This window comes from Microcaecilia unicolor, chromosome 4 (assembly GCF_901765095.1).
Source record: "Microcaecilia unicolor chromosome 4, aMicUni1.1, whole genome shotgun sequence".
Classification (NCBI taxonomy): domain Eukaryota; kingdom Metazoa; phylum Chordata; class Amphibia; order Gymnophiona; family Siphonopidae; genus Microcaecilia; species Microcaecilia unicolor.
Window position 1 is genome coordinate 351,591,720 of NC_044034.1, and position 576,716 is coordinate 352,168,435.

A 576,716-nucleotide genomic window follows, 5' to 3' on the forward strand; every position below is an offset into this window, starting at 1 on the left:
GTGTTAGGCGGGGAGAGTCTGATAGGTACGGGCAGAGAAAGGGATCTAGGGGTGATAGTATCTGAGGATTTGAAGGCGACGAAACAGTGTGACAAGGCGGTGGCCGTAGCTAGAAGGTTGTTAGGCTGTATAGAGAGAGGTGTGACCAGCAGAAGAAAGGGGGTGTTGATGCCCCTGTATAAGTCGTTGGTGAGGCCCCACCTGGAGTATTGTGTTCAGTTTTGGAGGCCGTATCTTGTTAAGGATGTAAAAAGAATTGAAGCGGTGCAAAGAAAAGCTACGAGAATGGTATGGGATTTGCGTTACAAGACGTATGAGGAGAGACTTGCTGAACTAAACATGTATACTCTGGAGGAAAGGAGAAACAGGGGTGATATGATACAGACGTTCAAATATTTGAAAGGTATTAATCCGCAAACGAACCTTTTCCGGAGATGGGAAGGTGGTAGAACGAGAGGACATGAAATGAGATTGAAGGGGGGCAGACAAGAAAAATGTCAGGAAGTATTTTTTCACGGAGAGAGTAGTGGATGCTTGGAATGCCCTCCCGCGGGAGGTGGTGGAAATGAAAACGGTAACGGAATTCAAACATGCGTGGGATAAGCATAAAGGAATCCTGTGCCGAAGGAATGGATCCTCAGGAGCTTAATCAGGATCGGGAGGCGGGGCTGGTGGTTGGGAGGCGGGGATAGTGCTGGACAGACTTGTACGGTCTGTGCCAGGGCCGGTGGTGGGCAGCGGGACTGGTGGTTGGGAGGCGGGGATAGTGCTGGACAGACTTGTACGGTCTGTGCCGGGGTTGGGAGGCGGGGATGGTGCTGGGCAGACTTGTGCGGTCTGTGCCGGAGCCGGTGGTTGGGAGGAGGGGCGGGTGGTTGGGAGGCGGGGATAATGCTGGGCAGACTTATACGGTCTGTGCCCTGAAGAGCACAGGTACAAATCAAAGTAGGGTATACACAAAAAGCAGCAAATATGAGTTATCTTGTTGGGCAGACTGGATGGACCGTGCAGGTCTTTTTCTGCCGTCATCTACTATGTTACTATGTATGGGATGTATCAAAGCAATCCCTGTATAGGGTGGGAACAAGTCACACCATGCGCTAGCAGTTGTGCTCCAAAACGCGCATCCCTCCTAGCAGCCACATCCAGCCTGTAATGTCGGGCAAATGAGAGCTTCGAAGCCCATGTTGCTGCACTGCAAATCTCATGAAGAGAGTGCGCTCCAGTTTCAGCCCAAGAGGAAGAAATCGCTCTTGTAGAATGTGTCTTAAAGGCTACAGGCGGAGGCCGGCCGGCAAGCAAGCAGATAAACTGAAAAGATAGCTTCTTTGAGCCAGCGGGCAATAGTGGCTTTAGACGCTGGAGACCCTCTGCGAGAACCTGATAGTAAAACAAACAAATGATCAGAGGTCCTGAAAGAATTAGTAACTTGCAGATACTGCAACAGAGTCTTGCGCACATCCAATAGGTGCAATTTTTATTTAATTTATTTTTTTTATTTATTTGTTACTTATATCCCACATTTTCCCACTAATGCAGGCGCAATGTGGCTTACAGAGAATTAAATTGCCCAAAGGATTTTGGAAACTCCTCCTTAACAAAAGAGAGTAGAAAAATAGGCTGGTTTAGGTGAAACGCTGAAACCACCTTAGGCATGAAGGAAGGCACGGTACGAACCGTGACCCCGGACTCTGAAAATTGCAGAAATGGGTCTCGACAGGACAGCGCCTGGAGTTCTGACACCCGTCTCGCCGAAGTAATGGCCACCAGAAAAATGGCCTGTAGTGTCAAATCTTTCTCTGAAGCTCGCCGTAGCGGCTCAAAAGGAGAACCCTGCAGAGCCTTCAAAACTAGCCACAGGTTCCAAGCTGGAAAAGGTGCCCACACGGGAGGAAGGAGCCGAAGCACCCCTCTAAGAAACCGTGCCACATCTGGATGAGCAGCTAAAGACACGCCTGCAACCTTACCATGAAGGGAGGCCAATGCTGCCACTTGCACCCACAGGGAATTATAGGCCAAGCCTTTTTGTACACCATCCTGCAAAAAGTCCAGAATCGGCGAGACAGGAGCCCACATGGGTGTGATCGCTTTAGAAACACTCCAAGCCTCAAACTGGCGCCAGATCCTGGTATAAGCCACGGAAGTGGACCGCTTGAGGGCCTGCAGGAGAGTGGCAATAACATTATTGGAATAGCCTTTGCCTCTCAATTGCGCCCTCTCAATTAGAGAGTTGCACGGAGACAGAAATCTTACCCATCCCCGCCCGTCCCTGCTGGAATCTTAACCGTCCCCACCCGTCCCCACTGGAATCTTACCCATCCCCATCCATCCCCGCAAAAATATAACCCATCCCAACCCGTCCCCACCCGTCCCTGCAAGAATTTAACCCATCCCCACCCATCACTGTAAGAATTTAATGGTACATAAAAGAAAATTACAGTCAGCTCCCTCAGTCTCTCTCTGGATTTGAGCCACAGCCCTGTAGGCAAGGAAGGAATGGAAGCTGAAACTTGGAACACTCTGGTGTGCACATGTAAGATTTGTCTCTGAGAGGTCACCACATGCACGCGCCACTAGGTCAGGTGACATCTGATGCTCATGCCTGTGTCAGAGCTGAGGTCTGCTCATCAGCCCGGGAGCAAAGAGGATTAATTGTAGCATAGTAAGTAACAGCAAATAAAGACCTGAATGGTCCATCCTGTCTGCCCAATAGTCACACTCATTATCAATTCATGATTAAATTAACGAGTGTGATATTATATACTTGATTATGGTCTCTCTTTTGTGTTTCTGGAACATAGACCATAGAAGTCTATCTGGCCCTATCCTTATGTTCCAACTGCTGTAGTTGTCGTTGAAGCCCACTCCAGTCTATGCGTCTTCTCATTTGTGGGACACAGATCGTAAAAATCTGTCCAGGACTGTCCTTATGTTCCAGCCACTGAAGTTGCTGTCTAAGCCCTTTCCAGCCCATCCTAAACCAAACTTCCATATATTAGACACAGACCATACAAGTCTGCCCGGTATTGGCCCTAGTTAATCACAGCCAGAGTTGCCATCTAAGTATTACTTCACACATGCACACACATGCAGCCATTTAAGGTTAGGTTTTTTATAACTTCCATTTTCTAATTAGAGATCCTCTGTGTTCATTCCACGTCTTTTTGAATTCCATCATCCTTTGTGTCTCTACCACCTCCTTAATTGAAGACTTCCCACATTTGTGCTGTTAAAGCAAGGAGGAAGAGGAGGAGGAGGCGGAGACAGCACTCAAAGAACTTGGTACTCGGTAGATGAGAGGCTGGTGCAGGTGTAGCTTACACTTCCACGGGAACCCCACAGGGACTGCTTCCGTCCCCGCGGGAACCCCACAGGGACTGCTTCCGTCCCCGTGGGAACCCCGCAGAACTGCTTCCGTCCCTGGGTTCCGCGGGATTCCCGCAAACCCCGTTCCCGTGCAGCTCTCTACTCTCAATAGCCATGCTGTAAGACCAAAACGGCAGGTGTCCTCCATGGCCACCGGTCCCTGCGACAACAGGTTCGGTACCAGAGGTAAAAGAAGGGGAGCCTCCAATAGCATCTGTCGGAGGTCCGCATACCAAGGCCCCCTGGGCCAATCCTGGGCGATGAGAACCACTTCTCCTGGGTGAAGCCGAATCCGCAGGAGCACACGCCCTATCAAGGGCCACGGAAGCAACACATACCAGAGGCCAGGGTTGAGCAAAGGCATCCAACCCGGCTGAGCAAGGATCTCTCCGTCTGCTGAAAAGCACGGGACTTTGGCAGTTGAGCTTGTCGCCATAAGATCCATTACGGGCTTGACCCATTTGGCACATATCTGCAGGAATACTTCGTCTGCCAGTTCCCATTCCGCTGGATCGATTTGATGCCTGCTTAGATAATCGGCTTGCACGTTGCTCTGACCTGCAATGTGAGCTGCCGACAGAAACTGTAGATGCAGCTCGGCCCAGTGGCAAATCTGTTCGGCCTGCGCGGCCAGCGCTCTGCACTGAGTGCCGCCTTATCGGTTTATGTAGGCCACTGTTGTCGTGTTGTCCGACACCATTCTGACAGCCAATCCTTCCAGGGTCACTTGAAAGGCCAGAAGCGCCTGAAACACCGCTTTCAATTCTAGGCGATTGATGGACCACTCCGACTCGTCGGGTGTCCAAAGACCCTGGGCATGCTTCCCCTTACAATGTGCGCCCCAACCCTTCAGGCTGGCATCTGTCACCACTAGGCACTAATCGGGGAGCGCCAGCAGCATTCCTCGCCGCAGCATGCTGTCTGAGAGCCACCACTCCATGTTGAGTCGGGCCGCAGGGAGCCAAAAGAGTCTGCATTGATAATCCTGAGATACTGGAGACCATCATTGAAGCAGGGAATACTGCAGAGGTCTCAGGTGCGCTCTCGCCCAGGGCACCAAATCCAAGGTGGCTGTCATCGATCCCAACAGCTGGACAATGTCGCAAGCTCGTGGGCGGGGCATCCTCAGGAGCAGACGGACCTGATTCTGAAGCTTGCACCGCCTTTGCTCAGGTAGGAATACATATCCCCGAGTCTGTGTCGAACCGTGCCCCCAAATATTCTAGAGATTGCGAGGGGGTCAGGTGACTTTTGGCTACATTGACGACCCAGCCCAGAGATTGCAGTACTGAGACCACTCTGGCTGTAGCTTGATGGCTCTCTGTTGCGGAGTCCGCTCTGATGAGCCAGTCGTCTAGGTACGGGTGAACCCGGATACCATCTCGCCAGAGAAAAGCAGCTACTACCACCATTACCTTGGAAAAGGTTCGGGGAGCTGTGGCGAGGCCAAAAGGCAAGCCCGAAACTGGAAATGTTTTTCCCATCACCACAAACCTCAGAAACTTCTGGTGCAGGGGCCAAATTGGAATGTGCAAGTAAGCTTCTTTCAGGTCCAGAGACGTGAGAAACTCTCCTGGCTGTACCGCCGCACTGATGGCGTGCAGGGTTTCCATGTGAAAATGCCGCACTCTCAGGGACTTGTTTAATTCTTTTGTCCAGAATAGGGCGAAAAGACCCACCTTTTCGCGGCACCACAAAGTAAATGAAGTAGCGGCAGCAGCCGAAATCGGCGGAAGGCACCGGGGGAAACTGCCCCAATATGAATCAAGCCTTGTAAGGTCTCCTCTACAGCCACCCGTTTGGCGGCAGAACCGCATCGGGACTACACAAACACGTCTCTTATCGGGGCATCGAATTCTATTCGGTATCCTTCTCTGATCAGGTCCAAGACCCACTGATCTGAGGTAATCTTGGCCCACTCCTCGAGAAAGAGGGAAAGACGTCCTCCTATAACAGGACTCGTGGAGGGGGCCAGCGCACCCTCATTGAGAGGGTCGCCCTTGAGCCTGCTGCTGCGGAACGTTTGTCCGAGCGAAAGAAGTTCCTCTGCTGAAAACCGGCCACGAGAAGTGGACCCAGCAGAATGCCCCGGGCGGTACCTTCTAGCTTCACGGAAGCGAGGTCTATAAGAGGAGGGAACCGCCTGACCCTTGGAGGGAGGCCACGGCCTATCCTCGGGTAAGCGCGGCGGTTTAGCATCTCCCAGGCCTTTCACAATTTTCTCCAACTCCTCACCCAACAGGAGAAAGCCTTGAAAGGGCAACTTCACCAACCTTTGCTTAGAGGCCATGTCCGCCGCCCAATGCCGTAGCCACAGAAGACGGCGAGCCGCCACTGCTACAGCCATCTGTTTAGCCGAAGCTCTGACAATATCAGAAAGGGCGTCAGCCAAAAAGGACAAGGCCGATTCCATTCGCGGAGCCACTTCAGGGCTCCGCTCCATCACCGGGCTGTTCCACTGCCTGTTGCAACCATGCCAGGCAGGCTCCAGCAGCATAACAACTGCATGCAGACGCCCGAATAGTAAGACCAGCAATTTCAAAGGACCGTTTAAGTGCTGATTCCAGTCTACGGTCTTGCATGTCCGTCAGGGCAACACCTCCTTCAACCGGGAGGGTAGTTCTCTTTGTCACAGCTGTGACTAGGGCATCCACCTTAGGCATTGCAAAGCGAGCCAAATGCTCCTCACTCAGAGGGAATAATTGCCCCATAGCCCTGGAAACTTTCAAAGGTCCTTCGGGGTCAGCCTATTGAGCTGAAATAAGCTCTTGGATGGAGTCATGCAAAGGAAAGGCTCGAGCAGGCTTTTTGGTACTTGCCATCCTCTGATTTCCAGAGGAGGCCACGCCACTCCCAGGATCTTCAATAGAGAGGACCTGTAAGACAATCTGAAATAAGCGCTGGCAGCTCCTCGCGGTGGAAAATCCAGTGGCCCTTCTGCACCTTCCTCTGTTTCCTCTGGCCACGAGGGCCTGCCGGACCCCTCAGAGTCACCACATCCCGACCACGGGGGGGAGGGGGGGGGGGAGGGGGGGCGGCAAAGGGGGGTGCGCCACTCTCTGAAGGGGAATTTACCATTCTGAGCTTCTCTTGCGGCCAGCTATCAGGGAAAACCGCCTCAGAGGGCAATCTCAGGCCTGCATCCACCGGAGGGGCAGTAAGGGGGGGCCGTAGAAAACCCCTGTGGCTGAGCTCTTTTAAGCATATATGCATTATGAAGCAATAATACAAAGTCAGGGGAGAAAAACTCGCCCTGGGCACCCGGTTCCAGTCCGGGGCTAGTAGCTCTTTGGCCAGCCTCAATTCGAGGGCCCCCTTCAGGTTCCAGACCCTCCGCCTCAGCGGGGGTCGTGCCATGTGGTGCTTTCAAAATGGCGCCCACTGCCAGCTCCACCGAGCGGGAAGAATCATCGCTCGCCATGCTCAGGCAAGCTCTTATGCCTGAACAGCACGTTTTACAGAGCCCCGCTGCTGATCTGCGCTTGCCACACTTGGAACAGCGCTTAACACTCTCTGCAGCCATCGCCGAAATACGGCGGAAAATTCAAAATGGCGGCTTCACACCAAAAACGTCCCGATCGCGGGCCCTCCCCGGAGGAGTCAGAGAACACTCTTACCTCACTGGACCGAGTATACAAGCTCCGGTCACGCTGTAGAAACTGAAAAAAACCTCTCGCTTTTTTTTTTTTTTTTTTTTTTTTTTTTTTTAACGCTGTGAGGAAAGTAGAGAAAACAGCAAAAGAGGCAATCAAATCAACTCCAGAGGTACAGAACAGTGGGAAAGGCAGGGAAAGGCGAACCAAAGTGCCTGCATCCACCAAGTATAGAGTGGGAAAGAGCAGGGAAAAAAACTAATGTGCTCACATCCACTGGGGGGATGGGTAAGGCAGGGAAAGGGCTAACCTATGTGCCTTTAAGGTGAAGCTGCTATAGCCTCTAACACCCCAGCTAACAACTGGCAAGCCAGGAGCCACCCCCAGGCAGATGTTTTTTAAGGAGCTTGATCAAGCTGCAACCACCCTGCTTGGGGAGATAGAGAATACTGAAGAGGCAGTGGAGCCAGCTGACCATATGGCACTGTGAAATTTGAGTGCTCTCTATCTCCCCCTGCTGGCTGATGGACACAACCCATACGTAATGGCTTCATCTGCTTGATGACAAGTAAGAGGACGTTATAATGCCTTTATATTGCTCCATGGTGCGACCGCACCTCAAATATTGTGTTCAATTCTGGTTGCCGCATCTCAAAAAAGATATAGTGGAATTAGAAAAGGTGAACAGAAGGGTGACGAAAATGATAAAGGGGGATGGGACGACGACCCTATGAAGAAAAGCTATAGCGGCTACGGCTCTTCAGCTTGGAGAAAAGGCGACTGAGGGGAGATATGATAGAGGTCTACAGAATAATGATGGAGTTGAACAGGTCTGTTTACGATTTCCAAAGATACTACGACTAGGGGGCATGCAATGAAGCTACAAAGTAGTAAATTTGAAACGAATTGGAGAAAATGTTTCTTCACTCAACGTGTAATTAAATTCTGGAATTCATTGCCAGAGAATGTGGTAAAGGTGTTAGCTTAGCAGAGTTTAAAAAAGGTTTGGACAGCTTCCTAAAGGAAAAGTCCACAGACCATTATTAAATTGGACTTGGGGAAAATCCACTATTTCTGGGATAAGCAGTATAAAATGTTTTGTACTTTTTTGGGATCTTGCCAGGTATTTGCGACTTGGATTGGCCACTGTTGGAAACAGGATGCTGGGCTTGATGGACTTGGTTCTGTCTCAGTATGGCAATACTTATGTACTTAAGTCAAGACAAATCCATTTCAAACTTTCTGCATCATCTAACTCTCATTCAAGGACCAATATCTATATCCTTTGTCTTGCATCCCCATCTCCAGAACCATCACCACAGAGGCATGATCAGACCAAGTACTAGTGTTTATGTCCCCCTCCCATCAAGGCTGAGGCACCAGACTTAGTGAAAAGCCACATATTAATTCTACAAAATGGACAATAAGCATTAGAAAAATATGTAGTTTCTAACCAGAGGATGAAAATACCTCTATACATCTAATTCCTCAAAATGTGCCAAAAATCTTTTCAATGCTTCTGATGAGGGCCCCAAATTATGATCCCCTCCCCTAGTATTGACAACAGCAGGACCTATAGTTAAGTTAAAGCGCCCCCCTCCCCCAAGTATACTTTCACAGAAAGTTTCAATTACTAACACTTCAAAAACGGTTCCTTGTGTGGCATCTGGGGCCTATATATTAAAGTATAAAGTGTTATTGATAGTGATTTTTACCATATCACCTCTCACACATTAACATTATGGATGTCACAATTTATAAACAGCTATCAATATCCCCACGCCATTAGTTTTTTTTTTTTTTCTAAAAAAACATTTAAACTCAAATATATTTTTGCTTTCCCCTTAAGAGAAAATAATTTTTCTCCTGCAAAAATAAAGTTTGTCACCTGTATAAACCCTGTACGTTGCCTGTTTAACCACAATTCTTTGCAGCAGAGCTGTCCCCTGATATTCAAGGAGACGAAATAAAGATAATCACTCATGGGACAACCAAAAATATTGTATCATATCTTTCAGCAAACCATTCTTGAACACAAATATGTTTTTATAGAACTTCCCACGCACCCCCCACCACCTCCACCCAAAATTTGTACAGACTGAAAATTCTGGGCGTACCAAAAACTAGCAAGATAATTTAACAGTAGTGCAAGTATTCTTCTACACATCATCAACAATGACCGACCCCACTAGCAGTTATTTTTGATAGCTTTACATTAGTTTTAGCCCTGAAGGAAATTGGGCAGAAAACGTTTTCTTATTCAGTAATTCAGCCTCTTGAAGCGCAAGTCAATTACAGAGTCCAACTAATGTTTATGTTGAGAACTTGCTATAATGGAACTATGAACAAAGGAAAAATGAAGTACTTACCTGTAATTAATGTTTCTGTGCAAACGGCATGATAAACTAGATACAAGACTGACTGATATGGGAAAATTAGGTTATTACCTTGGTAATTTTCTTTCCTTTAGTCACAGCAGATGAATCCATTAATTGATGGGTTGTATCCGCCTACCAGCAGGTGGAGATAGAGAACACTGAAAAACCACAGTGACCCTTGGACGGCTAGCACCAACTGCCTTCAGTATTTGAGATTTCCAAAGCAGAGTGAACCATAAAAGGTAGAATAACAAACTTTCCTCACAGCGAACGAACACCCCAGAACAGGAGCAATAACCATACAAAGGAGGGACGATCTCAACCTCCTGTAGTAGAACATAATGTAGGAATTCTGAGAACTGATTTCCAACGTCTCCCAATGAGATTTATGACCTGATTCTGAAGCTTGCACCGCCGTTGCTCGGGTAGATAAAGCGTGAGGCTGTGTTGAACCAGACCCCCAAATATTCTAGAGATTGAGAGGGGGTCAGGTGACATTTGGCTATATTGACGACCCAGCCCAGAGATTGAAGTACTGAGACCACTCTGGCTGTTACATGATGACCCTCCTCTGTCGAGTCCGCTCTGATGAGCTAGTCGTCTAGGTACAGGTGAACCCGAATACCCTCTCGCCTGAGAAAGGCAGCTACTACCACCATTACCTTGGAAAAGGTTCGGGGAGCTGTGGCAAGGCCAAAAGGCAAGGCCCAAAACTGGAAATGTTTTCCCATCACCGCAAACTGCAGAAACCTTTGGTGCGGGAGCCAAATAGGAATGTGCAAGTAAGCTTCTTTCAACTCCCGAGACCTGAGAAACTCTCCTGGCTGTACCGCCGCAATGACGGAGTGCAGGGTTTCCATGTGAAAATGCCGCACTATTAGAAACTTGTTGACTTCTTATAAGTCAAAGATGGGCCGAAAAGACCCGCCATTTCGCAGCACCACAAAGTAAATGGAGTAACGGCCTGAGCCATGTTCAGCGGGAGGCACTGCCCCTAGGTGAATCAAGCCTTGCAAGGTCATCTCTACCGCCGCCCGTTTGATGTCCGAACCGCATCGGGACTCCATAAACACGTCTCTCACCAAGGCATTGAATTCTATTCTGTAGCCATCTCTGAACAGGTCCAAAACCCACTGATCTGAGGAAATCTTGACCCACTCCTCGAGAAAGAGGGAAAGTCGTCCTCCTATTGCAGGAATCGAGGAGAGGGCTGGCGCACCATCGAGAGGGTCGCCCTTGAACTCCAAGCCTTGAGCCGGTCGCTGTGGAACGCTTGTCCGAACGAAAGGAGTTCCTCTGCTGAAAGCGGGCACGAGAAGTGAACCCAGCAGAACAACCCAAGGCGGTACCTTCTAGTTTCACAGAAACGAGGTCTGGAAGAGGAGGGAACCGCCTGACCCTTGGAAGAAGGCCGCGGCCTATCCTCGGGTAAGCGCTGGGATTTAGCATCCCCCAGGCCTTTAACAATTTTCTCCAACTCCTCACCAAATAGGAGAAGGCCTTGGAAGGGCAACTTCATCAACCTTTGCTTTGAGACCATGTCAGCCGCCCAATACCGTAGCCATAGAAGACGGCGAGCCGCCACCGCCACAGCCATCTGTTTAGCTGAAGCTCTGACCAGATCATAAAGGGCGTCAGCCAAGAAAGACAAGGCCGACTATCTGCGGTGCCACCTCTGCAAGGGGTTCCGCTCCATCTCCGGGCTGTTCCACTGCCTGTTGTAACCAAGTGAGGCAGGCTCGGGCAGCATAACAGCTGCATGCAAACGCCCTTAAGGATAGGCCTGAAATTTCAAAGGACCGTTTCATAGCTGATTCCAGGCATCGGTCCTGCATGTCCTTCAGGGCGACTTCTCCTTCAACTGGGAGGGTAGTTCTCTTTCTCACAGCCGTGACTAGGGCATCCACTTTAGGCACTGCTAGGCGCGCCAAATGCTCCTCACTTAGAGGGTATAATTGCCCCACTGCCCTGGTGACTTTCAAAGACCCCTCGGGGTCAGCCCATTGAGCCGAAATAAGCTATTGGATGGAGTCATGCAAAGGAAAGGCTCGAGCAGGCTTCTTAGTACTTGCTGTCCTCGGATTACCAGAGGAGGCTTTGCCACTCCCAGGATCTTCAATAGAGAGGGCCTGCAGGGTATCAGAAATAAGCGCTGGCAGCTCATTGTGGTGGAAAATCCTCACCGCGGAAGGATCATCTGGATCCGGTGGCAATCCTGCACCTTCCCTCTGGCTCTTCAGACCACGAGAGCCTGCCAGACCCCTCATAATCCTCACATCCAGACTACCAGGGGGGGGGGGGGGAGGGGGGCGCCACTTTCTGAAGGGGAATTAACCTTTCTGCGCTTGTCTTGCGGCCCACTGTCAGGGGAGAACGCGCCTGACGGCAATCCGAGACCGGGCTCCACTGGAGGAGGAACAGTTAGCAGGGCCAAATGAGACCCCTGCGGGAGAGCTCTTTTTAGCATAAATGCTTTATGCAGCAGTAACACAAACTCAGGGGAGAAGGGCTCATCCTGGCCTCCCAGTTCCAGTCCGGGGCTAGAAGCTCCCCTGTTAGCCTCCACACGAGGCTCCCCTCCAGATTCAAACCCCTCCGCTTCAATGGGGGTCACGCCATGCTGTGTGTTCAAAATGGCGCCCGCTGCCAGCTCCACTGACATCGCTCGCCATGCTCGGGCCGGCACTGACGTCTGAAGAGCACGATTTACAGAGCCCTGCTACTGATCTGCACTTGCCACAACTGGAACAGCGCTTTACAACCTCCGCAGCCATCGCTGAAAAACAGCAGAAAATTCAAAATGGTGGATTTGTGCCAAAAACGTCCCTATTGCGGGCCCTCCCCGGAGGAGCTACAAAAAGCTCTTACCTCACCAGACCGAGTCCCAGAGCTCTGGTCACGCTGCACAATCAGAAGAAAACCTCTTTTCTGGAATCGCAGCACCAAAGCGCAACACAACTTTTTTTTTTTTTTAACGCTGTGAGGAAAGTTAGAGGCAACAGCAATAGAGACAAATTTCCAACTCTGCAGGATCAGTAGAGTGGGAAAGGCAGGGAAAGGACGAACCAATGTGCCTGCATCCACAAATGAGAGAGTGGGAAAAGACAGGGACTGGGCAAACCTATGTGTCTACATCCACATCGGGGGCTGGGTAAGGCAGGGAAAAGGTGAACCTATGTGCCCTTAAAGTGGGCACCACCAGCCACAACACCCCTCTTACAAATGGCCAAAGCACAGGAGCCACCCCAGGCAGGTTTCTGAAGGAGCTGAATAAGCTACAACCACCCTGCTGGGGAGATAGAGAATACGGAAGAGGCAGATGGAGCTAGCTGGCCATGAGGCACTATGTTTTTTCAGTGCTCTCTATCTCCCCCTGCTGTTTGATGGACACAACCCACTCGTAATGGATTCATCTGCTTGATGACAAGGAATCATCTGCTGCTGACAAGAAGGAACATCTGATAGCACCAAAAGTTAGTTCTCATAGCTCAGGGAGAAAAAACAAAAACATGTCTAGGCATACATAAGGGCTGCCTGCATAGCCGCTACAAATTCTCCTATCCCAATATAGAGTTTAGACATCAAAAGCAGATGGGCATGTCTGTAATTTACCCTGTCTGTGGTAAACAATTTCACTTTCCCCATCTAAACACTGGAAAGAATTAGTCACAAGAAAGGAATCCCTAACTGATCCCGTTTCTGTATTCTTTCAACTGAGGGCAACCTGGACATGTATGCAAGGGGGTGGGGGGGTATTATTTGTATAGAACTGCTTGTCCAAATGTAATCTCCCTAATGCACACAGTCTGAACAGTAATGAAATGTGAAAATAAGAATGGATGATCATACTGCACTTCTACATATTACTTGAATAAAAACTGAATGGAGATGAGTAACCAACACTGCCTTATATCTCTGCGCCTTCATTGGATAAAGGGTAAAATGAGTCAAGAGTCATGGATTTAATATACTGTCTTTTCTGTTGATCAACCAAAGCAGTTTACATATGGAGAAATTAAGTCTTACCTGACAGTTTTCTTTCCATTAGTCCTTTCCAATATTCCAAAACCCATGAGGATAGTTGTGCCCATCAAGCAGCAGGTGGAGATAAACTGAAAACTGAGCTGAGACATCTTTCTTGGAACCCAGTTCAGCTCCTCAGTATTTACATAGACAAGTAGTAAAGATAAACGCAGAAAACACACAACAACCTTAAACAACTCGCTAACCTAACACTAACAAGCCAAGCAAACATGTTTTGGACCTCTCATCTCTAGATAACTTGTAGAGAGATATACAGAAAGCACCACGCAAGCTGACAGTTATTTGACCCATTACTTCGCAATGACTAAACATCTTGAAAAACTCTGGCAGGCCTCTAGAGTAGTGGAAAGGACGAATGGAAAGAAAATTAAAACATAATTCCTTCTTCCATTATATAGTTTCTCACTATTCCAGAACCTATGGGATATTTAAAAGCAATCCCTATAGTGGGTAGTATCCTGGCACTGCCACCCTGAGAAACGAAGCCCGAAAACTAGCTTCCAAGCACACCACAACGTACAACCTGCAGTGCTCAGCAAAGTTATGCAGCATCAACCACAACACCGCCTTGCAAATATCTGCCGATACAGTATGGTAGTCACCGCTCAGGATGTCGCTGTATGCCTTGTAGGATAAGCCAGAAAGGACTGAGGAGCCTGTTTCCATGAAGGAAATAAGTTGATGTGAAAGTCTCCTTCAGCAGTCTAGCAGTAATAGGCTTTGAAGCGAAGACGCCAAGCCTCTGTTTACCAAAAAGCACAGTCTACCTGATTTGAGAAACTCATTCATGATTTCCAGATATCTACTAAAGATGCTATGCTTCAAGGAAGAATATTGAGCCTCCTCGTCCTCTCTGCAAAAGGACTAAGTTCCACAGATTGGCTAAGATGAAATGCTGATACCACTTTCAGAAGGGAGGAACCGTGCACAGGGAGATTCCTGCATTTGAAAAGCAAAGAAAAGAATCCCGACAAGACAGTGACGCTCCAAAAACCAGATTTCGTATGCCAAAGTGGAGAGAAGCTCCAAAACCTAGATGCTATATGCCAAAGTAGAGAGATGAGTCTTTAGAGAAGACTTAAAAGCACAGTATGAGGTTCTAGTTGCATAGGAGGCGGCAAATTCTTCCATAAGAAGGGATCTAAGAAAGCAGCACATTTTCTATTGGATTTCAAGTGTGCCATAGATGGAGGTTGAAAAACCAATTGATGACCATGAAAAGAATGAAGAAAGTGAGGTGTTAGAAAAGGAAATAAAAAGCAAAGATACATACCTGTAGCAGGTATTCTCAGAGGACAGCAGGCAAACAATTCTCACATATGTGGGTGAAGTCATCCACGTCACCCAGTACAGCATACTATTAAGAGCACGGACAGCGCTCCCACCACACGTGTGCAAGTGCCTTCCCAAATGCTATGAGACCACAGGACCATCAGTACAGTAAAACAGCAATACACATGACAACTTGGTGGGAGGATATGTGAGAACTGATGGCCTGCTATCCTCAAAGAATACCTGCTACAGGTATCTTCGCTTTCTCAGAGGACAAGCAAGCCAGACAATTCTCATATGTGGGAATCCCTAGCTACCAGTCTCACCAAAAATAGTCAAGCAATTGGAACTCGCAATGGTGAGTTCAAAATCAACCTGAAACTACATACAAACTGTGTAAGAGTGCAGCCTAGAACAGAAAGAAATGGGCCTAGGAGATTGGCGTTGGATTCTACACCCCCAAACAAATTCTGTAGAACTGCCTGTTCAAACCAACTATCAAATTGGGTATCCTGCTCAAGGCAATAGTGAGATGTGAATGTGTGGACTGAAGACTACACTGCAGCCTTGCAAATCTCTTCTATAGAGGCTTATCTCAAGTCATGGCTCTGATGCTATGAGCCTCAACATGATCCTCATGAGTCAGCACAGATTGAACATAAATGCAATCTGCAAGTCAATTAGAGATTGTGTGTGTTTGATGGCAACCCCCATCCTGTTGGGATCAAAAGAAACAAAAAGCATGGTGAACATCTGTAGGGACCTAGCTCACTACAGGTAAAGAGACCAATGCTCATTTGCAGTGCAAGGGGTGCAGTGCGCTTTCATCAGGATAGGCATGTGGTTTTGGAAAGAACGTTAGAGGAACGACATGCTGACTGAGATGGAACTCCAACACAACCTGAGAGGCAGGAACTTAGGGTGCATGCAGCGAACTACTCTATTATGATGGAATTTCGTGTAAGGTGGATCCACTACCAAGGCCTGACGCTCACTGAACCTGCGAGCTAAAAACCTTCCAGGTCACAAACTTCAGTGAACAAGAATCAAGTGGCTCAAAAGGAGCTTTCATCCACTGGGTAAAGACGATGTTAAGGTCCCATGACAAAGGCAGTATTTTAACAGGGGGTTTTGTCAAAAGCAAACTTCTCATGAAGCGAGCAACTAGAGGCTGTACAGAGATGGGCTTACCCTCTACACAGTGATAGTAAGCACTAATTCATTGAGGTGAACCCTTACAGACTCAGAAAGGTGCAGAAGGTATTCAAGCAGGGCCTGTGTAGGGCAAGAAAGAGGATCTCAGGCGTTGCCTTCACACAAACGGTAAACCTCCTGCGTTTGAAAGGATAGCACCACTCAGAGGAATCTCTCCTGGAAGCCAGCAAGACCCTGGAGACACCAAGAGGAAGGTGCGAGGAAGTAAATTCTAAGCTCTCAAAACATCCAGGTTGAGGGCCATTGATGTTAGGATGTAGAAGGGATTCCTCGTTCTGCATTATGAAAGTCAGAAAACACTCCCATCTCCAAGGTTCTTCGGAGGATAACTCCAGAAAAAAAAGGGAACTAGAGCTGCCTGAGCAAATATGGGGCGATCAGGATCATGGTTCCTCAGTCTAGTCTGAGTTTTAGCAAAGTCTTCCCCACAAGGAATGGGAGTATACACAGAAGGCCGTTCCCCCAATGGAGGAAGAAGGCATCTAATGCTAGTATGTCATGTGCCCTAAGCCTAGAACAGTATTGAGGGACTGATTGTACAGAATGACAGAGATCCACTGAGGGGGTGCCCCAGACTTGGAAAATTGTGAGAAATGCCCATGCTGAGTGACCACTTGTGCAATTGCATGACCCTGCTCAGCGTCAGACAATATGTTGGATTTGCCCCTCAGGTGGCTCTAAGAACTATCTTGTTCTGGGCGGCCTTCTGCCAAAGAGACGCTTTATCACCAGAGAAGAAAACCGAGAAAAAAAAACAGAACTTCCCCAAACTCTAAAAACTGTAGGGAAGAAAATAAAGCAATAACCGCAGCTGTAAACTGCTGTGATAAAAACAAATGGAAGTCCAGTTCTGGAAACCGTCCAAGAAGGGCAGTACAGCCACATTGAGCCTGCAAATAGGTGGGAAAATGTGGGATACAAATGCAGCAAATAAATAAATACATAAGCATCGCCATGCTGGGACAGACCAAGGGTCCATCGAGCCCAGCACCCTGTCACCGACCAAAAGAACAAGCAATTTGTCCCGCTCATCCTAGAAATACTGTATTCCCTTGTCTATTCAATAACATTCTATGGCTTTTTCCTCCAGGAAGCCGTCCAACCCTTTTTTGAAGTCCGCTAAGTTAACCGCCTTAACCACCTTTTCTGGCAGCGAATTCCAGAGTTTAACTACGCGTTGAGTGAAGAAAAATTTCCTCCGATTCGTTTTAAATTTACCACACTGCTGCTTCATCGCATGCCCCCTTGTCCTAGTATTTTTAGAAAGCATAAACAGATGATCCACATCGACCCGTTCCATTCCACTCATTATCTAATAAACCTCTATCGTATCTCCCCCTCAGCTGCCTTTTCTTGAAGCTGAACAGCCCCAGCCTCTTCAGCCTTTCCTCATAGGGAAGCCATCCCATCCCCTGTATCATCTTTGTCGCCCTTCTCTGCACCTTTTCCAACCTCACTATATCTTTTTTGAGGTGTGGTGAACAGAATTGAACACAATACTCGAGGTGCGGTCGCACCATAGAGCAATACAACGGCAGAATAATATCCTTATTTTTGTTTTCCAGCCCTTTCCTAATGATACCCAACATTCTATTTGCTTTCCTAGCCGCAGCAGCACATTGAGCAGAAGTTTTCAACGTATCAATGACGACACCTAGATCCCTTTCTCGGTCCGTGACTCCCAACACTGAACCTTGCATGACGTAGGTATAGTTTGGGTTCCTCTTTCCCACATGCATCACTTTGCACTTGTTCACATTAAACGTCATCTGCCATTTAGACGCCCAGTCTCCCAGTCTCGTAAGGTCCTCTTGTAGTTTTTCACAATCTTCCCGCAATTTGACTACTTTGAATAACTGTGTCATTGGTAAATTTGATTACCTCACTAGTTACCCCCATCTCTAGGTCATTTATGAATATGTTAAAAAGCAGAGGTCCTAGCACCAATCCCTGAGGGACCCTGCTAACTACCCTTCTCCATTGTGAATATTGACCTTTTATAGCCCAACTCTCTGTTTCCTATCTTTCAACCAGTTTTTAATCCACAGTAAGACACTTACCTCCGATCCCATGTCCCTCTAATTTCCTCTGTAGTCTTTCATGAGGGACCTTATTAAACGCCTTCTGAAAATCTAGATACACAATATCAACCAGCTCACCTTTGTCCACATGTTTGTTTACCCCTTCAAAGAAATGCAGCAGATTGGTGAGACAAGACATCCCTTCCCTAAATCCATGTTTTTGAACTTGCTCTGTAATTTTGTTCTTGATTATAGTCTCTACCATTTTGCCCAGCACCGACGTCAGACTCACTGGTCTATAATTTCCCGGGTCTCCTCTGGAACCGTTTTTGTTTTTAAATATCGGCGTTACATTGGCCACCCTCCAATCTTCCAGTACCACGCTCAATTTTAAGGATAAATTACAAATCAATAGCAGTAGCTCCGCCAGCTCATTTTTTAGTTCTATCAGTACCCTAGGGTGAATACCATCTGGTCCAGGAGATTTGCTACTCTCAGTTTGCAGAACTGCTCCATAACGTCTTCCAGATTTACAGATATTTCAATATGTTTTTCCGACTTTTTCTGCTATTTCTTTGTCTTCCTTGATCGCCCCTTTTACACCCCAGTCCTCCAGCGGCCCAACCAATTCTTTTGCTGGTTTCCTGCTTTTAATGTATCTAAAAAAAAATTTTACTATCAGTTTTCGCCTCCAACGCTATCTTTCTTTCAAAATCCCTCTTTGCCTTTCTTATCAGAGCTTTGCATCTGACTTGACATTCCTAATGCCACTTCTTATTTTCCTCATTCGGTTCCTTCTTCCATTTTTGCATCTGAAAACCTAAGCAGCCACTGGCATCTAACTTACTCCGGGTCCATGCCACCTGCCTTCTGTGCCCAATAGAATAGAGCACGAAAGGGACTGGGTGAACTTGTCAAAGCCACTTGACAAAGATATACACAATTTTTGTATTTTTTAAAATTTTTTAATAGCCAACACAGCTTTCCAAGGCAAAAGGAAAAAAACCAACATGCCAAACCAAAAAGAAAACAACAACAGACTGAAAGGTGAGTTCTGGGCCGGTCTGGAGGAACTAAAAGAAAGCAAATTAGCAGGTAAGGTCTAATTTCTCCTTCCTTAGCGTCCCTACGGACCAGCCCAGATAGTGACTGATGGGAAGTAAAGCAGTATAAATCAGGGGCAGGACCCTAACAACCCCACTATCCCCAAAGATTGCATCCAGACAACTCTGCACATCCAACCTGTAATGCTCCAAAAAGGAGTGCAAAGAGGACCAAGTTGCCACCAGATGTCCAGAGGCGGAACCAGACAACGCTCAGCCCACGAAGCCACTTGACCTCTAGTAAAATGAGCCTTTACGCCCTCAGGTACCAACTTACCTGCCAACAGGTAAGCGGAAGCTATCATCTCCTTCAACCACCTAGTGGGCTTAGAAGCTGCTAACCCTTTCCGAGCTCCTCCGAGCAAGATAAACAACCGATCCAACCTCAGAAAGTCCTCCATAACCTTCAACTAGTGCTTGAGCGCCCGCTTGACATCTAAGCATTTCAAACGACGCTGCTCCTCCGACCCTGAGGCCGAGCCCAGGACAGGTAAAAAAAAAAAAAAAACCACCGACTGCGAAACATGAAAACGTGACAAGATTTTTGGGAGAAAGGAAGGAACGGGGTGCAACACTACCCAATCCTTAGCAAATTCGAGACATGGAGACCGGCAAGAAAAAGCCTGCAACTCAGAAACCCTTCTAGACAAGGCAATGGCAACCAGAAAAAAACACATTCAGAGTCAAATCCTATAAGGTACAGGCAGCAAAGGGCTCAAAAGGAGGCTGCAAAAGAGAAGAAAGAACCAGATTAAGATCCCAAAAGGGAAAAATGGACTGCGCGGGAGGCCTCAAGAGACCCGCACCTCGCAAAAAACGGATAACATCTGGATGGGTGGCCAGGGACCTCCCCTGAATACGTCCCCTGCCATCTGAACCTTCAGTGAAGAGAGAGAATCCTTTTTCCAGCCTGCACTGTAAGACATCTAAGATCTGCATTATGGAGGTTCAAAAGGAAGAAACAACGCACTCAACACACCATGCCTCAAACACTCTCCAAGTTCTGATATAGCTGTGAGAAGTAGAACGATGCTGAGAGCAAAGTATGGTGGAAACCACATTTGCGAATAACCCCAATTACTTAACCACACGAGTTCAAGAGCCAGGCTGTAAGACAAAATCAATCCGGGTCTGGATGAACCACCAGCCCCTGCATCAACAAGCGGGGATCCTTCGGAAGCTTGAGTGGAGGACCAACAAGCAGCTGCATAAGGTCGACCAATCCGGTGCCACCACAATCACTCGCCCCCGGTGCACCTCTATCCTCTGCAGAAGACGATCTATCAGGGGCCACGGAGGAAAGGCAAACAAACAAAAGGTCCATCGGCCAAGACTGCAGAATCGCATCCACTTCCTGCGCCGATGGATCCTTTCGGCGACTGAAGTACCTCGGCACATTCGCGCTGGACACAGAGGCGAGCAGATCCATCACTGGCAGCCCCCAGCGATCCATGATGGTTCAAAACACTGTCACTAAGGGCCCACTCTCTGGGATCTAGAGTGGTGCGACTGAGAAAATCCGCCTGGACGTTCATCACTCCCGCTGCGTGAGCTGCCATGAAGTCCACCAGATAAGTTCCACCCAGCTCATGAGTAGGGCTGTTTCTCATCCTAGCTAGACATTTCCTGTTCCCACTTGCCAACTGACATATGCCACCGCCATGATGCGAACAGATGTGCTTTCCATGAGAGAACAAAATGCCTGAACAGCCAGGCAATAGCCCTGGTTTCTAGGAGGTTGATCAGACAAGTGCTCCCCCTCCAGAGAGCAACCCCTGGGCAAACTGACCCTGACAGTGGGCTCCAGAGCCCCTTAGACTGGGTCTCCCTTTGAACAGATTGGATGACCGAAGCCACCAAGAAAGACTGCCCCGCTCCAGTGACGAAAGAGGCAACTTCCACAGAAGGGAGTCCCTCTGCGGTGACCACCTGGAAAGAAGGGACTTCTGTAGAGGCCTCACGTGCGCTCTGGCCCATGGCACTGCCTCTTTTGTCACAGCCATGGACCCCAGCACTTTAAGGTAATCCCTCACACGCAGGGATAATGCCCATAGAAATTAATGAATTGCGGCTTGAAAATCCGGGCTTGAGTCAGAAACACACGACCCCTCAGGGCGTCGAAAGAGACTCCCAGATAATCCAAGGGGCTGCAAAAGCTGGACCACCTGCTCTGTGGCCCACAGGCTCTACTGGTAGGTTTTTGCTCTGGATCAGCCAATCGTCCAAATAAGGATGAACCAGCACTCCCTTCTTCCTGAAGGCCACTGCTACGACTATCATAACCTTGGTAAAGGTGCAAGGGGTCGTTGCTAGTATGCCTGCCAAGAATCGTGAAACGTAGATACCGCTGATGCAGAGAGCAAATTGGAATGTGTAGATAGGCCTTGGTATGGTCTAGAGCAGTCAAAAATTCTACAGACTGCACCGCTACAATGACCAAGCAACACATTTCCATACGAAATGAAGAGACCCTTAGAGCCCGGTTGATGGCCTTGAGGTTCAGAATTGGCCTTAAAGAACCCTCTTTCTTCGGGACAAAGTAGATGGAGTACTGACCCTGCCTGAGCTCCACTGAGGCAACTGAACAGATAGCCTGGAGATTGAGAAGCCTCGCTAGACTGTCCCTGACAATGGGAGCCTTGAAGCAAGACTGGCAAGGAGACTCCAGAAAGGCGTCTGACAGAGGACGTACGAATTCAAAGGAGTACCCTTCTCGAATAACCCACTGATCTGAGGTAATCTGGGCCCACCTCTGGTAAAACTGCATCAAACACGCCCCTACGGAGGCCAGAGGCTGGGCCTGGACACTTTCATTGGGAAGGACGAGCGGAGGATTGGAAAGACTCCCACGTCTCTGCCTCCTCTGCGAACTCCTCTGGAAAAACCTGAACGTTGAGCCAGCACCACCTTACTTGACCTAAAACGCCTAGAATCGCAACCCCGGGAACAGCCAGTGAAAAAACCACAACCAGACGACTTAGGACAGTCCTCGGGAATCCATGGGACCTTAGTCTCCCCCAAACTGTGGACTAGCTTGTCCAGCTCCTCGCTGAACAACGAAGAACCCCTAAAGGGAAACTTATTGAGCTTAAACTTAGAAGCTAAATCCACCGACCAACCTCTAAGCCAGAGAGCCCTCTTAGCTGCTACACTCAAGGCCATAGACTTTGCTGTCGCTCGCAGCAAATCATACAAGGCATCTGCCAGAAAGGCTAAACCCATTTCAAGCTTGGCCACCTCCGCATCTATGGACGACAAATCATCAGAGGCTCTATCAAGGACTCAGACCACTGAAAACAGGCCCTGGTGACCAAGGACCCACAGATGGCCTTGCACAACCAAGGTTGACACATGAAAGCTACTCTTCAACAGAGACGCCATTTGATGGTCCTGCACATCCTTAATATGGTGCCACCATCCACCAGCACTGTGTTATGCTTAGTGACAGCTGAGACTACCGTGTCAACCACGGGAGGTTTCAAGAAGGATCTGTCCACCTCCAGAACCGGATAGAGACGGACCATGGACTTGGCGGGCCTAAATGCCGAATCCGCGATGTCCCACTGGGCCTGAATGACATCTCTGATGTCCTGATGCATTGGAAAGGTCTTACCTGGCTTACAGACCCCCTTTATCAACAGGTTCACTTTATGGGGCTCCCCCGCCTGAGAATCCTCTTCCTCAAAGCGTAAGGTGGAGAAAACCAAAGAGATTAAATCCTGCAAATCTTCCTTGTGAAAAATAAAAAGGACTGAAGGATCCTCCCCCAGAAGAAAGGGGTCTGACCCTGAACCTTCCTGACCAGAATCCTCTTCCATACAGTCATCCTGAGCAACTTCAAGTTCCTCCAAGGAAGGCATGTCCTGGTCTGGATCAGAACCAGGCTCCTCATCAAGAAGCCAGGACTGCCTGGCCCGTTTAGTAATGTGCAAAGAAGGCTCTCATTCACCACAATAATCTTGAGTTGAGATTAGTGGCTTTTTCAAAACAGGCAGGAGCTTTGAACTTTCTGGCACAATGGTACATCCTTGAGTAAGAGGTGAAAGCATATAGTCTTGTTCACACAGAGGAAGAGATGACTGCAAGTTGTACACTTGAATGTGTGCTGAACTATGAGATGAGAACGGCCTGTACAGGATATGCTGGCATTCTATTACTGCAAGAATTTTGAAGAACCTTCTTAAGTGCAGATGATAGCATTGGAGAATTTCTAACTTATTGTGCTTATAGTTCTGGTGCTATGATTATACTCTTTTGCACTAAAAAGACAGCACTTTGAAACTGCTTTTGACCAATATGGTTTAGAAGGTTCCTTGTATACAGACTGGTGCAACACTGCAGAAGATGTCTGCACTTTCATTTCAGAAATTTTGGCCAAAGATATGCATCATTCCCCTTTATTCTCAACAAGCTTTTGAAGCGACTGTGTGAGGTGACTGGGACAACATTGAGGGAAGAGAATCAGTTAGACTATGCAGATTCCCACCATTTCTATGCTGAAGGGTATTTTTCTTCACTTTTAGGAAACTCTTCTATGCCTTACTGTTTATAAAGCTGGTAGAGATGATTCTTCCAAGCACTCAGTGACATCCATTTGCACTCAACAGTGCTAGTGATGCCTTGACCCCAAGTGAATGTATCATTGTTGGCTACCTTATTTTCACAGTTGGGCAGAACTCAAACCTGGCACTGCCCACACCATGGTCCTATAGCATAACCAAAAAAAAATGTTTAAATAAGAAAAATCTTGAACAAAAATAAAAAAAATAAAAATAAAAAAACAACGAAGAGAAGAGATACTTAATGAAAATGTTGGGATAACTTTGTGTCAATGTCTAGCTGATCTGTTAAAAAAAACAAACACACACACACACTGAGAAGACTAGTGTGTACAGCAAAGGCCATACATTTTCAAAACTTTATACAAGTTCTGAGTGCCAGGGACAGCTGTTCCACCCCAATACCATCAGAGGCTATCACCCACTTGTGTGCCTCATTCACTTCTGCTTCATTGGCAGAGAAAAGTAGATTCCACAACCAGTATGATGCAGCAACTGCATCACTTAAAATCTTGCTTTCTTTTTGTATCTGAGGTTCAGCTTCTGTCACACGCTTTAAAGTTCTCAAGAGTATCCTGTGAATGGGTAATCACTACATTGCAAGAAATTACAAGTGTCCATTTTTGCTAGTGGAATATAAAGGGAAGTTAATTAACAAGCCTTAATCCAAATAAAGTGGAGTGGAGTACGCTGATTAGAAACTCAGTTCAAATCACACTGCAGCTCCTTGTGATCTTGGGCAAGTCACTTAATTCTCCACTAACTCAGGTACAAGCTTAGAGAGTGTGTGTAAGCCCTCTGGGATCTGGAAATATCTACAGAAGGTGAACTCTCCACAGGAAAACCAATGAAAGGCAAAACACACAGTGTTTGAATAACTACAACACATGGAAGATTTAAAAACTGCCTGACGCAGTCAAGTTTCACGCTCAAGGGCTGCATCAGAGGCAATTAAAATTTCAGAAGAAATTTTAAAATAAAATCATTAAACAACATAAAAAGATGCACCATCTAAGCAAATATCAAAAGATGCACCATCCAAGCAAACATCAAATGATCTCAAATCATATCTGTCACAGATGATGAATCTTTACAAACGAATTAAATTAGATCAATTCATAAAAATGCCATGTCTGTTAAGACATGTATGAACTATACTTCCAGTTTGAGCTTGAAGCAAATGGCTGGCTGAACAGTGAGCTCCCACTGCAAATTCTCAATACTCAAATATTGCCTCAAGGAACTTATAATCGATCGTTTGCTTCCGTCTTCCATATATTACCAGCAAAATGAAGAAAACTAAATCTGACGGAAACGTTAACGTTTCAACTAATTTGAAACGTCTCAAGTCTAACCCGCCCTCTCCGGATAAATCTGGTGGGCTTAGTAATTAATTGTGGAAATTAAATCTCTAATGCATAATGTAAAGATATGAGACAAGAGCTAGAATCTATATACGCACAGACTGCAGCGACAGAGCAAACCATAGAAGATCTTTCTACCTGCACCACATTGCTCGAAACTTCCATACCACAGATCCAAAAGAATTTGTCCACCATATTCAAACAACAAGGGGAATTAGAAGATCTCAGTAACAGAAGCCGTGGAACTAATATTTGAATCTTTAACGTACTGAGGGCTCCGATATTTCTTCCTTCCTGGAAACTTGGCTCCTGAAATTTCTCGCCATCAGCTTTGAAGCAAAAATGGAAATTGAAAGGGTTCATCATACCCCCACCCCCTCGAATTCAGCATGGCGCCAAATATCCTAGGCCAATTGTGGTCAAATTGCAAAGATATCCTCATACTTACAAATTCTTTTGGTGGCTAAAAACAGAGTGTCTCTCACCAAGGACAGAAGATCTTAATTGTGACTTGGCTGCCATTACCACAGCTAAAAGGAAAGCTTCTAGCACTGTGTCAGGATTTAAAAGATATTGGAGCGCAATTCAGCTTACTTACCCAGCCAAAATGAGTCACATACCATAATAAAACAGACTCCTATGTGGATCTTAAAATATTACACAAATTGTTGCATCAAATTAAAATGGGCTGAGTATATAATTAGTCAATCTGCTTGTAATGCTTGTTATTTAGGTTTGTATTACCAATTTATCATTGCCTTTTCTCAGATATTAAGATTCATAAAATGCATATAGAACATTGGTTTCTCCCTTTTCTTACTCTACATATATATGTTTGTTAAGTATTCACATTTGTTGAAATATGCAATGCCTTGATAATACCAAGTATTTTCTTATCATATATCACTTAACCTAACTGTTCTAGATATTTCCTACAAATTTCACCATTTATATTTGTTTGGCAAGTTTATTCTCTGTACTGTATTCTATACTTGCAGTGAGTCTACCTTGTCCTAGTTTGCTATGCTTGGGTCTCCAGTTAAGTCACAGTGGTTTCACATTTGTCCGCAGGGACTTTCTCATATTTCCTCATCCAGGTTATTACTACTAGTCTCTCCTTCAATTTTATCATTTAACCTCTCATTTGGAACTTTTCAAATTTATTCTTTTTCCATTTTATCAGTTCTCCTTTTATAATTATTTTTTTTACCAACAGTCTTATTCTTTGGCGGTACTGTTTTATACATTATCATGTCCCCACTGAATTTTGCTTCTTGGAATGTTAATGGCCTTAACAATACTCTTAAGCAACGGTTTCAGATCATGTTCAGAAGAAAAATGTTGATATCCTACTTCTTCAGGAAACTCACCTTAATGCTTCAGATTGTCCTAAAGTAAATTTTAGTTGGTCTCAGTGTCATTTATATTCTCCAGCACAATCAAGAAAACATGGTGTTTCTATCTTTATTTTTAAAAATCTGAATTTTAACATCCTGCAACAAAATATAGATTCAGGAGAAATGAATTATTGCTCTTATACAAATTGGTATTTTCTCCGTTATTATAATGAATATATATGCCCCAAACACTATGTAAATTTCTTTTCTGAATTCTGTAAGGGAAATTCTCCTGGACTACAGCTCTACTCCCAGGAAAACCTTGCTAGCACCCGTTTCATTTGTGTCAGAAACGAGCCTTTTTTTACTAGTGTAATTATATTATAATCATTGTATTTTTTGTAAATTTCCAGATTATTTGGTCATTTTGGTATTGAACTATTTTTTGGTAGTGCAGAATAGAAGAACCGTGTAGCATAGCATAGTAGATCATGAGTTGCCAAAGTATTCAGAACTAGACAGGAAGGGTCACTATAGAAAGCTGCGACAGATCTTAGTGGGGGTTTGCCACAGAAATTACCATTTATGAAAGCCTGGGAGAAAGATTTACAAACTGAATTGTCTGAAAAAAATGGCCAATGATGTGTACTGAAGTGAAAAAAGCGTCAGTTTGTGTGTTAATAAAAGAAAATGCATACAAGGTGCTAAGTAGATGGTATTATACGCCTGATAAAGTGAAGAGAATGTTTCCTAATGCCACGGATGAATGTTGGAGATGTGGGGTAGAACAAGGCAATTATTTCCATGTCTGCTGGACTTGTGAACCTCTCAAAACATTTTGGGAGGACATTTCGAACTCTTTGACATCAGTTTTGGACATGCAATTTCCCATGGATCCAAAATGGTGCCTCTAGAGATGGGGCAATAAGAAAGGACAAAAGTGGGAACGCAGAATTAAACAAATGTGTTTGGCTGCAGCTAAAACAGTTATAGCTGCACATTGGAAGCAAAGGTTAGGGCCATCAATACAAAGCTGGAGATTGAAGCTTCAGACAGTGGCAGAAGTTGAAAAATGAACTGACCGAAAGGGGGGGAAGATATAATCAAAAGGCGAAGGAATGGAGTTCTCTAGAATTTATTTTGGGTATAGGGACTGTTGGGGAAGGACAGGGTCCAGAAGTCATAAGTGTGCAGAATGAAGAGGGGGGTATAAAATGATGATATACATACAGTGTTTATATATTTGAAACTTTGTTATCAGTATTGTTGCAAAGCTGATTGTAAGTTAAAGTGATTTTTGTATGGATCTTGGCCAACTGAATAAAAAAAGTTCAAATTAAAAAAAAAAAAAAAAAAAGAAAGCTGCGACAGCAGAGTAGGACAAAACTAATATGTGATAACTTCTGGTTTGAAACTGATGGCGCTATGTTCCCTGAGCAAGAGACACAAACGTCCTCCATTTCTCCTCAGAAATAGTTTAATTTAAAAAATAGCATAATGCCACAAACTTATCAATCTGTCCAAACTATTAAAAGTAGGTTTTACCAACCTTCCAGTAGTCAGACTGTAAACTGTAGTACCTCTGGTATGCAGATAATGCTGAAAAAGAGGGAAAATCATTTTAACAGAATTTAGAACAAAGGGTATCCATGTATAAGGGATATATATCAGTGCTAATGAAATTGATAAAACTTTGCCCCTTAAACATTTGACTGTACTACAAAGCATAAATTGTTTTTCTGTAAAAATCACTCAAAACAACATATATAACAGGGGGAAACCAACTAATAGCTTCCCACAGCTTTACCTGTATTAGAAAAAGACAGACACAAAAGACATTATATGAGCCACAGATGTGCAGTGTGTGGTATTACCATGCACACCAACGTCTTTGCCCATCGGTCAAGGTATTTTCAAACTGTGAAACATCTAATATAAGTGAAGGATAATTCTATAAAGGGTGTCTTAATTTTAGGCACCAAATTGTGTGCACTGATATAGAATAGGCACATTTACACACATTATGTGCTAGGCACTATTCTATAATTGTCACTATTAAATGTGGTTGATACACACAAATTGAAAGTATACTCATCAATCCAAAAAAAAAAAAAAAAAAACCTCAATCTATTCATTTTTGTGGACCTTCAAAAAGGTGGGTATTATAGGATAATTTTCCTTTATCACCAAGACTAGCCATTGAGCCCGTAAAAACAGGCTGGTATTGGGGTTTTCCTTCCCCCTCCCTCCCCCCTCCCCACGAGGTCGCCACCGCTACCGTCCCCCCCACCACCCCCGGAGTTGCCGCCATCCCTCCACCTGGCCTGGGCCTTCTCTCCGCTACTAAACTTACACATTCATTCGCCGGAACGCAGCACGCACATCAGCTGAGCTGCCGTCGGCCCTTCCTTCTCTGCCTGTGTCCCGCCCTCCTGTGACGTAACGTCAGCGAGGACGGGACACAGGCAGGGAAGGAAGGCCGACGGCAGCTCAGCTGATGTGCATGCTGCGTTCCGGCGAATGGATGTGTTAGTAGCGGAGAGGGGGCCCGGGCTGGGTGGGGGGGGAGGAACGGTAGCGGCGATCTCAGGCGGGCGGGCGGGCGGGCGGGGGGAGCAGTATCAACCTCGGCGGCGCAGTTTTCCTCTCTGTCCCGCCCTCGTCATCACGTATTGACGCGGGGGCAGGACAGAGAGGGAAGTCTCTACTGCGCATTTGCGAGTGAGTCGGTCACTCGCCGTTTATATGTTTGATTCCTCATAAGTCTGTTTTTACAAAGTATAACGTCTCTATACTCTTTCAGTTCTTCATAAATCTTTATAAAGCATCCTCATAAAATCTTCCATATATTCTTATATCAGTTTCAAACAGCATTGTTTTTATCACTTAACTCCACAGTACCTTTCCCTTTTATACTGCCACAGAGCAACCTTCTGACATAGCGCTATGTTTCATGCAGGGCTGCATCAGGGAAGTCTGAATTTTAACTTCTTTAAGCACATACTACAACGTTGTGCCTAAAGGAGTTAAAATTCAAACTTCCTTGGCATGGCCCTTACTGAAACATAGCGCTATGTTGATGTCACGACTATGGCCGTGACTACCCTCATACTTACCCTGTTTCAGGGAGTCAGTGGCTGTGCTGGCTTCTGCTTGTCTCTGTCTCTGTCTTAGTTTCTCTCTGGCTCTGTGTGCTGATTGCCCTACTGAACCTCACCTGTGTGGGCTATGCCTCTTCCAAGATGGCTGCCGCCTCTTCGTCTCTGCCAGTATCCAAGATGGCTCCCGCTGTTACTTTCTATGGGATGCCTGCTCTGAGTGTCAAGCCTCTGTTTGGTTGCAAGGTGATTGCTGCACCTGTGGCTCTGGTGTTGATGGGCTTTATTAGTCACCTGAAGACTACAGTCCTGGCCTTTGCATTGCCATTCCCTCCGCAGTGCCTTAGGTCCCGAGGTTAGTGTGCTGTTAGCACCGTTTTGCTGTCCTTGTTATTTGTTCTATGGGTCTCCTACCCTTCTGTGGGTTTTCAGCCCTTCTGTATGTATTTGTTCTATGGGTCTCCTACCCTTCTGTGGGTTTTCAGCCCTTCTGTATTTATTTGTTCTGTGGGTCTCCTACCCTTCTGTGGGTTTTCAGCCCTTCTGTGTTTATCGCTTGTGGGTTTCCAGCCCTTCTGTGTGTATAGCTCTGTAGGGTTTCAGCCCTTCTGTGTTTTTTGCTCTATGGGTTTCCTACCCTTCTGTGTCTAGCTCTGATAGCTCTCTGTGTTTGTTCCTAGTGTTAGATTAGCCAGCTTAGCTCCGTCTGGTTTGTAGCCTGTGCCTAGCTCTGCTAGTTCTCTGTGTTTGTTTCCAGTGTATGACTTGTTAGCTTGGGCACAGCTTTGTGGTTAGCTGGTGTATAGCTTTACTAAGTCTCCTGAGTTTGTTCTGTGTATGTTTCCAATGCATGACTTGTTAGCTTGGGCACAGCTTGTTGTTAGCTGGTTTATAGCTGTTCTAGTCTCCTGAGTTTTGCTCTGTGTATGTACCTGTGTATGACTGGTTGCCTGGGTATAGCGTTCCTATTAGCCTGGGTACAGTCTACTAGTCATTGTGTTGATTCCTGCTGACTGCCAGAACCCGGACAGTTCCTGCTTGTCTGCCTTGCCTTCGCCTAGGTGCCAGGGGGCACCCCTGGACCTTCCTTCCTGTTGTTCCTGTAAGTCCTACCGGCTGCCAGAACCTGAGGGCTCAACCCGAGGGGGAGGCAGTCAAGTGTAGGTGAAGCTTAGGTCCAGGGTGTTCCAGTTCCGTTCCAGTGTGTTCCAGTCCAGCGGGTTTCACTCCGGTATGTTCCTGTCCAGTGGGGCCACTCCGGTGTGTCCAGTCCAGCGGGCCCCACTCCAGTGCGCACCTGTCCGGTGCGTTCCAGTTCCGAGTGTTCCAGTGTAGAAATCCAGTCCGGAGTTCCGGTCCAGTTTTGTCTCCTCTCTACCTGGAGGGTGATTTTGCCTTAAAGGACTCACAAACCCCGCGCTCCCGGGGAAGAAGCCTGAAGGTATGCAAAGGACCTCGAGAGCGCGTCCCGCATGGGCGGGCACGCGACAGTTGAAGCTTGCTCTGTGGCGTTATTAGAGAAAAAGATACTGTGGAGTTAAGATAAGTGATAAAATCAGTGCTGTCTGAAACTGGTCTAAGACTATATGGAAGATTTTATGAGAATTTATGAAGAACAGAGAGCACAGAGACTAAATACTTAGATGAACCTTTGAGGAACCTAGGTGATGGTAAAGAAAAATTATATCCTGTGATACCCACCCATCTGAAGGTCCAGGAAAATGGATAAATTATGACTTATCTGATCATTTTCTTTCCTTTAATCACAGCAGAAGAATCCACAGACGTGACCATTTACCAACAGATGGAGATAGAGAGAACTGAACTTTGCCTTACAGCACAATATGCTCCATGGTTAGTCACTATTTCTCATATTGCTTTGAACCTGTGGACTAGAGAGTTGCACGGGAACGGAGTTCGCGGGAATCCCGCGGGATTCCCGCGGGGACGGAGGCAGTTCCTGTGGGGTTCCCGCGGGGATGGAAGCAGCTCTGCGGGGTTCCCGTGGAGACGGAGGCAGTTCCTGCGGGGTTCCCGCGGGGATGGAAGCAGTTCTGCGGTCTTCTCGTAGAAGTGTAAGCTGCACCTGCACCAGCCTCTCATCTACCGAATACCAATTTCTTTGAGTGCCGTCTTCTCCTCCTCTTCTTCTTCTTTGCTTTAACAGCACAAATGTGGAAAGTCTTCCATTAAGGAGGTGGTAGAGTCACAAATGATGACTGAATTCAAAAAGGCGTGGGATGAACACAGAGGATCTCTAATTAGAAAATGGACGTTATATAAAACCTAATCTTAAATGGCTGCATGTGTGTGGATGTGACGCTTAGATGGCGACTCTGGCTGTGTTGAACTAGGGCCGATACCTGGCAGACTTGTATGGTCTGTGTCTCATACATGGCAATCTGGTTTAGGATGGGCTGGAAAGGGCTTAGACATCAACTTCAGTGGCTGGAACATGAGGACAGTGCTGGACAGACTTTTACGGTCTGTGTCCCACAAATGAGAAGATGGATAGACTGGAGTGGGCTTCAACGGCAACCCCAGTAGTTGGAACATAAGGATAGGGCCAGATAGACTTCTGTGGTCTTTGTTCTAGAAACATGAAAGAAAGACCATAATCAAGTATATAATATCACACTCATTGATTTAATGATGAATTGATCATGAGTGTGACTATTGGGCAGAGTGGATGGACCGTTCAGGTCTATTTGCTGTCACTTACTATGTTACTATTAATCCTCTTTGCTACCAGGCTGGTGCACAGACCTCAGCTCTGACACAGGCACGAGAATCAGATGTCACCTGACCTACTGGCGCGTGCATGTGGCGACCTCTCAGCACACAGTGCAAGTGAATTGGAGACAAGTCTTACATGTGCGCACCAGAGTTTTCCAACTTCCAACTTCCATTCCTTCCTTGCCTACAGTGCTGTGGCTCAAATCCAGAGAGAGACTGAGGGAGCTAACTGGAATTTTCTTTTATGTACCATTAAAATTCTTACGGGGACGGGTGGGGATGGGTTAAATTCTTGCGGGGACGGGTGGGGACGGGTTGGGATGGGTTAAATTTTTGCGGGGATGGGTGGGGATGGGTAAGATTCCAGCGGGGACGGGTGGGGACGGGTAAGATTCCAGCAGGGACTGGCGGGGATGGATAAGATTTCTGTCCCCGTGCAACTCTCTACTGTGGACTCCATTTTAAAACTTGTTAATTCCGATACTGGATTGGAACTAAAGCACTGTATTTCAAAACTGTTAAGTCTCTGATACCTGAGGGTTTAGCACTAGACTTGGTAGAACTCAGATACTTATCTGTAGTTTTCCTGCTTAATTTATCCCTTAAAATATTTTACACCCGATCTTGCTGACAGGCTTGTAGAGTAGCAGAGGTGCAGTGAGGCACTGTATGGAAAAATTAGTTATTACCTGATAATTTTCTTTCCATTAGTCCCGCCAGATCAATCCAGAGACTGGTGGGTTATGTCCCTCTGCCAGCAGGTGGAGATAGAGAGAACTTCTGAGGCTCTATATGTGGTCATGTGTAGCCAGCCCAACCTCAGTATTATCCATATCAAAGCCATATAAACGTCCAACTCCCAATAGAGAGCTATTCTCCTGTTTTTTGAGAATTCAAGGACACCCTGCAACCGCGGAAGGAACTCATGCAGCTCACAGCAAGTAAAGAAGTTGCTCCAATGAACGTTAAACAAACATCCAAAAACTGGAACTCTAACCTGAAACTAGAAATCAACAAAGCAGATATGCAGAAACTTCCAGGGAGGGCCTCTGGATTGATCTGTCGGGACTAATGGAAAGAAAATTATCAGGTAATAACTAATTTTTCCTTCCATAGCGTCCCACAGATCCATCCAGAGACTGATGGGATGCACCCAAGCAGTTCTTAAATAGGGTGGGACTCCAAGACCCCAGTTTGTAGCACCGAAGCCCCGAACGCAGCCTCAGCCCTTGCTGCTACATCCAATCTATAGTGCTTCGAAAATGTATGCACCGAGGACCAGGTAGCCAAACTACAAATCTCCTCCAAAGAAACCGATCTAGACTCTGCCACAGAAGTCAGCTGCGCCCTAGTGGAATGAGCTCGGAGCTGGGCCGGCGGATCCCTACCAAACGCAATATATGCTGAGGCAATAGCTTCCTTCAACCAACGAACCACCATCGCCTTAGAAGCTTGCTGCCCCTTCCTTTGACCCACAAATAGGACAGATGATCCGAACACCGAAAGTCATTCATCACTTCCAAATACCTGATAATAGACCGCTTAACATCCAAACACCGGAGAGCTCGAAACTCCGTCGGATGATCCTCTCTACGAAAAGAGGGAAGACAGAGCTGTTGATTCATATGGAAGCGCGAAACAATCTTGGGCAAAAAGGACGGAACTGTCCGCAGTCACCCCTGCCTCCGTAAAATGAAGAAACGGATCTCTACAAGATAAAGCCTGTATCTCGGAAACTCTCCTTGCTGAAGAAATAGCAACCAAAAATACTGTCTTCAATGTCAAATCCTTAACCGACAACCGAGACAGTGGCTCAAATGGAGGCCGCTGCAATGCCTTCAACATCAAATTCAAACTCCAGGAAGGAAATACCAAGGTCCACGGCGGGCGCAAATGATTGACCCCCCGCAAAAAACGAATATCTGGGTGAGAGGCTAAGACCCTCGTAACCAGCCCCTAAAACATGCCAAGGCTGCCACTTGAACCTTCAAGGAGTTCAACAACAGACATTTGTGTCAAGACCATCCCGCCTAGTAGAGTCTACTAGCGCCAATTGATGTAACAGAATAGGCTCTGTTGTTGAGCCTCGCTTCCGCCCATGTGGCCATTAGCGAATATCCTCTATTAACACTTGGGGCATTGAAGTTATACTACGTGTATATTATCGAGCTTCTCTTTGACCCCTGAGGCAGGCGTTGTTTAACGCCGAAACAAGGCCCGTGTCGGGTCATCAATAAAGAATTTCAAGTGTCCCAGTCTTAAAGGCCCAGTGTTGCTTTTTTCTGTATGGCATTCGTAGTCACCACTACCCAGTCCGGCACCACCAGGGGCATTCCCAGGCTCAACTTGTCTGTTCGGAGCCACCAACACATTCCCATCCTGACCATAGGCTCCCATGATAATTGAACTGAGTAATCCTCCGACACTGGAGACCAGCGGCTCAACAGAGATCGCTGAAGATGCCTCATGTGACTCCTGATCCACAGAACCACCTCCAATGTGGCTGCCATGGAACCCAACACCTGAACATAGTCCCAGGCTTTGGGTGCTGGACTGCGCAGAAGACTCTACACCTGTGCCTGCAACTTCAACCTCCGGCTTTCTGGCAAGAAGACTCTGCTCACACGGGTGTCAAACAGAACCCCAAGGTATTCCAAGGATTGAGATGGAATCAAATGACGCTTCTCCAAGTTGACAATCCACCTCAACGACCGCAGCAGAGTGACGACTTGTCTGTTGCCTGAACGCTGTCCGGAAAAGAGGGAGCCTGTATCAACCAGTCGTCGAGATAAGGATGCACTTGCACCCCTTCCTGTCGCAGAAATGCTGCGACCACTACCATAATCTTGGAAAACGTCCGAGAGGCCGTAGCTAGACAGAAGGGAAGCGCCTGGAACTGAAAGTGTTGACCCAGAACCGCAAACCAAAGAAACAGGTAGTGAGGCGGCCAAATGGGAATGTGCAAGTAAGCCTCTGAGATCGAGGGAAGAAACTCTCCAGGCTGAACTGCAGTTCTCACGGCACGCAGCGTTTCCATGCGAAAGTGACGCATTCGCAGAGCTTTGTTTACTCCTTTAAGATTGAGAACCGGACGAATAATAGCATAGACTGCACTGTGTCACTGGAACGGGAACCACAGCCCCCAAGTGAATTAAATTTTCTAATGTATCCCTGACCGCCGCTCTTTTTTTGGAGATTTGCAAGGAGATTCCACGAACAAATGACAGATTTCGAACAAACTCTAGCTTGTAACCGTCCCGTATTACCTCTAACACCCACTCGTCTGAAGTTACCCTGGCCTACTCTCCCAGAAAAAGGGACAGCCGCCCCCTACTGACCCTGGAAGATGGACCAAGGCCCCATCACTGGGTACGAGACCCCAAGGCGGGTCTGGAGGCCACGCTGCCAGGGTGGCGCTCCCCCCCCCCCCCCACCCCCGAAACTGCTGCTGCTTCTGAGGAAACTGGGGCTTAGAGAAGGCCATCGACCTGCCTGGGTGATAGTGCCTTGCATCACTAAACCAGGCCCAAGGGACCCACATGAGAAGTAGATCTAGGTCTATCCTCCAGTAAATGACGGCCCTTAGAATCTCCCAGATCCTTAACAATCTTGTCCAAATTGTCGCCAAACAGAAGCTTGCCCCTAAAAGGCAAACGAGCAACACGAGACATGAAAGCCGTATCCACCGACCAGTGACGAAGCCACAACCATCAGCGAGCCACCACTGAGAGGGCTACTTCCTTGGCCGATGCCCAAAGAATATCATACAAGTCCGCCAAATACGCAAGACCAGCCTCGAGCGAAGGAAAGTTCTCCACCAGCTCCTCCGAGGCCGCCTTCTGCACCCAAGACAGACATGCCCTGGCTGCATACGACCCACAGACCGACACCTGCATGCATAACCCTGCCACTTCGAAGGATGCCTTTAAAGAAGATTCTAACTTCCTATCCTACGGATCCTTAAGTGCCGTCCCGCCTTCCACCGGCAACGTCGTTCTCTTAGTAACTGCTGTGATCAACGAATCCACCATAGGTAAACGCAAATATTCTTGTTCTTCTGGAAGCGGATATAAACGCGTCATGGCTCATGCCACCCGCAACCCTGCCTACGATGTGTCCCATTGCGCAGCAATGAGTACCTTAATAGCATCATGAATGTGGAAGGTACGAGAACGTCCGCTTAGTCCCCGACATAATAGAGAGAGCTGCCGAGGAGGGGAGACCGCTGTCCGGAGCAGAGAGATTCAAAATCTCCATGGCTCTGACAATCAGGTTCGCCAATTCTTCCTGGCAAAACTACCGTGCCGCCGTGGGATCACCCCCCCCCCCTCCCTTCAGACAGACTCCCTCTCCTACAGCAATTCAGGCCGGGTCAGATGGGAAACTTCTGACAACCGACCGTCATCTACCTCTGTGCCCACTGACACAGAATCCAACTCCCGTGAATCCACGCATTGACTCTTAGCCAAGTAGGAATGGGAAGCCGAGAAATCTTCCTGAGAGGCCCCTAAGGCACTGTCACCGCCAAGGACCACCGCCCCCCCCCCCCCCCCCCCCCAGGATCTCTTGAGCAAAAAAGCCCTGTGTAACAAAAGAACAAAGTCGGTGGGGAAAAAAGGCACTCCCGATTGCTCAACCCTACTGTCTCCAAGCTGAGACTCTCGAAGGCAGGGGCACCTGCCTCTGAACCGCGACAAAGGGAGGCCCTGAAATTGGCTCTCCCCCCGAAACCAAGATGGCGCCCGACACCTCCGTGCGGAAAAACAAGCGAGCCAGCACAGCCGTCTCCTCCGCTCCCCCGGAGCTTGTATTTTGCGCCAAGGCTCCAGCTGATCTCCGACCTCGCTCAACGGCCGCAGAGTCTGCCGCCGCCCGCCCCTTCAAAGGTGCGATGGCGCCAAAATGATCTGCCGCTGGGCGGGAGGCCGGACGCCCGGAGGAGCCTGTCAATTGGGCTGTCGGACCCGCGACCCATTCCCGCTGCTCCCGCCCCAACGCCAATGCTCCCTGTCCTGAGGGCAGACATCATCACACATTCCAGACGTTGCTCTCCGGTTTCCACACCAGGAGCAGCGTTTAACTGACTCTGATGGGGCTGCCATGTGCCCAGAAGAAAAATATCAGCAAAGAAATCCCCCAACCCACCTTTAACACCTGTTCCCTCCCGGACTGCCTGGTAGCAGACTTCTGCTTACTGTGGGTGCCGAATACAGCCAGAGTGTGTTTAAAGATATATATTTGGGGTTTTTTTTTTTTAACAGAAGATTACCACTCACCTGCCCCGGGCAAGGAACCAGTGGAAGGGGACAGAAAGGGAGGCCCTGGCACCACCAGGTGTCCCTGCTCAGCAGAAGCAAGCCCTCAACCCCGTGGGTACCTCAACTCATATGAAGTGGAGGAGTGGCCTAGTGGTTAGGGTGGTGGACTTTGGTCCTGGGGAACTGAGGAACTGAGTTCGATTCCCAGCACAGGCAGCTCTTTGTGACTCTGGGCAAGTCACTTAACCCTCCATTGCCCGCCGCATTGAGCCTGCCATGAGTGGGAAAGCGCGGGTTACAAATGTAACAAAATAAAAAAAATATTAAATTAATGCGAATCTGAAAAAGAGAAGTTATAAAGATTCTTATGTTATGACAGAAACATACAACTACACCTGCACAGTACAGAATCCTATAGCCGAAACATGCTAATGCGCGGCTTCAATAAGGTACTTACAGAATATTTAACCAATGTCATTAGTGTAGTAGCATCGCTAGTAGACTAACAGATTCATTTAGTATACAAAAAATGAATTATACACTTTAAACTTCAGGAGAATAGGTATAAGTATGAACCACATATTTGCATACAATCAGCTAGCGCACTATGTTTGGTCCTTGGACCACAGTAAATTAGGGAGTGGTCACGGCAGGAAGCTTAGGGCCTTCTTTTGAAAGATTACAGGAGACAGGCTGACAGTTTCAAGTTTGCAAAGAGCTTTGGGGGAGCTGGAAGGAGAGAGAGACACGTCTGCTGTCTGTCAAAGATGGGCAGGAGATCTGGGGCAACCGCATTTAAAACTAGATTTTCGCAAACTGATAGCTCGTGTCCCTCAGATCTCAGTAAATGCGGGCTTACGGGAATGCCAATACAGAATCATGTACAGGGCATATATGACCAAAAACCAATTATTTAGGTTTGGGGGGGTCCCAGACCCGCTATGTCAGAAATGCGGGCAGGGGGAAGGCACGATGGGGCACGCTCTCTGGACGTGCCACAAGACTCAAGCTTTCTGGAAGCAGATATTCCAATATCTTGAATCTCTGGTGCGCATGCGGATCCCATTCTCGCCCCAGGGAATATTACTGGACAAATATGAGGTATTCAGGCTTCATGGTAAGGGGACCCAGCAGCTCGTTCGCAAGGCAAGCCTGGTGGGGAAAAAGATCATAATGGGCGTCTGGACGAATGAGTCTCCACCAGACTTTTGGCATTGGAGGAACAAGCTCCACGATCTCCTCCTGATGGAACGTAGGGGAGTAGGGTCTTCCCCCAAGAGGCGAAAGGCATTTCTAGCTGTTTGGGAGCCTTATATACAATCACTGGCACCAAAAGCTCGCAGCTTAATATTCAACAAGCTCTGAGGGGAACTCAAAAGGCACATATGGGAGAGAGGAGGCACAAGGGGTCACATGAGGAGGGATGCAAGCCAAAATAAGTAAAACAGCAATTTTGGGCTCTCAGAAGGGGTGGGGGGTGGGGGGGGGGGGAGCAAGTTGAGGAGGAAGGTATACAATGGTTAGTGACTACAATAACGGGAGAAGTTATAGATGATATATTTCTGTTGTAAGCTGAAGGTGTAGTTCTGGTTTCTGTGATATGTAACGGTAACGGATATACATAAGAAGTTATGTGTAGTAAGAGGGAGGATGGGAGGGTGGGGGGAGAAACTAGAAAGTTTGATGGTAGATAAGTTACACTGTATAAGGAATTATACACATACACCTTGTATTATAGATTTGTTTGTTGTCTGCAATAAGCATATAATTACGATCAATAAAATGTTGATATATAAACCAAAAGGAAGGGAGGGCGGGGGGAGGGGGGTCGGGGATAAAAGAAGAAAATGATTTGATGTATGTGGACGGATTGCAAGTTGACTGTTGTAGTTGAAGGTTATTTGTTGGTCATTATGTATACATGTTTTATATACTACATCAATAAACAGATTTAAATAAACTTCAGGAGAAATGGAAAGAAAACGACACAATATAGAAAAATGCATGTTGAAGTATATGACGTTGCGATAGCAATGTCCTCAACTTTCTCCCTATTTCTAGGGCCTTATATGCCAGCGATGAAAAACCAACCCTACTTTAAGGGGTTTGAAACATGCTCTTTCCAATGAAAATGATTAAAAAGAGTTTCCAGAAGGTTTTTTTTTTTTTGTAAAAGTGGGCTAAAAATACCCTACTTTTGGCGTTTTTGCAAAAATCATCAATTTTACACTCAATTTGTGATCTAATAGAAAAATATTAGGAGAATGAAATTTTATATTCGAAAACCTTGTGTTGATAAGTTGTTGTTTGCAAAGTTTCACATTTATCACACCTTTAATTCCAGAGATATAAAAAGCCAAACTTTACAATTTTTTCGTGCCGCAAATTTTTCGGACCAAGTTTGCTCCAAGTTTTCTTCATGGAAATCGCTCATGAAGATTTTTTTATTATTTTGTTTAATAGAGCGCAAAAGTTGTACAAGATGGCCACGTTTTGTTTCTCTCATCAAAATATTGCTGGAGATACAGTGTCTCAAAGTTGCTTAAATCTCGGAGTCATACCATAGAAGGCTGCAGTATGGAGTCAAACAGATTACTATATCTCAGCAAGTATTGCATCGGAGAACGTAAAACTTTACCAATGTTCATTGGGGACATGTATGGATGTTCACAGAAAATTTCATCGAAATCCATGATGGTCGAGCAGGGCACTTCTCTGAAATCAGACCACTTGACATGGAATGACCCAAAAGGACCATCAGATTCCTTCTGGAAAAACTTGCAGTCTAGAACCCATCCACCCGAGATGGGCGCAAGAACTCCCCGAGCCCGAAGATATCGAGGGGGAACCAGAGAGGTGTCCCAATGGCTCCAGCTCCCAACATGGCACCCAGCCACCTCTCCTGGAACACTGGATCTACCACAGAAGGTTGCAAAGCCATTACTGTACCCGAAGAAACCCTCAAATGGTTGGGCTACAAACAAATGCTGAGGGGCCAAAAGCCACTTCAACCAGTGGACGTGGAAAAAAGGAGGAAGAAATCTGAGCACAAAACTCACCCCCAAATCAAGAGAGATCGGTACAAAGCCTGAAGGGGTCCCCATAACGGAGGCGAAGCCGCCAACGCAGCCAGCAGCCGGAAAGTGGGAGCCGCATCAGGAGGCACCAAAAGAAAATGAGCATGCACTAGACACCTCAGAACAGGAATCCCATTTGAAAGAAATCCCTGGTGCCTGCCTGTGCCTCTGTGCACCCAGCAACACACATGCCCGCTGCAGCAAACGCTTGCTCAGAACACAAGCCAACTATGGTGGCCTCCACCACCAATATCGCAAGTCCCCCAATGGCAGAAAAAAATGTACTCACCGGAGACGCGCAGCCAGACTTCAGGCCGACAGCGGGACCTCCCAGACAAGTCTGCCACCAAACCGGCTCAGCAGGCTACACACAAACTCAGCGACTCCAGAGACGCTGTCCCCAAGGCTCCACTTAGCAACCTGCTGCCATGTTCCGTCAGAAGAGCCTATGCAGGGAATTATAGGCCAAGCCTTTTTGTATACCATGCTGCAAAAAGTCAAGTATCGGCGAGACAGAAGCCCACATGAGTGTGATCACTTTAGAAACACAACAAGCCTCAAACTAGCGCCAGATCAGAGCATAGGCAACGGAAGTGGAACGCTTGCGGGCCTGCAAAGAGTGGAGATGACCTTGTTAGAATAGCCATTGTCTCTCAATTGAGCCCTCTCAATAGCCATGCTGTAAGACCAAAGCGGCAGGGATCCTCCATGGTTACCGGTCCCTGCGTCAACAGGTTCGGTACCAGAGGCAAAGGAAGGGGAGCTTCCACCAGCATCCGCCAGAGGTCCGCATACCACGGACGCCTGGGCCAATCCGGGGCAATGAGGATCACCACTCCTTGATGCAGCCGAATTCGCAGGAGGAGTCGCCCTATTAAGGGCCACGGAGAGAACACATATAGTAGGCCCGGAGGCCAGAGCTGAGTCAAGGCATCCAACCCTGCCGAGCGAGGATCTCTCCCGTCTGCTGAAGAAGCACGGGACTTTGGCATTTGAACTTGTTGCCACGGGCTTGCCCCATTTGGCACATATCTGTAGGAATACTTCGTCTGCTAGTTCCCATTCTGCTGGATCGATCTGATGCCTGCTTAGATAATCGGCTTGCACGTTGCTCTGACCTGCAATGTGAGCTGTCGACAGAAACTGAAGATGCAGCTAGGCCCAGTGGCAAATCTGTTCGGCCTGCGCGGCCAGGGCTCTGCACTGAGTGTCGCCTTGTCGATTTATGTAGGCCACTGCTGTCGTGTTGATCTACAACAGACAGCCAATCCTTCCAAGGTCACTTGAAAGGCCAGAAGCACCTGAAAACACCGCTTTCAACTCCAGGCGGTTGATGGACCACTCCGACTCCTCGGGTGTCCAAAGACCCTGGGCATGCTTCCCCTTGCATTGTGCGCCCCAGCCCATCAGGCTGGCATCTGTCACTACTAGACACCAATCGGGGAGCGCCAGCAGCATTCCTCGCCGCAGCATGCTGTCTGAGAGCCACCACTCCATGCTGAGTCGTGCCACAGGGAGCCAAGAAAGTCTGCATTGATAATCCTGAGAAACTGGAGACCATCTTTGAAGTAGGGAATACTGTAGAGGTCTCAGGTGCGCTCTCGCCCAGGGCACCACTTCCAATGTGGCTGTCATCGATCCCAGCAGCTGGACAATGTCCCAAGCTCGGGGGCGGGGCATCCTCAGGAGCAGACGGACCTGATTCTGAAGCTTGCACTGCCTTAGCTTGGGTAGGTATACATAGCCCGAGTCTGTGTCGAACCTGGCCCCCCCAAAAAAAAATATTCTAGAGATTGCGAGGGGGTCAGGTGAATTTTGGCCATACTGACGACCCAGCCTAGAGATTGAAGTACTGAGACCATTCTGGCTGTAGCTTGATAGCTCTCTGTAACAGAGTCTGCTCTGATGAGCCAGTCATCTAGGTACGGGTGAACCCGGATACCTTCTCGCCTGAGCAAAGCAGCTACTACCACCATTACCTTGGAAAAGGTTCGGGGAACTGTGGCGAGGCCAAAAGGCAAGGCCCGGAATTGGAAATGTTTTCCCAACACCGCAAACCTCAGAAACTTCTGGTGCAGGGGCCAAATTGGTATGTGCAAGTAAGCTTCCTTCAGGTCTAGAGACGTGAGAAACTCTCCTGGCTGTACCACAGCAATGACAGAGCGCAGGGTTTCCATGTGGAAATGCCGCACTCTCAGGGACTTGTTTAATTCTTTTGTCCAGAATAGGGCGAAAAGACCCACCTTTTCGCGGCACCACAAAGTAGATGGAGTATCGGCCGTAGCCGTGTTCGGCGGGAGGTACCGGGGAAACGGCCCCTAACTGAATCAGACCTTGCAAAGTCTCCTCTACCGCCGCCCGTTTGGCGGCAGAACCGCATCGGGACTCCACAAACACGTCTCTTACAGGGGCGTTGAATTCTATTCTGTAGCCATCTCTGATCAGGTCCAGAACCCAGTGATCTGAGGAAATATTAGCCCACTCATCGGCAAAGAGGGAAAGACGTCCTCCGATGACAGGAAGCGAGGAGGGGGCTGGCGCACCATCATTGAGAGGGTTGCCCCTGAACACCAGGCCTAGAGCCGGTGGCTGCGGAACGCTTGTCCGAGCGAAAGGAGTTCCTCTGCTGAAAAACGGGCACGAAAAGTGAACCCAGCAGAACGCCCCGGGCGGTACCTTCTAGCTTCACGGAAGCGAGGTCTATAAGAGGAGTGGACCGCCTGGCCCTTGGAGGAAGGCCTTGGCTTATCTTCGGGCAAGCGCTGGGGTTTAGGATCTCCCAGGCCTTTCACAATTTTTTTTTCCAACTCCTCACCAAATAGAAGGCCTAGAAAGGGCAACTTCACCAACCTTTGCTTAGAGGCCATGTCCGCCGCCCAATAAGACGGCGAGCCGCCACTGCTACTGCTATTTGTTTAGCCGAAGCTCTGATAATATCATAAAGGGCATCAGACAAAAAGGACAAGGCCGACTCCAGCCGCGGAGCCACATCCGAGAAGGGCTCCGCTCCATCTCCGGGCTTGTTCCACTGCCTGTTGTAACCACGCCAGGCAGGCTCTAGCAGCATAACAACTGCATGCAGACGCCCGAACAGTAAGACCTGCAATTTCAAAGGACCATTTAAGTGCTGCTTCCAGCCTACGGTCTTGTATATCCTTCAGGGCAACTCCTCCTTCCACAGGGAGGGTAGTTCTCTTTGTCACCGCAGTGACTAGGGCATCTACTTTAGGCATTGCAAAGCGAGCCAAATGCTCCTCAGGCAGAGGGTATAATTGCCCCATAGCCCTGGAAACTTTCAAAGGTCCCTTGGGGTCAGCCCACTGAGCGGAAATAAGCTCTTGGATGGAGTCATGCAAAGGAAAGGCTCGAGCAGGCTTTTTGGTACTAGCCATTCTAGGATTCACAGAGGAGGCCGTGCCACTGTCAGGCTCTTCAATAGAAAGGACATGTAGGGCATCTGAAATAAACGCTGGCAGCTAATCACGGTGGAAAATCCTCACCGCGGAGGGATCATCCAGATCCTGTGGTAATTCTGCACCTGACTCTGGCTCCTCAGACCACGAAGGCCTGCCAGAACTCTCCGAATCTTCATAGCCCGACCACAGGGGGGAAAAAGGAGGTGCAGCACTCTCTGAAGGGGAATGAGCCCTTCTACGCTTCATATTCTGCCAATTATCAGGGAAAATAGCCTCAGCGGGCAGTCCCAGGCCAGAATCCACCGGGAAGGACAATAGAAGGGGCCTCAGACGACCCTTGAGGGAGACCTCTTTTCAGCATGTATGCTTTATGCAATAACACCACAAAATCAGGGGAGAAAAAAACTCGCCCTGGGCACCCAGATCCCGTCCGGGGCTAGCCGCTCCCTGAATAGCCTCAATTCGAGGTTCCCCCTCCCCCCGGGCTCAGGGCTCTCCGTCTCTACGGAGGCTGCGTCATGCGGGGAATTCAAAATGGCGTCCACTGCCAGCTCTGAGCGGGAAGAATCATCGCTCACCATGCTCGGGCCGGCTCTTACACCTGTACAGCACAATTTACAGAGCCCCGCTGCTGATTTGCGCTTGCCACTCCGGGAACAGCGCTTTACATTCTCTGCAGCCATCGCCGAAAACGGCGGGAAAATTCAAAATGGCAGTTACGCGTCAAAAAAGCCCCGATCGCGGGCCCACCCCGGAGGAGTTACAAAACACTCTTACCTCACCGGACCGAGTATCACAGCTCCGGTCCCATAGAAGAATCAAAGGAAAACCTCTGTTCCATTTTTTTTTTTAGTTTAATTATTCTTTATTAAGTTTTCAAAATTTACAAGATACTTATAAATGGCAATACAGCAGTAATAATTAGAGAGATTGCAACACTCATCAATAAAGGAAAATTTTTCAACCCTAGCTAATATTTGCTTTCTCTAACAAGGTATAATAAACATTTTTGAAACAAGTTTTGCTTTTTTACACCACAATCTGTTTAGGGAGGAGAAAAATTATAATTAAGGCGAAATAAGGTAAAATTATGTATCATACCTGATAATTTTCTTTCCATTAATCATAGCTGATCAATCCATAGACTGGTGGGTTGTGTCCATCTACCAGCAGGTGGAGATAGAGAGCAATCCTTTTGCCTCCCTATATGTGGTCATGTGCTGCCGGAAACTCCTCAGTATGTCGATATCCAAGCTCCATCCGCAGGACTCAGCACTTAGAGAATTACACCCACAAAGGGACACTCTGCCCAGCTCACCACCGCCGAAACGGGGGAGGGGAATTAACCCAGCTCATCCCCACACAAGTGGGGGAGGGGAATCCGTCCAGCTCATCCCCGCGGAGCGGGGGAGGGACACCACACCCGCCGATGCGGGGGGATCTGGCTTATCCTGCAACCGCAACCGCGGGAGGAGCTGACTGACCCTAACACCGCCGAAGCGGGAGGGGTACAAAGCTGTCCTACAGCCGCACGAAGCGGGAGGGAGCGCCGGCAGAATTTATGTCTCAATCCAGCCCCGTAAAACGGAGGGGAGAGGAATGCAGCAGCTCACTGTAACACAAACTCGTCTCAACTCTTGAAGAATCCAATTGAAAAAACTTGAACACGAAGTCCTCCTGAACAGGAACTGAAGACTAAACTTGAATCTGAAATGCAACCAGAATATAAACAGTACAGATATCTGGGAGGGGCTATGGATTGATCAGCTATGATTAATGGAAAGAAAATTATCAGGTATGATACATAATTTTACCTTCCATATCATCATGCTGATCAATCCATAGACTGGTGGGATGTACCGAAGCAGTACTCACCCAGGGCGGGACATTGAAATCCCTGACCGCAACACTGAAGCTCCAAACCGGGCCTCCGCCCGAGCAGCCACAGTCAAGCGGTAATGCCTGGAGAAGGTATGGGCCGATGCCCAAGTTGCCGCCTTGCAAATCTCTTCCAAGGAGACGGACCCGGCCTCTGCCATCGAGGCCGCCTGAGCTCTAGTGGAGTGAGCCTTCAGCTGGATAGGCAGCACCTTCCCCGCGGCCACATAAGCCGCTGCAATGGCTTCCTTGACCCATCTTGCCACTGTAGGCTTAGCAGCCTGCAGACCCTTACGAGGACCTGCAAACAGGACAAACAGATGATCCGATTTCCGGAAATCATTGGTCACTTCCAAGTATCTGATGATGACTCGTCTCACATCCAGAAATTTGAGAGCAGAGTATTCCTCTGGGTAGTCCTCCCTACGAAAGGAAGGGAGACAGAGCTGCTGATTCACATGGAAGCGAGAAACAATCTTGGGCAGGAAGAAAGGCACTGTGCGAATAGTCACTCCTGCCTCAGTGAACTGCAGAAAAGGCTCTCGACATGAGAGTGCCTGGAGCTCGGAAACTCTTCTGGCTGAAGTGATAGCCACCAAAAAAACTGCTTTCAACGTCAGGTCTTTCAGAGATGCCCTCGACAAGGGTTCAAAAGGCGGCTTCTGCAAGGCTCTTAGCACCAGGTTGAGATTCCACGCAGGCACCACTGAGTGCAGAGGAGGACGCAGGTGATTAACTCCCTTGAGAAAATGTACCACATCTGGCTGCGAAGCCAGGGAAGCACCCTTCAGGCGGCCCCTGAAGCAAGCCAGAGCCGCTACCTGGACTTTAAGGGAACTGAGCGACAGGCCTTTCTCCAGACCTTCTTGCAGGAACGCCAGCACTGAAGAAATTGGAGCAGTGAAGGGAGAAAGTGAGCCTGCTTCACACCACGCTGCAAAGGTACGCCAAACCCTGGCGTAAGCAGTAGAAGTAGAGCGCTTTCTCGCTCTCAGCATAGTGGCAATGACCTTGTCTGAGAAGCCCTTCTTCCTCAGACGCTGCCGCTCAATAGCCAGGCCGTAAGACCAAAGGGGGAGGGATCCTCCATCACCACGGGACCCTGATGCAACAGGCCCTGCTCCACTGGCAGCCGCAGAGGGTCGTCCACTGAGAGCCTGATCAAGTCCGCATACCAGGGACGTCTGGGCCAGTCCGGACCCACCAGGATTATCCGGCCCGGATGCTTTGCCACCCGGTCTAGTACCCTGCCCAACATGGGCCAGGGCGGGAACACAGAGAAGCTCTTGTGTCGGCCACTGTTGGAGAAGAGCATCTACTCCCAGAGATCGAGGGTCCCGTCCTCTGCTGAAAAAGCGCGGCACTTGGCAATTGGCTGATGACGCCATCAGATCTAGGCTCGGCTGGCCCCAGCGCTTCGTGATGTCCAAGAACGCCTGAGCCGATAACTGCCACTCTCCGGGATCCAAGGTATGGCGACTGAGAAAGTCCGCCTTGACATTCATGACTCCGGCAATGTGGGCAGCTGACAGCTGTTCCAGGTTCGCTTCCGCCCACTGGCATAGATTCATGGCTTCCTTGGCTAGAGGGGCGCTCTTGGTACCTCCATGGCGGTTGACATAGGCCACAGCCGTGGCATTGTCCGACAGGACCCGTACTGGCTTCAACGCCAGTACCGGGAGGAACTCCAAAAGCGCCAACCGAATGGCTCTGAGTTCCAAGAGGTTGATAGACCACTTTGCCTCTGCAGGAGACCAGAGCCCCTGCGCTGTCCTTCCCAAGCAGTGGGCTCCCCAGCCCGTCAAAGAGGCGTCCGTCGTGACGACAATCCACTCCGGGGTCACAAGAGGCATCCCTGCAGACAACTTGTCTGTCTTCAGCCACCAGCTCAGCGCCTTGCGCACTGCTGGGTCCAAGGGAAGGCGCACAGCATAATCCTCCGACACCGGAGTCCAGCGCTGCAGCAGAGAGTGTTTTAGTGGTCTCATATGAGCCCTGGCCCAGGGCACTACTTCCATCGTGGCCGTCATAGAGCCCAATAGCTGCACATAGTCCCAAGCCCGAAGAGGAGAGGCTACTAGGAACTGGTCCACCTGAGCCTGAAGTTTGACAATCCGATTGTCTGGCAGGAACACTCTGCCCACTTGGGTGTCGAATCGAACTCCCAGATACTCCAGGGACTGAGTCGGGTGCAGCTGGCTTTTCTCCCAGTTGATGATCCACCCCAGGGAGCTCAAAAGAGCAATCACCCGGTCCACAGCTTTGCCGCACTCTGCATAAGAGGGGGCTCGGATCAACCAGTCATCCAGATAAGGATGGACTTGTACTCCTTTTCGCAGGAAGGCCGCGATGACCACCATTACTTTGGAGAAGGTCCGCGGAGCAGTAGCCAACCCGAACGGGAGGGCTCTGAACTGGAAGTGTCGGCCCAGGACTGCAAAACGCAGAAAGCGTTGATGAGGAGGCCAGATGGGAATATGCAAGTACGCTTCCTTGATGTCCAAGGACGCCAGGAACTCCCCTGCCTTCACTGCCGCTATAACAGAGCGGAGAGTCTCCATGCGAAAGTGCCGAACTTTCAAGGCCCGATTGACCCCTTTGAGGTCGAGGATAGGCCGCACAGAACCTCCTTTCTTTGGTACCACAAAGTAAATGGAGTAACGTCCCTTGCCAAGCTGATTTTCTGGCACCGGAACGACCGCACCCAGGCGGATCAGTTTGTCCAAGGTCTGCTGCACTGCCACAGCTTTGACCGGAGACTTGCAGGGAGAGAGTACAAACCCGTCTCTTAAGGGTCGGCAGAACTCTAGCTTGTAGCCGTCTCTGATGACTTCTAGCACCCAAGCGTCTGAAGTTACCCTGGTCCACTCGCCCAGAAACGAGGACAGGCGTCCTCCAATCTGCACTGGGCCATGGACCAGGACCCCGTCATTGGGTACGAGACCCTGGGGGAGGACCCGAGGGCGCACCTCCGGGACGGCGGTCTCTGCGAAAGGAATGCTGCTTGGGGGAGAAATTCCTCTTGAAGGAAGAGGGGGCAGAGGAGCCCGACTTGCCCGGGCGGTACCGACAGGCTTCCTGATACCGTCCTCTGGAGAAACCAGGGCGAGCACTGGCCTGAGCCCTGACCTCTGGTAACCTCTTGCCCTTAGACGTGCCGAGATCGGTCACAATTTTGTCCAGCTCGACCCCAAAGAGCAGCTTGCCTTTAAAAGGCAACTTAGCCAGGCGGGACTTAGAGGCGTGGTCAGCAGACCAATGTTTCAGCCAAAGCCACCGCCGCGCAGAGACTGTCTGAGCCATACCTTTAGCCGAGGCTCTCAAGACATCATACAGTAAGTCTGCCAAATAAGCCAAGCCCGATTCCAGGGCCGGCCAATCAGCCCTCAAGGAAGGATCCGAGGGGGAAGCCCGCTGCACAATCGTCAGGCACGCCCTGGCCACATAGGAGCCGCAAACTGAGGCCTGCAAACTTAAGGCAGCCACCTCAAAGGACGACCTTAAGGCCGCCTCCAATCTTCTGTCTTGGGCGTCCTTTAGGGCCGTGCCACCTTCCACCGGCAACGCAGTTTTCTTAGTCACCGCAGTGATTAAAGAATCCACAGTAGGCCAAAGAAAGGCCTCCCGTTCACTTTCAGGCAAAGGATAGAGGCGGGACATAGCCCTAGCCACTTTGAGGCTCGCTTCCGGGACATCCCATTGAGCCGAAATTAAGGTGTGCATGGCGTCATGCACGTGGAAGGTTCTAGGCGGGCGCTTTGTCCCCAGCATAATGGCGGAGCCAACAGGGGCTGAGGGAGAGACGTCCTCTGGAGAGGAAATCTTCAAAATGCTCATGGCCTGCACTAACAGGTTGGGCAAATCCTCTGAGCGAAAGATCCGCGCTGCAGAGGGGTCATCCGCTCCATCCGAGCGGGAATCCGTCTCCTCCAAGGAATCCCCAAAGGACCGTTGGGAGAACTCAGATACGCTGCCCTCATCTACATCAGAGGAAGCAGAGTCCTCTAAGGCCTGGGAATCCACCCGAGGGCGTTTACTTCCGGGGGCCTCAACCCCTTTATCGGACAAGGGGCAGCGTTTTGCATAAGGAAGGCCTGATGCAGCAGCAAAATAAACTCGGGGGAGAAACCCCCCAGACTGTGCACTTCAGCAGCCTGGGCCACAGGCCTAGACGCATCCTCAACCGGCGCTCGCAAGAGCGGGGGAGAAACATGCTGCGCATCCAAGATGGCGTCCGGCGCGACACTCCGCGAAGGAGCCGCGCGGGAAGAACGGCGCTTAACTTTAGCCGCTTTTTTGCCGTCGCCCAAATCAAGGGCGGCAATGGCATTAACGTCTCCCAGCTCAAGGGCGGCCCAAGAAGAAGCCGTCCGAGCAGAGTGGCCGGCCAAGATGGCGGAGGCGAGCAGCGGGGGATGGGCGTTTATGGCGGGAAAAACCGCCGCACCGGAGGAAGACCCGGGACACTGACCGGCCTCCGAACTGACACCCAACAAGGGCGAATCAGACTTTAAGACCCCCGCATCCCCGCTAGAAGCGCACACGCGGTCCGGGGAGCGATTCTTCGCGCCCTCGCCCTCCGACGCCATAGGCCACGTGGAGATCAATCGGGGAACCCCCTGCCCGCTATAAAAAGGTAAAAATTACCTGTTTCTCGCTCCGAGCTGTAACGACCTGGTGTCCCAGTGAGTAGCTGCAATAAACGTTTAAATAAACGTCGAAATAAACGCCTTTAAGGACGTCCAAAAATTTTTTTTTTTTTTTTTAAGGGAGCCAGCGGGAGGGGGGAGAAAAGGAGGGGCCTGGCGCCACCAGGTTTGCACTTGCTCAAGAAGAGCCCTCAACCCCAGGTACTCAACAAAACCTAAAAATTAGGCTTGGAGACCTAGCCAGAGCTGCTGCTGTGCGTGACCACCACCTGCTGAGATAGAGAACATACAGGAGTTTCCGGCAGCACATGACCACATATAGGGAGGCAAAAGGATTGCTCTCTATCTCCACCTGCTGGTAGATGGACACAACCCACCAGTCTATGGATTGATCAGCATGATGATATGGAAAATGGTAATATAACATCAAAGTAATCGGCCTGACTTTTTTTTTTTTTTTTTAACGCTGTGAGGAAAGCAGAGGTAATAAGAACTCCGGAGGCTCAGATGAGTGGGAAAGCAGGGAAAGGCGAACCAATGTGCCTGCATCCACTGAGTGGGAAAGGACAGGGAAAAGCAAGCTAATATGTCCACATCCATGGGGGCATGGGGAAGGCAGGGAAAGGACTAACCTATGTGCCTTCAAAGTGAAGCTGCTATAGCCTCTAACACCCCGGCTAACAACTGGCAAGCCAGGAGCCACCCCCAGGCAGATTTCTGATGGCGCTCGAAGAAGCTGCAGCCACCCTGCTTGGGGAGATAGAGAATACTGAAGAGGCAGTGGAGCTGGCTGGCCATGAGGCACTGTGAAAAGTTGAGTGCTCTCTATCTCCCCCCTGCTGGTTGATGGACACAACCCATACGTAATGGCTTCATCTGCTTGATGACAAGGAAATAAAATTATAGAAAGCATTAGGTTGCAGTTATTGCTGCTGATGTGGTTCAGCCATTTAAGACTTTTTCACATGGGTATTGGTTAGCTTTGTTCCTTGAATAAATGAAGTAACAATTTTAAACCTTTGTGTTCACTCAGGTTCCTTTTGTCTAATACTGCATTTTGTTTAAAGACCAGAAATCATTCAGGGTGACATATATGCAAAAGTTGGGTAAATGGGGGGGTGGGGGGGGGAAGAGACTTTTTCACAACACCGTACATTCCAACTGTGTCAAAAATAATTCAGATCTATTTTCCCCTCATTGTTTGAAAGTACATATTGTATACAGCTCAAATTGAAAAATTAACATAACACATACCTTTTGAATAATCTTCTAACAAGAGGTTGAAGTGACCTAGTTGACAAAAGAAATCGGACTCAACTTTTCCTTCAGATTTCAAAACCAAAGCTTCATAGCATCGAACAGCCTGAAAAACAAACAAACCTTCTGAATAATCATTTTATACAGCAAATTACTTCACAAATTGAGTGACCGCTCAGAGTAACAAAACTTCCTCATCGAGGATCAAATCAGCATCAAATAGGAGGGGTACTGCTCCCTCTAAGCTGAGGAGTCCTTCAACTACACTGCTGTCAGTGGGGTGTGGTGCTTCAATATTCTGTTTTCAGTTACTAGAGGTAAACAGGTTACCTGGAGTTCTGCTGAGCTTGCCTGTTTCTCGCTGGTCCTCGTAGGTAGCGAATGATACATACCTGTAGCAGGTGTTCTCCGAGGACAGCAGGCTGATTGTTCTCACGACTGGGTTGACGTCCACGGCAGCCCCCACCAACTGGAACAAAAACTTCGCGGGTGGTCCCACACGCAGGGCATGCCCACCGCGCATGCGCGGCCGTCTTCCCGGCCATACGCGACCGTTCCCGCTCAGTTGAATGACAAGCAAAGGAATGAGGAAAAAACACAAATCCAAAGGGGAGGAGGGAGGGTAAGTGAGAACAATCAGCCTGCTGTCCTCGGAGAACACCTGCTACAGGTATGTATCATTCGCTTTCTCCGAGAACAAGCAGGCTGCTTGTTCTCACGACTGGGGTATCCCTAGCTCTCAGCCTCACTCAAAACAAGAACCCAGGTCAATTGAACCTCGCAACGGCGAGGGCATAACGGAAATTGACCTACAAAGAACAGAGTGCAGCCTGAACAGAACAAAATCGGGTCCTGGAGGGTGGAGTTGGATTCAAACCCCAAACAGATTCTGCAGCACCGACTGCCCGAACCGACTGTCGCGTCGGGTATCCTGCTGGAGGCAGTAATGTGATGTGAATGTGTGGACAGACAACCACATCGCAGCCTTGCAAATCTCTTCAATAGTGGCTGACTTCAAGTGGGCCACTGACGCTGCCATGGCTCTAACACTATGAGCCGTGACATGACCCTCAAGAGTCAGCCCAGCCTGGGCGTAAGTGAAGGAAATGCAATCTGCTAGCCAATTGGAGATGGTGCGTTTCCCGACAGCGACCCCTTTCCTGTTGGGGTCGTAAGAAATAAACAATTGGATGGACTGTCTGTGGGGCTGTGTCCGCTCCAGATAAAAGGCCAACGCTCGCTTGCAGTCCAATGTGTGCAACTGACGTTCAGCAGGGCGGGTATGTGGTCTGGGAAAGAATGTTGGCAAGACAATTGACTGGTTAAGATGGAACTCCGAAACCACCTTTGGCAGGAACTTAGGGTGAGTGCGGAGTACTACTCTGTTATGATGAAATTTGGTATAAGGAGCATGAGCTACCAAGGCTTGAAGCTCACTGACTCTATGAGCTGAAGTAACTGCCACCAAGAAAATGACCTTCCAGGTCAAGTACTTCAGATGGCAGGAATTCAGTGGCTCAAAAGGAGGTTTCATCAGCTGGGTGAGGACGACGTTGAGATCCCATGACACTGCAGGAGGCTTGACAAAAGCAAGCCTCTCATGAATCGAACGACTAAAGGCTCTCCAGAGATGGCTTTACCCTCTACACGATAATGGTAAGCACTAATCGCACTAAGGTGATTCCTTACTGAGTTGGTCTTGAGGCCAGACTCTGATAAGTGCAGAAGGTATTCAAGCAGGTTCTGTGCAGGACAAGAGCGAGGTTCTAGGGCCTTGCTCTCACACCAAACGACAAACCTCCTCCACTTAAAAAAGTAACTCTTTTTAGTGGAATCCTTTCTAGAGGCAAGCAAGACGCGGGAGACACCCTCAGACAGACCCAACGAAGCAAAGTCTACGCCCTCAACATCCAGGCCGTGAGAGCCAGAGACTTAAGGTTGGGGTGCAGAAGCGCTCCGTCGTGCTGTGAAATGAGGGTCAGAAAACACTCCAATCTCCACGGTTCTTCGAATGACAACTCCAGAAGTAGAGGGAACCAGATCTGACGGGGCCAAAAAGGCGCTATCAGAATCATGGTGCCGTGGTCTTGCTTGAGCTTCAGTAAGGTCTTCCCCACCAAAGGTATGGGAGGATAAGCATACAGGAGGCCGGTCCCCCAATGGAGGAGAAAGGCATCCGACGCTAGTCTGCCCGGTGCCTGTAGTCTGGAACAGAACAGAGGAAGCTTATGGTTGGTCTGAGAGGCGAAAAGGTCCACCGGGAGTGCCCCACTCTCGGAAGATCTTGCGTACCACTCTAGAATGGAGCGACCACTCGTGCGGTTGCATGACTCTGCTCAGTCTGTCGGCCAGACTGTTGTTTACACCTGCCAGGTATGTGGCTTGAAGAAGCATGCCGAACTGGCAGGCCCAATGCCACATCCCGACGGCTTCCTGACACAGGGGGCGAGATCCGGTGCCCCCCTGCTTGTTGATGTAATACATTGCAACCTGATTGTCTGTCCGAATTTGGATAATTTGATAGGACAGCCGATCTCTGAAGGCCTTCAGTGCTTTCCAGACCGCTCGGAGCTCCAGGAGGTTGATCTGAAGATCCTGTTCCTGGAGGGACCACAGTCCCTGGGTGTGAAGCCCATCGACATGAGCTCCCCACCCCAGGCGAGATGCATCCGTCATCAGCACCTTCGTGGGCTGTGGAATTTGGAATGGATGTCCCAGGGTCAAATTGGTCCGAAGTGTCCACCAGTGCAGCGAATTGTGGCAACTGAGGGACAGGCGGATGACATCTTCTAGATTCCCGGTGGCTTGGCACCACTGGGAAGCTAGGTTCCATTGAGCAGATCTCATGTGAAGACGAGCCATGGGAGTCACATGAACTGTAGAGGCCATATGACCCAGGAGTCTCAACATCTGCCGAGCTGTGACCTGCTGAAACGCTCTGGTCTGGGAAGCGAGGGACAGGAGGTTGTGGGCCCTCGCCTCGGGAAGAAAGGCCTGAGCCGTCTGTGAATTCAGCAGAGCTCCTATGAATTCCAGAGATTGGACTGGTTGGAGATGGGACTTTGGGTAATTTATCACAAACCCCAGCAGCTCCAGGAGGTGAATAGTGCACTGCATGGACCGGAGAGCCCCTGCCTCCGAGGTGTTCTTGACCAGCCAATCGTCGAGATATGGGAACACGTGCACTCCCAGCTTGCGTAGATACGCCGAGACCACCACGAGGCACTTCGTGAACACCCATGGGGCAGAGGCAAGCCCAAAGGGCAGCACACAATACTGAAAGTGCCGTGTCCCCAGGCGGAATCTGAGATACTGTCTGTGGGCTGGAAGTATCGGGATACGAGTATAAGTGTCCTTTAAATCCAGGGAACATAGCCAATCGTCTTTCTGAATCATTGGTAGAAGGGTGCCTAAGGAAAGCATCCTGAACGTCTCTTTGATCAGGTATTTGTTCAGGCCTCTCAGGTCTAGGATGGGGCGCATCCCCCCTGTTTTCTTTTCCACAAGGAAGTACCTGGAATAGAATCCCTGCCCTTCCTGCCCTGGTGGCACGGGCTCGACCGCATTGGCGCTGAGAAGGGCGGAGAGTTCCTCTGCAAGTACCTGCCTGTGATGGGAGCTGAAGGATTGGGCTCCCGGTGGGCAATTTAGTGGAGTGGAGGCCAAATTCAGGGCGTATCCGCACCGCACTATTTGGAGAACCCACTGGTCGGAGGTTATCAGAGGTCACCTTTGGTGAAAAACTTTCAAGCACCCCCAACCAGCAGGTCATCCGGTACGGACACTTTGATGGCGGCTATGTTCCCATGGATCCAGTCAAAAGCCCGTCCCCGGCTTTTGCTGTGGAGGCGCAGGGGGCTGCTTAGGCGCATGCTGTTGACAGGAACGAGCGCGCTGGGACTGTCCCTGTGCCTGAGGAGGCCTTCGAGCCGGCTGGGTGTACCTACGCTTGTTGTAGGCATAGGGTGCAGCCTGCCTGGCCCGGGAAAAACGTCCACCTGCTGAGGTGGATGCTGAAGGCGCCCGGTGGGAGAGCTTGTCGAGAGCGGTTTCCCGCTGGTGTAGTTGGTCCACCAACTGCTCGACCTTCTCGCCAAAGATATTATCCCCCCGGCAAGGAACATCCGCCAGTCGTTGCTGGGTGCGGTTGTCCAGGTCAGAGGCACGCAGCCAGGAGAGTCTGCGCATCACTATACCTTGGGCCACAGCTCGAGATGCCACATCACAGGTGTCATAGATACCCCGGGACAGGAACTTTCTGCACGCCTTCAGCTGCCTGACCACCTCCTGAAAAGGCCTGGACTGCTCCGGAGGGAGCTTGTCGACCAGGTCCGCCAGTTGCTTCACATTGTTCCGCATGTGAATGCTCGTGTAGAGCTGGTACGACTGGATGCGGGTCACGAGCATGGAAGATTGGTAGGCCTTCCTCCCAAACGAGTCCAGAGTGCAAGACTCCCGGCCCGGGGGCGCCGAGGCGGTATCCTTCGAACTCCGTGCCCTCTTGAGAGCAGAGTCCACGCCCGCCGAGTCATGAGGCAATTGGGGCCACATCAACTCTGGGTCAGAATGGATTCTGTATTGGGACTCCGCTTTCTTGGGGATGGTGGGGTTAGATAAGGGCTTCAGCCAGTTCTGAAGCAGTGTCTCTTTGAGGACATTGTGCAACGGCACCGTGGAAGACTCTCTAGGTGGTGATGGATAGTCGAGGACCTCGAGCATCTCGGCCCTCGGCTCATCCACAGAAACCACGGGGAAGGGAATGGAAATCGACATATCCCTAACGAAGGACGCAAAGGAGAGGCTATCAGGGGGCGAGAGCTTCCTCTCTGGTGAAGGAGTGGGGTCGGAGGGAAGGCCCTCAGACTCCTCTGAGGAGAAATATCTGGGGGTCCTCCTCCTCCCCCCACAAGGCCTCTTCCTCGGTGTCGGACATGAGCTCTTGCAGCTCAGACCTGAACCGGGCCCGTCTCGACTGCGAGGAACCATGTCCTCGATGGTGGCATCCAGCGGTGGACACCTGTGCCGGCGGGGATGAAGCTTCCTCCATCTACGTCGACGGAGATTCCACCTGCGTGGCTTTCGACACCGGCACCGCAAGCGGCGTCGGAGGCCTCTGCATCGGGCTAGAGCACGCCGGCTCCTCCATCAACGGCGCCGGGGGCGCAAGCACCCCCGGTGCCGGCAAAGCCTGGCGCATCAGCCCTTCCAGAATCCCTGGAAGAATGGCTCGGAGGCACTCATCAAAGCCCGCTGTCGGGAAAGGCAGGGGGGCCGGTGTGGGTGCCAGTGCCGGAAGCTGCTCGGGTCCAGGAGACGGTACCGAAGCACCCATGGACTGACGCAGTGACACCTCTTCGACCGAGGGGAACGCTCCTCTCGGCACTGCCGCTTCCTCGGTGTTGAGTCATCTCTGGAGACGCCGGAACTGGTAGTCCCATGCGCCGTGGGCGACCGATGACGATGTTTTTTAGTCTTCTTTCGGTGCCCATCATCGGCGCTCGGTGGCAGAGATGAAGAGGAGGTAGAACCCCCCCGGCCTCGAGGGATCGGGTCTAACAGGGTTCGGTCCCGATGGCCCTGGGTAGAGGGAGTGGCCGCGTGGTCGCTCACCCCCACCGTCGCCGGTGGTCCGGCGGGCCAACGGTACCTGTGCTCCTGGGATCGGTGCCATCGTCGGTGCCGATTTCGTCGACATCGGTACCGGTACCGAAGATCCAGCCGTCGACACCAATGACGTCGAAGGGCCGGCGTAAGTTCCAAAAAGACAGTCCCTAAGAACTTGCCTCGCCACCTGTGTCCGCTTCCGCAAGCCGAGACATAAGGTGCACGTCTTGGTATTATGCTCCGGCCCAAGGCACTGGAGGCACCAAGCGTGGGTATCGGTTTGCGAGATCTGCCGGCCGCACCGACCACACTTTTTGAATCCCCTCGGGACCTTCGAGGACATTGACGGAAAAATCATGTCGGCGAAGTCAAAGTCATCGATGGTGGCTGTGAAAAGCACACCCGAAAAAGAAACGACCGCGCAGCCACAAGGCCGCAACGAGGCGCCCCCACGACTAAAGACGACGAGGGGACAAACTAACCTTTTTTTTTTTTAACACAGAAAAGAAAAGAAGCGCGAACGCGCACGAAAAGAGAAAAAAAGCTCGCGGCTAGGCCGCAATCCGGTTTCCAGGGCTGACAGAGAGAGAGACGATAACACGTCTCTCTCCAGCGCGGAATCAAAAAAAACTGAGCGGGAACGGTCGCGCACGGGCGGGAAGACGGCCGCGCATGCGCGGTGGGCATGCCCCGCGTGCGGGACCGCCCGCAAAGTGTTTGTTCCGGTTGGTGGGGGCTGCCGTGGACGTCAACCCAGTCGTGAGAACAAGCAGCCTGCTTGTCTTCGGAGGAGGAGGACTCCCGCTCAGCTTTGAGGGAACAGTGTAGGAAGGTAATAGATATAAGGAAAAAAATAAAATAGCTTTCTAAAGCAAGCTTATTTCCAAATTAATATGATTAAATATGATTAAATAAGCCATGAAATGGCATGTAAACCCTAACTTTTCTTCTTCCATTATGACCCTACCAAACACAAGTAGAATCTAGCAAGCATGACTGAACAAATGAACAAAGGAAAATGACAAAAATATATAGCATGTCCATTCACTTATTTCAATATTTTATTTGAAAAATTATATCCTGAACCATATCCCATTATCTTTCATATGCATATTCATTGTGGGTATCATGAAAACCTGACTGGCTAAGGTGTGTCCCAAGGACTGGGTTGAGAATCCCTGGCACAGAGTAATATAAACCAAAAATCACAAAGAATCCTATGCAATGAACGAAGTATTGGAGACATGTTCAAACCAAGATGGACCAGCTCACAATCAGGCTGCAGCATTTTGAACATCTGCAATGCCTTCATTAGAGAGCTGCATGGGAGCAGGGATGGTGAGATTCCCGCAGGGATCCCCTCCGGGTCTTGTGGAGTCTCCATGGAAATGCATGGCAAATGGAGCTTTGCCTCCCCTCCCCCGAGCCTCAGGATTCCCTCCCAGCACATACCTCAAGACACCCTTATGGTCTAGCGAATTCTTCGTGATCCCCACTCTTTCCTGCCCACTGCCGCTGATCCTCTCACTGTCACCACTTGACAGAGAACCACTTTTTCAACTACCTTCAGAACAGCAGGAACCACAGAAACTGGCCTATAATTACTCAACCCCAAAGCATTCAAAGAATCATTCTTTAAAAGAGGTTTCACTGCAGAAATGTCACACTTATCGGGAACTTTACCAGTCAGAGTCACTACTGAAGCCAGACTCCTAACAACCACTGTGGAACACATCTACCCAAGATTTTGAAGGGGGTCAATGAAGATACAATGCCAGCAACCTCCTGTTCAGTTAGTAAGTACTTCCTCCATCTATGGGCCTTTAAATGGCCACAAATGCATGCAGCCCACTTAAAAGGTCACACACTCGACCTAATCTCACACAAATCCTCAACTGGCCAGAACTTCATTATAACAGATCACAAATGGTCGGAGACGCCACGGTCCGATCACTTTACTCTGGCGGAAGAAGGGGACACCACAGAGAACAAGAACACACTTCACACAGCACAAGAGGTCAGGTGGACCCAAAAACATTCTGGCAATTGGCATACAATGAATGATCAGCACAAATGGAATCCACAAATCTCCTTGCAGACTGGGAAAAAAGATGCAACTCTATATTAGACGACATAGTTCCTATACGAACAAAAACTTCACGAAATACGACACCTTGGTACAATGACTTACTGAAAAAACGTAAGACACAATATAGACGAATGAGCATGGAGAAAAAACAAAAAACGAACAATCACACAAAAAAAAAATACAAATACAAGATAAGACAAACCAAAAGAAACTACTATAAAAAGACAAATAGGAACAGATTACAAAGATATGAAAAAATTATATAACCTACTGAATAGAGTTCTAGATGCCAATCCTGTCACCACATCAAATACAGACTTTCCATTGGCAGACAAACTGGCAAACTACTTCAAAGAAAAAATAATTAACTTACACAAAACTCTATCACAGGAGGACACCAACCTCGAAACCTTCCTTGACAAGCTGGACCCACACCCAGGAGAATAGCCAGTAGACTGCAACTGGACAAACTTCACCCACCTCAATGTTGAAACAGTAGCACAGATGATCAGAAAGCTCTCCACTACTCACTGTAAATTAGACATCTACCCCAACTATATCATGAAACAGGCCCCCGATCGATTCATGGCAGATCTCACATCCCACCTAAACCACATGCTCCGGCAAGGCCTATTCCCCATAGAAAAAGGCAACATCTTACTCACACCGATACCAAAAGACCCCAAGAAAAAAATCACGAACTATCGGCCAATAGCATCCATCCTGCTGACAACCAAATCAATGGAAGGCATTGTAGCCAAACAACTTACGGAATCCTATATAATAAATTCTCACCTCCAACAGGATGTGCTTGGGACCATGCCTGCCGGAAGTGGTCTGCTAGGCAGGCACGCACTGACCTCAGTGACATCAGTGACAGACAATTTGGCAAAGCAAAACAATCTGAGTGCTGGCCAATAAGACACAGGGTTGATAGGAGAGTTTTAAAAGACTGAAGGAACTGAAAGTGTTAAATGGGGGGAGGGGGGGGAGTTCTGAACGACTGAAAGACATGCAAATTTGGGACAGGAAAACAATCTCAATGCTGGCCATTAGCACACAGGGTACATAGAGTTTTAAAAGACTGAAGGAACCGAAAGTGTTCGGGGGGGGGGGGGGGGGGGGGGGCAAGTTCTGAATGAATGAAAGAAATGAAAATTTACGAGAGGAACACAATCTGAATGCCGGGCATTTGGACACAAGGTAGATAGGACACTTTTAAAAAAAATGAAGGACGTGAATCTGTTACATCTTGGGGGAAGGGTGAGGAGGAAAGCGGTGGGGTATCCGGATACTGGGAGTTAGGGCCACGGGGGTACACAGACTTTTCAAAGACTTAAGGAACCCAAAGTGTGGGAAGGAGGAGGAAAAGGAGGGGAGGGAACAGGGTGAGGGGCATTAGGAACAGGGGAGGGGGCCCTGTCACACACTCATTCTCACACACACTGTCACACACCCGCACATTCACTCTGGCTCTCTCTCTCTCAAACATACACACTCCCAGGAAAACCTTGCTAGCGCCCGTTTCATTCGTTCCAGAAACGGGCCTTTTTTACTACTACATCAATAAATTCTCAATACTGCGCATATCACAATCTGGATTCAGACCTTACCATAGTACAGAAATGGTACTAGTTATGCTCCTGGCCAAATTCAAGCATGATATAGCGATAGGTAAAAAAAAAATCCTCCTACTCCAATTTGACATGTCGAGTGCATTCGATATGGTAGACCACAATATATAAAGAGAATCCACAAACATGGAGAACTCAATAGATCCCACGGGATAGAGAATAAATACAAAGAGTGGGAATGTAAACCAGGCTTATCCAAAGAACAGGAACCAGACAAAAATAGAGTTAAAAAAAAACAATACTTTAAAGACTAATAAATATTTTTTGTAATAATGACAATTTTTGTCTGGTTCCTGTTCTTTGGATAAGCTTGGTTTACATTCCCACTCTTGTTTGTATTTAGACCACAATATATTACTCGGAATACTTGATAAGATAGGGATTGGAAGGAAGACACAACTGGATCAAGGGGTTCCTCATTACAAGATCATACCAAGTAAAATCTAATTCGACAATCTTATCACCTTGGAAAGCAGACTGTGGAGTACCACAAGGATCACCTCTATCACCCATCCTCTTCAACCTCATAATGACCCCATTAGCTAGGTCACTATCTAAACAAGGCCTTAATCCCTTTCTCTACGTAGACAATGTCACCATATACATACCTTTTAAATCAAACCCATCAGAAATCACCAAAGAAAATCAATAACAGCTTGAGAATCATGGAATCCTGGGCAAAGACATTCAAATTGAAACTCAAAGAAAAAAACACATACACTCATCCTCTCCTCCCAACACAGCCCAGACCACCCCACAATCATCAATACCCTAGATCATACTCTCCCAATCTCAGACAATATGAAACTTCTCAGCATTACCATAGACAGCCACCTAACACTAGAGAACCAAGCCACAGCCACAAAGAAAATGTTCCACACAATGTGGAAACTCAAACGTGTGAAACAATTCTTCCCGAGGGAAACTTTCCACAATATGGTTCAATCAATGGTACTATCCCACATCAATTACTGCAATGGAATATACGAGAGATGCAAAGAACAAATATTAAAGAAACTCCAGACCACTCAGAACACGGCAGCTGGGCTCATTTACGGTAAAACAAGATTAGAAAGTGTGAAACCCCTTCGCAAAAAACTACACTGGCTACCAATCAAAGAATGTAAAGCCTTCAAAGTATGCACCTTGGTTCACAAAGTACTCCACGGACTAGCTCCTGGATACATGACCGACCTGATCGACCTAACAATGAGAAACACATTCGAATCAGCAAGAACATACCTAAACCTTCACTTCCTAAGATGTAAAGTACAAGTCAACATATGCATCCAGTTTTTCCTACTTAAGCACACAACTACGGAACACACTACTGAAATATCTGAAAACTACAAGCAACCACCTAAACTTCCGGAAAAACTTAAAACCTCATCTTTTTAGAAAGGCTTACCTGACAAAACCAAAATAAATGCCCAGCCACTGAAACACATCATCACTAAAACACAACATGGATGTAATGCAAATCTTCAGTTGCTCGTTTTTGCTCATTCCCCCAGTGGGCGAAACACAATAGTTTCAATTTTAATCACACAATCACCTTGTAATTGTTAACACCGCAGTTCTTAATCATCTTTTTATAACCATGTAAGTCACATTGAGCCTACAAATAGGTGGGAAAATGTGGGATACAAATGTAACAAATAAATAAAAATTATTCTATTTCCCAACAACTTATCCAACTTTTCTATTTTTTCTACTAAATTAGCAAAAGCAACAGCATCAGGACCTCCAATAGCATCATCAGCATCATCATGTACGTGCTCCTGAACCAATTGCCTCACAGTACTGAATAAGTCCTTAGGCCTATTCAAAGCAGTTTGAATTTTAAGTTTATAATACCTATTCTTTTCTAATTCTGCTTTATCTTTTTTGATATATGGCGACCAGTATCGAATGCAGTACTCAAGCTGAGGTCACACCATGGAGCAATACAGAGACATTATAATATTCTTGGTCTTATTTTGCATTCCTTTCCTAATAATTCCTAGCATCCTGTCTGCTTTTTTGGCCACCACCACACACGGGACAGAAGGTTTCAGCGTATTATCTACGACACCTAGATCTTTTTCTTGGGTGTCAAATCCCAAGGTGGACCCTAGCATCCAGGTAACTAATTTGGAATGTTCTTCCAAATGTGCATCTCTTTACATTTGTCCACATTAAATTTCATCTGCCATTTGAATGCCCAGTCTTCCAGTTTCCTACGGTTTTCCTGCAATTTTTCACAATCTGCATGCATTTTGACTTTTCACCCTCCTTCATTGAGAGAAACAGCCATTTAACCCTACCCTCCATTTTCTGTCAAATAACTAATTCCTAATCCACAGAAGGAAATTGCCACCTATCCCATGAGAAACATGGTCAAAAGCTTTCTGAAAATCTTTATACACAACTGGTTCACCTTCATCCACATGTTTATTCACACCTTCAAAGAAATTGTCTATCATTTATTAAAATTTGCTAAATCCAACTTTATCACTAAAGCAAATCGAGGCGGAGTACAATAAAACAAAACAAAGTAAAATAGTCTGAAAAGAATACCAAAATCAGATAGGACAGCGTAACAGACACACAATAAAAATCATTCAAACAAAATGAACTATGAAAATTACACAAATGTTATTAAAAAAAAGTTTCATACAAATTTCATTTCATCCCCATGCAGAGAACCCCCAGATATGGACACAGCAAAACTGGAGGCAAGATTTCCCTTGGCTGAACCTATGCCGACTGTGTCCTATTAAACCACGTTGGTCTGTGTTCTGTAATTTTATTCTTTATAATAGTTTCCACTATTTTGCCCAGCATTGACGTCAGGCTTACTGGTCTGTTATTTCCTGGATCACCCTGAAACCCTTTTTAAAAACAGGTGTTGCATTGGACACTATGGATGATTTTATTTTTATTTTTGTCACATTTGTACCCCACGCTTTCCCACTCATGGCAGGCTCAATACGGCTTACATGGGGCAATGGAGGGTTAAGTGACTTGCCCAGAGTCACAAGGAGCTGCCTGTGCCTGAAGTGGGAATCAAACTCAGTTCCTCAGCTCCCCAGGACCAAAGTCCACCACCCTAACCACTAGGCCACTCCTCCACTCCACTATGGTATTGTCCTCCCGGAGTGCCCTTTTTGCTCCTTCATGATCTAACTGTCCCACACAGGTTTTTCTGCTTCTGAGGTACCTGAAAAAGGTATCGGTGCAAAAGAGCAGATCACACTAGGAAAATTCCTTTAAAATACTTTATTCATGAGGCCTAAAAGCCAGACATTGGCTGTGTTTCACTCATTAAGAGATGTGTCAGGGGCTTTTATTAATAACAAAGTAGACAATTGTTAGTAATAAGTAAACCATAAAACACATATTAAAATACATGTACAAACTAAAAAATAAATCCATATAGAAAATAAGTGAAAATGAACATTTTACAAATGTGTAAAACGAGGACACCTTATCTATGTATAAAAGCCACTTCACCTTCTTAGGAAAGCTACAAAAAGTCAAAAAAGGAACGATGGTCACTTACACAATATTTTAAATAGGTCTTAAAAAGCATGGAAAGCATGTCTTGGAAAACTTACCAGTACTAACCAAGATTGCAGCCTCACCATCTTGTTCAGCAAAAGTACATATAGCACTTCTGTGCTTTACAAGGAAATGTGCCTTTAAATAACTCCAGGGCATAGGTCACAAGACCTCATTCATAGAAGCAATAGCATTAAAAATCAATCTACAGCATTTTAAGCTTGATATACTTCACCAGAAGGATGCTATGCTGATGCTGCATAGAGAGAGGGGTATAAACAGCAGAAGAAAGGAGGTGTTGATGCCTCTGTACAAGTCACTGGTGAGGCCCCACGAGAATTATGTTCAGTTTTGGAGGCCGTATCTTGCTATAGATGTAAAACGACTGGAAGCGTGCAAAGAAAAGCTACGAGAATGGTATGGGATTTATGTTGCAAACCGTACGAGAGACTTGCTGACCTGAACATGTATACCTTGGAGGAAAGAAGAAACTGGGGTGACAGGATACAGATGTTCAAATATTTGAAAAGTGTTAATCTGCAAACAAATCTTTCTCAAAGATGAGAAGGCGGAAGAACTAGAGGACATGAATTGAGGTTGAAGGAGGGTAGACTCAGGAGAGGGTGGTGGATACGTGGAATGCCCTCCTGCAGGAGGTGGTGGAGATGAACAGTAATGGAATTCAAACATGCATGGGATAAACACACAGGAATCCTGTTAAGAAGGAATGGATCCACAAAATCTTAGCGGAGACTAGGTGGCGATGCCGGTAACTGGGAAGCGAAACAGTTGCTGGGCAGACTTCTACGGTCTACGCCCTGATCGTGACTGGATATGGATGGGATGAAGTGTAAATTTTAAGGGACTTCAACTTTAGTTTCAAAACTTCATGCAAGAAGAGTGCTGGGCACACTTCTATGGTCTGTGCCCTGAGAATGGCAAGAACAAATCAAACCCGGGTATAAAGTATCACTTACCATGTAAAATGAGTTTATCTTGTTGGGCAGACTGGATGGACCGTACAGGTCTTTATCTGCTGTCATTTACCACGTTACTATGTTACCAATTGTTAGCTAAAACCATATATCAAAAGTTCAAAACTTATTTAATAGTTTACTTTAAAAAAATAAAAACAAAAAATCATAAAAATTGCTACTAAGAGAAAAAAATAAAATCAAACAGCAAGAATTCTTATTAATACTCATCTAAAATCTCTGGAGAATGATTCAAAATTATAGATGTGTATTAATAAGCATTCTTGCTCTTTGATTTTATTTTTATTTTCTCTCTGTGGCAATTTTTATAATTTTTTGGCCCCTATTTTTTTTATTAAACTATTCTTAAATAAAGTTGTGAACTTTTGATATATGTTTTTAGCAGACACAATTGGCGAAGTACAGCATGCTTAAAACGGTTTCAATTTTGGAAGTTGGCCCAAAATGTCATTTTTGCTCAGGCGACATTTTGCAACCCTTTACTTGAGGTCCCCTAGAACCTCCAATTTTTAGTCTTTTGAACTAAACTTTTGCACAGCTTAGTTTTTTATCATAAAGAAACTATGTACCAAATTTCATCAAAATCTGAGATGGTGAGGTGGGGACCCCTGGTCCACTTGACACAGAATGACTCCTCATGGAAATCGCTCATGAAGATTTTTTTTATTTTGTTTAATAGAGCGCAAAAAGTTGTACAAGATGGCCACGTTTTGTTTCTCTCAACAAAATATTGCCGTAGATACAGTGTCTCAAAGTTGCCTAAATCTCAGAGTCATACCATAGAAGGCTGCAGTATGGGGTCAAACAGATTACTATATCTCAGCAAGTATTGCATCAGCGAACGTAAAACTTTACCAATGTTCATTGGGGACATGTATGAATGTTCACAGAAAATTTCAATGAAATCCGTGATGGCCGAGCAGGGCACTTCTCTGAAATCAGACCACTTGTCATGGAATGACCCGGATTCATCTGCTGCTGCTGACAAGGAAAAGACGAATCCAGGAGCTGCAGAGACACTGTCTACCACCTGTTGCAGATATAGATATACTGAAGTGAAGGAACAGCTGACCGCCTTGTATCACTGCCTTCAGCTTCGTAATCTCTACCTTCACCTGCTGGTAGATGGACACAGCTCACCTGTTCCTGGATTCGTCTGCTGCATACGCTCAAGAATAGCATTGTGAGGCTCAAAGCTGAGGGGGAGGAATATGTAGAAGCCGATAAGGATAAAGCTGAACTGCATAACAATTATTTCTGTGTGCACGGATGAAATGACAGGGGTAGGACCGCAGAAAATAAATGCTAATGGGGATGGATATATGGTAGACCAGGATTGATTCTCAGAAGTCTGCTCATAAGGAGCTAGCTAAACTAAACGTAGACAAAGTGATGGGGCCTGATGGGAGACATCCAAGGGTATTCACGGAACTCTGAGAAATTCCAGCAGCTCCGCTGAGTTCTTCAACACTTCCTTAGAGTCTGGAGTGGTCCCAGAGGGCTGGAGAAGGGCAGATGTGGTCCCTCTGCACAACAGCGGAAGTAATGAGGAGGTTGGGAATTACAGAGTGCCCTCAGTTTGGGACTAAAATGACTGGGTTAAAAACTGGTTAAATGGAAGAAGACAGAGAGTAGCAGTAAATGGAGATTGCTCTGAGGAAAAGGATGTTATCAGTGGTGTACTGCAGGGATCTGTCCTCGGCCGGCTCTTTTCAACATCTTTGTGAGTGATATTGCAGAAGAACTGTCTAGTAAGGTTTGTCTCTTTGCGGATGATACCAAACTTTGTTAACAGGGTGGATACTCCGTAGGATGTGGATAGCATGAGGAAGGATCTAACGAAGCTTGAAGAATGGTCCAATAACTGGCAACTAAGATTTAATGTTAAGAAATGCAGGGTGATGCACTTGGGTTACAAAAATCCAAGGCAACGGTACAATATAGGGGGTGAAGTGTTTCTGTGTATGAAAGAGCAGGACGAGGGCAATTGTGTCTGATGATCTTATGGTGGCCAAACAGGTACATAAGGTGACCATCAAAGCTAGAAGGATGCTTCACTTAGAGTACTGTGTGCAATTCTGGAGACCGCACCTACAGAAAGACATAAACATGATGGAGTCGGTCCAGAGGGCAGCTACAAAATTGGTAAATCGGTTTCCGATATAAAACATATAGGGACAGGCTTATGAACCTCAACATGTATACACTGGAAGAGAGGATATGATAGAGATGTTTAAATACCTCAGTAGCATCAATGAAGATGAGGACCGTGTCAATTTAAGAAACAGAGGTGGAAGAGAGAGAGTTAGTGAGTGGGCACTGGCCCTTGTCATAACTACTGTTCTTTTGGAAATAGGTATAAAAAAGGAAGCACAAATAGAAACATGACAGCAGATAAGGACCCATCCAGTTACTGAGAAAGACTGGATGAGCCCTTATCTGCCATCATGTTTCTCTGTTTCTATTTGTGCTTCTTTTTTTTTTATACCTATTTCCCAAAGAACAGTAGTCATGACAAGGCCCAAGGGGCCAGTGCGCACTTGCTAACCCTCTCTCTTCCACCTTCTCTGAAGACTTTCTACTGGTTCTAGTTGTAGAACAGCTGGGGGGGGGGGGGGTTTCTTCTGACACCATGCTGTGCTATTCAAGACACTATAGAAATACAATATGAGCTTGGGGGGCTGCACAGATCAAATTCACTAGCATACATGGTGCTAAAAACAGCAGTGCTGACGATGGAGGCAGCAAGTCTCTGGAAAAGGAAGGAAGGAAGGTGGAAGGAACAGGAATGGAGATAGGACAGAGATGGCCGACTTCAGTGAGAGATGATACTGGCAGGGACAGAGTTGGGGTGATGAACTGGGTGGAAGGACAGTGTTAACAGTAGGGAAAAACTTGAAAGTGGGAGAGAAAGTGAAGAGGAGGATTGTTAGTTACATTAGTCACTGAGTAAGGCTGCACAGCAGCCAGGCCATATCATTGGAAGGGGAACTCCTTCTTGGACCTACCACACTGAAGGGACAACCTCACTTTCAGACTTGAAGGCTATATGTACAATAAAAAATAAAGTCACTCACTCTGGTGATACACAACCATCAATTCCCTTAAGTTTCCCACTCTCAATTCATTCATGGCCATGATCAGAAGACAATTTGCAGAGCTACTTTAAAAATCAAACTACATAATAAACTTTCGTATCAGAAGCTGAGGGGGAATAGCTAGCTACTGAGATCAAGAGCACAGCATCTGAACCCACAGCTCACTTTACAATGGACTTACCAAAAAAAAAAAAAGGGGGGGGGAACAGCAGATAGAACTTGAAGCACAAATCTTTGGTCTACTGTGCCCCAGTAAACATTAACATTTTTGAACAGTCTCCTTGATCAGAGGGCTGCACTACTAAACTACCTCAAAGGCCATCAATAGGCTGTGGCAGAGATGACCCTTAAATTGAAGGACTAATGCCAGATGTGGAAAAAGAATCCTTAAACGTGATTCCAATAGCATAGTTCTACAAATCACTTTTGTAACATCTTTGTTTTGTAAACTTGAAGATATTACTTGGATTATTATATTTTTTATCTTTTTAGAATTTGACATAAGAGGGCATATGTATGATTTGTATTATTTAAATGAAATATCTGTAGTGTGAATGATTGAAAAGGATCCACATCAAGGTTTGACTGTGTGCTATGTGCAAAAATCCTGATCGGCTAGTGATACCTTTTTCTACTTCACATCCTTTATACAGGCAGTGCATGAGATGTTACAGTTTCAAGCCAGCCAACAGTATACAGAGCCATTCACCTCTGCTGAGAGAGGTGAACGTAACATAATTGCTTTTAATCATTCTTTTAGACAATCTTTTCTCTGGATATCCTATGATCAGTGCATTTTAGATTATGTATTGGAGGTTACAAGACCATCATCATTATCCTGGTTCAGTGGAGGGGTGGCCTAGTGGTTAGAGCACCGGTCTTGCAATCCAGAGGTGGCCGGTTCAAATCCCACTGCTGCTCCTTGTGATCTTGGGCAAGTCACTTAACCCTCCATTGCCTCAGGTGCAAACTTAGATTGTGAGCCCTCCTGGGACAGAGAAATATCCAGAGTACCTGAATGTAACTCACCTTGAGCTACTACTGAAGAAGGTGTGAGCAAAAACTAAATAAATAAAATATTACAATTAACTTTTTAATAGCTATAAATATATCAACAGTACTTATCCAAGAAGAGTAATTATGACAAATATGGAAGAAAATTGTATACTGTTCTTAAGTAGGGACCTATGTGCTTCAGGGTGCTTCCACCTGAATCCCAGGCACACAGTTTTGCAATCCAATAAATGCTCTCCTAGAACCAACATTACTAGCAAGAACATTTATTGCATTTGTATCCCACGTTTTCCCACCTCTTTGCAGGCTCAATGTGGCTTACAATACATCATGGACAATGCTCTGCCAAGATAAAACTCTTCTTTTAGCACATGAGAAAGGGAGAAGATTATAGAGGCAAAAGACTTAGTAGTGAAGAGACAGGAGGGACTGACTACAGACAGGGAAACTTGACCAGACTTTTGAAGGCCTCCAAAGAAATGGTCTCTAATACTGCTATGTGTTGATAGCCACTGAACTGAAATTCGGAAAGAGATCTGGTCTTAAAAGTTCTGTTCTAAAATGTAGGTGTGCCTTGTTTCACAAATACACATTTTATTTCCTGATGCTGCTCCAGTTACTTAGAGTATCAGAAGAGCATTTTCTTTATCACCCTGAACTACTGCTGCTTTAGGGGCAAGTTTCTTTTTCAAGTTTCTTAAAAAGTAGTAAGTATTAAGGATCTTAGCAATACCTATTTCATCTCACCTCAACAAAGAGACGACAACTAATAAAAGTCCACACAACACCAGACACAGAAGACCCATTCCAAACAATCCAAGTGGGCTATATCAACACCAGATCCGCAGTAAACAAAACAGCAATACTAAGACTAGATCATGGCAGAAGACCTTGACCTACTCTTCATCAATGAAACCTGGATCCACGACCAAAAGGACCCCATAATCCTAGACCTGTGCCCTCCAGGTTACAAAAATCACACACTGGACCAGAAAGGAAAAGAAAGGCGGAGGCATAGCACTAAGCTATTGATCCCACTTTACCACCAAAACCACTGCCAAGTCCATGACACCTCAACTTGAAATTGCCTCAATCAGAATCCACAACAAAACCCTACACGATCATTTGAATTGTGTCTTGTTTTACAGACCTCCAGGTAATTGGAACGAAGGCCAGACTAACTTCATTTCCAACACATGTGTTATCAACTCCAATGTACTAGTATTAAGAAACAACTACCTTCACTTACAAGACCCAAACTCAATCAACGCACGAGAATGTAAGGAATTCCTCCAACTATGGGATCTCAAATGGCCACAAATGCAAGCAACCCACGTCAAAGGGCACACACATGATCTTATCTCACACAAACTTTCAACAGACCAGAACCTACTAATAACAGATATTAAATGGACAGAAACACTCTGGACTGATCATTACAAATTAAACTTATCCCTACCCTGGCGGAAGAAGGGATTACACCAAATACAAGAACACACATCCTACAGCACAAGAGGTCAAGCAGACACGAAAACATTCTGGCAACAGATATACAACAATGAATGGACAGTACAAACAGACTCCATATATTACCTCGTGGAATGGGATAAAAGATGCAAATGCATACTAGATAAAATAGCACCCTTACGAACAAGAACTTCACGTAAGCATAACTCGATACCACGGTTCAATGATGAACTGAAAAAGCTAAAAAACACAATCCAGGAAACTCGAACGAGCATGGAGAAAAACAAAAGACGAACACACACTCAACACATGGAAACAATCACAAAGAAAATACAAATACGCAATAAGACAGACCAAAAGATCATACTATAAAACTAAAATAGGGACAGATTACAAAGACACAAAGAAATTATACAAACTTGCGAACAAACTCCTAGACACCAACTTGGTCACTACATCGAATACAGACATCCCATCTGCAGACAAACTTGCTAAGTATTACAATTAAAGAATTGCAAACCTACGCAACACGCTACCTCAGGACAACACTGACATCAAAATCTTCCTTAATGAGTTGGACCCAGCCACTGGAGAATACCCGGCTGACCAAGCCTGGTTAGAATTCGCCCTCCTTACCATCGACGCAGTTGCACAGGCGATCGGCAGGTTCTCCAACACTCACTGTAAACTAGATACCTGTCCCAACTACATAATGAAATCCGCCCCTTCATAGCAGACCTCACATCCCACCCAAAACTACATGCTTCAGCAAGGTCTCTTCCCTAAGGAAAATGGCAATATCCTATTCACTCTGCTACCAAAAGACACCAAGAAAAAAAAAAAAACAAATGAAATCATTAACTACCATCCAGTAGCATCTATTCCGTTGTCAAACTGATGGAAAGCATGGTAGCCAAACAACTTACAGATTATATAAACAAATTCTCAATATTACACCAATCAGTCAGGTTTTCGCCCTCTCCACAGCACAGAAACAGTACTACTCACTCTCCTAGCCAAATTCAAGCAGGAAATAGCAATAGGCAAAAACATCCTCCTCCTGCAATTTGACACGTCTAGTGCATTCGACATGATAAACCATAATCTCTCTATATAAAACGCACCTCCAACGTTCTAATGAAGCCGGAAGCCTGAAGCTGTAGTTGTGTAGATCGCAGTTTGCCCATGAGTGTCTGCCCCGCCCTCGCGTCACAATGTGATGACGTCGAGGGCGGAGCACTGACATTCGCCGAATCGCATCGCTCACCCGTTGGTACACCACGAAACGTTATGTCAGACGCATCACAGACCTAAGAGAACGACGGCCATTAAAAAAGTAAGGAGTATCAACAGCTGCTGCAACTCAGAAGGAGGCGGTGAGGACCCTGGAACTAGGACGGACAGAGGGAGGGAGGGAGGGAGACGGCCCTACAACTCAGAGGGATGGAGGGAGGGAATGGCCCTGCAACTCGGAGGGAGGGTGAGAACACATTTAGCCTAACAATCCCTTTCAAAACATTAATTGCAGAAAGGCAATACCTTGCTAGCGCCTATTTCATTGGTTTCCGAAACGGGCCTTTTATCCTAGTATATTAATAAGATTACTATAAGTTCAGGATTGGTGGAAACACACTTAGCTGAATCAAGGGTTTCCTAACACAAGAACATATCAAGTAAAATCAAACATATCATCACCATGAAAATCAGACTGCGGAGTACCGCAAGGATCACCGCTATCACCGATCCTCTTCAACCTAATGATGACCCCACTTAGCCAAGTCCTTATACAACCAAGAAAACAGCAGGGTAATTGATCTGCAAACTCCAAGATGGACACCAAACGAAGCAGATATGTATGTGGAAAACAATATTTAATTGATATGGATCAATAAAAATTTAACAAGGCCTTAACCCTTTCATCTATGCAGACTGTTACAATATTCATTCCTTACAAATGTAAGCTGACAGAAATCACCAACGAAATCAAGATCAGCTTATACATCATGGACTCTTGGGCAAATGCATTTCAACTAAAACTAAACAAAGAAAAAACACACTGGGGCTCATTTTCAAAGCACTTAGCCTCCCAAAGTTCCATAGAAACCTTTGGAACTTATCCTCCCAAAGTGCTTTGAAAATATGCCTCACTGTCTCATTCTCTCATCCACACACAGTGCGGATAACCCCACAATTATCAAGACCCCAGATTACACCCTCCCTATCTCAGACAGCCTGAAAATCCTCGGCGTTACAATGGACAGCAACTTAACACTAGAGAGCCAAGTGACATCCACAACAATGAAAATGTTCCACTCAATATGGAAACTCAAATGCATGAAACGACTCTTCCCGAGGGGAATATTTCGCAACCTGATACAATCAATGGTACTAAGCCATGTAAACTACTGCAATGGAATTTATGCGGGATGCAAAGAACAAACCTTAAAGAAACTTCAAATTGCTCAAAACACGACAGCAAGGCTTATCTTCGGAAAAACGTGATTTGAAAGTGCAAAACCCCTTCGCGAAAAACTACACTGGCTCCCAATCAAAGAACGCATTGCTTTCAAAATCTGCATGCTGGTTCACAAAATTATCCATGAAGCTCCGGGATACATGACAGACTTGATCGACCTACCAACTAGAAACACATCCGAATCAACACGAACATACCTAAATCTGCACTACCCAAGCTGCAAAGGACTCAAATACAAATCAACTTACACGTCCAGTTTTTCCTACATAAGCACACAACTGTGGAACACATTACCAAAAGCCTTGAAAACTACGAACCACCACCTAAACTTCCATAAAACACTAAAAACTAACCTGTTTAAAAAGGCATACCCTAACGATCCAACATAAATGCCTACCTCTGCAACACAACAAAACTAAAGAACGTAATGGCCATAACACAACTCTTCTGTTATATGATTCCCTAGTGTGCCTGTGCCACATGAACTTTATCTTACCACAACATCACTTTGTATTTGTTTACACCGGAGTCTCCAAATGCTCTCCGGTACTATGTAAGCCACATTGAGCCTACAAATAGGTGGGAAAATGTGGGATATAAATGTAACAAATAAAATAAATATTAACACAGTCAACTGGAAGCCTTGATCCAGTCAGGAAGCTTCCAGTACCAACTGATAGTATTTTCTTTGTATGAACCAATTAACGTTTTTGATTGGGGGTACAGTATTGTGGGGTGGGGGGAGGGTTATTCTTATATATACACACACACAAAATATGAGAGAGAGAGAGAGAGAGAGAGAGAGAGAGAGAGAGAAGACAAATACCTTATTCTCCCTGAGCTTTAGCTAACAGTTTTCCTTGGTTTTTATAGGAGGAGGAAGTTGGGTCATACACCTACCAGAAACCTTATTTATTAGTTAGTTACATTTGTACCCCGCACTTTCCCACTCATAGCAGGTTCAATACGGCCTACATAGAAGTAGAATTACAAAGTATAATGCAGAGAAAAACAGGCTAAGCTTAGCATAGTAATGAGGATGTTGGATGGGAAAATTAGGTTCTTACCTTGGTAATTTTCTTTCCTTTAGTCACAGCAGATGAATCCATTAACTGATGGGTTGTATCCGCCTACCAGTAGGTGGCGATAGAAACACTGAAAAACCATAATGCCTCTTGGACAGCTAGCCCCCAACTGCCTTCAGTATTTGAGATTTCCAAAGCAGAGTGAACCATAAAGGTATAGTAATACAAACTTTCCTCACAGCCCCAGAACAGGAACAAAGGAGGGACGATCTCAACCTCCTGTAGTAGAACAGCATATAGGATTTCTGAGAACTGTTTTCCAACTTCTCCCAATGTGATTTATATCTGCATGAAAGATCGGAACAAAAAAACAAAGTCAGACAGGGAGGGATCATGGATTCATCTGCAGTGACTAAAGGAAAGAAAATTACCAAGGTAAGAACCTAATTTTCCCTTCCTTGTCATCAGCAGCAGATGAATCCATTAACTGATGGGATGTACAAAAGCAATCCCTACTTAGGGTGGGAACAGGCCACACCACGAGCCAATACCTGAGCTCCAAAAATAGCGTCCTGCTTCGCTGCAACATCCAGCCTGTAATGCCGGGCAAAAGAGAGCTGAGAAGCCCAAGTAGCCTCACTACATATCTCTTGAAGAGGGAGTGCACCCGTTTCAGCCCACGAGGAGGAAATCGCTCTCGTGGAATGCGTCTTAAACGCTTCAGGCGGAGACCAACCTGAAAGAAGATATGCAGAAAAAATGACTTCCTTGAGCCAACGGGCTATAGTGGCCTTAGACGCTGGACCTCCACGCCGAGGACCTGAAAACAAGACAAAAAGGTGATCAGAAGTCCTGAAGTCAATTGACATCTAAAGATACTGCAACAGCGCTCTGCAGACATCCAAAAGATGTAACTGCCCAAAGGAGTCCAGGAACTCTTCCCTAGAAAAGGAAGGAAGAAAAAGGCTGGTTCAGGTGAAACACTGAAACTACTTTAGGCAGGAAGGAAGGCACCGTACGTACCGTCACTCCGGACTCCGAGAATTGCAGAAAGGGATCCCGACAGGACAGCGCCTGCAGTTCAGACACGCGTCCAGCCGATGACCACCAAAAAGACTGTCTCGAGAGTCACATCCTTCTGCGAAGCGCGCTTAAGCGGCTCGAAGGGCGAACACTGGAGAGCCTTCAACACCAGCCCCAGGTTCCAGGCCGGATGGGCAAACGGACAGGAGGACGGAGCCGAAGCACCCCTCTGAGAAAAATCGGGCAATGTCCGGATGAGCAGCCAGGGACAAGTCAGCGACTTTCCCTCGATAGCATGATAATGCTGCCACTTGCACCCGCAGGGAATTGTAAGCCAGGCCTTTTTGTAATCCCTCCTGCAAAAAGTCCAGCACTGTCGAGACTATAGCCCGCGTGGGTGTGATCACCTTTGAAACACCCCACGCCTCAAACTTGTGCCAGATCTGAGCATAAGCTGCGGAGGTGGACCACTTGCGGGCCTGCAAGAGAGTGGAGATGACCTTGTTAGCATAGCCCTTGTCTCTCAATTGCGCCCTCTCAATAGCCAAGCCGTAAGACCAAATCGGCAGGGATCCTCCATAGACACCGGACCCTGCACCAACAGGTTCGGCACTAGGGGCAAATGCACCAGAGCGTCCACCAACACCCGGCGGAGATCCACATACCACGGACGCCTTGGCCAATCTGGAGCGATGAGAAATACCAGACCTCTGTGCTGACAAATCCGCAATAGGACACGCCCTATCAAGGGCCAAGGAGGGAACATATACAGGAGGCCCAAGGGCCAGGGTTGAGCCAGAGCATCCAACCCTGCCGAGTGAGGATCTCTCCTTCTGCTGAAAAAGCGAGGTACTTTGGTGTTTGCACTTGATGCCATTAGATCCATTCCAGGAGTCCCCCATTTGGCACAAATCTGAAGAAAAACTTCTTCTGCCAGTTCCCATTCCACAGGGTCGATTTGGTGACTGTTGAGAAAATTGGCTTGCACGCTGCTCTGATCTACTATGCGGGCAGCCGACAAAAGCTGCAGGTGTAGCTCGGCCCAGTGGCAAATCTGAGCAGCCTCCGCGGCCCTGCACTGAGTGCCTCCCTGATGATTTATGTATGCCACCGCTGTCGTGTTGTCTGACAGAACCCGGACAGCAAGCCAGTGGCATAGCCAGAAGGCAATTTTTGGGTGGGCCAACAGCTTAGATGGATGGGCACCATGCTCTGTCACATGGTGTTTGCTGATCGGTTGGCTGGTCTTTTGTTCTCTCTGTGGATTAACTTGTTTTTATAACCACGTGCATACATAAAGGAATTATTCAAGCCAATCAGCATCTTCTCAGAGAAAGTTGTTTGTGACCCCTGAGGCAGGCGCTTTAGCGCCGAAACACGGACCGTGTCGGGTCCTTGATATTAATATTCTGAATAAACTGTTTTTTTTATATTATCTCCCCATTGGTTTGCACATTTGTCAGCCTCTACATTTGCTGTTTTGCAAATTATAAAGATAGCAGACAAATTTGAAAAACTGACAAATACCAAACACCACTTTACAAATTAACATTAACAAATAAAATAGAAAATAAGAATACCATTTTATTGGACTAATACATTTTTCAATTAGCTTTCAGAGGCCAAAACCTCCTTCCTCAGGTCAGTACAGTATACTGCTGGTACGGTCCTGTCCTAAGGATGGAGATTTTGGTCTCTGAAAGTTAGTCAAAAATGTATTCAAATTAGTCCAACAAAAAAATCACCTTATTTTCATTTTCTATGTAAAACCACAGCCACAATACTACTTTATTCTAAAGCAAATAAATCAATCTTTTTTTTCTACCTTTGTCTCTGGTTTCTGCTTTCCTCGTCTACTTTTCACTCTCTCCCTTCCATCCAGCATCTGCTCTCTTTCTCTCTCCCTTTCATCCAGTGTCTGTCTGCTTTCTCTGCCCCTTCCATCCACTGTCTGCCCTCTCCCCCTTTCCATATGGTGTATGCCAGCTTTCTCTGCCCCTTCCATCCACTGCCTGCTTTTTCTTTCCCTTCTTTCCAGCATGTGCCTCCTTCTCTCCTTTTTATATGCACTCCAGCATCTCCCCTTTTCGCCATCTTTCTCTCTCCACTCTCTATTCCCCATCCATATCCATCTTCTGCCTATCTCCTATTTGACTTTTTTCTCTCCATGTTCACTGTCATTCCCTCTTACTCCCTCTCCTATCCATAACCTCCCCTCTGTGTCTCTGTCCCTATTCCCCCATGTTCAGCATTTGCTCTGTCCCCATCATGTTCTTCACCCTTCTTTCTCTCTCTCTCCTGCACTGCAAACCCAGGGCCAGTATCTCTTTCCCCTGCTTCATAATACTGCATCACATCCTCCTCTCTCCACCCCCCTTTCCCTTTGGTCTGGCTGGCTGACAACGCTAACCCCTCCCCCCCCCCCCCCGGACTAGTGCAGTATTGCTCTCCCCCTCCTCACTCTATGACTGCTCTGCTCCTGCACATCTTTAAACATCGAGGCTTCTGGCAGTAGCATCAGGCTCAGCAACGTAAGCGTGATGCCTTCTGCCTGCCCCGGAAGCACTCTCTGTACAGCTTCCCGCGTAGGCAGGACGCTGTCCAGAGAAGGCTTCCGGGGCTGGCCGAAGCCAGCGCTTACATTGCTGAGCCTAATGCTGCTGCCAGAAACCTCGCTCAAAGTTTAAAGACGTGCAGATTGGGGCAGACGTAGCGCGAGAAGGGGAAAGAGTAATACCACACTAGACGGGGAGGGGGGGGGGAAGGACACCCATGCAGCACAGCACTGCACCGGGGGGGGGGAGGGGGGGGAAGGAAGACGTCCATGGCAGTACCCCCTCACAAGCTGCACCCAGGGCGGTCCACCACTGAGGACATGCGAGAGAAAGTCCCAAGCTCGCGGGCGAGGCATCCACAGGAACAGACGGACCTGATTCTGAAGCTTGCACCACCTTTGGTCGGGGAGAAAGACAAACCCTGAGGCCATGTCAAACCGAACCCCCAAATACTCGAGAGATTGAGAGGTGACTTTTGGGTATATTGACTACTAAGGCCTAGCGCCCGCAGGACTGTCACCACTCTGGCCGTGGCAAGACGACTTTCGGTTGGTGAATCCGCTCTGATGAGCCAGTCATCGAGGTAAGGGTGAACTCTGATACCCTCTCGCCTGAGACAGGCAGCTACAACCACCATTACCTTGGAAAAGGTACAGGGAGCTGTGGCTAGGCCGAAAAGCAAGGCCTGAAACTGGAAATTATTTCCCAACACCGCAAAGCGGAGGAACCGCTGGTGTGGAGGCCAGATAGGAATGTGCAAATAAGCTTCTTTTAGGTCCAGAGACGTGAGAAACTCTCCTGACTGCACCGCTGCAATGACGAAGCACAGGGTTTCCATGCGGAAATGTCGTACTCTGAGAGCCTCGTTGACTCTCCGTAAGTCGAGGATCGGTCTGAAAGACCCGTCTTTTCGAGGCACGACAAAATAAATGGAATAGCGGCCGCAGCCACGTTCGGCAGGAGGCACCGGGATCACCACTCCGAGATGCAGCAAGACTTGTAAGGTCTCCTCTACCGCCGCCCGTTTTACGGCAGTGCCGCATCGGGACTCCACAAACACGTCTCTCACCGGGGCACCGAATTCCAGTCGGTAACCTTCTCTGATCCGGTCCAAGACCGACTGATCTGAGGTAATCTTGGTCCATTCCTTTAGAAAGAGAGAAAGACGTCCTCCTATTGCAGGCAATGAGGAGTGGACCGGCATCCCATCATTGTGGAGGATGCCCCTGAACTCCTGGCCTTGAACCGGCCCCTGCAGAACGTTTTTCCGAGTGAAAGGAGTTCCTCTGCTGAAAATGGGCACATTAAGAAAAAACTCAGTAGAGCGCCCCGGGCGATACCTGCGAGCTTCACGGAAGCGAGGTCTGGAAGAGGATGTAAACACAGAACCCTTGGAAGAAGGCCTTGGCCTATCCTCAGGTAACCGTTGGGGTTTAGATGCCCCCAGGTTTTTCACAACCTTCTCCAAATAACAGGAGGCCCCAAAAGGGTAGCCTCACCAGCCTTTGCTTAGAAGCCATGTCAGCCGCCCAATGTCGTAGCCAAAGAAGCAGCGGGCGGACACCACCACAGACATCTGTTTAGCCGAAGCTCTGACCAGATCATAAAGGGCGTCAACCAAAAATGACAGGGCCGACTCCATCCGCGGGGCAACCTCAGAAAGGGGGCCTGCACTATCGGCGGGCTGTTCCACCGCCTGCTGTAGCCAGAAAAGACATGCCCGGGCTGCATAGGAACTGCAAATAGACGCCCTCAAGGCAAGACCCACAATTTCAAAGGACTGCTTCAGCGCGGACTCCAGCCGCCAGTCCTGCATGTCTTTCAAAGCGACCCCTCCCTCTACTGGGAGGGTGGTCTTTTTTGTCACCGCCATGACTAATGCATCCACTTTAGGCATCCCCAAAGGGGCCAAGTGCTCCTCACACAGAGTGTAAAGCTGACCCATAGCCCTGGCCACTTTCAAAGGCCCATCGGGGTCAGACCATTGAGCTGAAATAAGCTCTTGGATGGAGTCATGCACAGGAAAGGCCCGAGCAGGCTTCTTAGTACTCGCCATCCTAAGATTAACAGAGGAGGCGTCACCTTCAGCAGGATCATCAATCGAGAGGGCCTGCAAGGCATCAGTAATGAGAGCTGGCAGCTCGTCGCGGTGGAAAATCTGAACCGCATTGGGATCATCCAAATCCAGTGGCAAACAGGCACACTCCTCTGGATCATCCGTCCCTGAGGGCCTGCCAGATCCCTCAGATTCTCCACAGCCCGACCACCAGGGGGGGGGGGGGGGGGGGGGGAATTTACCCGTCTATGTTTAGCGTGTTTCCAACGTTCGAGGGAGGAAATAACCTCTGAAGTCATCTCCAGGGCATCAACACCCGGAGGGAAGCCAGGACACCTGCAGCAGAGCTCTTTTCAGCATAAAAGCCTTATGCATTAAAAGCACAAACTCAGGGGAGAAAAATTCACCCTGACCCTCCACCTCTGAATTAGGAGAAACGGATGTAGGAGCTCCTCTGGAAGCCTCTAAACGAGGCGTCCCGCTGCACTCAGACTCATCCGAAACCGCGAGGGTAGAGACATGCGGCGCTTCCAAAATGGCGCCCACTGCCAGCTCCATCGAGCAGGAAGAAACATTGCTCGGCATGCTCATACTATCGTGAGCGTCTAAGGAGCACGTTTTACACAGCCCCGCTGCTGATCTGTGTTTACCACAACAGGAGCAGCGCTTAACTCCTTTAGCAGCCATCATCCGAAAGGACGGGAATACAGTAATAAAATGGCGGCTTCGCACCAAAACTTACCCCTATCGGAACGGCGTCCGCGGGACCACCCCGGAGGAGCTGGGCACCACTCTCACCTCAAAAGACAGAGTCAACGAGCTCCGGTCAAGCTGCACAGAACCAGAATCACTGGAAAAAGCCTCAGAACAGCCACGCAGTAAAAGCGCTTTTTTTTTTTTTTTTTTTTTTTTTTTTTTTAACGCTGTGAGGAAAGTTGGAGGCAGGCAGCAACAGAGGTACTCCGGGAGGCGGGGGGAATGGGTAAGGCGGGGAATGGGTAAGGCAGGGAAAGGGCAAACCTATATGCCTTCAAAGTGGTCACCACCAGCCACAACACCCCTGCTCAACTGGTAAAGCACAGGAGCCACCCCAGGCAGTCTGAAATCCAGGAGCTCATCAAGCTACGTCCACACCTGCTGGGAGATAGAGAAATTCTGATAGGGCAGATTGGAGGAGGCATTGTCTGAGTCATTGCCATTGTCACAGGGACAGGTGATGAATAGGTGGGTTCATAGGGTTAGGTCGTGGCGTTGGGATTGATGATGATTCATAGCTACTAAAGGATATCACTCAGTCTAGAAGAATAGAGCAAATTAAATCAACTAAAGCAGAGATTTTCAACCTTGTCTCACAGCACATTTACATGGCAATAAAATTGTCAAAGCACACCCCCACAAATAGTCTAGCATCTCTTCCTTCTGTCCCCTCTCCAGCCAGCATCCAGGCATCTCCTCTTGTCTCTCTTGTCCCCCAAAGTACCTTTCTAGAGTTCTGTCTCTAGTGGTCGGCGGCAATGAGCAGCAGTTCATACAGCCTGCTCGCACCAACCACAGAGTCTTCCCTAATGTTTTCCATCTATGTGGATGCAGGAAGTTACATCACTACATCAGAGAGAAGGCTCTAGGGTTGGCACAAGCAGGCTGTATAAATTGCTACTTGCTGCCGACCGCTAGAAACAAGAAAACTTTGACCCTCAACTCCCACGGCACATTTATGAAACCTGCCATGGCAAAGTGGTTGAAAAACACTGAACTAAAGAGCTACAAACCACCAGGACTGGGTGGCATTCACCCCGGAGACATGAAAGAGCTTAAACATGAAGCTTCATACCACATGTTGTATTGTAGGTTGCTTAAGTTTATACATTCAGCATAGATGTTTTTTTATTGAAGAAAAAAAAAAAGGATAGAAAAACATGTACATTCATTAACTCAAAAGTCAGGAAAGCAAATTTAAAAAGTAACTGCCCCCTAAAACTAAACCTTTTGCACCACCTTCAGCAGCAAGAATTGCAACCTAAAGCCTTTCTATAACTTAGCAATCAGTCTTTCACATTGCTGTTGAGGAATCTTAGCCCCCTCTTCTTTGCACAACTACTTTAAATTCAGACATTTTAAAGTTTTTACTCATGAACTGCTCTTTCAAGCCCTGCCGCAGCATCTCTACTGCGTTCAAATCAGGACTGACTAGGTCAATCCAAGAACACTAATTTTATTTCTCCTCAGTCGTTCAGATGCAGACTTGCTCACTGTCTTGCTGCATAACCCAATTATGCTTCAGCTCACAGACAGACGAGCAGACATTCTCCTTAAGAACTTTCTGGTATCGTGCAGAACACAATTCCTTCAATTATGACAAGTTTTTCAGATCCAAAGGCAGCAGAGAATCCACACACCACTCTACCACCACCTGACTGTTGGCATGATGTTCTTACTGTAGAATGCTATATTTGCTTTATGCTAGACAAAGTGGAAATCCTTGGACAACACAGGTCCCTTTTGACTTATCTGTATATTAAAAATTATCCCAGAAGGTTTAGGGATCATCCAGGTGTGTTTCTGCAAATGTGAGACCAGCATTGATGTTAACTCTTAGACAGCAGCACTTTTGGTCTTGCTACCCTTCCACGAACATCGACCTTAGCTGAGGCTAGGAGAGGCCTGCAGTTATTTGGATGTTCTTCTGGAATGTTTTGTGATTTCTCAGATTTATTTACTGGGACTTTTAACCACCTTTATCAAGAGATTCACCCAAGGCAGTGTACAGCAGGAAAGTTTACAATAAAACTCACAATTTTGTTAACAGAATAACAATAGTAAAATGACCAAATATAAATACAATAACTGAGCTAAACTTGGAAACAGCAAACTGAAACCTAATAGGACCACCATGAAACAGTATCAAAAATATACACATTTAACAAAATTGCAGAATGACCATGTAACAGATATGATAAATGTCAGTACAATACAAATACAATGACAACATAGAACATTCAAACAGCACATATAATAGGTTGCCAGCGTAATACCAATGAAATGCCTAATAAGCACACACTAGAACATTCAAACGACAGATATGAGGCTAAAGTTTTTCCACAATACAGCCTACACAGGGGCCAAGTGCAGATATATAAATGAGACAAAATGGGCAGTTGGGATAAATAGATGGGTTTAAAATAGTGTGCACTGTTGATGGTACAAGAAAAAAAAATATCAAATTTCAAGTGAAAAATATGAAAATGTAGGAAATGCATATCACTCAGTATAAACAGAGAGAAGTGCCCACATGATGACTGACCAGCCACTAAGGGCATTGCACATAATAGCTCTCCTTCTGCCAGATGATCCTTTCCCTCTCCAGCAAAATGTATGCAAGGCTCACTGAAGTTATTAGGCAATGGCAGTGAAGGTCTGCACGGTAGACTTTCCTTCCAAATGGCCCCGCATCCTACCCTCAGGAAGTGCTGATACGGGCCCAAAGAACACAATCTTATCTCAATGCCCTCTACCATAGAATTCTATAGAGAGCACTTGGAAAGAAAATCTATACCTTAGTAGGCCGACTAATTTGCATCCAGTTTTAACAAAACTGCAAGGATCCAGCTATCTCCAATCCTTACCGAGACAGAAATTGCTTCCGCTTAACCCAGTCACTGTGTATAGAATTCCATACCTCATGACAGCCCAAGCCAATCTATGCATGTCTCCAGATACAGAGAAGCAGTAAAACTAACGGACAAATAGAAGTTTCAGGGTGGTAGATTCGGGAGTAACATCAGGAAAAACCCCTTCACAGAGAGTGTGCGGATGCTTGGAATGCCCTCCCACAGGAGGTGGTGGAGACAAACAGTGATGGAAGTAAAAAAATGAATCATAGAAACAGAGAAATATTAAGGCAAATCAAAACCATATTGCCTATCCAGTCTGTCCATCCATACAATCTACCATCCCTTCCCTTGGAGAAATTTTGACAGGTCAGCCATTCGAGGTAGATTCACCACTGCTCCAAATCTTCTCAATTTGGAGATCATGGCTCTCGATATGATTTGGTCCCAGAGCTTTACAATGGCTCTTTAACCCTTTCTAAACTGACAAAATATTGAAAGCTCATCTCTTCTGGAATTTCCTTTGATCATGACAGTGTTCTTACAGAAACTTTGTGGTGATTAAGGTTCAAAATATACTGAGGTTTAGATTAAACAGGGTGGCTGCTATCAAACCTGGCTGCATTCCATTAGCTGAATTTAATTCAGAATTACATTGGTCAATTAATTAATGGGGGCAGTTACTTTTTCTCATGGATATGGGTGTTAAATGGTTTTATTTCTTAAATAAATTACTTTTAAAACTTGTAATATTAGATAAAGGGAACCTAAGTATTTTGTTTAAAGATCAGAAACCATTCAGTATAATGAGTAATAGGGGAAATCACGAGTGGGGGCAAAAATGTATTCATATCACTGTATGCCCATTCTACTGGGTGAAAGCATGAGAAAATGTGCATTCAACCTAAGGCTAGCAGTTTAGGGGTCCTTTCACTAAGCTGTGATAGAAGTGGCCTTAGGTTTTCCCTGCACACTAAGGCCATTATTACTGCAGCCTAAAAATGGCTTTTTCCTGTTTCTTGTATTAATAGTCATGTGCTAATGCTGAAATTAGCATGCAGTCATTTTGTCAATATTACCATATGTGCACTTACTGCCGTCCATTCTGTAGGAGATAGCTCACGTGCTATCTGTGCACTAATCAGTTAGTATATGATAATGTAGTCGCACTAACTAGTTAATGCATGTGCACTAACCAGTTAGTATATAATGTAGTCGCACTAACTAGTTAATGCAACATCCACTCTCCACCCCGATTCTCTCTTAAAAGTTTTTTTTTTTTTTAAATGCACAGTTAGCATGCACATATTTGGCAGTTACCACAGGATGTGCTACTAGCAGCACACCATGTTAGGTGCACATTAGCGACTAACACAGCGTACCAAAAGTGCCCCTTAGTTAAGAAAAGCTATCAAGCGTAAGATTCAATATGGAATCCCATTTCAAATACTTGCTGTGTAACCTATAACAGAAACTGACTTACCATGATATTGTGTGATGCTAGCCATGGTAAGTCACATATGGCCTTATGACCACACTCTAATAAACAACGTAAAGGGCTTCTTTCATCAAGCCGCTCTAGCGACTCCTGGTGCAGAAATGAATGGACTCCATCGGCATTACCGCGCCCTTGATAAAAGAGGCCCAAAATACAACTAAATGACTTTCTTACTGGATGTAGAACTAAATTAGCCAAAGGACCAATGCAAAAAAAAAAAACCGAGTTATATTAAAGAACTTGTTAAACAAAATGAAGTGTGTACACAAAGTACAACTCCAATCTCTGTCCTCAACCTCCTTCCCCCCTCCAATAAAATATTAATAGTTTAAAAAACACTTAATATATCAGTTTTCTAATCAAAGCGGTTTACAATAAAAACATTTTAAGCATTGGAAGAAAATCAAAAGACCATTCATCCAGACCTTCCAATACACCCACCCCTTAATCGCATTCAAAAAAACATCATCATATAAATTACACTCCTAAGAGTCTGCAGACTTCCTCAGACCTATCATGAACATCCATAAGCCTTCTGAAACAAAAATAAGATTTTAAATGTGCCTTAAATGGCAAAAATTATTTTTCTTCTCTTTACTCCATGGGGAGTTGGTTCCACAGACTGGGTGCGCACCAAATATGCCCTTGTATTACTTGGGAAACCAATAAGGAGGAACCTCATCTCAAAAGCCAGGTAAGTAAGCATACCCTCATGCAACCTCCCCCCAGAACCGAACAGCCACATTTTGTAAACATCCTCAATTTGTTTCAAAATACACCTAGGCAATCCTAAATAAACTACATTCTAATAATCTAATCTTGAAATAACAAAGGGATATATGAAAATGTGCAAAATATCAATATAAAAAAAAAGGACCTGGCCATACCCAACATCCACAAAGTTGTAAATCCATTACATACCACCAGAGATACCTGCTCCTCAAATCGTAAGGCCAAATCCAGGATTGCTCCCAGATTCCTAAATGAATTACATAGAGTAATTCTCCATACAAGGAAATCTGGTATCCTCAAAGGTGCAGTCAAATGCCATAGCCAATATACGTTGGTCTTCTCTATATTTTAAACTAATTTATTGACCTTAAACCAGTCAGCAATTCTATCAGACATTCATTGGTGTAAGGTCCAGACACAAGGGAAAAACAACCAGTAAATGTTATCCTTATAACATAAAACCCTTAAAGAAATATGTGATCCTATCCTCCCCCACCCACAAACTCAAAATCAAATCAATTCTTGAATACTGCTAATATCTCCTTTCCAGGGGTCAATAAAGTCACTAAACAAATCTGCCCCCCCCCCATCTAACCCCAACAGCAAAATTAGTCTATCATTCACCACCTCACTAATCAGAGTATGAAGATCTCCTACTTGAAACAGATGAGATTTCAAGGTTTTCCAAAAGGTTTCTCATACCAGTCCGTCTGCTCAGAACTTATTCAGTCATACATTTATACCACAAAGCCTAAAAAGAACTAATGCACAGGATAAACTGGTTCTGAAAACTAAACACATCTAATTTCTACCTTATCCCCTTTTTTTTCCCCCTAAGAGTTTTCTATATTTAATAAACAATTTCAAGTAAGGAAAAGTAGTCCATAAGCAAGCTTCCAGATTTCCAGAACGTCTTGCTGCCTGATATTACTTGGGGAACTGGTGCACAAGGTTTATGCTGTAGATACAAACATAAAAATGCAGTTTATCAATAACCCTTTTAACCAATTTGTTCTTCCAGGCACAGGCCTGCCCAATAACCAAATACACACTACAGAATAAATTCTCAATTACTCATCTCAACATTTTAAGGTGTCTACATTTCCATTTAGATAACCTGAGAAGTCAAATGAAAAAATGTTTTGCAATAACGACTTTCTTTGAGCAGCATTATTTTGAAATACACAAACTAGTCGTTTGAAAATAACAGACACCAATTAATTATAGAAGAAAAAAAAAAATATATATATATATATATATATCAACTACAACAACGCTTAATAAATAGGCCTCAAATTGGACTTTCAGCATGAAGTTTGAGTCTTTCAGCCAATATTTTCACTTTTTCTTGCATTTTGTTATACAGTATTTACCCTGCTCGGGCATATTCAAGTACATTTTTCAATACAGTTATTTTAAGCACAAAATACAGAACCTAATATGTTTTACAATGAAAATACAAGTAGAAATAAAAAAAAATTAAAATGCTAACTACACAACTGAAAAAACTTCACCACATTCAGGATCACAAAACAATAGCAAGAGGAAGTGTCAAACTCAAGCTAGGTATGTCTCAGTTCTAGATCAAATCTGAACATGGACTTCAAGCTGCAGTGTCTCAGTAAAAAGAAAAACAAAATGTCATATAGTACTACCATAGAGCAGAAGTTACAAGGAGTTTCCTGCCTAGACAGCCTTTGTTCAATAACTTAGATAGTACTAAATTGTGTCTAGCAAGTTGATAAATTACCAGCCCTGCAAAAGGGAGCCCACCAGTTTTTAACATGCATGCGTAAAAGCGGTCATGAATCAAAAAACGAGGCCTCTCAAGTAACCTTTCGATGTCTCGTATGCAAGATTTTATTTATTTACTGCCTCCTTCCTTACCCCTTATCGCACTTTTCCGCCTCGACCGGTCCCGCCATCTTGGACCGACGGGAGCAGACATTACTTAAGTAAATGACAGAACCAAGAACTTTCAAACACAAAATGCATCCGGGGAAAAAAAAGCGCCTCAATGGATCAGACCAAGCAGTGCAGTTCGCCTACAGGGATCCTCGCTAGCGTGCAAAGAACGAAAGTGAACTACAACAACAGAAGGCTGCCCCTCTACACCCACAGGGTATACCAAACGGAACCAGAGCACCACTCCGGACACAGGGCAAACTTCTCCTCCCCCTTTGCCTGTATTCATCTGCAGCGGAGGAGAACCCACGTACAAGAAGCATGCCTGCAAAATAACGATTGCATGAAGGCAAAACAAAATCAAAGCCAATTGAAACCTTCAATATAAATCTTGCAGAAGTGCTCAGCGTACTAAGCTATTAATACTGCCGCACGTAGTCACTTATTTTGTGAGATGAAGGACCATTATTTTAAGGCAAACAAGCTATTAAACGCTAACCTGGTAGATAAATATTTATGGTGCATGTAGGGTCATTTCATGGTGTTTTTTTTTTTAACTAGGTCATGCAGACCAGATCCCCCATAACGAAATGTACTACAAAAACATTATTATACCCCTCACCGTGTAACCCAATTTAAAAAAATGTCCGAGGGTGCCCCCCACTCCTTACTCTGTCCAGTTTGAAGGCAGTGGTAACCCCAAAAGAGGTGCATAACCCGGGCAAAAGGAAGCGGCAGCAGCCAGGCGCCCCACTTCTGCTGACTTTAATCCATTTTTTTTTTAATGCCCCCCTCCCCCGCCCGTTTTCCTCCTCCACCTCTTCTCGTACCTTTAACAGCAAGGCCTTCGTTCTGGCGCCATCTTCATGAAGCCTGAGAAACCCAAAGACTCGGCTGCATATAAAAAAAAAAAGGGGAGAAAAGAACAAGACGCACAGAGCGCATCATTAAAAAGGAAGCAAAACAAAGATTAATAAAAGCACCACAATACCCCCAAAACACGAAGTATAGATCATGCAATAAAATACACGAGAACCCCCCCCCCCCCCCCCACAACTATCCCTCCTATAGCAAGTGGGATTCAAGAACACACGCATAACCCGCCAGGCAAAAAAGAAAACCACATATAAAGCATATTTTTAAAAAGGCACAAGAACAGAAGCACATTTCTGCAGAATTTGCAAGGTTTTTTTTAATTTAAACGGCTCTCGGGATTCCACGTCGGGTAGTTTGGGGTGAAGGTGGGGGACGGGGGGGGGGGGAAGAGCCCAACCTGTCGAGTCCAGCGAGGGCTTCTCGCTCGTCTGCTGTCAGATTGGGAAAGTCCTGCTCGGTCTCGCTGGCTTTTCCCGCCGCCATTTTCTTTTCCTCATCCCCGAGAGCGGCAGAGGCGGCAGCAGCAGCAGCGGCGGCGGTGGTGGCGGCGGTAGTAGCGGCGGCTGCAGAGAGCGACACTCCGCACGATTTCATGGAAAAGGCAGCGGTAAAATCCGCGCCCCGCGATGCCCCGGCCTTGCCCTCCCTCCTCCTCCTCCCCCGCCACCTACCAACTCGTCGCGAAAATTACCAACAATTGTACGGAACGGGGAAGGGGGGGGGGGGTAGAAATAACCCAAGGGGGAGGGGGGAAGGGGGAGGAGAACTTATTTTACACCCAAATAGGAAACAAAACAAAAAAAAAGACGGTTGAAGGAAAGAGCTCGATAACGTCAATTTTTAAGGGATCCCCCACAGACCAGAATTGGTTTTTTTTCCTTTACATCGTTGTCTTGGACCAGGCGTCCCCCCCTTCTCCCGCCCCTTGAGAGGTGTGAAATTGGAAAAAGTGTTAATGGGGAACGGTGTGTATTTGTTGCCTATACAAACTTCCCCACCAGCACAAAGTTGTGGTAATAATTGTCACACACAAGCGAACCCACGCCGCTGCCGTGACCCACCTCCTCCCCGCGGACCCGCGCGCAGCCAACGGCGGCCTACCGCCAGCTTCACGTGACCTTTGTTGACTTACGTCAGCCCCTGGCGCTGGGACCGCGAAACTCAGCTTTGAGCTAGGGGGATCCTCCCCGGACCCTGCCCACCAGGGCCACAGCCGATTGGAGCTACCCAGGCGCACCTGACGGGGAGGACGACTGTGGATTGGCGAGAGGGCACGTCAGTCTTCTTTTCAGGCCTAACCTAGATAAGCGAACAAGTTAGCTTGGGTGGTTGTCTAAATAGTGGGTAATGGGAGGGGTGGTGGGAATGGTGCTGTCGTCGTTGTACTTTTTCTTTTCTTCCCTCCCTTCTTTAGTAGTGTGTGGGCCTTCCGCTGTACTGTTGTTGATCCAAGCTTCCGAATTGTCTGTTTTGAAGTAGCGCTGTTGTGTTTTTTTTCTTCTAAAGTTATTTGAAATGTCGCGAAGACTTTCTTGTAGCGTTTGACTTTTTCAGTTATGCCTTGGCCTTTTCCTTAGGGTTTTTTTTTTTTAATTATTATTTTTTTAGTGCGTGATGTTCCTCAGTTAGTCTTCGCAGTTCTGATTTCCTCTGGTGATTGAGGCGTGGTTTTTGGCAAGGAAGGCTAGAATGGCTTCCGGAGTTCTAGTTTATTCGTGTTAAATGTTCTTTTTCATTCGTGGGTATCTTCTTGTAAAATTGTGGCTCGCCTGTTCAGGTCTTTTTGCCATATCCCCAATTTTCCTTTCCTCCCCATGCTTTTCTTAAAGTGTTAGTTAAGGGGGTATTTTGATGCATTACACGTGATCTAGTGACATGTGAAACACCATGAGCTTGTATGTGTTGGACATGGACAGTAATTTTATGAGCTTCCCTACTTGTTAAGGGTTTTTGTATTTTCTAAAAAATTTCATATATATATATATATATATATATATATATATACACACACACACACACACAGGGGTAGCGGAATGCCTTTTTACGCTGACCCCTCCTATGCTGTGGCCCCAGCATCTGCCCATAGTACTACTATTTATCATTTCTGTAGCACTAGCAGAAATATGCAGCACTGTACACTTGAACATATATGAGACAATCCCTGCTCAACATAGCTTCCAATCTAATTGGGACAGACAAACAGGACAAATAAGGGTATTATTTAAGGTGGGAATGACACAACAGACATGGGTACTGAACAAGTGAATAGGAGTTAAAACCAGCTTCAAAAAGGTGGGCTTTTAGCCTAGATTTGAAGACGGCCAGAGATGGAATTTGATGTACTGACTCAAGAAGTCTATTCCAGGTGTGTGGTGCAAGATAAAAGGAATGGAGTCTGGAGTTGGCAGTGGAGGAGAAGGATATAGATAGGAGAGATTTACCCGATGAATGGAGTTCCCGGGGAGGAGTGTAGGGAGAGAGGTGTGGAGAGGTACTGAGGAACTGCAGCGTGAATGCACTTGTAAGTCAATTAGAGGAGTTTGAACTTTATGTGGAATGTATAGGGAGTCAATTAAGTGATTTGAGGAGAGGGCTAACTAATATGAGCATAGCGACACTGGCGGAATGTAAGTCGTGCAGCAGAATTTTGAACTTTGAAGGAGATGAGATCCCAAGACAGAGCCCTGAGGTACACCAAATGATAGACGAAAGTGGAGTTGAATCCACCAGAGTATACACTAAAAGTGCAATGGGAGAGAGAAGAAAGCCAGGAAAGAACAGAGCCCTGAAATCCAAGTGAGAACAGCGTATCAAGGAGTAGGTGGTGATCAACAGTGCCAAAAGAAGCAAATAGATCAAGGAGGACATGGATAGACCTTTAGATCTGGCCAGGAACAAGTCATTGGAGACTTTAGCAAGGGTTGTTTCAGTTGAATGAAGTCGGCAAAAGCCAGATTAAAGCAGGTCAAGAATTGCTTGATTTGAAAGAAAGTCAAGACAATGGTGGTGAACAGCACATTCAAGTAGCTTGGATAGGAAAGGGAAGAGAGAGATGAGCTATAATTGGAAGGACAGGTAGGGTCCAATGAAGTTTTTTTGAGGAGTGGTGTAACTACAGCATGTTTGAAGGCATCAGGAACAGTTGCAGTGGAAAGTGAAAGACTGAGGATATGACAGATAGAAGGGATGACAGTAGGATAGTGCTGAGTAGATGGGTGGGAGTATAGGATCGGGCGGAGCACCCCGGGTGCATGCTGCAAGGGTGTGCAGGATGCAGCCACGCGGCTGTCGACTCTGCTGGTTCCCTGCTCCCTCTGACATTACTTCCTGTCCCGGGGCAGGGAACCGGCAGAGCCGACAGCCACACAACTGCGCCCTGCACCCCCAGGAGGTAAGAGCGATGTGCTTGGGGGGTGTTGTGATTTGCGAGGGGGTTGATTTGCCGGGGGGGGGGGGGGATGATGCACCGGAGGGGGTTGCAGTTTGGAGGAGCAGTTTCCTCTTCAGTGATTTCAGAAGAGGAGGCAGGGGTTGAAGGAGGGTTGACAGAATGGACTGTGGGAAGGAGAGGTGGAGATGACTTGGTTGAGAACTCAAGGTTAATCTTGTGAACCTTATCATGAAAGTAGTCAGCCAGAGTCTGGGGAGAAAGTGAAGGGGTGGGGGTTGAAGGCAAACGCACTTTGAGGAAAGAATTCAGTATGGCAAAGAGACATCAAGGGTTTGAGCCATGAGAATTTGTCAAGTGGATGTAGTAGTCCTGCTTGGCAAGTGAAAGAGCAGACAGGAGATCAGCAAGATTTGAAATGTATGAAGTCAGCATGGGAATGGGATTTCAGCCAAAGGCGTTTAGCAGAACGGGCACAGGAACGTAGGTACGGATTCTAGAGGTCAGCCTAGGCTGGGGTTTGGTACACCTTATAGAGTGGGGAATGGGAGAAGTGAGAGTATCCAGAGCACAGGAGAGAACAGCATTATAGGAAGAGAGAGTCTTAATCGAAAGACTTGGAAACATAGTTACCCCCTTCCCATGGCATCTAGCATCCTTCCCTACCTTTCACTCCCACCATAGTGCCCAGTATTTCTCTCCTCCCCTTCCCCTTAGTCTCCAGCACTTCCCTTCATCTCCCTGCCCCCATGACATGTTTAGTGACTTAACGCCCTTCCCCAGGGTGGTCATACTCCAACCGGCACAGCACCAAAAGCATAGAGGCCAGCGGGCGCAGGACCTTGAGCATCTGTGCATGCTCAAGGCCTACTTGCTCGCTACCTCTCCAAACTTCCAGTGCTTTTGGTGCTGGGCCAGTTGGAGTATCGCCACCCTGGAGGAGGGAGATAAGGTACTGTAATAGAAGTGAATTTTAAAGATCGGTTTTCAACTCTGCCTTGACCGACAAGTGTACTTGGGGTCTGTATTTTTTATTAGCAGTAATTCTGTTTAAAAATGATTAACTTTGTGTGAAAATAAGTTGGAATGTGGAAGATAAGACACAGCTCTAATTAATTTGGTATGTGAAGGGAGAAGTGGAGTCTGTTTTGAGTTCAGACTGGCCACCTGGACTGAGAAACGTGACCACATTCCCACAGTATGGCTTGTTTACCAAAACAGAGCAATTCTCAAGCATTCTGTAATTTTCCTTAGCTCTGAACATGAGTTCTAAGCCTAATAAAAAAGGGGGGCCTTTTACAGTGAAGCTGGAAGCTCATCTATGGGTGGACGCATCGCATAGAACCAGACTCCTGGTCAAACTCCGGCTTCGCTGAAAAAGGAACTTCTCTCAGCTGATGTAAAAAGCCTGGATGATGTAAGGACCAGTAATGGACGAATATATATTATAGTGTATTATTGCTTCTTTTCCTGGTCTAGAAACTCCTAGCATTGCTTGAATGTAGGGACCAGTGATGTAATGATTGTTTATAGGTATTGTTTTTTTCAGTTATAATCATTGTGTATATAGCTTAATCATTGTGTATTTTAGAACCTCTAATAAAAGTCTCATTTACCTAATACAAATCCAAAAGAATCCACAGTAATTACTGAGTAGTCTGTGTCAGTGAATCAGGCTGTAAAACCAGGTCAGGACTAAACTCATTGCAGAGGGTTGAGGAAGATGGAAAGAAGGACAAGTTGAAGCAATGTCCTCTCTAAGGACTGAAGTTGACATGAGCAAACAATTGCTGTTACATTACATTGTGAGCACTTCTTACAGATAACACACATATGTAAACACTCAGGGAGGCTGGAAAGAATTCCATGAACCATGCTCAGAATGCTTTCCCTCCTTGTTCGCCTGTAGTTTAACTATGTTTTTAGCTACTCTGGATTTTACTCATCCAATGAACAGCACAGCTGAGATGGAACACTGCTCTGTCTGTAAAAGCACCAATTATAGCAAAAAATAAAAATAACTAAAGGGACAGTAGGAGCACTTTTGAACAAAGCAGGGAAGGACCCCTTCACTGTCTACCAGTATTTCTGTTACTGATGGTATTATGCATACATACACTTCAAGGAATTATGCACCAAAAAAAATCAAAGTAATGCATGGCAAACAATGCAAAATATTAAATAGAAAAGTTGTGCAGTAGTCTGAAAATGTACGCAGGTACTTTAATACTTGGCTCTGTCAGCCCTAGCTCACCCAACCAGCAACCATAAAATAATTTATCTATCAATGTTTTTGGGAGATTGCTAAATGGCTACCAGACTTCAGTTCAGCTAGCCTTTAGTAAGCGGTTGAGTTATCAAAAAGTAGGTACAGCTAATATAGATAACTAGTAAAAGAGGCCCGATTTTGAGCAAATGAAACGGGCGCTAGCAAGGTTTTCGTCGGCAACACCCCCCCCCCCCCCCCCCCGCCAACCCCTTCGTTGTTGTGGCATTGCTCTGCCCTCAACGTCATGACGTTTGACGAAAGGGCGGGGCCCGTAGCGATTTCCCCCCCCCCGCCAACTCCTTTGTTGTTCTGTCCTTGCTCCGCCCTCGAGGGCGGGGCCCGTAGCGATTTCCCACCCACCCCTGCCTCCCTCCCTGCCAACCCCTTCGTTTTTCTGCCATTGCTCCGCCCTCGAGGGCGGGGCCCGGAGCGATTTTGGTGGCTTCACCACCACGAACCTTCAAACCTTTTTGAGGGAAGTCAGGGCTTGGCTTCACTGACGTCACTGTCTTCAGAACGTTGAGGGTGAGTTTTATATATATATATATATATATATATGTGCTGTCTGTATTAGCTGTACCTAATAGAGCTGCAGGCTGAGAAACAGAGAAGCCACTGCTGCTCCTTGGACAAATCACTTAACCCTCCATTGAATCAGGTACAAAACTCAAATTGTATGCCCTTCAGGGACAGGAAAATAACTACTGTACCTGAATGTAACTTGCCTTGAGCTATTACGGAGAAAGCTGCAATCTAAACTCAAATCCAAAATCCAATACCAGGCATATTGTGAAGTAATACAAAACACTACAAATGTCACTCAGGACCTAAAGAACAAGTCTACCATACCATAATAGCAGCATAATTTCCACAAGTAACATAAGCACCTGCTTAGGAAAACACAGCACCACAAACCCCTGCAATGGGTACTAGAACATCAATAAACCCTATTGCAAAACTAAAGAAGCCAGATTATCATTAACTGTGCAGGATGAATCTGTACTAAAGAGAAAGCCATGTCTGTTTCATATACACGGAGAGACCGTTATGCAGTATGAAATAATCACAATATGTTGACAAATATTAAACTGAACCCCCTAAAAAACACAGAGCAACTCCAGAAAAAGTGATACATGTGCCCCTGTACTATGCAAATATAAAGATAGCAGATGCAAATTTCAAAAACTGACATATTGCAATCATTATACTATAAGTTAACAAATAGAAATAAAACAAAACATGGAAAATATAATGATACCATTTTCTCCGAGGACAAGCAGGCTGGACATCACGGCATGGGTCGTCGTCCGCGACGGCCCAGGAGCTCCGGAATTTAAAGAAAAAAAAACTTTTAAAAGCTTCTAGAAACAGCGCAACGGGCGCCAGGGACAATGCACCGTGCATGCGCGAGTGACGACGCCCACGCACTTCCCTCAGTTTCCTTTTTCTCCGCTTCGCGAAGGGGTTGTTTTTCTGCTGCTCCTCGCGTTTAGTGGCCCAGGATACGTCTTTTCGTCGCGTTTACGCGCTCTGAGTATTGTATTTTTTTTTTTTTTTTGCTACCTTTCTTATTTTCAATCAAAATTTTTAAAAAAATCCTTATTTTCCTAGTTTTCACGTTTTTCTAAGTTTCCTTTCTCCTCTGGTCGCGGCCGCGTGGCTTTTTCCTGTTTTTGTGCCTTTTCGTTGGCACCATTGAGTCGTTTGATTTTTTGACCGCTATTTTTCCTTCTATGTCATCGAGGACTCCCAGCGGCTTCAAACGCTGTTCCCGCTGCAACCGGACCATCTCGTCGACTGATCTCACACCTGTTGTCTCCAGTGCCTCGGGCCCGACCATTTGCCAGCTTCATGTAAGCTTTGCAAATTGATGAAGGAAAGGGCCCAGGTGGCTCGAGAGGCTCAGCACGAGAAGCTTTTTTCAGATCGGTCCGGTCCTTCTACATCGACATCGGTACAGAGGTCAACGGCACCGACATCGGCGTTGAGGGAAGCAGCATCGAGAGTCCAGGTAATGGCTGCCGAGAGACCTGTTACAGCTGGGAGCAGCGAGGCATCGAGTGGGTCTCCACCCCATCTCGAGGCCTACTGCTATGCAGGCCCCCCGGGACCGCCCTGAGTCGGACCCGGCCCTGAGGAGGCGTGAGGATTCCACGTCCTCATTAGTACCGAGGAGTGTCGATGTCGGGCGAAGGCTAAGAAGCATTGCCATCGATCTCCTTCCCACCACGGTACCAAGAGCTCCGGGGAGCCGAGGGAGTCGGCACCCGAGAAGCGTCAGCGCCGGGAGGATCGCTCACCCTCCAGGAGGTGCCGACGCGTCGGTCGTCTGGCAGCCAGGTACCGGCTGTCGAACCTCATCTGATTCTACCACCGACTCCCGCACCGGCCCCACAGCTTGTTCCGATGGCAGCCCTCAATGAGTGTCTCCGGGCCATGCTTCCTGGCCTTCTGGAAGGGATGATGCGTCCTTCTGCCTCAGTACTGCAGGTGCTTGTGCCTCCAGTACCTACTGCTGTGATGGCGTCTGGCCAATCTCCTGCACAGAGGTCCCCGCCTTTGGTACCGCTTGCCACCCGGGTGGACTCGACGTCGGTGGAGGAAGCTTCGCGGGAGTCCAGGCAAGGGTCCACTTCTCGACTCCCTTCATGAGGACATCGATCCTCGAAGTCGAGGCAGGCTCGGGTTCGGGCTGCTCTTCGAGAGCTATTGTCTGATACTGAACAGGAGCACTCATGGAGTGAGGAGGAAGACCCCCATTTTTTTTCGGAGGAAGATTCTCAGGGGCTTCCATCTGATCCCACTCCGCTATTAAGGTTAGACAATCTCCACCTGAGTGTCTCTCCTTTTCATCTTTTGTGCTGGAAATGTCTAGGGACATTCCTTTTCCCATGGAGGCTGTGGATGAGCCCAGGGCTGAGATGTTTCGAGGTCCTGGATTATCCTTCTCTGCCAAAACAGGTTGCAACAGCCCCTTGCACAATCACTCCGGAAAGTGATGTTGCGAAATTGGTCTTGCCCTCTAATTCAGTGGTCAACAAGAAGTCCGAATCCCAGTACAGAGTCTACGGTGAGCCTGTGATGGTGAAGGCCCATCTTCCACACGATTCCATGGTGATGGATTCTGCTCTCAGAAGATCCAAGAGTACTAGGGACTATGCCTCGGCGCCCCCGGGCAGAGAGTCTAGGACCTTGAATTCTTTTGGGAGGTGTACGATCAGGCCGGAATGCTCGCGGCAAGATTCAAACATACCAGCTGTACACCAGAATCCACTTACGGAACTCGATAAAGCAACTGTCCAGTTTGGTTGAAGCTCTCCCTCCTGAGCTTGCCGAACCTTTTCACCAGGTGGTCAGGCAGCAGAAGGCGTGTCGCAAATTCCTGGCCAGGGGAGCTTTTGATCTTTTGATGCTGCATTCCAGGTGGCTGCTCAAGGTATCATCATGCGTAGACTCTCCTGGCTGTGTGTCTCGGACCTGGATCAGAAGACCCAGCATCGAATGGCGGATGTTCCTTGCCAGGGGGACAATGTTTTTGGAGAGAAGGTTGAGGATATGGTGAGTCCCTCAAGAAGCACCATGATGCTATGGACTCTCTCGCCCCGCCGACACCTGCTACTACCTCCTCTTCTAGGAGGTTTTTTGGAGGGAGGAGGAGTGCTCCCTGTTCCTCCAATAGGCGTAGGTACACTCCTGCTTCCCGATAGCCTGTTCAGGCTCGCCCCCAGCAGGCCCGCTCTCGTCAGCGGTGTGCGCCTCAGGCCCCTCCGGCTCCCCAGCAAAAGCAAGGGATGAGCTTTTTGACTGGCTCCAGAGCAGCATAGCTGGCATCAAAGTGTCTGTACCAGACGATCTTCCTGTAGGAGGGAGGCTTATATTTTTTCACCAAAGGTGGCCTCTGATAACCTCCGACAGGTGGGTTCTTCAAATAGTCCGGTCTGGATACGCTCTCAATCTGGAATCAAAGCTTCCAAATTGTCCTCTGGGAGCTCAATCTTTCAGTTCCCGGCACAAGCAAGTACTTGCAGAGGAACTCTCCGCCCTTCTCAGCGTCAATGCGGTCAAGCCTGTTCCACCCGGGCAGGAAGGGCTGAGATTCTATTCCAAGTACTTCCTTGTAGAAAACAAAACAGGGGGGATGCGTCCCATCCTAGACCTAAGGGCCCTGAACAAATATCTGGTCCGAGAAAAGTTCAGGATGCTTTCCCTGGGCACCCTTCTTCCCATGATTCAGGAAAACGATTGGCTATGCTCTCTGGATTTAAAGGACGCCTACACTCACATTCCGGTGCTCCCAAATCACAGGCAGTACCTTCGATTTCGTCTGGGAACTCAGCATTTTCAGTACTGAGTGCTGCCCTTTGGTCTCGCCTTTGCACCCAGAGTCTTCACAAAGTGCTTGGCAGTGGTCGCAGCATCGCTACGCAGACTAGGAGTACATGTGTTCCCTTATCTCGACGATTGGCTGGTGAAGAGCACCTCAGAGGCAGGGGCTCTACGATCCATGCAGATTACTATTCAATTGCTCGAACTACTGGGATTTTTCATCAACTACCCCAAGTCCCACCTGATTCCCGTGCAGAAATTGGAATTCATAGGAGCTCAATTGAACACACAGACATCTCGAGCTTATCTTCCCCAGGCACGAGCGGACAACCTTCTGGCCCTTGTGTCCTCAGCTCGAGCATCCCAACTGATCACAGCTCGGCAGATGTTGAGACTTCTGGGCCACATGGCCTCCACAGTTCATGTGACGCCCATGGCACGTCTACACATGAGATCGGCTCAGTGGGCCCTAGCTTCCCAGTGGTGTCAGCCTATGGGGAATCTAGAGGATGTCATCCATCTTTCCACCAAATTTTGCAATTTCCTTCAGTGGTGGACCATTCGCTCCAATCTGACCTTGGGAAGCCCATTCCAAATTCCTCAACCGCAAAAAGTGCTGACGACGGATGCATCCCTTCTGGGGTGGGGCACACTCAAGGAGTTTGGTCCTTCCAGGAAACACATCTTCAGATCAACCTCTTGGAATTGCGAGCGATCTGGAATGCTCTAAAGACTTTCAGAGATCGGCTGTCCAACCTAGTTATCCTAATTCAGGCAGACAATCAGGTTGCTATGTATTACATCAACAAGCAGGGGGGCACCGGATCTCGCCCTCTGTGTCAGGAAGCCGTCAGGATGTGGCTTTGGGCGACTCAGCATGGTATGCTTCTCCAAGCCACATATCTGGCAGGCGTAAACAACGGCCTGGCCGACAGGTTCAGCAGGATCATGCAACCTCATGAGTGGTCTCTGAACATGGACGTTGTCCGGAAGATCTTCTGAGCGTGGGGCACCCCCTCGGTGGATCTTTTTGCCACTCAGTACAATCACAAAGTTCCTCAATTCTGTTCCAGGCTCCAGGCCCACGGCAGGCTAGCGTCAGATGCCTTTCTCCTCCATTGGGGGACGGGTCTCCTGTATGCTTATCCTCCCATTCCTTTAGTGGGGAAGACTGCTGAAACTCAGGCAAGACCGCGGCATCATGATTCTGATAGCACCCTTTTGGCCTCGTCAGATTTGGTTCCCTCTTCTTCTGGACTTGTCCTTCGAAGAACCATGGAGATTGGACTGTTTTCCGACCCTCATCACTCAGAACGAGGGGTCACTTCTGCATCCCAACCTCCAGTCTCTGGCTCTCACGGCCTGGATGTTGAGAGCGTAGAAGTGGCCTCTTTAGGCTTTTCAGAGGGTGTCTCCCGAGTCTTGCTTGCTTCCAGGAAAGATGCCACAAAAAGGAGTTATGGGTTTAAATGGAGGAGGTTTGCCGTCTGGTGTGACAGCAAGGCCCTAGACCCTTTCTCTTGTCCTACACGGACCCTGCTTGAGTACCTTCTGCACTTGTCGGAGTCTGGTCTTAAGAGTAACTCAGTGAGCGTTCACCTTAGTGCAATCAGTGCTTATCATCACCGTGTAGAAGGTCAGCCTATCTCTGGACAGCCTTTAGTTGTTCGCTTCATGAGAGGTTTGCTTTTGTCAAAGCCCCCTGTCAAACCTCCATCAGTGTCATGGGATCTCAACGTCGTTCTCACCCAGCTGATGAAACCTCCTTTTGAGCCACTGAATTCATGCCATCTGAAGTACTTGACCTGGAAGGTCATTTTCTTAGTGGCTGTTACTTCAGCTCATAGAGTCAGTGAGCTCCAAGCCCTGGTAGTTCATGCTCCCTACATTAAATTTCATCATAACAGGGTAGTTCTCCGCACTCATCCTAAGTTCCTGCCGAAGGTGGTGTCAGAGTTCCATCTGAACCAGTCAATTGTCTTGCCACATTTTTCCCCATCCGCATACCCGCCCTGGTGAGGACAAGTTGCATACCTTGGACTGTAAGAGAGCATTGGCCTTTTACGTGGAGCAGATGAAGCCCTATAGACAATCCGCCCAGTTATTTGTTTCTTTTGATCCCAACAGGATGGGGGTTGCCATCGGAAAACGCACAATCTCCAATAGGCTAGCAGATTGCATTTTCTTCACTTACGCCCAAGCTGGGTTGACTTTGGAGGGCCATGTCACTGCTCATAATGTCAGAGCCATGGCTGCGTCAGTGGCTTATCTGAAGTCAGCTTCTATTGAGGAGATTTGCCAGACTGCTACGTGGTCATCAGTCCACATTTTCACATCCCACTACTGCCTACAACAGGATACCCAACGTGACAGTCGGTTTGGGCAGTCGGTGTTACAGAATCTCCTAGGCCCATTTCTGTTCTGTTCCAGACTGCACTCTCACTTAGTTGTTGTGTTTGTTTTTAGGTCAATTTCAGTTATGTCCTCGCCATTGCGAGGCCCAATTGACTATTGTTCATTGTTTTGAGTGAGCCTGGGTGCTAGGGATACCCCATGCGTGATGATGTCCAGCCTGCTTGTCCTCGGAGAAAATGAGGATACTTACCTATAGCAGGTATTCTCCGAGGACAGCAGGCTGGACATCATCACAACCCTCCCTCCTCCCCTTTGGAGTTGTTCTCTTCTTCTTGCTTGTTATATAACTGAGGGAAGCTCGCGGGCGGGAAGTCACTCGCTCATGCGCGGTGCTTTGTCCCCGCGCCCATCGCGCTGCTTCTAGAAGCTTTTAAAGTTTTTTCTTTAAATTCTGGAGCTCCTGGGCCGTCGCGGACAACGACCCATGCGTGATGATGTCCAGCCTTCTGTCCTCGGAGAATACCTGCTAAGTATCCTCATTTTATTGGACTAAATACATTTTTTCAATTAGCTTTCAGAGGCCAAAACCTCTTTCCTCAGGTCAGGAAAGTATACTGCTGTTATGGTATTCTGTTCTGACATGAGAAAGGAGGGCTTGGTCTCCAAACATTAATCAAAAATGTATTAAAATTAGTCCAATAAAGATATTGCCGTATTTCCATTTCCTGTATTTATTAACACAGTTACTGCACTACATTATCCTAAACTAAAAATAAAATTCACTTTTTCTACCTTTGTTGTCTAGCTGTTTACTTTTTCTAATTGCATTGGTCCTGGTCTCTTGTTTCTGCTTTCCTCGTTGTCTTCTTACTCTTGACAGCGTTCTGCCCCCTCTCTCTCTTCCACCTTGCCATCCAGCGTCTGCCCCTCTCTCTCTTCCACCTTGCCATCCAGTGTCTGCCCCCTCTTTCTCTCCCCCTTTCCATCCAGCATCTGCCCCTCTCTCCTTTCCATCTAGTGTCTGCCCCCTTTCTATCTCCCCTTTCCATCCAGCATCTGCCTCCTCTTTCCCCCTTTCCATCCAATGTATGCCCCCTCTCTCTCTCCTCCTTTCCATCCAGCATCTGACTCTTCTCTCTGCTCACTTCCATCTAGTCTGGCCCCTCTCTCTCCCCAGTTCCACCCAGAGTCTGGCCCCTCTTTCTCTCCAGTTTCATCCAGCATCTGCCTCCTCTCTCCCCCCTTTCATCTGGCATCTGTCCCCTCTCCCCCTCATCCAGTGTCTGTCCCTCCTTTCCCCACTACATCCAGCGTCTGCCACATCTCTCCCCCCCCCCTTCCATCCAGCACCTTTCTCCACTCTCCCCCTCTCCAGTGTCTGTCCATCGTCTTCCCACTATACCCAGTGTCTGCCACCTGTATCCCCTAATCCAGTTTCTGGCCCTCCACCCTATATCCAGCATCTGCCACATCCATATGGTATCTGTCCCCTCTCATCCGGCATCTGGCCCTCCCTACATCCAGCGTCTGCCACCTCTCTTCCCCTTCCATCCAGCATCTGTCCCCTCTCTCCCACTTATTCAGTATCTAGCCCTCCTCTTCTCCCTACATCCAGCATCTGCATCCACTCTCTTCCCTTACTACTACTACTACTTAACATTTCTAAAGCGCTACTAGGGTTACGCAGCGCTGTACAGTTTAACAACAAAAAGGAGAGTCCCTGCTCAAAGAAGCTTACAATCTAAAGGGCGAAATGTCAAGTTGGTGCAGTCTAGATTCTTGAATAGAGGTCTGGTGGTTAGGTGCCGAAGGCGACATTGAAGAGGTGAGCTTTGAGCAAGGCTTTGAAGATGGGCAGGGAGGGGGCCTGGGATATGGGCTTAGGGAGTTTACTCTCTTCCCTTCCATCCGGCATCTATCCCATCTCTACCCCTCATTCAGCCTCTGGTCCTTCTCCCTACATTCAGCATCTGCCACTTCTTTCCATCCGGCATCTGTCCCCCCTCTCTCCATCCAGCATCTGTCCTCTTTTCAGCCCCCCTAACATCCAGCATCTAACCCCTCTTCCCCCCCCCCCCCCCCCACCGGACACTGCCACTGGCACATCAGGCTCTCCCCACTTCCACCAAATACTCCCCTGCCACGGCCACCACTGCTGCTTCTGCTATTTCAGCAGTGGCAGCAAAAACAAAAATTGCGGGGCTGCACTGTTCCTGTTCGCGGCTTTTGCCGGCTGTGCCCTGGAACAGGAAATTATGTCAGAGGAAGGCAGGACCAGCAGCCATGAGCGGGAACAGTGCGACCCCGTGATCTCTTTCTTTGTTTTTGCTGCCACTGCTGAAACAACAACAGCGGCAGCAGCAGTGATGGCCACGGCAGGGGGGTGTTGAGTGGGAGTGGCAAGAGCCTGTTGCGTTTCCTGCTACCTCAAGATTTTTGGGGGTGCCACAGCACCCATGGCTCCTTCTGTTCTGACACCTTGCCTGCAAGCCTGAAAGCTATTAAAGTGATGTACGTTCAGGTACAGGAGGTATTTTTCTGTCCCTGCAGAATTCACGATCTGAGGGATCAGTGTAGAAAGCTAACACAGGTAAATGCACAGGGTTTGGGAGAAGTTTACTGCCCAATGCAAAAACAGAACCAACACCTCACAGTAGGCCCCAGCAGGCACAAGGCAGATGTAAATTGGATGCTGAAGAGGCTATTAGCAATTCCACTCCAACACAAGGAAGTAGGCAACTGATTTTAAAGTGAGCAGCACTGTGACAATTTTACCACCAGGTGGCATAGAAGGGTTGGCTTGCAGTCTCTGCAATAAAACTAATAGCTTCCCCCAAAAAGTGTCAGCAACCAATCTCCTTACCCACCAAAAAATATCAGTGTCTAAGTCGCTCCCCTTCCCCCCAACGCGACCCTCTTCCTTACCATTTATAAAATTCCCTGATGTCTAGTGCCCTCCTCTTTAACACCCTCCCCAGTAAAAGAAAAAATCCCCTAGTGTCGCAGAGGGGGGTGCACTAGTCAATACAGAATTTTTAGAAGTGGTGGGGGGTGGGATTGAGTTAGGTGAATGGGGGGAGGAAAGGAGTACCTTAGATAAAATGACGGCAAGGAGCAAGTGGACATTGCTTCTGTTACTTTTAAGGAACATGGTGCGGGAGGCTGTGGGGGCCAAGGGATCTCGGGAGAGAGAGTGCCCTAGACACCAGGGAATTAATTTTTTATGGCAGGGCAGGGGGGTCAGGTTGCAGGGATGGAGGGGGGGACACTAAACACTACCAGGACATTTGGGTTTTGTTGGGGTTGGGAGGAGCCATTAGACTACCAGGGCTTTTGGGTTTTAAGTTGATGGAGGGGGCCATGTCAGGAAGCCGAATGTGGGGTTGATGCAGAAAGCTACCTGTCAGGGGGAGATGGATGAGGAGAAATTGGATCTGTAGGTTGGGGGTCCATTAGACCACCAAGATTTTACCAGCATATATATTTTTAAATGTCTCCATTCCTGTCAGTGCATGAGCCAGTCACCACTCATGTACTGACAGGAATAGGGACATTTTGCAGTGAGCTGTGGATTGCTGACTCAGTTTTAATGTGGCAGTAATTTGCTTGATTAGTACATAAGTAATGCCACACTGGGAAAAGACCAAGGGTCCATCGAGCCCAGCATCCTGTCCATCACAGCAGCCAATCCAGGCCAAGGGCACCTGGCAAGCTTCCCAAACGTACAAACATTCTATACATGTTATTCCTGGAATTGTGGATTTTTCCCAAGTCCATTTAGTAGCGGTTTATGGACTTGTCCTTTAAATGTCTCCATTGTTGATTACTGCATGCCAGCAATCATTTTTTGTGGGAACCTCGTGATAAAATCCATGCAGTCAGTGGCTCTTAATGTGCAGTTTTCTGCATTGGCCCCGGAGTTTATACCTGAGTCAGTAGAAGGTTAACTGATTTGCCCAAGATCACAAGGAGCTGCAGTGGGATTTGAACTGGACTCGCTATATATGCTTTAGGATTTTAGTTTTCTTGAGAGCTGGGAGGCTGAAGACTGTGTACCTTCAATACTCCTAGGTATGCAGAAGTCCCTCAATACACGTATTTTTATTTTGTTTGTTTTTTTTCCAAAGGATGTTAGAAAGAGATTATACATAAGGAGCTGTTTAATTTTCTTTGCTATGCGGAACTAAGAATCAACAACCAAGTTGTAGGTTTTTATTTGGCTCAATGTGTCTTTGACAAGCTTTTGAGAGTTATCCTCTTCTTTCTGAAGTCTTTGTTATAAATCAGGGGTTCTCAACAGTCAATATTTTATCACTGGAGTAGTGGAGAAAAATGTGTCACGATATCTATACATAATACCACTAGATTCTGTATTGAACATTCATTCGGTCATATACTTTTCAGGCATGAAAATCAATTATTATTGGAAGAAAAAAAGGTCTCTGAGTCCAGTCTGGGTGTATTAATGAAACAACCTGACTCAATGGGTAAACCTTCCAAATGTTTTATATGTCTGCACAAATCAATACATTTTTTAAACTTATAAAACTTATCTGTGCTTAGAAGATGATGTTCTTAAAGAACAGAACTGAAATGGTCCCACTGACTGTGGACATCATTTCGGTTATCATCAGCATTAGGGAATACAGGACCATTTATCTAGAAATTAAACAACAAAATCTTCTTTATCATCTGTTGAACAAGTTTTAAATGATTTGAGCATCTTACATGTTCAGAACTCACTCAAATTGGCACTATCCACACTCAGTGCTCACTGGAACTTAAAAAATAGTGGCAGGTCCTTTCTTTTATTTCAGTGGGTGACATCATCATTACATGTGGAACGCACTACCAAAAGCCTTGAAAACTACGTACGATCACCTAAACTTCCGGAAAACACTGAAAAGTAACCTGTTTAAAAAGGCATACCCTACCGATCCAATATAAATGCCTGATTTCTGCAACACTACAAAACTAAAGTACGTAATGGACATAACACAACTCTTCCATTATACGATGCCTAATGTGGCTGTGCCATATGAACTTTATCTTACCACAACATCACTTTGTATTTATTCACACCGGAGTCTGCAAACGCCTCTCCAGTACTATGTAAGCCACATTGAGCCTACAAATAGGTGGGAAAATGTGGGATACAAATGTAACAAATAAATGTAACAAATAAATCACTTCCAATTATCCGATACAATAATAATAATAATGAAGAATGTGTAAGTTAAATAAAAATAGTGACATTCAATTTTCAGATACAATCAACCTCCTTGTATATATCGGAATATGGTCTATATGTAGCATTTTAAATCAGCATAAATGTGAGAACTGTCAACACAATGCTTGAGTAGCAGTTCTTCTACCCTGTCTTGCTTCAAGTAACTTCAGTGCTCTCTCCTTCTTAACTTAAATTGGCGTGTGTGGTATGGCAAATGTAAAGCTTAGGACAAGGGCATAAAATCGCACATACGACAGGATCTGAGGTACATTTGGTTTTTATGGTTGAGCCTATAATGTTGCATAGTTATGGGGTCCACAAACCAGGTGTCAAGTTCAAGGGTGATCTCACATGTTTTACAATTATTGCACTTCACATGGCTCCCATTCTTTGCATCTCCTTGAGAATCAAAAGTACTATTTGATGGACTTAAAATTTCTTTTAAATTGCGAGTTCTGGTGTACATAGTCATTTTGGTTCTAACACTTTATAGAGTGTAAGTAAATGCCAGTGTTTTCTTAATATCCCTGCCACTCTTTCAGTCCTCTTCCTGGATGTCACACTGTGGGGATGGTGAGCCCTTGGGCTGCAGACGGGTCTGCACTACCCACTCAACCCAGGGGTTAGGCAGGCCTTGACTGACAGCAGGTGAGTCATGCTTAGGTTAGGGTGGAGTAGAAATGTTTCTAGGAACCACTGAAAGCGGCAACTGAAGGCTGGTAGGAGTACTAAGGCTGGAGACAGGAAGGAGCTGAAACTGGAAACTGGAAGACCAACAGGCACTGGAGGCTGGAGGGGACTGGAGCTGAAAGCCTACTGAATTAGAAGGGTGGACAAAGCTGGCACTGAAGATGTACTGAAGCTGGAAGTTGAAAGAGAGCTGGAAATGAAGACGTATTGAAGCTGGAAGCTGGGGAGAGCTGGAACTGAAGACGAGGGCAGTACTGCAACTAGCTACTAGAAGCTCTAGACGACCCATTGCAAAGGCAAAGAGGAAGTGTCTTTCAGCTCCCTAAGGCCTTGGAACCTAGATGTCATCAAGGGTGCTCCCGGAAGTGCTGCTCCTACCCCTTTAAACGGTCTCCCAGCATGTGTGTGCGTAGGAGCACTGGTGCCATCCGGCAAGGGAAGATGCTGTCCGAGCTGTGGCAGGCCTTGGAGCACAGGAAGTGGCCATGTGAATGGGCCTTAGTGCTATAAAGGCATCAGGATACCTCAGGACCACCCTACCCTGATGCCATGTGAGCTGGAATGCGAGTAAGCATGGCTAAAGCACTGGACATCCACCTTTTTCCCCAGCTATGTTTCTCTGTGTATATATCTTGCCTGCTTATTATGCATTCTTTACCACCTTCAAGGGATAGCTTGTAAATCTCGGGCTTGCATTTGGAAATCACTTAACTTTAAACAGATTCAACAATATCTGAGGAATTCAGAAAAAGGCAGACTCGGGGGGTCACGTGATGCCTGCTTCCTGATCGGCAGTGAGAGCAGAGAGCTCCTCAGACTACCTGCAAAAATCAGCCTTATTAACCGTTTGGACAATTCCCCGGAACATCTTACAGTCTATAACAGGGCTGGTGAACTGTGAGAAAACAGCAAAACTAAAAACGGAGCCCGAGGGCAGAAGGTATGCCCACAAGGAATCAGGGAAGCTTGAAAAACAAAAACGCTCCAGCGATGAAGGCAAGCAAGATGGCGCCGGCCCCAGAATCCCCGAATGCAAGTGAAAAAATGGCGGGAGATTGGGCACGAGAGATATCACTGACTGTAACCGCAGCACTGGAAGATAGACTGAATAAAATCCAATCAGCGGTAGAAGAAATAAACGAAAAATTTGACTCGCAGACGCGCAGAATCGAAGAAGTAGAGCAACGGGTGCTAGCGCAGGAAGATACAACGCACGGTATGGCGGCACAAATCTCAGAGCTCCAAAAAGAAGCAGCAGCTTAAAGGAGAGAGTAGAGGAGCAAGAAAACCGAAACCGGCGAAACAATCTGCGGGTTATAGGATTACCAGAGACCGTGCAGGACAAAGAACTTTATAAATTTTTCGACTCATGGCTACCATCACAGCTGGGCCTTGAGGGAGATGCAAGCACATGGCAGTGTGACCGCGCACACCGTATCGGGACACGAAGAGAGGGGGATAGCAAGCCCCGCACAGCTATAGCGCACTACTTAAACTGGAGAGAAAAAGAACTGTTGCTTAAATCCAGCCGCTCCAGGAAAGAACCCATAGAATACGATGGTCATAAAATACTGCTTTTCAATGACTACTCTGCCGCGGTGGCGCAACTAAGGCGCGCCATGGCCCCTACCTGCACTTTATTGCATAGAAAAGGACTCAGATTTTCGCTACTGTACCCGGCCAAATTGAAAGTGTGGCATGGAGGAAAATCACTGCTGTTCTCGGAAGTAGCGGAGGCCAGGGCTTTCATGGATAACATCAACAGGGAAGATCTGAGGGAGAGCCCTAAAAGAATGCAGTAACCATAGGGCTAGGGCTCGGAGGATTATAAAAAAAGATGCAGTTTGCGAGTACAAGGCTACCAAAGTTCCAACAACAAACCGAGTCCCAGAGAGCAAAGGAATGTCGGATGGAAGCAATGTGATGGGAAAGAGGATGCGCAGGAGAGAGAGGAAAAGCAGCGGAAGAAGTCAAGATTCATGGGCCTACTGAAGAATCAGATGATTTCCCAGACTGTATGTTTAATGGGACTGGAATGTTTAATTTGTTACAGTTTCTTTACTTAAGAGGAAGGGGGAAAAGGGGGCAGGGAGGATGTGGGACGTTAAGCTCTGTTATCTTGCTGTATGATTAGGGGAAGGAGAAGGTGGATGTGTTGGATAGTTAATTTGAGATGGGGTTTTGGGGAAGTGGGGGGAGGGAGGGACAAGAGGGTAAGATGGGAATGGAGGGGTGGGGGGAAGGTTATGTACATGAGAGGGGGAGAGGGGGAAAGAGATAGGGGGAGTACCTGTGGAGGCGGGCAAGGAGGAGAGGGCTTGTATGAAATAGGACAACAAAGTTCCACACAAAGGGCAATTGCACAGGAAGAAATCGAAACTGGCAGGCTTGGCTGGGAGGCTTGCTGGTCAGTAGAGAGGAATCTATGCTTAATATTGATGGACAATTACAGCAATGGTTAACTTAAAGCTTATATCCCTTAATGTGGATGGGATACATTCCCCGGTCAAGCGAACCAAAATACTGGCGTGGCTGAGTAAAGAGGGGGCGGATATCGCCTATTTGCAGGAGACACACCTGTCCGATATTGAACATGCGAAGCTGAAGAGAGGATGGGTGGGAGAAGTGGTTTACTCATCATTTAATAGCAGGAAAAGAGGGGTAGCCATACTCATACATAAAAAACTTCCCTTAAATATTCATAAAACGTTAATTGATAAGGAAGGAAGATTTGTTATAGTCCTGGGAGAACTGTGGGGCAGAAAGATAGGTCTCTGTAATATCTATGGGCCTAATGTATACCATCACAATTTTTTTTCCGATATAGTGGCAAATATGGGCACATACCCTGAATATCAATTGGTTTTGGGAGGAGACCTAAATACATATGCAGACCCAACTATTGGTTGTAAACCAGCCAAAAAGAGAAGTAAAGGGATGGAGGGCAAAGGAATTAACTTTTTGTTAAACCAGCTGGGGACAGTAGATATTTGGAGACTATTACATCCACACGACACAGATTATACATTTTTTTCTAACCCCCATAACATGTACTCTAGAATAGATTACTTTCTTACTTCGCAGTCCTTGGTCACGGCAGTAAAAGCGGCACATATAGTGGATAACACCCTGTCTGACCATTCGGCCATAACTCTAACTATATCATACACAGCGAGCACAACAGAGAAAGTGTGGAGGTTCTCACCTTCGTTGTATTATGATAATGATTTTAGATCTTTTCTAAGAGAGAAATGGGCAGATTATCAGAGGTATAATAAGACGCCGGAAGTGAACCCAATAATATACTGGGAGGCAGCCAAAGCAGTGTTAAGAGGCTACATTTTGGCATATACAGCTAGCAAGAAGAAAAGAACGGAGGCTGAATTGTTACAATTATCCCTAGAGTACCAGAGGGTGAGACAACAACATGTAGGAAGCTTAGATAAAGTGGCCAAAACACACATGATGGAGTTACGTAGACAAATTGATCAATTGCTCAACTCCAGGGCTGAACGGGACATATACTTCCAAAGATTTAAATTGTTCAAATGGGGGAATAAAGCTGGAAGGCTTATGGCTAACTTGGTCAGACCTTATAAAAAAAGACAGGTGGTCACATCAATCAAAGACAGCTCTGGCCGAAGTTACCGGCAGGAGGCCCAAATACAACAACAATTTGTTAAATATTATCAATCATTGTATGAAGAGAGGGAGATGGACTATACACAGAGAGATGCCTTTTTTAAGGACCTGTCTATACCAAAATTCACCATAGACCAAATCCAAGGGCTGAATACACCCATAACTTTACAAGAGGTTAGACTGGGCATCAAGGTATTAAAGCTCACCAAAGCACCGGGACCAGATGGATATGGACCGGAGTTTTATAAAATATTAACAGACGATATAGCTAGCCCATTAGCCGATATGTATAATAGCTTCAAACGGGAGGGGGTTGGTGAACATTCTAATTTGGCACACATCATACTGTTACCAAAACCAGGGAAAGACCCAGGGCAGGTGGGATCATACAGGCCGATCTCGCTACTGAACCAAGATGCTAAAATCCTAGCAGCCATCCTAGCCAGGAGAATGAACATATACCTACCTCAAGTAATACATGAAGATCAGGCGGGCTTTGTCCCAGGGAGGTATGCCTCGATGAACCTAACCAGAGCTCTAGCAGCCATACACATATATAAAGGGAAAGGGGGGAAGGAGGCTATCGCAGGATTAGACATGGAAAAAGCCTTCGACAGTATTTCCTGGGAGTACTTGTTTTGGGTGATGGAAAAGTACGGCATACAAGGAAGATTTAATGATTGGGTCAGGGTTCTTTACACCAAGCCAAAGGCCAAACTGCTGATTAACAATACACTGACAGAAAGTTTTGACCTACAAAGAGGAACGAGACAGGGATGCCCGTTGTCCCCACTCTTGTTCCTCCTAGCAATTGAACCATTAGCCATTAAAATACGACAGAGTGAACAGCTAAAGGGCCTTCAGGTGGGGGGGCAAGAGATTCGCATAAACTTATTTGCGGATGATATACTACTTTATTTGGCGGATGCCTTCACCCACCTGGGGAAGGCACTAGTGTTGGTAAGGGAGTTTGGGGGAATCTCTGGCTTACGAGTCAACTGTGATAAATCTGAACTACTCCCACTAGCAGGTAACAAGGGAAATTCAAGGTTTGAGAAACTGCCTATACCACCAGTGCAGCAGTCGATGCGATATCTAGGCATACACCTGAGCACAAATCCAGTTGTGATGTATAAAAAAAATATTTTAGATCAAATAGATAAAATAAGACAATCATGTCTTAGGTGGAAAGACCTACCACTGTCACTATTCGGTAGAGTGGCAATGGTTAAGATGGTATTGCTGCCAAAGCTCCTTTACCCGATACAGGCCATGCCAATCTGGATAAAACGGCAGGATGAAAGAGTATTCAGGTCTATAATTAGATCGTTTATATGGAGGCAAAGGGCTCCCGAGTAGCATATCAAACGCTAACACTTAATAGGGAGAAGGGCGGCATTAAGTTGCCAGATCTCCGACTATACAATGTGGCTGCACTAATGAGACTAATCTATGAGGGCATAATAGGGCAGTCGAAATTTACACCGACCCATTGGTGGGAGGGCTGGTGCTCCCCGTATACGTTTATAAACCTAATACATACACCCCCGGGGTTGGGCACAAAGTTAAACAGGCAGTACAGTTTTCTTCATCCACTGAGAAACGCTTGGAAGTGGTGGAGGAGCAGACAGGCACGGAGTCCGCATGCATCACCCTTCCTGAGACTGGTAGGGCTGGTAGATTTCCCTGCGGGGGTGGGTCCCTCACACTTCAAGACATGGGCAAAGAAAGGGTGTGTGACTTTAGGAGATTTGGTTCCTACAGGGGGGGATAATTTTATGACATTTTCACAGGTGAAAGACACATGGCAGATACCCAACACTCATATGATACAATACATGCAAGCCAGGCACTATTGGTTACAGATGAAAGCGAAGTATGGGGAGTCTTGGACTTATGGTAGCCTGGATGAGATGATGCTCCGGATGCCAGTAGCGGGCAATAGGTTATCCAATTGGTATAAGTTGGTGAAAATGGTCACTCCAGAGGGTGGAGCGGTGGGGACCGTTACCCGATGGAATGAAGAATTAGGAACAGATTACTCACAGCCACAGTTTAACATGATGTATGTGACACTATTTGAAATGGTAAAATCGGCAGACTGGCAAGAAACCCAATTTAAGCTGCTACACAGGGCGTATATTACTGGTGAGAAGGGGAAAAAAATGAACATGTGGGTCTCAGACAGCTGTATTAAGTGTAAGTCGGGAACTGGTACTTTCCTACATACGTTCTTAGAATGTCCTAAACTGATAATCTGGAATGAAGTGTTTGCATTGCTCAATAAGGTATTACAGTTAACGGTGGAATGGTCTTATAAAGCACTGATGCTGGGGGACCAATCAGATTTAATTGCACAAGGATTGTCTCGACCGCAGAGGAGATTCTTGTACATGTCAGTGCTGGCGGTCAAGAGGACCATTCTGAGGGTTTGGACAAGTGAGGTCCCGGCCTCGTATGCATGTTGGTTGGTAAAAGTACAAGAGATAGCACATTATGAGAATTCATTGTATAGGAAATCTGCAAATGTGGAGGGCAAACAATATGCAATGCTGTGGCAAAGGCTTGAGGAACTTGCAAGGAAATAAGGCCCTTTCAAACACATGTCTTACCTACAGGTACCAAAATGGGGAGGGGGGAAGGGAAGGGGACAAGTAAGGGATGGGTATAAGTTGGTTGTTTGTGTACGATATGAATCCTTTTTCTTTCTGAGTGAATAGTTTCTTAAGGAGCAATAGAGAGGTATTATTATTAATAATAATAAGGGGGGAAAAAAACGGAAAATGTTGATGCAATTGTGCTGTACTAGTGCAATAGTGCTCCATTGAACGAACATTTTGTAATAGACTCTCGATGTAACTGAGGAAAGTAAAATGTCTGGCATATTGAAAGCATGTATTGTATTAATGTTAATAAAGATAATTAAAAAAAAAAAAGAAAAAGGCAGACTCTGTTTCAATGCAAGGGGATGACAGCGGTGATATTCTAAAAATGTATTGTGATCTGGCATGTTTCTGAACACAGTTGTCTCAAACCCATCATATGTTTTCTTGATCTTCACATCTAAAAACAATATTTCTGTATTGTGACAGGTTATGACAAAGTAATATGTTGATGACAGCTATTCATCCACCTATGGAAGTTGTCTAAGGTTTCTCGAGGTCCAGTTAATAAAACAAAAATGTCATCAATAAATCGTAACCATATCTTTAAATATGTTGAACAAGGGTTGGCTTTAAACTACCAGTCCTCAAATCTTGTTTTAAACAGATTGGCCACAGACGGAACCATAGTGGTTCCCATAGCCACTCCCAATATTTGTTGAAAAATCCGTTCACCAAAGCCAAGCAATTCTTTTTAATTGCTAAAGTAACCAGATCTATCATAAAGGTAGTCAGGACCCTTCTGTCGCTGCCAACATCTTCATAAAATGCATGCTACAGAGCCACTTCGTAAGAATGTAATGTGTGCTGACAGAGAGTATTTTACACTGACTTTTCCATCTGTGTTATACTCCGAGGGGGTAAATTGGATTTTTGCTGGTCCGAAGGGGGTTACCAGATCATTCAGTGACTGGAACTTTGTTGCTGCCAATTGGCTGAGGGAAACCTCCCCCTTTTTTTTTTGTTCGTTGTTTCTCCTCTGGAATATTTAAACAGGCAGTTGGGGACTTATTCCTGGGGTGTGCTCATCTATGTTTTGTGGAAGGGGTGTTTCCTTTTCTTTTTTGTGAGGTTCTGTAGGGGGTGATGACAGGGTGGGTGTCAAATGTGATGGTTCCTCTATTAGGAACAGTGTTTGGGGGGAATGGGGGAGGAATTGTGGTCAGACTGCTGGCTATTGGCGCAGAGGATTAAAATTGACTTTCTTGTACAACAGGGTGCTTTTGTGGTATTGTTGGTTATTGTGGGTGATAGGAAATATCAGCTGTAATACTCGAGTAGGGGGTTTGCTGGCTAGGACGGACCCCCCTTATTGGGATGGAGCCTTGTTATGCCTTGTTACAGTGAAAATTGTATCGCTCCAGAAATGGCACGGCTGGGGGTGGGAACTACTGCCAGCTCCTTCGGTAGTTCTGAATTGGTGCACAGCAAGACCGTTGCAGCGCACTAACCCTTTAGTAAAAGGGCCCTTTTGTGTCATCAGCAAATTTAATCACCTCACTCCTTATTCCAGTTCATTTATAAATATGTTAAAAAGCAGCAGCCCCAGCACAAACCCCTGGAGAACTCCACTATTTATCCTTCTCCATTGAGAATACTGACCATTTAACTCTCTGTTTTCTATCTTTTAACCAGTTTTTAATCCACAATAGGACACTACCTCCTATCTTATTCGGCCAAATAGTAAAATATGCTACTCAGTACAGCTCTATTTTATATACAACGTGCAATGCATTTGACACTTCCTTCAAAATTTCAGCTTTTGCAATAACCATTGTAAGTTTGGGTGCCCAAATTTCTGACTAGTGTGCAAGAAAAATGGTGCCAGTTGTATACAATGCCAATTGGCACCTAATTTAACAAGTGACAGCCCTTAAGAGACATTGGTACTAATTGGCACAAATTTGTAGTTATGCACATACCTGCACTTAGGTACTATTCTATAAAAATATCGGCCGATATTCAGTACTATTTAATCGGCCAGGAACAGCTCCTGGCCGGTTAAATAACACTTAACCACCTATGGAGCTAGCCAGCTATCTCCTGCTGAATATTCACGGTTGGTACAGAGTGGCTAACTGACTATATTGCGTGATAAAGCCAGCTAGCTTTGAATACTCAGTGCATCACCGGCTAAGTTTGGCATCCAAATCGGGCCACCAAAATAGGCCTATCTTTGGCTGCTATAAACTTAACCGGCCAGTGCTGAATATTGGCTTAGCCGGTTAAGTTTAAACCGGCCAAAAATAAACCAGATATTCAGTGCCAGTCACCGAAAGTGGCCTGGAATTGAATATCTGGGCTTACTGTTGACTGCAGGAATATCGGCCCCATAGTACCTAAATGTAGTGTGCAACTACAATGGGGGCGTGCCCATGGATGGGTCAGGGGCATGTCTTGCAGTTGCTTGTGTAAGGTAGACCACTACCACTTATGTGCAATTGACAACTTTAGGTGCCAGCATTTACACTAGCCTTTGATATGTCTTAACTGCTTGTGTGTAAAGTAGGGACATGCATGCCACTTAAGCCTTATTCTAGAATGGCAATTTCACGTGTAATTGGAGGTTTTTCTTCAATCTACCTCTAAGTGCTTCTGGTCAACTGCAGAATGTTCACATCAAGCTGGAAGATGTTTCATACAGTGGAGACATATTGTTTGTAAACAAAATGAAGAGGCCATAGATGATATAATGCCCTCTGGAATGCCCTCCTCAGACCCATTAGATCTATCAGCGACTATCTACCCTTTCAAAAATCGCTAAAAACCCATCTGTTCAAACAGGCCTACCCAAATGACCCAAACTAATCCTATGAACCCATCTACCCAACACATATCCAGGAAACAACGACAGTGACCCAGACTACATCTCCCATCAAATTTTCCTATGCTTATCCCGTGTCCCATCCCCCTCCTGCCTCTCTACCCCCTCCAATGATCACCTACCCCTTGCTCATACCTCTCCTACTCCCTTCACCCTTGCCCATCTCTACCTACCTATCTCTTTTATTAGTCCGCTATAATTAACTTATATTTTCTCTATCAATACTCCGTAATCCATATTATTATGTAAGCCGCATTGAACCTGCTTTGAATGGGAAAGCGCAGGGTACAAATGTAATAATAAATAAAAAATAAATAAATAAATCTCATGGTTTTCTTATTTCCTTAGGAGTTCATGAGGTGTTTTATCAAATGCCTTATGAAAATACAGATATATAATATCAACTGGCTCACCTTTATCCAATGTTTATTCACCCCTTCAAAGAAATATACCTTTCTTCCATTAATCCATGCCTATGTATATGCTCAGCAGTGTTCCCTCTAAGAAGCGACCTTCTGCATGCAAAAAATTTTTTGAGTGAGTGCTGAAAATAGCACGCTCTACAGAAAATGTCTGTTTCGCTACAAGCTTCTTAAGGAGCGAATTCCATACCCATGGTGTAGCCCGAAGGAAGGCAGGAGAATACTCGGGCTACACCATGGGTATGGAATTCGCTCCTTAAGAAGCTTGGAGCGAAACAGAAATTTTCTGTAGAGTGTGCCCAGCCGTAATGGTCTTCAAAAGCCCAGATAAGTACTGTTGAAATCTACATAATTCATTGGAATAAGTATACAAAGTAAATACTACCTTTAAAATATCTGGAGGTTTTTTTTAAGACTGATGAGGAGCTCATGCACTGTCCATAAGGGATAACTTCCCTGTAAGTAGTGGATATAAGCATTCAATGGTTCACTGTTCGTAGAAACAGAGAACGTTGAGCATCTGAAGTCTTTTTTCCTGCACCACTGAGAGATAAACTTGCTTATTTAGAATTAGAACTTCAGTTTATTAGCAAGTGCCATACCAATTTGGAATTAGAATTAGACACTGCAATCTGCTGCTAGGGAGGTGCTCAGGAAGTCTCAGGCATATAGCTGACCTGTGATGAATCCACATGCGGTTTAGCACACATTTATATTCCTCTTTATCTCTTATTAAGGATGGATGAGTTTACTGTAGTACAATTATATATATATATATAGAGAGAGAGAGAGAAATATAGATATAAAGAAAAATAGTTTGATAAATGAAAATATTTTAATCATTGCATCTCTCATACTGCCAAACGCCCACAAGCCATTTTTCAAATATTTAATATCATTGATACTCTCCATGTTGTGATCCAGACAAACTTTCTCTGTTTGATCTTGCAGATGGGCGGTGTTCTAAGGTCTCGCTCTTACATTCTTCTGCTATGCATTCCTCAGCCTCTCTACCTCCACCTCAGCCTTCTTCTGCTTCTCCACCCTCCTCTTCCTCTTTGCCATTTTCATTAGATTGTATTTTCTCCTCTTGGACTTCCTTCAACTCCTGTCAGCTAATGTTGTTCTCCAGGTCATCCACTCACAACCTCTCCTCCTCTTCCCTTGATCCTTGGCTGGATCACCTTGTTAAATGTCTGGCTAAACCCTTCCTTCCTCTTCTTCAGTCATGTCTTACTTCAGGAACAGTTCTTTCCACTTGGAAGCTTCCTCTTGTCACTCCCTTGCTAGAAAAAAGCCCAACCTCGACCCCTCTAATTTCCACCCCATTTCTAACCTTCCCTTCTTTAGTAAGCTTCTGGATAAGCTTGTTCTTTATCAGCTGGATACCTGTCTGAAACAATCTAATATCCTTCATCCACTTCAGGCTGGATTCTATACAGCACTAAAACCCTCCTTGTTTCTCTTTATGACACCATCCGGGTTGCACTTGTTTCTCTGTCATCGTTGCTTCCCTTGACTTATCTTCTGCTTTTGACCTGGTGGACCATTCCCTTCTTTTAGATTGCCTCTGAACTATTGAGATTTCTGGATCTGTTCTTTCCTGGCTCAACAGCTATCTTTCCATACTGAGTCTCGTTCAGCTATCCTCCCTGTTCTGTCCAGTGTCCCCCAAGGCTCCATTCTTTCTCCTACTCTAACATCTTTCTAGCAACTTTACTAACCATTACCTAGGAACAAGGTTGTCCGCCCTTCTGCTATGCAGACATTAAAATTCTGTTTCATACCTCAGACCCCTCTTCACCTCCCACTAAGCTCAATATTTGTCTTATTGCTGTCTCTTCATGGCTAAAAGACCATGGACGTTTTCTTAACTGTGCATAATGCGAATCTACCATCGTCACCAATCCCCACTCGTCTTCTTTTCATCCCCCAGTCTTAGATCACTCTCCACTCCCTTTCAGTGATTCTGGCAGAATCCTAGGTGTAATTTTTTATTCTAGACTTACCTTCAAAACTCAGATTGACAATGTTATGAGATCCTCCTTTTTTGCCCTTCAGCGTATCCAATCCATTTGCCCATTTCTTTCTCTTCAGTCTATCTGTACCTTAATTTTGGCATTGGTTATCACTCAACTAGATTATTGTAATTCTCTTTATGTGGGTCTTCCTTTGTATTCTCTAATACACCTTCAACTGATTCAATCAACAGCTGCCAAATTGATTCACAAAGCACACTGCTTTGACCACATCATCCCCCTCCTTTGTCTCGAACACTGGCTCCCGGTTTCATCTCGAATTCACTATAAGCTACTCATGCTTGCCTTTAAAGGTCGTGCACACAATGCCCCTGCTTATCAGCACAAGCTCCTTATTCCTTACTGCCCTTCATGTACCCTTCGGGTCTTCCTCAGATAACCTCTTATGTGTACCATCTTCATCTGCCCTTCACCTTTCGCTTTCCCGTGATACGGCCTTCAGCTATCTTGAGCTCAAACTGTGGAACTCTCTGCCATCTTCCCTTAGAGTTGATATGTCAGTAATTTAACGTTCTTCTCAAAACTTTTCTCTTTTCCTCTGCTTTCCCTCCCTCCTCTACCTAGTCCTACTTCCCCCCTTCCTGACGTTTCTCTCCCACCCTCCTTTTCCCCCACTCTCAGCACAAGATCCCTGTTATTTGATTGTTGTAAAGTGCCTAGTCGCCCATTTGGGCTCAATTCACAGTATATCGTCCTAAGAAATAAATAATTAAATTGTATTTTTCTCCCTATACTCTTAAATAATTAAAAAAATATTTTTTGCTGCATTACTAGAAATTGTACACATCAAAGAAATTCAGTAATTTCTAGTAATTAACAGATTTTTTAAAAATGATACACTTAAGAAAATTAGAGTAGATAATGATGCATTATCTAGACCTGTTTCATTAAAAGAAATTGTATAATTTAAAAAGTCCTCTGGGGAAGATAGCTTTCAATCAGGCTTTTATAACATTATAAAGGACATTCTTTTTCCTTAGGCACATAGGGGGCAATTCTATAAATGGGTATCTTCATTTACACATCCCGATTATTTGTGATAGGGCCTATTCTATGTTGACACCTGGGTGCCCAGATTGTATTAGGTCTAGTTATACCAGCCATAGACCTGGAATAACTGCGTCCATGAAACTGCTGCAGGATGTATATAACTTACAGCATTCTATAATGGAACATGCATAAATGGGAGCCCTGTCCCTATTTTACCCTCCTTGCATTTACATACTATGCCATGTTCACATGTCATTACAGAACAGTGCTTAGGCACTCTGCTGGCACTTTTGGGTATAGTTGTACACAAATACATGTAAGAGCAAGTATTGCAAGGGGTGCATAAATGCAGATGCCCAGTTATAGAATTGCCCTTACTGTATATAGGAGCCTTTTTACTAAGATGCACCAGTACCATCATTTTGTTCTCTGGGAGTCAAAATTGATTCACAATTATCTTTTTCATTGCATGTGTCTTTAGTGCTGAAAACAGGTTTTTATGTTTTGTGGCAGCTTCATTTAGTCCGCAATTACTTTGATGATAGTGCATTGCCTTGAGTATAACTAACCATCAAATTATCCCAACTGACTCTGTACCACACATCTTGTTCCCATCATATCTGCTCTTGGTCCCTCAGCTATATGGTAAGCCATATTGTAGAAAATCTTTAGCATTGTATCTATGTTAGTTGAATGTTCTAATGTATGCTTTATTAGGTGTATCATTAGTATTATGCTAACAATGCATTATATCTCTGGTATTTGAATTCCAGTGCAACACTAAATGTGTATATTTTCGGTACTGTTTCACTGTAGTTCTATTATTAGATTTCAATTTACAGTTTTCAAGTTTATCTCATTTATTGTATTTATGTTTATTCTTGATTATTTTACTATTGTTATGCTGTTAAGTTTATAAATTTTATGTTAAACTGTACCTACTGTACACCACCTTGGGTGAATGTTTTCATAAAGGTGGTTAATAAATCCCAACGAATAAATAAAATCATTGCTAGCCTTGCTTATTTCATGTATTGACTACTGTAATATTGTGTATTTAAATGTGACAAAACATAGGATGTTTACAAACACTTCAAAATATCGCTGTTCGTTTACTTTACTGAGCATGGAAATTTGACCAAGCTAGTCCACTGTTGAAAAAGTTCCACTGGTTGCCAGTTCATTTAGGATATTGTTTAAACTTCTAACTCTTACATTTATGGATCTAAGGATGGGAGCACCTCATTATTTAGCTAACTTAACAATTCCTTATACTCCAAATAGAATCCTTTGGTCTTTGAACAACCATCGCCTAGTACTCCCTGGTCCAAGATAGGCCAGTCTGGAGTCGAGCAATGGGGGTCTTTCATGTAGGCGTGCTAGCGTTTTTAGAGCATGTTAAAAATAGGCACATGTTAAACGCTAAAGATGCCTATAGGAATACATTGGCGTCTTTAGCGTTTAGCGCACGCCTATTTTTAACGCGTGCTAAAAACGCCAGCGCACCTACGTAAAAGACCCCCACAGATTGCCTACTATTTTGTGGCACCTTTTGAGTGGAATAATTTGACCAGCCAAATTTGAGGAGAATGATCTTTACTCAAAACGCTATTTCTAAAACAAGCCTTTGAGGCTTTGGGCTAGACACTGGTGGCTCATTCTGTTGATCTCGCGGCACCTCTATGCCTGGAATAGACTTCCTGGACCTATATGTCTAGCTCCATCTTTACCTGTTTTCAAATCTATGCTGAAAACCCACCTTTTCACTGCTACTTTTTAGCTCCCATTAGTTCCCTCGCCCATAACTGTCTTGTCTGTCTGTATTATTTAGATTGTAAGCTCTTTTGAGCAGGGACTGTCTCTTTGTATCAGGTGTTCAGCGCTGCGTGCGTCTGGTAGCGCTATACAAATGCTAATAATAATAATACAATTTACACAGTCTACTGTTTTGGTATGAAAGTTGGTGAATGTTCTGTGATATTTTCAATAATTATATTGGAGTTCTTGTATTAATTTGATTGTACACTGTTTTGGCCTGTCTTTTGCAGTAAAGGTAGTATAGCAAATATAACTAAACTATATTAAATGGACTTACTGTGTCCTAATGCTTGTCTTTCCTGTGCACTAAACCCATTTCTAGCGTGACCATAAGTTTAGCCATTTTCAATTACATCTTTTCTGGATGTGCACTAATGTTAGCATTAACTCGTGGCCACTGAAAAAAATTAAACTGGGATCATTTACCACCTCCTATTTAGGAGGCATTAAGGACTCCTGCATTGTCAGCGTTGTTTATTTAGCATAATGTTAGCATGCACAAATGGCAAAAGTAACACAAAATGTTCTACTGTGTTCTGCGTTAAGCCATTTTCCTGTGTTAATTGTGTGTTAACACAGTTTAGTAAAAGGCCCATAATTTATTAGCTAAACTATCAGGCCAAACATGTCTTCCCAATATGTACCAACTAGTTATCACATTAATGCACATGCAAGATCAGGACCCTGCCATTTATCAAAATTACAAACCTATATCTCAATATTTAAATAATTTTAAAAATTATCTATTTAGATGATGATTTATTATAGATTCAAAGTCTCAGCCTGTTTGATGTCACTGCCTGAATGTCTCACTGCCACCTTAAATGTAACACAGTCAAGATGGAACATCTTATTTTATCTCCCAAAGTCCCTTTCTCCTCTTTTTTTCTGTCTTTGTGGCTGAAGCTCTCATCTTTCTGATTCCCTCAGTATGAGGTAATGTTTGATTCCTCTCTCCTTCTCTACACACATCTAAAACACTGTTAAAGTGTGTTGTTTCACTATCTTTGACACTGCTAAAATCCATCTCACCTTCCTGAACATGCTACTGCGACACTCACCCACTTTCTTAACACTTCCCACTTAGACTATTGTTCCTTGTTTCTTGCGGGTCTTCCACTTAACCATCATACTCCACTAAAATCGTATTTCAAAATCAGCTGCATGACATATCTTCTTTTAATGATACTACAACCATGTAATCCTTCTCAAGTCATTACATGGTTTCTCCGGTACAGTTCAAGCTTCTTATGAGTGTGGGCAAGCCATTAAACCCTCTGTTGTGTTAGGTTCAAACCTTGAGCCCTCTAGAATCAGGAAAATACCTAAGGGATGATGCAGAAAGACTCATGGTGGAGCCACTGACTGCATGGCTTCTATTGCAAGCTTTCTAATAAAAGCTTGAGCAAAAGCAATGAGCATTCAAATTATAATTGCATTAAAATTGCTGCAGTAATCCGCAGCTCACTGAAAAATGTCATCCTACCTGTCAGTGTGTGAGCTGTGATTGGCTCACACACTGACATGTAGGGTGACACACACACACAAAAGCAAACTGCCAGCAAAGTAATCCAACCCTAGTTAAAATAAAGCTTGCCTAGTGGCACCCCTCGAGAGACCCTGGTGGTCTAGTGGGTCCCCACCAAACTCCCATCATCACTGGCACACCCTTTGACAAGACCCTCCCCACACATGACAAGTCTCCTCCCTCCTCACCTGACCCAATTTTTAAAAAATTAGTCCCTGATGGTCTAGTAGGCCCCCTCTTTTCCCCTTGATGTCTAGTGGCACCCATCCAACTGACTTCTCACCAATACCCCCCAGACTCCAGTACTTCAAAAGAGGCAGGAGCGAGTGGGCATCTGGTGCCGTCTCAAAAATGGCACTGCCATGCCCTACGCAGTGCATTCTGCCATATAAAAGAGTTTTTCCCTTATATGTCAGACCTTTCCCTGCCCAGTGCATCCCAGGATGCATAGGGCAGGGCGCCACCATTTTAGAGATGGCAGCACTAGAGGCAGGATCGCTCTTCCCTCTTTTGAGGTATGGGGTCTGGGGGCCTCGATGAAGGGTCAGAGGAGGGTGGGTGCCACTAGACACCAAGAAGTGTATTTTTGCTGTCAAGGGCGGGGTGGGGCATGGAAGGGAGGGGGCTCGCTAGACCACCAGAGACTAATTTTTTATTAATTTAGGTCAGATCAGGTAGGAAGGGGGGGGGGGGGGGAGGGTGGCAGTCATGTCAGAGAACTGGTCCTGACTGGGAGGGGGGGTGCCAGTTATGTCACCAGTTTGGAGGGTGAGGGAGTGGGGCAAAGGGGAGAGATGAGGCTGATGGGGGATAGGGGGGGAAGCGTAACAAGTATTGCTTTTTTTTTTTCATTAGGTTCCGGGGGGCCATCAGAGACCAGGCCCTGGGGAACCACTGAGCTGTGGCAGTTCCAAGGAAGGGGGATGTTGGGTGGGGGGGTTATAGGGGTACTAACCATTTGTGTGGGTGGACGGGGAGACGGTTTGGGGGATAATGTTAAAATATAAAAATTGATGATGATGGTTTTCAATTGTATGCTGCGGGTGTTGGCTATTTAGGTAGCCAGTTACTGGCTGCATGAATTTTATGTATACTTGTTTGAATGTCATCAATAAAAAATTGTTGAAACATAAAAATAGGCGTGCGCTAAACGCTAAAGACGCCAATGTATTCCTATGGGCATCTTTAGCGTTTAGCACGTGCCTATTTTAACGCGCAATAAAAACGCTAGCACGCCTACATGAAAGACCCCCATTGTTTGGTCGACTCCAGCCTGGCCAATCTAGGTCTCTATGCCAGGCTGACAGTAGGTTTCTGATGTTGACCTCCCGCGGCAGACATCAGTACACAACCCTGCATTGCCGATGGGCTAGTTACGCTCTTTATCATGCATTTTAATATGCTGTGCACTGATGTCTACTGTGGGAGTAAACCTCAGTGCAGAAACCCTTTCAGCATTCAGTGGCTATTAACAAAACAGGTAAACTGCTTGTTAAGGGCACGCTGCATACCGTATTAGCTTTCTGCATTGGCCCCCTAGTGTACCTGAATGTAAATCATCTATTCAAATACCCTTTCCCTTATTCATATTCAAATGCATTCACTCAGACTTGCCAACTCTCCCACATTCTGGTCATCTCCCACTTCAACTCAACATCCTCCCCTTCATCAACAGCAGAGATGCATTAATAAGGCATCATCGCCTGCTGCTGTGGAACCATGACAAAAGCTACAAAATCTCATAGCTCTTATTGCAAGACTGGTCCCGTGGCAATAGTAAATTATGTTTTATTAAGGCATTTTCTGCTGCCTGATGTTTGGGGGGGGGGGGGGAGGTGGCTTGTTGATGCTAGGCCAAATTGAGGTCTGTGCAGGGGTGGAGCCAGGAGGTGGAGTAGGGCTATTGGGTGCGGCTTAAGATCTCCCTCTGAAAGATTGGGCCCCTCTTGGCATCACGATGGAGCTCCTCATGATCTTTCTCTCTCCCTTCACCTTTCATTGTGAACTCCATTGATCAGGCGTCATTCTTATCCGTGCCTTTCTTGGCCACTGACAATTCTCAACTCCACTTTTTCTACCTGGCTTTGTTGTATGCCTGAGTTGCTGTGTCATTTTCTCTCTTTGGCTATATGCAAATTAATCTCAAATCGTACCTTTTTTAAGTAGCTTTTAAATCTTGATATTTCTTTAATAAATACATTATTATAGACTCTTTTGTTTACTAAACACATTTGCTTGGAAAAGACTGTAACATCCACGGGGAAGGGCTGTCTCTTCTGTGTATGGCACATGGCTGGTAATACTTTAAAAGTGTTAAATAGTATATAGCTCCATGACTGGAATGCAACTTATGTGGGTGCATACTTCTTGATTTAGGGAGAAGAATGTTCCTAGACAGATCCTTCTGAAATAATTATTTATGAGGAGCAAATTCAGTTTTCTTAGGCCCATGATAGTTTTAAACATTCTTTTTCTTTTTAGAAGCAAAAAGTAATATGTCTACAATCCCTGACCTCTTTCTTGTGGTGAAACAGACTTAATATGTACTGCTAACAGGGCAGAGACCTCAACATTCACAGATTTTGAGATCTGAACACACTTGCTAGCAACTGATTTTGGTGTGGTATCATGGATCCAGATTTCTGGTGTTAACTCTTTCAGCTCTAGAGCTGCCAGTTTACCCAGTTCCAGGAGTGAAACGTTTGGCAAGGCCTAGTTTTGAATTTGCATCCCAAAGCAACATAGTATTTATAGACCTCATTGAAATCACTGCCACACATCCTATAATGCATTAGGATAGGATTATCAGTAATACAGGACTGACCTAGAACTGGTTTTCAGATTATAAAGGTGCTATAAGGATTTCGCCTGTCCCTGATGACAGAACCTTAGGCTTCTTTCTGACCTTTGGGCTCAACGGCTTCAATTTTGGATGAAAAGGTTGACTTAAATTTTGGATTGGATGACGCTCCAGACCCCTGAAGACATGACCCTAGATGCAGAGAGGTAATTCCCTTGCAAGTGCTTTCTTTTCAAACTCTGTAAAAGAAATTGTGGTCAACATCCCTTTTACTTTGGGGAGCATCAAAGACTCGCAAGGTGAAGTTACTTAGGTCCTACAGTTTACTGCAGCTCGAGACTCAGGACTGATCCTAGCTAGCAAGCATGGCAACCTGGGACTGAATTAAAGACTAAATACTGTGTGGTGTAAGTTAAACAGCATGTCATTTTATTTTAAAAAAATATCTATTTGCTTAATTTATGCCTGATAGGGATACACCAATGGAGGATACATACATTGTGATCTAAACAAGAATTGTAAATCTGAAAATCAGTTTGATTGTTTCTCTAGTAGCAATATTAACAAGTAGAAACTATTAAGTGCCTCAGTTCTGTCTCTTCATACGGTAATATCCCATTCAATCTCCTCCTCAAGCATTTCTTTCTCACATAACTGTCACTAATTACTTTTTAAGCATAAAGGACTAGATTCTATATATCACGCCCAGAAATTCGGTGTTGAAATGAAATTCACCTAAGCGCATTCTATATATTACGCCTTAATTTAGGCGGACTTTATAGAATAAGCCTAAATTTCCATACAGTATATAGAAGACACTTCTGTAATACCGGCACCTAAGCTAGGTGCAGAGCAGGTGTATTCTATAACTCTGCATGTAGTTTTCCAGAATGCACATGACCCACCCATTCCATGACTCCTTTTTGGCAGCACACATTAGAATTTACGTTTACCGCTTTGCAGAATACACTTAGTGGGTAGTGCACATAAATTCTAATTAATTCCAATTAGTGCTGATCATTGCTTATTAACATTCAATTATCAGAGCAGATTAGTTTGTTAAGTAATTATGTTATGCGCATTGTTATGGAATACACTTCAATTTCTGTGCGGAAATCTCAGCGCGATATAAATAATCCAGGGGATAACGTACACAAATCACATCCCTGTCTAATCCCTTCTGCATCCCATAATTGCAGGCCAATGCCTCAATCTGTTTTTGAATTATAAAACGAACACACACGCACACATGCACCCCAGTCACACTAGAGACAGACATGGATACAATCGCATAAGCATCTCTATGGACAGAAATGAGGCTAAAAAAAAAAACGTCATGGTGAAAAAATTCCAGTCTCCTCCAAGGTTAACTCCTGAGACCAGGTGTACAACTTCTCTGCCTCCTGCTCCCACTCTTCATCTGACAGAAAAGCTTTGTCCTTCATATCTTCAGTTTGTGAGGTAAACTTCCCATTATCTTCTGTTACATGGCTTTCACTGGTGCAGTATGCAGTGTTCTGTTCCTGTTGCTGAACAAAAGCAGAGCAAAGAAGAAAAGCATTGGCTTTCCTAATAATATACAATTGTGTATCAGTATCTGATCTTTTCTAAGTATATCAAAAGCTGAACATTTTATAATACAGTAAAGCGCATAATATGGCTAATTTTAATGAGTTTGTCAATGGATAAAGGCTGTTTTACATGTGGAAAAGGGCTTTTACAAAATTATACTAACATATATTATATTAACATATAATAAAATAATTTTTTTTAAGGGTAAAAATAATAAGTTGAAAACTTCACACTTACAATGTGGCACCATAAAAACAAACGTTGCCATACTGGGATGGACTGATGGTCCATCAAGCCTAGTATCCTGTTTCCAACAGTGGCTAATCCAGGTCACAAGTACCTGGCAAGATCCAAAAAGAATAAAACAGATTTTATGCTGCTTCTCTAATAAATAAGCAGTGGATTTTCCCAAGCCCTCCGTGATAATGGCTTATAGACCAGCCAGATGGCCAGTTCTAGGTAGGCCTTAGTCCAAGGTGGGTGGGCATTCAACTCTCTCTCTCTCTCCCTCCACAACCTCAGTCTCTGCCCTCAGCTCCTCAACATATAAATACCTGAGCTAGCAGGGATGCCAAGTCCTGCCAGTCGAAGACCTCTCCTGCAGCAGCACTTATTCAGCAGCAGCACTTGACCTTTAATGCCAGTTCTCCCGTGCATGCTCAGTTCAGGGCCGGCTTAACCTATGGATCAAGTAAGGCTGTGGCCCAGGGCATGGGAGATAAAGGGCACTAAATGCCTTTGATGTCACTGGGCCTATAGGTTAACCTGGCCCAGAGCTTACCTGGTGGCATTGCGAATGCAGGGAAAAAAGAAAAGCTGGGAACCCTCTTCCTCTTTCTGTCCCCCATCTACCTTTAAAGGCAGTTGTCCCCTCCCAAACATAGAGTTTCACATAACACTACCCACATCAGTGCCCCAGCATCTTTTGCCTCACATAACACTACCCACATCAGTGCCCCAGCATCTTTTGCCACCCCCGGCCCCCCTTTTGACGTAACTTCCTGTTTACATAGGAGCATGGCAGAGGGAAGATGCAGGGGCCAATGCAGATAGCGTTGGTGAAACACTGTCGGTATTCAGAAGGGGGAAACTGCCATTAAAGGTAGGCTGGAGGGGGATGCTAATGGGTGGGGTGCGCCACTGGGAGGGCGCAAAACCAAAAGTTGGCTCAGGGTGCCACAGTCCTTTGAGACAAATGTGGCTCAGTTAGAGATTTGGAAGGTGAGTTCAGTATGAATGAATGGAAGGTGGTGTGTTTGGAATTAAAGAAAGCTTTGATATGTGTACTCTTAAAAGAGAATGCTTATAAAGAGTTGACACGGTAGTATTATACTCCTGGTTAAGTTAAAAGCCATGTTTCCCACAGTTTCTGATCTTTGTTAGAGATATGGACTGGGAAGGGGCTCCTTTTTCCATATCTTGTGGGCAGGTGTGAATATTCAAGATCTTTAGGCGGGGTTCATAAAAAGCCTATCTAACTCCCTTGGCAGCGCTTTTCCTTGTGACCCCTGGTGGAACCTGCTGGGATTGGGCAATAGAGAGGGCCCTACGTGGCAATCCAGCTCATAATCGAAAGTGATCGCCGGCCATTTCCCGACACACATCGGGAGATGGCCAGCGATCTCGGAAAAGCGGCAAAATCGGTATAATCGAAAGCTGCTTTTTTTGACAGCATCGCCGCTTTCCCGTCGTCTCGCCGGCAAAAGTTCAAAGGGGCGTGTCAGCGGCAAAGCGAAGGCGGGACATGGGCGGGTATGGGCGTGGCTACCAGATAGCCGGCTTTCGCCGATAATGGAAAAAAAACGGCGTTAAGCAGTATTTCGCCGGGTTTACTTGGTCCTTTTATTTTCACGACCAAGCCTCAAAAAGGTGGCCCAACTCACCAGATGACCACTGGAGGGAATGGGGTATGACCTCCCCATACTCCCCCAGTGGTCACCAACCCCCTCCCATACTAAAAAAATAAAAATAAAAACCTTTTTTGCAAGCCTGTATGCCAGCCTCAAATGCCGTACCCCCCTCCATGACAGCAGAATGTGTTCTATCCTCTGACAGCCTTTCCCTGGTTGTGATTTGGCTCTTGGGTGAGTGTGACACCTTTTCTGTTAGGTGCACTGCAGAGTCACATCAGCAATGCATTGTGGTGAGTGTAGGGCAGTGGGCTCTACTCCCATGGTGCTTTTCCCCCTGCTAACTGGGTCAGAGTGTGCCCTGTTGTGTTTCCAGTAGTCCATGAGGTAGTGGCCATTTTTGTAAGGCAGTTTTACATCCCTTTCATGTGTTACCCACGTTAGAGAACTTAGTTCTTACCTTGAATGTGGCTGAAAGAGGGCATTGTACACCATTCTACCAGCTCTGACCTACTGCTAATCTCAGTACCAGGGAGACTCTTTGCCAGTGGGGCACAACCTCTGATCTGCAGTTAACTGTGAGTAAACGTGCTTATTCAAATAAAGGACTTTTTCAAAGAGATTAGTCTTCAGGTGTGAACTGGTGTGCCAAGGTTATACAGCAGCAACAAGTCCTAGAGGCCTGCGTGTATGCAGGTCCCTGGAGCACTTTTAGTGGATACCGCAGTGCACTTAAGGCAGGCGGACCCAGGCCCATACCCCCTACCTGTAACACGTGCTGGTAATGGGAGCCCTCCAAAACCCACTGTACCCACATGTAGTTGCCCCCTTCACCCCTAAGAGCTACGGTAGTGTTGTACATTTGTGGGTAGTGGGTTTTGGGGGGGGGGGGGGGTTGGGGGGCTCAGCACCCAAAGTAAGGAAGCTATGCATGTGGGAGCTTTTTCTGAAGTCCACCACACTGACCCCTAGGGTGCCCAGTTGGTGTCCTGGCATGTGAGGGGGACCAGTGCACTACAAATGCTGGCTCCTCCCACGACCAAATGCCTTGGATGTTGCTGGGTTGGAGATGGCCAGCATATTTTCCATTATCGCTGAAAAACAAAACCGCCCATCTCCAACCCAGCGACATCCAAGGCATTTAGCCGGGCTAAACCGTATTATCGAACAAAAAGATGGCTGGCCACTTTTTTCGATAATACGGTTCCGGCCAGTTGTAGCGCCTCCGCCAACATAGATCGCCAGCGATCTATTTGGCCGGCGACATTCGATTATGCCCCTCTATGTCGCCTTAAATGTGTGTGTCTAATTGCTGCCAAAAGTGTTATTGCTGCTCATTTGGAAGCAGGTAGAGGTGCCAGCACTGCTTGATTGGCTTTTAAAGTTAACTCTTATTAGGGACTTGGATAAGCTCACGGACTGTAGACTTGGGCGTTACGCCCCTACAGATGATGAATGGGTTCACCTTCATCTATTAATTAATGCTTCTTGATGAAGAGAAATAGTTTTTTTTTGGAGAGGTGGGGATTTTGGGTTTCTTGTTGCTTGGCTGAGCACTCTGAAGAGTCCACTGAGTGCTTAGAGCTCTGGAGTCTCTTACTGCTCATTGGGGGGAGGAGGGATTAGGATAGGGGTGGGGGATTGTTGAATTGTATACTGGATATTTTGCTGTGGTTTCTGTACACTTTTCTAGACTTCACAGTCTTGTTTTGTATTTGTTTTTCACAAAATTCAATAAAAAAGTATTTGTTAAAAAAAAAAAATAATAATAATAATAATGATACTGAGTCAGACCAACGGTCCACCTAGCCCAGTATCCTGCTTCCAGCAGTGGCCAATCCAGATCACAGTACCTGGCAGAAACCCAATTAGTAGCACCATTCCATATTACGAATCCCAGGGCAAGCACTGGCTCCCCCCCCCCCCCCCCCCAAAACCTGATGTTAATGTTAAAACCAGGAGAAGGTACCTCTGGTGGGATTTGAACCTGTACCCTCTGAACGACGCTAACTGTTCTAACCGTATAAGTCTGCCCTCCACTATCCTCACCTCCCAACCACCAACCCCTCTTCCCCCCACCTGCTCCGCCACCCAATTTCGGCTAAGCTTCTGAGGATCCTGTGCAGAAGGAATGGATCTTCAGAAGCTTAGCCAAAATTGGGTGGCGGAGCAGGTGGAGGGGGGGAAGAGGGGTTGGTGGTTGGGAGGCGAGGATAGTGGAGGGCAGACTTATACGGTCTGTGCCAGAGCCGGTGATGGGAGTTGGGACTGGTGGTTGGGAGGCAGGGAATCCTGCTGGGCAGACCTATACTGTCTGTGCCCTGAAAAAGACAGGTACAAATCAAGGTAAGGTATACACATATGAATTTATCTTGTTGGGCAGACTGGATGGACCATGCAGGTCTTTTTCTGCCGTCATCTACTATGTTACTATGAGGGGCATAATTGAACGAAAACGTCTATCTCCATGGGCGTTTATCTCCGAGAACGGGTCCGTGAAGGGGCGGACCGAACCGTATTTTCGAAAAAAATAGACGTCCATGTTTTATTCGACAATTTGTGAGCTGGGCGTTTTTGTTTTTCAGTGATAATGGAAAATGAAAGCGCCCAGCTCAAAAACAAATAAATCCAAGGCATTTGTTCGTGGGAGGGGCCAGGATTCGTAGTGCACTGGTCCCCCTCACATGCCAGGACACCAACCGGGCACCCTAGGGGGCACTTTTACAAAAAAAAAAAAAAAAAAAGGTAAAAGAGCTCCCAGGTGCATAGCACCCTTCCCTTGTGTGTTGAGCCCCCCCAATCCCCCTCAAAACCCACTACCCACAAGTCCACACCATTATTATAGCCCTAAGGGGTGAAGTTGGGCACCTACATGTGGGTACAGTGGGTTTGGGGGGTTGGACGACTAATAAGCATTAAGCAGCACAATTGTAACAGGTAGGGGGGGGATGGGCCTGGGTCCACCTGCCTGAAGTCCAGTGCACCCCCTAACAACTGCTCCAGGGACCTGCATACTGCTGCCAGGGAGGTGGGTATGACATTTGATGGTGAAAATAAAAAGTTGTGAAACATCATTTTTTGTGGTGGGAGGGGGTTAGTGACCACTGGGGAAGTCAGGGGAGGTCATCCCCGATTCCCTCTGGGGGTAATCTGGTCATTTAGGGCACTTTTGGGGGCCTTATTCGTGAAAAAACAGGGTCCAGGAAAAGTGCCCTAAATTCTAGCTACAAACGCATACTTTTTTTCCATTATCGGCGAAAGGCGCCCATCTCTCCTCGGCCGATAATCACACCCCAGTTCCGCCTTCGCCACGCCTCCGACATGCCCCCGTCAACTTTGTACGCTTCCGCGATGGAGTGCAGTTGAAAACGTCCAAAATCGCCTTTCCATTATACCGACTTATTCGTTTTTGTGAGATAAACGTCTATCTCCCGATTTGGGTCAAAATCTAGGCGTTTTTCTCTTTCAATTATAAGGTGGTATGTAACCTCTGCACTACCTCATCATATGAGATACATGTTGCTCCGTATAGAGTGAAGAATCCAAATAAATACTCAAATTGCTTATTTCTGTTGTAGGTTGCAGGACAATATTTTGTAACAAAGGAAAGAATGGAGAGGGAAGACCAAACTACACTCCGGGGAATGCCTTTATGCAGCTTGCATATAAGTACATGCGTGGAAACATGATAGTGTGTACTTGGTGTTAGGCCATTTAATCTCCTGACAGCTAATAGTGCAGCAATCACCGACAGTTAATCATGCATCACTTAATCACCTCTTCAGGTAAACCTGTGTAATTTAATCACAGCTACATATAAATACTAGTCACTTTAAGGATATGTACATTTATAAAATGTATACTACGAAACTATATAAATGCCATAGTCACTACTGAATTTCTTAAGCACATGACAGGTGGGCAATACTTCTGAGATGACTATCCAGCTTATAATCGAAAGTGATCGCCGGCCATCTTCCGACACAAATCGGGAGATGGCCGGCAATTTCTTAAAAGCGGCAAAATCGGTATAATCGAAAGCGGCATTTTTGACAGCATCACCGCTTTCCCGTCGCTTCGCCGGCGAAAGTTCAAGGGGGCGTGTCGGTAGATTAGCGAAGGCGGGACATGGGCGGGCATGGGCGTGGCTACCAGATGGCCGGCTTTCGCCGATAATGAAAAAAAAAAAGCGGCGTTAAGCAGTATTTCGCCGGCTTTACTTGGTCCTTTTATTTTCACGACCAAGCCTCAAAAAGGGTGCCCCAACTGACCAGATGACCACTGGAAGGAATCGGGTATGACCTCCCCATACTCCCCCAGTGGTCACCAAACCCCTTCCAAACTAAAAAAATAAAACTAAAAACCTTTTTTGCCAGCCTGTATGCCAGCCTCAAATGCCGTACCCACCTCCATGACAGCAGAATGTGTTGTATCCTCCGACAGCCTTTCCCTGGTTGCGATTTGGCTCTCGGGTGAGTGTGACACCTTTTCTGTTAGGTGCCCTGCAGAGTCACATTAGCAATGCATTGTGGTGGGTGTAGGGTACTGGGCTCTACTCCCATGGTGCTTTTTCCCCCTGCTAACTGGGTCAGAGTTTGCCCTTTTTTGTTTCCTGTTGTAGTCCATGCGGTAGTGGCCATTTTTGTAAGCCAGTTTTAGTTCCCTTTCCTGTGTTACCCACATTAGAGAACATAGTTCTTACCTTGAATGGTGCTGAAAGAGGGCATTGTACACCATTGTGCCAGCTCTGACCCACTGCTAATCTTAGTACCAGGGGACTCTTTGCCAGTGGGGCACAACCTCTGATCTGCAGTTAACTGTGAGAAAACATCTTTATTTCAAGAAAGGACTTTTTCAGAGAGATTAGTCTTCAGGTGTGAACTGGTGTGCCAAAGTTATACAGCAGCAATAAGTCCTAGAGGCTGTATGCAGGTCCCTGGAGCAGTTTTAGTGGGTGCAGTACATTTGTGGGTAGTGGGTTTGGGGGGCTCAGCTCCTAAAGTAAGGGAGCTATGCACGTGGGAGCTTTTCTGAAGTCAACCGCAGTGACCCCTAGGGTGGCTGGTTGGTGTCCTGGCCAGGGGCGTAGCCACAGGCAGGCCCGAGTGGGCCTGGGCCCACCCAATTTCGGGTCAGGCCCACCCAGCAGCAAAGTTCCTGATGACGATTCCAGTCACAGGCTCCGCTCGCAGTCGCAGCGATTCCCACACGCTGCCTGCCAGTGCCGGCTGCCGCTCAATCTCCTTGCGCTACTAAGCGCTAACCCGGAAGTCTCTCCTCTGCAGGAGAGACTTCCGGGTTAGCGCTTAGTAGCGCGAGGAGATTGTTGAGCGGCAGCCGGCAGGCAGCGTGTGGGAATCACTGCGACTGGAATCGCCGTCAGGAGCTTTGCTGCTGGGCGGGCCTGCAAGGAGGGTGAGATGCTGCAGCTGGACGGGGGGGGGGGGGGGAAGATGTCGCATGGGGGAGGGAAGACGGGAGGACACAGCAGCTGCACAGGGGGAAGGGAAGATGGAAAGAAAGATGCTGCACAGGGGGGAGGGAAGATGGAAAGATGAGGCTTGGTTGGTGGGTGAGGGAGATGCAGCAAAGGGGTGGAGGGGTGAGGAAGGGAGAAGTCTTGGCTGTGTATGAGGTGGAGGGGAGGGGCACATGCTGCATACAGAGGGGATAGGTGGGGAGGGGGAGAAATGGTAGGCATAGGGGTGGAGAGGAGGGAGAAATGGTGGGTATAGTGGTGGAGGGAGGGCGGAGCAGAGAAAATTTTGTGCCCACCCACTTTGGGCTCAGGCCCACCCAAAACTGGCTGTCTGGCTACGCCACTGGTCCTGGCATGTCAGGGGGGCCAGTGCACTAAAAATGCTGGCTCCTCCCATGGCAAATGCCTTGAATTTGGCCGGGGTTTGAGATGGCCGACATAACTTTCCATTATCACTGAAAAACAAACCCGGCCATCTCAAACCCGGCGAACTCCACGGCATTTGGCTGGGCTAAACCGTATTATCGAAAAAAAAGATGGCCGGCCATCTTTTTCGATAATACGGTTCCGTCCAGCTGTAGCTCCACCGCCAACATAAATCGCCGGTGATCTATTTGGCTGGCGACGTTCGATTATGCCCCTCCTATGGTGTTACTAAAGAAATAGCAGTTGACTGCTTTTAGCAAGAATTTGCAGGCCCTTTCTTGAACTTTGCATCCCAATCCCATCAATGACCTTTCCCCTATGGTTTAGGGCTTGAAGGAAGATATTAGCAGTACATTGGGATGTGTCCTCCTCCTCATCTATCTGGTGCCTGAATGTTGCACTTTATACACATGTACAAAGACTAAAAGAATTTTATAATTGTTTTGAAGCATAGAAGAAGTGTTGAGTGGCTCCGGAATGTTCTTTTTTAGAATAATCTTGAGTGTCATTTTCACAGCTGGCACTCTTGTCAACCTATTTTGCAAATATTTCTTTCCAAAGAGCATTTCAGGAGAGACTGAGGAGCAAATGATCTGCTTTCTAAAGAACTGTGTAACATGAATGGTACTACAAACGTAAGATACTTGGTTTCTTCCAAGCTTTTTTGACCTGAAATTTCCTCCTGCTCCCCTGGTCTTCCACCTCAACTGGAAATGGTCTTTTTTGGACTACTACACCACTATCATTAATTTACAACTACCCAGGGTTTTTTCTGCCCTATCATTTATTGTCTCCAACTAATTTAGCCAAGCCATTGTCAGGATCCCTGGTCTACTGTAACTCTATGGCCATAGTAAGAACTGCACATTTCTGCCAAGGCCATGGAACTGGCTAGTCCCTGTAGAAATGCTGATGCTGTGAGCAGGTAGAGCAGGGGCTGGGTTGAAGATGCAGTGGGTGGCAGCAGAAAAGGCAGCCTTTCTCTGGTCCAAATCCACTCACGCCACATTCTCTTGGGGATGAAAAAGGAACAGTGGCAATACAATGCATTGGGATGCATTGTCCTTTCTTGGGCTGCATTGTCCTTTCTTGCCCAGTGTCTAAGTGTTATGCTTTGTACATGACAAAGGACTACTAGCTAGTCTATGTGATCTAAATACTTACCAAAATCCAACAATGCTATGTTGAAAGTGAAGGAAAAAAGTAGACTTGGACACCTTCAATGGAATGGTCTACCACCAGAAACTGTATTAGTATTGCTCGTTTTTAGTACTGAAATGAATGCCCAACCAATTTATCCAAACACATCCAGCCTAATTATGCCGATGACCTAGTAATCATATAATGATAAATTCCCCTATATGAATAACACAAACTAACACAGAAGATGGAATGCAGAATAAGTGCAGACCAATCCCAGAATATTTAAATTGAAGAGGATACTGTCAGTAATCGTGCTAGCAGCTTAATTTCTCACATAGGCTCAAAACAGCAGAAAGTAGTGTTGCATGATAAGTCTCCAATCCAAAACTATAAGCAGTGTCAGTGATATTTAACAATGTCTGCTGTTGAGCATTAAATAATGTTCAAATCACACGTGCCCACATAATATATAACAAGAGCTGTGACCACAAAAAAGTACAATAACTTATCTGCTGTGCACGAATATGGGTTGCTGAACTGCAATAGTCCAACAAAAGGGACATGTTTACTGAAGGGCATTAAGCCCTAATGAATGCTTAGTGCATGTTAAAAAGCTTACCACAAAGCGCATTAAAGCATGTTGCACTAAGTAACCTGTTTGCACACGCTAACCCCTGGATGTGCGAGCAAATTCAGTCGTATTCTGGATTTGCACATGCAGCTTAATTATTTAACAAACCAGTCAGTGCTGATAAATGCCACTTATCAACTATTGACACTAATTGGCATTAATAAGAATTGACATGTAGAACTGTCTAAGCCTATTCTGTAATGTGATGCATGTAAATTCTAAGCTGCGTACTTGAAAAGGGGGAGTGGAATGGGTGGGTCGTGGGCATTTCTAAAATCTATGCCTGTGGTTACAGAATACACCCGGTCTGCGCATGATTTAGGTGTCGTCATTTACATCAAGTTTTACTTGGTGTAACTCCCCTGCAACTAAATTTAGTTACACAGATGGACGCTCGGCGCATTCTATAAACTACTACAAATTTCTATTATAAACTACACGGAAATTTAGGCTTATTCTATAAAGTACGCCTAAATTTAGGCATTCTCAGGCGTATTTCATTTCGGCGCCAATGTTTTAGGCGTGATATATGTAACAAAAAAAGTGGGAGAGCGACCAAGGCGTGATATATAGAATCTAGACCTAAGTTTGTGGTATTTATATTTTGTATTTATTTTCTAGATGGGCATATCAGAGGCAGAGAATGGGCATGGACATGCTATCCAGCTAGTGCATTCTGATTACTGCGTTAACTGGTTAGTGCATCCATAACGCAGGAGCCCTTACCACTTCCTAAATAGAAGGTGGTAAATGCTCCCTATCATTTTTTTTCAGGTTACTTAAGCTAATACAAACATTAGCGCACGACTTGAAAGAACAATTTCCAGTATTTCTTTATTTCCTAGGCGCACTAGAAAAGACTTAATGTGCGTTAACCAGCGCGCTTTAGTAAACATGCCCCAATGTGCCCCATTTCAACATCTGCTTCAGGGACTAGATATATGCTCAAAATCATCACCACGTTGTACAAAGCAGAAGATTTCACCCATACTAAAACTCAACACAGAAAAAACACACTGTCTCATCCTCTCATCCCAATACAATACGAACAAACCCACAAGCATAAACACCCCAGATTATACCCTCCCTATCTCAGACAGCCTGAAAATTCTCGGTGTTACAATCGACCGTAACCTCACACTAGAGAACCAAATGAAATCTACAACAAAGAAAATGTTCCACTCAATGTGGAAACTCAAACGCGTGAAACCATTCTTCCTGGGGGAAACATTTCGCAACTTGATACAATCAATGGTACTAAGCCATGTAGACTACTGGAATTCGTTGCCAGAGAACGTGGTGAAGGCGGTTAGCTTAGCACAGTTTAAAAAGGGGCTAGACTGTTTCCTAAAGGACAAGTCCATTAACCACTACTAAATGGACTTGGGAAAAATCCACAATTCCAAGAATAACATGTATAGAATGTTTGTACGTTTGGGAAGCTCGCCAGGTGCCCTTGGCCTGGATTGGCCGCTGTTGTGGACAGGATGCTGGGCTCGAAGGACCTTTGGTCTTTTCCCAGTGTGGCATTACTTATGTACCACAACATTACTGTATTTGTTCATACCGGAATTGGCGAACACCTTTACGGTACTATGTAAGCCACATTGAGACTGCAAATAGGTGGGAAAATGTGGGATACAAATGTAACACATAAATAAATAAATATTGAAGATATTTTGACAGGTGCACTAACCAAGCTGACTACTGTATAATCAATTCTGAACAAATCTAATTAAGACACATGCAGCCAATTCCATCTGTGCAATCATGCATGCCAACAAAGAACTAAACATCAACTGGGATGGTGTACTTTTTATTCACTGCACAAATCCAAAGTATCTCAGTGTGTCCTTGGACCGTGTAACTTCTTTCAAGGTTCATACAGAAAAAAACAAGAAGCAAAGTTAGTGCCAAAACATCATCGTCCCAAAGCTTACAAACTGAAATTAGGGAACGTATCTAGCCATGGTCTATTTCAAAACTGCCGTACTTGCTCTAGGTTACTCCAGTGCTGAGAACACTTGCCCATTATAAGAATGCTCTGTTCATGCAACAAAAATCAACCTATGCTGAATGACAACGAATTATTCCAGGCTGCCTTAAACCATCTAGTCTCCACACTTTGTATATCATTGCTAGAACAGTGCTGCTACATATCTGGAAAGTAGTGGCAAGTCAGAGATGATGTGACAAACAGAGGATAATAGACAGCCTCTGTATACTCACTATTTCAAAATAAAATGCCCGATATTGCATAGGAACTTCCTCACAACAACAGATGTAATTAATAGCACACCTGTGACTGCCAGCAAGGAGATGTGGCAGGTGGAATTTAGAAATTGTGCTGCTGGAGTATTAGAACAATTGAGCTGCTTCATATAGGTTCAGAGGAGGAAAGGTCCACCACCTGCAAGGCCCTAAATCACCTTGGTATCAAAGTTAATAAATCAAGGGCTGATATGGCAAAATGGGGAAACTTCCCCAACCTGAGATCTGCAATCTTGGTGAGAGGCAGGCTGTGTAAAACTTTGTGATCTTCCAACTGAGGATATCCCATATTAGGGTTAAGCAACTCTGATCCTTGAGTGCCAAGGTAGGTAGGTCAGGTTTTCAGGATATTCATAATGAATTTGCATGAGACAGATTTGCATACAATGGAGGTAGTGCATGCAGATTTTTCTCATGCATATTCATTGTGGATATCCTGAAAACTTGACCTATCTGTAGCACTCAAGGACCAGAGTTGACTATCCCTGTAACATAGTGCAGGATCATGCTGAGGCTAATTCACAAGTGCTGAAGTGCACTTGCCAGGGTGTTTTGGTGAAGCGAAAGGGGCGTCTAACTCCAGTCTTTTAGAGTAGCAAACCACTATGACTTTTATGAATGAGCACGAGAGAGATTTGTATGCACGCTGCCTCAGTTGTAAACAAATTTATTTCCTGCATATTCATCACATATGTCTTAAAATCCCAAGTAGTTTCTGATCCTCAAGAACCATCAAGTTTCATACATAAGCTACTGCAATCAAAGTTTGTGTTGCTAAGATAATACAGGATTAAATGAGTTGATCAAGGTCACAAGAAGTGTCAGTGGAAGAAATGAGATTTGAATCTTGGCTTCCTTAGTTCTTAACCTGTTGCTTTAATCATTCCAGAGGTGAATGTGCATACGACGGATCTTCAATGTATGCAAATATATCTCACGCATTTACATTATGGAGATCTTGAAATCTTAAGAAATTTTTTGGGAAGTTCTGAATTACATTCTAAGTAGGTACCTGAAGCAATGAGAGATAAAGAGGGTCTTTTCCTAGCCAACTCTCTTGGCTCTAATCCTCGACTTCTCTTCACATAAGTACATAAGTACATAAGTACATAAGTAGTGCCATACTGGGAAAGACCAAAGGTCCATCTAGCCCAGCATCCTGTCACCGACAGTGGCCAATCCAGGTCAAGGGCACCTGGCACGCTCCCCAAACGTAAAAACATTCCAGACAAGTTATACCTAAAAATGAGGAATTTTTCCAGTCCATTTAATAGCGGTCTATGGACTTGTCCTTTAGGAATCTATCTAACCCCTTTTTAAACTCCGTCAAGCTAACCGCCCGTACCACGTTCTCCGGCAATGAATTCCAGAGTCTAATTACACGTTGGGTGAAGAAAAATTTTCTCCGATTCGTTTTAAATTTACCACACTGTAGCTTCAACTCATGCCCTCTAGTCCTAGTATTTTTGGATAGCGTGAACAGTCGCTTCACATCCACCCGATCCATTCCACTCATTATTTTATACACTTCTATCATATCTCCCCTCAGCCGTCTCTTCTCCAAGCTGAAAAGCCCTAGCCTTCTCAGCCTCTCTTCATAGGAAAGTCGTCCCATCCCCACTATCATTTTCGTCGCCCTTCGCTGTACCTTTTCCAATTCTACTATATCTTTTTTGAGATACGGAGACCAGTACTGAACACAATACTCCAGGTGCGGTCGCACCATGGAGCGATACAACGGCATTATAACATCCGCACACCTGGACTCCATACCCTTCCTAATAACACCCAACATTCTATTCGCTTTCCTAGCCGCAGCAGCACACTGAGCAGAAGGTTTCAGCGTATCATCGACGACGACACCCAGATCCCTTTCTTGATCCGTAACTCCTAACGCGGAACCTTGCAAGACGTAGCTATAATTCGGGTTCCTCTTACCCACAAGCATCACTTTGCACTTGTCAACATTGAACTTCATCTGCCACTTGCACGCCCATTCTCCCAGTCTCGCAAGGTCCTCCTGTAATCGTTCACATTCCTCCTGCGACTTGACGACCCTGAATAATTTTGTGTCATCGGCGAATTTAATTACCTCACTAGTTATTCCCATCTCTAGGTCATTTATAAATACATTAAAAAGCAACGGACCCAGCACAGACCCCTGCGGGACCCCACTAACTACCCTCCTCCACTGAGAATACTGGCCACGCAATCCTACTCTCTGCTTCCTATCTTTCAACCAGTTCTTAATCCATAATAATACCCTACCTCCGATTCCATGACTCTGCAATTTCTTCAGGAGTCTTTCGTGCGGCACTTTGTCAAACGCCTTCTGAAAATCCAGATATACAATATCAACCGGCTCCCCATTGTCCACATGTTTGCTTACCCCCTCAAAAAAATGCATTAGATTGGTGAGGCAAGACTTCCCTTCACTAAATCCGTGCTGACTTTGTCTCATCAGTCCATGTTTTTGTATATGCTCTGCAATTTTATTCTTAATAATAGCCTCCACCATCTTGCCCGGCACCGACGTCAGACTCACCGGTCTATAATTTCCCGGATCTCCTCTGGAACCTTTCTTAAAAATCGGAGTAACATTGGCTACCCTCCAGTCTTCCGGTATTACACTCGATTTTAGGGACAGATTGCATATTTCTAACAGTAGCTCCGCAAGTTCATTTTTTAGTTCTATTAATACTCTGGGATGAATACCATCAGGTCCCGGTGATTTACTACTCTTCAGCTTGCTGAACTGACCCATTACATCCTCCAAGGTTACAGAGAATTTGTTTAGTTTCTCCGACTCCCCCGCTTCAAATATTCTTTCCGGCACCGGTGTCCCCCCCAAATCCTCCTCGGTGAAGACCGAAGCAAAGAATTCATTTAATTTCTCCGCTACGGCTTTGTCCTCCTTGATCGCCCCTTTAACACCATTTTCGTCCAGCGGCCCAACCGACTCTTTGGCCGGTTTCCTGCTTTTAATGTATCTAAAAAAGTTTTTACTATGTATTTTTGCTTCCAACGCTAATTTCTTCTCAAAGTCCTTTTTTGCCCTCCTTATCTCCGCTTTGCATTTGGCTTGGCATTCCTTATGATCTATCCTGTTACTTTCAGTTGGTTCTCTTCTCCACTTTCTGAAGGATTGTTTTTTGGCTCTAATGATTTCCTTTATCTTACTGTTTAGCCACGCCGGCTGACGTTTAGTCTTTTTTCCCTTTTTTCTAATACGTGGAATATATTTGTCCTGAACCTCCAGGATGGTGTTTTTAAACAGCATCCACGCCTGATGCAAGTTTTTTACTCTGCGAGCTGCTCCTTTCAGTCTTTTTTTCACCATTTTTCTCATTTTGTCGTAATCACCTTTTCTATAGTTAAACGCTAGCGTACTTGATTTCCTAGTTTCACTTCCTTCAATGCCAATATCAAAACCGATCATATTATGATCACTGTTATCAAGCGGCCCTCGTATCGTTACCCCCTGCACTAGATCATGAGCACCACTAAGGACTAAGTCTAGTATTTTTCCTTCTCTTGTCGGCTCCTGAACTAGCTGTTCCATGAAGCTGTCCTTGATTTCATCAAGAAATCTTATGTCCCTTGCGTGTACAGATGTTACATTAACCCAGTCTATATGCGGGTAATTGAAATCCCCCATTATTATTGTGTTGCCCAGTTTGTTTGCGTCCCTGATTTCCTTTAACATTTCCGCATCCGTCTGTTCGTCCTGGCCAGGCGGACGGTAGTACACTCCTATCACTATCCTTTTCCCCTTTGCACATGGAATTTCAATCCACAGTGATTCCAAGGAGTGTTTTGCTTCCTGCAGAATTTTCAATCTATTTGATTCAAGGCTCTCGTTAATATACAATGCTACCCCTCCACCAATCCGATTCACCCTATCACTACGATATAATTTGTACCCCGGTATGACAGTGTCCCACTGGTTATCCTCCTTCCACCAGGTCTCAGAGATGCCTATTATATCTAATTTTTCATTTAGTGCAATATATTCTAACTCCCCCATCTTATTTCTTAGGCTCCTGGCATTCGCATATAGACATTTCAAACTATGTTTGTTGTTCCTAAGTACATCATGCTTAGTACTTGACAGTATTAATTGGCAATCTTTTGTCTGATTTTTATTGTTATTTAAAGATACCCGATCTACTACAATCTCTTTTGCAACCTCACTATCAGGATACTCTATCTTCCCTGTTATGGTGATATCTTTGAAAGATACCTTATCCCGAACCATGCTCTTCACCACATTGAACTCTCTCCTCAAGGTGCCCCCTCCCCCAACTCCCCCTTCATTATCTCCTCAGACCCTTGCTGAATTCTTTCACAACAAGGTTCAAAAGATAAACCTTGCTTTCTCTACCTCACCACCTCTCCCTCCACTAGTCCGTTCCCCTCTCTCTCCTTCCCCTCATTCCCTGAAGTTACTATTGAGGAAACTACACTTCTCCTTTCTTCCTCAAAATGTACCACCTGTTCCTCTGATCCCATTCCCACCCACCTTCTTAATGCCATCTCTCCTGCTCTTATTCCTTTTATCTGTCACATTCTCAACCTCTCACTTTCCACTGCGACTGTCCCTGCTGCCTTTAAACATGCTGTGGTCACACCTCTCCTTAAGAAGCCTTCACTCAACCCTACTTGTCCCTCTAATTACCGACCCATCTCCCTCCTTCCTTTTCTCTCCAAATTACTTGAGCGCCTTGATTTTCTCTCCTCACATGCTATTCTTGACCCACTACAATCTGGTTTTCGCCCTCTCCACTCAACCGAAACTGTGCTTACTAAAGTTTCCAATGACCTATTACTGGCTAAATCCAGAGGTCAATATTCCATCCTCATTCTTCTTGATCTTTCCGCTGCTTTTGACACTGTCGATCACAGCATACTTCTCGATACCCTGTCCTCACTTGGATTCCAGGGCTCTGTCCTTTCCTGGTTCTCTTCCTACCTTTCCCTCCGCACCTTTAGTGTTCACTCTGGTGAATCCTCTTCTACTTCTATCCCTCTGCCTGTCGGCGTACCTCAGGGTTCTGTTCTTGGTCCCCTCCTCTTTTCTATCTACACTTCTTCCCTTGGTTCATTAATCTCATCCCATGGCTTTTCCTACCATCTCTATGCTGATGACTCCCAAATCTACCTTTCTACCCCTGATATCTCACCTTGCATCCAAACCAAAGTTTCAGCATGCTTGTCTGACATTGCTATCTGGATGTCTCAACGCCACCTGAAATTAAATATGACCAAAACCGAGCTTCTCATTTTCCCCCTCAAACCCACCTCCCCGCTCCCCCCATTTTCTATTTCTGTTGATGGCTCTCTCATTCTGTCTCCTCAGCTCGAAACCTTGGGGTCATCTTTGACTCTTCTCTCTCCTTCTCTGCTCATATCCAGCAGATTGCCAAGACCTGTCGTTTCTTTCTTTACAACATCCGTAAAATCCGCCCCTTTCTTTCCGAGCACTCTACCAAAACCCTCATCCACACCCTTGTCACCTCTCGTTTAGACTACTGCAATCTGCTTCTTGCTGGCCTCCCACTTAGTCACCTCTCCCCCCTCCAGTCGGTTCAAAACTCTGCTGCCCGTCTCGTCTTCCGCCAGGGTCGCTTTACTCATACTACCCCTCTCCTCAAGACCCTTCACTGGCTCCCTATCCGTTTTCGCATCCTGTTCAAACTTCTTCTACTAACCTATAAATGTACTCACTCTGCTGCTCCCCAGTATCTCTCCACACTCGTCCTTCCCTACACCCCTTCCCGTGCACTCCGCTCCATGGATAAATCCTTCTTATCTGTTCCCTTCTCCACTACTGCCAACTCCAGACTTCACGCCTTCTGTCTCGCTGCACCCTACGCCTGGAATAAACTTCCTGAGCCCCTACGTCTTGCCCCATCCTTGGCCACCTTTAAATCTAGACTGAAAGCCCACCTCTTTAACATTGCTTTTGACTCATAACCACTCGCCTCCACCTACCATCCTCTCTTCCTTCCCATTCACATTAATTGACTTGATTTGCTTACTTTATTTATTTTTTTGTCTATTAGATTGTAAGTTCTTTGAGCAGGGACTGTCTTTCTTCTATGTTTGTGCAGCGCTGCGTATGCCTTGTAGCGCTATAGAAATGCTAAATAGTAGTAGTAGTAGTAGTAGTAGTAGTAGTAGTGCACATTATCTGCCACAAGACCCACTTCATTCCTATGGGCCTTGCTGCAGCTAATATGTGCTACTTTTTAATAACACACCCTAAAAGTGATTTACTAAAGATCATTTGGAGTATCAGTGGGGAAAGTGGGATTTTAATCTTAGTTTTCCTGGTGCTCTAACTGCTAGGCAACACCTTCTCCTGTTCTCATGGCAGTGATGTAGGCAGAAATTGTTAACAGGGGGTGCACCCCCTCAATGGCCCCTTGGGCCCCCAGTACCTTAGAATCACCTGCTCTGCTCCTGCCTTTGCCCGGGCAGTGGCATTCATACATACATCATAGAAAAGCACTAGGATAGTGTTTGTTTTATTTTCTATTCTTTTCCTAATAATTCCTATAACTGCTACTTCTCCTCTTTCCCCCAGGATTATACAGAGTTTTATCCTACTTATTTTTTTTTTAGGGGAGGGAAGTCTTTGATTTTTTTTCTGTTAGTTTTGGGAAATGCGTACTTCTAATATCTTTGTATTTTGCAAGTGCATTTCTGTTTCTATTTCTCCAGTATTATATTGCATGCAAAGTCTAGCTTTCTGGGGTTTCCAGTTCAGTTTTTATCTGCCTGTTTTTATTTCTAGGCTGTGGTCATTTATTCTATATTTGGTGTCTTTGTTTTGCATGTGTGATCAAGGTCAGGTATTCTGTTAGTGCATAGCATCTCTGCAGGAATCAGTAGCAGTTCAGCTTGTTCTGTTTTTTCATCTGTGCATCCCAATAAATGGTGTACTGGTATTCTAGGGCACTGTGATAGCCTGAGTGAGTGTTGAGGGTCAGCCTTCGGATTATACAGCCAGACAAGGTTACAAAAGGAAAAGGAAAACTCTTTATTAGAACAAAGCAGGAGGCCTGTTACTTCACAGGCACTGAAAATGAGAAATAAAGTCTCTTGAGATTTAGAGGCAATCTTTTACACATGCCCACAGTGCGCCCATTCCACGCCCATGGCCATTTACCCTTTTCAACTATGTGACTTAGAATTTACACGCATCACGATATAGAATACATTTTGACAGTTCTCTGTGTAGTTGCAATAACTGATGCGCTGTACAGAATCTGGGTGATTATGTGTGCACATACGTGCATTAGTGCCAACATCCTAAGTGCTGTTATGCAAACACGCACATATCTTACATAGGGTGTATTTTTGATGGATGGGCAAATACAGAGGCCTAGCAACCTCAACATCTGCCGAGCTGCGACCTGCAGCGAGGTTCGAACCTAAGAATCCAGAGTAACTAGATTGTCTGCTCTCGGTCCTGGGAGAAAGACGTGAACCTGTTGTGTATCAAGCAGGGCTCCCATGAATTCCAGTTGTTGAGCAGGGCAAAGATGTGACTTGGGGTAGTTTATAACGAACCCTTGTAGCTCTAGAATCCGAATAGTCCTCCGCATGGACTCCTGAGAACTGACGTGCTCTTCACCAGCCAACCGTCGAGGTAAGGAAACACATGGACTCCCAGTCTGCAAAGTGACGCTACAACTTCCACTAGACATTTGGTAAATAGCCTGGGAGCTGACGTGAGGCCAAAAGGCAACATGTGGAACTAGTATGAGTATATGCATCCTTCAAGTCCAGAGAGCATAGCCAATCGTTTTTCTGAATCATTGGTAGAAGGGTGCCCAGGAATCAATCCTGAACTTTTCTTTCATCACGAATTTGTTCAAGGCCCTTAGGACTAGGATGGGACGCATCCCCCCGTCTTCTTCTGCATGAGGAAGTACCTGGAATAGAATCCCAGCCCTTCCTGCCCTGGTGGAACGGGCTTGATCGCATGAGCCTTTAGAAGGGTGGACAGTTCCTCTGCATTTACCTGCTCATGCTGAGAGCTGAAGTTGTGAGTTGTGGTTAGCGACCTCCTCAACCTTCACTCCAAAAGGTTTATCCCCCTGGCATGGGATATCCGCCAACCTGTGCTGAACCAACTGTTCCAAGTCAGAAACACGCAGCCATGAGAGTCTGCGCATTGCTATACTTTGAGCAGAGATCCTGGATTCTATGTTAAAGGTGTCATAGGCACTCCTGGCCAAGAACTTACGACACGCCTTCTGCTGCTTAGCCAACTGGCATACCAACCCAGCCTGCTGAAGTGAGAGAGAGTCCGCCAAGTCCAACAGCTTACGCACTGAGTCCCACAAGTACACGCTCGTGAAGAGCTGGTACGATTGGATACGGGACACAAGCACTGAGGCCTGGAACACCTTCCTCCCAAAAGAGTCCAAGGTCCTAGCCTCTCTGCCTGGGGGCACCAAAGCATAGTCTCTAGAACTCCTGGCCCTTTTGAGAACAGATTCCACCACCATGGAATTGTGAGGCAACTGGGGCCTATCAAAACCAGGTGTGCCGTGGGCTATGGATCCGATATATGGTGTCAATCTTCTTAGGCAGGTTAAGCACCAACAGAGGGGACTCCCAGTTCCTATTGAGAACTTCCTTGAATACCTTGTGGAGAGGAACAGTCACAGCCTCCCTAGGAGGGGACTCATAGTTCAGGACCTCAAACATCTTAGCCCTGGGCTCGTCCTCCACTTCCAAACAAAATGGAATAGCCTCAGCCATTTCCTTTACAAAAGAAGGAAACGAAAGGCTCTCCGGAGCAGACTTTCTCCTTTCAAAGTGGAGGGGAGGGTTCAGAGGGGAAGCCATAGGACTCATCCTCCGAAAAATACCTTGGATCCTCCTCTGACTCCCATGAGAATTCCTCATCGGTGTCAGACAGAAGCTCCGCATGGGAAGGCTGAGATTGAGCCTGCCTCGACTTAGAGGAGGCATGTCCCCGAGAGGGGCGTCGAGAAGTCAGCTTCCGCCTCAACTCCAGCGAAGCTTCCTCCACCAACGTCGATGGGGTACCGGCTTGGGTGGCAGTCAATGCCAGTGCTGCACATAGTGCTAGTGTCTGAGGCCACACCACAGGCTGAGGGCAAGCGTGGCCGCAACAGGAGGTAGGGTAGGTGCAAGCACCCCAGATACCGATGTACACTGTTGCAAAAGGTCATCCAGTAGCTCAGGAACTACGGCCTGGACACACTCATCAAGGGCCGACACCGGGAAACACTGAGGTGCCGGCTCCGAGACAGGCTGCAAAACTGATGGGGCCCAGACAGGAGTTGGGTCCTGGCTGCTTGGATACAGATGCATCAGTACCTCCTGAGTAGAAGGGGAGTGATCCTCCTGGTGCTAATGCTTCTCAGGTTCCAAATTCTTCGACGCCCCAAAGCTCCCAATGTCGATGCTTCTTGGCCTTCGCCCGAAGCTCGGTGTTAAGACTCCTCGGTGCCAATGAGGACGATGTCGAATCCTCATGACAACTCGGGATCGAGTCTGACGCTGGTCTGTCCCAGGGGCCTTTTCCAGCAGCCGCCGTCGATAGGTGGAGATCTACCCGACGTACTACTGCTTCTAGTGTCTATGGGTCTCGAAGCAGCCATATGGACCAATGCTCCCGATACTGATGCAGTCTTCGATGTCAATGCTGACGCCACCAACCTCAATGCCTATGCTGACTGAGGACTCGGACCCAGCTCCAAAAATCCTCTCGTGTTGAGTTTCTCTGGCAAAACCCGAGTCCCCTTTTTCATCCGAAGACAAAGGACACAGTTGGCATGGATATAGTCGGGTCCTAAACACTGAAGACACCATAAATGGGTGCTTTGCCAGAGACTGTCCGACTGCACCAGGAACAGCAATTAAAGCCACTGGGAACTTTAGTGGACATGGAAGGAAAAACTTCCGAACCCAAATCAAAGGACACAATGGTGTCTGAGAAAAGGGGCAAGGCACCATGAAATAAAATCACGGGAAAGATCCGACTGGAGACTAGGCCTAAATGCGGCCTAAGTCACAGAAAAAGAAAAGAAACTTTAAAAAATGGGAAAAAATAAACTAAGAAAATACGGGAAGAGAAGGGACAAAAGTTTGACAAGGCTCAGCAAACAAAAAAAGACCTGAAAAGGCACAAAAAGCTCTTCCGAACCAGATGTGAGGAGAAACTACAGATGAAGTCTTCTCCTCACCATGGTAGAAAAACAACTGCGGTAACTGTGCCCTTGTGGCGGGCAGGAAAGCACTCGCGCATGCGCGATGGAGCATGTCTCGTGCTCCACAAAGCTTTCTAAAGCTTGTTATAAGCTCCAGACCGGGAAACGCAGCACTGTGTTACCTATTTGTGAGAATAAATAGGTCTGCTTGTCCTCGGACAACATTTTGATACAGTCTTTTCCACTATTCCAACAACTGCAATTCATAACTCGAGATGTATACAAAAATATACACTCCTCCTGTCCAACACTCATCCCTTTGGGCTCCTGATGTCTTTGCTCAACTTCTGTTACCCCCAGGATCAGACCTCCCCGTCTGTCCTCCTTGCAGGGATATACCTCTCAGGGTCACACCCTGGCCTTGAACAGGCTTCCCTTGCTCCACTCCTGCTCCCAGGCTGGTTCCCCTTACCCACCCGGAGCTCTATCACCATCACAGTCACTGCTTTTAGGGGCAGGAACTTCTCTTTATTCCAGCCTAGGTTTATTTTGACCACCAGGACCTCCTAGGGGGGGTGAAGGCAACCTATGACCACATGCACTAGCAACCTTCAGACTCCATCTTAACTATCAATCATAAACCAAAACCATTTCTCTCTACAACTTATTCCATAACACATTCTCCTTGGGCTGGGTGATTACATATGCATATACCTGATTAGTAATCAATAAAGGATATATGCTAGAATACACGTGTACATACCAAGTTACATTAGTATTCTATGAAGGAAAGCAGGCAGCTAAATATTGGCACATTATTATAGAACTAGTAAAAAAGGCCCGTTTCTGACACAAATGAAACGGGCGCTAGCAAGGTTTTCCTTGGAGTGTGTATGTTTGGGAGAGTATGTGAGAGTGACTGTTTGAGAGTCAGAGTGAAAGTGTGAGTGTGTGAGAGAGAGAGTGAGTCTGGGTGTGAGTGTGTTTGTGAGAGAGTGTGTGTGAGAATGAGAGTGTGTGTATGTGAGACACAGTGTGAGAGAGAGTGTGTGTGTCTGGGCAACAGAGAGAGTGTGTGTGTGAGACACAGATTCTCTGTGAGAGTGAGTGTATGAGTGACTGTGTGGCACATAGAGAGTGAATGTGATACTGTGTGAGACAGTGTGTGAGAGTGAGAGTCAGAAAGACATTGTATATGAGAGAGAGAGTGTGAGCCGTGCCCTCCCAATCCATGGCCATCTGTCCCCTGCCCCCTCCATTCATCCTTTTCCAGCAATTCCCCTCTGTCCCTGAGCCCTGCCCTCCCAATCCATGGCCATCCATGTTTGTCTGTCACCTGCCCCCTCCATTCATCCCTATCCAGCATTTCCCCTCTCTGCCTGAGGCCTGCCCTGCAATCCATATCCATCCATGGCCATCTGTCCCCTCCATTCATCCCTATGCAGCAATTCCCCTCTCCCTGAGTCCTGCCCTTCCAATCCATGCCCATCCATGCTCCTCTGTCACCTGGCCCCTCCATTTTTCCCTATCCAGCATTTCCCCTCTCTGCCTGAGGCCTGCTCTGCAATCCATATCCATCCATGCCCATCTGTCCCCTCCATTCATCCCTATCCAGCAATTCCCCTCTCCCTGAGTCCTGCCCTTCCAATCCATGCCCATCCATGCTCATCTGTCACCTGGCCCCTCCATTTTTCCCTATCCAGCATTTCCCCTCTCTGCCTGAGGCCTGCTCTGCAATCCATATCCATCCATGCCCATCTGTCCCCTCCATTCATCCCTATCCAGCAATTCCCCTCTCCCTGAGTCCTGCCCTTCCAATCCATGCCCATCCATGCTCCTCTGTCACCTGGCCCCTCCATTTTTCCCTATCCAGCATTTGCCCTCTCTGCCTGAGGCCTGCTCTGCAATCCATATCCATCCATGCCCATCTGTCCCCTCCATTCATCCCTATCCAGCAATTCCCCTCTCCCTGAGTCCTGCCCTTCCAATCCATGCCCATCCATGCTCATCTGTCACCTGGCCCCTCCATTTTTCCCTATCCAGCAATTTCCCTCTCTCCCTGAGTCCTGCCCTCCCAATCCATGCCCATCCATACTCCTCTGTCCCCTGCCCCCTCCATTCATCCATTTCCAGTAATTCCCCTCTCTCCCTGTGCCCTGCCCTCCTAATCCATACCCATCCATACTCCTCTGTCCCCTGCCGCCTCCATTCATCCTTTTCCAGCAAGTCCCCTCTCGCCCTTCCATGACCCCCCCCCTCGCATCCATACTACTCTCTCTGCCATGTCCCAGCCTGGGCCGCCCTCTTCCCCCCCCCCCCCTTCGCATCCATGCATCCCTTTTTTTTATTCTTTTTAACTTTACCTCCGTGGCGGTTCGTGCAGCGAAGCGTCAGGGAAGGAGGCGGCGCTCCCGACGTCTAGCTTTCCCTTCGCTGTGACACAGCGAAGGGAAGGGTAGACGTCGGGAGCGCCGCCTCCTTCCCTGACGCTTCGCTTCCGGATTTGTTTGTTTAGACGCGAGGGCGGGGCAGAGACGGCTTGCTGGCTTCACAACACGAACGCCACGAACCCCACGAACCCCACGAACCCTTTCAGAACGTTGTCCTCATTAGAACGTTCACGGTGCGTTTTATTATATTAGATTACTCCCACTAAAAATTCACAGATAGGGCACAGATAGACATAGGGAAGCCACTGCTTGCCCCAGGATTGGTAGCATGAATCTTGCTACTCTTTGGGATTCTGTCAGGTACCTGTGACCTGAACTGGCTATTGCTGGAAGCAGGATACTGGGCTAGATGGACCACTGGTCTGAGCCAATATGGCTATTCTTATGTTCACAATATGTTTAACAGCTGCTGCTAAATGCAGAAGTATTTTTGAATGTTGGCCTGTTTGTGCTTTATTTTTCCAATAACATTCTCAAAACTATGATAAATACTCTTCATGAATGGCTATGGAAGCTGTATATACATTTTTTAGCATCCAAAGTGGCTCAATCAATTAACAGTTGCTATTCAACTTTTTTTAAATACAGTGGGGGAAATAAGTATTTGATCCCTTGCTGATTTTGTAAGTTTGCCCACTGACAAAGACATGAGCAGCCCATAATTGAAGGGTAGGTTATTGGTAACAGTGAGAGATAGCACATCACAAATTAAATCCGGAAAATCACATTGTGGAAAGTATATGAATTTATTTGCATTCTGCAGAGGGAAATAAGTATTTGATCCCCCACCAACCAGTAAGAGATCTGGCCCCTACAGACCAGGTAGATGCTCCAAATCAACTCGTTACCTGCATGACAGACAGCTGTCGGCAATGGTCACCTGTATGAAAGACACCTGTCCACAGACTCAGTGAATCAGTCAGACTCTAACCTCTACAAAATGGCCAAGAGCAAGGAGCTGTCTAAGGATGTCAGGGACAAGATCATACACCTGCACAAGGCTGGAATGGGCTACAAAACCATCAGTAAGACGCTGGGCAAGAAGGAGACAACTGTTGGTGTCATAGTAAGAAAATGGAAGAAGTACAAAATGACTGTCAATCGACAAAGATCTGGGGCTCCACGCAAAATCTCACCTCGTGGGGTATCCTTGATCATGAGGAAGATTAGAAATCAGCCTACAACTACAAGGGGGGAACTTGTCAATGATCTCAAGGCAGCTGGGACCACTGTCACCACGAAAACCATTGGTAACACATTACGACATAACGGATTGCAATCCTGCAGTGCCCGCAAGGTCCCCCTGCTCCGGAAGGCACATGTGACGGCCCGTCTGAAGTTTGCCAGTGAACACCTGGATGATGCCGAGAGTGATTGGGAGAAGGTGCTGTGGTCAGATGAGACAAAAATTGAGCTCTTTGGCATGAACTCAACTCGCCGTGTTTGGAGGAAGAGAAATGCTGCCTATGACCCAAAGAACACCGTCCCCACTGTCAAGCATGGAGGTGGAAATGTTATGTTTTGGGGGTGTTTCTCTGCTAAGGGCACAGGACTACTTCACCGCATCAATGGGAGAATGGATGGGGCCATGTACCGTACAATTCTGAGTGACAACCTCCTTCCCTCTGCCAGGGCCTTAAAAATGGGTCGTGGCTGGGTCTTCCAGCACGACAATGACCCAAAACATACAGCCAAGGCAACAAAGGAGTGGCTCAGGAAGAAGCACATTAGGGTCATGGAGTGGCCTAGCCAGTCACCAGACCTTAATCCCATTGAAAACTTATGGAGGGAGCTGAAGCTGCGAGTTGCCAAGCGACAGCCCAGAACTCTTAATGATTTAGAGATGATCTGCAAAGAGGAGTGGACCAAAATTCCTCCTGACATGTGTGCAAACCTCATCATCAACTACAGAAGACGTCTGACCGCTGTGCTTGCCAACAAGGGTTTTGCCACCAAGTATTAGGTCTTGTTTGCCAGAGGGATTAAATACTTATTTCCCTCTGCAGAATGCAAATAAATTCATATACTTTCCACAATGTGATTTTCCGGATTTAATTTGTGATGTGCTATCTCTCACTGTTACCAATAACCTACCCTTCAATTATGGGCTGCTCATGTCTTTGTCAGTGGGCAAACTTACAAAATCAGCAAGGGATCAAATACTTATTTCCCCCACTGTATATATCAACTTTTTTTTACTTTTTTAAAACTTTTTTAATGTGTGTAAAAATAAGGAGGAAAAAAGCCTCTGTATTCTCGTTTCAGTACATATTTGTGTCTGTTAACCGGGATGGAATCTTCATAGGCTAAAAAACCTCCTTATACTTTTAATCAACAAAAACACATCATTTTTGACGAACACTACTTATCTTTTAGTGCCGTCCTTGCCGTTGCAATTTGGCTTCACTCTAATATGCCGACGGGGTCCCGTTTCGCCGTGCAGGCTTTGTCAAGGGAAACATCTCTTGCTACGATGTAAATCTGCTTGCTCAGCCCTGCCGTGCTCATTATCTATACATTTTTTAGCACAATAAACCTTTTCCATTGAGCACAGGCCCCCTAGGAGTTTTCCATTACTTTCTTCTACAGTTGGAGAGTCATTTAGGTTGAATTCTTTTGAACTTGAGGGGAGGGGGGTGTTGTCTTGTTCTGGAAATGGGTGCCTATACCTGGTCCTATTTGCTGTGGTTGTACTTTGTCACTAATCACCCATTCCAGTGTTCTTTACTAAATTGGAGGGTAGGGGTGGGTGGGAATACTATTGTTAAAATTTTGATGTCAGTCTGTATCCTTTTGTCTTCTGCTGAATATTTTGATCGTTGTTTTCTATGTACTCATCTTATTTCTTGAGGTTCTTTTGCTTTGTCATCAATAAAAATTGTTGAACCATAAACCTTTCCATTGATGCAAATCTCAAGTGTTTGGTTATACAAACAATTTCTAGGTTTCAGCATCTTTTATTGGATCAGTATAAGAGTTATCCAAGACACTATACTAAGTGGGCTTCTGAGAAGATCTTCCTCGGATAGGGATATCTGTTGACAACTGTCCATAATCCATGTCTAAAATGAAAATGTAATACTCCGGTTTAAAAGGAATAATAAGTAATGTAGCAGTGCAGAATAAAGGAGTGTCACTAGTGCAATAAATTCAGGGAGTGGAGGAGTGGCCTAGTGGTTAGAACACCGGTCTTGCAATCCAGAGGTGGCTGGTTCAAATCCCACTGCTGCTCCTTGTGATCTTGGGCAAGTCACTTAACCCTCCATTGCCTCAGGTACAAACTTAGATTGTGAGCCCTCAAAGGACAGGGAAATATCCAGTGTACCTGAATGTAACTCACCTTGAACTATCACTGAAAAAGATGTGAGCAAAATCTAAATAAATAAATAAAGAGCCTCCAAGTGACAATTTCAGAAAAAGAAACCCTGGCAGGAGTGGCTGCAAGTGATCGCCTTCTTCTTTGGGTCTCTCTGCACTGTGGGGGCTACTCAGGCAGAGTTTATGCCAATAATTATCATTCATTGTTGAAATTGTCATTTTGGCAATGATCAGGAAAAGTAATTTGTGGCAGGATGCCTTATGATCCAGGGCCTATTTCTTTCTATCGACTTAAAGGATAGAAGGCATGTTAAAGGCTGTGGCCCACACCAGAAATATAGGAAGCCATAATCAAATGTTTGTACTTGGATAAGTATATACCTGAATTAAAATACAGTTTGATTATTGCCCCTCCTTCCTCTGGTGGATAAAATATACACAACCACTGTTCCCTCTAAGCTGTGAGGGAGTCCTCCACTTACTGTCCTGCCAGTGGGAGGTGCTGTTTTGCTATCACATTTTCAACAGTGAAGGATAGGCAAGCTGTGCAGGACTCCAGGGAACCTGTCTGTCCCTAGTGATGAAGTTGGAGGACTCCCTCACAGCTTAGAGGCAACGGTGTACACAATGTGTGCTTTACACAGATTTAGGATGTGGAGGTTTAATTTTGTATATGCCTCAGTCAAACTATCAAAGGGAAACTTCACAGGGAGTACCTAGAGGACTGCAAGCCCTACAGAGAGTTTCAAAATTGCCCTTCTCAAGGTTAAACAATAATGTATGATTTTGAAAAATATCTAAAATGAGGATTCAAGACAGGTAAAATGTGTTTCTAATGAAATGTTCCTATCCATGTTCCTTTTTTCAAAAGCAGCAAACATTTTCAAATACAATCACTTACAATAAGGTTGCTTTGGTTCAAAAGGGAGTTATAAGGAAGATTTGCCTTTACAAAATATAATGTACGATAGAATGGGTCACTGTTCTACTACTGTTTTCATACAGAGAAGAAAGTGTTGGTCATAGGCTATTTCTATGTGGTCAATGAACCCTGTGAACTTTCTAGGACCCATCCCTCTTTTTCCTCTTAAAAAACAAACAATATCCGTCTTACCACACTTGGTCCTTTTACTAAGCTGTGGCAAAAAGTGACCTCAGTGCGATCTTATGTGGGGTTTTCTCACATGCTAAGGCCATTTTTTACAGCAGCCATAAAAATAGCCTTTTTAAAATTTTTAGTTTTAATGGCCATGCGCTAATGTTGTCATTAGCACACAGTGATTAAAAAATGTTACTCACTTTGTAGGTGGTAAGGGCTTACGCAGTATTCCTGCATTAAACAGTTGGGGTAGATTCAGTAAATGGCCCTAAAAAATCAGTGCAAAAAAACGCTTAAGTGCTATTCTATAAGCTGCGCCTGAAGTTCAGCACGGTTTATAGAATAACGCTTAAGCATTATGGTCACGTATAAATTTAGGGGTGACCATTTGCATCGTGAGTTGCAAATGCCTATGCCTACATTTACGTGTGGAGCACCGTTATTCTATAATTATGTGCATTAACTCAAAGCCATGCCCCCTTCTGCTCTGAAACGCCCATGATGTCCCCTTTCCGCGCCCTTATATTTGGGCCGCACACGAAGATTAGGCGCAGATCCTGTGCCTAACTTTACCCAATTACATCTAATTAGTGCCAATATTTTTTTGTTAAAAAGCCAATTATTGGCACTAATTGGCTCATTATCTTATTAAATTGTGCACACAAATTGGGATCGCGCCTATATTGTACCTTCAATTTTTAGCAACCTTCATAGAATCAGGGGGTTAGTGTGCAGAAATATAGCTGCACTAACTGATTAGCGCAGGAACACCTACTCTCCGCCCCCTCAAAAATACATTTAAAATATTTTTAGCACGCGCTAGTTAGGCAGTTACCACAGGACACCTGAGAGTGTACCAAGGTATGCCATTTTAAGATGTTAGGCGCATATTAGTGCTTAACGTAGCTTAGTAAAAGGGCCCCTTTGTATTTTATTTCCAACAATTTTTTATTGATAACCAGACATACAAACAGCATCAACAATTGTAATATGCAAACGTCAGGCATCAAAAGTTGCTAAACAATAGACTTAGTATTAATGTCAGTCATCAAACTTTATCAATTATCTCCCCCTCCCTTCCCCTAATATCATCAAACAATATAGTGGGAATAACTGCCGTACATCTCCCCCATTACCAACACGTAACAGTCTCCTCTCCATCCCATCCCATCCCACCCCACCCATCCTCTGACTATCAGAGTAAATGGCCGTCCAACCTCTGTGGAGAACGCTTTGCCCTAGCCAATATGTCATCCCGCTATGTGTCATCTTCCAATTGTTAACAGCATGAAGTTTCAGGTGAGGGATCTTGCACTCTTAGGACCCCTCAACCCTCTGTTCAGTCAACCGTTAACGATATGCCACTGATTAGTGAGAAATCAATCTCTAGTTGTCCCGAAAACAAACATATATCTCCATGCATTTAACTTATATAATAAAATGAGGACTCAATACCCCCCCCCCCCAGAACACTAGTCCACCCCTCCCCTCTCATTCACACTACATTCATCCCAAATTATTCAACACCTGGCTTCTAGACCGTGGCAAGATTATGTTTAAATAAGCTCCCCACACTCTAATAAAACTCTTCCTCCTTTTCTCAGTGTTGCGGGCCCCTTGCGCTTCCCATAGCATCAATGCATGTAGTTTATTCCTCCAGTACCAATAAGATGGAGGAGTGCTAGAAATCCAATGATTGAGTATACATTTTTTCCCCAGGATGCAGGACTTACTGAGAAACAATTTTTCCTCTCGGTTCTCCATTCTCCACACCGCTACCGAACTAAACATTGCTTGATCGAGGGAGATGGTTATTCGTCGCCCTAGGATCTCCGATAAAAATTGGGCAAGAGCTGTCCAGAACCTCCGAATGGCCCTGCATTGCCACATCCCATATGTAAAGATGGCATGCTCACCCCGCATTTCCTACATTTGTCCACGCCTTCTACCCCTGCTAAGGGCCCCTTTGTATTTAAGAATATGAATGCATATTTCACTCATCTTTCTTACCTATAATCTGTTTTTAACCTGTGCAAATGTGTGTAGTTATACTGTTTGTCAATAGTTATACTACAGCTTTTTTTATAAAAACCTATAAAACCCCTTTCTGAGGAGAGAACAACTAATATACAACAATACAAAGCTCACCCCTAACCAGAGTTCTATAGGGTTGTTACACTCTGTGAAAACTTGTATATAATATAAATGTGAAAGGGGGAGATTATCAGTTATATGAAACCAAACCAGTTATTCAGAGAGCTAAAATTAATGAAAATGCTGAATGTTTGGCCGTTCATTCCAGCTCAGTATACCATCATTAGTGCTCCCCCATTGTGTCCTTTACTTAAAGAAAAATTATGTGCAGTACAAGCAAGTACTTCCGCTTTCTTATGGCACAGAAAAGACTAAAGATAAAAGAAATTGTAGCAAAGAGGAGCATTGCTTGCTTAGAATCAGGCACATGGAAAAGAAAAGACAGTTGAATAAAAGTCCACATAAATAAAACATTATTTGATTACCTTTCATTTTAAGTGCTGGTTAGTGGACATACTAGTACCATAATCAGAGAGAATGGCAAGTTTTGGTCTTTTTTTTGCTGAAATGTTATTTACCTCTTTTTCTCTACGTTGTCCATATGTTCGCTTCATTTTAGCTATCTTCTGCAGAACTCTATGAGAGCGACGTACAGAACCCCTGGATGATGTGGGCAGTGGAGATGATTGACAACTGATTATGGAGGAAGGTGTTACAGGATGCCTAAAAAAAATTTGCAGAGAGAGATCTAGTAATGGGGAAAGTATAAGCACTATGTGGGTGCTCCTAGACTCATGCACCCCAGAATTATTATAGTGAATACACAGCACCCATCTCCCCAGCAGTACTGCCATTGGAGAACCCAAACTCATCAGATCTTAGACAAAGTAGGATCAGGCCTGGCTAGTACCTGGATGAGAGATGTGTGTTATAGGCTGCAGAAGATAACTGTAAACCACCATAGTATCCTGCTGATAACATCATACTCACTAAGGTGGAGAAGTGATTGCTTAGGCTTATAAGGTACTTTCACCAATAGTCCCACTTACTTACCCCTGCATCTGTTATGCCCCCTTCCCCTTCCTTGCCTATTGTTGTCTCTCACCATTTTCTCTTATTGTATTGTCATTTTTAATTTTCCTATGTAAGCCACATTGTGCCTGCGTGTGTGGGAAAATGTGGTGTAGATATGTACTATAAATAAATACCATCTATGGAACACTGCCTCTTCCCCTTCCACCCCCAAGATCAAAAGGTTGCATCTCTTCCATTTGCAGGGAAGCAAATGCTGACAGTGTAGTAATAATAGCTTGACCACCCCAATATTCAAAACCATTTAACTGGCCAGGAAAGGCACTGGCTACCTGCAAATTTTCAGCGGGACATAAATTCGCAGATAGCGGGTTATATTGCATTATATTTATAATTGGCTAGCCGTCGATTTGTTTCTGCGTGAATTTGGCAGCTATGCTTGGCCATGTGCATACCTGGTATATCTTTGGCTGGTTTGAACTTGATCAGCCAATGCTGAATATCAGCTTGGCTGATTAAGTTCAAACCGGCCAAAAATAAACCGGAAATTCAATGCCAGTCACTGGAAACTTCTTGGCACTGAATATCTGGCATCACCGTGGATGACAGGAGTTAGCTGTCATGGTCTGAATATCGGCCCCTGGATTTTTAGCCAGCCTTTCTGACTGATGCTTAAGGTAGCTTACAGCATTATCAAAATTCAGGTACAAGCCCCTGCTCAAAACAGCTACAGAGGGATTTTTCAGACCAGTCCTTGTGATCTCAAAGCTAGTCCAAGTTTCAGGATATCCACAATTAATTTTACTGTCATAATGTTATCTAGGTCAGGCTTTTGTCCTTACTGAAAATGTGGCAAGAAAATCCAGAATTTCAACATACATACCAAATGCCTCTTGTGTCTCAGTTCTAAACACAACCAAAAGCATTGCACTCAAATGTCACCAGTGTTATGAAGAGACCTTTAAGAGGTCTATAAAATACTGAATGGAATGAAACGGGTAGATGTGAATTGTTTACTGTTTCAAAAAATACAAGGATTAGGGGGCACACAATGAAGCTACTAAGTAGTAAATTTAAAACAAATTGGAAAAAATATTTCTTCACTCAACATATAATTAATCTCTGGAATTCACTGCCAGAGAATTAGGTAAAAGCAGTTTGCTTAGCAAGATTTAAAAAAAGATTTGGATACCCCTCCGAAGGGACACCACCTTGTAGTGGTGGAGGGGCTTCCGTGTGAGAACAAGCAGCCTGCTTATCCTCGGAGAAAGTATAGTCGACATCTCAAATTGTAGTTATATGAATCCAGCATTTAAAGTCAAGGTGCATTTGTCGATTTTAATGTTTAGAATATTAGCATATATCCCACTTACACACGTATATGCCAGTATACTGTCTATGTGCTATTCTGCAAATATCGAACCCTTGAATTGCGTATATTTGCAACAGGAATAAACACATGAGCGGAGCAAAGGTCAGGATCCTACTTAAGCACATACCTTACAGTTGCACCTATCCCTGCAGCATTAGGTGCTTTCGCTTATGCCAGCTCCATGACTGGTGTATGTGCGAGTACCTAAATGTTAAGCGAACTGATACCGGGTTGCATTACTATTCTATAATGGTACCTAAGTGCCTAGATTAAATTATTGAATAAGCTCCTATTGCGTGGCCACGGGGCACCTAAATGGAGGCACACAGTTATAGAATTACCTCCTTACCCCTGGATTCTACAGAAAGTAACTAAAGCTGCACGTGTAACTTAATTCTTTAAAAAGCTAACTAGAACCAATAATTGACTGCTAACAAGCAATTATTAGCATTAACTGGCCTTAATTAGGATTTACAATTCTAACACGATCCGCGCATAAATTTTGGGGGTGTGGCTTGGGAGCGTTCTAAAATTTTACGTGCGTAGATACAGAACTCGGCCAAACCACATCTAATTTAGGCACCGGCATTTACTACTATTACTACTTAGCATTTCTATAGTGCTACTAGACGTACGCAGCGCATTTACACCTGCCTTTAGCAGGCATAATTGCTAGCACCTTAATTTAGGCACGGTTTATGCCGCAAGCACTATTCTATAAAGGATGCGTACCCTTTATAAAATAGTGCTCAGCACGTAAACTTTTCGGCGCTGATTTTTAGGTGCCAATTACAAAATTTACCCTTAATGTTGGAAATCTACACATATGCATACACATGATGGCACTCACACGTGTATAGCCCCCAAGTGACTCTGTTCTTTTTTGGAACATGCATAGTTACAAAACGGATGCTGTAGTTGTATGTGCCAGCAAATTAAGGGCCATGTAGATGTCCACAATATTCCTATGGGTGTCTACACAGTGCTCGTTAATTTTTAGCATGTGCTAAAAACGATAGCACAGCTTTGAAAACGTGAACTCTTACATATCCTTAGATGTATTTTACAAAAGGCTTGACCTGGATGTTCCATTTCCCATGCAGAATCTAAATGAAGCTTAAAATCAGTCAACAGAGTATTGTTTGCAGCAATTATGCTCATGGCGGCCCAACATTTACCTAGATTGTGTAATAACCAAGAGCTGTCGACGCCGCACCTCTTCATTGTGTGGTAGGCAAAGGAGAAAGGACAGTTCTTTCTTGAGCTGAGATGATAATTTACCCGACTCTGCATAATTTAATATGTCGTACATTATCATTGTTCTAGGTACTTTTTCCAGAGACAGCTTTCGCCAATGGTTATCCCTTCCACCAAGATATGCTGGTGTCTCATCCAGATAACTGATGTACTAGATAGTTGTACAAGACCACACAAAAATAAAAAAAAAATTGCAAGATTAGCCTAATTTATAGACAGGCCAGTTTTCTAAAGAACTAGGTATCTAGATATTTGATTTTAAACATTTGCCTACCTTTAGATACCTTAAAAGGAAGTGGAGACAGAAATGAAGTTAGGCACTCGGCACTGATTTTCATTACTGAACACCTAACTTACCGCTCGCTAAATAGGAAGTATTGGCGGGCTACTGCAGCAGCCCGACAGTAGTTCCCACCCCCAGCGTGCTACAAAAGGTAGTAATTGGGTAGTGCCACACAGCCATTTCTTAAAAAAAAACAAAACAGCCTTTTACCCACTGCGGTGGCCTCAGCGTGTGACATAAAAACACACTGACGCTGTTGCAGTTCCCCTTTTGCCACAGCTTAATAAAAGGGCCTCTTAGGCATCCTTAGACCTGACCCAATATTAAAAACTTCAATTTAAGGTACTAAAATAAAATTTATGTGGCCATATTCAGAAAACATTTTAGGTTTCTCTATAAAAACTGGAATCTAATATTAGTTCCTACTGTAAGTCCTTCAATTAAGGTGTTTAGCTGCTGTTTAATATTGAGCAGACAGAGCTTAGGGGCATTTAAGATAGTGATTCACCAACTACTTAGGGCTTCTTTTACAAAACCGTGCTAGCAATTCCCATGCTGAAAATGAGAGGAAGCCCATAGGAATTGAATGGGCTTCCTCTCATTTGTCGCACCAAGAATCAGTAGCGTGGGTTTGTAAAACAGGCCCTTAGTGCATTCTGGAACAGAAAAGACAATGACAAAATTACAACTCTATTATGCAGTCCCCTGAGACCTTGAAAAATGTACAAGCACTTATCATATGTTTTAATAATGTAGTTTTATTGTGATTGATTTTGACAGTAATTTACTTCTGTTTTATTTTCATAGTCTTCCACAAGCAGAACAAATATGAATTTTAGTTTATCAGAAAAACATGGTTGATCCTAAATTGATGCAAAGTGAAGCAAACGTTTTGCCAATTCACTGCTCTTACATAAGCAGTAATTCTAATGCTACTGAAAGGCAAACCCACATTTTCACGTATTCCCAGCACTTCTGGGAGGGCTGCCATACAGCTAACACAGAGTAAAGATTGCTAGCATGCATTACCTGCATGTCAGAAAATGTGGAATGAGGTTTGCTACACCTCTGGAAGTGTAGTGAACTGCACTGCGTTAGCTGCTGCTTTAGCAATTGTAGGGGCAATTCTATAAAGAGATGCCTAGATTTAGGTGCTAAGAAGCAGCCTACTTCATAGAATACTAGCATAACAGGTCAGATAAGAGTGTATATTTTAGGTGCAAGCACTTACACTTATCCATAGAGCTAGTGTAAATGCTTGTACCTAGAGTGCTAGAAAACCATGTACAAATGAAAGTATTCTACAATTTATGTGCAGTAATAACCTCCACCTTAATGCAAATGCAGTCCCAACCGCTTCCACACCTCAACATGGTGATTTCCTTGTTAGCTGTTTAACAAGGCAATTAGCATATTTTAACTGTGTGCGCATTGTCTTGACAAGGCACTGCACTCATAGCATGTATTAAATCCAGGTTAAACAGCTAACACAGATACAGGCATCCATAGTAAGTAACAAAAGCAAAATGTAGTGTTGATATAATAAAAAATATATTTCCATTGTTACCTGGATAAATGCCTCAGTTGGGTCTATCCACAGATAGCACCCCTAACCCCTCTCTCCTTGACAATCTCATATGCTGCCACCCCCCCCCCCCCCCCCACAAACCCATATGACATAATGATAACCATTCTTCAACCCCATGAATCCACCTCCTAGATCCATATAACATAATGATAACCATTCTTCAACCCTATGAACCCACCCTGGATCTTAGTGAGGCCTTTCTCTGGTATCCTGTCCCCCATGAGACACCAGAGAAAGCCCTTACTAAGAGCCCAGGGGAGGATGGGAGGGTATATAAGATGCTGTCTGGAGAACGGAGGCTATACAAGGTATTTTGGGGGGCATTTAAGAGGAACAGGAGTGATTCCCCGTCAGACACCAAGTATCAAAATGATGCGCCTGACACCTAGTGCTAGTCTTGTAGTACTATCACTAGGGGTCAAGAGTCTGGAGGGGGAACATACAAAGTACTGTTAAAAGGGTCTGAGGGAGGTGGCAGTGTGAATAACCTACTGTCTAGGTGTCCTGGGATGCAGGAGGGAGGGTGGGTGGGTGGTGGGGGTATTAGGTTGTCGCATTCTCGAGGACCTTGGCATTCTGTCAGGCTTCTTCCCCAGGAGCACTGGGTTCGTGAGTCCTTGGGCCACTACCGTGGAGCAGCAGTGGCAGGCAAGGTCACCTTCAAGGTAGAGATGAGACAGGACTGGACTGGAACCCCGGACTGGAGTTCTGCACAGGAATACACAGGACTGGAACGCACCAGACGGGTGCACACTGGAGTGGAGCCCACTGGAGTGGAGCCCACTGGAGTGTGTCCACTGGACTGGAACACACTGGAGTGGAGCCCGCTGGACTGGAACACACTGGAATGGAGCCCACTGGACTGGAAGCCACAGGACCGGAACCTGCTGGACAGGAACACACTGGACCTAGGCTTCACCTACGCTTAGCCGCCGTTCCCCGAGGGTTGAGCCCTCAGGTTCAGGCAGCCGGCAGGGCTTACAGGAAAACCGGAACTGGAACTTGCATGCAGGAACAACAGGAATCAGGACACAGAAGTGCCCCCAGGCACCTAGGCGAAAGCAAGGCAGACAGGCAGGGAATGTCCGGGTTCCGGCAAAGTTTGTTTGTTTGTTACATTTGTACCCCGCGCTTTCCCACTCATGGCAGGCTCAATGCGGCTTACATGGGGCAATGGAGGGTTAAGTGACTTGCCCAGAGTCACAAGGAGCTGCCTGGGCCTGAAGTGGGAATTGAACTCAGGTCCTCAGTTCCCCAGGACCAAAGTCCACCACCCTAACCACTAGGCCACTCCTCCACTCAGGGCAGGCGGCTCCTCCACTCAGGGCAGGCGGCTAGCACAGCAGTAGTCAGGGTCAAAGCAAAGTCTCTGGGCAGGCGGCTAGCAAAGCAGTAGTCAGATTCAAAGCAAAGACTCTTGGCAGGCAGCTAGCAAAGCAGTAGTCAGGTTCAAAGCAAGTCTCTGGGCAGGCGGCTAGCAAAGCGGTAGTCAGGTTCAAAGCAAGTCTCTGGGCGGGCGGCTAGCAAAGCAGTAGTCAGGTTCAAAGCAATGGTCAGGTCAAAGAGCAAGACTATGGCTGGAGCTCCAGTATCAAGGAGTACTGGCAACAGACAGAACAAGGGCTGAAGCTCCAGAAGCAAAAGAAAACACAAACGGGAAAACCAGAAAGCTAAACACAAGAAGACTAGTAAAGCTGTACACAAGCTAACAGGAAAGCTATGCCCAAGCTAACTAGTCAAGCTAGAACTCACATTGAACTGGACAATGTAGCAGTGCACAGAGCACTCTAACATACCAGGGACCTTAGACGATGCAAAGGCTGCAGTCTCTAAGTGCTTAATAAAGCCCTTCAACACCAGAGGCACAGCTGCAGCAATCTCTAAGTAACTACGGAGGCTGTTCAGGCACAAACCAAGGAGCAGGCAGAAAGCACAGTGAAACACAGAGAGGCTTCCCACACCCAGGTGTAGTGTAGTGAAGCAATTAGAGTCATGCTGGAAGCAGCCAGCACAGAGAGAGAGAGAGAGAGAGAGAGAGAGATAACCCAGGCAACACCCACAGGTGCAGTATAGTGAAGCAATTAGTGTCATGCTGCTGGATGCAGCCAGCACAGAGAGCCAGAGCTAGCTCAGAAAGGACAGACAGAAGAAGCAGGAGCCAGCTAGGAAGTTGACCCCCAGGAACAAGGTGAGGGTGGTCACGGCCACAGACGTGACATAGGTGCTCTTCAGGTCCTGGACTATGTGTGTGTGGCGGGGGAGAATGTGATCCTACAAACTGTCCCCATGGAACAAGCACAGAAGACCTGTAGGGGTTGGGGAGCAAAGGTTCAGACAGAAATCAACTGAGTGTATAGTACTGTAATAAGTAGAAAAATGAGCAGATGAGTTAGGGGATGGAACTTCTCTCATATGAGGAATGGCTAAAGAGGTTAGGGTTCTTCAGTTTGGGAAAGAGACGGCTGAGGGGAGATATGATTGTGGCCTACAAAATCCTGAGTGGTGTAGAAAGAGTAGAAGTGAATCAATATTTTACACTTTCAAAAAGTACAAAGACTAGGGGACACTCAATTAAGTTACATGGAAATACTTTTAAAACAACGTAAGTACATAACTACATAAGTATTGCCATACTCAGACAGACCAAATGTCCATCTAGCCCAGCATCCTGTTTCCAACAGTGGAAATCTGGGTCACAAGTACCTGGCAACCTCCCAAAACAGTACAATACATTTTATGCTGCTTATCCTAGAAATAGCTCAAAAAACAAAATAGTAGAGATAAATAAATCGGATCACTCAATGGATGTGTTTAAGGGAAGTCTCATACTGTCGCTTCTAATAACTGGCTAGACTGTCAGTTGCATGCGACTATTTTAATCATAGACAACCCCCTAACATCCGTTTATGATTTTATTCTTTTCTTTTTTATCCTTAATGTGCTCAAAAATAACAATTATGTCCACTGGGGCTGCTACATGTGACGTTTCATCAGCTGATGTGTGGAAGTAGGTTTCACTTCCGGCAGTGCATAAAAACGCCGCCGCCAGTGAGCGATAAGGATTTTAAGGAGACGAGACCGTAAGTCAAGAGTTGCTATATCAGGAGAGAAGTTTGAGTTCCACGAAAGTGGTTTTTACATATGTGTTTTGTTGTTCACAGGACTGTCCCTTGACAAAGCTTTATAGCGAAACAGGACCTGTAAAGGGATAGTTAGAGTACATAAGTACATAAGTAGTGCCATACTGGGAAAGACCAAAGGTCCATCTAGCCCAGCATCCTGTCACCGACAGTGGCCAATCCAGGTCAAGGGCACCTGGCACGCTCCCCAAACGTAAAAACATTCCAGACAAGTTATACCTAAAAATGAGGAATTTTTCCAGTCCATTTAATAGCGGTCTATGGACTTGTCCTTTAGGAATCTATCTAACCCCTTTTTAAACTCCGTCAAGCTAACCGCCCGTACCACGTTCTCCGGCAATGAATTCCAGAGTCTAATTACACGTTGGGTGAAGAAAAATTTTCTCCGATTCGTTTTAAATTTACCACACTGTAGCTTCAACTCATGCCCTCTAGTCCTAGTATTTTTGGATAGCGTGAACAGTCGCTTCACATCCACCCGATCCATTCCACTCATTATTTTATACACTTCTATCATATCTCCCCTCAGCCGTCTCTTCTCCAAGCTGAAAAGCCCTAGCCTTCTCAGCCTCTCTTCATAGGAAAGTCGTCCCATCCCCACTATCATTTTCGTCGCCCTTCGCTGTACCTTTTCCAATTCTACTATATCTTTTTTGAGATACGGAGACCAGTACTGAACACAATACTCCAGGTGCGGTCGCACCATGGAGCGATACAACGGCATTATAACATCCGCACACCTGGACTCCATACCCTTCTTAATAACACCCAACATTCTATTCGCTTTCCTAGCCGCAGCAGCACACTGAGCAGAAGGTTTCAGCGTATCATCGACGACGACACCCAGATCCCTTTCTTGATCCGTAACTCCTAACGCGGAACCTTGCAAGACGTAGCTATAATTCGGGTTCCTCTTACCCACATGCATCACTTTGCACTTGTCAACATTGAACTTCATCTGCCACTTGCACGCCCATTCTCCCAGTCTCGCAAGGTCCTCCTGTAATCGTTCACATTCCTCCTGCGACTTGACGACCCTGAATAATTTTGTGTCATCGGCGAATTTAATTACCTCACTAGTTATTCCCATCTCTAGGTCATTTATAAATACATTAAAAAGCAACGGACCCAGCACAGACCCCTGCGGGACCCCACTAACTACCCTCCTCCACTGAGAATACTGGCCACGCAATCCTACTCTCTGCTTCCTATCTTTCAACCAGTTCTTAATCCATAATAATACCCTACCTCCGATTCCATGACTCTGCAATTTCTTCAGGAGTCTTTCGTGCGGCACTTTGTCAAACGCCTTCTGAAAATCCAGATATACAATATCAACCGGCTCCCCATTGTCCACATGTTTGCTTACCCCCTCAAAAAAATGCATTAGATTGGTGAGGCAAGACTTCCCTTCACTAAATCCGTGCTGACTTTGTCTCATCAGTCCATGTTTTTGTATATGCTCTGCTCCTGGAACTGCTCAAGGCATATATACACAGATAAGTGGTTTGAAAGTTTCCTTGACGTATATGTACACGCTTATTTAAGAAGACTTCCACTGATTTTAAGGTGGTCACTCAATTGTTTGAGTTCTTTGTGATTATTTTGGGATTATTTTTGAGCACATTAAGGATAAAAAAAGAAAAGAATAAAATCATAAACGGATGTTAGGGGGTTGTCTATGATTAAAATAGTCGCATGCAACTGACAGTCTAGCCAGTTATTAGAAGCGACAGTATGAGACTTCCCTTAAACACATCCATTGAGTGATCCGATTTATTTCTCGCTACTATTTTGTTTTTTTGAGCTGTTTACATACGTAGAGTGTCATTTAGTAGTTTTGCAGTATCCTAGAAATAAGCAGTGGATTTTCCCCAAGTCAATTTTTTAAAAATCTTTATAAGTTTTTAGAATAATACAATAATAGTAATACACATATGTGTAAGAAATGAACAAGCTCCATATGGTGTATCTAATTAATCATCAAACATTTTCAAAGACTAAAATAAAATCAACAAACCAAAAACAAAAACAAAAAAGTAGCAGTAGGTTAACAGAGAATAAAGCAAAACAGTATGTGCATATGTTTAAAAGGTGTTGATTTTACCTTATAAAGTTACTTGCAAATATCACTTAACATAGTTGTCTAGGAATGACCATGTTTTACGGAAGGCCAAAATATTACCACATTTTATGGCAGCTATTTCCTCATAACACCTATGTGAACAGAGCAAATTCCACCATTCATGAAATGAGACGTGCAGATTATTTTTCCAATGTAAAACAATCAAGTGAAGAGCAAGCGAAATCATTAAACAATTTTACATGTTTTAGTGGAACTGACAAACCAGGGGTGGATGCTTTAAGGATTAGCACTTTAAAAGACAAAGCATCTGGAATGCCAAATACCTTCTGAAAGATGTCCCAAATCAGTTTCCAATACTGTTGCAAATTATGACAGTGAAAAAGCATATGATCAAGGGATCCCACAGCAGACTGACATGACCAGCACAAATTTTAATAATGGTCTATGTACTTTTCCTTTAGGAAGCCATTCAACCCTTTTTAAAACCCTGCTAACTGCTTTTACTACATTCTCTGGCAACGAATTCCAGAGTTTAATTACATGTTGAGTGAAGAAATATTTTCTCAGATTCGTTTTAAATTTACTACTTTGTAGCTTCATTGTGTGCCCCCTTATCCTAGTATTTTTGGAAAGAGTAAACAAGTGGATCATGTCTACCCGTTCCATTCCACTCATTATTTTATAGATCTCTATCATATCTCCCCTCAGCTGTCTTTTCTCCAAGGAAATATTTTTTCTCTCAGCGAATAGTTAAGAACTTGTTGCTGGAGGATGTGGTTAACAGAGGTTATTTATTTATTTATTGTTTGCATTTGTATCCCACATTTTCCCACCTCTTTGCGGGCTCAGTGTGGCTTACAATAAGATATGAATAAAGAGAATACAGGTTAGTGTATCTGGGTTTAAAAAAGGTTTGGACAAGTTCCTGGAGGAAAAGTCAATAGTCTGCTATTGAGATAGACATGAGGACGCTACTGCTTACCCTGGGACTGGTAGCATGGAATGTTGCTACTATTTGGGTTTCTGCCAGATCCTCATGTCCTGGATTGGCCACTGTTGGATGCAGGATACTGAACTAGGTGGACCATTGGGCTCACCCAGTATGGCTATTCTTATATTCTTAGGTCATGACGTTATCAGTCATCAGTGAAAAATATGATAGAAGTTTCTTAACAGCAAATGTAGGTTAAGACATCTTCAATTAGAACACAATTTGTATAATACACTGTGTGCTTTCTTCTGCTTTCAGTTATAGCATCCCGTCAGCAATGTTGTTACATGTTCTCCATACCCTAAAATGAATGTCATTAGTTCTTGAGTGGAAAGGCATGGAGCATCGCTTCACATCTAACAACCTGAAAGAATATCTGAAAACAATTATATGTTTCTTACTTGCATATAATCTTTCATAGTTGCAACATCTATTATGTCTGTTATTTTGTGCTTCAGGTGCTGAACTTCATCACGTATCATTTGATCATAATAAACCCTGTATCCCATCAGTCTGCAAGCATCAGCTGCTGCCTGCAATAACATGAAAATGTGGCTATAATTCTGTACCTACTTTGTATGTCTACAAAAATGGAAGCAAAATCATATTTTAAAATAATAATGCATGCCTCTGCTTTGTGCATAAAACTGTGAAAATGTCAGAATCAAATTGATTATTTCTCTTTCTTACAGAAATTGAACAAAAATCTCAGGAGAATCCTTTTAAGAATTCAGTCACATTGTTAATCTATGTAACCAAATATAGGGGCCCTTTTACTAAGCTGCGCTATGACTAGCGTGAGGGTTTCTCCACGCACCAAGGCCACTTTTAGAGCAGTTGTAAAATGGCCATTTTTTCCTCAATTAATGGCCATATGCTAATTTCCCAGTTAGCATGTGGCCATTAGTGCATGAGCCCTATGACATGTATTTAGTACGCGGAAAGGTCTCACGCACTAACCATGCACTAATCCGTAGGCAAGCGGCAATGTAGATGCGCTAATTGATTAGCACTGGACACGCCTACTCTTTGCACCCCAAACACACCCCCAGCACTAAAAAATCAAAAGTATTTTGTAGCGTATTGGAAGAGTGCACGGATGCCAACACTACTGTGGGTCGCCTGAGCGTGCCCCTCGGTAGTGCATTTTCCCGCATGGTAGTGCTTACCGCCACAAAGTAAAAGGACCCCATAATAAATACTCATCTGTAACTGCTGCTCTTTATATATTTATTCATATTTGTATATACTGCCCTTCTACAAAAATAGAAAAACAGAATCTCAATAACCATGGTGTGGATATGTATTGTTTTGCCAGTCTTCCACGTGAAATTTGACTGGGATTGACACCATATTCTTTAGCAATAGATGCTTGACTTTGTTTGTTTTCTAATTTTTTAAGAACTTCTATTCGTTCAGCCAGTGTTAAAGTCTTATAGTTCTGCTGCGACGACGACGACCCCAGTGTACACTCTAACAACATTCCTTCACTTATTCTGCCTGTGGCAGCTAAAGGGGCGGTAAATTAGAAATCTCGTTGGTTGTCACGCGCCAATCGGCTTCCATATTCCGTGCGTGTGCTTATGCGGAGTCTTCCCTGCAGAGGAGTGGTCTTAAACCATGCATGTAAGCGAATCTTGCACTTCAGTGGTGCGCTAAACCGAAGTTTGTCCCCATAGAAATTGATGGCACCAAAAACGGAACCGAAGTACGGCATGCAGTAAAACAGAGCATGCGCTTATCCGACATGCACTTAAATGGAGTGCACTGTACTGCTTTTCTGTGGTTACAATCAAAGTCGTGTACATATTATATACAGGTACTTCTTTGTACCTGGGGCAAGAGAGGGTTAAGTGACTTGACCAGAGTCACAAGGAGCTGCAGCGGGAATCAAGCCCCAGTTCCCCTGGTTCTCAGGCCATTGCACTAACCATTAGACTGCTCCTCCACTGTTCCACTCCTCAAGCATTAATTATTCATAATAATTGCCTGTCTCATGTTTCTCGCTGGCTTAAGAGCAATCTCCTTTTCCTTAACTCTGCTAAATGCGAATCTATCCTTTTTGCCCCTTCAACCAACAGCTTTCTTCCCCCACAGTCCATCGATAGACATACCCTTCAGTATAAAGACTATCAAGGTTCTTGGAGTCACTCTCGATTCACTTTTAAATCACAAATAAGCTCGGCTATTCACACCTTCTTCTTTGCTCTTCACCGCCTCCATTCTCTTATTTCATCCTCACACTTATGACCCCCTCATTCTTTCGCTTGCTATATCCTATCTATACTACTGTAATTCCCTTTACTGTGGTCTTCCTCTTCAATCCCTTGAATGACTTCAACTCATTCAGTCAACTGCTGTCAAATTCCTTCACAATGTTACAACACTTTGATCATACGACCCCCCCCCCCCCCCCCGCCTCCATTATAAACATTGGCTCCCCATCATGGCTTGCATCAAATATAAAATCATCCTCCTTGTCTATAAATCCCATTATCCACTTGCCCCCTCCTATTTTGCTTCTCTCATCATTCCCTATACTCCTCTCCACTATCTCCGCTCTGTGGATCAGAACCTATTGACCCCCTTGGTACTTTATCTCAAAGTCTCAAGGAACTCCGCCTTTATATAAATTGGATCCAAACTTTGGAACGACTTGCCCCTCTCTGTCAGAAACCAACAAACCCTCACCTCTTTTAAGAAACTACTTAAGACTTACCTTTTCCTAGATTCTTTCCCTTCCTCCACTACCTAGGTCTTTGCTCGGCTATATTCTGTCTAGTACCTCCCTTTTCTCTTATCTCCTTTTTATTAAGTAGAGGAGTGTGGTAGCCATGTTAGTCCACTCTTAAGGTTATCAATAGAAATCAAACAAAATAAAACATGGAAAAGAAAATAAGTTGATACCTTTTTTATTGGACATAACTTAATGAAAGCTAATCAAGAAATATATTAAATTATGTCCAATAAAAAAGGTATCATCTTATTTTCTTTTCCATGTTCTCCTTTTTATTGTAAGCCACCATGTTGCCTATGCTGAGGCTAATGTGCAGTACCTTAAGTGGCATAAAAAAATAAAATAGATTGAAAGAAGCAATATAGTGTTCTTGATTATTACAATTTTCAAAAAATCAATCTATGTAAATGATTCTTACAAATTGTCCTCATTATTTATATCTACATACACACACATACAGCAAAGTTTTATATTTAAAAGCGTGTGTGGGGAAAAAAGGAGTACAGACTGGGGGAAGGCATAAGGCTGAAAGGTTTGCCTAGGGCACCCAATACCCTTGTACCAACTCTAAGAAGAGCTGCACTTCAAGGATAAGAAGGTAACAGGTAGAGGCCAACCAAAACTGTTTTTTTTTTTTTTTTCAGTTTGTCGAAACTGAAACTGTTTGATAACTTTCATCCAAAACAGAAACTTCAGACAAAACTCAGCACCTGGTTGTGGCCGAAACCAAAAACTCCAGTTTGGTTGTGTGAATGTGAACCAGTGAGGGCTGCTGGAGATTTTCAGAGCTTGCAGTCTGCATCCCTCTGCTAAACCCACAGTATCCAAGCCAGAATATAATAATGTAATTTATCTCCAAGCAAAATAGCCTCCACAGACATGGGATGCACCTAATGAAAACTGAAACTAAAAGCCACAGTGCTTTTACAGTGGCTGACTTTGCGCTAGTCACTCTGAGTATAGCGCAAAGTCAGCCACTGTAAAAGCACTGTGGCTTTTAGTTTCAGTTTTCATTAGGTGCATCCCATGTCTGTGGAGGCTATTTTGCTTGGAGATAAATTACATTATTATATTCTGGCTTGGATACTGTGGGTTTAGCAGAGGGATGCAGACTGACCTCATAACTCCACAGAGAGGCTAATTCTTAAGGAGCATATCATCCCTAATTAACAGACAAATTCCTGCTAAAATTTTGCATCAAAAACATTTATTTATTTATTTCAAACACGCTATTTACCATATAAGCTAATGTGCAAAATCATAACTGCATTACTTGCAATTGCAATACAAAAAGAGAATACATTTTACATTCCCTGGTGGGCTAATGGTGTAGTCTGGGCAAGAGCAATGCACCAGTCACAGCAGCCATTTTGAGAGCAGAGCTGGAAGGGGCAAGAATAACTGGGGATCGTTCCTGCCCCAACTACACCCCTAGACCACCAGGGATTGTAAGCCAGACCCAGGAGGTCTATGGGTGAGGGGAGGCATTTGTCGGGGGGGGGGGGGGGGGGTCCAGGAGTAGGGGAAAATCCTGTTAGGAGGGAGACAAACTGGACAAAGCACAAATTTTCAGCTTCCACTGAAAACATATAAGGCCCAATATTTAGAGCAATTTAAGTAGGCTGGCCCACTTAAATTGCGGTGAGCTACCCAACCACCAATATTCAGTGGCACATATATAAAGTAATTTGACTTCTACCTGCAACCTGTGTGTACCGCATTTTGTGAGGTCCTGCAGCCAGCTACTAAATAATCTTGGTTAGTAAATGGAGGCTCTAGTGTATGTATACTAGTTACAGATGTCTGACAATACTGATAACATTTAAACTACTATAGTATGGATGTGCCATGTCATAAGCAGTCTGCCTGAGCACAGAAAAGCTGCAGTGCAGCAGTGATTAGTTTTTAAGAACTAGAGACAAAGATGTTTACAATATACCATATTGTAAAATGATTTGAATATAACTAACTGCTTATAAATTTGTAACTTGATCTAGGGGTACTTAAGCCTGTGATCCCTACCAGTTCTTACATGACGGATGTATATTTGTTAAAATCTAAGATCATAAATCACCTCACTTGATGGGTTTAGAGCTCTTTTTCCACTAATGTACTTGTTCCCATAACCTCCTGTGCGGTGAAAAATCTTAAACACGATAAATGGTGGAAATTCTGTACCAGCAAACCTGAAGAAGTAAAAGGAGAGGATAGTTAAGTTTCTAATGTCAGAACAAAGCAGAGATGTGGGAGTGTTTCTCATATACTGTGGTATGGCTCACCCAATGTATTTCCAGCAAAATATTGATATCATTTCAAACAAAAATGTAAACAAACGCAAGGGGACATTTTTAGTTTTCTTCAATTTTAGCACACACTGGAGATTATTGATTGCAGGGAAAGTTAAAATAAGTACATAAATATTGCCACACTGGGACAGACCAAAGGTCCATCAAGCCCAGCATCCTGTTTCCAACAGTGGCCAATCCAGGTCACAAGTACCTGGCAGAAACCCAAACAATAGTAACATTCCATGTAGAACCCCAAAGAGTAGCAAGATTCTAGAATTACATAAGTACATAAGTAGTGCCATACTGGGAAAGACCAAAGGTCCATCTAGCCCAGCATCCTGTCACCGACAATGGCCAATCCAGGTCAAGGGCACCTGGCACGCTCCCCAAACGTAAAAACATTCCAGACAAGTTATACCTAAAAATGCGGAATTTTTCCAAGTCCATTTAATAGCGGTCTATGGACTTGTCCTTTAGGAATCTATCTAACCCCTTTTTAAACTCCGTCAAGCTAACCGCCCGTACCACGTTCTCCGGCAACGAATTCCAGAGTCTAATTACACGTTGGGTGAAGAAAAATTTTCTCCGATTTGTTTTAAATTTACCACACTGTAGCTTCAACTCATGCCCTCTAGTCCTAGTATTTTTGGATAGCGTGAACAGTCGCTTCACATCCACCCGATCCATTCCACTCATTATTTTATACACTTCTATCATATCTCCCCTCAGCCGTCTCTTCTCCAAGCTGAAAAGCCCTAGCCTTCTCAGCCTCTCTTCATAGGAAAGTCGTCCCATCCCCACTATCATTATCGTCGCCCTTCGCTGTACCTTTTCCAATTCTACTATATCTTTTTTGAGATACGGAGACCAGTACTGAACACAATACTCCAGGTGCGGTCCATGCAGAATTTCAAAGTGTATAGCAACATTCCATTTAGAACCCTAAAGAGTAGCAAGATTCCATTCAGAATCCTAAGTACATAAGTGTTGCCATACTGGGAAAGACCAAAGGTCCATCAAGCCCAGCATCCTGTTTCCAACAGTGGCCAATCCAGGTCACAGATACCCGGCAAGATCCCCAATACAGTTCAATACATTTTATGCTGCTTATCCGAGAAATACAATACACAAACCAGTAGAGGTGATCTTAGGAGTATTTACTGTTTTCTTAGTCTATGACTATATGCTGTTCAAATATAAAGGGAAAGTCTCATACAGTCACCAGGGTAATTTATATCACCTATATAGGTGGACCCCTATTCTGTGACAGATTTAATCATCGACTGACCCCCTCCTACCACTATTTTCAATTTTTATGATTTTTCAATGTTTTTCAGTATTTATGTTGTTTAAATGTCTTATAACATCACCAAGACTTATGTTCTTCTCTGTAAAGCTTATGTCTACTCCCGTATAGATCAAGATATCAGACGGTGTTAGATAACCATTACGGCTTTAGCGGCTATACTTTTAGCGCTCAAACAATCGCCGTCGGCACTTATCTATATGTGCAGGTGCTAATGCTGCCCTTTACTTAATTCGTCCAGGTGCTACTTGTACCCCAACAGGTGCCTGTTTCGCTTCATATAACTTTTTCAAGGGATGTTCTTCCTACAGCACAAGCGCTCTCAAAAAGAACCGCAGTGGCTGCTTTTTTTTTTTTTTTAAGGATAGAGGCAGGAGAAAAAGACAAGGGAAGACTGCGATTAAGAGGTAGCAAGTAGCAACGGGGGAATCAGGGAGGGACCTAGACACTAGGTTTACACCTGAGGCACAGGATATTCTCAACCCCAACAGGACCGCGCACAGGAGCTGCTATCCCGCCTGTTGGAGATAGAGAATACTGGCTTGGTTGCTAAGCGCAGGAGCTTAAGAGGCACAACAGGGTTCTCTATCTCCACCTGCTGGTGGAAGGTCACAACCCACTTCTGGACTGATCCTTGGGATGTAGTGGAAAGTGGTGTTATTCTTGTTAGTGCGCAAATACTGTCCTGGATCCCTCAAATCTTAAAATGTTTTCGGTTACATTTTGTTTTGTGTTTTATGATTATTGTATTGCACACAGAATATAACAAACACTGCAAGCAAGAGAACAAAAAAAACTGTTTTACAATGGTCTGGCGCAAGGACATAATCCCTAGAGTACAGTGGCAACATTATACTACAGCATATGATTCCAATATTTTCCATACTTCCAAAAATCTCATCTGTCCATGTTCATGCTCTATCGCAGCTTTCTCATACACAGACACATAGCACAGATTGAGTTCCACAACAATAGCACAGCAAGTTGCAAATTATCTTTCCAGTGTGTAAGAATTAACTTAATAGCAACTGAAATCAAAATATTAAGTAATCTGGCTGGATTAGACAACCCATGCTCCAGTGCTCTTGATTTTCCTATAGCACGCTTACATTGAAGGGGTTCCTGTAAATGTAAAATGGTTGTAATTTATTCACAAACAGTTCCCCCAAAAGAATGGGTATTGGGACAGGAACACAACATGTTCATCAGCATCACAATATGCTGGTTATATGACTAGCATACCACCTAGGTGGGTAATTTTAGCCATTTTATGAGCCAGATGATTTATCCCCAAATCACACCCAATCTTTTCCATTCCTACCTTAGATTCCTTTTCTGTAGTGCCAGATTGTTATATAGTATAAATACACTGTTACCTTTGGGGCACCACACAATTTCTGAACTACCAGTACGTCATCTGGCTCAGGAGCCAAAGCAATCTACTTTAGCAGCACAGATGCAATGGCACAATTGTAACCAATAGAAATATTGATTGCTTGCGGCTGCTGGAAAGAAGAAAGCTGGCCATTAACCAAAAACTTTACCCAAGGGAAAGGTGATGGGATTTGAAAGGTAAAATTATGTATAATCATACCTGATAATTTTCTTTCCATTAATCAAAGCTGATCAATCCATAGACTGGTGGGTTGTGTCCATCTACCAGCAGGTGGAGATAGAGAGCAAACTTTTGCCTCCCTATATGTGGTCATATGCTGCCGGAAACTCCTCAGTATGTCGATATCAAAGCTCCATCCGCAGGACTCAGCACTTAGAGAATTACACCCACGAAGGGACACTCTGCCCAGCTCACCACCGCCGAAACGGGGGAGGGGAAATAACCCAGCTCATCCCCACACAAGTGGGGGAGGGGAATCCGTCCAGCTCATCCCCGCGGAGCGGGGGAGGGACACCACACCCGCCGATGCGGGGGGATCTGGCTTATCCTGCAACCGCAACCGCGGGAGGAGCTGACTGACCCTAACACCGCCGAAGCGGGAGGGGTACAAAGCTGCCCTACAGCCGCACGAAGCGGGAGGGAGTGCCGGCAGAATTTTAAGTCTCAATCCAGCCCCGTAAAACGGAGGGGAGAGGAATGCAGCAGCTCACTGTAACACAAACTCGTCTTAACTCTTGAAGAATCCAAGTGAAAAAAAAACTTGAACACGAAGTCTTTCTGAAGTAACTGAAGACTAAACTTGAACCTGAAATGCAACCAGAATAAAAACAGTACAGATATCTGGGAGGGGCTATGGATTGATCAGCTATGATTAATGGAAAGAAAATTATCAGGTATGATTATACATAATTTTACCTTCCATATCATCAAGCTGATCAATCCATAGACTGGTGGGATGTACCGAAGCAGTACTCACCCAGGGCGGGACATTGAAATCCCTGACCTCAACACTGAAGCTCCAAACCGGGCCTCCGCCCGTGCAGCCACAGTCAAACGGTAATGCTTGGAGAATGTATGAGCCGAAGCCCAAGTTGCCGCCTTGCATATCTCTTCCAAGGAGACGGATCCGGCCTCTGCCATCGAGGCCGCCTGAGCTCTCGTGGAGTGAGCCTTCAGCTGGATAGGCGGCACCTTCCCCGCGGCCACATAAGCCGCTGCAATGGCTTCCTTGACCCATCTTGCCACTGTAGGCTTAGCAGCCTGCAGACCCTTACGAGGACCTGCAAACAGGACAAACAGATGATCCGATTTCCGGAAATCATTGGTCACTTCCAAGTATCTGATGATGACTCGTCTCACATCCAGATATTTAAGAGCAGAGTACTCCTCTGGGTAGTCCTCCCTACGAAAGGAAGGGAGACAGAGCTGCTGATTCACATGGAAGCGAGAAACAATCTTGGGCAGGAAGGAAGGCACTGTGCGAATAGTCACTCCTGCCTCAGTGAACTGCAGAAAAGGCTCTCGACAGGAGAGCGCCTGGAGCTCGGAAACTCTTCTGGCTGAAGTGATAGCCACCAAAAAGACTGCTTTCAACGTCAGGTCTTTCAGAGATGCCCTCGACAAGGGTTCAAAAGGCGGCTTCTGCAATGCTCTTAGCACCAGGTTGAGATTCCACGCAGGCACCACTGAGTGCAGAGGAGGGCGCAGGTGATTAACTCCCTTGAGAAAGCGCACCACATCTGGCTGTGAAGCCAGGGAAGCACCCTTCAGGCAGCCCCTGAAGCAAGCCAGAGCCGCTACCTGGACTTTAAGGGAACTGAGCGACAGGCCTTTCTCCAGACCTTCTTGCAGGAACGCCAACACTGAAGAAATTGGAGCAGTGAAGGGAGAAAGTGAGCCTGCTTCACACCACGCTGCAAAGATACGCCAAACTCTGGCGTAAGCAGTAGAAGTAGAGCGCTTCCTCGCTCTCAGCATAGTGGCGATGACCTTGTCTGAGAAGCCCTTCTTCCTCAGACGCTGCCGCTCAATAGCCAGGCCGTAAGACCAAAGGGGGAGGGATCCTCCATCACCACGGGACCCTGATGTAACAGGCCCTGCTCCACTGACAGCCGCAGAGGATCGTCGACTGAGAGCCTGATCAAGTCCGCATACCAGGGACGCCTGGGCCAATCCGGACCCACCAGGATTACCCTGCCAGGATGCTTTGCCACCCGGTCTAGCACCCTGCCCAACATGGGCCAGGGCGGGAACACATAGAGAAGCTCTTGTGTCGGCCACTGTTGGAGAAGAGCATCTACTCCCAGGGATCGAGGGTCCCGTCCTCTGCTGAAAAAGCGCGGCACTTGGCAATTGGCCGATGACGCCATCAGATCTAGGCTCGGCTGGCCCCAGCGCTTCGTGATGTCCAAGAATGCCTGAGCAGATAGCTGCCACTCTCCGGGCTCCAAGGTATGGCGACTGAGAAAGTCCGCCTTGACATTCATGACTCCGGCAATGTGGGCCGCTGAAAGCTGCTCCAGGTTCACTTCCGCCCACTGGCAAAGATTCATAGCCTCCTTGGCTAGAGGGGCGCTCTTGGTACCTCCCTGGCGGTTGACATAGGCCACAGCCGTGGCATTGTCCGACAGGACCCGTACAGGCTTCAACACCAGTACCGGGATGAACTCCAAAAGCGCCAACCGAATGGCCCTGAGTTCCAGGAGGTTGATAGACCACTTTGCCTCTGCAGGAGACCAGAGCCCCTGCGCTGTCCTTCCCAAGCAGTGGGCTCCCCAGCCCGACAACGAGGCGTCCGTCGTGACGACAATCCACTCTGGGGTCACCAGAGGCATTCCCGCAGACAACTTGTCTGTCTGCATCCACCAGCTCAGCGCCTTGCGCACTGCTGGGTCCAAGGGAAGGCGCACAGCATAATCCTCCGACATCGGAGTCCAGCGCTGCAGCAAAGAGTGTTGAAGTGGTCTCATATGAGCCCTGGCCCAGGGCACAACTTCCATCGTGGCCGTCATAGAGCCCAACAGCTGCACATAGTCCCAAGCCCGAAGGGGAGAGGCTACTAGGAACTGGTCCACCTGAGCCTGAAGTTTGACAATCCGATTGTCTGGCAGGAACACTCTGCCCACTTGGGTGTCGAATCGAACTCCCAGGTACTCCAGGGACTGAGTCGGGCGCAGCTGGCTCTTCTCCCAGTTGATGATCCATCCCAGGGAGCTCAAAAGAGCAACTACCCGGTCCACAGCTTTGCCGCACTCTGCATAAGAGGGGGCTCGGATCAACCAGTCGTCCAGATAAGGATGGACTTGTACCCCTTCCTTTCGTAGGAAGGCCGCGATGACCACCATTACTTTGGAAAAGGTCCGCGGAGCAGTAGCCAACCCGAAAGGGAGGGCTCTGAACTGGAAGTGTCGTCCCAGGACTGCAAAACGCAGAAAGCGTTGATGAGGAGGCCAGATGGGAATATGCAGGTACGCTTCCTTGATGTCCAAGGATGCCAGGAACTCTCCTGCCTTCACTGCCGCTATAACAGAGCGGAGAGTCTCCATGCGAAAGTGCCGCACTTTCAAGGCCCGATTGACCCCTTTGAGGTCGAGGATAGGCCGGACAGAACCTCCTTTCTTTGGTACCACAAAGTAAATGGAGTAACGTCCCTTGCCAAGCTGACTTTCTGGCACCGGAACGACTGCGCCCAGGCGGATCAGATTGTCCAAAGTCTGCTGCACTGCCACAGCTTTGACCGGAGACTTGCAGGGAGAGAGTACAAACCCGTCTTTTAAGGGTCGGCAGAACTCTAGTTTGTAGCCGTCTCTGATGACTTCCAGCACCCACGCGTCTGAAGTTATTGTGGTCCACTCGCCCAGAAACGAGGACAGCCGTCCTCCAATCTGCACTGGGGCGTGGACCAAGACCCCGTCATTGGGTACGAGACCCTGGGGGAGGACCGGAGGGAGCACCTCCGGGACGGCGGTCTCTGCGAAAGGAATGCTGCTTGGGGGAGAAATTCCTCTTGAAGGAAGAGGGGGCAGAGGAACCCGACTTGCCCGGGCGATACCGACGGGCTTCCTGCAACCGTCCTCTGGAGGTACCAGGACGAGTACTAGCCCGAGCCCTGACCTCTGGTAATTTCTTGCCCTTAGACGTGCCGAGATCGGTCACGATTTTGTCCAGCTCGACCCCAAAGAGCAGCTTGCCTTTAAAAGGCAATCTAGCCAGGCGGGATTTAGAGGCGTGGTCAGCAGACCAATGTTTCAGCCAAAGCCACCGCCGCGCAGAGATTGTCTGAGCCATGCCTTTAGCTGAGGCCCTCAAGACATCATACAGCAAGTCTGCCAAATAGGCTAAGCCCGATTCCAGGGCCGGCCAATCAGCCCTCAAGGAATGATCCGAGGGGGAAGCCCGCTGCACCATAGTCAGGCACGCCCTGGCCACATAGGAGCCGCAAACTGAGGCCTGCAAACTTAAAGCAGCCGCCTCAAAGGACGACCTTAAGGCCGCCTCCAATCTTCTGTCTTGGGCGTCCTTTAGGGCCATGCCACCTTCCACCGGCAACGCCGTTTTCTTAGTCACCGCAGTGATTAAAGAATCCACGGTAGGCCACAGATAGGCCTCACGTTCACTCACAGCCAAAGGATAGAGGCGGGACATAGCCCTAGCCACTTTAAGGCTCGCTTCCGGGACATCCCATTGAGCCGAAATTAAGGTGTGCATGGCATCATGCACGTGGAAGGTTCTAGGCGGGCGCTTCGTCCCCAGCATAATGGCAGAGCCAACAGGGGCTGAGGGAGAGACGTCCTCCGGAGAGGAAATCTTCAAAGTGTCCATGGCCTGTAACAACAGGTTGGGCAAATCCTCTGGGCTAAAAAGCCGCGCTGCAGAGGGGTCATCCGCTCCATCCGAGCGGGGATCCGTCTCCTCCAAGGAATCCGCAAAGGACCGTTGGGAGACCTCAGACACGCTGCCCTCATCTACATCGGAGGAGACAAAGTCCTCCAAGGCCTGGGAATCAACCCGAGGGCGTTTACCTCTGGGAACCTCAACCTCTTTACCAGACGAGGGAGCAGGGGCAGCGTTTTGCATGAGGAAAGCCTGATGGAGCAGCAAAACAAACTCAGGGGAGAAACCCCCCAGACTGTGCACTTCCGCAGCCTGGGCAACAGCCCTAGACGCACCCTCAACCGGCGCTCGCAAGAGCGGGGGAGAGACATGCTGCGCATCCAAAATGGCGTCCGGCGCGACACTCCGCGAAGGAGCCGCGCGGGAAGAACGGCGCTTAACTTTAGCCGCTTTTGTGCCGTCGCCCAAATTAAGGGCGTTCATGGCATTAATGTCTCCAACCTCAAGGGCGGCCCACGAAGAAGCCGTCTGAGCCGCGTGGCCGGCCAAGATGGCGGAGGCGAGGAGCGGGGGATGGGCGTTTATGGCGGGAAAAACCGCCACGCCGGAGGAAGGACCGGGACATTCATCGGTCACGAAACTGTCACCCAACAAGGGCGAATCAGGCTGTAAGACCCCCGCATCCCCTCTAGAAGCGCTCAAGCGATCCGGGGAGCGACCCTTTGCGCCCTCGCCCTCCGACGCCATATGCCACGAGGAGAAGAATCGGGGAACCCCCTGCCCGCTATAAAAAGGTAAAAATTACCTGCTGTCCGCTCCGAGCTGTAACGAACTGGTGTCCCAGTGAGTAGCTGCAATGAACGTTTAAATAAACGTCGAAATAAACGCCTTTAAGGACGTTTAAAATTTTTTTTTTTTTTTTTTTTTTTTTTTAACGGAGCCAGCGGGAGGGGGGAGAAAAGGAGGGACCTGGCACCACCAGGTTTGCACTTGCTCAAAAGAGCCCTCAACCCCAGGCACTCAACAAAACCTAAAAATTAGGCTTGGAGGCCTAGCCAGAGCTGCTGCTGTGTGTGACCACCACCTGCTGAGATAGAGAACATACTGGGGAGTTTCCGGCAGCACATGACCACATATAGGGAGGCAAAAGTTTGCTCTCTATCTCCACCTGCTGGTAGATGGACACAACCCACCAGTCTATGGATTGATCAGCTTGATGATATGGAATACTGCCTTTCGGTGGTAATAATCAATTGTAACAATTTTGTACCTGGAGCAATGGAGGGTTAAGTGACCTGCCCAGAGTCACAAGGAGCTGCAGTGAGAATCAATCCAGTTTCTTGGGTTCTCAGCCCACTGCACTAACCATTAGGCTACATAAGTACATAAGTTCCCTTCTCCACTACTGCCAACTCCAGACTTTGCGCCTTCTGTCTCGCTGCACCCTACGCCTGGAATAAACTTCCTGAGCCCCTACGTCTTGCCCCACCCTTGGCCACCTTTAAATCTAGACTGAAAGCCCACCTCTTTAACATTGCTTTTGACTCGTAACCACTCGCCTCCACCTACCCTCCTCTCCTCCTTCCTGTACACATTAATTGATTTAATTTGCTTACTTTATTTTTTGTCTATTATATTGTAAGCTCTTTGAGCAGGGACTGTCTTTCTTCTATGTTTGTGCAGCGCTGCGTACGCCTTGTAGCGCCATAGAAATGCTAAATAGTAGTAGTAGTAGTAAGTATTGCCATAATGGGACAGACCAAAGGTCCATTAAACCCAGCATCCTGTTTCCAACAGTGGCCAATCCAGGTCACAAATACCTGGCAAGATCCCCAAAATGTACAAAACATTTTATGCTGCTTATCCCAGAAATAACTGAACAATAAAGAATAGACTAAAAAGTCCATATGTGTTATGCACTCAATTTGATAAGAGGGGGAGAAAAAAGCCTCAGAATTTCTCAAGAAAGGCTCGTAGTGATCGCAGTCAGTACTTAATAGTTAACTGGCTGTCTTCTTGTGGTATATGTAATCATATACATATGTACATATACCACAAGAAGACAGCCAGTTAACTATTAAGTACTGATTGCGATCACTACGAGCCTTACTTGAGAAATTCTGAGGCTTTTTTCTCCCTCTCTTATCAAATTGAGTGCGTAACATGTGTGGACTTTTTAGTCTATTCTTTTTTTTTATTTTTAGAAGATTTTTCTTGAGAAATTACAAATTCAAACCCTAATCTAATACATTCCACTGCTAAGCTTATTCCCCCCCCCCTCCCGAACCCGTATCATGGTGGTGCTGGTTTATAAGTTTGTAACTGTTCATATGGCTGCCAAATTTTGTTAAAGGGTCCCAAACGACTTTTCCTCATTGCAGTCAATTTCAACATTGGATAAAGAAAGTCAACTTTTTGAAGTATCATCTGCATCCCTGGTGGTTTGTGCTGTTTCCAAGTTCTTGTTATTGCTATTTTCGCCGCAATCAAGTATTGAATTGCCAGTCTATGGTGCTCCACTGCCATTGTTGCCGGTTTAAAGTGTAGGAGACAGTTTTCCGCTTTACAGGGGAATAGTCTATTCTTTATTGTTTAGTTGTTTATCCATCAGCGAATAGACTTAGGTCGTGCTCTAATGTATCCCAGAAATAAGCAGTAGATTTTCCCCAAGTTCATTTTAATAATGGTCTATGGACTTTTCCTTTAGGAAGCCGTCCAAACCACTCCACTCCTACTCTTGCACTGACTTCCAATTTACTACTCATTTTTGGATCTGGAATTTAGGATTATACCAAAGGGGAAAACTTTCAGAGTCTGGCCATAAGGTATCCATAAATGTTTCAAGTGCTCTAGATGTCACCACTGTAGAATTCAACATTGGCTGTTCTTTTATTCATTTTGGTAGCTGTGTATTCAATACATAATATAAGAGGAAGGGAAGACACTGTACTTTTTCTTAAACCAGTTAAGTGAGAGGTTCTCTTTTATGAACCAGTAGAATCCATGGCATAACAAGACAGCAAGATGATACTCCTTGAAGCTTGGAAAGTTCATCCAACCTTCTGTTCTACGCATCCACAATTTCCCCAGAGCTATAAGTGGGGCTTCCCATTCTACAAAAATCGCAAGGGAAGTTTATCAATTTTCTTATAAAAAGTATCTGTGGTATCATGCTAAGTAATTTATTTTGGGGGATACATGGTAACATAGTAGATGACGGCAGAGAAAGACCTGTAAGGTCCATCCAGTCTGACCAACAAAATAAACTCACATGTGCTACTTTATGTGTATACCTGACCTTGATTTGTATCTGCCATTTTCAGGGCACAGACCGTAGAAGTCTGCCCAGCACTAGCCCCGCCTCCCACCACCGGTGCTGCCACCCAATCTCCGCTAAGCTTCTGAGGATCCATTCCTTCTGAACAGAATTCCTTTATGTTTATACCATGCATTTTAATTGTTTCCAGTCGGCTCCACCAAGATAAATGAAGGGAAGACCAAGAAATGAGCAAGTGACTCAGCATATCTAAGACCAAAGCCATATTGCATTCAACCATTAGTACATAAGTATTGCCATACTGGGACAGACTGAAGGTCTATCAAGCCCAGCATCCTGTTTCCAACAGTGGTCAATCCAGGTTACAAGTACCTGGCAAGATCCCAAAACAGTACAATATATTTTATGCTGCTTATCCTACAAATAAGCAGTGGATTTTCCCCAAGTCCATTTTAATAATGGCTTATGGACTTTTCTTTTAGGAAGCTATCCCCCCCTCCAAAGGGACACCACCTTGTAGTGGTGGAGGGGCTTCTGTGTTTCAATGACTCAGAGGGCTATGCTGAAGGGTTACCCATATCAGACAGGCCTCTGAGGAGAAACCAGACAAAGAGTGTCCCAAACTAGGGAGAGTGGAAAGATGGTGACCTGAAGCTCGTATGCTCAACGGCCCAGCTGTCCTCTGAAGTTTTGTCTTTGATCCTGGGGAACTGAGTTCGATTCCCACTGCAGCTCCTGGTGACTCTGGGCAAGTCACTTAACTCTCCATTGCCCCTAGTACAAAATAAGTACCTGAATATATGTAAACCGCTTTGAATTTAGTTAAAAAACCTCAGAAAGGCGGTATATCAAGTCCCATTTCCCTTTCCCTATATGGAAAGCCAGTCCCTGCACTCATACCAAAACTGAAGATCCTAAACAGGAGGAAAAATAAAAACATAGCTTGAAGGAATTGCAGAGCAGCACCCAGGGAAAGGATTCACTACACTTACATGAACGCATACCCTGCTGTCTATACTGAAAAAAAAAGAAAAGGCTACTCAACAAATAAAGCACATGTAAACATTCACCCCACCATCCTCACAGCATTCCCATCATATTTTGCAGCAGCAAGACTCATAGAAGGTTGCAAGCGACGTGACCACATCACACCATTTTTGCAAAAACTCCATTGGCTACCAGTACAATACAGGGCTAAATTTAAAACTCTATGTCTGATCTTCAAGGCCCTGAAAGGAAATGGCCCCGAGTATCTGAAGAATAGGATGATCCTCCACATACCGCCAAGGACACTAAGGTCCTCCCAAGGACTTTTCATTAACTACACCCTCTCCAAAAGACATTACACGATGTGATACCTGCAAGCGAGCCTTTTCTGGAGTAGCCCCCACACTCTGGAATGCATTGCCTGAAAGGCTCTGCTTAACACAAGACTACCTCTACTTCAGGAAGCAAGTGAAAGCTTGGCTCTTCAACCAGGCCTTTAATGGAAGAAGTAACTAACTTGTTAGTTTCACTCACACACACAAGGATTGACTCGGGCTGCACATACGGCAGCGGGACATGTTTATTCACTCCTACCCTAGCTGAGATAATATTTAACCATCTCTCTGACCTCACGTGCAACTTTCTTCACATCAATCACCTTACTTTCTAATTCTTCCTACTTTCTTACTCATCTATATGTTACAACTTTGCCTTACTCCTCACTACCAATTATAATGTTTTAGTACATATTGTGTTGTCATTGCAAGTAGTATACCATGCCATACTTTGTATTGTTCGAATATTTTTACTGCTCATGTTTGATCTATCCTTACTGTACACCGCCTTGAGTGAATTCCTTCAAAAAGGCAGTACATAAATCCTAATAAATTAAATAAAATATTAACCTTCCTTCCACACGTCATCTCCAGCACTACCAAGCTCAGACACCAGCCTCACCATATATCACTTCCCTCTATGACACTACACCCTAATCACTCCCTCTTCTCCACCCTGGATTCATTTTCTCACCAAACCAACACTCAGAGTGTACTGCCTACAAAAAAAAAAAAAACAAAGCTAATACACACACAGGTAGTGCACATAGTAACTAACATTCCCAAAGGTAAAAAAAAAAAAAAACCCCAAAAAAGTCAGTGCAACAAGCCACATCCCACGACCAAGAAAATCAGCCACACAATCTCTGTAGGGAAATCATCACAATCTATGAAGTTAAGGTGGTAAACCTCTCAGGATAGGAGCTTACACAGGATTGTCCATCAGTGAAAAGCCCAGGGAGAATGTCCATAACAGCACTGTCCCATAATCTTACTGGGTCTCCATTTTAGTGCCAGATTCTTCTTGGAGGAAAGTTAACAAATGTCCTTATCTTGTTATGAAGTGTTACCCTCATTTGGGCAGGGTAGTAAAGCATGAATGGGGCACTGAGCTTCTTCAGCTGATTCTGTGATGATGCCAAAAAGTATTTCCTGCACAATTGCATTACTGAAATCTGGAAAAATTAATATCTTCTTCCCCTGATACTGGATAGGGACCCAGAGGAGCACAGCAATGACATAAGGATAACGTTGGATCTTGACTACAAATGGCCTGGGGAGCTTAGCTCCTTTAAGACGTGTGCTGGCACCCGATGACCCTTCTCTCTCTGTCAAAGTCTTGTGTAAATGTGAGGTCCAATACACAAGACAAAAGTTCCTTTAAAAAGGAAATTGCATCCTTCCCCTCTAATACTTCCAGAAGGCCAGGCTAAGAATGCTGTTATGTTTGCAGTGATCACTTAAATCCTCCAGGGCTGGCCAAAGAAGTTCTTAAATTTGCATTGTGTGAGGGCAACTTCCTCATCTAGTCCAGTGATACACTAACTGAACTCACTTAGTCGCTGGTGCAATTCAGCCAGTGCTTTACAGATTTTATTCTTGTGAAGCATATCTGTTACCTTTTTGAGCTCCTGCATGATAACAGCAAGTAGTGATTGTCTTTTTGATCGGACACAGCGGTTCAGATTTTTGCCTACCAACGCTTTCAAAAAGTAGAAAGACCAGGGGACACTCGATGAAACTACATGAAAATACTTTAAAACAAATAGGAGGAAATAGTTTTTCACTCAAAGAATAGTTAAGCTCTGGAACTCGTTGCTGGAAGATGTGATAATAGCAGTTAATGTATCTGGGTTTAAAAAAGGTTTGGAAAAGTCCATAATCTGTTATTGAGATAGGCATGGGGGAAAACCACTGTTTGCCCCGGGATTAGTACTACTACTACTACTACTACTACTACTATTTAGCATTTCTATAGCGCTACAAGGCATACGCAGCGCTGCACAAACATAGAAGAAAGACAGTCCCTGCTCAAAGAGCTTACAATCTAATAGACAAAAAATAAATAAAGTAATCAAATCAATTAATGTGAACGGGAAGGAAGAGAGGAGGGTAGGTGGAGGCGAGTGGTTACAAGTGGTTACGAGTCAAAAGCAATGTAGTAGCATGGAATGTTGCTACTAACTGGATTTCTGTCAGGTACTGGTGACCTGGTTTGGCCACTGTTGAAAGCAGGATACTGGACTAGATGGACCATTGGTGTGGCCCAGTATGGCTATTCTTATGTTCTTATGTAAACTGGGCTCGGACTCGTTTCATTTTTAGACTGGATGTAGACACTATCAGCTGTTGACTGCTGAGCCCACAATCATACTTGAGAAAGGAATGAGTGGGAAAGTGCGGGGTACAAATGTAACAAAAATAAATAAATAAAAATACAGCACAGGGGATAATATTGTTATGAATCCTCCTGGGAGCAATTCCCTTAGGCTGCCATCTTGCACATGGCTTGCTAGCACCCTCCAAAATAGGTGCTTTTTTGAATTTCTCACATAGCCATCCTGTTATAAACTCAAGCTTATAAATAAATGTGCAGGTTTTACCTGAATCTGATTTTACACTGCATACTAGGATCCCTGATGAGTTCTGCTTCTAAGGGACTCACTAGCCTTAGAATTTGATAGGTGACACAGTGCTCCTGGAAGAGACAAAAGAGAAATGCAGAACACCTTACACTTTCCAACTGTCACTTATGTTACTAATAATTTTTATTTAACAGTTTTGGTACAAAGAACCAATTCTTCTAATATGCAGAACAATAATAACCATTTTAATGCTTTTGGAGTTATACTGTGCTTCAGTATCAGCAAAACAGGGTCCACACTAAAGATTTGGCAGCCGCACAACTTAGTATAATGCACGAGGTTCACTCTGGGAGCAACCTTAAGTCCCTGCATCTTTATGGTTGGTGAAGCTCTGGGTCTTTATCCCTAGCCTACAGTGGGTAATCCAGATTAACTGCAGGAAGCACCTGATCAGGCCCCTTTGCTACAGTTGTACAGTCAGACATCACCAAGACCAATAATATATGCTGAAGTATGGTCACACTGCATCAGTTCTTGTTTTCTTAAGCAAAAAAGAGGAATGAAAAAGAATGAAAAAACTTAGACTGGTCAAATGCTTCATAGGTAAGCTTTAATGTGAACAGATGTACAGTAATATATTTGGGGTGCAGAAATCCAAAGTTCTATGAGGTGGGGAAATGGGATGGAGGATGGAGGAGGAGACTGATGGATATGGACCAGAAAAGAGACCTTGTGGTGATAGTGCCTGATAATCTCAAGGTAACAAAACTGTGTGATAAGTTGGCAGCTAAAGTACTAAGGATGCTGGACTGCATAGAGAGAGGTATAAACAACACAAAGGTGATAATGCCATGTACAGGTCACTGGTGAGGCTTCGCTTGGAATACTCTATTTGGCTCGAAGGCCGTATCTCAATAATTCCAGAAAAAAAGCAACCAAAATGGTATGGGGTCTACACCACCAACCATAAGAGATCTGAGAACCTAAATATATATACCCTAGAAGAGAGGATAGGTACTGTAAATTTGATTTAAAAAAACATTAAAGTACTTGAGAGGTATTAATACACAAGAAACAAACCCTTTCCAAAGGAAAAAAAAAAGCTGTAGAACCAGGGAACATGATTTGAAGCTGCAAGGAGGTAGACTCAGGAGCAATATTGGGAAATATTTCTTCATAGAAAAGGTAGCAGATGCATGGAATGCTCTTTCAGAGGAAGTGATTCAAATGAACGTGTGATAAACAGAGGTTCTGTTAATGGCAAGATGATGAAAATCAGTCATTGTACATCTCATCTCAGAAAAACAATGATATGACATTTTTGCACTTTAAAGACAACATGGCAAGTTGCACGGAGTGGAGGAGTAGCCTAGTGGTTAGTGCAGTGGACTTTGATCCTGGGGAACTGGGTTCGATTCATACTGCAGTTCCTTGTGACTGTGGGCAAGTCACTTAACCCTCCATTGCCCCAGGTACAAAATAAGCACCTGTAAACTGCTTTGAATTTTGCAAAATACCACAGAAAGGCGGTATATCAAGTTCCATTTCCTTTTCCCCTTCCTGTTATACAAAGGGATGGGAAGACAGTCTGCATGCAAGAGCAGCAGTTACAATCCTGAAAGAATTAGTGCGGTTGCTAAATTAGTGTGGTTGAATGTGTAGGAATAAACCAGTCGATATTCAACCTGCAGCAGTCACCAGCAATAAATATCCACCAACAGTTGTTTGGGCCTTGACTAAATATTAGCTGGGACCTGCATAAGGAATGCAGGTGCCCTCTACTTCCCTGATTCCCCTTCTCTCCCCTGTGATGCTGACCACCCCTTTCCCTTCCCTTCCCCCCTCCAGTCGCACACAAGCCCACTCCCCCTTCTAATCTACCCCCAGTAGCACATAAATCCACCCCCTTCCAATCCTCCCACAGAATCACATAAGCTTCCCCATCCAATCTCCCTCCCACCATCTTGAGGGCATGAAAGGCTCGGAGCCCACCCTCCATCCCTCCTACCTTGGGCCTGCCTTGGAGAGTTCTGGTGTTCCTCTAAGGTCCTAAGTGCAGAAGCAAAGCCCATTCACTCCTGCCCATGATGGTTAACTCCCTAAAATGGTTGTCGTGACCTGTAGTACTAGAGGTCGTGGCAGCCATTTTAGGGAGGTAGCCATCATGAACAGACCGTAGAAGCACTAGCTTTGCTTCCCAATTACCGGTGTTGCCACACAATTTCTGCTAAGCTTCTGTGGATCATTTCCTTTTGAACAGGATTCCTTTGCGTTTATCCCACACATTTTTGAATTCCTCCCCTCCCCAGGCACCACGTCCTCCCATCTTCAACTCCTCCCCTCCATGGGCACTCTCTCATCCTTTCTCTCTTCCCTTCCCTTGCCCTACTCTCCATGGACAGCATCTCTTCCAGTCTCTCCTTTCCCCTTCTCTCCACAAGTACCATGTCCTCCCATCTTCCTCTCCTCTCCTCCCCTCCCCAGTCACCACGTCCTCCCATCTTCAACTCCTCCCCTCCATGGACACTCTCTCATCCTTTCTCTCTTCCCTTCCCTTGCCCTACTCTCCATGGACAGCATCTCTTCCAGTCTCTCCTTTCCCCTTCTCTCCACAAGTACCATGTCCTCCCATCTTCCTCTCCTCTCCTCCCCTCCCCAGTCACCACGTCCTCCCATCTTCAACTCCTCCCCTCCATGGGCACTCTCTCATCCTTTCTCTCTTCCCTTCCCTTGCCCTACTCTCCATGGACAGCATCTCTTCCAGTCTCTCCTTTCCCCTTCTCTCCACAAGTACCATGTCCTCCCATCTTCCTCTCCTCTCCTCCCCTCCCCAGTCACCACGTCCTCCCATCTTCAACTCCTCCCCTCCATGGGCACTCTCTCATCCTTTCTCTCTTCCCTTCCCTTGCCCTACTCTCCATGGACAGCATCTCTTCCAGTCTCTCCTTTCCCCTTCTCTCCACAAGTACCATGTCCTCCCATCTTCCTCTCCTCTCCTCCCCTCCCCAGTCACCACGTCCTCCCATCTTCAACTCCTCCCCTCCATGGGCACTCTCTCATCCTTTCTCTCTTCCCTTCCCTTGCCCTACTCTCCATGGACAGCATCTCTTCCAGTCTCTCCTTTCCCCTTCTCTCCACAAGTACCATGTCCTCCCATCTTCCTCTCCTCTCCTCCCCTGTCACCACGTCCTCCCATCTTCAACTCCTCCCCTCTATAGGCACCATCTCCTCTGTTTTTTTTCCCTCCCCATTTCCTATATCCAGGATCTGTCCCTCTCAAGCAACCACAAGAGATAAGCAGAGGTGTCAGAAGAAGGAATAGAGAGAAGCAACTTCACATCTCCTCTTCTCGCAATCCGCATTCTCTCTCTCTCCTGCTGCTTCTACCTGCCCCCTCCGCACTTTTTTTGTGTCTCAGTTGCCTGAAGTCTCTCCCTCTCTCTCTCTCTGTAGCATCCCGCCTGGAAACAGGAAGTTCTGTCAGAGCAGGTGGGATGAGAGAGAGAGAGAGACTTCAGGTGACAGAGCCACAGCCTGCCTTCTGCATTACAACGTAAGGTCGGAGAAGGCAGGTAGAATCAGCATTAGTGAGAGAGCACAGGCCGCCTTCTTCAAAAGGCCATCTCTTCTGGGTTCCAACACTGCTGCCCAGAGCCTCTCCTGCCTTGCCCCAGTCCAGAAGTGTCGCAGGGCTCGTACCTCCACGGTCACTTCCAGTCTGCAGGTGTGCGAGGCTCTGCTTCCCTCGCACAGTAGAGAACTGCCTCTTGCCACAGCAGCAGGGCTGACCCAGTAGCTCAGGTGAGCAAGGCTGGATGGTTGTGGATGTGTGAAAGACAGCTGCCCTTTAACGTGCATACAAATTTTTAATGCTCGTTAAAACATTTAACGAGTTAATCACGTTATTAATGCGTTAAACGTACAGCCCTACTATATTACTATGAAATGGGGCTTTTAATATGTTTTTATTCCTTATATTTCTATAATATAGTAGGATATTAAAGAAAAAAAAGCTGTTTGATGCATTAAATTGAAACGTTAATGTCTAGGATGTATTGTTTCTAGAAGTACCATACTAGATCCAGAATGAATAATGTTAAGTTACAAAACATACAGCTGCTCGGGCAGCATGCTTTAGCAGTTTGAAAAGGTTTCTATTCCTCCAAGATATCCAGGCTCGTTGAATAACTTCAGCTGCAAGTCTTTCTTTCCTAGAAGAAATAAATATAGGTTTAAATCACAATGTAGTCAAAAAGCAAACAGAATGTTAGACTAATTCAGAAAAAAATGAAATAAAATTGAGAATGCAATGTCTCTATAAAGAACATAGTAACATAGTAGATGACAGCAGAGAAAGACCTGCACGGTCCATCCAGTCTGCCCAACAAGATAAACTCATATGTGCTACTTTACGTGTATACCTGACCTTGATTTGTATCTGTGATTTTCAGGGCACAGACAGTAGAAGTCTGCCCAGCACTAGCCCCGCCTCCCCCCACCGGCTCTGCCACCCAATCTCCGCTAAGCTTCTGAGGATCTCTTCCTTCTGAAGTGGAAGTGAAGGGGCATTTTCAATATGACATCTAAGTTCAACTTTGGACGTCTTGTTTAAAACATCTAGAATCTGAATAGCAAATACAGCCATTTTCGAAAAAGCAAAACGTCTATCTTTTTTTTTTTTTATATCATTTGTAACAAGGTTTTGTGCTGTATATGCTTAGGCCATTTTAGGAAAAAAAAAACCCACATCCAAGTGAAAAATGTAGAAAATCAAACTATTTGGATGTAACAGGAGCCAGCATTTTTAGTAGACTGGTTCCCCAGATATCCCTTGACAGCAACTGCAGTGAACTTCATATAAACGCTCCCTGGTACACATCTCACTGTTGCTCCCTTAATTGTATGGTGAGACTTCCAAAACCCACTGCTCCCAACTGTACACCACAGTTTGTGAGGGCTCACGGTTTCCACCACAAGTATAACAGGTAAGGGGAGGTATGGACCTGGGTCCACCTATCTATAGTGCACTGCACTGACCACTAGACTATTCCAGGGACCTACTACTACTATTTAGCATTTCTATAGCGCTACAAGGCATACACAGCGCTGCACAAACATAGAAGAAAGACAGTCCCTGCTCAAAGAGCTTACAATCTAATAGACAAAAAAAAAATAATAAAGTAAGCAAATCAAATCAATTAATGTGAACGGGAAGGAAGAGAGGAGGGTAGGTGGAGGCGAGTGGTTACAAGTGGTTACGAGTCAAAAGCAATGTGAAAGAGGTGGGCTTTCAGTCTAGATTCTCAGCCCACTGCATGAACCATTAGGCTACCTCTCCAGTGAGCAACAAGGAATAGATCAGCCTGTAGTTAAAGCACTGGGCTTTAACCTGCATGCTTCTCTAACGGACCTGGTTATATCTGACGCTGGCATAGAGACTGGTAACATTTTTATTCCCATCCTTGGGGGTGGGAGGAGATCGGTGACCACTGGGGGAGTAAAGGGGGGTGGGGGGTCATCCCCAATTCTCTCCAGTGATCATCTGGTCATTTAGGGGGCATCTTTTTATGCCTTATTCATTCTAAAAATAGGTCTAGACCAAAATGTTTAAGTTTTAGCCCTACAAGTTTTAGTATTGTTCCATTATGGCTGCAGAACGTCCAAGTGTTAGGACTGCCCTAAACCCACCTACGAAATGCCACCATGTGATTTGGATGCACTACAGATGAACTGCATAGATAAATGTCTGCAAAATAGGTTTTGAAAATACCAATTTGGACGTTTTGAGAAGAAAAACGTCCAAATGCTGCTTTATAACATTTTGGACGTTTTTCTCTTTTGAAAATGAGCCCTTTAGTAACACAGTAAATGATGGCAGATAAAGACCTGAACAGTCCATCTAGTCTACCCCAGTCACACTTATTATCAATTCATGATTAAACCAATAATGAATGTGATATAAAATATTAGGTCTGGTCTTTCTTTGGCATTTCTGGGACATTGACCATAGAAGTCTGCTTGGCACTGTCCTTAGATTCCAACTACTAGAGTTGCCGTGAAAGCCCGTGCCGGTCTATCTGAATTAATCTTGTCATTTGCGGAACACAGACCATGCAAGTCTGGCCTTAGTTCTTAATCTATGGTGGTGTGTATTCTTCTGATCACAGCATTTCAAAAAAGATAGCTGAACTACAAAAAGTACAGTGAAAGGCAACAAAAATGACTTAAGAGAATGGAACAGTTCCCCTGTGAAGAAAGGCTGAACAGGTTAGGGTTCTTCAGCTAGGAAAAGAGAAAACTGATAGGTATATGACAGAAGTTTATAAAATTATGAGTAGAATGGAATAGTTATGTGTCAATATTTTTATTGATGATTCCACCTGGTAACACATCCATTAGAGTTGTAAAGCTGTCATTCTTATGTACATAAGTACATAAGTAGTGCCATACTGGGAAAGACCAAAGGTCCATCTAGCCCAGCATCCTGTCACCGACAGTGGCCAATCCAGGTCAAGGGCACCTGGCACGCTCCCCAAACGTAAAAACATTCCAGACAAGTTATACCTAAAAATGCGGAATTTTTCCAAGTCCATTTAATAGCGGTCTATGGACTTGTCCTTTAGGAATCTATCTAACCCCTTTTTAAACTCCGTCAAGCTAACCGCCCGTACCACGTTCTCCGGCAACGAATTCCAGAGTCTAATTACACGTTGGGTGAAGAAACATTTTCTCCGATTCGTTTTAAATTTACCACACTGTAGCTTCAACTCATGCCCTCTAGTCCTAGTATTTTGGATAGCGTGAACAGTCGCTTCACATCCACCCGATCCATTCCACTCATTATTTTATACACTTCTATCATATCTCCCCTCAGCCGTCTCTTCTCCAAGCTGAAAAGCCCTAGCCTTCTCAGCCTCTCTTCATAGGAAAGTCGTCCCATCCCCACTATCATTTTCGTCGCCCTTCGCTGTACCTTTTCCAATTCTACTATATCTTTTTTGAGATACGGAGACCAGTACTGAACACAATACTCCAGGTGCGGTCGCACCATGGAGCGATACAACGGCATTATAACATCCGCACACCTGGACTCCATACCCTTCCTAATAACACCCAACATTCTATTTGCTTTCCTAGCCGCAGCAGCACACTGAGCAGAAGGTTTCAGCGTATCATCGACGACGACACCCAGATCCCTTTCTTGATCCGTAACTCCTAACATTAATCTTAAGTTGCTATCATCAGTTTTTGTTTTTATAACAGTATAGAATGGAATAGTTAAATAAGGAACAGTTGTCTACCTTTAAAACAGTGCCAAAATTAGAGGACACTTGATAAAACTAACACAAGTTTGAATTTATTCACTTAACATACAATTGTTCTCCATCTGTGGAATTTGTTGCCAGAGGATATAAGTCAATGCATCTAATAAAATGGTCTGGAAAATTTCTTAGACGAACAGCCCATAAATATATATATTATATACAGGTACTTTCTCTGCCCCTGGTGGGCTCACAATCTTAAGTTTTATACCTGGGGCAATGCAGAGTTAAGCGACTTGCCCAGCGTCACAAGCAGCTGCGGTGAAATCAAACCCAGTTCCCCAGATTCTCAGCCCACTGCATGAACCATTAGGCTACCTCTCTAGTGAGCAACAAGGAATAGATCAGCCTGTAGTTAAAGCACTGGGCTTGACATCCGGGGGTGCCCAAGTGAAATCCCACTCCTGCTCCTTTTGATCTTGGGCAAGTCACTTACTCCTCCATTGCCTCAGGTTCAAAATTTAGATTGTGAGCCCTCCAGAGACAGGGAAATACCTTAGGATACTGAATGTAACTCACTTTGAGCTATTACTAATGAAAAAGGTGTGAGCAAAATCCAAATTAATACTACTACTACTATTTATCATTTCTATAGCTCTACAAGGCATACGCAGCGCTGTACACCATACACAAAAAAAGACAGTCCCTGCTCAAAGAGCTTACAATCTAGATAAGACAGGTAAACAGACAGAACAATTAAGGGTAAGGAAATAAAAGGTGAGGTTAAAGGACAGGGTAAGTGAGTAGTGGTTAGGAGTCAAAAAGCAGTGGTAAAGAGGTGGGCTTTAAGTTTGGACTTGAAAACAGCTAGATGCACAGGCTCGGGAAGTCTATTCCAGGCATGAGGTGCAGTAAGACAAAAGGAACGGAGTCTAGAATCAGCAGTAGAGGAGAAGGGGACGGATAAGAGAGATTTATCTACAGAACGGAGTACCAGAGGGGTGGAGTAGGGAGAGACAAGAGTGGAGAGGTACTGGGGAGCGGCAGAGTGAATACACTTATAGGTCAATAAGAGAAGCTTGAACTGAATATGGAAACGGATAGGGAGCCAATGAAGTGATTTAAGGAGGGGGTTAATGTGAGCATAGCGACTCTGGTGGAAAATGAGTCGCGCAGCAGAGTTTTGGACTGATTGAAGAGGAGAGAGATGGCTAAGAGGGAGGCTGGTGGAAGCAGGTTACAATAATCAAGATGAGAGGTGATAAGAGTGTGGATAAGGGTTCTGGTAGAGTGCTCAGAGATGAAGGGACGGATTTTGCTAATGTTATACAGAAAGTAACAACAGGTTTTGGCAAGCTGTTGAATATGAGCAGAGAAGGAGAGAGAGGAGTCAAAGATGATCCCAAGGTTCCGAGCTGATGAGGCAGGGAGAATGAGAGTGCCATCCACAGAAATAGAGAAAGGGGGGGTGAGGAGAGGTAGGTTTAGGGGGAAAGATAAATAATACTACTTACTAGTCACCATAGTTGGCACTGCCTGAGACATAATGGACCTTTGGTCTGACCCAGCATGCCACAACTTATACCCCTATGTTGTTAACCTAAACTGATTCTATTTAGACTATGGAATTTCTATATGTGACATGAGACTGAAGGTAAAATACAGTTTGTTTTTTTTTGTCAGGCTTCCAATCCCTGATATTCAATGCCAATATAACTTCTTGTTTTGGGGACAGGCAGAGCCAGCAGTGGAATGCACAGGGCAATGTCCCTGTACCTGCACTCTGTTTGCTGTTGGCTGCCACCTGTAGACCCAGGGAAGCAGTGGGACGGGCAGAACAGCCAATGACAAAGTGAGTGAATGGGAGATGCTCGATGGAGGATATAGAGACAGAGACGGGACAATGCTGGATAGTGGTGGGGAGACGGGGATAGATGGAATGACGCTGAATGGTGTTGGTGTGTGGGGTGGGGAGAAAGATTGGGATGATGGTGATGGGGGGGTGACAGTGAAAACAAAGAAACAATGCTATCTTGCCATACTGAAGGGCAAGGAATAAAGATGGGAGATTATAGAGCATCATTTGAGGACATTTTAAAAAATCTCTCTATATAAAAGGCAAAACCAACGTTCTATGAAGCCTCCAGCCGGAAGTGTGAAGGGGGCGAGATATCTGGTTTCCCTATGAGTGTCTGCCCCGCCCTCTCTGTAACACAGTCAGTGAAGGAAAACAGCAGAGCATGAAATCAAATCGCTGGCTCTGTAACAGTGAAGGACTCAGAGGGGGGAGGGGAGAGAGGCCAGAGGGCAGGGACACACACACTCCCACATGCACACAGAAGAAAACATTGCTAGCCCCTGTTTCATTTGCATCAGAAACGGGGCTTTTTTACTAGTACTTTATAAAACAACAGAATACAAAAAACTTACTCAATTGATGTATCTAGCTGTACCACTCTTGTGTCACTGACTCCCTGTGATGTTTCACTGGGGAAGTTTGATGGATCAGCAGCTGGCAGATTAATGGAATTAGATGAGAAAGGCACATCCATTATGCAAAAAGCTGAAGAACTGCAAATTAAAACATTTCAAACAAGAATTAGAACATTTATTTTCTATACTTAAAACAGCATTCACAACTAACCAAATATTCTCCCTTTCCCTTTAAAGGCCAGGTATATATATATATATATATATATATATATATATATATATATATATATATATATATACGTGCGCAGAATTATGTGTGTATGTGGTGGTGAGAGGTTTGGTGTTAAGCAGCCCCTGTGTAGTACTTCAATGCTGCTATCAGAGCTTTGGGAGGCCTTCCAGCATTAAAGTACTATTGTGTCCCATACCCTCCGGCATACAGTGTACATTGGAAGGGTGCTGCATACAACAGCGGTTGAGCAAGGGCCTGTGACAGAAGGCCCCTTGCTCTGCTCCTTTACAGTTCGGGTGAAGGAAGAGGGGTGTCAGCAAGCCTGGCAAGGAAGATGAGATCCTGAACTATGTGGAAAGCAGGCAAGGGAAGAGGAGATGCTTAACTATGAAGTGGGTAGGGCCTTCATGCTGTCCTGGAGGTGGTACACATGGCTGAAGATTTGCCTTGCACATCAGATACCCTTGGGCTGGCCCCGAGTACCACCCTTTGGCAGCCAGAGAAGCACTTAAGCCCTTTTGCCAAGCTGAAGGCTAAAAAAAAAAAAACCCTAAAGTGCTTCTCTGGCTGCCAGACAACTTTGAGTAATTTTATTGACGAAAGCTGGTGGGAGGCAGTGCAGCAACTTCATCAAAAGTAGGTAGGTCTGTCTCTCTTTGCCTTCTAAAAATCTAAGGCGGGGGAAACAGGAAGACAGCAGCAGAATAGCCAGACCTAATATTTTGAGTGTGCCCAGAACCAGGGCCCAGAGCTAATATGGGTGGGCACTATGTATATAGGTATAAGCAGTGTTTCTTGAGATACTACAAAATAATACCTGTAGGCTGGCATCAGCCCAGCCCTTCCCTACCCCCCATCCATCCCCGTAGTTCTGCATCAGCCCTTCCCTTTTCCACAATCCATCCCGTGGCTAGCCCTAGCCAACCTCCCCTCCCTGTAGCCTAGCGTCAGCCCTGTCCTACCCCCTACCTATTCCCCCATTGGTCTGGCATCTCCCCTATCTCCCCCCCCCCCCCACTCTGAAGCACAGCAGCATTAAATATAAAACATTTTATTTTTTTTAATGTCTTGGGCACTGCAGAGCGTACCCCATCCAGAAACCCGCCTATCAGGGGCATAGCTAGGGGGGGCCACAGGGGCATGGGCCCCCACTTTGGGCTCTGGACCCTCCCCCTCCCCCCCCCCCCCCCCCCCCCCCCCGCCCGCTGAGGTCTGGCTATACCCCTGCCACCTACATATAAATATAAAACTTTGTTGTTGTTTTTTTGTTTTTTAACCTGGGCACTCCAGAGACCATCCCCACCCAAAAACCCACGAACATGAAATATATAACTTTTCTTTTTTAAACTTGGGGACTGAGCCCACCCCACCAACATTACAATAAATTATTATTATTATTAACATTTGTATAGCGCTACCAGACACACGCAGCGCTGAACACCTGACACAGAGAGACAGTCCCTGCTCGATAGAGCTTACAATCTAAAAATACAGACAGACAAGACAATTAAGGGCGAGGAAAGTACTGGGTGAGAAGGAACAAGGAGAGGGGAATTGAGTAGTGGTTAGGAGCCAAAACATTCCATCTAGAATCTCAATAGTAGCAACATTCTATGTTCAACTGCACTAACCACTAGGCTACTCCTCCACTAGCAACATTCCATGTAGAACCCTGCCCTTGCAGATCAACAAGGCAGCCACGCAGGCTTCTGTTTCTGTGAGTCTGACGTCCTGCACGTACGTGGACATCAGACTCACAGAAACAGAAGCCTGTGCAGCTGCATTGCTCATCTGCAAGGGCAGGCTTCTACATGGAATGTTATTATTATTATTAACATTTGTATAGCGCTACCAGACGCACGCAGCGCTGAACACCTGACACAGAGTGACAGTCCTTGCTCGATAGAGCTTACAATCTAAAAATACAGACAGACAAGACAATTAAGGGCGAGGAAAGTACTGGGTGAGAAGGAACAAGGAGAGGGGAATTGAGTAGTGGTTAGGAGCCAAAACATTCCATCTAGAATCTCAATAGTAGCAACATTCTATGTTCAACTGCACTAACCACTAGGCTACTCCTCCACTAGCAACATTCCATGTAGAACCCTGCCCTTGCAGATCAACAAGGCAGCCACGCAGGCTTCTGTTTCTGTGAGTCTGACGTCCTGCACGTACGTGCAGGACATCAGACTCACAGAAACAGAAGCCTGTGCAGCTGCATTGCTCATCTGCAAGGGCAGGCTTCTACATGGAATGTTATTATTATTATTAACATTTGTATAGCGCTACCAGACGCATGCAGCGCTGAACACCTGACACAGAGTGACAGTCCTTGCTCGATAGAGCTTACAATCTAAAAATACAGACAGACAAGACAATTAAGGGCGAGGAAAGTAATATACCTCTTCCCCCCCCCCCCCCCCAGGCAGTGAAGAGTCCACTCCCACCCAGAAGCCCACCAGCATTACATAATTAAAAATTAAACATTTGTTTTACCTGAGCTTCAGCTTCCCAATAGACTGCAGTTGCACACTATGTGGTGCAGTGCACTGCAGACTGTGCTGGCTCCTGTGACTATTTGTGGCCGTGGGGGAGTGCCGAGGCCTGGGGCTGAACTGAAGGCTGATCACCGAGGGCCCAATTGAGTCCAGACTCCAGTAAAGAGAATAGGTCCTAGGGAGAGCTCAAACTCAATGCTGGCCCACAGGTACAGTGGACGCACAGCCAAGCCATGAGGAAGGCAGATTTTCTGTTGTTCGGTAGCATGAGTGCTACGAGGGCACTGGGGGGCAAGGCAGCAGGCACTGGTGATAGCAGAGCACTACGACAGCAGCGGCACTAGAGAGCAGCCGTGGTGCGGAGATGAGCTGGTAAACAGCCTAACCGGCGCCTAGAACAGTGTTTTCCAAGTCCAGTCCTGGAGTACCCCCTTGCCAGTCAGGTTTTCAGGATAGCCACAATGAATATGCATTAAAGAGATTAGCATATAATGGAGACAGTGTATGAAAATCAAGCTCATGCAAATTTATTGTGGATATCCTGAAAACCTGACTGGCAAGGGGGTACTCCAGGATTGGACTTGGGAAACACTGGCCTAGAAGACCAATACCAATTGGAAGATCAGACAGATTGGGTGGGCATGAGCCCACTCGTGATTACACCCCTGGAGGACAGTATTCCCATTTCCCTACCATGGGGAGCCCTCAGCAAAATTTTGGCCCAGGGGGAGGGGGGAGGCCCTGAGGGGAGAGGCAGTTTGACAGGAGCAGTTCTATACCTGCTATATTTTAGTGCACCACTGTTTCTATTCTGCAGCTACTAACACCCTCTCCTATGTAAATGCATAATTTTGGAGATGTGTTTCTCAGGAACACCCACGCTGATCTGACTCATTTTCAGTTTCAAAGTGTCTTTTCCCTGGTTTTCATCCTACTCCAAATTTAGTCCTCTTCTGTTAAGTTTTAATTTTGATCCCAGACACTCTTGGTTTCTTATGTATAAGAGAGTTTTAACAAAGGTTTTAATTCTAAGTATAAGCAGCACATTGAAAGTCTCCTCTGCATAAACTGTAGGCCAGGACTAAGGGCAGAGCCCAGCCAGCAAAACAGACTCCTCCTGCCCAAGGCCAGGGGTTCTACAACCTGGGTCCCTATGCACAGAGGCCCCAAGCTTGCCTGAAGCAGAAGATATGGCCTGCTGGCAGCCCTTCGGACACCTTTCCAAATTTATGCCCTGGGACCCAGCTTATCATTGTTCCTACCACCAACTATGGCTCCAAAGGAAAGTGCATGAATGGACACACGGTAGTGGGACTCCATGAACAGGCATAGAGAAAGTCCAATGATCACTACAGCCTTAGCAGTTACTAATGCAGGCTTTAGGCTACAGGATCCAGCAGAGACAGAGAGGTACAGGGATCTTTACAGGTGTTGGCAAAGAGAAAGCTGCCAACAGGTTCAGTATTTTAACAGTCATTTTCAAAATGTAATTTTACTAAAAGCAAAGTGAATTGAATTGTAGAGCAATAAGGTTGTAGGGATAAAAATGTTAACAATAGTTGCATTCATCATAGTTGTAGTACTTTTGCTTTTTACATAAAAAGTATTCTATTAGGCAATAACTTTTTTACTTTCACTTTTTAAAAATGTGTTCTTCACTGTACTTTTACTTAAGTATTAAAATAGATGTTTATTTTTACTTAAATACTTGGACCTAGTATTTTGAACAACACTGGTGTAGGCATGCTCTGAAGCAGAGTTTGGGGGGGGGGGGGGGTACACATGCAAAGTTATGATTTACATGCATACTTTACAAACTAATGTTTATGCCTGCTCCTGTTTTTGGTGCAGTTTGGCATTCAGCCATGGCAATGATGCCATTGATTCCCAGATGCGGATTGTAAAGCTGCAGTTCTGAGCTTTTAATAGTGACTTTGACTTTGACAAATGCACATTGCAGACCCCCAACGCAGGTGCAGCTGCCGAAACACGGCCTATGTCTGGTCTTACATTTTTGCTTTCCTAGTTCTGGAAGCCCTTAGTGCTGCTTCTATTGTGTTGCTTTGTAGTACTGTGCGCTTTAGTTCCCTCTCTTTTTGTTGTTATGCTTGCTCCTGAGCTGGCATAAACATCTATGACTTCAGTCTAGCCAAGATTTCTGCTATTTCCCTCCCCAGTATTTTATAAAAACATATAGGGGTATGTTTACTAAGGTACGTTAGCGTTTTTAACACACCTATATATTTCTATGGGCACGTTAGCGTTTAACATGCATTAACCACGCCTATAGCGCATCTTAGTAAACATAGGCGATAGGCAGCTATGTAAATTTATAAAATGGACTAAAAACAGGTACCTACCTGGCCTTCACATATAGGTGGCCTGTTATATATACACAGACATATAGGAGGTAATTTTATAACCATAAAAATATATTTGTCTCTTTCTATATACAAATATGTAACTTTAAACTATTTTTATTGAACAAATGAATAAAACTACAGTAATTCAAACAGAAACATGTGTAGTTCAATACTTTTTAACAATTTTCATTCCTAAACCTAACTCCCCACCTCCCACCCAACCTTTCATATTCATCTTAAGATTTCATGATTTTTAAGTTCTAGCCAATGTCATTAGTCTGTTACATAGTAATGAGAAGACAATGAGAAAAAAAGTGGACAAAACACCGCACAGCACTCAACTGAGTAAATGTAGGATTCCAGTTTTGAAAACCCCCCCTACTGCCTCCCTACCTCATAACCCCTGTCCTTAAAACTACAACTAAGATGGTCTGTCATCTGGACTCTTATGACTTCAGGTCATCTATGGAAATAAGCGCATCCAAAATTCCTACACCCACCCCCCAAACGAGGCAGAGGACCCCAGACAGACTATGGCGAGACAATAACTAATTTATAACGCACTAAGGAATTGATTCAGTACTGCACTTCTAGCCTTGTGGGTGATATTTTGTAAAAAAAAAATATTCCAAATAGACAGAAAAGCCTTTTTGCTTCTTTGGGTTGCTTGAGCAGCCCGTGCCTCCCATAGCACTAACACATGTTACCGTTTCTCCAATACCAGAAAGAGGGAGACTCACCCTGTAACCAATGGTTGCGTATATATTTCTTCCCCAATGCACAAGCTTTACTAAGAAATACATGAGAGTTGTTATCAGGGATCCCATATGCTTCCCAAAGTATTTTGCTTTTATGTATTACATGACTGAGAAATTCAAATCTCTGCCTAAACAATTTTCTAAACTTTCTCTGTTAAGTCACTCTGGGGCCCTTTTACAGCTATACTAAGCGCTAATACAACAAAAAATAGACTAGCGTGGAATGCGCTATAGCAACATAGGTTGGTTTTGAATTTTTGTAAGCCACATTGTGCCTGCATGAGTGGGAAAATGTGGGATATAAATGCACAAGAAATAAATAATAAATAAATAAATGTGCACACACTAAATACGTTTTTGTGTTTATTTTTGAGGAGACGTGTCAGGGTGGAGAGTGTGCGTTTCTGTGCTAACCAGTTAGAGCATCTACATTACAACGCGCAGATTATGAAGGAGTGCTTACCGCCTTCAAAGTACGAAGCAGTAAAGTGCTCCTGCAGTAATTTTTTTTAAATGGCTGTGCACTATAATGGCATGAATATAACACGCGGTGTAAAGGACAGAAATATTAAAAAATACTATTCTGGAGTGAAAAGGGTAGACGTGAATCACTTATTTGGTCTTTCCAAAACTACAAGGATTAGGGGGCATTTACTAAGTAGTAAATTTATAAGTACATAAGTATTGCCATACTGGGACAGACCAAAGGTCCATCAAGCCCAGCATCCTAGTGGCCAATCCAGGTCACAAATACCTGGCAAGATCCCCAAAAAGTACAAAACATTTTATACTGCTTATCCCAGAAATAGTGGATTTTCCCCAAGTCCATTTAATAATGGTCTATGGATTTTTCCTTTAGGTAGCCTTTTTAAAACTCCACTAACTGCCTTTACCAAATTCTCTGGCAAAGAATTCCAGAGTTTAATTACACGTTGAGTGAAGAAATATTTTCTCCGATTCGTTTTAAATTTACTACTTTGTAGCTTCATCACATGCCCCCTAGTCCTAGTATTTTTGGAAAATGTAAACAGACGCTTCACATCTACCCATTCAACTCCACTCATTATTTCATAGACCTCTATCACATCTCCCCTCTTCATTTAGGGCCCTGTTTACTAAGTCGCATTGTAGGCATGCTAACTTTTTAGCGCACGCTAAAAATTAGCACGCGCTAACAATAGAGACACCCATTATATTCCTATGGATGTCTCTATCGTTAGCATACACAAATTTTTAGCGTGTGCTAAAATGTTTGCGTGCCTATAGCGCAGCTTAATAAACAGAGCCCTCAATGTGTAATTAAACTCAAATTCATTGACAGAAAATGTGGTGAAAGCAGTTAGCTTAGCAGGGTTTAAAAAAGGTTTGGCTACTCTCCTAAAAGAAAGGTCCATAAGCAGGGCCAGCTTAACTTATGGACCAGGTGAGGCTCTGGCCCATGGTGCCGGAGATAAAGGGCGCCAAATGCCTAAGCCTGTGATGTCATTGGCCCTAGGTCAAGCTAGCCCAGAGCTTACCTGGTGGCACTGCATGTGCAGGAGTACATAAGTATTGCCATACTGGGAAAAACCAAAGGTCCATCAAGCCCAGCATCCTGTTTCCAACAGTGGCCAATCCAGGTCACAAATATCCGGCAAGATCCCAAAAATGTACAAAACATTTTATACTGCTTATCTCAGAAATAGTGGATTTTCCCCAAGTTCATTTAATAACGGTCTATGGACTTTTCCTTTAGGAAGCCGTCCAAACCTTTTTTAAACTCCACTAAGCTAACCGCCTTTACCACATTTTTTTTTGTTACTTTTGTACCCCGCACTTTCCCACTCATGGCAGGCTCAATGCGGCTTACATGGGGCAATGGAGGGTTAAGTGACTTGCCCAGAGTCACAAGGAGCTGCCTGTGCCTGAAGTGGGAATTGACCTCAGTTCCCCAGGACCAAAGTCCACCACCCTAACCACTAGGCCACTCCTCCACTCATTCTCTGGCAACAAATTCCAAAGTTTAATTACACGTTGAGTGAAGAAAAATTTTCTCTGATTCGTTTTAAATTTACTACATTGTAGCATCATTGCATGCCTCCTAGACCTAGTATTTTTGGAAAGCGTGAATAGACGCTTCACATCTACCCGTTCAACTCCACTCATTATTTTACAGACCTCTATCATATCTCTCCTCAGTCACCTTTTCTCCAAGCTGAAGAGCCCTAGCCACTTTAGCCTTTCCTCATAGGGAAGTCATCCCATCCCCTTTATCATTTTCGTTGCCCTTCTCTGCACCTTTTCTAATTCCACTATATCTTTTGTGAGATGCGGCGACCAGAATTAAATTTGAGGTACGGTCACACCATGGAGCGATACAAAGGCATTATAACATCCTCAATTTTGTTTTCCATTCCTTTCCTAATAATATCTAACATTCTATTTGCTTTCTTAGCCGCAGCAGCACACTGAGCAGAAGGTTTCAACCTATCATCAATGACGACACCCAGATACCTTTCTTGGTCCGTAACTCCTAACGTGGAACCTTGCATGACGTAGCTATAATTCGGGTTCTTTTTTCCCCACATGCATCACCTTGCACTTGCTCACATTAAACGTCATCTGCCATTTAGCCGCCCAGTCTCGTAAGGTCCTTCTGTAATTTTTCACAATCTTCTCGCAAGTTACCGACTTTGAATAACTTTGTGTCATCAGCAAATTTAATTACCTCACTAGTTACTCCCATCTCTAGGTCATTTATAAATATGTTAAAAAGAATCGGTCCCAGCACAGAGCCCTGGGGAACCCCACTAACTACCCTTCTCCATTGAGAATACTGTCCATTTAACCCTACTCTCTGTTTTCTATCTTTTAACCAGTTTTTAATCCACAATAGAACACTACCTCCTATCCCATGACTCTCCAATTTCCTCTGGAGTCTTTCATGAGGTACTTTGTCAAACGCCTTCTGACAATCCAGATACACAATATCAACCGGCTCCTCTTTATCCACGTTTGTTCACCCCTTCAAATAAATGTAGTAGATTGATGAGGCAAGATTTCTCTTCACTAAATCCATGTTGACAATGTCTCATTAATCCATTCTTTTGAACATGCTCTGTAATTTTGTTCTTAATAATAGTCTCTACCATTTTGCCCAGCACAGACGTCAGACTCACCGGTCTATAATTTCCCGGATCTCCCCTCCCCCTCTCCTCGTCAGCTTCGAATACCATTTCCGGCACTGGTATCCCACCTAAATCTTCCTCGGTGAAGACCGAAGCAAAGAATTCATTTAATCTCTCCGCTACGGATTTGTCTTCCCTGATCGCCCCTTTTACTCCTCGGTCATCTAGCGGTCCAACTGATTCTTTTGCCGGTTTCCTGCTTTTAATGTACCTAAAAAAAATTTTACTATGTGTTTTTGCCTCCAACGCAATCTTTTTTTTCGAAGTCCCTCTTAGCTTTCCTTATCAGCGCTTTGCATTTGACTTGATATTCCTTGTGCCGTTTCTTATTATTTTCAGTCAGTTCCTTGATCCATTTTCTGAAGGATTTTCTTTTAACTCTAATAGCATCCTTCTCCTCACTATTTAACTACGCCGGCTGTCGTTTGGTCTTCCGTTCTCCTTTTTTAATATGCGGAATATATTTGGCCTGGGCTTCCAGGATGGTGTTTTTGAACAGCATCCACGCCTGATGTAAATTTTTGACCCTCACAGTCGCTCCTCTAAGTTTTCTTTTCACCATTCATTTTATCATAGTCTCCTTTTTTAAAGTTAAATGCTAACGTATTTGATTTCCTATGTATACTTACTTCAAAGCTAATATCAAATCCGATCATATTATGATCACTGTTATCAAGCGGTCCCAGCACCATTACCTCCCGCATCAGATCATTCGCTCCACTAAGGACTAGGTCTAGAATTTTTCCTTCTCTCGTCGGTTCCTGTACCAGCTGCTCCATAAAGCTGTCCTTGATTTCATCAAGGAATTTTACCTCCCTAGCGTGTCCCGATGTTACATTTACCCAGTCAATATTGGGGTAAATTGAAATCACCCATTATTATTGTGTTGCCCAGTTTGTTTGGATCCCTAATTTCCTTTAACATTTCTGCATCCATCTGTTCATCCTGGCCAGGCGGACGGTAGTACACTCCTATCATTATCCTTTTCCCCTTTACACATGGAATTTCAATCCACAGTGATTCCAAGAAGTGTTTTGTTTCCTGCAGCATTTTCAATCTATTTGATTCAAGGCTCTCATTAATATACAATGCTACCCCTCCACCAATTCAATCCACCCTATCACTATGATATAATTTGTACCCTGGTATGACAGTGACCCACTGGTTAGCCTCCTTCCACCAGGTCTCAGAGATGCCTATAAATCTAATTTTTCATTTAGTGCAATATATTCTAACTCTCCCATCTTATTTCTTAGGTTCCTGGCATTTGCATATACTACTACTACTACTACTATTTAACATTTCTAAAGCGCTACTAGGGTTACGCAGCGCTGTACAATTTAACATAGAATGACAGTCCCTGCTCAAAGAGCTTACAATCTAAAGGACAAATCTAAAGGCATTCGCATATAGACATTTCAAACTGTGTTTGTTATTCCTATTTACATCATGCTTAGTACTTGACAGTACTAATTTGCAATCTTTTGTCTGATTTTTATTTTTATTTAGGGACACCTGATCTACTACGGTCTCTTTTGTAACCTCACCATCAGGATACCCTATCTTCCCTGCTTTGGTGATATCTTTGAAAGATACCTTATCCCGAACCATGCACTTTTGAGCGACTGTCAGCCTTCCCCCCATTTCTACTTTAAAAGCTGCTCTATCTCCTTTTTAAATGCTGATGCCAGCAGCCTGGTCCCACTCTGGTTAAGGTGGAGCCCATCCTTTCGGAATAGGCTCCCCCTTCCCCAGAATGTTGCCCAGTTCCTAACAAATCTAAAACCCTCCTCCCTGCACCATCGTCTCATCCACGCATTGAGACTCCGGAGCTCTGTTTCTTGGGCCCTGCGCGTGGAACAGGTAGCATTTCAGAAAATGCTACCCTAGAGGATCTGGATTTGAGCTTTCTACCTAAGAGCCTAAATTTGGCTTCCAGAACCTCTCTCCCACATTTTCCTATGTCATTGGTACCCACATGTACCAAGACAGCCAACTCTTCCCCAGCACTATCTAAAATCCTATCTAGGTGACGCATGAGGTCCGCCACCTTCGCACCAGGCAGGCAAGTCACCAGGCGATCCTCCAGCCACCCAGCTATCTATATGCCTAATGATCGAATCACTAACTACAACAGCTGTCCTAACCTTTTCCTCCTGGGCAGCACTTGGAGACATATCCTCAGTGCGAGAGGATAGTACATCCCCTGGTGGGAGTACTTCCTACTTCACCAGGGTGATGCTCTCCTTCTAGGAGACCTCCCTCCTCCAAGGTAGCACAAGGGCTACCAGACTGGAGGTGGGACTTCTCTACAACATCCCTGTAGGTCTCCTCTATGTACCTCTCTGTCTCCCTCAGCTCCACCAAATCTGCTACTCTAGCCTCAAGAGAACGGACACGTTCCCTGAGAGCTAGGAGCTCTTTGCATCGGGCACACACATATGACATCTCACCAACTGCCTCTCCTTTGACATAACTTCCTATTTCCACAGGGGCGTGGCAGAGAAAGGACACATGGGGCCGACGTGGATAGCGTTAAGTGAAATGTTGTCAATATTCAGGATGGGGGGGGGGGGGGAGAATGGCCTGAGGGAGGGTGCACATCAATGGGAGGGAACCAAACCAAAAGTTGGCTCACGGCACCACAGTTCCTAGAGCCAGCCCTATCCATAAAACATGATTAAGATGGACTTGGGGAAAATTCACTGCTTATTTGTAGGACAAGCAGCATAAAATCTGTTATACTCTTTTGGGACCTTGCTAGCTAGTTGTGACCTGGATTGGCCACTATTGGAAACAGGATACTGGACTTGATAGGCCATAGGTCTGTCCAAGTATGGCAACGCTTATGTTAATGTTCTCTACAAAACAAATCACTAATACGATTCTTAGCGTCTTTAAGTAACTGAGCAGTAATATGACCACAAAAAGCTGGCCATCATCAAATGGACTGAAGTGACTTCAGCCTGCCTTTGGAATTGTCTCTAAAGCTAAGTTTAAGCATTTTTTTGCTACTTTGCTATTAAAGGATATTCAGTGAAAATTAAAAATAAGTTGGTAGTAGAAGATTTTTTGCCAATGACTGAAGGAATGAGGCGTAGCAGATTGTGCCCTATAAAATTCCAAGATTTTTTCCTTCCGTAAGCTCAGTTATTTATGTGTCAACATTTTTTATTAATGATTTCACCTGGTAACACACCCATTAGAGTACATACATAACAAGTTGTAAAACTGTCGTTCTTATGTATATTAATCTTAAGTTGCTATCATCAGTTTTTGTTTTTATATTTCAACGGTTTTTATTGATGATGTACCACGTCAAACAAAACCAATAAAGTCAAACATTTTGTAAACATTCAGTCATGTCATAATTGTACATATGCATCTAGTCTAACATCATCATCATTATTTTACATCCTTTCCTCCCCCTCCCCCCCCCCCAACCTCCCCTTTATTTTACTCCTTTACCTTTATCTACTTATTTCATGGTAATTATACTAGCAATATCTATTATAGGTCTTAACCGGTCCAAAATCCGGAGCAAATATCTGCTGGATGTCTCACTATCTAGGACGTATCCAATTTGTTAAGCACTGCACTTCTAGCCTTGTGGGAGATATTTTGTAAATATTTAGACCATATATTAACAAAGATCTTTCTTTTCAGTTTTTGTTTTTATAACAGTACCCTCTCTTATCCCCCCCCTCCCCCTTACTACTTTTACTTTTGCCATGCACACTGAAAGAAACAATAGTCAGCATGTTACATTAAACTCAAACCGTAATTTCCAATAGTAACACCTTACGTTATTCCGTGATTGAACCCCTTGTTACTATTATTCTCCCCTCCCCTCCTTTCTTTTTAAATACTCCATGCTCATTCGTAATCCTTTCTAGTCATAGCCATCCTCTTCATTTTCCTATATTTAATGTGTTGGTAAAGGTACACTGCCTTACTGGTGCTTCTTAAAGCTCTATGTACCATTATCCTCTCTGTCTATTGTATTCCCTGTCCAGACTCGCCCACCCCCAAAGATAACCTGAGACTCCCTCTCCCTCATGACTCTTCCTTCTCCTTCTTTATTGTGTAGAAAATTTATTTAACACTGCACTTCTCGCTTTATGGGAAACACTTTGCAAATATTTATTCCAAATAGAAACAAACCGCTTTCTTTTCTTTGGAGAATCCTGAGCTTCCCTGGCCTCCCATAACTAGGGTTACCATTCGTCCGGATTTCCCCGGACATGTCCTCTTTTTGAGGGCACCGTCGGGAGTCCGGGCGGATTTCAGCATTTCCTTGATTTGTCTGGGTTTCTTGGGTCATCACACAGTGTGATGACCCGAGAAACCTGGACAAATCAAGGAAATGCTGAAATCCCCCCCAGACTCCTGACGGTGCCCTCAAAAAGACACACACAATCCTCCGACAAATCCGACCAGCTTACCTTAACTCCTCTGATGCATGCGCGGCGGCGTGGCGTGGGGCCGACACAAGCAGGCTGGCTAGAGGCAGCGTCTGTGCTTGTTGTGCGTGCCAGCCAGCGCCTGCCTGCTGATCGGCATCAGCTGATGTGATGATGGAATACGCAGGTGCGTCTGTATACATAGACCCTGTCACCTGCCTCTGAACAGAAAGTAATTAAGGAAGGAGACAGGCCATAGGAGAGGTAGTGCTGTCTGTATACAGAGGCTCTGTGACTTGTCTCTGAACAGGAAGTGCCAGAATCAAGGAAGGAGGCAGGCCAGGGGAGAGGCAATGCTGTCTGTATACAATCACCTGAAGGGAGGAGACGGCTGCAGGGCAGACAGCACTGCACTTCATTAGAGACCTGGCAGGTTGTGATGTGCTCACTGCTTCATCTATGACCCCATCAAGCAGATAGAACAGTGCTGAACTGGGAGAAAAATATGCCCCATAGAGCCACCCTAACCCATCCTTTGACTTATTAAGTTACATTGGCTTCCTATTGAAGGTAGGGTGTTGTTTAAATGGGATTGTCTACTATTCAAGATTATATTTGGTCAAATTCCTCAATATATGATCTCTCTTGTATGCTTTTCGATATTAGGGCAATATGACAACACCTGAAGTTTATTTTCATTTTCTTTTCCTAGCCCTTGAGGGATTACTTCAAAGAAGCTGTTTACTTCTTTATTTGCATAGCAGGCAGCTAGTTTATGGATTCTTTTTCCACTTGTATTAAGCCACACATTTAGCTTTGCTAGTTTTAAATAAGGATTAAAAACTTGGCAGTTTCATAAATATGTGTCAAGGAAGTGAGATATAGTAGTTACAATTATGATGTCATCTTTGATTGTTTGTTAATTGTGAAATTGTGGTTTGGTAGTGTAACTCGCTGTCAACTCAGTTAATGGTATTGGTGGGCTATAAATCAACTAACTGTAACTGTAGCATAGCCTGTGTGTGCCAGCCAGCCACACACAGTTGCAATTTGAAGTTTAGGACTAGTGGTCAGTGAAAGTAAGGTGCCAGCAAAAACTTATGATGTTACCTAAGGGCCCTGTATTATGTAGGGACCAGGGCAGCTTTCTATTTTGCACCCTGCCCCCAGTGTTAAATCTCTGCTCTGGGTTTTGATACTCAGTTAAGCCAAGTTAAAAACCCTAGTCCTTGTCTTCAAGGCTGTCAAAAGCTTTGTAAAACTCTCTCAGCTTCTAGCTTCCCCCGCCCCGTGCTTTCATGCCCTGCCCTCTACCATAACTTGCCAAGTTGTTCTAGTGCCTAAGTACTTGTGCCTCATAAGTACCAGAGAGACAACCTTTCTGAGATCCGGTCAGCCTTTTGAAACTCCCTCCATTTAACATCAAATTAGCTTCTAGCCTGTTGGTCTTCAGAAAACTACTAAAAACATGGAATAAAAAATCAAAGGGACTTATATGTTTAGAAACAGCCAGGGCCGGTCCTAGGGTTTCTGGCGCCCTCCTGCAGCCTATTAGTCGGCGCCCCTACCCATCCAGGGGATGGATCACTATGAGGCTCATTTTCAAAGCATTTAGCCTTCCAAAGTTCCATAGTAACCTATGGAACTTTGGAAGGCTAAGTGCTTTGAAAATATGCCTCACTGGCTTCGCCCCTACAGTAGTCACACCCCTTTTACCAGCCATGACGTCATTGAAAAATTACACCAGTATAGAAGAAAAATAACGTGTTTTTTTTTTTGTTTTCATTATAAATAATTTCTGTAAGCTGTTATAGCTCCATTATAATCAAAATGACACAAACCAAATTAGCATACAGACCATGAATTATGAGAACAGACAGTCTTGCCAACTCTGAAAAACAATGTGTTAGCAAAATCTCACAATCTAACAAACAGATCCCTATTCACACTTGGCGTTGAAGTTACACATGCAGAACAGAGATAGCCCCTCTTCAAACTCTTCAAAAATTAACCTGAAATCCTAAGAACTTTTTCTCCTCTCTTCCTTTTCCCTCATCTCATCTCCTTCCTCACTCTTCCTTCCCCTCCATCCATGTCCAACATTTCTTCTCTCTCCCTGCCCTCTCGTCCAGCAGCCCTCCTTCCCCCCCTGCCCTCTACTCCATCCACCCGGGTCCAGCAGCCCTCCTCCCCCCTGCCCTCCCCTCCATTCATTCATGTCCAGCATTTCTTCTCTCTCCCTTCCCCTCCATCCATGTGCATCTCCTTCCTCTGTCTTCCCTCCCCTCCATCCATGTCCAGAATTTCTTCTCTCCCCCCTCCATCCATGTGCATCTCCTTCCTGTCTTCCCTTCCCTTCCCTCCCCTCCCCTCCATCCATGACCAAAAATTCTCTCCCTGCCCTCCCCTCCATCCACCCATGTCCAGCAACCCTCCTCTGCCCTCCCCTCCATCCACCTGCTCCCCCCAGTCCCAGCAGCACCCAATTCCTGAACCCCAATGCCAACACCCTGTTCTTGCTCCCCCCAGTCCCAGCAGCACCTGATTCCTGAACTCCAAATATCAGAAGATTCCTCTCCCCCCCTCACCTTGTGAGTGTTGTTATCCAGACTCGCCTTGTAAGTCTGCTACGGGGAGTTCTATCAGGATGGTAAGCCAGAGTATCTGGCCTCTCTTACTATTCCCTACACTCCAGTTTGCTGTCTTCGCTCATTGAATGATCACCAACTTATTCTCCCACCCCCATCTCAGGCCAGAAGGGAAAAAACTCAGGATACAGTTTTTTTTCTTCCTTTTTTTCTTTGTGGAATTCCCTTCCATGTTCTCTTAGAGCAGAGACCAGTAATGACTCCCAATCCCTCAGGTTCCTGAGTGCGAGCGCCCCGACCCTCGCCAACAATGGAAGAACCGCGTTCAAGCTCGCAGCGCCCATAGCGCGACCACCGCAACCCTCAAGCACCCGATCCGACACATCTTCGGCTGCCGCATTCTATAGGGCCGCGGACACGTCAATCTCTGAACTCTGTGCCCCATAGGAGCGCACGCACATCAATCCCCACCTCCAACGATCGGGTCCACCCCCGCCCGCTCGCTAATGTTTACCCATTAATACCTTTGTTTAAATACCGGAGCAGGAAACCGAAGGCAGGGCTGCTGTCAGGGTCCGGGAGCTGAGGTAACCGGTGAGGGTAAGCATGGCGCAGCAGCGCCCTCCTGCCATGCTTACCTCGCTTACTGTGTTGGACCTGCCCTGGAAACAGCTGCTAAACATGTAAGTCCCCTAACCATGAATTTTCAGTAGTATTATCTGTATAGTGCTGTTGAAAATTCTCTCTAATGCTTTGCCACTATCTGTGTAGTAACATAGCATAGCAAATGACGGCAGATAAAGACCTGTACGGTCCATCCAGTCTGCCCAACAAGATAAACTCATTTACCTGGTATGTGATACTTTATACGTAGGGTTACCATATGTCCGGATTTACCCGGACATGTCCTCTTTTTGAGGACATGTCCAGGCATCTGGGCAGGTTTTGCCAGTCCGCCCGTCTGTCCGGATTTCTGGACAAACGGGCAGGCAGCGGGCCTATCCTAGCCTCCCCTTCCCTTACTTACTATCTACTGCCCTGGTGGTCTAGTGACCTCTTCGGGGCAAGAAAGAGCCCCCTCTTTCCTGCCTGGAGCGCTGCCCTTGCCCTGCATCCTGTTGCTGTGACGGTCTCGGGATTCAAAATGGCCACCGAGAGTTGAAGCGGCCTCGCGAGACTTCAACTCTCGGCGGCCATTTTGAATGCCGAGACCGTCACAGCAACAGGATGCTGGACAAGGACAGAGCTCCGGGCAGGAATGAGGGGGCTCTTTCCTGCCCCGAAGAGGTCACTAGACCACCAGGGCAGTAGATAGTAAGTAAAAGGAGGGGAGGTGACCCAGGGGAGGGTGACGGGGGGGGGGGGCAGGGGAGGGGAATATGTGACAGGGAGCGGGGTGAGGATGCAAAAGGGGTGTGGCAGGGGGCAGGGTGTGGGCGTGGCAGGGGTGAGGCATGTGTCCTCTTTTTGAGAGGACAAAATATGGTAACCCTACCCATAACATCAGCTCATGAAATTTATTCCTCCAATACCAAAAGGAGGGTGGTTCCTCCTGCATCCAGTGCCTGAGTATACATTTCTTCCCCACAGCATGTGTAAGCTCAGTTATTTAAAGACACTAAGATTCCGATGCTCAAAGTTACGGCACTTAAGCCAGCAGAGCAAACCCCATAGTGCAAGAACAGTGCAGAATCCTTGTCCTGCAATGCTCAAAGCAAATGGCATTCAAATTTAATGCGTGTTTATAAACTGAAAGCATGGGGGAGGAATGTGCCTGGCACATGCACACAAACGTTTTGCGGTAAGGACAGCATTATTCTTCTGTGCAGCCACAGATGCGTGCTTTCACTTTTGATTTTGTTCAGATTCACACACATTTGTTTCTATCTGTGCTTAGAGGCTGTAGGCCAGGGGCTTCCTTCGGCTTAGGACACAAAACCAGCATTTTAATGTGAGTAATAGTTTTCAGTGTTCAGGCCAGCATTTGCTTCTGTGCTGTCTTCTGAAAATTGGTAGGGAATACCGAATGACCTCACTAACATGATTTAAATACAAGCTGTAGCTAAGTTGTAGACACCCAAGCTAGTGCCCTCTGAACATTCTGCTTCCATTAACATACTACTACTACTACTTAACATTTCTAGAGCGCTACTAGGGTTACACAGCGCTGTACAATTTAACAAAGAGAGACAGTCCCTGCTCAAAGAGCTTACAATCTAATTAACATACACACTGTTCTGGCACTATTTGCCTCTAACACCAGCAATATGTTTTGAATATCAGGCTCTAAGAATCGATGAGTGATTTTAAGTAGAGGAAGCCCCTACAGAATTGTCTCATAATGTTTTCTTGTTATATTACTATCATGTTCTAACATTATCATGTAACCTAAAAACCTTCTATAATACCAAATGTCTATTCTCTTCTTATTTCCACTATTCATGATGTATTGTAAGCCACATTGAGCCTGCAAAGAGGTGGGAAAATGTGGGATACAAATGCAATAAATAAATATGTTTTGAACTTTAGTACATGCTCATTAATGGAAAAAATGTTATTGCCACAGTAAAAATGGCCACAGCATGCAGAAAAGGCCCATGTAAGGGCATACTAAGCAGTGGCGTAGCCAAGGATGGGCCCGGGTGGGCCCAGGCCCACCCACTTTGGGCTCAGGCCCACCCAGTAGCAGCACACCTGTGATGTGGCTGGCAGGGATCCCTAAGCACCACCAGCTGAAAACTCTCAACAACTGTACCTCCTGCATACCTTGTAAATAGCAGATCTTCACCTACAGCGAGCAGCAACTGATGCATACTGTTCGCACTGGCCCCACAGTCTTCCCTCTGATTTATTTCCGCCTATGCGGAAACAAGAAGTTGCATCAGAAGGAAGGCTGTGGGGCCAACATGAGCAGTGTGTATTAGTTGATGCATGCTGCCAGTGAAAATCGGCTATTTAAAAGGTATGTGGGGGAGGGGGTTGTTAGAGAGTCCATATGGCATGCAGGCGAGAAAGGGAGAGATCAAATCACTTGTGGGACAGGGTAGAATTTTTCTGCCCACCCATCTTGGGCCCATGCCCACCCAAAATTGGGTGTCTGGCTACGCCCCTGATACTAAGGCCTATTTTTATGGCAGCTTAGTGAAAGGACCTCACTCATACTCCACCCCCATATAGATATATATATTTTTTTCAGAGGCCTACAGTGTTTATGAATAATACAATGATAAACCACATATTCATAGACCATGACAGTCTTGGAGTCTGGTACTCTGTGGTGTAAACAAAAGTAATGCAAAACCGATTCTACAGCTGGAGCTTGAGGTTTAAAACCCCCAGACAACCGGGTTGTAATCTCCTAGTAATATCTACATTGTCTCCTGAAAACTGCTTTAAAAGTCTTGGCCTCTATACATTTCAAACCTTAAATGACCAGGATAAGCAGCAGCACATCATAATTCTGCACTGACCTGACGAAGCGAGCAGAACTCTGGAAAGACAGCGAGAGAAATCATGAAATATGCCAGCTCCAATCACACGGTCAACTACAGCTTGCTTTCTGACCTTTTATTCCTACTCTATAAATTACAAGATGACGCTTCGGATCTACTTTTGCGCCATATTTCGGTTCTCACATAAGATCACCCTACCCGCTTCCCCATCCCCAGGACTGCAGCGAGCATAATTTTCCAGTTGCGTAGCAACCAGCGACCAATCGGGCTATACATGCTGTCTGCTACGTCAGCAAGGGATGTGTCGACTCTTCCATCTACGCCAGGCGTGACGTTCGAGACGAGACTGAAAAGAACAAATCAGAGGACGGGAGACGTACGTTTCTTCCGGGCGTACGACGTCTGCTCGTAGAGAACTGATGGGCTGGGCGTTTTCTCTGGGCCCAGTAGTTTACCCGCCTTCACATGGGTTTTTCTTTGCTGGGGAAGGAGGGAGGAAGTCAGTCATAGTATAGCAGACTACAGCGTTGGCTGCACAGCAAACAAGGGGTGGCGCTTTCAATATGAGTCGATCACTGCTCACTTTTGAGGGAAATAGGGTGGGGCTGAAACAAAAGGGAGGTTTGGAACGCAAACTCTAGGCGGGAACGTAGAAAGTAACTTCTCTGAAGGGTAAGGTTGTTGGCGTTAGCGAGGTGGTGATGAAGATTGTCCTAGCCGTGCTGCTGTAGATTCAGGAAGTCGCTGCATGTTCTTGCACCGGGCTGTCATGCTGAAGGTGAGAGAGAGAGAGGGAAGGGGGTGGCAAAAACTTTTGTCCGTGCAGTTCCCAATTAGGGACGTTGGTCTGTTGTGACTTTTGGACATGCTGCTAGTTATTGATGGTTCTGTCCCGTTATGACCTTGTTAATTTTAGCTCTGAGCCGGTTTTTGTTTTGGCTTTCTTGACCTAGAGTATAAGTTTCACAAAGCCAGCGTGCGTTTTTGTAGTGTTCTGGATACATTGGTAGCATTATAGATATAAATAATAATAACAGTTTAAAAAGAGCAGAGTGGGGAAAGGTAGTAGTGATGACTCGGCTGTTCTCCTTTTTCCCCTCAATTCCATATTTATTAAAAAAAAAAAAAGGCAGAAGGATCAAGTCCTTACCTTTTAAAAACAGAAAGTGTTTGAGCTGCTCGGCCCCGACTGCAAATAGTTTTTATTTGTAGTGTAATTCCATTTATAGTTTTTTTTTAAATAGTAAAGGCCACGTAAAACTACTGCTAAAGTCATCCGGATTTCATCTGTTTCACGTAAGATCATAAACTGTTCCACGATGTACTTTTAGATTCTACGTCTTGTTTTCCTATTTGCTAAGAATAGAATAGATACTTTTTTTCTCCCCTCTCATGAAACGTTAGCGAGCTCTTGTTGAGCAGGGCAGTAGATTGGATCCGAGGCTCAGAACCAGGGAAACCTCTGGACATTCCTTGTGACCTTGTGCCTCAAACACAATTTAGTAGCCTTACTAATAAACATTAATATGAGTTAGGCACTTAATAGGCTCCATTGAAGATAATGAAACTTGCAACAGATAATTTGTTTGCTCTCATTAATGTATATTACAGGTTAGTAAATGAGGCTATTAGATGGGTTTTGCTTCTCCCAGAGGCATACTGTACCTTAATGTAACTTGTCTCATACTCCTAATGACAAGTTTTTTATTTTTGTTACACTTGTACCCCGCGCTTTCCCACTCATGGCAGGCTCAATGCGGTAGGCAATGGAGGGTTAAGTGACTTGCCCAGAGTCACAAGGAGCTGCCTGTGCCTGGAATTGAACTCAGTTCCTCAGTTCCCCAGGACCAAAGTCCACCACCCTAACCACTAGGCCACTCCTCCACATGTTTAGTTGTGAGCTAAATCCAAATTAAAACTACATTAAAAGCAGTTATCAGAATTTAAGATGTGTAGAATCAGACCATGGTCCGTAGAACCCAACGTTTTCTTTAACAGCGGCCTGACCCAGTTAATGAATACCTGGCAGATCCCAAACTATAGATCTATTTTCTTATAGCAAATTTCAAGATATAAATGATGGCTTTTTGATGTTTACCTGGCAAATTATTTTTCTTTTTTATCTAGACCAGTCCAGAATGAGTGGGTATGTGCATCGATCACTTGTTCTGGACTGGTCTGATAGGACTAAAGAAAACATAGGAGCCAACTCTTCAAAATTATTGGGGGTGCTAAGCCTAATGGAAAGAACCCCTCCCTGAACACATACAAGGAATTTGCTCAATATTAGGGGTGCTCAAGCACCCACAGAGTCGGCTCCTATGAAAGAAAAGAAAATGATCTGGCAAGACATTTCTCTTTTGGGGTTTTCTACTAGGAACTTATCCAAATTTCTTTTGAACTCTTATATTAGTTACTTAGAGCACATCCTGTGGTTACAAATATTGTGAAAAAAATACTTTGGGTAGATTCATGCCGTATCCTCTTGTTTCTGTTTGAAGTGTTAAACAACTGTCCCCATGTAACTGTTTACCTCACTCATCGTCTTATAAATAATCCTTAACTGTAGTTTTTCTTTTCCAAGCTGAAATAGCCTATTTAGCTTTAAGGGAGTTATTCCACTCCCTTTTATTGGCCTTCTCTGAACCTTTTCTAGTTACTCTACGTTTTTTTGTTTTTATTTAAATAATATAGCAAGCATTTCACTTGATAAAAAGTAAAACACATTTTTGAAATAACAATAAGGAAATGCTCTTATTACAGTGTCCAGAAGGAAATGAATAGTGCTCATCAGCCCACAAAAGGGGTGATGGATCCAAGAAAAGAAACTAAATCCCTGAAGCAAGGGATAAAGGAAATTAAATCATCCAGTTCCAAACTAAGAGTCGTCAAAAGATTCAATATAATACAAGCTTCTACACTTCAAACTACAGATGGTTCAAATCTTCTTGCATCAATAAACAATTTCAAATAAAATATATTTCTTTGCAGAAAAGGTTACAAAAAATTTACATGGAAAACAATAAAAAAATTGGCACATAGCAAGAGAACTTCTCTCATATGTATACACTAGTAAAAAAGCCCCGTTTCTGATGCAAATGAAACAGGTGCTAGCAAGGTTTTCTTCTGTGTGCATGTGGGAGTGTGTGTGTCCCTGCCTTCTGCCCTGTCTCCCTTCCCCTGTGCTCTCTGTCCCCTCCCCACTCGGAGTCGAGTCCTTCAGTGTTAAGTTTCCTGCTGTGTTTGTGTTACAGAGATAGTGAGGGCTTCTCCCTCTCTCCCCTCCCCTGTCTGAGTCCTTCACTGTTACAGAGAGAGCGATTTGATTTCGTGCTTTGCTGTGTTTTCCTTCACTGTTTGTGTTACAGAGAGAGCGAGGGCGGGGCAGACACTCATTGGGAAACCGGATATCTCTCCCCCTTCACACTTCCGGCTGGAGGCTTCATTTAGAACGTTGGTGGTGCCTTTTATATATAGAGATCTTTTCCTGTGCGAGCTTTGTTAAATCAGGAAATATCTAAATCTTCTGATTTCCCCCCCACCCCTTCAAAAAAAAAAAAGTTGTGAAAATAGTTTCATTATATGATCACTATTTTATGGAAAAAGAAAGGTTAAAAGAAGAGTTGCATGGGTCACAGTTTCTGTATCAGATTTTTTCAAAAATACTGTAAAATCAAGACTCTGCTGAGATATCTTCTACTTCTAGAACCTGGGCAGTTCCATGATCAATATTTAAATCCAGAGGATTAACTTTAGATAAAAGATGATACAGTTTGGTAGTAGGAGATATAGAGGTGTATTTTGAATGCACTTAGACTTTTAAAGTTCCATAGTAACCTATGGAACTTTGAAAATGAACCCCATTGCCTCTTTGGTTTTACAACACTTCAAAATAATTCTTCAAAAGTTGACTAGCTGTAAAAATAGGGTATTTAGGAAAATTAAGCAAGTGTAAATTCAGAAACCTCATGGAGTTTTCTAGGTTCTAAATCCTTCTGTTCGTAATAACGTTTCCATATCATCAAGCTGATCAATCCATAGACTGGTGGGTTGTGTCCATCTACCAGCAGGTGGAGATAGAGAGCAAACTTTTGCCTCCCTATATGTGGTCATGTGCTGCCGGAAACTCCTCAGTATGTTCTCTATCTCAGCAGGTGGTGGTCACACACAGCAGCAGCTCTGGCTAGGCCTCCAAGCCTAATTTTTAGGTTTTGTTGAGTGCCTGGGGTTGAGGGCTCTTTTGAGCAAGTGCAAACCTGGTGGTGCCAGGTCCCTCCTTTTCTCCCCCCTCCCGCTGGCTCCGTTAAAAAAAAAAAAAAAAATTTTAAACGTCCTTAAAGGCGTTTATTTCGACGTTTATTTAAGCGTCTATTGCAGCTACTCACTGGGACACCAGGTCGTTACAACTCGGAGCGGACAGCAGGTAATTTTTACCTTTTTATAGCGGGCAGGGGGTTCCCCGATTCTTCTCCTCGTGGCATATGGTGTCGGAGGGCGCAAAGGGTCGCTCCCCGGGTCGCTTGAGCGCTTCTAGAGGGGATGCGGGGGTCTTAAAGCCTGATTCGCCCTTGTTGGGTGACAGTTTCGTGACCGATGAATGTCCCGGTCCTTCCTCCGGCGTGGCGGTTTTTCCCGCCATAAACGCCCATCCCCCTCTCCTCGCCTCCGCCATCTTGGCCGGCCACGCGGCTCGGACGGGTTCTTCTTGGGCCGCCCTTGAGGTTGGAGACATTAATGCCATGAACGCCCTTAATTTGGGCGACGGCACAGAAGCGGCTAAAGTTAAGAGCCGTTCTTCCCGCGCGGCTCCTTCGCGGAGTTTCGCGCCGGACGCCATTTTGGATGCGCAGCATGTCTCTCCCCCGCTATTGCGAGCGCCGGTTGAGGGTGCGTCTAGGGCTGTTGCCCAGGCTGCGGAAGTGCACAGTCTGGGGGGTTTCTCCCCCGAGTTTGTTTTGCTGCTGCATCAGGCCTTCCTCATGCACAACGCTGCCCCTGCTCCCTCGTCTGGTAAAGAGGTTGAGGTTCCCAGAGGTAAACGCCCTCGGGTTGATTCCCAGGCCTTGGAGGAATTTGTCTCCTCCGATGTAGATGAGGGCAGCGTGTCTGAGGTCTCCCAACGGTCCTTTGCGGATTCCTTGGAGGAGACGGATCCCCGCTCGGATGGAGCGGATGACCCCTCTGCAGCGCGGCTTTTTAGCCCAGAGGATTTGCCCAACCTGTTGTTACAGGCCATGGACACTTTGAAGATTTCCTCTCCGGAGGACGTCTCTCCCTCAGCCCCTGTTGGCTCTGCCATTATGCTGGGGACGAAGCGCCCGCCTAGAACCTTCCACGTGCATGATGCCATGCACACCTTAATTTCGGCTCAATGGGGTGTCCCAGAAGCGAGCCTTAAAGTGGCTAGGGCTATATCCCGCCTCTATCCTTTGGCTGTGAGTGAACGTGAGGCCTATCTGTGGCCTACCGTGGATTCTTTAATCACTGCGGTGACTAAGAAAACGGCGTTGCCGGTGGAAGGTGGCACGGCCCTAAAGGACGCCCAAGACAGAAGATTGGAGGCGGCCTTAAGGTCGTCCTTTGAGGCGGCTGCTTTAAGTTTGCAGGCCTCAGTGTGCGGCTCCTATGTGGCCAGGGCGTGCCTGACTATGGTGCAGCGGGCTTCCCCCTCGGATCATTCCTTGAGGGCTGATTGGCCGGCCCTGGAATCGGGCTTAGCCTATTTGGCAGACTTGCTGTATGATGTCTTGAGGGCCTCAGCGAAAGGCATGGCTCAGACAATCTCTGCGCGGCGGTGGCTTTGGCTGAAACATTGGTCTGCTGACCACGCCTCTAAATCCCGCCTGGCTAGGTTGCCTTTTAAAGGCAAGCTGCTCTTTGGGGTCGAGCTGGACAAAATCGTGACCGATCTCGGCACGTCTAAGGGCAAGAAATTACCAGAGGTCAGGGCTCGGGCTAGTACTCGTCCCGGTACCTCCAGAGGACGGTTGCAGGAAGCCCGTCGGTACCGCCGGGGCAAGTCTGGTTCCTCTGCCCCCTCTTCCTTCAAGAGGAATTTCTCCCCCAAGCAGCATTCCTTTCGCAGAGACCGCCGTCCCGGAGGTGCTCCCTCCGGTCCTCCCCCAGGGTCTCGTACCCAATGACGGGGTCTTGGTCCACGCCCCAGTGCAAATTGGAGGACGGCTGTCCTCGTTTCTGGGCGAGTGGACCACAATATCTTCAGATGCGTGGGTGCTGGAAGTCATCAGAGACGGCTACAAACTAGAGTTCTGCCGACCCTTAAAAGACGGGTTTGTACTCTCTCCCTGCAAGTCTCCGGTCAAAGCTGTGGCAGTGCAGCAGACCTTGGACAATCTGATCTGCCTGGGCGCGGTCGTTCCGGTGCCAGAAAGTCAGCTTGGCAAGGGACGTTACTCCATTTACTTTGTGGTACCAAAGAAAGGAGGTTCTGTCCGGCCTATCCTCGACCTCAAAGGGGTCAATCGGGCCTTGAAAGTGCGGCACTTTCGCATGGAGACTCTCCGCTCTGTTATAGCGGCAGTGAAGGCAGGAGAGTTCCTGGCATCCTTGGACATCAAGGAAGCGTACCTGCATATTCCCATCTGGCCTCCTCATCAACGCTTTCTGCGTTTTGCAGTCCTGGGACGACACTTCCAGTTCAGAGCCCTCCCTTTCGGGTTGGCTGCTGCTCCGCGGACCTTTTCCAAAGTAATGGTGGTCATCGCGGCCTTCCTACGAAAGGAAGGGGTACAAGTCCATCCTTATCTGGACGACTGTTTGATCCGAGCCCCCTCTTATGCAGAGTGCGGCAAAGCTGTGGACCGGGTAGTTGCTCTTTTGAGCTCCCTGGGATGGATCATCAACTGGGAGAAGAGCCAGCTGCGCCCGACTCAGTCCCTGGAGTACCTGGGAGTTCGATTCGACACCCAAGTGGGCAGAGTGTTCCTGCCAGACAATCGGATTGTCAAACTTCAGGCTCAGGTGGACCAGTTCCTAGTAGCCTCTCCCCTTCGGGCTTGGGACTATGTGCAGCTGTTGGGCTCTATGACGGCCACGATGGAAGTTGTGCCCTGGGCCAGGGCTCATATGAGACCACTTCAACACCCTTTGCTGCAGCGCTGGACTCCGATGTCGGAGGATTATGCTGTGCGCCTTCCCTTGGACCCAGCAGTGCGCAAGGCGCTGAGCTGGTGGATGCAGACAGACAAGTTGTCTGCGGGAATGCCTCTGGTGACCCCAGAGTGGATTGTCGTCACGACGGACGCCTCGTTGTCGGGCTGGGGAGCCCACTGCTTGGGAAGGACAGCGCAGGGGCTCTGGTCTCCTGCAGAGGCAAAGTGGTCTATCAACCTCCTGGAACTCAGAGCCATTCGGTTGGCGCTTTTGGAGTTCATCCCGGTACTGGTGTTGAAGCCTGTACGGGTCCTGTCGGACAATGCCACGGCTGTGGCCTATGTCAACCGCCGGGGAGGTACCAAGAGCGCCCCTCTAGCCAAGGAGGCTATGAATCTTTGCCAGTGGGCGGAAGCGAACCTGTTGCAGCTTTCAGCGGCCCACATTGCCGGAGTCATGAATGTCAAGGCGGACTTTCTCAGTCGCCATACCTTGGAGCCCGGAGAGTGGCAGCTATCTGCTCAGGCGTTCTTGGACATCACGAAGCGCTGGGGCCAGCCGAGCCTAGATCTGATGGCGTCATCGGCCAATTGCCAAGTGCCGCGCTTTTTCAGCAGAGGATGGGACCCTCGATCCCTGGGAGTAGATGCTCTTCTCCAACAGTGGCCGACACAAGAGCTTCTCTATGTGTTCCCACCCTGGCCCATGTTGGGCAGGGTGCTAGATCGGGTGGCAAAGCATCCCGGCAGGGTAATCCTGGTGGGTCCGGATTGGCCCAGACGTCCCTGGTATGCGGACTTGATCAGGCTCTCAGTCGACGATCCTCTGCGGCTGCCAGTGGAGCAGGGCCTGTTACATCAGGGTCCCGTGGTGATGGAGGATCCCTCCCCCTTTGGTCTTACGGCCTGGCTATTGAGCGGCAGCGTCTGAGGAAGAAGGGCTTCTCAGACAAGGTCATCGCCACTATGCTGAGAGCGAGGAAGCGCTCTACTTCTACTGCTTACGCCAGGGTTTGGCGTATCTTTGCAGCGTGGTGTGAAGCAGGCTCACTTTCTCCCTTCACTGCTCCAATTTCTTCAGTGTTGGTGTTCCTGCAAGAAGGTCTGGAGAAAGGCCTGTCGCTCAGTTCCCTTAAAGTCCAGGTAGCGGCTCTGGCTTGCTTCAGAGGCCGCCTGAAGGGTGCTTCCCTGGCTTCGCAGCCAGATGTGGTGCGCTTTCTCAAGGGAGTTAATCACCTGCGCCCTCCTCTGCACTCAGTGGTGCCTGCGTGGAATCTCAACCTGGTACTAAGAGCATTGCAGAAGCCGCCTTTTGAACCCTTGTCGAGGGCATCTCTGAAAGACCTGACGTTGAAAGCAGTCTTTTTGGTGGCTATCACTTCAGCCAGAAGAGTTTCCGAGCTCCAGGCACTCTCATGTCGAGAGCCTTTTCTGCAGTTCACTGAGGCAGGAGTGACTATTCGCACAGTGCCTTCCTTCCTGCCCAAGATTGTTTCTCGCTTCCATGTGAATCAGCAGCTCTGTCTCCCTTCCTTTCGTAGGGAGGACTACCCAGAGGAGTACTCTGCTCTTAAATATCTGGATGTGAGACGAGTCATCATCAGATACTTGGAAGTGACCAATGATTTCCGGAAATCGGATCATCTGTTTGTCCTGTTTGCAGGTCCTCGTAAGGGTCTGCAGGCTGCTAAGCCTACAGTGGCAAGATGGGTCAAGGAAGCCATTGCAGCGGCTTATGTGGCCGCGGGGAAGGTGCCGCCTATCCAGCTGAAGGCTCACTCCACGAGAGCTCAGGCGGCCTCGATGGCAGAGGCCGGATCCGTCTCCTTGGAAGAGTTATGCAAGGCGGCAACTTGGGCTTCGGCTCATACATTCTCCAAGCATTACCGTTTGACTGTGGCTGCACGGGCGGAGGCCCGGTTTGGAGCTTCAGTGTTGAGGTCAGGGATTTCAATGTCCCGCCCTGGGTGAGTACTGCTTCGGTACATCCCACCAGTCTATGGATTGATCAGCTTGATGATATGGAAGGTAAAATTATGTATAATCATACCTGATAATTTTCTTTCCATTAATCATAGCTGATCAATCCATAGCCCCTCCCAGATATCTGTACTGTTTTTATTCTGGTTGCATTTCAGGTTCAAGTTTAGTCTTCAGTTACTTCAGAAAGACTTCGTGTTCAAGTTTTTTCACTTGGATTCTTCAAGAGTTAAGACGAGTTTGTGTTACAGTGAGCTGCTGCATTCCTCTCCCCTCCGTTTTACGGGGCTGGATTGAGACTTAAAATTCTGCCGGCACTCCCTCCCGCTTCGTGCGGCTGTAGGGCAGCTTTGTACCCCTCCCGCTTCGGCGGTGTTAGGGTCAGTCAGCTCCTCCCGCGGTTGCGGTTGCAGGATAAGCCAGATCCCCCCGCATCGGCGGGTGTGGTGTCCCTCCCCCGCTCCGCGGGGATGAGCTGGACGGATTCCCCTCCCCCACTTGTGTGGGGATGAGCTGGGTTAATTCCCCTCCCCCGTTTCGGCGGTGGTGAGCTGGGCAGAGTGTCCCTTCGTGGGTGTAATTCTCTAAGTGCTGAGTCCTGCGGATGGAGCTTTGATATCGACATACTGAGGAGTTTCCGGCAGCACATGACCACATATAGGGAGGCAAAAGTTTGCTCTCTATCTCCACCTGCTGGTAGATGGACACAACCCACCAGTCTATGGATTGATCAGCTATGATTAATGGAAAGAAAATTATCAGGTATGATTATACATAATTTTACCTTTATCTTTAATCAGGGCAGACTGCAGTTTCTGTGATTCTGACTACTCCATTGCAATCTTTTGAACCCAAGCATGCAATATCTCCATTGTATTATCATTTTTCATTGCAGATGTAGTGAAAGTCACCATAGCCTTAGTAAGTGAAATGATTGCAATATGCAAGGAGATCAGAACCTCCCAAACAGTCAAGAGAGTCTTTAACTGTTCAAACAAAGCGCCCTTCTCCAAATCTGATGGTAATCCTGAAATCAGCATCGCAGTCAATCTGTTAGCTGATCGCTATTTCCATCTCCTCGCTGCTTCAATGTCCTGGGGACTTCATTAGCCTGAAAGTTCTCCTTCCCAACCTCTGTACTGACCTGCAGCAAGATCCTCCTTTACTTTTGCTAATACATGCTGGGGAAGGAGGGCACATGGGGGTGGATAGGAGAGGGTGAGTCACCCCTGCCTTCTAGTCCTGTGTAGCATTCTGTGTGTATTCTGCAGAATTCCTCCAGGAATAGTGTAGAAAACTAACTCTTGAGTCATACTGTGTTTCCTTAATTTTAACCATGATATTACACTGCCTGCTATCTCAAGATTTCTTAATTTCTTGAGGAGTCTGTCATGATGGACTTTCTCAAATGCCTTCTGAAAATCTGAAATGTAGAGACTCCTGGTGGGTCTGCCACATATAGGAGGTGACCTTTAATACCACTTGGAATTCTCCCATTATTGGGAGGGCTCCTCACCAGTGAGGTAATGGTAGGAAGAGTTCTTACAAATGGAGAGAAATTTGAATGGTATAAATATTACAGTCCATGTGCAGTTTTCTGTCTTTGACTGGCTAAGCCATCACACCACTAGCAAAGAAATACTTTAAGAATCCAGAGGCAGAAAGAGGCCTCGGGACAAGAGAGGAACAGGGAGTTGCTGATCTAGAAGAGACATGGGTGGTGGTATCAGAGGACAGTCCTAGGAATTGGTATCAGGAGGGCCAGGGTTTTATGAGGAGGTGCCTTATAAACCCTGGTTGCTTAAGAGGTCTTTTTACTAAGATGCGCTCGTGATGAGCGTGTGCTAAATGCCATGCAGCCTATAGGAATACAGTGGGCTGCACAGAACTTAGTACATTCTAATCGTTAGTGTGCTGTAGTAAAGAGACCCCGGGATCTGCTTCCAGTCTCCAGCATCCTTTGGAGCTATTGCAGTGGTGGTTGGCTCTGGTGGGGTTCCAGTTCCAGTCTTGGTCCATGGAGTTGAGTTCTCTGCTTAAGGGGAAAATAAGGCAAACAGACTGACTTTTAATATTTCATGATCTGAAATTCTTTATTTTTTTCCCACCTGTTCTACTGTTTGAAGGGTTGAAGTAAACTTTATTGGTTTGGACCAAAACCTGGACTGTGTTTTATATTTTGGAAGTGGAAACTTGGATTGAATGGTCCCGGGGGCCAACTTCTTCCTAGCCCTATATCGTAGGAGTTGTGGCTCTAGGTAAGATAGGGTCCCTCCCCTGAAGTATATATCTTAGGTCTCTCCACAGAGCTTAAAGACCCATTGAGGGACCACACACTGTATTTGCCGACTCACTTTTATCCGTGTATTTTTTTATACCTTCAAAAAAATGTAGTACTGCAAATTGGTAAAGTACGACTTCCTTTGTTGATTTATTCCCATTGTGCCATGTCTGTTTTTATAGGGGGGGGGGGGGGGGGAAGAGGGCACAATCTCTATCCATTACCTGCCCCAAAATGGTGTTTGCTTTGCTGTTTAATGCATGTTAGCTAATACAGCTTAAATAGGGATCTTAACTTCGTAGAGACAGAACTATTTTATTAAAACAGTACAGACAGGTGTTACTTGAAGTCCTTAGGTTTTTTTCTCTCTTTAAGGTTTGAGACACATTTTCCCATCAAACCAGTTTTCACAGTTTCTCCACGCACCTGTAGAGGCAACTTCTATCCAGTTGTACAAGTTTTTTGGAGAAACAGATTTTGCTTAGAACCATATACCTGCTTCGCGAACAGTGTTGCAAACAAACAGAGTATATGAGTTGATAAAGAAGTATGAAATATATTTTGCTGTACAGTTAATCTGGGGTGTTTGAGATGTCAATAAACCTATTCTTCAAAATATGTGCAATAAAGATTTGTAAGATGGGAACACAGAGACAGGAAAGCCAATAGAGCAAATTCTGCTGATAATGTATTTAGGGTAGCTTTTTCACGTTATTATATCCAAAAAAGCCTGTTGAAGCAAGCCACTAGCTCTCAATATCACAGGCTTCCCTCTACAATCAGTTGGTCAATAATCTATATTTCAGAAGTGTTCCATGTGTATCAAACATAAATTATAAGAAGCTTCGGAGGTTTGTAAGTAAGACCAATGCTGGGCAGATTTCTACGGTCTGGGTCTTGTAAATGGCAAAGACAGATCAGGATCAAGGCTGGAGTGGACTTCAATGGCAACTCCAGTAGTTGGAAAGTAGGAGCAGTTCCAGGAAGACTTCTACAGTCTGTGCCCCAGAACTGGTAGGGGGAGAGAGAGAGATTAAGTATACCAGCTTTTAGTCATGAAGAAGTGAAATCTGTGCCACCTTGTTGGGTACATTGAATGGACCGTGCAGGTATTGTTTTTAGGGTCTCTTCTATTACCCCAAGATTATTATGTACCAGCCACCCACAATCTAGAATGATAGAAAGACCCAAGGCCACGTATGAGAAAAGCAATTTTATTTTACTTACCAACTACAGATTACAATTGATAGTTTCTCATGGGGAGAACAGACTACTACACAACCGTGCTTGCTGTACTGAATCTCCTAGGTACATAAGGCATACAATCATATAATATTGATTATTAGAGCACATCATACATGGGTAATATGACAATAATCACAGTTATTGGATATGATAATATTGTGGTTAATACTGATTGGGTATATGATAATGAGCAGGTTATCATTTCTTGGAAGAAGTCATCCCTCTTCTGGGGAGGCCTAGTCATCCCCCTTAAGGAACTACCCTGTTCCCCAATTCGGCTATCTGTTTCCCTTGATGTTACTAAACCAGTTTGTCCAGTTCTTGCACCCTTGCCCATTCCTCTTTTGCTTACCCACAAGAGTTTCTCAATAGATCATGAGGCCTTGAATCATGTACATATCAAACAGAAGTCTCTGAGGCCTTGTTCTTTTCTTTAGCTCTTAAGGCCTGAACCATGGTTCATCTAGGATGGTTCAGAGACCATTTTCTACATCTCCCCCCTTGAAGGCTTTCGAGAATAAGGGCTTCACAATTTGGAGACAATCAGGCTCCCAGGTGTCTTAAATGCCAATGCCCCGACCGCAGGCTGTCTTAGGTTGCAGACCAATTAGGTTCCTTGTACTAGAACGGGTCTGTCTTACCCGTCATGGCCATACGACCTCATGTATGGGCATTGAAAGACAACCAAAGTATCAAAACATGGGGAGATAATGTATATGAGGCCTGTGACATAGAATGACACAAAAATGTTAGGGCCAGCATAGCGTAATTGTAGAAAAGGACAAATTGATTATGATGGGCAATGGGTATCCCCTAAACAACCAACCCTTGGCGTTACCTGCAGCAGAATTTACTTAACTCAATCCCAAAATACCCAAGGAGGATGACGTAGACACAACCTTAGAGTCTGGTGTCAGGGTTTTCAACGCTTACCAAGGAAGGAGTTTGTATCTCAGCATACACAGTCTTTATCTGCCAACATTTATTATGTAAGATGTACGAAACCACCTGTTGATATATAAACAAGTAGTGTCACTCCAAATCCTAGTTAAAGCTTAATATCCCATGCTGTGATTTAACTTAAACAAGAATCTATTTACAGGAGTCTATATGTATACAATTTCATCTCAGGTTCCTTATAACTCCTCTGGCCTGGATCTTTCACAATTCTAACAAGGATCCCTATTTCACCACACCAGCTGTATCAGAGAGCAACATGTCAACTCTTTCAAAATACCAAAATGGCTGCCATGGATTCTAAGACACCAGCAGGCAAACCAGCTAATCAGCTGTCTGTTATTGAAAAATGTCAACACCGATCAACTAATATATAAAAAAAATATATATTCATTACATTCAATGGCTTGATTTTAAGCCATTAGGTTCCACACTCTAATATAAAAATCCATTTGTGTTCTCTTATTTAAAATATTTATAGCCTGCTCTAGCCTACTATTCTAAATAGGTTACAATGTAAAAACCTAATTAATAAAATTAAAACAAACTTTAAATAACATAAAAACAATTAAAAATTGAGCAATCAATTGAGCCTTAAATTATAATCTGGGCTGTGTTTACTTTGTAATTCGTGATCATAATTGTTGGTGTAATCTGGGCTTGGGGGGGTATGTTGTAATTCATGTCATAATTGTTGCCTATGTTGCTTCTGTGCCATTGTTAACATCTACTCGATTTCCAAACATCTGAAGCTCTCAAAAAGAATGCTGTGCTGCAAGTCAATGTTTGACTGACGGTTCTATCAACTTATTTATTTATTAGGATTTAATTACCACCTTTTTGAAGGAATTCACTCAAGGCGGTGTACAGTACAAATCAAACAAGCAATAGGCAATTATAGCAGTAAAAATATTAAAATAATACAAAGTATGGTATGGTATACTACTTACAATGTCAACACATTAAGTAATAGAACATTATAATTGATAGTGAAGGGTAAAGCAAAGACGTAACCTATAGAAATATTAGCTAGGGTAGGAGTAGATAAACATGTCCCGCTTCAGTATGTGCAGCCCGAGTCACTCCTTGTGTGTGTGAGAGTGAGACTAACAAGTTAGTTACTTCTTCCATTAAAGGCCTGGTTGAAGATCCAAGCTTTCACCTGTTTCCTGAAGTAGAGGTAGTCTTGTGTTAAGCAGAGCCTTTCAGGCAGTGCATTCGAGAGTGTGGGGGCTACTATGGAGAAGGCTCGCTTGCGAGTATCACAGCGTGTAATGTCTTTTGGAGAGGGTGTGGTTAGTGATAGTCCTTGGGAGGACCTTAGTGTCCTTGGCGGTGTGTGGAGGATCATCCTATTCTTCAGGTACTCAGTGCCATTTCCTTTCAGGGCCTTGAAGATCAGACATAGTTTTACATTTGGCCCTGTATTGTATTGGTAGCCAATGAAATTTTTGCAAAAATGGTGTGATTTGGTCATGTTGCTTGCAACCTTCTAAGAGTCTTGCTGCTGCATTCTGAATCAACTGGATCTGGTGCAGGCCCTTTGTATAGTGCATTGCAGTAATCCAGTCTTGATGTTACCATGACATGCACAACTGGGATAAGGTTTACCTTCTCGATGTAAGGAGAGAGGCAGTGTAGCTGTTGCAAATAGTAAAAGCAGCTCTTGAATGATGCTTGGATTTGGGGAATCAGAGTAAGTGTTGAATCTAACTGTATTCTAAGGTTCCTGACTTGTGAATTGAGGGGGAGTTCGTACTTCCCAAAAGGGATTTTGATGTCAGGTATGTATCCACTTGTTGTGTTAGGGACCCAGAGAAGCTCGGTTTTACTTGCGTTCAGGCAAAGTTTGTTGTGTTTGGCCCATTCTTGAACTGATGTTAGACAGATAATCAGTTTATTCAAGGCTGTAGGTATTGTGTTTCATACAGTGATAATGCTCAATCTGAGTCGTAAAAGAATGTGATGTTTGTCCAGTATATAGTAGACAAGGAGACTACATCAAATAAATTCAATTTCTGTCTGAGAAGTCAGTCATTTCCAACATTAGTGAGCTTACTGAGCCATACCCACACTTCTGTGACCAACCAAATTGCTAGACTGTAATTCTGTTGTAGTCCTCACTGACTGTGTATCAGAACGACACAGCCACTCATTCCTGCTATAAGCAATCTTATGGTTGTTCTTCTAAAAGCAATGTCCCTCCAGAAGTTAAACTGCTCTCAATTATGTTCGATTTTGGGAAAACGTAAGATTTTAAACATTTACAGGACTAAAATAACTTTTAACCTCTTTTTGTAAAATTGTCTCTGTTATTCTGTGCTTTGTTTTGGTTTATGTTAGAAAGGGAAAGGTACTCCAGAGATCCATCACCCTTTCTGGGAAGAGATAGTTACATCCGTTGAGCCTTCTGTTGTAACTTCTTGCATTCAAATATGCTGTCCATTTAAAATAATGCTTGCTTGTTGGGTATTTTTCTCTTTAGGTGTTCAAATATCTCTTGTCCCGTCCCCCCCCCCCCCTTGCTCTCCTTTCCTTTTCTTTCTTTCTTTTAGGATCTGCACATTTTAACCCCTTACATCTCATTTCATAGAATGTGTGGTGTAGAGACTGTGCCATTTTAGTAGCTCTATTTATATCAATGAACTTCCTTACAAGCCCCATAAGCCAACTGTGGCTCTCTTCGTCCTCCCAAGTTGTTGTTGTTGGTTTGTTTGTTTTTTGAGCCAGTGGGAAAGCACAGCTATAGCAGCAGGTCAGAAAGCCTATTTTTGGTGTATCGGCTCCCTTCCAGAAACTGTTCGGGATGCCATTATAATGTATCGGTGGATGATGCAGCTTGAGCACTGTTTGCCTCTCTTCTTCCCAGCATTTCACAGGTACAGGAAGTGTTACAAGAAATTATTTATTTTGGGGAAAGAGCTCGAGAGCACTCGCTACTGTTTATAATTTAAGAGCAGGTGCTGTATGTATAAGTTTTAGGATATTAATTTCTCCACCAATCACCAAAGGTGATAATTGCAATAAATTAAATAAATTAAATATATATGTAGCTTCAATATACTCAGAACACAAAGAGACCATATTTTTAGCTTCAAAAAGGTTGATTTAATATACAATTGCACACGAGAGGTAGGTTTTAAGAGATCTTAGAACAGAGAATTTGTGCATAAAATAGAACAAAGTAGCAGGTAGGTTAACTTACAAGTCCTTGTTACAAGCATGCTGTGGTCCAGCTGATTGATGAGCACATGTTTCAGGAGCAAGGCATCAGTAGACCCAAAGAGAGCAGCAGGTCCCAAGAGGAGGCAGGTTTCAAGAGGAGGCAGGTTCCAAGAGAGCGAGCTGGGCTGTTTCCAGGCCTTTTATAATGTTAGCAGAGAAGCATGGTGTGTGCATGTCCTGGATATTTTGCAAGGCATTATGGTTAATGTAGTCTGTTCACATGACCACATTATAAGTCCTTCCTTTCTGCACATGTCTGAAAGCTGATGGGAGGGGCAGGTATACCTTTGACAAGCAAATGTCCTGTTTATGGTCTCCCCTCTGAAGTCTGTCTTCAATGGGCTCTTCACACCTTTCCCACCTGTCTGTCTCTTTGCATCCTCTGGTTAGGTCCAATCTTTGTTGTGTCGATCAGAGGAATAGAGTCAATTTAAAACTTTAAAGCAGTCTTAAGTCTTTTGTTTAAGGAATGAGAAAAGGCAAGGTGAGGTCCCTGCCACTGCAGCAGTACTTTTGTCTTGTAAATATTCCCCAAAGGGAGAGGGGAGAGGGCTTTTGGAATGAAAGCCAGTTCTGCTGCATTGTATTTTTAAGAGCTGCACAAATATATTGGTGTATATATAATCCAGCAAATATGCTACATATTTCAGTAATAAACTGATACCATTACAGAAGCAGTTCTATAGCAATGACACCAGATTGGGAGGCAACCACAGGGTGGCCGTGGCCTCTGTCTTTGCCCTTGCCCTGTTAAGAGGAGAAAGAGAAACACTTGATCCTGGAGGACCAGCCACAGCTCAGGCCAGAAGAATTTCTGGGTGCAGCTGGGAACCTCCTTCAATAATCGGATGTTGATGGTGGTATTAGAGAGGCGGAGAGGGTATATTGATGGTGGCACAGGGGTGTTGAGAGACTGAGAAAGTGGCGGTATGAGGTGAGGGGCGTGGGGGTTGAGACAGATTGGTGGGGATATGAGCTCACTGGAACATGGTCTACAACATAGGAGCCTTGAATGAGCAGATATTTCTTGGATGCCAGCCTTCCACTAGCCCCTTAAGATCGAAAGTGGCCTCACCAATGATTTATACTGAGGTAACCTTACTTTTAGAACTGGCAATACCTTTTCCCATGCATCCTGCCAGTCTTCCAGTTTTTGCTATTTTGTATGATATTTCTCTACAGATTAGAGGCTGTCTTAGCTTTTGGTGGGACTAATTTCCTTTGAATTAGGTGTGAACATCAGTGAATTCTTTGGAGTGATTATCCTGCGACTTACACAGAAATACTGCTGAGAATTCATAGAGATTGGTATTAAACCATGTAGTGAAAGTATAATTTGAAATATCTTGTACCTGTATTTTATTTATTTATTTGATACTCATGTCCCATATTATCCGGTCTGTTATTCAGTTCAATGTGGTTTACATAAGTAATATGACAGTACAATTTAATGAATAATACATATTAAACAAAGACTGTAAGAATTAAGGGACATCGTTGAAAGGTAGTAGGGAGGGAAAGATCTTTGGTCATATCCGTTATAAACATCTACTGAAGGAACTTATCGAAAAGAAAAGCCTTCAAGAATTTGCGGAAGTTCAAGTAGTTACTGAGTTGTCTTATTTCCCTTGGGATGGAATTCCATCATTTAGTACCTAAATGAGAGAAGTCTCTAGAGTGGAATTGTATTTGATATTCATGTAGCTAGGCAAGTGTAGAATAAGATTATCCTAAATAATATAGATTATCTCAGTTGTTTGTCATCATTGAATATACTCGTATAACTTGAACTGTGCAAGCTACGCATTCCAAGTTATACCTATAATAAATAGAAATAAAATAAAGAAAAGAAAAGATGATACCGTTTTTAATTGGACTTGTTTGATGTGCTTTCAAAGATAACCCTTCTTCAGATCAGAAATTCAGAAATGAGCAAATGATGACATATATATCAGAATATATCTGTGAAACGTAAAAGCATTCCGATGACAGTCTCATGGGGAAGGTAGTGCTGGGTGGGGGAGTGGGGTGAGAAACAGGGAGAAATGGATGGGTGATCAGTGGGTGACAAAGCAGTAGAATTTTATGGTTTATAACTTGATAAGAAACTCAGATCTTTGTTAAGTCCTGTCTGGTGGGTGCCAAAATATTTCATCAGTTTAACTTCAAATGTTTTACATTCCTGGATGGTTTTGAAATGTCCTTTTAGCATTCTCATCATATAGTCATTAGTGCATTGCTCTGGTCTGGCAAGATGCTTTCCTACAGAGGTGTCACCCTGGTTAGCGCTCTAGTTTTTGACGTGCTATTAATGCAGGCCCCCTAGACATTCAGGGATCTGTATTTAGCAAAGTTTAAATGGGCAGGGAAGGCTGCTGTCCAATTAAACCACACTGAGTGGGCCAGCTGCCGATAATTCACTGCCTGGTTTGTGCCACTGCTGCCGAATATTGGCTCTGGCTGCCTCTGTCCAGTTAATATTGGACTGGTTCATGGCCAGAACCAGCACTTGACTAATTAGCAACAATATTCGGTCCACTAACCAGTTAAGTGAGCACATAAAAGGGTCCTTTTACTAAACTGTGCTAAAAAGTGGCTAGTGGTATTTATAGCACATGGTTTTCCCGCGTGTTCTGACTGCTTTTTAGCACAGGTTGAAAATGGCCAAATTTCAGGTTTTTTTTTTCTATTAATGGTCATCCACTAATTTCCAAATTAGCGTGTGGTCATTACCACCTGAGCCCTTGCCGCCTTCTATTTAGGAGGTGGTAAGGGCTACGTGCTACTAGTGCGGTAATCGGACAGCATGCAGCAATATGCCTGCGCTGCCCGATTACCTCCAGGTAATATGCCTGCAGCGCTTCCACACAGAGGTGAGAGGCGCTGTCATGTCAGTGCAGGGGTCCCTATATGGAGGGGGTGGGAGCGGCGACAACAACGACGTCGGGGATGGGGGTGGTGGAGGTTGGTGTACCGGTGATGTTGCTTCGTCTCCAGCGGGACAGAGAGGGAAGTCTCTACTGCGCATTTGCGGGTGAGTCGGTCACTTGTCATTCATATGTTTGATAAACCTGGAATACACACAGTTCAGTCTTTTTGTAGCGGTTGTGTTATGTAGTACTGATTAGCAGTGCTAGACAAAACATGGGAGCCCTTTCCTAAAATTTGTTGAATGTTGCTATGGGGTGACAGGTACTACCCTCAAAAATTGGCACATGGATGATGTTTGATCTGCACAGGGCTCCGTAGACACACAGCCCCCATGGCTCAAAAAAAGGAGGTTTGAATTGCATGGTCAAGCTCCCATAAGAAGGAGGAAGGAAGGGCTGTGTGAACTGCTGCTGCTACCAGAGCCCCAGCCAGTGTACAGGTGCTGGGCCAAAGAGACGTAAGGGGAAGGGGACACAGAGCAGAAGATGGATGGGACTTGGGGTGCTTCTGGAGAAGGGTGGTGGTGGGGGCTGGGGAAGGAGGAGTGTGGTATTGAAGGAGATAAAATGCTCTGTTGCACCCATGTGACTGCTGCTGGAGAAGTGTTGGGGTGGGGCAGGGCAGTAAAAGGAGGTGATGAAGCCATATGTGCATGGCCCTGGGCTCCCCTGTTTTTCACCTGTCAGGGCATGGAGATTCCTACTAGCGATGCTGCTTCTAGCCCTAGTTCTGCTAATCCAAAGCGCTTAAACCCCATCTGATGTGAATGTGAGAGCCAAGCAAAAAGTGAAACCAGAAGCACTTTTATATAGGCACCAAGTTTCCTAACATATTTGGGAGTTGCAGGGACCCACTTGCCTTTTCTTCTACAATTTCCTTTCTAGAATGAATTCCCCAGTGCAGTGAAGCTCCTTATATAAGTGTTGCCCAAAGTTCAAATTGATTCTGGGGCTTCTAAGTGAAGAAGCAAATTTTCAGCCAGTATTCCCTTGGTTCTGCTCTGTGAGGGAATTTTTTAATACAGTGTCTTACAATTCTGTATCCTTTTTCCCTTTTTTGTTTTGTTAAATGTCTTTGAAGAATTTCCCCAATTTAAAGTCCTGGCTTGCCTGCCACACTTTGAGCAATCTTGCTTCTGAACTTAGCATGAACCCCCCCCCCCCCTAGGATTGCTTACACCCCCCCCCCCCCCCACACACACACACACAGGCTCTATCCCCCAGCTTTCTCTACCCCTTTTCAGGATGGATACCCTCCCAGCTTTCTTTCCCTCTCTCTCTGCCCCAGTAGCACCCCTCAGTTCTCTCTCCATCCCCTCAGCTATTTCTATTGCTTTATCAAACCTCCCCTTCCCAAACCTTCCCACCTCCCCACCCTGTATTCATCCCATAGTGCTTTCTGTAGCCTTCTCCAGCATGCCCTCTTCTCGGGTGAAAGAGGAGGGGAACATGGCCTGATGGGGAGCTTTCTTGCACTTATGTGGGTCCGGGCTGAATATTGGCTGGAACCTACACAAGCTCCAATGGTCAGCACATACCAAATTAGCCCTAGTCCAGTGTTAAATATCCAGAGCTAATTCTGCCTACAGCAGCCAAAGTTTTAAAAATGCCGACTGCTGGTAGCGGAATATTGACCAATTATTTTTTTGTTTCATGCTCAAATAGGTGTTTATAAGGCCACAAAAATAAACAAAAACTGAGAATTAGTACAGTGCGAATGTCATGTGTATAATTTAGCCAATAGAGGGCAGCTGAGTATTAAAATTCTTTTAGCAGATCTAGTTTGGCCTGTCCTTTTCAAGTGAGAGACATTTTCCAGAGATTATTCTAGAATGGAATTTTCCACTGCTGTAAGATGAATAATATTTACTTTACTTCTTGCTCTAGAAATTAGAACAGGGATGGGCAACCTTTATACATAAAGGGCCGCTGAATGTTGTACTATCCCGGGCGGGCAGCAACATTATACAGTGGCAGAACCAGAAATACACAGAGCTCCATAGACCTGTGATAAATAAAAAGTAAAAACGTAACTAAAAATGATGGAAACAAACTGCTAGAGTGGCTGTTCTGAAAATATTTGTGTAAAATACAATATTTAAAGATCACCAAAACTCTGGTTAATGGTGTCTTGTGTATGCTTCCCATGGTCTTGCAGGCCACAAAGTTCGATGGTGGGCTGCAGGTTGGCCACCCCTGAATTAGAAAGTAGGCAAATCATGTTTAAAACTAAGACTTCTGAAGAGAGCTGTTCTCCTGTTGTGTGTGTTCGGACATGTTAAGACTGATTAGACATTAACAATGAAGTATTGGGTTTTCTAGTTTTGATGTGTTTTTTTGACTGCTGAACCAGCTAGACAAGTGGGGAAAGCATGCATAGCATGGCTCATGAAGTTCTTTCCAAACATACGTTTTACAATATGTAGTGCGTATGTTTTTTGTTTTTTTTCTGGCTGTCTGATGTTCTGGGGAAGGGAGCGGGAGAAGAAGAGGAGGGAAGTTAGAATGGAGCAGTATCCAAGCATTTCATTGGTCAATGTCAACAGATTTTAAATTATGAATTTTAACAGTTTAACTACAGGCTGCACTGTTCCAAATCTGTAAGAAGTAACAGTTTAACTACAGGCTGCCCTGTCTGAAATCTGTAACAAGTCGCATGATTTAGTCACATACAGGTGTTATACCTATGGGCTTCTTAGCATTTAGTGTGCACTAAGCTTTCGTGAAAGGACCTCTAGGTGTCACTGTACAAAGCATTGCCACTAGATTTCACAGTAGAAATTACAAGAAAGAAAATAACATTCGCATCTGGATCACTAAGAGTCAGCCCAGCAGGGGAGAGGGGGAGGAGGAAAGGATGCAAAGCATGCCTCAAAAGAATTATTTCCAGGCCTTGTGTGGGTGTGTGTATTTGTTTTGTTCAGGTGTGGGTGTCTCTTGTATGTTGGCTACAAATACATAGATTTCTTTGTGGCTTAAGACCAAGAGGGGAAGGTAGTTTGAAAGGCGTAGTAGTAGTAAACCACCATGTTTCACAATAGCACGATAAATGAAGGCAGATAAAGACCTGTGTGGTCAATCCAGTCAGCCCAACAAGGCCAGAGCCGCACCCACCAGTCTGTTTAGGTTTCACTCCTTTATGATCGAACACTGGGTCGATTGAAACTGGGTCCTTTATGATTGAAACAGGGGTGATATGATACAGACGTTCAAATATTTGAAAAGTATTAATCCGCAAACGAACCTTTTCTGGAGATGGGAAGGTGGTAGAACGAGAGGACATGAAATGAGATTGAAGGGGGGCAGACTCAAGAAAAATATTAGGAAGTATTTTTTCACGGAGAGAGTAGTGGATGCTTGGAATGCCCTCCCGCGGGAGGTGGTGGAGAAGAAAACGGTAACGGAATTCAAACATGCGTGGGATAAGCATAAAGGAATCCTGTACAGAAGGAATGGATCCTCAGGAGCTTAGTTGAGATCGGGAGGCGGGGCTGGTGGTTGGGAGGCGGGGATAGTGCTGGGCAGTGTTGCCAGGTGGGCGGTTTTCCGCAACCCGCCGCGGGAAATTTTTGCCCGCGGCGGGTTGCTGTTTTTTGGGCTCCTTTTGGGTCGTTTGGGCGGTTTTAAAAGCGTTTTTTTTCGGCCGCGGGGGGCGGGGTTAGTGACGTTTTGGGCGGGGTTCATGACGGGGGAGGCGGTGACGGCGGGGGCGGGGTTGATGACGTGGGGGTGGGGGTGTCAGGGGCGGGGTTTGACTTTGGGCGGGTTTTGGGCTGGATTTGGGCTCGATTGGGTGGGAAAAAATTTTTCCACCTGGCAACCCTGGTGCTGGGCAGAATTATACGGTCTGTGCCAGAGCCAGTGGTGGGAAGCGGGACTGGTGGTTGGGAGGCAGGGATAGTGCTGGGCAGACTTATACGGTCTGTGCCAGAGCCGGTGGTGGTGCGTTCTTTCAGTGGGAGCCAGTGTAATTTCTTTCTTAGGGGTTTTGCACTTTCATATTTTGTTTTTCCAAATATGAGTCTGGCTGCAGTATTCTTCCCTCCCCCAAAGAAGTTTGATCTTATTTTTTTGAAGAACATTTTGCCTTATTAGGCCAATGTTGATATTACCTGCATTTGGATTATTGCAATTTACTTTTACTAAGATGTTTGCTAAATGATAAGAAACCCATTTTATACCTACGGGCTTCTTAGCATTTAGCGTGCGCTAATCCGTTAGTGCATCTTAGTAAAAGGACCCCTTTATCTAGGTCTGACTTCTAATTTGCAGAAAAAACATAGAAACATGACGGCAGATAAAGGCCATATGACCCATCCAGTCTGCCCATCCTCTGTAATCCCCAGTTCTTCCTGTTCCTAAGTGATCCCACATGCTTATCCCATGCCTTTTTAAATTCTGGAACAGTCCTCGACTCCACCACCTCCACCGGGAGGCTATTCCACGCCTCCACCACCCTTTCTGTGAAATAATACTTCCTTAGGTTACTCCTAAGCCTATTCCCTCTTAACTTTGTCGTATGCCCCCTCATTCCAGAGCTCTCCTTCATTTGAAAAAGGCTCTCTTCCTGTGCATAAATGCCCTTGAGATATTTAAACGTTTCTATCATGTCTCCTCTCTCCCTCCTCTCTTCCAACGTATACATGTTGAGGTTCATAAGCCTGTCCCTATAATTTTTGCGTTCAAGACCGCTTACTAATTTCGTAGCCGCCCTCTGGACCGACTCCAACTTGTTCAAAATACTACAACGCGGTGAATTTTTCGGCTTAAAAAAAAAATGAGTGTTACTCTAACTCTTTTTAAACTTCACTCACTTTCCGTAACAGCTCATAATTTTTAAGGCAGTATGTGTGGTTTTCAAATTTTTGTGGACTTACATCTGAGTATATGGTTACTTTGTTTTAAAAGCTGCTGCTTAGACATTCTTCTTATCTGCAGGATCGATTCTTATTATTTTATTCCCCTACTAATGGTGTGTGCTATAGCAATTGTTTTATTCTTTGTTTTCATATCAAGCAATATTTCTTTGGAATAGTTTACCTGTGACCATCAAAGTAGAATGAAATTATTTAGAGCTCTGTTTACTAAGACGTTTTTATCGCGCACTAATTTTTAGCGTGCACTAAAAATGTTAGTGCACCTACAGCATGGCTTAGTAAACAGGGCCCTTATTTTTTTCATTAAAAAAAACTTTTCTTAGCGTCAGCTCCACCATTCTGCGCAAATAAGTGTTATCCTTATCAGCACGTGGAGGTAGAGAAAAAAACGAAATCATCACCAGCATAAACAGAGGTGCTCCCTGGAATAATCCAGTATTTTTAATTCTACCTTCAGCAAGTTGTAGGTCGTGCTGATGATGCTCTTGTCCCTAGCCTACCTCTCTGCTCCGCTGGCCATGGCTGCATTGCATGGTCGAGCCTAACAGGCGCTCCCAGGTCACAGTCTTAGGACCGTACCTGGTTGAGCTTGGCTCTACAGCTCTCAGTCGCACTTCTTACTGTCACTGTGTGAGTGTACAGTTCTTGCAGAAGTATTGTCTCACACTTAGCTAGACTGTCTACTAAACTATAGTATTGAACATCACTGTGAAGACTCAGAACTGTTGAATCAAAACTTCTTTAATGCAAATAAGAAATTATGACTTACAGTTTGTAGTGATGCACAAGAGCCTCTGCCTTGCAGAACTGGGAGTCTGTTGTCTACCAGCTCACCCTGTAACCAGGGAAGCCAGAAAATCTCAGCACTGGCTGATGAGTAATGCTGTCAATACTTCAAATGCCACACTTCCACAGGGAGTCATGGATGCCATTTTTTAAATATGGCGGTTCCGGGCAAGGGGAATAGCGGCAGCAGGGGGAATAGCGGGCAGGAAAGAACATCCCCCCCCCCCCCCCCATGCAGAGGCCACTAGATCACCAGCGGCGCGCCTTTAAAGATAGGACCGGGGAGGACTGTAGTGTGCAACAGGAATCCGGGCAGAGCCTCTGGGCCCCCAAATAGTCAGTCTGCCCCTGTATGACAATAACATCTAATGGTTTGATGTATTATCATACAATTTCATTTTATTATTCTTTCCAAACTAGAATGTTTGGGTACCATGCAGTTCAGTATACTTACTCTTTCCCTTCCAGGCAGGTAAGTAGACAATACACACACACACACAGCATGCTTTTACCTCTTGTTAAGGTAAGTTATATATAAAAACTACTAAAATGTTGTTTGTTAGGAGCATAGGCGCACAGGCAATAAATGAAAATTTTGAAGCCATTCAAATTTTGTTTAAAAAATAGAGGGCAAAAATGAATTCCCTAAGCAGTGCTATTGTACAGAATAAGCAAGAAAGGTGATTTTAGCCAGGGACATGTTTAGGAAATATCTGTTATGAGATTCTGGGTTGTAAGCTCTTTTATCCCCCCCCCCACCCCCACCCCTTTTGAACATTCTCATACTATGTTCCTTCTAAGAGAATTAATACAGTAGGGGTAGACACTCAACAACTAGAGCAAGTATTGACAGATAACTTGGATATTTCTTGGATTGTGGAAACATATGCAGAGTCTGAGAATGTAGCTACCACAGTAGATCAAGACTTTCTACTGAAGTTGTCCACCATAGAGACAAGTCTTTCCTTGGTTATACTCCCTATTCTTTCTGATGCATGATCAAATAAGGAGGAGAGTCTTTCTTGCTCTTTATTCCCAGGGTACAACTATCAGTGCTCAATTCCTTCTTAGGGTTCTGTGCAAAGTGTTTTCTTAAATGCATACCTCCGACCCACCCCCATCCTCCCACCCTGTCAGACTGTCATAGTAATGCTTGAATGTTTTCACTTATATACACTGTCAGCTAGCACATTTGCTTATTTCCGATCTGAGGAAGAAAGGCAACCTTCGAAAGCTAATCAAGAAATGTATTAAGTTATGTCCAATAAAAAAGGTATCATCTTATTTTCTTTTCCATGTTTTATTTTGTTTGATTTCTATTGATAACCTTAAGAGTGGACTAACACAGCTACCACACTCCTCTACTTAAATTTCAAGAAACTCTATATGTGTTCTGGGACACTGAACATTTGATGACTTTTTCCCTTTGACAAGGCAGCCTCAATGGAGGAAACACCAGCTCCATCTGGGAATAATTCTGTAATTGGGAACTTTTGCTTTCAAATTTTCTGTACTGGATTCTCTCCTTAATTGTGGTCTAAGGGACACTATCGGCTTTATTTTCAGTTTCCTATTGAAAAGCATGAAGTACAAGATCTTCAATTTGTAGTTCTAAGTCAAATTAAATCGGACAGGGGCGGCGACATACCTTTAATGTTATTAAAGAAAGAACAGCGCCTAATATTCCTCTGGAATACTGTGAGCCCATATGGTTTAAATAAGGAAATTGAGTGGCTGAGTGTGTAGGGTGGTATTTAAACCCTGTGATCCTGAAGGCCGATATGCGCATGTGTGGGCATTTTTGTAGATGTTACCACCGGCACATCGGATACTGTTGAGTGCTCGACAACCTGGTAGAGCCGGTAAAGGTTTTGTAGCTTTGTTTTTATGTGGTGGGATAAGTATTGAATGTGTGTGAAGATATGTTGTCTGTTGTAGATTTTAATGACCCATGAAGATTATTTAAAAAGCGAAACACGATTGTGTAGGGTCTGAATGAGGTTGCCTCAATGGACAGAGGAAACGAGAGTGATTTATTGTAAGGACACAGTGTAGTGCCTTACGAAGAAAAATTTTGTATAAAAGAATACAAAGCATCTATCCTGTGTTGATTACGGCCACATAATTGAAGAACATTCCATATTGGAGTTTGTTGTGGAGGATGAAGCTATATGGATCAGTTTGAGTCAGAAGTGCTTCAAACACTATATAAACTTTTTGGGGAAAATAACAAGAACCCATAAGAGAAGAGATATAAGCATGATGTGGGACTGTTGAAGCACTTGGGTGAACCATTAACATGCTCTAAAGACGTTATAATGTTTGGTGTGGGAAAGTAGCGCGTTCCTACCAATAACAGTGTTGCAGAATGGTTTAACAGATATATAATTATTTAAATCTCAAGAATTATGTGTGGTATAACCATTCAGGGTTGATGTATCATTTGTATAAGTAATAATGTGATTTTATATAGTTGAATGTGTTTGATATGAGTGATTGCGTTTGAATGTGATCGAGGATTTCAGATAACAATAGATAAACAGTAATGTTAAAGGAAAGTATTTAATAAAGATTTGTAATATTTTGCAACAGTTGTTGATAATTTTGTATGCTTTGAATATAACTATTTATTGAGAGTGAACTTAAATAAGAATTGTATAAGACTAGGTATAATAGATAGAACTAGCCGTTTAGCCCGTAAAAACGGGCTAGTAAAGGAAGGGGGGGTTGAGGGCCCCCCCCCCCGGAGTTGCCTCCGCCACCCCTCCACCCAGTCCGGGTACCTGGCTTCACTATTTAAACCGCCGGAACGCAGCACACAGCTCATCTGAGCTGCCGTCGGCAGCCTTCCTTCTTCTCTGCGTGTGTTCCGCCCCCGTGTGACGTAACGTCGGCGAGGGCGGGACACAGGCAGGTAAGGAAGGCCAACGGCAGCTCAGATGAGCTGTGTGGTTCGTTCCGGTGGTTTGAATAGTGAAGCCAGGTACCCGGGCCAGGTGGAGGGTGGGTGGCGGCGGCGACTCCGGGTGGGTGGGGGGAGCGGTAGCGGCAACCCTGGGGGGGGGGGAGTGGTGGCGACGGCGGTTCCCTCACTCACAGGTGCGCAGGTTCCCTCTCTGACCCGCCCCCGTCATCACGTATTGACGCGGGGGCGGGACAGAGAGGGTCTCTACTGCGTATTTGCGAGTGAGTACGCCTCTTGCCATTTATATGTTTGATTCCTTAGATGGTATAAAAAGTAGTACACTGATGCTTCTATGTTATGTGATCAGTGGAGGGAAAGAGGGAGTGAGAGAGGTATTTTTTTGTTGTTGAATTTTCCTCTGTGAGATATATAAAAATAAAGGTGCACATGTGTGCTTGTTTTGATAAAGGCCTTCCTATTTCTGTAGTTCATATGTCATTTTGAGGCTTTTTTTTTTGTGTTTGTGTGTGTAGGTCATGAGACTGACGGTCCTCCCTGCCAGCCTGGGGTTGGTTTCTCTCCGGATGTACGCCACCAGCGAGGAAGACGTCAGCAAAAAGGTGCTGCTGAAAGTTGAGGAGGTAAAAAGAAAAGCCAGTTTTATTGGACTTTTTGACTGCACTGAAATTCTTATGGTTAGTGCAGCAGATTTTGATCCTGGGGAACTGGGTTCGATTCCCACTGCAGCTCCTTGTGACTGTGGGCAAGTCACTTAACCCTCCATTGCCCCAGATACACAATAAGTACCTGTATATATGTAAACCGCTTTGAACGGAGTTGCAAAATACCACAGAAAGGCGGTATATCAAGTCCCATTTCCCTTTCCCTTATAATAGGGGCGAAGGATTCAGCTACATTGCAAAAAAAAAAAGTAAACAACAATGTGATAGGACAGAGTAATTACACCTCTGTACTTGGAGCATAAAGGGGTCTAAGGAGGGAAGTTATTAAGCTGCGTTAAGGCCTTAAGTCATGTTATTTGCCCTCAGTTCAACTTTATTTTAATATCTTTTTATCAAAATTTGAAATGTACAACAAGAAAATGAACAGTAGATATATACCCTCCAATGTTAAAAGTCCCCTCATGTACCCAACCCTCCCCGACTTCTATACAGCAAAGACTCTTAACATAAAGAACATTCTCCGAGGACAAGCAGGCTGCTTGTTCTCACTGATGGGTGACGTCCACGGCAGCCCCTCCAATCGGAACACTTTCTAGCAAAGTCCTTTGCTAGTCCTTGCGCGCCGATGCGCACCGCGCATGCGCAGCCGTCTTCCCGCCCGAACCGGCTCGTGCCGGCCAGTCTTCTTTTGTCCGCGCTCGGTACTGTCGTGTTTCGCCGTTCGCGCCCCGAAAGTTGACCTCGCGCGTCGTTTTTCGACTTCGCTTTAAAAAAAAAAAAAGGTGTCGGAAGGAGACCTTTATGGTTTTCTCCCTTCCCGTACTTCTAGTTTTGCCCCGGTAAGTTTTCTTTCGTCGTCGGGGTAGGCCCTATTTAGGCCTCGGTTCGAAGTTTTCTTCCCCCTATTTTTGTGGTGCCATTTTCGCCATTTCGAGTTTTGATCTCGCCGGCGCGATTTTTCCGCCCATGACATCGAAGTCTTTCAGCGGCTTCAAGAAGTGCACCCAGTGCGCCCGGGTAATCTCGCTCACTGACAGGCATGCGTCGTGTCTTCAGTGTCTGGGGGCTGGGCACCGCCTGTAGTCTGTGTTCTCTTTTGCAAAAGCAGACTCAGGTAGCGAGATTAGCCCAGTGGAACGTTTTGTTCTCGGGCTCTTCGTCGGCATCGGCACCAGGAGTATCGACTGCTTCGACGTCGTCGGCGCCCGGACCTTCATCCTCGCCCCCGATTGCATCGAGGCATCGGCCCTCTGCATCGGGGCGACATCGGAGGGCTGCGTCGGTGTCGGTGGTATCGAGACCTCCTCGTCTGCTGATGTCGTCGGACGGTGGTGCTTCGTCTGGAGTGCAGGTGAGGGCTGTCCATTCCCCTGCTGGTGGCGGTGAGCCTTCGGGTGGGTCTCCCCCTACCCTGAGGGCTCCTGCGGTACAGCCCCCCCGAGACCGACCTCCTTCGGCCTCGGCCCCGAGAAAGAGACGGCTGGATTCTACGTCCTCCTCGTCGGTGCCGGGAAGCTCCGGTGACGTGCTTCGTCCCAAAAAATCGAAGAAGCATCATCACCGGTCCCCTTCCCGTGTCGGCACCGAGAGCTCTGGGTCGCCGAGGGAGTCGGCACCCAGTAGGCATCGGCACCGAGAGGACCGCTCGCCCTCTGTTCAAGAGGTGTTGGTGCGCTCCCCTTTGGACAGCCCGGAACAGCCTCCACGCCCGGAACAGGTTCTGACATCGACTCCTGCATCGGCTTCCATGTCTTTTTCCACAGCCGCTCTGCACGAGAGCCTCCGGGCCGTTCTCCCAGAGATCCTGGGAGAGCTGTTGCGCCCTACCCCTCCAGTACCGGGGGTGCTTGCGCCACCGGTACCATCGAGCGAGGCGCCGGCTGGCCCATTGCCCGGGGTGAGATCTCCGACATCGGTGCCGCTTGCGGTACCGAGTGCGGTAGCCTCCCAGGAAGGCTCCCCGACTACGTCGGCGGAGGGAGCTTCGCCGGTGCGGGCGAGGGAGTCTACCTCTCGACGCTCCCACCATGGCCGTGGTTCCACGGAGTCGAGCCGGGCACGGTTGCAGACACAGGTCCGTGAACTTGTGTCTGACACAGATGGTGAGGCCTCGTGGGAAGAGGAAGAGGACATCAGATATTTCTCTGACGAGGAGTCTGAGGGTCTTCCTTCTGATCCCACTCCCTCTCCTGAAAGGCAGCTTTCTCCTCCTGAGAGCCTGTCTTTCGCTTCCTTTGTCCGGGAGATGTCTACGGCCATCCCCTTCCCGGTGGTTGTGGAGGACGAGCCCAGGGCTGAAATGTTTGAGCTCCTGGACTATCCTTCTCCACCTAAGGAAGCGTCCACAGTACCCATGCATCATGTCCTCAAAAAGACACTGCTGGCGAACTGGACCAAGCCTCTAAGTAATCCCCACATTCCCAAGAAGATCGAGTCCCAGTACCGGATCCATGGGGACCCAGAGCTGATGCGCACTCAGTTGTCTCACGACTCTGGAGTTGTGGATTTGGCCCTAAAGAAGGCCAAGAGTTCTAGAGAACATGCTTCGGCGCCCCCGGGCAAGGACTCTAGAACCTTGGACTTCTTTGGCCAAGATTCAGTCCTACCAGCTCTACACGAGCATACACATGCGGAACAATGTGCGGCAGTTGGCGGGCTTGGTGGACGCGCTCCCCCCTGAGCAAGCCAAGCCATTTCAGGAGGTGGTCAGGCAGCTGAAGGCGTGCAGAAAATTCCTGGCCAGAGGGGTATATGACACCTTTGATGTTGCGTCCAGGGCCGCTGCTCAAGGTGTGGTGATGCGCAGACTCTCATGGCTGCGTGCCTCCGACCTGGAGAACAGAATCCAGCAGCGGATTGCGGACTCGCCTTGCCATGTGGATAATATTTTTGGAGAAAAAGTCGAACAGGTGGTAGAGCAGCTCCACCAGCGGGACACCGCATTCGACAAGTTCTCCCGCCGGCAGCCTTCAGCCTCTACCTCTACAGGTAGAAGATTTGTTGGGGGAAGGAAGACTGTTCCCTACTCTTCTGGCAAGCGTAGGTACAATCCTCCTTCTCGACAGCCTGCGGCCCAGGCTAAGCCCCAGCGCGCTCGCTCTCGTCAGCAGCGTGCGCCTCAGCAAGGCCCCTCGGCTCCCCAGCAAAAGCAAGGGACGAGCTTTTGACTGGCTCCAGCAGAGCATAGCCGACATCCAAGTGTCAGTGCCGGGCGACCTGCCAGTCGGAGGGAGGTTGAAAGCTTTTCACCAAAGGTGGCCTCTCATAACCTCCGATCAGTGGGTTCTCCAAATAGTCCGGCAAGGATACACCCTCAATTTGGCCTCAAAACCTCCAAATTGTCCACCGGGAGCTCAGTCTTACAGCTTCCAGCACAAGCAGGTACTTGCAGAGGAACTCTCCGCCCTTCTCAGCGCCAATGCGGTCGAGCCCGTGCCATCCGGGCAAGAAGGGCTGGGATTCTATTCCAGGTACTTCCTTGTGGAAAAGAAAACGGGGGCTGTGTCCCATCCTAGACCTAAGGGCCCTGAACAAATATCTGGTCAAGGAAAAGTTCAGGATGCTTTCCCTGGGCACCCTTCTTCCCATGATTCAGGAAAACGATTGGCTATGCTCTCTGGACTTGAAGGACGCCTACACGCACATCCCGATACTGCCAGCTCACAGACAGTATCTGCGATTTCAGCTGGGCACACGTCACTTCCAGTACTGTGTGCTACCCTTTGGGCTCGCCTCTGCGCCCAGAGTGTTCACAAAGTGCTTGGCTGTAGTAGCAGCGGCACTTCGCAGACTGGGGGTACACGTGTTCCCATATCTCGACGATTGGCTGGTGAAGAACACATCCGAGGCAGGAGCCCTGCAGTCCATGCTGATGACTATTCGCCTTCTGGAGCTACTGGGGTTTGTAATAAATTATCCAAAGTCCCATCTTCTCCCAGTGCAGAAACTCGAATTCATAGGAGCTCTGCTGGATTCTCGGACGGCTCGCGCCTATCTCCCAGAGACAAGAGCCAACAACTTGTTGTCCCTCGTCTCGCGGGTGCGAGCGTCCCAGCAGATCACAGCTCGGCAGATGTTGAGATTGCTGGGCCACATGGCCTCCACAGTTCATGTGACTCCCATGGCCCGCCTTCACATGAGATCTGCTCAATGGACCCTAGCTTCCCAGTGGTTTCAGGCTGCTGGGGATCTAGAAGACGTGATCCACCTGTCCACGAGTTTTCTCAAATCCCTGTATTGGTGGACGATTTGGTCCAATTTGACTCTGGGACGTCCTTTCCAAATTCCTCAGCCACAAAAAGTGCTGACCACGGATGCGTCTCTCCTGGGGTGGGGAGCTCATGTCGATGGGCTTCACACCCAAGGAAGCTGGTCCCTCCAGGAACGCGATCTGCAGATCAATCTTCTGGAGTTACGAGTGATCTGGAACGCTCTGAAGGCTTTCAGAGATTGGCTGTCCCACCAAATTATCCAAATTCAGACAGACAACCAGGTTGCCATGTATTACATCAACAAGCAGGGGGGCACCGGATCTCGCCCCCTGTGTCAGGAAGCCGTCAGCATGTGGCTCTGGGCAGTCAGTGCTTCAGAATCTGTTCGGGGTTTAGAATCCAACTCCACCCCCCTAGGCCCATGTTTGTTCTGTTCCAGGCTGCACTCTCAGTTAGTTGGTAAATTTTTTAGGTCAATCTCAGTTATGTCCTCGCCGTTGCGAGGCCCAATTGACCATGGTTGTTGTTTTGAGTGAGCCTGGGGGCTAGGGGATACCACATCAGTGAGAACAAGCAGCCTGCTTGTCCTCGGAGAAAGCGAATGCTACATACCTGTAGAAGGTATTCTCCGAGGACAGCAGGCTGATTGTTCTCACAAACCCGCCCGCCTCCCCTTTGGAGTTGTGTCTTCCCTTCTCTTTGTTTTGCTACATATGAGACTGGCCGGCACGAGCCGGTTCGGGCGGGAAGACGGCCGCGCATGCGCGGTGCGCATCGGCGCGCAAGGACTAGCAAAGGACTTTACTAGAAAGTGTTCTGATTGGAGGGGCTGCCGTGGACGTCACCCATCAGTGAGAACAATCAGCCTGCTGTCCTCGGAGAATACCTTCTACAGGTATGTAGCGTTCGCTTTGCCATTGTCTGGGGCCTTGGTCTTTATGACCCCAAACTCACTCAGACCAGAGGAACAGAACCCACCCCCCCCCACACACACACACACTGCAACCCCCCTTCCCCACTCCGCCTGAGAACCCTGAGACAGCTCCCAACTGAAAACTGGTTGAGTACTTGACTTCATGCTCTTGGTGATTTTTTCTTCAGACGTGCCCCACACCAATAGAAACCTTTTCTGTCTCTTAGGAGTGAGGTGTGCCCCCAGGATTCCCACAACATTCATTTGTGAAGATTATTCCTTCAATACCAAATAGATGGAGGATAATTTGCCCCTCAGTGCAACTTGAAGGGCCCTAACGCAGCTTGTCTTTATCTACCGTGGCTTACATAGTAATGAGATGAAAAACACGCAAATGCATTTAAAGCATCTCATTTCTTATGTAAAAACCAGAACACGATTTGCCATATGCATCGGGTTCACACTGCAGGTCACATTAGGGACATAAAATGATGCTAAAATAATGCTAGCCAATAGCTTGGGCTATTTTACCATGCTGGGAGCATCGGACCCAATGCCCTCAGGCCGGAACCTAAAGGGCTGGTGCCATTCCTCCTCCCCACTCCCCTTGTGGGGCCCTATCAATATTTGTCTTGGTGGTTCAGTGGTCTTGGGGCAGCTGGTACCTTGTCCAAAGTGGCACCCCTAGCAGTAATCTCCTGCTGCTACCACTAAGGGTTATGTTTCCAGGCTACTGTAATATTTCCGCTTGCGAGGTGGCTCGCGAGAAGCACTATTCCTTTACCATGGTAGTCAACAAACTGGGGGGTTGTTATACCGCAGGTTGCTGACTCTCATGGTAAATCAAGGTGCAGTAAAAGCTTGCCTTGATAACTTCCCCCATTAAATGCTACTGTGGACTAACATTCGTAAAGGCCACAGTAATACACATGTCCCATAATATCCAAGGAAACAAAGAAGTATAAATCATTACCCTCCATATGAAGATACAACAAGAAAAAACTAACAAGGTAGAAACATGTCAATGTAACGGCCCCCATTAAGAGAGAAGAAAAACTACAAGAAAATCTTAAACATTAATGAGACCAAATAAGTTTCCGTAGAACTCAATTACTCCCACCTGCCAAACATTACAACTAACTACTTATATCCCTGCAAAATTTTCTCCAGATGTGCAGAGTCCTAGAATATAAATTGAGTTCCCTGAACTGTAACATAACACAGGGAAATTGCAAGAAGAGGGAAGCACCCTGTAACTTAAACCAGACTTTTCAAAGCTAAAAAAGCTTTTCTTAATAGCTGGATGTTCCAGGATACTATTTTTATGATGTGGCATAATTTAGGATTATCAAATGACAAAGAGACAGTGCACAGTCTTTTCTGATGCAGCTGCCCTGTGTTTTGTGGTTATGAAAGCCGATTGGGTTGGGATGTTGTTTTGACTAAGTCTATGTGATCAGTCTCCTCCTGTGTGTATGTCTGTGTCTAGTCCTTTCAGGTGCTCAGGGAACGTTAGTATTAACTTTTCCTGGTGGGAATTCCAAATATGGAAAATGGAAAAACAGATGGTGGATAAAGGCTGCAGGGGCCCAGCCTAAACTGCCTATTTTTCCTTCCTGTTAACAATACCTGTAAATCCCACATGATCTCTGGCCTTTTTTTTTTTTTTTCTTTAATTTCACTGCTGCTAAGAACTCTGTGTGCTTATCCTAGGCTTTCTTGAATTCATATAATATTTTTGCCTTCACTGGGGGGGCCTGTTGCATGAGTCCATCACCCTGTCTCAGATTTTTTGTTTAAGAAATATTCCCTTTTTTATGTTGCTGCTGAGACTATCAAATTAAAATACAAAACCTGCACAAAGAATCTCACTTTTTTTTCCAATAAAGCAAAGCAGGGGCATAGCCAGACTTCGCCGGGAGGGGGGTCCAGAGCCCGAGGTGAGGGGGCACATTTTAGACCCCCCCCCCCTGTCGCCGACCCTCTCGACCCCCCCCCCACCTCCTGCAGCCAACCCGCCGTTGCCTACCTTTGCTGGTGGGGGACCCCAGCCCCCGCCAGCCGAGGTCCTCTTCTTCTCGCAAAAGGGCAGGACGTCAGAAACAGAAGGAAGCCTTTTGCGAGAAGAGGAGGACCTCGGCTGGCGGGGGTTGGGGTCCTCCACCAGCAAAGGCAGGCAACGGCAACAGCGGGATGGCGGCGGGAGGGGGGTCCAGGGCCAAATCTACGGGGGCCCAGGCCCCCTGGCCCCACGTAGCTATACCACTGAGGCAAAGAGGGACCTCACTTAGTGCCCTGTTTACTAAGGTGCGCTAGCATTTTTAGCGCATGCACAACATTAGCACGCTCCAACTGTGTAGGCGCCCATAGGAATGTTGCGGGCGCCTACGCAGTTAACGTGTGCTAATTTTGTGCACACGCTAAAAGCACTAACGCTTCTCTAGCATGGCTTAGTAAATGTGGCCCTTAATATCTCATTACAAAAAAAAATGTTTTTTGATTGATGGGTGTTTGTGTGACTTTAATATTCTTTTGTTTTCAAATCTTTCTTTATTCGGGTTTTAATAAGTGCATCACTCGAAATCAAAAACATTACATGGTCATTAACAATGAATAGAAAAGAAAATGAGATATCTAAACGCAAAGAAGGCAAATATTAGATCTAAAGTGAGAGTTACATATTTGTTACCCAAAGTAGAGAAGGATTCCAACACTCATAAAAATTTTTGCTTTATAATTTTGCAATTCAGATGTTAATTTTTCAGTCTTGTAAATCATCCAAATCTTATCAAGCCATTCTGTAATAGGAGGCAGAGAAAGAACACCACCCACGTCCTGGCTGTAACAGATCTAGCATGACTTTCTGGCTCCAGATCTGTTGAAAGTCTGCTGTCAGGTCTGTGGCAGTGTGATAAAAAACAGTCCCTGTTGCAGCTTTCTCAACTGCTCCTCCCCCAACCCCCCCAAGCCTGCTTGTACGTGTCCCTGATGCAACAGGGTTAATTCTTTCACTGTCTAGGTGGATTTATGATATCAGAGATATGGGAGTACTCGCCTAGCACTAAACATTCCAATTTTTGTAACAGAAGAAGCTGACAGCTGCTTTCGGAGTGCCATTTTATCTTCGCTTGTACAGAGGGCCCTGGCAGGCTAGAGTGAGAGCTTCCTGTAATGGCTCCATTCTTTCTTCTTCTATCTCTTTGAAGTAGTATCACTTGCTTACAGGATGTGGCTTTCTTTACTTCTGCACCAGAAAATATATGATAGAGCTCAGAGGGTCTCTTACTCAGCTGCAGTAGCGATTATAGCTCGCAGCAGTGGCGTTCCTAGCCTGGATGACACCTGGGGCGGATCGCCGATGCGACCCCCGGGTGCAGCGCCCCCCCCCCCCCGGGTGCATGCCGCTGGGGGGGGGGTGCCGCGGCGTGCGCCTGTCGGCTCCGAGTTCGCTAACTTCGCTCGTTCGCTGCAGCTCCCTCTGCCCCGGAACAGGAAGTAACCTGTTCTGGGGCAGAGGGAGCTGCAGCGAACAAGCGAAGTTAGCGAACTCGGAGCCGACAGGCGCGCGCCGCGGCACCCCCCCCAGCGGCGTGCACCCGGGGCGGACCACCCCCACTGCCCCCCCCCCCCCTCCTTGGTATGCCACTGGCTCGCAGTAGAAATCAGCTGTGGTGGTAAACGGTGTTTACCGCCAGCTGATTTCTACCGCTAGCTAAAAATGCTACTTGGGCTTAGTGAAAGGCCCCCCCCCCCCCCCCCTTTGTTTTGCATTCTGCCAATAACTCCTGCTTTGCCCGCTACATCTTTTGGTATGTTTGTCCATCGTTTCCTTGTTTTCCATGCCTTTGGTTTTTGTCTAATGTTCTCCCTTGTTTTTTTTTTTTGCCATTTTCAGAAAATAAAACCCCTGTATAGTTAACATACATTGCTTTATATGCGGTACAGGTGTATGAGAACACAAATCTTCCTTTCTAGCAAAGATTGCTTACATGTATGAACATTGATGCCACAGAATAACTACCCCGGCCCCGAGCCAAGCGAAATGGGGGCTGGAGGTCCAGTCCTACCGATCCCCCCACACGGGGGAGCTAGAGATCTGGGGCCAATTCCCTCCTCCAACTGAAGGTAGGGGGGTGGGGGAGGGCCGCTGGACCACCAGGTTGGGAGGACTGACCGGCGGCCCACCAGGGACATCTGAGGGATGCTGGGGGGGGGGGGGGTCTGGATGTCCACCAGACCTCCTGCCACCTGTCGCTGGGAGAGGGACGGATCTGGGTTCCTGTGGGGGGTTCTGTATTGGGGGGAATGGGGACCTGCTAGCATGCAAATGCATGCTGAACAGGGCTCATCATTTCTTCCCAACGGTCTGCAAACCCTAACGCCAGCTCCGAGCTGGCGTAGGGTTTGTCGCGGCCAGTGAGCCAATCTTTGGTGCGCTGATCATTGGGAATGAATTGGTTTAGAATGCATTTCCATGCTACTTGCGCTAAGAGCCCTGTTTTGCATGCATTTGAATGCTAGTTGCGTTCAGAGCCCGGGGGCTCTGATCATGGGGCGGTAGCAAACACAGGCATTAGTATGGCGCTAACAGCCTTTAGCAATTGCGTTTGATTCTGATCATCGGCCAATAGGATTCCTTCAAGAACCCAGCAACCAGCCACCAGGTGGCACTGCTGTTCATAGACTAGGACTACTTCCCTCCCCTCCACTCCCCATCCCAGGGAGACGAAAGCCAAGAAATCAAACTACCCAGTATATTTGCATGGCAGCATGCAACAATGCCCTCAACAGTCAGGGCAGGTCTGGAACGCCATCGCTTAATTTAAATTTGCCCGCCTCATATAACATGGCTTGACATATTGCAGGATCACTTATTTTGTTTTCATTATGACGTATTATATTGTGCACTCCATATAAGGCAGTCAAATACAGCCAAATATCTTGGATGCCCACAGATGTGTTATATGGGGTCTACAACATATTTATTATTTGAGAAGTTATTTCAAGTTTGTTTTTTTTAAACAGAACAAATAAAGGCTCTATTGTTCTTTATACAGACCTGTTTTGACTTCAGCTCAGCCAACACTTAGTCACATGACCTTCAGAGAACTGAATAATCAGATTATTTTAATGAGTTTGTGTGTGTGGGGGGGAGATGTTTGTGTGTTTTTTTTAAGGATGTAGACAAATGTGTTCCCCCTCCCCCAGTGGCAGATATGACCTTGGATTTATCCTTCCCTGTAAGCCAGCATGCTCTCTCAGCATTTCCCGAGGTATTACTTACTCCCACAAAGAGGAGATTTATCTGTACACAGAGGGAGGGAATGTGAATAATATCAACACAAACTAATTACAATGTTAAAAAAACAATCCTTGTGCTGTGTGTGGCCAAAGCAGCTGCAAATAAAACAGGCTGTATTTTTTTTTTTTCTGGTTGTTGAGGGCTGGTAGGAGGTAGCGTAATGATTGTAGTTAAACATTGAGAAAAGCAGAGCTACAGATTCTGGAGTGAAAAAGACAAGATTCTGTCTTTAACTTTGAAACATTTTTATTGGTGATGAACAAAGAAACAGAACCACACAGAAGTGAGCACAGTCATAAAGAAAAGATTAATACAATTCAGCTGTGAAATAGCAAACATGCAAAACTAAAATCAAGGTAACCACCAAATTTTATGATATAACCATCCTCTAAACCACTCTCCACCAAGAAAACAAAACAAAATCCCCTCCCTCTTTATTATGTCAACTATAATTCCAAGAGACCTTGACTCTTATAAGTCTCCTGGAAAGAAAAAAAAAAAGAAAACAAGATACTCCCCCCTCTCAACCCACCCCCTCCAGCACCCGGGGTCCCAATTTGTTAAAAGGCTACAGCCTAAAGAAGATAAAATTTTAATATAAGAATCCTAAACTTGTAAAAAAAACGCTGAGTTCGCTTAGGGGAAACAATGACATCTCTAGCCTTCCAATGTAGCAATACAGAGAGGGTTCAAAGTAAAGAAGTCTGAAATACAGCAAAAAGCACCAAGAGCCTTCAGAGACGGGACACAGCTCTTTAATGGTAAAAATCAATATTCCAATGTGGACCCGACACGGGCCGTGTTTCGGCGCACAGCGCCTGCGTCGGAGGTCCGTTTGGTTGGAAAGTGACATGTCTTATATAACCTCCCTATCAACCCACTCATTACTTTACCTCACCCATTTCTATTCTTCTATCACCTTCTCCCACTACTCCAACCAGAGTTACACCTAATCACACTGACCACCCTTCAACATCTTCTGTCCTTCTGTGACTGTTCTCTTGTGCTTGACTGCTTAAATATTTTAAATTTAAATGCTTTACTTTTTGTCTATTAGATTGTAAGCTCTTTGAGCAGGGACTGTCTTTCTTCTGTGTTTGTACAGCGCTGCGTACACTTTGTAGCGCTCTAGAAATGTTAAATAGTAGTAGTAGTAAAGTTACTCAATGCGTCGAGATCATGAGGTCCTTTTATCAAGGAACGAAGGGACCTTATGATCTCAACAACCAAACAGACCCCTGACGCAGGCACTGTGCGCCGAAATACGGCCCATGTCAGGTCCACATTGGAACATTGATTTTTACCATTAAAGAACTGTGTCCCGTCTCTGAAGGCTCTTGGTGCTTTTTGCTGTATATCTAGCCTTCCAAACAGCCAATGTGTGCACTGGATTCCTCCAACTCCAATATGAAGAAGAAGCCATTGAGACCCAAGCTTACTTAAGGAAAAATTAGTTCTTACCTGATCATTTTCTTTCCATTAGTCCCAACAGATCAGTCCAGAGACTTGTGGTAGTTGGGGTCTGGTGGTCCCATGGACCTCCAGCCCCTGTGTTTGACAGGTCTGGGCTTTTGACAGGCCAGACCTGTCAAACAAATGTGTGAGGATTGTCAAGTGCAGGAGGATTCAATCCTCCTGCACTTCTACCCCATGATCAGAGAGAACTGTGTGCTTAAATTTGCATGCAATTATCTGTGATCATAGGTACGGTAAAGCCCCGCGCTGTTCCAACACTGTTTTTAGAGCACTGTTTGGAACAGCCTTCTACATGGAATGTTGCTAGTGGAATAGCAACATTCCATGTAGAATCTCCAATAGTAGCAACATTCCATGTAGAATCTCCAATAGTATCTATTTTATTTTTGTTACATTTGTACCCCACACTTTCCCACTCATAGCAGGTTCAATGTGGCTTACATATTATATACAGGTACGTATTTGTACATGGGGCAATGGAGGTTTAAGTGACTTGCCCAGAGTCACAAAGAGCTGCCTGTGCCTGAAGTGGGAATCGAACTCAGTTCCTCAGTTCCCCAGGACCAAAGTCCACCACCCTAACCACTAGGCAACTCCTCCACTGTTGCTACTATTTGAGATTCTACATGGAATGTTGCTATTCCACTAGAAGTCAGCCCTTGCAGATCACCAATGTGGCCGCGCAGGCTTCTGCTTCTGTGAGTCTGACGTCCTGCAGAAGCCTGCGCAGCCTTGTACATGGAATGTTGCTAGTAGAATAGCAACATTCCATGTAGAATCTCCAATAGTAGCAACATTCCATGTAGAATCTCCAATAGTATCTATTTTATTTTTGTTACATTTGTACCCTGCGCTTTCCCACTCATGGCAGGCTCAATGCGGCTTACATGGGACCACCCTAACCACTAGGCCACTCCTCCACTGTTGCTACTATTTGAGATTCTACATGGAATGTTGCTATTCCACTAGCAACATTCCATGTAGAAGTCGGCCCTTGCAGATCACCAATGTGGCCGCGCAGGCTTCTGCTTCTGTGAGTCTGACGTCCTGCAGAAGCCTGCGCAGCCTTGTACATGGAATGTTGCTAGTAGAATAGCAACATTCCATGTAGAATCTCCAATAGTAGCAACATTCCATGTAGAATCTCCAATAGTATCTATTTTATTTTTGTTACATTTGTACCCTGCGCTTTCCCACTCATGGCAGGCTCAATGCGGCTTACATGGGACCACCCTAACCACTAGGCCACTCCTCCACTGTTGCTACTATTTGAGATTCTACATGGAATGTTGCTATTCCACTAGCAACATTCCATGTAGAAGTCGGCCCTTGCAGATCACCAATGTGGCCGCGCAGGCTTCTGCTTCTGTGAGTCTGACGTCCTGCACGTACGTGCAGGACGTCAGACTCACAGAAACAGAAGCCTGCGCAGCCTTCTACATGGAATGTTGCTAGTGGAATAGCAACATTCATTCCATGTAGAATCTCCAATAGTATCTGTTTTATTTTTGTTACATTTGTACCCTGCACTTTCCCACTCATGGCAGGCTCAATGCGGCTTACATGGGGCAATGGAGGGTTAAGTGACTTGCCCAGAGTCACAAGGAGCTGCCTGTGCCTGAAGTGGGAATCGAACTCAGTTCCTCAGTTCCCCAGGACCAAAGTCCACCACCCTAACCACTAGGCCACTCCTCCACTGTTGCTACTATTTGAGATTCTACATGGAATGTTGCTATTCCACTAGCAACATTCCATGTAGAAGTCGGCCCTTGCAGATCACCAATGTGGCCGCGTAGGCTTCTGCTTCTGTGAGTCTGACGTCCTGCACGTATGTGCAGGACGTCAGACTCACAGAAACAGAAGCCTGCGCAGCCTTCTACATGGAATGTTGCTAGTGGAATAGCAACATTCATTCCATGTAGAATCTCCAATAGTATCTGTTTTATTTTTGTTACATTTGTACCCTGCGCTTTCCCACTCATGGCAGGCTCAATGCGGCTTACATGGGGCAATGGAGGGTTAAGTGACTTGCCCAGAGTCACAGGGAACTGCCTGTGCCTGAAGTGGGAATCGAACTCAGTTCCTCAGGATCAAAGTCCACCACCCTAACCACTAGGCCACTCCTCCACTGTTGCTACTATTGGAGATTCTACATGGAATGTTGCTATTCCACTAGCAACATTCCATATAGAAGTCGGCCCTTGCAGATCACCAATGTGGCCACGCAGGCTTCTGCAAGTCTGACGTCCTGCACATTCGTGCAGGACGTCAGACTCACAGAAACAGAAGCCTGTGCAGCCTTCTACATGGAATGTTGCTAGTGGAATAGCAACATTCCATGTAGAATCTCCAATAGTAGCAACATTCCATGTAGAATCTCCAATAGTAGCAACATTCCATGTAGAATCTCTAATAATAGCAACATTCCATGTAGAATCTCCAATAGTATCTATTTTATTTTTGTTACATTTGTACCCTGTGCTTTCCCACTCATGGCAGGCTCAATGCGGCTTCCATGGGGCAATGGAGGGTTAAGTGACTTGCCCAGAGTCACAAGGAGCTGCCTGTGCCTGAAGTGGGAATCGAACTCAGTTCCTCAGTTCCCCAGGACCAAAGTCCACCACCCTAACCACTAGGCCACTCCTCCATGTCTTTCCACCTGTCTGTCCATCCACATGCCATTAGAAGGGTGTGTATGCATAAAGGCAGCTGGAGACATATGGGGCAGAAGAAGGACATGTCCTTAAGACATGGAGACTGTACGGTGCCTGCCACAGGCCAGGCTTGGAGCAGAGCCTGCCGTTTGCCAAGTCACAGAAGAGTAGAGGTATTCATAGGCACCAGCTGTATGGGTGCCAGAGCATCCCCAATATTTTTTATGATATACTTTATTTAAATTTGGAGCAGAAATCTCCATGCTACAGAGCAGCAGAAGAAGGCAGGAAAGAAGTGTTCTCTATGGATAGTGTGGATATTTCAGCCACACAAAGTGGTTGCATCCTCGCATGATGGAGCCGATGGTTAATAGGATTCCAAGCATGGAAGGTTCTAGAAGAGACTGGAAACACTTGTGCAGGAATTCCCACCACTGTACTGGTACTAAAACCCCTACTGTAATGCGTGCCCCCCTCAGTTTCTTTTCTTCCACGTTACAGAAAACACTGCAGCAGGGATTATTGTACTGAATGCCATGAGTTCATTTGAGACGATGCTTATTTCCGTAAAGGCTAGACTGAAGAAGTGAGTTTTCTTCAGTAGACCAGAATAACAAATAATTATCGGTGCGTTTGATGGTTTTTTGGTAAGGCGATCCAAATTTTAGTGCCTTAATATGAAAAGTTAGTAGTATGAATTGTTTTGTAGGTTACTTTCTTACAATTCTGGACCTTTAGGATAAGATATTCTCTAGATCATTTATAGGCAGCGCGTGAAGGTGATTCATTGAGGTTGTTCATGTATATTGGGCCCGAACCATACAAAATTTTATGAATGAAGGTACATAGTTTGAATGATATTCTGTCTTCATGGCTGGCGGAACAGGGTAAGCAGGGGTATGCATGGCAGGGGGGCACCAACATTCAGGGGAAGCTGTCAAATAAATTAAAAAGCCGTCAAGTAAAAAAAAAAAAGAAAACTTGTTCACCTTTTAAGGCACTGGGCTGAAAAAGGGTGCATGGGGGGGGGGGTGAGGGAGAAAGGAGATGCTGGACCAGGAAGGGGGGCACCGACTGATAGTTTGCAGGGGGGCACCTGAGACTCAAGCACTGGCCCTGTCTGTGTTTTATTGGTAGCCAATGCAAATCGTACAGAAGGGGTTGCTTTGACGAAGCGTGGTAATCTGAATATAGACGTGTAACAATGTTTTGAATGGTTTGTTGTTTTTTTTAAGGAGATGCCCCTTTAAGTCTTGCGTAAATAGAGTTGCTGTAATCAAATTTGTTTAGGACTAGGGATTGAACTAGGGTACAAAAGACTGATTTTGTGAAGAATGGTCTTAGTCTCCTCAATTTCCATAATGAATTGAAGACTTTCACTTCAGTCTGAATATATTTGGAATAGTATTCCGTTGGAAGTTAAGCAAGAATACTACTAATCATTTCTACTACTACTACTTAGCATTTCTATAGCGCTGCTAGGGTTACGCAGCGCTGTACATTTCTATAGCACTGCTAGACATACGCAGTGCTGTACACATTATATGCAGGTACTTTCTCTGTCCCTAGAGGGCTACAATCTAATTTTTGTACCTGGGGCAATGGAGGGTTAAGGGATTTGCCCAAGGTCACAAGGAGCTTCAGTGAGAATTGAACTCAGGTTGCCAGGATCAAAGCCCACTGAACTAACCATTAGGCTACTCCAAAGAATATTCTTAGTTTTTCTTTTGTGAGAAATGGAAAACTTGTCTTTTTAACAAAATTTTGATTATGTAAAAATTCTATTTTTTTAAATTATTTTAATTATCATCAGTGTCATTCCCAAAGTTTTTTTGGCATCTTTGATGTAAACCACTTAGGTCTTTTTTTGGAATCGACAGTTAAAACAAAAAGCCTAGATTAGATTATTAAAATTTGCTATACTGCCTTAGTTGCATCAAGTAAATAACAGATAAAATTCAAAAACAAAAAGTATAAAATAAATATGGGGAGGCTCTTGCCAACAGTTCATATGACAGTCAGGAGTTTCTCCTATTAACTAATTTCAAGTCCTAACTGGGCATAGTGGCAATATTTCTAGAGGGCAGCTTCGCTGTCAATGTGGATTCCTACCTAGGAAGCATTAAAAAAAAATAGCAAAACAGTGTAATTTATTTAATTGCAGGTTTTTTTTCTCTAGGATCAGAGTAATTTAGCCATCGCTTGCTAATGTACTTGTGAAGGTTCTACCATAGAGTATTGAACCTTGGCAGTTCATTCACTTATTCAGTATTATTTTATTTTTTTCCTTTGTACACATTTCAACCTGTGTTTTGCTCCTTTTGTAGAACATACACTGCCTTCTCTCCTCTTATGCTAACCGATTTTTTTTCATATTGAAATTGTTTTCGTACTGGCCATGGAGATGTCCTGGAAACCCTTGAAACTGTGGATTTTTTTAGAAAAATTAAGCTACGTAAAATAACCAAATATAAGTGTGAGTAATTAAAGCGCTGTGATCATTTTTTATTGGAAGCAGCAGTATATCAAATGCTAAATAAACTGTAAACTATAATTCAGAACAGCACTGCTGATTCGCCTTCCTCACCGTCTCATATTCTGCTGCTTCATCTTGGTAAGAAAAATGTTGACATTGGCCAAAAGATGAAAATGACCTGTGAGGGAGTGAGCGGTATAGCGGCAGGTGGCCCTAGGAACGCTCCCTCACTGAAGCTGCAAGTTAGCCACCTTACATCAGGTGGTGCTAAGAGGACGCAGTTTAGCTGCCTGAAAGCAGGTGGCGCTAAACTGCCAATGCATGTCCTGAGCCAGAAGGGCAAAGCTCAGAGGGAAGGAAGGTTAAATGCCCTGAAAGAGTGTAGAACCAGTAAGGCCCCGAGTAGAGGCTTCCAAGGAAGGAGGTCCTGAGGGAAGAGGATTCCCAGTTAAGCTAAGCTAGAGTACCTGGGGATCAGGGAATCTTTGTGACTCAAGTTTAACTCTTCAGAGTTGATGTGTGAAGATTATCAAGGTAGGAGATAACCTTGAATTGTATACAGAAAGTATGTCCAGAGGGAACACAGGAGGGTGTTAATAGACACTGTATTGGCTAGGCTGGAGGCCAGCCCTAAAGAGAGCGTACTGACTGCGATATGCGAAGACCCAGAGAGAAATAAAGGGACTGTACTTGTGCTGGACTAAAGCCTGTGAGATAACGGGCACGTGTTGAGTCAATCAATAGTCTTTTCCTTTTTTGCTTGCAACCCTGTGTGTCTGACTGAGTTCTTGCCCTATTCAATCCACACCCTGAATCACACTACCACAAGGCCACACAACCTAGCATGATGGACACAATTGGAATATTTTGGCTGGTGAGGGAAATAATAAATTCTCGTCATTCTAAAGCTGTATACCACTTTCAGTCCTATTAGAAATAATTCCCTGATCTTATCAGCTGTAACTTTTGGTCTTTGGTACATTTACAACACCCTGAATGATTGAGAGAATATTTTGAGTTTTGATAACCTCAAATGTCATTTAAATAAAACACTGAGTTCTAAAATATTCTTCGTACGAGTCTCCTATTACTATCGATAGGTATTAGTCCCACAGCCAGCTTTCAGACTTTTCTTTTATAATCCTGGACATTTTAAGTGACCATCTGCTCTTGGTGCCCAAAGAATAATCTCGTTTCAGTGAAGCTTTGTGTAAAAAATGTCTTAGCCTTTTCAAAGCCTCAACAAATTGCTTAATATCTGCTTTAAATGTAAAGGTGCATGTCATTGAGTTTTGTCGCCTCCTGTCAGGTAACGTGTATTTGTTTTAAAGGTTAGCATTGCAGAGGTAAGTTTTATCTAACTAATAGTTCTGTTATTTTTCAGCTTTCTCTGTACACTAACCCAGTCCCAGATGTGAAATATGTGGAAAAACAGCAAACCCAACTAGAAGAGAGAGTTTCCTGGCTGCGACATGCTGTAGGACCGTATACAGCTTGGTGTCAGGTATCAAGCTTTAATATGATCGATCTATTTATTTAGATTTTGCTCACACCTTTTTCAGTTGTAGTTCAAGGTGAGTTACATTCAGGTACACTGGATATTTCTCTGTCCCAGGAGGGCTCACAATCTAAGTTTGTACCTGAGGCAATGGAGGGTTAGGTGACTTGCCCAAGATCACAAGGAGCAGCAGCAAGATTTGAACCGGCCACCTCTGGATTACAAGACCGGTGCTCTAACCACTAGGCCACTCCTCCACTCTATGCACAGTATGACATTGAAAGCAGGGCTACGCATAAGTACATAAGTAATGCCACACTGGGAAAAGACCAAGGGTCCATCGAGCCCAGCATCCTGTCCACAACAGCGGCCAATCCAGGCCAAGGGCACCTGGCAAGCTTCCCAAACGTACAAAACATTCTATACTTGTTATTCCTGGAATTGTGGATTTTTCTCAAGTCCATTTAGTAGTGGTTTATGGACTTGTCCTTTAGGAAACCGTCGAACCCCTTTTTAAACTCTGCCAAGCTAACCGCCTTCACCACAAAACAGACACGAAGGAAAACCCTTCCATAGGCAATCACCAGTCCAGCAAAAAGAGTGGAAGGCACCAGAACAAAGTCCAAGATATTCTTTTAAAAACACTAGGGCTGTTCAGGGTACACTCTTCACATGCACTATATAGGGTGCACTTGACAAGAATTTCCCAACACCGGCCGTGTTTTGCCATCATCAGGGGACCTGTAAACATTGCATCAACGCTAAAACTGCAAGCCACAAAGGTCTAATGAGTTCCAGCAGTCAGTGTACTAATCTGAAGCACAAAGACAAACAGGTAAACCGATGAGAAAATTGGTGGCGTCTTCTCCATGGCTTGCAGTGTTTAGTGTTTTAGTGACATTGCCGAAGAGTTAGAAGGTAAAGTTTGCCTATTTGCGGATGATACTAAGATTTGTAACACAGTGGACACCCCGGAGGGAGTGGAAAACATGAAAAAGGACCTACGGAAGCTAGAAGAATGGTCTAAGGTTTGGCAATTAAAATTCAATGCGAGGAAATGCAAAGTGATGCACTTAGGGAGTAGAAATCCACGGGAGACGTATGTGTTAGGTGGGGAGAGTCTGATAGGTACAGATGGGGAGAGGGATCTTGGGGTGATAGTATCTGAGGATCTGAAGGCGACGAAACAGTGTGACAAGGCGGTGGCCGTAGCTAGAAGGTTGTTAGGCTGTATAGAGAGAGGTGTGACCAGCAGAAGAAAGGGGGTGTTGATGCCCCTGTATAAGTCGTTGGTGAGGCCCCACCTGGAGTATTGTGTTCAGTTTTGGAGGCCGTATCTTGTTAAGGATGTAAAAAGAATTGAAGCGGTGCAAAGAAAAGCTACGAGAATGGTATGGGATTTGCGTTACAAGACATATGAGGAGAGACTTGCGGACCTGAACATGTACACTCTGGAGGAAAGGAGAAACAGGGGTGATATGATACAGACGTTCAAATATTTGAAAGGTATTAATCTGCAAACGAACCTTTTCCGGAGATGCAAAGGCAGTAGAACGAGAGGACATGAAATGAGATTGAAGGGGGGCAGACTCAAGAAAAATGTCAGGAAGTATTTTTTCACGGAGAGAGTAGTGGATGCTTGGAATGCCCTCCCGCGGGAGGTGGTGGAAACGAAAACGGTAATGGAATTCAAACAAGCGTGGGATAAACATAAAGGAATTCTGCTCAGAAGAAATGGATCCTAAGGAGCTTAGACAAGATTGGGTGGCAAAGCCGGTGGCGGGAGATGGAGATGGTGCTGGGCAGACTTATACGGTCTGTGCCAGAGCCGATGGTGGGAAGCGGGACTGGTGGTTGGGAGGCGGGGATAGTGCTGGGCAGACTTATACGGTCTGTGCCCTGAAGAGCACAGGTACAAATCAAAGTAGGGTATACACAAAAAGTAGCACATGTGAGTTTATCTTGTTGGGCAGACTGGATGGACCGCGCAGGTCTTTTTCTGCCGTGATCTACTATGTTACTATGTAAGGCAATGTTGACAGGTCCCCTGTTGAAGGTTTACGTACCGAAAATAGAACCTGTGTTTGGGGAACTCTTGTCAGGTGCGTCCTGTATACTGCATGTGAAGACTGTATTGTGAATGTCTCTAGTGTTTTTAAGGAATAAACTGAGTATCTTGAACTTTGTTCTGGTGCTTTCCACTCTTTTTGCATAACTATTAAAAGCAGGGCTCTCATTTGCTATGATGCCTTGGCAACTGCCACAGAATTGGTTTATTTGTGGAAACTTGGCTGCTGTTTCCCATTTAAATGTTTTGATTTAGCTTTTGCTCTTTGTCTGTAGTTAGGTTCAGGTTCACTAGGCATTTTTACTGTTCCCAGAAGGCTTACAATCTAATTTTGTGTCTGATATAATTGAAGATTATGTGACTTGCCTGATGGGATTTGAATCCTGGCCTTGCTGGTTCTCACATGGTTCTTACCTGCTCTAACCACTAGGTCAGTGATTCTCAAATCTTTCCTCGGGGACGATTAGCAAGTCAAGTTGTCAGGATATTCACAATGAATTTTCATACTTCCTACTTCCTTTATAGGCAGATCTCTCTCATGCATATTCATTACGGATATCCTGAAACCTGAAGGGTTGATGTCCTTCCCCCTCCCCCCCCCCCCCCCCCCCCCCCCCCGGGGCAGGTTTGTACCTGGCTATTCCTTTTGTGCCACCTTTTCTTCCTGCAATACATCTCCCTGGTTTGCACTCGATGCTGCCATTCTCCCTTACTCTCTCTTGGTCTCCAGGGAAGGAAGGAACAAAGCCAGGTGCATGGCCTGTGGGCACGGTTGCCAGATTGGCGGTTTTCCCGCCCAATTGGGCGGTTTTCCGCAACCCGCCGCAGGAAACTTTTGCCTGCGGCGGGTTGCGGTATTTTGGGCTCGTTTTGTTTTTTTTGTGGATTTTGGGGCGGTTTTTCGGCCGGCGGGGGGTGGGGCTAATGGCGACAAAGGCGGGGGTTGTGACGTTTTGGGTGGGGTTTGGTGACGTATTGGACAGGGCGATGGGGGCGGGGATGATGACGGAAGGGGTGGGGCTGATGACGGCGGTGGTGGGGTGATGACGGAAGGGGCGGGGTTGATGACGGTGGGGGTGGGGTGTGTGCGGTTTTTGGGCAGGTTTTGGGCTGTTTTGTGTGGGGAATTTTTTTTTTTTATTTGGCAACCCTGCCTGTGGGGTTCTTAGTGCTGCTGCTCTGCTCTGCTCATTCTTTTCATTTAGTCTGATGCAACTAGTTTGGAAGACACAAAAGTGTGATGATAAAGACCTAGGAGGAAAGACACAGTAAGAAAAGCAGGGAAGAGTGAGTTGAAGAAGAAGGAAAATCTGGAAGGAGCAAAGAAACATAACAATTAAATGGCAACATTTTTGTTTTTGGTGTTAATTTCTTGGTTGTGAAACAGCAATTTAAAAAAGAAACTTTTGATGTGCAGAGCCAGCTTGAGGGTATCAAACGCCCTAGATGAATCTTCAGCCATGCGTGACCCCCCAGGGGTGGCTCAAGGCTCCCTATCCTTAGGGTTACCATTTTTTGTCCCCCCAAAAGGAGGACACATGTCCCACCCCACCACACACCCGCCCTGCCCCCTTTCACACCCTCGCTCTGCCCCTGTCACATTTTCCCCTCCCCCCTGTCACATACCGCGTGCCCCCCCCCCCCTGTCTCACGAGGTCACTTCAACTCTCGGCATCCATTTTGAATTGGCGCCGAGGATCACCAACAGGAAGGATGCATGTAGGGCAGCGCTCCAGGCAGGAAAGAGGGGGCTCTTTCCTGCCCTGAAGGCGGACGAGGTCACTAGACCACCAGGGCACTAGTAAGTAAGGGGAGGGGAGGCTAGCAATCTGCCCATTTGTTCGGATTTCTGGTGGTCCTGTAGGACGGTCGCCCACCAGCCTGCCCGTTTGTCCAGAAATCCGGACAAACGGGCAGATTGGCAAAACCCGCCTGGTTGCCCGGACATGCCCTCAAAAAGAGGACATGTCTGGGTAAATCCGGACATATGGTAACCCTTCCTACCCTATGTCCTGCATCCCTCCTTCCCTCCCCTTGAGAACCTGCCATGGGCCCCCCCTACATCCTCTTTTATGCTGCTGCCAAAGCTTGAAGAATCTGAAGCACTGCCATGTCCCACCCCCCACCCCCAACCGGAAGCCTGCCTGAGACAGAGGCAGAACTAGGCAGCCTTTGAGTCCATTCAGCACTCAGTTTTCTTTAAGCTGTGGTGCAGGAGGCTGTAGGGGGGCAGTGTTGGCAAGAGGAAGGCTCTCGCATATGCCAAAGCCACGCCTCGCTCCCCATCCCCCAGTTCTGCTGCTCTAGGTGGCCTAGTAGCAGGGCTGGCCCTGTTATGTTACTCAAAAGTAGAAAAAAGGTAAATATGCCACAACAAACCAATTTTTGCTCAAAATCATTGTGAAGAAAGGGATCCTCGGATTTGGAACCATGGTTCCTAATTCAGCCTTTATAATCGCTGCTCATCAATGTCGGTCATAGGATCACTTGAAATACAAAAAATGTCTAGCCTTCATGCACAGGGTCCAGAAAGAATGTCTCCACCATCTATAAACAGAATAACTGAGCAGCTCTTCCTTCTTCTATCCAAAATATATGAAACTTCCTCTTCTCACATGTGAACTGTTGCAGCCCAGTGACAATTAAAATTCAATGCGAAGAAATGCAAAGTGATGCACTTAGGGAGTAGAGATCCACGGGAGACGTATGTGTTAGGCGGTGAGAGTCTGATTTGTACGGACGGGGAGAGGGATCTTGGGGTGATAGTAGCTGAGGATCTGAAGGCGACGAAACAGTGTGACAAGGCGGTGGCCGTAGCTAGAAGGTTGCTAGGCTGTATAGAGAGAGGTGTGACCAGCAGAAGAAAAGAGGTGTTGATGCCCCTATACAAGTCGTTAGTGAGGCCCCACCTGGAGTATTGTGTTCAGTTTTGGAGGCCGTATCATGCTAGGGATGTAAAAAGAATTGAAGCGGTGCAAAGAAAAGCTACAAAAATGGTACAAGATTTGCGTATGAGGAGAGACTTGTGCACCTGAACATGTATACCCTGGAGGAGAGGAGAAACGGGTGATATGATACAGACATTCAAATATTTGAAAGGTATTAATCCGCAAACGAACCTTTTCCGGAGATGGGAAGGCGGTAGAACTAGAGGACATGAAATGAGATTGAAGGGGGGCAGACTCAAGAAAAATGTCAGGAAGTATTTTTTCACAGAAAGAGTGGAGGATACTTGGAATGTGGTGGAGATGGAAACGGTAACAGAATTCAAAAATGCGTGGGATAAACATAAAGGAATCCTGTTCAGAAGGAATGGATCCTCAGAAGCTTTGCTGAGATTGGGTGGCAGAGCCGGTGGGGGGAGGCGGGGCTAGTGGTTGGGAGGTGGGCCTTGTGCTGGGCAGACTTCTACGGTCTGTGCCCTGAAAATGGCAGAAACGAATCAAGGTCAGGTATACACATAAAGTAGCACATATGAGTTTAAATTGTTGGGCAGACTAGATGGACCGTGCAGGTCTTTTCTGCCATCATCTACTATGTTATGTAATTCAGGTGAAGCTGGTTTAAATCAGCACTCGCTCATAACTATCCTATATAATAATTCTCACCTCTCTCACCTGCTGAAGCTCACTCTCTGCTGAAGCTCACTCTGTGGGAGGGGAACACAACACTCACTCTCACTCATGCACCACTCACTGTCACTCAGGACCCGCCCTCAGCCACGCCCCTTCCGGACATAATTCGCAACCCCAACGTTCTAAATGAAGCTTCAAAACCGGAACTGTGAGGCGCCAGAGATATCCTGTTTGCCCATGCCTGGAAACCGGAAGTCAGAACTGTGAAGCGTTGTGAGCCCCGCCCTCGCGTCACAACGTCATGACGACGAGGGCTGACAACACTGCAGGAAACAAATGCGCAATCTCCCGGCTGGGTGCCGAGGCTGCAAAAACGCGATCTACCCACGGAAACAGCATCACCTGTGAAGCGTCGTGTGCCCCGCCCTCGCGTCACAACGTCATGACGACGAGGGCGGACCAGACTGCAGGAAACAAACGCGATCTCCGCCGGACCACACTGCAGGAAACAAACGCGCGATCTCCATGGAAACAGCATCACGGAGTACGCAGGTGCCTCGAGGGGGGTTGGGGGACAGCTGCCTCGCTGATGGTGGGTGGCGAGGCTGCAAACGCTATCTCCCCCTGCCTGCAGGGGGCTTTGGGGACACCTGGGTCGCTGACCATGGCTCTAGAGGCTGCAAACCCCATCTTCCCCTGCCCCAAAACCTTGCTAGCACCCGTTTCATCTCTCCCAGAAACGGGCCTTTTTTGCTAGTTGCATAATAATGTGATATCTGCTGTTGCAGCAATAACAGCTGTGCAAACTACGAAACAAGCGCATAGGTCAGCAATGTGTCACCGTAGAAAAAAATGTGCACTTTATATTGTTGGAGCTACACATTCAGGTATCAAAGCCATCTGTGCGCTGCTGTAGAGAAAACGAACTACACTGTGCAGCACTGTTAGGAACTGCTTTATAAATCCGATACAGCGTTAGGTTTCGTTGCTTATCAGGGATCTGCGCTCCCCTGCAGCTGCTAGATCATAATGACTGTTGCAATCATAGCACTCTTAATGGCATCCACTCGGTGCCTCGTTGGATTTGTGAGCGGTTCATAAGTACATAAGTAGTGCCATACTGGGAAAGACCAAAGGTCCATCTAGCCCAGCATCCTGTCACCGACAGTGGCCAATCCAGGTCAAGGGCACCTGGCACGCTCCCCAAACGTAAAAACATTCCAGACAAGTTATACCTAAAAATGCAGAATTTTTCCAAGTCCATTTAATAGCGGTCTATGGACTTGTCCTTTAGGAATCTATCTAACCCCTTTTTAAACTCCGTCAAGCTAACCGCCCGTACCACGTTCTCCGGCAACGAATTCCAGAGTCTAATTACACGTTGGGTGAAGAAAAATTTTCTCCGATTCGTTTTAAATTTACCACAGTGTAGCTTCAACTCATGCCCTCTAGTCCTAGTATTTTTGGATAGCGTGAACAGTCGCTTCACATCCACCCGATCCATTCCACTCATTATTTTATACACTTCTATCATATCTCCCCTCAGCCGTCTCTTCTCCAAGCTAAAAAGCCCTAGCCTTCTCAGCCTCTCTTCATAGGAAAGTCGTCCCATCCCCACTATCATTTTCGTCGCCCTTCGCTGTACCTTTTCCAATTCTACTATATTTTTTTTGAGATACGGAGACCAGTACTGAACACAATACTCCAGGTGCGGTCGCACCATGGAGCGATACAACGGCATTATAACATCCGCACACCTGGACTCCATACCCTTCCTAATAACACAGTGTGTTTTTCTACAGCAGCACTCAGAAATTGTTGAAGCTTTACTGATACACATCATAAAGTGTAAATGTTTTTTCTACTGTGACGTATTGCTGACCTTTGCATTTGTTTTCACAGTTTGCAAAGCTGTACTGGAGTGGAGGAGTAGCCTAGCGGTTAGTGCACCGGACTTTAATTAGATTGTAAGCTCTGTGGAGCAGGGACTGTCTCTTCATGTTCAAGTGTACAGCGCTGCGTACGTCTAGTAGTGCTATAGAAATGATAAATAGTAGTAGTATCCTGGGGAACTGGGTTCGATTCCCACTGCATCTCCTTGTGACTCTGGGCAAGTCACTTAACCCTTCATTGCCCAAGGTACAAATAAGTACCTGTATATACGATGTAAACTGCTTTGAATATAGTTGCAAAAACCACAGAAAGGCAGCATATCAAGTCCCATTTCCCTTTTCCTATTTCAGATTCTGTTGCTACTATTTGAGATTCTACATGGAATGTTGCTATTATTTGAAATTCTACAAGGAATGTCGCTATTATTTCAGATTCTACAAGGAATGTCGCTATTATTTCAGATTCTACATGGAATGTTGCTACTATTTGAGATTCTAGATGGAATGTTGCTAGTGGAGGAGTAGCCTAGTGGTTAGTACAGCAGACTTTGATCCTGGGGAACTGGGTTCAATTCTCACTACAGCTCCTTGTGACTCTGGGCAAGTCATTTAACCCTCCATTGCCTCAGGTACCAAAACTTAGATTGTGAGCCCTCTAGGGACAGAGAAAGTACCTGCGTAGAATGTGTACAGCGCTGCGTATGTCTAGTAGCGCTATAGAAATGATTAGTAGTAGTACTGTACTACTGCAAGCTGGTACAGCAGATATTAAATTATTACACAACGGATTTGAGCAAGTGTTGATTTAAACCAGCTTTATGTGAATATTTGCTATGCTGCAACAATTTGCATGTTTTTCCCTGAACAGCTATGAGAAGAAGGGGAGTTTCACAAATTATTTTTGGATAAAAGAATGAAGAATTGCTCAGTTAAAAAAAAAAAAAGGCTAGACATTTGTGTATTTCAAGTGATCCTATGATTGACAATGAGGAGCAGCCATTATATAAGGGCTGAGTTAGCAGCTAAGTCCGAAGATCCCTTTCTTCCCTTTTTTTGAGTATAAATGAGAACATGCTTGGTCTCTGATTTGCATAAGTTGTGTATTCGTGTGGTTTTGAAGAACGAAGAAGTCCTTTTCTGTTTGCTGTTTTGCAACAATCAAAAAAGGGAGTCAACACTTTTTTTGAAAAAAGGGCTTTGATAAAGAGGATGGCTTGTTTTTGTGTGATTGGGAAACTGGGTGTCCAAATGGCAGATGACATTTAATGTGAGCAAGTGCAAAGTGACGCATTGGGAAAGAGGAACCCAAACTATAATATCTACATGATACAGGGTTCCACATTAGGAGTTGCCACTTAGGAAAAGGATCTGGCTGTCATCGTTGATGATACGTTCAAACCCTCTGCTCAGTGTGCAAATAGAATGTTAGGAATAATTAGGAAAGGACTGGAAAACAAAAATGAGAATGTTGTAATGCTTTTGTATCGCTGTATAGTGCGACCGCACCTTGAATACTGTGTGAAATTCTGGTCATCACATCTCAAAAAAGAAATAGCGGAATTAGAAAAGGTACAGAGAATGGCAACGAAAATGATAAAAGGGGTGGGACGACTTCTCTATGAGGAAAGGCTAAAGCGGCTAGGGATCTTCAGCTTGGAGAAGAGACAGCTGAGAGGACATATAATAGAGGTCTATAAAATACTGGCAGGCGTGGAATAGGTAGACATGAATTGCTTGTTTACGCTTTCTAAAAATACTAGGACTAGGGGTAATGCAATGAAGCTACTAAGTAGTAAATTTAAAACAAGTTGGAGAAAATATTTCTTCATTTAGTGTATAATTAAACTCTGGAATTCATGCCAGAAAATGTGGTAAAAGCAGTTAGCTTAGCAGGGTTTAAAAAAGGATTGGATACTTTCCTAAAGGAATAGTCCATTATTAAGTTGCGATAGAACGTGGCCTTAGCGCATCCTTACATGTGTTTTTGCTGCCATTTTTATTACAGACGGAAAATGACCGAATTTTCCATTTTCCTTATTAATAGGCATGTGCTAATGTTGCCATTAGCGCTTGGCAGTTAAAACAGAATTAACACGTGAGCACTTAACCGACGCTTATTGTGTAGGTAGTAAGAGCTCACGCACTGATCCTGCACCAATCAGCGAGCGGTAATGTAGCTGTGCTAACTGATTAGCAGAGAAACACTCGCTCTCTGCCCCAGACATGCCCTATTTTACAGAAAAATTAAAAATATTTTTTAAGCGCGCAGTTTGCATGCGATTAGGAGCTTACTGCAGAACACCTGGGCATGTCCTATTGTAAGCCCTTTTAAACTGCTGCTTAGTAAAAGATCCCTAAATGACTTCTATCTTATTTCCTTCATTTTGTCTTTCTACTAGGCAATTTCTTTGTGGAAAATTATTTGTGTTAGTTGTGGGGAGATTGGTGTGTGCTTACGTCATTTCCCAGGAAATTCTGCAGACTTGCTAAGAAGAAAGATTAATTTGTTCTTGTACTTTCGCTAAAGGCTGCAGAAGTGCTGGCATCCCTGGGTTTGCCGCACAAATTTCCATGCAATTTCAGTGATTGTGATGATGTTAGCTTTACAGTATTCTGCTCCATTTAAAGGAGAAGTCTCTCAAATTTCAAAGCCTTCAAAAAAAAGTCCTTTTTAGGAGGCTTGGATGATCATTATATGATGTCCTTTTTTTCAAGCAAATATTTCAAATGTTATGATTAGTCTCAGGAGTGCTATCGTGTCCTTTTCCATGAGACTCAATCACATAAGTAAAATAGAGATCAATTTCAATAAAGCAGAGGTGAGCAACCATGGTCCTCGAGGGCCACAACCCAGTCAGATTTTCAATGAATATGCATGAGATTGATTTGCATGTACTACTTCCTTTGTATGCAAATAGAACTCGTGCATATTCATTGTGGGAATCTTGAAAACCCAACTGGGTTGCGGCCCTCGAGGACCATGGTTGTGTGCACCCCTGGAATAAAACATGATATAATTCAAAATGGGGGGGGGGGGGGGGGAAATCCAGTTTTTGTGAGGCTTTTCCTTTTCAAGACACCTCACAAACTATAAACCATGAAAAATAAAACCTGCGACCTTTTTAGATTTATCCTAAAATGGTGCTATTAGACAAAATTGATTTACTTTACAAAAACAAATTAGATAAATCCGAAAAGGAGAGAGACTAAACCACAAAAAGCTCTAGAATGCTGTGTTTTCGAAAGGCGGTTTCTGGAATGTCTTGAGACGCTCCCCATTATGGTTGTTCATAAGGCTAAATTTGACCAAATTCAGGTTTGCTGTGAAGAGAACAGTCCTTTTTTTTTTTTTTTTCTATTATGGGAGCTGAACTATAACAACTGTGGTTTTCTAAAACTCTCCAGTTACCAGAAAGGAAAAAAAATTGGTGCAGGTTAGTTTGTGAACCAGAACAATGACCAGTAGCAGCTCTCATTAGCCTCCTTCCCCTTCTAGTTGTCAGCAGGGGCGTAGCCAGACTTTGGCGGGAGGGGGGTCCAGAGCCCGAGGTGAGGGGGCACATTTTAGCCCCCCCTGACGCCACTGCCCCCCCTGGCGCCACCAACAACAAATTTGACCACCCCTGCCAACGACCCTCTCGACCCCCCCCCCCCCCCCGCCGCCACCGTCGTCGCCTACCTTTGCTGGCGGGGGAAGAAGAGGACCTCGGCTGGCAGGGGCTGAGGTCCCCTGCCAGCAAAGGTAGCCCATGGCGGGGGAGGAGGGTCGAGAGGGTCATTGGCAGGGGGGTCCAGGGCCAAATCTACGGGGGCCCAGGTCCCCGTGACCCCACATAGCTACGCCACTGGTTGTCAGTTTCCGGCCCATGATTCTAATGTTATAGACATACTAGGGAATGTATCACTAATGAAAAATATGAAAAAATAAGACCTGGAAGTGCTGTGGTTCTTCCCCCCCCCCCCCCCCCCCAGTCTTGATGACCAGAGGATGCCTTGTGTGTGCATTGACCTTGGGTAAGAGTAGTTTTATTGCAATGAGGACCACACTTTTCCAGGATGACATTACCCATCGTTGCTTGTGATTTCTGAGAAGATGGCAATACTTATTTCAGGTCTCAAAATGAAGATGTGTGTGAGAAAAAGAAACTGAATACACTAGGTTCTGTCTGTTCTGTCTGTGTACTGTCTTATCTAGATTGTAAGCTCTTTGAGCAGGGACTGTCTTTGTGTATGGTGTACAGCGCTGCGTATGCCTTGTAGCGCTATAGAAATGATTAGTAGTAGTAGGTGGAACAAGCAAGTTGCTGATGCCTTCCAAAGTTTTTCCCTGTTGAACCAAACAATGATGTGGGTGGTGGTGGTGGTTGTTTTAATCTGGAGCACCAGGCTCTGAACCAGAAAGACAAGGGTTCAATTCTCACTGATAATTTCTGTGGTTTTGGTCAGGTCACTCAACCTCCATGGCCTCAGGTGCAAACAGAGGGCCCGTTTTACAAAGCGGCGGTACTGCTCGCTAAACATGAAGTACCACCGGCCTACCACAGCAGCCTGGCGGTAGTTACCACCCCCCAGTGTGTGTCATATCCTGTGCTACAAAAATATTTTTATTTTTGTATTGCTAGTGTGTACCCGGTGGTAATCGGGCAGTGCTGCATGCTATCCAGTTACTGCTGGGTTAGTGTGGGAGCCCTTACCACCACCTCAATGGGTGGCGGTAAGGGCTCCCCCTGAAATCGCCATGTGGCAAGTACTTCACTTGCTGCTGTGATAGAGCCACATCCAGGATAGTTGGGTTAAGGCAGTTTCAGTCTGAAATACAAGTCACAGAAGGCATTGCAGGCAAGGAGCCAGGGTGTGAGATGAACCCGGACTGGACTCCTAGCTGCAATGGGGGAAGACATGGGTGTAAGCTGGCAGGACGTGTAGATGGGCTGCCACTAGGGGGAAAGAGAGTTAGGAAACACTGTGTGCAGGAGCTCATCATTAGTCTAATGCTCAACTCAGCTGATATGTGTGTGGGGGAAGCTAATGGAAGGAGAATGATTGGTTGTGAGAGCAGAAGCCAGGGATTGATTAGGCAGGTGGGAAGGAGTCCCAGGGGAGGAGAGAAGCAGTTGCAGGCTGAAATCCCTTGGTTGTGAGGAAGTCCCTAAAGTACTGAAGCAGGGTGAAATCCCTTGGTTGTGAGGAAGTCCCAAAAGTATTTGCAGGGTGAAATCCCTTGGGTATGAAAGGTCCCTAAAGTATTGAATTTACCAGTGAAGCTGATGCAGCGTGAAATCCCTTGAGTATGAGGAGTCCCTAAAGTATTGAATTTACCAGTGAAGCTGATGCAGCGTGAAATCCCTTGAGTATGAGGAGTCCCTAAAGTATTGAACTGTCCTGCTGCTTTGTGATTTAACTGTGATGATGAACTGAAAGAACTGCTTCTATTTGGAATTGAACTACTGTTTATTGTGCACTGGATAAAGAGCCCAGACTGGAGCTGACTGTGAGCCTGTATTGAATCCTGATATGTGCTGATAGCCTACTGCTTAAAGGGGACTATGAGGCATATTTTCAAAGCACTTAGCCTTCCAAAGTTCCATAGGCTTCTATGTAACTTTGGAAGGCTAAGTGCTTTGAAACATGCCTCATTGTTCCACACACTTTCAGGTGGCTTATATGTGCTTAAGATTGAAGGTGAATGCTGCTGTTGGAACTGTGTATCAGGTCTACTAGAAACCTGCATGGAATAAAGTCCTTAAGATTGAAGTTGCTGGTGGACATTTATTTCTTGACTGTACCAGGAGCCCATGGCTGGAGGAAATTGTTCTATCCTTGGCTGCACCTAGAGGTACCTGGTTACACTGCATGGCAATTTCCTGAAAAAAAGAAAGACCTATTTTTTCCACGCTGTGGTAAAAGGGGGCCTCGGCTCGCGTCAAAAACGCACCAATGCCAGCACAGGTCTCCTTTTGCCGCAGCATGATAAAAGGGGCCCTTAAATTGTAAGCCCTGGGGGGGGGGGGGGGGAGGGAACTACTTACATATACAGTGGACTACCACTGGAAAGGCATTCAGCGAAATAAATAAATAAAAAGGAGCCCCAGGGCTGAAGTGCCCAGGGAAGTGAAAAGTAACCTGGTGCCGTTGCCCCTCCCTGGGAGTGGGGGGGGGGAGGGAACATATCCCCCTTTCTATCGCTCTCTGTTATCCAAGGGAAAGGATGGCTCTCTTGACAATTGGGCTAGGAGAGAACAAGGGCAGAACAGACCAGCTAGGCCTAGGAGGTGGACAGCAGGTAGGAGTTAAAAGGGTGCGAATCAGGTGGCCCGGTCTTTTTTCTGTTCCTGCTTCCACCTTTGACCAGGTTGGGGAGAGCTCCTGAGCCATTAAGATGCATTCCTGAGGTGTCACACTGCAGAGGTGTGGAGTGATCAAGGGATGGGTGGTCAGCGCTGGGTGGAGCCACCACCTAAGGCATGTGAGCAGGGGGCCGACTCAGCCCGCCTACAGGATGGCAGGTTGAGGGCTGGAGGATAGCAGACAGACCTGACACAATGTTCCTGGCTCATGGATGGATATCGGTTTGTACACCTAAAAAAATGCAACCTTGTACGCCAAAAGTGAAGTGTATGTGGTTTTATAATGTAGTTTGGGTGGGGAGGGAGTACACGGCTGCCGAGGTTATAAAACTAGCTTTGGCTGTCAAGTTTGTTGCAAATATTACTGATGATGTCTTAACATAGAACAAGCGGGCAAAGGGATTATACCATATATAGGCATATTTTCAAAGCACTTAGACTTATAAAGTTACATAGCCACCTATGGAATTTTGGAAGTCTAAGTGCTTTGAAATTGAGCCCCGTAGTCATGTTAGAGTTCGGATACATTATGAACTTGTGCTTATGATTCATAAAATCTTTTCTTTGAGAGGGTATAATCAGAAATAATGAATTTTGCTTATTTTACCTTTTTCCCCTTTGTTTAGGATGCTTATACTAAAGCCAAACCAAGAGTGACAACTGCTGTTGAACACTGTAAAGGTAAATGGGCTTCATACTGGTTATTTTTAATCCATTCAGGTATTTAACATAAGAATAGGGGGGGCAGAGTCAAGAAAAATGTCAGGAAGTATTTTTTCACGGAGAGAGTAGTGGATGCTTGGAATGCCCTCCCGCAGGAGGTGGTGGAAATGAAAACGGTAACGGAATTCAAACATGTGTGGGATAAGCATAAAGTAATCCTGTGCCGAAGGAATGGATCTTCAGGAGCTTAGTCAAGATCGGGAGGCGGGGCTGGTGGTTGGGAGGCGGGGATAGTGCTGGGCGGACTTATACGGTCTGTGCCAGAGCCGGTGGTGGGCAACGGGACTGGTGGTTGGGAGGCGGGGATAGTGCTGGACAGACTTGTACGGTCTGTGCCAGAGCCGGTGGTTGAGAGGCAGGGCTGGTGGTTGGGAGGTGAGGATAGTGCTGGGCAGACTTATACGGTCTGTGCCAGAGCCGGTGGTTGGGAGGCAGGGATAGTGCTGGGCAGACTTATACGGTCTGTGCCCTGAAGAGCACAGGTACAAATCAAAGTAGGGTATACACAAAAAGCAGCAAATATGAGTTATCTTGTTGGGCAGACTGGATGGACCGTGCAGGTCTTTTTCTGCCGTCATCTACTATGTTACTATGTTAATAGCCATACTGGGTCAGACCAATGGTCTTTCTAGCCCAGTATCCTGTTTCCAGCAGTGGCCAATCCAGATCGCAAGTACCTGGCAGAATCCCAAATAGTAGCAACATTCCATGCTACCTATCCCAGGGTTAAGCAGTGACTTCTCCATGTCTGTCTCAATAGCAGACTGTGGACTTTTCCTCCAGTTAAATCATTTCCATAGAGATCTTATGTACTTGTCCCAAGCTTTCTTGAATTCAGATAAGTGTTGGAGTTGTAGATGTGCTAAATAAATGGTATTAGGAATTGCCCACTCTTTTGAACTTGTACAATTGATGGAAATTGCCCTCCTCCCTCTTGTAGTGCCACCTCGGGCTTCCCGTAAATAAAATATTGTTCTGCCCATTCCTGGCATGAACTCGGGGTTTCACAGTACGGTGAGGAATGAGGATTCATGGGCCAATTTGTCCTCCCTTGCTCTCCACCACTTCCATGCCCTTCTCAGAGGTCACAACAGGAGAGGTACCTGGACTTTTGCAAACTTCCAGGCCATTCCCTTCCCGGGCACACCCTTGCCAGTTTTTACTTTTTTTGCAACAACTGTCCAAGAGACCCTATGGAGAGTATCTCCATGGACCTGTAAAAGCTTCATGCACCCACTGTAAAGAGCGGCAATATTTATAAAGGCATAGATCAGGCAAATTTAGCCCCCCCCCCCCCCCCACACCCAAGAATCTTGTGCGTAGTCAGTTTTTGGTGACTTACACTGGCTGATTTCGAATTCCAAGTTAAGCTACTTTTCATGGAACAAAATTGTAATTCATCTCACTTGGTTAGCCAAATTGTCATCACTTACAAGGGTAATAGAAGCCTCTGGAAGAGGACCATCTTCACTAAGGCTATATGACCTAGAAGGGATGGGGGCCATTTGGTACATAAGGTTGTAATTTTCTGTATAGCAATGACAATATTTTGCTAGTACAGAGTGTGAGCATCTAAGCTAAATATTTGAGCTTGCCCCTTGGCTATTCCCATGCCAAAGTTCTGGTTTACTCAAGCCAAGGAACAGGGCTTCTGTTTTCTCTTCGTTTTATTTTTAGGCCTGTGAAGCTGCCAAAGGTATCAATAATGGACATAATTCTATGAATGGCGCCTTAAGTTGTGCATGCTAATTTGGCCTCATGGCCACATTGCACGCACAACTTAATTGATTATAAAGCCAATCAGCACTGATAATTGGTACTTAACCAATTTACGGCATAAATTGGGTTAAATTAGAATTTATGTGCACAACTTTCTAGGCATATTCTATAATGTGATGCGTGTAATTTCTAATGAAGTTCTTTTTCTGTCTTTTTTATTGGTTTTATTATTTTAATTGATTTCTAAACTGCTTAGATATACATTGTATGGCAGACAGTATATAAAGTTCCAAATAAACCATATAAACTAATATGGCTATGGAGGACCACTTTCACTGCCTCCCAAAAGGTGTCGGGGCCTACCTCACCAGTTTTGTTGAAGTTCTCATATTCTTTTAGATATTTATGGAAATCCTCACCTTGATATGTTAGGTGGCATTCTCCAAATCTGTTCAACTATTTGAGGCTATAAATTGCAAATGATCAGAGAGCACCAGAACCATAATGTCCAATTTGCTTAGTTTGTGCAACACAGCCTGGCGCTTCCTCCAGAGTATGGCATACAAAAGTAGTGCCTTCATGATGTACTTGCAATATGGCCGGATAGAGCAGCGCGAAGCGGACTTGCCGAGCAAACAGTTTGGTACAAATGGGGGCAAAAGCCTTACGCCGCGCTGCCACCCCTGGGGAGTAATCTTGAAAACATAATATTTGCTAATTTTCGTAGCTCAGTTTATTCTCAGCACGTACCGCTTGCATAGTGGCAGATTTGTGGGTGAAATTGAGGACTTTCAATATAACTACGCTTGGTCTAGTAGCTGTAGTTTGTTTGGGGCCCAGCCTGTGTGCCCGTTCTACTCGAAGGGGTCCTTAACCTGTTGGTAATTTAAATTCAGGCGTCAACCACAGTTCCAAAAAACCCACCAGCTCTTTGTCCGGTATGGATTCTGGCAGGCCCACCAAACAAAGATTATTCCTCCAGCTTCTGTTCTCTAGATCATCTACTTTGCTTTCCAGTACCGCAACTCACTTTACCAGTTGTGCGTGAGAGTCCTCCATGGACTCTTCCACCACCCCACTCATTCTCGTCTGCCATTCAACCTGATCATTAGTGAGCGAGCTCCCCAAGTTGTACTTGCAATTTTTCCAATTTAGCATCAATCGGGGAAAGTTGCCTCTCCAACATGACTTCCAGAGCGGAAGTCATTTCTAATGTAATTTCTGCTATCCACGCTGAGGATACCGATTGTTCCGGTGGCTTCAGGGATGGTGCCATTTTGTTTTCTCCTACTCGGCTTTGAGCTTTTTCTTTTGTGTGCGATCTGGCTGTCATAGGAAGCTGAGAGTCCATACAGGTAACTCAAAAGAGGTTTACCAAGCGCTGCCAACCTGAAAATGCCAGCTTGGGCCGATATTTGGGGTTTTTAACCGGGGAAGCTGGAGGAGCTCTTTCTAGCAGCCACTTCTGGTCATGCCATCAATCTGCACCATTTTTGTACAGTGCTGTGGTTTGTTTTTATGTGTTTTTTTATTTCTTTAGTAGAATTTGGTCTAAGCTGATCTTAAACATGTCTAAACTTTAAAACAGATCAGCCTTGGGTTCTCTAACATGGAAAGTAACATAGTAGATGACGACAGAGAAAGACCTGAACGGTCCATCCAGTCTGCCCAACAAGATAAACTCATGTGTACTACTTTATGTGTATATCTGACCTTGATTTGTATCTGCCATTTTCAGGGCACAGACCGTAGAAGTCTGCCCAGCATTAGCCCCGCCTCCCAACCAATGGCCCCGCCTCCCACCACCGGTGCTGCCACCCAATCTCCGCTAAACTTCTCAGGATCCATTCCTTCTGAACAGGATTCCCTTATGTTTATCCCATGCATTTTTGAATTCCGTTACCGTTTTCATCTCCACCACTTCCCTCGGGAGGGCATTCCAAGTATCCACCACTCTCTCCGTGAAAAAATACTTCCTGACATTTTTCTTGAGTCTGCCCCCCCTTCAATCTCATTTCATGTCCTCTAGTTCTACCACCTTCCCATCTCTGGAAAAGGTTTGTTTACGGATTAATGCCTTTCAAATATTTGAACGTCTGTATCATGTCACCCCTGTTTCTCCTTTCCTCCAGGGTATACATGTTCAGGTCATCAAGTCTCTCATACGTCTTCTAACGCAAATCCCATACCATTTTTGTAGCTTTTCTTTGCACTGCTTCAATTCTTTTTACATCCTTAGCAAGATGCGGCCTCCAAAACTGAACACAATACTCCAGGTGGGGCCTCACCAACGACTTATACAGGGGCATCAACACCCCCTTTCTTCTGCTGGTCACACCTCTCTCAACAGTCTAGCAGTCTTCTGGCCACGGCCACCGCCTTGTCACACTGTTTCGTCACCTTCAGATCCTCGGATACTATCACCCCAAGATCCCTCTCCCCGTCTGTACATATCAGACTCTCACCGCCTAACACATACGTCTCCCGTGGATTTCTACTCCCTAAGTGCATCATTTTGCATTTCTTTGCATTGAATTTTAATTGCCAAACTTTAGACCATTCTTCTAGCTTCTGCAGATCCTTTTTCATGTTTTCCACTCCCTCCGGGGTGTCCACTCTGTTACAAATCTTGGTATCATCCGCAAAAAGGCAAACATTACCTTCTAACCGTTCGGCAATGTCGCTCAGAAATATATTGAACAGAATTGGCCCCAGCACTGATCCCTGAGGCACTCCACTGCTGACCTTTCCGTCATCCGAGCGAATTCCATTAACCACCGCCGTCTGGCAGGGGCGTAGCCAGACAGCAGATTTTGGGTGGGCCTAGGCAAGAAGTGGGTGGGCACCAAGTGTTCTCCCCCTCCCCCCCAAAAAATATCTAAGCTGGTGGAAAAATGTTTCTCTCCACCTTGGCAGTCTGCAGCAGGCATGCGCTGAAAACTGAGAATCCACAGGTGCCAGTAACGTGGAGCACACCATTTTCATTACCATCAAGGGGAAGTCTTCAGCTGGTAGAGCTTGGAATCCCCATCAGCTACTGCTAAACATGTGCTACTGTTGGGTGGGCCTGAGCCCTAAGTGGATGGGCCCTGGCCCACCCAGGCCCACCTGTGGCTACGCCACTGCCGTCTGGCATCTGTCCGTCAACCAGTTCCTAATCCAGTTCACCAAGTTGGGTCCTATCTTCAGCCTGTCTTTTTGTCAAGGCTCGTTCATTAAAGAACTGTGTTCCATTTTTAAAGGCCCGTGTTGCTGTTTGTTTGGCTTTTAACTCCTAACCATTACCCACTTGTTCAGAACCCTTATTTTATCATCCTCACTTTAATATTCCCATATCTCTTGTTTGTCCGTCCTAATTAGATTGTAAGCTCTGTCGAGCAGGGACTGTCTCTTCGTGTTCAAGTGTACAGCGCTGCGTACATCTAGTAGCGCTATAGAAATGATAAGTAGTAGTAGTCTTTGGGATTCCGGAATCTTGCTACTCTTTGGGATTCCGGAATCTTGCTATTCTTTGTCCTTATCCCTTATTTGTCCTGTTTGTCTGTCCTGATTAGATTGTAAGCTCTGTCGAGCAAGGACTGTCTCTTCATGTTCAAGTGTACAGCGCTGCATACGTCTAGTAGCGCTATAGAAATGATAAGTAGTAGTAGGTATGTGTGAAAACAAAAGACACAGATGATTTCCTGTGGGGACGCAACACACATACCTTAGGGGCCCTTTTACGAAGCTGCGGTAGGGTTACCGCGTGGGTAGCCTGTGCTAAATCAACCCTACTGCTGGGGTAGTGCGGGCACCCGGTGGTAGTTCTGAAGTTGGCGCATGCCATTTCCCGCAATAGAAAATAATTTTCTATTATCTACCGCAGGGCTGTTCCTGGCAGTAATCGGCAGCGCTGCCACATTGCTGCGTGTTTCCTGATTACCGCACAAGTAGCATGTGAGCCCTTACCGCCAAGTAAATAGGTAGCGGCAGGCCCGTGCCAAGGGTCTGTGCCCCCCCCCCCCCCCGCAGACGAACAGTTGGCGCCCCCCCCCCCCCCCGCAGATGAACAGTTGGCGCGCGCGCCCCCTCCCCCCCCCCCGTGAAGATGATTGCGGCGCGCCCTGGGGGCCTTTAAATCTTTTACTTGCAGTCGCAGCAGCGTTTGTGAAAGCGGAGCGCTGCCGACGTCTCCCTTCCCTTCGCGCTGTTGGTTCCCTCAGTGTCCCGCCTTCTTCTGACGTCAGAAGAAGGCGGGACACTGAGGGAACCAACAGCGCGAAGGGAAGAGACGTCGGCAGCGCTCCGCTTTCACAGACGCTGCTGCGACTGCAAGTAAAAGATTTAAAGGCCTCGGCGGCGCGGGGCGAGGGTAAGCACCGCGGCGGCGCCCTCCAGAGGTGCTTACCCCGCTTACCGCATCGGCACGGCCCTGGGTAGCGGTAAGGGCTCAGGCAGTAAATGGTGCTACTTTTAATATTAGCGTACGGCCATTTACTGCCCCATTAAAAAAAAAAAAAAGGTCTTTTTACCCGCTGTGGTAAAAAATGGCCCACTGCACAGCTTTTTCACGTGTCCAGACTAGCACAGGCCACTTTTTACCATGGCTTAGTAAAAGGGTCCCTTAATGACTATGATGCTAAAGCAGTGCGACAACTGGAAGCTGTTAATGCAGGATTTTTTTCCCCATGTTTTATAGGAAGTTATGAATACCTGCGAGATGCACCTCCTGGATTTTACCCGAGACTTGGTTTGATTGGTTTTGCTGGGATTATTGGATTGTTTCTCGCTAGAGGTAGGTGATATTTCCACATCCCAAGAGATCTGTATGTTTGATTTCCAGTATGCTCAGCCCAATTCACAGTACATCAAACACTATAATTTCAAAATAAACAGTTATAATAAAAGCAGAGATGTAAGGCGAAGTCTGCCTGATCTATGCCTTGAAACAGCCAGGTCTTCACGTGTTTTTTTAGAAGAAAGATAGCTTTAGAGTCCTTATGCAGTGCTGTGCTTTAATAATTAGAACACAGAACTGTAAGACTGGAGAACCTCTAGAACAGTTGTTCCCAAACCTGGTCCTGGAGGCACCCCTGCCAGTAAGGTTTTCAAGATATCCACAATGAATATTCATGAGATAGATTTACATGCCATGGAGGCAGTGCATGCAAATGCCTCTCATGAATATTCATTGTGGATATTCTGAAAATCTGACTGACTGGGGTGCCTCCAGGACCAGGTTTGAGAATCACTGCTCTAGAACATGAATTCAGATTCACTCTAGCACCTGATTCCAAGCTAAAACTTGTCACTTGATGTCTCCCTGTCTGTGTCCTAAACCTAAATAGGAAATAATCAGTCCCAATAAGGTTCATTCCTGACTCTGGTGCCTTGTCCAGAAGTATGCTATTGGTTCATCTGCTCCATGTGGGACTACAGTTACGTGTCCAAAGCATTCAGTTATAAAATTAAGATCTGCTTTGTGTGAATAAGTGCACTAAAAAATATTATTACTGCAGACCGACATTTGAGTGCTTGTGATTTTGTGATGTAATACAATCCGGAGTGAGTGGGTCATTAAAGTGAGTTAGTTCTCAAAGGGGAGTTGTTGGTTTCATTATATCGATGATATTTTCATGGCATGGAGAGGTACGGTAGATCATGTCACAATACGATAAAGTTTGAAGCTAAACACGGTTCTTCAGGAATTGCATTTCTTGACATATGGGTCAGTGGACATCAAGATCATGTAGAAACTTCTGTGTATACCAAACCTACAGGTAGAAATACTACTTTGCAATATAGTAGTATGTATCCACACCATTGTAGAACGAATATTCCCTTTGCACAATTTCTCAGATATAGGAGGATTTGTTCTTCTAATGCTGGATACCAACAATATGCTAATCAGCTGGAATTGAAACTGATCGATAGAGGTTATCCTAAAAAATTAGTTTCAACAGCCAAAAAGAGAGCTCGAAACAATCACAGAGAATGGCTGTTACATCCAAGACCGATGCCTCAGAATTCAGAAGAAGTGTTGACATTTGTCACACGATTTAATGCCCATTCGAATAAGATGACTAATATCATTAGAAAACGTTTACCTTTATTGCAAGTTCACCCTTGCTTTCAGAATCTGAGTGATTTTTGCTTTTCAACGGAACAATAACCTTAATGATGTATTACGCCCTGCAGACATTTGGAATTGTGAACGTATCAGGAGACCAAATGAAGGGTTACATAGAGCCTGTGGTCATTGTTCTGAGTGCAGCATCATGGTAGAATCGAATGTGTTTTTGGATACACGTTCAGAGAAAGTTTATCCCTTGTGTTTTTTAACTAATTGTGCTTCTGACAATGTAATATACATCATAAGCTGTCCGTGTTAACTGCTTTATGTAGGACAGACATCTCGTCCTTTGAGAACACGATTAATAGAACACAGACACTGTATCCAGGCTGGAAAAACTTATGAACCTATGGTATCTCACTGCTTAAAGAAACATCATCAATTTTCAGATTTGAAATGCATTATGGTGGAACAATTGAAAGTAACAGAACAGAGGGGAGATATTAGGCGATTATTACAACAAAGAGAGAAACGGTGGATATTTGTGTTACAGACTGTCATTCCCAAAGGTTAAACGTATCCATCGAATGGAAAGCATTTCTATAATTGTATTGCTTATTGGATTGGAGGAGACGTCTTTGACGTCAGACGCTGAGTATTTAAGCAAATACGTTTGAAAAAGAAGCCGTCCGCCATTTTTTGTACCAGGGTGACACGGAGACTATGGGACATGTCAACTACTTGGATATGTTTATAATAAGAGATTTCCCCTGAAGCAGCTATATTTTAGCGAGGCAGGGTTCCCCTGTCAGGACTTTATGGAATTTGAGAGAACAACTGTTGTAAGGCTGGGCATTATACAAATTCATGGAGACATTGAGGCATATTTTCAAAGCACTTAGCCTTCCAAAGTTCCATAGGTTTCTATGGAACTTTGGAAGGCTAAGTGCTTGGAAAGAGTACTTACCTTAGATGACAATGAGGCATATTTTCAAAGTTATTGTTTGATGAAAACTGAGTCTCCATTACAAGTGTTTGTAAGGGTACAATGGCAGTGTTTTTGTGAAGTTGATATAGTGGAGGTTTTTTTGAAGACGCATGATTGAAGTGATTCCCTCATTATACAAAAGGCGTGTCCTTTAAGAACAAGGAGGTTCCGATTTTTCTGAAGTCTTTTTTTTTTCTCCACTTTTTTCATCATTGCCTGCCATAGTTGCCCACAAACGCGTTGTGTATATGGTAGAATTGTGGGATAGTTTTTGATTTCAATTACCCCAATTTTGACTGGATAAATGTTACATCAGGGAGTGCCAGGGAGATAAAATTTCTAGATGTAATAAACGACTGCTTCTTGGAGCAACTGGTCCAGGAACTGACAAGAGGGGGAGCCATTTTGGATCTGGCCCATGGTGGCTTGTAGGGCATAGTGCAAGAGGTGGTGGTGTTGGGTCCCTTGGGAAAAGTGATCATAACATGATCAAGTTTGTGCTGCTATCTGGGATAAACCTGCAAAGGAAATCTATTGTAGCTGCATTTATTTTTCGAAAGGGCGACTATAATACAATGAGGAAAATGGTTAAAAAGAAACTAAAAGGATCGACTGCAAAGGTTAGGACACTAAATTAGGCGTGGACATTATTAAAAAATACCATCTTGGAAGCCCAGTCCAGATGCATTCCACGTATTTACAAAGGTGGAATGGAGAGAAAACAGCCAGCATGGTTAAAAGGTGAAGTAGAAGAGGCCATTACAGCCAAAAGATTGTCCTTCAAAGAATGGAAAAAGGACCCAAAATAAGAAGCAACATAAGCACTGGCAAGTCAGATGCAAAGCATTAATAAAGAAGGCTAAAAGAGACTATGAAGAGAAACTTGCTGCAGAGGCTAAAACTCACAGTAACAACTTTTTCAGGTACATTAGAAGCAGAAAGCCTGCGAGGGAATCCATGTGACCGTTAGATCACAAAGGCCATAGTGGAGAAACTGAATGAATTTTTTGCTTCTGTCTTTATGGAAGAAGATGTAAGAGATCTACCTGTACCGGAAATTGTTTTCAATGGTGATGGTGCGGAGGAACTGAAAGAAATCTCGGTGAACCGGGAAGATGTACTGAGCCAAATCGACAAATTAAAAAGTAGTAAATCACCTGGACTGGATGGCATATATCCAAGGGTGCTCAAAGAACTCAAGCATGAAATTGCTGATGTGCTGTTAGTAATATGTAAGCTGTCATTAAAATCGTCCATAGTACCTGAAGATTGGAAAGTGGTCAATGTGACGCCGATTTTTAAAAAGAGTTCTAGGGGTTGACGGGGGGAAAAAACAAGATGGCTGCCGCACTGGTTGTTTGTTAAAGCGTTCGGCGAATTTGAGCTGTAATTTTTCTTCTTTTTTTTTCCTATTTGGAAAATGCCTCATACTAAACGCAAGGGATTGCTGAGAGTAGTGCCTCCACCTACCTCAGCCTCTTCTCCTGCTCAACCGTCGTTAGAGCGCTTTTTCCCCAGTGCTTCCAAGTTTCAACGGGGAGAGGATTCCATAGCGGGAGTTTTCGGAGAAGCGAACTTCCCGCTGGGAGAGGAAGTCTCCCTGTCTCCACCATCAGTAGTGCAGATACCTCCGTGTCCGGCGTCGAGAGCGGCCCTGGTGGGAAACCCCGACGACTCTGACGATGTGTCGGTTGGGGCACCCGGTGAGGACCCAGGCAAGCAAACGGCGATACGTGGAGCTGTGGAAGGTTTGTCTTCCACAACAGTGAACTCGGAGGTGACTCTACAAACGTTGAAGGTGATGTTGGACCAGATTACTACTACTTTACAGAAGACGTCAGGTGATGTGCTCAATCTAAATGTTAAATTTGAAGAGCTGACAAAAACTGTAGACTCTGTTAAAGGTGAATTAACTACACAAGTACAATCTTTGCAAAAGGAAGTGGAAACACTAAACGCCTTTAAAAACTTGGCTAGCAAAGATTCTATGGACATAAGAAGGAAAATAGAACAAATAGAGAATTTCAACAGGCGCCTAAATCTCCGTCTTTTGAATTTTCCTATTATCGCTGGGGTAACTCTAATAGATACCTTTCATAGATACCTGTTAGAAATTTTGAATATTCCTCAAGAGGCAACCCCACCGGTAAATAAGATATATTTCATTCCTAAATCTAGAGGAGAAGTACAAGGACCTGAAAAGGATATTGCTGACTTACAAAATATCTCAGATATATTGGAACAATCTTCAGATGTTATAATGAATAGAGCTACTGTGATTGTTTCTATGGTGTTTGAGCAAGACTATAATACTATTTTAAGACTATACTTCCGGAATTCTAAAGCTCAATTTTGTGGCTCTAAAGTATGGATATACCCTGACGTCACTAAATCAACTCAACAAAAAAGGAAGATGTTTCTTGCTTTAAAACAAAAAACTATAGATTTAGGTGCTTCCTTTTTTCTCGCTTATCCCTGTAAATGTGTAGTTAATTTAGGTCAAACTAAATACATTTTCTTTTCACCGGAACAACTTAAAACGTTTGTGGAATCGAAACAGCTAAATAATGTATAACTTGGAATAAGTGCAGCCTATACCTTTAATCTATGTTTATTAATACACACTTCTCTGATTCTTTTTTCCCCCCCATTTACATTTATAATTGAGGTCTAAGAAAGGTTATATAATATAATATGAATATAATTATACTCTAAATTTAGAGATTTATCTCTTATGTTTATTGCATAGTTACTTAATTGTATGATAATGTATGTTTGGAGTTATGTATATTATTCCCACCTGTATTTCTGAACAAGGGGATCCTTGATTATTGTAATTAAATTATAAATAAAAATTTAAAAAAAAAAAAAAAAAGAGTTCTAGGGGTGATCTGGGAAATTATAGACCAGTAAGCCTGACGTCAGTGCCAGGCAAAATAGTGGAAACTAATATAAAGAATAAAATTACAGAACACTTAGACAAACATGATTTAATGGGACAGAGTCAGCAGAGGTTCAGCCAAGGGAAGTCTTGTCTCACCAGATTGCTTTATTTCTTTGAAGGTGTGAATAAACACATGGATAAAGGTGAGCAGGTTGATGTAGTGTATCTAGATTTTCAGAAAGCTTTTGATAGTTCCTCATAAGAGACTCCCGTGAAAATTAGAGTCATGGGATAGGAGGCAAGGTTCTGGTGTAGATTAGGAATTGCTATTTGGACAGAAATCAGAGGGTAGGGTTAAATGGTCATTTCTCTCAGTGGAGGAGGGTGAACAGTGGAGTGCCGCGGGGATCTGTACTAGGACTGGTACTATTTAACATATTTATAAATGATATGGAAATCGGATCGACGAGCGAGGTGATCAAATTTGCAGATGATGCAAAACTATTCAGGGTTGTTAAAACATGTGCGGACTGTGAAATATTGCAGGAAGACATTAGGAAACTGGAAGACAGGACATCCAAATGGCAGATGAAATTTAATGTGGACAAATGCAAGATGTTGCACATTGGAAAGAATAATCCGAATCATAGTTACCTGATGCTAGGGTCCACCTTGGGGGGTCATCGCTCAAGAAAAAGATCTGGGTGGTGTTGTAGATAATACGCTGAAATCTTCTGCTCAATGTGCGGCGGTGGCCAAAAAACAAACAGAATGCTAAGAATTATTAGTAAAGGGATAGTGAATAAGACTGAAAATACTATAATGCCTTTGTATCACTCCATGGCGTGTCCTCACCTTCAGTATTGCGTTCAGTTCTGGTCACCGTATCTCCAAAAAAGATATAGCAGAATTAGAAAAGGTTCAAAGAAGAGCGACCAAAATGATAAAGTGGATGGAACTCCTTGTATGAGGCAAGGCTAAAGAGGTTAGGGCTCTTCAGCTTGGAAAAGAGTCAGATGAAGGTAGATATGATTGAGGTCTACAAAATCCTGAGTGGTGTAGAACGAGTAGAGGTAAATCGATTTTTTTTTTTACTCGTTCCAAAAGTAAAAAGACCAGGGGACACTCGAAGAAATTACGTGGAAATACTTTTAAAACAAATAGGAGGCAATATTTTTTCACTCAACGAATAGTTAAGCTCTGGAACTCTTTGCCGGAGGATGTGGTAACAGCAGTTAACGTATCTGGGTTTTTAAAAAGTTTGGACAAATTCTTGGAGGAAAAGTTCATAGTCTGCTATTGAGACAGTCATGGGAAGCAACTACTTGCCCTGGAATTTGTAGTATGGAGTGTTGCCATGATTTGGGTTTTTGACAGGTACTTATGACATGGCTTGGCCACTGTTTGGAAAACAGGATACTGGGCTAAATGGACCACTGGTCTGACCCAGTATTTATTTATTTATTTATTCAGGAACATTTATATCCCGCTTTATACCACTGAAAGCAGCCTCAAAGCGGCTTACAAAGAACTGAAGAAACAATTACAATGTCAATAGAGAAAAAGGCACAGAGGAAGAAGGGAGAGGAACAAATAGAAAAAATACAGATAAAGATGGTCCGCAAATATGATGACTGCAGGCGTTATGATAAAGCTCAGGAATAGGCTGAATCTCTGAGTCTGCCTGTACAAACTCCGACGATGAGAAGGCCATGACTCTTCGAGGGACTGACTAGAGCTGCCGAGTCAAAACCGCAGGCAGCAGAAGGAGAAGACGAAAGTTGCCCATCAACCAACCACATCAGCTCCCCAGACGTCGGGCACAGCAACCAGGAGACGCAGGTCCAAAAGGCCCAATGGCCCAGCCGCAGAGATCAACAGATTGCACTCAAAGAAGGCGGGGCCCAGGATTCCAACAGGCCCAGCAGCAACACCGCCCATGTTGCCCTGATCAGAGGCTGCCGTCTCCCCACAGCAACCGGAACCAGCAAGGCAAGCCGGTTCAGCCCCCGTTGAGCAGCTGGTGTGAGGGATGCTGGCAATCCCCGGCCAAGACGATGCAGAGAAGGTGGAGCTTCACAACAGTAACTGAGCAGGCACACGCCACACGCTCCTCCTCTCCAAGCACCCTCATCAGTGCCCCGACTCACAGGAAGAAGGAGGAGAGAAGAGCCGCTCAGCTAAGGAACAGGAACGGTTCAGATGCACGCAGGCTCCCCGCAGCGAAGAGAACACCGCAGGCCGCGGAGGACCGGCGGTTGAGCCGCAAACGCGACGGTAACAAGCGGTCCGGACGTGGATGAGCAAATGATCGGGGTTTCGTGGTGTTCAAGAAGAGGCTCAGGGCCAGCAAAAATGAGCCCAACCGCCGCGCTTACAAAATTAACCCCGCGGATGCTTGGAGCCGTCGGTGTCCCATCTGTTACTGGCGGTCATTTTTGGTTGGAGTATGACTACTCTTATGTTTTTATGTTCTTATGTGTGTGGGTACAGTGGGTTTCTGGTGAGTTTTGGAGGGCTCACAGATTCCACCTAAAATGTAAAAGGTAGGGGGAGGTATGGGCTTGGGTTCACCTGTATACAGTGCACTGCACTCACCACTACACTAGTCCAGGGACCTGCATGCTACTCTAATGGACTAGGTTATAACATCTGAGACTGTCATAGAGGCTGGTGAGTACTATTTTTAATTCATATTTTTGTGGGGGTGGGAAGGGGTCAGTGACTATTAGGAAAGTAAAAGTGTTCATCCCTGAATCCCTCCAGTGGTCATCTGGTCATTTAGGGCACCTTTTTGTATCTTATTCATTGGAAAAACAGGTTTATAGTTTATTATAGTTTTATTAGAATTTACTATACCGCTCAACCTAACTTGCAGATCTGAGCGGTTTACAAAACTAAGGGTGCATAAATAGGGAGAAAGGAACTACAATATAGATAGGAGAGGCATTAATCATACACACATAAGAAGGAGGCATAAGCTATAGAGCAGTGAGTAGGAAGGGTCAAAGAAGGGAAAAGGAGAAGGAGGATTGAGAAGGGAGGAAGAAAAGCCACGAGTCTGAATTCGATTCCTTCTATAGTGAATCAGGGAACATTAAAGGCTTGATTAAAGAGCCAGGTTTTTATAGCAGTCTTGAAATTTTTGAAGTGCAATTTTGGCACGAATGGTTAGTGGAAGAGAATTCCAATAAAAAGGAGCAGCAAAGAAAAAAGCATGATGTCTAGTAAATTCTAGGCATCTGGGCAGCTTTTGGGCTTGGGAGAACAAGCCGATGATCATTAATCGACTGCAGAAGACAAGCCAGGGAATATGGAATGGTCAGTGATGCTAGGTGATCTGGAAGACCTAATCTGTGGGCTTTAAATGCTAATGTGAGTAGCTTGAAGATGATCCATTTCTCAAAACGTTAAATGGCTGTAAAATGTCCAAGTGTTAGGCACGCCCTAAGCCTGCCCTAATCCTGCCTTCAAAACACCCTCGGCACCCCCCCCCCCCCCTTGTGATTTGGACGCATTGCAGACCAAATGCATGGATAGACGTCTGCAAAACAGATTTTGAAAATACTGATTTGGACGTTTTGAGAAGAAATGCGTCCAAATGGGCACTTTATGAAATTTTTGGGACCTTTTTCTCTTTCGAAAATGTGCCCTTAAGTGTCCTAACACATTATGTAGAGCAGGATATGGAGAGATTAGATTGAATATTCTTTAACTTTAAAAAAAAATTGCATAAGGGAAGAAATGAGACTTAAAAGTCAACTTATTGTCGATAACACCTCAGATCCTTAAGGAGTCATCTGTTTTTTGAATGTTTGTACTGACAGTAGAAAGAGGATTAGGCGATGAGGTATTGCCTATACATATGAAAATGAGATAATCCAGCTTATTTTCGAAAGTGATAGCCAGCCATCTTCCGACACAAATCGGGAGATGGCCGGCCATCTCCTAAAACCGGCCAAATTGGTATAATCGAAAGCCGATTTTTGGACACACTCGCCGGCATTCCGTCGCGAAGGCGGCTAAACTTCAAGGGGGCGTGTCGGCAGGGTAGTGAAGGCGGGATGTGGGCGTGCTTACGAGATGGCCAGCTTCAGCTGATAATGGAAAAAAGAAAACCGGCGATGACAAGCATTTGGCCGGTTTTACTTGGTCTATTTATTTTCATGACCAAGTCTCAAAAAGATGCCCAAACTGACCAGATGACCACCGGAAGGAATCGGGGATGACCTCCCCATTCTCCTCCAGTGGTCACCAACCCCCTCCCACCCAAAAAAAACTTTAAAACATTTCCTTCTTAGGTGGGGAAGCCAGTCGGCCAGCTCGTAAAAAAAAAAAAAAGGGTCTTGCTGATCAGTTATGTTATGACTTACTTGTTCTGGAGTGCTGTATTTTGTGACACTGTTTTGAGAAATATTCAAGAAAGACTTCATACAAATTTAAAAAAATCCCTGCTGTTCATTTTCCCTTGATGGCCGTTCCCTGACGTGCACTCCCCTTAATAGCCGTCTTTCTTTTGATGGCCGTCTTTCTCTCCGAAAGTGCACTTCTCTTAATGGCCGGCTTTCTCCCCAAACAGGGAAATCAAAACAGTTTTTGCTCACAGTTTTTTTTAGTAGTAACAGTGAGATTTGAACCAACCACCTCTGCATTACAAGAGCCATGATGTAACCACTTTGCCACAGCTCCACTTACTTGGCTGACCCTCCCTTTTGATTATACCCCTTCAGGTCTCTCTCAACCAATCACAGTGCGTTAAGCTGTCTGTGAGTGGCTGAGAGAGACCTGGAGGGGTATAATCAAAAAGGAGAGACACCCAAGTAAGTGGAGCTGTGGCCAAGTGGTACCATCACTGGTCTTGTAATGCAGAGGTGGCTGGTTCAAATCCCACTGTTACTACAAAAAAGCAGTGTGCAAAAACTTTTGATTTCCCTGTTCAGGGAGAAAGATGGCCATTAAGAGAAGTGCACTTTCGGAGAGAAAGACAGCTATTTAAGGGAAGTGCACGTCAGGGACTTTTTTCATTTGTATGAAGTCTTTCTTGAACATTTCTCAAAACAGTATCACAAAATACAGCACTCCTGAACAAGTAAGTCATAACATAACTGATCAGCAAGATCTAAACATCCAGAAGTACCAGTGCACTACGAATGCTGGCCCCTCCCACGGCCAAATGCCTTGGATTTGGCCGGGTTTGAGATGGCCGGTTCTAGTTTCCATTATCGCTGAAAAACAAAGTCGGCCATCTCAAACCCGGCGATCTGTGGCATTTGGCCGGCCCCAACTGTATTATCGAAACAAAAGTTGGCCGGCCATCTTTTTCGATAATACGGTTCCGGCCAGCTGTTGCGGCGCCGCCAAAATAGATCGCCGGCGATCAATTTCGCCGGCGCCATTCGATAATGCCCCTCTATATAAATTAAAATACAGGGTAGTTTCAATTTATGGTGATGCAACTAGTCTATAAGTGTAGTAAATTTCTCATTTATTGAGGTAATGGCTTGTTGTTGACTGCAGTTGGTAGTGGTCAATAGCTGTACGTCATTGGTATAGATGAAAAAGATTAGGCTAGTGACTGTATATTTCTTTGATATGGTGATCTATTATGGTTTTGTCATAGGAACTTGCTGAAGAGTCAACAGCAGTTCTGTTTCAGTTTCAACTAGGAAGTGGTGGGGTGTATAGACCATCTATTATGTGTTACTGAAGTTGGTGTTGAGTTATCAGGTTTGTTGATCTGTTTTGCAGTTGGTTTGCTGTGCAGTCATGTGTTCTATGGTCTAATAAAGATGCTAGCACAGCTTTGTAAAAGGGGGTGGTTAGTTTGTTACATCTGCTGTCCTTTTCTTTTTTTGTTAAATATCTGTCATCTTTGGGAGTGTATATGCTAGTTTCCAGTTTTGGGGGGGTCAGTGTCTGATTCTACTGATGTTCAGAACATACTGTGAAGATATGAAAGAAATAAAAAGTCTAATTTCTTTTGTGAGGGCAGTAGGTCATGTGATACTGTGGTAATACTAATTTTCTTAAGGGTTTTTGGTTGTAGGGATATTGAATGAGGTGAGCATACCACATGGGAGCCAGAGAGCAGGGGGTCTGAATGTGGGTTGGGTGACTGAGGCATATTTTCAAAGCACTTAGACTTACAAAGTTCCATCATAACCTATAGAACTTTGTAAGTCTATGTGCTTTGAAAATGAGCCTCTCTGTGAGAGTTTGCTGACTTGCAAAAATGATTCCAGCTGCTGCCAGTGGTGTCAAAAGCAGCTGTAGCGAAACAGTGGGTTGCCAAGCCTGTGAACTGTATTATTTCGTGAAGTACATTTCCCTTGTTTGGCCAGCAGATGGTGACTGTCTTTTTTTTCTTGTAAAGCTGTTACAAAAGTGACAGGTTTTTTCCTGCCTAAGCTGTGAGGTAATTTTTAGTCTCAGATCGGAAAGTAGAGAGAGAGATCTCTTCACTGAGGCCCTGTGAGTAGTTATATTTTATAACCCGTGAGCAGCTGTATTTCCTGAACTCCCCAGGTACTGCTTAGGTAGTAAACAAATGTTTAGTTAGTTTTAATATTGATACCTGTTTGATTTACCTGTAATGTTGTTGTATTTTCACCATTCTTTCGTCCTACCGTTCACTGTTCAGTTTCTTGATCATAAACCTTATTAATTGATTGACTCTGCTGTCCTGGACTGACTAAGAATCCTGGTGGTTTGTGTTTTGGTCCATGGGTGTTTTCTGGGAATTGTGAGACCCCTAGAATTGTGGCCCCAGTGTTCTTAGAAACCACCGGGGAAATAACTTGCAGGTGGGAGACTTGCCAGAAGCAAGTGGGACCCAGCAGGATGGTGGAAGGGTATGTCAGTGTAGAGCACATGTGTAGGTGGTAGCGGACCTGAGCAGTGCTGGGACAGACCCTTTAGATGTCTACAGGGTTAACCCCCAGGTGGGCTCTAGGCATTTCGTGACTTTAACTGTCTTTGAAAAAGAACAGCACCCCTGCTGTTCGATATAATGAAACCAACAACTCCCCTTTGAGAACTAACTCACTTTAATGACCCACTCACTCCGGATCGTATTACATCACAAAATCACAAGCACTCAAAAGTCGGTCTGCAGTAATAATATTTTTTAGTGCACTTATTCACACAAAGCAGATCTTAATTTTATAACTGAATGCTTTGGACACATAACTGTAGTCCCACATGGAGCACATGAACCAATAGCATACTTCTGGAAGAGGCACCAGAGTCAGGAATGAACCTTATTGGGACTGATTATTTCCTATTTAGGTTTTGGACACAGACAGGGAGACATCAAGTGACAAGTTTTAGCTTGGAATCAGGTGCTAGAGTGAATCTGAATTCATGTTCTAGAGCAGTGATTCTCAAACCTGGTCCTGGAGGCACCCCAGTCAGTCAGATTTTCAGAATATCCACATTGAATATTCATGAGGCATTTGCATGCACTGCCTCCATGGCATGCAAATCTATCTCATGAATATTCATTGTGGATATCTTGAAACCTTACTGGCAGGGGTGCCTCCAGGAACAGGTTTGGGAACAACTGTTCTAGAGGTTCTCTACACACTGAGACGTTTATGGGAAAAGACAGGACCTCATTTTTTTTTTTGGCTTTTATATCTGTAAACATGGTTCTTTTTCAAATAATAGACCATAAAATAGGACGGTGGAGTTTAGGAAGTAGTTGGACTACTTGATTCTTGTTTCTTTAGGAGACTCTTGAACTCAGAGGAGAAGAGAAATAGGTGACTTGTTATTTATTTATTTATTGCATTTGTACCCCACATTTTCCCACCTTTTTGCGGGTTCAGTGTGGCTTACAGTAAGTTATGAAGACTGGAAGTACATTTTGTTACAGCTCAGTTATGGATTACATTATGAAGTGTTATGAGACAAGTTTTGTAACAAGGAATAGTACCAGCTTCTAGATGTAAAATCTTGGTAAGCTGGCTATGATTACATATAAATGCAGAGGGAGGATAGTTACTTATCTAGAACTTTAATCTGCAGATGTACACACATTTATATGTCCGTACTTTGGTCCCTAATAAAAGCACTACAGACCAGCCTTTCCCTTGTGCAGAATTTTATCTGTACCTAGTGTGATTTCTAAACACAACATAGCCGTTGCACCCCCCCCCCCCCCAATCTGGCTTGTTTGCACTCATTCCGTATCGTCCTGGCCAGACTGGGTCCAGAGTCCAGCTTTGCTGTTTTATTTGAATATATGCTTGTGAGACTCTGGCAAAAAGAAGATAGAGCGACATTTAATGTTTAGCCAGATGTGAGAGAGCATTGTTCTGTAAGTTGAAATGTGAAAATCACTGATTGGAGGGCTAGCACATTTCATGTCAAAATCTCTGCAACAGCTGAGAGAGCTTCCCTCTGTCTCTTCCTTCCGCCCCCACACAATCTTTCTCTCCTCCTTTGTTGCTGGCATTTTCTGATTATTCTTTGAACAGTCCCTGTTAGCGTTCTTTAGGCTAGCTAAAGAACAGCTTAGCCATTCCTTGTTCATCCAGCCTCTCGAAGGCCGGAAATTTTGTCGTCATTCTGGTTCTGATACAGGAGGAGTAGCCTAAGGGCTAGCGCAGTGGGCTGAGAACCTGGAGAACTGGGTTCGATTCCCACTGCAGCTCTTCGCAAGTCTGGACAAGTCACCTAGGGGTCTGTTGACGAAGCAGCGCTAGCGGCTGTCCATGCTCTAGTGCCGACACGGCATTAGCGCACGGACAGCCTTTTGCGCTGCTTAGTAATTCGGAGCGCTAATCCTCCATTGCCCCAGGTACAAAACAAGATTGTGAGCCCACTAGGGACAGAAGAAAGTACCTGCGTATAATAAATGTAAACCAGTTTGGTTGTACCACAGAAAGGCGGTATATCAAGTTCATGACCCTTTATCCCCCCCTCCCCTCTTTTACCTTTTTCTTGTTACAAGCTCTGCTCGCTTACCCTGTTCCTCCCAATCACTTAGGCCCCAATGCTTAAAACGCTGGAGCTGTTCTGAATAGCGCCGTAAAAATATCATCGGAACAGTGCAGAAAAACAACTCCCTAATGCTAATGAAGTGCAAATATAGGAGTGCTTATAGCGTTGAGCGTTAGGGAATTCGGCAGCAGGATTGTGCTTGGCGCATGTGCAGAAGAGTTCGGCAGTAAGCTCGGATCCTGAGCACATGCGCCTGGTAAAACCCGAATGGAAAGCACACGTTGGAAATAGAAGGAAGCCTGTGCAAGTCCTTAAGCGCTGGTTGTGGGGAAACAGCAGACCCAAGCGAAAGCACACATTGGTGTCTGTTTTCTGAAGCTTAAACATAAATGTTTTTGATTTTTTTTTTTTTTTTTTTTTTAGCTGGGACACTTTTATATTTAGATGCAGGAAACAGGCGCCAATGTGTGTGTTTGCTTTGGGCGTTTAAAATTTTTTTTTTTTGGCAGAGTAAGGCATTGGAAACCTATAGAACAAAGAATCATTTACAGGTTATTGTTACTTTTAAGGCATTTAAGGTGGGCGTCCCAGATTATTTGGCCACTGTTACAATCTCATATACTCCAGCAAAGAGTTTTACGTTCGATAAATGATTATCAATTGGTCCTTCCCGGATTGAACAGGCACATCTCGAATCAACAAGACATAGTGCCTTCTATTTTATGACCCCCACTACATGGAATAATTTAGCACTTAATATTCACAGTATTATTTCAATTAAAGAGTTTAAGAAAGTTATAAAAACATGGCTATTTAAGCATGCTTTTTGACTCAGGTTTTTCTGTAAGAGAATGTCATTCTCTTCTTTCTGTTGGTTGTTTATCCCTTGAAGCATTCTTGAATTGATGTTTTTAATTTGTCTCCTCTTACCTGCTGGTTGTCGACTGGTATTTATCTTTTCTTGTGTGAATTGTTTTTCTATCCTGTGATTATTGTAGTTCCTTTCTTGTTGCTTTAAAATCTTAATTATTGATTGTACACCACCTTGTTCTGCAAGGGCGGTATAGAAAGTCTGAATAAACTGTAAACTGTAGCGTGGGCGCTTTAAATTTAGATGTAGGAAACAGACACCAATGTGTGCTTTCGCTTGGGTCTGCTGTTTCCCACAACCAGCGCTTAAGGGCTTGCACAGGCTTCATTCTGTTTCCAAAAGCAATCAAAACCGGTAGATTGTGCAGAAAGAATCGTGAGAGAAGCATGAGAATCGTGAGAAATCCTCTCTTCAAACACCCTAAGACCTGCTCTGACCTGGTGTTTATTTTTTGCAGCAGTAAGGCAGTTTCAGGCGCTGTTTCCTGAGCATTAGGGAGGAATACAAAATGACCTCTTTAACATGACCTTAACCACATTAGCATGCTACTTGCGCTGTTCGTCTGTTCGCTTATTTGTTCCCACACTCCGGGCCTGTGAACATTCTGCGCAGGTAAACGCGGGTGCTAGTACGCAGCTAATGGCATCTAGCGCCTGTGTTTACTTTTGAACAGTGGGGGCCTTAGAGCATTGAATCTTTTCATGAACAGCAGTGCCTGTCCTGTGTTCTTTCCTTTTAAGTTCACACCCTTGCATAAGAATAGCCATACTGGGTCAGACCAATGATCCATTTAGCCCAGTATCCTGTTTGCAGCAGTAGCCAATCCAGGTCACAAGCACCTGACAGAATCCCAAATAGTAGCAACATTCTGTGCAGTGGCTTCCCCATGTTTTGCCAAAATACTTAAAACTACAAATGGATCACCAACTGTTCAAGAAGCTTCTGAAAACTCACCTATTTGGATTGGCCTACTCCCCCTATACTCCTACCGATTAATAGTCCCACTTACTTTTCCCTGATATTGATATGCCCCTTTCCTTGCCTAATGTCTCTTACCATATCTCTTACTGTATTGTTATTTTTACTTAGCCAGTGGTTGGGAGGCGGGGCTGTTGGTTGGGAGGGGGGGATAGTGCTGGGCAGACTTATACGGTCTGTGCCAGAGCCGGTGGTTGGGAGGTGGGGCTGTTGGTTGGGAGGCGGGGATAGTGCTGGGCAGACTTATACGGTCTATGCCCTGAAGAGCACAGGTACAAATCAAAGTAGGGTATACACAAAAAGCAGCAAATATGAGTTATCTTGTTGGGCAGACTGGATGGACCGTGCAGGTCTTTTTCTGCCGTCATCTACTATGTTACTATGTAAGCCACATTGTGCCTGCATGTGTGGTAAAATGTGGGGTAGAAATGTACTATAAATAAATAAATAGCAGACTATGGACTTTTCCTCCAGGAACTTGTCCAAACCTTTTTTTTAAGGCCAGATACGCTAACCGCTGTTACCACATCCTCCTGCAATGAGTTCCAGTGCTTAACTATTCACTGAGTGAAAAAAATATTTCACCCTATTTGTTTTAAAAGTATTTCCATGTAACTTCACTGAGTGTCCTCTAATCTTTGTATTTTTTTGAAAGAATAAAAAATTGATTCACTTCTACTCGTTCTACACCTCAATCATATATCCTCTCAGCCGTCTCTTTTCCAAGCTGGAGCCCTAACCTCTATAGCAGTTTAATTTTTTTGCAACTTCATCAGTCTTTCTGCTCTCTAGCTGTCAGTACGCTCATAGGCGGTCGGTGGCCCAACTGTTTGGGGAGGCTAAAGGGGGCGGGGTTAGGGGTGGGGCCAGGGGTGGAGCTTAAATCCATAATTGTCTGATCACACACAGAAAAAAATAAATAAATAAATGTCACAATTAATACCTTTTATTAAATTTAGATATTAGATATGTATCATATGTCAAAGAATAAAGTGGTTGCTCAAAGCATATACTAACCACAATCTCTCAACTGCAAAACACTATGCACAACTTTGTGCAAAAACACACTCAGAACCTTACTGTACCATAAATATTACACTGGGCAGAACCTAATACACCAATATACCACCCATACGGAAAATGCAGACCGTCAACAATATTGAAACAAGGGATCATAATATCACAATTCTCATGTAGAGCCACAAAACATCCTAATTCATGTTTAATGTGGGATAAAATGTCATAAATAAGTAAATAAACTTTTAATGTTGAACACCTAATTCTCAAAGTGGACATATTCCAAACACTATAATGAAAATAAAATGATCTTTTTTACCTTTGTTGTCTGGTGACTTTGTTTTTCTGATCATGCTGGCCCAGTATCCGATTCTGCTGCTATCTGTCCTCTTAACTCCGTTTCCAGGGCTTCCTTTCCATTTATTTCTTTACTTTCCGCCTTTCTTCTTCATTTCTTGTCCTACATCCGTAAGTAAAAGCTGGGTCCTCCGCAAACTTGACTGTCCAGTGGATCCAGCTTTTGCCTATTTTCTTCATCCATGTGCAGTTTTTCTACTCTCTTCCTTTTCTGTTATCTCATCTCCTTCCTCACTCCTCCCTCCCCCTCCATGTCCAGCAACCCTCCTTTCCCCTTCCCTCCATCCAGCAACCCTCCTCTCCCCTTCTTCCACCATGTCCAGCAACCCTCCTCTCCTCTCCCCTCCATCCAGCAACCCTCCTCTCCCCTTCTTCCACCATGTCCAGCAACCCTCCTCTCCTCTCCCGTCTGCCCTGTTTCCTTCCTGCCCCCCCCCCCCCCCGCCGTACCTTTAAATATTATAGTTTTGCTGGAGTCGCGGGCAGCCGGCATTGAAGACATCGGCAGGCTTACGCCGGTTCCAGCAGCCTTCCCTTCCCTCGTTGCAAGTCGGATGATGGCTCCGCCCTCTTCTGACGTATTTCCTGTTTCTACGAGGGCGGAGCCATCATCCGACTTGCAACGAGGGAAGGGAAGGCTGCTGGAACCGGCGTAAGCCTGCCGATGTCTTCAATGCCGGCTGCCCGCAACTCCAGCAAACTATAATATTTAAAGGTACGGCGGGGGGCGGGGCAGTGGCGGGCTGGGGAGGCTTAGCCTCCCCAAGCCTCTTATACGGGGCGCCTATGAGTACGCTACTCTCTCAGTTGAACCTTGGGCTATCGTGTTCGAACGGTTATTTGTCCCCTAATTCTGTAATGTGAGTATCTAAATGTATGTACTATTTGTGTGCTCGGATTATGAAATGCTAACACTTTTGCACGTGGATGTTACAGATTTACACGTAAGTGTTAATTGGGAGCTAAGCTGCATTCTGCAATCTTAGAATGCAACTTCTATAGTGTGCAAATGGAAGGGGGGTGGGGCATGGGTGTCTCCCATAATTACACACATGTGTTACAGAATAGCATCATTTACATGCTATAGTGCCATATTAAATCATACATATATTGTTGTTCTTCTTTACAACGCTCTTTTTTATTTATTTATTTATTTATTTAATTCTTCATTTCAATAATTTAAAATTTTTAAATTTAAAATTTTTAAATTAAATTTTAAATAATTGATCAGGTACACCAACTGATGGCATGAGAAGCACGAGAGGCAAAAGGCTCATGCAGACGTAAAAAGCGCTTTCTAAAAATTGGGGGAAATTTCCTGGGCACATTAACACAGAGAGGAAGAAGCCATATCCTTAATACGCTATGAATGAGATATTAGAGGCCCACATCGTAAAGAAGGTTGCATATATGTTTGCATGCACACTTATTTATACCCACATATATGCTTTCTCATGAAGGGGGGAAGTGGAAGGGTGGTGGAGAAGTAGGGGGCAGGGAGGGGGGGGAAGTATTCAAAGTTTAAAGTCAGATGGATCCACTGGAATTTATTGAGTCCGTAGTATGTATGTTTTTCAGTTAGTGTGGCTTGATAATCAATGGAAAAGCAAGGAAGGGTTTATCGGTAATAAATACAAAACGTATTTTTCGGAAAAGGGAGGGGGGGTTAAAAATTGTTAAAAGTTTGATGATGATGTGAAATGTATGCGCTTCACTAGACATGATATGTGTTTGATTTTTGTGTATTTAATGGTGAATGTGCTAAATTTGCATTGCTTTCAATAAAATTGTTGGAAAATAAATTTTAAATAATTGAAATTAAGAATAAAAAAGAAATTAAAAAAAGAATGTTGTAAAGAAGAACAAGCATTGACCAATGACGATTAAAGCGAATCATGGGGCAAAGTGCCTCATGTGAAAAGAGTCGCTTCTGAGGTCAGAGTATAAGTTATTATAGTGTTTGTGCTATAGCGCATGCTTTACAATTTTGGAGCATTGGGATATAAGTACCGTGTTTCCCCGAAAATAAGACACTGTCTTACATTATTTTTTGCTCCCCAAGACCCGCTAGGTCTTATTTTCAGGAGAGGTCTTATATTTCGGGGAAACATCGGTCGCCCCCCCACCCGAGGTCGCCAGGCCCCCCTCCACCCGCCCTCCGTCGCTCCAGAAACTAACCTCCTTTCACTTTCGCAAGTTCGCAGCAAGCACAAGCAGCAGCAGTAGCAGGGCAGACCTCTCCTTCCTTCTGTGTCCCGCCCTCGCCTGACGTAACGTGAAAGTGAAAGGAGGTTAGTTTCTGGATCGACGGAGGGCGGGTGGAGGGGGGCCTGGCGACCTCGGGTGGGGGGGCGACGACGGAGGGCGGGTAGAGGGGGGCCCGGTGACCTCGGGTGGGGGGGGGGCGTGGGTGCGGCCTTGTTCGGCTCTCGGTGGCCCTGCTAGGTCTTATTTTTGGGGGAGGCCTTATATTGGCTAATTGCAGTAAAACCTCTACTAGGTCTTACTTTCGGCAGATGTCCTATTTTCGGGGAAACACGGTATGATTTGTTGATAATCCCCGCCTTTATATGAAGTTGGAATGGCCCATATAATTTATTTGAAAGAGCCACATTAAGGCTCATGTATACCTTGGAGGAAAGGAGAAACAGGGGTGACATGATACATACGTTCAAATATTTGAAAGGTATTAATCCGCAAACGAACCTTTTCCAGAGACGGGAAGGCGGTAGAACTAGAGGACATGAATTGAGGTTGAAGGGGGGCAGACTCAGGACTAATGTCAGGAAGTATTTTTTTCATGGAGAGGGTGGTGGATACGTGGAATGCCCTTCTGCGGGAGGTGGTGGAGATGAAAACGGTAGTGGAATTCAAACATGCATGGGATAAACACAAAGGAATCCTGTTTAGAAGGAATGGTTCTGTGAAATGTTAGTGGAGATTGTGTGGTGACACCGGTAATTGGGAAACAAAACGGGAGCTGTGCAGACTTCTACGGTCTACGCCCTGATCATGACTGAATAGATAGGGGTGGGTTGGAGCGTAAATTTTAAGGGGCTTTGATGTTAGCTTCAGAACTTAGTACAAGAAGAGTGCTGGGCAGACTTCTACGGTCTGTGCCCTGAGAAAGGCAAGGACAAATCAAACTCGGGTATACATATAAAGTATCTTGTTGGGCAGACTGGATGGACCATACAGGTCTTTATCTGCCGTCGTTTACTATGTTACTCTTTGGGGTTCTATATGGAATGTTGCTACTAACTGGGATTCCGGAATCTTGTAACTCTTTAGGATTCCAGAATCTTCAGAACTTTTAGTACAAGGAGAGTGCTGGGCAGACTTCTTCGGTCTGTGCCCTGAGAATGGCAAGTACACATTACTCTTTGGGGTTCTACATGGAATGTTGCTACTAATTGGGATTCCGGAATCTTGTAACTCTTTAGGATTCCAGAATCTTCAGAACTTTTAGTACAAGAAGAGTGCTGGGCAGACTTCTTCGGTCTGTGCCCTGAGAATGGCAAGTACACGTTACTCTTTGGGGTTCTACATGGAATGTTGCTACTAACTGAGCTACTACTGAAAGGTGTGAGCAAAATCTAAAATAAATAACTGGGATTCCGGAATCTTGTAACTCTTTAAGATTCCAGAATCTTCAGAACTTTTAGTACAAGAAGAGTGCTAGGCAGACTTCTACGGTCTGTGCCCAGAGAAAGGCAGGGACAAATCAAACTCGGGAATACACATAAAGTATCTTGTTGGGCAGACTGGATGGGCCATACAGGTCTTTATCTGCCGTCATTTTACTATGTTACTATGTATGTATTCTATAATGGAATCTGGGTGCTCAAATCCCATTATAGAATTTGCAGTTAGCAACCAGCATTTTGGCGCAGTTTATAGATTTGCCCCTTAGTGGTACCCAGTGCAATTCCTAGGTGAGTGGAGTGGGGAGATGGGATTGCAGCACGTCAGTATATTTTATTAGATGTGGTTAGTTGCGTTTCAAACACGTTACACAAAAATGATGAATCTAAAGCAGGGGTTTTCAACCCAGTCTTCGTGACACACCTAGTCAGTACTCACAATGAATACGCCTGAGCTGTGCGTAGATTTGAGGTAGTTATGCAAATTTATCTCATGCATACTTACTCTGGATATCCTGAAAACTTAAAAAAAAAAAAAAAAAGGCACACAACTGCTTACAAAACAGTAGATAAAAAAACAACAAAGCAGTGGAATCAAATGCATTTATTGGAACAATACCCGACGTGGCCACGTTTTGCCCTCAGGCTGCATCAGGGGTACAAACTATCAAAAGTGTATGTAAATATATCATACACACTAGTAGTTCCAAAAACTGATATGCTAATGCATATCAGTTCAGTTGGAAGTAGCAGATAAATGGAACTAGATTTTTGGAACTACTAGTGTGTATGATATATTTACATACACTTTTGATAGTTTGTACCCCTGACGCAGCCTGAGGGCGAAACGTGGCCACGTCGGGTATTGTTCCAATAAATGCATTTGATTCCACTGCTTTGTTGTTTTTTTATCCTGAAAACTTGACTGGCTAGGTGAGTCCAGAGGACTGGGTTGAGAACCCCTGGTCTCAAGCAGCGACTGACATTTATGCAATTCCGGGTATTCTGGGATCCTCGGCACTCATTTATGCAAATAATACGGTTCCGTGGATTATACTTGGATACAGTCTACCAGGCTATATTTATTTATTTATTTGTTACATTTGTATCCCACATTTTCCCACCTATTTGCAGGCTCAATGTGGCTTACATAGTACCGTAAAGGCGTTCACCAAGTCTGGTAGAGAAACAAATACATGGTGATGTTGCGGTGATGTATCCTTACTGATGGGTCAAGATTCATTTGCATTAGTTTTCATTATGAGAAAGGAAAGAGGGGACAGACAAAGGTATCTACTTGGTTTTACTAATTGCATTTTATTTGTAAATAAAATGGAGAAAATGCCCCAAATGTTTTTGCAGCCAGTTCACAAATTGTTACTTTAGGAATTTATTGTGAAACGGTTTTCGTTTTTCTCCAGAGAAGTAAAGCAATGGAACTATGAGATAATATTTGGGACTTGTGCATTGCAGTAATTGTTAGTGTCCTTTCCGTCATCTAACAGGTTCCAAATTAAAGAGAGTGATTTATCCCCTGGGCTTCATGGGGCTTGGAGCTTCCATGTATTATCCAGAACAAGCAGTTACAGTTGTCAAGGTCAGTATCATTATTTCTACAGGTGGAAAGCTCTTTATGATAGGGGTGGGGCAGAGGGTAAAGGATCTGTTCATGAAAAGTCAAAGATTTGGCTGGGTGGAGGGAGAAAAGTGTTTTATTGTCTTATAGTTTAATTTGTTGGAACTTACTAGACCGCCCTAGCTTCCGAGACAGAACAGAGAGGTGTACAGGCTAATACAGAAAACATAAAATAGGAAATGAAAAGGAATTTCAATTAATGATTGGAAAGAGCGACATTCATTCCAGGAGAAGAAAAAGCATAAAGAGTGATGAGAAGGGAGAATATAACAGTATAGGGAAAACAGGGTAGAAAACACAACTGTACAAACACTCTGGAAACTCAGGCTGGCACTTCTTGTCAATCTTTCTCTCCAAAGGCGTGTTTAAAGAGCCAGGTCTTCAGGTTTGATTTGACATTTTTAAGAAAGAGTTCACCGCAGAGGGAGAGATGAAGATTATTCCACACATATGGGGAAGGGAAACAGAAAGTGCAGTGTCTGGTGGATTCTAGGTGAGCGAGTCTGGGACCTGGAAGGATTAGACAGTGAGTGGTGAACTGTAGAAGGTGTGTAGGGAATGGTGAGCCTAAAGAGATAGTCAGAAAACCTATTCTGAAAGCCTTAAAGGTGAGTACTGCTATTTTATATATGATCTGATGCTGTACAGGTAACCAGTGGTGACATTTAAGAACTGAGGAACTGAGTTCGATTCCCACTTCAGGCACAGGCAGCTCCTTGTGACTCTGGGCAAGTCACTTAACCCTCCATTGCCCCATGTAAGCCGCATTGAGCCTGCCATGAGTGGGAAAGCGCAGGGTACAAATGTAACAAAAATAAAATAGATACTATTGGAGATTCTACATGGAATGTTGCTACTATTGGAGATTCTATATGGAATGTTGCTACTATTGGAGATTCTACATGGAATGTTTCTATTCCACTAGCAACATTCCATGTAGAAGGCTGCGCAGGCTTCTGTTTCTGTGAGTCTGACGTCCTGCACATACGTGCAGGACGTCAGACTCACAGAAGCAGAAGCCTGCGCGGCCACAATGGTGATCTGCAAGGGCCGACTTCTACATGGAATGTTGCTAGTGGAATAGCAACATTCCATGTAGAATCTCAAATAGTAGCAACAGTGGAGGAGTGGCCTAGTGGTTAGGGTGGTGGACTTTGGTCCTGAAGAACTGAGTTCAGTTCACACTTCAAGCATAGGCAGCTCCTTGTGACTTTGGGCAAGTCACTTAACCCTCCATTGCCCCATGTAAGCCGCATTGAGCCTGCCATGAGTGGGAAAGCGCAGGGTACAAATGTAACAAAAATAAAATAGATACTATTGGAGATTCTACATGGAATGTTGCTACTATTGGAGATTCTATATGGAATGTTGCTACTATTGGAGATTCTACATGGAATGTTTCTATTCCACTAGCAACATTCCATGTAGAAGGCTGCGCAGGCTTCTGTTTCTGTGAGTCTGACGTCCTGCACATACGTGCAGGACGTCAGACTCACAGAAGCAGAAGCGTGCGCGGCCACAATGGTGATCTGCAAGGGCCGACTTCTACATGGAATGTTGCTAGTGGAATAGCAACATTCCATGTAGAATCTCAAATAGTAGCAACAGTGGAGGAGTGGCCTAGTGGTTAGGGTGGTGGACTTTGGTCCTGAAGAACTGAGTTCAGTTCCCACTTCAAGCACAGGCAGCTCCTTGTGACTCTGGGCAAGTCACTTAACCCTCCATTGCCCCATGTAAGCCGCATTGAGCCTGCCATGAGTGGGAAAGCGCAGGGTACAAATGTAACAAAAATAAAATAGATACTATTGGAGATTCTACATGGAATGTTGCTACTATTGGAGATTCTACATGGAATGTTTCTATTCCACTAGCAACATTCCATGTAGAAGGCTGCGCAGGCTTCTGTTTCTGTGAGTCTGACGTCCTGCACATACGTGCAGGACGTCAGACTCACAGAAGCAGAAGCCTGCGCGGCCACAATGGTGATCTGCAAGGGCCGACTTCTACATGGAATGTTGCTATTGGAATAGCAACATTCCATGTAGAATCTCAAATAGTAGCAACAGTGGAGGAGTGGCCTAGTGGTTAGGGTGGTGGACTTTGGTCCTGAGGAACTGAGTTCGATTCCCACTTCAGGCACAGGCAGCTCCTTGTGACTCTGGGCAAGTCACTTAACCCTCCATTGCCCTGTGTAAGCCGCATTGAGCCTGCCATGAGTGGGAAAGCGCAGGGTACAAATGTAACAAAAATAAAATAGATACTATTGGAGATTCTACATGGAATGTTGCTACTATTGGAGATTCTACATGGAATGTTTCTATTCCACTAGCAACATTCCATGTAGAAGGCTGCGCAGGCTTCTGTTTCTGTGAGTCTGACGTCCTGCACATACGTGCAGGACGTCAGACTCACAGAAGCAGAAGCCTGCGCGGCCACAATGGTGATCTGCAAGGGCCGACTTCTACATGGAATGTTGCTAGTGGAATAGCAACATTCCATGTAGAATCTCAAATAGTAGCAACAGTGGAGGAGTGGCCTAGTGGTTAGGGTGGTGGACTTTGGTCCTGAAGAACTGAGTTCAGTTCACACTTCAAGCATAGGCAGCTCCTTGTGACTTTGGGCAAGTCACTTAACCCTCCATTGCCCCATGTAAGCCGCATTGAGCCTGCCATGAGTGGGAAAGCGCAGGGTACAAATGTAACAAAAATAAAATAGATACTATTGGAGATTCTACATGGAATGTTGCTACTATTGGAGATTCTACATGGAATGTTTCTATTCCACTAGCAACATTCCATGTAGAAGGCTGCGCAGGCTTCTGTTTCTGTGAGTCTGACGTCCTGCACATACGTGCAGGACGTCAGACTCACAGAAGCAGAAGCGTGCGCGGCCACAATGGTGATCTGCAAGGGCCGACTTCTACATGGAATGTTGCTAGTGGAATAGCAACATTCCATGTAGAATCTCAAATAGTAGCAACAGTGGAGGAGTGGCCTAGTGGTTAGGGTGGTGGACTTTGGTCCTGAAGAACTGAGTTCAGTTCCCACTTCAAGCACAGGCAGCTCCTTGTGACTCTGGGCAAGTCACTTAACCCTCCATTGCCCCATGTAAGCCGCATTGAGCCTGCCATGAGTGGGAAAGCGCAGGGTACAAATGTAACAAAAATAAAATAGATACTATTGGAGATTCTACATGGAATGTTGCTACTATTGGAGATTCTACATGGAATGTTTCTATTCCACTAGCAACATTCCATGTAGAAGGCTGCGCAGGCTTCTGTTTCTGTGAGTCTGACGTCCTGCACATACGTGCAGGACGTCAGACTCACAGAAGCAGAAGCCTGCGCGGCCACAATGGTGATCTGCAAGGGCCGACTTCTACATGGAATGTTGCTATTGGAATAGCAACATTCCATGTAGAATCTCAAATAGTAGCAACAGTGGAGGAGTGGCCTAGTGGTTAGGGTGGTGGACTTTGGTCCTGAGGAACTGAGTTCGATTCCCACTTCAGGCACAGGCAGCTCCTTGTGACTCTGGGCAAGTCACTTAACCCTCCATTGCCCTGTGTAAGCCGCATTGAGCCTGCCATGAGTGGGAAAGCGCAGGGTACAAATGTAACAAAAATAAAATAGATACTATTGGAGATTCTACATGGAATGTTGCTACTATTGGAGATTCTACATGGAATGTTTCTATTCCACTAGCAACATTCCATGTAGAAGGCTGCGCAGGCTTCTGTTTCTGTGAGTCTGACATCCTGCACATACGTGCAGGACGTCAGACTCACAGAAGCAGAAGCCTGCGCGGCCACAATGGTGATCTGCAAGGGCCGACTTCTACATGGAATGTTGCTAGTGGAATAGCAACATTCCATGTAGAATCTCAAATAGTAGCAACAGTGGAGGAGTGGCCTAGTGGTTAGGGTGGTGGACTTTGGTCCTGAAGAACTGAGTTCAGTTCACACTTCAAGCATAGGCAGCTCCTTGTGACTTTGGGCAAGTCACTTAACCCTCCATTGCCCCATGTAAGCCGCATTGAGCCTGCCATGAGTGGGAAAGCGCAGGGTACAAATGTAACAAAAATAAAATAGATACTATTGGAGATTCTACATGGAATGTTGCTACTATTGGAGATTCTATATGGAATGTTGCTACTATTGGAGATTCTACATGGAATGTTTCTATTCCACTAGCAACATTCCATGTAGAAGGCTGCGCAGGCTTCTGTTTCTGTGAGTCTGACGTCCTGCACATACGTGCAGGACGTCAGACTCACAGAAGCAGAAGCCTGCGCGGCCACAATGGTGATCTGCAAGGGCCGACTTCTACATGGAATGTTGCTAGTGGAATAGCAACATTCCATGTAGAATCTCAAATAGTAGCAACAGTGGAGGAGTGGCCTAGTGGTTAGGGTGGTGGACTTTGGTCCTGAAGAACTGAGTTCAGTTCCCACTTCAAGCACAGGCAGCTCCTTGTGACTCTGGGCAAGTCACTTAACCCTCCATTGCCCCATGTAAGCCGCATTGAGCCTGCCATGAGTGGGAAAGCGCAGGGTACAAATGTAACAAAAATAAAATAGATACTATTGGAGATTCTACATGGAATGTTGCTACTATTGGAGATTCTACATGGAATGTTTCTATTCCACTAGCAACATTCCATGTAGAAGGCTGCGCAGGCTTCTGTTTCTGTGAGTCTGACGTCCTGCACATGCGTGCAGGACGTCAGACTCACAGAAGCAGAAGCCTGCGCGGCCACATTGGTGATCTGCAAGGGCCGACTTCTACATGGAATGTTGCTAGTGGAATAGCAACATTCCATGTAGAATCTCCAATAGTAGCAACATTCCATGTAGAATCTCAAATAGTAGCAACATTGGAGGAGTGGCCTAGTGGTTAGGGTGGTGGACTTTGGTCCTGAAGAACTGAGTTCAGTTCCCACTTCAAGCATAGGCAGCTCCTTGTGACTTTGGGCAAGTCACTTAACCCTCCATTGCCCCATGTAAGCCGCATTGAGCCTGCCATGAGTGGGAAAGTGCGGGGTACAAATGTAACAAAAAAATAAAAAATAACAGAGTTGTGTGATCTAGACAACAAGCATGTCATTCTTAGCAGCAGGAGCAGAACATCTTACAGAAGAACATTAAATAGGTGGTTGAATCTTCTTGTAGTGAAGCAACGATACTGACAAGGGGGGCTGATGCAGAAAGACATGCGGAGGAGCCAGCTTATTGTGCCAGTTCTACCGCAAAATTAAGGTCGCAAAATTTATACTGCCATGCTGTATGTAATGAGCATGCAAATCTGCAGCTTGTTGCAAAATGTCAGGCACTGACAGAAAAGGTGTAATTTTTTATAAAAATCACAATAGTCTGCATCAGCCCTGCTCCCCCCATGCCTGGACAAATTACACCCCGACTTAAAATGCTAGCTGTAAAAATAAAAATCTTTCCCCGGGGTCTAGTTCACACCTACCCACCAACCTGTTCCCCCAGTTCCTAACTTAATGGAATCAGGGGTGATGCCCACCTGCTTCTGCCTCCAGCGCCGCCGTCTTGTAAAATGGCAGTACACAGCCCCTCGCAATGTATCCTGGGATGCACCAAATGAGGAATCAGTCTGCCATATAAGGGAACTTTTCCCTTATTTGGTAGTTGGGCAGAGACTACCAAATAAGGAAAAAATTCCCTTACAGCAGACTGACCCCACTGAGTGCATCCCAGGATATGATGCAAGGGGCTGGGTGCTGCATTTTTCAAGATGGCAACGCTGGAGGTAGGAGTGAGCATTGTGACTGACTCTCTTAAGGTATGATCAGAGGGGGAACTGGGAACGGGGTTAGCAGGGATTCCCTCCAGGTCCATGGGACTCTCATGGGGATGGATACAGTTGCTGCAGGGTTCCCATGGAAATGAAGTGCCAGGCCAATCTACCTATCCTTTCCTTGTGTTTCTAAGCTAGTTTAGCAATTATAAGAACACGAAAAAAAAAATAATGGATAAGGTTAATAGCATTGAAATCCCTGTAAGCACTGAGAAGGGAAGTTATAAACATGAGCTACTGTTAAGCTGGGTTATTTTAGCATAAGTCAGGTTATTTTAGTACTAGCTGTTGAGCCCGTAAAAACGGGCTGGTATTGGGGTTTTCCTTCCCCCTCCCTCCCCGCGAGGTTGCCGCCATCCCTCCACCTGGCCTGGGCCTTCTCTCCGCTACTAAACTTACACATTCATTCGCCGGAACGCAGCACGCACATCAGCTGAGCTGCTGTCGGCCCTTCCTTCTCTGCCTGTGTCCCGCCCTCCTGTGACGTAACGTCAGCGAGGGCGGGACACAGGCAGGGAAGGAAGGCCGACGGCAGCTCAGCTGATGTGCATGCTGCGTTCCGGCGAATGGATGTGTTAGTAGCGGAGAGAGGGCCCGGGCCGGGTGGGGGGGAGGAACGGTAGCGGCGATCTCAGGCGGACGGGCGGGGGGAGCGGTATCAACCTCGGCGGCGCAGTTTTCCTCTCTGTCCTGCCCTCGTCATCACGTATTGACGCGGGGGCGGGACAGAGAGGGAAGTCTCTACTGCGCATTTGCGAGTGAGTCGGTCACTCGCCGTTTATATGTTTGATAGGCGACGGCCGGGATGGCGGAGATTCCAGTGGGGACGGGCAAGGACTGGTGAAATTTCTGTCCAGTGCAACTCTCTAAACTAGTGTGGCCTGTGGGACAAGTTGGAGGGGGCGGATGCAATAGGCTTCAGAAAAAGGTGGGGTTTTTTTTTAAGTGTTTGGGGTGGGTGGGAAGGACAGGGTGAGTGGTGCACTAGACACTAGGGATGCATTTGTCGGGGCAGGGGTTGGGGAAATAGCTGAGGCAGACTGCCCTCCAGGAAAGCTATCAGGACAGGAGGGGTTCAGGTCAGTTGTGCTGCCCTCGACCTAGCAAAACAATTTCTTGCAGTAACTTCACGTTAAGACCTCCCTTTTTTTTTGTGCATTGCAATGGAATGCTTAATAGCCTCATTAGCATCCATTTCAATGCTCTTTGTGAAACTGTCTTCCACGTGAATTATTACCTATGCTCAACCTTCTCTGCATTCCCGGCCAATAATGTCAGATGTTAACTGCGTGGTTAGGCAAACTATAGCTTTCAAAAAACAGAAAGGCAATTGATCCGCAAGCTTCAAGATGGAAATGATAAAAGCAGATCAGTAATAGATATACATGGACTTTTATTCGTGCAAATAGCAATCTCCTTGCATCGCCCGACACTGGCCGTGTTTCGCCCAAAACGGTCTGCCTCAGGGGCTATCCTGTGGATTTTACTGGCAAATAAGTATTTTGCACTAGCAGCCATTTATTGGCTGTAATTTGGGGGTAACTGCTCTTCATCGGTATTCTACAAATTGAGCGTGCAAAATCCATAACTCACAACTGCAAGGGGGCGTGGACCTGGGAGGGGCATGGTGGGTCAGAAACACAGACCAGAACCTAATAATAACAGAAAATAAATGGACAGAAACACCATGGACCAACCACTACAAACTAAACCTATCCCTAAAATGGTGGAAAAAGGGATCACACCGTATACAAGAACACACAACCTACAGCACAAGAGGCCAAATAGACTCGGAAACATTCTGGCAACAGATATACAAAAACGAATGGACAGCACAAACGGACTCTATATACTACCTCTCAGAATGGGATAAAAGATGTAGAAGCATACTGGACGAAATAGCACCCATACAAACAAGAACCTCATGTAGGCATAACTCGATACCGTGGTTCAACGAAGAACTGAAAAAAATAAAAACAAATCCAGGAAACTCGAACGAGCTTGAAAAAAAAAAAAAAAGACGAACACACACTCAACGCAAGGAAACAAATACAAAGAAAATACAAATACGTAATAAGACAGACCAAAAGGTCATAGTATAAAACTAAAATAGGGCCAGATTACAAAGACACAAAGAAATTATACCAACTCGTGAACAAACTACTAGACATCACCTTGGTCACCACAACCAATACAGACATCCCATCTGCAGACAACCTTGCTAAATACTTCAATGAAAAAATTGCAAACCTACGTAACACGCTACCTCAGGACAACACTGATATCGAAAATTTCATCACTGGCTTGGACCCAACCCCTGGTGAATACCCAGCGGACCGACCCTGGTCAAGCTTTGCTCTCCTCACCGCGGAAACAGTCACCCAGGCGATTAATAGGTTCTCCAACTCTCACTGTAAATTGGATACCTGCCCCCGGTACCTAATAAAATCCGCCCCCCACCGCTTCATAGCAGACCTTACATCCCACTTAAACTACATGCTTCAACAAGCAAATACCAAAAGATCCCAAGAAAAAATCAAACGAAATCAGTAACTACCGCCCAGTAGCATCAATCCCACTGGTGGTCAAACTGATGGAAAGCATGTTAGCCAAACAACTTACTGATTATATAAACAAATTCACAATATTACATGAATCACAATCAGGATTTCGACTCCTCCATAGCACTGGAACAGTACTAATTACCCTCCTAGCCAAATTCAAGCAGGAAATAACAGGCAAAAGCATACTTCTCCTCCAATTCGACATGTCCAGTGCGTTCGACATGGTAAACCATAAAATACTACTAAGACTCCTAGATTACTTTGGGATTGGCGGACACATACTTAGTTGGATCAAGGGTTTCCTAACCACTAGAACATATCAAGTAAAATAAAGCTCAAACATATCACCACCGTGGAAAGCAGAATGCGGAGTACCTCAAGGATCACCACTATCACCGATCTTTTTCAACCTAATGATGGCCCCACTAGCCAAATCCTTATCCAACCAAGGCCTTAACCCTTTCATCTATGCAGACGATGTCACAATATACATTCCTTACAAACGTGATCTGACAGAAATCACCAACGAAATCAAGCTCAGCTTGAATATCATGGACTCATGGGCAAACGCATTTCAACTAAAACTCAACACAGAAAAAACACACTGTCTCATCCTCTCATCCCAATACAATACGAACAAACCCACAAACATAAACACCCCAGAATATACCCTCCCTATCTCAGATAGCCTGAAAATTCTCAGTGCTACAATCGACCGTAACCTCACACTAGAGAACCAAATGAAATCTACAACAAAGAAAATGTTCCACTCAATGTGGAAACTCAAACGCGTGAAACCATTCTTCCTGGGGGAAACATTTCGCAACTTGATACAATCAATGGTACTAAGCCATGTAGACTACTGCAATGGAATTTATTCGGGATGCAAAGAACAAATTATAAAGAAACTTCAGACCGCTCAAAACATGGCAGCCAGGCTTGTATTTGGAAAAATGCGATTCAAAAGCGCCAAACCCCTCCGAGAAAAACTGCACTGGCTCCCAATCAAAGAACGTATTGCTTTCAAAATCTGCACCCTGGTTCATAAAATTCTCTACGGCGAAGCCCCGGGATACATGACAGACCTCCTAGACCTACCAACCAGAAACACAACAGGATCAACACGAACATACCTAAATCTCCATTACCCGACCTGCAAAGGACTCAAATACAAATCAACCTATGCATCCAGCTTTTCCTACATAAGCACACAACTATGGAACGCATTACCAAAAGCCATGAAAACAATTTATGATCACCTAAACTTCCGGAAATCATTAAAAACTAACCTGTTCAAAAAGGCATACCCTTCCAACCCAACTTAAATGCCTGTACCCTGCAACACAACGAAACCAAAGCTCGTAACGGACATATAATAACTCTTCCTCTCTACGATTCTCTTCCTCTCTACGATTCCCTAATGTGTCTGTACACACAAACCTTATTCTACTACAACATTACTGTATTTGTTCATACCGGAATTGGCGAATGCCTTTACGGTACTATGTAAGCCACATTGAGCCTGCAAATAGGTGGGAAAATGTGGGATACAAATGTAACAAATAAATAAATAAAAAGGAGAGGGAATCTGAAGTACAAAAAAACAAACAGGAGAGCACCAAGGGCCTCTGGAGCTGGACTAGCAAATAATTCTTTATTGGAAGACTTGACATGGGTCGTGTTTCAGCATAAATGCTTGCATCAAGGGTCTGATAGGAATGGCTATCCAAGTTAGAGAACCATATGGTCCAGCCATAGCTTAATCAAAACCATGCCCAGAAGTGCTTACTCCAACTATTTTGGGGACGTTCCAGGGATAGAGTTGGCACTTGGCTGATTAAGTGCTGCTTTTCAATACTTAACCGGCCAAGGTGACCACATAAAAGTCAGTCCTATCTTTATGTGGCTCGCCATAACTTAAGTGTCGAATATCAGCATTTAATCAGCCAACTGCCGACTCTGCCCCTTCAATGTCCCCAAAATAGCCAGTTTTGCATTGGATGCTATGTTTTCGCCAGCTCTTTGTGCCCAGAAATTCAATGTCAGAGTCCGGACGTTGCCCAGCATTGAATTTCCAGGGATAATGCAAGTGGTGGTCAGGAAAACTTTGAATATCCGACCCTTAGATTTTAATCTTGCCCCAACGATTCCCCTTGAAATTCTGCTTGTTGTGGATGTCCATGTGTAAATAGCAGCTTTCTGGAATCAGTATTTATATGTATATCCGATGTAGGTGCAAATGCAGCTGTTTACTTGTGGATATGTTTCCAACATAATGTGCTAGGGTGGCTTTATTCTACATAAAAACATTTTTGGTGGGAAAATACTTTAGGCATTCTGTTTGAGAAGTAGAGATGAATGAAAAAAATAAGTAGTTATTTGGTTAGAAAAGTTAGCAGTGTATGTGCTTTGTTGTTATTTTGTAAAACCAATTAGTTATACTAAGTACTGAAGTTCATTTGGAGGCCTATCTGGTTCAAGAATGACTCGGGTGTTCAAAACCTTCAAAAGAAAGCTCTTTGTTTTTAAAGAAAATCTAATTATTTGAAAAACAGGAGTCAAGATGTAGTGTACAAAGGAAAACCACTTCTGTGTTTGAGGGTTACAGCTGTAATTGGAGTGGGGTTGGAGGGGGGGGAGAGAGAATTTCTGTGGCTAGGTGATGTCACCCCTAGCAAAGCTCAAATGTCGGTGGTATCATTTGTCTCTCAAAGAAAACATCTTCAGCTTTTGGGCTCGCTTTTCAGTTGCATAGTCTGTCTACAAAGAACAGTTTTCTTAAGTTATGGTCCTGACATTAGTAACAAACCAGTAATAAAAGGAAACTATAAGCAATTTTTATGTCTACACCTAAACAATTTGTAGGGGAAAAATATTTGTGTGATGTATCCGGAGAGAGCATTGCTGTTTGCCGATGGCTGTTCTTCTCCTGCACACTGTTATCACAGCTGTTCTCTCATCAGCTTTGGATCCCCATGTCTGTTTTTCATTTGGGTCCCCACTTTCTCAGGGCTGATAGTTGCTTGTATTTCCTTTCACTAAAGAACTAACTGGAAGATTAGCTATCATGAACAGGTAATTGATCTAAAGCAACAACTTAGGGCCCTGACAGGCAGATTCTCAGAAGCAAATATGAGTGCTAGAGGGCATTAGCGCCGGACTAACACCCACATTTTCTCTCTCGGGATGTTCAGATCCAGCAAGTGCGTGAATCGAGCTCGCTGGCTCTGATCGCTAACTGAATGCAAATGCATTCAAAAGAGGGTCTTCCACATTCCTCCCTAATGCTCAGCAGGCAACACGCCAAACAAGGGTGCTACTCTCACAGCAAACCCTATGCCAGCTCAGAGCTGGCGTTAGAGTTTGACAAGCAGAGGAGGAATTGGGGAGACTGGCTGATACAGCCCTAGTGGTCCAGTGGACCCCCAGACCCCTCACCCCCCTCCAAACACATAACCCCCCCATCCACCAAAAAGGGAAATGGGACTTGATATACCTCCTTTCTGTGGTATTTTGCAACTACATTCAAAGCGGTTTACATATATACAGGTCCAGCAGGATCCTCGACATTCCCCCCAACCCCCTCCCCTCATACCTTAAGGTAGGAAGAGGAGGGACTAGCACCCCCTCCCTCCTCTCTGGGTGCCACCTCAAAATGGCGACACCCTGCCCTTCTCGGTGCATCCTGGGATGTGCTGGGCAGGACTTAACTTCCATATGAAAGCTAAGCCCCACCATCACATCCCAGGATGCACCAAGGAGGACAGGGTGCCGCCATTTTGAGGTGGCGCCTAGAGAAGAGGAAGGGAGTGCAAGTCCCTCCTCCTCCTACTATCTTAAGGTATGAGGGGAGGGGTGCACGTCGAGTTCCACCACCAGGGTATTTTCGGTGAGTGAAGGGGGGCTTATATACTTGGGAGTAGGGTCTGGGGGTCCACTGGACCTACAGGCTCTTGTGTTTGTCAGGGCAGGGGGTCTGGAGGCCAACTGAACCACCAGGGTTTTAGGTTTGACAGGTCCAGTAGAAAAGTCCGGACCTGTCAAATCTCTTTTTGTCTAGGCATGCGCTCAAGAGCTGTGCTTGACACACAGCTCTTGATCGCATGCCTAGGCAAAATGCTAGCACAGAGCTCAAAACAGCTTCCTTATGCACAGGGTGACATCGTATCTAAATTTGCATGGCAGCGTTGAGCATTAGGGAGCTGTGTTGCATTGTACTGGCAGTATTTTTCCGGCACTGGAGTTTTGAGCATCTGCACCTGACTCCTTTCTTCCTCTCCATTCCTGTCATCCTGGTGGAGGAAAGGGTGGAGTATTTCTGCATGGGGTCCCAGTGGGCTAGAACTGCCTCTAGTTACTATGTATATATATCCATGAATTTCCTTGGTGTGAGTCTCTATGGATTCTGGTTCAGATGTGCCCAGCTGCATTTTCCTCAAATTCTGTGTAGGTCATCCAAAGTTAGGTGCTACTACTACTACTACTATTTAGCATTTCTATAGCGCTACAAGGCATACGCAGCGCTGCACAAACATAGAAGAAAGACAGTCCCTGCTCAAAGAGCTATGTAATAAAAGTGAGCCAAGTATAGGACAATCAAGCCATTGTGACATCACTGATGAGGTTGGCTCTTATTGGTGGACTGAGGCATTATGACATCACAATATTAGCTCTAGTTACAAGAGACTACTACTACTACTTATCACTTCTATAGCGCTACAAGGCATACGCAGCACTGCACAAACATAGAAGAAAGACAGTCCCTGCTCAAAGAGCTATGTAATAAAAGTGAGCCAAGTATAGGACAATCAAGCCATTGTGACATCACTGATGAGGTTGGCTCTTATTGGTGGACTGAGGCATTATGACATCACAATATTAGCTCTGGTTACAAGAGACTACTACTACTACTTATCACTTCTATAGCGCTACAAGGCATATGCAGCGCTGCACAAACATAGAAGAAAGACAGTCCCTGCTCAAAGAGCTTACAATCTAATAGACAAAAAATAAATAAAGTAAGCAAATCAAATCAATTAATGTGAACGGGAAGGAAGAGAGAAGGGTAGGTGGAGGCGAGTGGTTACGAGTCAAAAGCAATGTTAAAGAGGTGGGCTTTCAGTCTAGATTTAAAGGTGGCCAAGGATGGGGCAAGACGTAGGGGCTCAGGAAGTTTATTCCAGGCGTAGGGTGCAGCGAGACAGAAGGCGCGAAGTCTGGAGTTGGCAGTAGTGGAGAAGGGAACAGATAAGAAGGATTTATCCATGGAGCGGAGTGCACGGGAAGGGGTGTAGGGAAGGACGAGTGTGGAGAGATTTGTTGCAGATGGCAAATATGCGTGTGAAGTAATTAGCTAAATTGGTGATGATAATTGGCCTTAAGTGCTAATTAGCACAGATTACTGGTTACATGCATATCTGTTTTGCACCCCATTCTATAACCTGTGCACATAATTCATCTCATATAAATTCTAAAGGGAGTGTGACCAAGGGCGGGGTATAGGCATTCTCTGAGGACAAACAGGCTTCTTCTATATTCTCTCGTGGGTGACGTCGATCTTCATCGCCCAGTCTGGCATTTACCAAAGCTAAATGAGAGCTTTGTGGAGAACAAATGCCTTCCCACCCGTTGCGCGAACACGGTCTCCTCAGTTCTTCTTTTTCTGCGTGAAGAGAAGGTGCTTTTTCTTACCATCTCCTCATTCGCTCTGTCTTAGAGAGCTATTGTGCCTTCCGGCTATTTTTTCATTTTCATTATTGTGTTCCTGTTGTTGGAACTTCCATTTTCCTTCCCTTTAATTTCATTAGAGTGTTTTTTGCCCGGTTTTAAGTTTTGTTTGTTTTTCCGTCGTCATCAAGCCATTTTTGGCCCTGACTTCAGCTGGGATTTTCCCTTACCTTTTCCGTGCCCTGCCCCTTTTCAGGCACCATCGCACCATTTAATTTAGCCGACAAAGTTTTTCCGTCCATGTCCGTGAAGATTCCCAGTGGCTTCAAGCGCTGTACCCGGTGCAATCAAACAGTCTCTGGGAAGGGCACCCATTCTTTGTGTCTGCAGTGTCCTGGGCCCAACCGTAGCCCTGCTGTGTTCTCTGTCTTCGTATGAAGAAGACCTAGCTTTCCAGAGAGGCTCAACAAGAGAGGAGTTTTGGAACCAAGTCCGGTTTCTTGACGTTGGCATTGACATTGAGGTTGGAGGTGTTGGCATCGACGTTGAGTATAGCACCGGCATCGGATGCGTCAGTAAGCATGACTACTAGACCCGTAAACACTGGGAGCAGTGAAGCATCGAGTGGGTCTCCACCTGCCTTGAGGCCTCCTGCTGTGCGGGGCCCCCAGGACTGTCCATCGTCAGACCCAAGGCGACGTGAGGATTCAGTGTTCTCCTCGGCACTGAGGAGCCTTGGTGACACGCTTCAGACGAAAGCCAAGAAACATCATTGTTCACCTTCGACACATGGTGCTGGGAACTCCAGGGCCTTGAAGGATTCGGCACTCAAGAAGCGTCCGCGCCGGGAGGACCGCTCCCTCTCCATACAGGAGGTACTGATGCACCTGTCTCCTAGCAGCCGAGATCCAGCTCCTGCGTCGACCCCAGCAATTCTGCAACCTGCGCCTCAGTCGGCACCCCAGCTTTTCCCAGTGTTGGCCCTCGAGCGCATCTGGCCTTGCTTCCTGAGCTACTGGATGGCCTTATGCATTGGCTAGCTCTGTTTATTTATTTATTTAGTTGTTACATTTTTATCCCACATTTTCCCACCTATTAGCAGGCTCAATGTGGCTTACATAGTACCGTAAGGCGTTCGCCAAGTCGGTAAGAACAAATACAAAATGGTGTTATGGTAGAATAAGGTTCATGTGTTACAGACGCATTTAGGAATCATAGAGAGGAAGAGTTGCGTTATGTCCTTTACTAGCGTGAGTTCCTTGTGTAGAAGGGTTCAGGCATTTAAGTTGGATCATTAGAGTATGCCTTTTTGAATAGGTTAGTTTTTAGTGATTTTCTGAAGTTTAGGTGGTCATATGTTGTTTTCACGGCTTTTGGTTGTGCGTTCCACAGTTGTGTGCTTATGTAGGAAAAGCTGGTTTCATAAGTTGTTTTGTATTTGAGTCCTTTGCAGCTTGGGTAGTGGAGATTTAGGTGTGTTCTTGTTGATCGGATTGTGTTTCTGATTGGTAGGTCTATGAGATCTGTCATGTATCCCGGGGCTTCGCCGTAGATAATTTTGTGGACCATGGTGCAGATTTTGAAGGCAGTGCGTTCTTTGATTGGGAGCCAGTGCAGTTTTTCTCGGAGGGATTTGGCGCTTTCGAAGCGCGTTTTTCCAAATATAAGCCTGGCTGCCATGTTTTGTGCGGTCTGTAGTTTCTTTATGAGTTGTTCTTTGCATCCTGCATAGATACCATTACAGTAGTCTACATGGTTTAATACCATTGATTGTATCAGGTTGCAATATGTTTCTTGCATGAAGAATGCTTTCACGCGTTTGAGATCAAAGAGTATTGCATGCTTAATGTGGGCTACCCGGATGTGAGATCAAACATACAAAAACTGATAGCCAGCCTTATACTAGCCCTGGTAGCCACTTGGAAGCAAACAGAAATACCTCATATGCAAAATTGACTATATCTATTGGATGTTTAAACTGGCATCTAGGCGCAGAACCAGGTTAATGGTGTTCCTAAATGTGAGACGTATGGGACGTGGAAAGATATTAAGATGGGAGATGGAAATTCCTAACATTGGAACATTAGATAGGTGATAAATATCACCTAATCGTCAAGAGCAACCTTGGGGAGGGAAGGAGAAGGCAGCTGTCAGGCTTATTTTCGAAAGAGAAGGGCGCCCATCTTTTGACACAAATCGGAAGATGGGTGTCCTTCTCCCAGGGTCGCCCAAATCGGCATAATCGAAAGCCGATTTTGGGCGTCCTCAACTGCTTTCCGTCGCGGGGATGACCAAAGTTCATGAGGGCGTGTTGGAAGCATAGCAAAGGCAGGACTGGGGCGTGCTTAACACATGGGTGTCCTCGGCCGATAATGGAAAAAAGAAGGGCATCCCTGAGGAACACTTGGCCGACTTTACGTGGTCCTTTTTTTTTTTTTTTACGACCAAGCCACAAAATGTTTCCCTAACTGACCAGATGACCACAGGAGGGACTCGGGGATGACCTCTCCTTACTCCCCCAGTGGTCACTAACCCTGAAAAAAATAAATATTTAAATATTTTTTCCAGCCTCTATGCCAGCCTCATATATCATACCCAGCTCCATGACAGCAGTATGCAGGTCCCTGGAGTAGTTTTAGTGGGTACTGCAGTGCACTTCAGGCAGGCGGACCCAGGCCCATCCCTCCTACCTGTTATACTTGTGGTGGTAAATGTGAGCCCTCCAAAACCCACCTCAAACCCACTGAACCCACATCTAGGTGCCCCCCTTCATCCCTAAGGGCTATTGTAGTGCTGTACAGTTGTGGGGAGGGGGTTTGGGGAGCTCAGCTCACAAGGTAAGGGAGCTATGCACCTGGGAGCTTTTTCTGAAGTCCACTGCAGTGCCCCCTAGGGTGCCCGGTTGGTGTCCTGGCATGTGAGGGGGACCAGTGCACTACGAATGCTGGCTCCTCCCACGACCAAATGGCTTGGATTTGGTCGTTTCTGAGATGGGCGTCCTCGGTTTCCATTATCGCCGAAAATTGGGGATGACCATCTCTAAGGTTGACCTAAATGTTGAGATTTGGGCGTCCCCGACTGTATTATCGAAACAAAAGATGGCCGCCCATCTTGTTTCGATAATACGGGTTTCCCCGCCCCTTCGCGGGGACGTCCTGCGAGGACATCCTCAGGAAAACTTGGGCGCCCTGTTCGATTATGCCCCTCTAAGCGATGCTGCTGTTAAAAATTGTTTTGATAACTCTGTTGAAATAATAGAATGGTGAATACCAGTGTACAAAATGACTCAGGATTTGTGCACTATTTTGTATTTTGAAAAAAATAAAAAATTACTATTTCACAGAGGTGCTACTACTTGGCCATTCCCCAAGGCTCTGCTGACCTACACTCAATCTACATTACTAAATGCTCTCCCATCTCATCTTTAGATAAAATGTACTGATGTCGGCAGCCTGAATACGGAAAGGCACAATAAGGTAGCACACCTTGTTCACTGAAGGCTGTGTAAATATTATGGGGGCAGTTGGTACATCCAGTTAGGTGCACCAGTGCCATGTAGTGGAGGAGTGGCCTAGTGGTTAGGGTGGTGGACTTTGGTCCTGAGGAACTGAGTTCGATTCCCGGCACAGGCAGCTCCTTGTGATTCTGGGCAAGTCACTTAACCCTCCATTGCCTGCCGCATTGAGCCTGCCATGAGTGGGAAAGCGCGGGGTACAAATGTAATAAAAATAAAAATGTACTGAGTGCCAATTCTCTATTGGCATCTGTGTGCCAAGACACCATTATAAAATACTAGTGTAAACCCAACTTGGCATGCCTACATTTAGGCGCAAACATTTACGCCAGGTATAAATGGGTAAGCTGGAGGTGCCCATGCCCCTCCCGTGCTCTGCCCTCATGTACCGCCCCTTGCAGTTATGTGCTAAAGGGTCCTTTTACCAAGCTGCAATAAAAAGGGCCCTGCGCTTGCTGCAGGACCGTTTTTGCCATGTGCTGCAGCCTTTTTTACTGCAGCGGGTAAAAAAGGCTGAAAATAGCCATGGCCATGCGGTAAGATTGCTCCTACTGTGTGGCCATGTAGGGGGGAGTACTTACCACCACCCACTGTAGTGTGCGGCGCTGCTCGATTACCACTGGGTTAGCGCCATGCTAAAAAATATGGACTGATTTTCCCTAGCGCAGGAAATGGCACACTGGGACTGGAACCAGGGGCGTAGCTACCATGCCCCCGTGGATTTGGCCCTGCCCCCCCCCCCCCCCCCCCGCTGCCAACCCTCCCCCGCTGCTGCCGTCGGGTACCTTTGCTGGCGGGGGTCCCCAACTCCCGCCAGCTGAAGTCTTCTTCTCCGGTGCGACCGCATTGCTGATCTGCAAGACTTGCAGATCAGCAACGAGGCTGCGCCGGAAAAGAGGTCTTCGGCTGGCGGGGGTTGGAGACCCCTGCCAGCAAAGTACCCGGCAGCGGGGAAGGGTTGGCAGCAGCGGGAAGGGGGGTTGAAAGGGTTGGCACCGGGGGGGGGGGGGTCGGTGGCACCGGGGGGATTGTATTTTGATTGATTTTAGAAAGATAGTACTTAACACTAACCTGATCTGAGCTTTCTTTGTGTCCTTTTTAATCCAAAGGGAACAAGCTCAACGTTGTATGACTGGGGCTTGCAAGGCTATGTGGCAGTAGAGTCTCTTTGGAAAGATGGCATGAAGAAAAAGAAATCAATTAAAAAGACCAGTGAAACGGTAAGAGTGAACCATTTTCTAAAATATGGTTTTAAAACACAATATCACAGTTCATGTTAAGGATTGAAGCCCTTGTCCACGTAAAATCTTAAATTTATAATGTTTGATACTATTTAAAGATCATCATTCTCACAATTGTGCTCACACAACCATAATTCTTAGCCTTTTTGATGAACATTTTAATATTCATTCTAACCCCTTTGCATGTATCTTGTGTCTGTATTTGTCTGTGTGTATGTATCTCTGAGTTTGTATGTCCTTATCCATTTTTTTCTGTGTTCGTGTTCGTATGTATGCACATGCATTTGTGTGTAAGTGCTTGTGTGTGTCTGCATGAGTAGGCATGTTACGTGTGTGTGCTTCTATCAGTGTTTGTTCTCTGTGTCGCCGTGATAGAGGACGTGAGAGTTGAGAACTGTTTGAAAGGTGTGAGGAGAGAAATGAAGGTACACTTAAATGATAGGCTTTATATGTCAAGCAAAGTAGTTTGAAATAGATTTGAAATGGGAAAGTAAACCAGTGTAGCTGGGTGAACAAAGGAGTACTGTGGTCATACTTATTGGATCGCTTCCATATATACAAAACTCTTCTACAGAATCTCAAGAGATACTTCCAACAATGAACTGTAGATACTGTACCCTTATTTCTATGGGATGATATTAAAAATCGCAAAGAGGAGGAAAAGACCTCAAACTGCCCAGATGCTGAGGTGAACTTTCACCCAATATCTTCAAAGCACTCACCGGGCTATTGCTATCATTGGCCAAAATCCTCCTCAAAACCTTTTCTACTTTTTAAAACTTTTTTTTCTGCTTTTAATGCTTCAAGATCTTTTATTCAAGAGTCAACTTATAAACACATAAAAATGGTTAAAGTAACTTTGCTTCTTGGCTTCTTAAACTGGTCAGGCTGCTGAACACCCTGTACCAAAACTCCCGACAGGGACCTTTTTCGCCCACCGGCTTTCTCAAGGGAGGTGTTTGTCATATTCTTCCAGCCATCTTAACAGTTTCAGAAGCCAAGAAGCTAAATTACTTTAACCATTTTTATGTGTTTATAAGTTGACTCTTGAATAAAAGGCCTTGAAGCATTAAAAGCAGACAAAAAACAGCAAACAATTATAAAAGGTTTTGAGGAGGTTTTTGGCCAATGATAGCAATAGCCTGGTGAGTGCTTTGAAGATATTGGGTGAACGTTCGCCTCAGCACCCGGGCAGTTTGAGGTCTTTTCCTCCTCTTTGTGATTTTTAATATCATCCCATAACAATAAGGGTACAGTATCTACAGTTCATACTTATTGGATCCACAGAGAAGTCTAGCCACAGTGTTGTGTAAAGTTTGAAGACATTTGAGTAGGTACCTGGCTATGCCTGCGTAAATCACATTGCGGTAGTCAAGGTGGGACATCAGAAAAGTGTATATGAGCATTTCTTGCTATGGAGCCTCTAGAAAACTTTGTAAGTAACACTGTCTGTGCCAGAGGCGGTGGTGGGAGGCAGGGATAGTGCTGGGCAGACTTATACGGTCTGTGCCAGAGCCGGTGGTGGGAGGCAGGGATAGTGCTGGGCAGACTTATACGGTCTGTGCCAGAGCCGGTGGTGGGAGGTGGGGCTGGTGGTTGGGAGGCGGGGATAGTGCTGGGGCTGGTGGTTGGAAGGCGGGGATAGTGCTGGGCAGACTTATACAGTCTGTGCCGGGGCTGGTGGTTGGGAGGCGGGGATAGTGCTGGGCAGACTTATACGGTCTGTGCCCTAAAGAGCACAGGTACAAATCAAAGTAGGGTATACACAAAAAGTAGCACATATGAGTTGTCTTGTTGGGCAGACTGGATGGACCGTGCAGGTCTTTTTCTGCCGTCATCTACTATGTTACTATGATTTACATAAGATAGCAAAGCTGGTTTCCATTACAGCCAAAACTTGGTGTTGGAATGACAGAGATGAGTCGAGTATTAGACCTAAATAGCGAAAAGAGACAACAAGGGAGATTGAAATGTTGAATAGTAACATAGTAGATGATGGCAGGTAAGACCTGCATAGTCCATTCAGTCTGCTCGACAAGATGAACTCATACTTCATCCTGATTTGTCCCTGCCACTTCCAAGGCACAGACCTTAGAAGTCTGCCCAACACTATCCTTGTTCTCCAACCACCGAAGTTGTCATTGAAGCCCCACTCCAGCCCATCCAGATATGCCCAGTCATGATCAGGGCACAAACCGTAGAAGTCTGCCCAGCACTGGCCTTGCTTCTTAGTTACTGGTGTTGCCATCTAATCACTTCTAAGCTGCTTTGGTTCCATGCCTTCCATATAGGGTTCCTTTGTGTTTATCACATGCATTTTTAAATTCCGTTACAGTTTTCATCTCCATGCATTTGAGTGCATACAGATACAACCCTTTTTGGGGTGTTATTGGGGTACCTGACACTTTACTAACAGGAATAGGTCTCTGGTAATACCAGCCTTAGTGAGTGAAGTGTCAGAAGCAAATGTGTTTCCTCTTATCTTTAGATCCAAGCTCACTATGCCCTAAATAATAGAAATAACTAACTCCATAACCAAGGATTATAAAATGAAGTGTTTATTTATAATAGCAGCAAAGATAGTGTGCAAAGAAGTCAAAAATAGAGAGACAGGAATTTGGTGGCAGCGTATTCCTCAGATGTTCAATCAGCTTCAGCGCAGTCTGCTTCTTGGATGGAATGTCAACACAGCAGCCTCTTGCCTCAGATAAGAGCCCCATTTTATACAGAAATCATGGGCTGCAGCTGTGCTAATGATGTGCATTCTGGCCTTGGGAGCGATACACACATAACTTTGTTTACTCCAAATATTGTGGCTTCAAGGGCCAACTGATTGTCTCACTGGCACCACATTGAAGGAGTCACCTTGGCAAGAAGCTGGGGTTTCATAAACAATGTGCAATTTGCCAGCCACAGCGTCTCTCCATCTACGAGGGTAATTCCAAGAGTCCTTGGCTGTTCTGGCTATGACGTTGATACTGATAACAACCTTGTTATTCTAGCACATCGGTACCCTTGTCAGCAGTCTTTGTCTATATAGAAGGTTGCAGCTTCAGCAAATAATAGGCTTTGCATTGAAAGACGGAATAAGCTTGAGTCTGCATTTTTGAGGTCAGGTTATTAATGTTGGATAGCGCTATGTAGGAACACATATAGTGCTTCATAGTGCTCGTTTTGCTCCTACCCTCTCTGTGAAAAAGTACTTCCTGACATTATTCCTGAGTTGGCTCCCCTGCAACCTCAGTTCATGTCCTCTAGTTCTACCACCTTCTCATCTCGTGAAAAGGTTTATTTGTAGATTAATACCTTTCAAATATTTGAATGTCTGTATCATATCACCCCTGTCTCTCCTTTTCTTCAGGGTATACATCTTCAGGTCCTCATGTCTCTCCTCATATGCCTTGTGGCACAAACCCTGTACCATTTTTGTTGTTTTTCTCTGAACCGCTTCAAGGCTTTTTACATCCTTAGCAAGATACGACCTCCAAAACTGAACACAATACTCCCAAGTGGGGCCTCACCAGCGACTTGTACAGGGGCATCATTACTTCTTTTCTTCTGCACCCCAGCATCCCTCTGGCCATATAATAATACTGGTAAAGTAGTGGGTTGAGGTAGAGAACTTGTAATTCAACAAGCGATAGTTTTCTGAGGATTTATCACTAGCTTGTATTGAGAGAACCAGTTGACCAAAGCAGTTAACAGATTTGAAAAGGCATAGGAGTGGCCTAGTGGTTAGGGTGGTGGACTTTGGTCCTGGGGAACTGAGGAACTGAGTTCAATTCCCACTTCAGGCACAGGCAGCTCCTTGTGACTCTGGGCAAGTCACTTAACCCTCCATTGCCCCAGGTACAAATAAGTACCTGTATACAATATGTAAGCCGCATTGAGCCTGCCATGAGTGGGAAAGCGCGGAGTATAAATGTAACAAAAATAAATAAATAAATAAAATAGGTCAATATTTAACTGCGAAGTAGGGTAAATGAGCAGAATATCATCTGCATAAATATGGAAACTAATATTGTATGATTGAAAAAGAGTGGCTAGAGGAATTATGAAAATGTTGAAAAGTAGCAGTGACAAATTAGAGACTTGGGATACTCCTGATGATAGGGAGTACCGTATTTTTCGGACTATAAGACACACTTTTTTCCCCCCAAATTTGGGAGGATAATGGGGGGTGCGTCTTATAGTCCGAAGGTAGATTTGGCTGGCTGGCTGGCCGCCCGCCCTCCGAGTTCCGGATCGCCGTCAGGATTACCTCCTCCCCCCCCCCCCCCCCGGCCCTGTCACCACTTCTCCCTACTCACGCGATCTTCCCTGGTGGTCTTGTGACGTCGGGGCAGGAAAGAGCCCCCTCTTTTCTGCCCAGCGCGCTGCTCTCCATCCTCCTGTATGCAGCCTGACGGTCTCGGCGAGATTCAAAATGGCCGCCGAGACTTCAATTCTCGGCGGCCATTTTGAATCTCGCCGAGACCGTCAGGCAGCAATGCATACAGGAGGATGGAGAGTAGCGCGCTGGGCAGGAAAGAGGGGGGCTCTTTCCTGCCCCGACGTCACTAGACCACCAGGGAAGATCGCGTGAGTAGGGAGAAGTGGTGACAGGGCCGGGGGGAGGGTGATCCCGAACTCGGAGGGAGGGATTCGGACAAGACGCACCGGAGCACCTAGGTTTTAGAGGAGGGAAAAAGGAAAAAAAAAATTTTCCTATTTCTCTCCTCTAAAACCTAGGTGCGTCTTATGGTCCGGTGCGTCTTATAGTCCGAAAAATACGGTAGGTAGAAGATGATGTCCTGGAAAAGTTAACTGATAAAGTTCCTCTTTGTGGGGAAAGAAGTGAACCAGTCATATACTGTTCCCATAAATCCAATGTCTGCCAATCATTTTAGAAGTAGATTGAAAGCTCCTGAAAGGTTTAACGAAGCAATAAGCGCAGTATTACCTTGATCAAGAATCAAAACCCAGAACATATTGGCAACAACTGAAATACCACCAACTGCAGATGAGCTTGCACAATACTTCAAAAACAAAATAACAAATACAAGATCAAACCTTGTAAAAGCACAAATAAACATCACAGACTACTTACAGGACTTCGAACACACGACAACTACACCACAGCAGACAGAATATGGACCAAGTTCAAACCACCCCAGCTAGACACACTAAAGACACTATTGACAAAATACACGCATACATACTGCCTACTTGACAAATGCCCCAACTACATGATGAAAAATCCACCAGACTGGTTCATCAAGTTCCTCACCAAATACATCACATACATGTTTGAAAGAGGTCAATTTTCAACAAACACAAGTGACATAGTATACCTATCCCCAAAAACACTACCAGCAAGATAGTGAGATCGCAAATTATAGACCAGTTGCCTCAATACCAAAACGATGGAAGGTCTAGTAACACAGCAATTAATGGAATACTTGACAAAATTCTCAATTCTTCATAAATCCCAATCAGGTTTCAGACCACAACACAGCACTGAGATGGACATAACCACCCTGATAATGAAATTCAGAAGCATAATATGCCAAGGACAAAACGTATTACTACTGCAATTTGACTTGTCTTCGACCTAGTAGACCACACCACACTAATGACACTGCTCGACAACATAGGAATCAGCGGTGTAGTGGCAACATGGTTCAGTGGCTTCCTAAAGACTAGGTCCTACATTGTAAAGATGTCCAACCAAACAGCCTCATGGATCTCTGAGTGCGGGGTACCACAGGGATCACCAATATGACCAATACTGTTCAATGTAATGATGGCGCCACTCGGGAGAAAAACTGGAATTAATGGGTTTCAACCCATTTATAGATGCAGACAATGTCACCATCTTCATACCTTTCCAAAACAATATCACAAACATACAGGTTGTAGACAGATTTGAGTGTTTAAGCTGTTGAAGCATTCCAATAGGACGGGTGGTTATCATGCATCGGTAAACAATCAGTAGAATCTTCTGCTTCTTTTTGGCCAGGGACAATGTGTTAATATTCCATCCGTTTCCTATCCTGAAGCATCCACAATAATGTGAGATATTGCAGTGTGAAGCAAATGTGTTTGGAAAACAGCACACTACAGTTGTTTATGTTCACCCCTGATGCAGCCTTATTGGCGAAACATGGCCACTTGTTTGAATAAAGACTTGTTTTGAACTTCACAGTGTCTGCTTGGGTGGTGTTCTGTTTGGTTGCTGCAAGATACTTAGTGCTGCTTTTTGGTTCACTCGATATGAAAAACCATAAGAAGCATTACAAATCTCCAATTCAGAAAAGAAATGAAAACCTACCTCTTCAAAAAAAAAAATTCTACAGCTAATCGCAAAGATATTGTCACCTTCCTTTCAAATCTACCCTTCAAAACCTATATGAATAAACATCACCAAAACTCTACAACTAAACACAAAAGCTACCGCTACCTTCTCCTCTTCAAATCTATCTCTTCAAAAACTCTATGAATAACCACACGATCTATAGATGCCCTCTCCACATTGCACAACACTATTGTAACTCCAACAAAATGTAAATTGTAAGCCACTTTGAACCAAAATTTGTTTTTGGATAATAGTGGGATACAAGAATGCATAAAATAAACAAATGAAGTTCACTAAGAAGAGAAGTGATTACAATTTCTGTGCTGTGGTACTGTTGGAACCCTAGTTGACGAGGGTGAAGTATGAGACTGTTCTGTATGAGAAAGGAGCTGATGAAAAACTACTTTTCCAGTCTGCATATTGTTACGTCACTTGTCTGTAAATTTCAGACCATTGTACATAAGAACTCTAGAAGATCATGTGCGTTTTCTGTACACAGTCCACAGATTTGGAATAGTCTGCCTTTGGAGCTGGAGTGAAAAAATTTTGACTTTGTGAAAGTAAGTAAAGGCTTGTTGGTTTTGCTCTGCTTATGGTACTGATTTTATTTATTGTGTTTTATTGTATTATGTCACTGTTTTTTGATTTATGTGAATTGTTATATATATATATCTTTGTAAACTGCCTAGAAGTAGGACGATAGGCAGAAATTCCATAAATGGAGGTGACATGACATTTGTTTTTTCCATTTTGGCGGGCTGAGAAGCTACCAGTTGGATCTGTATTTACCTGCCTTCAGGTGGTTTACCTATTGGTTTTCAAGTAATCTTGTACTGAAAACATCCAAAATAAATATAATGGTGATCACTCATGATGCCTCTTTGGTGGCTCCATCTAGACTTGTAGTTCAAGATGTGAATATGCCACAGTGCATGAGTTGACTTGTCTGGGAGCTATAAGATGATGAAGTCCCAGATGTGAAACATGGTGAAGTCATTCTTTTTCTTTTAGCAAAATCATGTACTTTGCAGTCTGAAACTTTACTTAGGTGAGGGAGATTTTAATGCAGTATTGCAGGCTTTAGTTCTCCACTTGATGGTCTAGGTAACCCATGATTTATTTATCGACCTCCACAAAAGTCCTCCAAGTCGCACAAAATACAGTTGCTCTTTGATATCTGGCACCATGAACATGTGAATCTGATTCTTTTCCAACTGCACTGTCTGCCAATTACGACAATAGTGTGTGTTTTTAAAATGGCAGGTTTGGTGCTCAAGGCTTTGCTCCAATGCAGCTTATTGTTCTTCTGTGGTTACCAAATACTGCCAAGATACAGCTTCAATCTGCAAATACAAGGTGATTAGGTGTTCCCAATGCCAGTTTAGCCACGTTAACTAAGCCAGTGCTTCTCGACCCTCTCCTGGAGGCACACCTAGCTAGTCAGGTTTTCAGAATTAACACAACGAGTATGCATGATATAAATTTACATATATTAGAGGCATGAACATGCCATGTATATTCATTGTGGTAATCCTGAAAACTGGCTAGGTGTGCCTCTAGGAGAGGGTTGAGAAGCACTGAGCTGAGCAAGTCTTCCGTTGCTGAAGCTATAACCCAGAACACGGGGACTGAGAGATGAACTTCGATTTGAGAATGACTTTTTGACATTTAGACATAATTTGAAAACACTTTTATTTATTCAGGCCTCTTCCACTATCGTCTGATCTGTGTAAACTGTGCTCTGTTAATGTTGCCAGGAAAAACAAAGAAACATGTTATTTTTAAGCTGTTAGCTGGATTAATGAGTGATATGTTAACACAGTGCTGCTATTAGTATTGTAGGTATTTTGTGCTTCATGTCATATGTTGTAAGTTTTGTGGCGGTATGTTATAAATGGTGTGAGATTTTAGTTATTTCATTGTACACCACGTAGGGGTCCTTTTACTAAGGTGTGCTAATGGATTTAGTGCATACTAAATGCCGCATAGCCCATTGTATACTTATGAGTTACACGGCACTTAACGCACAGTAATTCATTAGCATTCGTTAAAACCCTTAGCATAGCTTAGTAAAAAGACCCCTTAATTCTGAATAAGCACCTCAAAAAAGACATAGTGGAATTGGAAAAGGTGCAGAGAAGGGCGACAAAGATGATACAGGGGATGGGACGGCTTCCCTATCAGGATAGGCTGAAGAGGCTGGGGCTCTTCAGCTTGGAGAAAAGGCGGCTGAGGGAAGATATGATAGAGGTCTATAAGATAATGAGTGGAATGGAACGGGTCGATGTGGAGCGTCTGTTTACGCTTTCCAAAAATACTAGGACAAGGGGGCATGCGATGAAGCTGCAGTGTGGTAAATTTGAAATGAATCGGAGGAAATGTTTCTTCACTCAACGCGTAGTTAAATTCTGGAATTCGCTGCCGGAAAAGGTGGTTAAGGCGGTTAACTTAGCGGACTTCAAAAAAGGGTTGGATGGCTTCCTGGAGGAAAAAGCCATAGAATGTTATTGAATGGACGAGGGAATAATACAGTATTTCTAGGATGGGCGGGACAAATTGCTTGTTCTTTTGGCCGCTGTCGGTGACAGGGTGCTGGGCTCGATGGACCCTTGGTCTGTCCCAGCATGGCATTGCTTATGTACTTTCCTGCAATACTCATGTCTTTGGATTTGGGTTAATTAACCTAGTCGGTCCAGGCATTAGACCTTTTGTATTCAAGCTCTTCAAACTAAGGAGTCCTTTTATCAAGTCATCCTAGAAAGTGGCTGGCGCCGCGATTAGCGCACGGGTTTGCTGCACGCTCAGGCCACTTTCTAGCACGACGGAAAAATGCTGGAATTCTTATTTGTTTCAATAATGGCCATGCGCTAATTTTACAGTTGGTGTGCGGTCATACCTGCCTGAGCCCTTACTGCCAGCTGTTCAGTTGGCGGTAAGAGCTCATATGCTAATCCTGCCTTAATCGGGCAGCGTGCAGCAATGGCCGTGCGCTGCCTGATTACCACAAGGTATGCCTACTCCTCGCTCTGTTTTCTAGCCTGGGGATCAGCGCACACAATACTGACGCCTCATTGCGTCCCGTGGTGGTGCTGTTTTGCCACGTGCTACCCACACGGTACGGTAGCTGTACTGCCCTTTAGTAAAAGGGCCCCTTAATTTTTCTAAAGATAACCTAATGTCACTTATTTTATCTGGTTCCTAAGTTGGATGTACACAAAATAGTCCAGTTATTGAAAAGTCAAAGGATCCTTTTTTGACTTAAAACAAGCGTGTGCACACAGAACACAAAAAAAAAATAAATGTAAAAATAAACAGGCCTTTATATAGCCCCTCTGCTTGGTCAGTATGGAAACTGGCTGTTATATGGAGAATGAAATACCAGAGAGCGATTGACTCTGGAGGAGCCTAATAAACATGCTTCCTCCCTCATTTCCCTCTCCACCTTTTTCTTCCCCTTTGTTTTGTTAGTATGAAAATCAGAGGTTAGGGTGGTGGACTTTGGTCCTGGGGAACTGAGGAACTGAGTTCGATTCCCGGCACAGGCAGCTCCTTGTGACTCTGGGCAAGTCACTTAAGCCTCCATTGCCCCATGTAAGCCGCATTGAGCCTGCCATGAGTGGGAAAGCGCGGGGTACAAATGTAACAAAAATAAAATAGATACTACATGTAGAAGGCTGCGCAGGCTTCTGTTTCTGTGAGTCTGACGTCCTGTACGTACGTGCAGGTGCAGGACGTCAGACTCACAGAAGCAGAAGCCTGCGCGGCCACATTGGTGATCTGCAAGGGCCGACTTCTACATGGAATGTTGCTAGTGGAATAGCAACATTCCATGTAGAATCTCGAATAGTAGCAACAGTGGAGGAGTGGCCTAGTGGTTAGGGTGGTGGACTCTGGTCCTGAGGAACTGAGTTCAATTCCCACTTCAGGCACAGCTCTTTGTGACTCTGGGCAAGTCACTTAACCCTCCATTGCCTGCCGCATTGAGCCTGCAATGAGTGGGAAAGTGCGGGGTACAAATGTAATAAAAATAATTTAAAAAAATAATAAAATATAGAATTTTTTTATAAAGTCCAGTTTAGTGTTTTAATTGTTTATTATTTGTTTTGGGTTTTTTTTATTTTGTTTGCACTCTTGTGCTTTGTGCTTCTTTTTTGTGTGGTGCTCATGCCTCTTCTTTTTCTGACTTTTCAGAACTTACCTTCTTGTGAAAACGTCATGTCTGTGTCTTTGTTTTGCAGCAGAAAATCCTTAGGTCCGTTCAGGTAATTCACTCCCATCAATCTCTTGTCTTCCTGATCCTCACTTAGGGATTCAACCAAGAGCCAATCTAGTGGCATAGTCTGTCCGGACATTTCCTATCTAAGAGGTAGATGCACTAAACGTTTTTCATCGTTAAATGAGCCCTCAGGGAAGAATTTCCGATCCTTTCCATGCACTAAAGCCTATTTTTCGACGGTAGTAGCAGCTAACGAAAACGGAATGGAGATGAGCAATTAGTGTGAAAACCCCATTGAAACGACATGCACTAACCTTTTCCGATTGCCTTTACGCAGGAAACAGGCAGGAAAACTAACGAGAGGTCTGGACCTCTCGTTAGGACAGCTCTGTGCCAGGAAAAAGTGTTAAGTGAAAAAATAAACAAACTTTGAGCCAATCCCAGCGCATTAGCAGAGCTAAAAGCGCTGTGATTGGTCCAAGGGATGTCAGAAAACACATAAAAAAATAAAAATAAAAAAAGGATCGGGAGGGGGCAAGGGCGCTCATCAGGAGCGTCCTGTACGGACGGCCTTGCCCCCCCCCCCCCCCGCTGCTCCCCACTTTCCGCCCCTGCCCCCCTCCCTTCCTCACTACTCTCAGCTCCGCCTCCCGACATCCTCCGTTGCAGCGAGACGCGCTGTGATTGGACAAAAACACGTTGCACCTGTATTGTTTTGCTTTTAATGAAGCTTATAGAAAACGTGTCATAACCACGTTCATATAGCACGTGCATAACATACGCAGTTAATTTACGTGCAGCAGTTATGGCAGCCAGAGGAAGAAAGCCTAACTTTGCAGATATGGATGTCCTCTGGCTCGCTCAACTTTTCATAATAAATGAAAAGCGTCTTTTCCCCCGCACAGGGAGAAGGAGGAATTAACGGTGGAATTAACGGTGGAACAACGCAGAACACACCTTGAAAAGAAAAAAATATTGACGTTAAACAACAAATATCAGCAAATATCAGCAAATCGCAATCAATGCATATCATAAATTCATGTGTGCCTCTTACCTATAACGATTTTTGGGAAAACAAAAAGGATGAAACCACATGTGGCACACACCTTACAAAAGGGAAAAATATTTGATTAACGGCAAATGCTGTGAAATCACGGTTTACAACATCAGACGTCTTACCCACCTTTTTAAAAAAAAAAATACAACGTTGCACAAAGGGAGGAGAAAAGCGCGAAACACGAAGAAAAACGAAGCAGGGCAGTCGCCTAAGCTGCAGCGACGTGATTCCTACACGCTGTGGATGCACGCTCTGGACGCATGTTAATGACGTCAAGATGGGTCGCATATTATCCACGTCGATACCGTGTGCTTTACGAATGTGCAACAGCGCATGCGTTTTCTGCTCCGCTACGAAACTGTCATGCATCCGACTTTTGAATTACGAATCGGAGTTTGCAGGTGGGGTTTCTTGGTGCATTCTTCGTATTTTTGAAATCGGTAAGTACTTTAACGATTTAGATTTTTTTACGTTTGGTTGCTGCATCTGCCTCTAAGAGGTAGATGCACAAAACGTTTTTCATCGTTAAATGAGCCCTCAGGGAAGAATTTCCTAACCTTTCCATGCACTTAAGCCTATTTTCCGACGACAGTAGCAGCTAACGAAAACGGAATGGAGATGAGCAATTAGTGTGAAAACCCCATTGAAACGACATGCACTAACCTTTTCCGATTGCCTTTACGCAGGAAAAAGGCAGGAAAACTAACGAGAGGTCTGGACCTCTCGTTAGGACAGCTCTGTGCCAGGAAAAAGTGTTAAGTGAAAAAATAAACAAACTTTGAGCCAATCCCAGCGCATTAGCAGAGCTAAAAGCGCTGTGATTGGTCCAAAGGACCTCAGAAAACACATAAAAAAATAAAAATAAAAAAAGGATCGGGAGGGGGCAAGGGCGCTCATCAGGAGCGTCCTGTACGGACGGCCTTGCCCCCCCCCCCCCCGCTGCTCCCCACTTTCCGCCGCTCCCCCCACCCCGAAAAAGCAAAATTCAAGCAGCCCCTGCCCCCATCCCTTCCTCACTACTCTCACCTCAGCTCCGCCTCCCGACATCCTCCGTCCGTGCCCCGCCCCCTTTTGGGGTCGTCGCCGCCATTCCCCTCCTCCATCGGGCCCCCCTTCCTCTTACCGGGCCCGTGCAGCGCCTCTCTCCTCTGTCCGAAGGCACTGCACGGGCAAGAAGAAAGCTGAATCAGCTGATGCCTGCCTTCGCGATGGCGCGTCTTTCTCCTGCTGCGCCCGCCCCTGTCTGACGTCAGTAACCTACGTAGGTTACTGACGTCAGACAGGGGCGGGCCCAGGAGGAGAAAGACGCTCTATCGAAGCTAGGCGAAGGCAGGCATCAGCTGATTCAGCTTTCTTCTTGCCCGTGCAGCGCCTTCGGACAGAGGAGAGAGGCGCTGCACGGGCCCGGTAAGAGGAAGGGGGGCCCGATGGAGGAGGGGAATGGCGGCGACGACCCCAAAAGGGGGCGGTGCACAGGGCGGAGGATGTCGGGAGGCGGAGCTGAGGTGAGAGAGTAGTGAGGAAGGGAGGGGGGCAGGGGCTTCTAGAAGTTTGCTTTTTCGGGGTGGGGGGAGCGGCGGAAAGTGGGGAGCAGCGGGGGGGGGGGGGGCAAGGCCGTCTGTACAGGACGCTCCTGGTGAGCGCCCTTGCCCCCTCCCGACCCTTTTTTTTTATTTTTGTTTTTATTTGGGAGCCATGTGCTTGCGATTTGACTGTGTTTTGACTGTTTGTGGCATGCGCAGAGCAGCTAACATAACGCTTGGCTGCTCTGCGCATGATTTGGGGGCCGATTAACGATGTGTATTGTGATTCTTTGATACATTGTACGTTTCACTACCGATCTCAGCATGTGTGACTTTTTTTTTTGGTGCATTTTTCGTTATTTTAAAATCGTTAGGGACTTTAACGATTTAGATTTTTTTACGTTTGGTTGCTGCATCTGCCTCTAGGTTCCTGAGTTTATAACAACTCTTGTAATAGGTTAGGCTCACTTAGCACACAAGACTTCCCTTTAAATCTAATAACACACTTCCTAGGAAATTTCAAGAAATAATCGAGTCACAAAACCTCAGCTCTAGGTTGCAAAATTCTGGGTCCTGGAAGAAACATCAGAAAAACATAAACTTGACCATGAAACAATCCTGACCTCACCCCAAAGAAATGTCTCAAAACCTTTTCTTTATCTGAAAAGAAGATTACAAAAGTCACCAGGGAAGTGCCTGTATTGGTGGTCTTTTTGATAGATGCTTCCAATTTGGACTATGAAGTCAAAGAAATCCAAATCCACCCTCTTCTAAATGCCTCACTGAGCTCATAACACAAGCTTCGGAGACTAAGGAAAGGAAGGTCGGTTCTAAGTGCAAAATATTGAGCAAAGTTGCGGGTTCTCATATGCTCACAGTAAAGAAAAGAAGCAGGCATAAAATTCCTGCAAAAGAAGGAGTTAAAAAGTGGAGGAGTGGCCTAGTGGTTAGGGTGGTGGACTTTGGTCCTGGGGAACTGAGGAACTGAGTTTGATTCCCACTTCAGGCACAGGCAGCTCCTTGTGACTCTGGGCAAGTCACTTAACCCTCCATTGCCCCATGTAAGCCGCATTGAGCCTGCCATGAGTGGGGAAGCGCAGGGTACAAATGTAACAAAAATAAAATAGATACTATTGGAGATTCTACATGGAATGTTGCTACTATTGGAGATTCTACATGGAATGTTGCTACTATTGGAGATTCTACATGGAAGGTTGCTATTCCACTAGCAACATTCCATGTAGAAGGCTGCGCAGGCTTCTGTTTCTGTGAGTCTGACGTCCTGCACGTATGTGCAGGACGTCAGACTCACAGAAGCAGAAGCCTGCGCGGCCACATTGGTGATCTGCAAGGGCCGACTTCTACATGGAATGTTGCTAGTGGAATAGCAACATTCCATGTAGAATCTCAAATAGTAGCAACAGTGGAGGAGTGGCCTAGTGGTTAGGGTGGTGGACTGTGGTCCTGGGGAACTGAGTTCGATTCCCGGCACAGGCAGCTCCTTGTGACTCTGGGCAAGTCATTTAACCCTCTATTGCCTGCCGCATTGAGCCTGCCATGAGTGGGAAAGTGCGGGGTACATATGTAACAAAAAAAAAAAATTATGCCTCCTCAGACCTTGCATTAAAGTCCCGGCATTGCGCTCAACCGTTTGGTCTGCTGCTTACTTCTCTTCATCTGCGCTGAGTATAACAGCTTTATTTGCGTGGATTTAAGTGTGTAGGGTCTATGTAAAGCTAGCTTGTGTGCAGAGCCTGGTTTTGTTTGCCCCCCCACACACACACAAAATTGTGCACTAAGGGGGGAAATGTACATAAGGTGACTAAAGCTGCGAGTGTAAATTGGCAGTATGTCCAAATTGTGTGCGCATTTTGATTAAGAAGCCAATCGGTGCTCATAAATGGCCAATAATTATCGGCACTAATTGACACTAATATGCAACTTTTAAAGGGGGCATTGCCATGGGCGGGCCAAGGGCGTTCCTAAAAATGATGCTAGACATGGGTATTTACAGCACGTTTTAGAAATGCTGACCCGTCCTCAAGATTATATCTCACCCTGCACTACCCCAGCTGGAAAGGCTGTAAGCACGGATCTATTCAGGCTTTCCCTTTATCAGTGTGCAACTGTGGAATTCACTCCCTAGAGACATAACCAGACTGAGAGACTACCTTACCTTTCGCAAGGCATTAAAAACGCACCTGTTTACCAAAGCATTTTCTCTGGGAACAATGTAGAACTATAGCCTCTGCCAGCTGGCATACGTGGATCCTGATTAACCCTATTCTTATGTACTGTTATATGTAAAGTATCCTTTCTTTCTTGCCCTTCTACTCTACTGTTCTCATTTGTATCTGATATCACCCGGAGTCCTCTCTCTCACTCCGGTTTATGTAAGCCACATCGAGCCTGCATGTTTGTGAGGATAATGTGGGGTATAAATACATTAATAAATAAATGGCTGCACCTAAATTTTAGTCACAGGAGCAGCACTATGCGTATTCTATCAACAGAACGTGACTTTAGATTAGGTTTATAGAATAGCTCTAAGCGCAATTTTTTTTCAGCGCCATACATAAAATTCCCCATAATTCTGCAAAGCCTAGGCTACTTTTTTGCATCAGCCCCTTAAAGTGCAAGCGCCCCCTGGGGACAGGGAAATGCTTACTGTGACCTGAATTTAACTCACCTTGCGCCTTCATTGAAAAGGCGTGAGCTAAATCCCCCCAAAAAGATGTAAAGAGCCAGGGTTTTGAGAGAATTCAGGGGTCCAAGATGATGAAAATATGAAAACTAAATCATCATAGGACAACAATAAAAGATAAGCATTTCAGTGCTAGTTTTGTTTCCTCAGGTGCTGAGTCAGTGCATGGTAGTGGTAGCCTGAATACACATTTAAACAATAGTACCACCAGCTGTGAAAATACAAGAGAGAATGAAGCTGTCAGAATAAATTCAGACACAAAAGAAAGGCTTTTCTGAGCAAGGTGAAAGAAGGTCATATAAACAGAGCATATCCTCTGAAGAAAACTGTACATGGTAAAACCGTCCCTTAGTGCCAGGTTTCTGGAGATAAGGACTCACAGATTTCTTCTTTGAAAACATTACTCCTTGGTAATTCTCTCAGCAGTTAAAACAATAAAATGTATTAGTCTCCTTTTTCGCCCTTGGTTTTTGTGGAAAAATAGTTGCTGGGCAAACTGGGTGGGGATTTTTTTTTCCCCTGCTCTCTTGTGCAATGTTACTGTAAAATCTAGATGGTACTGCCATTTAAAGTGGCAAGATTATAGCTTTTTAACACACACCCACACACATTCACAACACTCACACTCACTCGTACCTTTTTCATTCCCTACCCCCCCCCCCCCCCCCACATACACACACACACACTCTCTCTCCCTCTCTCTCTCTCTCTCTCTCTCTCTCTCTCTCATGGCGCTATAGGTTTTCGTGGTGCAGGACATCAGACTCACAGAAACAGAAGCCTGCGCGGCCGCATTGCTGATCCGCAAGGGCAGGCTTCTATGTGGAATGTTGCTAGTGGAGGAGTAGGCTAGTGGTTAGTGCAGTGGACTTTGATCCTGGGGAACTGAGTTTGATTCCCACTGCAGCTCCTTGTGACTCTGGGCAAGTCACTTAACCCTCCATTGCCCCTGGTACAAAATAAGTACCTGAATATATGTAAACCGCTTTGAATGTAGTTGCAAAAACCTCAGAAAGGCGGTATATCAAGTCCCATTTCCCTTTCCCTATTTTGAGATTCTACATGAAATGTTGCTACTATTTGAGATTCTAGATGGAATGTTGCTACTATTGGAGATTCTACATGCATATGTGGGAGTCCCGCCCATTGCCCCCACATGCTCCGCCCAAGTCTATGACCTGTACACCTACCACCTATTTATCCCAACTGACTCTGTACTACCCATCTTGTCCCCACCTATATATCTGCATTTGACCCCTCAGCTACATGGAGTGGAGGAGTACTCTAGTGGCCAGTGCAGCAGACCTTGATCCTGGGGAACTGGGTTCGATTCCCACTGCAGCTCCTTGTGACTGTGGAAGTCACTTAACCCTCCATTGCCCCTGGTATAAAATAAGTACCAGAATGTATGTAAACCGCTTTGAATGTAGTTGCAAAAACCTCAGAAAGGCGGTATATCAAGTCCCATTTCCATTAAAGTATTATTAACTGATTTTATACTTTCCACCTCCCTATCCAGGGAATCAATTTTCCCTTTCTGTGTCTCTAATTGCTCAGTTACCTGAGTTTTACTTTGCAATTCTTTTTAGGTCAGTAGAGCATGCAGCAACAGAAGAATCAGTCTTGCCAACACATTCCAAAGTGATGACTGTTGGTCTCTGCGGGTTGGGGGGGAGTAGGAGAGTTCGCAGATGATATCTGGATAGAAGATGTCAACAGACTGCTTGGGCCCTACCAGTTAGGGGTCATGTTCCCTCTAAGGCCGACGCAACACTTCCAGAGTCGCTTTCTTGCTCTGTATGTGCAACCGGCCCTGCCCAACTTGCTCACTGACCTCCAGCACGGGCGTCTTTCCCTCTGCGCCAAGCAACTGCAGCACTACTTACGACTTGTGGCTGTAAGCAGAAGCTAAAAAGATTCTCGCCTCCCAAACAGCTCAAACTTCCCCCCGGAAGATTCCGTAGCAGGAGAAACTGGCTTCTCACTTCCTTGTTTGTTGTGTCGTTAAGACTTCCAGCATCTGCTGAGATGGAGAGGCAATTGAAGCTGTAGGGATTCAGAAAACAGCCTTCCCCTTCGTTTTCAGAGGGATCGGTAAAATATTTGGAAAGAATTCAGTAGATGCTGGAGCAGTCATGATCAAGATGCCGTCATCTTGACTCCGCCCTTCATAAATTCTTAAATTTTAAAGTGGCTTGCCTGAGATCACAAGGAGTGTCAGTGGGGAGATACAGAATTTGAACCCTGGTTCTCAGCTCATTGCTGTAACCACTAAGCACCGTACATAAGTATTGCCATACTGGAACAGACCAAAGGTCCATCAAGCCCAGCATCCTGTTTCCAACAGTGGCCAATCCAGGTTACAAGTATCTGGCAAGATCCCAAAACAGTACAGTACATTTTAAACTGCTTATCCTAGAAATAAGCAGTGGATTTTCCCCAAGTCCATCTTAATAATGGCTTATGGACTTTTCTGTTAGGAAGTTATCGAAACCTTTTTTAAACCCCGCTAAGCTAACTGCTTTTACTACATTCTCTGGCAACAAATTCCAGCTTTTAATTACATATTAAATGAAGAAATATTTTTGCCGATTTGTTTTAAATTGACTACTTTGTAACTTCATTGCATGCCCCCTAGTCCTAGTATTTTTGGAAAGAGTAAACAAGCGATTCATGTCTACCCGATCCACTCCATCTTAGCCAAATATTCTTATTTTATGAATACCTTCATCACTAATCTGGCAGAATAAACTCTATGTTTAGAAAGTACATTATAGCAAGATGACACAAATAAAATAAAAGTGTAACTGCATTTATTCATTTAAAATATTTGCTACACCACCAAACAAAACAGTTTACAATTACAGTCTAAACTAAAATTCACATAAACAAATGCAATAAACATAACAGCATAAAAAAATGCTACTATAGTACCAGTCACTTCTGTATATGCTTATGTTCACTCTCTGGATTTTTAAGCCTTTGATTCAAGTTGAAAAAAAAAATAGTTTTTAGGCCTGTTTAAAAAATGTCCTAATTGAGGCCCCAATGATCAAAGCTCCAGCACTGTACAGAACAGTATCAGAAAAACAACGCCCAAACAGCACTTCAAAGGAACTTTGCAAATTTAGATGCAGTCATAGCGTTGAGCATTAGGGGCTTCTGCGGGAGGATTGTGTGTGGTGCATGCGCTGAAGAGTTGTGCGTTAAGCCCAGCTCTTGAGCACATGCCCAGAATGCCAGAGGGAAGGAGGAGAAAGAGGTTCCTTTAACCCGAAGTCGCGTTCTGCTGTGGCCCCAGAAGTAGGGGGGAGGGGTGCAGGGATCAGAATACAACTGGAAAAGTGTAGAAAAGATTTGAGGAGGAGTCTGGGAAGCAGATGATGTTTTGGACATGTTGCTGTGGACCATTTGATAGGGTAAAAGAGAAATGTTTTTGTTTTTTTTTTGGGGGGGGGGGGGGGGCTGGGGTTCCAAGACAGCCCATACCAAAAAAGAATCTTGCAACACCAGTATCCCTATTCTTCCCCATGGCTCAGCACAACCCTAATGCCAGCTCCAAGCTGGCATAGGGTTTGCCGCAGGAGCAGCGCCCTTGTTTTATGCACTGTCCACTGACCATTTGTTTGCTCATTGTGCTCAGAGCCGGCAAACTTGTTTCACGCATTCGTCAGCTCTGAGCGTTCGGCGCTGGCAAATGTGGGCGCTAGTCCGGCGCTAACGGCCTCTAACACCCGCATTTGCTTCTCAGCATCTGGACCTGAGACTCTTAACTGGAGATTTAGCTTGTGTCATTCGTGGGTGCTGGTTTGTTTCCTTTCTGGTATTACAGCTCATTTTCTTTTCAACTAGAGTAATCATGATTCACATGATAAAGACAAGACCCTACAGGGTGGGGGTGGGAATTTGTCTGCACTAGTTTCTTCGTTTCAGTGTGCTTTGATCTGTAGTAACTGGCACGTCATGACCTGTAAAGAATTTTCCACTGAGGTTTAACACTGCAGTATTTTTCCACCTCAGTTAAAGATCTTTTACTTTTGGCTGCTTAGAAGGTATCTGTCGTGTTGGAAGGAAATTTTGAGAATAATGAGGAGTTGGGAGACATCTTGGAGAAAATATAAACAAACCTTTCCAGAGATGGGAAGGCAGTAGAACTAGAGGACATGAATTATTATTATTATTATTATTATTATTATTTATTGCATTTGTATCCCACATTATCCTACCTATTTGCAGGCTCAATGTGGCTTACATAGTTTTGTTATGACATTGTCATTCCAGAATATCAGATACAGTTAGTAGTGTGTAGGGATTAAATAGGGAAGAAAGAGGAAGTGATTGGGCGGGTGATAAGTAGAAGTGGATTTTCATAGATGGGACCCAAAGTGGTGAACTGGATTAGGAACTGGTTGACGGACCGGCGCCAGAGGGTGGTGGTGAATGGAGTTCGCTCGGAGGAGGGAAAGGTGAGTAGTGGAGTGCCTCAGGGATCGGTGCTGGGGCCGATTCTGTTCAATATATTTGTGAGTGACATTGCCGAAGGGTTAGAAGGTAAAGTTTGTCTATTTGCGGATGATACTAAGATTTGTAACACAGTGGACACCCCGGAGGGAGTGGAAAACATGAAAAAGGATCTGAAAAAGCTAGAAGAATGGTCTAAGGTTTGGCAATTAAAATTCAATGCGAAGAAATGCAAAGTGATGCACTTAGGGAGTAGAAATCCACGGGAGGCGTATGTGTTAGGTGGGGAGAGTCTGCTAGGTACGGACGGGGAGAGGGATCTTGGGGTGATAGTATCTGAGGATCTGAAGGCGACGAAACAGTGTAACAAGGCGGTGGCCGTAGCTAGAAGGTTGCTAGGCTGTATAGGGAGAGGCGTGACCAGCAGAAGAAAAGAGGTGTTGATGCCCCTGTACAAGTCGTTGGTGAGGCCCCACCTGGAGTATTGTGTTCAGTTTTGGAGGCCGTATCTTGCTAAGGATGTAAAAAGAATTGAAGCGGTGCAAAGAAAAGCTACGAGGATGGTATGGGATTTACGTTACAAGACGTATGAGGAGAGACTTGCTGACCTTGACATGTATACCCTGGAGGAAAGGAGAAACAGGGGTGATATGATACAGACGTTCAAATATTTGAAAGGTATTAATCCGCAAATGAACCTTTTCCGGAGATGGGAAGGCGGTAGAACGAGAGGGCATGAAATGAGATTGAAGGGGGGCAGACTTAAGAAAAATGTCAGGAAGTATTTTTTCACGGAGAGGGTGGTGGATGCTTGGAATGCCCTCCCGCGGGAGGTGGTGGAGAGGAAAACGGTAAAGGAATTCAAACATGCGTGGGATAAACATAAAGGAATCCTGTTCAGAAGGAAGGGATCCTCAGGAGCTTAGCCTTGAATGGGTGGCAGAGACGGTTGGGAGGCGGGGCTAGTGCTGGGCAGACTTATACGGTCTGTGCCAGGGCTGGTGGTTGGGAGGCGGGGATAGTGCTGGGTAGACTTATACGGTCTGTTCCAGAGCCAGTGGTGGGAGGCGGGGCTGGTGGTTGGGAGGCGGGGATAGTACTGGGCGGACTTATACGGTCTGTGCCCTGAAAAAGACAGGTACAAATCAAGGTAAGGTATACACAAAAAACTAGCACATATGAGTTTATCTTGTTGGGCAGACTGGATGGACCGTGCAGGTCTTTTTCTGCCGTCATCTACTATGTTACTATGTATAACTGGTTAGGTTGGGAAAGTGAATTAGTGAGGCTGTTGGTTCTCGTTGTAGGCCTTGTTGAAGAAGTATGTCTTCAGAGATTTGCGAAAGTTATTTGTATCGACAATTGATTTCAGGTCTGTGGGTAGAGCATTCCATATTTGCGTGCTCGTGTAGGAGAAGGAAGTGGCATGCATCAGCTTGTATTTTAGTCCTTTACAGCTGGGGAAGTTCAGGGGAAGGGGCTGACTTAGGAATAATGTCAGAAAGTACTTGATCAAGGAGAGGGTAATAGATATGTGGAATGTCCTCCCACGGGAGGAGGTGGAGATGAAACTGCTAACAGAATTCAGAAATGCTTGGGATAAACACAAAGGAATCCTGTATGGAAAGAGAATGGAACCAAACAAACTTACTGGTGCTTAGATGGCAACTCCAGTAATTGGGAAATAAGGAAGTGCCAGGCAGACCTCTATGGTCTGCGCCTTGATCGTGGCTGGACAGACCTGGATGGACTGGAGTGGGACTTCAATGGCAGCTCCAGTAGTTGGGGAACAAGGCCAGGGCCGTGCTAACCCGGTAAGCGAGGTAAGCATGGCAGGGGGGCGCTTCCCTCTGGGGGGCGCCGCCGCACCATACTCACCTCGCTCGCCCTCCCCCAACATCCCTTTTCTTTTTTTTTTCTTTTTAAATTTACCTCCGTGGTGGCGGTTCCGGCAGCGTCAGGGAAGGAGGCGGCGCTCCCGACGTCTCTAGCCTTCTCTTCGCTGTGTTCCGCCTTCTTCTGACGTCAATGATGACGTCAGAAGAAGGCGGAACACAGCGAAGGGAAGGCTAGACGTCGGGAGCGCCGCCTCCTTCCCTGACACTGCGCTGCCAGAACCGCCGCCACGGAGGTAAATTTAAAAAGAAAAAGAAAAGGGATCTTGGGGGGAGAGAAGAGGGTGGGCAGTTGAACAATGGGAGCGGGAGGGCAGGGGAGAAACGACAGCAAGGATGCGAAGGGGGGGGACATGGATGCGAAGGGGGGGGGGAGAAGAGGGCGGGCCAGGCTGGGACATGGGAGAGAGAGGAGCATGGATGCGAGGGGGGTCATGGAAGGGAGAGAGGGGAATTGCTGGAAAAGGATGAATGGAGGGGGCAGGGGACAGAGGAGCATGGATTGGGAGGGCAGGGCTCAGGGAGAGAGGGGAATTGCTGGAAAAGGATGAATGGAGGGGGCAGGGGACAGAGGAGCATGGATGGGCATGGATTGGGAGGGCAGGGCTCAGGGAGAGAGGGGAATTGCTGGAAAGGGATGAATGGAGGGGGCAGGGGACAGAGGAGCATGGATGGGCATGGATTGGGAGGGCAGGGAGAGGGGAATTGCTGGATAGGGATGAATGGAGGGGACAGATGGGCATGGATGGATATGGATTGCAGGGCAGGGCTCAGGGAGAGAGGGGAATTGCTGGATAGGGATGAATGGAGGGGGCAGGTGACAGAGGAGCATGGATGGGCATGGATTGGGAGGGCAGGGCTCAGGGAGAGAGGGGAATTGCTGGAAAGGGATGAATGGGGCAGGGGACAGAGGAGCATGGATGGGCATGGATTGGGAGGGCAGGGAGAGGGGAATTGCTGGATAGGGATGAATGGAGGGGACAGATGGGCATGGATGGATATGGATTGCAGGGCAGGGCTCAGGGAGAGAGGGGAATTGCTGGATAGGGATGAATGGAGGGGGCAGGTGACAGAGGAGCATGGATGGGCATGGATTGGGAGGGCAGGGCTCAGGGAGAGAGGGGAATTGCTGGAAAGGGATGAATGGAGGGGCAGGGGACAGAGGAGCATGGATGGGCATGGATTGGGAGGGCAGGGAGAGGGGAATTGCTGGATAGGGATGAATGGAGGGGACAGATGGGCATGGATGGATATGGATTGCAGGGCAGGGCTCAGGGAGAGAGGGGAATTGCTGGATAGGGATGAATGGAGGGGGCAGGTGACAGGAGCATGGATGGGCATGGATTGGGAGGGCAGGGCTCAGGGAGAGAGGGGAATTGCTGGAAAAGGATGACTGGAGGGGGCAGGTGACAGAGGAGCATGGATGGGCATGGATTGGGAGGGCAGGGCTCAGGGAGAGAGGGGAATTGCTGGAAAAGGATGACTGGAGGGGGCAGGTGACAGAGGAGCATGGATTGGGAGGGCAGGGCTCAGGGAGAGAGGGGAATTGCTGGAAAAGGATGAATGGAGGGGTCAGGGGACAGAGGAGCATGGATGGGCATGGATTGGGAGGGCAGGGCTCAGGGAGAGAGGAGAAATTGCTGGACATAGAGGGGAGGGAAGAGAGATGAAGGAGATGAAATGAGGGAAAAGGAAGAGAGGAGAAAAACTGCACATGGATGAAGAAAATAGGCAGAAGCTGAGGACCAGAAATGAAGAAGAAAGGAGGAAAGGAAAGAAATAAATGGAAAGGAAGCCCTGGAAACGGAGTTAGGAGGACAGATAGCAGCAGAATCAGATACTGGGCCAGCATGATCAGAAAAAGAAAGTCACCAGACAACAAAGGTAGAAAAAAATCATTTTATTTTCATTTTAGTGTTTGGAATATGTCCACTTTGAGAATTTACATCTGCTATCTTATTTTGCAATGTATAGCAATTTCTTTCTAAGAATATTGCTGACAATTCCTGTCAGTGTGGCAAGTGGTGAGCGATCATTTTCACGAGGGGGGGGGGGCGGTGCTGCCGCCAACTGATAGTCTGCAGGGGGGGCGCCAACTGATAGGCTGCAGGGGGCCGCCAGAGACCCTAGGCACGGCCCTGAACAAGGCTAGTGCCGGACAGACTTCTATAGTCTGTGCCCTGAAAATGGCAAGGGCGAATCAAGATCAAGTATTGCATATGTAATATCGTATCATACTATATTATATGAGTTTATTGTTGGGCAGACTGGAAGGTCAAAACTGACCTGCTGAGACTTCCAGCTCTGATACGAGGACCAAAGTGGATAGATTTAGGAGTGAGATTAGAAAATACATCACAAAAACGGCTGTCCAGTGAAGGCCATGGACGTAGGGTCAGAATGCAAGAAAGCATGAGATAGCACAAAGGGATCCTTAATTGCAAAGAAGTGAAGGAAAAAGCCAGCGATGAACTGGGATCTGTGGCAGTTGCAGATGGAAGAAAATTGGGTGGTGGTGGGGGGGGGGGGGGGGGGGTTATTTCCATTAATTACCCATTCAGAGTAAATAGAACAAAACATCTTGTTAATGACAAGTGATATTTTCTTCATTCCCTGCTGCTGAGTTATGAGTCATGCATTGGTGTGAGGTCTCCTGGTACAGACAACGAGCATATTCTGTTACACGTGATTTCCTTCCACATCATCTGCAACTTGCAGAAGTGCATTTGTTTTCTCATGAGATGAGTAACTTTTAGGTTGTCCGATAAAGTTCTGTGGATATGATGCGATTTGATTTTTTTTTTCCAAATTGTGATTTTTTTTTTTTTTTTTTTTTAATATATTTTTATTCATACAATGACAGGCTGTATTCACAAAGTATACGTAGTAAAGCTCAATATACAATCTACGAGTTCCAATTTGTAGTTATAATCTGCAACCATGTCAGTCCAAAGTGTCCAACACAACCCGCATTGCATTTTATTTATTAATCCCCTTCAGCCATACACCCTTACACACCCACAAACAAATCAATCCGCGTCTCAACTTTCACACCGTCCCCCCCTCCCCCTCTCTCATCCCTACACACTCCTTCTCCCAAACCCCTTCCTGTCTTCAGACAAGCACATGTAAACACTCCTCCCACAGCATGGCATATTTCCGGGTCTCTGGTTTACTAGCCTTGGAGTAAAGTCGCCTTTCATATGTGCCAACTTCCCTCATTTTAGCTTTCCATACCACTCCTAATGCACCCTCTTCAGCAACCCAAAACTGTAAGATCGTTTTCTTGACCAACAGAAGGACAACATACACCAGCCTTCTATATGGTTGTGTTAGACCCTGTTGAATTAGAAGGGATTGTTCTCCCAGCAGCAAAGTTGCGTAATCCCATTCCAGGGTCTTCTGCACAACACTATTAAGCACCTGTATGGCCTCGTTCCACAGCGCCAGAGCCGGGCATTCTAAAAAGGAGTGCAGCAGCGTCCCCCCCGCCCCACGGCATTTGATACAGCAATCATCCACCCAAACCAAATTGTGATTCTAATGTCTTATGGTGTGTTGTAGGCTTCTTCTTCTTCCATTTGACGTGTTTTGCTAGAGTACCCAGCATGTATGTATAAGATAGGAGTTCTTATCTCTCTACCTTTTCTGTCTGGAGATATTTCCATATTTGTCTGTTTTGTTGTACAAAGGAATCTGGCAGCAGCCACTCATACAGAGACGGCCTATACCCCGGAATAGACAGCCACTAAATTTGATTTATCCTTTTTGTACAGGCTAGGCATGGAGTTGTTTTGCATACAGATATAGTGTATTTGGCCTCGCTGTGCACATACAGCATTAGCTAGTTCCAGGGTAGAAATATTTATTTTGGCTCTGCTGTTAATCTCTTGCTTCATCGAGCTCCCCCTGTTTGTTCATATCCTGGGATATAGTGAACTCAGCAGTTTCGTCAGCTGTTGACTGGCAGACATTCAAGAAGTAGGTCAACATTTTGCTTCCCTAAAGGAAATCTTCCGCTAGATTGGTTTGGTTACTTGATCCTTCGGTGAAAGACAAAACAGCACAACTTTTCAAAAAGAAAGAACAGTCCTGAAGAAACTTGTAGCTTTTTATTGGAAACCTAGATATTGATAGCAGTTGAAAACCACCAGGTGCATCCTCTCTACGCATTGTCCTTTCCTCCTCCGTTACCACAGTACAGACGTTACAGGCTCTGTCTTTACATTTTCTTTTCCAGCTTAATCGATCTGCAATGCTTGTCCTATCTTTTCTTCAGTTGTGATTTCCTTTCCTTTTCTTTAACCTTTTACCACTGACAAATACTGAATTATTTTATAGGCCTTTAAATGTCAATTCTAGAAAAGGATAAACTGGAGGGGGGGGGGGGGCATGGGGTTAAAAAGCTGTGTATCATGACCACTGAAACTAGCCAGAGTTTTATAGTTTTTCCTGCTACTAATAAATCTCCAGTCTGATTAGAAGTTTGTTTGTTTTTTCTCCCTTAAGTCTTACATTAGAATCTAAAGATACAGACAACAGGGTTCAGTGGCAGGAAATTTAATGACTTAATTGAAGGCAAGGTTAAAATAGTAGGATCTCGGCTTAGTTTTAAAATTTTGTCTCCACTGGAGAGCCTTGGATATCAGAAGGGAGTTTGTTCCAAAGATGTCCCTTTAATTTTTTTTTTTTTTGGTTACATTTGTACTACTACTACTATTTAGCATTTCTATAGCGCTACAAGGCGTACGCAGCGCTGCCCCGCACTTTCCCACTCAAGGCAGGCTCAATGCGGCTTACACGGGGCAATGGAGGGTTAAGTGACTTGCCCAGAGTCACAAGGAGCTGCCTGTGCCTGAAGTAGGAATCGAACTCAGTTCCTCAGTTCCCCAGGACCAAAGTCCAGCACCCTAACCACTAGGCCATCCTCCATTGTTGCTACTATTTGAGATTCTACATGGAATGTTGCTATTCCACTAGCAACATTCCATGTAGAAGTCGGTCCTTGTAGATCACCAATGTGGCCACGCAGGCTTCTGCTTCTGTGAGTCTGACGTCCTGCACGTACGTGCAGGACGTCAGACTCACAGAAACAGAAGCCTGCACAGCCTTCTACATGGAATGTTGCTAGTGGAATAGCAACATTCCATGTAGAATCTCCAATAGTAGCAACATTCCATGTAGAATCTCCAATAGTATCTATTTTATTTTTGTTACATTTGTACCCTGCGCTTTCCCACTCATGGCAGGCTCAATGCGGCTTACATGGGGCAATGGAGGGTTAAGTGGCTTGCCCAGAATCACAAGGAGCTGCCTGTGCCTGAAGTGGGAATCGAACTCAGTTACTCAGGACCAAAGTCCACCACCCTAACCACCAGGCCACTCCTCCACTGTTGCTACTATTTGAGATTCTACATGGAATGTTGCTATTCCACTAGCAACATTCCATGTAGAAGTCGGCCCTTGCAGATCACCAATGTGGCCGCGCAGGCTTCTGCTTCTGTGAGTCTGACGTCCTGAAGAAGCTTCTACATGGAGAATGTTGCTAGTGGAATAGCAACATTCCATGTAGAATGTCCAATAGTAGCAACATTCCATGTAGAATCACCAATAGTATCTATTTTATTTTTGTTACATTTGTACCCTGCGCTTTCCCACTCATGGCAGGCTCAATGCGGCTTACATGGGGCAATGGAGGGTTAAGTGACTTGCCCAGAATCACAAGGAGCTGCCTGTGCCTGAAGTAGGAATCAAACTCAGTTCCTCAGGACCAAAGTTCACCACCCTAACCATGTGGCCGCGCAGGCTTCTGCTTCTGTGAGTCTGACGTCCTGCACGTACGTGCAGGACGTCAGACTCACAGAAACAGAAGCCTGCGCAGCCTTCTACATGGAATGTTGCTAGTGGAATAGCAACATTCCATGTAGAATCTCCAATAGTAGCAACATTCCATGTAGAATCTCCAATAGTATCTATTTTATTTTTGTTACATTTGTACCCTGTGCTTTCCCACTCATGGCAGGCTCAATGCGGCTTACATGGGGCAATGGAGGGTTAAGTGACTTGCCCAGAGTCACAAGAAGCTGCCTGTGCCTGAAGTGGGAATCGAACTCAGTTCCTCAGTTCCCCAGGACCAAAGTCCACCTCCCTAACCACTAGGCCACTCCTCCACTCCCTGGAGTGAAGATGTGTAACCTTTTCTTCTTTTACTTACCTTCCCTTTTTTTTTTTATTTATGAACCACTTAGCTATTATTGATTTGTGGTATATTAAATAAAGTTGAACCTTGAAACTAGGGCTAATGTCTCAAACCAAGAAGACACTTGTTTAATACTATGGACATGTTCAGATGAGCTGTGAGCATTGATTGTCTCTCATTTGAGTCCTTGCCATGAACCACTAGTAACTGTTTTGCAAGTTTTGGAGACCTGCACATGGCATACAAAAAAGGAGAATTGCTCATGTTCTTTTTAATTTTCTCTGTACCTTTCTTCCCTCCCCTACTTCCCATTTTGGCTTGGGAAGAAGTGATTTTGATTGATGAGATCAAAGGGAGCAGGCCTCGTATCCTGCAAATGTATCTTCCTTTTTCCATTGTTTTTCAAAGGAAAACTTCTGATCCTGAAAATCTTTCATGAGGTCTGGTTTAATGAAGACAGCCAACTTCAGATGGGTATACCAGGAAAGCTCTGGATGTGCAAAGCCAAGGTTCAAATCCTGCTGGTGCTCCTTGTGACTTTAGGCAAGTCATTTCACTGTTGCCAATAGGGAAATGGGCCTGAATTTAACTTGACTTGAGCTGAAGTGCGAGCCAAACCCAAATAAAGAAATTACCATACCCGCAGCAGCTGTCTTCAAGGTTTCCAGTTTTTGAAGGGAGAAGGAGAGAAAAGACCACATTAACCCCCCCCCCCCCAACACACACACACACACACACCTCTCCTCTACTCTACAGCTGCTCTTCTAATCCTTGAAGGCCTTTTTCTCAACATAGCATGAGCCTGATCCAAGGCCTGATTTCAGTGTTAGCAGTGCCTTGTAAAAGCACACCGGTCAAGGAGTGAATCAGCTTGCTGGCTGTTTCCTGACCATATTGCTTGGCTTCCAAATGGTAGATGGACCCTGGGAGCAGTTCATGCCCTGATTTGCTCCATCTCTTTTCAGTGCATCTCTGCCACCACTAGTCTGATCAAGCTTCCAGTTAGCCCAGCGCTCACCAATTTTTCTATGGTTATGACCCCAATGCATGTGGCCACAGGAAGCGCAAGGCCCCAGTGTAGTACAGGACAATGACATCTATGGGGCGCCTACCAAGGTCACATCCCCAAACATGGGTTTTATGACCCCATTTGGGGTCGCGACTCACAGTTTGGGAACTAGCCAGTGTCTCAATGAGGAAAAGTTCACGGGGAGGGAGAGATGAATCTGCTGGTCTAGAGATGGATCGTTAGCAGAGAATCAACATTTATATCAGCCATTTTTAGGTTCTTTCAGTCTTAGTGAAAACCAGCCAGGTCAGCTAGAGGCTGGCCAGTTGACAACCCTATGACTTCCCTGGGTTATGCCAAGAACCAGCATCCCCAGAGATTGGGGCATATGAACCCTGATCCCTTGCAGCACGGCACACAGGACTGTAGCCTGAACCTTGAGGGTAGCCTTGTGTGGTATAGTTTTAAGGGAATATTATCAGGGCCAGCACAAGAGTACCAGTCACCCCAAGCAAATCAGCCTTGTGCCCTACCCTGATTTACTTGCCATTCTTCTGTTCCTTGAAGCCAGAAATGTAAACATGTTCAAAAGTGGCCGCTGGGTGAACACTGACTGACACTTTAGCTTCTCCAACTCAAATCTTAACAAATATGCACACAGTTTTAAAAAAATTGTCAAAGATAATGCTTAAAAACTCAAAAAAGAGGTGGAGAAAAAAAGACCTCACTGCTCAGTAGTCGGAGTTCTTTTAATCATAGGTCATAAAACTCCAACCCTAAGTTGGGAAAAAAACTCAATAGTGTTCCAAGAATGATGACTTTGTTCAAAATTGTATTTTCATGTCCAGCTTAAAATCCCCTGATGCAGCTGTCAGGATTCCCTGTCAGGAATTTTAATGTTTGTTCTGGAATTGAGACTGGTGCTTTTGATTGTACCTCCTTGTGGCCTCTAGTTCTAGAATGTCCACTCATTTGAAAAAGCTTGCTTGTTCTGTAATTCCTTTCAAGCATTTAAAATTCTGTGTTATATCCCCTATGTCTCTCCTCTCCACTAGAGAATGCATATTTGGGATCTCCAGACTTGTACGTCTTCTGAAGCCTCTTACCATTTTAAGCACTTTTTCCTCTGTACCAGCTGCTTCCAAAACTGAACACAGTACTCCAAGTGAGGGCCTCCCAGTGTCCTGTACAGGAACATTATCACCACCACCTCCTCCTTCCTGTGGGTTATGGTCCTCTCTATACAGCCAAGAATTCCTTCTGGCTTTGGCTACCACCTTGTCTCATTGGTTTGCCACTTTGAGATCCTCAGACACCAGCACCCCAAGGCCTCTCAATTCAATTTGGATCTTGTATACCGCTAATGTCCCTTATTCAGGGTTCAGTGGGGTTTACATTATAGTTGGGTCTAGGTTGGGTATAATGTTATAGGTAGGACATTGGTTGTTTACAATCTTGCTGGTTGAATTTCATGTTAAGTGATGTTTAGAAGACGTGGTAGAAGTTTGGTATTTGTTGTAGTCTTTCTGGGACATGGTACGATGGTTTTTGGAAAGAGGTAGGTGTTTAACCTCTTCCGGAAACTAAGGTAGTTGGTCTCTGTTCTTGTCTCCAGGGGAAGTGAGTTCCACAGAGAGATTCATAATACTGGGAAGAGTGAGTTGAAGATCTTTCAAAATCGGATTCCCTTGTAGAACAGTGGAGCTAATAGTAGTTCAGTCTGTTGGAGTGAACAATGCCGACAGATGAGATGTGAATCATCAGTTTGGAGGTGGCACCTTGTAGCATTTGAAAAATTAGACAGGCGGCTTTGAACCTAATTCTTTCAGCTATGGGTAACCAATGTAGTTTAGTGAGATACTAGTAAAAAAGGCCCGTTTCTTAACGTAATGAAACGGGCGCTAGCAATGTAATGAGTTCCTGCCATTAATGTTTCCACGGTTGTATTCTGAATAGAATTGTTGTTTACATGTGTAAGATTTCTTTATATACAATATTTTTTGTGTAAACTGTGTTACAATGTGGTAAAAGTTTTCCTTGTTCAGGCCCTTCAATCAGTTTAACAATCACATCAGAAGAGCTCCTTACTCATGAGAATGCAACATACAGTTGCCCATGTGAGAGACTGAGAGTGACAGTGTGTTTTACAGACAGTGTAAGAGAGAGATACACAGAGTGATTGAGTGTGTGTGTGTGTGTGTGTGTGTGTGTGTGTGTGTGTGATGTCTCTGTGTGTGTGTGAGTGACAAAGTGATTAAATGTTTGTCTTCCCTTCCGTTCTGTGCACTTGCCTCCACTGATGTTCGTACCTCCCTGTATATGATTGTTTGTTAGAGATTCAATCCACTCCACTTCCCTCCTCCAAGTTCCGTTCTGTCTGATTGGTTCTTCGTTGACAGTGAGAGCCAATGAAACGCTGAACTACAGACTTACGAACCCTACACTGCCACAGTGTCACAGAGTGTTATGATTGGGGTCTGAACCCCTCTCAAACTTACCTCTTTCCTGGGGGTCAGCTTCTTAGCTGGCTTCTGTTTCTTTTGTCTGTCCTTTCTGAGCTGGCTCTGTCTCTCTGTGCTGGCAGCTTCCAGCAGCATGGCTCTAATTGTTTCATTATACTGCACCTGTGTGGGTAGTCTGAGTTGCTCTAACTCTCTTTGGGTGTACTGGCTTCAAGTGTTTCACGGTTTTGCATTGGTGTGGGTTGGGCCTCTCTGGGTCAGTGTGCTTTTGCCTAGGTCTAGGGAGTGTGACATCATCAGGGAGGGCCTTGATAAGGAAGTGGTGTTGTTTCCTTCAGAGCCTTTGCAACAGTGGTGTTTGCTTTAGGTAGGGTGGTGCAGTGTGCACTTCTGACCTTGTGTCTAGTTTCCCTGCTTGCTTTTGCTAAGGTCCAGGTTAGTGTTAGTGCAGTGTGCACTGGTGACTGTGTGTTTAGCTTTCCTGCTTTTCCCTTATGGTTCCCCTGCTTTTCCCTCTTGGTTTTGGAAGCATTGCTGTGTGTAGGGCTTTGGAAGCTCTGTTGCTGATAGAAGTACTTCAGGGTTTGGTGTTGTTAGGAACACTGCAGAGTTTGCTGTTAGAAGTACTTCTGGTGTTTGTGCTATTGGGAGCATTGCAGTCTTTGCTGTTGGTGTTTGGTGATTTAGAAGCACTTTTGGCTTATGTGTTAGCTTCCCTGTTTTTTCCTTGTGGCTCCCCTGTCTTCCCTTTTAGTGCTAGGAGCTCTTCTGGTTGCTTGCCAGAGTAGTGCTTTGGAAGCACCTTGTTAGTTGTATCTAGCTTGCTAGAGCAGTGCTTAGGTAGCTGGTTAGTTCTGTGTTTAGCTTATTAGTGTAAAGCTCTGCTTGTAGCTTGGTGCTTAGTAGCACCTGTGTTAGCTTTGTGTTTAGTTCCCTGCTCTGTTAGTTTAGGGCTTAGGAAGTCCCTTTCTTGAGCAGGGATTAGGAGCTCCTGGTTAGTATAGGGCTTAGGAAGTCCTTTTGTCAGTTTACTGTTAGGAACACTCCTGCTGGTTTAGGGCTTGGGAGCAAGTAGATCAGTTTAGGTTTAGGAGCACTTCTGTTTCCAGTCCTGGTCCCTATGTCATCCGGTATCCAGTAAGTCCTGTCGGCTACTCGAACCCAGGAGCTCAACTTCTGGGGGGCTTAGTAGCTAAGTGCAGGTGAAGCTGTGTGGACCAGTCCAGTGTGCTCCAGTCCCGTGTTCCAGTCCTGTGTCCTCCAGTCCGGGGGACCAGTCCAGTGTGCTCCAGTCCCGTGTTCCAGTCCTGTGTCCTCCAGTCCGGGGAACCAGTCCAGTGTGCTCCAGTCCAGTGTGTTCCGATCCTGTGGGTGTTCCAGTCTGGTGTGCTCCAGTCCAGTGTGTTCCGGTCCGGTGTGTGTTCCAGTCCGGGGGATTCCAGTCCATGTGTTCTGGTTCGCTGGGCAGTGCCTGCAGTCCCTGCCGGAGTGCTTACCCAGTGTTGGTTGGTGGGTTTTGCCTGCTGCTGTCGCTCCTCGTCAGCAGCCCAAGGGCTCACGTTTGCTCCAGAGCCCAGCCCCGCGGGCTCTGAACCTGAGAACCTGACACAGAGTCAGCTTCAGAATGTTGGAGGTGCTTTTTATTATATAGGATGGTGAAGCGCTTGTGTATCTGTTCATTCTGAAGATTAGTCTTGCCGCTGTGTTTTGTATGATCTGCAGTTTTTTCTGGTATTGTATCTTAATTCCAAGAAATAGGACATTACAGTAATCCAGATGTGGTAGGATTATTATTTGGATTAGTAGCACATAGGCTTTGTGGTCAAAGAATGATCTGGTTAAACATAGTTGTAGCTTCTCCTGTCCTATGGTATATAGCTTCCTTGCGGTGTTGCACCCCAAATGCATCACTCTGCACCTCTTTGCATTCAAAGTTAACTGCCAAGTAGTTGACCAGTCTTTAGTTACATTCCCTGGCTTGAGTCTCTGGTTTTTCACCTGTCTTCCACGAAGTGGGTTTGTCTTTTATTTACATGTTTTTGTTGTTTCTGCCATCATGTTGCAGAAATAATGTTGAACTGTAAAGATTAACTAAACATTTTAAAAATAGCCAGACTGTGTGAAGTCGTTTTTATTATTATTATTACTACATATGTTTTGCGATCCCTTGTTTGAATCTAAGCTTCCACTAACTGCTGTCAGAATCTAGCTAAACACATATTCAAAACAATATCAGACTCCTGAGAATTAGTCCTTAATGCAGTATTCGCCACCTGTGCTCGATCCTCCCTGGGCCCCCAGTCAGAAGCCAACAAAATTCCCAGTACTCGGCGTTTTAGCTTTTTTTTTTTTTTTTAATCAAAACCTCAGGTACTAACACACAGGAGTGTAAACAGCATCACATATCATCTAAGCCCTCAAACCCCAGCTCCTTATGCCTCACCCCAACCACTGATCTTAGCTCTTTAGCAGAGGCATGCAGTTAATCCGACATGTGGTGTGGATGTCACCTATGGATCTTGGCATATGGTGGAAACCTAGAGAGTGGATGCAGCTAGAGAACATGGATATTACAAAACAGCCCCCTTTCTCTTAAACATTCTGGCTCAGGAAATCTTTTCACAGAGAAGGGTGATAAACGCATGGAGCGGCTTCTCCAAGTGAGTGAAGGCTGTTAAAACAGGATCCTCATTTGCTAAAAATGGATGTTGGATCGGAGTGGAGGAGTAGCCTAGCGGTTAGTGCAGCGGACTTCGATCATGGGGAACTGAGATCGATTCCTGCCGCAGCTCCTTGTGACTCTGGGTAAAGTCACTTAACCCTCCGTTGCCCCAGATAGGTCGCTTTGGATGTGGTTGCAAAAACTGTAGAAAAAGCCAGTACTTATGAAATGTTAGTCCTAGTGGTAACAGTTATACATACAGCCAGGTTGGCCTGAAAGGCTGCAGTGGTTAGAGAATGACATGAGGACGGGGAACCACAATAACCGCGGGGACGGGGTGGGGACAGGGACAGATCTCACGGGGATGAGGCAGGGAGGGGGACAGAGCCCACGGGGACATTTTCTACTTTGAAGCCTGTTAATGAACTGGACTGTTATTTATGTTTAAGTGACGCCTACAAAGATATTTTGATTTTTTTTTTGGGGAAAAACAAGCAAACATACTGGCCACAACTAGCAAAATTTGCATGGGGGATCCTGTACATCCTGCTACCAGCACCTCTTCTGAAAAGACATCTTCTATTGCAGGAAGGACTGTGGAAGACAGGAGAGCTAGATTGAATCCTGAGATTGTTGATTTCTTATTTATCCACAGATTTAAAAAACATAACAGTGCTTTATAGGGCATATTTTTCCCCTCTAGGGCATATAGAATAGGTTGTATTTTATACCCCTGGACATTTTAACAGTGTGAATTAGGATTCCTTGGTGTAGTAGAAATCACCTATTGTTGGGGTTGGAAGGGTAGAGAGGATGGTGGTGGGAAGGAGGGTTATTATAGCTGCTCATTGTTATTATTGTTCTCTGTTTGTAATTTATACACAACAGTTGCACAGCATATTGTTTCTTTTTATATTTTAATAAAAAGATTTAAATATAAAATCATAAGTGTTCGAGGCTTCTGCAGATGAGGACAGAGCCCAAGGGGATGGGGACAGAACCTGCGGGGATGGAGACAGGGCCTGCGGGGACGGAGACAGAACCTATGGGGACGGGGTAGGGACGGAGACAGAACCCACGGGGACGGAGACAAACTTTGGCCCTGTGTCATTCTATCAGTGGTAGAATAAACTCGCAACTGGGTTATATGTAACTGGCTGCAAATTCGGTAGTAATGAGAGGTCTTTGTGCTCGCATAGCCGGGTGTGTCTGGCAGACTGTACAGGTGGCCTGGAAGGCTTGATGTTCAGGCAGCGACTGCAGTGCTGTTGCTGGCTATCAGGGCTGGCTTGACCATTGGACCAGATAAGAACTGCCTCAGGGCATCAAATTCCCCAGCTTTTGATGTCACCGCTAATACCTTCCCTGGTCCAGTGGTTAAGCCTTCTCTTCCCACCCCCATGGTCTGATTAGTCTCATTCCCCCCCCCTGCTGCCCTCCCCCCCATGTGTCTAGCATCACTCCCTCTCCTGTCTTCCCCCCACCCCATCTATCCCTCCCCTGATCCAGCATTTCTCCTTTTTCCCCAGTTCAGTGAACTTTATGTGGGTTGAAAGCAGCAGCATGAAAACAGGCTACTTTCAGCCAGCCCCCCCCCCCCCCCTCCCCTTCTCTCTGCTGCTTCTTGCCTCCTCTGATGCAATTTCCTGTAGGCAGGAGGAGGTAGCAGAGGAAAGATCCAGGGGGCTGGTCGAAGGCAGCCTGTTTTCATTTTGCTCCTGCTGTCAACCCACCTAAAGTTTACAGGATTGCAGGGAGGGGGTGTGTGGAAGGGAGACAGACAAGTCTTAGGGAGAGAGGGGGATAGATGCCAGACCCATGGGGGAAGGGAGAGAAAGAGATACCGAACCATGAAAAGCCAGTGATGGAGAAAGGGGGCACTCCAATTGGAGGGAGGGGTTGCCAAAGCAAGTTGGCTCAGGGTGTCACAATCCCTTGAGCTGGCCGAGCTAGCTATTTCTAATGTACTGGAGCAATATGCTTAGACAGAGATGCGGGGGATGCAGGAAGAGGGAACCAAATGGAGATCTTGTGTGTTCTACTTCCCAGGATACTGGCGTTCAAAAGGGGAAGACACACAAAAAAAAAAACCCCAAAAGCTTGTGTTGAATAGGGAAAAATCTTGCAGCTGGGATGTATTCTTAACAGTGTGACCAGAGTATGGATGATTTTTCTTGCCATTTACTATGTTACTATGACACATTTGCTGATTAGCAGGGTAAGAATACTGTCTTTACCTGAAGTCGCTTCACTGGCTCCCGATCCGCTACCGTATACAGTTCAAGCTTCTCCTATTGACCTTCAAGTGCACTCAATCTGCAGCCCCCCATTACCTCTCTACCCTCCTCTCCCCGTATGTTCCCACCCGTAACCTCCGCTCTCAGGACAAATCACTCCTATCTGTACCCTTCTCTACCACTGCTAACTCCAGACTCCGCCCCTTCTGCCTCGCATCACCTTATGCCTGGAACAGACTTCCAGAGCCCATACGCCATGCGCCCTCCCTGACCATTTTCAAGTCCTTACTCAAAGCCCATCTCTTCTCCCTTGCTTTTGGCGCCTAACCACCTTCCCCATTCATGATACACTGACTACACTGACTACATAGTTTGTTACCTTTAGATTGTAAGCTCTCCTGAGCAGGGACTGTCCTTCCCCATGTTAAACTTGTACAGCGCTGCGTAACCCTAGCAGCGTTATAGAAATGCTAAGTAGTAGTAGTAGTAATGTAACTCACTTTGAGCTACTGCTGAAAAAGATGTGAGCAAAATCCAAATAAATAAATAGACAAACCTCTGTGGCCCTTTCAGTATTCAACCTGGGCAGAAGTTGCACTGTGCTCATCAAAGTCTGGACTTTCCATACAGTCACAGCTTGGGGGGGGGGGGTAGGGAGAGGATCCTCCAATCATTTAATCATGATGTGTCTTTTTAATGAATAAAAATCTTTAGACAAAAAAAATGTAGTGTACTTTCCCCTAAGTCAACAGTAGAAAAATCATCCAAAGTAATGGAGCAAACCTTAAGAACATAAGAATAGCCATACTGGGTCAGACCAATGGTCCATCTAGCCCAGTATCCTACTTCCAACAGTGGCCAATCCAGGTCACAAGTACCTGGCAGAAACCCATTTAGTGGCAACATTTCATGCTACCAGTCCCAGCCTGTATATTTTCTTGGTAATGTCCAAGCTGCTTTTTGGTCGCTACCCGCATTGAACCTGTTCAAGGTAGTTATGGGATTTAAGAGCCAGAATAGGATAAGAAAATTTAGCTTTCTATTACCTCATTTGATTCCAGGAGTAGCCTAATGGTTAGTGCAGGGAGATCAAATTCAGCAAGAAAAAACTGGAGCAGCTATTAAGCCCTTTAAGTCAGCCTCTTTCCTTCCACCTTTGCCCCTGAAAGGATCAGCAGAGATTTGCTTACATTTGGACTGCACCACTCCAGATCGAGCCTGAGAGGCATCAAGTCAAGAGACACACAACTAACCTTCATGCCACATTGTGGTAGTGCTGCTTTTTTTAATATATACATTTTAAGTATACATATATACCTGACACCAAAATCTCTTTAGGGAAATACAAACGCCCCCTCAAATCACAAGTCAGGAACCTTGGAATACAGCTCGATTCAACAATTACTCTGATCCTCCAAATCCAAGCAACCTTCAAGAGCAGCTTCTATCATTTGTGACAACTACGCTGCCTCTCTCCGTGCACTGAGAAGGCAAATCTTGTCTCAGTTGTGCATGCCATGATAACATCAAGACTGGATTACTCTAATCCACTCTACACTGGTCTTACAAAGGGTCTGCACCAGCTCCAATTGATTCAAAATGCCGCAGCAAGACTAATAGACGGTTGTAAATGACGTGACCATATCACACCATTTTTGCAGAAACTTCACTGGCTACCAGTACAATACAAGGTCAAACGTACACCTCTGTTTCATCTTCAAGGCCCTTAAAGGAAATGGCCCAGAGTACTTGAAGAACAGGATCTCCCTCTACACACCTCCAAGGTCACTAAGGTCCTCCCAAGGGAGTATACTTAAGTACACCCTCTCCAAAGGACATCACATGATGTGATATCCACAAGCGAGCCTTCTCCAGAGTAGCCCCCACATTCTGGAACGTTTTGCCTGAAAGGCTTCACTTAAGACTGTCTGTAGTTCAGGAAGCAGGTGAAAGCTTGGCTCTTCAAGCAGGACAGACGCACACACACCATACAATAGCAGGACACGTTTATCCATTTGTACCCTAACTAAGATCATGTTTAAGCTCCTTTCTGACCTCATTTGCAACTTTCTTTAAATTAGTCCCCTTATTTTCTAACTCCTCTTACCTATCTGTATGTTCCATCTTTGCTTATGCCCTTTGCTGTCTATTAAAATGTTTTATTACGTATTGTGTCATCATTGTAAGCAGTGTACTGTGCCACACTTTGTATTGTTATTTCATTATGCCGTACTTTGTATTCTTAACTTGAATACTTTTACTGCAGTCATTGTCTATTGCTTATGTTTGACTTATTCTTACTGTATACCGCCTCGAGTGGATTCCTTCAAAAAGGTGGTAAATAAATAAATAAATGTTCTTAAACGTTATAAATGTAACATTCGTCAAACCACTTATAATACAAAACCATCCACAATATAAAACTTAGACAACTTCCGTTGTCTTTTATTTCGGTTCATCAGTTCAAGTTCCAAGTTTATATGATATACCACCTATTAGAGAAAACTGTCATGTTAACAGTACCCTCCCCTGCTTAATAGAAATATTCCCTCTATAACAACCAGAACACTGTGGTTTCTTCAGCCCCCCCCCCCCCCCCAACACTCTGGCAGATAGTGAATCAGCACCAACTTGCCATTCCTTCCCTCCCTCCCTCCCTCCCTCTTTCTCTCTCTCTCTTCTGAAACAGTTTATTAAAACAGGAATATGGCAGTAGGGTTATATTTCTGATACATGATCTCTTTGTTCGACAAAAGAGCATGTTGGGGCCGATAACTCCTGCGGTCGGTGGGCCGTTTCTGGTGACTGGCATTGAATATCTGGTTTCTTTTCAGCTGGTTTAAAGTTAACTGACTTAAGTCGATATTCGAAGATAGCTGGTTATCTTTAAACTGGCTAAAGATGTACCAGCTATTTAAGCTGCCCAATATGGCTGCTTACAATAGCCAGATATCAATTGAATATTTGGGGATAGCTGGTTATATCGTGCGATATAGCTGGTTATCTCCTGGGCCAGTGGTTCCCAAATCTGGTCCTGGAGGCACCCCATCCAGTCAGGCTTTCAGGGTACCCACAATGAATATTCATGAGAGACATTTGCATGCATTACCTCCACTGCATTCAAATCTATCTCGTGAATATTCATCGTGGGTATTCTGAAAACCTGACTGGCTGGGGGGTCTCCAGGACCAGGTTTGGGAACCACTGGCCTAGGCACTAACCGGGAGTATTCAGCAGGGCATTTACCTGGCTAGGTGCTGTTCCTGTCTGGTTAAATGGTTTTAAATTTATTTATTTGTTATATTTATATCCCACATTTTCCCACCTATTTGCAGGCTCAAAGTGGCTTACAAAGTACCGTAAAGGCGTCTGCCATTTCGGTTGGTAACAAATACAAGATTGTGTTGTGGTCAGATGAGGTAGAAGTGAGTCAGACGTTAGGGGTCAACGGGAGAGGATAGTATGTTGTCCAGTATGATCTTTGATTATGTTATACTAGACTTTGAGCCCGTAAAAACGGGCTATTATAGGAAGGGGGGTTGAAAGGCCCGCCCCCACCGCCGAGTTTGCCGCTGCCCCCCCCTCCGAGTTTGCGCCCCCCCACCGAGCCGTCACCACCCACCTTCCACCCGGCCGGGCCCTCGCTCCGCTATTGAAACAGCGAGGGTCCGGGAACGCAGCACTGAGCTCTGCTGAGCTGCCGACGTCGGCCTTAGTTCTTCTTCTCTGCCTGTCCCGCCCTCGTGTGACGTAACGTCGTCGAGGGCGGGACAGAGGCAGAGAAGAAGAAGGAAGGGCGATGTCGGCAGCTCAGCAGAGCTCAGTGCTGCGTTCCCGGACCCTCGCTGTTTCAATAGTGGAGCGAGGGCCCGACCGGGTAGAAGGTGGGTAGGGGGAGCGTTAGACGGCGGTGTCCCTCCCTCAGCAATGCGCAGTACAGACCCTCTGTGTTCTGCCCCCCCCCGTCATCACCTATTGACGTGGGGGCGGGGCAGAGAAGGTCTCTACTGCGCATTTGCGAGTGAGTACGGTCACTCGCCGTATATATGTTTGATTGCTGGGTGTGGGGATTTATGTTGGATCGGTGGGGTAGGCTTTTTTGAAGAGGTGGGTTTTTAATGATTTCCTGAAGTTTAGGTGGTGGTATATTGTTTTCACTGCATATGGGAGTTCATTCCATAATTGTGCGCTTATGTAGGAGAAACTAGATGCATAAGTTGTTTTGTATTTTAGCCTTTTGTATGATCGGGTTGATCTGCATTTGTTTCTAGTTGGTAGATCTATGAGGTCTGTCATGTATCCTGGGACTACACCGTAGATGATTTTGTGGACCAGTGTGCAGATTTTGAAGATGATCTGTTCTTTGATTGGGAGCCAGTGTAGTTTTTCTCGAAGGGGTTTAGTGCTTTCAAATCGTGTTTTACCATATATCAGTCTGGCTGCTATGTTTTGGGCGGGAGGGAGGGGGGGGTGTTTAATTGAACATGGTGTTCTCAGGTGTGCTTCATAGCTCCTTCTGTGTCCCACCTTCTCTACCACCACCACCACCACCACCACCACCACCAGATCTGCAAACAATACTTCTTCCAATACCTGTCTGTTTAAACATACTATTGTTTCTTTTTAAGCCTGAAGTAACTCCAGGGGAAGGACTGCCTCAAGAAGAGAAACCTCCCAGCAGCAAGGCTCAGTAACCAGGTAGAGCCAGTGATCAGCCTGTATTTTTCCACTCTCGTTTACTTCAGCTTCTCCGAGGACAAGCAGGCTGCTTGTTCTCACTGATGGGTGACGTCCACGGCAGCCCCTCCAATCGGAATCTTCACTAGCAAAAGCCTTTGCTAGCCCTCGCGCGCCGATGCGCACCGCGCATGCGCGGCCGTCTTCCCGCCCGAAACCGGCTCGTGCCGGCCAGTCTTCTTTTCTCCGCGCTCGGTACGGTTGTGTTTTGCCGTTCGTGCCCCGAAAAGTCGACCTCGCGCATCGTTTTCGACTCGTTTCCGTGAGAAACTTTGAAAATTGTTTCGGAAAGACCTCTTTTGGTTTTTCCCTTCCTGTACTTCGAGTTTTTTTCGCCCCGGTAAGTTTTCTTTCGTCGTCGGGGTAGGCCTTAATTAGGCCCCGGTCGAAATTTCCTTCTCGCTATTTTTCTGGTGCCAAATTTCGCCATTTCGACTTTTGATCTCGCCGGCGTGATTTTTCCGCCCATGACATCGAAGCCTTCCAGCGGCTTCAAGAAGTGCACCCAGTGCGCCGGGTAATCTCGCTCACTGACAGGCACGCGTCGTGTCTTCAGTGTCTGGGGGCTGGGCACTGCCCTCAGGCCTGTAGTCTGTGTTCCCTTTTACAAAAGCGGACTCAGGTAGCGAGGTTAGCCCAGTGGAACATTTTGTTCTCGGGCTCTTCGTCGGCATCGGCACCGGGGGTATCGAGTGCATCGACGTCTTCAGCGTCCAGACCTTCATCCTCAGCTGCCAGTGCATCGAGTGCATCGAGGCATCGGCCCTCTGCATCGGCGCTGAGACATCGGACGACTGTATCGACGTCGGTGGTACCGGGACCTCGTCTGCTGATGTCGTAGGACGGTGGTGCTTCGTCTGGAGTGCAGGTGAGGGCTGTCCATTCCCCTGCTGGTGGCGGTGAGCCTTCGGGTGGGTCTCCCCCTACCCTGAGGGCTCCTGCGATACAGCCCCCCCGAGACCGACCTTCTTCAGTCTCAGCCCCGAGGAAGCAACGGCTGGATTCTACATCCTCCTCGTCGGTGCCGGGAAGCTCCGGTGACATGCTTCGTTCCAAGAAGTCGAAGAAGCATCGTCATCGGTCCCCTTCCCGTGTCGGCACCGAGAGCTCTGGGTCGCCGAGGGAGTCGGCACCCAGCAGGCATCGGCACCGAGAGGACCGCTCACCAGGAGGTGTCGATGCGCTCCACTCTGGACAGCCCGGAACAGCCTCCACGCCCGGAACAGGTTCTGATGTCGACGCCTGCATCGACCTCCATGCCTTTCTCTGCAGCCGCTCTGAACGAGAGCCTCCGGGCCGTTCTCCCAGAGATTCTGGGAGAGCTGTTGCGCCCTAACCCTCCGGTACCGGCGGTGCTTGCGCCACCGGTACCGTCGAGCGTGGCGCCGGCTGGCCCATCGCCCGAGGTGAGGTCTCCGGCGTCGGTGCCGCATGCGGTACCGGCTGCCGCCGCCTCCCAGGAAGGCTCCCCGACTACGTCGGCGGAGGGAGCTTCGCCGATGCGGGCAAGGGAGTCTACCTCTCGACGCCCCCATCGTGGACGTGGCTCCACAGAGTCGAGTTGGGCGAGGTTGCAGACACAGGTCCGTGAACTTGTGTCTGACACCGAGGGTGAGGCCTCGTGGGAAGAGGAAGAAGACCCCAGATATTTCTCTGACGAGGAGTCTGAAGGTCTTCCTTCCGATCCCACTCCCTCTCCTGAGAGACAGCTTTCTCCTCCCGCGAGTCTGTCTTTTGCTTCCTTTGTCCGGGAGATGTCTACGGCCATCCCCTTCCCGGTGGTTGTGGAGGACGAGCCCAGGGCTGAAATGTTTGAGCTCCTGGACTATCCTTCTCCACCTAAGGAAGCGTCCACTGTACCCATGCACCATGTCCTAAAAAAGACATTGCTGGCGAACTGGACCAAGCCTTTAACTAACCCCCACATTCCCAAGAAGATCGAGTCCCAGTACCGGATCCATGGGGACCCAGAGCTGATGCGCACTCAGTTGCCTCACGACTCTGGAGTTGTGGATTTGGCCCTAAAGAAGGCCAAGAGTTCTAGGGAGCATGCTTCGGCGCCCCCGGGCAAGGACTCTAGAACCTTGGACTCCTTTGGGAGGAAGGCCTACCATTCTTCTATGCTCTTGGCCAAAATTCAGTCTTACCAGCTCTACACGAGCATACACATGCGGAACAATGTGCGGCAGTTGGCGGGCTTGGTGGATGCGCTCCCCCCTGAGCAAGCCAAGCCATTTCAGGAGGTGGTCAGGCAGCTGAAGGCGTGCAGAAAATTCCTGGCCAGAGGGGTGTATGACACCTTTGATGTTGCGTCCAGGGCCGCTGCTCAAGGTGTGGTGATGCGCAGGCTCTCATGGCTGCGTGCCTCCGACCTGGAGAATAGAATCCAGCAGCGGATTGCGGACTCGCCTTGCCGTGCGGATAATATTTTTGGAGAGAAAGTCGAACAGGTGGTAGAGCAGCTCCACCAGCGGGACACCGCATTCGACAAGTTCTCCCGCCGGCAGCCTTCAGCCTCTACCTCTACAGGTAGAAGATTTTTTGGGGGAAGGAAGACTGTTCCCTACTCTTCTGGCAAGCGTAGGTACAATCCTCCTTCTCGACAGCCTGCGGCCCAGGCTAAGCCCCAGCGCGCTCGCTCTCGTCAGCAGCGTGCGCCTCAGCAAGGCCCCTCGGCTCCCCAGCAAAAGCAAGGGGCGAGCTTTTGACTGGCTCCAGCAGAGCATAGCCGACATCCAAGTGTCAGTGCCGGGCGACCTGCCAGTCGGAGGGAGGTTGAAAGCTTTTCACCAAAGGTGGCCTCTCATAACCTCCGATCAGTGGGTTCTCCAAATAGTCCGGCAAGGATACACCCTCAATTTGGCCTCAAAACCTCCAAATTGTCCACCGGGAGCTCAGTCTTACAGCTTCCAGCACAAGCAGGTACTTGCAGAGGAACTCTCCGCCCTTCTCAGCGCCAATGCGGTCGAGCCCGTGCCATCCGGGCAAGAAGGGCTGGGATTCTATTCCAGGTACTTCCTTGTGGAAAAGAAAACGGGGGATGCGTCCCATCCTAGACCTAAGGGCCCTGAACAAATATCTGGTCAAAGAAAAGTTCAGGATGCTTTCCCTGGGCACCCTTCTTCCCATGATTCAGGAAAACGATTGGCTATGCTCTCTGGACTTAAAGGATGCCTACACACACATCCCGATACTGCCAGCTCACAGACAGTATCTGCGATTTCAGCTGGGCACACGTCACTTCCAGTACTGTGTGCTACCCTTTGGTCTGGCGTCTGCGCCCAGGGTGTTCACAAAGTGCTTGGCTGTAGTAGCAGCGGCACTTCGCAGGCTGGGGGTGCACGTGTTCCCATATCTCGACGATTGGCTGGTGAAGAACACATCCGAGGCAGGAGCCCTGCAGTCCATGCAGATGACTATTCGCCTCCTGGAGCTACTGGGGTTTGTGATAAATTATCCAAAGTCCCATCTTCTCCCAGTGCAGAAACTCGAATTCATAGGAGCTCTGCTGGATTCTCGGACGACTCGCGCCTATCTCCCAGAGGCGAGAGCCAACAACTTGTTGTCCCTCGTCTCGCGGGTGCGAGCGTCACAGCAGATCACAGCTCGGCAGATGTTGAGATTGCTGGGCCACATGGCCTCCACAGTCCATGTGACTCCCATGGCCCGCCTTCACATGAGATCTGCTCAATGGACCCTAGCTTCCCAGTGGTTTCAGGCTGCTGGGGATCTAGAAGACGTGATCCACCTGTCCACGAGTTTTCTCAAATCCCTGTATTGGTGGACAATTTGGTCCAATTTGACTCTGGGACGTCCTTTCCAAATTCCTCAGCCACAAAAAGTGCTGACCACGGATGCGTCTCTCCTGGGATGGGGAGTTCATGTCGATGGGCTTCACACCCAAGGAAGCTGGTCCCTCCAGGAACGCGATCTGCAGATCAATCTTCTGGAGTTACGAGCGATCTGGAACGCTCTGAAGACTTTCAGAGATCGGCTGTCCCACCAAATTATTCAAATTCAGACAGACAACCAGGTTGCCATGTACTACGTCAACAAGCAGGGGGGCACCGGATCTCGCCCCCTGTGTCAGGAAGCCGTCAGCATGTGGCTCTGGGCTCGCCGTCACGGCATGGTGCTCCAAGCCACATATCTGGCAGGCGTAAACAACAGTCTGGCCGACAGGTTGAGCAGGATTATGCAACCTCACGAGTGGTCGCTCAATTCCCGTGTAGTGCGACAGATCTTCCAGGTGTGGGGCACCCCCTTGGTAGACCTCTTCGCATCTCGAGCCAACCACAAAGTCCCTCAGTTCTGTTCCAGGCTTCAGGCCCACGGCAGACTGGCATCGGATGCCTTCCTCCTAGATTGGGGGGAGGGCCTGCTGTATGCTTATCCTCCCATACCTCTGGTGGGGAAGACTTTGTTGAAACTCAAGCAAGACCGAGGCACCATGATTCTGATTGCTCCCTTTTGGCCGCGTCAGATCTGGTTCCCTCTTCTTCTGGAGTTATCCTCAGAAGAACCGTGGAGATTGGAGTGTTTTCCGACCCTCATCACGCAGGACGAAGGGGCGCTTCTGCATCCCAGCCTCCGGTCCCTGGCTCTCACGGCCTGGATGTTGAGAGCGTAGACTTTGCCTCTTTGGGTCTGTCAGAGGGTGTCTCCCGCGTCTTGCTTGCTTCCAGGAAAGATTCCACTAAGAGGAGTTACTTCTTTCTGTGGAGGAGGTTTGCCGTCTGGTGTGACAGCAAGGCCCTAGATCCTCGCTCTTGTCCTACACAGACCCTGCTTGAGTACCTTCTGCACTTGTCTGAGTCCGGTCTCAAGACTAACTCTGTAAGGGTTCACCTTAGTGCAATCAGTGCATACCATTACCGTGTGGAAGGTAAGCCGATCTCGGGACAGCCTTTAGTTGTTCGCTTTATGAGAGGTTTGCTTTTGTCAAAGCCCCCTGTCAAGCCTCCTACAGTGTCATGGGATCTCAATGTCGTTCTCACCCAGCTGATGAAACCTCCTTTTGAGCCACTGAATTCCTGCCATCTGAAGTACTTGACCTGGAAGGTCATTTTCTTGGTGGCAGTTACTTCAGCTCGTAGAGTCAGTGAGCTTCAGGCCCTGGTAGCCCAGGCCCCTTACACCAAATTTCATCATAACAGAGTAGTCCTCCGCACTCACCCTAAGTTCTTGCCAAAGGTTGTGTCGGAGTTCCATCTTAACCAGTCAATTGTCTTGCCAACATTCTTTCCCCGTCCTCATTCCTGCCCTGCTGAACGTCAGCTGCACACATTGGACTGCAAGAGAGCATTGGCCTTCTACCTGGAGCGGACACAGCCCAACAGACAGTCCGCCCAATTGTTTGTTTCTTTTGATCCCAATAGGAGGGGAGTGGCTGTAGGGAAACGCACCATATCCAATCGGCTAGCAGATTGCATTTCCTTCACTTACGCCCAGGCTGGGCTGGCTCTTGAGGGTCATGTCACGGCTCATAATGTTAGAGCCATGGCAGCGTCGGTAGCCCACTTGAAGTCAGCTACCATTGAAGAGATTTGCAAAGCTGCGACGTGGTCATCTGTCCACACATTCACATCTCATTACTGCCTGCAGCAGGATACCCGACGCGACAGTCGGTTCAGGCAGTCAGTTCTTCAGAACCTGTTTGGGCTTTAGGATCCAACTCCACCCCCCGAGGGCCCTGTTTGTTCTGTTCCAGGCTGCACTCTCAGTTAGTTGGTAAATTTTTTAGGTCAATCTCAGTTATGTCCTCGCCGTTGCGAGGCCCAATTGACCATGGTTGTTGTTTTGAGTGAGCCTGGGGGCTAGGGATACCCCATCAGTGAGAACAAGCAGCCTGCTTGTCCTCGGAGAAAGCGAATGCTACATACCTGTAGAAGGTATTCTCCGAGGACAGCAGGCTGATTGTTCTCACAAACCCGCCCGCCTCCCCTTTGGAGTTGTGTCTTCCCTTCTCTTTGTCTTGCTACATATGAGACTGGCCGGTACGAGCCGGTTTCGGGCGGGAAGACGGCCGCGCATGCGCGGTGCGCATCGGCGCGCGAGGGCTAGCAAAGGCTTTTGCTAGTGAAGATTCCGATTGGAGGGGCTGCCGTGGACGTCACCCATCAGTGAGAACAATCAGCCTGCTGTCCTCGGAGAATACCTTCTACAGGTATGTAGCATTCGCTTTATGCACACACATCAAAGGCATGAACCTGTGGTACTGTGACTCTTAACTTAATATATTTTCAGCAGTTCTGCCAAGATTAATCCCTGAATAAATCAGACTTGTAAATTCTCTGTCCATTTGCTCTGAATTTTTCTTTTCTGTTTGTTTGTTTATTTTATTTATTTATTTATTTATTTGCTGCACTTGTATCCCACATTTTCCCACCTATTTGCAGGCTCAATGTGGCTCACAAAATGTTATAGCAACATGTACTGTACATGAAACAACGCGCTCAAGGGCTCTTTGCGCAAGTAGCATGCTAATGCATGCTAAACAGGGCTCAGCGCATTCATCGCCAATGATCAGTGGCCAGCGTGCCAAAATTTGGGTCGCTGGCCACGGCAAACCCTATGCCAGCTCCGAGCTGGTGTTAGGGTTTGCAGATCATTGGGGAGAAATGTTGAGCCCTGTCCAGCATGCAGTTGCATGCTGGCAGGCCCCTGTTCCCCACCAAAACAAACCTGCCAACAGGGGGCCGGAGGTCTGGTGGACCTCCGGTCCCCCCGACGATCCCTCCCCCCAGGTTCAGGGTGCACTGGGCGGGGCTGGGCGCCGCCATTTTGTGCATCATCAAACAAGAAAGAGGAGGGAGGCAGGCTACCTCCCTCCTCCAACTAAAAGGTGGGGGGGCCAGGAGGGGGTTCTTTTTCGCTCGACCACCATGGGATTTCTTCAGAGAACGCTGGAAGGGGTGAGTTGGGGTGGGCAGACTCCCCCCCCCCCCCCCGTCACTTGCTGAGGGGAGGGGGTGGGGGTTGACCGGCGGCCACTGGATCACCAGGGAGTCATTTTTCTGGGGGTTTGGGGGGGGGCCCGGCTGGAGACCCACCGGATCTCCAGCCCTTCCTGAACCTGGGGGGATGGAATCGTTGGGGGGACCGGAGGTCCGCCGGACATCCAGCCCCTGTTGCTCGGGGCAGGGGTAGTAAGGGCCTGGTGGTCCCATGGACCTCCAGACCTGTCAAACAAGTGTGGGAGGATTGTGCTGAGCGCATGCTCGGCACAGTTCATCCGCACTTCTACCCCATGCTCAGAGATAATTGCACTGCTTAAATTTGCATGCATTATCTCTGATCATCGGTGCGGTAAAGCCCCGCGTTGTTCCAGCGCTATTTTAGAGTGCTGTTTGGAACAGCGCGGGACTTTTGATCATCTGCCTGTGAGTTCGATTCCCATTGCAGCTCTTTGTGACTCTGGGCAAGTCACTTAACCCTCCATTGCCCCTGGTACAAAATAAGTACCTGAATATATGTAAACCACTTTGAATGTAGTTGCAAAAATCTAAGAAAGGCAGTATATCAAGTCCCATTTCCCTTTCCCTAATTTTCAGATGCATGATCTCTGGTCAGCAGAGGTTTCTAACCATGTCCCAGAGCAGTGCAGATGTAATGATAAACAGCCATATGTGAGTCTTTACCCACCCTAGCATTACATAGTAGATGACGGCAGAAAAAAACCTGCACGGTCCATCCAGTCTGCCCAACAAGATAACTCATATTTGCTACTTGTTGTGTATACCCTACTTTGATTTGTACCTGTGCTCTTCAGGGCACAGACTGTATAAGTCTGCCCAGCACTATCCCCGCCTCCCAACCACCAGCCCCGCCTCCCAACCACCGGCTCTGGCACAGACCGTATAAGTCTGCCCAGCACTATCCTCGCCTCCCAACCACCCGCCCTGCCTCCCAACCACCGGCTCTGGCACAGACCGTACAAGTCTGTCCAGCACTATCCTCGCCTCCCAACCACCAGCCCTGCCTCCCAACCACCGGCTCTGGCACAGACCGTATAAGTCTGTCCAGCACTATCCCCGCCTCCCAACCACCAGTCCCGCTTCCCACCACCGGCTCTGGCACAGACCGTATAAGTCTGCCCAGCACTATCCCCGCCTCCCAACCACCAGTCCCGTTTCCCACCACCGGCTCTGGCACAGACCGTATAAGTCTGCCCAGCACTATCCCCGCCTCCCAACCACCAGCCCCGCCTCCCAACCACCGGCTCTGGCACAGACCGTATAAGTCTGCCCAGCACTATCCTCGCCTCCCAACCACCGGCTCTGGCACAGACCGTACAAGTCTGTCCAGCACTATCCCCGCTTCCCAACCACCAGTCTCGCTTACCACCACCGGCTCTGGCACAGACCATATAAGTCTGCCCAGCACTATCCCCGCCTCCCAACCACCAGCCCTGCCTCCCGATCTTGACTAAGCTCCTGAGGATCCATTCCTTCGGCACAGGATTCCTTTATGCTTATCCCACGCATGTTTGAATTCCGTTACTGTTTTTATTTCCACCACCTCCCGCGGGAGGGCATTCCAAGCATCCACTACTCTCTCCTTGAAAAAATACTTCCTGACATTTTTCTTGAGTCTGCCCCCCTTCAATCTCATTTCATGTGACATGCTTCTTTGAGATCTAAGGCTGTTGAGAACTTTCCCTGGCATACCATGTGATCACTGAACTCAACATTTCCATTCTGAAATACACCAGTCGAAGCACATGGTTCATTCACTACCTTGAGATCTGGAATAGGGTAAAAGTTCCCTTTCTTTTTCAGAACAATTGCCTAAAATGCAGACTGATTTCAGGACAGGAATCCTGTCTAGCTATCTGGTCTTGCTACATTCTGGTTTTTGGGCAATTTTGAAGCTTCCTGTGCATATGTAATACTTTCAGTCTTGCAAGATCATTTTCAAAGGGAAATTCCATATGGAGTTTCCCTTTGAAACTTTGCCTCACAGGGAAAAGCGGGAACTTTGAAAAGAGAACAGCATCCCTGCGTGTCCTTTTTCCTATATCCCTTTTTTTTTTTCCATGAGCACAAATATGGGCTGATATGGGGAAGGCTGTAATTTACAAAGGCCTTCTTGGTGACATTTAAAAAGTTATTTGAAAATCCCCACCCCCACCCCCAGGACGATGCTCAGAACAAAGGAATGCATGTAATAGGGGAATTATGTCAGGTGGAGACCTTGTATTCCTTGACTTTTTTCCTTAGAAACATGCTGCACTATTAATAAATTCTCCGTTTTCTTTTGGATGCAGACGAACCTTTTAGAAGATGGATGATGTGTAAAGAGAGCCTGGAGAACGGAGCTATGCTTTTATCCCAGTAGATCTGATTTCTTTCTTGAACGACTGAGGTTTTGTTACGCTGAGCCTGTTGCTATACACAAACCTTCGACTAGGACCTGTGACTGTTCCACAGCCGGAGATTGTGCTTCCATTGCCTCGGAGCTGTGATCCTCTTATTGCTTATGTACATAATGTTAAATTAAACCAAAACTCCTACTTTTAACTGCATTCTCCTATTCTCTTTCTCAATAGTATATCCTAAGCATTCAGTAAGCGTATATTTTAGGCAGGGCCAAAGTTAATTCGACAACTCAGTCTTGCTTCTCACTGCACATGATCAAAGTAAAGCAGTGTGGTTTTACTGCACTTCAGTGTAGATTTTAAGGAGCTTCGACATTAGCTTCAGAACTTTTAGTACAGGAACAGTACTGAGCAGACTTTTACGGTCTGTGCCCTGAGAAAGGCACGGACAAATCAAACTCAGGTATAGAAATTTACAATTAAATGGGTGGCAGAGACGGTTGGGAGGCGGGGCTAGTGCTGGGCAGACTTATATGGTCTGTGCCAGGGCTGGTGGTTGGGAGGCGGGGATAGTGCTGGGTAGACTTATACGGTCTGTGCCAGAGCCGGTGGTGGGAGGCGGGGCTGGTGGTTGGGAGGCGGGGATAGTACTGGGCGGACTTATACGGTCTGTGCCCTGAAAAAGACAGGTACAAATCAAGGTAAGGTATACACAAAAAACTAGCACATATGAGTTTATCTTGTTGGGCAGACTGGATGGATCGTGCAGGTCTTTTTCTGCCGTCATCTACTATGTTACTATGTTATATTGTCTAAGTCTCCATCTCCCCCATTACCAATCCCTTGCATCATCCACACCTGTAAAGGGGAAGGGGAAAGTGGAAAACATACAGCAGTATGTTCTGCAGATTTACTCTCCAGGGAAGGGATGGAAATCATTTTGCTTTAATCTTCTTGTGTTTGAGTGCATAGCTCCTTGAGAACATGAAAATGGGGGGCAACCATTGAAATATTTATGCCTGTTTTTTTCTTCTCAGATGAGCAAAAATATCAACATAGATAGATTTTGTGTATCTCTGTCCATGTTCTCTCTGTTTCAAGGTGCATACCGTGGTTTGCCAGACGGCCGATTTAGGGTGGGTCTGAAAGTAAACTGGGTGGGCACAACATTTCTTCATTTCCCCCTCTCTGGTGCCCCTCCCCAACTCAAAGGAACACCTGAGCTGCTGTGGATCCACACTCCCTGCCAGCCGAAGACCTCTTATTATGCGGAAACTGAGCATGTGCCTGGGGGGGGGGGGGGGGGGGGAGCAGCGGCAGTGGCAACACAAGGACACTAGTACCAGCAACCCAAGTTTTAAAAGTCCATTCAGTGGGAAGTAGGCTTTTGTCTGGTGGGGCTTGCGGAGCCCCGCCAGCCACACTAAAACACAAATTTTGGGTGGACCTAAGCCCAAAGTGGGTGGGCCCAGACCTACCTGTGGCTATACGACCGGTGCTTGCCATTAACTCATTTGCTTTTTAATCTCAGCACTGGCTGATGAGTAATGCTGTCAGTACTTCAAATTATGGAACGCACTGCCAAAAGCTGTGAAAACAATCTACGACCATTTAAACTTCAGGAAATCTCTAAAAACCAACCTGTTCAAAAAGGCATACCTTACCGACCCAACATAAAGACCTGAACTCTGCAACACAGCAAAAACAAAGATCGTATTGCACTCTACATAACCTTACCTATCTTTTTGACCCCCAATGTGCCTGAAACATACTTACCTTTTTTTACTACAACATAACCCTATATTTATTCCTCTACTGGACTTGGTGATCGCCTTTACGGTACTATGTAAGCCACATTGAGCCTGCAAATAGGTGGGAAAATATGGGATACAAATAAATAAATAAAATATCATTAAAGGTCTTCCATCTCTAGACCACGGGCATTGTCTGTATGAGACAGCTGGTGCCCTCTGCAGTTAATATCTACTTTGATCACATCTTCATGGTAAAATATGCTACTCTGAATACCTCAGGAAGCATGGTTTTGCTTTTGTTCTGTTCTTAAGTCTACTGCCCCATTTAATAGGGCAGTTAAGTTATTTGCAAGTTGTCCAAAATCATGTTATGACTTTTTGGCTTATTCTGTATGTGTTAGGGGATTTTAGGTCCCTAGTGATAAGCTTGTACTCACGTGTTTACTTTTACTGTTTTTCTTTTTAATAGACTGTGATAACCTTTCTGTTGACCTACATAAGAATTGTCCAGGCATAATAATCAATGTGAACTTTTTCTGTCTCCCGTATTGGCTGCATACGAAGAAGGAGCCTGTGGGGTCTTGAAAACTCATGATCCACTGCAGCATTTTTAGAAGATTATTTTACATGGGTTTAACGCTGTCTGTCGCAAGCTGCAGGTTCCAGTTCTCTCCAGGAGAGATTGGATACAGCTTCAGTATTTTATTTTTAAATGACTTATGGCACTCTGCCTTGATTCTTCAGTTCCAGCAGTGACATTGAACTGTTGCCATTCTACTTATCCAGTCCATGAGCATTTTATCAACCTTGACCCTATGAAACATTACCTTACCCTTATTTGATCAGTCATTTTCAATACCATAGGTCAGAGGTTCTCAACCCAGTTCTCGGGACACGTAGCCTGCCAGGTTTTCAGGATTCTCACAATGAATATGAGATAGATTTGCATACCCTACCTCCAATGCATGCAAATCTATCTCATGCATATTCATTGTGGGAATCCTGAAAAAAGATTTTTTTTTTTTGTATAAAATTTGAATATATTTACCTTTCTTTATGGCATGGAGTCACGAAATGCCTAGCCACCCGCCTGGGGCTATCCTGCTGCCACTTAGAGGGTCTATCCCCCAGCACAGCTCAGGTACACCTGCACCTGCCGCTTGTGCTCTATACTAGCACCCTTCCTCCCACTGACTGGGTCCAAACTGCCTCTGGATGAGTCTCCCACACTCAAGGTCTTCCCCAGTGATTTCTAGCTTACTGGGGCCACACTACCAGTGGTCTCACAGTTTCTAGAAAGCACTCAGGTCCAACACACAAACTGCCAGGATTCTTAGACAGTACAGACAAGCAGAGGCAATAAACTAAAAATGTTTATTGTCATGAAAAATTAGAACAATGAACAGAAAAGGTGCAATCAGCAAAACAATAACAGGTGACTGAAATATGGATAAATTATAGCACTATCTAAATATTTGTATGCTATCTAAATAGTACCTGGGGAGATCAGGACATATAGCTGCTCACAGTTTATCAGATAGAACTGCTCACAGGGCCTCAGCAAAGAGATCTCTCTCCCTGTTCTCCCTGGCTAAGGCTGGAGGAAAAAGCCTAGATTCATCCTAGATGAATTGAGCTCCTGGGCCAATCAGAGCCCAGAACAACAAGTTTTCAAAAGTATACTGCATCTTACTTCCTATCTGTGTTAGATTAAAGAAAGAACAGTCATTTCTCTGTAACAGCTTTAAACATAAACATGTACCACCTGCTGGCCAAACTAGAGAAATACACTTCATGAAATAGTCTTGTAATTCATATGCTGGAAAAGTCACAATTTCGCCACATATGGTATTACTCTCTCTGGAAGCCACAGACTCAGGGCCAGATGCACTAACTCCACGGAAAGAGCCCTTCCCTTACCGATCCCTTAGCGAATCGGAAAAAAACAAGCATGCATGAAGGAAATTGCATGCAAATGAGCTGCTCACTGTAAGCTCATTTGCACAATTTCCTTCCTAAGGAGGGGAAGCCAGTCGGCCAGCTGAGCATGCATAGAGCAGCCAAGCTTTATGCTGGCTGTTCTGCGCATGCCAAAGACTGCTTCATACATGCATACAAGCTGCGTGTATAATAGCCGCCTACAACCAATAGATTGCCGGGCATTTTGCAGCAGAGGGAGAGAGCGGGACCCTAGAAAGAGAGAATCGGGGATCGGGATGTGCAAGAACGCCCAAATCAAAACTATTTGGACGTCCCTTTCGATTATGCCCCTCCAGGTCTCTCAGCCAATCACAGTGCATTTAGCTGACACCAGTGACAGCTAAACACGCTGTGATTGGCTGAGAGAGACCTGGAGGGGCATAATCGAAAAGGACGTCCAAATAGTTTTGATTTGGATGTCGCATGTCCCGATCCCTGATCCTCTCTGGCGGTGGTCATTTCGGGCACCTTAGTCGTAAGAAAAACACGTCCAAGAAAAGGACGCCCATCACAAGTGCTCGTCAGGGACGTCCATTTTTTTTTTGAGTGAAGGACGTCCAAGTGTTGAAAGGACGTCCGTGATGAGCACTTGGTTGTTTTTTTTTTTCTTCCGATTTTTGCGATGGGCGACCTCCTCTGCATGGGTCCCGAGTACAGCAGCCCCAACGAGAGGTATAGACCTCCCATTAGGTTTTCCACGGTGCATGGGGTCGGAAAACGGCTGTGCATCTGCCTTGCATGCGCATTATAATACTAATTAGCTCATTATAATAACCTGTAGATCGTTTGCATTCCGTTTTCGTTAGCTGCTACCGTGACAGGAAAATGGCTCGGAGAACCCTTTTGTCATGTCTTGTTTTACTACTTGCTTGCTAGACTGGCTAGAACTGGTTTAAAAACCACGTTGCTGGCTCGTTAAATTTAGTGCATCTGGCCCTCAGACATCTGCATCCAGTTCTACTAATCCTGAGTGATGTAGAACAAGTAAAAGTGAATTGATTTTTTTTACTCTTTCAAAGAGTACAAAGACTAGGGGACAGTCAATGAAGTTACATAGTAATACTTTTAAATTTTATTTGTGTATTAAGATTTATTTATCGCCTTTTTGAAGGAATTCACTCAAGGCGGTGTACAGTAAGAATAGGAGGAAATATTTTTCATTCAGCAAATAACTCGTTGCCAGAGGTTGTGGTTACAGCAGTTAACATATCTGGGTTTAAAAAAGGTATGGAGAAGTTCCTGGAGGAAAAGTCCGTAGTCTTGCTATTGAGAGAGACATGGGGGAAGCCACTGCTGTTCCTGGGATTGGTAGCATGGAATGTTGCTACTCCTTGGAATTCTGCCAGGTACTTGTGATTTGGATTGGCCACCGTTGGAAACAGGATACTGGGCTAGATGGATCATTCGGTCTGACCCAGTATGGCATGTTCTAACTGTGAGCCTTTCTGTCGTGGCCTCTGTGTTAGCTGCTCAGTGTAGGAATTAGCATGCATTTTGGCAGCTGTCAGTGTGGGCATGTGCAGTAATTCCTGAGTGAATTAGCTAATTCATCTTTGTAACTAGGCCCTCTGTGTTTTAATAGAGCCTTGTAAGTTCAAAAGGGCTTATTTAGTCAAGTGAACTGAAAATACTTATTCATTGAATACTTGTTCATTGAAAACAGAGTTTTGATCATAAACCATTGTCTTTGGACTGAGTGTCCCTTGTTCTGGTAAGTGAATCAGAGACTCATTTGCAGTGATGATAGCTCGCTGTAATTGTATGTTTATTTCCAAAAGGTAGTTGTGTCCAAAGTACAAGATTACCCACTTGGTTGTATTTAAAAGAGGTGGGGGTGCTGTGATTTTTCCCAAGCAGTAATGGATGGGTTTGGGTTTAGTGCAGAATCCGCCCCCAGGCAGCCACTGAGTTCCCTCCTTATGTGTCCAGGCTCTGACTGGAGAGTGAACAACTGAAGGCAGAGAGCCAGTTGCTGGGGTTTTTTTTTTTTTTTTTAAATCTCATGCTTACACCAGCTAGTCTGTCATTAAGTGCAAAAATGTCGTAGTCAGGATTTTGATGGAGAATATTATGTTTCAGGCTGTTAATGTCACTAACTGAAAGAAGAAGGGCCTGTAGTGAGAATTGAAACTAGGACTCATGCTTAGCCAGACAGAACAGCTATAATGGGCCTTCATTTATTTTTAATGTATCTCAACACTTTTGTGGGTTCTTGGTTGGGGTTTTTTTTTTTTTTTTTAAATGGTCCTAGTGTGTGCGAAGATAGGTTAAGGTTTCAAGTTGAGCACATGATAGAGAGGAAGTGTTCTTGAATGTGGTATAAAAGCTTTTCATTTTCACGTACAATATGCAGAAGTCAGGACCAGGACTTTTGCAAGGATATTAGGTGGCCTATGCAAACCCTTTCACCCCCCTCAATTAAATGTGAGGCCCTTTGAATCTCTGCTTGAGATTTTGACAATTACACTCAACTGTCATAGTCACCCTGAGAGCAGGCACTCCCAGAACAATACTGTAAAAACACATCTAATATAATAAAACGCACCGTGAACGTTCTAATGAGGACAACGTTCTGAAGCCATCTGACGTCACTCCCTGAGTCCCTGGCTGTAGGGTTCGTGGCGTTCGTGGTGTGAAGCCACCCAGCCGTCTCTGCCCCGCCCTCGTGTCTAAACAAACTAATCCGGAAGCGAAGCGTCAGGGAAGGAGGCGGCGCTCCCGACGTCTAGCCTTCCCTTCGCTGTGTTCCGCCTTCAAAAAAAGGCGGAACACAGCGAAGGGAAAGCTAGACGTCGGGAGCGCCGCCTCCTTCCCTGACGCTTCGCTGCCGGAAACGCCACGGAGGTAAAGTTAAAAAGAATAAAAAAAACAAAAAAGGGATGCATGGATGCGAAGGGGGGGGCCAGGCTGGGACATGGGAGAGAGAGGAGCATGGATGCGAGGGGGGGCCATGGAAGGGAGAGAGGGGACTTGCTGGAAAAGGATGAATGGAGGCAGCAGGGGACAGAGGAGCATGGATTGGGAGGGCAGGGCTCAGGGAAAGAGGGAAATTGCTGAAAAGGGATGAATGGAGGGGGCAAGGGACAGAGGAGCATGGATGGGCATGGATTGGAAGGACAGGACTCAGGGAGAGGGGAATTGCTGGATAGGGATGAATGGAGGGGACAGATGGGCATGGATGGATATGGATTGTAGGGTAGGCCACAGGCAGAGAGGGGAAATGCTGGATAGGGATGCATGGAGGGGGCAATGCCCATGGAGAGAGGGGAATTGCTGGAAATGGATGAATGCAGGGGGCAGGGGACAGAGGAGCATGGATGGGCATGGATTGGGAGGGCAGGACTCAGGGAGAGAGGGAAATTGCTGGATAGGGATGAATAGAGGGGACAGATGGGCATGGATGGATATGGATTGCAGGGCAGGCCTAAGGGAGAGAGGGCAATTGCTGGATAGTGATGAATGGAGGGGCCAGGTGACAGAGGAGCATGGATGGGCATGGATTGGAAGGGCAGGACTCGGGGAGAGGGGAATTGCTGGATAGGGATGAATGGAGGGGACAGATGGGCATGGATGGATATGGATTGCAGGGCAGGCCTCAGGCAGAGAGGGGAAATGCAGGATAGGGATGAATGGAGGGGGCAGGTGACAGAGAAACATGGATGGCCATGGATTGGGAGGGCAGGGCTCAGGGAGAGACTCACTCTCTCTCTCACACACTCACACTTTCACTCTGACTCTCAAACAGTCACTCTCACATACACTCTCCCAAACATACACACTCCGAGGAAAACCTTGCTAGCGCCCGTTTCATTTGTGTCAGAAACGGGCCTTTTTTACTAGTCATTGAATATGATAATGAGGTACATTTCCAAAAGCTATTCTCCCAGGTAACTGGGCTGTTCGAAACAATGGCGTAGCCATGGGTGGGCTCAGGCTCACCCACTTTGAGCTCAGGCCCACCCAGTATCGGCACACCTGTGAAGTGGCTGAAAGGGATCCCCACACTCTGCCCGCCAAAAACGCCCAACAACTAACCCTCCCATGTACCTTTTAAATGGCAGACCTTCGCAAGCAGCAATTGATTCACACTGCTCACGCCGACCTCACAGCCTGATGTACTCCTGCCTGTGTGGAAACAGGAAGTTGCCTCAGAGGGATGGCTGTGGGGCCGGCGCAAGCAGTGTGTATCAGTCGCTGCTCCTTGCCAGCGAAGATCTGCTTGTTAAAAGATATGTAGGGGGGAGGGTTGAGAGACCGTATGGCATGTGGGCGAGTGGGATAGGGAGAGAGTGAATCGCCTGTGGGTGTGGGCAGGGGTGGGGCAGGGTTCTTTTGCCCTCCTACCTTGGGCCCAGGCCCACCCGAAATTGGGTTATCTAGCTACGCTCCTGGTTTGAAAATTGCTCACCCTCCCTGCAGGTAAAAATATACATGTATGGTTATCAGGAACTGTTTTCCTTTGACTACAGCTGCTCTTCATCCTCCCCAAGAAGCTGCCAGCCATGGTCACTGGCAAGTTTGCATAGTGGTTAAGCTGGTATGGACTTGTACAGCACTAGATGAGACATTTCTGTATCTATACGTTTAGTAGCTGTTGAACGTTGGCCCTTGGTGTCAGACTCGATTCTGCTATATGCATTCATGTTCACAATATCTATGATTGTCTTTATTTTTAGAAACCTTCACTGGATATTCCCTTCATTTACATCTTACATGTTCTGTATGCTCACTGGCCTTTCCTCTGTGCACCACATGCATGTTCATTAGGAAAATCCTGAAAACCCTACTGGGTTGCAGCCCTCCAAGACTGAGGTTGCCTGTTCTAGAGTAAATCAATATACTTGTGAAGATATGTAACCATCAATGACGTGATTCCCAAAAGCTTTCAGAAACAAATGTTTCTTTAGAACAGATCAAAATTTTGGAAAAGTATTTCCAAGTGAATATTGCTTGGAAGTGCATTCCATAAAGAAGGTGCAACATAGTAGAATGGACAATGCCTAGTTGTATCATGCGTTGCATCTTGCACTGAAGGAATGTGTAACCTGTGATCATTAAGAGATCGTAGCAATCTAGAGGGTGCATAAGGGACAATTGAGGACTGCCAAATAGGAAGGGGGATACCTGAATGCAAGACTTTGTGAGTCAAAGTCAAAATCTTAAAACGGGTAGCAAATGATCTTGAATGAGAGCGGGGTGATATGATCAAAGAATTTGCCATGAGAAAAATATTTGTATTGCTGTGTTTTGTATGGAGTGAGTAGAGTAGTGAGGGTGTAGGTGGTGGAAAGTATACCCCACTTTCCGTCCTTCCCTCCCTCCCTTCCTTCATTTGCTTTCCCCTCCTCCTTAACCATCACCTCCTCTTCACACTCTTTCCCAACTCTACGCCTACTTGCTCTGCCCGTAGGAGCCAACTTTTCAAAATGATATAGGTTGCTAAAGATCCAGTAAAACCCCTCCCTGAACACAGTCGAGGAGTTTGCTCAATATTGGGGATGTTCAAGCACCCACAGAGCTGGCATCTATACTCTGCCTATCGCCCCTATACATCTTCCTTATGCGTTTCTCTGCCTTCTACATCCCACACTACAGCAGACGATTCAACAGGTAAGAGAGAGGTGATGTCAGATAATTAGCAGTGGCCTGGCTCACATATTCTGGATGCTGCCTGCCCCAGTCTTCAGCTTATGGGACTTCATGAATGGATCCTAAAAACCACTTCCAGTGCTAAAATACAAATTAGATCATTGTTTTGCTGCATCATTGGCTTATTAATGTGGCTTCAGGGAAGAGTTAGCTGCCCTTTTATATTCTCAGCTCAAGGTGACAAGAATTAAGTTTTCTTACAACTGGTTAGCAGTGTTGTTCAAAGTACAAGGTCAAAATACTTACGTAAACATACAATGAAGAACACATCACTCTCCTGTTTGGCTGGAGACCAGTAACCAGTTCAACAACTACAGGGAACCCCACTGTTCTTATAGGCTGTATTCACTGAACAGCAAAATTTATTATTTATTTTGTTGCATTTTTACCCCCCATTTTCCAACATAAGCAGGCGCAATGTGGTTTGCATTAAGTCAAGAGTATATACAATTCAACAAAGAGATGGCACAGAAACAAAATGTGACAGGAGTGGAAGGTACATGGGATGACATGGGGTAAATGGCAGGGGTGAAGAGCCAACAAGTGGTAGAGGTTAAACAGGGGAATAAGCCTTGGTGAACAAGAAGGTCTGTAAGGACTTCTTGAACTGCTGATGGTCGACGAGCTCCTTAAGCTGTCGTGGCCGGACATTCCAGGATTGTGTGCCGATGAAGGGGAAGGACGAAGCATAAAGAGTCTTGTCTTTAAGATGAGATAATCCACTGTTTGCATGACGAGGTTTGCAATAGCGTAATCCTGTTCCCGGATTTGCTGTTTTATTTGGTTTTTCTGAGGAATCATCATTTGCATCTCACTTCTGCTTTTACTTTTAACTGCAAGCATCAGACGTAACTGAGTACACGTAGTAAAAATTGGCAAAATTATTGCTTCAGTAAAAGTAACAATTTTTCTTCATTACAGTAACTAGTTATATTTACTTAGTTACTATACAACACTGGAGGTTACTGCAGCCAATCTTATGCTATTTATTTTTTGTGATATTTGTATTGTAGTTACGTAAGTCTTTTGGATGTATGGATTTGGTAGTTCTGATTTATTGCTTTTAACTTCATTAGTTCATTGTACCTTATTTGAGGTGCGCATGTGAGTTGTCTGGGCAACCCTCTGTGAAAAGGTGGTGGACAAACTTAAATAAATATGTCTGTACATTCTTGAGCACTGAAAGTTAATACCCAGTTTAAACAATGCTTAGTAAATAGGCCCCATTCGTCTGCCACAGCTGTGGAAAGAAACATTCAAATATAAGCGCCGGGCGGGGAGTGGTGACAGCGGAAACTGTGGTTTCCTGGAGCCTCTGCAAGAAAATATATTCTACAGAATGTAACGTGTAAGCAAAACCTTTTGTTAAAAACATAGCATAAGCATTGCCATACTGGGACAGACCGAAGGTCCATCAAGCCCAGTATCCTGTTTCCAACAGTGGCCAATGCAGGTCACAAGTACCTGGCAGGATCCCAAAACAGTACAAATACATTTTATGCTGCTTATCCTAGAAATAAGATGTGTTGCAAAACTAAGCATTTGAGAGCTAAGTTAAAGATTTCAGGCAGAGGTTTCAGTTCTGTTTTCTGGCGTAAGTTTTGCTGGCACTGCCTTCGGTCTGGGTTTCTCTTTGAGGATAATTCTTTAGCTTAGGAAATAAATTCTCTTTTCAACAAAATCATTAAAAGAGATTTTTGATGTGTCCATGAATGTGGCCTAGAAGCAGCAGGAAACTAGTGGGAGGGATGATGAACTTTAGTGCACGAAAGAGGAGCAGGACTTTGGTGTGATCGTGTGTGATGATACCAAGGTGGCCAAAGAGGTAGAAAAGGTGATGGCGAACGCTAGAAAGATGCTTGGGTGCATAAGGAGAGGAATGGCCAGTGGGAAAAAGGAGGTGCTGATACCCACGTGTAAGACTCTGGCGAGACCTCATAGCAAGGGTCATACAGTTGAGGGGTCAATGGCATGAGGATATAGAAAGAAGGATCTGCCATATTCTACTTGAGTACCTCCTGGATACTGTGGAGGGCAGGCCAGAAGTGGCTATGGTGAGGGTCTCAAGCATTGCTACTATACAGTAGTATTAGAGGCACACAGATACATAAGAGACACTCCCTGCTTGACCAAACTTACAATCTATTCAAGACACATAGAGCAAATAAGGGATTAGGAATTTAAAGCTTTTATGGGAATGATTAAATCAACACGGGAATTGACCTACTGAACAGGTGGAATCAGTAAATAGTGCCCAAAAATCAGCGCTCAGTGCTGTTCTATCATGATCGCTCCAGGCTGCGTCCACTTAATAGAATAGTAACTAGCACCGATTCCTCTGCCCAAATTTGGGCACCAAGACTTAAGTTGTAATTCCTGGTGTCCAATTTGGCCACACATTCCCAGTATTCTATAACACAGTGCAAATTTTTGGAATGCCCCTGACCTGTCCATGTCCCCTTTTGGTTTGCTCGCTCTTAGATTTGGGCACCCAGTGTTATAGAATAGCATGCAGCCAGATGTGCGTGCAAATCCTAATTGGTACCAAATAACACCTACTCTTGCTCTCACCTCTCCTACTCCCTTCACTCTTGCCCATCCCCTTCCGCCTCATCTACCCCTCCAATTGCTCACTTGCTCATCCTTCCATTACTCCCACATTCTTGCATCTCTACATTCTTATTTCTTTTATTACTCCGATAACACCCAACTTCATCAATACTTTGTAATCCCAATTACTATGTAAGCCGCATTGAACCTGCTTTGAGTGGGAAAGCGCGGGGTACAAATGTAAAATAAATAAATAAATTGGCTTGTTATTTAAGTTGTGCACAGCTCAGAATTGCGTGCAAATTTGGGTGACCTTTATAGAATTTGGAGGACGGTGTCAACATTTTGTCATCTATAAGAGTGGTGCCAGAAGTATTTGCCTATGCCTAAACCTGAACCTGATGATAGGGACTTCTCTCTTCTCCAATCCCTTCAGCTTTTAGGAATTGCAGCCTGCTCCTTGCGTGGCCCAGGAACCATAATGTTTTAATCTATCTGTGATCTAGGGCCTTTCTTCACATCAGAAAGTAAACCACTTCCATTTATAACCATAAGATTGTCTGAGAAAAACCAGAATGTAAGAAATAGGTTGGTTGTGGGATGTAAATGATATCAGTCGAAGGACAATAAGGCAACATGAGGTTGAGATTGGGAGGGAGCGGGAGAGGCAGAAGGGCCATTGGACTGGGGATTTACCATTTTAAGAAAAGGGAGGTTATAAGAAACACAAGACCTCCAATCTCTGTAATACTTATTGTTTAAGTTTCATGTAAGGGGAGGGAGGATGTCATGTTCAGTTGCAAGATTCAGAGTTGTCTGCACTAGGTTTGATGGCTTGGAAAATATTGTTTACTACTTCTGTGTTCTTTGTGGAGGAGTAGCCTAGTGGTTAGTGCAGTGGACTTTGATCCTGGGGAACTGAGTTCAATTCCCACTGCAGCTCCTTGTGACTCTGGGCAAGTCATGTAACCCTCCATTGCCTCTGGTACAAAATAATTACCTGAATATATGTAAACCGCTTTGAATGTAGTTGCAAAATACCATAGAAAGGTGGTATATCATTTCCCTTTCCCTATTTGAGATTCTACATGGAATGTTGCTACTATTGGAGATTCTAGCTGGAATGTTGCTACTATTGAAATTCTGTTGCTACTATTTGAGATTCTACATGGAATGTTGCTATTCCACTAGCAACATTCCATGTAGAAGCCTGCACGGCCGCATTGCTGATCTGCAAGGGCAGGCTTCTAGGTGGAACGTTGCTAGTGAAGGAGTAGCCCATTGGTTAGTGCAGTGGACTTTGATCCTGGGGAACTGAGTTCGATTCCCGCTGCAGCTCCTTGTGACTCTGGGCAAGTCACGTAACCCTCCATTGCCTCTGGTACAAAATAAGTACCTGAATATATGTAAACCGCTTTGAATGTAGTTGCAAAAACCTCAGAAATGCGGTATATCAAGTCCCATTTCCCTTTCCCTTTGTTCATACCCAATCTATTAATAAAATTGTTGAAACCTAAAACCATAACACCTTTTGGAGGAATCTAGTCTAGAAGCCAGGATTTGAGGCACATTAAAAGCAGGATGAAGAAACCAGATACCCATCTTTCAACATTCTGGCTTCTGCATTATTAGAGGTGGAGAACCTTCCAATCAACTTGGTTACCAAATGGCGAAGAGCCAGCTCAGGATCATGGTTCTCCTCTCTCTTATGCATTTTGCCACTACAGGAATTGGAGGACATGTGTACAGATGACCTTTTTACCAATTCATAGAAAATAACCTGCTACTGCACAGAAAACTAACGCAGTTCTGTTTGAGGAAGGGGTCAAAAGGCAAAGAGCTACCACAAAATATCCAGTTTGCTAGTCCCCTGGCCAGAGACCACTTACGTAGATCCAAACAACTACTTACAAGATCTATTAGGATTTCATCCTTGTCTTCCAGACATCTGGTTCTTAAAGCCATTCCCCAAGAAACTACCTAGTTCCACATTCTAACAGCTTCCCAGCCTAGAAGTTATGATCCTGTACCTCCTTGCTTATTCATGTAAAATACAGCTATCTGAATACAATTATTTTGGACAACTGATTTCTGAAAACATTTTGTGCACTGCAAGTCACCCTTGACTTGAAGACGTTTATTTAATGCTGTTTTTTTTACTGAGCCAGCTGTAGACCCTGGGTGTGTACCATGTCTATGTGAACTCCTCGGTCCAGGTTGGATGCACCGGTCTCTGGCACAGTTTGGCTTTGGAGAATCTGGAAAGAGATCTCTCTGACTAGATTCGATTGAACCAACCACCATTGCAGGGTGACCTTGAGCTGTTCAGTGACTCGGATGTTGTCTTGCAGACTCTGAGTAGCTCACATTAAGGGTTATTGAATCTGTCCTGTATCGAGTAAGAGTGGCATGTATTGTAACCAACATCTTTAACGTGCCCCATTTAGAGCTTTGTTAATACCTCATTCTTTCTGCGGTGGGCACCAAATTGGTAATTCTCTCTTGTGAAAGGAAGGCTTTCTTCTGAACTGTGCTGAGTAGAGTTCCTATAAATTCCATTTAGATGATGGGGTCAAGTGGGTTTTGTGATAATTGCAGTAATCTTAGCAATTTCAACACCTGGATGGTTTTGTTCATTCATTCATTCTGTGGCATTTTCCACAGATGTGCTCTTGACCCAGCCAATCTTTCAGATGAGGAAACACAAGCACCCCCAATTTGCATAACTATATTGCATCAAATAACTCAAACTCCTGCGTTTATAAAATTCTTAAAAAAATGAATCTTAGACTAAAAAGGGTGACATTATAGATAAGTATACTTTTGATTACAACAACCCTGTTCTTTGTGAAATATTTTGATGGCATTGAGCCTGCAAATAGGTGGGAAAATGTGGCATACAAATGTAACAAATACAACCAATTTAAATGTTTAAAGCAATCTAAAAAAAAAAGAAAACATTTTGTTTGAACAAGGTTGTGCAAGGATTGTATTCTGAAACATTTTTGACAAGCTGATTTGGCTGTCAGATGTTTTGTGAACCTTGAACCACAGTTGTCCTTTTTCTGAGCACACTTCACTGTTCTAACTTTATGCACAGATTTATGTTTCAGAGTTTTATACACATCATTTTTAGTTGTCCCAGTACTACACTTACGCTAGTTTACCAATAGATATATCTGAGTCTGAGTCAGGGGTGTGCTGGTAAATTTTTAACAACAGGCTCTTTCGCCGGACGTAGCCAGCTCTGCAGTTGGAAGGGCCAGGGGTGGCCGGGGGGGGGGGGGAGGGAGAGCAACACTTGCGTCTCTCTCCTCCCTCCCTTCATGTGGGCACGCTAGGCATACCTTTGCTGGCAGCCAATAAATGGACTGCCACCACTCCCAACGTCTTGCTCTGAGCAGCATGCTGAAACTTCTCACACATGCTGGAGAAGTCCCAGCCTGCTGCTCAGAGCCGGAAACAAGGAGCTGGGAGCAGCAGCAGTCTATTTACTTGGCTGGCAGGGCTCAGCATCCCCACCAGCAAAGTAAAAGAGAATTCAGCAGGGGGCCCAAGCCCACATTTTGGGAGCCAGTTGTTAAAGTAGCCATGGAGGGCCCTACTTTAACAACCGGCTCCCAAAATTTGTAAAAACTTAACAACCGGCTCTTGCGAGCCTGTGAGAGCCTGCTCCAGCACACCACTGGTCTGAGTGGTTATTGTATAGACCTAGGATACAACCTCTGATGCCAAAATCTACAGTAGGGTAGCAGAGGAGGGATCTCTAGAATTTGATAGGTAGGATTTAATGCTAAAAACTGTAGGATCATGCATTTGGGCTGCCAGAACCCAAGGAGATGGAGTGCTGGAGGGGGGGGGGTGATTATCTTAAAGTGGTCAAACAGGTAGAAAAGGTGACAGCAAAAGCCAGAAAGGATGCTTGGGTGCTTAGGGGGAGGCATGGCCAGGAGGAAGACAGATGATAGTGTCTTTGTACAAGTGTCTGGTCCAGGGGTTTTCCACTCAGATCTCAGAATACACTTAGGCCAATGGCGAACCAAGGGTGGGGTGATAGGGCAGTCCGCCCTGGGTACACGCTGCAAGGGGGTTCAGGGAGCAGCTAGGTGGCTGTCGGCTCTGCCGGTTCCCTACTTCCTCTGATGTTACTTCCTGTTCCGGGGCAGAGAACCGGCAGAGCCGACAGCTGCGTGACTGCTCCCTGCACCCCCAGAAGGTAAGAGCAATGTTCTTGGGAGGGTGGAGGTGATGTGCCAAAGGGGAAGGCGATGCACCGGGGAGGGGGTGGGTGCAGAGTGGTGATCCAGGAATGCCACTGACTTAGGCAGTTGGGTGTTTAGGATGCCCATTATGCATATATATATATATATATATATATATATATATATATATATATATATATATATATATAAAAGATACATTTGCATGCACTACATACATTGTAATCAAATGTATCTCATGCATATTTGTTGTGGATATTGTGAAAACCTGAATGTCCTGAGGAATGGCTTGAGATCCCCTGATCTTCACATTTCAGACAGGTTCATTGTGTAATATGGACTAGCTATATTCATTGATCAATCAAAGGTGGTGCCAAATTGACCACTGTGTGGCTCTTGCTATACTTCTCCCCATCAAGGAGAGGAACCTTCCTCCTTCTTAGAGGCCATAACAGTTAAGCCTGTTCCATCAATGGAATGATGGCAGAGATTTCATTCCAAGTATTTCCAAATCTCAAAGAAAACGGGACTTTGTCCAATACTAGCCTTTTCTGAGGTTGCTTTCAACTCTAACTCCATGCCTGTTTTAATCATTCCCATAATAAGTAATTCCCTAATACCTTATTTGTCCATCTTGAATAGAGTAAGCTCTGTTGAGCAGGGACTGTCTCATATGTGTTTAGTGTACAGTCTAGTAGCGCTATAGAAATAAGTAGCAGTAGTTGACTTCAGTGCCTTGAACAAACTCCTAGTAAAGGAAAAGTTCAAGATTATTTCCGTAGACACTGTAATCTTCTCTCTAGTGAAAAGGAGACTGGCTGGATGCCCTTGATTTAAAGGATGCTTATAGCAATGTCAAGAGACTTCCAAGTCACATGAAGTATCTCAGATTTCTAATTGGAAAATAATACCTCCAGTAGCATGTACTGCTATTCAGCATAGCATAGACTCATGAGTGATCACAACATTTTTAGCAGTGGTTGCAGGTCTGGATTTATATTTTAGGCAACCATAAGCAATTGGAGAGGGGGAGGAATGTCCCATTTCCAACCCCCCCCCCCCCCCCCCCAATAGCCAGTGTTGTTCAAAGTGGCACAATACTGTGGAGGAGTGGCCTAGTGGTTAGAGCATGGGTCTTGCAATCCGGAGATGGCTGGTTCAAATCCCACTGCTGCTCCTTGTGATCTTGGGCGAGTCACTTAACCCTCCATTGCCTCAGGTACAAATTTAGATTGTGAGCCCTCCTGGGACAGAGAAGTATCCAGAGTACCTGAATGTAACTCACCTTGAGCTACTACTGAAAAACATGTGAGCAAAATCCAAATAAATAAATTATTTGAGATTCTGTTGCTACTATCTGAGATTTTACATGGAATGTTGATATTATCTGAGATTCTACTTGGAATGTTGCTACTATTTGAAATTCTGTTGCTACTATTTGAGATTCTACATGGAATGTTGCTATAGTGGAGGAGTGACCTAGTGGTTAGAGCACTGGTCTTGCAATCCAGAGGTGGCTGGTTCAAATCCCACTGCTGCTCCTTGGGATCTTGGGCAAGTCACTTAATCCTCCATTGCCTCAGGTACAAACTTAGATTGTGAGCCCTCCTGGGACAGAGAAATATCCAGTGTACCTGAATGTAACTCACCTTGAGTTACTACCAAAAAAGGTGTGAGCAAAATCCAAATAAAAAAATTAAGTACTAGGTCAAAGTACTTAAGTAAAAAAAAAATGTACAAGGAAGAACACATAAAACATTTACTTAAGTGAAAGTAAATCAAGTTACTGCCTAATATAATACTTTTTGAGTAAAAAGGAAAAGTACCATAACTACAGTGAATGCAACTATTAGCATTTTTATCCCAGCAATTTTATTGCTCTACAATTCAATCTACTTCGCTTTTAGAAAAACTAAATTTTGAAAATGGCTTTGTCTCATGTGAGTGCACTTGTGAGTCATTAATCCACCACAGCTAAAACGGTGTTCAAGAACTGCACTATCAGGAAGTGAATTGTTCAGTCTGATTTAAAAAAATTCCTTCAAATCAGGCCAGGCCTGCCGTATTATCCATGCCTTTTAACTGGGTCTGCAGGTATTGATCAAAAGAATCTCTGCCAGAAACGCTTGACTTCCTTATAGCAACGAATACTTTATCGTCATCGTTGTCATTATCGCCTGCATTAGTAGTACTGCTAATTCATCATTTGCATCTTCATCTTCATTTTTGTTATCATCGTCATACTGTCTAATTACAGAGAAGGCTTTCACACATTTGAAATCATTGTCTGTGGCTGTCCTAACTATTTTTCATCCAGTGGCGTTCCTAGAGGCGCTGACACCCGGGGCGGATCGCCGATGCACCCCGCCCCCCGGATGCAGCGCCCCCCCCCCGGAACAGCACGACCCCCTCCCCGGCGAAAGAACCCCCTGGGTGCAGCACAATCCCCCCCAGCGAAAGAACCCCCCCCGGGTGCACGCCACTGGGGGGGGGGGTGCAGCGCGCCTGTCAGCTCTTCGTTTCCATGCTCCCTCTGCCCCGGAACAGGAAGCAACCTGTTCCGGGGCAGAGGGAGCATGAAAACGAAGAGCCGACAGGCGCGCGGCACCCCCCCAGCAGCGTGCACCCGGGGCGGACCGCCCCCCCCTTGGTACGCCACTGTTTTCATCTAATGCAAACTCTGTTTGAATATCTTCAAGAACTGATGCACAAATGTCAAACGTATGGAACTTCAGCTTCGTCTCCGCTACAAAGTGACCAAACTCTTCACTGTTCTGCAGGGGCGCCGAGGGGGGGGGGGCAAAATTCCCGGGGCCCGGCGCTGGGGTCAGGGCGCCGGCGCTGCAGTCCCCAGTCTCACCTGCCTGCCTCCTCGGTTCCGGGCCCCCTGCATTCAAAGCGGCAGTCGCAGATCACGTCTCTTCTGGCCTTCCCTCCCTGTGTCCCGCCCTCGCGGAAACTAGAAGTTACATCAGATGAGGGTGGGACACAGGGAGGGAAGGCCAGAAGAGACTCGATATCTGCGACTGCCGCTTTGAATGAAGGGGGCCCGGAGCTGTGAAGGCAGGCAGGTGAGACCGCAGACTGCAGTGGCGGGGGCAGCGATGGGGGGCAGCAGCAACAGCGGGGGGGGGGGGGGGGGTGCGGAGGCGGGCCTGGCCTAGTCTCTCGGCGGCCCTGCTGTTCTGTTTGGCTGGAGACTAGTAACCAATTCAACAAACACAGGCAACTCTACTGTTCTTGTAGGCTGTATTCCCTGAACATCCAAATTTAAGATGACATGATCCACTACTTGTGTGACGAGATTTGCAATAGTGAAATCCTGTAACAGGTTTTTCTGTTTCATTTGGTTTACTGAGGAATCATCATTTAAGTCTCTCTGCCACTTTTACTTTTAACTGCAAGCATCAGAAGTAACTAGGTAAAAGAAGTAAAAACTAGTAAAATTATTACGTTAGTAAAAGTAACAATTTTTTTCCTGTACTTCTTTACAAGTAAAAGTAACAAAACATTTACTTAAGTACAGTTACTAGTTACATTTATTTAAGTTACTTTACAACACTGCCAATAGCTGTTGCCCAGATTCTCCCCTCAATCCCACCTTCGCCTTCCAGCCAGTGTCTTTTGTTTTACTTTGCCAACTACTGCAGTAGTAACAATATGGAAGTGAAACTCTGTGTGAGGCCTGTCTGCCTTCATGTTCTCACAAGTCGTTGCTGGACTCTGCCTCCTCCTTTTACATGAGTTTCCCATTGCCATGGAAACCCATGTAAGAGGCTATGCACTCAGGTTTCACTTTGAGGTTGTTGCTGCTGTTGTGTCTGGCATAGGAAAACAAAGGGCAGGTCTGGATGAAGGCACAGTGGCAGTGCTTTGATGCATAGAACATAGATAAAGACCATTTGGCCTATTCAGTCTGCCAAGCCATACCAACTATTAAGCTCTACAATCCTTTCCTCTCCCTTAGAGATCCTCTGTGCTTGGCCCGTGCTTTCTTGAATTCAAATGCAGGCCTTGTCTTCACCACCTCTGCTGGGAGGCCATTCCATGCGTCCACCATCCCTTCTACAATGGAATATTAGGTTAGATTACTCCAAAGCAGTGGTTCTCAACCCAATCTTCAGACACACCTGGCCATTCAGGTTTTCAGGATACCTACAATGCACATGCATGAGATCAATCTGCTCACACTACTTCTGTTGTATGCAAATCCATCTCATGCATATTCATTGTGCGTATCTTGAAAGCCTGACTGGCTAGGTGCGCCCTGAGGACTGGGTTGAGAACTGCTATGCTACAGTAGATCATTGGTTTATGTAAATCCTTAACCACCCCTGCTCCCACAGGCAGGTTCTTGAAGATGAATCAGGGGCGTAGCTACAGGTGGGCCCAGGCCCATCCAATCTTGGCTCAGGCCCACCCACCCAAGTGCGGTTGCACACATCACTTTCGTACCGTGTCGTCGCGCCGGCGGTGGCCGCCCGCTCAGCTGATCTCCAGCCCCACCCACCTGCCTTTTAGGAAGAGCAGAGGCAGACTTGGCATAACAGGCACGCACATACGCAGTCGCACTGCAGGTCGCAGCTTGACCTCTGATGACCTGTGCATCCTTCCTTCGCTGTGTGCTGTTGAGTCATGTTTTGTTGTATATCCCCACCCGCGCGGCGCGCTCAGCCTCGTTCTCGCTCGTTGTTGCTGGTCAAAATAGCTGCACGCACCACGCTTACTGCTGCCAGGGGTTGACTAGTGTGAGGAAAGGATGGAGATACGGATCAGCAAGCAGCTGCCCAGCACTGCAGAACCAGGTTATAAAATTTTAAATACGTTTTTTTTTTTACATCATCATGTAATTTTTTTTTTAATTAAGCTAGCTGGGCACTATTAACATTTATTGTTGGGAATTTCTGGGTTGGGTAAGCACTTCACTGCCAGTGCCTAGGCAGGGGCGTAGGCATGGGTGGGCCTGGGTGGGCCTAGGCCCACCCACTTAAGCCCAAGGCCCACCCAGGAATGGTGCACCCCGAGTCGCAGTAAGAGAACCCGCGTGGCATTCCTCCTTCCCTTCCCTCCCTCGCCCGACCGTCAGACCTCCTCCGCTCCTCCTCCGTTCCCCCCTTCAGTTCCGTCCGCCGCCCCCCCCCACCACGCAAATGTTTTTAACCTGTCCTTTTTGTTTCAGTAGCAGCGACCGACGTGAAGACACTGCTTCAAGTTCTCCCTTTCCTCTTCACTCAGTGTCCGTCCCGCATTTACGATGACATATTTCCTGTTTCCGCGAAGGCGGGACGAACACTGTGTGAACAAGAAAGGGAGAACTTGAAGCTGGTGAGCGTTGCAGTGCCTTCACGTCGCTCGCTGCTACTGAAAGAAAAAGGCCAGGTTCGTGTGCGCGGGAGGCGGGGGGACGGAGAGGACTCAGAGGGCTTTTGGGGAGCTGAGGGAGGGCAGAGAGACTCGCTGGCCATGGGTGGGAGGGGAGGGGGGAACGGAGAGGATTCGGAGGGCTTTTGGGGAACTTAGGGAGGGCAGGGAGACTCGCTGGCCATGGGTGGGAGGGGAGGGGGGAACGGAGAGGACTCAGAGGTCTTTTGTGGAGCTGAGGGAGGGCAGAGAGACTCGCTGGCCATGGGTGGGAGGGGAGGGGGGAACGGAGAGGATTCGGAGGGCTTTTGGGGAACTTAGGGAGGGCAGGGAGACTCGCTGGCCATGGGTGGGGTGGGAGGGGAGGGGGGAACAGAGAGGATTCAGAGGGCTTTTGGGGAACTTAGGGAGGGCAGGGAGACTCGCTGGCCATGGGTGGGAGGGGAGGGGGGAACGGAGAGGACTCAGAGGTCTTTTGGGGAGCTGAGGGAGGGCAGGGAGACTCGCTGGCCCTGGGTGGGAGGGGAGGGGGGAACGGAGAGGATTCGGAGGGCTTTTGGGGAACTTAGGAAGGGCAGGGAGACTCGCTGGCCATGGGTGGGGTGGGGTGGGAGGGGAGGGGAGGGGGAACGGAGAGGACTCAGAGGGCTTTTGGGGAACTGAGGGAGGGCAGGGAGACTCGCTGGCCATGGGTGGGAGGGGAGGGGGGAACGGAGAGGACTCGGAGGTCTTTTGGGGAGCTGAGGGAGGGCAGGGAGACTTGCTGGCCATGGGTGGGAGGGGAGGGGGAACGGAGAGGACTCAGAGGTCTTTTGGGGAGCTGAGGGAGGGCAGGGAGACTCGCTGGCCATGGGTGGGAGGGGAGGGGGGAATGGAGAGGATTCGGAGGGCTTTTGGGGAACTTAGGGAGGGCAGGGAGACTCGCTGGCCATGGGTGGGGTGGGGTGGGAGGGGAGGGGGGAACGGAGAGGACTCGGAGGGCTTTTGGGGAACTTAGGGAGGGCAGGGAGACTCGCTGGCCATGGGTGGGGTGGGGTGGGAGGGGAGGGTGGAACGGAGAGGACTCGGAGGGCTTTTGGGGAACTGAGGGAGGGCAGAGAGACTCGCTGGCCATGGGTGGGAGGGGAGGGGGGAACGGAGAGGACTCGGAGGTCTTTTGGGGAGCTGAGGGAGGGCAGGGAGACTCGCTGGCCATGGGTGGGAGGGGGGAATGGAGAGGACTCGGAGGTATTTTGGGGAGCTGAGGGAGGGCTGGGAGACTCGCTGGCCATGGGTGGGAGGGGAGGGGGGAATGGAGAGGATTCGGAGGGCTTTTGGGGAACTTAGGGAGGGCAGGGAGACTCACTGGCCATGGGTGGGGTGGGAGGGGAGGGGAGGGGGGAACGGAGAGGACTCGGAGGGCTTTTGGGGAACTGAGGGAGGGCAGGGAGACTCGCTGGCCATGGGTGGGAGGGGAGGGGGGAACGGAGAGTATTCGGAGGGCTTTTGGGGAGCTGAGGGAGGGCAGGGAGACTCGCTGGACATGGAGAGGAGGGCGGGGGGGAGAGAACATTGCTGGAGGGAAGGGGAGAGAGGAAATTGCTGGACATCAGGAGATGGATGTATGGAGGGGAGAGAGGAAATTGCTGGACATGGATGAGGAGAGGGGAGGGCAGGGCAGGGGGAGAAAACATAAGGACACAGGAGGATGGTGGACATGATGAGTGAAAAAATATCAAATAGAAAGAAGACACTGCATAAAACAGAAGACACTGGGACCAACGCAAATAGAAAAACTAAATGATCAGACAACAAAGGTAGAAAACATTTTTTAATTCAGAATTTATTAATTGGAATATGTCAGCTTTTGGAAATGTGCATCTGTGATATTTTGCATGTAAGTTTCAGTTTTTCTAGTATTGCTGCATGCCGAGTCTGACTTCTTGAGGTAACTTTCCAGTTCAGAAATTTGCCTTCATATCTGTTGTGTCATGTGTTTTTCATGTGTGATCAAGGTGCAGTATTCTGCTAGCGTGTAGTATTTGCAGCCCTTTTTGTTTTGTTTTTCTTTGTTTCACTAGGTTGTGTACTGGTGTTTTAGAGCCCGGTGTAATTATAGTGCTGCCTTTCCACGCATAAGGTTGTAGCTCGTCCTGTCCTTGGAATTAGTGCTGTTATGGTTTGGTAAGGTTATAAGTGTGTTTTTGCACAAGTTTGTGTATAGTTTTTTGCAGTGGAGAATTTGTGTATTGGCCTTACTGAGGTGGCACCAAAACATCAGAAAGGGTGTAGAGCCTAAATCATGACACACTACCTCTTGAAGGATCTATATATGGTCGTTAATAAAAGGAGCTCATTGTGAACACTATCCACCCTAAAAAGGTGTTTTGTGGCTCTACATGAGAATTGTAATATGATCCCTTGTTTCATATTGTTGACGGTCTGCATTTTCTGTATCGGTATATTGGTGTACCGGGTCTGCCCAGTGTAATATTTATGGTACAGTAAGGTTCTGAGTGTGTTTTTGCACAAATTTGTGCATAGTGTTTTGCAGTTGAGCGATTGTCGCTTTGATTGATGCTTTGAGCAACCACTTTATTCTTTGACATATGATACATATCTAATATCTAAATTTATTTAAAGGTATTAATTGTCAGTGGGGTGGAGCTAGGGAGAGGTGCCAGACCATAGACTGGAGGCGGGGAAGGAAGAAAAGTGCTGGACCGATTGGTATTAATTGCCTTTGGAGAAAGTCTTCAGCTAACAAAGCCTGAGGATCCTCATTAGCTAAAGTATTTATATTTTGAGGTGGAGGTATGGCGAAGCAGTGATAATTTTGTGCCCACCCACTTTAGGCTCAGGCCCACCCAAAATTGGCTGTCTGGCTACGCCACTGGTCCCAGCTATGGTATCTAAGGTCTTTTTCTCCCACTTTAATTTTAAATTTAATACTTATGTTTAAAAAAGAAGCTTCTTTTTTTATGCAGCTTTTTTCCAGTACAGACATGTGATATGTTGTTTTTATACATGCTGTTTGGTCAGACTGCATCTTTTTTTTTGTTACACTTGTACCCTGCGCTTTCCCACTCATGGCAGGCTCAATGTGGCTTTCATGGGGCAATGGAGGGTTAAGTGACTTGCCCAGAGTCACAAGGCGCTGCCTGTGCCGGGAATCAAACTTAGTTCCTCAGTTCCCCAGGCCCAAAGTCCACCACCCTAACCACTAGGCCACTCCTCCACTCCACTCTTATTACATTTGGTCACATTAAACCCCATTCATGTGACTTACAAGAAGAAAGAGGAAGCTGAACTGAGGGAGGTTAAGAAACACAACTATTGGGCTTCATGGAAAAAGAAAGAACTGAGGGGAACTGCGTACGACTGTAAGCGCTATAGAAATGATTTATAGTAGTAGTAGTAGTAGTAGTAGCCCTGTGTGATTGCTATGATACAGAATATCCTGCTCATACTCCATAGAGCTTGCTGGAAAGGTTTGGAAGCTTAAAGGTTGCTGCTTGAACCTGGGTCCATCCTGTAATGGCACACATGTGCGTAAGGGTTGCTATCAACTCTGCATGAATCATTAAGCAAAATAACCATGTGCTTAGGGCACCGAGGGAATGGGGTCATTTTACTAAGGTGCATCAAAAAATGGCCTGCGATAGTGTAGACGCTTGTTCTGGGCATGCAGAATTATATTTTACTGCACCTACAAAAATGCCTTTTGTTTTGCCGAAAATGGACGTGCGTCAAAATGAAAATTGCCACGTGTCCATTTGGGGTCTGAGACCTTACCACAAGCCATTGACCTGGCGGTAAGGTCTTATGCAGTAACCGGCCGGTAATGGTCTACATGCGTCAAATTCCACTTGACGCGCATAGCTGCTGCGCGTCAGAAAATAAAAAATATTTTTCAGACATGCGTAGCGAATGCGCACCAAAATTGAAATTAGCACAAGGGCCATGTGGTATCCATGCGGTAACTCCAATGTGGCGCACATTGGGCTCAGTCAAAGGGCCCCTAAATGTAGCCTAGCATCCTTCTGGATATGGCCACTGCTTTGTCACATTGTTTTGCCGCCTTGAGATTCTCAGACACTACCACCCTAAGGTCTGTGTCCTGAGCTATGCTATCAGTCTCTTGCTCCCTATCTCGTACACGTCCTTCGGATTTCTACACCCCAAGTGCATCACTCTGTACTTAGACCTTAGACCATTCTTCAAATTTTTGTAGATCTCTTCTCATGTTTTCGACTTCCTCTGTTCACAAATCATTGTGTCATCCACAAAAAGACAAATTCCTTCTAACCCTTTGGCAGTGTCACTCACAAATATATTAAACAGAATCAGTCCCAGTATCGATCCCTGAGGCCCTCCACTACTCATCTTCCTTTCTTTCAAGTGAACTACATTCACCACCACCCCCTGCCAACCAGTTTCCAATCCAGTTCACCACTTTGAGGCATATTTTCAAAGCACTTTGGGAGGCTAAGTTCCATAGGTTTCTATGGAACTTTGGGAGGCTAAGTGCTTTGAAAATGAGCCTCAATGGGTCCTAACGTCAGCCTGCTGAACTTATTCAGGAACATCCTGTAAGGAATCATATCAAATGTTTTGCTGAAATCCAAATAGATTACATCTAGTGCCTGTCTTTTATCCAGTTCTCTGGTCACCCCAAGAAATCATTCAGATCCATTCATGTGCAAGGCCTACTGGCTCCCAGCCCCTCTGAAACAGGAAGTTTCTAGGGGGCAAGACCGGCAGACCGCCATGTTTCCAGATGCTCATGGTGGCCCCACAGAAACCATTATTAGCCATCTAGAGAGGCTCTGACTGCCATGCTGACTCTTTTTCAGTGGGATTAGGGAAGCAAATGATACAGACCAAGCATAAAAGCAGTACAGTAGGCCAGGAATTTTGCAGAGATCATGTTCCTGTCTTCCTACTTCATGCAAAAGTCTACACTGGATGCTTGATCCAGCGATCCAAGCACATTATCAGACCTAATCTCGGTGACCCCAGAACTATCTATTTTCAAGACATCCACAGTACTTAAGCATGAGATTAATCTGCATACTGCCAAATCTCCATGTATGCAAATTTAATTTTTCTTACATTTGTACCCCGTGCTTTCCCACTCATAGCAGGCTTATTTGTACCTGTGGCAATGGAGGGTTAAGTGACTTGCCCAGAGTCACAAGGAGTTGCAATGGGAATCAAACCCAGTTCCCCAGGATCAGAGTCGGCTGCACTAACCACTAGCCTACTCCTCCACTATCACCATTCCACGTAGAAGCCTGCCCTTGCAGATCAGCAATGCGGCCGCGCAGGCTTCTGTTTCTGTGAGTCTGACGTCCTGCACGGATTGCACAGAAACAGAAGCCTGCGCGGTCACATTGCTGATCTGCTAGGGCAGGCTTCTACGTGGAATGTTGCTAGTGGAATAGCAGCATTAACATTCCATGTAGAATCTCTCCATGTAGAATCTTCAAATAGGGAAAGGGAGCTGGGACTTGATATACTGCCTTTCTGAGGTTTTTGCAACTACATTCAAAGTTTACATATATTCAGGTACTTATTTTGTACCAGGGGCAATGGAGGGTTAAGTGACTTGCCCAGAATCACAAGGAGCTGCCTGTGCCTGCAGTGGGAATCGAATCCAGTTCCTCAGGACCAAAGTCCACCACTCTAACCACTAGGCCACTCCTCCACTCCACAAATTTATCTCCTGCACATTCTTTGTGCTTATCCTACAAATGCAAGCTTTTATATCTTTCAAGGTTGATATGTATTTATTTATTTATTTAATGTATATCCCACCTTGTCCCTATAGATCAGGATCAATATGGCTAACAACTTATTTTAATTAACAGTGCAAAACATGATGTGGGATAGTATACATTAAATAGAAAATAACAGAGGATTGAGTATTACATTATGCATTATGCAATGTGGAAATGAATGCTAGACACAAAAAGGTAACAATTTATAGTCATCCATGTATAATAACAATTAGAATGGAACTGAGAAATTGAATAATTGTACAATTATGGGTTTAAATTCATTATTACTACTACTACTATTACTACTACTATTTAGCATTTCTATAGCGCTACAAGGCATACGCAGCGCTGCACAAACATAGAAGAAAGACAGTCCCTGCTCAAAGAGCTTACAATCTAATAGACAAAAAATAAATAAAGTAAGCAAATCAAATCAATTAATGTGAACGGGAAGGAAGAGAGGAGGGTAGGTGGAGGCGAGTGGTTACGAGTCAAAAGCAATGTTAAAGAGGTGGGCTTTCAGTCTAGATTTAAAGGTGGCCAAGGATGGGGCAAGACGTAGGGGCTCAGGAAGTTTATTCCAGGCGTAGGGTGCAGCGAGACAGAAGGCGCGAAGTCTGGAGTTGGCAGTAGTGGAGAAGGGAACAGATAAGAAGGATTTATCCATGGAGCGGAGTGCACGGGAAGGGGTGTAGGGAAGGACGAGTGTGGAGAGATACTGTGGAGCAGCAGAGTGGGTACATTTATAGGTTAGTAGAAGAAGTTTGAACAGGATGTGAAAACGGATAGGGAGCCAGTGAAGGGTCTTGAGGAGAGGGGTAGTATGAGTAAAGCGACCCTGGCGGAAGACGAGACGGGCAGCAGAGTTTTGAACCGACTGGAGAGGGGAGAGGTGACTAAGTGGGAGGCCAGCAAGAAGCAGATTGCAGTAGTCTAAACGAGAGGTGACAAGGGTGTGGATGAGGGTTTTGGTAGAGTGCTTGGAAAGAAAGGGGCGGATTTTACGGATGTTGTAAAGAAAGAAACGACAGGTCTTGGCAATCTGTTGGATATGAGCAGAGAAGGAGAGAGAAGAGTCAAAGATGACCCCAAGGTTTCGAGCTGAGGAGACAGGGAGAATGAGAGAGCCATCAACAGAAATAGAAAATGGCGGGAGTGGGGAGGTGGGTTTGGGGGGGGGGGGAAATGAGAAGCTCGGTTTTGGTCATATTTAATTTCAGGTGGCGTTGAGACATCCAGACATCTGTGAGAAATTGCTTAAACAGAGAGGCAATAAGGTACTACTGGAATATCAAATAATTAGGTTCCCATCTGATGAATTTCGTGAGGGAATTCCATCATTTGGTACAGAGGTAAGAGAATCCCGACATGTAGATTGACTTGTAGGTCACATTTTTGCAACTGGGATAGTGGAGGGTTAGATCATCTCTTGAACCAGGGAGAGCATTGTGAAGAGGGAGATCAATTAAAAGTTGCATATAATCAGGGGTTAAGCCATGTAGAGTTTTGAAACAAATGTACATGGTTCGAATGTTATTCTGGCTTTGATTGGGAACCGGTGTAACTTTATAAGTAAAGGGGCCTGCAGTTTCAAATCTCACAGCCTTGTAGAGTAGATTAATCTGGCTAATGTATTTTGAGCTATCTGAAGTTTTTTTCAAGGAAGATTCCTTACAGCCATAGGGTAGGTTCCCATGAAGCATCAGAAATGAATAAGGCTAATGAGTTGGTAAATATTTAAGCAAAAAGATCAAGAAGGTGCCCTTTCGAATGAGAGACAGGGATGTGTGGGTGTAAGAAATTTCAGGAGGGTAAGAAATTCAAAATGTCCTTTATGTTGGGGTTAGCTAGGTAAGAACCTAATTTTCCCTTATGAAGAAACTCCAGACAGCCCAAAACACCAGCTGCCAGGCTGATATTTGATTAAACATGATTCAATAGTGTTAAACCTCTCCGATTAAAACTGCACTGGCTCCCAATCAAGGAACACATTACCATCAAAATCTGCTCTTTGGTCCACAAGATTGTCTACGGTGATGCCCCAGGATAAATGATTGACTTGATAGATCTTCCGACCAGAAACAGAACCAAAGCGTCACATACTTATTTGAACCTCCACTATCTAAGCTGCATTGGACTCAGATACAAATCAAGCTATGCATCCAATTTTTCTTACTTAAGCACACAAATGTGGAATGCACTACCAAAGAGTGTGAAAGCGATTCACGACCATCAAAACTTCAGGTGATCATTAAAGACCTATCTGTTTTGCAAGGCCTATCCTACTGGCCCTACTTAAATGCCCCAACTCTGCAATGCATCAATACCTTACATCGCATTGGACATTATATATTCCTTTATTTCCTTGTCCCTTTTTGTACCTGTTTACTCTAACCTTACCTAACCCTTATTTTAAATTGTATTTGTTTAACATCTACCGGACTTGGCGTTCACCTTTATGGTATTATGTAAGCCACATTGAGCCTGCTAACGGGTGGGAAAATGTGGGCTATAAATGTTACAAATAAATAAATAACTAAATATCTAAGTGCAGGTTAATATCTCCTAATAGAAGGATATTAGGGTGGTTGACACAGAAATTTGAAATAAAATCAAAGAGGTCATCCTCTGCCAGATGCCAATTTCCAGGTGGATGATAAAATAGACAAATACAAAGTTGGTCTGATAAAGTAGTGTCAGTAACATTGCAAGCAAGTATTCAAACAGGTTTGAGGAGGTGTTACTAGACAAGTAACTCTATGACATGTTGCACACAGCAGCTTCGTAGTACGTGGAAACATAGTAACATAGTAGATGACGGCAGAAAAAGACCTGCACGGTCCATCCAGTCTGCCCAACAAGATAAACTCATATGTGCTACTTTTTGTGTATACCCTACCTTGATTTGTACCTGTGCTCTTCAGGGCACAGACCGTGTAAGTCTGCCCAGCACTATCCCCGCCTCCCAACCACCAGCACCGCCTCCCACCACCGGCTCTGGGAAACTTTCAGTGCTGTTTGCCCAAACGTTACGAAACAAGGCAGACTTGCTTTTTTTGATGTTCAGGAAACTGAACTTTTAGACAGGTTTTAGCTTACAGCCTGCAAGTCCCAGTTTGGCTTTTGTATTTAATTTTTTTTTATGGTGCTGTATTAGCGGTAGGTGCAGCCCAGCTAAGAACTGCCTTGTTGAATGTGGAACCAGTGAGTCACTTGAACTCACTTGACTTGATTCAGCTGGAATGGTTACAAGGTTGAACCAGGTTACAAGGTTGAAGCAGTCACCATAAAATGAATTCCTCAGCACTTTTGCCCTGCCTGGAAGGAAATGAATACATGATGCATGCAACCACATTTCCAGAGATCTACTTCTTCAGTTAAAAGACACCTCATTTTAAGAGAAGCTTTGCACAGCAGCATAAGTAAAACAGTGGCGTAGCCCACCCAATTTGGACTCAGGCCCACCCAAAATTCTAGAGCCCTTTGTTATAGCTGGGTGGGGATCTTCAAGCCCCGCCAGCTGCAGAGGTCCTCCAGAGGCAAGACCAGCTCCCTTTCCTACTTGCTCCAGCCACCGCCGCTGTGCATGCACTGCTGCCATGTTGGCCTCTTCTTGCTGCACATGCTCAGTTTTTGTGCATTCATGAAAACTGAGTATGCACAAGGTGGCGGGCCGGAGCAGCAGCAGCAGCATGTGAACAGTGCCCCCAACAGGAGCAAAAAGGAGAGGCAGCTGTTCTTGCCTCTAGAAGACCTTTGCGTTTAGAGGGGCTTGGGGATCCCCGCCAGCTCAGGAATTTAATGTTTTTTTGTTTGCACCGAGGGGGGGATGTAGAGACTGCATGGGCCCACCCAGTTTGCCCAGTGGCCCATCCAGAATTTGAGGTCTGGCTACGCCTCTGAAGTAAAAGTGTGCAACAGAGCATAGGCTCCATCTTCCAACCCCAATTCTAACTCTCAAGGGCTTATGAAACACAAATATGAAAACAAAGTGACTTTATCTATAGAAGCAGACGAGGTCCTTATTACAATGAATGGATGTTGTTTATCAAATGGTTTAAATATTCTTTAAAAGTTCCTTTTAATCTTAATTTGCTATAGGGAAATTGCTCTTAAAGGATCATCGTTGTCTCCATCTGTCCATCCTTTCCTAGACCCATTTAGTCCTTCTTCTGACTTACCAACTCAAGACAACTAATCGCTGTTCTGGAAACTGAGATCAACACCGTGGAGACAGGGCTCGGGCAGGGAGGGGTGGGGTATGCTTCGCTGTGATTGGCTGAGGGGCAGTGACAGCACGGGCGGGGGTGGGGGAAGGGAAATTGATAGTCTATAAAAGAGGGCATGAGCGAGTGAGCAGACGGCTGCTTATAGTGTGTAATATTGTAAAGTGTCCCAAACAAAAAAAAATCTCTTATTAGCTCTTAAAATTACCAAACAGCACTGTTAAATAGATTTAAACAAGAGTAACAGTGCATCAAACTTTAATCATGCAGTGAGAAAACTTATGTTTATATTCTTTTTGGGGGGGGAGTCATCAGATCTAAGTACATAAGTAATGCCATACTGGGAAAAGACCAAGGGTCCATCGAGCCCAGCATCCTGTCCACGACAGCGGCCAATCCAGGCCAAGGGCACCTGGCGAGCTTCCCAAACGTACAAACATTCTATACAATCAAGCCATTGTGACATCACTAATGAGGTGTGTTTGTACAGCGCTACGTACACTTTGTAGCGCTCTAGAAATGTTAAATAGTAGTAGTAGTAGGTTGGCTCTTATTGGTGGAATGAGCCACTATGACATCACAATAGGTTAAATCACTGCTCTATGTAATAAAAGTGAGCCAAGTAGAGGACATAAGTACATAAGTAATGCCACACTGGGAAAAGACCAAGGGTCCATCGAGCCCAGCATCTTGTCCACGACAGCGGCCAATCCAGGCCAAGGGCACCTGGCAAGCTTCCCAAACGTACAAACATTCTATACAATCAAGCCATTGTGACATCACTAATGAGGTTGGCTCTTATTGGTGGAATGAGCCACTATGACATCACAATAGGTTAAATCACTGCTCTATGTAATAAAAGTGAGCCAAGTAGAGGACATAAGTACATAAGTAATGCCACACTGGGAAAAGACCAAGGGTCCATCGAGCCCAGCATCTTGTCCACGACAGCGGCCAATCCAGGCCAAGGGCACCTGGCAAGCTTCCCAAACGTACAAACATTCTATACAATCAAGCCATTGTGACATCACTAATGAGGTTGGCTCTTATTGGTGGAATGAGCCACTATGACATCACAATAGGTTAAATCACTGCTCTATGTAATAAAAGTGAGCCAAGTAGAGGACATAAGTACATAAGTAATGCCACACTGGGAAAATACCAAGGGTCCATCGAGCCCAGCATCTTGTCCACGACAGCGGCCAATCCAGGCCAAGGGCACCTGGCAAGCTTCCCAAAAGTACAAACATTCTATACATGTTATTCCTGGGATTTTGGATTTTTCCAAGTCCGTTTAGTAGCGGTTTATGGACTTGTCCTTTAGGAAACCGTCCAACCCCTTTTTAAACTCTGCTAAGCTAACTGCCTTCACCACATTTTCCGGCAATGAATTCCAGAGTTTAATTACACGTTGGGTGAAGAAATATTTTCTCCGATTTGTTTTAAATTTACTACACTGTAGTTTAATCGCATGCCCCCTAGTCCTAGTATTTTTGGAAAGCGTGAACAGACGCTTCACATTCACCTGTTCCACTCCACTCATTATTTTATATACCTCTATCATGTCTCCCCTCAGCCGTCTCTTCTCCAAGCTGAATAGCCCTAACTGCAACTTACACCATTGGAACACAATGTTCCTTGCTCCATTGAGTAATGGTTGTAATGCAAATACTCATAGGACCACCCTTACTTCAAACAGTGTGTAATATCAACTTATTTCAAAAACATATATGTGATAGGCATAACCACTCATCTTTTCCCATTGTTTTCTATTATTTTCTCTTATCGTTTTATCAACGACACCAATTGGCAGCACTTTTAACCAAAGGAGAACCACTTTTAACCTCCTTTGGTTAAAAGTGCTGCCAATTGGTGTCGTTGATAAAACGATAAGAGAAAATAATAAGAAAACAATGGAAAAAGATAAGTGGTTATGCCTGTCACATATATGTTTAAATACATGCCTGAAGTTGGGGAGCATAGCAGAACACCAAGCCACAGAGTGCGTCCAATATGGCGGCGGATCATGGTGAGTGGGAGGGTGACGACTCTGCAAACTGTTCAGAGCATGCAGAGGAGGAGATCACCAAAACAGAAGTGGTGAGCTGGTTTAACGCCTTGAACTCTGAAATGTAGGTGATGCATGGTGATCTTCAAAAGGCCCTTACAGAGCTCAGGAGAGACGTGAGTGAGATCGGGGGGTTGGGTGGATCACATGGAGGAAAGCGCTGATGAAGTTGAGAGGCACCTACTACTATTACTACTACTATTTAACATTTCTAGAGCGCTACTAGGGTTACGCAGCGCTGTACAGTTTAACAAAGAAGGACAGTCCCTGCTCAAAGGAGCTTACAATCTAAAGGACGAAATGTCAAGTTGGGGCAGTCTAGATTTCCTGAATAGAGGTATATGTTGTTGATTGTTATACTAAGTGACTAATTGAAAAGATCTTTAACCCTTGTATTGGTAGCAAGTGGAGATAGAAATAACTAACTATCTTAAGTGAGTGACACTGGACTAGTGGACTAGCCTAGTGGTTAGTGCAGTGGACTTTGATCCTAGGGAACTGAGTTCGATTCCCACTGCAACTCCTTGTGACTCTGGGCAAGTCACTTAACCCTCCATTGCTCCTGATACAAAATAAGTACCTGAATATATGTAAACCTCTTTGAATGTAGTTGCAAAAACCTGAGAAAGGCAGTATATCAAGTCCCAATTTCCCTTTCCCTTCATAGTTTAGTATATATCTCATCACAAAGCAAAACCCCGGAGCTAAACCGTAAGAAACTTTCCTCACTAACGAAAAGGAAGAACCCAACAGCTTGAACAGAACAAAGAATTAGCAGAAACTGGAACATATGGTTAGATTCTGAGTTAATGTTTACCTTGCAGATGTCTAGAGGAATTCTAGACAGAATGAAACAACAAACACACAGCAAAAAAGGTGTTGTGATGATAAGCCAGGTAGGGGTCCTGGATTAATCTGGTACAGCTAAAGGAAAGAAAATTATGAGGTAAGACAATGTTTCCTTCCTTAGTGCATGTAGCAGATAAATCCATGAACCTGCCCCCCCCCCCCCCCCACCGATCCAGAACCGCTGCTCCAAAGGAAGCATCAGATCTGTCCACCACATCCACCCTATAATGCCTCGAAAAAGTGTATAACGAGGGTCAAAGCGCTGATGAGGTTGAGAGGCACCTCATGGCTCTTGAGGTCGGGACTCTGGGACGATGGATCTTATTGAAGATATGAAGTGGAGCAATATCAGGATTGTGCCAAGACTGCAACTGCGATATGCAGATTTTTGTTACAATCTGAGAATCAAGGGGTGGACACCACAGAACCCCCACAGATTAAACTGGATTGGGTGCATAGGAGCGTGGGCTTGCATAAGGATTCTGCACCCCGGGACATTCTTGTGTGCTTTCATGATTATACTTTAAAAGAGGATATTTTCCGCAAAACTAAAGCCCAGAAGGAGCTGGTTTGGAACAATTGCAGAGTCTCTATCTATCGGGATTTGGCGTGCGTGACTTTACAGCGCCGTTAGGAGTTGGCACTGGTGACCCGTTATTTACAGACTGCTAATATAGATACTGGTGGCTCTTCCCATTTGGATTTTTGTTGATGGAAGATCCCGAAAGGTATCCACGTGTGCAGAAGCATGGTGGGTACTGAAAGAATTGGGCTGCATGGGTCTTCCTGTGATAGAGGAGCATCCTGGAAGTTTCTCCCCTTATAATGCAGTAGATGTGGAAGGCTAGCACAAAGTCACTGGTAGAAGGTCTAAGTCTGTGCCGCAAGTGGAGACACTGTCTACCTGAACAGAGCTGCACTTTACTGGGACTGTTTTGGCTGTTTAGTATGTATTGATCTTGGGTATATAAAAGGGGGAGGTTTTGGGTGCAGAGGAGTGCTTATGGATTTGACTGGTGGAACTGTGTATGTGCTGGGAGAGGGGGAGAGCTTTACAAGACGATGGGTCCTGATCAGGGGTGGGGGGGGGGGAGATCTTCCTTTGAGGAGTGGGCTAGCAGTGGAGGGTCAAAGCCAGCATGATCCTTTGGGTTTGGGAGCGGGGATAGAGTGAGGGGGGCACAGGGGAGGTTGTAAGGGGGGGCGGGTTCGAGATTGGAGATCTGCTACTTGTGGGCTCAAGGTGGGTTCTTGGAATGTGAATGGATTGCATGATGTGGTGAAGCAGAGTTTAGTGTTTAATGATTTAAATAATTTGCAATGGGATATTATCCTATTGCAAGACACTGACCTGAGGGCCCGAGATCAACATCTTCTTGTGCATTGTTCCTTTGGGGTCTGTGGGATTAATTTCTCCAGGGGGGGGGGGGGTAAGAAAGGGGGCTTGGCGATATTATGTAAATCTACTTGTCCATTGATAGTTAAGGAGAGTTACAAAGACCCATTGGGGCATTGTCTGGCAGTGTTTGGTAAGATTGGAGGGATTCCTATTACTTTTATAAATATTTATGCTCCCAATAAAAATCAGTTTCTTTTTTCTGTTCACTTCTTACACCTTTTCAGAATTATCATAGGAAGGGATCTTAATTTGACTTTAGATGGGATATGGGATAATTCCAGAGGTAGGGGAGAGTATAATCGGAGACATACGAAATCTCTTTTTCACCGTAAAGGCCTAGACCTTTTGGATGTATGGCGCTTACTTCACTCCTCTAACAAGAGCTATACTTTTTACTCAGTCAGCTGTAACAAATATTAGGGTTGACTTATGGTGTCATTGTGAGTTGTGGGGTCAGGTTAAAGATGCCATTATAGCGCCAATGTATGTTTCTGATCACTCCCCAGCGTGGGTAGAATTGATATTGGCGGGTCATCAATACCCCAGGGCTTTTGGAGACTTAATGAACATCTATGTGGAGATCGTAAGGTTTGTGATGATTTAAGGGTGGTTATTCAAAATTATATTTTGGATAATGATAATGGGACTGATAAGATTTTAATGGGATGCCTTTAAGGTAGTGGTTTGGGGACATTTGGTGAAGTGGGGAGGTCGCTGCAAAATGGAAAGCGCACAGAAGCATCTTAGGCTTCATGGAGAACTTACTACGTTGGAACAGACGCATCAGAGGGCTCTGACGGAGTGGCGTGAGCTGAATTTTGTTTGGGCAGAATTAGGGCATTGGCAGTTGGAATAAGTAGATTATAGGCATTGACATTTAAAACTGGTAATAAATCAGGGACACAGCTGGCTAGATTGCTGAGGTAACATAGGGCGTCTCAATTGATACAAAAGATTAGGGGTCCAGGGAGAGAGTTTTGTTATTCTGATGCCTCTATTAGGGAACAATTTCTTAATTTTTATAGGAAATTGTATGAGCAATCGGACCCCCTGTGCAAAGGCAGACTTGGTAGCTAATCTGCAGGGGGGTTGACTTGCCGGAAAAAGTAGATTATATGAATTGATGTTTAAGACATCATCATTCAGGGACACAGCTGGCTAGATTGTTGAAGTAACAGTGCATCTAAATTGAAACAAAGGGTCCAGGGAGGCAGTTTTGTTATTCTGATGCCTCTATTAGGGAACAATATTTTAACTTTTATAGTAAATTGTATGAACAACCGGACCCCTGTGCAGAGGCAGGTTTGGTAGCTTATCTGCAGGAGATTGACTTGCCTTGAATGTACCTCTACAGAGGAAGTTGGAAAGGCTATTAAAAAGCTTCCTGCTGGGAAGGCTCCAGGACTTGATGGTCTTAGTGCTAAATTCGATAAAGTGTTTAGGGCTGAAGGTGGGGGGGGGGGGGGGGGGGGTTGATATTGGACTCAGGTAGGCAATGGATTGTTGAAAAGGAATTTGTTGAGTACTAGTATGAGGGAGGTGAGAATCATGGTTCTTTTAAAACCTGGGAAGGTCCTGGCAAATTGTAGTTCAATACTGCAGCACTTTTGTTTAGGTCATAGGTTACTTTTTCAACATATTTTTGTAGACCAGCAAACAGGTGTAAAAGCTTTACTGTCAGATCAGTGTGTGCAAATCACAAGACCATCCAAGTCTGCCCAATTCTAATGTAAAATATCACCCCTGACTAGCCTCCTAATTAGATACCATGGTTTTCAGTAGGTATGTTATACAGGTGTGTTTCTCTGTTATGGTGCTCTTCCCCTTCCTTCCATCATGATCATCTTTTTATTCTAACTTTAGCATTCCTCCAGCTACCTTGAAAATTAAGATCCTGAATGTCTACCAGTGTACGCTTTTGCAGCCTACATACAAATCCTGATGTTGACTTCATACTAAAGCATCTGTAGAGAAATGGGGAAAAGATTTGAGCTCAGGAAATTGAATACAAGAATTAAGAGATGGAAGCTCTAGTTTATTCATAAAAAGCTAGATAACATCTACAAAAATAACACTTACATACCAGTGTGTACACTGTACACATACAAATGACTCACAAGAATGAAGTTATATGTAAAATATACATTTGAGGAACAATAAAACCACTTCTTGTTGCAAGGAGAGCAAGTTCATAAGATGTAATTTACATTTCACCACCAACTTTGGACTCCTGCTGTGTACTTGGTGTTTATACTAACTCCTGATCATAGGAATGCTACAATGCCACTGGTACTGAAAGCTCAACTACAACACTAATTTTGAACAGCAAGCAAGATGTTACTTTTTAACATGCACTGATGATCCCCCTAATTAACTGTTTCATTCTTCTGTTGCCATTTTTGCTAAATATTCTTTGTCAATCTTGAAGAGTCGCCACCCTTCCTCTGTGGACAGGTCTGAAGCCCCTCTTCTCTTATAGAACTTGATGGAAGGCTCATTCCATTCTGCCACCAGGAAGTGCATGCTACTGCAGCGACATTTGACAGCAAGCTACAACACAACAGAACAAAGTTAGTATAGGCCCCACACAAGTAAAAATATGAAGGGTAGAAAGGCTATGAGTTTTATATTATAAGAGGGATTTAAATGCTTTTAAGGCAGGGATGCAGCACTTGGAAGCCTGAACTCTTGTGAACAGGCCAGGTTGTCAGGCTATTCCTAATATACATGACAGATTTGCACACAATGGGAGGTAGTATCCATGCAGACCTCATGCATATTTCATTAGGGATATTCCTCAGTCTGGCCTGTTTGGAACACTTGAGGCCTGAACTCCTGCATTCCTATTTTAACACAGTCATGTATTTATCAGCTGCACAAGTAAAGGCCTCAAGACTGTTGGTGTGATCCCTAGTTTTGCGGGAGCATCCAGGCTAAGAACCACCTCCTAGATTGGTTGGTTGGTTGACTGGCTCGCTTGTAAAAATGTAAACTAAGTTACTAGAGGACTGAAGAGACGACATTCAATTCTAAAATGTCAAAAACTCTTCAGTGTCTTAAATCAACTGAGTACCTGCTTTTCAACAGATTCCAAGTAATATGATCAAAAAAGTGTGGAGGAAAAATCCTCAGATTCCCATCTTCCTCCCTATAAATCACTAAGCTGGTGGTAGGAATTTCTCAGGATCCAGTGATGTCATCAGCATAAAAAACCTACACAAAAGATTAAAACCCTTTGGAATTCTCACTCATTTTGGCAACAATAAAATTAAAAAAAAAAAAATTATATAATTTAACTTGGCTTTGATTCATTCGCGATCTTCCACACAAGTTAAAATTGTCTTAACTTTGATATAAACAGCATGAATGAATCAAAGCCAAGTTAAATTTTATATATATTTTTTTAAATACATTTTGTCACCATTTATGGGTTATCAAAATGGGTAAAAAAGCAGAAAAAAAAAATCCACATAATGGACCAAAACCAGCTTCTTACTTCTCACCACCAGAGCTCTGATTGTGAGGAGCAAAAACAAAATACTGATCTTTAATGTTCCCAAGCCACATGGGAACACTGGACACTAATTAAAACAATGAAAAGTAAAAATAGGAGGAAGACGACCTCAGCTGTCTGTGGTCATCAAATGTCGATATAAAATCGCCCGTTCTTTCAAGTGTACCAGCTACTTCATAAACACAGCTCACAATTTCATTGGTCAAAAAAACTCCTATAAAACAGTATCTCTTGTTGTGCTGTCACAAAACAATCATGTCTGTGCTACGTGTATTTTTTTAGCAATTTCATTTGCATGTAAAAACTGTCAATCAAGCAAATAACTTGTCTATGGTTCTAATTATGCACAGCAGAACGCTTAGCTTAGGCAGCAGAGGTGAACCCTACAGGGACATGTTCCACCTCCCAAGCTTCTTCAGGGATTTCCACGCCCTGCCAGTGCTCAAAAGTAAATACGGACATTCAGTCTCTCAAAGCACAGCAGTGGCTCTATGAGAGACTAAATGTCCGCATTTACTTTTGAGCGCCGGCAGGGCATGGAAATCCCCTGAAGAAGCCTGGCTACAAGTATTTGCTCGACTGACTCCAGTTTACATGCAAATAAAAATGTATAAAAAACACACTTAGAAGACATGATTGTTTTGTGAAGTCAGCACAAGAGATACTGTTTTACATGAGGTTTTTTGACCAGTGAATGAAATTGTGACTGCGTTAAGTATCTGGTACACTTGAAAGAACCAATGATACCGTCATTTGACGACCACAGCTAGCTAAGGTTTTTCTCCCTCCTATTTTTACTTTTCATTGTTTAAAATTAAAAGATCTGTATTTTTCCAAACTTGCATTGTTTTAGCTCCTCACATACACAACCTGAGCTTTCGCGGTGAGAAGTAAAAATTGTTTTTCCACTATTGGTTATCAAAATAGGTAAGCATTCCAAGTAGTTTATGCTGTCACTGAATCCGGAGAAATTCCTACCACCAGTCTAAAGTGATTTATAGGGTGGAGAATGGGAATCAGGCTTTTTTCCTCCACATTTATCACCACACTCCTTGGAATCTTTTTAGAAATTTAAACATTTTAATATAGTGTTTTCCATTCACCAAATATTCCAAGGCGCTTTAAAAGTCATATTTCCAGTCCTCAAAGCTGTATGTTCAAATGGTCTTTTGCTGTACTGAAAAGACCATAGCCATCATTAACCATGAAGCAGAAATTAATGTGACTGAATAAGGCATACCTCAATTTGGTATGGAAGTGGGCACAAATTAAACAGATGTGAACAGGTTCAAATCATTGTAAAGTGTTAAAATACTCTACATACAAAACTATATCTCGTTCTGATTGAGTGCTCCTTCCCTTTGTGCTATATTGAGGCCTGTAATCAGTTTAAGTGAAGCTTAAGCAAGCTATGGCAGTTGCACTTACTTGACTCAGCCTCTTAAAGATTTCTGATCCAATGCCAAACCCTAAGTATACAGGGGGAGAAAAAAAGAAAGAAAGAGAAAAAGATTAAGCACATCTTCCACAGCTTTTGAAAGAGGCAAAACTGCTAAAAACAAAATTCTTTGCTTTAAGCTATGCACGGACGTGGATCTTTGGGGTATTAGTGCCAGACAGACCCAGTGATACTGTTTTTCAATAAAATCAAGTTTCATTTACTTTTTCACAGAACATTCTAACATTCACACAAGTTATATCAATAAAGGAGAAAGAATAGGGATACAGAAACAAAGCATTCTAGCTATGCTAGATTTAAAAGTGGGAAAAGCATGTGATGCATAGTTCATATATTTTGTATATCTGTCTGTATAACAGAGAGGGACAAGTGGTAGGATAGTTTTGTGGGACCAACTCCTTAACTACTGTACTGCATCACATCTAAAACTAAGCTGCAACTGCTTCTCCCATAGAAATAGATTAGGCCATTTTTTTTTTGGTTAGTTGGTTTTTCGTACAACCCCCAGTCTGGTCTAGGCCATTTAACTACAAATGCACTCAGTCTGCTGCCCCTCACTATCTTTCTACACTCATCTCCCCTTACGTTCTCGCCCGTAACCTCCGTTCACAGGATAAATCCCTCCTCTCAGTACCCTTCTCCACCACCGCCAACTCCAGGCTCCGCTCATTCTGCCTCGCCTCACCCTATGCTTGGAACAACCTTCCTGAGCCCTTACGCCAAGCCCCCTCCCTGCCCGTCTTCAAGTCTTTGCTTAAAGCCCACCTCTTCAATGCTGCGTTCGGCACCTAACCCTTACCGTTCAGTGAATCCAGACTGCCCCTATTGGACCGACCGTTCACTTGTCTATTAGATTGTACGCTCTTTGAGCAGGGACTGTCTCTCTGTTAAATTGTACAGCGCTGCGTAACCCTAGTAGCGCTCTAGAAATGTTAAGTAGTAGTAACTACATTTTCACTAGGTCTTCCCTATGACAAGTTGATTCCCTTCCATAAAAAGTTCAGTTACTCTGCCCTGACAAACATTCAGCCTCTTACATTGAAATCAGACTTCCTTTAGGTTGGAAGGAGTTTAAAAAGCACAGGGACATACCTCGAAATTCATTCATTACAAAAAAATCTTCAAGATACAGCAGTTTTCCAATCCAGGGGTCATAAGTAAAGTAGTACATGGCAAATCCCACAACAGTGTAGCCTGCAAATACAAAATTGTTACACCTCAAGCAGCATGACATTGCCAGCATAATAATCACATAATCATAAGAATCCTTTTGGGATTCAAGGTTGTGCATGCATAAACCTCTTTGCAGTTAGTTGTGTTGACTAACTGTGCACAGAGATTTTATTATTTGGTTTGCTTTATAGTAAAGCCAGAAATAAAACACCTGTGAACTAGAAGCATAAGAGCAATTCAGGGCATTAAAGACATATCCACAGAAACCACTCAATCCTCTAAATTTCTACACCGCAAACAGTAGTGTCAAGGCAGAAATACCAAGAGCTCCCTGCTCCTACGTCATTATCTATACCTACCAGGTCAAGTTATTTTCTAGAAAACAAGTAAATGTTTTTAGTTCCTTGTACACGGCAGTTCAGAATACTGATTGGACTCAGCTTCGCCATTTGTTATTAAATTAAAAGTGCTAGTCCCCCTCCTCAATTTTTAATATACAAGCACGTGCAGCCTTATAGGCAGCCAGACATTAAATATGTATAGTTTCTAGGGTTACAACAAAAACACTTGAAGAGTTGCCTCAGTATCGCTTTTCCTTGAACTTTTCCACAATGGCTCTACACATTTGCCTTTGAAACAAGTAAAGCCGGCCAGGCAGCCACAGCTGATGGCACCATATCCATTGCTCAATACAGTTTTATACAGGTCCACATCAGATTATCTTGGCTGATTAACATTAAAATACAGATTTAAACATGGTAAAACCTGATTTACTCACATTTTTAAATACTAGAAAACTTCTGATCTACCGTGTAGCTTTTGGATTTGGGAATGGTATTCTCCCTGTATGCCTTACCTCATTAGGATCATCTACTTTATTGTGTAACGGATCTTTTTAGTTACCTCCCCGCCCATCCATGTACACGGAGGGCCATGTACATGGCGAAGCTAGAGACTGTAACCTGAGGATTGGGACAAATTAAAGAAAAAATATGATTCAACAAGGTTACATTATAGCAAGTCAGGGTCAAAAACTTCAAGACTGGTCTTTCAATGAGCCTTAAATCAGATTTTACTTGGCCCTATGAACATGCATCAATAAACTTACCATCAGCTGTCTGGTGTTCTTTTGGTACTTCTGCAACAAGACAATGATAAAATGGATGCTCGCCAAATCCATCCTCAAGCAGATCTAGAGAAAATAAATAGTCAGTCATCAAAATGTATACTAAAAGTAGAAACACTCATACTTCATAATCCGCAAAGACTCTTACCTTTCTCAGTTAATACTACTTGGTTCTCCATGTCTTCATATTTAGCCAGCTCCTGAAAGACCATAATTAAATTTGTATTCAGATAAAGAGGAATTTGAACAAAGCCATTAAGTATCCATTTTCTCCAACTATGGCTAAACAATCTGGTCAGTGAACTTTATAAACCGTTTTAAATACAGCAAATAAAAGTACTATTTTTAGTATCAATGTGTTTTGCAGTGTTGAGATATTTGGGGTGGGAGGTCTTAAATAAGTGAGGCAGAGAATGACGACTTGCCCAAGGTCACAAGGTGATGTGGGAGAAGCAGAATCTGAAGCCTGTTCTCCTAATCCTCAACCTATAAAGGTTACCCACAAGGTCATTCCCTCTCCACACGTCCCAGAGGAAAAGAAAAACATTTAAATAAGCCATATTCAATAGCGACTAGTGCTTATCTAGTAACCATGAACTAAAGGCCCCCCTCACAGCCACCCAGGGGAGCAGAGCCCTAGCCTTGTGGACCAGGGCAGGGGTGGTGAACGAACAGGGCAAGTAAAACCCCATTGCCTAAAAGGTGTTTGATTATAGTCTTCAAGAGAAGAGCGCAGCACACAGGATTTTTTTTGTTACATTTGTACCCCCGCACTTTCCCACTCATGGCAGGCTCAATGCGGCTTACATGGGGCAATGGAGGGTTAAGTGACTTGCCCAGAGTCACAAGGAGCTGCCTGTGCCTGAAGTGGGAATCAAACTCAGTTCCTCAGGACTAAAGTCCACCACCCTAACCACTAGGCCACTCCTCCACTGTTGCTACTATTTGAGATTCTACATGGAATGTTGCTATTCCATGTAGAAGTCGGCCCTTGCAGATCACCAATGTGGCCGCGCAGGCTTCTGCTTCTGAGTCTGACGTCCTGCATGTACGTGCAGGACGTCAGACTCACAGAAACAGAAGCCTGCGCAGCCTTCTACATGGAATGTTGCTAGTGGAATAGCAACATTCCATGTAGAATCTCCAACAGTAGCAACATTCCATGTAGAATCTCCAATAGTATCTATTTTGTTACATTTGTACCCTGCGCTTTCCCACTCATGGCAGGCTCAATGCGGCTTACATGGGGCAATGGAGGGTTAAGTGACTTGCCCAGAGTCACAAGGAGCTGCCTTTGCGAATCGAACTCAGTTCCTCAGGACCAAAGTCCACCACCCTAACCACTAGGCCACTCCTCCACTCTCCAATTCTTCCCCAGCAAGGACATGACCCAACAACCACTGAACAAAGAACGCACTGTTGTGAGGGGGCCTTTTGTTTTGGAGCGTTATCACTATCAGTTAGTGCCAGACAAATACGGGAGGGTAGGCTGGATCGTTTGCCCCCCCCCCCCCCTACAGAATTTTAAGAAATCACATAAAAAAAAGGACATGATTTTGATTTTCAACCATCCCCCCCCCCCCCAAAGACTTATGATTTTCAACCATCCCTGCCTCCACCCCATCCCCCCTCCCATACACCTGCCCCTATAAATAAAGGGAAACTCCTGCTCTTCCACCTATCGCGAGCGCCGCGTCACTCTCGCTCTGACCTTTATTAACCGCAAGATGTCGCTACAGTCACTGGGGCGAGCCGGGCGGATACTATACTTCTCGGCCATTTTCGTCTCTTGCTCTTTTTCCCTTTTCTCACTAATCCCCTATATTTGAAGAGTAGTAAGAGGTGTTTCTTCATTCGTTTCCCCAGGCGCTGCCTCCTGTCCCCTCAGTCGCTCGGAGGCGCCTGACCCGACGGAGTCCCCTCAACACCCAGCAACAGCGAAGACGCACCACCAGACGACTAATGCCTACGTCCGCCGCCCGCGCGCGCTCTTTTATAGACTGACAGTTTCCTCCCCCGGGACCTGCCCTTGCACGCGCAGGCACCGCCCCTCGGCCCATCACCCGCTCCTCCCCTGCCACCACGGTGTGACGTCAGTTTCCGGAATTGCGATTGGTTTCCTGGAGGCGCTGACGGTGTGAGTCAGAAGGGGAAGGAGACAAGCGGGTCTGACGCTTCTTGTGGCGTGGCGGGGGGGCGGTGTGTGGGTGAGGTTGGAGCGCCACCTAGTGCGTGATTTGAACAGTGATCACTCTGTCCGCCATTTCCCGATACAACCTACCATTAAACAAAGAAACTAAAATGCAGAATGAAACAATTTTACATGTGCTGCCAGTTAAATGTTAAGTGGATAAGTTAATGGAAAAAAAAGTACAAAAGAGAAAATAGATATTATGGCTATTGCAAGACACAAGAACAATTTCTATGTTGTCAGTCTGGTTGCCAGAAGGATAGTTAAACATACGGTGTGAGGGCAGAAAAGCCAAGGGAGGCCAATCTCAAAGCTGGAGACTTACCACCGGCAGGCTGGAATCTGAAGGCCTTTTCAATAAATAGAAAAGAAAATTCTTCCCTTTTCAATAAATAGAAAAGAAAATGCTTTTTCTACCTTTGTTGTCTGGTCATTTTATTTTTCTTACTAGTAAAACAAGGCCGGTTTCTGACACAAACGGGCACTAGCAAGGTTTTCCTCAGAGTGTGTATGAGAGAGAGAGAGTGTGTGAGAGATGGAGTGTGTGTGTGTGTGTGTGAGTGAGAGAGAGACAGACAGACAGACTGTGTGTGTGTGTTTGTGTGAGAGAGAGATAGAGTGAGTGTGTGTGAGAGAGAGATAGAGTGAGTGTGTGTGTGGGGCTCTGAATTCCATGACCCCCTTCCGGTCACGGGCACTAGCAAGGTTTTCCTTGGAGTGTGTATGTTTGTGTCAGAGTGAGAGAGAGAGAGTGTGTGTGTGGGGGCGCTGAGTTCTATGAACCCCTTCCGTTCGAGGTGCAGGCCCCCACCCTCCCCTTTCCTCCGAGTTTTTGGCCCCCCCTTCCCTCCGAGTTTCATGCCCCCCCTCCCTCTCCTCACCAGCGTGTTCCATGCCCCCCTTTCCTCGGAGTGTGTATGTTTGAGAGAGAGAATGAGTGAGAAAGAGAGAGACAGACAGACAGAGTGTGTGTGCAGGTATTCTTATATATATTTCTTCCTTTCTTTCACAGTGCCATGGTGTTCACACCGCACCCGTCTTTTTCCGTTTCTTCATTCACATGCCATATTTCTCAGCTGTTCCTCTCACACATCACTTTGTTCTCCGCATTCACATCCACACCCGACTTCAGCTTTTATTTGTCCACGTTTCTGTCCTACACCGTTCTTCCACTTCACCGCTTTGCCTGTGCTGCTCGTTTACATTTTAATGTCTCCATTTGCAATGCTCACTTGCCACTTTTGTTTCTCTGCCTTTAAATTCGCACTTCCTCTATGGCATATAATTTCATGGCTCCTGACAGTTTCACTTCACTGCACTCTCCTTGCTGCTCTCCGCTGCCATGTAGAGCCAATCGCCGCCGTGCATCCGCCCTCCCATCTGTGGTTGGACAGTGCTGCGTGGACTGCAGTGGCGTAGCTAGGGTAGTTGACACCCGGGGCTGGTCAGTTTTTAACACCCCCCCCCCCCCCCCAAATCCAGTACTAGGCATACCGAGAATACAAAACACTCAGGACCTATAGCACAATTCTATCATACCATGAGCAGTCATTTCTACAAGTCACACCAGCATCTTAAACGCTACAGTGAGCACTAGAACATCAATTCACCTATTGTAAAACGAAAACAGATTAGTACAGATCGTCGATCCTGCACAGTCAATGCTAACCAAAAGCCACGTCTTTTTCACAAACACAGATACACCCTAATCCACTATAGAATAAGTAATCATAAACTTTCTATTTAGACAAAAATTAAACTGAACCCCCGATGCCAAACTCTGCATACAATGCAACACCACAGAAACAGAAAATGTCCCCTAGTACTGTGCAAAATATAAAGACAGTGGATGTAAATTTTAAAAAACTAACAAATCCGATCACCACTTTACAAATTAACAAATAGAAATAAAACAAATATAGAAAATAAAATACCATTTTATTGGACTAATACATTTAGCTTTCAGAGGCCAAAACCTCCTTCCTCAGGTCAATACAGTATAGTGCTGTTATAGTATCCTATCCTGACCTGAGGGGCTATGTGGCCATGTGGGAGAGGAGCACTTAACGCTACCCATTGAGGTGGCATTAAGGGGTCCTGCGCTAACCCAGTGGTAACCAGGTAGCACACGGTGCTGCCTGATTACCGCCAATTTAGCGCTGCACTGGAAAATAGCTAGCTATTTTCCATAGCACAACAAATGGCACACACTGGGGCTAGTACTACTGCCAGTGCCCACATTCAGCCAGTGGTAGTTCCAGATTACCATGTGGCAGGGGCGTAGCCAGACTTCAGCGGCAGGGAGGGTCCAGAGCCCGAGGTGAGGGGGCACATTTTAGCCCCCCTGGCACCGCCGACCCCCCCCCTGCCATTTTTTACCCCGCCGCCGCCACCACCAACTTTGAACCCCCCCTGCCAACGACCCTCTCGACCCCCCTCCCGCCGCCAACCCTCCCCCGCCGGCGCCGTCCTTTGCTGGCGGGGGACCCCAACCCCGCTAGCCGAGGTCCTCTTCTTCCGGCGCAAGGCAGGATGTCAGACTCACAGAAACAGAACGAAGCTTTGCAGATCAGCCAGTAACGCGGCCGCTGGCTGATCTGCAAGTCTTCGTTCTATTTCTGTGAGTCTGACGTCCTGCACATTGTACGTGCAGGATGTCAGACTCACAGAAACAGAACGAAGCCTTGCGCCGGAAGAAGAGGATCTCAGCTGGCGGGGGTTGGGGTCCCCCGCCAGCAAAGGTAGCCGATGGCGGCGGGGGAGGGTTGGCGGCGGGAGGGGGGGTCGAGAGGGTTGTTGGCAGGGGGCTCCAAGGCCAAATCTACGGGGGCCAGGCCCCCATGCGCCTACCTAGCTACGCCACTGCCATGTGGTAAGCCTGCATTGGGCTTACCGCCGCTCTGTAAAAGGGCCCCATAGAGTTTTAAATTTGGCCCTTTATTGTACTACTAGCCAGTGAAGTTTTTGCAATGGTGTGATGTGGTCCACATCACTTACAACCTTCGATTAGTCTTGCTGCAGCATTCTGAATCAACTGGAGCTGGTGCAGACCTTTTGTATGGATCGAGAGAAGGAAGGATTCCCTATGGAAAAGTCAGATCAACCGGAGAAGTAGGAAAGAGATGAAGGACAACCAAGCAGATAAACTTCCAGAAGTTGATTGCAGTAAAAACATTTATTGAGAAACCAGATACTGTGGACTCAACACAGTCCATGTTTTGGCCACGGATATTGACTGGACAGATACTTGACTCCAGAAGCTGGCATATTCATGCACCCATGGTATCTGATTTCACAATAAATGTTTTTTACTGCAATCAACCTCTGGAGGTTTGTCTGCTTGGTTGTCCTACGTCCCTTCTCTACTTCTCCGGTTGAGCAGACCCTTTGTAGTCAGAGCAGTGTAGAATGCATTCATTACAGTAATCCAGTCTTCAGAGCAGTGTAGAATGCATTCATTACAGTAATCCAGTCTTGATGTTATCAAGGCATGCACAACAACCGAGACAAGATTTGCCTTCTCAGTGTAAGGAGAGAGGCAGCATCATTGTTGTAAATGATAGAAGCAGCTCTTGAAGGATGTTTGAATTTGGGGGATCAGAGCAATTGTTGAATTTAGCTGTATTCCAAGGTTCCTGACTTGTGATTTGAGGGGAAGCGTATTTCCCAAAAGGTATGTGTCCATTTGTGTTAGGGACCCATAGAATCTTGGTTTTACTTGAGTTCAGGCAAAGTTTGTTGTTTTTAGCCCATTACATAAGTACATAAGTATTGCCGTACTGGAACAGACCGAAGGTCCATCAAGCCCAGCATCCTGTTTCCAACAGTGGCCAATCCACATCACATGTACTGGCAAGACCCCAAAAAAGTACAATACATTTTACACTGCTAACCCTAGAAATAAGCAGTGGGGTTTCCCCAAGTCCATTTTAATAATGGTCTATGGACCTTTCCTTTAGGAAGCCATCTAAACCTTTTTTTTAAATCCAGCTAAGCTAACTGCTTTTATCACATTCTATGGCAATTAATTGCAGAGTTTACATATTGAGTGAAGAAAACTTTTCTCCAATTAGTTTTAAATTTACTACTTTCCAGCTTCATTGTGTACCCCCAAGTGAAGTGGGACCTTGAATTGATGCTAGACAGTTAGTCTTCTAGCCAGTTTGTTCTATAAGTTTTCCTAGAAATAGGATGTTAGATAAAGGCCAGTAGCTTTCAAGTTTGTCCTGGTCAAGGTTATCCTTCTTTATCAAAGGATGCACCACTGACTTTTTTGTTTTAATGCTGTTGGTAGTTGGTGGGAAGGAATGTAGAAAGACCAGCCATTGGAGGACTGGGGGTTGGCAGGGACTGGAATGAGCTGAAGGGTGGTGACCATGGGTGTAGTTTGACTGTTTCATTTGGGGGGGGCAAAGGATGGGGCGGAGCATATTAGCATATTCATTTGCATGTATATATACTAGCCGTTGAGCCCGTTAAAACGGGATACTATTGGAATGGGGGTTTTCCAAGGCCCCCCCCCCGAGGTCACCGCTACCGGTACCCCCCCCCCCCCGGAGTCACCGCTGCCACCCCTCCACCCGGCCCGGGCCCGCTGTTTGCTATTAATTCAACTTACATCGCCGCAGCACGCAGATCAGCTGAGCTCCGGTTGGCCTTCCCTGCCTGTGTCCCGCCCTCGCCGACGGTACGTCACACGAGGGCGGGACACAGGCAGGGAAGGCCGACCGGAGCTCAGCTGATCTGCGTGCTGCGGTGATGTAAGATGAATTAATTGCGATCAGAGGGCCCGGGCCAGGTGGAGGGGTGGCGGCGGCGACTCGGGGGGGGGGGGTTACCGGTGGCGGTGACCTCGGGGGGGGGGGGCGCAGTTTCCCTCTCTGCCCTGCCCCCGTCATCACGTATTGACGCGGGGGCGGGACAGAGAGGGAAGTCTCTACTGTGCATTTGCGAGTGAGTTCGGTCACTCGCTGTTTATATGTTTGATATGCAAATGAATATGCTAATATGGAGGAAGGAAGGAAGGGAAAAAGAGCTGGCTTTTTTGGGGAATAACCAAAATGAATATGTATGAGACATCAAGCCAGCTCTTTCTCCTTTCCTTCTTCCTTACCCAGCACTCCCTCTTCATCTCCAGTAGTATTTCCCCACCCCCTTTCCCATACCATACCAGTGTTGACCTTAGAAATGCAGAGGCTCTGTATGTAGATCCTTCAAGAGGTAGTGTGTCATGATTTAGGCTCTACACCCTTTCTGATGTTTTGGTGCCACCTCAGTAAGGCCAACACACAATCTCTCCACTGCAAAACGCTATACACAAACTTGTGCAAAAACACACTCATATCCTTACTAAACCATAACAGCACTAATTCCAAGGACAGGACGAGCTACAACCTTATGTGTGAAAAGGCAGAACTGTAATTACACCAGGCAGGCTCTAAAACACCAATACGCTACCTCGTGAAAAAAAAGCAAAACAAAAAGGGCTGCAAATACTACACGCTAGCAGAATACTGCACCTTAATCACACATGTAAAACACATGACACAACAGACATGACACAAGGAACTAGAAATAAAAAAGTATGAAGGCAAAATACTGAACTGGAAAGTTAACTCAAGAAGTCAGACTCAGCATGCAGCAATACCAGAAAAAATTGAAATTTACATGCAAAATATCACAGATGCACATTTCAAAAAGCTGACATATTTCAATTAATAAATTCTGAATACAATACTTTTTTCTACCTTTGTTGTCTGATCATTTAGTTTTTCTATTTGCTTTGGTCCCAGTGTCTTCTGTTTTATGCAGTGTCTTCTTTTCAGTAGGCTTCCCTCTGCTCCCCACCCTCCCAGTCCCATCCATCTTCCTTCTGCTCCCCACCCCTCCCAGTCCCATCCATCTCCTGCTCCTTCCCTCTGCTCCCCACCCCTCCCAGTCCCATCCATCTCCTGCTTCTTCCCTCTGCTCACCTCCTCTCCCAGTCCCATCCATCTCCTGCTCCTTCCCTCTGCTCCCCACCCCTCCCAGTCCCATCCATCTCCTGCTCCTTCCCTCTGCTCCCCACCCCTCCCAGTCCCATCCATCTCTTGCTCCTTCCCTCTGTCCCCCACCCCTCCCAGTCCCATCCATCTCCTGCTCCTTCCCTCTGCTCCCCACCCCTCCCAGTCCCATCCATCTCCTGCTCCTTCCCTCTGCCTCTCCCAGTCCCATCCATCTCCTGCTCCTTCCCTCTGCTCACCTCCTCTCCCAGTCCCATCCATCTCTTGCTCCTTCCCTCTGCTCCCCACCCCTCCCAGTCCCATCCATCTTCCCTCTGCTGCCCCCCCCCCCGCGAGGTCCAGGATTGTGACTCCGTTTACCCCCTCTCTTCCTCCCTCCCTCCGGTGCAGGCAGCAGTCTTCTTCAGCCTTTCTGTGCTCCTGGCACACCTATGCGGGAACAGGAACTTGAAGAGAAGGCTTCGGAAAAGAGCCGAAGGCAGCGTGTATATGTCGCTACCGCTGCCAGGAGCACAGAAAGGCTGAAGAAGACTGCTGCCTGCGCCGGAGGGAGGGAGGAAGAGAGGGGGTAGACAGACACGCTCGTCTCTGTCCGCTTCGCTTCCCTCTCTGTCTGCGTCCCGCCTTCCTCTGATGTCATTTCCTTTCGGGCAGGATGCTGAGAGGGCAGGGAAGCGAAGCGGACGGAGAGACGAGCGTGCCTGCTTGTTTTTTTTTTACTACTGGCGCCAGTCGTCGTCGTCATCGTCGTTTGGGGGGCATTGCCCCCCCTCGCCCCCCCCCCCCAGTCTACGCCCATGGTGGTGACACTATGTGGGACAGGGAACTAACTGGTAGTGTGAACGGATATGATATGGAGCTGAGAGACATGAGTGTGGGGTGAAAGGCAAGACAAGGAGCAATAGCAATGGGCTGAAATAGGGACTGAAGGGTGAGACATGAGGAAAAGATGGTGTGAAGAACCTAGAGGGCTTCCTCTCTGTTATGTTCAGGTAAGCCTTATCACTGTTGTGCTACCTCACTCCCAGAACAATTAGTACTGTAAGCATACAACATCACCAGGGTAGTGTCTCAATTCTTAAGCAAATCTTCTTTAATGTAGTAACTTGAACAAGGAGAAAATAACTTACAGTTTTGTTTCTTGAAAAGTATTGTAGTCCACTCGCAACCAGTGTGCCCTACTCAGGGAACTGGGAGAGGTAATGCTGTATACTAAAATAGTACGTTGGGTACAGTAGGAGTGGTAAAAAGACTTGATAGCAGTAGTGCATGCCTCCAAAATCACTAATTCCAAGTCAGAGAGCTGCTTCTACCATGCTCTCAGGGGCAAGACAGGGTTGCCAGGTGGAAAATTTTTTTCCCACCCAAACCAGCCTAAATCCAGCCCAAAACCCGCCCAAACTCAAACCCCGCCCCTGACACCCCCACCCCCGCGTCATCACCCCCGCCGTCATCAACCCCGCCGTCATCGGCCCCGCCTCCCCCGTCATCAGCCCCGTCTCCCCCGTCGCCCAGAATGTCACTAACCCCGCCCAAAATGTCACTAACCCTGCCCCCCGCGGCCGAAAAAACCGCCAAAAAAACCGCCCAAAAGACAAAAAAGAAGCCCAAAAAAACGCAACCCGCCGCGGGCAAAATTTTCCCGTGGCGGGTCGCGGAAAACCGCCCAATTGGGCGGTAAAACCGCCCACCTGGCAACACTGGGGCAAGAGAAAAGGAAAGGAAAGGAAAGGGGGGCACTACTAGCCCAGCATGCTTAGAAGGCAAGCAACCAATAGGAAGCCTCTCATAAACCACAGGGAGCTGTACATGTGCTCTGAAAGAGCCCATCAGAGAGAACTACAAAATTGCATAGATTTGTAGTCCAAGGGCACACTTTCATATCTTAAAGGCACAAGCACTGAATGCTCTATGTAAATGAGATGCATGCAGCCTGCCTCCATGTATGTGGGGGCAGAACACTCACTCTCCCTCTTTTCTTCCTGCTGCTGCCTCCTCTACCTTCCAATATTGTCTTTATCCTCTCTTTCTCTTGCCCAGTGATGTCTTTCTCCTACCTGAAGATACCTGCCTCCTTTCTCTTCCTCTTGATGCTACTGCTGTCCGTCTCCATAGTCCTCTGCTGCTGCCCTCTCACCTCACCTCCTACAGACAGAAGGAAATTAAGAGGTGGAGATGTGAGGCAAGGAGAAAGAGAGAGAATGATAGAAAAAAAGAATGACGTATCTATTGAAGGGAAAAGAAGAAGAAAGAACTGAAATGGAATGTACAAAAAGGAAGGAGAGCACAGAGATATCAGAGAGAGAGAGAAGAAAAAAAAACCAGAGGGAAATTAGAGGATAAACAAAGAGAAGCAGAGTAGAACAATAAGACTAGAGACATCAAAGTTTGGAAAATGATTTTATTTTCTAAAAGTTAATATTGGCTACCAGTACAATACAGGGCTAAATTTAAAACTCTATGTCTGATCTTCAAGGCCATGAAAGGAAATGGCCCTGAGTATCTGAAGAATAGGATGATCCTTCACACACCGCCAAGGACACTAAGGTCCTCCCAAGGACTTTCACTAACTACACCCTTTCCAAAAGACATTACACGATGTGATACCCGCAAGCGAGCCTTCTCCAGAGTTGCCCCCACACTCTGGAATGCACTGCCTGAAAGGCTCCGCTTAACACAAGACTATCTGTACTTCAGGAAGCAGATGAAAGCTTGGCTTTTCAACCAAGCCTTTAACGGAAGAAGTAACTAACTTGTTAGTCTCACTCACACACACAAGGATTGACTCGGGCTGCACATACTGCAGCGGGACATGTTTATTCACTCCTACCCTAGCTGAGATGATATTTAACCATCTCTCTGACCTCATGTGCAACTTTCTTCAAATCAATCACCTTACTTTCTAATTCTTCCTACTTTCTTACTCATCTATATGTTACAACTTTGCCTTACTCCTCACTACCAATTATAATGTTCTAGTACATATTGTGTTGTCATTGCAAGTAGTATACCATGCCATACTTTGTACTGTTGTTCGAATATTTTTACTGCTCTAATTGCCTCCTGCTCATGTTTGATCTATTCTTACTGTACACCGCTTTGAGTGAATTCCTTAAAAAAGGCGGTAAATAAATCCTAATAAAAAAATAAATATGATTAACCTCCAGGAGAGGGAGAAGGAGAGAATACCTTCCCTGGGAGTGGAACAGGCCAGACCTCCCTATCCACCCTTCTCTGGTGGAGAAGGGTGGATAGGGAGGTCTGGCCCTGGATGCAGGCCAGCAGCTGGGAAAAAGCCCATCGGGATGCTTGCCTGGCGAGTGACCGGGCAGCTTCAGCCCCTGGTTGTCCTGCTGGGTAGGATGGGCTTGAGTGTTTAAAAAGTAGATATTTCACAAGACTGACCCTGAAAGAATGATTTTTGTTCAGGACCATGTGTTTGTATCCTCCCCAGTGGTTCCAGTTCCAGAGATTGTTAATTGGACCTATTGTTGGAGTCTGTGGTTTTTTTTTTGTTCACTACGTTCCTGTCAGTAAAGTTTAAATTTATGCAAAAGCAATCTGGGTGTGAGAGTGGATTCTTTCTGGGACTGTCTAAGAACATAAGAATAGCCATAATGGGTCAGACCAATGGTCCATCTAGCCCAGTATCCTGTTTCCAACAGTGACCAATTCAGGTCACAAGTACCTGACAGAATCCCAAATAGTAGCAAGATTCATGCTACTGATCCCAGGAACAAGCAGTGGCTTTCCCCATGTCTATCTAAATAGCAGACTATGGACTATGTATCAACTGATTGTACTTTCATCCATAAATACACATACCCATCAGTATAATCTCTCTCATTCCATTGACAGTAACTTGTTCAAGATTACAAGGAGTATTAATAACAGAATCGGGATGATAGCTCTAAATACTAGGCCATGTTCTCTACTGATCTAGCTTTCTGATTACAAAGTAAGCACACACCATGGGGGAAGAGTACATGGTCACGTGTCGCCATCCAGATGGCTTCTCTGCTTTTCTACCTATAGAAATAAGGAAAAGCTGAGAGACAGGATGGCAGAGGTGTAGCCAGACATGATATTTTGGGTGGGCCTGAACCCAAAGTGAGTGGGCACACAATCTCCCTGCTACTCCACCAGTGACAGCCAACAAATAGATACCTGAGCTGGCGGGGATCCCCAAGCTCCATCAGCTGAAAGAGATCCATCAGCGGACAGAAAAGTCACTCTACTTGCCGCAGCCGGCGGCATTGTCTACACACTGCTGCTGCGCTTGCCTCTCCCCTCCTGCGCATGGTCAGTTTTCACATGTGTGCAAAAACCGAGCATGCATGGGGGTGGATGGGGGTAGTGTGGCAGTATGCATGGACAATGCTTCTGGCTGCAACAAGTAGGACAAAGACCTGTTCTAGCCTCCAGAGGACATCTTCCAGCTGGGCTGCACCACTGCAGGAGGGTGAGATAAAGTGGAACCTGAGAGTTAGATGACAAATAGAAATCTGTGAAGGAAGAGGGAGATGGAGAGGGATGAGGTGGAGAAGAAGGAAAGAAGCCCACCTCCCTGTGGCATGGAATCTAAAAAATTGGGGACTTAAAGCACAGGTCTACAAAGCATGGCCCGTAGGCTAAGACTTTCAACCTGACCTCCCATCATTAAGAATTTGTTAATTGAATAGAAAGGGTCTTTGGTCTGTCATTCCTTAGCTCTGTGGCTGTCCCATATCTGATATCAAAGGCCTACTGTCATAGGCCTTGATCTGACAAGCACAGCTGTAGAGATACAATGTCTTTGTTTGCCCATACATCAGAAGATGTGGAAGCAACCCTCAGCTGCCTCCACAAAGGTAGGCGATGGAGGTGACAGCTGCAGCTCTGGCAGAAACCTGTTGTGGTTGACTGTACTGGGGGGGGGGGGGGGGCAGAAAGGGTTACCATATTTGTCTTAAGAAAAACGAGGACACATGCCCCACCCCGCCCCCTGGCACTTTTGACCCCCCCAAGAAATCCAGATTCCCTTTCCCCCCCATGTAGATCCCCTCCCCAATTTTCCAGCTTCCCTCCACCCATATGACTCCATTCACTACCCCTCCCCTCCTGTGGAACTCTCGGCAGACATTTTGAATTGGCGCCAGGAGAAAGACAGTCTGCAGATGCGCTGGGCAGGAAAGAGGGAGTCCTTTCCTGACCTGAAGAGGTCACTAGACCATCAGGGCACCACAATAAGGTAAAGGAGGGGAGTGGAGGATAGGACACCCGCCTGCAAATCCGGACAAATGGGCAGGCTGGCAAAATGCGCCTGTTTGCCTGGCCAAATAGGATATATGCTGCCTTATAATCGAAAGTGATGGGTGCCCATATTTCGACCAAAATCAGGAGATGGGCGTCTTTCTCCCGTGGGCGCCCAAATTGGTATAATCGAAAGCCGATTTGGGGCGTCTTCAACTGCACTCCGTTGCGGAAACGGACAAAGTTGACGGGGGCGTGTCGGAGGCATGGTGAAGGCGGGACTGGGGCGTGGTTATCGGCCGAACGGAAATGGGCGGCTTTCGCCGATAATGGAAAAAAAAATAGCCGTTTTTAGCAAGAATTTAGGAAACTTTTTTTGGACCCTTTTTTTCACGAACAAGTCCCAAAAAAGTGCCCTAAATGACTAGATGACCACCGGAGGGAATCGGGGATGACCTCCCCTGACTCCCCCAGTGGTCACTAACCCACTTCCACCAAAAATAAAAGACCTTTAAAAACTTTTTTTTTCCAGCCTGTATGCCAGCCTCAAATGCCATACCCAGCTCCATCACAGCAGTATGCAGGTCCCTGGAGCATTTGTAGTGGGTGCAGTGGACTTCAGCAGGTGGACCCAGGCCCATCCCCCCCTACCTGTTACACTTGTGCTGGTAAATAGGAGCGCTCCAAACCGCCCCAAAACCCACTGTACCCACATCTAGGTGCCCCCTTCAGCCATAAGTGCTATAGTAATGGTGTAGAGTTGTGGGCAGTGGGTATTGGGGGGCTCAGCACCCAAGGGAAGGGAGCTATGGACTTGGGAGGTATGTTAAATTTTTTTTTTGTTACAAGTGCCCCTAGGGTGCCCAGTTGGTGTCCTGGCATTTGAGGGGGACCAGTGCATTACGAATCCTGGCCCCTCCCACGACCAAATGCCTTGGATTTGTTCGTTTTTGAGCTGGGCGCCTTCGGTTTCCATTATTGCTGAAAAACGATACTGCTCAGCTCAAATCTGCACAAATCTAGGCATTTGCCCGGCACAAACCGTATTATCGAAAAAAAAAGATGGATGCCCATCTTTTTCGAAAATACGGTCTGTCCCGCCCCTTCACGTACCCGTTCTCGGAGATAGACGCCCATGGAGATGGGCGTTTGTGTTCGATTATGCCCCTCATGGTAACCCTAGGAGCAGGGCTGTAACATAGCACCATAGTAGCTGAAGGAATGATGTGATGCTACATACGTAGTGGTACAGTGCTGTAGTGAACTTTGTGCGGCCAGTATGGTCACACAGGGTGCAAGGGAAGTGGGGGCTCCAAAACTGTGTCCTGTCTATTGCCTTGCTTGGCTGTGACACAGACGGGAATCCCGGGATTCTGGAGCCATATGGTAACCCTACCTCTAGGGGGCGTCTCACAAGGACGGTCTGGGGGTAGATGTGCTTGAGAAGTAATGTAGTCAATAGGTGGCGCTGTTAGGAAGAAGAGTGCTATAGTCAGTGACGACTAAGGGATGTTGGGACAGGGATGAAGGGAAGGATACTGGAGTCTGGATGCAGAAAGTACTAGGCTCAGTATTTTTTGATTTTATACTGCCAGACTTGGCTACATAATAAAAAGTGCTACAATTCGGCTGACTATACCGAGCACTGCAAAATCATAATCTCTTTTGTTATTATGTAGTCTTGGAATATCCTATTGGGAATCCGAGGAGTCTGAGCGACCGCTCGGAGGGCTTCTTTCGACAGGCTGGTCAGTGTCTGCGATCTCGATGGTTAGCTGACTTTCTAGCCAGAGCTACGACGATTTCTTTGACTGGTGGAGGACTAAGTTGCACGCAGCCAGGGACTTCCACGGGTGTGGTGTGCAGGAACTGGTTGATAGGAGAAGGAATTGGGTTGTGGAAGTGAGAAGTGACCGGTTTTGTTCTCAAGAGTTGTTTGATCACAACATCTTAAAATCAGGATGTTTTTGACAGTCAGGTACGTGGCACTGGCACTTTACTGTTCTATTTCTTGCTTTGAAGACCGCACCTAAATATTTCAGCTGCTGTAAAGCCTGGGACCTATGAAAGCACTCGAGAACAAGCTATGCATTGTACCTTTTGCAAAAGTCCATCCATCTGTTCATTACAAAAAAAACGTCTGTTATATTGGTTGCATGAGGGGTAATTTAATAACTGCACACATGTGTAAATAGTATGTGCATTCATGTTCTTGTGCAAGTTCTGGCAACTTGTTAAAATGCCAGTAATTCTGTATTGGAAAATTATCCAAGGGAATTTGTGCTGACATTTACATCTGGTGTTTGCCATGCACGTATTTCTTGACTGAATTTGCACACTTCAGAGCTTACTTAGCCCCTTTCCCAGTCCCTACCTTTGGGAATGCTTCTACTCAGTGTGGGTAGACTAAGGTGCACATCAGTTTATGTACTTATCAGGAGTACAGTTACAATTTTATTAGCCTATTTTTATGTATAAAACACTTTTACCAACCAAAACAAATACCTGCTAAATATTACCTTCATGGTAACAGACATAAAAATAAATTGAATTAGCACAAATTTAAAACTTAGGTCATCCCTTTTGAGTGAAATGGAGCAGATTTAACCCTTTCACTCCTGGCTGGCACAAAGGAGAGCTTCACAGTTGCTAAGAATTACAGAATGCTACAGAGGTCAAGAGTTAGTGGTACAGTAACTTAAAGAGTTTACAAGGAAAAGGGGCTTTCTCACTGGGGAACCCCCCCCCCAACTTTGTCACACCCAGGGGTGTGCTGGTAAATTTGTAACAACAGGCTCTTTCTCCGGACATAGCCAGCTCTGCAGTTGGAAGGGCCAGGGGGGTGGGGGAGCAACACTTGCCTCTCTCTCCTCCCTCCCTTCGTGCGGGCACGCTAGGCATACCTTTGCTGGCAGCCAATAAATGGACTGCCACCACTCCCAACGTCTTGCGCTGAGCAGCATGCTGGAACGTCTCTCGCATGCTCGAGAAGTCCCAGCCTGCTGCCCAGAGCTGGAAACAAGGAGCGGGGAGCAGCAGTAGTCTATTTACTTGGCTGGCAGGGCTCAGCATCCCCACCAGCAAAGTAAAAGAGAATTCAGCAGGGGGCCCAAGCCCACATTTTGGGAGCCAGTTGTTAAAGTAGCCATGGAGGGCCCTACTTTAACAGCCGGCTCCCAAAATTCTTAAAAACTTAACGACCGGCTCTTGCGAGCCTGTGAGAGCCTGCTCCAGCACACCACTGGTCACACCCATCAAGTAGGAAAACCATTGATAATGTTACCTCCAACCAGTGTCTTACAATTCTTATGAGAAAGGTTGGTGTGTATTTGGAAGCTTCAAACTTGTACTCGCATATGTGAGAATTTAGAGAAAATTGAGGTAACAGGCTTTCTTATGATACATGGTTGAGGTCTGTATCAAAATATAATGACATCTGTTGCATATAGATGGATTGTGTAGATTCACATACAACATGTTAAGTGAGTAATCAAATTATAAACAAAATGAAATTATATAGTACCCTGGAACTGACTGTGTTGATGGTTGATATGCTTATTCCGTTATCAAGATGTGTTTAAGCTGGTAAGAAATTTGTGCTATATTAGCTGAGATTGGGTGGCAGAGCCAGTGGCGGGAGGTGGGGATGGTGCTGGGCAGACTTATACGGTCTGTGCCAGAGCCGGTGGTGGGAGGCGGGGATAGTGCTGGGCAGACTTACATGGTCTGTGCCCTGAAGAGGACAGGTACAAATCAAGGTCAGGTATACACAAAAAGTAGCACATATGAGTTTATCTTGTTGGGCAGACTGGATGGACCGTGCAGGTCTTTTTCTGCCGTCATCTACTATGTTACTATTGTCTTCATATATTCAGATGCTACATCCAAAAAGCATGTTTTATTTTGAATCCGATGGGAGAAATATTTTCACTGACTCCAACATAATGTATCACAGCTTATTTATGTTGAGTTTGAAAGTATTTTTCCCCTAGTTATCTAAAGATTTGTGATGTAAAGGAGAGGGGCTCCTCTCCGGAGTCAGAGGGCGATTTTAGTCCCCTGGAGGAGGATGAGGGGCCATTGGCTGGTTATGAGAAGGAGATTGCTGTGCCTGGGGAGGACCCTTCGGTAGTCCGCATTTTTCACCGGGATGAGTTGACGGAACTGATTGAGCAGGTGTCGTCGACTCTCAAGTTTGAGGCGTCAGCTCCAGTGACAGCCGGGACGCAGGATCCATTGGTTAAGGGGATCCGGCAGGTTTCGCGTACTTTTCCCATGGGTTATGCTCGCCTACCAGCAGAGGGAGACTGAGAACACTAACTTCAAACTATGTACATATAATCTGTGCCTAGCCTTCTGTCGTCAGTATACACTTAGCAAAGCAGAAACCAAAAACCTGAAAACGATAAAACCAACCCCTGTACCTGGAAAACCACTAGTCAAACACCAACAGTGTGCCTCCACAGACGGAACGTCAAAGCAGCCCTTCAGAAAGTAATTTTTCCTCTCCCACCCTAAAACCCTCCCCCCCCCCCCCATTCCAAAACAAATCTTTGTGCTTTTGGATATAATATGTGAATATATGAAGACCATATAGCATAAATGTCTTACCAGCTTATATTTAAAACAGTGTCATTGAACATATAAATGAAAAATATACAGCAACAACACATAAGTATTGTTCAATTTTTTTCAACCATTAACCTGCCCCCAGCTCTCCACTCCTCACCCTGTCCCCCCCATACCAAACACTGCCCTAATCTGGGTTAGTGGTTCCAAGTCTTTCAGGTTAGAGCAGTGTTTGGTATAGGGGGAACAGGGTGGGTAGTGGAGTGTATGTGTGTGTGTGTGTGTGGGGGGGGGGGGGGGGGGTTAATGGTTTCAGGTCCTTCAGATTAGAGTAGTGTTTGGTATGGGGGGAATAGGGTGGGGAGTAGAGTTGGGGGTGAGTTAACGGTTGAAAATGTTGAGCAATACTTATAAATGAAAAATACATACGGTAACAATACATATGTTCAGTCAAAGCTGTTTTAAATATAAGCTGGTAAGAAATGTGGTTTTTATGCCAGTGAATGGGGAATAAATAGAGAGAAGAATAAAGTGGGGTACCACAAATATGCATTCTGTTAAGAAATAATGGAGAGGTATAGCAGATTTAATGTGTCTAGGTATGTTGTGGGTTATGTGGCTCAGGGCTTTTGTAGCCCTGAGGCAAAAGTTCTGAAAGAAGAAGGACCCTCATGAATGGCTGACGACATCCTCCTGCTTTTCAGTTTCACAGATACAACTTGGGAATATTCAGTTAATTTGAGGACCTATTTGTCTACCTGCCCTTTTGGTTTTATTTCTGATACAAGGTCATTTAATATTAGTAGGTGCTGTGAGTCGTGTTCAACCTGGTCCTCAGAATCTGCCCAGACAGGCATTTGGGGAGGGGAGGCAAACAAGAGGGCCACTTAAGCCTGCCTGAATCTGAAGGAGGAATAGCTTGCAGGTTTTGGGGCCCCCTCAAGTTTCTACTGTGGGCCTCTGATCAGCATGTCTAACACCAGGTTTGTTTCTCATTCACATTCATTGTGGATATTCTGAAAACTAGACTATTGAACAGAGCCTGAGGCCAAGAATCCTGTGAAAGCAAAGTTCTGGGCATCAATTTACTATGAACGTTTGAACATGGAGTAGTAGGTGAACACACAATTGGCTTCTGTTTCTTGCTTAATTTTGTTGTGGCCGTTACGAGATAAATTTATTGACCTCCATTTTATTTCCAGAGTTCGTGCTGTATTGAAGACCCCATATGTTTTGGGGAGGTCAGTGGCATCAGGGACTAGTTTTCCAGATATGGCTGAAGGTAACGTAAAGGTATCCATTTTACTTCTCAGCAGGTTCTAGCAATCTCCAGGAAAATGGTGGCGATTGAAATGCTCGATTTTATTGACCTGTTTGTTGGATGAGAAGAGTCATGAGTGTTCGGACCAGTGATGGATTTAGTATGCCATGGCATTTGTCTGGTTGCAGTGCAGAGCAGGATGGGGCCAAACCCCAGTTTTGTTCTGATATGAAACTTAATGGGGCTCAAAATAACATGGTGTACCATTTGCAACTGGATTGTACATGTTTTTTTTTTTTTTAAAGAAAAAAAATGGACGTCCTAATTTGCATGAGAGAATGACTGATAAAATTGGGTTTGACGCGTGAGAAATTATGGGAGGTGTCAAGGATCATCAACCAGTATCGAATACAAAAATAGGTCCCTTAGCTAGCATAAATTCTAATATTGCTCCATGGGGCTCATTTTCTAAACAGAAAAAGGTCCAAGAAGCGACAGATGTACATTTTGTTTATATTGTCCAAATCGCTATTTTCGAAACACATTTTTAAGACCGTTTTCTATACAATATGTATATAGTTCATCTAAATCTCAAGGGGCAGGATTTGGGTGGTCTGGATGTTTTTCTGCTATAATGGAACAAAGCAAAAACGTCCATGGACTAAAAATTAGACGGTTTGGTGAAACAGGTCTACAGTCACGACCAAGTCACAAAAAAGTGCCCTAAATGACCAGATTACCACTGGAGGGATTAAGTCATGAACTCCCCTTACTCTCCCAGTGGTCAGTAACCCCCTCCCCCCCAAAGATGTGAAAGAAACAGTACATACCAGCCTCTGACAGCTTCATATATTATGGCCAGTCCTATTAAAGCAGCAAGCAGGTCCCTGGAGTAGCTCACTATACAATATAAGGGGGTAATGGTGAGATGTATACCTGAAACCTTTAATGTGAAGTCGGGAAAATGCTGAGCACCGCTGGCTGAATTTCGACCTAGACCTATCTCCTTTTATTAATCACCATCTCCCTTCAGGAAATGCCTGTACGGAGTAAGAATCGCTTGTTCTGAGGCTCATACAAATGTCCTGACCGTTTGAAAGCACTTTTGTGTGTATTATAGAAACCATCCCCCGGATTCTATAAGTTCAGTGCGCAAATCAGCATGCGTATCCGATTTGCACACAGTACTTAATTGGTTAACGAGTCAGTCAGCACCGATAGTTGGATGTTAACAAGCAATTATCGGTACAAATTGGGACTAATTAGGATTTATGCGCATAACTCGCTAAGCATATTCTATAAAGTGATGTGTGTAAATCGGACTGCACCGATCTCTAAAAGGGGGTGTGGCCATGGGAGGACATGGGCAGGTTGTGGGCTTTCTGAAAATTTGCACGTACTATTACTGAACATGCCCGATCTGCGCCTAAATAAGATATAGGCATTTAGACCAGGGTTGTTGTTTTTTTTTTTAAACATTTTTTAAAATACTTTATTGAAAACTACAAAAAATACACAGCATATAACATAGCTTACAATAAACTGAGTGGTACTGTAAGGAAATTAGTTCTAATCCACCCACCCAAAAAAACCACACAATACAACAACCCATGAGGCATACCGTGTTGTTTCTTCATGGTGAGTCCTGGGAAAAACTGAGAGAAACCCCATCGTGCCACTCCCCCCCAACCCTCCCCAGTGCTCCAGTATCAAAAAAATGAAAGAAAGACTACATGCCGTATGAGGAAGTCTGTCCCGTATCGGAGACCACGCTTGTTGAAATGTCTTCCAAGCCCTCGGTTACACCAGGTTTGAGTTGGCACAAATGCCTGCGCCTAAATTTTAGTTGCGGGACGGGCACTACGCATGTTCTATAAATTGTGCCTAATGTTAGCTGAAGTTTATAGAATAGTGCTAAACTCATTATTGTTTAGTTGCCATATATAGAATCTAGCATTACGTGCGTAAGTCACAATTCCGCCCACACTCATTCCGAGTAAAAGTGTGCGTGAAGAGGCTATTACCACATTTTTTATGTGAACGTAGGTAATTTTATAAATGTGTGCTTATATAATGCCATTGTTATCTATAAACTTATCCCCTAAATTGGCTCTTTGAATTTTACTGGAACGAAGTTCCTAAGGTCTAAAAGTGGATGTCTATAGGCTGAGATTTAGGGGATAAACCTTAGGTGTGTAGTGTTGAGGTCCTTTTTAGAAGCATCTCAGTATGGACGTGTAAGGGGCCGGTATTCAGACCGCCGGAAGCAGCCCAGCTAACTCCCACGGTCGGTGGAGAGACCAGATATTCAATGGTAGGCCATTTTTGATGGCCGGCATTGAATATCCAGTTTATTTTGTGGCCAATTAAAACTTAACTGGCCAAGCCAATATTCAGTGCTGGCTGGTTAAGTTTAAACCAGCCAGCTATTTCGGCAGCCGAATGTGGCCGCCACACTTAGCCAGCAATGCGCTGAATATTCATGAATAATTGTCTGTTTCGCTGACCGGGAATATTCAGCAGGAGATAACTGGCTATGTCCTGTTAAATTTAGTGGATAGCCAGTTAAGCACCATTTAACCAGCAGAGGTGATGTTCCTGGCCGGTTAAATAGTACTGATTATTTGGGGGGGGGGGGGGGGGGTAAATGTTTTCATTTACAAGTAGTGATTTTAGAAAGCTGCTTTTACTCCATATTGGCCTTGGGATACATGGAGTGAAAGGGGAGCATGGCAGAAAAATAGACTTATACTTTAATTTTAAACTAGGAAGATACATCTGAAGAAAAAGCCTTCGTTTGGCTTTTGCACCTGCTCTGAGGCATGCACAAATAAAAGCTGTCACCCTAAGAATTGGGATGAAAAGCGAGGGACAGATGCAAAAGCCTATGGCTTTTCTCCTCCCCTCCCCCGTCTTGTTCTTGTTGGGTACTTTACCTGGTATCTAGCAAGGAACAGGAGCCCTCCCCAGTTGCTCTTGCTTCTTGGGGCTCTCTGGATCAAACTAGTGTCTATGAAAGCTAGCAGTAGTGTCACAGTACTACCATTAGAGGTCAGGCTGCCAAATATGGGCACACATTCCTTATTTAGTAGCTTGCTCTCTAGCAGTAGTACCATAAGTCACCCACCGGGGGTTTAGAGGTTCTGTTTTGATCATTGGCATCCTTACAGGATCGCAGGAACTGGAGATCACTTTTGCCCCCTGTTAGACACCTTTTAAGAGCCAGAGAGGATCATTTTTGAGTGTGTATGTGTGGGGTGGGAGGGCCTTGGAGTATAAGAGGTACTTTGGGGGGGGGGGGGGGGGACTTGATCCCATCACTGGTTCTTGTATTAGATGTCAGACCTGACTTGAGGCCAGCTACCTTGGTTGCTGCCTCCAGAAACCCATGATATTTTTGGCTGCAGCAATGCACGTATGAAATGGAGATATGCTCTTTTTTTTCTTTTTCAATGTATAGGTGTGCAAGCACTTCCTTATCTATATCTTACAAAAGGTTCTGCATTTGGCAAAACCTTTTGTAAAATACAGAGGTTGTTGAGCATGTCCTGACCTGAATGTCTCAATTCCCTTCTGCACGACCTGTCTAAAATGGGCCTTGATGGAGAGGAAAATGAATAGCAGGCCTCAATTTAGTTGAATGTTAACTGAAAATAGGCTCCAAATTTAGGGATATACCTTAGATCCCTAAATCTTGGCGCTCAGCTGTTTTTTGAATACCACCCTCTTAAGTTTGGAATGAAAGGACAAGAAAGCAATTTGATCTCCAACGTATCATGCCCTTATCTTGTTTTCAGTTTAATAATGCCTGTTCCTGTTTTTGTTTTTTTTAAATCCTTACAGGCCATGTACCCATACATGTAAACGATGGTATGTGATAACAGCTGGCATGTTTCTCTTCTGATATTTCAGCTAAACTGTATGCTTGCTTTTCCTCGGCTTCTTTTAGGGGTTCACGGGCATAAATTCAGTTCGGTACTCCAAGCTTTCTTTAATACTGCAAACGGTTTGCCCTTAAGAAATGTAGCTCAGATCACCACAATTGTAGTAGTAACCTCACCACGTTAATTTCTTCATTAAAAAAAGGGTATCTAATGGCCAAATGCATTTGAGATGATGAATTTGAAAAGAACCAAATTACTGCTTTGGTTAGATTGCTGCTTCTGATAGGAAGAAATGCTGAACACCAAATGAAAACTGCACCAGGAGTCAAATTGGGGCAGACAAGTTGTGTTTCGTGGTGCTTCTCTGCTGCCTATAACTGTATTTATGTTATGTCTGCTTTGGTGGCTTTGTATCTCTAAATAGGAATTGTTGGACCTTCCCCCCCCCCCCCCCCCCCCCATATGTGTAGCATTTAATAAGCCACGCTGACTCTCTCTTTATCTGCTGTAAAGTCTGTTGCTGCATCCAGGGTGCATTATTGTAAAAATATAGTTTTCACATGGGAAGCGATCACTTACATTTGTTCGTGTTCTCTTTATTGCTGTTGCAAATCGTACTTATTGTGGTACTCTTTTTGGAGTGTAAGAAAATTGTAAATTGTTCATATCTATATATATAAAAGGCAACCCCAACGTTCTGAAGCCTCCACGGAAGTTGAGGCGCCCGAGATATCCGGTGTGCCCTGGAGTGTCTGCACCGCCCTTGCGTCAAAACGTCATGACGCGTCAAAACGTCATGACGTCCAGGGCGGAGCTATTGACACTCGAGGGCCGAAACGGCCCACAGCGAACAAGGCAAGTAGCTTCGAGGGACGGAGGGAGGGGGCCCCTTGCTAGCGCCCGTTTCATTCCGCTCAGAAACGGGCATTTTTTCCTAGTGTTTAATAATGGTGAGAAGAGATAGAGATCAGGGTGCAGTAAGATACAAGCAATGAACACTAGGGGCAGCACCAGCCAGTCTGGTTTTCAGGAGATCTGTAATAGATACGTGAGGTAGTGTGTGAGTGAGGGTTAAATGCTGAGACTTCACAGAATAGCCTTACCAGATATGACATTTTAAATGAGAAGTCCTTTATTTCTTAAACCAAAATATATTGAAGCCTTTTTTGCTGTACAGGCAAGCTGTCTTCAACATAGTCTCCTGTATAGTCAGTGAAAAGTCCTCCCAGGGTTGGTTTCTTGCCCAACACAGGATGCAGCAGGTTAAAGACAGCTTTAATCTAACTCGGGCCTACCCCTACCCTGGCCATACAGGTTCAAAACTCTCGGGAAAAGATTTTCGTACCTTGGCAGCCTTCTGTTCTCGGCTTGCACATACACATAGTGGAGGTATATATGGAGAAGCTGCTCTGTTGTTCTCCGGGCCTGTCTTTGGACACCGCAGCCCTTCCTAGGAAAACTCTGGAGGACCCTCCTCCTTATTTTGAGCCACCCCGTCCTGTCCTCCCTCTAAGGATTTTACCTGTGTCTTAGTCTTGTCCCCACCCTCCCGACTCAGCAGGGTAACTGTACCTGCTTAAACTACAACCTTTCTATTCTATGCTTCAGTCTCTAGCCTCTTAGGGTGATCTGTGAAGGAGTGTTAAGGGAGATTGGCAACTTCCTATACACCTCCTCACAGTTTGTTTGAGAGAGATGTACATATAGTGGAGGCAGTTCTTGCAAATCTATTTAATGCATTTCCTTTGTGGGAATCCTGAAAACCTAACAGGTTGAGCCCTGAGGACTGGGTTGAGAATCGCTTCTTCTAGGCCAGAAATACATCTGTATTAAGCTGTATATAGAAAGCATCCTTTTGCTTTACTGTATTTTTCCCCCCTTGGTCCCCATTCTCTTTTTCTGCACTCCTGAACCCTCAACCTGTCCCCATTTTCTCTTTCTCCAGAACCCTCAACCTGCCCCATTCTCTGTCTTCTAAATTTTTGTGTACTCCTGAACCCCCATGGTTCCTTTTCCTGCACTCCTGAACTGTCGCCCCCCCCCCCTCAGTCTGTGTTCTCTGTCGACCTTCTCGCTGGCCCTCCAACTTTGCTTTTAGCGCTGCAGACATCCTGCTTTCAGCTGCTAGGAGCCTCTCTGTAGCATCCTGTCCCACCCGGAAACGGGAAGCTCAGTCAGAGGAGGTGAGAAACTACAGAGAGAGGCTCTCGGCAGCTGAAAGAAGCAGCGTGCCTGCAGCGCTAAAGACAAAGTAGGAGGGGCAGAACAGAAGGAGAAACAGCCCTTTCACTTCAACAAGCCGCCTTTTCTGCTCGCCACGGACTCATAACTCCACAGTCACTTCTGGGTCATAGGTGCACAGCAGCAGGGCCGACCCGGGACCTAGCAGCCAGTCTCTGTTAGATTGTAGGTACGCTAGAAGACAATGCCCAAAACACAAAAGCAAATCTACATCTGAATGGCAGAGGAGAAACAAAATTAAAATTTTTGGATTATCCTAGTCAAAATCCTGACTTGATCCCAATAGTGATGTTGTGGCTGGACCTGAAACGAACAGTTCATGCATAAAAACCTACAAATGTCTGAATTAAAGAAATTCCCCCAAGAAGAGCAGGCTAAGATTCCTTACAGCGATGTGAAAGTTTGTCAAACTATAGGAAGCATTTTTGCTGATAAAGGTGGTGCAACCAGTTATGAAGTTTAGAGGACACTTTTTCACACGGGTGATCTGGGGTGTAGGATAACGGTTTGCTTTAATAAATCACATAATAATGTGTAAATTGTTATGTGCTTACTAAGTTTCCCTTGGTCTAATATTACATTTTTTTTAAAGGTCAGAAACCATTCATGACATATATATATATATATACTAGTAAAAAAAGGCCCGTTTCTGGAGCCAATGAAACGGGTGCTAGCAAGGCTTTCCTGTGGCCCCCCCCCTCCCACCGAACGCACCTTGGTTGTTAGTGAGGGCATTGCGCTGCCGTGGCCGCCGTCGATGTGTGACTGTGGCCCCCCCACCCAACGCACCTTCGTTGTCAGTGGGTGGCCCATTGCGGCGCCCTGGCCGTCGTCGATGTGAGTGAATTGCTCCGCCTCCACCCTCAACGTCATAACGTTTGACGTGAGGGCAGGGCCCCGAGACTGTGATTTTGTTGGCTTCAGAGCTTCGAACTTACGAACCTTGGCTTCAGTGACGTCATCAGACAATAGAACATTGAGGGTGAGTTTTATATATATAGATAATAAAAGGGGATTTCGGGGGGGGGGGGGGACAAAACCTTACAGCCCGGCCCAGTATAGTAGCATAAATCTGAGTTTCCTTATTTTTCTGCCGACATGTCCAGGCTGATGGGTTTTGGAGACAGAAAACCTGAACTGTTTCAGTGACATCAATAATATAGGGAGTGCTGCTACAGTTATACAAAGAGTTCATAAGTTACAGTTCCACGGTAGCCTTTGTTTTTTCTTTCTAACCAGATCATTTCCAGGGACTCTGTCAAAGCGAGTGAGTGGGGATTTGGAAACTGTTTAGCTGTTAGTGTGCAGTAATTCCTACGTTAAACAGAACCCCCAAATTAGCATTTTGGGATGTGAATGGTGGAGTTTGTATCTTACCTTGAGTAGTGAGGTGTGGTAGCCGTGTTAGTCCACTTTTAAAGGTAATCAGTAGAAATAAAACAAAATGAAACATGGAAAAGAAAATAAGATTATACCTTTTTTTTATTGGACATAACTTAATACATTTCTTGATTAGCTTTCGAAGGTTGCCCTTCTTCGTCAGATCGGAAATAAGCAAATGTGGTAGATGACAGTATATATAAGTGAAACATCCAAGCATTTCATTGACAGTCTAACAGGGTGGGAGGTATGCATGGGAACATCAAAGCATTTCAGTGATAGTCTATCTCCTATCCACCCCCACCCTGTTAGACTGTCACTGAGTCTTTGATGTTTCACTTATATATACTGTCATCTACCACATTTGCTTATTTCCAATCTGACGAAGAAGGGCAACCTTCGAAAGCTAATCAAGAAATGTATTAAGTTATGTCCAATAAAAAAGGTATCATCTTATTTTCTTTTCCATGATTTATTTTGTTTGATTTCTATTGATTATCTTACCGTGGAGATCCTTACCACGCATTAACAGTTAACGTAGCAGATAATACAGAGCAGTTAATGCAACCTTTAGATATGTAGCTGACTGCCTTGCATGCTATCTGCCATGTGGCTAATGCATGTAGTTACGTTTTCTCTGTTTTTACTGTATGGCAACCCTCCAAGAAATGTTGGGAACACCTACAACTGTTAATGCAAAAGTTTTGCAGTTACCATGAGTTAATTTTGGAACTTTCTGTACAATAAGAGCAAAACCTTACCACTCCTTATTAAATAAGACCCTTGTTTACAGCAGTGTCTGTCCTATTTTCTGTCTGTTTTAGCACCTAGTTTCAACTGCTTATGCTGGTGATTTCTGCCAGGGAGGCTGCCTAAACTTTTGTGCATTCTACTATGTTTTTTAAATGTATTCAGTCTTTGCTTTGCAATCATTAACTTACTGTGATTTTCTGTTTCAGTGCGCAGTAGATTGAGGGCAATAGTTGGAGCTTCTACAAACTGGAGGTACTGTACAGTGACTGAATGCAGTCTGCTTTATTTCTTGCCTTACTCGGGGAGGCTAAACTTCGGTCACTGCAGGAACAAAAAAAAACAAAATCTACAACGTCGGCTAGACAGTGTAGGTTGTAAGATTAGATGACCATTTTTGGTATGTCTTGACAAGACACATTTAAAAATTCTCCTAATCCATTTGTGCAATTATCATAATTTTATTTTCAGCTGCCGGGTTGAAGACCATGCTTAGAACATTTTAATTGATGTATTGACATTATTAGGTTGCCCTAGATTCTCCTCCCCCACCCCAACCATTGACTCCATTTATCTTCCATGCAACCAATCTATATGTCTCGCTTCATCTTGAAAACCATCTCTACCAGTATCAGTTCTAGTCAGAGCCAAGGCAAATGAAGTGTGTCCCCATCATCGAAGCTTACAGACTCCAAAGGTTTGACTTACAGACATTCAGTGGAATATTTGGTTGATTATGCTCAATGTAGGAACTATGGGACCTTTTTTACCAAGCCGCGTAGGCGCCAAAATGGGGTTACCGGCTGGCTACCGCGTAGCCATTGCGGTAATTTCATTTTTAGCGCACAACCGAAAAATAATTTTTATTTCTGATGTGGTTCAAGTGGCATTCTACGCACGTAGGTCATTACCTCCCGGTTAATGTGTGAGACCTTACCTCTAAGTCAATGGCTGGCGGTAAGGTCTCGGACCCAAAATGGACGCGCGCCAATTTTTATTTTGATGCATGTCCATTTTCGGCAAACATTTTAAAAAGGCATTTTATTAATGACTAAACATGAAACAATAAACAGTTCAATACATTACTAATGTCATTTTTATTTAGGGCTAGATTCTATGTAGCACGCCAAAAAAACATAATCTAAGGGGGGACTTGGGCTCTTATAGCTCCCCCATCATTCTCCAAACCTTTCCCACCCCAGTAGGAACGATTAATTAGAGGTACTTCAAGTTTATTTCCCCCATCTAATGTGTTTTAAATGATTATGAATAGATAGTGTATTATCTAATAACTAGTAAAAAAAGCCTGTTCCTCATTGAAATAAAACGGGCGCTAACAAGGTAATCACCTTCTGTAATTAATGTTTTTAAGGGAAGTTCCAGGGTCCCCCCTCCCTCCCTCCCAGTTCCAGGGTCCCCCCTCCCTTCTTCCCAGTTCCAGGGTCGTCGTCCCTCCCTCCCTTCCAGTTCCAGGCCCCCTCCCTCCGAATTTTAAAAGTCATCCTGACTTACCTCGTTGGGGTTACGGCGGCCGGCAGCAGCGGTAAAAAGCGTGCAGGTTTGGCACTTCAGTTTTCCCTTCTCTGTCTCTCAGCTCTGGTCCCACCTTCATTTCCTGTTTCCGCAAGGGTGGGACCAGAACTGAGAGACAGAGAAGGGAAAACTGAAGTGCTGAGCCTGCACGCTTTTTTTTTTTTTAATTTTGTAAAGTTTATTGAACAAACCTTATAAGAGTTACATTACAATGTCTCATCCTAAATTCTGGTAACAACCATCATTCCCTCATCTGAACCTCAGAATACAAACATATATACAATAGAGAATGTCCCCTCCTATGTCTCCTCCATTTTCTCCCCCCCTATTTTAATCCTCCCTCCCCCCCACTCCCACTTCCTTGGTCCCTTTCATTCCCAGCTTCCCCTCCCCATATCCCCCCACCCTTACAATTCTTTCCCCAATATTCGATCAAAGTGTTTCCACTCTTCAGCCTTTGAATTGAACCTCCCCCGCCTTTTGTCTGTCAGCTCCTCCATCACTATTAGTCCCCTGACTTTCCCAATCCAGTTGTGCACTGTGGGTCCCTTATCTTGTTTCCAGAACGCTGCTACTATGGATTTTGCAGCCGCGAGGCCTATCCTTTTAATCCTTTGTCTCCATTTCCCTCCTCTCTGGTTCCCCCACCCCAATAAGCACCATTTTGGATCACATGGGAATGGAGTGTCCAGAGCCTCTGTCAATAGCCCCGTAACTCCTTCCCAAAATTTCTGTATTAGCACACACTCCCACCATACATGGTAAAAAGTGCTTTTTTCCCCCTTGCACCGCCAACATATATCCGAGGCGTCGGGGAACATTGCTTTTACTCTCTCCGGCGTATAGTACCACCTACTCAATACTTTATATGCATTCTCTTTCAATAGTACACAGACAGAGGCCTTTTTGACCTCTCTACATACTCTTCCCCATTCAGAGTCAGTCAGTTCTTGTTTCAAATCCCTCTCCCAAGCCTGCATGTATTGGTGTTTTACGAATTGTGACCCCCCTTATATGATCGTATAGCCTAGAGATTCCCTTTCCCCATAAATCAATCTTCCCCCATATATCTTCCAATTTTTCCTTTTCTACTAATTTATCTTTAACCCACCTTGTGGATGTTATATAGTGTTTTACCTGCATATACGCATAAATATCAGCTGATGGTAGTTCATAAGCCTCCTGCAATTCTGCAAAAGGTTTAATTCCCTCTTCTGTCAGCAAGTCTCGAAATCTGATTAGCCCTTTATGGAACCATGTTTTAAACACTCCACCCTGAATCCCGGCTGGGAAGCCCGGGTCTTGTGTGATCCAAGCAAAAGTAGATTTGGTCCTGGATCCCCTAAGCCTATATTTTAAAGTACCCCATAAAGCTAAGAGATGTGATACAAAGGGGTTTAAGGTGAATCCCTTATATGTAGCCTGCAGCTTTTTACCGCTGCTGCCGGCCGCCGTAACCCCAACGAGGTAAGTCAGGATGACTTTTAAAATTCGGAGGGAGGGACGACGACCCTGGAATTGGGAGGGAGGAAGGGGGGACGTTGGAACTGGGAGGGAGGGGGAGGACGGACGACGACCCTGGAACTCGGAAGGAACGAACGTCCACTGGGTGAATATTATATGCAGCCTTCCCTTCTCTCCGAGGGCGGGGCACTGAGAGCACGTGCAATTGCCTGTGGTTGGTCCCTTCTCCTTCTGATGTCACATTTCTTTCCCTGGCAACTATACAGAGTTCCCTCGAGGGCGGGGCGATTACGAACCCTACGAACACTACACGGCTTCACTGCCACGCTGCTGTGGAGTCAGCTTCAGAACGTTGGAGGTGCGAATTATTATATTAGATACCCCCACATAGCGAATTCCCCCCCCCCCCCCCCGCTCCCCGCTTGATTGGGATAAAACAAAGAGAAACACCAGGGGCAATGTGTTCTTGTTAGAAATAAAACCTGAGTCTTGGCCATGTTTAATTGAAGCCTGTTTGCAGTCATCCAGTTTTGAATTAATGTAATTGAATGACAGAGGTAGGTTAAAGCTGACTGACTAGAACCCTGAACAGGAAAAAAAAATTGCAAATCGTCTGCATATAATTTATAATTCAAGCCCAATCATGATAGAAATTGACAAATAGGGTCATATAAAGACCAAGCAATAAAGCTGATAATGCAGAACCTTGAGGAACACCTGAAGTATTCGATTTTGTACAGACTTGAAACGATCAATTATCTAAAAGACAAAAATGAGCAATTATCTAAAAAAAAAAAAAAAAAAAAAAGGAAACCAAGACAAAGCCTTACCTGAAAGGCTAAAATGGTCTAATCTCTTTTATCAAAATTTCACGGTTGATATTATCAAAGGCTACAGACACATCTTAAGCAACCATGAAGAATTGAACTCCAATGTCAAAGCCAATTCTAATTGTATCCAAAACAGAAAACAAACTCCAGCTGATAGAAGCAGAAACAATAGGGCAGAGAATGCGAAGTGGGGAATTTGATATGGTACAAAAAAATGTTTACCTTTTTTTTTATTGAAATTAGCTTAGTTTAGAATGACCTTCTAAAAATTAGAGTATCTTGTGCAACAGACTAAGGGGATGTTTTACCAAGCGGCAGTAAAAAGTGACCTACGGGTCACTACGGTGTTGGCAGGTGGAATTGCCGCACGCCTAGGCCACTTTTTACCGCAGTAGGAAAAAGGCGGGTCCCATATCAAGTGGTCTGGTGGTCCCTGCGTGACCATCACGGATTTCGATGAAATTTTCTGTGAACATTCATACATGTCCCCAATGAACATTCTGGCATCACTTTCATTATAGTGACAAATTCCATTCATTGCTAGGCACACAACCCTAAAAATGCACTTGCTTAATTGTGCAATACCATAAAAGCACTAATTCAACGATCTAAAAAAAAAAGCATTCCTATGACTGAGCAACATTGCAAATACTGGTTCCTAGAACACAAATGCTCCTCTAACAGGGATATGCAGATTGGTAAACAAAGCACATTAAATGTGCAAAACACAGACATCACCAAATACAGAATTCGTGGATGTGAGCTAGAAATAGCAATGTGCAGACAAAAACTGAATTGACTCACCTCCCCAGTTCAGAAGGTGCATTCTTACTACATTGGAGAAACAGAAACATATTTCCTTCTGTATTTTGCAAAATACAAAAATTTCAGAGAACTGACAGAAAAATAGACTTCCTCCAAAACAATGAGCAGAAAACATGCTGTATAAGCCTTGGGGAAACTGCAGCAACGGCAAATTCACCCTACCTTTCAGTCAGGCCTGAAGTATATCCTGATCAGAAGTATTGAACATCACTGAAATTCCACAATTATCTTTGCATAGTACAGAAGAGAACTAACACGTCTTTGTTAGTTAACGTATTATGTTTAATGGCAAAACAAACGTGTACAAGTGTTTTGGGTTTTTTTTTTTTTACATCTATTAATTTAAAATTAGTGGCGTAACCCAGGACCAGGTACTTAGTATATCAATATCGTATCTCCTAGGCTGTACCGTATAGTGTGTTATCTGAGAAGGAGGAAAAAACCTCACCAGACTCCTGGACCTCAGCTCTAGGCTTAACAATGTTCACCGGAGTTCTATCTGTCATCACTGGCTTCAAAAACTCCTCTCCGTGCTTCCAATTCTTTATTTGAACGTCAAAGTCAAAATCTGTCCTTATCTTAGCTTTGATTGCTGCTCTTGCCACGGTGATGACAGATAGAACTCCGGTGAACATTGTTAAGCCTAGAGCTGAGGTCCAGGAGTCTGGTGAGGTTTTTTGCTCCTCAGATAACACACTATACAGTACAGCCTAGGAGATACGGTATTGATATTTTTTTTACATCTGCCATTGAGAGGTATGCCACTGCTGTTCTCCTTCCCTCTTTCTGAGTTCTTGTCTTCTGTTTTTCTTAGTGACCACGTCCAAGCCATGAAGGAAAGGAGGTCTTTGCAGTCTCTGTTGGCCAAACGTCAGGAGGACCTGCCTCCTCGGAGAATGAAAGACAGTTATATTGAGGTGGTGTTACCCTTAGGTAGCCAGCCAGAACTGCGAGAGAAGTACCTTAACGTGCACAACAGTGTAAGGTAGAACTTTCTTGGTTGAATACCGTAAAGAAGTGTGTTGTTTTTCAGTATGAAACATACAGCTGGCTTTTTGAAATGTTCAAACTTTATCCAGATGCAGCAGTGAACCATTTCGGTTTAGATACTGGAGCCAGACTGTATAATTATACAGCATTTGTGCTGGAATTAATTTTAGTTTTTATTCCCTCAAAAGAAGTGGTTGCATTTGTCTTATTGCAGTGGAGAGTGTTGGTCCAGCAACCATCTTCACCTTTCTGGGTATAAATGTATATTCTTCTGTTAAAAGCTATCAATAATATACTTTCAAGGTGCATTCTGATTGTAAAAGCTGGTTAGCCATAAATCCTTGTGCAGTATTTTTGCAAATTGTGTTATTATTTTTACATTTAGGAGAACAGTGTATCAACAAACAAGTTGTAGGTAACATAGTTTTATTATTGTAACTCAAGGTGTCTCGCTTTATAACTTACTAGTAAAAGAAGCCCGTTTCAGAGGAAATGAAACGGGCGCTAGCAAGGTTGTCGTCGCCAACACCCCCCTCCGTCCCTGGGCAACCCCTTCGTTGTTCTGGCATTGCTCCACCCCCAACGTCATGACGTTTGACGCAAGGGCGGGGCCCGAAGCGATTCCCCCCCCCCCCCCCGCTTCCCTCCCTGCCAACCCCTTCGTTGTTCTGCTATAGCTCCGCCGTCGAGGGCGGGGCCCAGAGCGATTTCCCACCCCCCCACGCCTCCCTGCAACCCCTTCGTTGTTCTGCCATTGCTCCGCCCTCGAGGGTGGGGCCCGGAGCGATTTTGGTGGCTTCACCACCACGAACCTTCGAACCTTTTTGAAGGAAGTCAGAGCTTGGCTTCACTGACGTCAGTGTCCTCAGAACGTTGAGGGTGAGTTTTATTATAGTAGATTATTTGACCCTTATTTCTACATATGGTTGCTGTGTTGGTCAACTTTAATAATACTAAGTTCTTCTTTCAAATTTAAATTTTGAAGTATCTTAATGCTGCTGAAAATGAAAATAAAAGGTTTGGGCTCTCTGAATGTTCTGTGGCTTTTAGATCAGATCTTTTAGAGGGTGCAGATGATTTTTCTGCCTTTCTGTTGCTGTTCAGTGAAAATGAATTGTCAGATTCAAGTTGTAGGTTGTCGTGGTCAGGAATGCATAGCGTACGATGAACAATCCATTTTCCCCAAGCAGCAGCTAGAGGAGAGAAACCTTTCCCCAATAGAATGCTGAGCAGACATGGATGTAGAAGTTAGATGGTGGGACGTACAGAGAACTTCCATTACGTCCCTTCCCACTATTCCAGAAACTGTGGGATAGTTGTATCCATCAACCAACAGGTGGAGATTGAAAAATGAACTGAGACATATCTCTCCTCAGTAGTTTCTATCTGTAGCAGGTGGATGGACATACTTTTCAGCCTTTGGCTCTGAGTGCTTTGCTCCTGGTCCAGTTGGTCAATTGGTCCCCAGTAGAGCTTTGCAGGTGGCTTTAGTCTGCAGAGTCATATCTGGATGTCTTCAGATCCCTGTGTGTGGTGCTCCGCAAATTTACTTCTTCCCTCCTTTCACCTCTCCCGAATTCCTGTAAAGATCTCCTTTTCCAGCACAAGAAACTTAAAAAAAACAAAACAGGAAATAGGTTTGCTGGGGAGCTTGGGACAGAATATCAGTCCTGAGCCTTTCTCATCTGTGGGAAAACTACTTAGCTCCCCTGTCACTGCCATTCTTACCCACTCAATAGTCATTAGTTTGGATTACTGTAATGTCCTTTATAAAGGTCTGAGGGTCAAAGACCTTAATCGTTTACAACTTGTACAAAACACAGCTATAAAGCTTATTATGTAATCATATTTCTATGTCTAGTAATTCCTCAGATCAGCGCATTAGTTATCACTGTCGTACCATATACCCTTCAAAATACAGTTTTTGATCTATAAGATCCACAACTCTGGAGAGCTCCTGCTCCTCTCTAGCCCACTTGATTCTTTACTATCCTTCCAGATCATTCAGATTGTTGCAGCTCAGTCTACTCATTAGTCCCTTCTTCTGAACCCTCACTTACGACGCCACCCAACATTCTGTCTTCTTGGTACAGGACTCGGAACTTTGGAATAAACTACCCCAGCATCTCAGATTATGTTCCTCCTTTCAGTAATTTAGATCCGAACTTAAGACTTCCTTTTTTTCTGATGGCTATGGCTAATAACTGTCCCACTTTGGATTCACTGATGGCTGGCCTGGATTAGACATTTTGTTACCCACTGTGTCCCCCTTCCCCCTGCTTTGCTATTAATTTATTGTATTTTTCCCCCCCCCACCCACCTGTTTCCATCTACCACTTTTCTGTTTCTTATTCCCTCTCCTAGATTTAATATGTAATCCTCTCAGATATTGTATTCGATGGATGGGGTAGAAGTTTTGAATAAACTAGGAAACTTGGACTGTGAACTTGGGGGGACTAGCCAGCAGTTGTAAGTCTGACTAAAATTTGACTTGGAACCACTTAGAGGGCTGCAAGTTCTCCTTGGTACAGAGGAGGGATCCTGACTCACCCATTTGGACAAGTTTTGATTGTGGACGTTCTCTCTTGTCTGCTCAGATCGCGCACATCCTAGTGTTTCTCCAGGCAGCTCTTCAAAAAGGAAAGTTCAGGTTGTGGCTTTGGTCTGTTTCAGGGCCGACTGCAAAAGGACGTTTCTTGCTGCTCACCCTGATATCGTTTGATTCTTGCAGGGAGTGGGCCACTTGCAGCCTCCCTTTCATATGTTGTGTCCATATTGGATTCTTCATATAGTCCTTTGGGCTCTTCAGAAACCTCCTTTTGAACTATTCTGGAAAGCCTCCTTGAAAGATCTTCCGCTAAAGACAGCGTTCTTGGTGACTGTTGCCTCAGCACATAGGGTTTTGGAGCTTCAGGCTGTCTTACCGGGATCCCTTTCCTTTTCAGAGGCGGAGGGTCTCCTTGCACATGGTTCCTTCCTTTTTTCTGAAAGTGGTATCATCATTTCATCTCATCAAATCTGTGGAACTTTTGCGGAGAGGACAAAGAAGCTCTGTATTGGTCCTTGAAGCTTCTCAGTGTGTGTAGAGTCCTCATTAGATATCTGGAAGTAACGAATTAGTTTTGCAAATCGGACAGAATGTCCTTTTTGGTAAAGAGGCTTAGCTTCATGGCTGAAGGAGACTATCGCATCAGCCTATATGTTTGCGGGGAAGCAGGCTCCTCAGGCCTTGTGGCTCATTCTACGAGGCGTACAGCAATATCCTGGGCAGAGACTACCTTTCTGTCTTTGGCGGATATTTGTAAGGCAGCAACGTGGTCGACGCTGCATACCTTTGCCAAGCAGTACAGGATGGATGTGGTGGCGCTCGGAAGCCAGTTTTGTGGCTTTGGTTCTCGGGGCAATGGTGCCAGGATCCCATCCACTCCCACAGGTTCTGGAATAGTGGGAAGCTATGTAATGGAAGGAGAAATTAGGTCTTATCTGATAACTTTCTTTCCCTTAGTCCTTCCCATTATTCCAGAGGCCTGCTTGAGGTTTTCGAGATATTTAGTTGATGTGAAGTAATGGGTCAAATAACTGTCACCTTGCATTGTGCTTCCTGTATATCTCTTGTTCTCTACAAGTTGTTCAGAAATGATAGAAGTCCACACGTTTTTGCTCTTGTGGTTATTGTTAGGTTAGCGAGTTGTTTAAGATTATTATGTTTATTCTGAGTTCCCCTTTACTGCTTGTCTACGTAAATACTGAGGAGCAGGACTGGATGCCAAGAGAGAGAGAGAGAGAACTCAGTTTTTAGTTCTCTGTCTCCACCTTTTGGTTGATGGACACAACTATTCCGTAGGTTCTAGAATAGTGGTAGGACTAATGGAAAGAAAAATCAAGTAAAATTAATTTCTCCATGTAAAATACCACACAGATGGTGTAAGCCAATATTTTTTTAACTCCAAATTTAATTTCTGATTGAAGCTTCTGCTCAGACTGAGCTTCCTGTGGAGGAAGTGTTCATGGCTCCTTAAGGGGTTGGAGAAAGGAGTCCCAGATCTCACACAATGACATTATCTAGGGGCTAGACTTGGGAGTGAGCTATGGATTGCAGTCCATAATTGAGAATTCTTACTGTAATGACAGGGCTAGATGGGAAGGAGGAAAAGGCAAAAACTGGGGGTAGGAATGAGATCCCTTTGCAAATGTAGCCAGTTTGAAGAGCACGTTCAATTTTTAGTGCATATTTTTGCACCTGGTTTGAAGAAGATGCAGATATACATACGCACAGGGCTCTGCCTCTGCTTCGCCCAACCTTACTCTTCTCCATCTCTGCCCCCTTTTTTGAGTAGGTAAAAGTATGTTTCCTTGTCATCCTTCTAGTCTAGTCCAAGCCTATGGGTTATGTCACCTTTCCAGTAGCTAGAGGAGAAACTTAAATTCCAGTGACAACATTGATATAAGAAGTGGTACAGGAGTAGCGAGTCCCCTTGGGGCGCAAAGAAGAAAGAAGAAAACATTTGAACAAGTGTTGTTGGCTGTTTGTGCCCTATGAGGGAGTACAGCTAAAAAAAACCCAAAGCAAAACAAAATCACCCCCTTAAAAAACAAAAGAAAAGAGCAGGGGACAGAACTCCAGCCCGAGCCATACCTGTTGATGCATGGACATGGGGTTAAAGGGGGTGGGGGTGGCAATGTATCTACAGCTGTGTCAGAGTAGCGCAGCTAAGAACTTGCTGTATGCCAGCTGGTCAGTTGCTGTATGGCGGCCAGTTCTTTTTGTCCTGAATATGACAGGAATTGTATTGCTAAATAGAGGGAGGCTGAGGAGAGTAACAGGAATCTCCATGGGTGCTAGAGCACATCATAGATGAGACCTCTGTTCCAACCATAACAGAGCTAAATTTGGCAAGAACAGTGGCCATTTTGTTCCTGGAACACATTTTAAACATGTAGTCTAAGATGTGCCGGCTTGTCCTGTCAGGGGATCGTCTGAGGCTTCCTCCTCTACTAGAACTGGTATAATGTGGGGCCAAATTTGGTGCCATTAGCGCCCAAGTTTTTTAAGGTTTACTGACCAAGTGCCTCAGGCAAGCTGCCTTGGGGTTCTAGGGGCATGGTCAGTAGGGAGTTGTTCCGGGGATTCCTAAAGAATCCTAGTCCCCAGTCAAAGTGACCCTTGTCTCCTGGGTAGCGGGGAGCCACTGGTCTATCCAGAATTTCCAAGTCTTTTTTTTGCCAGTGAATATTTGGGGATGGATGAGGTCTTCCAAGAGAAGTTTCCCCTCAGAGGATTCCACTTGAATCTGGTGAGGTTCCTCCTGACCAGGACTCTGCGTCCCTGGTAGTGCACTTCTTTCACTGAGAGGACTTCTTCCTCTCTTATAGACCTAGTGATGGCAGCCCTCATGATTCCTCCAGCGGTGGCAGTCTGCCTCAGAAGGGGACCCTGTTCTGGAGGGGCTAAAGGAACCTCCATTGTCCTTTCCCCTTCAATAAGGCTCTTTTATGATTGGTGCCAGTGGAGTGGGAGGCCCTGGACCCTGGTCCTCTAGGGGTCAAGGCTGATGAATAATTGTTATCCCCTCCCTCAGGATGACCTGGAAAGGTTGTTCAAGGTCCCTAGGGTGGATGCGGTGGTGATTGGTCTTTCTGTTGACCACCATCTGATGGAAGACAGTAGGGCCTAGGAGCTAACTGAATTTCAGTTTTGATTTCGGCACTGAAATGGCCTTGTTATAAATTCAGCCGAAAATGTTGGTACGTTTTCAGCTGATACTGAAACTTTATATTGTGGCTTCACTCCCTCCCTCTCTCCAAACAGGAGCAGCTTCTACTCCTCCTTCCTCCTTCCCAACCGTAATCCTCCTCCCCCTCCCCCCTCAGGCCTGCCTTACAATTGCTGGAGGTCATGGCAGCCATTTTGGCAGTAGAAACAGCATGGACAGGAGGGACTGGGGTCGATCCTGCCCCGACTGCGCCATTAAACCTTCAGTGATTGTAAGATAAGGCCCATGGTGCCTGGGGGGGAACTATTCCTGTTAGGGGTAGGCTGGGCTGGGCCATAGTGGGCAATTTTGGCTGAAACTGAATGTCAGATTTCAGCTGCAGATTCAGTTTTGACTGAAACCGGAAAAAGCGGTTTCAGTCACCCTCTAGGTATGGTCATTATGGAATCCAGCACCGTAGGATCAAATTACGTAGTAAGCAGTTCTTTGCCTCCTCAGTGTTGGGGGTGCAAACAGCAGTTTATGGTGGTTACGTGGTCCGAGTAGTTCTGCATAGGGTCCAGGGGCTTCACCAATCGCTGGAAGTGATGCTTCTGGAGTTTGGGACAGTCATCATAGTAGACATCTTGTATGTTCTCATTCATATGTGTTTGTGCTCATTAGCCTCGGTCATAGTAGCTCTTATTTATTTATTTATTGCATTTGTATCCCACATTATCCGACCTCTTTGCAGGCTCAATGTGACTTACAATATATCAGGGATATTGGAAATGAGAGGAGAATTGACATTTAGCATTACAGAAGTATTTTGGTTGCATGGTAGTGGAATACATGATAGTGAAATGACAATGACATAAGGCATTCTTAACGTTACTAGATATATGTGGGGGTTTCACATGTGTTGGTCTTTGTGGTATATCTTGTTGAAGAGATGGGTCTTCAGCAGTTTGCGGAAGTTGGTCAGTTCATAGGTCGCTTTTAGGTTACGTGGCAGTGCGTTCCAGAATTGCGTGCTCTTTTATAGGAAAAGGTTGATGCGTGCATTAGTTTATATTTTAGGCCTTTACAATTGGGGAAATGAAGATTAAGGAATGTGCGAGATGATCTTTTAGCATTCCTGGGTGGTAGGTCTATCAGGTCTGACATGTAGGCTGGGGCCTCGCCGTGGATGATTTTATGTACTAGGGTACATACTTTGAACGTGGCTTAGAAATTGTTCAGCGGACGGGATTTCTAAGCTGCAGACTCTCTCTTTGAGGGTCCCTTTTTATGGCTGTCTCATCTGGTGCAGTTTCACTACATACTGATCTTTTCTGTTGAAGATAGTTTTCCATTTCTCTCGAATCATTTGGTATCTCTGTCTGCTTTTTGGAGGTCCTTGATGCTGGACGCTGCAGAGGTGTCTGAGCTAATTGGGAGGGTCATAAGTTGCTTTTGGGTGTTGTGTCATCTTTGTTTTGTTTTATGGTCTTCGCAGAGGGCACTTGTCCTCGGTCTTCAGCTGTGTGCTGGATTAAATTGATTATTGAGTCTGCTTATATTCTTCAGAGGTAAGAGGTTCTCTAGGGCCTTTAGAGTCCACTGTACCAGGTCATAGGTGTTTCCATGGCTGAAGCGAGATTGTAGCCCCAGCAGACATTTGCAGGGCTGTGGCATGATCTGTGCTCCATTCTTTTGTCAAATACCACAAGCTTGATGTTTTGTTTGGGCTAGGCAGGACAGTCCTTTTGATAAGGCAGTCTTAGTAAGTGTTGTCATCTTCTTACCCTGTGGGATAGGATCTTTGATTTATCTCATAGGTCTGAACTTGTTTAGCTGGATAATGAAGACGGTGACTCTCTTACCGGTTAGTTTCCTTTCATTGAGTCTTGCTAGACCAGTCCAGGACCCACCATAGAAGACTGAGGGATTCTGGGTCCTAATTCTGTTGCCTTAGTTCTGCAAGGGTCGCCTCATGGGGTCTTTATTCTGGGATTTGATTGTTTTTAACTGGGTTTCTCATTTTTGACTCCAGTTTTTTTTTTTCTCCAGTTGAGTGTCTTTGGCATTGGTTGCTGGCTGCACCACTCCTTAAATTAATGATGCCACTGGAATCTTACAACTCACTGCCCCATCTGTTGGTAGTGGGATTTAACCATAGGATCTAGCAGGACTCTAAGAAAGGAAATTGACAAGTAAGAATAAATTTCTTCATATTTATACCCACTGAGGTGGATGGGTAACTTTCAAGAGGGATAAATCAGATTTTTTTTTTTTTTTTTTGTCTTTACAGGTTTGGGAGGATTCTGGAAGATCTTGACAGCTTGGGAGGTATCTTTCACAGTAGACTTCCTGCATTAGAATGGGTTTGAAACTCTGACTCGCTTTGGTATTTACAGTGCGTTGTAAAAGTTTATTATCACTCCTATTAGTTTTTCATATTCTGCTGTCTAAAATAGTACAGTTCAAGATGTATTAAAGTAGTAGTTTGTTTCAGTGACCTACACAGCATACTGTCTACTTTTAAAGTGAAACAAATTATAGAAATATTCAAAAAGTGAATAAGAAACCGAAAAGTCTTGATTGCATAAATCTTCACATTTTTTCATAGCAAATCCAAACTTAACACTTTTTCCAAAAACTGCCTTAACAAGGCCCATAACAGGTTAAATAGGGTCCACCTCTGTCTAGCCACATTAGCTGAGGAGATTTCAATACTCCTGGATGAAGAATATATATAGTGCTAAAAAAGTAAAAATCATAACAATCTAAAAAAAAAACCCTGGATGATATAAACATAGAGGGGCATAATCGAACGGCGCCGGCCAAATACAAAATACGGTTAGAGCCGGATAAATCGATCACCGGGTGTAGAGGAGATGGCCTGCTTCGTTTTTCAGCCGTAATGGAAACCGGGCCCGGCCATCTTAAACCCGGGGTAAATACAAGGCATGAGTTCTTCAAAAGAATGGTTATATTCCATTCAGTGTGGAAGCAAAGTTGCAGTATTTGCCTTTTTTAGACAGCTCTTGAGTTCAAGTATCCTAGTCTTAAATTTCCTTTTTGTCTTTCCCACATAGAGCTTAGGACAAGGGTGCTTGATTAGGTATATCATATTTTCAGTTTCACAATTTGAAAAATGTCTAATATATACTTGCCTCTCTTATAAAGGATGTTGAAACACAGTACTGTAACAGACATTTGGGGCCCCTTGTACTAAGCCGCGTAAGCATCTATGTGCGCCCAACGTCCGCCAAAATGGACTTACCGCACGGCTACCACGTGGCTCTTGCAGTAATTTCTTTTTCTGGCGCGTGTCCGCTACGTGCGCCAAGCGGCATTTGGTGCACATAGGTCATTACCGCGTGAGACTTTACCGCTAGGTCAATGGCTGGCGGTAAGGTCTCAGACCCAAAATGGACGCGCGGCAGTTTCGATTTTGCTGCACATCCATTTTCGGCAAAAATGTTTAAAAAAGGACTTTCTTATACAGGCGCGCTGAAAAATGGATTGGCGCGCGCCCAAAACCTGCACCTACACTACCACAAGCCATTTTTCAGCCCGTCTTAGTAAAAGGACCCCATTGAAACCTGCTTTTGCTGTAGAACGGGCCTATACAAATTGAGTTCAGCAATGTGTAAGGCTTATGTAAACAAAGCTATTTTTTTTTTGTTTTGAATGTTATTCTTTCAATAGTAGATAGTGAAAAACGTGCAAGAGTGTGAAGACAGAGATGTTTTTTTAGCACACAAGCTATTAGAACTACTAAAGTCATCAGTTAATGCTAATTTCCCCTAAGTCTCTTTCAGCAGTTATGAAAATGGGAATTATACCATGCAAGTGCACGTGGTTTTGCAGATTTGAGACATTTTACTTGGTGCTGTAATTTCCACAGAGAAACATAGCCCAGTTGAAAGGTGGTTTACAGTAAGACTGAGACATGTTGGTGGAACAACTTAAGTAAGGTTCCTCTGCACAGATGAGGACTGAGTCCAGCCCAGCTCAGCCTAATATAGTTTTCTTGTGTAATAAAAGCTACTGTGCTACCGTTACGTGTTATCGTCCTGTTTTTTTCCCAGGTTTGGACACATGCAGACTATTGTAACTCATTATCTCACCTCTTTCTCCATAGTTCTCATTTGCTATACGCACACTAAAGCTGAAGCTCCTCGGACATCTCCTCTTTCTGTTGTTACAGCCATGGTGGATAAAATCGGTAAATAACAACAATCTGCTGTTTTCTTTTTAGGGCACCTCTCACAGTCGGGAATACTTATTGGTCAAACTCAGTGAGGTGGCCATTTTGTCATAGAAGAGTAATACAATTCATATGAGCAAGCCCTGTTTTCAGACTTAGGGTACAGGGCTAGCTTGGTGCATATGGATTTGATTTTCCCAGTTCAGATCTTTTGATCTCTACATCACCCACAGTCGAGATGCTGCAGAGGTGGTGTTCAGAAACCCTGAGGGGGGGGGGGGGTAGGCAGTCTTAGCTCAGTAGTGACATCCACTGTCAGGACTTGGGGGTCCATGTTTGTGGGTTCCAGAGAGAGCTGCACTTTTTTGTAGCCTGTGGCTAAAGGCCAACTGAATTTCAGTTTTTCTTTTTTTTAGATACAGCACTGAAACCGGACTGAAATCTGGGTTCCAGTTTCGACCAAAAATGCCTGTGCATTTTCGGTTGAAACCAAAACTCTCTTCTGTGATGCACGCTTTCAACTGCACTCTCCGATATTAGCTGATTGAAAACCCGGCCAAAATGGAAGGCTGTTTTTCTGATGGACGCTTTCAACTGCACTCTCCGATATCAGCTGATTGAAAAACGGGGAGGTGAGCGGCACGGCATCTTTGGGCGGCGTATTTGACATACGTTTTTGACAATTTTTCGATCTAGCGCAGCCCCAACGAGAGGTACAACCTCTCGTTAAATTTTCCGGTGATTTCCACCGTTAAGGCAATCGGAAAAGGTTAGTGCATCTCATTACAATAGGGTTTCTGCATAATTTGCTCATCTGCATTCCGTTTTCGTTAGCTGCTACCGCCGTCGGAAAATGGCCTTTAGTGCGTGCCACGGTTTAAAACTTGTTTGTTAAAGGGTCGTTTAGTTTTAGTGCATCTGGCCCTTAGTGAATAAGAATGCAGTGGCAAAGCACTAAGGAGTGAAAAACTTACTTGGTGTTTAGAAGAGAGTCATTTTCTGATGTTGGGAAGGGGGGGAGGGGAAATGGGACTTGATATACTGCCTTTCTGAGGTTTTTGCAACTACATTCAAAGTGGTTTACATGTATTCAGGAACTTATTTTGTACCAGGGGCAATGGAGGGTTAAGTGACTTGCCCAGAGTCACAGGGAGCTGCAGTGGGAATTGAACTCAGTTCCCCAGGATCAAAGTCTACTGCACTAACCACTGGGCTACTCCTCCACTAGCAGCATCCCATGTAGAATCTCAAATAGTAGCAACAGAATCTCAATAGTAGCAACATTCCATCTAGAATCTCCAATAGTAGCAACATTCCATGTAGAATCTCAAATAGGGAAAGGGGACTTGATACACTGCCTTTCTGAGGTTTTTGCAACTACATTCATAGCGGTTTACATATATTCAGGTACTTATTTTGTACCAGGGGCAATGGAGGGTTAAGTGACTTGCCCAGAGTCACAAGGAGCTGCAGTGGGAATCGAACTCAGTTCTCCAGGATCAAAGTCCACTGCACTAACCTCTAGGCTACTCCTCCATTAAGACAGAGTACAATCGAGTTAATATCTCATGAAGGTGTACGCTCGTTCAGTGAGATGTCTAAGGTGCAACACCTCGGAGGTAGTCACGTTGATAGGCCACTTGCCAGTGACGTAAGCTAACCACCTTTGCTTAACAAGTCACATAAGGCTAGCCCCCAAAGGTGCACATTAAGGTGTGTGACACGCCCTCAGGCAACACTCCTCGAACTGGTCTCACTGTTAATACCTCACCAACGGAAGTTGTCAGAACGTTGATGTCGCCGGTGGGCGGTGCCTCACAGCACTGCCAAAAAGTCAAAGGAGCTGCAGTACTGATGACCACAAAGTCCTTCTGCAGCCAGCAGACACTCACTGAAATGCAGGGAGACACAGGCTGCAGGCAGCAGATGGGCAGACAGATCAGATGATTCAGATTCGGCTCACTGTTATACATTGAGATTGCTTATGCTGGTGCCAATCTCAAAATGGCTTCTGGGACCTCACACAGCAGTCTCTGCAACCATTTTAAAGCAGTACTGGCACTAGACAGGAAAGAGGAGGTTCTTTCTCGCTCCTGTAGGGTCCATTAGATCCATAGGCCCGGGGAGGGTTGCGGGGAGGCTAGATTGGGGTTAGATTTGTAGGGGAACTCATTTTGGTTGGGGGTGGGGGGGGGCTTGTTGGATAGAGGGGCAGAGAGTTTTGGCGTCAGCCAAAAATGCATTGCCATTTTGAGCCAAAACCTGAACCTGAATTTTGGTCTGGGTTTGGTGCCGAATCACAAACTGAAATTCAGTCGGCCTCTAATTTTTTATATATTTTTTCTTTTCAAAATTTTTGTCCATATTGCAGTCATTTTTATGTTTGCATTGTGTATTTTTTAAAATGTGTTTTTAATTGAATATTTTTATGTATTTACACCCCTGACACAGGCATTTTTGAAATACTGTCTGTGTCGGGGGGTCACATTAATAAATTCCTTGGTGTGATTTTCAAGTTAACCTCTTGTGGTCTTTCTCTACTGCTTGTGAACACTCCTTTGTGTATTCTTGGTACTGGCTTCTAGGATTCTCCAAGAGCTCCAGTTGCAGATGGTGCAATCTCGGAGCCCCATCTCACGTTCACTGAACTACAGGAAAGCTGGTCTGGAAGTTATATGCCCAACCTAATCCAGGACTTAATGTGGTCCAGCTACGACATCGTTCAGTAGTAGTAGTAGAGTCTGTTGGATTATTTGTAGTAAATAATTAGCAGATTTTAGTACACACAGCTTCAGCTTTAGAAATGTTAATTTCTTTCTTCATCTCTCTCTCATTCACCCCTGAATAATTCACTGCTGAGTCACTTTAAAGTTGAAGTAACAAAACATCTGTTTACTCACAGTTTGTAGTTAGATTATAATCAGACAGGCTTATATATACATATTACTATACATTTGTCTTATCAGCTCCTTCCATGTGCTTAGATGGTAATGGATGCTCACACCACCATAGATCCTCTCAGGTTAGGAGAGATCATGAGCTCCATGTGCTCCATGTGCTGCATGTGCTGTGTCTATCCCCCACAGGAAGTTGCATAGCTGTGTGACCTCTCTAAGTAATTCACATCAGAGGTCACAGAGTAATCACAGAGAAATAATAGGTGACAGGCAATGCATGTAAAATACAATTACATTCCAACAAACCCCTTCTCATGCATAACTGTCATGCAATTATTTATTCATACAAAGTCCAAGCTTTATACGCAGATTCACAAAATGTTCTCTGGGTAACGGTTTGGTCATGATGTCAGCTGTCATATCACTTGTGTGACAATAGTGTAGACTGATGACCCCTTCTTTTGCCAACTCTCGCACGTTGTGGTATTTCGTTGCGATGTGCTTGGTGCGTGACTGAACCTTGTCATTCTGTGACAGTCGGATGCAGCTCTGATTATCTTCCATTATCTGGATTGGTCTCTGTTCAGCTATTCCGAAATCCAGCAAAAGTTTTTCAATCCACATCAGTTCTCTGCACGCTTCCGATACGGCCACGTATTCAGCTTCTGTAGAAGACAAACTCACAATACTTTGTTTATGACTGGCCCATGAAATTTGTACATTTCCATACATAAACACATATCCACTTGTGGATTTATAATCAGAATGATCCCCTGCCCAATCTGAATCACAGTAACATATTAGTTTTGGATTACTATTGGCTGAAATCTTTAATTTACAATCAATGGTACCCTTTAAATACCTTACCATCCTTTTAACTGCAGTCCAATCTGATTTGGTAGGTGAGCTGACCCTTCTGCTCAAAATTCCTACTGCATTTGCTATATCAGCCCTGTATGTGGTAGCTAGATATAAAAGCTTACCTATGGCTGATCTATATTGGATGTTATCTGGTAAAGGTTCTCTTACTGTTTCATCCTTCAGAAAATCAGTGATCATGGGAGTGCTTACAACTTGGGCATCTTGCATACCTAAACTTTCAATAAGCTCATTTATTTTCTGCTTCTGGCTTAGAAGATAAGAACCATCATTTTGTTTCTCAATTTCTATACCAAGATAGTATGACACATTACCAAGTTCTTTTATCTCAACATTCTGGTTTAAACACTTTACAATGTCCTTGTACTCTTGCTCACTTTTGCTTGCAATGAGCAGATCATCAACAAAAGCTAAAATGTATGCATATTGTCCATTTCTGCACCTAGTGTACAAGCATTTATCTGCTTCACCTTGCTTAAATCCTAAATTTGTCAATATTTCATGCAATTTATCATTCCAACATTCTGCACTTTGCTTTAATCCATAAAGACCTTTGTTTAATTTACACACTAGCTGTCTTTGTTTTGTATTTATGAAACCTGTTGGCTGTTCCATGTACAAGTCTTCAGTTATTTCTCCATGAAGAAACGCTGTTTTCACATCAATGTGTTTGACTTGCATGCCTTTTGAGACTGCAATGCTCAGAAGTGTTCTGATTGTCGTGTGTTTCACTACAGGTGCAAACACTTCATCAAAATCTTCTCCATATTTTTGAAGATATCCCTTTGCCACTAATCTGGCTTTATACCTTTCCACTTTTCCTTGTGCATTCCTTTTTAACTTGAATACCCATTTGCATCCTATAGCTTTCTTGCCAGGAGGTAATTTTGTAAGAATCCAAGTATTATTTTTATCCAATGCATCAATTTCTTCTTGTGCAGCTTTATGCCATTCAGCAGCTTCTTCTGCTGGCATTTTCTCAATCTCATCCCATGTTAAGGGCTCTTGAGCTTCTGCTGACTTTGTTAGGTAAGACAGTCTTGGGGGTGGAACACCTATGTTTTCCCTGGATGAGCGTCTGACAACAGGTTGGTCTGACCTTTCCGCATCCTCTAAATCTGAGAGTCCTTCTCCAATTGATTCCCCTTCTCCAACTGTACTGTCTTCTTCAATGATCCTTTCTGTGTCTGCTTCCTCTGCCTGTTCCTCGTTAGATACAGATGAGTTGCTTTCAGACATCTGCCTTGGTATGGCATTTATATACACTGGCATGTCTATTATGGTTCTAGTTTCATATTCTGGATGATAAGGCTCATCTGGGATAATCCAGCCTTTATCAACCCTTTTGTTTTCATCAAAATATGTAACATGTCTTATGCCAACAATGCCAGTTTTCAGATTCAAAATTCTATATCCTTTGTGTCCTGGAGTATAGCCAACTAAAATGCCCTTTTCTGTTGTGGAATCCAGCTTATGCCTTCTTTGCTTTGGTATATGAGCATATGCTGTACTTCCAAATGTTCTTATGTGTGACAGGTTTGGCTTCCTACCATGCCATGCCTCATGTGGTGTGCGCTCAGCGCCTTTAGTTGGCATTCTGTTTTGTAGGTACACTGCTGTGAGAATTGCTTCCCCCCATAGTCTTTTAGGGAGATTGCTATCTGACAGCATACATCTGGTCATTTCCACAAGTGACCTAAATTTTCTCTCTGCAACAGAATTTTGCTCTGGTGTATAAGCTACTGTTGTGATATGCTGAATGCCTTCTTGTTCTAGAAATGTGCGCATGCTTTGTGAAGTGAACTCACCACCATTGTCGGTCTGAAAAACCTTTGGTTTTCTTTCAAATTTATTGCTCACCATAGCTACGTATTTCTTCAGCATGTCTGTGACTTGACTTTTCTCTTTCAGCAAATAGGCCACACAATATCTAGAGAAATCATCCAAGAATATTAGCACAAATCTGTTATTTCCCAATGATGGGATATTAAACGGTCCACATAAGTCACTGTGTATTAAGTCCAGTACTTTATTACTCCTATTTCCTGTGTATGCAGGAAATGAGGGTCTCACACCTTTTTGAGTAACACAGTCTATGCATTTCTCCATTTTACCAGCATCTGCACTTATCTGAATGCCAGTGGCTAGTTGCTTACTGTAAAGATCCTGGATCACCTTAAAATCACGATGTCCCAGGCGGCGGTGCCAGATTTCCAGACTACATTTACCATCATTCTTCCTTACTTGCACCATATGTGAGGCTTCACCTGAAATGTTCAGCTTATAAACATCATTATGCATAAAAGCTTCAGCATACACTTCATCATTTTTAGAGATTGTGCACTTACTGTTTTCAAAATGAATCACAAATCCCTTCTTATCTAATGTAGATACACTAAGCATATTGCAAACTGCTTGGGGAATATACAAGACATCACTTACAGGAATTTCTTTAACTTCATTAGACACTTTGCATTTTAAGAATCCAATACCTTTTGCTTGGATCTTAGCAGTCCCTGCGTTTGCAGTTTTAAGAATACCTTCCTCTGGACACATTTCCTGAAAGAAATCTTTACAATTGGTTAAATGGCATGTGCTCCCTGAATCCAAAATCCAAGTACTTTCATTTGAATTATTATTTACCATAGTCAAAGATTTTTCTGCCATTAGAAAACCCTTGTGTTTATCTTTGTCCTTCATACATTTCCTGGTTTGAAAATTCTTTAGTTCCATTGGCTTAGGTGAGCTAGAGGGAGTGTTTTGTGTTTCCTTACACCATTTAGATACATGTCCCTCCTTTCCACATGAGTAGCAAATCAGCTTGCCCTTGGGTGGAGTTTTCCCATAGCTCCGCCTTCCTCTGTTCTTTGCCAAGAAATTTGTTTCATTTCTCTCTGACTTGCTTTGAGAACACATCTCCTCAGAATCATTTATTATGCATTCCTGCCTTAGTTTTGATGTTGTCTGTTCAAAAGATTGCCCTTCAATGGCCTCATTTACAGACCTAAAAACATCAAACTTCTTTGATAGTGAGGTAAAAAGAAATGCTCTTTTCAATGCATCACACATGGGAATTCCAGAAAGTTCTAACTTTTGAAATGAAGACATAAGATGCATAATGTGATCATTACATTTACTTTTATCCCTTAATTTGGTTTCATTCAACTCTGCCAACCAAATTGGTTGCTGCTTTGCATATGTAGTTGCATACATAGTTCTCAGTTTATATAAAATGTCCTTTGGTGTATCTTTTCCCTCCACTAATATGGCTTGTTTCTCTGAGAGAGCTTCCAAAAGCATGCACTTCACATAATAGTTTGCATTGTCCCATTCAGCCATATTTTCATCTGTTCTGTCTTGGTCTAAGCATATATTTAATCTTTTTGCTCGAAGGAGACATATGAATCTTAGTTCCCACTGCCGATAATTAAACTCAGTTAATCTAGGCACCTTGAGAGAATAGAACAATGGTGAATTTCTTCCCTCAGCCATTTTCTTAGCCTTCTGTCTGCTGTGTGGGGGGAGAGAGAGACAGACTGAATCTTTCCTTTAAAACTTAAGAGAAAAATGTGGCCTTTTTTTTTCTGCCTGGTAATATTTCTCTTCTTTTTCAATTCCTGGACCCTGGGCCCATAACCCTTTTGTTGGATTATTTGTAGTAAATAATTAGCAGATTTTAGTACACACAGCTTCAGCTTTAGAAATGTTAATTTCTTTCTTCATCTCTCTCTCATTCACCCCTGAATAATTCACTGCTGAGTCACTTTAAAGTTGAAGTAACAAAACATCTGTTTACTCACAGTTTGTAGTTAGATTATAATCAGACAGGCTTATATATACATATTACTATACATTTGTCTTATCAGCTCCTTCCATGTGCTTAGATGGTAATGGATGCTCACACCACCATAGATCCTCTCAGGTTAGGAGAGATCATGAGCTCCATGTGCTCCATGTGCTGCATGTGCTGTGTCTATCCCCCACAGGAAGTTGCATAGCTGTGTGACCTCTCTAAGTAATTCACATCAGAGGTCACAGAGTAATCACAGAGAAATAATAGGTGACAGGCAATGCATGTAAAATACAATTACATTCCAACAGAGTCCACCTTAAGGAAGCCAAGGTCTTTGAAAGAACACTGAAACAATGTGCTGAGGAAAAACCCAAAACGGTGGATCTCATTTGAAAAACATTTTTTTTTAGTGCTTCCTGCAAAGCTAGAAAATGGCAGCTTAACAATTTTCCATAGTAAAATGTATATCTGCAGAACCATTTTCAGAAGCTGTGCTCCAGGGTGAGAGAGAGATTCGTTTTTAATGTTTATGTGAGCTTGGCAGACCACTCAATTGTAAGAGAAGATTTACAACAGACAGAATAACTAGACAGGATGGATAGAAACGCATCAATATGCTGCTACTACTACTACTACTACTATTTAGCATTTCTATAGTGCTATAAGGCGTACGCAGCGCTGCACAAACATAGAAGAAAGACAGTCCCTGCTCAAAGAGCTATGTAATAAAAGTGAGCCAAGTATAGGACAATCAAGTCATTGTGACATCACTGATGAGGTTGGCTCTTATTGGTGGACTGAGGCATTATGACATCACAATATTAGCTCTGGTTACAAGAGACTACTACTACTACTTATCACTTCTATAGCGCTACAAGGCATACGCAGCGCTGCACAAACATAGAAGAAAGACAGTCCCTGCTCAAAGAGCTTACAATCTAATAGACAAAAAATAAAGAAAGTAAGCAAATCAAATCAATTAATGTGAACGGGAAGGAAGAGAGGAGGGTAGGTGGAGGCGAGTGGTTACAAGTGGTTACGAGTCAAAAGCAATGTTAAAGAGGTGGGCTTTCAGTCTAGATTTAAAGGTGGCCAAGGATGGGGCAAGACGTAGGGGCTCAGGAAGTTTATTCCAGGCGTAGGGTACAGCGAGACAGAAGGTGCGAAGTCTGGAGTTGGCAGTAGCGGAGAAGGGAACAGATAAGAAGGATTTATCCATGGAGCGGAGTGCACGGGAAGGGGTGTAGGGAAGGACGAGTGTGGAGAGATACTGGGGAGCAGCAGAGTGAGTACATTTATAGGTTAGTAGAAGAAGTTTGAACAGGATGCGAAAACGGATAGGAAGCCAGTGAAGTGATTTGAGGAGAGGGGTAGTATGAGTAAAGCGACCCTGGCAGAAGATGAGACGGGCAGCAGAAGTGAATGCCCTCTACGTTGACAAGGAGGGGGAAAGAGAGGGTTTCTGAGGGGATTGATCTGTTCTAGAGCTGTCAGGTGACATCACCCACTTGTGTGTCTGATTTATCCTACTGTCTACAGATAACCTGTTATAGATAAAACATTTTCCGTTTTGTGGCTTCATGTTATATTCATTTTGTCTTTTCCATATTTATCAATGACAACGGATGATGCAACATCTGTAAAGTTTGTGCTTGTGAAGGCATTCTCTTTATTTCAAATTTTAATTGGAGTTTTTCCTTAGACAAAATGTAACAGAAAGCTTTAATAAACATACATTACAACACTTAACTTTGTAACATCCAGGGCAGCTCCAACATTACAAATGTTAACTACCCTCTTTAATAAATCCCCTACATTTTAACCCTGCTGAAATCCACTCTACTCCCACTTACGCCCCCCCCCCCGCCCCCCTCCATGTGAAGGCATTCTCTTAATTTCTGCAGCATGTGGGAGGAAAACGTTCTTTTCCTGTGTATTTGTTGTAAGTTCTCCCAGTGATTATGCAGAAGAAGTTAGTCTTAATAGTGAAGCTAATGCGCATGGGGTTATTTTTGGAAATAAAAGGTTTCCTGGGTGGCTGGAATTTGGCCAAAATAAAAAATAACCCCCCCCCCCCCCCATAAAATAAAAAGTAATCACCCCCAGTTAAAAACAAAACAAAAACAACCCAACCAATCAACCCCCCCCCCCCCCAAAAAAAAAGGACAAAAATAAAAGATTCTATTTGCCAGACGGGGCCCCTTTTTATCAAGTGGCGTTAAAAGGGGCCCTGGAGTAGCATCAGCACGTGGGTTTGCCGAGGCCCCCCTTTTACCACCTCCTGGTAAAAAGACATTTCTGGTTGGGACAGGAAATGGCCATGCAGCAGTGGCGTAGCCAAGGGTGGGCCCGGATGGGCCCAGGCCCACCCACTTTGGGCTGAGGCCCACCCAGTGGCAGCTCACCTATGATGCAACTGGCAGGGATCCCCAGGCCCCACCAGCCGAAAACTCCCAACTGTACCTCCTGCATACCTTGTAAATAGCAGATCTTCACCTACAGCAAGTAGTGACTGATACATACTGCTCACACCAGCCCCACAGCCTTCCCTCTGATGTATTCCTGCCTAGGTGGAAACAGGAAGTTGCATCAGAGGGAAGGCTGTGGGGCCAACATGAGCAGTGTGTATTAGTTGCTGCTTGCTGCCAGTGAAAATCTGCTATTTAAAAGGTATGCGGGGGGAGGGGGATGTTTGAGAGACCATATGGCATGCAGACGAGAGAGGAAGAGACCAAATCACTTGTGGGACAAGGCGGAGTTCTGCCCACCCATCTTCGGCCCAGGCCCACCCAAAATTGGGTGTCTGGCTACGCCCCTGCCATTCAGTAATTAAACACTTGCTGCGTAGCCATTTCCTGGTGAAGCCCTTACTGCCTCCTGTTTAGAGGCTCTGGTGTTAGCCCAGCGGTAACTGGGCAGCGCTAATTGCCATTGGGCATACCCCCCACCACTCATGCAAAAAAAATTAAATTCCCAGCCAGGAAATGGCGCACACTGTGTGCCGGAACTACCATTGGATCACCTCATGCTATTGCCGCGGTAGCCATACTGCAGCCTGGTGAAAGGGCCCCCTTAATGTAAAACAAAGCTGCTTTTACATTCTGAGTAAGCGTGCTGTCTTGCAGTTCTGTTTATTAAATTCTTATCTGTAAGAATCCAGGACTCTGCGATCCTGTTATGTCTGCAGGAGAAAATAAACCGACAAAATTCCAGGCTCCCTAGAGATGGTAGCTGAAAATCCAGAATGGTCAAAATATCCTTGATTAATTTATTGCATTTGTATCCCACATTTTCCCACCTCTTTGCAGGCTCAATGAGTTAAGAGTTAGCTAGCCAGCAGATGGGAAAACCAGAACAGTTAGGGGTTCACCAGTACCTTCCAGCCCCTGTAGATTTCCTCCTGGACCCCTCTCCCGATGACCCTCTCTCCCCGCGAACCGTCCCCCACCGTCGCCTACCTTCGGTTTTGCTGGCGGGGGACCCCAATCCCCGCCAGCCGACGTCCTCTTCGTCCTGCAGACAGTGAAAAAAGTCTTCATTCTTCGGTTGCATGCTGACGTCCTTCACGTACAGTTCTGTTCTCTGAGTCTGACGTCTGGCACGTTCGTCAGCATGCAACAGAAGAACGAAGACTTTTTTCACTGTCTGCAGGACGAAGAGGACGTCAGCTGGCGGGGATTGGGGTCCCCTGCCAGCAAAACCGAAGGTAGGCAACGGCGGGGGAGGGTTCGCGGGGTGGGGGTCGAGAGGGCGGGAGGTTGTCAAAAGTGGCGGCGGGTCGGCAATGGTGGGGGGGGGGGGGGGGGTCGGCAATTTTTCTTCATGAAAAAATAAGACATCCCCTGAAAACAAGACCTAGCGCATCTTTGGGAGCAAAATTTAATATAAGACACTGTCTTATTTTCGGGGAAACAGGGTAAGCTTGCTAGGAGCTGACTGGCACCTGGATAAATACAGTGTAGGCGAGTCATCCCTTGAGCATATACTGGATTATTACAGATCAGACTTTTTGCCAGGCTTCGAGATTTCCATTTTGTAGAGACAGGCTGGGTATCTGATGTTGTAGGCGAGTTTCCATGGAAATGGAGGAACTCAGCTTCTCTGCCCTTTTGAGTAAAGTGAAAAATTGACTGAGGAAAGTGCTAACAAGTTTTAAAGCTACAAATTAAAAAAAAAAACCCCAAACAAAACTAATAGCAAATATTTCTCAAGTATTCTGTGTTGGATGCCTCATCTCTGTCTTCATTCAGGTGTCTTTTCTGATTTATGTCGCTCATTTTACAGCCTGTTACTTCCCAACAAGCAGTCTGTATAACAAGCTGAATTTGGTAATTGTACCTAAACTCTTTCAGATCTGTGCAAAAAGATCATCCATCCAGACTGTGATATCAAGTTCACTGGGAATGTTTCTTGGGTAGGGAAGACCTCGATGGAAGTCAAGATGCATATGCTACAGGTCTGGCTCATTTATAATATCTTTTCACCAAGCAAACTGTCCTTGTTTCTCCCCAAATAGATAAACCACAGAAGGTATTATGAGATGCATGCTCTTGTTTAAAAAGCTTGCATTTTTAGATTTTTCTTTTGCTATCAAAAAGTGCCATGTGCTGATTATCCTAGAAAAAAAAGCAGTGGATTTTCCTCAAGTCCATTTTAATAATGGTTTGTGGACTTTTCCTTTAGAAAGCCGTCCAAACCTTTTTTAAACCCCACAAAGCTAACCGCCTTTACTACATTCTCTGGCAACGAATTCCAGAGTTTAATTGCACGTTGAGTGAAGAAATATTTTCTCCGATTCGTTTTAAATTTACTACTTTTGTAGCTTCTTTGCTTGCCCCCTAGTCCTAGTATTTTTGGAAAGAGTAAACAAGCGATTCACGTCTGCCCGTTCCATTCCACCTCTATCATATCTCCCCTCGGCCGATGATAACAGCGATGTAACTTCCAGTAAAGTTCAGTTGAGTTACACCGCTGAGGCGAACAGTATATTTCTCACTAAGGAGTTGTTAATCTTGTGGAGTTTGGTAATATGTCCAGTTGACTACCTGCTAGACCAGTTTATTGGTCCCTAAATTCCGGTTGATATTGTGTATCTGGATTTTCAAAAGGCGTTTGACAAGGTACCTCATGAAAGGCTACAGAGGAAATTGGAGGGTCATGGGATAGGAGGAAATGTCCTATTGTGGATTAAAAACTGGTTGAAGGATAGGAAACAGAGAGTGGGGTTAAATGGGCAGTATTCACAATGGAGAAGGGTAGTTAGTGGGGTTCCTCAGGGGTCCGTGCTAGGACCGCTGCTTTTTAATATATTTATAAATGATTTAGAGATGGGAGTAACTAGCGAGGTAATTAAATTTGCTGATGACACAAAGTTATTCAAAGTCGTTAACTAGCGACAGGATTGTGAAAAATTACAGGAGGACCTTACGAGACTGGGCGGCTAAATGGCAGATAACGTTTAATGTGAGCAAGTGCAAGGTGATGCATGTGGGAAAAAAGAACCCGAATTATAGCTACGTCATGCAAGGTTCCACGTTAGGAGTTACGGACCAAGAAAGGGATCTGGGTGTCGTCGTCGATAACACACTGAAACCTTCTGCTCAGTGTGCTGCTGCGGCTAGGAAAGCGAATAAAATGTTGGGTATTATTAGGAAAGGTATGGAAAACAGGTGTGAGGATGTTATAATACCGTTGTATCGCTCCATGGTGCGACCGCACCTTGAGTATTGTGTTCAATTCTGGTCGCCACATCTCAAGAAAGATATAGTAGAATTGGAAAAGGTGCAGCGAAGGGCGACTAAAATGATAGCGGGGATGGGACGACTTTCCTATGAAGAAAGATTAAGGAGGCTAGGGCTATCCAGCTCGGAGAAGAGACGGCTGAGGGGAGACATGATAGAGGTATATAAAATAATGAGTGGAGTGGAACAGGTGGATGTGAAGCGTCTGTTCACGCTTTCCGAAAATACTAGGACTAGGGGGCATGCGATGAAACTACAGTGTAGTAAATTTAAAACAAATCTGAGAAAACCTTTCTTCACCCAACGTATAATTAAACTCTGGAATTAGTTGCCGGAGAAAGTGGTGAAGGCGGTTAGCTTGGCAGAGTTTAAAAAGGGGTTAGACGGTTTCCTAAAGGACAAGTCCATAAACCACTACTAAATGGACTTGGGAAAAATCCAAAATTCCAGGAATAACATGTATAGAATGTTTGTACGTTTGGGAAGCTTGCCAGGTGCCCTTGGCCTGGATTGGCCGCTGTCGTGGACAGGATGCTGGGCTCGATGGTCTTTTCCCAGTATGGCATTACTTATGTACTTATGTACTTATATTGAGTCCTCAAAAAGTACAGTCCGGGATACAAGTTTAGAATGTATTAAATTTCAAAGTTCACAGACCCTTTAATGTGTCTCTGCTAACTACCTGCTTCAGAGGAATATGATAACACTGCTGATAAACTTTACCAAGAAGTGAAGGGTCTGTATGAAGTTTAAACATTCAGTGTTTAACAGTGTTTTGATGTATCTGTGAAGCAGGCAGTTAGCCGAATCATATCAATGGGTCTTTGAAATTTAATAAATTTTTAATTTGTGTCCCGAACTGTACTTTTCGTGGACTCGCTGTTCCTTTTTTGGTGGCTTCTGCTTTCTGCAGTGTTGTATCTAGTTAATTTATATCGACCCAAAATATGCACCTGTCTGAGTCATCCACATCTTTGTTTTCAATGAAAATATAACCCAGAATTTGGGGATTCTCTCTATGAAGTTATTATTTATTTAGTTTTAGCTCACACCTTTTTCACACCTAGTGGGACAGAGAAATACCCAGTGGGCCTGAATGTAACTCACCTTGAGCTACTACTGAAGAAAGGTGTGAGCGGAATCTAAATAAATAAATAACAGCAGCACCGTACACATTGCAAATGAGATTAGTATGGATCCATCCTATTCAGACATTCAGTGCTAACATAATACCTATTTTTCCCCACATACAAACACAGACGGTCCCACAAATGAAAAATAGAAATATAGAGAGAAAACTTTAACTGAAACCCCAAGTGACCAGACTCTGCATACAGTGCAACAGCAGAGAAATAAAAACTGTGATCCCTCTGTACTGTGCAAAATATAAAGATAACAAGATATAAATTTCAAAAACTGACACATTCCAATCACTAAATAAAAAATTAATAAAGAAATGAAACAAAAATACATAAGGTGATAACTTTTAATTGAACTAATTTTAATAACTTTTTTTGACTAGCTTTTTGGAGTTTACTGACCTGAGGAAGGAGGTTTAGACCTCTGAAAACTAGTCCAAAAATGTATTTAGTCCAATAAAAAGTTGTCACTTTATTTGTTTTATTTTTATTTATTAACCTTAAAGTGGACTAACATGGTACCACACTATTTCACCCTGCATTAAAAATAAAATTATTTATTTAACCTTTGCTGTCTGGCATTTAATTTTTCTAATTGTGCAGGTTGCACTCTCTGGTTACTGCTTTCCTGTCTTCTCTTAACTCTTTCTGTATCTCCTGTCCATTTATCATTTTCTCTCTTCTCATGTTTTTTTGTTTTGTTTTTTTTGTTACATTTGTACCCCGCGCTTTCCCACTCATGGCAGGCTCAATGCGGCTTACATGGGGCAATGGAGGGTTAAGTGACTTGCCCAGAATCACAAGGAGCTGCCTGTGCCTGAAGTGGGAATCGAACTCAGTTCCTCAGTTCCCCAGGACCAAAGTCCACCACTCTAACCACTAGGCCACTCCTCCACTCTTCTTTACATCTTCCACTACATCCATCTCTGACACTGACATTTTCCTTTCTGCTTCCATTATTTTTTACCTCTCTGACCACTCAGACTAATTCATTCTTACTATCCATTCTCTCTCTTCCATCACCCCTCAGCCTCTCTTCTCCCACCATTCAGCATTGCCTGTTTCTCATTCCACTATCCAGCTTTGCCCCTCTATCTTTTCTCCCTCAATATCTAGCTTTTTCCTCTCTGTCTCTTCCCTCCCCCTATCATCCTCTTTCTTTCCTCCCATTTCTTACCAACATTACCTTCTCTCTTTTTCCTCCCACCAGCTACAAAAAGAAAAATGATCTTTTGTTGCCTTTCTGCCCAAGCCATTGCCTCTCCGATTCATTGGCCATCAGTAAACAAGAACTGTTCGTGGGGCCATAGAGCTCTGTATGTTGCTGACAGCTCTGCCGGTCCCACCCCCTGTGATGCAACTTCCTAAGTCTCTTAACTTCAAGGCTGCTCCTCCAGTCCTCAAGATGCACAAACTGATGGGATGATATTTCATGAGGAGGCATGGTAGCTTGAATATAGAGTAGACATTCCACTGACTTTTAACCTGCCAGTTGATTACGCGTTTGCAGTTAAATTGGATTTCATCTTTATGTGTGTGCGCGCACACGTGTTTTCTTGATTGAATGTTTTGAAAGTTTTCCTAACCGTAAACATTTTTTTGTGTAACAGCAAGTTTTTCTGTATACTTTTAGCTCCATGGTGGCGTTTATAGTCCTGTGTTAGATGCAACGTTTGTAATGGTGGCCAGAGATCCTGAAAACAAGAGGTAGGGTTTTAATGATTGCAGCCATGAGATGGAAGAATAACTGGGATTACATCATGGCTGAGTGCATTGGCAGAGGGTTACAGCGTCTTTTCTTTCTGGGGCACCAAATCCAGTCTGACTCAGGTTGGAAGCAACCAAAGGGCTTTACCAAACTCTAGATCCAGCCCCCTCTAGGAGCACTAAAATTTTCTCCAAGAATTTCTTTTTGAAGCGTTCTTAACCTTTTGTACACTTGCTATTTTTGTATTTACTGAGCCCGTAAAAACGGGCTAGTAAAGGAAGATGGGGGTTGAAAGCCCCCCCCCCCCGGAGTCCCCTCCGCCACCCCTCCACCCGGGCCGGGTACCTGGCTTCACTATTCAAACCGCCGGAACGCAGCACACAGCTCATCTGAGCTGCCGTCGGCCTTCCTTCTTCTCCGCGTGTGTTCCGCCCTCGTGTGACGTAACGTCGGCGAGGGCGGGACACAGGCAGGTAAGGAAGGCCAACGGCAGCTCAGATGAGCTGTGTGCTGCGTTCCGGCGGTTTGAATGGTGAAGCCAGGTACCTGGGCCGGGTGGAGGGTGGGTGGCGGCGGCGACTCCGGGTGGGTGGGGGGAGCGATAGCGGCAACCCTGGGGGGGGGGGGAGCGGTGGCGACGGCGGTTCCCTCACTCGCAGGTGCGCAGGTTCCCTCTCTGTCACGCCCCCGTCATCACGTATTGACGCGGGGGCGTGACAGAGAGGGTCTGTACTGCGCATTTGCGAGTGAGTACGCCTCTTGCCATTTATATGTTTGATTTGCTGTTCTGTTTTGTCTTTGTGTAGCCCAGCTTTTGTCAATCCATTAATTCCTGAAGGTCCGGAGGAAGAAAATCTCTTCAGGCAAGGAGAAAGTACGGAATTTGCTGCTTATTGCAATCCTGTGAAAAAAAATCTTGTTTGATTCAGCTCGCTGTGATTAGGTTTTGTGGGGTGTACAAATTTTGGTTCAGAAGCTTAAGCCAGTGTCGCAAGCTGGGCACTAAAATCTTGTGTGTCATTCCTATAGAATGGCTTGTAACCACTTACAATTGCACTGCGTGTTTTGAAGGTCATGCAAATAAAAAAAATAATGCATGAAACTTGCAAAGTGCTTTATCTTCATATTAAAAAATTCGTCTTCTCTTGCCAATCATTTTATAATTGTACGGCAGCGCAATAGGGGGTACTTCTATATAGATGGCCAAAAGATAGGGACGTTGCGTGCTAAGCATTAATTCTATAATGGCAGTTGCACGTAAATCTGCCTTTATGCGCCTGTCTTTAAGGACGAGCGCTTACGCTAGCACAGTGGCAGGTGTAAATGCTGTTACCTAATTGTAGGCAGTTAAGCATGCAAAAGCTAGTATTCTATAACCCACGCGCCAAACTGCCTATCATGCCTCTGACCTCCCATGCCCCCCTTGAAGTTGCATGCTCTGGAATTTGAGTGCCCAAGTTATATAGCTTGGAAGAATGGCCTAATGGTTAATGCAGTGGGTTGTGGACCCGGGGAACCGGGTTCGATTTTGGAACGGTCAGCAGTGGGTTGAGATCCTGGGGAACTGGGCTCAGTTCTGCCTGCAGCTCCATGTGACTCTGGGCAAGTCAGCCCTCCATTGCCCCAGGTACAATATATATTGTTAGATTGTGAGCCCATCAGGGGCAGTGCTAGTATCTGTATGGAAAATTTTACTTGTTAACTGCTGTGGGGGAGATTCTCTATATGGCACCTAAAAGAAATTGGCGTGGAAATCAGTGCTGACTAAGCATACTCTGTAAGCAGCACCTAAATTTAGGCACAGTACAGTGATACCTCGGTTTTTGTTGATAATCTGCCTGAAAACAATCAATGAAAACCGAAACAGACGAAAACCGAGGCAATTATTTCCTTAAGAATCAATGTAAATCCAATTAATTCGTTCCAGACACTCCAAAATACATACCAGAAACACATTTTATAGAGAATAAATATAGTCCCATGATGGACAGGGCCGTGCCTAGGGTCTCTGGCGCCCCCCTGCAGTTGGCCCCGCCGGCGCCCCCCCCCCCCACGAAAACGATCGCTACACTACCCGCCCTCTTCTCCCCAGATCCTTTTCTTTTTTGTTTAAATTTACCTCTCCGGCGCGCGGCAGCGTAGCGTTAGTGAGAAGGAGGCGGCGCTCCCCCGCCCCGATGTGTCTTCTTCCCTTCGCTCAGTGTCCCGCCTTCTTCTGACGTCATTTCTGACATCAGAAGAAGGGGGAACCGAGCGAAGGGAAGAGACTGACACGTCGGGGCGGGGGGAGCGCCACCTCCTCACTAACGCTACGCTGCCACGTGCCGGAGACGTAAATTTAAACAAAAAAAAAAAGGACACGGATCTGGGGAGAAGAGGGCGAGGTAAGCATGGTGCGGCGGGGCGCCCCCCAGAGGATGGCGCCCTCCTGCCATGCTTACCTCGCTTACCGTGTCGGCACGGCCCTGATGATGGAGCTAAAGGGAAAGGGTTAACTTATTAGCAAGGGAAACACTTAACAGGGAAAATGAGATTTGAGCACATGTGATTTTATCTTGCGTGCGTGCGGGGTGATGCTCACACAGTGAGAAACAACGCCACAATGAGCAGGAGAACGCGTGGGTCGCCCTTTGTTTTCGCAAAATTAGCAGTGTAAATCGAGGCAACCAATGAAATCCGAGTCAAAATTTTCACTGAAAAAATCAACTGAAACTGATGAAAACCGAGGTTTCACTGTATATAGAATATGCTTAGTTGATATCTCGGTGCCTAAAACTGTGTGCCTTCATTTACACCAGCGAAAACGTGGCATAAATCCCAGCATGTAGATTTAGGCGCACTGAGCCATATAACTGCATGCATAAATTTTGAATCACCCACACCCCTTTTTGCCTGTGCGTGATTGAAGTTAGACGCACTGCGTTACAGAATGCACTTAGTGAGTTGTGTTTGTAAATTGTAATTATTGCCAATTAGTGCTCATTATTGCTTGTTAAGTGCTGTTATCAACAGTGATTAGCTTGTTAAGCCAATTAAGTTCCACGCGTTGTTATGCCTATGTGAATGCCTCAGCGATATATCAAATGCTCTAAATAAAATAAAATAGACTACCCACTAAGGGCAGTTATACGTGTAACTGCTAATTAGCGCCAGTAAAGGCCAATTATAGCTGTTGCTTGTAATCACCAGTTAGCTCATTATTAAATTAAATTAACTTGTGTGCACAACTGATATTATTCTATAAGTTGCATGCACAAATTTGCAGTCAGAAATCTGAGCGTGCAACTTTCTAGAATTAGAGAGAGGAAAGGGAATGGGATTTGATATACTGCTTTCTGTGCTTACAATCAGAGCAGTTTACATATATTCAGGTACTTATTTTATACACGGGGCAATGGAGGGTTAAGTGACTTGCCCAGAGTCACAAGGAGCTACAGTGGGAATTGAACCGGGTTCTTCTGGTTCTCAGCCCACTGCACTAACCATGAGGGGACAAGGTCCCCAAAGTGGATAGATTTCATGCTACTTAATCCTCAAGGATAAGTCAACCTTATAATGGTTTATGGGCTCGTCTGTGCTGCTTTTACCTCATCCTCGGTTAATGATCTCCAGAGGTTACTTAAGTACTAAGTGGAAAAATATTTTCTTTGATTTGTTTTAAATGTTTTAGTAATTTCATGAAAACGGTAACGGAATTCAAACATGCGTGGGATAAACATAAAGGAATCCTGTTCAGAAGGAATGGATCCTCAGGAGCTTAGCCGAGATTGGGTGGCAGAGCCGGTGGTGGGAGGCGGGGCTGGTGGTGGGAGGCGGGGATAGTGCTAGGCAGACTTATACGGTCTGTGCCAGAGCCGGTGGTGGGAGGCGGGGCTGGTGGTTGGTAGGCGGGGATAGTGCTGGGCAGACTTACAAGGTCTGTGCTGGAGCCGGTGGTGGGAGGCGGGGATAATGCTGGGCAGACTTATACGGTCTGTGCCAGAGCCAGTGGTGGGAGGCGGGGCTGATCGTTGGGAGGCGGGGATAGTGCCGGGCAGACTTATATGGTCTGTGCCCTGAAGAGGACAGGTACAAATCAAGGTAGGGTATACACAAAAAGTAGCACATATGAGTTTGTCTTGTTGGGCAGACTGGACGGACCGTGCAGGTCTTTTTCTGCCGTCATCTACTATGTTACTATGTTACTATATGCGTGCCCCTAGTCTGTACTTTTTGGAAGAGTAAAACAGCTACTTTGCATTTACCTGTTTTCCTACCATAATTTAAAAAACCTCCATCATATTTCTCCTCGGCCATCTCTTTTCCGTGCTAAAGACCCCTAACTTCTTTAGTCTTTCCTCATAGGAGAATGATTCCATCCTTTTTATCATTTTGGTCACCGTACCAATTCCATAATATATATTTTTTGAGATGTGATAACCAGAATTGTACAAACTAATCAAGGTGCAGCCACACCATGGAGCGATACAGAGGCATTAAGAAGTTCTGTTTTCCATTCATCTCTCTATATAAAAAGCAACACCAACGTTCTATGAAGCCTCCAGCCGGAAGTGTGAAGGGGGCGAGATATCCGGTTTCCCTATGAGTGTCTGCCCCGCCCTCTCTGTAACACAGTCAGTGAAGGAAAACAGCAGAGCACGAAATCAAATCCCTGGCTCTGTAACAGTGAAGGACTCAGAGGGGGGAGGGGAGAGTGGCCAGAGGGCAGGGACACACACACTCCCACATGCACACAGAAGAAAACATTGCTAGCCCCCGTTTCTTTTGCATCAGAAACGGGGCTTTTTTACTAGTTTCCTAATGATACCTAACATTCAAGTTGCTTGTTTGGCTGCTGTCACACACTGAACAAAGGATTTCATTGTATTGTCCATAGTGATGCCTAGATCCTTTTCCTGGGTAATGACTCCTAATGTAGAATTTAGTTTGGGTTATTCTATTCTATGTGCATCACTTTCCACTTGTCTACACAGTGTGGGGGGTTTTTTCTTCTGCTATCTGGATGTCCTATCTCCCAGTCTTGCAGTTATTCTCAATATTCTTGTGATTTAACAATTTTGTGTCATCCGCAAATTTGATCACTTCACTCTTCATTCCCATTTCCGGTTCATTTGTAAATATGTTAAAAGGCAACAGTTCCAGTGCAGATTATGTGGGCATTCCACTATTCACCTTTCTCCTTTAGGAAAATGGACTATTTAGAGCAGGGATGTTTAAAATAGTAGATGACAGCTGCAAGGCTGACTCAAGGGTATCAGGTGTCCTAGGTGAGCCTTCAGCTCTCTGCCCCTTCCTCTCAGGGGCAGCTCAATTCCCTACACCCACCCTCTTGTAGTTTAACATCTTCTCTTCCCCTCCCTACTTCTGCAGACTTCCAGCCTCCCCCCTTCCTTTCCCTACAGTTGACCCAGGATAGCCAGCATCTCCTTTTTTATATGCTGTCCAAGTTGGCCAGGATAGCCAGCATCTCCCTCTTTACGTGCTGTCCAAGTTGGCCAGCATCTTCCCTTCCCTACTGTTGACCCAGGATAGCCAATATCTCCCTTTTTATATGCTGAACAAGTTGGCCAGCATCTCCCTCTTTACATGCTGTCCAAGTTGACCAGCATCTTCCCTTCCCCTACTGTTGACCTAGGATAGCCAGCATCTCCCTCTTTATATTCTAAGTTGGCCAGCATCTCCCTCTTTACATGCTGTACAAGTTGGCCAGCATCTTCCCTTCCCCACCCACATCCCACTTCCCTCATTTCCAATTGTTCCTGATGCCCCCTTGCCTCCTTCCACACTGGCCCCGAGGATGACGGCCCATAGTAGATGCATGCCTATCTCACTGCTCAGAAACAGCCTGGAAAAGCTGCCTGTGGTGGGGAAGACCAGGTTTTGTGAGTATTGGAGTTGGTGTGCTGTCTTGAAAATGCATATTTTAATATATTATTTTACTGAAATTTTCTTCAGTGAACAAAACGAGGAGAGTGGATTTCAGCACTGTTTCATTACTGAAAATGGCGCCCACAGCAGACGAGAGAACCGTTGTGCATGACATGTTTCTGAGCACACTGGATACAAGGCAAGTGGCAACCCAACTGGCAACTTGTGATCAGGGTAGGGCAGGCAGCTGTTCAGAGGCTTGGCTATTGGCTTATAGCTCAGGCCTTTAATCACGGAGTGAACTTCAAATAGCTGCAGTTGAGTGGCAGGCAACAGAGGTAAAATTTGTGGGAAGGAGTGGATTGATAAGGCTATACTAAATGATGATTTTCAAGAATTTACAGATCCTGCACTGTTAGGCCTTTGCCACCAATGTAAGTGGGGACTATACATATAGCATCATGACATGGAATAGGTAGACTTGGAAGTGACTTTGGGCCTCACTTCCCCTCCAGATCAGATGGAAAAGAGCAGTCTTAAGTTCCTGACTAGAACTCCGTGGTGAAGCTCACTGCATACACTTGGGTGTGAACGGTGAGATTTATGCATTCGTTATGATGTAGAATGAGACAATGTTGAGCCTACTGTGAGGTTCAACTGTTGCCCTTGAATCATTGAGTTTGGTACTGTGGCAGGAGGGGTTCCAAGTGCCTTTCTCTACCCTATTCTAGGTGTAAGAGAGAAACTTACGCAGAGGTAGATGTATGCATGTATATTTATTTATTTATTAGGATTTATTTACCGCCTTTTTGAAGGAATTCACTCAAGGCGGTGTACAGTAAGAAAAGGTCAAACATGAGCAATAAACAATTACTACAGTATAAATATTCAGCTAATAATACAAAGTATGGCATGGTATACTACTTGCAATGTCAACACAATACGTAATAGAACATTATAATTGGTAGTGAAGGGTAAGGCAGAGTTGTAACATATAGATGGGTAAGAAAGTAGGAAGAATTAGAAAGTAAGGTGACTGATTTGAAGAAAGTTGCACCTGCTAATAAGAATAAGTGCGTTTGCATATTCCATATCATCATGCTGATCAATCCATAGACTGGTGGGTTGTGTCCATCTACCAGCAGGTGGAGATAGAGAGCAATCCTTTTGCCTCCCTATATGTGGTCATGTGCTGCCGGAAACTCCTCAGTATGTTCTCTATCTCAGCAGGTGGTGGTCACACACAGCAGCAGCTCTGGCTAGGCCTCCAAGCCTAATTTTTAGGTTTTGTTGAGTGCCTGGGGTTGAGGGCTCTTTTGAGCAAGTGCAAACCTGGTGGCGCCAGGTCCCTCCTTTTCTCCCCCCTCCCGCTGGCTCCGTTAAAAAAAAAAAAAATGTATTATGAAGTTTGTGCATTTTGCCAATCCTGTTCTGATTCTCTTATTCTGCACCCTAGGAACGCCTGTATTGTGTAAAAGTAGATGTTTTGCATACACATATACCTTCAGGTAGTTCTATAAATCTTACTTGAGCATGTAAAACTCTGTTCTTACACACTCTCACCTCATTGTATTACCTCCTTAATGTCTCAGTCTGATTTCTGCATAGGATTCTGATGAGGATCATAATGGCGCCATCATGGTTTAGTTAGATTCATCATTGGGGGTGGTTTAGTTGGAAGAGCTTTTATCCTAGGGGAGCTACTTCTCATCTGTACCTTTGGACCCCTTGTTATAATTATATTAAATGGTATTTTACTTTAAAACAAAACCAAAAAAAACATAAAACGGTTAGGTTTCAAAATATGGTCACCATTCTTTTTACAGGACTGTGAGTTTTCGGAGTCGTGTGTTGCCTACCGATTCGGTGTGGATGGAAGATGCAAAACTTAAAGGCTTAGAGATCTGCCATCCTCAGGTATTCCTCACGGAGAGAATGAAAATGAAATTGTGATGCAGAATGATTGACAGCAATTGATGATTTGGTATCCTGTTAGTTATAACAGGATAACATATTCTTGAACGTTCTTAAGCAGGCACATTCTTGATCCTCCACTACCCCAGTTGCAAAGGACTCAAATATAAATCAATATATGCATCCAGCTTCTCCTACACCAGCACGCAACTATGGAGTGCACTACCAAAGGCCTTAAAAACAATGCGCGACCAAGAAGGCAGGTCCGGTTTCTGAGTATTTGTTGTTGTTACATTTGTACCCCGCGCTTTCCCACTCATGGCAGGCTCAATGCGGCTTACATAGGGCAATGGAGGGTTAAGTGACTTGCCCAGAGTCACAAGGAGCTGCCTGTGCCTGAAGTGGGAATTGAACTCAGTTCCTCAGGACCAAAGTCCACCACCCTAACCATGTGGCCGCGCAGGCTTCTGCTTCTGTGAGTCTGACGTCCTGCACATACGTGCAGGACGTCAGACTCACAGAAACAGAAGCCTGCGCAGCCTTGTACATGGAATGTTGCTAGTGGAATAGCAACATTCCATGTAGAATCTCCAATAGTAGCAACATTCCATGTAGAATCTCCAATAGTAGCAACATTCCATGTAGAACCTCCAATAGTAGCAACATTCCATGTAGAATCTCCAATAGTATCTATTTTATTTTTGTTACATTTGTACCCTGCGCTTTCCCACTCATGGCCAATGCGGCTTACATGGGACAATGGAGGGTTGAGTGACTTGCCCAGAGTCACAAGGAGCTGCCTGTGCCGGGAATCGAACTCAGTTCCTCAGTTCCCCAGGATCAAAGTCCACCACCCTAACCACTAGGCCACTCCTCCCACTCACACATTTGGCAGAAATATATAAATACGATATCCCCACGAGCACGCAGTCAAGTACTTAATGGGCTACCTTGGGGTAGAGGAGGAGATTAGAATTGATAAGTTATGAGATATGGAACATGACAAGGAGGGGAGGGGGGATGAGGGGAGGGGGGAAAAGAATGCACACGACCAGATAGCGAAGGCCTGAATGGTGGAGCTTTTAATTGATAAGCATTGTTGACGTTAAAGGTACACTTTAGTGAAGTTGTAATATCAGGGTACAACATTGACAGAATAAGCAATTGGCTACCAGAGGAGAATGGGAGAGGGGGGAAGGGAGGAAGTGGGAGGGGTAGACAGTAATATTAAAAGTTATAAAAATTGATGCCTGTTAGTTAGCAATTATTGCACAATCACATTGGGATCTGATGTTTGATCTGTGCAGAGTTTGTATGAAAATATTCATTGTGTTGCAGCACCAATAAAAAATGTTTAAAACTAAAAACAATGCACGACCTAACTGCCTTCCGGAAATGACTAAAGACCAACCTGTTCAAAAAGACATACCATTATGAGACATCATAAATGACCTAACATCGAAACTCTACCAGAACCAGATAAAACCAAATTCTTTACGCCTGATTGCTTCAACTAATTTGTCACCAGTGAACATTAACGTCCTACCCCCCTATCTCTCGTGCCTGAAATGAACTGTTTATCCAACTTACTTTATAACTTACTTCAACATTTATGAACTTTAATCTAGTAATACGTTGTATTTCTCATTCTGGAAATGGCGATCGCCATTACGGCGTACTGTAAGCCACATTGAGCCTGCAAATAGGTGGGAAAATGTGGGATACAAATGCAACAAATAAATTAATAGGGCTCCCAGTTTATTTTGATTCTGTGCCTGTAGTTGCAAAGTTTGCCACTTGTGGAATTGTGACACTTTACCAGGCAGCTACAGATGTGGCCGCTCACTTTCTTCTTGCCGACTTGCTCCTTGGACTCGCACGTTATTCTTGTTCTGCAGTTCCCAGGCACACTGCCACGTTGCTGTCTTTTTTTTTTTTTTTTATGTTGGCATTAACTCCCAGCTGCCATTACCTTCCTCCCTGCCACCAGGCTTACTGTTGTTGTCTTCCTCAACGCTGCTTCCGCTGCAAGCCTCACAGTATACAGAGCCACAAGCATGGATAGCAGAAGGAAAATGGTGAAACCCCCACTCTCCAGATTCATCTGACTGAGAGGGTGGCACTCGATAGCAAAGCTAACTCTCACAGTAACATAGTAACATAGTAGATGACGGCAGAAAAAGACCTGCACGGTCCATCCAGTCTGCTCAACAAGATAACTCATATTTGCTGCTTTTTGTGTATACCCTACTTTGATTTGTACCTGTGCTCTTCAGGGCACAGACCGTATAAGTCTGCCCAGCACTATCCCCGCCTCCCAACCACCAGCCCTGCCTCCCAACCACCGGCTCTGGCACAGACCGTACAAGTCTGTCCAGCACTATCCCCGCCTCCCAACCACCAGTCCCGCTTCCCACCACCGGCTCTGGCACAGACCGTATAAGTCTGCCCAGCACTATCCCCGCCTCCCAACCACCAGCCCTGCCTCCCGATCTTGACTAAGCTCCTGAGGATCCATTCCTACTACTACTACTACTACTTATCATTTCTGTAGCGCTGTACACTTGAACATGCTTCAAGGCCCAAGATATATGACCAAACCTGTCTATGGAGACACTATATAGTTTTAAGGTTGCAAATACTACGCTGACTTAGAAACGTGTTTTCAGAGCTTTTTTCCCAGTCTAGTTTCAGACGTTACCGCATACTGTTACAAAACAGTAGAGGGCTTTCTGGTCCTTGCTTGCATTATTTACTTGGACACACTCAATTCCTTCCTAGACTTTAGGCATGTTTTGGACTGGTGCTGGTCTCCCTGCTCTCCAGAGGTTTTATTATACCTATTTTCTCCAAATGTTTCAATCTCCATGGCCCTTGGAAACAGCTATTCAGAAGCATTACCACAAGGACTTTGCTGGGTATCCCCCGCTACAGGAACTTACAGATAAGCAGTGGCTTACCTAAGTTGGCTGCCACCCGGGGTGGGTTGCCGCTATGTCCCTTCGGCGCATCGTGCCCCCCCTCCCCCAAAGAGCATCATTCTCACCATCTGGGGGTGCACAGTGTTGGTTCTGCTGGTCCCCTGCCCCAGAACAGGAAGTAAGGTCAGAGGGGGCAGGGAACCGACGGAGCTGACAGCCACGCAACTGCTCCGTGCACCCCTTTGCTGCCTGCACCTGGGGCAGACCGCCCCACTCTTGGGTACACTAGAGCAGATGGCATTTGCTTCCTACCTATTCAGCTCCCTTTTCATTCTAATGAAACTGAAAGTAAAACAGGTTGCTGCTTGTTCTTTTCACTAGCTCCAACCTTTCTGAGCAGAATATTCTTGGGCATCTCTGACCAGCACTCTGGGCTATAGCACTATGACCACTCCAGAGGAAGCACGTCGTAGCAGATGATTCAGTTTGCTCACTGTTCTGGCAACCTTAACTACTTGAACACAACCTTTATTCTCCTTTACTCAGAATGTCTCACTGTACAGCTGCATAACCAGATCCTCTTGTCTTCTTTTATCTCTCTGCTACAACAATTGTATTTCTTCCCTGTTATAGCACTACCATAACAGACCTTTGTAAGCCACATTGAGCCTGCAAATAGGTGGGAAAATGTGGGATACAAGTACAATAAAAAATAAATAATAATAACCACAATATATATCCTCCTTAGAATAGAACAAATAAACGGATCCATAGGCCCTTTTACACTATATGCAGAAAATTCAATATCAGATAAAGACAGTAAAGTCCATCAAGTGGGGGAGTAGCCTAGTGGTTAGTGCAGTGGACTTTGATCCTGGGGAGCTGGGTTTGATTCCCACTGCAGCTCCTTGTGACTGTGGGCAAGTCACTTAACCCTCCATTGCCCCAGGTACAAAATAAGTACCTGAATATATGTAAACTGCTTTGAATGTAGTTGCAAAAACCTCCGAAAGGCAGTATATCAAGTCCCATTTCCCTTTCTCCCTTTCCCTTATGACATCACAATATCAGAAGTGAGCCAAGTATCGGGCAATCAAGCCATTGTGACATCACTGATGAGGTTGGCTCTTATTGGTGGAATGAGTGGAGGAGTAGCCTAGTGGTTAGTGCAGTGGACTTTGATCCTGGGGAACTGAGTTCAATTCCCACTGCAGCTCCTTGTGACTCTGGGCAAGTCACTTAACCCTCCATTGCCCCAGGTACAAAATAAGTACCTGAATATACAGTGGGGGAAATAAGTATTTGATCCCTTGCTGATTTTGTAAGTTTGCCCACTGACAAAGACATGAGCAGCCCATAATTGAAGGGTAGGTTATTGGTAACAGTGAGAGATAGCACATCACAAATTAAATCCGGAAAATCACATTGTGGAAAGTATATGAATTTATTTGCATTCTGCAGAGGGAAATAAGTATTTGATCCCCCACCAACCAGTAAGAGATCTGGCCCCTACAGACCAGGTAGATGCTCCAAATCAACTCGTTACCTGCATGACAGACAGCTGTCAGCAATGGTCACCTGTATGAAAGACACCTGTCCACAGACTCAGTGAATCAGTCAGACTCTAACCTCTACAAAATGGCCAAGAGCAAGGAGCTGTCTAAGGATGTCAGGGACAAGATCATACACCTGCACAAGGCTGGAATGGGCTACAAAACCATCAGTAAGACGCTGGGCGAGAAGGAGACAACTGTTGGTGCCATAGTAAGAAAATGGAAGAAGTACAAAATGACTGTCAATCGACAAAGATCTGGGGCTCCACGCAAAATCTCACCTCGTGGGGTATCCTTGATCATGAGGAAGGTTAGAAATCAGCCTACAACTACAAGGGGGGAACTTGTCAATGATCTCAAGGCAGCTGGGACCACTGTCACCACGAAAACCATTGGTAACACATTACGACATAACGGATTGCAATCCTGCAGTGCCCGCAAGGTCCCCCTGCTCCGGAAGGCACATGTGACGGCCCGTCTGAAGTTTGCCAGTGAACACCTGGATGATGCCGAGAGTGATTGGGAGAAGGTGCTGTGGTCAGATGAGACAAAAATTGAGCTCTTTGGCATGAACTCAACTCGCCATGTTTGGAGGAAGAGAAATGCTGCCTATGACCCAAAGAACACCGTCCCCACTGTCAAGCATGGAGGTGGAAATGTTATTTTTTGGGGGTGTTTCTCTGCTAAGGGCACAGGACTACTTCACCGCATCAATGGGAGAATGGATGGGGCCATGTACCGTACAATTCTGAGTGACAACCTCCTTCCCTCCGCCAGGGCCTTAAAAATGGGTCGTGGCTGGGTCTTCCAGCACGACAATGACCCAAAACATACAGCCAAGGCAACAAAGGAGTGGCTCAGGAAGAAGCACATTAGGGTCATGGAGTGGCCTAGCCAGTCACCAGACCTTAATCCCATTGAAAACTTATGGAGGGAGCTGAAGATGCGAGTTGCCAAGCAACAGCCCAGAACTCTTAATGATTTAGAGATGATCTGCAAAGAGGAGTGGACCAAAATTCCTCCTGACATGTGTGCAAACCTCATCATCAACTACAGAAGACATCTGACCGCTGTGCTTGCCAACAAGGGTTTTGCCACCAAGTATTAGGTCTTGTTTGCCAGAGGGATTAAATACTTATTTCCCTCTGCAGAATGCAAATAAATTCATATACTTTCCACAATGTGATTTTCCGGATTTAATTTGTGATGTGCTATCTCTCACTGTTACCAATAACCTACCCTTCAATTATGGGCTGCTCATGTCTTTGTCAGTGGGCAAACTTACAAAATCAGCAAGGGATCAAATACTTATTTCCCCCACTGTATGTAAACTGCTTTGAATGTAGTTGCAAAAACCTCAGAAAGGTGATATATCAAGTCCCATTTCCCTTTCCCCCTTTCCCTTATGACATCACAATATCAGAAGTGAGCCAAGTATCGGGCAATCAAGCCATTGTGACATCACTGATGAGGTTGGCTCTTATTGGTGGAATGAGTGGAGGAGTAGCCTAGTGGTTAGTGCAGTGGACTTTGATCCTGGGGAACTGGGTTCAATTCCCACTGCAGCTCCTTGTGACTCTGGGCAAGTCACTTAACCCTCCATTGCCCCAGGTACAAAATAAGTACCTGAATATATGTAAACTGCTTTGAATGTAGTTGCAAAAACCTCAGAAAGGTGATATATCAAGTCCCATTTCCCTTTCCCCCTTTCCCTTATGACATCACAATATCAGAAGTGAGCCAAGTATCGGGCAATCAAGCCATTGTGACATCACTGATGAGGTTGGCTCTTATTGGTGGAATGAGTGGAGGAGTAGCCTAGTGGTTAGTGCAGTGGACTTTGATCCTGGGGAACTGAGTTCAATTCCCACTGCAGCTCCTTGTGACTCTGGGCAAGTCACTTAACCCTCCATTGCCCCAGGTACAAAATAAGTACCTGAATATATGTAAACTGCTTTGAATGTAGTTGCAAAAACCTCAGAAAGGTGATATATCAAGTCCCATTTCCCTTTCCCCCTTTCCCTTATGACATCACAATATCAGAAGTGAGCCAAGTATCGGGCAATCAAGCCATTGTGACATCACTGATGAGGTTGGCTCTTATTGGTGGAATGAGTGGAGGAGTAGCCTAGTGGTTAGTGCAGTGGACTTTGATCCTGGGGAACTGGGTTCAATTCCCACTGCAGCTCCTTGTGACTGTGGGCAAGTCACTTAACCCTCCATTGCCCCAGGTACAAAAGAAGTACCTGAATATATGTAAACTGCTTTGAATGTAGTTGCAAAAACCTCAGAAAGGCGGTATATCAAGTCCCATTTCCCTTTCCCTTATCTGATTCTTGATGCGTTGTTGTTGATCTCTGTTTTCCCTCCTTTCTTTTAACTAGGGATCTTCTGTGCTTATTGCTCAAATATATAACAATAAATATCCAAACCAGGACACAAAGGGGCTTATTTTCAAAGCACTTAGCCTCCCAAAGTTCCATAGAAACGTATGGAACTTTGGGAGGCTAAGTGCTTTGACAATATGCCTCAAAGTTACCAAAACTCAAAATTATTCAAACACAAATTCACATCAAGGGCTACCAAAGGAGTGTTAGTGTGTGTTTCATATATTTTTATGAATACCTTCAGAATTTCCACTCATTACTGCAAGTGATAATATCACTGCCTGGTGGTTCATTGGGTAATTCTTTTTATGTATTTTTTTGTGCTGGTCAGATGATATTAATCCTCAATTCACCTGCTATTAATTGTGATATAAATATATATATATAACCAATAGCCAATGCTGCTAATATATAGTCAATAAACCCACATGCACATCTTGTGATCCATGAATGCTCCATCTTGTTGAGTCAAAAAATGTTCAGTAGCTTCTGTTCTGTTTCTGTGAGTCTGACGTCCTGCACGTACAATGTGCAGGATGTCAGAAACAGAACAAAGCCTTAGGAGGAAGAAGAGGACCTCCTCGACTGGCGGGGATTGGGGTCCCCCGCCAGCAAAGGTAGCCCATGGCGACGGCGGGGGAAGGTTGGCGGCGGGAGGGGGGTCGAGAGGGTCGTCGGCAGGGGGGTCCAGGGCCAAATCTACGGGGGCCCAGGCCCCCCTGGCCCCACGTAGCTACGCCACTGTGTGGTACGACCAAGGCAATTTACATTGATAATATGCAGGCACTTTGTCTCTAGTGGGTTTTCACAATGTAAGTATTTGTTCCTGGGGCAGTGGAAGGTTAAGTGACTTGCCCAGGGTCACAGCGTTTCACTTTTTGTTTCTTCCAAGCTTCCTCCAATTCCATTGTGTAGTTTCTCCTTTTGGTTTTAGGTTAGAAAGTAAGTTATCCAGCTGTGTTAACACATTGAAAAATAAATTTTATTTTTGCTCTTTAATGCAGGAGCGTAACATATTTAATAGAATCTTTGGTGGTTTTCTGATGAGGAAAGCATTTGAACTGGGATGGGCCACTGCTTGCACCTTTGGGTGAGTGTTTTACTTTTGCTACAAGTTAGACCATAGATCAGCTCAGAGGTGGAATGGGAGAGTTCCTGGTGGGAACTTGCTTTCTTCAAGCCTTTTGCTTTAGTGTCAGCGCCTGCAGGTTCCTGTTGATGCTTTAAATCCTTTTCTATTCTTTCCAACCCAAAGAATTGTACAAAAGGGTCAAAAATGTCTATCTGGGGGACACAAAAACTCTCCAAAAATTTAACAGAAAGGGATCTTCCATCTTAAGTAGAGGAGTGTGGTAGCCGTGTTAGTCCACTCTTAAGGTTATCAATAGAAATCAAACAAAATAAAACATGGAAAAGAAAATAAGATACCACCTTTTTTATTGGACATAACTTAATACATTTCTTGATTAGCTTTCGAAGGTTGACCTTCTTCGTCAGATCGGAAATAAGCAAATGTGCTAGCTGACAGTGTATATAAGTGAAAACATTCAAGCATTACTAGCCCATTATAAACCATAAAGCTGTATGTCTCTGTTGATCACCCCACCCCTCACCTATCCACACCCATCCTGTTAGAATATCAATGATATGCTTTGATGTCCCCATGCATACCTCCTACCCACCCCCATCCTCCCACCCTGTCAGACTGTCATAGTAATGCTTGAATGTTTTCACTTATATACACTGTCAGCTAGCACATTTGCTTATTTCCGATCTGAGGAAGAAGGGCAACCTTCGAAAGCTAATCAAGAAATGTATTAAGTTATGTCCAATAAAAAAGGTATCATCTTATTTTCTTTTCCATGTTTTATTTTGTTTGATTTCTATTGATAACAGAAAGGGATGAAACTTGACATGGGGGGAAAACTGGTGAATATGGGTCAGAATGGAGCAGAGGCTCCCCCCCACCAAAAGAAAAGAGCCAGTGCATTTCAGCGGGAGAAGCAGTTCTAGCTGCTGCAGTGGCGTTCCTAGGCTGGCTGACACCCGGGGCGGATCGCTGGGGGGGTGCCGCGCGCCTGTTGGCTCCGAGTCCGCTCGTTCCCTGGCTGCTGCTCCCTCTGCCCCGGAACAGGAAGTAACCTGTTCCGCGCAAAGGGAGCAGCAAGGAGGGAACGAGCGGAATCGGAGCCAACAGGCACGCGGCACCCCCCCCCAGCGGCGTGCACCCGGGGCGGACCACCCCCACCGCCCCCCCCTTGGTACGCCACTGAGCTTCTGCAGTATAGAAACCTAGTGAAAACATATCCTGTGAACTCCAGAAGGCAGCTCACAATGCAAATACTACAGCAAATATTAGTATTACATTTCACAAACCAAACTTATACTCCACCTACCCTGACCTAGGAGTGAAGCTTATTAGTTGTATGTGCAAAACTAACTCATGTGGAGAGACATTGCCCCTGAGACACATATACCAGTTAAGAAATTCTTTCAAATAGCCTCACCCCTGTTCTTTACCCACCCCCAAATGCTACCATCCCTCAAAATTATCCCAGCAATTGCTGTCATCCACAAACTGCCTGCAACCCCCCCCCCCCAAACCACCCCTAAAACTGTGTCTCCCACTATTGCAGCAGAGGAGTTGGAAAGGATTCCATGAGACATGCTCTGCATGCTTTCACCATCTTTTTCTTCATTTCTGTGTGAAGCTGCAAGGATCACAGATTCCAGTGGGTTTATCAGGTTTTATATATGTTCTGACCAGCTCTGCTGTGAACTGGAACCTTTTAGCTAGGGTTTATATATATATGTGTGTACTGAACTGTTAAAGTGAGGATATGAAAATGGACCATCAAACCCACAGAGTGGTAGGGATGCTTTGCATTTGAGTTAATCAGCACAAATCTATTTCCTTTTAAGAGGATCAAGACCTTACGTTGTGGCTGTGGATGACATCATGTTTCGGAAACCGGTTGAGATTGGATCATTGCTCTTCCTGGCTTCCCAGGTAGGATAATGAATCACCATTGCCCCTTTGTTCTAAGGTTTGGATATGGTTAGATTTGCATTTGTAAAGTTCATGGATACCTTACAGATCGAAATTTGAAAAGTGCACAGGGAAAGAATATCTATAGACACTGATTCCTTCTTTTTCTATGAAGTGCAAAACCATGTGAGTTGTGTTCCTTACCCTATCCTTGGCCCTGAAAACACCTCTATTCAGCGTGGATAGAAATGTAATGTGAATGTGGTTACCATATGTCCGGATTTACCCAGACATGTCCTCTTTTTGAGGGCATGTCCGGGCAAACAGGCGGGCAGATTGCTAGCCTCTCCTCCCCTTACTTACTAGTGCCCTGGTGGTCTAGTAACCTCTTCCACCTTTGGGACAGGAAAGAGCCCCCTCTTTCCTGCCCGGAGCGCTGCCCTGCATGCATCCTTCCTGTTCCTGATCCTTGGCACCGATTCAAAATGGCCGCCGAGAGTTGACGTGACCTCACGAGATTTCAACTCTTGGCGGCCACTTTGAATCGGCGCCGAGGATCAGGAATAGGAAGGATGCATGCAGGGCAGCGCTCTGGGCAGGAAAGAGGGGGCTCTTTCCTGCCCCGAAGAGGTCACTAGACCACCAGGGCAGTAGTAAGGTAAGGGGAGGGGGGGTGACGGGGTATGTGACAGGGGGAGGGGAAAACGTGATAGGGCAGAGCAGGGGTGTGAAAGGGGGCGGGGTGTGTGGTGGGTCGGGGCATGTGTCCTTTTTGGGGGACAAAAAATGGTAACCCTAAATGTGGTACTACTGTGTATTAAGTGGAGTAATTTTGTTCAAATCAGAGTCATAAGAACATCCATACTGGGTCAGACCAGTGGTCCATCTAGCCTAGTATCCTGTTTCCAACAGTGGCCAATACAGCTCACAAGTACCTGTTAGAATCCCAAAGAGAAGCAACATTCCGTGCTACCAATCCCAGGGCAAGGTTACAAGCTCATGGTGGACTATTTTCAAAGGCATAATTCAAGGATTTGTACACAGAAATGGACTATTTGAAAATCATTTATCCTGTGTAAATTTAGGGGAGACTTCCTGTAGGTGGTTGGCTTTAAAGCACTTACCTCTTGGAGTCTCAAAGGCATTCTCCTAAGTGTACAGATAAAAACGTAGCTGCAAAAATAACAGGGTGAGATCTGTGCACTTGGTTTTGCTAAGCTGATTTTCAAGGGAAAATTAGTTTGTGGGCGAAATGCTACCCACACAGTTTTACAGTTTGTGCATACGTTTTGCAAGTTGTCTCCATGGAGTTTAGCCATGAATGACTGACTGGGATATGTTATAGCAGAGAACATTTTGATGCCTTCACTATGCTGTGGTCTAAAATACTTGTAAATGTATGTTATTTATTTGTGTATATATATTTTTTTTAATTTTTTGAAATCTTTATTAAGCATTGAAAAGACAATACAACAGCAGGTAAAACATAGGAGTAAATGCAAAATGCCATTCAAGATAAACCCAACCAGAGTACCCTAGAGCATAAACTCTGCCTCACTATAAGAACATACAAAAACAATCTCAATGCAGCTATGGTTAGAAGCTATAACCTCAAAGTTTGGGTATTTTTGGTGAAATACCCTCACACCCCACCCCCATGACCACAACTAACCCTCCCGCCGAAACCAACCCCAAAAGAAAAAGGTTAGCCACCAGTCACTTCTTACTAACCCACTTTCATATCGCTCAACACTTACTGCTTCGCGAGCTCTGCCTGATCTCAAAATAATGGCGCCGCTTACAGAAGATGCAGTCAACTGTTATAAAGTTGGTACACACATATGTCACTTCCTTTTCAAAAAATCAAAAAATATTGCTATTTGGATAAAAAAGTTTTTTATTGTAAGAAAACACTCCAATCTACAGTCTGATTTAAACCTTCAGGGGAAATGGTATGAAGTCTGTAAATACAGTCGGCTTCATGCTGTTGTAACATCTTTATCAGATCACCCCCTTGCTTATTTCCTGGCTCCTTGTCAATGGCAAAACATCTCAATTCATTGAAACAATGGCAGTGGAGGAGTGGCCTAGTGGTTAGGGTGGTGGACTCTGGTCCTGGGGAACTGAGGAACTGAGTTTGATTCCCACTTCAGGCACAGGCAGCTCCTTGTGACTCTGGGCAAGTCACTTAACCCTCCATTGCCCCATGTAAGCCGCATTGAGCCTGCCATGAGTGGGAAAGCGCAGGGTACAAATTTAACAAAAATAAAATAGATACTATTGGAGATTCTACATGGAATGTTGCTACTATTGGAGATTCTACATGGAATGTTGCTATTCCACTAGCAACATTCCATGTAGAAGGCTGCGCAGGCTTCTGTTTCTGTGAGTCTGACGTATGTGCAGGACGTCAGACTCACAGAAGCAGAAGCCTGCGCGGCCACATTGGTGGATTGGTGGAATAGCAACATTCCATGTAGAATCTCAAATAGTAGCAACAGTGGAGGAATGGCCTTGTGGTTAGGGTGGTGGACTTTGGTCCTGAGGAACTGAGCTCAATTCCTAGCACAGGCAGCTCCTTGTGACTCTGGGCAAGTCACTTAACCCTCCATTGCCTCATGTAAGCCGCATTGAGCCTGCCATGAGTGGGAAAGTGCGGGGTACAAATGTAATAAAAATAAAAAATTACTTACAGTGAGACTGTAAACATTTCTGTTAAAAAAGTTTTTTTTTAATTTGGTTTGTGTTCCAATGGGTGTGATGTCATACCCATGTACAACTTTTGATGTGGGCATAGAATCGCATATACTAGAAAATCGGTTTTACAATCAGTAAAAAAAACTTTTAAAATTTGCTATCGTCAACTTGATTGCCAAGTGACCACGCATATACTGCATGTACTGCATATTTAAAATGTCCAGTGAAAGGTGTACTTTGCATCATTACGTTTGATCCCTTGTCAAAAAAAGCCGCAGGACTCAAGATTTCCTTAAGATGCTTCTCCCTAGAATAAGCTATAATGGTATCTCCGCAAACGCAGGACGAAACTATATAATCTCCCATTTTTTTCTAATTCGCTCTATTGTTGTACTGAAAGCGCAATACTTCAAAACACTAATTTGTGCTGACTCTTGTTCTTTCTTCTTACCATGAGCAGAAAGCAATAAATATCTATCATTGAAACAAGCTCTTTTGTAAACCTGTTTCAATGTCGTCTTGTGCTCCAATGTAGACTTCACTATCCTCATGTACTTATAATCACATATATCTGTACAGTTCCTCTTAATCCTTAGGAACTGTGAATATGGTAGACTGTCCACTAAATGCCTCAGATGACAACTTGAATAAAATAGAAAAGTATTTCTATCAGTAGGCTTATTATAAACACTACTTACAAAACTTCCTTTTTGTTCAGTTTCCAAATCCCAAAAATGTATTTTGGAATAAGAATACCTTTCCATAAACTATTTGATTTGTTATAACTATTTAGCCAAACCAAGAAACTCGAAATTCCTTTGAAGTGCCTGTCCAAAGCAAAAACACATTATCAATATATCTTCACCAACGAAATATCTTCTGTCTGAGAGGGGAACACTCAATCCATTCCTGTTCAAACTTAGACATAAAAAGATTGTCTATTGAGGGAGCAGAAATAGCCCCCCATTGCTACCCCCCTCTGATCTCTAAGTCCAATTGGTAGAGAATCCACAAACGTGGAGAACTCAACGAAATCCCACGGATAGTCACAATACAACAAAACAATGGGTAAAAAACCAGGAGTTCCAGAGTAAAGATGAACCAAACTTTATTAATCAGTATATTGACTCGACACAACGTTGTGTTTCGGCCAAAGGGCCTACATCAGGAGTCTACAAATAAAAACAATATATAAACAAAATATAAAAGAATATAACACTAAAAACAAATGATAATACATATATAATCTGAAAACTGTGCAAATATCAAATGAGAAAATAAAGAACAAAACAGCAAGAGCATTCATACGTCATGAAACATGAACATCTTGAAAGTAAATAAAGCTTAAAACATATATATAATATACAATTTAAAATTTAAATGCTATGCAAATGTGATGTGATTTTAAAGTGAAAAGCTAATATAAAGAACAAAACAGCAAGAGCGTTCATATAACACGAAGCATAATAATAGTAAATAAAACCTAAAACATTGATATGAATAAATACTTCCATTTTTTTTTAAATGAACATACACAAAATGAAACAATCCAGAGAAAAGTAGGACAAACCTAAATACTCGAGAACGATAATGATGATCCATAATTAGCAATGTTGTAAAATACAGTCTGTATTGTAGTGGTCTGTGAAAATAGTAAAAAGCACACCACAGTAACTAAACAGAAAGGGAAAACTACTGTAACGTGATGCACTGCCTGAACACATAAGGAAGTGCTGGCTATGGCTGTTAAAACTAGAGCCGAAATGTGACCGTTAAAAACGAGAATTGTTTTAAACCAGAAACAGTCCAATTGGCCATCAAACATTTAAAAAAAAAGTGTTTTATGGCAATCTGTGCTAATTGAACCAAAACAATTGTGGGAATCAAATGCAGCCTTGGCTGACGGTCAAAAACCTCATGTACTACCTGGAGTGCTTCACCCTGTGGGCTTTGGAGGAACTGTACCAGATATATGTAATTATAAGAAGTACACAAGGATATTGAAGTCTAAATTGTAGCATAGAGGATATCCAAGAAGGACATTGAAGAGGGCTTATAAAAGAGCTCGTTTCAATGATAGATTTGTTGCTTTTTATTCATGGTCAGAGGAACGAACAAGAGTCGGCACAAATTTGTTTTGAAGTATTGTACCTTCAGTACAACAATAGTACAAATCATTAGAGAAAAATGGGAGATTTTGCAGTTTTGTCCTGCGTTTGCAGAGATACCATTAAGAACAGTTTTTTCTAGGGGGAGTAATCTTAAGGAAATCTTGAGTCCTGTAGCATTTTTTGACAAGAGCTCAAACGTAATGATGCAAACTACACCTTTCACTGGACATTTTAAACGTGGTAAGTGCAGTATATGCATGGTCACTTGGCAAAGAAGAGATTTTATCAATCCAGTTGATGGTAGAAAATATTTAAAAAAAATTTTTTTTCTAATTGTAAAATGGATTTCATAGTATATGTGATTCTTTGCCCACGTCAAAAGTTGTACATAGGTATGACATCACTTCTATTTAAAATTAGTATGTTGGAGTTATTTCCGATCTGACGAAGAAGGGCAACCTTCGAAAGCTAATCAAGAAATGTATTAAGTTATGTCCAATAAAAAAGGTATCATCTTATTTTCTTTTCCATGTTTTATTTTGTTTGATTTCTATTGATAACCTTAAGAGTGGACTAACACGGCAACCACACTCCTCTACTTATGTTGGAGTACAAATTGAATTTAAAAAGAAATTTGTCACAGGAACCTTTAGTCTCACTGAAGCAATTTTGCATTGTTTCAATGAATTAAGCTGTTTTGTCATTGACAAGGAGCCTGCAAAGAAGTGAGGGAGATAAAGATGTTAAGCAGAGTGAAGTGTGTTGGATTTATAGACGTCATACCATTGTCTCTGCAGGTTTAAACTAGACTGTAGATTGGAGTGTTTTCTTATTAAAAACAAAAAAAAACCTTTATCCAAATAGCAATGTTTTTTTCAGAAAGCCACTGTGGTTGTTTTGACAGCTGTTTCTTTTTGAAGAGGAAGTGACATATGTGTGTTTCAGCTTTATAACAGTTGATGGTGTCCGCTGTAAACGAAGCCATTTTTTTGAGATTTGGCAGAACTCATGAAGCAGTTAAGTGTTGAGCGACATGAAAGTGGGTTAGTAAGAAGTGACCGGTGGCTAACCTTTTTCTTTTGTTTCAGTATATGGCACGAAGATTGAGCATATTATGAATGGAGTAATGAACCGCTGAGGAAGCCAGTGTAGCTGTGTGGAAGGGCCATTTTTTGTTATTTTAAATATAAGGTGCTTTTAGTCAGGGGCGTAGCCAGACAACAGATTTTGGGTGGGCCTAGGCAAGAAGTGGGTGAGCACTAAGTGCTCTTCCCCCCTCACCCCCCCCAACCACCACCCAAAAAATATCTCAGCTGGCAGGAAAATGCTTCTTTCCACCTTGGCAGTCTGTAGCAGGCATGCGCTGAAAACTGAGCATGCGCAGGTGCCAGTATCATGGAGAGTAGCGTTTTCGTTACTATCAGGGGGAAGTCTTCAGCTGACGGAGCTTGGGATTCCCAACAGCTACCGCTAAGCGTGTGCTACTGTTGGGTGGGCCTGAGCCCTAAGTGAGTGGGCCCGGGCCCAGCCAGGCCCACCTGTGGCTACACCACTGCTTTTAGTAAGAGTTAGTCACATTTAAATTTTTTGCACTAAATCAGCAATGTGTTAAATGGAGAGGTTTATTTTTTTTTTATTTTTAGTGGACTAATGAAAGATAAAGCAACTGCTGATTGAAAGATTACGTTTTTCTTTCATTGCGGTAGCTGAGCTCCCTTTTTCCTCCCATATCTGAGTGTGCTGAGATTCATTTTTCCCTTGCAGTGAGGGACATTTTTCATTCTTATTGTAGTTGAGTCCTCCTCATTTGGTTGCTTCAGATTTCTTAGTCCTGGTAAAATCCCTTTGGTAGTTTTTATTTAATTATTTAGGGCCCTGTTTACTAAGGCGCATTAGGGTTTTAACATGCCTACAATTAGCGTTCGTGCTAACCATGTAGGCGCCTATAGGGATATTGTAGGCGCTTACGCGGTTAACGTGCGTTAAAAACAATAACGCGCCTATAACGCTTCTTAGTAAACAGGGCCCTTAATGTTTTATTTTGGATTTGGCTCTGGTCTTTTGGTCCCCATGCTTTTTGTTGGTTTCCTTTGTGCGTGGGGGGGTGTATGTGGCTGATTACCCTCCTTGCCTCAGGGAAATTAAAAAAATAACCAAACACAAACCTAAAAAAACTGCATGGTGGCCTCCTGATTTTTTTTAAGATCAGAAAAATAATTCAAGTGTTCTCCTCAACCTGGTTGTATGGAGATTCGATTCAAGATTGATAGATGTATTTCTTTTGGTTCGTGCTATATACAAAGTTGACACTGCCACGTGTGAGAAAAGATCCTGGTGTCAAATGATCAGGTTTTCTTTTTCCAAGTGTCTTTAAGTGCCAGACACATGCATCACTGAATTTGATGTCATCATTTTCTAAGGTTTGTTACACAGAGGGAACTCACATCCAGGTCCGTGTACACACAGAAGTCTTTGACCCGCAAACTAGAAAAAACAGCACAACAAACATCTTTCATTTCACATTTATGTCTGAGAATGAGGTCCCACAGATTATACCCAAAACATATGGAGGTAAGTAGCAATCAGCTGTGCAGTATTTAACCCATATTTCGAAACTGTTTTTGTGTTACTTTCAGTTAAAAGTATCACAACTGATTAAGAGAGTCCTATATATAAAGCAGGAGAGTAGCCAGACTTCGAGGTGGGAGGGGGCCAGAGCCCAAGGTGGGGGAGCACATTTTGGCCACCACCCCCCTCCGCTGCTGCACCCCCTCCGCCTCCCACTGCCGCCTCTGTACATCTTGACTGGTGGGGGGTCCCCAACCCCCGCCAGCTGAAGACTTCGCTGGCCTCCGGCGCCGCCGCATTGCTTGCCCTGCTCTCTTTTCCCCTCACGTTCGGCACGCTCCTTTTAGTGAAAGGACTCTTTAGCCTGGAGAGAAGGTGGCTGAGAGGTGATATGATAGAGGTTTACAAAATAATGAGCGGGATAGAACGGACAGATGTGAAGCGTTTGTTTACGCTTTCTAACAATAATAGAACCAGGGGACACGATGAAATTAGAATGTGGTAGGTTTAAAACAAATCGGAGAAAGTTTTTCTTTACTCAGCGCGTAGTTAGACTCTGGAACTCATTGCCGGAGAAGGTAGTGACGGCAGCTGGCCTTGCTGAGTTTAAAGGGGGTCTGGACAGATTTCTGAAGGAAAAGTCCATTGATCGTTATTACATTTTGGGTTTTTTGCCAGGTTCTTGGGGCCTGGATTGGCCGCTGTCGGAAACAGAGTGCTGGGCTTGATGGACCTTTGGTCTTTTCCCAGCGTGGCAGTGCTTATGTGCTTATGAGCATGCTCAATTTCACTAAAAGGAGCGTGCCCGATGTGAGGGGAATAGAGAGCAGGGCAGGCAATGCGGAGGCGGTGGCGCCGCCGCAGACCAGCACTGGACGAAGTCTTCAGCTGTTGGGGGTTGGGGACCCCAGCCAGCCAACCAAGGGCCCAGAGCAAATTTGGGGGGGGGGGGGCAGGCCCCCGTGGCCCCACCTAGCTACGTGACTGATATAAAGTGGATCCCTTCTATGGAGAATTTCAGCTTTGTACATTCAGGAATGTTTGTTACATCAGGAGAGAGCAGTGGGTTGCCTCTCTCTTGAGTCTAGTTCTGTTCATTAATTTTCATAAATAATACTGCAGAGGATTTGGTATATGAGATATTGATAAGTCACAATCAGATAAGAGATTTCAGGGCAATCCCTCTCTGACCTAAAAGTGACAAAACAGTGGTCAAGGCGGTGCCTTTACCTCACGCTACCTTACCTGCCAGCTGCTACATCATTGAATTTCTGTGCACAGATGTTGTTCATCTAAAATTTAATGCTTTTTTTGTTAGCCAGATACAGATGTTTATACATTATGAACAGGAAAGGCAGGTCATTACGTTGAACGTTAATGGCATGGGCAAGACAAGATTTGATTTAATTCATTCAGACATTTATAATCTGCTTTTTTTTTTCTTTTTTTTGCACTAAGGCCAGGGAAGCACATCAGAAAACTATAACTAATTAAAAAGAAAAAGTAGTAAGGTCTGCATAGCACTGTATTTATGCATCCTGCATTTTGTTTCATGTTTTTTTTTTATTTCTCCTGTCTTAAGAGTCAATGCTGTATTTAGATGGGAAGCGTCACTATAATGCAGCCATGAAGAATGCAAGTGCACCATAGACAGCAGCTACGATGGAGCAGGACTACAAGTGACATTTTGGACAACCCACACCAAAGAGCTTGTCCGCTTGCCTGAACAGATTGAACCAAGGGATGAAAGACTGTAGCGGACACCGCTGCTTCTGACTGTTACTACTATGCCTATATATTTTACAGCTTTGATTGATAAGAGTGGTATAAAATGTTTTATTATAAATAAATAGATGCATGAGCATAACAGATGATTATTTCTTTGTAAATATATGGTGGTCATTATTGTGGAAACATATCTGAGTGTAAGTAGCAGCCTTTGCACATGTAAGTACCGTTTTCAGAAAGGTTCTATTTACAGGCAGATATCCACATTGTGTAGAAATGTGGCTTAGGCAAGACTACAGTCAACCCCTGTATTCCGCATTTTATAAAGCGATTGTGAGAACCGAGAAGCTCTTGCAGTCCCAAGCAGATGGAAATAACAATGTACTATATATATGCTCAAATATAAGCTTATCTGAGTATCCTGCCCAAAGAAGACCCCCTGGAAGCCCTGACCAGACCCTGGGAGACCCTCTGGAAGACTACTACTACAGTCCCTGGGAGACTCCCTGGAGAACCCCTGGAACCCAAGAAATTCCCCATGTGGACCCCAGAAGACCCCCACCCTGGACCACCAATTCAACCTTTTAGGTGAGGGAGGGGGAATAGGGGACTTTGGGGGGGAGTAGTGGTGCTTGAGGGTGGAGGCTGGAAGTTGGGGGGGGGGGACCCTGAGCTAGTGGCCCAGAAGCATTGGGCCACTGTTTTGCGGCCTGATGCTAAAGTTGAGGTTACTTTAACATGGTTTTTGGGCCCTAATGTAACTTGCAAAGTATCGCCGCAAGTTGCGTTACGTCATTTGCATATTTTGCATCTCATTACTAAATAACCCTCGGCAAGGTATTTTTAGAAAAGTAGCTGTTTAAGTCATGTTAAGAGTCAATTAACGCAACTTAAAGCCACTTAATGAATCCCCCCTCCTTAGTGTCTGTTTGACAGGAAAAGGGAGTATCACTTTGCTGCAGTTTTCGTGCCCCTTAGGATGTTATTTTCTGTAACATATTCTGTATTTTTAAAAATAATGCATACATAAACAAAATGGAAGAAAGTTTTCAACGTTGAGTTGAGGTGTGTGTCTATCAGTAGTTTTGTACAAGGCCATCTAATTTTTGCCCCAAATCTTGAGAAATCAAAAACAGCTTAAGCAACTGAAATTTCGAGATCTAATTTTTACCAGCACCAACAGTTTTCTGTTTCCCACAAACCAATGTTCTATGCTGAGGATGGAGGTCGGGGTCAGGTGGAACACCTCCCTCAAGGATCAATTCTTAAATGTCCTCCTCTTTCAATTATAACTCCTGCCCATATGTTCTCTGTAAGCCCCAATGAATGGGAGATTCCAGCTCTAACTTTTAATTTGCTCAGGACAGGCTCAAGCCATCCTAAACGGCAAGAGAAGTCCTGTTTTATTGGATTTAAATTTTTTCAGATGATAATATTGGGCATTATCGAGATTAGGGAAAAATTTTGAAATATATTTATATTAATAAAATAGATGTTTGTGTAGAAATGGCTGGTTATAAAATTACGTATATGCACATAAAAATGTGTCTAATGCATTTTATATGTTGTTATTGATGCAGAGCAGAGGCATTTCCAGGGGGTGGGGTATGGACTTTCACACATAACTTTTGCTTGAAAAATTTCTGCATACTGAATAGCAGGCATAAATGTGTACATGTAGTTCCATTACGTCCCACAGATCAATCCAGAGACGTGGGGTTATCTCCATTTACCAGAAGGTGGAGACAGAGAGAACACCAGGACTCTGCCATACAGGATATTGTGCAGCAGCCTCATTTTTCAGACTACCCATTTTCAGTACAGAACCGAGAGCTTCACCCATTTTTTTTTTTTTTTTTGCTGCAGAGTGCTAAGCTCTTCGGCTCTATTTCATTTCAGCATTCGATAGTCTTGGCACTCGGTCAGATCAGCTGTTGACATTAAGGCTGGTCATTGGCTGTCGAGGTGTTGCAAGCCAAAAAAAACCCCAATGCTGGTCAAGAATAACTATTTTGGTAGCTTCGTCTATCGATCCTACCTCATTCTGGTGGTGAAACTAGTCCTCTGCAGAGCTGGGATGTATGCACCAGCTATGCACAAGACTGATCAGGGAAACTCTTGCTCATCTCACAGCTTGGCTGTATATCATGACTAGCGTCCAGCTCTATTGTACAAATACTGGAGTTAACCAAGTACCTTACTTGCACCATTTGGCTGTTTTAAGTGGAGTAGCTTTCTGGTTACACCCAGGGACTCACGGTCAAAAGATCAATTAACTCTTAACCTTTTCTCCATAAGCCAGTCCTTGTGCATTCTGACGGTATTCAGCTCTGTGGCACAACTGCATCGGTCTCCTGTTTAGCATAGTTACTGAGCCAATCTGTCTGATCCTTGCTTACAAGTGTGAGTCACCTGGATGTGCTTGCTGCAACATCTGACTGTATTGCATCCAAGTGCCAGCCAGATAGTCAGCTATCTTACATCAACAGGCTATATAGCACAGCTGTAGCAGCGGCTCTAGCTACTGGTTACATCACCTAGCTGACAGTCTGCTGTCCTTCTCAGCTGCGGAGCTTGGCTCTCTTGCTTGACTGTTGCGGCCACCTGAGAGACATATTGATTCAACTCCTTGAGTTGTAGGCAGCTGGGGCCACCTGTGTCACGTCCGTGACCGTTTCCTTGTCAGTGTTCACCTCGTCCCCTGGTGGCCAGAACCAGTGGCTGCTATGGACTGTCACCCGTTCCAGATTTCAGCCTGGTCCGGATCTTCCGGGCTGCCAGACTTGCTTCTCATGTTTGTGCCTGAACAGCACCGGTAGCTGCCTTGTGATTCCTGCAGCTGAACTTCAGCAGCTGATGGGCTTTATTAATCACCTGGAAACTTCTGTGTTTGCCTTTGCATCGTCTAAGGTCCCTGGTTTGTTGGTGCTTTGTTGCACGTCTGCCTAGTCTGTTTTCTTGTTTGAGTTTCTTGTCCGGTTCTAGTTAGTCTGTGTGTAGGTTAGCTTAGGTTTATTGCTTATTTCCCTAGTCTTGTTTCTGGTCTGTATTCCTTGTCTAGTTTCTGTTTGTCTGTGTTCTTGCTTAGTGGCTGCTCTGCAGCTTTCAGTCTTGACTCTTGTCTGTCAGTGTTTTTCAGTGGCTGCTTGGCAGCTTTCAGTTCTTGTCCTTTAGCCTGTCCACTTCCTGCCTAGTGTTGTATTGTCTGTCTGTGAGGCCTAGCCCAGTTCCTGCTTTGCTGGCCATGTATATTCCTTTCCCCTCTGACCCTCAGTCCCTGTTCAGCCGAGTTGGTATCTAGTTCCTGCCCTGTTCGGTAAGTCCTGCTGGCCACCTGCACCCAGGGGCTCAACTCCTGAGGAACGTCAGTCAAGTGCAGGTGAAGTCTAGCTGTCCCTGTCAGAGTTCTGCCTTGTCTCTGGTGTGGGGTGGTTTTGCCTGCCACTGCTGCTCCATGGCAGTGGCCCAAGGGCTCACGAACCTAGTTTCTGCTTTGAGAACTTGACAACCTGGGAGTCAAGTTGGCTCAGCTCTTTGTGTGACAAGCAGCGATGGCCGCTTGGGAGGCATAGCGTCTCGGCTCCTTGTGTGACATACAATAGCTGCCTGTATGGCACAGGGCATTTGGCCTCGTGTGTTTTGCCTTCAGTCGGCTTATTGTGCTTCACCTACAGTTGGTTTGCTGTTGCAGTGACAAAGGCTGATGATATGTTATACCTGGTGCAGGCTGTCTCAAAGGATTCTCACCTCATCTGCACAGCTTCCTCAGCCATGGGGATATGCTGCCCTAGCTAGTCCTTGACTCACTGGCAAGCTGTATGGGTAGCACACTTTTATTAATGGCTCTGTTACACAGCCTATCTAGTGTAGGTATATTCTGTGCCTCTTGTGTACGGTGGCCCTAGACTAATCTCATTCAGAAGATGGTCTTTGTAGACTGCCTTACTCGACAAGACGGGTAGCAGAGTTGCAAACATTGTCTTGTTGGGAACCTTTTTATGGTTTTTGGGCGTTTCCATCATCTCAGTCAGCCAATTTCTCTTTCTTCTGTTCTTAGGGAGGATTATCCAGTCAAGTTCCATTCTCTTCAGGGTTTAGTTATCTGAAGGATTCCAATGAGGTGGCTTACAAATGCCTTTCAGCATACGGCTTGACTGGTAGGAGCCCTCCTTTATGTCTCTAGTCGTACTCCATGAGGGCTCGGGCTACTTCATTTGCCGAGTCGCCGTTTATTTCTGTTACTGACATATGCTGCTCCGTGCCTTGGTTTGCTGCTCTCCCTTCTCTGAAGCATCACCATTTGGAGGTTGTTGGCCAAGGAGGCGTTGTTACAGGGATTGCCATGTCCCACCCCACTTGAGGACTGCCATTGGTACATCCTGCAAGCCTCTGGAATTGATCTGTGGAACGTAATGGAAGGAAAAAATATTTCTTTATTCCCAACAGATTAATCCAGAGGCCTGCCCTTGGGTTCTGTGGCTGCATGCTGTTGTGTATATATACGTTGCTTTCCTTTCTCGAACAGTCTGTTAAATTGAATACCCAAGATATCAGGGATGAATTTCTCCAAAAATTGAATCGGATCAGATCCTTCAAGATTTTCAGGTAAGCCAAGGAGTCTGATGTTATTCCTTCTTGATCTGTTGTTATTTTCTTCAATTTCCTTTTCAAGTGTATTTATCTTTTTAATTTGTTTTTGGATTGTTTTCATCTGTTCTTCTGTCGCTCCCACTTTCTGTTCTATTGTTAAAATCTTGGAGTTTGAGTAGTGATAGGTCCGAACGAATAAGAGAGATATCTTCTTTTATGTCAGTGAAACCATCTTTGGTTTTAGTGCATGGATCTCATCCAGTATGGCTGCTGTACTCGGATTATCCATCTTTTCAGTTGAAGCTTTTTGAGGAGAAGGAGGTTCACCTCGTTGTCTTTTTGAGTTTTTCCCCCTGATGCCATAGGTTCTTATATATGTTAGCTTATTGTGGGTTTAGTTTTGAAAGCTTATTTTCACATCTAAAACGGATTAATTTCAGGAGTCTGAAAGAGAGCTCAGTGATTATGCTGCCATCACGCTGGTGCTCCACAGCGCCCCCCCACGTTGCTTTCCTTTCTGAGTTTTTAGATCTGTTTGATTTGCAGATGCCCGTTTTCAAAGAAAGTGAGAAGCATTAAAGAAAAAAAGAAAAGGGAACAGTTAGTTTGCCAGGTTCTGCTAGTTCTTCCCTTTTTGTTTCAGAGGCAGGAGATTTCCCTGTTGTTCCATTGTCGTCTTACTGTTCTGTTATCAAAAATACTGACAGTGAGGCTGCTGCACGGTATCCTATATGACAGAGCTCTGGCGTTCTGTCTATCTCTACCTGCTGGTTGATGGACGTAACCCACGCGTCTCTGGATTGATCTGTTGGGACTAAAAGAAAGAAAAAAAAACAAATGTTTCCTTTCAGTGGTATATACTTCATAGGGAAAGTTTGTGTGTGCTTTCCTTTTTGTAACCCATGTGCATATTTGCTCTACAAGTTAGGTACCCTTTTTGCTCTTAAATTGCATAAACTTCCATTAATTTTGGCAAAATTATAGTAGCTGTAAGTGAAACAAAATTATGCAGTAGCAACATAGGTAAAACATAAGCAGTGCTGGTTTGGGGAAACTGCAACAACAGGCTGGAATGAGCTACCTGTACAGACTGGTATGGGAAAGTTAACCCTGGCGGGCCATGCTCTCTCCCTTGTCCTTGGTCCACAGCAGCAGTAGCACATGTCTCCCAAGTTAACTCTTCGTTCCCTGCGTCACAAAGATCTAAATACTGTGGGCAGTGTAGCAACACCTCAAGAATATTTACTTATTTAAAAAGAAATTGCACCAGTTTGGGGGGGGGGGGGGGGGGGAGAGGAGGCAACGGCGACCACCCGGTCTTCCTGTGCTTCTAGTACATTGATTCCCTCTCTTGCTGGCTGCATTGGTGTATGTAGGCTAGCTGCTGCTTGGACAACTGCACCAGCATGCCAGGAACTTCTCCAGTGTGGCTATCCAACTCTGCACTTACGTTTTCAATAATTCTGCCAACCTTTTTAGTTAGTTGTGTGTCTTTTGGTAAAATTCCATGTTCTGTGCTTCAATTGTACATCAACAGCGAGGGTGAAAGTGAGGAACGTTCCAAATGCCCAAGGCAAACAAGGAGTTAAGAGCGTCCAAGATTTTATTTACAAAAATAAGCTTGGTCTTTGTTTCAGTATATTTTTGGCAAATAAACTCTTAGACGCTGTTATTCCTTGTTTGCCTTGGTCATTTGGAATGTTTATTTATTTTATTGCACTTGTATCCCATATTTTCCCACCTATTTGCAGGCTCAATGTGGCTTACACAAACCTGTTATGGCATGACCATTCCAGGGTAATAGATACAGTTGGTGTTACAAAAGATCAAGGATAACAAAGGGATCTAATCATACAATTATAGAAAAAAGACTTTCAGGGAAGGTTTGAGTGAAGGAGTGTTATGCTCAAGCTATTGGTTCTCAGGGTAGGCTTTGTTGAAGAGGTAGGTCTTCAGAGATTTGCGAAAGTTAGTTATTTCGTTAATTGTTTTCAGGTTGTTTGGTAGTGCATTCCACAGTTGCGTGCTCGTGTAGGAAAAGCTGGATGCATGTGATAGTTTGTATTTTACTCCTTTGCAGCTGGGGAAGTGTAGATTCAGAAATGTGCGGGCAGTTTTTTTTTTTTTTTGCATTTCTGGGTGGGAGATCTACAAGGTCTAGCATGTAAGATGGGGCAGTTCCGTAGATAATTTTATGAACAATTGTGCAGATCTTGAACGGGGTACGTTCTTTAAGTGGGAGCCAGTGTAATTTTTTTCTTAGGGGTTTTGCACTTTTGTTTTTCCAAATATGAGTCTGGCTGCTGTATTCTGGGCTGCTTGCAGTTTCTTGATAGTCTGTTCTTTGCAGCCGACGTAGAGTGCGTTGAACGTTCCTCACTTTCACCCTCGTTGTTGCTGCTTGTGGAAATTGTGAAGACTCCCTTGGTTTTTTTTTTTCTTGGATTGCTTCATTTCTACATCCCATGCACATCTGATTACTGTATAGATTTTAAGTCACTAATACCCTGTGCATAGTCTGTTTGACTAATATTTTCATTGAAAATGTGTTGTCTGGCTATTTTTCTGCTGCCCTTGAAATAAGACCCAAGTGAAGGAAGGGCAAATCTCCATTTGTGACCATCTCTGGGAAAAGGTGACTAAAGTCATCGGAAATTAAAAAAAAAAGTTTTCAATGAATTCTGTTAGAGCAAGTAATTTGTAATCCTTTTATATGGAAAAATAAAGTTGCAGAAATTTAAACATGTAACGTTTGCAGACTGCTTAGGGCCCCATCACATGAAAAATCAGCCATTCTCAACATTTTGCATCTGCTACTTTAGTTACCTTTTCCCAGAGATGGTCACATTTTAGCTTGAGTTATTTATCTACTTGGATAAGCAGCACATTTCAAAAATGGCTAAATATTTAGGGGTAAAACTAAAAATCAGGGGTGATCAACATGCACTTTGATCCAGAGCAGTGTCTGTTAACAAGCACAGCTTTTTTTGAAGGGGTATGTTGATCACCCCTGATTTTTACTTTTACCCCTGACGCAGCCTGAGGGCGAAACGTGGCCACGTCGGGTACTGCTTTTATCTTGGTTTGAATAAATTATTTCTTTGTTTTTATATATGTGTATCGGTCTACTTTTTATAACAGACTTTTATGTAGCAAGTAGACTGTTGCCTTTTGTGTTTTTCTTTTTAAATATTTAGGGGGCTGATTACATTTGTAAAGTGGCATACATATATAGTTGATTTTTAAAAAGCTGATACCTACTGGCAGCCTGTTCCAATTTGGGGGGGGGGGGGGGGGGGAAATCATGGTTTGGGCAGATTTTCACATAAAATATAAGCTCTGGGTTTGGGTAGATAGCATTAGGGATGGGAGAATATACCCACCTCTCTGGTGTTTGAAAACCACCCTGAGTGGCAAGAATTTAAGCTCCTTCAATGGTTCCTCTTGGATGTGGAGTTTGGAGAAGTATGCCATTTACATGTGTAACAGAATTGCTACATATGAAGTCAGTCTTATAACAGACTGCCTAATTAGATTGTAAGCTCTGTCGAGCAGGGACTGTCTCTTCATGTTCAAGTGTACAGCGCTGCGTATGTCTAGTAGCGCTTCAGAAATGATAAGTAGTAGTAGTAGTCTTGGGATTCCGGAATCTTACTACTCTTTGGGATTCTGCACAGAATCTTGCTACTATGGGATTCCGGAATCTTGCTACTCTTTAGGATTCTGCACGGAATCTTGCTACTCTTTGTCCTTATCTCTTATTTGTTCTGTTTGTCTGTCCTAATTAGATTGTAAGCTCTGTCGAGCAGGGACTGTCTCTTCATGTTCAAGTGTACAGCGCTGCGTACGTCTAGTAGCGCTTTAGAAATTGTAAGTAGTAGTAGTTGGCTATCAAACTATTTTGTAAATACACAGCCAAAAGCAGTAGAAACCATGTCTAGCTTGAAGCTGTGGACACTTTGCCTCACCGGGAGCAGGTGTAAATATGCTTAAATTACATGTGTATTTTGTAAACATGAAAATCATGATACTGCTTTCACACTATCCAAACTCTGCCGCTGAATACACCTTCATGCAGATTTCACAAAAATAAGCCCTTTCTTGGCCCTGTGCATACATTTGTGTGTGTGTAACTTCTGGCATTTTTTTTTTAATTACATTTGTACCCAGCACTTTCCCACTCAAGGCAGGCTCTATGCGGCGGGCAATGGAGGGTTAAGTGACTTGCCCAGAGACACAAGGAGCTGCCTGTGCCGGGAATTGAACTCAGTTCCCCAGGACCAAAGTCCACCACCCTAACCACTAGGCCACTTCTCCATAATTTTATAAAAGTCTCTTTATGTGCATAAAAAGGCCTTTACATGTGAAAAATCCTTTATAAAATTACTCCCTTAAATGTAAGTGTAAGAAGCAAAACACCAAACATTGCTCTGTACTCTTGTAAACTGGCTGCTTCTGCTGTGTCACACCAAATGTGTATTTTACAAGAGGCTCACATTCAGCGAGCCTTTTGTAAAATATATTGCATATTTTACCCGTCTTGCATAGTTGTTTTCTGACCTAGATTACCCATGCACATAGGGTTTTTAACTCTCAATATGATCTTTTAGGATAGCTTTTAGAAAATGTTCAGGGTGGTGGTGTGGATGCTATGCGGAGAGACTAAGGCTTGATTTCCAGCTCAGGCTTCTGTCTCCTGGATCAGCTGGAGGTGGGTGAGAGGGAATAGGTCATTACATAAGTGACCAGATTTATGACCTATGGCTTCTGGGTTCTGAAAAGGGTACTAGTGCATGCATGGACCCTTACTGAGAACAATTGCTGCAGTGACCTGGACTAAAATAAATTGGATGATGGTGGGTGGAGTTAATCTATACAACCTTGTCTTGCTGCTCAGTAGTGGCCCTGATGAAGAAGCCTGAGGCCTAGTCCAGGACATGACAGAGAGAACTTTTACCAACGCACACAACAAAACTACTGGAAACGGAAGAATCCGCTAATCTCTGCAGCTCCGTTTTTGCCACTGTCCCAGTTTGAGTTGTATCACTGAAGTCATGCTTTGTGTAAGCCACATGTAACTCGGTTATGTACATAACTGTACTGTAACATTTTATATACGAAACAAAATAAATTTTTAGCATGTCTTTATATCTTATTGTTTCCTGTTTTCTCTCCATTCTGGTTCTGCTTGATGGTTAGTTGAAGGCATTGAAGTTTTAAAAGTGTACTAACAAAAAAAAAAGGCTGCCCTCGTGGTTCAGTGGTAGTTCTGTGACTGCCACATGGAAGACTTGTATTTGGCTCCTGGACAGCTCTTCTGCTCCCTGGGTTGGCTGGGGATATTGCGGAGGCTGCAGTCACACTCCTTGGAAACAGGAATTTCCAGTCATTGTGCAACAGTGACATCCAGATTTAGTACTCGTGATTGTAGCAATCCAAAAGGAGTCTTGCTGTGTGGTTTACAGCTGATATTACTACTACTACTACTTATCGTTTCTATAGCGCCACAAGGCATATGCAGCGCTGTACACCATACACAAAAAGACAGTCCCTGCTCAAGAGCTTACAATCTAGATAAGACAGGCAGACAGACAGAACAATTAAGGGTAAGGGAATAAAGAGGTGAGGATGAAAGGATAGGGCAAGTGAGCAGTGGTAAAGAGGTGGGCTTTAAGTTTGGACTTGAAAACAGCCAAAGAGGGGGCTAGACGTACAGGCTCGGGAAGTCTATTTCAGGTGTGAGGTGCAGCAAGATAAAAGGAACGGAGTCTGGAATTAGCAGTAGAGGAGAAGGGGACAGATAAGAGAGATTTATCAACAGAATGGAGTACCCAAGGGGGGGGGGCATAGGGAGAGACAAGAGTGGAGAGGTACTGGGGAGCGGCAGAGTGAATGCAATTATAGGTCAATAACAGAAGTTTGAATTGTATGCGGAAACGGATAGGGAGTCAATGAAGTGACTTAAGGATAGGGCTAATTTGAGCATAGTGACTTTGGCGAAAATTGAGTCGCGCAGCAGAGTTTTGGACTGATTGAAGAGGAGAGAGATGGCAAAGAGGGAGGCCTGGGTGATTTGAGAAGAACAATAAGAGAAGAAGTCCTCAGTTAATTGTGATCACAGCCCTGGTTTTGATTGAGCTGGAAGTCCAAAAGTTGCAGAGAGCCATCCTTACGTGCTTTCTGTTATATTGATGATAGCAATAGCACACCTTATTGGGGACAATTCAGTAAATGGAGGCAAAAGTTAGGTGCTGGGATGATTTTGCTAAGCTAATATTCTGCGTGGAGTGAGTGACCTTTACAGAATACTAGCTTAGCATGCGTTTTGCACCTAACTTTGGGCGTGAGCATTTACACCTGCCAAAGGCTGGTGTAAATGCTGGTACCCAACTAATGGCAGGTGCATAAATGAAACGCCCCTGACCTGCCTACGCACCTCCCATGGCCACACCTTTGGAGTAGCATGCTATGACATTTAGGTGTGTTATAGAATAGGATTTAGGGCAGATTCACATGTAATGCCTAATTACTGCCAATTAAGTGCCTTACCATATATTTGTATCTAATTAGCTAATATTTTACGCTCTGATCTGTGCCCAGCTTTATGGTAGCCTATACAGAATCTGGCGGATTATTTATTTGGGTTTATTTACCACCTTCCTTCATATCCTTACCAGACCAGTCCAGAACCTGTAGCTTGTGCCTGTTGACCAGCAGATGGAGATAGAGACAGAAAAAAAGAAGTCCTGTGTGCTGTGCCTACCAAATGCACTATACAACCTTACTCAGTATTTGTCTGACTCCAGCAGATGGTGATAGGGGACCATGCAGCTCCTGCCCTAGGTAGAGAACTGGGCATAAGTGGAGCGAAGGGTACCTCGCTTGAGGTTTTATGTGTGAAAACCACAACAAGAAGGGACATATAACAAATTTATTTTGATCTTGGAGCAGGGATGATACTTGAAGGATTCCAAGTACTTCTCCCTGCTTTCCCTTCCCCTCCCATATTCACTACTGTTTTCTTCCTGTCCCTAAAACAGGTTTAAATAATTGGCTAGGAAGTTGCTTCTTCACCTGAAGACATCAGAAGAACTCTGTTCCAGGCTACATTAACGAGCACCAGAAACAAGTAGTGTGAGTAAGGAGGGATTATTTCCTTTCTTCAGCTAGCCCCCAGGGAGCCTGGGTTAGAGGCCGAATGTACAGGCTAGTGGTGTAGCCACAGGTGGCCAGGAGTCAACCCATTTTGTGCTAGACCTACCCAAAATTGGTACACATTTCTGTAGCGGGTAGGGTTCCCCAAGCCCTGCTAGCTGAAGACCTCCAACCTGAGTAGATGGTGGCAGTATCCCTGAGCAGCCCCTGCATTCTAAGTTTTCACACATGCACAAAAAGTGAGCATTCATGGGGGAAGGAGTGATGATGGCGATAGCCGCTGCTCAGGGAGATTGCTGCTTAGCTTGGATAGTTCTGTTAGGGAAGAGGTCTTCAGATAGTGGGGCTTGGGGATCCCTGCTAGCTCAGGTATTTATATTTTGAGTTTGGGGGTTGGGGGGAGAACCTTGGTGGAGCAGCATCACCAAGGGTTGTGGACAGAGAATTTTGTGCCCACCCTCTCTGGGCTGAAGCCCACCCAAAATTAGACATCCGGCTATGCCACTGGGCCAGCAGCAGTGCTATTTGCAGAGCACCAGGCTGAAGCACTGTTCTTTACTACCAGCTCGGCCCACATGCCCAAGGTAATTTTTGAGCAGAAGGAGAGAACTTGGGAGGTGTTTGAGTTTCTTCCTCCTCCCTCCACTGGTGTCTCTTCGTTCACCAGAGTTTCTAACACTTAAATCTAAAGCCAAGGCAAAAACCTAACCAAATCTGTATTTTTTGGTATGTGGTTGCAGGTGAGGTTTTTCACAAGGGGTGGGGGGTGGCGTAGGGTTACCATATGGCTCCAGAAAAAGGAGGATGGATTGAGCCAGCCGGGTTTTACTTCCGTTGCTTTCAATGGAAGTAATTGAGCAAGCCGGGTTTTACTTCCATTGCTTTCAATGGAAAGCAATGGAAGTAAAACCCGGCTGGCTCAATCCGCCCTCCTTTTTCTGGAGCTATATGGTAACCCTAGGGGTGGGGTGTCTTATGGCTGGCTTGGGGGAGCTTGGTTTGCAGCTGCCTTTGTTTGCTGATGAGAGCAGTGTCCCAAACAACATTTAGGCCATAACTGTAGACTCGCATAGTAGCACATGGCCTGCGTGCCTGAGATCTTCAGGGTGCATTTTGGAGGGAGCCCCCAGCAGACTGCATTTTGCACAGTTAATGGGTCTTTTGGTCCTGGCAGCATCTGTTTCATTGCTAGCCAGAACCTGACTTACCAGCTTAGTGGTGCCTTACAAACCCGCAGCAGGTCATAGGTATAAGTGCAGGAAGCGTGGCCATCTTGGGCAGCCTTCTGAAGTAACTCCAGTGTCTCTTTACCAGAGCAGTCTGGCTGCCTGCTTTTGTTGCTAATTCTTAAAGGAAGTTCCTGTCAGTGGAATAGGGTTTCTCATAGTTTAATAGTTTGACAGGAATATCTGGGAGTAGGTTTTTTCATTGTCCTCAGAGTTGAGGAGGCCTTTCAAGTTAATTCCATATTTGAGATACTGGCCATCATCATAGATGTCTGAGTTGTACAGATATTTATCCAATATCACTAACAAAATTCAAAAGAAAAGAAAAATAAGTTAAAAGTTCTTTTGTAATGCATCAGTTCCAGGCAAGGACCTTCAAGTCCTTTTTATTTTAGCATTCTGAGGACGCTCAGAGAGTGATAGTTGGGTATCAGCCTTTCCACTTCCAAGCAGCGGTCCTCAGCTCTACCAGTGTTTCTTGGTCAAGATTTGCAGTTTACACAGTCTCCTATACCTAGAGTTGGATCCCTACTGGAGAAGCAGTGCACCGGGTGTCCATAAGGACTGTCCTTTCACTTCTATGGAGCTCCCTTTAGTTAGTTCATGTGCTTTGGGTCCTTAAGAGTGGCCATTTTGTCTCCCTAGGCACTACCTTGGTGAGGGAGCCCACCTTGGGGATCTGAGAACCTGCAATAACTTCCCTTTTTAGCAAGCCATTCGGCTCTGATTTAAGTACAATGAGAATCTCTGTAAGCAGGCCTCTATTTTTGATACCAAATTAAGTGAGGAACAATTAATCTGCCTGAGGGAGATGACTAAGTTACAAAGGTTTTTATGGAGTCCACCATTCCAGGGGAAAAGGGTGTCTGTCCTAGTGGATAGTAGTATTCCTAGCTGGAATCATTCCAGAAGTAGACTTTCTCTGGCTCTTAATTCTTAAATGACAGAGTGTAGCGCTAATGTTCCAGTGCTTGTATGTGCTAGTTTCTGCAGGGCCCGAGCACAACACTCTTGGATAATCTGAGAAATCAGTGGATTCTGAGTGTTGGGATGTGATATATGGCCTCTTGTGATTTTCTGTTCCTTCTGCAGTACAAATAGTGAGCCTGACATAGGCGCCCGGTGTAAGAGGCTTGGACAGGCTAAGCCTCCCCTGCTGTGCTCTGAGAGGTTTAAATTGTTGATTTACCTCCATCCTCACAGCAGGAGCTGCAGTGAAAGCCCTCTAGCCTTGTCCAGTTGTAGAAATTGGTTTATGGTTTGTTTACCTTACTGCTGGGAGAGCAGGGGGAGGGGGGCTGGCTGGGTTGCCAGGGAGATATTTAAGGAGGATGACTTCCTGACCTGCACTGAGAACAGATAGCAGCAGAATCGGACAACCAGACAACAAAGGTAGAAAAGATCATTTTATTTTCATTATAGTGTTTGGAATATGTCCACTTTGAGAATTAGGTGCTCAACATTAAATGTTTATATTTATTTACTTATTTATGGCATTTTATCCCACATTAAACATGAATTAGGGTGTTTTGTGGCTCTACATGAGAATTGTGATATTATGATCCCTTGTTTCAATATTGTTGACGGTCTGCATTTTCCATATGGGTGGTATATTGGTGTATTAGGTTCTGCCCAGTGTAATATTTATGGTACAGTAAGGTTCTGAGTGTGTTTTTGCACAAAGTTGTGCATAATGTTTTGCAGTTGAGCGATTGTGGTTAGTATATGCTTTGAGCAACCACTTTATTCTTTGACATATGAGACATATCTAATATCTAAATGTAATGAAAGGTATTAATTGTGACTTTTTATTTATTTTTTTTTTCTGTGTTATCAGACAATTATGGATTTAAGGTCCACCCTGGCCCCACCCCTAACCCCGCCCCCTTTAGCCTCCCCAAACAGTTGGGCCACCGACTGCCTATGGTGAGCCACTAATAGCTTTGACCATTCCCTTTCATGGCTTAGAAAAGGGGACTACTGTTTTCTCTTCCAGTGTTCATTCTGTCACACTTCACAAGCAAATTGCTCTTCAAGGAAGATTTATGAACCCTTTTGAATATCGTAGAGGAGTCCAAGACCTTCAGCACAATTTTTATAAAGTTAAAATTAGGGCTGTACTGATTATTCATAATCAGCTGAATAGTGATCTAAATTTGAATGTGAATAATCCAGGGCTCTACTGTGCTAAATTCTACTGAAATAAACACTTGATCTCTGATTTCATGTTTCTTTTCTTAATTTATGTTAGAACTCAATGCCCATTATTTGGCCAAATAATATTTTTCATTATTCATATTTGGCTGAATAGTAAAATATGCTATTTGGTACAGCTCTAGTTAAAACAGATGGTACAAACTGGGCCAAAACAGCAATTAACCGCCTTTCCGGTTTGTGGTCACACGAGGTGTCATTTCGGAATGGTACTAGAGCAAGCAATCAAAGAACTTGAGTCTTTGAGGTTACAAGGGTGCCCTGTTATGGATTGTCGACTGCCCTCTTGCTTATAGCCATTGTTCCCATCGTAGTAGCAATTATGCATGCTATGCTACAATTCTTCTAGATCAAGGAATAGTGAAACTGCTTGCAGAATTGTCTGGAGAAATGGAATATACTCCTATTTCTTTTAAAACTGAAATCTCTATCAGTAATAGCTGCTGTGTCGCGGGGATAGTTTTTAACAGCCTTGCAACTCAAGGCTTTTCTACATGTTTCTTTTGAGCTGCTGCATTTCTTTTTGTAGACCAGCATATTCCCTTTGGACTTGGCCACTGCTCCCAAAAGCGTTCTGCGTTTTATTGTTTGCACATGTGGATAAAGGTGAGCCGGTTGATGTGGTATATCTAGATTTTCAGAAAGCTTTTGACAGAGTTCCTCATGAGACACTCCTGAGAAAATTAAAAAGTCATGGGATAGGATGTGGATTAGGAACTGGTTATTGGACAGAAAACAGACGGTAGGGTTAAATGGCCATTTCTCTCAATGGAGGAGGGTGAATAGTGGATTGACGCAGGGATCAGGACTGGTGCTATACTATACAATAATTCTCACCTCCAACATTCTATTGGTCTTACTGCCTGTGTTTGTGACTTCTTCGGAGTTGGTCTGCTAGGCTCCGTAGCACAGGTTGACGTCACACGCAGCACTGACCAACCGCACGACAGCAACATGAGGCCCCGCCCTCGCCACCACGCCCCCCCCCAAAGTCGCCGCCGCCGCTCACCCCTCCACGCCCCCGAGGTTGCCACCGCTCCACCTCCACCCCCTCCGAGGTCACCCCTCCACCCCCCCAAGGTCGCCGCCACTCCCCCGCCCGGGCCCCCTGCATTGAAATCGCAATCTCACCTCCATGAAAGCAGCGCTGCAGGCAGAACGCTTCCCTTCGGCCCTCCTTCCCTCCTTGCGTCCCGCTCTCGCGGAAGTTGCACCAGACAAGGGTGGGACACAGGAAGGGAAGGAGGCCCGAAGGGAGGCGTTATGCTGCCTGCACCGCTGCTTTCACGGAGGTGAGACTGTGATTTAAATGCTCAGGGCGGGAGGGGGAGGGGGTCCAGAGCAGAGAGGGGGGTGAGGGGGTCCTGAGACCAGAGGGGGTCTGGGGGCAGGGGGGCCTGAGACCTGGGAGGGGTGAGGGTAGGAGAGGGGGAGGGGGACCTGAGACCAGAGAGGAGGAAGGGGGTGCTCAGATCAGAGGGTGGGAGGGGAGGGGGTCCTGAGACCAGACAGGGAAGGGGGTATCTTTATCATGCACACAATCTGTCTCTCTCACACACACACACACACACTCTCTCTCTCTCACAGTCAGTGTCTTTCTCACTCTCTCACACTATGTCTCACACTGTATCACATTCACTCTCTATGTGTCACACAGTCCCTCTCACACACTCTCTCGGTCTCATACACTCTCTTGGTCTCACAGAGAGTCTGTGTATCGCACACATACTCTCTCACACTCTCTCTGTCTCACACACACTGTATCTGTGTGAAACACACTTTCTCTCTCTCACACTCACTGTCTCAGATATGCAGTCGCACACACTCTCTCACAGACACACTCGCACCCAGTCTCACTCTCACACACACACACACTCGCACATTCACTCTCTCTCTCTCTCACACAGTCACTCTTGCACACACTCTCTCAAACATACACACTCCGAGGAAAACCTTGCTAGCGCCCGTTTCATTTGTGTCACAAATGGCCCTTTTTTTTACTAGTTTATAAATAATTTAGAGATGGGAGTAACTAGTGACGACACAAAGTTATTCAATATTGTTTAATCACAAGAGGATTGTGAAAAATTACAAAAGGACCTCACGAGATTGGGAGACTGAGCATCTAAATGGCAGATTACATTTAAGTGATGCATGTGGGAAAGAGGAACCCAATGTACAGCTACATAATGCAAGGTTCCACATTAGGAGTCACCAACCAGGAAAGGGATCTAGGCATCATTGTTGATACATTGAAATCCTCTGCTCGGCTAAGAAAGCAAATAGAATGTTAGGTATTATCAGGAAAGGAATGGAAAACAAAAATGAGGATGTTATAATGCCTTTGTATCGCTCCATGGTGCGACTGCACCTCGAATATTGTGTTCAGTTCTGGTCACCACATCTCAAAAGAGAGAGAGAGGCATATTTTCAAAGCACTTTGGGAGGCTAAGTTCCATAGGTTTCTATGGAACTTTGGGAGGCTAAGTGCTTTGAAAATGAGCCTCATAGTGGTATTAAAAAAGGTACAGAGAAGGGCGACAAAAATAATAAAGAGATGGGATGACTTCCCTATGAGGAAAGGTTAAAGCAGCTAGGGCTCTTCAGCTTGGAGAAAAGGTGGCTGAGGGGAGATATGATAAAAGTCTATAAAATAATTAGTGGAGTGAAACGGGTAGATGTGAATCGCTTGTTTACTCTTTCCAAAAATACTAGGACTTAGGAGCATGCAATGAAGCTACAAAGTAGTACATTTAAAACAAATCAGAGAAAATATTTCTTAACTCAATGTGTAATTAAACTCTGGAATTTGTTGCCAGAGAAAGCTTAGCAGGGTTTAAAAAAGAGGTTTGGATGGCTTCCTAAAGAAAAAGTCCATAGACCATTATTAAAATGGACTTGGGAAAAATCCACTGCTTATTTCTAGGATAAGCAACATAAAATGTTCCACTCCACTCATTATTTTATTTATTTATTTTAATTACCCTTTTTTTATTCAAGGCAATTCAACATATTCAAACAGCTCAAAGGAAAATTACAACACAATGTTTGGTTTGCCTGAAATTTTTAACTTTTTCAAACTCAACCCCTCCCCTCCCCTCCCCTCATTATTTTATATACCTCTATCATGTCTCCCCTCAGCCGTCTCTTCAGCTTGGAGAAGAGACGGCTGAGGGGAGACATGATAGAGGTATATAAAATAATGAGTGGAGTGGAACAGGTGGATGTGAAGCATCTGTTCACGCTTTCCAAAAATAGTAGGAGTAGGGGGCATGCGATGAAACTACAGTGTAGTAAATTGAAAACAAATCGGAGAAAATTTTTCTTCACCCATCTTTGACTCCTCTCTCTTTCTCTGCACATATCCAACAGATGGCTAAACCCTGTTCTTTTTTTTTTTCCTATAACATTACCAAAACCCTTATCACCTCTCGCTTAGACTACTGCAACTTGCTTCTCACAGGTCTCCCACTAAGCCATCTCTCTCCCCTTCAATTATTATTATTATTTATTGCACTTGTATCCCACATTTTCCCACCTATTTGCAGGCTCAATGTGGCTTACAAAGATCTGTTATGGCATCGCCATTACAGGGTAAAAGATACAATTGGTATTACAAAGAGATCAAGGATGACAGAGAAGAACTAGGTAACCTTTAAAGAAAGACATCATTTAGAGTCAGGGTGGGGTGGTGAAGTGTTATAGTTAAGTTATGGATTCTCGTGGTAGGCCTTGTTGAAGAGATAGGTGCAAAAGTTAGTTATTTCGTTAATTGTTTTCAGTTTTGTTGGTAGTGCATTCCACAGTTGTGTGCTGTATGAAAAGCTGGTTGCATCTGTTCAAAACTCTGCTGCACAACTTACATTCCGCCAGTGTCGCTATGCTCATATTAGCCCTCTCTTCAAGTCACTTCATTGGCTCCCTATTTGTTTCTGCACACAATTCAAACTCCTCTTGACTTACAAATGCATTCACTCTGCAGATCCTTAGTATCTCTCCACTCTTATCTCTCCCTACACTCCTCCCCGGTAACTCTGTTCATCGGGTAAATCTCTTATCTGTACAGTTCTCCTCCACTGCGAACTCCAGACTCTGTTCCTTTTATCTTGCTGCACCATACACCTGGGATAGACTTCTTGAATCAGTACATCAAGCTCCAGCTCTGGCTGTCTTCAAATCTAGGCTAAAAGCCCACCTTTTAGAGGCTGATTTTAGCTTCTATTCACTTGTTCAGTACCCATGTCTGTTTTATAATTTCCACCTTAAGCAATTCCCTTATCACTTATTTGACCCGTTTGTCTTGATTAGATTGTAAGCTCTGTTGAGCAGGGACTGTCTCGTACATGTTCAGTGTACAGTGCTGTGTACATCTAGCAGCGCTATAGAAATAAGTAGTAGTGTAGTACTGATGACGAAGACTTGAAGGCAGGCTTTCTGAAAGTTTGAGAAAACCACTTGCTGGCTGGTCCAATGAAAAAAATTTATGTAAGTTTTGATGTGAATGCATTGATTGTGCAGGGACCTCCGATTGCTTTTCTAAGGTGGGTCATGAGGAGGCATATTTTCAAAGCACTTAGAATTACAAAGTTACGTGGAGGGGCATTTTTGAAAGAAACGTCCAAGTTGCGATTTGGATGTCTTTGCAAAACGTTCAAATCCAGGGGTGTGGAAAACTGTATTTTTGAAAAAAGATGGACGTCCATCTTTTGTTTCAAAAATACCATCATAGATGTTCAAATCCTTAAATTTGGATGAACCTAGATTTAGACTCCTTGGATTTGGATGTTTCTGACTTTTGGCGATTTTCAAAACCTAAGATGTCCATGTCAAAAATGTCCAAATGTAAGCCATTTGGACGTGGGAAGAGCCAGCATTTATAGTGCACTGGTCCCCCTGACATGCCAGGACACCAACTGGGCACCCTAGGGGACACTGTAGTGGACTTCATAAAATGCTCCCAGGAACATAGCTCCCTTACCTTGTGTGCTGAGCCCCCCCAACCCCCCCCAAATCCACTACCATAGCCCTTACGGGTGAAGGGGGGTACCTATATATGGGTACAGTGGGTTTGTGGTGGGTTTTGCACAGCTCGCTGTTTCCTCCACAAATGTAACCAGTAGGGGGGTATAGGCCTGGGTCAACCTGTCTGAAGTGCACAGCAGTACCCACTAAAACTGCTCCTGGGCCTTCATGTGCTATCATGGACCTGAGTATGACATCTGAGACTGGCACAACATATTTTTAAAGATGTTTTTTTGAGGGTGGGAGGGGGGTTAGTGATCACTGGGGGAGTAACAGGAGGTCATCCCCAATTCTCTCTGGTGGTCATCTGGTCATTTTGGGCACTTTTTTGTGCCTTATTCGTAAGAAAAACACGTGCGGGTGAAAACGTCCAAGTGTTCGTCAGGGACGTCCTTGCTTTTTTCGATTATGGGTCAAAGACATCCAAGTGTTAGGCACGCCCAAGTCCCGCCTTCGCTACGCCTCCGACACACCCCCTTGAAATATGGACATCCTTGCAACGGACTGCAGTTGGAGAAGTCCAAAATCGGGTTTCGATTATACCGATTTGGACGTTTCTGCGAGGACATCCATCTTCAGATTTGGGTTGAAAGATGGACGTCCTTCTCTTTCGAAAATGAGCCCGATAGTAACCTTGTAAGTCTAAGTGCTCTGAAAATGAGTCGCCAGATGTCCTCCTGTGCATTTTTCCTGCCCTGAGTGGTTTGTTTCTGCTGGTTAAGGCGCTGGGCTTCCATCCTTTGGCCCCCAAAGGAGAGTCTTAGAAGAATGTTACCTTTTTGTAGGTATTCTTGGTTTTCTATCTCTAAGAGAATTCTGAGCTACAAGTTTTAATGTGCTCAGATCCCTTTCTATTATACCCTAAACAAAGCCACAACATGATAGCTGAAGCATCACTTCCACTTTGGTGCAGTTATTCGGGACTTGCTGCATCCATCATCCCTTTCTCCAGTTTGTGGAAGCAAAACATCAATTAAATAATTCTGTCCTTTCTTTCAGAAGGGGTGCCCTCAGTTCAAGTGGATCAAATCCTTTACTTTTACACCATGTTTGCTGTGTACTTTAGAAGTGACCAACCAATTTCTACGGTTAGGCAGACTGATTTTGCCTCTTTGCAGGTTTCAGGTAAGACAAACCAATTTCTAAAACTATCATTGCCCAGTAGCTGAGGAGTGGCCTAGTGGTTAGGGTGGTGTACTTTGGTCATGGGGAACTGAGGAACTGAGTTCGATTCCCATTTCAGGCACAGGCAGCTCCTTGTGACTCTGGGCAAGTCACTTAACCCTCCATTGCCCCATGTAAGCCGCATTGAGCCTGCCATGAGTGGGAAAGCGCGGGGTACAAATGTAACAAAAAATATAAATATGTTGTCAGTTTCAAAAGGAAGTGAGCTTCTCAGGTTTGAGAACTTTCTACCAGAGGTGCTGTGTCCTTTTGGCAGAGTTATTATTGATACTCCCAATTTGCATCTGCAGACAAGTGCTATAGTTGTTCCTTCTTATATTCACAAAACATTGTCTGTTCCAAAGAGAAGCGTAACTGTATACTGTATCTGGGCACAAATTTAGTTGGGCAGAGATACAAGTCCCACCCACCTCAGGAAGTGCTTCGATATATCCCACAGGTTTTGGTTTGGTGAGGATGCTAAGGAGGGAGACATTAGATCTTTCTTACCAATTTTATTTCCTTTAGTGCTACCAGACCAGTCCAAAAGCCCTTCCTAATATATTTTCAGTTATTAAACCACTTTAGTATCCTTTCTCTCTTCATCATAAAACTATTTAGGTTCAATGTTCAGTCTTTGCTCAGTTTAACTTTTCAAAGGTTTTTTTTTTTTTTAATACTGGTAATGGTATTAGTAGTACAACTGCTCTAGCAAAATGGAAAGCAGATGGTCCATTGTTTTCTTATTCGAAATACTGAGTATCTAAGGCTGCATGGTGCCTTATGCAGGACTTTTTTTTTTTAAATCTGTTTCCATCTGTGGATGACATGCACAACCCAAAGGTTCTGGACTGGTATGATGGGACTTCACTGGCTTTCAGTACATTACAGGGCTAAATTTTAAACTATATCTGATCTTCAAGGCCCTTAAAGGAAATGGTCCCGAGTACTTGAAGAACAGATCACCCGCTACACACCTCCAAGGACACTAACCCCGTTTATAAAGTTGTGCGGCAATGCCAATGCAGCCCATTCAAAGTGAATGGGCTATCTGCAGTACTGCACCGCCAGCACAGCTCTGTAAACAGGGGCTTAAGGTTCTCCCAAGGAGTATCCCTAACCATACCCTCTCCAAAGGACATTACATGATGCGATACCCACCTTCTCCGCAATAGCCCCCACCCTCTGGAATGAACTCCATGAAAGGCTTCGCTTAACACAAGACAATCTCTACTTCAGAAATCAGGACAAAGCTTGACTCTTCAACCAGGCCTTTAATGGAAGAACTAACTTGCTAGTCTTACACACGAGTGGCACTGGCTGCACATGCTGTAGCAGGACATGTTTATCCACTCCTAACCTAGCAGAGATATTTAAGCACCTCTCTGACTTCATGTGCAACTTTCTTTAAATTAATCCTCTTATTTTCTAATTCCTCTTACATATATATGTTTCATCTTTGCTTACACCCTATACTGTCTACTAAAATGTTCTATTACGTAGTGTGTTCACATTTTAAGTAGTATACATACTTTGTATTATTTGAATATTTTTTACTGCTGTAATTGGCTATTGCTTATGTTTGACTTATTCATCTTACTGTACACCGCCTTAAGTGAATTCCTTTAAAAGGGTGGTAAATTAAATCCTAATAAAATAAAGGAATGAAAACTAGCAGGTAAGAACTTTCTTCTGCTGAAGAGATTCACCCAAGGCACTGTGTCCACCTGTTGATTGACAGATACAACCCACATGTTTTGGGCTGGTTTGGTGAAGACGATAAGCAGAGATTTTAAGCATTGTGATCCAGATAAGTGACAACTCCTAACCAGTTTCATCAATGGACTACCCAGGCCTTATTTGAATAGTGCTGCAGTGGTCAAAGAAACGTTTAGCTAGTACCACTTAATACTGGCCTTACTAGGACCTAGGTGTTGGCAGGTTCTCTTAAGTACTGGCCCCAAAGATTTCAGTTGCTACAAGTTAACAAGAATTTGTACTTTAAAAGCTACAAAACACATGACAACAGTACATATCAAAACTGATGGTGTTTATTGGTAATTGATCTATTTGAACAAGTGATGACACAGAAGACCTGTATAGTTTTAATGGATGCGCTTTCAGTTTTGTTTACCAAAATATTTCAGTTTTCCAGCTGGATCTGGGATTATCTGCACAATAAGAAAAAAAAAAAAAGGTCAAAACATTACGACTAAAATTTATAGAGATGGCAATCATACTCCACATACTGTGGCTTAGGAGTGAGGTTTTATCAGTAGCATGGTATATACAAAACTAACCCTTAACACACACTATAAGGGAACATTTCCTTATTCCCTCTCAACAACTGAAGTAAAAGAATAAAGGCCATTTTGTTTGATTGGTTTATGAGAAAGACATAAGGAAACTACATCTCCATCGCCCCTGAAACTTCTATAAATCAATATCTGTAATCAATTACCTTAGAAGCTACTTACATTTTTCCTTTGGCCACCACAATTTCATGACATCCTCAGTTTTGATCTTGTTAAACCAGAGGGCAGGCATGGCACAGATACCAAAGCACTTTGAAGTAATTCCCCCCTCTAATAATTTAAATAATTGTGCTTTCTAAACAAAATACAATGATGTCTATCTACTACTATTACTACTATTTAGCATTTCTATAGCGCTACAAAGCGTACGCAGCGCTTCACAAACATAGAAGAAAGACAGTCCCTGCTCAAAGAGCTTACAATCTAATAGACAAAAATAAAGAAAGCAAATCAATTAATGTGGGGGAGTGGTTACAAGTCAAAAGCAATGTTAAAGAGGTGGGCTTTCAATCTAGATTTAAAGATGGTCAAGGATGGGGCAGTAATATTCCAGTAAGATGTGTAAATAAAAAACTTAAAGCAAGACGGTCAATATATTGTATATGGATTTTCAGAAGGCACTTGGCAACATGAAAGACTCCTTATGATGAAGCCACAACTTAAGTACTGCAAGCAGTTCTGGGTAGCTGCACCTCAAAACAGCAGAATGAGGAGAAAAATGATTATAGGGCTGATCAGTCCTCTTATAAAAAGAAAGGCTCAACTGGTTAGGAGAAGAAACAAGTGACAGCTGATACCAACAGAGGTCTATAAAATTCTGTATGGTGTGAACAAGTTATTTATACTATCAAACAGTACTAAGACTAGAAGATGCTCCAATGAAACTATCCAGCAGTATATTTAGGAAATCATGTTTTGAGCCAACATGCAAACTCCAGAATTAATTCTGCTAGAAATGTGGTCAAGACGTATAGAATAGCTGAGTTAAGACCACCACAAAAAGGTCTGGACAAGTTACTGGAAGAGAGGTCCAAGAATAATCGTCAGCCAGACAGATTGGAAAGTCTCCAACATTTTACTTCCAGGAAGGAGCAAAATGGAACGTTCCTATTGGGATCCGACGGATACTTTCAAACAACTCACACTGGTCAGTGTTGGCCTAACCCAGCATGGCTATTATACATTTTAAATAATTAAAGATCATGCAGAGGCCAGTATTTAGCTGCAGTGTAACTTGGATGTTCTCAATTCATACATATGGCCCAGCAACACTATTCAGAGGAACTAAACAAACAATGGAAAATAAGGTGATATCTTTTTATTGGACTAGCTTTCAAAGGCCTTCTGTAGCTAGTGTTCATAGCACAAACAGGTACATAAGTGTGAGAAATTTCAATTTGCCTCGCAACACAAAATATCATAGGAGTTATGGCAATTTAAGGGGTCCTTTTTACAGAACGGTGGTAAGCCCAATGCAGGCTTACCACTGGCCCAACGTGCCCGCTGGTGGTAGTCCTGCTCCAAGCGTGTGCCATTTCTGAGGGAAAAAGAAAACCCCTGGAAACAGCTTGCGCAGCGGTTATTGGGCATCACCACGTGCTGCCCGGTTACCGCTGGATTAGCGCGGGAGCCCTTATCACCACCTTAATGGGTAGCTCCTACCCGTAACCTCCGCTCACAGGACAAATCCCTCCTATCAGTACCCTTCTCCACCACCGCCAACTCCAGGCTCCGCCCTTTCTGCCTTGCCTCACCCTATGCTTGGAATAAACTTCCTGAGCCCATACGCCAAGCCCCCTCCCTGCACATCTTCAAATCCTTGCTCAAAGCCCACCTCTTCAATGTAGTTTTCGGCACATAACCATTTACCTCTATTCAGGAAACCTAGACTTCCCCAATTTGATTGACTTCATACTTTGTCCTTTAGATTGTAAACTCCTTTGAGCAGGGACTGTCCTTCCTTGTTAAACTGTACAGCGCTGCGTGACCCTGGTAGCGCTTTAGAAATGTTAAGTAGTAGTAGTAGCGGTAATGGCTCCCCGCAGCATGGCCATGTGGTAAGAGTTCTCTTACCATATGGCCATGTGTGGCTGGGGGCTTTTTACCTGCTCTTACAATATTGGCTAAAGGAGGTGGAGATTTTTTTAGACTCATAATGGCAAAATATCAGTGACCTTACTAAGAGTCGTATAACTAAAATAAGGCACTGAAAATACTGAAGTCTTTTCCTCCACGATTTTGAATCAATTAGTCAGTGACTTTATATTAAACCTGCCACTATGGTTGTTATCTGTTGATATTAGGCAAACTGCAAGCCACATAATTTGTAGTTAAAGGCAATTTTCAAAGCCATTTATAAGGTTAAATCCACTGTTAGAAAATTACCCTCCCTCAAATGCAGTTAGAGGCTTGTCTATTGTTCCACAATGCACTGACGTCTAACCACACTGTGAGGAGGCACATCTGGGGAAGTATTTAGGTTGGGGGAGGCAAAATAAAAGCATAAATCAAATTTAAAAATCTTTGTGCATACTCATCCAGCAAAAATCTACCCAGAGAAAAGACAGATGCGAGTGACTACATATATTTTGTTTATGTTTGACCCCTTTAAAAAGTGCTACAAAATTTATCACCAATGTGAGAAGTCTACAAATTGCCCCTTTATGAAGATAAAATACATCAAAAGAGTGACTTACTGTTTCACTGCCAGGTTTCCAACCTGCAGGGCAAACTATGAAAACAAAAAAGACAAAATGTTAGTATGTGGCCTTTTCTAAACATTAAAAAGGCTTCACTGACTCTGTCATGTTACGCTAAATGGTTGACTGCTAGAGAGGTACTAAATAACAAATATCACACTCTGATGTACACACACCTTTGGCTTTTCAATGAATCTTGAATGCATAGCAATAAAGTGGAAGCCATGTTGCTAGTAAGGTGCAAATCTGTGGTGGTAATGCAAATACAATAATACAGTGCATACCTTCTCTTTAATAAGTGTCCCTTAAAGAATCAAAACTATCATTAAGCACCATCATTTAAATGTAGGTGTCAACTGATAAAGACCATGTGTTGCAACCCATTGCCTCCCACCTTTGTTGTTCTTGATAAACACAGTAAATGCAAAAGGCGATGAAATCTCATTGTGAAAATATGCTAGTGTCACATTAATAGTAGCCTAGTGGTTAGTGCAGTGGACTTTGATCCTGGGGAACTGAGTTTGATTCCCACTGCAGTGGCTTGTGACTCTGGGCAAGTCACTTAACCCTCTATTGCCCCTGGTACAAAATAAGTACCGGAATATATGTAAACCGCTTTGAATGTAGTTGCAAAAAAAAAAAAAACCTCAGAAAGGCGGTATATCAAGTCCCATTTCCCTTTTCCTCACCTATCCACACCCATCTTGTTAGAATATCAATGATATGCTTTGATGTCCCCATGCATACCTCCTACCCACCCCCATCCTCCCACCCTGTCAGACTTGAATGTTTTCACTTACCGTATTTTTCGGACTATAAGACGCACTTTTTTCCCCCAAAATTTGGGAGAAAAATGGGGGGTGCGTCTTATAGTCCGAAGGTAGCGTTTTTGGACCTCCGTTGTGTACTTACAGGATTCCATGTTCCCTGGTGGTCTAGTGACGTCGGGGCAGGAAAGAGCCCCCTCTTTCCTGCCCATCGCGCTGCTCTCCGTGCTTCTCAATGCTTTCTGACGGTATCGCCGAGACCATCAGAAAGCATGGAGAAGCACGGAGAGCAGCGCGATGGGCAGGAAAGAGGGGGCTCTTTTCTGCCCCGACGTCACTAGACCACCAGGGAACATGGAATCCTGTAAGTACACAACGGAGGTCCAAAACCCGGACAAGACGCACCGGAGCACCTAGGTTTTAGAGGAGGGAAAGAGGAAAATGTTTTTTTTCCTATTTCCCTCCTCTAAAACCTAGGTGCGTCTTATGGTCCGGTGCGTCTTATAGTCCGAAAAATACGGTATATACACTGTCAGCTAGCACATTTGCTTATTTGCGATCTGAGGAAGAAGGGCAACCTTCGAAAGCTAATCAAGAAATGTATTAAGTTATGTCCAATAAAAAAGGTATCATATTTTCTTTTCCATGTTTTATTTTGTTTGATTTCTATTGATAACCTTAAGAGTGGACTAACACGGCTACCACACTCCTTTCCTTTTCATGTAAAAATGTTGGCCTGATATTCAAAGCCAATTTAAGCAGGCAGGAGTTGGTGTTTGTTTTAAATAAAAAGTTTGTCGTCGCGATTTGTTGGATCAGGTCCCTAGTTTGACCCTTGTCTTAGGCCTTCTGCTCCCACATCCATGACTGAATATGCTGCAGAAGGCAGCGTGCACAGCCTGAGAGGGGGTTGTCATTGCTTTAGGGCAATGCACAGTGGCTGGACTAAGGGCCAATGATTGCAGGATTCCAAAAGAAGCTCTGTTGCATGGCTCCCAGTCCAGTATGGTCACTGCTGTGACCAGATTAGATATGCTGGGTGGGGGGGGGGGGGGGGGGAGGCAGATAAAATATGGGAAAATATCCTTAGGTAATTTCAAATGAAGGCTCATGGCCCCAGATCATAAGTCTGGTTCCAACTGAGGAGAAAGTATAAAAGGAGAGGGAGGGACTGCTTGGTCATAAACGTATAGCTTTTCACTATCAAGCCAAAATGCTGTTAAGTTTCTTATCCATTGCTAATGTGCTACTGTCAGTACTTTAATGAAACTAGTGTGTCATTGCTGTTCAGATGGAAAATACTGTTGTACTTATGTCTCATGCTTTAGTACATAACAACATTAACAATCCCTGAAGCTCAGGCTACTCTGAATACAAAGCTTAATTTCTGGGGGGAACAGTGTAGAATGCAGCTCTGCCACTTCTTTTCAGATTCCAAATCCATAGCAGCAGGGATGCTGTGCTATAGAGAGCCTGCAGGGAAGAGGAGAGGAAGATGGGAGCCCCCCATTCTCATGTTATTCCTTGCCCAAGCTCCTTTTCTTATTTTGTCTACAAATTATGCCCTGCTACTACATACTCTGTGCATCAGTTTAGTTTTTTTTTCTTAAGTGTGGAACCAACACTACTCTCCAATTTTAAGAATTGCCAAACTGGGTCAGATAAAATATGATATAGTCTAAGAATCCTAAATTGGACAGAAGCAAGCAGTAGGTTCTAATAGGAAGCATATAAAGAACCCACGCACATACCCAGGCAGACAAATACGGTGGCCACTGAAGTCATGGCTCAAGCAATATCTTGCCCAACTCAGTACCAGCATCTAGAGAGGGTGGGCCAGAGATTAGCTTGTTTGGCCCCTCCAACCACAAAGGTGTTCTGCAGTCTGTGTGTTTGAAGTTGTCCTCACCAGTTAACATTTAAAAATGCACTGAACCAGGGATCGGTTCACATTTTTTAAAAATTCTTTCCAGCCCAAAACACTATGGGAATGAAATGGTTATTTTATTTATTTATTGCATTTGTATCCCACATTTTCCCACCTTTTTGCGGGTTCAGTGTGGCTTACAATACGTTATGAAAGCTGGAAATACAATTTGTTACAACTCAGTTATGGATTACATTATGAGGAGTTATGCGAGACAAAGTCAAGTATCATTAAGGAATATATGTCTGTGGGCAACCCCCCCCCCCCCCCCCAATTACATTTGACATGGAGGAAAAATTGGGGAAGACACACCTTCAGTTCAAAAATGGACTACACTGGATCTGCAGTTCTACAAAAATAAAGCCCTCTGCCCCCCTCCTCCCCCCCCCCTCAAAAATGGCCCAATTCAATATTATGGAAGAGGTAATTCCAGCAGCTGCAACACAGAAATGCTTAAAAACTGAACCAAAATAGGGAATTGCGCCTCCTCCCCTCCCACAGTACATAAGTAATGCCATACTGGGAAAAGACCAAGGGTCCATCGAGCCCAGCATCTTGTCCACGACAGCGGCCAATCCAGGCCAAGGGCACCTGGCAAGCTTCCCAAACGTACAAACATTCTATACATGTTATTCCTGGGATTTTGGATTTTTCCAAGTCCGTTTAGTAGCGGTTTATGGACTTGTCCTTTAGGAAACCGCCCAATCCCCTTTTTAAACTCTGCTAAGCTAACCGCCTTCACCACATTTTCCGGCAATGAATTCCAGAGTTTAATTACATGTTGGGTGATTTGTTTTAAATTTACTACACTGTAGTTTAATCGCATGTCCCCTAGTCCTAGTATTTTTGGACAGCGTGAACAGACGCTTCATATCCACCTGTTCCACTCTACTCATTATTTTATATACCTCTATCTTGTCGCCCCTCAGCCGTCTCTTCTCCAAGCTGAATAGCCCTAGCCTCCTTAGTCTTTCTTCATAGGGAAGTCATCCCATCCCCGCTATCATTTTAGTCGCCCTTCGCTGCACCTTTTCCAATTCTACTATATCTTTCTTGAGATGCGGCGACCAGAATTGAACACAATACTCAAGGTGCGGTCGCACCATGGAGCGATACAACGGCATTATAACATCCTCACACCTGTTTTCCATACTTTTCCTAATAATACCCAACATTCTATTCGCTTTCCTAGCCGCAGCAGCACACTGAGCAGAAGGTTTCAGTGTGTTATCGACGACGACACCCAGATCCCTTTCTTGGTCCGTAACTCCTAACGTGGAACCTTGCATGACGTAGCTATAATTCGGGTTCTTTTTTCCCCACATGCATCACCTTGCACTTGCTCACATTAAACGTCATCTGCCATTTAGCCGCCCAGTCTCCCAGTCTCGTAAGGTCCTCTTGTAATTTTTCACAATCCTGTCGCGAGTTAACGACTTTGAATAACTTTGTGTCATCAGCAAATTTAATTACCTCGCTAGTTACTCCCATCTCTAAATCATTTATAACTATATTAAAAAGCAGCGGTCCTAGCACAGACCTCTGAGGAACCCCACTAACTACCCTTCTCCATTGTGAATACTGCCCATTTAACCCCACTCTCTGTTTCCTATCCTTCAACCAGTTTTTAATCCACAATAGGACATTTCCTCCTATCCCATGACCCTCCAATTTTCTCTGTAGCCTTTCATGAGGTACCTTGTCAAACGCCTTTTGAAAATCCAGATACACAATATCAACCGGCTCCCCTTTGTCCACGTTTGTTTACTCCTTCAAAGAATTGAAGTAAATTGGTCAGGCAAGATTTCCCCACACAAAAGCCGTGCTGACTCGGTCTCAGTAATCCATGTCCTCGGATGTGCTCTGTAATTTTGTTTTTAATAATAGCCTCTACCATTTTCCCCGGCACCGACGTCAGACTCACCAGTCTATAATTTCCCGGATCTCCCCTGGAGCCTTTTTTAAAAATGGGCGTTACATTGGCCACCCTCCAATCTTCCGGTACCACGCTCGATTTTAAGGATAAGTTGCATATCACTAGCATTAGCTCCGCAAGCTCATTTTTCAGTTCTATCAGTACTCTAGGATGAATACCATCCGGTCCAGGAGATTTGTTACTCTTCAGTTTGCCGAACTGCCCCATTACGTCCTCCAGGTTTACCGTGAAGTCAGTAAGTTTCTCCGACTCGTCCGCTTGAAATACCATTTCCGACACAGGTATCCCACCCAAATCTTCCTCGGTGAAGACCGAATCAAAGAATTCATTCAGTCTCTCCGCTACGTCTTTGTCTTCCTTGATCGCCCCCTTTTACCCCTCGGTCATCCAGCGGCCCAACCGATTCTTTTGCCGGCTTCCTGCTTTTAATATACCGAAAAATTTTTTTACTATGTTTTTTTGCCTCTAATGCTATCTTTTTTTCGTAATCCCTCTTGGCTTTCTTTATCTGCGCCTTGCATTTGCTTTGACACTCCTTATGCTGCTTCTTGTTATTTTCAGACGGTTCCTTCTTCCATTTTCTGAAGGCGTTTCTTTTAGCCCTAATAGCTTCCTTCACCTCACTTTTCAACCAGGCCGGCTGTCTTTTGGAGTTCCGTCTTTCTTTTCTAATTCGCGGAATATGTATGGCCTGGGCCTCCAGGATGGTAGTTTTGAACAGCGTCCACGCCTGTTGTGCAAGTTTTTACTCTGTCAGTTGCCCCCCTAAGTTTTTTTTTTACCTGTTCTTCTCATTTTATCATAGTCTCCTTTTTTAAAGTTAAACGCTAACGTATTTGACTTTCTGTGTACAGTTACTTCAAGGTCGATATCAAAACTGATCATATTATGGTCACTGTTATCAAGCGGCCCCAGTACCATAACGTCCCTCACCAGATCATGCGCTCCACTAAGGACCAAGTCTAGAATTTTTCCTTCTCTCGTCGGCTCCTGCACCAGTTGCTCCATAAAGCTGTCCTTGATTTCATCAAGGAATTGTATCTCTGTAGCATGTCCCGATGTTACATTTACCCAGTCTATATTTGGATAATTGAAGTCATCCATTATTATCACATTGCCCATTTTGTTCTCGTCTCTGATTTCTTTTATCATTTCTGTGTCTACCTGCTCATCCTGGCGAGGCGGACGGTAGTACACTCCTATCACCGTTTTTTTCCCTTTTATACATGGAATTTCAACCCACAATGATTCAAAGGTGTGATTTGTGTCCTGCTGAATTTGTAATCTGAGTCAAGGCTCTCGTTAATATACAATGCTACCCCTTCACCAGTCCAGTCCACCCTATCACTACGATATACTTTGTACCCCGGTATGACAGTGTCCCACTGGTTATCCTCCTTCCACCAGGTCTCAGTAATGCCTATTATATCCAATTTTTCGTTTAGTGCAATATATTCCAACTCTCCCATCTTATTTCTTAGACTCCTAGCATTTGCATATAGACATTTCAGAGTATGTTTGTTCTTATTTGCATGATGCTTAGTACCTGACACTATTGATTTGACATCTTTTGTCTGATCTTTAGTTGTATTTAAGGGCACCTGGTCTACCACGGTCTGTTGTGCAACCTCACTATCCAGAAACCCTATCTTCCCTGTTTGTGAGGTATACAAATATGGAGAGGAGTTGGAAATAATTCCATGGACTCATACTCCTCTTGCTTTCCCTAGCACATACCCCTACTGGGTTTTCTAATGAGCAGAGTGCACATACCTGATGGAGCAGACAGAATGAGAATTAATCTAACAAAATATCTGGAGTGGTTGAAGTCATTGCAGTGCCTGCCTATCATGTGGTGGGTTAGGTTTATTATTATTAAGCCATTGTATTGTGCACTGCATAGAGATGCGCCTGGATTCCATATATGGTGCACAAAATTGTGCATGAAAAGTTGGGTGTGTGCACAATTTGAGTAACAAACCAATCAGTGCTAATTATTGGTGCTAATTGGCAAGATGTGTGTGTAAACTTGTGCATGGATCTGAAAAGGGGGCATGGCCATGGAAGGCATGCAGTGTTATAGAATTCACACCAATGGCTATTATTTTGTAATAGATTGTTGGAAAACAAACATGCAATCCTAAGTAGTAAATTCAGTATATCCAACTAGCACCAATACACCTCATACAGACTACTATCACTTCATGATTTAATGATTTAAATAATTTAAATGACCTCAGCGATGTCCGTTGCCATCATATTTATTGTAATGGCAACGTTAGACAACATCAATCATCTTCATCGGTTCACTGTAGAGTAATTCAAAACTTTTATTTTTTAATTTTTAAATTGACTTAGCTTTCGGCTTAGCTTTTAGAGTCCATCTCTCTTCAGACTCAGGGGGTCAAATGCCCGACATATGTTTCGCCCGAGACCGAGCTGTCTCAAGGGACTACCCCCTGAAGGTATTTTAGCGTCAGCTCTGCCCTATATAGTATGAACAAAGATCTATACTATATAGGGCAGAGCTGACGCTAAAATACCTTCAGGGGGTAGTCCCTTGAGACAGCTCGGTCTCGGGCGAAACATATGTCGGGCATTTGACCCCCTGAGTCTAAAGAGAGATGGACTCTAAAAGCTAAGCCGAAAGCTAAGTCAATTTAAAAATTAAAAAATTAAAAAATAAAAGTTTTGAATTACTCTACAGTGGACCGATGAAGATGATTGATGTTGTCTAACGTTGCCATTACAATAAATATGATGGCAACGGACATCGCTGAGGTCATTTAAATTATTTAAATCATTAAATCATGAAGTGATAGTAGTCTGTATGAGGTGTATTGGTGCTAGTTGGATATACTGAATTTACTACTTAGGATTGCGTGTTATAGAATTTGGCAGATCCGTGCCTAAGGATTTACACCACGTTTCAGTTGGTGTAAATCCTCATGCCTAAAAGTTAAGTGCAGATCGTATAAATGGCACACAACTCAGAGAGCAGTTGAGAGAATAGCACTTAGCACTCTGTTTGGTCCTATATGTGTAAACTCTCAATGGTATGAAGGTGTCATAAAGGACACTGAGAACTGCTAATTCAGGGCTGTTGATTCCTGCAGTTCACAAGGCCCAATTAACAGTTACCCTGGATCAATGTTTTTTGGCTGCAGGCCCCATCTATAGAAATTCTTATTAGTTAATATTCACCTTGAACAGGATTTTTTTGTCCTTTTATAAAAAGTGAAGTTACTTGTTTCATTTAGCTTGTCCAGAATAGACTGTTTTTTTTAAAACTTTGCTCGTGTTATACCGTTTTGAGTAATTCTTTATATTGTACCTGCTCTGGACAAATGCCTTTTTTTTTTTTTTTTAATGAAGCACCATTTTGAACGTGGGCACTGATGGGGGTAGAGGCATCGCATCCAGGGATCCCTCCTGCTTTCTATTAGATCCCAGAAGACCCCTGGGGGGTTTGGGGAGAAGAGGGGTAATGATTCTCCATCTGGCTTCTTTGACAGAAGGTGAGCTTGCCTTCAGGCCTGTTATAAGCATTGCTGCAGCAATGCTAATTGAAGAGTTGAGGACATTACGTTCTCTGTGTGTGTGTGTGTGGTGGGGGAGGAGGAGGGATTGGGGTTTGTAACATAGTAACATAGTAGATGACGGCAGAAAAAGACCTGCACGGTCCATCCAGACTGCCCAACAAGATAAATCACTGCTCCGGTTGGACATGCTGGTCGATACCTGTGTCATCCTTTCTAGGTATTTTACAATGCTTCATGTTTATTGTATTTATCCACCCTAAGCATACATACAATATCTAGACAAACAGCAGAGCCTTTTGTAAAACACAGGAGCAACTGAGCACATCTTAACCTGGACATCTCAATTCCCTTTTCATCCTATCTAAAACAGGCCTCTTAGTTTCATTGTATTATTATTGTCAAACCAATGGAACCATTCCATTGAAACCACCTTTCCCTTTTACCCACCAGGTCAGGTGGTCCCCTCCTGCCAAACAAAGATACAGACACATACAGATCCAGAAGGGCTGGAAAGAATTCATGTGCCAATCTCTGCATGATTTCCTCATTTGTTTTAAGTCTTCTGTATTTGTAAATGCTTTGATTTAGTTTCTGGTTCTGTTTCCAGTTTGTTTACAGGCATAGGTGTAGGCACTGTGGGTTTTTCAGCACCCCTACTATTCTCTCCTGTATTTCTGTAGATTGAGAGATGAGAGACTACTGTTTGGCCTCTCCCTCAGCCTACTGGCCGGCTGCAGTGTCCTAGAATGGACACACTTCTTGCCAACTCCTCAGGAGCAAGAATGCTGCTGTGAAGGGTTGGAAGAAGAAGAAAGGAGCTTAATTTCAAAAACAGGCTGTGTGGTAAGGACAAGGGCTGAGAGTGGAGCTATGAGAGAGGAAAAGAGGGCACTGTGAAGCGAATTGAAAGGTATTACTGCCTGTGTGAGAGAATAATGCTCTGTAGAGTTGGACATGGCAGAAAGGAGTTGCAAAGGGAAGAGACTGGGAGATGAGGAAAGGGACTGGAGAAGAATAGATATAAACTGTGAGGGTGAGAGCAGCTGACAGAAAGGACTTGGGCTGTCATGGGGAAGGAAGCTTGTATAAGGGGAAATGATCTGGGAGAAAGGAAGATGATAAAAGAGCTGGGAGAGAGGACAGGAGCTGTGGGGGACTAGGAAAGAAGGGAGCTGAGAGGAAGGCTGTGAAAGGAAATGAGAGTTGTGGTGGAGAAAGGTGAGACATGAAGGTGAGAGAAAGAAGAGGCAGGAGAGAGGGAAGCAAGGGAATGGAAGGGAACGGAGAACAGAATTTCTTAAAAAGAGAATGAATATGAGGGCACAGAGGAAACTTAAGAGAAGATCAAGATCAAGAAGGGACACAAGACTGAAATTAAACTACATACAAGACTGAAATTAAACTACATACTCAAAAGTTGGTACATTGTTAAGTAAAGATTTCTATGCTAGGGGGTTGGGTCAAAGGTGTCCAGCTGGTATTATGCCCTTCTCCACCCCTACACTCATTAGGATAAACAGATTATCAGAAAGACAAGGGGGAACTGGAGGTGCTGTGGTCTGAAAAAACTAAAAATGGTTCATCTCTGGCAGTTTTGTTAAGGAGAGGACCTAGGGTCAAGCCTTCAAATTGAGAGTGGAAAGAGAGGAAAAGTATTTCCTTTTTTTTCCACGGAAAAAAAAAAAGCAAACAAACAACAACAACAAAGAAAAAAATGATCACACCACTTGTTCAATCTTTATGGGAGGCAATAGGGATTGGCCAAGCAGTCTGTTGCCTTGGGCAAAGAAATAGCATAACAGGAAGATGTGACAGGAGAAATGAATGGAGTCTGGAAGAGGATTATTTCACAGTACACTGTTTCGTAAACTGTGTGTTTTTTGATTTAGGTTCACTTCTGGCTCAGCTATTGAGCCCTAACTTTCATTCTCACTAGTCACAGCACAGTTCTACTGCTCCACTCTCGACTTGGCTCAGAACCAGCTTTTGCGGGTGTGTGTCCTGTGTGGCTACATAAAGCACCATGAATGAGAAGGTACTACAATACTGCAATCCACCAACATGTCCTTCCACATTATGTAGGCAGAGGAAACAAGGGGATGCTGGGTAGGAGAATTAATAAAGAATGGAGTGCTGTGCCAAAGCAAAACGGCCGCCAATTTCCATTTCTGCACTTACTCTGTAACCATCAGAATTTTATCAGGTGGGCTGGCATGCCATGGTCCAATATAAATGCATGCTTTTGTGTTTACCCACTCAGAATGTGATGTATGGAGTTTTCAGCTGAGGGCAGGAAGCACTGTGCACAGCTGTGGAGCTGCTGACTGCTGAGCTTCCAAGGCCTGGGCATGTAGGTGGTGGAGCAGCTTATGGGGACTTTTTAGGCATGGGACTGCCTCAGTCTCAGAGCCCAAGAATTACAAAAGAAATTATTCAGGAGGTGAATGACAAGCATCGTCCAAAAGAAAAATGTTCTGCAGCTCTTGGAACAGGCAGAAGGGGATCTATACCTATGGGGAAAGGAGAATAAAATGAGAAGTGAACTTAAGCTGCTGTGCAGGAGTGAGAATTGGAGACCAGTGAAGAGATGGGTGAGCCTAGTCTGAAAGCAAGAGGAGTTGGCTAGGGAGGGGTGAGAGGAGCACAGCAAGTCAAGTTAGGTGGAAAGAGGTGGCAAAGAAGTTTAGGATGGGGACAGAGCAAGTAGGGGAGCTATAAAGTGTAGATACATACCTGTAGCAGGTATTCTCCGAGGACAGCAGGCTGATTGTTCTCATGATTGGGTCGTCATCTGCGACGGCCCAGGAGACCGGCAAATCTCTAAAGCAAAACAAAAACTTTCTAGAACGCACCGGAATGCGGGCAGAGCGAACTGCGCATGTGTGAACGGCTTCCCGCCCGCAGCACGAGCGTAACATCGTCAGTTTAATAAAAAAGCAACCAGAGAATTAGAACAACTCCAAAGGGGAGGTGGGTGGTTTGTGAGAACAATCAGCCTGCTGTCCTCGGAGAATACCTGATACAGGTATGTACCTACACTTTCTCCGAGGACAAGCAGGTTGCTTGTTCTCACGATTGGGGTATCCCTAGCAACCAGGCTCACTCAAAACAATGAACATTGGTCAATTGGGCCTCGGGACGGCGAGGACATAACATAGATTGACCTGAAAAGAAGCACAACTAAGTGAAAGTGCAGCCTGGAACAGAACAAAAATGGGTCTAGGGGGTTGGAGTTGGATTCTAAACCCCAAACAGATTCTGCAGCACCGATTGTCGCGTCGGATATCCTGCTAAAGGCAGTAGTGAGATGTGAATGTGTGGACTGATGACCACGTTGCAGCCTTGCAAATCTCTTCAATAGAGGCTGACTTCAAGTGAGCCACTGATGCAGCCATGGCTCTAACATTATGAGCCGTGACATGGCCCTCTAAAGTCAACCCAGCTTGGGCATAAGTGAAGGAAATGCAATCTGCTAGCCAATTGGAGATTGTGTGTTTTCCGATGGCGACTCCCCTCCTGTTGGGATAGAAAGAAACAAATAATTGGGCGGACTGTCTGTAGGGCTTTGTCTGCTCCACGTAAAAGGCCAATGCTCTCTTACAGTCCAAGGTGTGAAACTTGTCTTCAGCAGGGCGGGGGTATGAGGACAGGGAAAAAATGTTGGCAAGACAATTGACTGGTTCAGATGGAACTCCGACACTACCTTTGGCAAGAACTTAAGGTGAGTGCGGAGGACTATTCTGTTATGATGAAACTTGATATAAGGTGCATGCACTACCAGGGCTTGGAGCTCACTGACTCTACAAGCTGAAGTAACAGCCACCAAGAAAATGGCCTTCCAGGTTAAGTACTTCAGATGGCAGGCATTCAGTGGCTCAAAAGGAGTTTTCATCAGCTGGGTGAGAACGACGTTGAGATCCCATGACACTGGTGGAGGTTTGACAGGGGGCTTTGATAAAAGCAGACCTCTCATGAAGCGAACAACTAAAGGCTGTCCAGAGATAGGCTTACCCTTTACACGTTGATGATAAGCACTAATTGCACTAAGGTGAACTCCTACGGAGTTGGTCTTGAGACCAGACTCTAATAAGTGTAGAAGGTATTCAAGCAGGGTCTATGTAGGACAATTAAAAGGATCTAGGGCCTTTGTCACACCAGATGGCAAACCTCCTCCATTTGAAAGAGTAACACTTTTTTGTGGAATCTTTCCTGGAAGCAAGCAAGACTTGGGAGACACCCTCTGAAAGACCCAAGGAGGCAACTTCTAAGCTCTCAACATCCAAGCCGTGAGAGCCAGAGACTGGAGGTAGGGATGTAGAAGCGACCCCTCGTTCTAGGTGATGAGGGTCGGAAAACACTCCAATCTCCATGGTTCTTCGGAGGACAACTCCAGAAGAGGAAACCAGATCTGACGAGGCCAGAAGGGAGCAACCAGTATCATTGTTCTGCGGTCTTGCTTGAGTTTCAGCAAAGTCTTCCCCACTAGAAGTATGGGAAGATACGCATACAGAAGGCCTGTCCCCCAATGCAGGAGAAAAGCATCTGATGCTAGTCTGCCGTGGGTCTGAAGTCTGGAACAGAATTGAGGGACTCTGTGATTGATCTGAGCGGCAAAAAGATCCACCGAGGGGGTGCCCCATGCTCGGAAGATCTTGTGGACAACGCCCATGATGAGCGACCACTCGTGAGGTTGCATGACCCTGCTCAACTTGTTGGTCAGACTGTTGTTTACACCTGCCAGATATGTGGCTTGGAGAAACATGCTGTGACGGCATGCCCAAAGCCACATCCAACCGGCTTCCTGACACAGAGGGCGAGGTCCGTTGCCCCCCTGCTTGTTGGTGTAATGCATAGCAACCTGATTGTCTGTCTGAATCAAAATGATGTGGTTGGACAGCCGGTTTCTGAAAGCCTATAGAGCGTTCCAGATCGCTCGTAATTCTAGGAGGTTGATCTTTTCCTGAAAGGACCAAGCTCCTTGAGTGTGAAGTCCATCTACATGAGCTCCCCACCCCAGGAGGGATGCATCCGTCGTCAGCACTTTTTGAGGCTGAGGAATTTGGAATGGACGTCCCAAGGTCAAATTGGAGCGAATGGTCCACCAATGAAGGGAACTGGAAAAGTTGGTGGACAGATGGATCACATCCTCTAGATCCCCTGTGGCCAGGCACCACTGAGAAGCTAGAGTCCATTGAGCTGATCTCATATGTAGGCGTGCCATGGGAGTTACATGAACTGTGGAAGCCATGTGTCCTAAGAGTCTCAACATCTGCCGAGCTGTGATCTGTTGAGACGCTCAAGCCATGGACACTAGGGCCAGGAGATTGTCTGCCCTTGCCTGGGGAAGATAAGCTCGAGACGTCCGTGTGTCCAACAGAGCTCCAATGAACTCCAATTTGTGAACAGGGACAAGATGGAATAATTGATCATGAAGCCCAGAAGTTCTAGCACCCGAATAGTTATCTGCATGGACTGTAGAGCACCTGCCTCCGATGTGCTCTTCACCAACCAATTGTCGAGATAAGGGAACACATGCACTCCCAGTCTGCGTAGCGATGCTGCGACAACTGCTAGGCACTTTGTGAAAACCCTGGGCGCAGACGCGAGACCAAAGGGCAGTACACAGTACTGAAAGTGCCAAGTTCCCAAGCGAAATTAAAGATACTTCCTGTGAGCTGGGAGTATCGAGATGTGGGTATAGGCGTCCTTTAAGTTCAGAGAGCATAGCCAATCGTTTTTCTGAATCATGGGTGCAGAGGGAAACCATCCTGAACTTTTCTCGAACTAGGATTTTGTTCAGGGTCCTCAGGTCTAGGATGGGATGCATCCCCCCCTGTTTTCTTTTGCACAAGGAAGTACCTGGAATAGAATCCCAGCCTTTCTTCCCCTGGTGGAACGGGTTCGACCGGATTGGCCTTTAGAAGGGCAGAGAATTCATCTGCAAGTACCTGCCTGCGTTGGGAGCTGTAAGAATGAGCTCCCGGTGGGCAATTTGGAGGTTTGGATATCAGATTGAGAGTGTATCCTAACCGGACTATTTGAAGAACCCACCGGTCGGAGGATATGAGAGGCTACCTTTGGTGAAAAAATATCAACCTCCCCCCGACACTTTTCAGAGGCTATGCTGCACTGGAGCCAGTCAAAAGCCCATCCCTAGCTTTTGCTGGGGAACCGCAGGGGCCTTAGGCGCACGCCGTTGACAGGAACGAGCGTGCTGGGACTGAGCCTGGACAGGCTGCCGAGAAGCAGAAGTGTACCTACACCTATTATAGGAATAGGGAGCACTCCTCTTCCCTCCAAAAAACCTCCTAGATGAGGTGGTAGCAGAAGACGCCCGGCGGGAGAGAGAATCCATAGCATCATGGTGCTTCTTGATCTGATCGACCATGTCCTCTACTTTTTCTCCAAAAGGTGGTCCACCTTTTTGATGCTGCTTTTAACTCCTAACCCTTATTCACTTGTTCAGAATCCTTAATTTTATCATCCTCACTTTAATATTCCCTTATCTCTTGTTTGTCCTGTTTGTCTGTCCTAATTAGATTGTAAGCTCTGTCGAGCAGGGACTGTCTCTAATGTTCAAGTGTACAGTGCTGCGTACATCTAATAGCGCTTTAGAAATGATAAGTAGTAGCAGTAGTAGTAGAAGAATCTGAGAGGGCTCGAGAGCCGGTACCAGGCTGCCAGGAGACCGACGAATCGGCAGCTCCTGTATAGAGGGTGAGCGGTCCTCTCGGTGCCGACGCTTCTCGGGTGCCGAATCCCTTGGCTCCCCGGAGCTCTCAGTACCGCACATGGAAGATCGATGATGGTGCTTCTTAGCCTTTGCTCGACGCCAGTCATCGAGACTCCTCGGTACCGAAGAGGAGAACGTGGAATCCTCGCACCTCCTCGGGGCCGGGTCCGACGGTCAATCCCAGGGGGCCTGCATAGCAGTAGGCCTCGAGACAGGTGGAGACCCACTCGATGCCTCGCTGCTCCCAGCGCGATATGGTCGTTCAGCAGCCATTACCTGCGCTCTCGAAGTTGATGCTTCCCTCAACGTCGCCGACCTTGGTACCGATACCAATGCTGACGTCGAAGGACTGGACCGATCCTGCAAAGGTTTTTCACGTTGAGCCTCCTAAGACACTTGGGTCCGTTGTTTCATTAAAGAACACAGCTTACAAGCAGCTGGCAAACGATCGGGCCCAAGGCACTGGAGACACCACGCGTGGGGATCGGTACCTGAGATGGTCCGGTTGCACCGCTTGAAGCTGCTGGGTGTCCTCGATGACATGGACGGAAAAACGGCGGCTGCGAAATTAAAGGACACGAGTGTGCCAATTAAAAAGGCACAAAACAGGAATATAAAACCCGGCCGAGCAGCCTAAAAGCTGGCCGTGACGAAAAAAGAAGGAAACTTGAACTTTAGTGGAAAAAAACTAAAGAAATAAAGGGAAAAATAAACTTCTCTCTTTTTTTCCTTTCTTAATTCTGTGAAAACACAAAAAACGAAGAAGAAAAATAAGAAAAGGAAAGTGGTAATGCTACAAAAAGTCTCCTGGGCCAAAATGATCACAGCAGAACACCGTGTCACTCCAGACGCGGATAAAGTCCATAAACCGCTACTAAATGGACTTGAGAAAAATCCACAATTCCAGGAATAACATGTATAGAATGTTTGTACGTTTGGGAACCTCGCCAGGTGCCCTTGGCCTGGATTGGCCGTTGTCGTGGACAGGATGCTGGGCTCGATGGACCCTTGGTCTTTTCCCAGTGTGGCATTACTTATGTACTTATGAAAAAGAACCAACGATGTCACGTCCGTGCCGCGGGCGGGAAGCCGTTCGCGCATGCACGGTTCGCTCTGCCCGCGCGCAGGTGCGTTCTAGAAAGTTTTTGTTTTGCTTTAGAGATTTGCCTGTCTCCTGGGCCATCGCGGACGATGACCCAATCGTGAGAACAAGCAGCCTGCTTGTCCTCAGAGAAAACATCCTACCACCAAACATAAAATCAAATTATGTACAAGGAGTAAGAAATGAGGGGAATTAGGATAAGGCAAAAAGAGGAAAAAGAAATTAAGAGAAATGTAGGGTTGAGAAACAAGTAGGAGGGGTATTGGCGAAGAGAACACGAAAAGTGTGGACAGGGAGTATGGATGGGAAGGGATAGTGTGTACGTGTGTCTAGAAGGAGGGAGAGTGAGATAAGGGTGAGCTAGGTGCAAGGAGACTGGGAATTTCAGTGCTTCCCTTTTGGTCATTTGAATCCTCTTAATGTAAGCATTATCTGCTATGTTCATTTAAATATGGTCTGGCCAGTTGTGCCCATGACCCACCATGCTTTGATTTTCTTTAACGGTCATGGTAATATGTGCTGAATTGAGCACCTCCAATCATTTTGAAAAGTTAGCTCCTATGTTTACAGATACCAGAAAAACTTCAGTACTTGGATCAGAATTGATGCTTGTGGCATTCAGTGGTGATTTTCAAAGAAGAAAAGAAATCACCTAGAAACCCTAAGCCTTTCTGGGCCCCACTTTGCTTTTTCATTTAAAGGTTAAAAGAGGCATTATTTAGGAAAGATGTTAGAGAAAAAAAGTATGACATATGGTTTCAACCACTAAAAGCGTTTGATTTAACCTAATTTAACCTAATCTAAACTATACTTCTATACTGCATTAGCTGAATCAGTTCTATGTGGTTTACATAAACATCATCAAAATCAAGCATACCTGGGAAGAAAGTAATAGCACCCATTAGAAACTATAGTGCTCGGAGCAAGTTAACATTTCCAGAAGCTCATGAACTGTATTTCATATAGCAAAGGACTGGTAGACCTTTCTTTTTCTCAAAATGAAAATGTCCTAATAGAAGTAAATATTTAAAGTAGCTACTGTGATAAAATTCCCAAAACGATATAATACCACTGTATGTCTGTGTTAATAAAATGCTGGATTATGGTAGAAACTGTATTTTCAAATTAAACACCACCACTACAATTACATTAATGCTTCTACACCAGCACTTGCTCAAAAAGAGATTTGAAGCAGTTCACAGCTTGAAATACAATATAACTACACAAAACACCCCTAATACTGCCCAATCCGCTCACTAGGTGAGGGCCAAGCTGTATCGTGTATCTAAATATAAATGATCCAGACCAACCCCTAAATCCCCTACCAATTACAGTCAAACTCCAATAGAAGAAACAAAACAGGTCCATACGTCTGTACCTTATACTTCATTTTAGAGGGAAAAAAGCATTACCTTCTCCATGCTTGTCGGTGTACTGGAATGCCTGGACAAGACGGAGAGTTTCGTCTACTGAGCGGCCCACAGGAAGGTCATTCATTGTAATTTGCCGAAGGACTCCTTTATCATCAATAATGAAAAGGCCTCTGCAAAAATCATGATTATAAATATCAAGTGGTTTTCTTTTTTTTTAAGAAACAGAGCAGACAGGAGTCATGCCTCTGGTAAATTAGAGGCAAGGATTATATATATATATATATATATTACAAAACAAAGGCGTAGATATGGGTGGGCCATAGCCCCTCAACTCTGGAGTCAGGCTCTCTCAGTCAATGGCAGTGACCTACATCGACTACAGGAGAACTGAAGGTGGTGTCAACATTCACACTGTCTAGCGTCCATCCATATTAACTTCAGGTTTCACCAAAAACTCAGTTCTAGCTACACTACAGCATCAAAAGACATAAACCCCATTCTATGTATTGTGCTGAGATTTCTGTGCGGTAAATCGAAGTGTATTCCATAACAATGTGCATAACTTGGGGGGGGGGGGTCTTTTACTAAGGCGTGCTTACGATTTTAGCACGCGCTAAAAACAGGCGCAAGCTAAACGTTAGAGACGCCAATGTATTCCTATGGGTGTCTCTAACATTTAGCACGTGCCTATTTTTAGCGTGTGTTAAAAACACGAGTGCACCTTAGTAAAAGACCCCCCCTTAATTAGTTAACAAGCTAATCAGCACTGATAATTGGAAGTTAACAACCAATTATCAGCACTAATTGGCAATTAGAATTTACATGAACTTCTATCCAAATGTATTCTGTAACCTGATGCACATAAAGTCGCATAGTTGAAAAGTGGGTGTGGTTAAGGGCGTGGAATGGGTGAGTCGTGGGCATTTCTAACATTTATGCATGCTGTTATAAAATACAACTAGCTCCGCACCTAATTTAGGCATTGGGATTTACACCAGGTTTTACTTGGTGAAACTGACTGCGACTAAATTTAGTTGTGTGAATTGGCGTTCAGTGTATTCTATAAACTGTGCGGAAATTTAAGCTTGTTCTATAAAGTACACCTAAATTACGGTGTACTTTATAGATTACACCTAAGCGAATTTCATTTCAGCGCCAAATTTTTAGGCGCGATATATAGAATCTATTCTAAAATGTGAGTAGCCCTAAGCCTAAAGACAGGCGCAACATTATTCTGAAAATAAAATAAGTTGTTCCCCTTTATTAATACTTTCAAGCTACTTTAGGTTTCCGCATGGATAAAGTAATATGGTTACTGCTTGGGAAATAAAGATCAAACAAATTATGGGTTACCCTATTCACTAGACCAACGTAATATATTCATGATTAGCTTTCAAAGATCTCTATTCCCCCTCTCCAGATCAGTACAGTGATTTGTTTTCAAAAGCTTGTCACACAAATTAAGTTAGTCTAATAAAATGAGATAACCTATAACTTATTTGTTGATCTGTATGAAGAAACAAGCCTACACTTTGCGGAACACTCAATGCAAGCTTTGATCTTCTAGAATCTAATGAAGAGTGGAATAATCTACTGTTAGACTCTGAAAACTTAAAGAAATCTGTGGCTATTCAGACAGGAGAAAGGTCATGAACAAGGGGTATCTACAAAGAGAAAAACTTCTTTTAGAATGTCTCTATACATATATCCCTAGTTGGCTACTCCATGTTGACTGATTTTAGAAGTATCTTTTCGCTCTCTTTTAATCTATACCTTAGTTTTGGAAATTTAGAACTGTATACATCTTGCAATTTGAAAAGGGTTTTTTTTTAGGTTGTGCAAAGTATCATACATGTGAGATATTGGACCTCTTTACTGGGGCTTTTCATTGTTTCAAGACAATGCATTTGACATTCGTTTATTACAGTGGAGGAGAATAAAAAGGAAATGAAGATCTAGGTGGATTTGGGGTTTTCTTCCAATGGCTTTGGCAGTGCTTCTTGTTCAGCTCAGGGAAAGCCTCCTAACTAGAGGGTTTAGCTCAAATTGTGAGACCTCTAAACTGGAATACAGAGAGCATTATTGAACAGTCTGGCAGCAGGAAAATATCAAGGACTCTATATGCAGTTATACCCATCAACTTTATCATTTTATTAAACTAGGAATTTGAACAGTGTGCGCCTAAGCACTGAACAGCAACTGCATATGCTCACTGCTGTTTACACTAGATTACAGTTTTCATAAAACTGTTCCACCTAATGTTTTAGGTGACATTACCTGAGTGTGTGCCCTTGGTCTTCCAAGTATACACCATAATCTTTTGATATCTGATGAGTTAAATCTGAAAGAAGTGGAATCTGCAATGGCCCAAGTCCACCTTGCTTTCGTGGTGTATTAATCCTTTCAGAAAAGAGAGATATACAAATGTTTCACATTTCAAAGAGGAAATTATTCTGATTAAATACAGGAAAAACAGAATCCATAACACTGGTGTAGTTCTCCTAAAGGGTCTCATTTTCCCCTCAAAGGGAATCCTTAGGACCAGAAGCGTCTCTTTCTTATTTATTGTATTTCTAGACTGCCTCCCTGGCTTTAAAATAAAAAAGTCACCCAAAGTGGTTTACAACAAAATGGTGAAATGTATTCTTACCTGTTAATTTCCTTTCCTTGAGTCCGGATAGACCAGTTTACACAGTGGGCTATATCTTCCAACCAACAGATGGAGGGAAAGAAAGAACCAAACAGTTCCTAGTGACCTCAGCAATATAACAGCAGGGGCAGCCTGGAGCTAGGCAGTATTATCTAACAAAACTCCACTGCAGAAAGTAAAAAAAAAAAAAACAAGGATACCTCTGAAACCTTTGTAGGATCAATGATCAAACTTACAATACTAGCAATGAGCGGGAGTTCCAATGGGACCACAGCCCTGGTTCGCTGCAGCAAAAAACAAACAGAGTGGTATCTGTCTTCTGGGGTAGGATGGCGGACTGGTCTAGCCACACTCAAGGAAATGAAATTAACAGTTAAAATTAAATTTCACCAGTCCAACATATCAAATCTCATACATCCCAGTGAGAGGAAGACACCGCTCCCTGCACACCAACCTGCCAAAGGTGTGATTGCATCTGGCCCACTTAAAGTGAAAATGGCTCTTTTCACAGTCCTGGCCTCTGTTCCCCCCTCCCTTTTTTAAAAAAAATATTTTATGCTTCAGCCAGCAGACTGCCTGCAATCAAGCCAGTTCAAACATTTTTTTTTATTTTTAAGAGAGGCACAGAGGGTGGTGTGGTGTGGGGGGCCTGTAGGGCCCATGCCAGCGTCTAGAAGGGCACTGGCAAGTGTGCCTAGCTAAAGGAGCTAAAATGCCCAGAGTTCAACCAAGAAATGGCTCATAGACCAATGGGAGTCAGGCCTCCACAAACAAAAAAGCAGCTGCACCAGTCCAACCTGCACCATCTGCTAGAGGTAGAGAAATACTGACTAGCTCCAGGCTGTACCTGCTGTTATACTGGCGAGATCACTGAGAACTGTCTATTCTTTCTCTATCTCCATCTGCTGTTTAGGGGGGGGGGGGGGGTATAACTCACTGGTGTAGACTGGTCTAGCTGGACAAAAAGGAATTATTATTTAATGTTTCAAATTTCTCAGTGTTCCCAATAGCAAGTTGGTTTATAACTCATCCACTGGGAAACAGACAGAGAAAGAGCAAAGAATACATCACTGCAGCAGAAGACAACTGTTCTCTGCTCCTATTGTGAACATCATTGATTTTGGTGCTTCATGGTTGAGTATTACTGAAGACTAAGACACTCCATAAGTTCATCTGTTATGACAATATTTCCTAATTAAGGGGCCCTTTCACAAAGGCAAGGAAAGCCTACCACGTGATTGCCGTGCACCAATTTGGCATTACTGCTGGGCTACCATAGGAGCCCGGTGGTAGTTCCTGCCCCCACCATGTACCATTTCTGGCGCTTAAAAAATATTTTTCTTTTTTAAGCGCCGGGGGCTTGCCTGGCGCTAATCAGGAAGTGCCATGCGCTGCTCGGTTAGCACAGGAGCCATTACCACCTCCTAAATGGGTGGTGGTAAGGGGCCCTCCAGGAAATGGCTGCATGGCCATTTCCTTAAAAAAATCCAAAACAAGCAAACCTTTTAATTGCTGCGGTAAAAGGGGGCCTCAGCGCACAGCAAATCCACATGCCAATGCTTACCACAGGGCCCCTTTTACCACAGCTTGTTAAAAGGGGCTCTAAAATGTACTGTTCATAAATGTTGCCTTGAATCTTCTGGTCTGGAAATGAATGTCTCTAAAGAAGCCTTTCAGACTGTTTTCAGGATCACTTGAGAGATGAGCACTTGCTCCTTAAGAACAGTATGTCATCACCGACTACAAAGCAAGGCTTCCTAGGTTCTCAGCTAAATGCACTAACCATTAGGCTACTCATCTCACCTCTAGGGTTCAAAGTGGTTATTTTAGTTTTAAACAACTTTTATTGATGAATAGTTGTGCATAACAAATAACAAACACAATCTTTAGCCAACAATATAATAGTTCGATAAAAGGAACTTTAATATTTATAATAGAAGAAAAACCTCACCCCAACTGTAGCCCGCCAAAGTGGTTATTTTAATGGCATTTCCACCCTGATGAGCAGAAGGCTAGATTAAAAAACAAACCCGGGTCTCTACTTGGTAGCACATAAAGCAGGCTACCTAGGAAATCACTGTGGCCTAAGGCCTACTACCATCAAGCTAAATCACCTGACTGCCCAAACTTGACAGACAGGATCTGTAGGGCAATATTTTCAATTCTAACTGGTCAAACTGTATATTTTTATTACATATCTATAAAAAACAGGTGAAATCTCAAATGAAAAAAAAATTCAGTTTAACACATTTTTCTCTCAATGAATTACTGTGAAGTAACACTCTAATGGTTCACATATGAAAGTTACATACCAGGCTAGGTGTGTAAACTGTGAATCCACCGAACATGCCACTACTTCAGTGTTTATAGACCTGAATTCTTCAATCCTGTCACTGAAGGCGATAATCTCCGTTGGACATACAAATGTGCTTTAAGAAGAAGCAAAAAGAAATGGTTACCTCTTCAAACAGCACCAGCATTCGATGCCACCCTGACATTCCTAATTGCAAGGGATATGGTATAATCAAGATGGAAAACACTAACAGTATTTGTTATCAAAGCTTCATGAGAATCATCATTTATTTTGATCAAATACACGTATACAGAAAAATGTGTGGATATAAACAATGTCCCCAATTAAATTTGGTTTTCCTCATAAATATGCCTTATTTTGGTTTTCCTCATAAATATGCCTTATTTTCAATCCTTGCATTAGCTACCAAGTCACTTCAAGATCAATATTGATCATCTGAACGGCTTTGCAAAATGATGTTCCATAATACCTGACTACTGTTTGAAACATTTGTAAACTGTTGTCTTCCTCCCTCCACTTGGAGGGCATGCAATTGTCTATGCCCTCCATGAAAAAGGTTCATTTTTCAAAGACGGAAAGCTGCTTCTTTTCTATTGTAAGTCCAGTTGAGTGGAGCAAATTGCCTATTGAGCTCAGGTTGTTAGATATGGAAGAGAATCCGCCAGGAGCGGAGAACTCGAAACGCCCCACGGGAAACACGAAGGTTTGTAGAAAAAAGTGGGAGGTTGACCACGGATGCCAAAGACTGGAGAGGTATATACTTTAAAATAAATATTTGGTAAAAAGACTAGACACAAATATTGTGTTTCGGCCGCTGGTATTATGGGTCAGTATTTATCCTGGTCCATCTTGGGAACAAATATCTGCCTTCCCTCTCCTTGGGATTGGGCCACAAAATTGGCTGAATATCTGGAAATATTTCGCTTAAAATCTTCTCACACTTCTGATTCTGAATTCCAACTGCTTCCTCATCAAATCCTCCAGACTGCTCTTCAGAGGGAAGGCAGACTTATATTTGCTCCCAAGATGGACAAGGATAAATACTGACCCATAATGCCCAGCAGTATGTCAGACTCCTGATGCAGGCCTTGCGCCGAAACACAACGTTTGTGTTGAGTCTTTTTACCAAATAAATATTTGTTTTGAAGTATATACCTCTACAGTCTTTGGCATCCGTGGTCAACCTCCCACTGATGTCAGATATGGCCACTTTTAAACAGCTGAAAGAGTTCCTGTTTTCGTTAGCTTTTGCACCACCTTTGTGATTTTCTATTCTGTCTTACATAAGTATTGCCAAACTGGGAAAGACCAAAGGTCCATCATGCCCAGCATCCTGTTTCCAACAGTGGACAATCCAGGTCACAAATACCTGGCAAGATCCCAAAAAAGTACCAAACATTTAATACTGCATATCCCAGAAATAGTGGATTTTCTTGCTGTGGCAAGATTACATGCATTGGTTGGTTATAATTTTTGAGTGCACATGATTAATTTAGGTTTTAGTTATGTTTTACCTATGTTTTATTTTAGTTTATATGTTTAATGTATGTATATTTAAGTTGTACTCTACAGATTTTATGACAGGCAGATTATAAATGTTTTAATACATAAATATAAATACATTTCTAACACATTTAATAATTTATATACAACCAAGTGTCGAGATTGGCTCAGATCAAGACTAAGTACTGCTCTTGAATGTCTCATAGAAGACCCATGTTAAACTTGTACAGCGCTGCGTAACCCTGGCAGCGCTATAGAAATGCTAAGTAGTAGTAGTAACTAACTCTAGTGTGGCAATCAATTGAAAACACAAGAAGAATATAGGCAGGATTGATTTTAGGTGTAAACATTTTTATTGAACCAGATCAGACTAGACTAGAAGAATGGTCTAACGTTTGGCAATTAAAATTCAATGCGAAGAAATGCAAAGTGATGCACTTGGGGAGTAGAAATCCAAGGGAGACGTATGTGTTAGGCGGGGAGAGTCTGATAGGCACAGACGGGGAGAGGGATCTTGGGGTGATAGTATCTGAGGACCTGAAGGCGACGAAACAGTGCGACAAGGCAGTGGCTAGAAGATTGCTAGGCTGTATAAAGAGAGGAGTGACCAGCAGAAGAAAGGAGGTTTTAATGCCCCTGTATAAGACGTTGGTGAGGCCCCACCTGGAGTATTGTGTTCAGTTTTGGAGGCCGTATCTTGCGAAGGATGTTAAAAAAATGGAAGCGGTGCAAAGAAAAGCTACGAGGATGGTATGGGATTTACGTTCCAAGACGTATAAAGAAAGGCTTGCTGACCTGAACATGTACACCCTGGAGGAAAGGAGGAACAGGGGTGATATGATACAGACGTTCAAATATTTGAAAGGTATTAATCCGCAAACGCACCTTTTCCGGAAATGGGAAGGCGGTAGAACGAGAGGACATGAAATGAGATTGAAGGGGGGCAGACTCAGGAAAGATGTCAGGAAGTATTTTTTCACGGAGAGGGTGGTGGACGCTTGGAATGCCCTCCCGCGGGAGGTGGTGGAGATGAAAACGGTAACGGAGTTCAAACATGCGTGGGATATGCATAGAGGAATCCTGTGCAGAGGGAATGGATCCTCAGAAGCTTAGCTGAAATTGGGTGGCGGAGCAGTTGGGGGGAAGAGGGGGTGGTGGTTGGGAGGCGAGGATAGGGGAGGGCAGACTTATACGGTCTGTACCAGAGCCGGTGATGGGAGGCGGGACTGGTGGTTGGGAGGCGGGAAATACTGCTGGGCAGACTTGTATGGTCTGTGCCCTGAAAAGGACAGGTACAAATTCAAGGAAAGGTATACACATATGAGTTTGTCATGGGCAGACTGGATGGACCATGCAGGTCTTTATCTGCCGTCATCTACTATGTTACTATGTAATATACCAACAATAAAAGAATTATCTAAGTCGTAAATACAACGCCCCCCCCCTCCCCATCTAAACTGGCATAAACCTGAACAGAGCAAATCTAATAGCAAAGGAAGACAGTACCAAGCCAAACAGTATAATTCCTTTCACCCCCTCCCTCTCAGAGCCCCCACCAGTCAACAAAGCACAGAACCTTAAAATAATCAGCACCAAAGCCTAGTTTCTTATGGCTTCCAGTGACAAGAAAATAAATACTGAAGGTACCAAGAGAGATAAGGTAATTAAAGCAAACAATAGTATACTCCTACACACTAATCCCACTAGATTACAGCAGTTCAAAACCAGACTTCTGATTTTAGGTTTTAAAAAGACCCCTAATACAAAAGAAAAGCCAACATTCAAAGTGAGTTATCCAGGCAGCAACACCTGCTACATGGATAACTAGTGCCTACCAGGCCCAGTCAGTGATATACAGTGGTATTATACGGATAACGCTGATGAGTATCATTGTCTACCTCAGCATTATCTGGGTAGTGCCTGAGTGGTCACAGGGAGAAACTAAGGTAGAGCCGAAATTATCCAGGCACCGCTAATATTCAGCACCAGTATCCAGATAGCTATCCGGGTACTGGCTTTGATCATCAGGGGTACACAGGTAACATCCGGCAGCTGCCAATCATCCACAGATATTCAGCACCACTATCTGGATATGGCCTGGTGCTGATCATCATGGGTTAAACATTAACCCCTAGGTCAGGGAAGGGAAACCTTTACATACAGAGGGCTACATGCATGTCAGTACTAGCCCTAGAAAGCCACATTATATAATGTTGGAACTGGAAATGCAAAATACATTTTTATTTATTAGGTTTATGGAGTAACCAAAAGCGAAGGAAACAAACTGCTATTGTGATTATTCTGAAAATATTTGTGAAAAACAGTAAAATTGCCAAAACTCTGGTTAATTTTATTTATTGCATTTGTATCCCACATTTTCCCACCTATCTGCAGGCTCAATGTGGCTTACAGAGTTCTATTATGACATTGTCATTCCAGGATAGCAGATACAATTAGTGATGTACAAAGATTAAGTGAGGGGAAAAAAAAAAAGGAGAGTTGGGTGGGTAAGTATAAAAGATAGATTTTCTTGACCCATTGTGTTGGTGCAGTAGTTTAGTAAGGCTGTGGGTTTTCTTTGTAGGCCTTGTTGAAGAGATAAGTCTTCAGGGATTTACAAAAGTTGGTAATTTCGTCAATAGATTTCAAGTCAGTATACTTCCCATGGTCTCAGGGGCTACATAAAATTCAATGGCAGGCCGAATTTGCCCATGGGCTGCAGGTTGCCCACCCCACCCTAGGTGTTTATTGGTTAAACACTGAAAACAAAAAACCTGTCCTAGGACTCTTTGACCCCCTTTCCTTGCCTGCCTTGCACCCTCCACTGTTTTTGTGTCTTTTCTATGAGGATGAGTCCTCAGATGTACGAGTTTGTTTGACTCAACTAAAAAAGGTACCCAGCAATAGTATCTATACTGTAAGAACAGTTTATTTACCCTCAAATTACCCTAATTAGCTACAAAAAGCATTAGGCTATTCCTCTCACCTACAGGGTTCAAAGTGGTTATTTTAGTGGCGTTTCCATTCTGATAAGCAGAAAGCCTGGCAGAAGGCCAGACTGGAAAACAAACCCAGGTCTCTACTTGATAGCACAGAAAGCTAGGAAGTCACTGTGGCCTAAGGCATAAGAGAACCTTATGCCATCAAAGCTACATCATCCCTAGGTTTACAAATTATAAACCTTATGCCATCAAAGCCAAATCACCCCTAAGTTTACAAGTCATAAACACCTTAGAAGCCCTACATATTTACTTCAAGAATAATTTGTTTTTCATCAGTCATGACATCATCTGCCTATTCTGTCCAATTTTTTAATGCAAGGTCAAAAATCTGTTTAAATTGATTAAAAAAACAAACCATGCAGATTAACATATACCTTCTGAAATGGTCCTTTACAGAATGCTAAATTTGATGTTATATCTCCCAGAAATCTAAGACAGGGCTGAGCTATTTTTTAGGAAACAGTTCCTTTCAGTTCCAAGTGCATGGAAGTGCTTTCCAGGTTCCACCCAGCATTGAACTTAGGGTCCATTTTACAATGCGGGCTTACCGCTTGCTAAACAGAAAGTACCGCCAGACTACTGCAGCAGCGCGGTGGTATTTCCTACCCCTACCCCCAGCTTGCCGTCATAATTGGGCAGTGCCACCGGGTTAGCAGGGGAGCCCTTACTGCCACCTTAATGGGTGGCAGTAAGGGCTCCCCCCAAAAATGGTTGCATGGCCATTTTCTGCAGAAAAGAAAGACTACCCTTTGACTAGCTGCAGTAAAAGGGGGCCTCGGCGCACATCAAAAACACTTGCCGACGCCAGCGCAGGCCCCCTTTTGCTGCAGCTTGGTAAAAACGTGTCCATCTATTTGACTGGTTTAATACAAACCCACAACATAACAACAGCTGGCTGTAAATGCTGAGATGCTCATAGGAATATAATGGGTGTTACGGTGTTTACCAAGGTTTAGTAAAAGACTCCTAAAATTAATGGGCTGTGTTTCGGCATTAGCACGCGGCTAAGTAAACGGGGGGGGGGGGGGGGGGGGGAGAGAGACAATTAGCATCCCTCTGCTCTGTACTTAAAGTCACTTTTTCTGGCTTTAAGACTCATCTTTCATAGAGAAGATGAAAAGGCACAACCTGACCGGCCACAAACAAATCTTACGCAGGTGTTACCCCCCCAACAGATCAGTTGTATTACACTGAATTATGACAAGGATCACCTGAATAAGGGGACGCTATGATGCGACAATATCAGAAATCTTGTTTATGGTCCAACAGGGCAGTTTTGACTTCAAACATCAAATGCTTAAATATTGAAAACACACTCACAAATCAAGAGGGTAAAAGAAAAACACCAGATATCTGCCCAGATAATCTGTTAACTTCAGCTCTTTAAATTCACCCTTGATGACTGCTGTTCCTTCGAAGTAGGGTGCTGGCTTGGAAACTGGAAAGAGAAGGGGGAGGGGGGGGTGGGAAGAATATTTGAGTTATTAGTGTGGCAAAAAAGCCACCTGGGACCGCGCGATCGACTTGTCTGACGTGTCTTTCTGCAGAGAGCAAACAAGGCTCTGGGGAAGGTGTGAAAGTAAAGAACTGTAGTAACGTGTTACACAAACGGGGGGGGGGGGGGGGGGGGGCACCACTGGCTACCAGCAGCCTCCCCGAACCCCCTGGAAAATAATTCAGTACCAATCCCAGTATCCCCCCCCCCAGGCTCCATTATCCCTCACGCCACCTCAATTCCAATTCCTTCCGACCCAGCATCAACCACAGCAACCTAATCTCACCCCCCAGCACCGATACATTTGTCTGTCATTCCAAATTAAGTCAGTCTTCCCTTCCCAACCCCACCTACTCCGAGAGGGTCTCGTTAACCGTTCCTCCCAACCCCCCCCTCCCTCTTTTGTATTTTTCCTTAGTCCCACTTTCGAACGCAACGGTCGCCGCGGCGCCAGCTGTTATTAACCGCCTCCTCCACGAGAAACGCACTCTTGGCCTGGCTGAGGTGCAACGAATGGTCGGAGACGGGGACGCGGGACGCCTCCCCCGGGTACACCTGCCCCCCCGCGTAGAAGTGACATTCTTCATCCGGGCCCGCGCCTCGGCTGCCCCCACGCTGCTGCTTCTCCTCAGCCGCCTTCCCGCCCACCGCTAACAACAAGACGAGGCATAGGAGCGGCGGCGGCGACGACAGCTTTCGAGCTGGCTCCATTCTGTACTGCACGTCGTCGGTGAAAAGGGCCCGAGGAGGAATTGGGCGGAGGGAGCGGGAGCGGCGAGGCCCACAAGAGGCGGAGGAAGAAGGGAAAGCCCGCCCTGAGGGGAAACCTAGAAAAGAACCAAAGAGCCGCCTGAGTGAGGAGAAAAAAAAAAACAACGTAATTTCATTTTCCTGAGCTATAAAATAATGGGAAATATGCGAAACTAGTAAAGAAGGCCCGTTTCTGACATAAATGAAACGGGCGCTAGCAAGAGTTTCCTTGGAGTATGTATGTTTGAGAGAGAGTGTGTGAGAGATGAGTGAGACATAGAAAGTATGTTTGTGTGAGAGTGTGCGTGTGTGTCAGAGAGAGTGTATGTGAGAGACAGAGTGAGTGCCCCCGCACGCCTTCTCTCAGGACCCCCTTCTAGGATTACCAGTGTTGCCATATAAAAAAAAAATTCCCACCCAAAACAGCCCAAAAACTGCACACACCCCACCCCCGACGTCATCACCCCGCCCCTGCTGTCATTGCCCCGCCCAATATGTCACCTTGCCCCGCCCAATACGTCACCAAACCCCGCCTCTGTCGCCGTTAGCCCCGCCGGCCGAAAACCCGTCCAAAACCTGCGCGAAAAAAAAAACAAGCCCAAAAAAACGCAACCCGCCGCGGGCAAAAGTTTCCTGCGACGGGTTGCGGAAAACCGCCCAATTGGGCGGGAAAACCGCCCATCTGGCAACCCTGAGGATTACCATTTTTTGTCCTCATAAAAAGAGGACGCTTGCCCCGCCCCATTTCACGCCCTTACCCCACCCCTTTCATGCCCTTGCCCCGCCCCTTTCACGCCATCGCCCAGCCCCTGGTCGCCCCATCTTCCCCCCATCACCTTCCTTCCCCAGTCACCTCCCCTCCCCTTACGCTACTATCCCTGGTGGTCTAGAGGTACCTCTTCGCTCGGGGCAGGAAAGAAAGAGCCCCCTCTTTCCTGCCCGGAGCGCTGCTCCTAGCTGCCCTGCTGCATCCTGTGTGAGTCCGGCTCTCGGCGTTTCAAAATGGCCGCCGAGAGTTGAAGCAGCCTTGCGAGACTTCAACTCTCAGCGGCCATTTTGAAATGCCGAGAGCCGGACTCACACAGGATGCAGCAGGGCAGCTAGCAGCAGCGCTCCGGGCAGGAAAGAGGGGGCTCTTTCTTTCCTGCCCCGAAGAGCGAAGAGGTACCTCTAGACCAGGGATAGTAGCGTAAGGGGAGGGGAAGGGAGTCCCGCGCCCGCCTCCGCTCCCGCCAGCCAGCCCGTTTGTCCAGAAATCCGGACAAACGGGCAGGCTGGCCAAATCCGTCCGGACGCCCGGACATGTCCTCAAAAAGAGGACATGTCTGGGTAAATCCGGACGTATGGTAACCCTACCCCCTTCCCCCCTCTCTCAGGACCTCTTCCCCCCTCTTATGGTCTCAGGACCCCCTCCACCCCCACCTCTCTGGTCTGAGGACCCCCCTCCCCCCCATCCCATGCACCCACTGTTGGTCTTTGTGGCCTCGGACTGCAAGCAGGAAGTGTGCTGCAGGCTCTCCCCTTCATTATTGCTGCCTGTTGTTAAAAGTTTTTACCTGCTGCTGCGCCGCCAAGAGTGAAGGGGAGCACGGACGGACGCCACTTCAGAGTGCCTTTGCTTTGGCTTCAGTTTTTCAGCTGTTCCTGCGGTCCCGCCCTTCCGGAAACAGGAAATGAGGGCGGGACCAGAGGAACAGCTGAAATTGAAGCAAAGGCAGCCTGAAGCGGTTCAGCTGTCAGTCGCGATCGTGGGCTGTTGCTCGAGTGCTGTACCGGCTAACGCGTTCTGTGCTCCCATGGTCCCACGTCTCAGCCCTGTCTTCTTTGTTTTCGCCGCGCGCTTCCCGCCTCCTGGCTTGGAATTGTAGCATCTCCTGACGTCAGGCACGCAGGGTTCTGCTGTGGGAGAGTGACGTCAGGAGATGGTTAAAAACGCAGCCAGAGACATTGGAACGTTGGAGGAGCAAATTATTATATTAGATGGTGTTCTAAACTGCCTCTTTTGTTGCCTTGGGGAAAACACCGTCGATTTTTTTCCACCCTAGGCCTTGGTAGACTTCGAGGCATATTTTCAAAGCACTTAGCCTTCCAAAGTGCCATAGAAACTTTGGAAGGCTAAGTGCTTTGAAAATATGCCTCTTCTTGTCCTGAGACTCTTTCCTCCTTTCCGCCAGTCAGGCTTTCAGCTAGCCATAATGAGTGTGCATGAGATAAATTTGAAAACCCAGCTTATGCACCCTTCTCATGCATGTCAGTTGCTGTTATCTTAAAAACTCAAATGGAGTTTCCAGGTCAGGTTTGGGAAGCCTCAGACACTCCTGACAACCCTAAGCTTCCCACCCTTGTTCTAGGGACTGGCCCTTAACATTGCCAATGTTAAGGGACAGTCCCTAGAACAAGGGTGGGAAACTTGGTCCTGAAGTGTTGCTAGATGGCGAAAAATTTTCCAGCCCAAAAGTAGCCACAAAATAGCTTAATATGAATATTAATAAGGTTGATATGAGTATTGTAACCATAATCAGCATCAGCAGCATAATTCATAATCAGCATCAGCAGCATAATCATAATCAGCATAGTCATCATAAGTAGCATGTCATAACTAAGTAAATAAATAAACAGCTAGAAACTCTAAATGTAGAGCACCTGATTTTCATAACATCATGTCTGTTTTAGTAGCTCTTTACCAGGAGAAAAAAAAATCTCTGCACAAATATTACACGTGGTAGGGTGTCCCCTATAACCAGCCCCTCCAAAGGACACATTGGTTACGATTTATAACAAATTACTACTCTACCTATGAAAGGTTATTCCGTTATTATACTTCTTATGTGCACATTTGTATTCTGCACAAGCTGGCATGTTTGAAAATATAAACTAGATTAACCCTTTAGTGTCCAATGTTCCCATCAATCTGTTCCCATATGGCTTATTACGGGAACATTGGATACTTTAAATAAAAAAACTACCAACAATAAAGAATGACAAAGTGGATACAGCAGCTCGTAGGTTTGCTTGCTTTGTTTTGAGTGTACAAAGAACGATGGCTGAGCAGGGGAGGTGAAACAGACAAATCAAATTGGCTTCCACTTTTTGACTTCATCCGGTCCCGTCTCCTTGCTCTAGCCCTTGGTGGGTGCCCTCCCCGAACTTCCTGGTGGTCTAGTGGGGCAGGAAAGATCCCCACTCTTTCCTGCCAGCTGCACTGTTGCTGATCTTCTTGCTCCCACTTTGTCTTTAAAATGGCTGCTGACAGAGTAAAGACAAAGCAGGAGGTGGGAGCGAGCAGCAGATCAGCGGGCAGGAAGGAGTGGGGGGTCTTTCCTGCTTGCCCTACTAGACCACCAGGAAGTACTGAGGTATGATCGGCGACCGAAACCGATGCCAACCCAAATACTGCACGGGATCCCTCCACATCCCCAGTGGGGATTCCCCACGATGATATGTTGTGTTCATTGGGCCCCTGTCCCTCCGCTCCGGCTCCCTCCCCCCTTCCGCCCCGGACCCTGACTCACAATTTAAAGTCTCAGTCAGACAGACCCTGGCACTGTTGCACTTCTGGTGTGCTGCATACTGTCTTCTCTGCCTCCAGGTGCTGGGCCACGGGTCCCCCTCCTGATTATCTTCTCTCTGACTGTCAGAGAGCTCAGCAGATCATCAGGAGGTGAGTGGAGACCCGCCACCAGCCAATAACACAACCATCCCCCTAGAGTCCAGACTCCACATGCGGCGGGTGGCACCAAGCTTTTAAAGTGGGCTAGATCCTGGCTCCCTCACCAACCTATTGATCAAGTTTGACCAATAAGATGGTGAGGGGAAAAATCCAGCAACCCACGGCTCTCTCGGGAAAAACCACTCTAAAAACCACTACCCGGGAATTGGCAACTTTACTTCAGGGATGCAGCACAGTTGAATTTTCAGGATTTACCCAATGAATATGCATGAGATATATTTTCATACAATGGAGGCAGTGTATGGAAGTAGATCTCATGCATATTGATTGTGGAAATCCTTAAAACCCAACTGGGATGTGGGCCTCGAGGACCGAAGTTACTCACCTCTGCCATAGAAATTCCAAGAACCTCTCCCGTATTAGCTGGCTTGGAGATACTGTTAAGAAAGATACAAATTCTCTATTTCTTTATTGACTCCTGGTTGACCATGAAAAAGCATGTAAATACATTAGTAAAGAAGACATTTAAAGATGTTTCACCACACTAGGGGCTTCTTTTACTAAGGTGCACTTATTCCTGGCTCTCTTAGAACATGCACATGCTGTAATATCCAGGTAGTATAAAGCTCATACGTCAGCACACACAAGAAGCCTCTGCTCTTTTCTGAAATTTACTTTATTGAATAAATGTAGCTAATTTACTCACAGTTTATAGGAAGGAATTCAGAAGTCCGCCTCCCTGAGGCAAGAGAGATAAGGGTGATCAGGAAAAGCAGCAGGTAAACAAAGGGCTCAAACTCTTTGTTTCCTATCAATTTATGTAGTTCTCCCCCGACTCCCTCTGTTCCCACCCGCTGTTGTTATGTCACTGATATATGATATATTTTTTAAATCTGATTAAGATTCTAAACCGCTCAGACACACATTTTGATGGTCAGGCTAGAAAGTCCTTAATAAACTTGAAACTTGAACTTGAGATATTTGCAGAAGACAAGATCACTAGGAGTAAAGCTTATACACTAAGCAGGGGTGGCTGCAGTATGTATGGGACTAATTTTACACAATTCATTGCTCACATACCATGACAGGAAGTAACTGCAGCACTAAAATCCTAAGAAGTAAGAATAGCATTAAACACATTGAATATTGCGAGGCTGCTGGGGGCAGTAAACTCCCTACCTGGTATCAGTAGATACCACTATCACTGCTATTAATGATTTGACACACTAAGCATGCAAAGTCCATTATATGCAGTCGGACTGCCGTTGCCTGAGGAGTGATCTTCCTTTCGTAGGAGCGGAAACAAGAGACAAATCTTTAAGGGGTGGAAAGCAGTCCACAAAGTTCATGTTTTATCATGTGGTACAAGGAGCACTTCTTTGGTGATGGGTCTTGATGGGACAGACACGGGAGCCCCTCAACCAGGAAAGAGGGGCACCACCCAGATGGGGCATGAGGATCCTTCAAACTGGAAAAAAGGGTATCCCTGAAACGAACCCTGAGAGTGAGATGAGAACAGAAAAATTCCCATTTGTGAGATGGAAGTAACAAAAGTGCAAGCTGAAATATTTGGCCATTTTATTCAGTTAAATACATCATTTTCAAAGTTTCTGTAATGCTATACTGACTTTGTATTAGCAGGAGGAAAGAAAAATGAGAGATAAGAGGAATTGAAGGGACCACAGAGAAAACCCAGCCATACACAGCACCATAGTAAGAAGAAATTTTCTTACCTTGCGCCAAGTGGTAACCAGTATCCCTGGACAATCCAAAACAGACTAGTTCAAAGTCTTCAGATTTTCATCTACCAACACTGGTAGAGAATTAAATAACCAGTTCCCATAGCATTATAAGAAAGTGTTTATTGTATCAGCTCTGAGAGACAGGGATTCAGCAATCAAATTCTCTGTCTGAATTTTACAAAGCATTATGCTGCACCTTATATAGTGTTACCAATATTGTAATTTCTTTAAGTACAACCCAGGATAATGCATACATGGCTTGTTAGTACATACATGTACTACTGTTTAGTAATATAACTCTTGCTAATCTTGTTAACTGCTCTCCACTAAAGGGTGATGCCCTTTAGCACTACCTATTTTGGCAGAAGGTGTATAAAATGATCCAGTTGTTACATCCCTCACCTGTACGACGCTCCTCCCGGCTAGGACGAGGATCGGTCTTGGGAAGGTCTGTTTCAGTTTCCTAAGTCTGGCAGCTGTCATCCGACTTAGAGCAATGGTACAGCCATCTTGGATAGATCATATCCCAGGAAGCCATCTTGGACTAACGAGGACAGGAAGGAAGCCCATATTTAGTCCTTAGAGCTCTGCTGATGGGGGCAGCCATCTTGGTTCAGCTGCACATGCTTTAGCCTATTCCTCCTCTACTTAAGGCACTGCCTCCAGCCCTTCAGTGCTTTGGCTTCTGCTGCGCAGAGGTTGTGGTCTGCATCCGTGTTCCTTTCTTGATTCCTGAGTTTCGACCTTGGCTTGTTTCCTGACCACGCGTTGTGTTGCTGCCTGCCTTTTGACCCTGGACTGTGTTTGGACTATTCTCAGCTCTACTGTTTTCCTGGCTCTTGGACTGTGTCTGTTGGCTACCTGTCTGGTCGGTGGTCCTGCAACCCCGCCGGTTCCGGAAGTCCTGCCGGCCACTTGAACCCAGGGGCTCAACTCCTGGGGAATAGTGGCTAAGTGCAGGTGAAGTTAGGGGTTGTCTGGCTGCCTGACTGAGTGCGGTGCACTCCATCTTCGCCGTGCTCAGTCAGGGCACAAGGGCTCACATCCCCGGTCATAACACCAGTCCAGATGTGTACTTAGCAAAAGGTTGGTCAAGAAGTAGGTTGAAAAGGTGAATGTCTGACCCCTCATGTCTTCACACACTTTTGAGGAAAATAAATTCTGCCCAAAACCAGTTTGTACCTGTGTGGACTATACTATGTGCCAGGTATTTTGCATAAGTCATATCCCTGTTATTTACATAAACTTCTACATGGTCATCTTATTTCATTTCTGAGCAGACCCCCCCCCCCCCCTCTGTATGCTTGTTATGGCCTTCAGTATGTATCACTGAATACTTGCTGCCGTACTCCCCGCATTCCTTTACTGACTGACTGCACAATTCATAATAGCAGAAAACATAGGCCTATGATTTCCTTCAATCCTCCCTTTTGGTAGAGGGCTGACGCTGATAGCCCGATAATCATTTCCTTTTACACAAAAGGATGAACTACTAAGTGCAGCCTGAGCTAGTAAATCCCACCAATTATCATTGTCCAGATTAAGCGGGTCCTGGGCTTGGACAGTCCCAAAGAATCAGGAGGAAGAGGGTTGATCAAACTGCTACTCTCCTGAGGTTCAACGAAGCCAAAGATGAAGGACCCAATTTGCAACGTGCTCAGGAGCAACAGAGGAGACTACAGTGAAGTCTGAACCAGATGAAACCACAGGATCAGCAGGAGGAACTATCCTAGGATCATAAGAGGCAGGATTACTTCCAGGCTTGAGAGGAGTGTGGTGTACCCAAGCAGGTCTCTCAGTGACCTTGATGGCAGAATGAGTTGTCAGCAGCACTTAGAAAGGGCTGATCACCTTATCGAGAGTGAATTCTTACACTTCCAAAGGACTGTAGGAGTGTAGCGCACAGTCCAGCAGTACCAATTGTGCCAGTACTGCAGCTCTGTGAAGTGAAGCAAGAGAATGATGTAGAGATAGAACATAAGAAGTTAGTGAATCATCCCCATCTCTGAGTGAGGAAGAGAGAGGTGTCTGTTTCTTATACAGTATTGGAGGTCTTCCAAACAACAACTGAAAAGGAGATAACCAATGAGGTTTCCGAGGTCTTGATTGCAAACAAACAATACAAGTGGCAAAGCATCAGGCCATTTGAGTTTTGTTTCGGTACAAATCATTCCAAGTAAAGTCTTAATAGACAAATTAATGTGCTCAATTCTGCCAGAAGACTGAGGGTGGTAAGGGATATGTAACTTGTTTGTAATACCTAGGACATGATAAAGGGATTTTAAAGTCTCTGCATAAAAAAGGGTACCTAGATCTGAGTCAGTGTTATAAGGAACACCAAACCGAGGTACAATTTTTTATTTACTTACTAGTAAAAAAGGCCCGTTTCTGACGCAAATGAAACGGGCACTAGCAAGGTTTTCCTCAGAGTGTGTACGTTTGAGAGAGAGTGAATGTGTGAGTGTGTGTGTGACAGAGTGAGAGTGGGTGCGAGTGTGTGTGAGAATGAGAGTGTGTTTGCCAGGGGCCCTCCCTCCTCCCCCTTCCCTCCCCCCCCTGCCCTCCCCTCTCCCCTTCCTCCGAGTTTCAGGGTCATCCCCTCCTTATGATGCCAAAAACCAGTACAGGGTTGAATGGGCTGGAGGCAGTGTCCCGGTGGTGCGTTGGTGGCGGGAGGGAGGAGGTTTAGGCAATTCTTTGTTTTTTAGTGGGTTGGCCAAGCATGGGGTTATCGGCGGGTAATAGTAGGCTAGCATGAGGGCAGACTCCGCTGGGTATGGGTGGTTCCTGATGGTCAGGCGGCGCGTGTTATTTTGCGGAGGCTGGGCCGGCCCGGTTCTACGGAGACGGTTGTTGCGTGTATTTCTGTGGGGTCGCCCTCTGCCGCCATCCCCACACATTTGTGAAATGTCCGCTGCCGTTCTTGAAGGGATGTGTTTGAAGAAGTGGAATTGTGTCTATAGATTGGTCCCCTGCCTACAAAGTTTTTAAGACATCTTCACTCCTTCACTTACCTGTTCGAGTCGGGAGGGTGCAGTGGTGTCACGAGGGCAGCTGACACCCGGGGCGGGTCGCCGCTGCGCACCCCCCCCCCCGGGTGCAGCGCGACGCACCCTCCCCCCTCCGTAGCGCAACACCCCCCCCGCCCACCGCCCACGAGAACAAACCTGGAAGGCGGTAGAGGGGCGGGTGGGCGGGCCAATCCGCCAACAGCACGTCGCTGGGAGGGTGTCGGCGCCTCGCTGGTTCCTTGCTCTCTCTGCCCCGGAACAGGAAGTAACCTGTTCTGGGGCAGAGAGAGCAAGGAACCAGCGAGGCGCCGACACCCCCCAGCGGCGTGCACCCGGGGCGGACCGCCCCACCGCCCCCCCCCCTCGTACGCCACTGGGAGGGTGGCTAATTCGGGAGGCATGGGAGGGCGGGTGTTGAGCGCGTGGGGGGGGAGGTTAGCGTTGTTGGCGAGCTGGGAGGGTGTGTCGTGTGTCTGTCAAGTGTTCCGCCCTCGACGTCATGACGTTGTGATGCGAGGGCGGGGCAGAGAGACATGGTGAGTCGGATGGCTTCACCATTACGAACCTTTCACTGAAGCCATGGAGTCAGCTTCAGAACGTTGAGGGTGCGTTTTATTATAGTAGATATTTTGCTCACACCTTTTTCAGTAGTAGCTGAAGGTGAGTTACATTCAGGTACACTGGATATTTCCCAGGAGGGCTCACAATCTAAGTTTGTACCTGAGGCAATGGAGGGTTAAGTGACTTGCCCAAGATCACAAGGAGCAGCAGTGGGATTTGAACTGCAAGACCGGTGCTCTAACCACTAGGCCACTCCTGCACTCCACAATGTTTTACAATGCTTTTACCACAATGTTAGAGTCCGCCTTCCAGAAAGGGAAGGCCTCTGGTCAACCAGTCAGCTGATTCACAACAACAAGAGAGTGTTTATAATGCTGGGCTTTTGGCAGTTCAATGAAGTCAATCTGAAGATGTTGAAAAGGCTAGAAAGCCCATGGTCTAGCTCCTTGTCGGGAAGCAAAATGTGACTGGGGGTTAAAAGCAGAACAAGTAGAGCATGAAGTAGTCACAAGAACTGCAGCTTGGTGGATTCCAAGGGCAAACCAAGAAGCCAAAACCTGTTGTGCAATGGCTTCATGGCCCAAATGTTCAGATTGGTGAATATCACTTATCAGGGCCTGCAGTAAATAGCGGGATGCAATGGACCACCCATCAGGAACTCTCCATACTCCCTGGTCATCCTTACATGCCGCCCATTTCTACTACTACTACTTAACATTTCTAGAGTGCTACTAGGGTTACGCAGCGCTGTACAGTTTAACAAAGAAGGACAGTCCCTGCTCAAAGGAGCTTACAATCTAAAGGACGAAATGTCAAGTTGGGGCAGTCTAGATTTCCTGAATAGAGGTATAGTGGTTAGGTGCCGAAGGCGACATTGAAGAGGTGGGCTTTGAGTAAGGATTTGAAGATGGGCAGGGAGGGGGCCTGGTGTATGGGCTCAGGGAGTTTGTTCCAGGCGAGGCAGAAAGGGCAGAGCCTGGAGTTGGCGGTGGTGGAGAAGGGTACTGAAAGGAGGGATTTGTCGAGAGCGGAGGTTGCGGGTAGGAACGTAAGGGGAGATGAGGGTAGAGAGGTAAGGAGGGGCTGCAGATCGAGTGCATTTGTAGGTTAGTAGGAGAAGCTTGAACTGTATGTGGTACCTGATCGGAAGCCAGTGAAGTGACTTGAGGAGAGGGGTGATATGAGTATATTGGTCCAGGCGGAAGATAAGATGTGCAGCAGAGTTCTGAACGGACTGAAGGGGGGATAGATGGCTAAGTGGGAGGCCAGTGAGGAGTAGGTTGCAGTAGTCAAGGCGAGAGGTAATGAGAGAGTGGATGAGAGTTCGGGTGGTGTGCTCAGAGAGGAAAGGGCAAATTTTGCTAATGTTATAGAGGAAGAAGCAACAGGTCTTGGTTATCTGCTGGATATGCGCAGAGAAGGAGAGGGAGGAGTCAAAGATGACTCCGAGGTTGCGGGCAGATGAGACGGGGACGATGAGGGTGTTATCAACTGAGATAGAGAGTGGAGGGAGAGGAGAAGTGGGTTTGGGTGGGAAAATAATAAGCTCGGTCTTGGCCATGTTCAGTTTCAGGTGGCGGTTGGACATCCAGGCAGCAATGTCGGATAAGCAGGCCGATACTTTGGCCTGGGTTTCCGCAGTGAGTCTGGTGTGGAGAGATAAAGCTGGGTGTCGTCAGCATAAAGATGATATTGGAAACCATGAGATGAGATCAGGGAGCTCAGGGAAGAGGTGTAGATTGAAAAAAGAAGGGGTCCAAGGACAGATCTCTGAGGAACTCCAACAGAGAGCGGGATGGGGGTGGAGGAAGAACCATGAGAATGTACTCTGAAGGTACGGTGGGAGAGATAAGAGGAGAACCAGTCCATTTCTCAGTCCATTCACTCAGTTCATCAGGTAGCACTGTCTTGTAGACAGTGAGGGGAGGTCACAAACTAGTGCTGGAGCTTAAAAACAGGCAAAGCGAGGTTGCAAAGTGGCCTTAGCCGCAGCATCAGCAAGGGAGTTACCCCTTGACAATGTCAATGTCCTTCCCAGTGTGAGCTTAGCAGTACATAATAGCTAATGCAGAAGGAAGCCAGATAAAGGGGTAAAGGCGGTTAGCTTAGTGGGGTTTAGAAAAGGTCTGAACGGCTACCTAAAAGAAAAGTCCTTAGACCATTATTAAATTGACTTGGGGAAAATCCATCGCTTATTTCTGGGATAAGCAGCATAAAATGTATTGAACTTTTTCGGGATCTTCCCAGGTATTTGTGACCTGGATTGGTCATTGTTGGAAACAGGATGCTGGGCTTGCTAGACCTTTGGTCTTTCTCAGTGTTGCAATACTTATGTACTTATGTAAGCTGTATAGCTTGCAGAAGGTCTCTTACCTTTGTAGCATGAGAAATAGCTTGTCCTGATGATGTCTCAAATCCATGCTCCTTCCAGAGCTGACCCATGGCGTGGCAAATTCCAAATGCAGAATCTGTATAAAATGTAGCAGATGCTCCTTGGGAGAGAATACACACCTGAGTGGGAGCTATTAGTTCAGCTGCCTGAGCACCTGTAGAAGAAAACAGAGGTTTAGCTTCCCATGCCCATACTTCAGTTGTAACAGCATACCCGGTGACCCTGGTTTCCTTGTGCAGGAAAGAGCACATAGTCTGTATTGGGCAGAGAGATGTCCATGAGATCCGGTTGGGGGTTTTCCACAGTTCCACCAGCTGACAGCAATCATTATGAGGCTTGCCTTCTGCAGGAACCAGTAAAAGCATTACAGGGTTGAGTTTGAAACACATCTGTAGTCTGACGTTCTCTGCTATAAGTAGTCTAATTTCATAATAGTTAAGACACTGGTTAGAAAAATGTTGAGTGTTATTCTGCAACATTAAGGCCTCCACTGCATGTGAGACCATAACAGTTAATGGGTGACCTAGCACCAAGTCCTGTACTTTTTCAATAATAGCAGCTGCTGCAGTTGCAGCTCTCAAACAAGAAACTGCTCTTTTAGCCACAGGGTCCAGCAGACGAGTAATGAGCAGTGGGCCCCAAGGTTAAGTCAGGACCCCAAAAGCAACACCCCAGTTCTCGTGAACAGAGTAAAAGGTGTCAATATTTTAATTTACTTAGACCTCGCTAGTTCCCAAACTGTTTTACACAGCCTGAGTACAAACACTCCACAAACAGAAGGACGCTGTGACTCTGTAAATATGAGAAAGTAGTTCTCCAAACGTTTATTAGTTACTTACCAAAAGATTAACACAATATCATCACAGAGCATTTCTGAGACTTTCTTTTCTCAGATTGGGAGAGCAGAGCTCTGTGCCACACCAGGTGCTGTCACCATTTAGTATAGACTCCCCACCAGTACCCTATTTACCAGCCTTTAAATACATTTCTTCTACCATTGATCCCTATTAGCATTTCATTTTCTCACCGGCAATCTTTGCACATTATCAGCTAGTAACGTTTAGACAACATCTTTGATTGCA

At 45.2% G+C, this 576,716-nt stretch overlaps 6 protein-coding genes across 11 annotated transcripts in view; 2 read left to right on the forward strand and 4 right to left on the reverse strand.

The window, feature by feature from the left end:
* KDM6A (lysine demethylase 6A) overlaps window positions 1–89,432 on the reverse strand; it is a 606,821-nt gene extending 517,389 nt beyond the window's left edge. For all 3 annotated transcript variants that reach the window (XM_030202242.1, XM_030202240.1, XM_030202241.1), the window contains exons 1-4: window positions 89,217–89,432; window positions 88,774–88,837; window positions 51,619–51,727; window positions 27,802–27,851 (exon numbers count right to left, since the gene is read on the reverse strand). In XM_030202242.1, coding sequence (XP_030058102.1) covers window positions 27,802–27,851; window positions 51,619–51,727; window positions 88,774–88,837; window positions 89,217–89,413 — 420 coding nt within the window. In that variant the 5' untranslated portion in view covers window positions 89,414–89,432. The remainder of the gene's footprint in view (window positions 1–27,801; window positions 27,852–51,618; window positions 51,728–88,773; window positions 88,838–89,216) is intronic.
* A 37,406-nt stretch (window positions 89,433–126,838) lies between these two features.
* C4HXorf58 (chromosome 4 CXorf58 homolog) lies at window positions 126,839–219,420 on the reverse strand. Of its 3 annotated transcripts, none has more exons than XM_030202246.1 (9): window positions 219,302–219,420; window positions 199,458–199,598; window positions 193,880–193,976; window positions 189,784–189,878; window positions 174,833–174,944; window positions 170,423–170,554; window positions 161,855–162,084; window positions 158,851–158,995; window positions 126,839–127,332 (listed from the first exon to the last, which is right to left on the reverse strand). In XM_030202246.1, exons 2-9 carry the CDS (start codon window positions 199,577–199,579, stop codon window positions 127,138–127,140), a joined length of 1,128 nt encoding a protein of 375 aa, XP_030058106.1. In that variant the 5' UTR covers window positions 199,580–199,598; window positions 219,302–219,420; the 3' UTR covers window positions 126,839–127,137. The 3 variants fall into 3 exon arrangements, with proteins under 3 accessions (XP_030058106.1, XP_030058105.1, XP_030058103.1); XM_030202245.1 differs by lacking the exon at window positions 219,302–219,420 and adding an exon at window positions 218,940–219,128; XM_030202243.1 differs by lacking the exon at window positions 219,302–219,420 and adding an exon at window positions 212,924–213,171.
* A 142-nt stretch (window positions 219,421–219,562) lies between these two features.
* On the forward strand, window positions 219,563–379,955 carry APOO (apolipoprotein O). The gene is made up of 9 exons (XM_030202247.1): window positions 219,563–219,699; window positions 247,753–247,860; window positions 266,319–266,438; window positions 280,941–280,995; window positions 287,435–287,530; window positions 309,999–310,090; window positions 328,804–328,914; window positions 370,326–370,395; window positions 379,703–379,955. The coding sequence occupies exons 1-8, from the start codon at window positions 219,670–219,672 to the stop codon at window positions 370,389–370,391; spliced, it is 678 nt and encodes a 225-aa protein (XP_030058107.1). The 5' UTR covers window positions 219,563–219,669; the 3' UTR covers window positions 370,392–370,395; window positions 379,703–379,955.
* A 37,630-nt stretch (window positions 379,956–417,585) lies between these two features.
* Window positions 417,586–424,815, reverse strand: SAT1 (spermidine/spermine N1-acetyltransferase 1). Its single transcript, XM_030202248.1, has 6 exons — window positions 424,555–424,815; window positions 422,992–423,043; window positions 422,826–422,909; window positions 421,637–421,738; window positions 420,514–420,554; window positions 417,586–418,121 (listed from the first exon to the last, which is right to left on the reverse strand). Exons 1-6 carry the CDS (start codon window positions 424,621–424,623, stop codon window positions 417,951–417,953), a joined length of 519 nt encoding a protein of 172 aa, XP_030058108.1. The 5' UTR covers window positions 424,624–424,815; the 3' UTR covers window positions 417,586–417,950.
* A 13,232-nt stretch (window positions 424,816–438,047) lies between these two features.
* On the forward strand, window positions 438,048–509,330 carry ACOT9 (acyl-CoA thioesterase 9). 2 transcript variants are annotated; one of them, XM_030202249.1, is made up of 16 exons: window positions 438,048–438,246; window positions 442,040–442,119; window positions 445,942–445,968; window positions 450,563–450,608; window positions 455,820–455,990; window positions 463,982–464,019; window positions 465,821–465,904; window positions 477,808–477,911; window positions 481,969–482,042; window positions 482,850–482,917; window positions 487,999–488,110; window positions 489,738–489,828; window positions 497,691–497,776; window positions 499,609–499,696; window positions 506,904–507,054; window positions 508,634–509,330. In XM_030202249.1, the coding sequence occupies exons 1-16, from the start codon at window positions 438,230–438,232 to the stop codon at window positions 508,699–508,701; spliced, it is 1,305 nt and encodes a 434-aa protein (XP_030058109.1). In that variant the 5' UTR covers window positions 438,048–438,229; the 3' UTR covers window positions 508,702–509,330. The 2 variants fall into 2 exon arrangements, with proteins under 2 accessions (XP_030058109.1, XP_030058110.1); XM_030202250.1 differs by lacking the exon at window positions 445,942–445,968.
* Window positions 509,331–532,179: 22,849 nt separating this feature from the next.
* Window positions 532,180–564,269, reverse strand: PRDX4 (peroxiredoxin 4). Its single transcript, XM_030202251.1, has 7 exons — window positions 563,997–564,269; window positions 563,334–563,451; window positions 557,507–557,623; window positions 554,822–554,944; window positions 552,584–552,714; window positions 535,162–535,196; window positions 532,180–532,321 (listed from the first exon to the last, which is right to left on the reverse strand). The coding sequence occupies exons 1-7, from the start codon at window positions 564,217–564,219 to the stop codon at window positions 532,271–532,273; spliced, it is 798 nt and encodes a 265-aa protein (XP_030058111.1). The 5' UTR covers window positions 564,220–564,269; the 3' UTR covers window positions 532,180–532,270.
* Window positions 564,270–576,716: the final 12,447 nt, after the last annotated feature.

Coding starts and splice junctions, on each gene's coding strand:
- C4HXorf58 (XM_030202243.1), bottom strand. CDS start 213,084: ATGTATACAGACGCACCTGCGTATTCCATCATCACATCAGCTGATGCC. Junction 189,879..193,879: donor AGCATGCTGCCCGAGCAGCT/GTATGTTTTGTA, acceptor TGTCTCTTCCAG/GAGCACTGTGTCACCTATCA. Junction 174,945..189,783: donor CAGTGTAAAATCAGATTCAG/GTAAAACCTGCA, acceptor TTACTTCTTCAG/GTTTGCTGGTACAGAATTTC.
- APOO (XM_030202247.1), top strand. CDS start 219,670: ATGTTCTTGCACCGGGCTGTCATGCTGAAG. Junction 266,439..280,940: donor CGTATACAGCTTGGTGTCAG/GTATCAAGCTTT, acceptor CCCTTTGTTTAG/GATGCTTATACTAAAGCCAA. Junction 328,915..370,325: donor TTAAAAAGACCAGTGAAACG/GTAAGAGTGAAC, acceptor TTTCTTTTTAAG/CCTGAAGTAACTCCAGGGGA.
- SAT1 (XM_030202248.1), bottom strand. CDS start 424,623: ATGGCCGAGAAGTATAGTATCCGCCCGGCTCGCCCCAGTGACTGTAGC. Junction 420,555..421,636: donor TGTAATGAATGAATTTCGAG/GTATGTCCCTGT, acceptor CTGTATACTTAG/GGTTTGGCATTGGATCAGAA. Junction 418,122..420,513: donor TCTTTAAGAGGCTGAGTCAA/GTAAGTGCAACT, acceptor GTTGTGTTGTAG/CTTGCTGTCAAATGTCGCTG.
- ACOT9 (XM_030202249.1), top strand. Junction 450,609..455,819: donor GGAGCTTCTACAAACTGGAG/GTACTGTACAGT, acceptor TGTTTTTCTTAG/TGACCACGTCCAAGCCATGA. Junction 488,111..489,737: donor CTGAGCACACTGGATACAAG/GCAAGTGGCAAC, acceptor TTCTTTTTACAG/GACTGTGAGTTTTCGGAGTC.
- PRDX4 (XM_030202251.1), bottom strand. CDS start 564,219: ATGGAGCCAGCTCGAAAGCTGTCGTCGCCGCCGCCGCTCCTATGCCTC. Junction 554,945..557,506: donor CAGTTTACACACCTAGCCTG/GTATGTAACTTT, acceptor CTTTTCTGAAAG/GATTAATACACCACGAAAGC. Junction 532,322..535,161: donor GGAAACCTGGCAGTGAAACA/GTAAGTCACTCT, acceptor CTTATTGTGCAG/ATAATCCCAGATCCAGCTGG.